General features: G+C 42.8%; 3 protein-coding genes and 3 long non-coding RNA genes across 13 annotated transcripts; 3 read left to right on the forward strand and 3 right to left on the reverse strand.

The window, feature by feature from the left end:
* Positions 1 to 14,820: 14,820 nt before the first annotated feature.
* ANXA2 (annexin A2) lies at positions 14,821 to 52,831 on the reverse strand. 2 transcript variants are annotated; one of them, XM_051770529.1, is made up of 13 exons: positions 52,813 to 52,831; positions 37,889 to 37,948; positions 34,085 to 34,184; positions 26,482 to 26,576; positions 23,212 to 23,325; positions 21,084 to 21,174; positions 19,677 to 19,756; positions 19,291 to 19,350; positions 18,611 to 18,704; positions 17,788 to 17,883; positions 16,769 to 16,827; positions 16,046 to 16,168; positions 14,821 to 15,148 (listed from the first exon to the last, which is right to left on the reverse strand). In XM_051770529.1, exons 2-13 carry the CDS (start codon positions 37,934 to 37,936, stop codon positions 15,089 to 15,091), a joined length of 1,020 nt encoding a protein of 339 aa, XP_051626489.1. In that variant the 5' UTR covers positions 37,937 to 37,948; positions 52,813 to 52,831; the 3' UTR covers positions 14,821 to 15,088. The 2 variants fall into 2 exon arrangements, with proteins under 2 accessions (XP_051626489.1, XP_051626490.1); XM_051770530.1 differs by lacking the exon at positions 52,813 to 52,831 and adding an exon at positions 42,471 to 42,646.
* A 636-nt stretch (positions 52,832 to 53,467) lies between these two features.
* On the reverse strand, positions 53,468 to 81,477 carry ICE2 (interactor of little elongation complex ELL subunit 2). Of its 2 annotated transcripts, XM_051770482.1 has the most exons (15): positions 81,400 to 81,448; positions 80,329 to 80,433; positions 77,454 to 77,721; positions 76,599 to 76,718; positions 75,214 to 75,348; positions 74,746 to 74,862; positions 73,579 to 73,738; positions 71,970 to 72,154; positions 70,532 to 71,468; positions 69,118 to 69,296; positions 67,559 to 67,688; positions 62,123 to 62,207; positions 61,979 to 62,029; positions 60,691 to 60,946; positions 53,468 to 58,354 (listed from the first exon to the last, which is right to left on the reverse strand). In XM_051770482.1, exons 1-15 carry the CDS (start codon positions 81,426 to 81,428, stop codon positions 58,163 to 58,165), a joined length of 2,949 nt encoding a protein of 982 aa, XP_051626442.1. In that variant the 5' UTR covers positions 81,429 to 81,448; the 3' UTR covers positions 53,468 to 58,162. The 2 variants fall into 2 exon arrangements, with proteins under 2 accessions (XP_051626442.1, XP_051626443.1); XM_051770483.1 differs by lacking the exon at positions 80,329 to 80,433 and having other exon boundaries at positions 81,400 to 81,477.
* A 43-nt stretch (positions 81,478 to 81,520) lies between these two features.
* LOC127462145 (uncharacterized) lies at positions 81,521 to 84,639 on the forward strand. 2 transcript variants are annotated; one of them, XR_007900313.1, is made up of 3 exons: positions 81,527 to 81,663; positions 82,219 to 82,305; positions 82,492 to 84,639. It is a non-coding gene; the product is annotated as an uncharacterized LOC127462145 (long non-coding RNA). The 2 variants fall into 2 exon arrangements; XR_007900312.1 differs by having other exon boundaries at positions 81,521 to 81,663; positions 82,219 to 84,639.
* A 4,748-nt stretch (positions 84,640 to 89,387) lies between these two features.
* Positions 89,388 to 478,175, reverse strand: RORA (RAR related orphan receptor A). 5 transcript variants are annotated; one of them, XM_051770519.1, is made up of 13 exons: positions 478,041 to 478,175; positions 445,143 to 445,263; positions 443,788 to 444,032; positions 200,651 to 200,680; positions 113,860 to 113,945; positions 105,091 to 105,232; positions 103,277 to 103,483; positions 100,033 to 100,154; positions 98,757 to 98,889; positions 97,996 to 98,103; positions 96,527 to 96,637; positions 95,163 to 95,275; positions 89,388 to 93,918 (listed from the first exon to the last, which is right to left on the reverse strand). In XM_051770519.1, the coding sequence occupies exons 3-13, from the start codon at positions 443,957 to 443,959 to the stop codon at positions 93,754 to 93,756; spliced, it is 1,389 nt and encodes a 462-aa protein (XP_051626479.1). In that variant the 5' UTR covers positions 443,960 to 444,032; positions 445,143 to 445,263; positions 478,041 to 478,175; the 3' UTR covers positions 89,388 to 93,753. The 5 variants fall into 5 exon arrangements, with proteins under 5 accessions (XP_051626479.1, XP_051626475.1, XP_051626477.1 ...); XM_051770515.1 differs by having other exon boundaries at positions 103,088 to 103,483; XM_051770517.1 differs by lacking the exons at positions 443,788 to 444,032; positions 445,143 to 445,263; positions 478,041 to 478,175 and adding an exon at positions 330,817 to 330,838 and having other exon boundaries at positions 103,088 to 103,483.
* On the forward strand, positions 128,095 to 149,339 carry LOC127462147 (uncharacterized). The gene is made up of 3 exons (XR_007900314.1): positions 128,095 to 128,438; positions 128,542 to 128,765; positions 147,654 to 149,339. It is a non-coding gene; the product is annotated as an uncharacterized LOC127462147 (long non-coding RNA).
* Positions 415,476 to 418,471, forward strand: LOC127462155 (uncharacterized). The gene is made up of 2 exons (XR_007900323.1): positions 415,476 to 417,045; positions 418,007 to 418,471. It is a non-coding gene; the product is annotated as an uncharacterized LOC127462155 (long non-coding RNA).
* Positions 478,176 to 576,716: the final 98,541 nt, after the last annotated feature.

The following is a 576,716-nucleotide window of genomic DNA, read 5'->3' on the forward strand; positions in this document are numbered from 1 at the left end:
TATAATGAAAAGTACTATTTTTGAGATAGCACAAATACAGAGTCTCCCTATTTCTTCCCATCTCAAATAATTTTTTATAAGCATTTGCTCAACAGCAGCTAAATGTAGAACTGGGAGAGCTTGAGGAGAATTTGAAGATATATATAAAATTAAAGTCATTCAGTTGTAATGTTACTTCAAATATTCAGATGTTCAAAGACAGTAACATAGCAGCAGAAAATTAACTTTTTTAAAATTCATGTCTTTTCTAAGCTCAAATGGATTAGTAGAAGATTTGAGGTAATTAATTATAATTACAAGTTTCCTAGGGAAACATGGTATAATAGTTTCATTAACTGAAATGCTACATTTGGTCTGTGTTTGACTCTCAGATTATTTTAACACAGTACAACATTTGTTGGAAGTTTTTTGGGCCAGACATCTTTACTTATGCTGAACAGTTGCTCCCTCCACGAATAGCCCCAACTGACTTCAAAAAACCCCCACCTGGGCCCTTAATTAGACATTTTCAGCCTATGAAGGTAAAATTCATTCCTCCCCTGACAAATTCCGTGGTCTCTATTGAACAAGAGTCAGTGGGAGCTTTTCTCGGGGCAGGACCATTGAATCTGGCCTCACAGTGATACCCTCCTCACTCCTAACAAAAGGTATACCAAATATCCAACTAAATAGCACATGCTACTTAAGAGTGCACAGTTTTGAAGAGTGCACAGTCTTAATAAAAGGCTCAGTTATATTTTTAATTTCTCAGCTATCTTCTATTTGATGCTATGGCTAAGCAGAGGAGTATTTTACATCCTCACTTCATTATGAAGATATAAATGCCATTGAACTCCTTATGAACTGAACACAGAGAAAACTCACCACAGTCGTTAATACATCCAACACAGAGAGAATTCCACAGGGCTGGTAATAAAGCTCCTCACACAAACCATGGCACTCCCAGCCTGGACAATGCCAGGAACACGAGAGCTGCCTGTTGCTCCATGCACAAGATCCCCCCTTTGATGCCCTCGTGTGAAAGTCAAGGGAAACCAATGATGCACTTGTCAAAGCAGCTGCAAAAATGAGGGACTGGCTAATTAAAATAGGAAGGACTATTTATTTTATGGTCTTCTGTGCTGTCAGGAAGTTCTGACGCACAGAAGAGAAATTAAACACCTCTTCCTTTCGTCTCTGTGCTTTGAGAGCCGTGCCCAGCCCGCTGACAGATAGGACAGGGATAGGTGCAGCAGGGATTTCTACCAATTAGGCCTCCACACTCTGGGGGGGTGGAGGTGTTTTGTGAGCCCTGAGTTATTTTTGTACCTCTCCTGGGCCGCGGTGTCTCGCCACAAAAGGGCTGCACGACGAGTGCTGTGACAGGCTCTGCTCAGAGCTCTCGTGTGCCAGTCCAGACCTCTGAGAGGATTTCAGTGAGAGAACTGAGAGTGCTGAGCTCTCTAATGCTCTCAAAAGGATGACAGGTGTGCTTTCACTCACCCAACCTTTACATGTCTGCAATCAAGAAGGAACAAAAAGAGCTGACACGGTATAATTAGCAGCAGATACAGGTGGATGGTGCCAGGTTTTGTTCCACTGCGTGCTCACTGTTTTCTCTTACCTGCCACCTGGCATCCCAAGAAGCTACAACTCATGGTCTGTTCATATGCACAGCTAAACCACAGCTTTCACATTTCTAAATGAAAGGCACAGCTTATGTCTCTTCTACGTGGACACAACTGTGGTATTTTGGGTACTTCTGTCACACAGTTCCTTCAGGAAACAATGAAGGGAGCTGAGCTAACTCAGACTGTATTTCACAGGGTTATGAATACCCTACTTGGCAGGTTGATGATTCAGAGTAACACACACACACAGAGGATTCAATAAAGGTTGTTTTCCTTTGATAGTTCTACAACTCCACCAGACCACAGCAAAGGTATCAATTAATGTCTCCACAGACAGTATGACATATATTATACAGGTGTGGCACATATCTGGAATATTCCAGCTTGTCTTTAGAGGATTAGGATCATGAGGCAAAACTTATTTTTTCCCTTGTACAGAGCAAAGACCTGTGTTTGGCATAGCAATATTTTGGCTTAAGTTTCAAGCATATTTTGAAGCCCAGATGCTTTAGCAAAAAGCTAAACTTCACACTAATGTAAAAGTATTTTAAGTATGTGCTTACATGATTTTCTACAACATGGTGTTACAGACAAGGCTGGCATATATTGTCAAAATGGGAAAGGATAATGAAGGAGAAAAACAAAGTTGCTTTGATGCAAAGCTATAAAAGATGAGAATATACTCTATTGAGAGACCAATGGAAGCAAACATTTACTGAGTATCATTCAGATAGTTGCCTTGATTTCAGATTTCTGTGATTAAAGAAGGTATGGAAACAGAGATTTGAAAGGAGAAAACCAACCAAACAAAAAAGAACAGATAGAGCCACCCTGCCTGAAACCATCACTTTTTTAAATCACAAAATACCATTTCAAAACACATGAGAGAATTTATTAATAAAACCTTGATTTTAACCATTCATGCATTAGCCAGTCATAATTTCCCCTTCTCAGAAAGGCATCCAAATAAGAAACAGAGGAAAAAAAAATTAAACAGAATGTGTCTAAAATTTCCATTTTTCACAAAATTTTCTACTATTATTTTGAACCTTTCTTGAATGCTAAGTGAAATCTTAAAAAGTAATTTAGTCCTTTTGCTCAGCCTCAGAATGGTTTCATGGTAAAAATAAGCCAGGACTATTCATTTCTTGTTTCCCCTCATTTCACACAGGTTACAGAAACACAGGCACACCTCCTTTGGCTTTCCCAAGGCCAGAGGGGAACCTGCAAATCTGCTGGGATTCGTGTTCGTCCTTCTGCCCGAAGGAAAAAACCTTCTTCAGTCAGTCTCAGCACAGAGCTGTTTTCCTAAGTTGGTACATAAAACTAGGCTTTCCTCCAGTTAAACAACAATGATTTGTTTTAGTTTGATAGGTCCTTCTAAATAATGGTGTCATCAGTAAACATCTGGCTTCTTCCTCACAGATTAGGCCTCCAATGAGGAAAGTGTGTTTATAATTCTAATTTGAAACACAGCACATTAATATGCTGATTCTCATAATGTTTGCCTTAACCTGTTTGGAGAAATTATGACTACAAATATCTTGTACACAACACCTCTAAACTACCAGCTTGTACAAACAACACAGAGCCACTGCAGCCGCACACAGATGATTAGAACACTTCAGAGGCAATCATGATTAGCACTCTGGCTTGGAGCCATGTTTTACACATAAACAAAGCATCTGTTTCTGAATTCTGTCCCAGGCTAATAGACCCACCTCCACTATTACTAATAAGCTCATTCAAGAGAGCCAGATGGCCCATCTGAAACAGCCCCTGCTTCTTCCTGAGCTGAGCAAACCAGAGCCGTGCAACCAGAGCTGGCTCCAAACTGTATTTCCTTGGGCTCTGGGAGCCAGTGAAACAACTCATAGACTGGCTCCACAAAAGAAGAATACAAATGCTGGTGCCATCCATTATTTAGGGTTGGTATGAGGCCAACATCTGCCCCTGCAGAAGCTCCTTTCCTGTAGGTGCAGTGAAGGCAGCCGAGCAGTGCAGTTGTGCAGGAGGGTGCATTGCAGGGCTCTGTCACCGGTCCTGGAGGGATGTTTTGGCAGACTTGGCAAATCCCTGCCTGCAGCCCAGAGCACTGCTCAGCTGTCCTGGTACACTGGATGTACCTGACAATGGGGGGGTTTTACATATTTAATAAAAGTGTCATATTTCATTAGTAGCACTGGGCTCTAAAAAGGATCTTGTGCCCTGTAGCAGCAACTGGAAGTGTTGAGAGCCAAAGAGAGCAGCGCTCGGCTGGTTCAATTCTAAGATGTCCTTTTTATTCCTGTGACCCAGGTTCTCATTTCACCAGTTCAGTTTCTAAGGAGAGGAGAGTCAAGACATTCCACCAGGCAAGGAGTTAATGCTGCAGGGAATCCCATAGCTGACCTGGCCTAGGAAGACTCCTTGTGTTTTATTTCAAAGCAGACAGACTGGTGACAGTTAGTGACAAGGAGAGATGGCCATTTAGGTCACCTGCCTCATCAAACCACAGGTATAGAGAGAACTTCACTTCCCCCCCTTCCACTATGAGGCATAGGGTGCTTTGTTCCACTGTGCTGAATGTGAGCAGAGTGTCTGTCTGCAGGAACTATCAAAGACAATTCACTGCACCATGAGCAAGTGAGCCTCAGTGTAGGAGCAGCAGCAGGTCACATCACCCCTGCAGAAGGAAGGAAGTTTTGCAGAGAGCAAGTCCTTTCAGAGCAGCACGGCCACAGTGAGCTGCTTCTCGTGCGCTGCTATCCCGGAGCTGCAGACAAAAAATGCTTTCCCTGTGTCTCACGGGGATAGCAGCAGAGCTGTACAGATATAAACCTCCCCAAACGCAGCCATGCCCCCCCTCCCCTTCCCATCAGAGATAGAAACATGAACCACTCTGTGAGGGGAAAAAACCCTCATGGAAATGTGCTGAAATAGTTGAGGCCTGTCACTCTCTTCTTTAAAGGCAGGTTCCACGGTAGTTATTGAAGCTCTCTGGGATCTCTTGGGATAAAAGCCAGAATAAAAATGTACACAGTATTGTTCTTCATATCTTTTCCCCATACTGCCAGTCTTGTGAGCTATGCACACAGGGCATTCCTTGATTTTAAAGGAAAGCCCTGAAGAAGTCCATATCACCACCCAGGCCCAGTGTGATCCTGCCTCTGTGCCACTGTCCACTCTGGCAGCTGAGAGCTCAGCCTGACTTCCAGAGCACAAAGGATTTGGTGCATAACCACTGTTGTCCTGCTCCTGCAAGGATTGCAGCTTTTTTCCTGGAAGCAATTGTGTCAGTGCAGGTAAGCAGGAGGATGAGACTTGAATATAAAAAATCCCTTTCTGCACATCTAGAAATGTAAGACTGCACTACCTCATGCATATGGAAAGAATGACAAGTGTGTTCCAGGTTTTCCCTCTTCATGTTTTGAATTGCACAACACCAGTCATTTTGTAGGGGGAGAAAGAGAGGGGGTTTCCTTTTTCCTGCTGAGGGGTAGAAAGAATGGTCTAAGTAAGAAAAGGAAGAGGGGAAAAGTGATCAGAAGCAAACCCAAACCCCTTGTTTCAAGAGGAAAAGCAGGCACATGGTTCTTGCAAACTTCATACAATTAACAAAGGGCATAACACTGATACCAAGCACTGCCTACACCAGGCTTTACTGAGACCAGCACTCTCTTGCAGGCTTTACCAAATTAAGTTATTTGGAATAAATCTTTGGGATTAATTTTACCCTCCGAGTAAGTTGGTTTAACAGGACAATTGGGAATGAAGTCTTAATCCAACAAAACATCATGTGTCCAGAGCAGCCCCTTCCAAAAGGCACTAATGGAATTACCAAAGGTTTTAGAGTAACTCACATCTGCAAGCCCACCCCAGTCTGCTACTTATGGAGGGAAAGGCAAAAAAAAGCCCTTTGTCATTCTGATAGACTATGAAATTCTCTGTATCACTGCTGGACAATTTCACTGTGACAAAGATGCTTCTGCCACAGCACCCTCTCTACCAAAGAGAATTCCCTCACGGTGCCACTCAGGCTTTGCTTCCTCTAACACTGATCAGAAGATCTTTCCAATTTTATCACAGCAGAGGGATTTTCAATCTAATGAGAAGTCTCCATGTGTTGCCATTTTCCCGAGAAACCTTCAAACACTATTTCCACTATTCATCTATTGGAATAAGAGCACACCAGACATGTCATGGAACAGTGGGAAACGTGCACTATCACTGCTTTTAAGCTGAAGACTTGAGATCTCTTTGCTTATTACTCCCCACCAAATGGTAATGCACAATTTATTTAATGTCTACCTTGTGTGTGCTGAATTAGCTCACAAGGCTGCTCAGTGTCCCTTGTGAGCAAGTGCTCCATTTGCACATGTCAAGCATCCCAGTCTATTTAGTCCTATCCCAACTGCTTAATGTCTCAAACAGAAGCATCCACTACATTCTGCTTGATCTAAACAGATAATTTAATACCCTTGGACAAAAGGGACCTGGTGTTTTGGTAAGCTCCCATGGGCCTAAGTATCACAAAGAAGGGATTGTGGAATACACACACACACAAAAAAGAGAGAGATAGGAGGCAGGCAGTCTGATCTTTATGACCCACTGATTATTCTATCAGTAAGTAGGAGCATAAATCTAACTCCTGACCTAACAAAATACTATTTTACTTCCCTTTACTCTATATTTTATCTTTTATAGCCAATAAAACATTAAGCATTACAAAAGCTTATGTTCTCCCCAATATTTACACTAAATGACAATAAATTCCTGGTAGAGCCTGGCAGAGGGATCAGGAGCAGCATCCTGGCAGTGGTGGACACATCCTGCCATTCACTCTGAACACACCAGTGCCACTAATACCAACAAAGCCCAGCTGGAAAATCTGACACTGAATTTGAATCAGTCTAATGACCCTCTTAATGGTCTAATGGCAAATCTATGAACTAATACAAAGCTGAGCTCTTTTCAATGATCTCGTGTGGTATTTACCATGGAAAGGAAAATTCGTTCCTTTACCTTGTCTTCTCAAATATCCCTAAATACCAAAATCAGCATCAGCCTTCTTAACTGATATTCCTGATCAAGGCCCTAGACTCATTCTACTTTTTTATTCCACATGAGTTAAGAGGGGAAAATTAAAAGAATCGTAGGGGGAAAAAAAGAAGAGAGGTGAAGGTACTTCAGAAGGATCAGGAAGGGAGCAGAGAGCACCTTGAATCTGTGCTCAAAGCTTAGTGCTCCTGTTACCCAGATTATGTATATGTGTTTGAAAGACAGGTAGATTGGAAAACAGGTCTGAAAAACTATGTGCATTCTCTGGTCCATTGATTTGGGACAGGATGGCAGAGGATGCAGTTGTTCTGAAATGGATACAGGAAAACCCCCTCGGAACCACTGATGACAGGCTCCCAAACACTGAGACCTGCACAGACAGAACAGTTCTATCACAAGACAAGCCTTGCCCAAATCCTGCAGTCTGACAGGTGCACTCCCACCAGCTGTTCCACTGAATCCACAGCACTGTACACTGAACTGTGCATTCCCACTTGGGTGCCTGCTCCCAAGTTTTCAGAGGTTCACTCTCATCCCAGTGCAAGACCCACAGCTTGGACAGCTGGGAAAGTACTTGTGCACCTGGGAAAACCAGCTCAGATACACAGGCTATGAAAATTGGATCAAAGCTTCAAAACACATTTCCCAGGCAGCATCTGAACTGAAACATAATCATTAATGTTAATCAGTCCTGAAGAACTGAACTTGGGAACTGAAAACACTTAATGAAAACAGCACATCAATTGCTGTAGAAGGTTTGCTGTATCAGGAATTACTTAAGAATGTATATTTTTTTTTAGTTTAAAAAGAAGAAATTAATTTCTAGCTTAAAAGGGAAACTGAGATAAATTGAATGATTTGGATAATGTCATGCAATAGATGAGGAACACAAGGGGAACTGCAATCAGATAGTTCTGTCCCATACAGTGTTTCCTTTTTTCTTCTATTAGTGAGTCCAAACTGCTGCCAGATTAATGAAAGAGAGAACAGTACACCTTGGTAAGACTGTTTTAAACTTGCACTCATGTCTGCACTGGGAAAATGTAGAAAATGTTACCTAGCATCTTGTTGGGGGGGAGAAGAGGACAGCTGTACTTACAGAGCACAGAAGTTACAGTATTAATCCTGAATTAAGAGCATTTCACAACCCAATTCATGTCCATTTATAATTGCTGACAACTTCTTTCAGTTATGATTTTTTCTAAAACAATGAGATTTTCCAGTGGCATAAGAATATGTGATGCCAAGGATGAAGCTCAGAGACAAAGGAATTCTGGGATCAAAGAGCCAGGGTGTCTGCAAGCCCAGGGTCTGCCCTGGTGAGGAGACCCCCTGAGCAAGGGCAGTGGGGCTCTGTCCTGGCTGGAGGGCCTGCAACCCTCCAGAACCTGGGCAAGGCTGCTGTGAGGAGGCAACATTTCCCTTCCTTGGGCAGCTCAGGGAGGCTTTTAGGGCTTGGCAGACACATCTCCCCAGGGATCACAGTGTTGCTGTCTCATCTCATGGGCTTCCTTTGATAAACTGCACACGACATTCCCCTCTTTTCTTGCTAATATTTAATCAGAGGAGATCAATCTCTACATGTGAATTATCTGCTACTTACCCAACTTCTTGTCCTTCTAAAATCCAGTTCTTATACACAGAACCTCGAGAGGCATCTCTGCAGTTTAATCTCACATCAAGGTGTTTTGTGAGCTATGACCTGTACTAATCCAAAATACCTGCCCACAACTCCTTGAAACAAAGGAGAGAGAAAAGCAGACTGCAATTTTATTTCCCATGTTCTGTTCTCCTAAGTCTGAGCTCGACTCGTACACACACAGAGCCTGAATTTTTTTGTCAGTTCATCAGTTACCTTACTGAAGTTCATTATTTTCAGCCTTTTGGCTTCTACACAGTTCCAACAACTTGTTTTAAAACACTGCATTAACATCACCACCAGTTACAGATACAGCAGTTTATTTCTGAAATAACTCCACTTCTGATTTCTCTCCACAATCCTCTCTCCTTGTCAATGGCAAGAAATGGTGGAAGGAGGAAATAACCGAAAAAGTAAATCCCACCCTATTAATCTTTTTAAATTTTCTTCTACATAGCACACACAGACTACTGCAGCTCATACCCAGGCAGGTTTTGAACTGACAGGTTATCCCAGTTTTCTCAAAGTAAAATAAAATAGACCAAGACTGACAAAGAACAGAAAAAAGAGGAATATTGTCCCATCTGCACACATCAAACATGCAGCATGTGAGAACTGAACACAATGAGAAAACAAAAAGCAGTTGTTTCATTAAGAGTTCCGCTACTAAAAAAAAAAAAAAAAAGGCACAAATAAAACCAGGGTGAAAAAAGTCTGCCACTGTCCCAGATGTAATTCCAACTTACATCGGCCTCTTCTCTCCTTGATTTACCCCAAAGATTTACTAAATAAGATCCTTTCATGTAAAGGGTTTAAAAGCAAACTATTAAAACCTTGAAATCCTGAGTGTGTTTGCAATAAAACAAATTTCCAAGAGACCCGAAAAAACTCCCCCTGTAATTGCTCATTTGCAATGGTGGCATTGATGCAGTCACAGAACCACCACACTGCACAACCTGCTTCCTGCTCACAGGGAAAAGCCTTCCTGCAGCCAGGGAGAAAATTCAGGACTAAGAGGTCACAGTAAAGCCAAAACACACCTAAAGAGCTCCTACCACTTTTTTTTTTTTCTCTAATGGGGAAGAAAAAATAGAATTTAGATCCCCTGTTATTAATGTATTTATTAAATAATGCCAACTGTTGCTCTACTGACATATTTAAGCACATAGCTGTTAATATATTTGTAGTAAGTTAATTGCCATACCTTCTCACAGACAAAAGGTAATTTACTATATATTCATAGAAAACCTGTAAAGTAATATTAATTTACTATTTTTTACAAAGTATTTAAAAACTATTTTCCAAAAATGTTTACCCATCTTTACTTCAGCTTTTGTTGCATTTATTTTAAAATCAAATAGTATTAAAGCTACTTTAAATAAACCTTTCTCTTTCAAGCAACATAACTGCAAAACACTGAATAAATTCAAAATTTAATACAATTATTATTTTGAATCAGATAATTATTCCTGATTTCTACATGTAAGCGATAAAATAGATTTAGTGAGTATCTTGTCACTAATAATAATATTAAAAGCAGGTTTTCAGATAAGTTCTGTGTATGTTTAGAAATAGCCTTCACAAATCTTAAAGCTTATTTTCACCTTACAAGTAAACCATTACCTGAAAATAAATACGTATAAACCAGCCAGAAAAGGACATTTAGCAGAGGAGAGAAGAGTATTGGCCACATCATTTAGTAGTTATTCAATCAGGAACCACCAACACTACAGTCTGTGTTCCAATCACTCTCTCTAAATAGCCAGATACGGTGGTGGGTTTTTTTTGGTGTGTGTACTCAGCATTAAACAGGATCCTAAATAAACTGTACTAAAAGGAAGTTTAATAAATATCTCCTTTTCTTGTCACTAGCAATGCATAAACTGAACATAAACAAAGTCACCCCACATAATTGAACAAATTCTTTCTGTATCATAATTTTAAAAACATTGCCTGTTGTGAACACATCAGTTAGAGTGAGAGGAAAGTATGGTTAATACACATGAATACCTGGAAATATCTCCTTTAGAAAAATCTAATTTAATGGCACAGGTGCTTTATTATTAGCAAAGATAGTGAAAATGCAGAGTGTGCAATGCTAGCAATTAAATCCTGAAGTGCTATTATTAATATAGCAAAAGATATGGTGATGTATTTCATTTTCTACTGAGAAAATAACAATGTGTACCTGTTTTAAATCAGGAAGCAGCAGGTAATTTCAAGATCAAAACCACTTCTTGTTAAAGAAAAGGGAGAAAATTCCTTATTCGCCCACTCTTTGAAAGGTTCTTTGTAGAAAACCTTTCGGTTTTGGAAATTCATAACATGATTAGAACATAAGAAATCGTTCAGTTTGCCTGTGCCTGAAGAGAGCAATTACAAAAATTGGGGAATTTTTTCAGAGCAGACCGTGAGTTTTATATACCGGGAAAAATACTGGAAGATGAAACTGAAATTTTGACATGAAGGCTTCGAGCCGGGGAATGTAAATGTTTGGAGAGAGCAGAGTTCATACACAGAGGGATCCCGATTTTGTTGTGCTGTGGCTGCAGGAGAACCTGCCGCTTTCTCGGAGCTCCCTCTCGTGAGCAGCCGCTGACACTGCGCCGGGAGCGCCCGAAGGACTCCACTTTCGCTCCCAGTTCCTCGTTTCTCGGAGCCCCAAAGGACCCTGCATAGAAACGCCTGGGTCCGAACAGCCACCCAGGCACGGTTATCTTTGCCTAGAAGGTGCAGGATGTCACAGAAACACACCCTTCCCTCCCAACCCAAGCCCAAAATCTGCTTCTCTGTGTGGTGCTTCTGAAGAGCACGGCACTCCTCAGGGCAGTGTCAAAAAACCTGCACTTGAGGAAAGTCCTTATAAACAGTCACAGCAGCGTTCTGAGAGCAATCACCCATCTGAGAAGTAAAACGATATACAGCTTCTTAACGTTAATGAAAAAGGGATTTTAACAGCAAGGATTTAAAGCTTCCATCTTGCAAGGAACCCTGTCTTTCACCAGCATGTAAATGTTGGCTTAAGTTTTGACTGAACTACATTTTAATCTAATTAAACCATTTTAAATGTGCTTCTCACTTGTAAAACCTCTTGCATGACTGCTTGTCAATGCACAGCACTAACAAACCACTCGTTTTTATAAGATGTTGAGATGCTGTGCAAATGGAGTTAGAAATTGCAGAAATAAGGATTTTTGCACCAAGCACCTATCATGTCCTAGTACAGGCCTGGCAGCTGTTCCACACATTATCTTAGTTAGACTGTTTAGACTCGGACTTAGATTAATTCCTCTGAAATACGAGTGAGGGAATTCTGTAAGGAACAGTAAAAGTCACCCTTACACATTGGACAGGAAACCACCTCACCATGTTGAAAACATCACTATTTCTTAGTGGGTTTAAGTTGATACCTGCCCAAAGGTACAGTTCTTCAGCTCTATATCCCAATGTCTGTGTTAAACAGCAAGTCTGGTAAGAAACGAGGACATATCCAATTAAATCCCGTTATTGCTATTTGGTGTGTAATTTGGGAAAGTTAAAGAAACAGTGCCAGTGAAGTGTAAAAGTTTTGGTGTTGCATGTGTTTGTTGAAATGGGAACATCAAAGAGCAAACACAAGAAACTGAATCAAGATCTGACCTGGAAAAAATTAAAAAAAAGGAATTGGACCCTTCCTTCACACATTCTTGGGACAGCAAAGATCGGGAGAAGCAAAGCTTAATTTTTGGGTTTTTTTTTGAAGGCAAATAGGTCTTAGATAGAGTAATGGTCTGAATTTTATTATCAGGAACTGAAAGTTTGATTAGGTTTTCTGATTTGTATATTCAATTTACCAGGTGGGGATTTACTAATACAACATTGCAGCACAGTCAAACACCATTCTTCAAGGTATTCCTGTCTTTCAAAGCCTAGGAGACCTGATTTTTGCAATACACCTCCATGGACAGCGTATTAGCAGGCCTGCAAGCAAATGACAGGATCAACACCAGAGCTTGCAAATTTGTTCCTATCTGGAACATCAGTAATTAAAAAAAAAATCAACAATGCCAACAGATAACTTGAATTTCTAGAAAGCTTCTCAATCTTATAGGGGAGTAATTTGCTTTCTAGTCTACAGTCAGCAAAAGTGGTGCTGGCCTTTGAAATCCTGCTGGTTTATTTAACATGGCTGTGCTCCTGAAGAACGACTGCCTGCAATTGTGACCCTCCTACAGCAGCAAGGCAGAGCGTGCCAGCCATCAAATTCCACTTGTTCATTCCACTGACTGCAGAAATGCTTGCTGTTTGATTTCTTTTATAGGGCCACATTTGAGCAAGCAACATTTATAGAGATGACTTACCTAATTAGATTCCAAGAGTGATTTGCTACCTCAGCAATAGTTTTTAAATGTACAAATCTAGGCAGAGAGGCATTTTATAAACAGGTGTGAATGACACTGCTCCATCAGGCATTAAATTGGTGCTGCTCCTGAAAAATTGTATCATTTGTGCATTTAAGTTACCCATATTTTATCAACGGCAGCGTTTTTACTCGAAATATTTCTTGTGGTCTACAGCCAATGATACTTAAAGCAAGATCTCTCACTTTTTTAAGAGTGGCATGAAGCAGAACACAGTGTGCTTCTTCTGTCTGAAAGGTGATTGAAAAAGCCTCAAAATCATCTCTGAGGAGCACAAGAGCCTTTGGAACAGGGCTGCAACCCGGACAGCGGCCGAGGGAACACAGCCGGCACCTGCAGGCAGCGCTGCACTTCCAAGGGAGTAACAGCTGGAAAGGAGGAAATAATTTTATCTTGGGACAGCTCTGCGATCTGTGTTACAGCTGTGCTGGGGATGGGGGTACCCGAGCCCAGAGAGCACCGGGACAGCCCTTTACTGGGACAGCCCTTGTACCGGGACAGCCCTTGTACCGGGACAAACCTTTACCGGGACAGCCCTTTACTGGGACAGCCCTTGTACCGGGACAGCCCTTAACCGGGACAGCCATTTACCGGGACAAACCTTTACCGGGACAGCCCTTAATCGGGACAGCCCTTGTACTGGGACAGTCCTTTACTGGGACAGCCCTTGTACCGGGACAGTCCTTAACCGGGACAGCACTTGTACCGGGACAGCCCTTTACTGGGACAGCCATTTACCGGGACAGCCCTTAACCGGGACAGCCTTTGTACCGGGACAGCCCTTAACCGGGACAGCCCTTGTACCGGGACAGCCCTTAACCGGGACAGCCCTTGTACCGGGACAGCCATTTACCGGGACAGCCATTTACCGGGACAGCCCTTAACCGGGACAGCCATTTACCGGGACAGCCCTTCACCGGGACGGTCCCTTCACCGGGGGGCGGGCGCTGCCTCAGCCCTCACGCGTGGCGGGCACGGGCCCCGCTCCCAGTTGGGAGAAAGGAGCAAAGCTTTTCCCGCACGTCAGGGCACGGCTTCCACAGGGTGTGAGGAGACAGTGCCGCAGCGAGGCGGGAGCGGTGCCCTCCAGCGGGCGCGGACCCGCCCGTGCCCGGAGGGAGCTCCCAGCGCGGCCCCGGCCCTGCTTTCCCTCGGCACCGCCCGGCCCCGTCCCTGTCCATGTCCCTGTCCCTGCGGGGCTGAGGAAGGCGGGGAACTCCCCCCTCACCTCTTTGTCTCGGAAGGGGCCGGACCGACCCCCGGGGGCAGCGACCTCGCCCCAGGCCCATGCAGGGAACGCTCCGGGTACTCACGGGCGCTCGAGGAGGGTTCAGAGTGAGGGTTTTCCCCTCGCGCACAGGCTCGGGAAGGGTTTAAACCTTGGAGAGTATTTGCCCCTCGCCCACGGCTCAGGTTTCAGTGGCGTTTATTGGGGGGAGGGGGAATAATCACAGGATCGTTAGGGATGGAAGGGCCCTCTGGAGATCCCCCAGTCCCAGCCCCTGCCCGGGCAGGGTCACCTGGAGCGGGTACACAGGGACACGTCCAGGGGGGTTTGAACGTCTCCAGAGAGGAGACTCCACGGCCTGCCCAGGCAGCAGTTCAGGGCTCTGCCACCCTCAGTGGAAAGAAGTTCTCCCTCCTGTCGAGGTGGAACTCCTTGAGTTTTAGTTTATGGCCATTGCTCCCCGTCCTGTCACAGGGCACCACCGAAAAGAGTCTGGAGCCATCCCCATGGCACCCGCCTGGGAGATATTTATAGTTATTAATAAGATCCCTTCTCAGTCTTCTCTCCAGACTGAACAGGCCCAGCTCCTCATAAGAGAGATGCTCCAGATCCCTCATCATCTTTGTGGCCTCTGCTGGACCCTCTCCAGTAGCTCCTTGCCTTACTTGTCCTGAGGAGCCCAGAACTGGACACAGCACTCCAAATGGGTTTGGAGCAGTTCAGAAATTGAATCATTAAACACATGAAGGGCTTGAGGGAAGAAGATAAAGTTTCAGCCACAAGCAGTGAACCCTAACAGGAAAAAAAAATACACAGAAAATGGACAGCGAAGTCTAAATACGTATCAACTCTTCACACAGTTTTCAAATCAAGGTCTGAAAGTAAAAGGTCTTAAAGTATAACTTCATTTTAAATTCTGTTTTATTAGAAACATGGCACAGAGAGGCAGGGCCTTTGACAAGCACGTGTAACCTCGTTTCTCTGGAAGGTTCCTTGGGCAGAGCCAGGCTGAGAGGGGCACGCACAGAGCGGGGAAGCACAAAGAGCACGGCTCTGGCAGGGACGAGGGCAAGCCAAGGCTAGCTAGGCAACTCAGGTTTTTCTAGCATTACAGTAAAATGAAGAGGAAAAAAGGCATGTCTCTAGGTTTGGGTGTCTTCCATCACCGTTTTCAGTCCTCTCCACCACACAGGTTCAGCAGTGCCCTCTGGTAATCCCCCTTTGTGTCTTGCTGTAAAGCAAGGGAAGAAAAATACAAAATACATATGAGGAATAGTCACAAAATACAGTAGTATATGCATTATATTCCAAACCTGTGGGACAGTCTATGATTCACAGTTGAAGCCCTGTCAGCCTGGAGGGGACTATCTAGACTGAGTTTTACTTATGTGTGAACTGAAATTATTTATCATTCTTGCAAGGCCAAGAACGGATAGAAATTTTGGTATGAAAAGAAGAGTAACACAGTGAAAGGAAGCTGAAGGACTCAATTCTGTTTCTTGTCACTGATCACTGCAAAAATCATACATCAAGTTCACTATTTAAAAAATTTGTTTATTATCTGCAATTGACGTCTTTAGGAAAAGCTTCTGGCTTAAGATTTTTCTTAAATATTTTCTTCAACTTCATCTACACAAGAAAAAATGTATCATATGCTGTTGTGAGGGTGGGTAGAAGGCTAATTTTTAAACAGATGCACAAGCTCTTTACCTGTGCCCCAAGTTAAGTGAAACCTAGCACCTATAGCCCCTGGCCACTCACTGAAATGGAAAAAAATCACTCTAGCTAAAAGTCACTCCTCGAGCACTGAAATGAAAGGCAGCAGCAGTTTAGATGCTCAATTTTCCCTCAGCAACCACAGAGGAATTCTGTTTTTCTTTTCTTTTGATCTGAGGATTGGGACAGGTGAGCAGACTTTTCCTTCAGAACACACCAGCTGATTGCACAGAGCCTGCATGCACTGTCAGGTGGCTGCCAGGAATTGTACCAGCTGTCAACTGTGAAGTTAAAGGTGGGTTTTTCAATAGTGCAGTGCCTAAAACACCCCCCATGAACTCCAGTGGTACAACTAATCCAATGAGGACTGCTGCAAAGGTCCATGATATAAAGCAAAAGCTGAAAAACTTGCCTGGATGAAATAATAGAGAGATTTTCCATATTTCCTCTTGAATTCACTCTTAATTTTCAGCATGTCGACCTCGCAGCGGGAGACCATGATCCTGATCAGCACCTTGTCACGGGTTCCCTTGCCCTGCAGGCAGAGACACACTGAGAACTGCAACAGCTGAGGGGCACAAAAAGCCACTGCATCTAATGGTAAGACAGCAACTGAGATGTAGAAATAAAAGATGTCATGAATTAAATCTTCTAAGTAAGGTGGCTGTGATGACCCAGGAATTGGAGCATGAGTATACCTTTCTCATCAGCAGTGGCTGACCAGTAGCTTAGACTGTAAGCAGCAGTTTGGGTTCACCAGGAGGCCTTCCTGGTATTGCCCAGTGCCTGTCACCAGGCCTTTCTCTTTCATCCCTTTTCTTGGGAAAATGTTTTGAGATGGCTTTTTCTGCTATCAGCTCTTGGTTACTTGCAAAAGATGTGTCTAACTTTGCTAATTATAATCAATTGATCTAATACTGGTCATTATTATGAGACCCTTCCCTATATTTCCCTGTACCAGATAAATCTGAATAGATTATCCAGTGTTAAAAAATGCTTTTGAACAATATTAAGTAATTGTTAATTTATTCACATGCCAGTCATACATCATATGAATAGAAGTGCCTAAGGAATCAAAATTTGATGAAACAATGGCAAAATAAAAATAGCATAATGAAAGAACAGTCTTCCCTACCTTCATGGAATCATACAGTCTGTCTGCAAAATACAGCTGCTTGTTCTGAATGCACTGGACTGAAGAGAGAGAGAGAGAGAATAGTTAAATATCCGGCCCATACACAGAACAGCAGGACACAGAATGGAGCCATTTTGAAAGATATGATAAGTAGTCAAAATAAGATTTTCAGCAAAAGTTCTTCCAAAAGAGGAAATGAAGAAATCATTTTTACCTGAGCTGTTACTTAGAAGTTGTTTGGCTGTGACTGAGCCACAAATGTTTACATTCTGAGATGGTATTTCCCTCCGTGGATGGTGCCATTTCAGAATGCTAAACCTCCTCCACACATTCCACAACTCCTTCCACTTCTATAAGCAATCCCTCTTCTGGAATCACTCCTTGTATCCATAGGAAGCCTCCCTTTCAAGGCTGAGCTCTGTTTATACTCCATTTGCATTTCAGAGCTCCCAGTTCACCCTTAGTCTGCAATGGATTTCCCTCTTCCAGGGCCCCCTCTCAGACACGGTGACATCCTTGTCATCCTCACCCCATGGCACAGTCCCAGCCTTACACCTGCCTCCCCCTTTCAGAGAATTCAGTGTCAAACCAGCTCCCCCATCAGCCCCTCTCATCCTCCACTGCCTGTCTGGCCTCTCCTCTCACCCCCTGTTCCTTCTCCAGCCCAGTGTTGATGCTGAATGCTCACTGAGCTCAGCTCCAGTTTCAACCTTTTGGTTTGCTTGGGGAAACAAACATGAAGCCTCTGCATCAAATAAAAGTGGAACTACAGGCAGATCACAACACACAGGAACTTATTTTAATCTTGAAAGCAGTTTGTACTTTGCAAAGGGCAAAAATAAGCTACTTCTCAATACCTGCAACATCCTAAAATACACCAGTTGATCCAATAACACCAGCACATCCTGATTATTTCCCATCCAGCAGGGTGAAGCTGGGCCCCATTCCTTACCATGATACACTGCAAGAGCACTGGAAAGACCCTGTATAAAGACAGACTTTACTTCAGGGCAACTCACCAAGATTAAGAAAGGCATTCTCCAAATCTCCCTTGACCTCCTTCTTGATGCTCTCCAACATATCATAGGGGCTGTAGCTCTTGTACCTGTCAAACACTGGCACGAGAGAGAAAATGGGTGAAACCAAAACCAGGCCAGGAACTGGCAGAAATAACCACCCAAAGCAAGAACAGAGACAGCAGTGCAGAGACATGGGATCAAAAAATATCTATTTGAGTCCTTCTGAGAGCTTTATCTTAAACACAGCCCATGTTTGCCAGCTAATAGTAAAGCTCCCATGCCATGACCTTTTTGTTTTCCTTGAACACCTCCATAATCTGGTAAAATACCACCTTAATCCTGTACTAGTATTTTTTGAAACAACAGGGATTTAGGCCCTGAAGGGTCTTCCAATGGCTTTTCCCATGGGCTGCTTACAGCAATATCAGAGCAGCTTTGGAGAGCCTGCACTGTCAGAGTTAAACACATGATGTAGACTAAGATACCCTGGCACAGAGGGAAGAGCTAAAGGACTTCTCAAGGTCTCCTGCATCCATGTTTTCTAGATTTGTAACATTTTTGATTTCAGCCTATGTGACATATAATTGAGCATTGCTATACCTGTGTAAAAAAGAGCTGTACACATATGCAAAATGTGAGATTAATACATCCACAGAAATAACTATTTTTTGAAAAAAATTAACATCTTGGAGATTAATTAAGATTTACAACATCTCATATGTTTCATGACTGCTTCTCAGGCTCATTTCAATCATATCTGGGACAAAATAGTTCCAATTTCATTGTAACTTTCTCTTACAGAAAAAAAAATCTTGAATAGTACCTTTCTGCAGGTGGGGGACACTTCTTTCAGTCATAATGTTGATCCACTTGGGAACATCAGTTCCCTTTCTCTTCACACCAGCATCATAGAGGTCCTGGGGTTAGAAGGAAAACCAAAATTGTAAAAATCAGGAGTTATACAAGAAGCCATTGCAGATGTGAAAAATCTCCTGATTGGAAAAACAAGCACTACTGGAACTGTGGCTGTGGGAGAAACAAAAGAACACATGTTTGGGCAGGTCACCAGGACAACGTCTATGGATCTAATCTGAAACTAAATACTTTGGATTTACCACTACCTACAGTTCTCCTCCGTATTTAGCTCTGTGTCCCTCAGCAGAACTGCTCCTGGCAGACACAGATGTACCAAACAAGCATCAGAAGCCACTGAGTTCATTGCAATGTCCATGTTTCCTTTTGTTAAAGGCTCTCCATATTCTTAAGGAAATACCAGAGAGCTCCTGCAGAGGTTCTGGTGGGTACATAGCCTGTGAGAACTGCTAACTGCAGTACCAGGATTGCAGGTGATACCAATACATTGATGCCAGGCCAACATCACAGTGCAAACAATCTGACACACACCCCCCTACTGCCACAAAGGCTCTCCACTGCCACAGGATTTGTACATTCAGTGTCCCCCAAAGCTTGAGCCACTGAAGATAATTAATAACCAGCACTTACCCTGGCATCTTGGTCAATCAGCTCATAATCAATCACAGAGGTATCTTCACACCTTTTGCCCTTCAAACAAGGATATCAGTATTTAGAAGAGGTTTCACAGAATGTAAGTAGTGTGCTATGTGCATATTCCTTTCTTTTTAATTTTTTAATCTAACTTTGATAAATGAATAACAGAATGCTCCATCTCCACTATGAAGCTGCTGCTATTCATGCTGCATTTCTGTCAAAACAGTTTGCCCTTCAACTTGGAATAGTTTTTCCCCTAAAGTCAGTGAAAATACAGGGAAATTTAAAAGTGAATTTAAAAGTGTTTTACTGGCAGCCATCAGGCAGTTACCAAAGAGCAGGCATGTTCAGGAAATGTGGAAAAACATGAGCAGACCCACCTTGGCCAGGGCAACCATGAGCTTGCGGAAGTCACCAGATGTGTCCGATATGATGTCCTTTTCCAGCTCTGTCTTGTACACTAGAAAACACAACATTCTTCTCCAGTAAATGGTGTCCTACAAATACACCTTCACAAGGAAGTCAGCTGCTAATTACTGTGTTTTATGCACATAAACGAACAGCTACAACCTAAGTCACACATGGAAGATGGTGCAAACAAATGCAGGCTTGCCTACATCAAACCCAACACTGCCACCAGCCAGCCATGAGGACCAGCAGTCTGCCATGGGAAGAGACCAGGAGAACCTGAGACTACTAAAACGAGGGGGAATATTGTTTTAAGCTCAGTGTCCTGCTAGATCATTCTTAGCTACCAATTGATGTTTGCTTGTTTGATAAACAAAGCATTTAGGCCTTCTCATCTCGTGGGTTTATGACTGGACAACTACAGTTACAAGTTGAATGCAAGAGACCAAAAGCCTTTAGGATAAATCCAAGGAATGCTCTGTGTGATTCTGCTCTGGTGTCTAAACATTTTCATTGCTTTCCAAGCGGTCATACCTAATACTGCTCCAAAATTACAGTCTCTTCTTTTTCCAACAGCAACCTCATCTACAGCAGCAACACTCTCTTTGCCAATACATGTTATTTCTTTTGACACTGGCCCTTATGATGATTGGTTTTGCTTGTCCTTTTTGGCTCAGCCAGCACCTCACCAGCAGTGCCTGACAATCTGTGTGTCCCAGCACACGGTGATTTGCTGCATTTCAGGCTGTTTGTGGGGAAGCTCAACTGGAAGCTCAAGGTAAAAAACAGGACAGCTGAATTGTGATAAACCCAACAAGAACGGGCCCATGTAAAACCACCAGGAATATTATAGGACAAGTAATCTTTCTGAGGATGGATCTTGGAGCACTCATACCTACTTACAATCAACTATGAATTTTAGCTTCCATCAGGTAACATGCTTTAGAAAAGCTGGAAAACAGAATATATGCTTTAATGAAGTTTTATTTCATGTCTTTTCTGGCAGATCTACCCAACAAGCTTACCAGCATGATTCAGTGGATTTCAGATTCACCTACTTACTACATAAGTGATCCCAGAATCCACAAATCTAACATCATTATTCCTGTCACTATGCATAGAATGCTGGTAGCTTATAAAAGAAATTCATTTAGACAACTTGTGTGAGTGGTAAATATTCTCTAATCTGTTTGCTACCAAGCAACAAGATGGAATTATAAAACACACACAGACACCCAGGACACCAGTACAAGTTATGTCCAACTGCCAGAGACTGAGCAGATTTGGGTAAGCTGTCTAATAATGACCCACTGACAGGAACTCATCCAGGAAACTGGGTGTAAAAACACAGGACATGGACACTTGCACAGTGAACTTACTTTCCCTGTAGACTCTGTTAATCTCGCTGAGCTCCTGATTTGTTCGGGAGCAGATGATCTCAATGAGTGTGTCTTCATCAGTCCCCAGGCCCTGCAACACAGCCCAGACTCAGTCAGGAGCTACAAATGAACAGGCTTGCTGGATGGTTTAAAGACACTCTACAGACATCCTTTCTTCCACTCCAGCAGTTTCACAGCCATTCAGGGATATTTTTTGCCAGCTGCTCCCGAGAAGCAATATATGGAACACTTTTAGTTGCCAACTACTCCTCCAGTGGTTCTGAGATCCTGCAGATCTCTGGGCAGTGAGCATCTGCTGTGTGTCTAACATCAGCTTCTCATGGCCTAATGTGATTGTGTTCTGTCCACTGGGAGCACAGGAAGGAAGTGTGTTTAGAAATCCTGTTAGGATGCTGTTTGTTACGCCCATTGGTAACAGAATGTCATTTGTATGTGGCAAAAATGGGCATCATTTCCACAGGACTCCAAGAGCAGTAACATCTTGGGAAAAGATCTTATGATGCAGTCTTCAGCATGTGGAAAATGGAGGCAATTATGTGGAAAACTACCCTTTGGATAAAGTGTTTCTACTGAAGGGAGAAGAGAGGGGGACAAACAAACAAAAAACCTCAACTTACCCCCCCCTCAAAAAAAAATAAAACCACAAACAAACAAACAAGAGTAAACCCAAGTAATTTTATAAAAATGGTTTAAAGCTAAGAAAAGTAGGACAGCTTGCCACAGACTGGTTCTAGTGGGTGTCTGGTGAAGAAATGAAGGCTAACAACAGGTATGGTTTTCTAAATATTTTTAAAATATTTTGCAAGAATGCGTAACAGACAAATAATTAACTCCTCAGCAATAATTTTGCTTTACCCAACTCTGGTGCCCATGTCAGAGCTTATAATGCTCTCATGCATCCAGCCAAACTTAAGCTCAGGCCAACACCGAGCACCAGAGCAGGTGCTGGGGAGTTGGGAACAGCAACCCATGGGAGAGTAGAACAGTCTACATTTGGGGCCACCCTGAGGCCACTGCTTGGTCCTTGGGCTGTAAATACAACATAAATGGCACGTGGTCATCCTAAATATCGTGTATCGGGTGTAAGACATTAAAACAAAAGAACCTCCCAAACTAGTGATTCCCAATAAATTATGGATAACCTGTACTTAAGCCAGAAGAGGGCAGCAGCTGATAACTCAAACAAGGGGTTTGGCCCACAGTTGAAGAGTTACCATCTCCACAGTGGGTTTTTTGGGGGGGGGGGGGTGTAGTGTGTGTGTTTATGCCTGTGTTTAGTGGAGGGGATGGTTTTGTTTTCTTCTTAGTTTTTTAACTCCCTTCTAATTGTCTGGAGAAGTTAATTACTTGGGTTTTTGTCATGTTCTGAATTTCAACAGACATACCTTAGTACTCGTTCTTAATTATTTAAAATAATAACCTGATCAAGAACATTCAGAATTCAAGTGATGGTTATAACTACAAGTTCCCAAACCTTAGTTGGCTTAAAAAGGTGAATGTACTGGCATGAGCACCTCCCAAGCCTTGTTTCAGTGGCTGCAGAACAGGTATTTCTGACCCAGCAATCCCTGCCTGTGACTGCAGGGGGGAATACAGGGACTCCCTGCTGGGCTCTTTCTCAAAAGACTCCTTTTGATGCCCCTCCTCGTGTTCTACACAGGGGCAGGTCTGGTACAGGATGTTCTTTCAAGATCAGTGATAAAATAACCCAGTAACTGGAAACAGCTGTTTAAGCCTATAAATGCTAGCAGAGGATTTAATGCTCCTCTAACAGCTGCTCTCTTAATGGTTTTGTGTACTGTGAACCTGTACATTGTTTCTAAGAGCAGTCAGCAAAGCAGCAACCAGCCAGAGCAGCCTATCAGTCACTCCTGAGCTGACAAGAATAATTTTTTCCTTAAAGAGATTTATATAACAGTTTAAAAATCACATGGTTCCAGAATTTCTGTCATTTTGGATGCCTTGCAGCTAAGGATACTTAAACTGCAGCACTAAAAAAAATAATCAGTGTACACGTTTGGAAACTGCAGCCTGGGGTATAAAGTCCATACTCATTCTTGAGACAGTGACATCAGACTGAGAACCTTAAATTTCAAAGCTTATTTACCTTCATGGCAGCTTTCAACTCAGAGGCATCGTACTGTGCTGGTGTCTTCAGCAAGCCCAGGATCACTGCCTCCAAATGACCTGACAGAGCAGACTTGAGTGCTGCAGAAAGTTCCTGTGAAACAGGAGGGACAATGGAAGAAAAAAAATTAAAGCTCACTTCTGATCTCCAGAGAATTTAACCCGCAGTGCTTAAGTCTCCAAGCCTGCAACAGTGTTTCTGACACAATTGACAAGGAAACAGAACACAAAGAGCTTTCCTTCTGTGAAAGCCTAAGAGAGAAATTAGGGCAAAGGAGCTTTTTTCTAATCCTCTGAAAATAAGAAGAAATGCACCAGTGGCTGACAAAGTGTTGGGAAGCACAGTGCAGACACATCTGAGCAGCTCTGCCCCAGTGCTGAAGCACTGATGCTTTGTTGGAACTAACAAGCCCAGCTGGATCTGAGTTTGACTCCCTGTGGTCAGTGCTTCTCCATCTTACTCCCAGAGTTTTCCCAGTGGCACTGTATTATTTGTGTGTTTTTATCTATTATCCCAACCCTTGACTAGCTAAGACATTAGAAAACTGACTGCACAGTTACTCCACTGCAAGGCCCAGCTCCCAAACAGCTCAGTTCCAGAGAAAAAAATCATCCCTGAGCACAGAAAAATGACTCCTGTCTTCGAGGAGACTCTCAGAAGATTGTAGCTTAAATCCCTACTGTTAATTGTCAGTCAATCCTAGGGAAAGAAACAGTCAAGTATGTTCACTCACAGGATGCTTGCCAACCTGCAGCAAAGAAAACCAGAAGTCATGTCCTCTTACAAGTTTCAGATGCAACTAGAATAATTCTAATTATCAGCTTTACCATAGTGTGTGTTACAAAGTTGAAACACCTTGGATCAAGCCTGGGGTTCACCCAGATCCAGGTATTCCCCAAGCTGAAGTTAAATCTGCAGCATTCAGAAGGGAATTGCTGCCTTTCAGTTGCTGGTTTCCCCACTAACAATGTGTGAGCTGGGGAGGTAGGGGAGCAGGGGGCAGAGAAAGGGAGCTCAGCTGGATTGCAGGGAAGTTTGTGCCAGAGAGATAAAGAGCCAAGGCACTGAGTTAATCTCCAGTCACTCATTTAATGCAGGCACTAATCTGTGTAATACTGTGTTCACTCCCTGCATGGATTGACAAGGGACTGAATGTGGGTTTGGGGAATCTACCTGCTTTAGTCTAAGACACATTTTAGTACAACAGTTGGATACAGTGCTCCATCCTTTGTGTGACAACAGGTTCTTCAGACATAAGATGAAGCAGCAACACCACCACATATGTCTGGAATACATTGTAGGGAACAACCTGCCTGAGAAGTTGTGCATGCTCCACCCCTGGAAGTGTTTAAAGGCCAGGCTGGATGGGGCTTGGAGCAACTGGGTCTAGTGGACAGTGTCCACCTTGGGACTCCAAGATCCCCTCCAACCCAAACCATTTGATCATTTACTAAAATAACTGCAACTAAACACTTTAACTGAGCCAAGAACATGCCCTCATATTAGCATCCTCCTGGAGGAATAAGGTCTTCTGCCCCTGCCAGGTCAGCAGGGTCTCCACCCTGCCATTCTTTGCCAGGGCTCAGAGTGCTCTAAGGGAGAAGCAGAAAGCAGTGACTGACAGCAATCAATTATTTATAAATAGCAAATGGAAAGTGTTTTCCTAAGTGTTCCAGGGGAGCATCTGGATATCAGCAGTTCATTTCAAGGCCAGGGATTACTGGTGGCAGTCAGGACTGACCAGACACACATGAAGACACACATGCAGAATGCCCAGTCTGCACTGGGAGCTCCATGACACTGGGGATGGAGAAAGATTCCTCAAGCTTTCCAAGAGTTTCCATCAGACACTGCTCAGCTCAAAAGAATTAAAAGACATGTGACATTTAAAAACTATGATCTATTGATAAATCCTGCAACAAACAAAACAAGCAGCCTAGAACAACACAAGACTTTGCCAACCAAAACTGCACAACCCATTGGCAAAGCAAACCACGAGACACCGTCCCTAGAAGATGTACCTATGTGTCTTTTCATATCCCACTGCCTCCTCTTGTGTTTATCTCTCTCAGTGGTTTCTACTGCAAATTCCCATTGTTTCTACAGATTGGTTTATTCTTTGGCACTTGTTAAACTTGATAAATTCAGTTTGCTCTTGAGTTGCAGCAAGGAAAAAAGGTGAGAGAGAAACAGATGAAAAAAGTTGCAGATTTTCTTGACTGTGCATTTCTGTGGTCATGCAAAATTTAACAAAGCTTTAAGGTGACACATTTCACAATTAGGGCCCACTTTTGTGCAGGACTCACTCTCCCAGTGCCCAAGGGCAGGACCACAGGGGTGCAGATGTGGGCACACATGCACGTGTCCAACCCCTGTGTGCCTCTGCATGTGCCTACACCAGTCATGCAGCAAAGCTGGTGAACTTCCAAAATTTAACTCTACGTTTACATTTGGGTTCAGACGAGTGTTCTGGGCTGCTGTTGGAGGACTACCATTTGGGGTCTGGCAAACCTGGAAGAGATACATCCATCACAATCTGAACTCTATACAAGGTTCCTCTTTATTGTGGGCATGAAATTTTGATTATGGCAAGATTCTGACAACTTCAAAAGAGAAGAGTTCCTGCCTTCCAGATAGCAAGACTCATTGTGCAGAATTCTACACACATTTTACAGATTTCTCTCCATCAATAGATCAGTATCCAAGGTATTTCTGACAGGAATTAGTGACAGTTAACTCATCATATCACTTGGCTCACATCTGCAGTGCTCATAGCACAGCTGACTGCAGTCCTTTCTCAGCTAAGCCAGCTCTGAACAGAAACAGAGTACTTCCCTTATGCTGGGTTGTCTTAATAAAACAAAGAATCCAAACATCCCCCCAAAAAACCCCAAACAAAACCACAAACAAAAGTCCATCCCCAAAAGCATCTCCCTTTCATCTTTTCCTTCAAATGGAGGCATTTCACACCAATGACTATTCAATATTGTTTATCATATTGCACCAGGGAATCCTGTGGCTCCCATCATGACTGCTGGAGGTGCTGGGAAACCACTGCCTCCAACAGACTGCAGCCCCAGTTGTGCACACACTCAACACATTGGGAAGTTCCACCTGTCCTGAAAGGTGACAGCATGGGCAAAGCTGATGCAAGTTTTTTCATTTCGGAGAAAAGATAAACCCTGAAAAAAATCGAACTGTCCACAAGAAAAAATATTGAATAATTAGTATTTGTTTATATTTGCCTACCTTTTTGGTTCTCCTCTGATAGGCAAAAGCAATGTCCTGCCTCTGCTCGTTGCTGCGGTTGGTCAGGATGTTGATGATGGTCACCTCGTCCACACCTACAGAGACATGAGACAGTCAGAGCAGCTTTCCTGGCAAGGTTCTCTTTGTATCCAGATGTTCTCCAGCACTCAAAGCACAGCACTGTGCTGTCTGCAGCAGAGCCAACACTCTCATTAGTATTTGTCATGCCCTGGCCTTGGAGAAAGCACAACCAGTCACAGCCCAGGCTCTTGAGGAGATGCAGACCTTGGTGTACACAGGCAGCAACACACCTCCAAGTCTGCTTTGTGACCAGCTTTGCTGCTCTGTCTTCTGCCTCTCTTGGGAGTCTGTGCACTTGTGTTCAGGCACACACAATTCTGCAAAAGGTTGCTCCAGAACACAGACCTTAAAACTGACATGAGCTTGTACTTATTAAAGCCTGTCTTGTCATTTCAGTAGTGTTTTCAACTAAGGCTTATATTTTCTACTTAATCCATTTAATCTATCATTCCAAACATAAAAATGTGAAAATAAAGTGTATTTCATTCTCTCAGCAGCTCTGAGGCTCAGGAGACAGAAGGGTTTTTTTTGACACTGGAAGAATATGTGCTCCTTTTTTTGAAATGCCCACTGAAAGATCCATTCTGAGCTGTAACCAACAGGCCCAGAGGACTTGTGCTCAAACTCCCAACTTATCTTTCAGACAAGTGAACTACGTGCCAGTGAAGGTTTAGTTTCGAGTGCAGCATTCCCAATCCATGCACTTCAATGCAGCTGCAGCTGAATGCAAGGAGCTCATTCAGATTTATTGCAAGAGCCAAAGCAGCATCCAGGGTTAGATACTCTGGCTGTACCAGAACCTAATGCTCACCCCAGTTCCACATCCTGCAGTGCCATCAGTGCAGGGCAGTGCACATGGAGAAGGCTTTGCTGTTGCAGGGGAGGCAGGATTGCCCAATGTCCTTTCCCACACACAGCCACTTGCCACTCTGTTCTTTTGCTGCAGGCAGCACCTTGGGACTTTTCCTCTTGCTCCTCCTACTGCTACTGACTTCCACATCAGATTCCCACTCCTTTTCCCCACTTCACTTGCTGCTTTCTAACTGGATTCTCCCGAACTTGAATTCTTTGGGCTGGTAGTTCTTCCTCTGATCACAACTCTCACCTGCAGCTTGGTCTTGGCAGCTCAGTGGATACCTCAGAGCCTCGTTGGACTGGAGGCTCTTGAGCTTCTTGAGATGAACCTGAAGCATCTGACTTGTTCTGTATCCTGTGATAGGGCTCTGACCCCACGGGCATAAATCCCCACACCCTGCAATCATCCCTGTCTCTCCCAGTGCTCTCTACAAGGACAGCCACCCTTTGTTTATTCACACCAACAGAGAAGCCCAACAAGCTGATGTACATTCCCTTAACTAAGCATTCAAGTGGTATTAAACACTTTCTCTTACTATGAGACCTTACAGGAACTGTCCTTGCAAGAAGTCAATCTCTATCAAAGGAACATGTTTAGAAAAGCAAACTCCCCTGCCACAAGATGAAAAAAAAGACTTCTTAGCCACAGATATAAAATAGCCAGAGAAAAAATAGTTGGAAAAGCAGCACAGCACACTTTTACACTGAATGTGTCTGAACAGAACTGCAAAGGTCAGCCCAGGTACATCTGTGGCAGGTGGTTGGAATTTCCAAAGGCCTGGGTGAGGACACACCAGCTTGCTCAGGTAATATCTAATTTTGCATTTAATTTTCTAACTTTGCTTAAAACAGCAAACACAACTCTGTTTTTGTAGGACACTTATAGACTTTTCTTAGATTCTTAGAATGCTTTGTAAAAACAAACAAGTTAAAGAATTTGAGTGCCCTTCTCCAGTTCTCCAGTGCACGTTTGTGCCTGTGTCACTGATGTCAGCCCCCAGGTAAAATGTCCATTTGTATTCATGTCCATTATTGCTTAAACAAAGCTGTGTGGAGAATGCCAGCACAGCTGGAAGTGATGGCCAGGGAACAACATCTTCCAAACAGAACAGCCAGCAGAGCTCATAAACGGCTGCACAGAGGAGACACCTGGCACAGCTCTCACACTGACACTCAAATATCAAGCTGAACCCTCAGCTGTGCTGTGGAACCACCTGCTCTGGACTATTTCCACATTGACTTGGAAGTGGCAAAACTCTTTCTAAATAATGCATGTCTAATGCAGTGCATATTCTTCTGCAACAGAAAGGTAAAGTGTAACAGGTAATCTGTTTTCTGGCCAGGTTTTGAAGCAAACAGGGGGCTCCAGAGGTCAGAACAAGCCCAGAGTTTGGCCTCGGGTCTCTCCATTTATTACAAGTCTTATGAATAGTTTCTTTAACATTTGCACACAGGTCACTACAAAAGATGATTTTTTTATTAAAAAAAAGCCAGAAAGTAAGAACTGGATCAGCAGCTTCCAGCAGGACTCAGATCCCTGCCAGAATCCAGCTACATTTATTTTCCCTATTACCCAACACAACCTCACAGCAACTTGAAACAAAGAACTGCAACAGATATTATAAAAAGCAATCATATCAAGTGTGAATCTTGCAAAAGGCCACCTAGCCCCTAGCTGCACGATCTAAAATTATGAGTGAAATCCAAAATTCCTTTCTTCTTCTTCATCACATTTTTCCTGCTGAAATACTACACTCAGCCTGGTGTCCTCAGCTCGTGCCCAGGGCAGACCTACAGCACTGCTCTTACTCATACAGTTTGACCTGCAAATGATGTCAAAAGGCCCTGGACAGCATCATGTGTCTAAGTTACAAATTTTGGGTTGCAAACATGCTGACTGCACATGTCAGCCACAACCTACTCCTGCACATTTTCAAGTGTTCCCACTGTATAAAAGAAAACAAATTCTCCGAGTCCAGAAACGGCCACACACAGACATTGGGCCATTCAGCACAGCACAGGCCAATGTCTTAAGCTTTTTAATAAATTCTAAATGTAAGCAGTTCTTGGCATTGAAAAGAGCAATTACATTTTCGAGTTTTCTCATATCACAATTGTGATAAATTAGCAGGCCCCAGATGACTGCAGCCCAGTTTCTTATGCTATGCTTTGTGGATGGAAAAATGAAGTGAACTCATTGCTCTGGCACTCAGGGGAAAGTGAGTGCCTGTATCTCACACTTGGGAATGCTGCTGCACAGACAGGATGCTGACTCACATCTGCTGAGGTGGGGCAGGGCAGGACAGCAGCTCAAACACTTTCCTTTGTTCACTAAAATCTCTGCAAGTTTCAGGGCAATCAAACAGAAGTTTATCTCCACATTTATTCTGTCTAGGCAGATTTTATCACTGCATCTCTATCAATGGGCCATGGAAAGAAAAATTCTGATGAATAACACCTTCTCTTTCGAAAGAGGCAATCTGTGGCAGTGTTGTGGCTCAATCAGCAAAGGAGAGGAAATAAATATCACCAAAAGGATCACTTGGAGTTTTTCATTTTTTGGTTCAGAAGACACTGCAGCTGAATCTCCATGGGCCACCTCAAGAGCACCAGCATTGTTCTGGATGGTATGGACAGTCATTTAACTTTCTAGGACAACAGAGCACAGAGCTGACATATTTTCTGTCTGCACCCATTCACTCAGCTCATTTACTACAAATCTACTCTCTTGAACTTCATTTTCAAACACAGCATGGGCAGAACACCAGAACTGGTTCTGACTCAACAGCACCCAGGTCCTACAGAGATCAGCAGTGTCCAGGGATGGATGGGATGGGGAGCAGCTCCCCATGTACATGTGGAGGATGTACATGTGGGGGATGTACATGTGGGGGATGTACATGTGGGGGATGTACATGTGGGGGATGTACATGTGGGGGATGTACATGTGGGGGATGTACATGATCCGACCCTGGGAGGCCTCAGCTGGTACCAGCACAGTAATGGCACTGTTTGACTGAGCTCATGGTCTGCAGGGTCTTATTTTCCTCCACTGGAGTCAAAGGGAAAAATTTAGATAAAACCAGATGTCATTTCAGCTCTGCTATTTTGCTTTGTGAGATTTCACCAAACCCAAACCATGTTGCAGTGAGATATTTCTTTAGTGATACTTCTAATACCTGGAATAAGTGACTGATGCACTTTGGGGGATTATTTGGCACTATCCTCCCTCACCAGTGGCCAGCAGGTTTCCTCTAAAAACTTTTACTTCAGAACATCAAAAACTCTGCTAAAAGGTATGGGCATGTTGAATATACCACATAAACAGAAGACCTTTCTGTAAGACTGAACTCACTGGTTTACATTTCGTCGTTGTTTTACCAATGTCTAGATAGAACGAATTTATTGTAGATCTGTTTGAATTCTGCCAGTCATGGGGAAAAAAGGTATCCCATGAGACCTCAACAAAAGGTTGCAAGTGGCTTAATTATTCACAACCTACTTTGACAAAATTATTTAACAAGTACTTGAGGCACAGAAAGTCTCAGTGAAAGGGAATAACTCTGAAAAAGAGAGACACTTCAGCAGTTGTCTTTGCCACAAAAGAATGAAAAGGAAACCTAACATAAGCTCTGTTAGTGCTGTTCTACTTAGTTTCCTCTGTTTAGGCTCACATACATCAGCTAATCTATACACAAGGCACAAGAGAGCATTGTACAGAAATTAAACAGCCTCTTGTCCTATACAGCAAAAAGCCAATGTTCACAAAGGACATGCTAAGGCCTGAGATGAATTCCTACAGAAACACTAAACAGCATAAAAAGGAAACACAGCCAAGACATTTATTACAAAAGGAACAAGCCAGGACTGTAACAAGTTATTTGCATTATACAACCTCTGGGTTGCAGGATTGCTAACTGCAAACTGGTTTGACATCACCTGCAGCCATTCCTGCACATTCCCCTTCCTGGGCTGTGGGATATATTTAAACCCCCTGCACTTAAATCAGCTCCACTCAAAGCCCAGCAAAGGGCTGGACAATGTCTTTGTCCAGTACAGTTTTTGCAGATAGATCTGAGCCCAAATAAACACATCCCAGTATTTTCCACAGATCCTGAAGAGGTACATAGATGGCCAACCAACCTCAGAGGAAAGAACCTCAACAGTGGGAATGAATGCTGAAATATTTAGATATTATATAGAGCAGAACTCTGTCCTAGATCTTTGTCTAAAACAAACATACAGCTGTTGTTTAGGCAGTAAAATAAGTTTTACCCATTTCACACACAATCACCAAAACAGAATGGATGACTGATTCTGGGAGTTTCCCTGGCTGAGGAACAGCTGGATAATAATTTCTGGGGCCAAAGCAGCCTGCTCTGATGGCAACCCCCCCTCTGTTTATATAGGCACTGTTTCTATAGGGGATACCCAGAGATCAGACTCCAGCAGGACTCATTTCCACAGCACTGCTCTAAAGGACACACCTGCCTGCTCTGATGAGACCCACAGAGCAGGGACACACCTTGGTGTTCAGATACCAGGAGTCCTTTATCCTGCAGAGAGTAAAGTCCCCCAAACCCTTGGTTCTGACGTGCCTGGTTTTTTTGAAGTTGCCACCTCAACCACAAAACAGCTTCCATGTGGATTTATAACCTGTTATCTCCCTCGATGTCTTAAAACAAAATGAACAGGTCGTGCCACTCTTTACTATTCTAAGATAACTTACACTGCTTATTTCCACTTTCCACACACAGTGTAAACTAATGGCTAAGAAAATGGGAGCTGCTTGGATATAGAGTTTGTTCATTATGGGTGTTATGTCTCTGGCTCAAAAAATACTTTGATATTTCTCAGAAATATCTTTAAACTTGTTCTTGCAGAAGAATTTCCCTGTGTAGCTCTTTACACCACTATCCACAGGAAAAAACAGTTCTTGTCCAGATGATTCAGAATTTTCATTTAGGTAAAACCCCATGTATATTCTAGAGAGCACACATTGTAGCACATTTTCTGAATTAGCAGATGAAAATATCCTTTCACAAACCATTCAAAGTGCAAGGAAACAGTCCCTGGAAAGGGGTCATAACACTACTTCTTAATTTTCCACAGGAATACTTCCCTTGTGAGATTCTTTAGGGGGGAAGATTCAGTATCACAACCATTAAGAGATTCTCACCTTTAAAGCCACCTTCCCAAAACAGGTTCTGGACAACAAACTAATAAGCAGAGATCAGCTCAATCCTACAAACATCCAGGTCCATGAATAAGTTCCCCTATTATTTGTTCAGAGAGTTGAAAATCATCTCTCTGATGAAATGTTTCCATTTACCCTAAAACCAAAACCCAGCAAACTGATTATTTTTGCTGGAAGAAAGTGAAAAAACGACATGAACTTGACTTTCCTGCCTGGAAAAGCTTTTGTACTGCCTGGGACATTGCAATTTCCTTTTGCAGTAATTAACAGCTTGAGTGTTCAAACGTGTAAATTTGTACTATCCTGCAGGTCTGATTTGACAGGTTTAGTTTTGCCCTACAATCAGAGCTGCAAAAAATTATGAAGTCTAGACAAAACTCTACATATACACACAGCCTCTTCTGCCAAACATGATGGCATGTACACCTCCCTCACAAGAGGATTTCTGTAAATAAAAGCAAACCATAAATGATTCAAAATCACAACTGACCCTACCTCAGTAAGGTATTTCTCCAGTTAAATTAAGAAATCTTTTGAAAGGAAGCCTCATTGCTTGTTAGGGTGGGGAAATATTTTACGTTTTAGAGCAAGTCAACCATGTGCTTTGTTGGCACTGATGGAAGACTTAGCATTTCTTACTGATGAGAAACTATTTGGCTTTTAAATTTCTCCCTTTCCTGACATGTAGGCAAAAAACTTGTCAGCTGCAGCTCCACCCAGCTGTTGCCTCTCTGGCCTGAACAAGCCTGGAAGGTGTGGCACCCCCTCTGTGTCCCAGAGCAGGACAAGGACAGGATCACAGCCCTGGGAGTACCACCAAGGAATGCTCTCAGAGCTGGAGTTTGTGCTCCCTGCACTCCTGATGGTTCCAGCAGAGCAGAGAGAGGCCTCCCAACAGCCTGGACTCTCACAGTGCCCTGAGCCTGAAGTACTGCAAACTCATTTCACAAACGAGTTTCTAGGACTTTCTTTGACCCCAAATTAATACAAGATACATCAGCATTTAGTTCAAAACCCAGGAGAAAAGTGTTCAAACCACCCCTATGCAGCTGTCTGGAGAGCTGAAAGGAAGAAGAAACGTCCAGTCCAATAATCCAGTAGAAATCCATGATTCAGAGCCTGGTCCCCAATCTCTGCCACAGAAGCTGACACTTCATTCTCAGTGGCAGAAAAGTAGTAGAATTTGAAGTACTGATGAGCCAAGAAAGAGAAAAAGTGGACACTTTCAGTGATAACTTCAACAACTCATGGCTACAAACTCAAAAGCACATTCAAAGCACACATTTACAGGGTTCAAACTCCAGCTGGGTCAAGATTTCATCAGAGAGGTCTGAGAAATCCAACACCTCCTAAAACAGGTATCCTTGAGAAAGGATCTGAAAACATTGGTCTGGAGACAGAGTATTTTTGTGTTTTCCTGCAGGCCAGCCTTCTGTCCTGCAGGGGAGCTGAGCCCAGCCCTGCCCTCACCTTTGGTCTTGATGGCCGTCTCCAGCGCCGCCGCGTCCCGGTCGGCATCGAAGTTGGAGTAGGCCTTCACTGTGGCATAAGCACTTGGTGGGAGAGAATGCTGGAAGGAAAAGGAGGAAAAGAACTTCCAAGTTAAATTGTGTAATGTGTAATTGCTGCAGTTAATAAAACACGGGGCTCTCAGTTAACTGGTATTCGGCCAAATGTTTAAATACAAGAACGGGAAAACAGAATTCTACAAAGAGCCACCAACTCTGTTCTCCTGAAGTGTGTTGTCCAGAAATCCACTCACAGCCATGCTTATCATAACACAGAATACAGACAAATAGATATTTTATTGCAGCAAAAACCTACCACGTTCCAAGTTTACTCACTAAACCTCAATATTCTAAAACCTGGAGTTTTCTGGCTAGATCTGAAGGAAAATGGCTACAGAAAGCTAATGCAAAGGAAATGAAAGTCTGAAGTATTTTAGATTTGAAGCCTATACTTTACTTTGGATTACAGGCTACAAACAATGATTAAAAAAAAGTAGAGGGAGATGGAAGATTAATGAGTAAGTCAGAACAAGTTTTGTGCCCTATCTCACGGACTTTAAAGACAACACAAACAAAATCTTTTCAAGCCTATAGTTCTAGAAAGCAAAAGTTACTCACAATGTCTTTTTCAAACTCTTTACTTGCAGATACTTGGTTTAAGCAGCATGAGGATAACAAAACCAAATGACATTTCAAACTACCTCTGCTAAGAGTAAGAGTACTTGCAGGTAACTTCACTGAGTAAACAGATGCAACAGTTTAGAAGTTACCAGATTGTAGCAGTGTTTATTATGGCCCTCTCCTGAGGATTACAGCTTCAAACAGAGGATCACCAGAATAAAGATTCAAATCTCTTCAGCTGCTTCAGTGTAAGCCAACAGTTTAGCCTGTTATCACCTCCCATGGGCAGGTTCAACCAAACCACAGATTTTCATACAAATAGCTGAGAAATCTTCACAAATCCCACTCAGCTGAGTTCAGTTTAGAGATCCAAACCTCTGGCAGAAAGGTGTAGTGACCAACACCTGACACTGCCCCCGCTGTTTCCTAAGTGAATGAACAGCTAAGCTTTCTTGGCAAAGAGCCCCAGAACTCCTGTTCCTGTCCCTAACTCCAACAGAAGGCTGTGTTCATGAACAGGACTAAGCTATCTTAATATCCCTGGAGAATCTTTTTACTTGCAAATTTTTAAGAGGACAACCTTTAACTAAAAATATTCCATGGTTTCTGACTAGGTTTGTCTCTCTCCTGCAGAGGTCAGGCTGTCCTGGACAGATTCCTCTGGTAGCAACCACTGTGCCCTCTTGAGACAGTCTGTTTTGTGCTGTGGGGATGGGGAGTCAAAAAGCACTGATAAACTGAGCCATTCTCTTTTGTCTCTTACCATCAGCTCACTCCAGCAAAGTGGCCCCAGCTTGGCCCAGAGCCACACCACAGAACACAGACTGGCCTTTCAGCAGAGCAGGTTGGTAACAGAAACAGTACCTGGAGATGTGCAAGGAGCCTTGGAGACCTCTGTGTGCCTGACAGACCCCTCACCCAAGGCACACCTCTCATGGCACTGCTAACTAACCACACACTGCTAACTAACCACGCACTGCTAACTAACCACGCACTGCTAACTAACCACGCACTGCTAACTAACCACGCACTGCTAACTAACCACGCACTGCTAACTAACCATACACTGCTAACTAACCACACACTGCTAACTAACCACACTGCAGACCCTGAAGCAAGTCACCAGGCAGAGCTGGGCACCTCTCCTCCCACCCACTCTGAGTATTTTCTGAGTGATTTGGATGGAGTATTTTACTGTAAAGATGATGCCATACACTAACAAAATACAGTGTATTTGCAGTTGGCAGCCACCTTTCACTGTGCCCCTCCACCCAATGCATGCAACAAGTTAGATTCACTTTCCCTGACACCTGACACAGGTCTTAGCAGGGTGATTGCCTATGAAAAACAGCCATTTAAATTCCAGACAATACAGACTCAAATTACTAATTTAGTAATCTAATACCATAGTACTGGTACTGGATGTTTTCAGACAGGAGCTTTCCCAGCTGACTTTCCATTTAGTTCAACATAAAATTCTCTACAATGTGGCAGTAGAAGTCCAGCTGGAGTGTAACTGCACCACAGCCTGGGCCAAACTAAAGCAGAGAATGCTTCCTCCCCATGTATCTATGTCCTTCAGAGGTCCTCCAACTGTTTTACCTCCTATGAGCTTGACTAATTCTATTGGGAAGAATAAAATTTGATGGAGAAGCTAATATCACAAACAGGAAAGCTGAAGAGGCTCAATTTCTTTTATAAACACCAGGACCCTTTCAGAACACCTACATCTCAGGATTCTGAGAATCTTTCTCTACTCTTGGCCACAGATGTAGAAACTGCAAGCACAGATCAACCTCAGCTCAGCTCCATCCTCTCCTTAAGGGAAGGGAGGTTGAAGAAAGCAGGGCAGTTTCTTCCCCCTGACCCAAATCAACCTCTGTACCAGTGATGCAGAGCACACAAGTTCCTTATGGCACAGGACAGGACTTGGCTTCAGCCAAGACCTTTCTATAACATTAAGACTAAAAACTTGGAGTTTTTAAGAGAGAAATGGGTGGTTCAAACCCTATGTTTAATGTCAGTTAACTTGCTGAATCACTGCTTGGGGAAACTGGTCCAATGCTTTATGCATGCCAGCTGCTCAGGGAGTCCAGCTTAGGACCTGCACAACAAACCAGCTGCCTGACACTTCTTACAGGATTTCTGGGGCAGCATTTCTGAGGAAAATGCTGGCATGGAACACTTTCAAATTTCACTTTTTCAACTATTTGCAAGCATTAAGGAATAAACATTTCTGCCCTTGAGAATAGATTACTTAAATATTATTCTGCAAGTAATTCTCCATTGAAGAGCCAGGAAAGCTGAAACCTGACTGCTTTTGCACTACAAAACCAGTTCTACCACTCACCTCTAGGGCAGTGGCCAGTTCATTGCAACAGCTCTTTCACAAACACTGTCTGTGATCATTCATTGCACAACAAGTAACAAAAACTGGCCAAAAAATGTGCTGGTACCGAGCTCAGAGCTGGAGTTACCAGCCCTAAGATTTACAAGTACAGCAAGTTTAAAGGCAACATGATGAAATAATGCACAGATAGGATTCACTTCCCCTTCAGTGCCAATCACAGAAACATAAAATCATGGCATGATATGCTGATACCACACTGGTAACCTACCTTCTAATGCTGCAGCTTAAGAAATCAAACAAAGACTGTGGCTTTCTGGCATTTCAATAAAACCATAAACCAAGTGCAGATGTGGTGGAAAACACACAATCAAAACTAAAACAGAAAACAAGAAAATAAGTTTGAGAAAAGTCTTTTTCAAGAAATAGTTTGATTTTGGTGATAACCATTACAGGAATAAAATCTCCAATATTTTTATTCTTATTAAGTAATGTTCTCCATTTTTAATTTTAAAAAAATAGAAATTCAGAGGGTATCAGCAAAACCAAACATATTTCCATCTGCTCTTATCATCCTTAACTCACTTGTTCCTCATTAAATCCAGTCACCTCATATAACTGTCCTATGGTTTACAGCTGTTTTGTGGTTTTCAGTCAATGGAAGTTTAAGCAGAGGAGATGTGTGGAATTTTATGAACTGTATAGCTCAGGACAATTGTTGGCACAGAGTCCTGTAAAAGAAACAAGATGCGACATTTAAGTAAAACAAACTTTTCTTGTTTAGATAATAATACTTACATCCCCTTCAAGGCTGAGCTTGCTTAAAATTTCGTGAACAGTAGACATCTTGAAAGGATGCTGGAAGGAGAGAAAAAGAGACAAAGTAGACTTAAATATATTTACAGTTACATTTGTGTTACAGAGTCTTGGAACACTGCAGTACTTAGTGACACCATCCCATGGATCTGCCAATCCCAAGCAAGACAGCAGATCTAAAGAGTTTCCAAGCCACACCACCATTAATAATGCAACAGTGAGAGGTCTTCACTCTATTGTACAGTAAAAATTCCTTAAATAAGCATTTCTTCTGCATTTTAAATACTTAAACTTGTGAACTGGAGAATCTCTATCGCAGAAACAGAATTGACTAAACCCACAAATCTTCCCAGAAAAATGGTGCAGAAACATTACAGCTTGGGCCAGCTCAAAGCCAACAGGCAGCAACAAGTCAGACACTCAGTCCCTGAGGCTCTCATGGAACACAGTGGGACTATTTATTGTCACACAGGCATTTTACACAAATGTTTGTATCTGTTTGATCCTTAACCCTGGATGCACCATCCTGTGGTTTTGTAGTGGCTCCCCAGTACAAACACCAGTTAGTAACACGATTGTCAGACACCAGGTAATAAGGATTCCCTAATGGCAGCTCCAAAAATAAGAGCCAGTGAGGCAAGAGAATCATTGCCAGAACCCACAGAACATCTCGCTAACGTGCATGAAAAACCAGAGCAAAGCCCAGCCTGAGACAGATCAGACATGCTGCAGAAATGAACTCTGATGGGATATGTTCATGATACAACACCTTGTCTTGTTTAAACTCTGCTTTCTGGTCAGGGAAGTTTGCCAGAGCTGTATCACTGTTTTACTGGAAGGGTCTCTTGACTACAGAAAGGTTTTCCAAAGGTTATGAGCCAGGGGCAATATTTCAGAGGCTTGATGCTTTCCCAAAGCTCTGCTCTCAAATTTCTCTGTGAAAAGGACAGGCATTACCACTCACACAACCATCCAGTGCTCCAGGATGGCACCTGCAGCAAACATTACTTTGCCTGTTGGAATTCAGCCTTGTTTCCCAGGATCTCCATAGTCCAGGTGCAGAGAGCACTGTTCTACAGGGAAAAGAGCTGGGCTTCAGGAGAGTGGAAGAGAAGGGCAGCAGGACCTCAAACCCAGTGACTCTGCACTGATACCTGAGCCTGGTACCAACCCTGCACAATGCCCAGCTGGCTGCCATCCCTTCCCTGCCACACTGTCCCTGCTCCCCAGTCCAGCTCCCTGGCACCTGCCCTCCCACCACCTCCCAGCACTGTGCAGCCAGTCCTGGCCATGTCCTTCCAGCTGGCCTTCAGGTTGATTTTTATCTTCCATCAGTCCCTCTCCTGATGGTATGGGGGCTTTCTCAGGCCACCCAGGCAAATTTCCCAGACCAATCTCCTCCTCTCCATTCAATGATCAATCTGAAATTAAGAGCTTGGAGAACCAGAAAGAAGTTTGAAATAGTTTCTTAATAATGGAGATCTGGTTAAAATTCTAGAACGAGTGTTTATTTTTTATTTTAGCTCCTGTAAATCAAGAAAAAGGCAGAGAAATCTTTTACTTTTGGTAGATATAGCAAGTGCTATAAGCATAAAACCCATCTACACAATTACACAGCTCTTGCAGTGTAACTGCTGTAATCACACCTTTCCTCACTCAGAATACAGAAAGAAACCCTTTCATCTACTGAAACAATCCAGGTTTAAGTAACTAAAGCAACTTAACTTCAAACAGAAATTAAGATTCAAGGGGATGAAAAATAAGACAGAGAACAAAAATCACAGTCATGCATCAATGTTTTTGAGAATAAATCTTTTTTCAGACCAAAAATCCAACCCAAGCCTTTAAAGACAGGCTGCAGAAGTTGTAATAAGCTGCTACCTGCTGTTGGCACTATTAATCATGCTGGTTAGAGGGGACTGATATACTACTGCATTATGAAAGTCTTGATGTTTACTCTTAATAAAATGAAGAGCCTAAGCAGAGAAACCTTTGCACTCTGACAGTATTTCAGCCAACTCCAAAGATGGGTGACTGAAGTCCTTTGGTTTTTCTTGTCACAAAGAAAACACCAGTGAGAGTGAAGCAAAGCAACTGCAGTATAATCTTTCACATTAAGAAGAAATAGAATCACTGAGCAGCTTTTAGTAAGGCTTCTGTTTCTAAACCCATTAAAAACCACACTGAATCAGGGTTGTTGGAACAAAAACTTGGTCAGAGTCCAGGAACAGGCCTAACACACCCTCACGTAGAGCTGGAACTGGGAGGTTCATATCACCACACACAGCAATGCCAGAGCAGCCCACTGCCCAGGAGCAGAGAGTGGCAAAGGGGAAATGGGAGCTTTGGCAAGAATCTTTGGAGAGAAAGATCTTTACTCAGAGAACAAACACCTCTCTTGTCTCATCCTGCTCTGTAAGGCACTCAGATTGGAGAACAGGCTCTCACTGTTCCCTGATGGACTGATTCTATCTGATATACTTTGGACAAGTTCTGGATGGGTTTGAACATGTAAATAGAAAATACCTGCACTAACTTGTTCTTCCTCATGCTGGAGAAGAACCAAACTTTACCTTCCAGCTGTAAACTAATACTTCACTACCCTAAGGCAAGTTTCTACAACCAGTTTCTAAACCCACATTATGCAATCCTGAATTACAACGATATTCTGCTAAAAGAAATGGCATGTTTTGGCCTCGACCCCCACAGAAGGCACTGGTTTGCAGGTCTGTTATTACACTGGCCCAGTGTCTATTCACTCCCTTATCCCCATAACTGTGGGGTAACAGAAGAATGTATGTTTAAAAGCAGTCCCGTGTCTCGATTCCCAGGGGCAGCTCCCAGACATCACAGCAGAAAAGCCCCCATGGGATCCGTGGAGAACACTTTCAGGTATGCACAAACAACAGCATTGCTCAAGGAGCAGAGTTAGCATTTTAAGAAGCCCTTATTATAACTAGACAGAGATTTGACCAAAGGGTGTTCCCAGGGATCTGAGCCAAGGAAACGGCATCCCCGGAATGAGGGAATGGAAACTCCTTCACTGGGAGCACATTTGTGCTGGGTTTCCAAAAACTAGGGCAAGGTCTACCACGAGAGGAGATGAGAGAGAGCAAGGAAGATCCACAATATCTGTTGTAAATGAAATAAGGACTCAAAATCATCCATTTATATACAGTGCTAACCAAAAGTACAAATAAGCCAGGCTTGTATTCCACCAAATCATCCAATAACGTTTAGCAAATCATTTAAAGTCACTTTTTGGAGGGGAAAAATCAGTTTTAAAGGAAAGAATTTCAAAACCCATTAAAACTACGCTACCACAAATATACTTTAGCCATTCTCTTCCACAGAGACTGCTAACAAGACCCGAGATGTTCCATTCCAGGGAGCTATTATGCACATACGAAATTCAGGATTTCTGTTTCTTCAAATACAAGTTATTCTTATTTCTGAAACTTTACAGAAAAACCTGGTTTGCTTTCTTTTTTTTTAATCCAGGCAAACCATACCAAATGTAAGCTAATGGAAGTACACTCCCTGGGGCTGCTTATCACAGATATCTCCACCAACAGCAGGCAAACACGGGGATGAATCACCCAGGGGCACAGACCTTCCAAGAGTTTTTCACTCTTGACCTGTGTGTCGGGGTCTGCACATCTCTTTGCAGACACAGCATACGAATATGAGCACAAGAAGTAAGGTTAAATAGAACTAGAGCTGCCCTGTGTAAGCACACAACTCACTTCCGCGTGACTATCCTGAAATCATTTCACTTCTCTTTCAGTTAAAATACACGGTAACATCCCTTTGCCTACCACCTCTCCTCACTCGAGGAGGAAGTGGTGTCCGAGCTGACTCACAATCCAGCGAGACCTCAGCAGTTCTGCTCACGGCCAGGGCAGGGGGGGGAGAGCCGCGCCCAAGGCTGGCTCAGCGAGCGGGACCCGCCCGGGGCTCGGTGGGGGAGCGGACAGGCAAAGCTCGGGGCAGGGCTGTCCGTGCCAGGGGTCCCTGTGCCCCCCGGCAGCGCTGCCCGCGCCAGGGTCCCCGCTGCCCGACCCAGCGGCACATCCGCAGCCGCACCCTGGGCAGGAGGGAAGGGAAGGGGCCGCGGGAGTCATTCCAGCCTCGCTCCAGCTGAACGAGCACCGCCCTCAGCGGCCGGCACCGCTGGGAAGCGAATGGACAGCACCACGGGCAATCCAGCCGAGCCCTCGTGCACCTCAGCGAGGAGCAGGAATGAGTATCTGCGGAAGTTTCACCAAGTTTGGGGCCGGTCCCTCTTTCCTGAGCGCGGCCGCCACACCCAGCGCCGGTGCGGGGCTCACGGAGCGCCCGGGGACAGCCCCGCCCTGGGCCCCGCAGTCCCACCGTGGGACCGGGCACGGAAAAGCCCGGGGCGGGCAGGGCCGGGGGCAGCGAGCAGAGCGAGGGTGCGGGAGGGCGGCGGCCGCACCGGCCCCGGCCCCTGCCCCTGCCCCGCACCGGCCCCTGCCCCTGCCCCGCACCGCTCCTCCCGACCCCGCCCGCACCCGGCCCGGCCGCTCCCGCCGGGGCTCACCTGGCTGGGGCTGGGCGGCTCCGGCTCTGCAGCGGCTCCGACGCTCTGGTAGCGGCTCTGGCAGCGGCTGTGAGGCCCGCGGCCGCCCGGGCGGGGTTTTGTAGGGCCGGGCGGCCCCTCCCGCCCCGGCGCTGACTCACCGGCCGCGCCCCGAGCGGCACCGGGACAGGGGCAGGGGCGCGGTGGGCACGGGCTGGGCAGGAGCGGCCCCTCCCTGCGGCCCCCCGGGGCCCTGTCCCCATCCCCGGGGGGCTCTGGGGATGCGGAGGAGGCACCGGGAGCAGCGCCCCGGGGTGCAGGGTCGGGGCTCAGCCCTCGGCCCCCCTTCTCCAGCTGCCTGGGGCCGCCCGCCTTTCCGATGGAGCCGCCGGTGCCCCCGGAGGAGGTACCCCCGTACCCCGCCCCTAACCCTCCCCTGCGGTACTGGGGCAGCGGGGGTGTGGCAGCCCGGGCTCTGGGTTCCCCGCAGCAGGGTGACAGGGGCAGCACCCGAGCCCCGCTGTGCAGCGCCCGGCCGGGCCCGCACGGCCCGGACCCCGCACGGCCCCGACCCCGCACGGCCCCGACCCCGCACGGCCCCGCCGGGCGCTCCCTGCCACCCTCAGAACGGCTCCTCCCGCCCTGGGCTCATCCACGGCCAAGCCAGACCGAGCCCTCGGGCACGGCCAAGCCCCCTTCCCCCAGCAGGGCTCAGGGTGCAGTCCCAGCCGGGAGAGGGCTCGGTGACGTCCGCCCCCAGCAATAAACCCTGGGAGACACAGCCGAGTCTCACTGAATCACGCTCAGATAACCCCAACGGGCCACCACACCCAGCACCGGGCAGGAAGTCAAAGCTTCTGCCAGTCTGAGCAGTGAAAAAGAAATTTCTGAAGCCCAGGTCTTACACCTGTAACAAAAGCAAGATTTAGTTAAGTATTTGCAGATCTTCAGTTGGATCACTTGAGGTGACTCTTTCAGCCCAACAGTGGTGATCGATCTCAAATACTTCAGAAAAAAGGAAGCACTCCCTACTCCCACAGCATGCAGTTATTCCTGTAATTTCAGTGTGGTTTTCTAAAGCCCCTGCAGGTGAACAGATTCAGGTAGTCCTTTCAAGACTATGTTGTCACACAGTGGTTTTGATTCTGCACGGAGATATCTGTTTCTGGTAGAAGGCTTTCTTTGTAGGCATAGACAGAGATGTCTTCTGGCAGATGCAGGGAGTAAAAAAGTTTTAGGCTTATGCAGGTACATAGAAACAATGGTAGCAAAAGCTGGCAAACACAAAAGAGACAAGAACATGGGCTGACAGACAATGCAATTGCTGGGATGAAACAAGATCAGTGATACAAAAAGGCAGAAATACTGAGAAATATTACACGACTTCAAACATGGAGGTAACAGAGTGGACACATGAGCTGGTCATTGCAGAAGGTGAAAATAATGTTAACAGGCCTTTTCATGTGAAACAAAACTGGTATGAAGGAGAGAGCCATAGGAAAAGGCACATGATGGAGCAGTGCTTTGTCAGAGAACACTGGTGCCAGGATTGCACTAGTTTGACACATTAGCTTTCTTTTTGTCAAGGCCACCGTCGTTATTTCTCTGTGTATTAATGAACCTGTCTTTCAAAATTAATTCCCGGTTATCCCACTTCAACTAGTGTCTGTCACTAACAGTTAAACAGATTATTTCCCCCCGCTTTTCAGATTTCTTAGAAAAAAAAAATAAATCACTGACAACTTGGAAATGTGATTCACAGATAAAAAATTCTTAAAATCCTAGAAGTAACAGCCACTCTGCATTGCAATATTCATTAGGGGCTTTAAACAGGGATAAGCAGCTCAGCAGAGGCCAGAGAGCCAATTTGCCCACTAATGGCTGCACAATCCCTCAGGGGCAGTTTTTTTAACCCCCAACTCTTGTCAAGCATTATTAAAACAAAAGCAGAAAACCATAACTACAACATCCTCAGCCAAAGAAAGTGTTTTCACATATGCAATGTACTGCCAACATGCAATATATGTATGTTGCACTCCTGTATACAATCTGCTGAGTCACATATTAATGAATTGAGAGGAACATATTCATTCTCTTAACTGAACATCCATTTGCCTTTCAGTCCTCTACCTCAGCCTGTTCCAATGGCACTACTATTCCCACTTCCTGAGAAATGTTTTTTTTTTAATAATTCAATACCTAAAATATGAAGTAGCTCATCCACCATCATTAATTTTGGCTAATTAGATCTTCATATGAACAGTTTGCAAAAACTTGGATATCAAGTGAGCTATTATTATAGCCAACAGCTTCAGAAATGTTGTCTCTAACATCCAACTTAATCATCAGTTATTCAATCTCAGGATCACACATTCACCTCAGTTTAAAATGGACAGCAGCCTCTCTGAACTCACACAAACTTTAGGGACTGTTGAAGTGATTTCAACAGAAAAAAAGAGTGACAAGAAGAAAAAAAGAAGAGCAACTATATTCAGAGTAAGGAAGATACAAACATTATATTCCAACATATTACAAATTCCCTCAACTGCTCTCTGATTATGTAGGTCAACTGACATCAAAGGCACTTGTACCAGCTGGGGACTCTGAGTAGGATGAACAGCAGAAAACACATCCACACTTCTGGCAGAACAACCAGCCATCCCCCAATACCAAGACATGGATCCTGCCCATGAAATTACAATATATTCTTCACACCTTTAAGAAAAAACTCTGCAAAAGCAGTGAGTCAAGGCAGGCAGCAATCAGCCTGTGCACACAGGAAAGCCAAGCAGGGAAAGGAAATTAATTAATGGGAAATCAGCAACCAAGTGCCTGAGTCACTTGTTAAAATGAGACATGAGGTTGTATGTCACACAGGTTATTTCTGAAGCTTTACCCAAACCTTGGAGGGTTTGTATAGCACCTACCACAAGGGGTTGTGGTCCATGAGCACTGCTCCTGGGCACTACACTGCAGTAACCATGTCAGCATGAGCCTGGATAAAAGGCTGGGACACCAGAGTCTCTGTGTCTGCCTCACACAAGATTTACTGGAAGCAAACATGCTTCAACAAGCCTGTGAGGAAGGCAGAGCCAAGAAACGTTTTCGATCTGTTCTCGCATTGCTCAGTCCCTGTACTCCCCTAAAGTACCTGCACAGAAGGTCATATTTCAAATAACCAGCAACTCCTTCAGCTGCAATTCCCTCTCTGTGACCTCTGGCTTCCTGCAGGCTGCCCACAGCAATCAGAGAGAGCACACTGCCTGGACTGGAGCTCCACAGAGTCCTGGGGATGGAAAAACAAATACAACTGTGCCAACTTCTCACTTGCCCTTCTGATTGTTCACTGATTGAGCTTCATCCTGTAATCTATAGACATGCTGTAGGTCCAGTCATTCCATCCTCTCAGACTCAGTGACATTATCATGGCTAACCCTACCATTCTTTTGTTACTGCTTAATATTGTTTGATATTAATTTTATCTTTTTTTCTCCCTCTTTCAATTCAGGACACCATTGTTTTCCACCCCACCAACACCTTTGATTTTTCCAGTCATTACCTTCTTATTATGTTCTACTACTGGAGGCTTGACGTGTTTAACTCGAATACTCAACTGAAGTTCCCCTCTGACCCAAACTTTATCTTTGCAATAAAATCTTTGCATTTGGGGTCACTCCAGCTGATTTTTTTCTCACTTCTGTCTGACTGTTTTGCTCCTTCATCTACACTGCTCTTGCTCACACTCTTTCAGGAGGCTGTCTACAAAACACGAAGTGCATTAACACTGGAGCTACAAAGGCCACAATTCTGTCAACGTGTATTGCTTACTTAAACCTGCTTCTTCAGCTGAAAACAGGGGGGGAGGGATCAGGAGAAAGGACTTTCTGTTTTAGGTGTGACTGAGCCTCTGTGTACTGTTGTTGTATCCCTGAATGTGTTATGTTGCAAGAGGATAATATAAATTCCATTCTGATTAGCATATGGAGCAGGTAGACCTCTGGGTGTTGTTTTTGCATCTTGATTATCAGGTCTAATTTGGGAACTGCCACGATACAAATACACACAGATCTGTTATTAGCACTTAATCACAGGTTACAGAGAAAGTTAAATATAATTTATAAGTTAGGTTCCCAGGGGAACAAATTGGCAAGTTATTATGTCTATGGCTACAGAAGAAAGGACTCCTGCTTAACACACCTAGTAAAACTAAACACTGCAAGTGTTTAACTTGTTTACCTGAGGGAAGGGGAGTTGTGTTTTGATTTGTTTGGCTTTTTTTTTTTTGGGTGGGGGGGGAGTGAGGGAGTGTTATTCTCAATATTACAAAACTGTTATCCCAATGCTTGTTTTTGAAAAATAGACTAAATCCCAGAATACCAATGCCAACTTTTATCTAACACAATACCAGAGAACCAGATATCTTGTTAGGTGCTCCACCTAACCACCTAAGCCCTCGGATCAGTTCTATTCTGTGCAATCTCATTCCTACACTACATGCACATTCCTGCACAAATGTTATTCTCCACTCAGAATTTCATTTACTTGAAATAATCCCTTTTAAAGAGCTAGACTTAATCTCTGGAATGATCTTGTGTGTTGGCCAGATCTCCAATGTTCCACAAATGGTAAGGCAGTTGGCATTTGCTGGTCCAGTCTGGGAACAGAGAGGTTGTGTGAGATGAGCAGGTCATCCTGGATAGAAACTGGCCCCTGGACTGGATGCCTTGCAGTGCTATGGTTTGCTGGGTGATCTTACACTGTTGCCTTGATCAGGGCCTGTTTTTTGACTGTTGACTCTTCAGGGCAAAGACTAAGTATTACATCTGCTAAAGAAAATGGTAAAGAACACAAATTACTTCATCAAGACACAAGAATAAATTAGATTAATCAAACTGTTTCCAGTTTACCTTCCTGTGTTTCATAAAAAGCCTACATAACATGAAAGCTGATATAACCTTCTTAAAGGGTATATTTTAGCAGTCATTGTGACTGGCAAAGACATGACAGGCAGTATGTCCTACAGGTACTTCCCATGCAGAATCTCAAAGTGCCTCACACATAAGAACCTGACAGCAAATGCTCTTCATAGCCAGTAAAACATCTATCTCTATCCTCCACCAGTTGGCTGCATCTTGCACTTGACTTCTAAAAGTTTCCTCTTACACTTTTCAACTCTATATTTGCTAATTAATGTCTGTCTGCTGTTCAGTCTCCCTCTTGTGACACTTTCATGCACGTCTGACCACAACCTTAGTTTGAACTCTCATTTATTTTCAAAGATTTTCCTCCTCACCAGTGCAAATAACACCACCATTCTCCCCCTTTCATCTCTCACTCTCAGTGGCTGCATCCACTCCAAGCCCATGGGCACAAGGAGTTTGCCTCCACAGAGAACCAGATGCCTGGGTGACTTGGGATCCCAAATTAAGACAAGAGAGTAACAAAGCAAAATATTAGCTAAGATTATAGTTACAGTCAGAAAGAAACTCCTTTAAATATTCACAAAACCTAATGATAAACGAAGCTGTCTCAGGGCACACATAAGCCTAAATAAAGTCACTACCACTTAGCAAAAATTGTAAAGTTTAGGTCACTGTGGTACAACTCATTGTCCACTGTCCACAGAAAACAACCTGGACTCATCTCTGCTCTGTGCAGGTGCTCAGAAGGAAGCAAACCCCTTTGTTACTCTCATCTGGCTGACACGGTGACAACAAGGGCCATCAACTTCAAAGGTGCAATAGGCTTTGTGACTCAGTCCAGGTTTCTGCGCCTTCTCTCCTGTTTGGGGCATGGTAATTACAGTAAGCCAGAGAGGTTTATGCTCCAGTGAGACAGAGAGCCAGAGAGGAATATGCACCATGAACAAACGCTAAACCAGCAATTCAGGCACATGTGTAGCAAAGAACAGCAAAGGAACTCCTCTGGCACACATTCAGCATGAGCATTACTAGTCTCTGCAGCTCAATCCCATTTCTAACCTAAACCCTGAATCACCAGCACTTCGGTTCTCCAGTTGCCTCAGGGAGTAATCATCTGGTGAGGAGGAGAGGTCTCCTGGATACAAACACAAACACCAATGAAACACTTGCCAAACCCCTGCACTGGTATTGGCGGCTGGAACACACTCAGCGTCTTCACCCTGAATGAAACAGAGGCAGGATACAGAAACAGTCACTATGTGTGTAACCATGTTGCAGGGCATTTCCTCAGCCCCCCGGGGCACTTCCCGAGGCTGCTTCAGAGCCGGCTGCCTTTTAATGCAAAGATCAGATGGTCTGAGACAAAAAAAGAACTGTAAAGCACTGCCAGATATTAAAGAAGTTTACTTGCTGTTCTCAGATTATCATCAACACCCTCAATCGCAGTTTAAAGTACTTAGGGTTGGAGAGTTGCAGGTCCATCCCACCCTAGGTATCATGCTGTCTTTAGCCCTACTACTAATCCTTTAGGTAGTCCTCTAACAGGTTAAACAGACCCATGTCAAACCCAAACCCACTCTGCTGAGCTCAGCTTTCTCACCAATATAAGCACAATGCTGCCAGCATAAACAGGCTACTTAAGGGACATTTTAAATCCATTTACACGTCCCAGCGTCTAAAACGATCCGGGCTGCCAGCTCTGGAATGCACTTCCCCCGACTGCCCCACGCTGGAAAACACTGCAGGAAACATCACCAGGGCAGGAGGAGCCCCTGACATCACCCAGAACAGAGCAGTAGAAATAATCACTGCAGAGTTGGGCCTGTCTTGCCAAAGGACAGAAACAGCTACAAAAGATGGAAGCTGCCAAAAGTCCTCAGGGAATTTTTTCCTAGGAACAGCGTTAAAAAGGTTTGATGTAAACCCAAGTCTGTTCTGCTTCATTGTTTCCCATCATTATGTGCTCTTTCCACTTTAGTGACTCATAACAAAAACAGTCCCATGGTTTGGATTAATCTCCTGGCCTCTGCCAAAGCACTGGGGAGGCTGTCACACCTTAAATATGTCCCTGGGAATCCTGGGGAATAATTCTGAAAGTTTCAAGCAATCTAATTAAGCACCACCTAAACTTATTCTAAAAATCCTTAAACCACAAGTCCCTACGGCAAATCTGCAGGCTGATAACTGCATACTGCAAAAATTATCTCCTTGTTGTTAACATCAGGCCACCTCTGAAACGACCCATGGAAATGAATTTGAAAATCACAGTGTAAAGCTCCCTGGCAGAAGTCAGCACACTGTTATTACAGCAATCTGGAACACAGCTGCAAATCTTCTGTTAAAATCAACCATTCTGTGAAATTACAGGGAAGTTTTTTAGCAGCTTATTTGTTTTAAAACATCAACCCTGTTTGAGCAAAAAATCACATAAAACACATGATTTTGAGAAAGTTCTTACATGGCCTGAACTTCATTCCCTAAATCAGGCTCAGCTGAGATACTGAGAACAAACGATACCTTGTAAGACAAAGGAACATCACAGATTCTTGATTACACGGGACTGTCTACACTGATGATTTTGTCACTCTTTCGAGTGGCATCTTACAGTTTTAGAGAAAATTTAAGACAAAGTAGCTTGACTTCAAAAAAGCTGTAGATTGAGAGAAAGGGAATGGCTGTTATCAAGAGATTTGTTTCTGCCAGGCAGGCTAAGACTTGCTTTTCCAGGTCAGAAGCGCAGGTTTGAATTCTAAAACCAGAGATCTCCTCCTTTAATGAATCAGAAAAAAATATATTAAAAGCCTGTTGTTCTAGCATGAAGGAGTACATGTAACACTTAACATTTTCACTAACACTTGCTTTCAAACATGCCTTCAGTAAACACTTGTGCCTGAGCTGGGTGACTTCCACGGCTGTGTCTGCACACCCACAGCCAGTGCTCACACTGGGGACAGGGGGGACAGAACAAAAGGCTGCAATGCCAACACAACCACAGACAATTTTCAAACAGGTTCTCAGCACTGAGGTTTATTTTCCCACTGCTCCTACCCTCCAGAAGTCATTAACACAAGGATGAGCAGCCACCAGAGTGTGTGGTGAATAACTGAGCTCAAAGCAGCAGAGGAAAGGAGGGGAAGCCAAGAGGGCTGGTGAAGAACAGACATGGAGAGACAGGCAGGCACCTCCTTCCTGGGACACACAGCCTGGACCACGGAGAGCTGCAGGAAGGTCTTGCCAGAAGGGAAAACGAGAACCCCAAATTTAAGCCTCAGCCTGAAATATACACACACACACAGTAGCATGAAGCCATGGACAGTTTTTAAGCCAAAGAAATTTGCACAATATTTTACCTTCTCAGTTTGTCTATTTGGGCTGGTGGAAAAGCTGTAAATGGAAGACAATGTATTCTTTTGATAAATATGATGTTGTGTGAAATATCTTCCCTGAAGAAGGCAGGAAACAAAACTTAGTTATTCGTGTACCAGCAGATAAATTTACTGCTTGTTATTAAAACAACCAACCAAAGAGGCTGCAGTGACAGGTCTACTGACCCACAAGACTGTTTTTCTCCAGACACAATGACAGTGTCAGTACAAAATTCTCTCCAGGTTTCTTAACCTCAATGTGCTGCTTTTGGATTAAAAAAGCCAGTCTAATCAATCTCACTGTGCATTCTGCTTAGGTTACCTAAAAGAAGCCAAAGAATTTCAACTGTGATGTGGGCACTTGTTAATTTGGAAGTGCCACAAAAGCTGCTGAAAGTAGCACATGCAGCTTTGCAGTAACTGTACCTCCTTTTTATTTTCTTATTCTGCTATTTACAAAGAATATCCAGAGAGCTGCACAAGATTCCTGTCAGTCAAGGGAACAGAACTGCAGTTGACTACACCGTTCTGAAATAAATGGGGTTTGACTGCTGAGGTAGATTTTAACATGGCTACATGATCTGCTCAGCAATGGGGTTCTGGCAGCTTCTCTTTCCCTCTTTTTTAAGCTCAAATTTAATCAGATCATTAAAATATTTGTTGAAGTGCTCTGTCTGCCTGGCACTATAGCCCACACTAGACAGACTAATGAGTGACTTATTTCAGTAGGAATTTTTGTGGCATTCCTGGTGGTTTTTTGTTTTGAATTGTTTGTGCAAAGCTCTGGTAGGTGGAGCTTTTGAATCAATTGCAGCAGGCCTGGCACAGGATGGCACTCATGCTGTTCCTTAACTATGGGACAAACAAATGTTAAAGCCTGCATTAGATTAAGAGCCATGAACAACTTGAGTTATTTTCAAGGTTGCACCATTACTCCAAATCTCATTTTCAGTGATGAAATTAAACTCTAAACAAATATTCTCATTTCACTTATAGATGCTTTAAAATAGTTTCTGAAAAATACATCAGAAGCATTGATCCCAGCACTGATTATTAACATGGATAGTTACAAATTCTTTTACAGAAAATCCTTATGTTCTTCTTTCTATGCTTAAAGTACATCAGAAAGAACTGACGTGGGAAGAGCCAGGGAGTCTCAGTAGGACACTCCTTTAAAATCACAGCACAAATGCTCTACAGCAGCAGCTCTGGGGGCAGCAAACCTTGGGGGAGGCAAGAGGAACAGTCACAGGCAAGACTTTGTGTTAGATGTGTCTGGGAGAACAGTCAAGCTCTCAGGTACACAGATGCACCCTCAAGTCAGGGAATTCATCTAGAAACAAACTCCAGTGGAGAACTGCTGCCAGCAACAGATTCTGCACCCAGAGGCACAGTTTGACACTTTGTACCTCAGTTCCAGCTCTGAAAAAGCACTAGACTGGTCCCTACTTTCCTTTTTTAATAGATGGTCACCTAAAAGTACTTGCACATGAACCTATGTATAAACTCTGGAAGTCTACTATGAGATCACAAAAACCTTGTAAGGAGATGCCCAAACTTTGACTCTGTTTGTGCAGAGATGGGCAGTTCTACCACTGAGACCTCCCCAGGAACACCCTGAGTACATGTTGCATAGACAGGAGAGAGTCTTCATTTGGCACCACTTTATCATCTTTGATATTGTTTTGTTGAGGAACTAACTGGCTCCTTTCCTACCTAAACACACAACTGTAACTATTCTCAGGGTGCTCACACAGGACTGACTGCATTTAGATAATATTATCAGCACCACTGGAGTATCCCAGAGAGGTTTGCTGTCCCCCTGGAGGCATTAGGTCCTAAAAGCCTGCAATGATGCAAGAATTCAGGATGCTCTGGACAAGGCAGTGGCAAGGGAATGGACAGGGAGTCTGTAGCTCTCACTGCAAGGTAAAACTACAAAAATGGAATCTGGGTTACATGTCCTTGAGTAGCAAAAGCCTTGAAACACCTTTGAAACACTCGAAAGCATGTCAAGGTTTATCAAACCCCAGAATTCTCTTAAACCCCTAGATTTTTAAGAGTCAGGATCATTACCTTTGTTCACAGAATTGTGCCAGTACTGCTGTGGTAGAGCTTGCTCTTTTCTGTCTTCACTGATCACATTCAGTTGGTGGCAGCTGAGCAATGAGAGCGCTGACGTGGTACCTGCTTGTTCCTGGGGCACAGGCAGGGCAGGGGACATTCCTGCCCATTCCTGCTGCCTCACAACGGAGCAATCTCATGCACAGGTGACAAGCTGTTTAGCTCAGTACCTCTGACCAAGTTTCAGTGAAAACCAGATGTATTTACACCTCTTTGGGAAAGCTGGCTCTGAATACTGCCATGGGAACCCCCACTGTCACACTGCAGGGAGCTGCCCTGGCTCACTGCATTACATATCTTAGGTACAATATCAGAACATTTTTCCTTTTGGCTCTTCTGAACAAGGACTTTGCCCTTGGAAAAATAAATAAATGGTCTTCCTCTATTAGGGCTATCACAGATAGGAAATGCACCTTTGTACAAGTATGCTGTGAGTGAACAGAAGGATGTGGCTGCTATTCTCCACTTCAACCATCAGAGAATGTGTCACTGGGGGCTGTAATAGCCCCTCCCTTCCCACCATAGTTATTGTTACCTGATTCTTTTTAATATTGAGTTTAAAGTCACAATCTCTTAATATTTAAGTGGCAATACAAAAGTGGCAGTCTTTTAATATTTATTGGAAGATTTTAATCTCGAATAACAAGAAGATTGTTTTCTCTGTATTACCTCTACTGTTACAGTTCATACAAAGCTACCATGCTGTCCTGGGGAAGAACAAGGCTTTCATGCCTTTTCTTTTTCCTTCTCTCACTGGAAAAGCAGAGGAGAGAAGTATCAATGCTGAGAAATGCCCTGAAGGCTGCACTAGGACTGACACTGATTAATAATCGTGACACTAAACTATTCTACAAACAATTAAAAAATTTCCAGCATATTGTAGAGTTCCACAAAAGCAGCCAAAAAACCCCTCACCACGGTACAGCACAATGGTGTGTTCTCAGGCTCACAGCTGGGTAGGGACCAACCTGCCTTCAAACAGCCATGAGCAGCCTTGAGATGACCTTCCTGAGGCTCAGAACGGCTCCAATCAGCTTTTTGTCAATGACAGCCTTCCACCTACAACAGGTGGGGTGTAATTCAAATTATGTGTGCTTAAACAGATGGTCACCTGGCCATCAAAGGTGTTTTCTGGCATTGAGAAGGAAATTTAATTTGGGATAAATAATACAGGAATATATGGTTGAAAACATTTTAGTGCAATAATGTGGACACAGAGTAACAGAATTTGAACCTGCAAACAAAATTCAAGAATCTCCGTAGACATTTTAACAGCAATTAAAAAAAAACCAACAAAACAAAACAAAAAAAAAAACCAAAAAGGCAAACATACCTTCAGCACAGAGAAATTTAACATACCAAGCAACAACAAAGCTTCTGGGAAGGACTGTACCCACACCTGTAAGAATGGATGTACCTTACAAAGAAAGAAGGAGCTTAGTTATGGAACTTCTCAGAGAAGCACCTGAGGAAGTTACACACCCAGTCAGACAAGGAGACTGAAAACGGCCCAGCTTTCACTGGCAGGATTAAAAGCAAGCTTAAATGGAGGTCAGCACTAAACATTCTGAAAGACTACACCTGAACTGACTTTTATATCCTTTTGGAGACATAGTGCTATTTAAAACACAGGGCAAGCAAACCAGAAGCAAAAGAAATACCTCTTCAAATGGCTCAATGCTGCTCCTGAACTTCCCAGCGTGGGCTTGGAGAGCCCCTTGCTGTTGGCATCTCCCACCTGCCAGCACAGAATGGATGTCTGGTCACTTGGTCCCAGCTCTCTGTGTTCCAGTGCCAGGCTGCACCAGGAGACAGAGAAAAAAATATAATCAATCTTTTCCTAATATCCTGTACACAGACAGCACCTACTGTAGTCCTAAGAGGTTTTGCAGTCCAACAGAAAAGGTGAAGAGGTTTTGCCAGTCCCAGGTGGGAATGAAAGCAGTCTGTAAGTGATTCATCAGTGCACAGTGCAAATGAAATTTAAAAACCCCTCTTATACCATAGAAGAACAGTTAAGATTTCACAGCCAATAGCCCATTGCAGTTATTTGCACCAACACGAAGAACTGATAAAAGCTGCATGGGTTTGCACATATGCCAACCAGTCACCTCAACTGCCAGGGAAAAATGCCTCTAGTCCCCCAAAACTAACTTCAAACTGTCTGACCATGATACAAAGCCATCAGTTTAATCTCCTGACAACCACCATGGAACGGGGAGAGCCAGATCTTATCCCCTGTTCCCAGAGGGGCATGTCTAGGGCAGTGGTTGGCAGCTCCAAGCTGAGTGACCAGTAGAGTTGGTCCTGGGCAGAGCTCTCAGGGCTGGCCCTGGGCCCAGTCCTGCTCAGGACTTTCTGCCCTCTAAGAACATGGTAGAATCAATCTTCACCCACTCTGCAGATGACAGCCCACGGCAGAAGAGGCAGGTACAGTGGGTAGATGAAGAGACAGAAAAGATACTCTTACAACAATGACAAGAAGCAGTATCATCATGGCTAGGCTTTGCCAACGAAGATTTGGGAAGCAGTAACTATATTTAGAAACAAGCCGTACAAATTGCAACATAAACACACACAACCCACTCCAGACAGAGCTGAAAATTGAAATTGAAATTCCAGGACAGGATTGTGAGATCTGTGGGCTTTTTCTCCAAAACTCAGTGGGTTGAGGCTATAAAAAATATCAGGATTTTTTTGCTGTAGAGCAACACTCACCTGGAGGGTAAGAGCCAGGCCCACTCACTCTTCCTTCAGCTGTGGTTTCCTGCTTCCCACAGCTTTACAACCCATGTCATATTTAGGAATTTATACTCTGGTGGCATCACAACAGTCAGGCTCCCCCGGTTCCTTCTTTCTTCTTTAGGTAACCACCACTTCAGGAACAGTCCAAACAGAACCAGTGACCCAGCTACTCATACCCAGCACATTTTCTGCCTTTACTGAAACATTTTTTACCAGTTATTTTGTTGACACATTTTCTTTGTTTCAAATTTCAGATGTTACTGCCTGAAAGAAACACGCTACCCCTTTTCCCTTCTCCTCTCATGAAACTCCTTTAAATACTTATTTTTTATTTATAAATGGAGTATACTTTGGTACTTCCACCCGTGACACGTGAACAAAACCTTTCAAAGCACTAACTCAGAGCAAATTACTTCAGTCCCACTTAATCCAAAAAAGATCAAACAAAACATAACTGAATTAAAAAACCATCTCACGTGTTGTATCCAAACTCCAGAGTCTCTACCTGTTCTAAACAGATAAGAAACTACAATTAATATGCTATCCTTAATAACATACTAGTGTAACATAACAGTATACTATTAAGAGAAAAAAGCAAGTCTTTTAGGCATATAGATATATGGGCAAATAGACCATCCATTTCTGACACATGAAACTGCATCAGGAAACTAAATTCTGTACAAGTCTGACAAAAGTTTTTACATATACAAACTGAAAACTGCTCTGACTCCTCCACACAGAGTCAGCTATCTGGAAAAATGACTCACAGCTAAAATATTCCTATTATGAGGAGTCACTAAGGGCACTTAGGGTTTTGAATCAGAACCGTTTGTAATTTGCAACCCCCAGTTCAGCTTGTCATTAGCTTATTACTGCAGCTAAAAGAAGCAGTGGCAAAAAAGAAAAAAAGAATAAACTGAATAACACCATAAACATATCTAACAGTTGGGAAAAAACCCACATCACAAAATGCTCTGTATTTCATGAAGAACAGTTTTTAATATACATTCACTGTTTAAGCCTGATTTTAAAAAAAATCCTCCCTTCAGGATTTTGTAACAGGTAAACTCCAGTGAACAATTTCTTTGTGTTTACCTTCATGACATTCAAACGTGTCATGTCAAGCCACAGTGAGCAGAGGAATGCTGGATCAGATGTGTGTGCTGGTAACTTCCTTAATCCAAACAAAAACCTTGGAAGAACACCTTTGAGGCCTCTGGTTTCTGTGATAGCAGTTTAAGCAATGCATCCAAACAGCTCTCCAGAACATCAGACAAACATTGGCTCAGACAGTTTAAAATAGTTGTGTTGTTTACAAGACAAAAATGGGAAAGAATTTATTGGACTCATTCTTGGAGCTCTCTAGAATTCACAAGCTCTTCTACAAATGGGAAGTACAGGGAGAAATCCAGAAAATGTAAAACAGAATCACAGAATAGAAATTTCAAGCCTCGATTTCAAGGCCTGTTTGTGTTGAGATTCTGTTTGATGAAATACTCCAAGTACATACCCTAAACCAGCTGCAACGCAGAGAAACCTTCCCTCCCCAGCAACCCCACTGAAAACACAACAGAGAACACCAACATTCCAAACAACTTTAATTTCCCACACAACTCCCGTGCTCCAGGAAACCACATCACACTGCTTGGCCTTTTCCTAGACAGCAAGGAACTCCTTTCCTCACTGCAGGGGCTCCAAACATCACTCAAACTGCTGATGCACAGCAGAGTCTGAAGGGTTTTGGGACATGACTAAGGCCTTGATCCCATCACTTGCTCCTCCAGGCAAACATCACCACCACAGGTAAGCACTGCTGCATCTCCAAGGGATCTGACAGGACATTCAGGCTGCAGCCATTCAGAAACACAGTAAGGAAGTGCAATAGTAATTTCTGAGGACACACCAGAACTCAAACAATTCTTGGAAATTGTTCTGGGGAAGCATAAAAGAGATTTAATTTCTTTAGCTGTGCAAAATGTAATGGTTTAGCTGTGTGTTTCCCAGTGCAAATCTATGGCACGTGCTATTCAAATACACACAGCTTTTGTTCCCCAAGCCTCATTTGTTACCCCAACCTAAAGAGAAAACATTTAAGTTATTTAAGAGCTGGGAGACACCACGTGTCAAAAAGGCTCCATAATGATCTTGAAGTTGTTCTTATGCACAATACACAAAGTAAAATGCAGCTTTAAAATATGCCAGAATAAAAATCTGTAGCGATTCTGGAAGAATTCAGAAAACTGCAAAGTTACATTTCTGGTTGTTATGTGGAATCATAGTATTGTCACTCACTGCTTCATTCTTTGTGATGGAGTTGTGCAAAAACCCCAAGACCAAGAGAAGACACTTTTCCCCTGTAACCAGCCAAGTGGTCACTTGCTTTTTCCTCTGACTGAATTTGGGATTTTCCCCTGAAACACTTCCCCTGAGGTGCAAAGGGGTTAAAGGTTTAGGAAATGCTCCAGCCAAGGAGCCATTTCCCTGCCAGCTTGTTCTGCCTCCTCTGAAGATGCAAGAAAGCCCCAGATTTGTTGTTGCCTCTTGTTCTTCTCCATTCCTACTTCAGTTGCATTTTGTTGTACTTAGTGTTCCATCTTTTCTTCATTTTTCTTTGCTTGCAGAAATTCTTCCCCAGCTTCTTTGGAGCCACACCTTCATTTCTCATAGGCTTTGCTGGCTTGCCTTTTGTCTCCACAGCTCCTGGCTGTCCCTCACAGGGTGTGTTCCACTGTCCTTTTGCCCCAGACATCTACACACAGAGGGGGAGAGAATTCAAAGAAAGAGCAACTCAGAACACCAAACCAGAATGAATCATCTTAAATGTGCAGTAAGCACAAACATATACAACAACATTCAGAGCCAAAGAGACTCCCAGGCCACATCTGGGCTGGAGGGCAGGCCCAGCTGGTTTCCTGTCACAGTGACATCTCACCAGTCCTGCCTCCTGCTCGAGCCTGGATTTCCTTTGGCAGAACCCAACGTGCCCAGGGTAACCAGGAACAGATGCACGACTCTAGTTTGCCCTCATATGGAGTCAGGATGTGGCTAAAATGTGTACCAGGGCCCAAGAACCATCCCAGAGCCTGCCAAGCCAGGCATAGTTAGCACAGGGCTTTTACACAAACCAGTCGAGGTCTGCTGAAGAAAAACAGTGCTTGGAAATTTTCTCACTTCTGAAGTGTCATTACTAGCTGTTCAAACATATTAGAGTGGGATCTTCGGGGCATTTCCAAAGCATGACAGGCATCATTACCTCACCAATATAAAATACAAAGCACCATGGACTCCTAAAAAATTTCTATCAGAAGTTTCTTTAGAGGCAGACAATTCTTCTCATAATCAATTCTACATTGTTTTCAAAACAACAGCAAAAAAATGAGGTATTAATGACTTAAACTATAGTAACTTTCACTTATCCTATGTCAGAAGATGACATCAAACACCTAAAATATTTTATTTCTTTAGATTTAACTTTGCTCTGAAGAAATGCAGAAGATAAATGCTGTATAAAATTTTCAGTAAACAGGAGGAAGCCACCCATACTTAATTTCACATTTCTGCCTGAGACATGTATTCTCCTACATTAAGGTACTTCCATGCCTCTACACATACTATATATGCCTTTAATATAAAGTAACTTATTACTCTTACTTTAGAAACAGTATCATGCATATGTGTTATGAATGTTGTGCTGCACAGAGGGAGCAACACAGCAATGAGAACTGAAGTTTCTGTGTGTCAGGGAAGCCACAGGAATTTCAATGGAAGTCTCTTCAAAGGTAAAGGAGAGGCAGGTGATCAATGGCAATGATTCCAACTGAGCTACCACACTTTGGAGGGCTCAAGGGAACACTGACTTTTGCTGTGGACAAACAGTTATCCCCACCTGAGCTTTGTTTAAAATTCTAAACAACCACAAACTGATCCAAGACTCTCCCCCACTCCAGCTGCAGAAAGCAGGAATCACTAAGTTAAGACAAAAGCCTTCAAAGAGTGGCATGAGGGGGCTGAGGGAAGTACTAAAACCTTCAGTAAAGACTAAAGTCACTTGTTTTTGTGCCTTGCCACACACAGGAGTGTAAAGACTGCCGATTTTCTGTGTGTGGCTGATCTGCTCACAACCTCTTGTCTCCATGACATTTGGGGTATCAAATATTACACTCCACGGTGGAAGCACAACCTGGATTCCTCTCCTCTACCCAGCCAGTTATTCCCAATAAACTTGTAAGACTTTAGTGTCCTAGCCCTCAAAGAAATACCAGTTTCTGCTGAAACAGTTAAGTTAAAGATTTTGAGTTCTGGGGGAAAGACAAAGAGACAAGTAGAGATGAAGGTAGAACTGAAGAAACTGAAGCCAGGTTAAAAGGTCCTTACTGAAAGCATTTGAAGAAAAAGTGCATCAACAAAAAGCACCACCACAGAGGTAGAATTAGAAAATCCTTATAAATGCAAATATTGTGCCCATTTCAGCTGTACTGCAAGCCTATGAATTACAAAGCTTTTAATTAAGCCAAGTGCCACATTATTTCTGTTGTCCAAAAGTACCATTAGGTCATATTAAAGATGCAAAACTTCATTTTGCAAGAATTTTGCCATCAGATGAGAGAAAAAAGATTAAAAAACAAACAAACAACACCACAGTGTATCCCAGAGAACTGTACTAAGAGCCCAATGGATTCCCAACAGCAGAATCCACCTCCCCTGCTTTTACCTGTCTACAGTTGTGCTAATCATTCTCACTCCTGTAGTCATTGGAGAGAAAATGCCAACTCTAACAGCCTGAGTCCTACAATCCAAGAGGCCCATCCTGGTGTGTAGATGCATCTTACACAACGTTCCATTTCCCTCTGTTAAGAGCACAACAAACCTAAAGGGTTTTCCACACTGTCATGTTTAAAGGTGGGTGAGAAGAACCTCCCCTAAACCATTTTCCAGGAAAAAGGCATTCTTATGCTTGGTAGTGGATCCAGAACTCCGAAGGGTCTCTGCTCCCAAAGACAACAGGTCACTATGTCAGTTATACACCCCATGGAAAGAAATCATTTCTAAACTACTGATCTGCTTTTCTAGCAATGGGACACTGACCTTGTGCTTCCAGCCTCCCTGGGGGGCGGGTGGGAAGGTGCAGGGCACTCTGCCCTGGCTGATGTGGTAGGGCAAAGGAAGGCTGGGATCCAGGGGCACCCACGGCACGGACAGAGTGGCAGGGACGGCAGGCAGGTCACAGTGAGCCTTGTGTAAGTTATAGCATGATCTTGTGCTCTTGTCAAGGCAGCTCTTGTAAATTGAAACGGAGGAATCTCCTGCAGCATGAGACAATAAATAAGAGCCCTCCTGCAGACTAAAAAGAGAGAAGATCAAAATGAAAAACAGTATTTAAATGGGTGGTTTGGGTTTTTATTTGATCTGAATAGCTATTATGTTCTTAATGCAAAGCAAAACATCTTTAGATATTTACTTATCAGTCCCTGTTTTATAAAAAGACTATGGACAAGAAAGCATTAATTAAACTGTATTGATAAATACATACTAATTACTGTGCTTATAATGTATTCTTAATGTACTAATTTATCAGCAATGTACAGATTGTCATCATATTCAACTAAACATGCAACTGAAAACCATCCACATTGGGCAAACTCCAGTTCCTTAACCAGTGTTTTACAAAGCATAAATACATCTGTGGACACAGACACAAAGCACAGATGTGCTTTCAGTATACACTGGAGCAAACAGGTTTGCAGGAAGGTAAATGTCAACCAACTGCCCAGTCACAAATCATGAAGCTACAGAAATTATCAAGTGCAGGAAAACTCCTCTGTAATTTGAATTCTGAGACTTGCACTCAGTGCAAGAAACCTGCTTCACAAAAAACCTAAACCACTTGTAGTCTGAAAGCCTTGAAGCAGCTAAATAAAGGAGCAGGGGAAAGGCTGCAGTGTTGTACAGAGAAAGGTGTGCTGGTTTAAGTCAAACTAAGCAGAAATGAACATAAACAGTATTATTTCTACAAATTAAGCAAAAAGACTAACAAAAGCAGATGCCCAAATGTTACATGTCAGCCTATATACATAATATTCCAACTCTCTCCTGCAAACTGTTCAATCAGCTCAGAAGGGTCCAGTCTCCTCTCCTGAAAAACTGGTTCATAAAAATCAAATTCTTATTATTTTGCATTATTTGGACAAACCTTGTAATGCCGAGCACATTTTATACAGTACTGCATTATGCCATGACAGACCTAAGAGAACCTGTAAAATATTTCATGTGCCTGAAGAAATACAAATCAGAGTAGACAAGCATTCTACAGAAAACACAGGATTAGCTGGGGAATGTTGCAAATAAACACAATTAACAAGAGTTGAGGACTTACTCAGACACTTTCTTCAAAATGTGATGAAGTATATTTAATGAATTTGCAGGCCTGTGAAAGAAAAAAAATACCAAAAGTAGTAGCTTTGCAAGGCTTGTTAGGGTTTCAAATTCATTGCTAAAAAAACTTACTAAAAATACTCACTTGATCAATCCAAGTTTTTCCCTTAAAGTTTCTGGAGAAATCTTTTCTAGCATAATAAGCTTTGATGTGAAAACATCTATATGTCCTGAAAAGAAATGCAACGAATACACTAAAAATAAAAATGAACAAATGTAAAAGCACAACATGCAGATCTAATGCATTTTTAAAAGAATAAAAAAATTGTACTCTTTTAAAGCACAGAACAGTGAAAAGTATTTATCAATGATGCACAATAACAGTAAAATGTAGAGCTGCTGGAAGTACAGACATCCATAGCTGGACAGTCTTTGTAAACCAGGGGGATGCCCCTGACCCCAGGAAATCTTACATTTTGGGTGATGTGTGGGATACACAACCTTATTTTCCCATGGCCTTCATCTCACAAGTTAGTTTGTATCTTCCCAAGTTCACCTGACCTTTGTCACTGTGATTCCTCACTGGACAGGTCAAAGTTGACTTTTACAACACATTTACTTCTGAGTTTAATATACTTGTTTTTCTATTCTGATACATTACATGATCAATTGTGCTATTCCATTTTACTGGGGATTCTGACTTTTGTATCTTGATTTTTTTTTCCCTCCTCATCTGAAAAATCCCAATTTACAACTCAAGCCTTGCTCCTGGCAAATGATTAAAACTATTTGCCTTGACAGAGTGAGGAGCAACAATTCCAAGCTCTCCTCATGCCATTTTTAAAATGAAGGCTGCCCCCATTTCCCTTGGTAAGCACTGAAGATCCCCAGCACAGCCTGGCCATGGGTGTGGTGACCATCCCTCACCCCTGGTTCCCTCTCATGTCCGGGTTTTCCCAGAAATCTGTTCTATTCCAGCTCCCACGAGGGGGATGAGGAAAAGGCAGCATAATCAAATCCAGCCTACTCAGTGAATTTACTGCCTTACTATAAATCTGCCCTCCCAGGAAGTGTAAATGCTTCAACTGCACAGTTAAAAGTGCTGAACCAAAGCACTTCACCTCCCAAGCTAAACGTCACTGGCAGTTCATGTCTTGTGGAAGAAGACTAAGTAAGAACTTTCACTTTCACAAATTAAAAAATAATGCACCAGGATAACTGATTTGTTTTAAACACTGCACATTTGTTACTTTTCTTGATATCCATATTTTGTGCAAGACTAAGCAGTTAGATTTAATGTTTTGCGTTGCTCACTAGAGGAAAAGGGACTTGGAAGTCATCATTAAAAAAACAATTAAAAAGAAATCCTAGTTCTGTATTCCTCATCAGCCTCTCCTCAAGTCACAGGCTTCTCTGTTTCTAAACTCATTGACAACATAATGGGGAAAAAATAAAATAATAAAAAAATATACCTATGAACTACTCCCATCTAACTTATATAATTGTATCTTATATTTGAGAAGTGACCAACTGAAAACACCTGACAGTTACTCATACAGTAACATACAGGGTTTTTTCCAACCCATTTTTTAAATAATCCTAATTTAAAGTGAATTCAAGTGAAAGTAAACTATTCTTGCACAAGGTTTCTCTTAGGGACTTAATGCAAACAAGTGAACAATGGTCAGGGTAAAATGCTCCCATTAATCAGCAAAGGTTATCCCAAGTTTATTTACTGCTTAGATCAAGTACAAGTGCCTTATTTGGGACACTTGTCACAGAGATTAGTCCCTTTGCAGAGGCAGGATTGCCTATCTGAGCAGCAGGGGACTTAAAACACCAGGCAGGCAAGGTGCTCTAACAGCAAGAGGAAGACAGAGCTCCAAGCTTGTTTGATGATAGAACACAGAAAATAAAAACCTCAACCTCCTGTCAGCCCTTGCAGCTCCTGCAGGAGGCCCTGGGGACACCGGGGCTCTGAGTCACCTCCTGGGCCAGCACTGCTGAGTCACCAGGCTGAGCTGAGAGTCCTCCCTCCAACACTGAGCAACAGCTGGGGGGCACACACCGAGGCCCAGAGAACTCTCCATCCACACTTATTTGACAATACAAGAGATGGTTGAGATGGCAAATTAAGCCTTTTCAAGATAAAAGAACTTCTAAGGTGTTCCACCCTTCCACATTCATACTGTGGAGTAAATTTTTAAAGAGTTGTAAGTCTATGGCTTTACAAAGAGTTTGATTTAAAAACTCCTTTATTATAAAACACAATAATTCACTAAAAATAATTCAAATTATAGCATAGTCTCAGAAGTCAAGTCTGCCTTTCTGCTTACACCAAACACATAATTGCAGTAGTCTTACTTTCAGGTATTAGATTAATGAGATATTCATCAGAGAATGAGATATTCACCCCATTTGAAGCTGTCCATAATTCCAGGATATTATCACCCTTGGAGAATTGTCCCTGGAGTTGCAGGACAAAGCTCTCTGTTGTAAGGAGCCCACAACATCCCATTTTTTCATAGCTCCCTTAGATACACAAACTGAAAGGCAGAATCTCACAGCTACCTTGCAAATTTTCCTCAGAGCAGAAAGAATCCCTGAGTAGAGCATGATAACAGCATCCTATTAAAGGCTGTGGGAGATGCTCTGTCACAGAATGGGTATTACTTCCACATGTTTTTTTTATCTACCTCTGTTAGAAACCACATGGTAGTACCAAAAATCTGCAGTCCCCAACTTGTCTACCTGAATAAATAAGAGTGTTCTGTCACTATCAAAAGCTGGCAACATGTTGGGGGTCCCAACTCTGTATCTGTAGCTGACTTTCCCCCCCCAGGCTGGGAGTACAAACTGACTGTTGAGGACAGGGACAACCCCCAGTGACCCTGTGCCTCCTCAGAGCCCACAGAGCCAGAACTCCCGTGGGCCCCAGGGTCTGCTGTTGGAAAAACGTATCCAGGAGCTGCCAAACAAACAGCACTGGAATAACCAGTGTTTCTCAATCCCTGTTTCCCTCAAACACACCAACAGAGTGTGCTGAAAGCCAGGCCACTCAGCCTGCCAGCCTCGGGCCCTGGGCCTGTTCCATGAGCAGGTACCCAGGGAGGAGACACAGGAATCCTCTGTATGGGCCAGGGATGGTTGGTGGGGCTGGAGCAACCCTGCACAGCCAGCCTGTCTTCTCCTGCACTGCCAGGAGTGTCCCAGCCTGTCCTCTCCTGCACTGCCACGAGTGTCCCAGCCTGCTTCCTCCTGCACTGCCACGAGTGTCCCAGCCTGTCTTCTCCTGCACTGCCACGAGTGTCCCAGCCTGTCTCCTGCCCTGCCAGCAGTCTCTGTTCCAAGGGGTGCTGGCTGGCTGGCTGAGCAGCCTCCTGCCAAGCCCTGCCTCACATCCCCTGTATCTGATGGCAGATTAGACAGAGCTCCACTGCTCCCTCTGTGTGCTCAGCAAACACATCACTCTCTCCCTGCAGTTCCACTGCTTTTGACTCCGGAAATGTTATAAAACCCTTGATAACATTTTCTCCAGGCAGCCAAATTGCAGTGTAATTCAATATACTGGGCTGCTTATTAAATAATAAGAGAAGAAATGCTTCTCTATTGTACAGTAAGATGTAGTTAGAAATGGAGAACTGTGTACACAATTAGCCCTTTGTGAGGGTTTTTTTTAAGGAAGGGAAAAATCATAGCAAATATTGCTTTTCAAGTTTAAAATTAGAAACATCATTTCCATTAAATATGGAGAGCAGACAAACATGGGATCAGCAAAACTACTACCTCAAATACACTACATTTCACATAAACCCTATAACTCTGTGGTAGGATACAACACTTGTATAGAAAAATTATAAAGCTGAAGTGGGCATTTCTAAAATAGCACTCTGATGTGAGTCAGCAACAGCAGAACTGTAATAGAGTGCACAAGTGGAAAGGTTAGGCAACCACAGGCCACCACTGCTGCCATAACAACCCTACAAACCAGGCTTTTCCTACAGGAATGCCAGGCAGCCCCACTGCAGAACATTCACTGCACAAACAGCACCACCCTCACTCACAGCACGTGCCAAGCATATTCTAAATATCAACCAGCCACCAAGTTGCAAATTTTCCCTTTTAAAACCTCATTAATTACAAGATAATCGGTATCAGAAAGCTCTGTGTGTTAAAAGGGTTGTTAAAAAAATCTGGCCACATTATTTATATGCATTTTTAATTTCTCTACAGAACATACATCCCAACAAACACAAACACTTTCCTGATGTTAAAATGTCATTGTACAAACATGAACACAGCATTTTCTATGGGACACTTGTCAGTGAAACTTGCCTCATAACACTGCATTTCTGACGTGCTTGGCTTATGCCACTTTGAATAAATGGCCTTACAAGTCTATCTTTCTGCTAACATTCCCAGTCTTTTAATTCCTCTTTTATTGCCTTTATTTGCTGTGCTCTGGATTTCAGCTGCCATCTCTTCTACACAAGATTTGTGGTTTCCTGCTCCGTTCTCATGGAACGTTACTTCCAATCCATGGATTCCATTACATTGTCTCCTGTTTCCATCTGCAGGACAAGGAGTACCAAGAGCATCTCTTTGACAGAGATGTTTCAGGTCATATCACATATTAGGAGATTAAATGTCATGGATCATTTAGGGATGGACAATGGAAAACTTGGAAAACACACTTAAGTGAAATCATCCAGTGTTCAGAATTCCTGAGGAACTCTCCAGCTATGGGAAGAAGCTCTCAGTAATACTGTGCTGTGTATTTTTCTTCTTCCTATTAGGAATTCCAGTACTGCCAGCCAGAAAATTGTTTCCAGCACCTCAGATATGAGACACTTGTGAAGTGTTTTCAAAGAGTGTAATTTCTCCAGTTTTTCAATGACAGAACCTGGTTTACTCTCTTGCTTGGTTTTCCTCATTGTATCTTACCTGTCCACACGTTATCAGTGTAGAAATAACAACATTATTTCCTGTTTTCAATGATAAATAAATAACATTTGGCCTTTTCCCACACTGCAAGCTGAAAGGCCAAAGAATCAGCATCCTCTGAGCCACATACCTGCTCCTCTGTTCTTCTTCTATTTTGGTACACAATAACTAATTTATTTATAATGTTTTCACAAAGTGATAAGATATATTCACAGCTCACATTTCATCAAGAAGTATTTTACCACTCCTGTGATAATTCATGATGCATATGAGACATTTAAAAACCCAAGAGCTAAAAACTCCCCCCAGACCCCAAAGATACTTTAAGTCAGGAAGATTTCTAACTTCAGAGAACTGAATCCACATTACAGATACATCTGTCTTTAAAAGTAGAATAAATGCAGTTCTGCAAAACAAACATTAATGGATACTATTTATCTAAATCCAATGTTGGAATATCCTCATTCACCACCCAACTCAAATTTTAGACAAAACACATACTCAAAAGTGGAAAACAAAATGGGAAAGTTAAAATAAATAAGGACATATGGACTAGACCTTTAGATCTGTAGAACAGATCTCCTCTGTTCTACATACATACACATTTCTTAGGAAGAAAATCAACACATGAACTTACCAATATAAAATAAACATTCAGAATGCAACAAACTCTCTGTCCACAACTGACACACTTCACTTTCTGTCAGAGCTTCCACACCGTAATAGGCCTGGTATTCTAGTTTGGGCAGCAGGAATATGGGAGTAAGCTGTAAAAGAGAGAATAAAAGAAAAATCAGCACTCGCTGTCCAAAAATGTCCACAATTTAACTACATTTTGTAGTTTATAATGCTCACAGTCCCCCACCATAGCTAGAGCAACACAGACATTACACAGACTTTGTTTGATGGCTCCCACTCTGTGAAACCCACAGTACAAACCCTGGGGTACAGAGACTCTGTATTAAATACAGGAGGGTGACAGGGACAAAACCAAAAAAAAAGAACAGTGAAAAAGGACAGGCAAGTTTTTACAAATGATAAAATTCTGCTGCTGAGTCATTTTGACATGTAACTAAATTATTTGAAGTTTACACTTCTGTGCTCTACTGCCCTCTGCAGCAATTCAAGAAAAAATACATTGTATTTCTGATCTGCTGATTATTAGTGGAATCCTGCCATTTATTCCTCTTGTGAGTATCTCACTTGAAATTAGAACCTAATGCTTGGAGTCTCATTTGAAATTAGAGGCAAACCTTTGTGTGTTAACACTGACAGAGAAAACAAACCTCTTGTCACTGACAAACCACAGCTGGAATTGCAGCAGAAATTAAAAAAAATAACCAAGTGCTCAGTTTGCAAATAACAAACCAAGCAGCTATTCACAGGCATTTCTGAGCAGTGCATCACTAGCAAAGGGATGCTATTTCTTCAAAGTAACATTCTGAGCACAGAGTCTTGGTCAGGAACCAGAGCTCCGAGGATCCACTTCCTCTCCAACAAAGCATAAGCACCTCCCGACACAATCCCAGCCTGCCTGCTGGAATTCTGTCCCCTCAGGAGGGACACACCACAGCAGACGTGCTGGATGGTTCAGAGGACTGGACAAAGTGATACATGACTGAGCATTACAGAATAAGCTTCCTTTCTCCCATGTTACAAGGCATATTTCCATTAGAATTGCATTTAAACCACTTTATTCCATAAGATAAACCATTTGCTAAGATAATGTACCCCATAGTATCTTCAAACAGAATGAATAGGATCTCTTTTTGTGTTCTCCTACTTCTCTGCTTAACCAGGCACAACAGCAAGGCTGAATTGGGCTTGGAAGTATTGAAGATCATGAACATTCTCAAAGCCTTGGCCAAACCCCCATCGCTGCATTAACTGTTAAGAACAGCTCAAACTGACATGAGTTGACATGAGTATCATTATCCCTGCATATTACTGCAGTAAAAAAATGGAGATTCATACTTGCTTATCTTCTAATCAAGTAGCTTTAAAGTAATCACAAGTTATCCTTCCCTCTCTTCCTACAGCAAATGTTGACTTAAAGAAGACCCACACTGCAGAGTTCTAATTAAATGTACAAATTGTCTGAGTGAAAGCACAAATGCCCTAAGGGACTGGGAATGCCAGAGATGCCACTTGGGCACAGCTGTTAAACAAAACCAAGCCATGAAAAGCTAAGAGCACCTTTTGGGTTTTTTTCTTCTTGTGGTACCGTGGCAGTGCCCTCACTTTCTGGACAGTGCAGCGCAGCAGGAGCAGCAGCTCCCCCAGACTGAACAGCTTGTACACCACGTTGCCCTCCTGAGGGGCTCTGTACTCTGAGGGGGCTTCTTCAAGCAGCTCGAGTTCACTTGGCAGCTTTCCTACAGAAAACAGAAAATACAGGAAATCACAAGCTTGTACATGTTTTACCATGAAGCTAATTAGCTTTTTCCCTTGTAGGATGTTTTTTGGTTGGTTGGTTGGTTTTTTCCTAAAATTTGTTTTGCTTCCTGAGATTTTCAGGTGGAAACTATTTCATTAGGCACAAAAAAGTCACTTACATATTAAAAAAAAGTTTAAAAACGATTACATTTGGAAAATGCTCACTTTATTAAAGAGTGTATTTTTAAATAACCCCACATTATTAGATTCCTCATACAAATAGAGCTGTGACTCCATTTCTGTAGAAATGTTACAAATACATTTAACATTAAACTTGGAGTTTCTGTGCATCTTTGAACATATTCTGAAATGTATACTGTGGGAGATGTCATGCAAGGGACTGCAAGTTATTTTCTGTTAGTAAAATATATAACTTAACTCTGGCTTTCTGCAAAACAGAGATACAAAGAGGTGCCAAACTGTATCATTATGCTTCCTATTCTTACACAGTCACTCTGCCGTGCCAGCATATCGGTTTCACTATCTCTATTAAAAAAAAAAATCATATTTCTATTATCAAATACCTGAATTCCAGACTCTGCCTGTTTAAGAGACAGAGAAACAGGAAGAATATCTACTGCTCAGCCCTTCAGACTGAGGGAGGAGAAGTGGTCTGGCAGTGACTACTGAAATTCAGTTAAATCAATAAAAATGTAGGAAGTGGTAATGCAATTTCAACTAAATTAGTTGTGTTAATCTACAGATTAAGTAATCAAGTATTAAGATTAATTTCTACATGATCAAATGCATAATTTGATTATATTTTTATTCTACCAAAAAAGTCAAATAGTTCCATTTTTGATTGACAAGAATCTGTTTTTGCAGACCAGACTACTAAAATATTTAAATTTTGGTGCAAAAACTCATTTCACTACCAAATTATTTCTTTTCCTTGCTTAAAAACCTTGTGCATAGCAGCTTTTTGTTTCCCTGCAGTAAAACAGTATTTCACATTCAGCTCTGTGGACAAAAAGCTCCCAAACTGTTCCCTTATGTGTGCAAGACAGGAATTAACAGCACCTTCTCTGTGGGAGAATTAAAGGCACATCTCTAAGTGAATGTAACAGGTGCTCTATTACCACATTCTTCAGAGGAAGGATTCAAATGTTTTTCTGGGAAATTTTATCAAAAATTGGACATTTTCCTCCTCACACAATGAACACACTTAACTTACTCTTTGGCACTCCCTCAAAGAGCCAAGTCCAGGTGTTCCTGCTGGGATTGGAGGCAGGGGCTGGCCCAGCTTCTGTGCTGGAGGTCACCAGTGGTTTTGGGGACGGAGGCCCCTGGGCTGGCACAGCATTAGGATTGTCACAGCTCCCCACTGGCTCGGGAGCTTTTTGGGAAGGGGACTTGAGAAGCTCAGTTTGCATTTTCAGAATCTGTCCCACAGGATCCAGCTCCTTGGACAACTTCCTGGTGGGTTTCCTGCAGGCTTTCTTTCCCTGATCCATGGACTCTGAGCCATCAGCCACGCCTGCTGAAGGGATCTGGGTGGGAGAAGGAGATCCTGCAGGCCCTGCTGGGCTATCCTGGGCAGTGGCTGGGGCAGTTGTTTGGCACCAGTCAGTGTTTTTACTCTCTGAATCAATGACCAAACGTTCCTCATCCGTGTCACTGCTGCAGAAGGGAGGCTGAGTCTCGTGGCTCTGGGCAGCATCAGACTCTTCCTTGTCACTGACTGCATCAGACAGAGGATTTGGGTTTGTTTCATTGTCCAATACTTCCTTGGTCCCAGCATCCTGTGCTTTGTTCAGTCCTGTCTCCACTGACTCACCAGGGGAATTTTCTCCAGGGCTGAAGCCTGGAATGCCATCTAATGATGGAAGCTGCAAACTGGCACATGCTGAAACTTCCTGCTCACAAAGGGGGGTTTTCCCTTCTTCATCTCCACTGTTTATAGTGGATGTAATTTTCCCCCCCATGTTTAGGCCATGAGATAAAACTTTAGCAGTGTTACTAACTGCAGGAAAAGTACTTTCCACTTTAGAAGTTCTTGAGAGCTTGGCAGATGCTCCAAAAGTTTCCAGTTCTGTAACATCATCATCAAAGTCCATCCCTGTGTCATCTGGAAGGGGAATCTTCCTGCACTGGTAGGTATCAGAGGACACCTTAACACAGGGATGAAAAAGTAATAATATTAAGAAAAACCAATCAATAAAACAAAGCAAGAAACGGAATGTGTTAATCACAAAAAAGGCACAGTCAAGTTGAAAACATGAGAAATGTTCTACTATCCATATTTTGACTGTTGGGAAAGAGGGGCAATAATGGAAAAAATGTTCCTGTTTAACATGGAATAATTGAGTCCTAAGAATTGAAGGCCTTTCCAGAGGGAAATTGAGTTCAGAGAACTTTTCCCGCTGAAGTAACTGATCCAAACACATTTTTTAGTGAAGTCAGCAGTAAAGCTGAGGTGCCCATGGAGCAGAAGCATTTAAAGGAACTCTACGGACACTTTATAACAGGGTCCATAACTCAGCAGTAGAAAAAATGTCAACAGAAAACCTAAATTTTCCTTCATTATTAGAAAAGAAAAAGCGCAATTTAGGAAATAGAATACAAATCTTTGTTTTTGTTTGTTTTATTTAAGAGTAGGTGAACCTACATACATCCCACTGGAACAGATTGTCCTCAGCTGGTTTGTCCATCCATACATCAGAAACTGAAACATAGGATGTTTTAGTTGCCAGGAAATCCATTGGAATTTCATGGAAGATTTGATTCCTCTCTCTTACTGTCATTTCTTTTCTCAGCAGAGGTGAATCAACATAAACCACTTTAGCTGGTTTGCTACCTTTTCAAGAACAAAAAGAGATTGAGTACACATTAAATGAAAGGAAGAAAGACTGTTGTATAATGTAAATAATAAATCTTTCAATTTTCAATTATGGTCAAATCCATTCCACATTCACAGAAGAAGAAATGAAAAACGATCCCCTCATTCACCAACAACAGAAAATACAAGTACGTGCAGGTGCAGTGTGAGTGATGATGGGCTGCAGCACCAACACACACCACGTTACCAGCTGAGCACATTTCAAACACAGTTCTAAATAGGCAATTTGGAAAATAAGAATTTAGGACCCATCACTTCTTACACTGCATTTTATCATCTAATGTGTTCTGTTCTCCAAAAAGCTCTTTTTTTCTCCCTTGGGTGAGTCAGTTTTTCTTTGTTAAGTCTCACTGCCCAGAAGTGAAGGCTGCACTTTGTTTGTCTTTAATCAGTCCCTGTGTCTGGGCTCTGCTGCCCCACCTCACCACACTTCCACGGGAACAAACAGAAAACCAAAAACTAAAAATCAGAGTCATGCCCTGCCCACATCCCACAGAAAGCAAAGGCACACAGGGAACACAAAAATAAATTCATGCAAGGGGTTGGTCACAGGGAAAGGTGGAAAAGGAAGGAGCAGAGAAACCCTTCAAGAAACACTAGGTATTTCTAACACATTCTGAATGTCCTTTAGCTGTTCACTTGGGATCCAAAATTAAGTTTAAAAACTGTAATGCTGATAACAAAAGGAATCAGGCATATCTTTACTGATAAAGCAATTTAATTTCGTGTTGGAAAGCACAAAATTTGTAAAATTTGCAGATATTTGATAGCTTATTTACTATCTTCAAGTCTGCTTTAGAAAGCACACAAGGACATTTCAACACAACAAACATTATAAATACTCATAATGAATAAACCCTGGTGTATTTTTAAAAAAAAGAAAAAGGTTATCAGGAGAGGAAATCTATATTCAGGTTACTGAAGGAGGGCTTGACAACCAAAGTAAAGCATTCAGATGAATTCATCAGTTTATTAAAAATACTTTTTGTTGCAAATGGGAAAAGTATCTCCATGGATATCCACTACTTTTTAACTATTCTATGATGTGAATAGATACTGTTAATTCCAGAAAATGTTTGCTCTTTTCTTTTTCAGAATGGCTCTTTTTTTTAGCTTACTGAAATCAGTTCACTTGATAATTTTAACAGCTTCATGCAGTTTGTTTCTTTCCAAGGATCACAACTCTCAGTTTTGAAAAGCAAAAGGATATTAAAGTGGTTTTCTGGTTTGCTTTGTTTATCCCCTGAGTGGAAAATATCTGTGTGCCCAAATTCAATGTTTATGGGGATAACTGTAGAGGTTGGGACTACTCCCAGTAACAAGGTGTAGAAAACTATAAGAAGTGACCCCAGATCAGCTTTTATAACAAAAACATCCCATACCTGCAACAGTGACCATTTTAACACAAACTGGAATTTCCCATTGCTCCTTGTAGTTTAGTCCATGATTATTCAATAAAGTAAATAATGATTGATTACTTAGAACAACTTGAGGACAGTATTTCAAAGCAAGTTTTTCTGCATTTGAATCTGAACTAATATCCTAAACAGAAAAAGAAAAAAAAAATTTCTTTTAAAGTTCTTTTTTTTTTTTTTTTAAGAAATATACAGATTTAAATTTACAAGAAAAACTCCAAACCCAAACAAACATGGATCAATATCTCCCCCTCAAAAGTCCAAATACCACCACAGTGCTTCAGAATGAAGTGAAAAAGAAGAAAACTCCCCTGAAGGTTTCTGGCTAAATCTTATGCAATCACATTGCAGCATGAGATAACATATCATCTTAACTTGTACTTTCAGTTCATTCTTATAAATTTGAATCACTGGGTTGAACAGGAATTTAGATGATCATGAAATACAGGAGTGCACTGAAGAAAAAAAACCCCAAACCAGATTAACTTGCAAATATATATTACAGATTTTCTTGAGTCAAGTAATAGCATAGTAAAGATGTGTAATATTGAAGTATGGTTAGAACTGCCCAATTTCAATACCAATTACATATAAAGAACCTCAAAACAAATATAAAACCATGAAGAATACAAATTCAGAGCTGACATGATAAAATTGATAAACACTGTGAGGACACGTCCATGAAAAAGGACCAAGAAGATAATGGAAGCACCATGAGAGAAGGAAGGAAAATCCAGCTGTGCTCATGTTTTCTGCCACCTGAGACATCACCATATTCTGTTTACAACTGCAACATCTCTTGGGGCAGAGCCCATTCTCCTACATCTCCTCTGCTCCTTTCTTCAGCAAAAGTGTCTTTGCAATCACAGTGTTTCTGTTCAAAGTTTGGGGTTTGATATGTGAACAAACTCCTTAAATTAGCTGATAACAAATTATCTGGGAAAAACAGTCCAAAAAAATCAGTTCTACAGAATGCAAAACTCCTTCATTTTCATGGTGGAAGAACACAAACAAACAGCAGCTATTTAATGGTGAGGTGGAATGGAATCTAACAACTGTTCAACCCAGAAACAGGATCAAAGGGCACTTGGGTACAAAATATGCCTTCAAAATGCCAATGAGAAGGTAACTTACATTATGCATAATCTGAGCCTTTTTTTCTGGAGCTATAATAGATGTCACAGTTTCATAATCTGTGGGCAGCTGAACGGGCATGGCAGGGAAATCTGTTTTACCTCGTCTTGCTGTACCCTTGGAGAAAGCAAAGAGAGTCAGGAAACAGCTTTAACAGCATCTTGCTGACCCAACATTGCACTTCTTGTGAGGAAAACACTCATAATTTATGCAGCTGCATTAGAAAGTTGTGTTATATGAAAAATATACTATTACTGTAATCTTTTTATGGTAAACATACAGTGGACAGCTTTACTACCAAAATAATTTTATTAAAGTTTTAATTAATAATTTTAATTATCAATTGTAACCCCTAATCCAAGCACTGAATAATAGCTGCAAAAATCCCAAATCCTTGTGTAACACAATCCTGATGTAATTCTACTTATTTGAAAAAAAAAACCACAAACCCAATAGATAAGGTATTACCATTGCAAGAAGATTTTTTTCCAGCCTGAAGGTCAGCTGTGTCTGGAACTTCCCTCCCATGATACTCATGATCTCCTGGAGCGTGTAAAACTCGGGGTACTTTTTCACATGTCCAATACAGGCACGGAGCAATTCCTAAGGTAAAAACAAAAACTGTTTATGCATTTGTAATTTCATAAGAATTTCATTTTGAAGTTTTTTCTGCCATTGCAAGTTGCATTTAAACATTTGCAGATACCTGCAAATCCACCTACTGAGATTTACAATATTCTTACAATCACTGGTGTCAGAACTGACACATATTCTAAATTCTCCTCAGCCCTCCATATGCAGGACTAACAATGGATGCACACGGGCTCAGACCAATCACTAAAAAATACAGCTGAGTACAGTTTGAACTGTGCTAAACCAAGTAATTACTTTAGTATCTTTTAGTGGAACTAGTATTTTTCTGTGTTACCACCCAGTTTACACAGGCCTAGGTAAAAGGCACAAAGGTAAAGATAGGATGATTTCACTGGTGTTGAAACTCACTGTCATGTCAGCTCCAGATAACTTTTATATCTGAATTATGCATTTAAGACATTTCACTTCTATTTAGTAACTAGACTGAATTATTTTTGCAAGTATTGTTTAAAACTAAATATGTGCCCCTACTTCATTTTTAAATCTGGGTATCAACCTTACAATAAACAGGATTTCAAGTTTGGAGACACATTTTGTGACCAGATGACAAAATCACTTTGAAAAATAGACACAAGATATAAAATTGCAAAACCAATCCCAATTTTTAGGGAAAAGAAAAAATGCAAGCAAGGTTTTTGCCTGAACATGTGCCCAAACTATGCATCAACCCATTAATGGGAAAGTTTAATGAACCTCTATTCTGGAATTCCTTTTCCAAAACCCAAGAATGACACATGAAGTTGCATTCATGTTTGATCTCAGAAGCACCAAAGTGGATATTTAACACAGCATGAACTTGCAGATGATTATGATTAAAGCCTGAGTCACCTCTGATTAAAGAGCCTCTGTAACATGCCACTGTAGAATTTAACATTCAGTCCAGTGGTGTGTATCTAGGAGCAACTTCTTAATGTAAATGCACACCTAAAATGCAACTTCTCTGTTCCCAAATATAAAGATGCACTTTATTTAATTGAGGAGTAACTATTTTCACATATTGCATTCAGTGCCTCCATTTGTATCATACCTCACTGGCTACAATGAACCACAGGCCAAGGGAAATGCCACCCCTGTCTCATCCCAACATGGAATCAGCACAAGTTCAGGGACCAGCACATCCCACAGGCAGTGCCTGTGTATCTCCTACACAATTCCACTGGGATTAGCTCAGAAAAGATGGAATGGCACCTGGCACTGACCTCAGTATAACGCAGTGCATCTCCCGAGATGGCATCATAATCCTGGGCACAGCTTCTTGCAGCGTTCTGGGCAAACTTCATAAATTCTGCTATTTCATTGTTTACCACTTCTTTCATTTGCTGGGGAAAGGAAAAATCTACTTTTAAAACAGAACAGAATCCTCTATGCTAGGTATGTAACCAGCAAAATTTCCAGAGAGGCAGTACAGGCAATGGTACGAGGGAGGGTGTAGATTCCACTTGCTGCTCAGTCTGGCAAATGCTCGGAGGTTCACTCCAGGAAAAGAAATTTTTGTGAGGCCTATTTCCTTAAAAAAAAAAACCCAAACCAACAAACCACCACCACCCAACAAACAGCAAGCCTCTTTTGGTATGGTGCTTTATAAAAAGAAAGGCTACAAGACATTGTTGATGAAGTTTACATGATAAAGCCACAAAGTATCTGACTCTGACTTCCCCAGAAATCGTACCAAAAGTAACAACAACACAGTAGATACTCATGTGCCCAGGAATGACATTCCCACTGTTATGGCATAAAACAAAGGAATCAGCATTAAAAAGGAAGCATGGGAAACCAAATGGAATGGCTCAAAAACATTTGCTGCTAATTACACTTTACAGGATTCAGCTCAAATGATACTTCCATCCAACAAGGCCACAGCCATCTAAACACATGGCTAAGGCTCAGCTGCAAGGGTGCACTCGAGCCCTTCTACTTCTGTGAGCACTGATGTGGCAGCACATGAACAAACTGAATTTAAAAACCAATGCTCCCACCTTCCCCTTTATTCTTTGTAACAAAAAAATTGTATGGCTCCCTTTGTGACACTGCTGTGTCCACAGCTGTGCACTCACCAAATATGTGAACAGTTCCCTTTGACTTGCTGCATTAAGCTGAAAATGGTTGATTTTTTTTGAGTACTTAGTCATCAGATATAAGTATGTTTTCTGCTCCTTCTCAGACAGACAAGAGGTGAATGGATAGGGGAGCCTGGGTTCTGGAAAAGGAGGATCATCACTTGTGCCTTTGGCCTCCACCTCAGCTGACTGTGTGGCCTGCACGTCACAAGGCTGCCTGTTTTCTGAAGAGCTTCCCAGGGCTTCCACATTTTTCTTTGCCTCTCTGAAAGAAAAGTAACAAAGAATCTGCACTTTTCACATAAATACTAATATTTGCCAGAATTAATAAATAAAGGCAGTCATGCAAGCCTAAACTTCAAATCCAGCAAAATGCTCTGAGAGACACTGTGCTCTTCCAATTCCTGGCCTGTGCCAGAGGATTTCTCTTATTCTGAAACTCCACCTGGACAGTCAGACTCACCCTCAGTACCAGCAGAAGGTTTGCCACTTGTTTAAAAACCAGGAAAAAAAAGTAGTGAGTTTTTTTCTCCTTAAACAAACTGGTGTCTGTATTAGTCTGTATACTCAAGACTGAGGTAACAAGCCAAATGTGAAATGGATTCCTTGCTCTGGAAACACCCGTCATTAATGAAAAGATAAAGAATCTCCACATTTCATCACTCACTGATGGCTGGTGTTCAGTTTGCACTCAGAAAGGTCAAACTTAAAAGTCAGTTATGATAGTAAAGGAGAAAGGTTTTTTCTAGTTAAGTCTTTCACTGTAAAAGAAGAAAATTTAAATTACTTCATTGTAACACCAGAAACTCCAGATTTTAATGAAGAAATTCTTACAGAGCACACAGTTCAAGAGTTTAATTTTCTACTCTAAATAATGCTGGAATGAGCCACCACAAATGACATTAGGCCAGGGCAAGGGGCACAGCTGCCCTAAAAACAACAAAGCTGGTTCTTAAAACCACTCCAGTACATGAAGGCCAACCAGCTCAGCCCTGCTCTATTTAAAATAATTGTTCTTAAGAGAGAAAATACTTAAGGCAGACAAAATGAACATTAACTGCTGATCTTGGAAAAAGCATATTTTTAAGATACTATTTCAGCAGTAGGAAACATCTCTAGTGTCATTCAAACCCAGCAGTATCACATCCACAGCTCTTAATAACACTTCACAGCTGTCTCTCTGGATACAGGGATGTGTCCATCCCCGTGGCACAAACTGGCAAATTTAATTAAGCTGGAGCAGCAACAAGATGCTGACTCAGATATGCCAATGTAGGAACATCAAGACATTCTAGCAGCTCAAATTGGCTGCATTCAGCACTGAATGAAATGGCAGCACATCAAGATCATTTCAGTATGCAGTGCTGTCACAGGCTTCACCAGGGTGCAAACCAAAATAATCTGACAGAGCTTTTCTGCCCATATTTACAGCATTATCCTTCACTGGAGCTGACAGCTTAAATTTGCCCCTTCATTTCATCAGCACCCTGCCTTCACAGCTTCTACACCAAGACTTAAGTAAATATCTATCAGAAACCCCAATATAAAACCCAGCAAATTTCCTCCAGCTTTTCCTTTCACATTTGCTCCAAGAGGTTTAATTTCTCTGCCCCCTGACTATAGCCACACAATCCAGTTCCATCAGTTCCTGATTTTTCCCAGTTGCAGCCTCTCTGGCCTCTCCTGGCTGTAAACTCACCTGAACCACACACAGCTGAACACAATCCCACTCCTGAGTGTCTACTCCAGACACCCTTCAAAGGAAGAATCCTACAGTAGTATCAGGTGTACCAGCAGCGAGCTGTGAGGGCTGTGCTCATCTCTTGCTGGTTCCAAGGAAAGCTGCTCCAACAGAGATGAACCAGAAAAGCCTTCTCTGGTTAAAGATGTGGGATAGAGAGAGCAGGTATTCCTCTCAAGTGGCATGTTCTCATTGTCAGTCCATAAAAATACAGTAATTCCCCTTTTGCACAAGTTATCTCCCCCATGCTGAACCTCCCCCTCGGAGCACAGGAGCTCTGTGGCTCTGTGGTGTGCCTGTTCATTCCCAGGACACACCTGCACCTCCCTACCAGCTTCACAACTGCTGAGGAAAACCAGTGGTCTAAACACAGTCCCCCAGTGCTCAAATCCAGCAGCACCAGACAGGCCTTTCACTATGCAAAATAAACACTGATTCTGCTTCCTTAAGGAAAAAAAGGACATAAAACCTGCACAAACAACACTGCCTGTACCACCTGTGTTCACACAGTTTCATTTCCCTGCCTTCAGCTAACACTCTACAGAGTTTCTGCAATAATCAAGGAATTAATTGTATCTCCACTGCACCTATGGAGTTGGGTTTATGCTCCTATGCTGTTGGGTTTATGAAAACAGTGCTGGCTACTTCCAAAAGACAAAAGTGAAAAGGATTTCAATGTACAGGACTGTCACCCCTCTTTAAAGTGAGAAGACACGGACAGACAGCGAAACATGAATCCCTAAAAAGCACTAGGTCTGGTTTGTGGGTTACAGGCCCCTCACCCTGACCAGTTAAGGGTGTGGGTCAAACTTCATCCCTCTTTGGCAGGTAAGAGAAAGCAAAAACAGGCACCAGCCCCAGCAAATAACCCAACCTCTATCCCAAAACCCTCAAAATACCCCCTTCAAGGCAGAGAATCCCAGAGGGCCCAACCTGGACTCCTCCTGCTCTCTGAGGTGTCACAGCAGCTGAAGCACAGACCTGTTGGAGGAGTCAGTAACAAACCCCTGTGTGCCAGAGAACACCCAGCTTTCCCCCAAAACAGTATGAGCATCTGCCCATGGGATGATAACAACGAGCAAAGGTGATAACGTAACACAATCAAAGAGCAAAGGTGATAACACAATATACCTTCTCGATAAATGCCACAGTTCAGACAGGCTCGGAGACAAGGAATATTTTTCATAAAGTTCGTGTGAGAAAAATACTTCTTTGCCATTTTTTGGTGTAATATCCCTAATTAAAAAAAAAAAACAAAACAAATAACACAAATACATTGCAATACAAAAAAATCAAAGGCCACACCTGCCCCCAAGAAACAAAACCCAGAATAATTTATAAAACAAAAGAGGATGCCTACACAGTGTTTCCAGATTTCCTCTTTGTGGAAGTTACAGACATACTAGTTCCATCTGGTTTTCAATAGTAAAATACACATTCCTTACAGTACAGAAGAACAGTTTCACTAATGCAATATATAAATTCTAGATGCAGTGAGAGAAACTGATGGTAGTTACACACTTTCATATGTTCATCAAAGAAAACCAAACTTTGGGTTGAACTTGCTGGAATTTTTGCGAAAGATACACCGTTTTCTCTTGTTTTTTTTTCTTTTTTTTTTTTTTTTTTCAGAAAAGAGTTGGTTTTATTTTCTACACTGATCTTATCTTCAATATTTTTTTTTTTAATGTAGCCCTTCCAGTGCACAGGGTTTATACGACACCAACCTTCCTAAGCTATTGTGAAAGGTGTAAGAAAGGATTTATTTACGTCTTACCTCACAAACTAATTCAAACCCATCACACACATACTAATTCAAACCAATCCCACCCCTCGGTTAAAGGAGCCGAATTACGTCTTTGCGGGGCGTTTCGTGTTAGAAACACGAACAACGCCACGGCCCCGGATTTCCAAGCCCTCGCTGTCCCTCCGCCGTGGGCACACACGGACACAGAGCCCCTCAGGGAAGGGATTCCGCTCCTCCCGCTCCCGCGGCGGGAGCGACCAGGAATGGCTGGCACACCCTCCCGCCCGCCCTCAGCGCCGGGACGGCGCCGGACGGGGCGGGGACTGGGACTGCCGCGCTGCCCCCAGACTGCGGCGCGTTCTACCCCCGGCGGGGCAGCGCGGGGCCGTGTCTCGCTGGCCCCGCCGTGTCCCGCTGGCCCCGCCTGGCTCGGCCGGCACGGAGCACTCACTCACCAACTCAACGGCGGCCCCGCGGCCGCCATCTTGACAGGCCCCCTCACGGCACCGGCCAATCAGCGCCCGGCGGGCGGGTCAGGTGCTCCGAGCCAACCAATAGGGGCGCGGGCGGCGGCGGCCGCCTCAGGGTGCGGCCGCCATGTTACGGCGGGCGGGGCCGTGAGGGCGCGGCGGATTCGTCGGTGGGTCCCTGAGCGGCACGTCCCGCCCCGGGTGTGCAGAGCTGGGGCCTTGAGCAGCCGCGTGTGCCCTGAGCAGGGGGTGGGTATCCCGGGCGGCACCGATGGCCGCCCAGCCTGTCCCTCAGGGGTTGGGGCCATCTATGAGGGCTGAGGTGCCCCGTTCCTCAGCTTCGTTCCTCTCCCCGCCGTCCAGTTTCCCTGGATCACTTCTCGTTTGTTATCTCGTGGGCAGAGCCACAAAAGTGTTGGTTTTTTTGGTTGGTTTTTTTTGGGTTTTTGGTTTTTTTTGTGCTGATGATCAGGCTTCCCGGGGTGGTAAAATGTGGAATTCGGGTATTGTCAGGACCCATAGGTTTGGGTGATGAAAACTCGTTTGCCTGCAATGCTACAACAAAAAGGTGACCCGTCATTGCTCCACAGGTGGGGAAATGAAGGGCAGTGAGGATGGGACATGGAGCAGTCAGTGTCCCCCTGGTGTCCTGTGACTAAAACTGGGCTAATACATGGGAACACAGAGATGATTCAGAATGATTTCCAAACCCACCAACAAGGGGGGGGTGTCTTCAGCTTCCCTGCAGATCACTTTTAAGGACACTGATTTTAATTCTGCCCTGTCTCCATTTGTGTATCTCAGAGGAGCACGAAGGTTTCTTGTCCCTGCTGGACCCATCCAGAGCCCAGTGGTGGAGCCTCCGAGGAGAGATCTCACTGCCCAGCCCAGGTATGGCAACAGTGACACAGCTGAATGACAAGGAGGCTTATGTTGGTGAATGTGGCAGGTTAAATCCTACTTCAGGCTGCATCTCTAAAACCTGCAGTGTCTGCTTTCTGTTGTGGTTTTTTGTTTGGTTTTGTTTGGGGTTTTTTTGGTTCTTTTTTTTTTATAAAATGGTGCTACTTCCTACAGGTGATCTTTTTCCTTCCATGGCATAAACACAAACATCAGGAAACATTTCCACTGTGAGAGTGACAAACACTGGCACAGGCTGCCCAAGGAGGTTGTGGAGTCACCATCCTTGGAGACACTCTCAAAAGCTGGGTGTGGTTGTGGGCAACCAGCTCTTGGTGGCCCTGCCCGTGACCTCTGGAAGGCCCTGCCTCCCTCAACAGTTCTGTGGTTCTGCGAAATAACCAGGGATCAAACCCACCCACCACCTCCAAATGTACAGCTTAGCCTTCATTATGGTCAAGGACAGGAGTCCTCAGTTTGTCTCTCACTTCAGAAAACCTCCTGTGTTTTATGTTGAACTTACATGGTTCTTTCTATAGTTGCTGCCTAACCTCTGTCTTGCTGGTCAGGAACTCTCCTGTGACTGGAAAGATTGCGCAGCAATCACGTCCTGAGGATGAGAAAGTTAAATCTGGGGTTTCAGTGTCTTTGCTGCAGACATGGAGCTGCTGCAGAACAAATGGCACTGCCCAGTGCTGCAGTTCTGAGAGTTACCACTTCCACTCCTTTTTTTGTGGAGCTGATCTGCAGGTGAAGCTGCTCCCAGATCCAGTGCTTAAAGGTCAATGCTAGTGTCTATTCCTGGGTCATGGTCAGGCCTATAAATCCTGAGCTGTTCAAAGCTCTGGCAGGACTGAGGCATTTCTGAGGAGCTGCACAAGGAGAAGTTCACATGCCCCAAGACCAAGCATGCTGCTGGCACAGTCAGGTGCTCCCAAGGTGAGCACAGCAGAGGGGAGTTGCAACTTTGATTTTTGATGCCTAAATTGTATTAAAACTTCAATTTTGATACCCAAATCCTCATTTAGATCTATCCCAAAGTGGTAATTCCACCGGGAAGGTCCCTGGGAGGGCTTCGTGGCAGATTTCTTGTGTTTGGCACTTGGTGCAGTGAACTGTGATTTCAAACATGAAGACCCCTGCAAGGAGAGGGAAGGTAGGTTAATCCACATCTATTCTGAGAAGGTTTAAAGCTCTTGTTGGCCAAAAGGGGAGCTTAAAAGGTATTCAGGAGTCATCCTGTTTCCCTGCTGACAAATGCAATGTGATGTTTGTGTGAAAACAGCTCTGACACATGGGCTTGGAAGCACAGCCTGATTTTGTATCAGTGCATTCCTTAAGGAATAAACCTACTAACCACAACTCAGAAAAACAAGCAAGATGCTGCTGACAAAAAGTTAAGACAGATTTTTCCATTAGAAGCTGAAGTTTTATTACAGGATAACAGTACATAAAGCACATCTAAAATCGATGTGTTCAATGCACTTAATAAAGGTAATGTAATATTAAAGGTACAGTTTCTAAGTACAATATAACAACATTCATATTAGAATGAAAATTGGAGTATTTAAAAGACAACATTAAATCTCTTATTTTTACAGTCATATTTACAAAATGAATCAAAATACTTTTTTCGGGACCGAGTAAAATAACAAACTCGAATATAAGCAGGCTATTGTAGGGGTGAGCTGGAAAGGTCCATGAGGGGGACAAGTGAAGTGACTGGGTAAAGATCATTAGCAAAGGTTTAGTACAATACCACTTTAGTATTCCTCTTGATGGCTTACACTTTATTGTGGCTAGAAAAGGAATTTATACATACTGTACACATAACAGACAGCACATATTTACATGTACAGTATCATTGCATTTCAACTTGTGTGTATTTACAGAAATCTGAGCATTTCACTCAGGGAGGTTTTTTAAGTCTGTGTGCTTAATCTTCAATCTGATGTGTGTTTGTAATCAGCATTGATTCTGGCGTTGGTACACTGAATATTTAGTAAAGAGGGAGGAGAAATGTTAACCAAATGGTTTTGCATAAATATATCAAACTGTTCAAACAGTGGGGGAACGTGTTCCTGGCATTACCTGTAGGTTGGAACGTACAGATTTAAGAGTAGTCCTTTTCTCTTTCAAAATATCAAAAGGTGACTTAAATCAACAAGGGAAAATAAAATTGTCATGGCTTATATTTAAATAAGATTGTAGCTTCAAGAGGTTTTTATAATTGTCCTGATAGTGTTTGCAGTTAAACATTCCACTTATGAAAATATACCCACGGTGCAGTAAAGTTTGTATTTGTTTTTAGGTCAACAGTATGTTTGCTGTTTAAAAAAAATTATTTATATATATATATTCCTTGGATTGAGGGTATAAAAGCAGTGCATGGAAGCCAAGAACCATGGCTTTAAAATTCACTACCTTCTATTATCAAAAAGTGCAGTAAACAGAAACATTGTTATTAATAAATTGCTCAAAAATCTTTGCTAAAGATCTTATAAATTCAGTAATATTACAGAAAAATTCTAATAAATATTTAAAAGGTTAATTACCTCCTTAGTTAGATATTTGATATCCATCAGTTTTTAAGAATGAACATGAAAACAATATCTAGAATGAAGGGAACAGGGGACAGGAGTACTTGGAAGGGTACATGGCTACGTAAATTAAGGTATACATGAAAAAAGAAAAACAAAACCCCCATACCTGACAAAACGTTGCAAATTCCACTTCTTAATGAACTTTAGTTGCTACTGGCTGTCCCTGGATATGTGTGCCTGGTTCTAAAGCATATCCAGGGAGGGAACTGAGCCAACCGTCCCTATGGAGGAGTTCCAGAGCATTCCTATTTACAGCTCAGTGCAGGCCTGGCCGGGCACACCCCCGGGGGTGTGTTCAGGTGCCACCCCGAGGGAGCAGGGAGGAGGCACCTGGCACAGAACAGCCACAGCCTTCATGCAGCACAGCAGAGCTCTCCCAACAGCCCCAGAGCCACCTCCCTCACAGCCAGCACGCTGGAACTGCTTTGTACTGGCACATCAGATGTTTCTCTTGGGTTTGATACAATACAGGCAGACTGTTTGAGTAACCAAAAGGATAACAAGCTGGACAGAACATTTTTAATAACGTTAATAATTAATAATGTTAATAATGTAGAAAAAAATTCTACATTTGATATCAAGTATCTGTACCGGTGAAGTAATTTTCTCCTTATTAAATATACTATAGAATAATTTATATAATGACACTATGCATTTAAAGAGAAAACCATGTCCCAAATCTTGTACTCTGATACAGGTACTTGTTGGGCATATGTTGGTGTATATATATATATACACAAATATATATATTTATATATAGTTATACTCAGTGAAATTAACAAGACCCAAAGGTGGTATTGTCTAGGAATAAAAGGGGTTTGTTTTTGTTCACAAAAGTAACTTATCTAGCACCACACATCAGAAAAACACAAAAATAGCACACTCTAGTTCTAAACAGCTATGTCTAAAATAGATTATATAGTAAAACAGATATTATACAGCATAATGTGGTATTTGATAAACAGATAAATATTTGCACTGTGTAGGCTGTTTATAGTATAACTTTATCTATACAGAATGAAAGCAAAAAGTTAACTGTATAGAGGTGAGCAGAACAACATTAAATATTATGACTCCAAAGCAGAGACAAAGTTAGAGTTGAAAGAATAGAGCAAGATAAAATGTTTACAGGCCATTACAAGTCCTTAAATTAGTAGTAAAATAAGGAATCAGTTGCTCAAGTTTAAGAAAGCAGTAAACAAGAGATTGCATTTACATGCAGATGTCTAAAACTTGTATTTCTTTTAAATCTATGCACAAAAAGTCATTTGTTTTTATTGCTTGACATTCAGTTATGGCTAGAGTATTTTTAACCTTTTTTTTGTACTTTGGAAACAAGAATATTGTTAAAGGTGCCATAAAAATGGACAACATTGAAAACAGTTTGCAAATAAACCACCTAACACTGCAGTTCTTTATACATTTTAAAAAGCCTTGTCTGGGGTTTGTCATATGTTAAATATATTTAATCTGGGAAAATACATTGTAGCTTGAAGCCTCCCATTGGCCCAAACATCCAATACAAAAACACTTCTCCAGAAAAGGAGCAGGCAGACAATACAGTTACACAGAAAGAAGCAGCCAGTTAATGTCCTAATACTTCAAACATTGACCACTGTTCTGGGACTTGTTCGAAATCAGTGTAGAAATGAGGAACGTTTTGGATTTCCAGAGGTGTACAGTACGTTTGCCTTTTTGTGAACTACAATTCACTGTATTGCTTATGAATCCTCTGCCTTAGCAGAGATGAGATTACAGATTGCAAGTTCCTGTAAGGGCTGTGCATCCACACCGACACTCTGGGGGGTATCCCGGGCTAGTGTTTCTCAAACCGAAAGTCACAACTCGTCATGTGAGCGCTGCCGGAGCGTTCAGATCGCTCTCAGAGCCCGTGTGGGGCGACCGCTGCTCGGGGCGGGAGCAGAGCGGGGCTCCAGCGCGGCCAGCGTTGTGCTGGCACAGGGCACACGCTGCCCAGGGAGCTGGAGGTGCAGCTCAGCCCCACGCCGGGGCAGCCGCAGGAGCTGCCTGGGGGCTGCGGGCGTTTGGAGCAGCCCAGAGGTCCCAGGAACAGCAGGTGCTCGGCTCCCTCAGCGAGGAGGCTGCCACTCATCACAGCTCGGTCACATCCCCGCCCCGGCCAAAGGGGCTCATGCCAACACAGAGAGAAACACGGCCCCGGAGCTCGTGCTTTCAGAACCCCTGAGAAACACTAACCCGGGAGAACAAGTACACACAGGACATGGGAACACCGAGAACATGCACGTGGTAACAAAGGGTGATGGCACACATCAAGTTGGACAACTTGATTGTGAAGCTCAGCTTGAAGAAGTGATGAGATGATGAGGGAAGACATACAAGTGAATCTTGTGGCAGAAGAAGTGAAGCCATGAGTATTGATCTGAAGCCTTTATCATGTTTTGTTTCTTATTTGGATAGCCTACTTATTGCTATAAAGTTATTGCTATATTCTACCAATGATAAAGGCAAAAAAAATACAAACAGCAACATTACATATGGAAAAGGTAGAATACAGCTTCTGTTTTGATGTTAAAATTCTATTTAGTACCTGAATGAAGTTCCAAAGATAGACTGTATATTCTCCTAAATGTTACACATTTTCCCCCCCAAGTCCAGTGACTGAGCATTATGTAGCGAGCCATTATCACAGTACTAGAGTTAAAGCACATACTGCAAGGATTTTTAAATAAATACTCCTTTACATTTGAAAACTTTGCTTTTTGTTGTTGTATTTGGTATCTGTATGCATGTGCCCTCATTTCCACCAAATGATTTACTGACAGGAATATTTAAACAAAAAGAAAATAGGAGGCTCATATTCAAATATATTAATGGATGAAACTTTTAAAGTAATAAATATTAGTATTAATTATGAAAAAATAATTCTAATAGTTATATTTCTCCAGCTAGGGAAAATAAAGGTGTTCTGTGCAATCTGAATCACTAGCACAGGTAAAATTTCATACACTGAATACTCAAGAGAAAATTGCTTATTATTTTTGGATATTGTATAGTAAATGCTGTTTCTGACATTTATATTAATAGAGTTATCTACATTGGGGAGTTTAGGAATGTCTAGGGAAAAAAATACACATTGTTTGCACAGCTTATCCTGTGTAACCTGTTCAGTTCATCCACTACAGACTGGGGACTGTCTATGCCAATCCAAAAAAAGATACTGTAGTGTTTGGCTCATCCCACTGCACAGTTAAACATCTGATCGATTGTCCATTCTAAGAGGAGGTTTAATTGATGTGCAAGTCTGGAAAGAACGGGGTCTATTATGATCAGCAGCAGGAATTCTCTGCTGGAGCTGCCAAGCACACCAACTGATCAGGAGGTCAGTTGGCTCAGCCCTGCTCTGCTGGGGAAGGCCATTCCAGGCTCAACTGCCTGGCACCTGGAGAAGCCACTTTCCCTGTGTCCTAAGCAATCTAAAGTAAACAGCTGGAAGCCAAATACCCGTGAAAAACCCTCCAAAATGCTGGAAAACTGGTGCTTTCTGCAAGCAGACAGGTTTGATGGAGAAAGTCACTCTCTTCCCAGCATAACCAAAGGCTTGAAGTCTTGCTCCCTTTGTTCGTAGTTTGTCCCTGCTCTTGTGAAGCCACAACACACAGCTCCTTGGGCCAGGCTTCCAGCAGCTCCAGCCTGGCCCTGGGGCCCTTCCCAGGCACTGCCAACCCCCTGTATGGCTGTGTTTGCTGTACTAGACATGACAATGTCTTCAGCCTCAGTGTTCCTCTCCAGTCAGGTCTTTTGCTTTACCATGAAACATCTGCAACAGCGCCAGACGTCTGAAGTGCTGGTCCTGTATTCCTGCAGATCTGGGTCCCTTTCTGTGTGACTTCACTGCTGCCACCTAACCGTGACCTTTTCATTCCTAATGCACTGCCAGCCACTGACCTGCTTTCTTTGACAACTTAAATACTGAAAAGCCATTTCCTGTTGCTGAACACTGAATTTCAGCTGGAAAAATAGTCCTATCGTTATAAAAACATCCAGAGGGTACTGAAATTAATTTCAATCATTTATTTAGTGGGTCAGCATTTATTTCCTAAAATATAACTGCGAAGCCTTTGCGCTGTTTGGAGTTTTGTCTCGAACAAAATAGCGACCAAAAAGCAGCTGTGCTGCAAAAGTGAGTCAGAGAACGAGGCACACACGTTTAGCTAACAAAAATATCCAGTTCTCCTGTGCCTGGGGGGAGGGGGAAGGGAAGAAATACAAGCAGATTTTTTAAAAAGCAATTTGTTCCACCAGCAGTACTGGCCACCCTGTTGAAGAGTTTTAGAAGATCCCTGAGCACATTAGTTTCTGCCTCATAACCCCAGCTCCAAAATGATAGGGCTGCTCTTGTTGGAAACGAGATGGATTGTCATTCACAGTTAAGTCAATCATAAGGTGCTTATCTATTTACCCTTTTTTTCACCAATCAGCACAAAGAACTGTCAGAAAATAACTTTTATTTTTCTTTTTTAAATAATAAAAGGGCACAAAATTTAAACAATCAATGTTTTGTGACAGTGGTTTAGGATTATTATCTGGCTGCCCCTCAACAACAGACAAGTGATTCAATCGACATTCCTTAGCAAAAAAAAAAAAAAAAAAAGAAAAAAAGGAAAGAAAAGAAAAAAGGCAAAAAAAAGAAAAATCCTGTACAAATATGTATTTTTCCCTGAGGGATCAAGGTTACACCCGCAAGTGCTCTATGTACATATTGCACTGTAGAGGAATGAAGAACATGTGCAAAAAAAGCAACAATGATTGAAGCTTACTAATCAAACCTTTTAATCATGACTGCTATGTCATCTTGCATTTTGGAATGTCGGAACACAGCTATTCCTTTAATCTAAAATGTAAAAACAACAAAAAAAAAGGAAAGAAAAAGAAAAACACACCTCTACTATGGCACATTCAATGAAATAAAAAGTTTTCCAAAGACAAATAGACAAATTCCATCAAGAAAATAATACAAAGTTCGTTCGTTTGTGTTTTTTTTTGTTTTTTAGAAAAATTACATTACTTTCTTTCATTGTTTCACATTACAAAATCTTTTTTTTTTTAATGTTTACACAAATCACATTTTATTGCAGGAATATTTCAAGTGCCATCAAACATTTATAGAAGGGTTAAAAAAATAGAAGTCTCTCTAAAGTGGTCCAGACAAGGCTTTGTATAGAATAAATCTTTTTTCCACCTTCTATTTTTGACTTAAGTATTTTGAATACATTTTCTTTATTCATTGACACTGAACAGCCTAGAAGCAGCCACTCACACGGACCCACACAAACACTCGTGTGCTCACACAATGGACTCTCTCACACACACACAGGTGCACATACACAGATATCTTGGTATCCAGACTAAGAGAAGCTAATAAAGAACAACCAAACTTAAAAACAGCCTCCCTTTTTTACCTAATCCCATAGTTTTTCAATGTCAATCAATGCTGGAGGGGATGACACACATTAGGGTGGTTCCAATGACAGGACAGTGTCTCCTTCTAGAAAGCCAGAAAACATCTCCATGGATAGATATAACCCAATGAAAACATCTGTGCAGACTCTGAGGACCACGTCATAAACCCTAATATATTCCTTTCTCTTAGCTATCCTAGTGTTTTATTTGTAGTGAACTGGGCAGATTATGAAAATACTCATGAATATCCACTGACCTCAAGTTTGTTTTTAACTGAGTATCTGTTTGAGCATCTGACCCCAGCCCCAGTCCCAGAGGTTGGGCAGAGGTTTCCTCTGCTCTGCTGGTTCTGGCAGGGCCATCCCTGACCAGCCACCCCAGTGTTAGCCGGTGTCCCCTTCCATAAAAGCCTCCTTGGCAGATCTCATCAGTACCTCTGCCAGCCTGCAGCCCTTTCTTCCCCTCTCCATGGAGAGCAAAACAAGAATTACACTCTTTTGCCAAGTGGCTGTTCCCTGGGATCAGGAAAGCAGAGTTACCTGGGGGGTGTGCACAGCCTGATTTAACAAGGGGCCAGCACAGGACTCCCACCAACAAAAATGACAGCCCTTTCTGGCCTGGAAGATCACTGTCAGCTAAGGCCCTGTCTGAAACCTTTTATAGTTATGTACTGTATTAGTAAATGCTCCAAAAATGGTGTTGTCAATGACTTAGGAGTGTAAATATGCCAAACTAGATTCCAAACAAAACCACTGGCACCAAGGTGCCTGGTAAAGTACTAATATCCATCAGGAAAAGGTAAGAAAAAGGATGTGACTGAAAATTAATCCCCATATATTTTACCTGGTAGTCTACATATTGTCACAAGCAGGAGTTGTATTTTGCTCTCTAAAAACGTACAGGTCTTACTTCAGTACTCATTAGTTGACACTGAGATTAAGTTTAGTTGATCTTTACAGGACTAGCACCTAAGGCTGGTCACATTCAGAAAACATTTGTTAGTTAAAAGGGTTGCTTCAAAAATAGGAACAGACATTAGAATGCAAGTACCATATCGTGCCAGTTACTCCAATAAAGTAAACAATGATTCCAGACGTGTTCCAGTGGGATGGGGAGGGCACATGCTGGGCTGAGCCCCCTCTCCAGGAGCAGCAGGATGGAGCAGCAAAGGACAGCTCTGGGGGCTTTTCCCAGGAGCCCTCTCCTGACTCCATCCCGGTGCTCCCAGGGCTGCAGGTGCTGCCCTCCCACACTCGGGGTCACTGCTCTGGGGAGGGAAGTGATGCTCCTCTCCCTCCCTCCAAACCCTGGAGAGCAGTGACAGCTCTGAGCCTCCCTGATGGGAACACTGGAACACTTCAGGAGGTGTCACAGCTAAATGTCTCAAATTGACCCCAAAGGAAACACGTTCAAACCACAGAATAAACCTGTATTTTGCTAATCATAATCCACTGACCCCATTCTCCTTTTTAAAATCCTTAGGCTTCAGTGTGCTTCTACTCACGTGTTACTTCTCAACAACTGTAACATATGTGAGATTGTTGACCCTTGGAAACTAAAACACATTCTGTCTCATTCCTTTTCCTTTTTTGAAGTTCCCAGTTTTTTCTTTTGTACTTTATCAGAAACTTCCTTTGTGCAGGCCCACAGGGCATCCAGTTATGCATCTCCATCTCATCCAAACCCAATTACACATCTCTGGCTCAAACAGCCACAGTTCAGTTTGTAATGTTGTTTACTGTGAATCTGCCTCCTTCAGCACTGGGTTTGCTGCCAGATTTGCTCAGAGACAGAATTCTTCCTGGAGGGAATGTAATTAATAAGACTGCAAGATTCAGCTTATTGGTTGGTTCTGCAGTACAGGAGTCAGAATTACAGAATGCAGATTTATGATATTAGTGATTTCCAGGCATTATACAGAGTAGAACCAATGCTTTCTAGCAACAGTGTTGCCTTTACTTTGTCAGTCCCCATTTGCTAAACTTTAAAGTGCTTCTTTCTAAACAAGGAGAGCAATGGACTTCTCTGATCAGCTCCCTGGAACTGAACTGCTGGATGCTGGAAGAACAGGGGTCAGGGTCCCATCTCCCTGCAGTCAAATCCCTTCTGGGTTTGCTGGGCTCACGTTTGAGTCTGAAGGCATTGTTTACCATATGGAGTACAAAAGTATGGAATATTATGTATAAAAATTACTTTTCCACATACATGTCATACACACATACTTTTACTGTAGATACAGACTTGAGTATCTTCAAACCTGGATTTATGGTGGGCAGAAATACACCATTTAACAGCCTGATTTTCAGAGGTGCTGTGTTACTCATTTGGAAATGAGCTGTAATTGCTTAGTTTGACTCTGACAGTGAAACTCAGCACCTTTGACAATGAGGCTTTTGACTTGTGCACTTAAATTTGAATTTAGGCATGTAATTTTAAACATCCAGGTTTGAAAGATTTAAAAATGAAAGTACCTTTGAATTTAACATCTGGAAAGATTATTTTTATGTAGAAAATTGTCATTATTTTCAACTCTTTAAAAAAATCTGTAACCATTTCAGGATATGACCAGCCTCTCTTTAAAAGTAACATGGAAAACAGCAGCATAAATACCTCCCAATGTACCAGTACCTGCCAAACCTTTTTCAGTTAAACTTGAATTTCTGGTGCACATGCAACACAACAATGAACACGCTAGCATTTAATTTAAAGAAAAAGGTGCAAAATGAAAGTGCCTTATCAATTCAACGAGAAAAGCTATACCAGTAACTACATTTTATATTAATTAAAACAATATATAAACAATATCTCTTTTGCTATATATAGTCTTCATGCCCATTTACCCTGTAATATATTATAATGCTATTGTTGCTATTGCTATGGACCCTTTTCATGCCGTTCTGTCTACTGGCAAACAGTGGTAGGTGAAAAAAAATCGTCCTTCATGAAACAATGAGCAAGTTGTGCAAACTGATGCTGAAATCGCTGCACCTCACACCAGTCGCTGATTATTGGGTGGACTCTGTTCTGATCAACAAATTGATTGTTCTGTCAAAAGTCTGGGCAGTGAACTACAGGAGAAAACCTTCTGACATTAGTACCCTCAGTCTGTGTAAACAGAGGTCAAGGATTGAGAAGCTGAGACAGAAAAAGGGTCCATATTTGTAGGCATAATGGAAATCATATGCATGAGAAAAACAAGTTCAACTTTGTGTCATTGTTTCCCATCCTTCGCCTGACCCCGACCGCCAAGAGATGTGCAGTGTGTTGGCTCCCTAGGTCTGTGCAGGGCCATATAAAGTGTCTTGGTTTTCTTTCTTTTTTTTTTCCTTTTTTTTCCTTTCTTTTGTTTTAATGTTTGTACTTCAGACATTCTAGAAGTGCTTAGGTGATACGTTTACCCATCAATTTGCATTGCTGGCTCAAACTCTGAAGTGAACAACTCCTTGTAAAGTGGAGGAAAATGAAGTCGCACAATGTCTGGGTATATTGCTTTAAATGCCATAAGCTTTTCTGTATGTCGTCCACACAGTGCTCTTAAAGTAGACACTTTGCATATTAACTGTAAAGAAATGAACAAAGTCATAGGGTCATACATGGAACCAGCCCTCCCGATCCTGCTGCAAGGATCACACTCTCCCAAACACAACTGTTCAGATTGTGACATTTCAGGTGCAGAGTCGGGGGGGTGTTAAAGGTATTTACGTCATGGACTCCCAGCTCTTTGTGAAATAATCTTTAAGTTCCCAGGAAAATGTGTCATTAGGTTTCCTCACTGGATTGATACAGAATTTCAGAGCTGGATCCTCATTCATGCAACTAAATCATACTCTTGGAAAAAGGCAGCCCAGCTGCTTTTAAACCCACTGTGAGTATTATGGAGGGAACTGCCAATGCAATAGATTGGACTTATTTAACTTAAGCCAAATAAGGTGAAAAATAAGTACTTCAAAAATATCACAAAAATATCAGCTACTGAGTAAAGGATTTGTATCAAAGCACATGGAAGAAACTTCCTTCCAACAAAGGCATCCAAAGTATACACCGAGAAAAGAAGTCCATGAGCCAGGATTTGAAATGAAGAAAATCCACAAAGGCTGGGCTGGACCCTCCTGCTTTTATTGTAATAAATTCTGTGGTGGGAAACTAAGCAGAAGCTTTCTGGCTGTGCAGAGTTGTATAAGGAACTACCTCTGTCAGGAAGGGCTTATTTTTCCTCAGTTCTCCAGATTTACTTCTTGTAACATCACACCACTTCTTGTAACATAACACCACTTTTTCTTTTCTGAAAAATGATGTGAAGATACTTTAGATGAGCATAATAGTGTGTGGGGTCTCTTTTCCCCAGGTTTCAGGATTTGGAAGAACTGAGGAAAAGGTTGTGTGAGGAACTTCTCATGGAAGTCTGAAAAACAAGTTTGGTTTGGGTATTGCATGTAATAAAAACTTAATTGCCATGCAGGCAGAGATCCCACAAGGATTAAGGCTGCACATTGGAGAACTGAAATAGTATTGTGTGGCAGAAAAGTCGTGTAGGAGAACTAGGATAAAAAACTTCATCACTTTTCATGAAGTTCCACATCAAAATCCTTCCTTTCAGACCATTATCAACCCTGTTCTCTAGCACGTCATCATTTCACCTCTTGTGGTTTTCAGGAAATAGTTCCAGCTAAGCACCTTGATTTTGGACAAGGAATTCTGGGTTTATAAATAACAACTTAACTGCGTCAAAGCTTTTACACCTTAATCAGGACAGTGTTCCTAAGAAAGCATATTTTCAGAGTCACGGCCCAGTCTGACTCTTACCTTTGTTAGAATCCCATCCTCTCGGTGGTTCTTCTGTAGGACATGCTGAAGTGCCAGCTGGATCTTCTGTTGGAGCTTTTCAATCTTCACTTTCTCCTGAAGCCATGAGCGATCTGAACATAAATGGAGTTAACATCTCTAGTGCTGCACAGGGCTCACAGAGCACCAGGAACGACTGAGGCTCTGACAGAGTCATCCTTCCTGTTTGCAACCTGCCCTCCATTTTACAGACTCTCATATAGAAAATGAGCTTCAAAATCAACAGGTTTTGGAGTACAATTATTACATTCAATTAAATTACTTATATAAAGCCCTTAATTAGAAGAATGTAATTAATCTGAGTATGATTTATTACTTGTTTGCTAAAAAGGTCTGTAAAATGCAGGCTATTTACAAAATGAAGCCACTAACTTTTCACTGCAAAATGAACAGATCATATAATGAAAGAGTAGTTGGAGTGGATCTTGCAAAGATCTCCAGTGACTTACAGAAAAATCAGATGCAAAGATTCAAATATTAAAAAAACCAAAAAGCAGCTCCTAAACTTCATGGCAGAAAGTAGTATGAGCTGCTACATTCTGTGTGTGCCAGACCTGCAGGATTCCGGGGCTTGCTAAGACACTGGGCTAACACACTTCCCATCTGGCAAAGAGCATAAGAGTGGATCTGTGATGCTCTCAACCAATGCACTGTTGCCCACAGACTGTTCACCACCACTCCTGAGCCCACTGCACTGCCACTTGGTTTGCTTCCAAGTCAGACACAAACTGACCTTCTGCCCCAGGATCCTGTTCCCCCTGCCTGAGGAGCCGTCCCAGAGCCTGGGGCACCGTGCCCGTGGCCCTGTGAGCACGGAGTTCTTACAGCCATGCCATGGCACACCCAGGCTGGCTCTGGGCTGCCCTGGCACCACAACCTCAGTGTCCCCAGTCCCACGCTGGGCACACACCTCAGCTGCCACACTAACAGGGCAATGCTGCTGAACAGGCCTGAGGTGGTGCTGGAAGCTCACAGATGTGAAAGCTGACTGTATGAGTTCAGTGTCTACCTTCTGCCTGTCTCACCAGGATCAGCCCAGCAGTCTCACTCACATGCATTTAAGCTTTTTTCTAAAGAAGCTGAGTCCTCAACAAGGTCAAAATGTGGAAAACAAGGGCTTAGAGTAGCATTTCCAACTTAACAAACTGATTCCTAAATTCACAGTTGTAATGTGTTTATTAAAATAAAACTTTTGATGAGGGAGACACTCCAAAAGATGTGACATTTCCACACTGTCTGATAGTCTTAATGTTATTGTTAAAAAGACCTCAAAAATAAAAACGACCTCTACCCAAACAAAGCCAGAGGAAACCTTCATCTCTTACCTGCTGACATTAAAACAAACGCAGAAAACAAAGCTATTTCATCTTCTGTCAGGTGCATAGAACATAAACTTTTTCCAAATTCAAACACAAAACTAATGAAGTCTTCACAACCTGCCAAAAAGAAGGTACAGCTCATGTCACATTGTTTAAAACTACTTCAGAGCCACAGAGTTATTGATTTATTCTGATGCAGATGAGAAATAGATGTAAAATACTTCACAGGTGAATGATCTTCCCCTTAAGGACTGTGAAGTGATGGTAGTGAGATCTCACTCATCCTTGAGCTTATTACCCCATTCCCACGGGTCTCCAGCTCCCACACCCCAGTGCTTGGAAGCTTTTGCACACTGGATCTTTCCTACATTTGGTTCTTGGGGGTAAATATAGATAAATCTCAAGCCATTTATTTTCAAGCTCAAAACTGGTTTAGCTTTGGTTCTGTTCTCAATGGAGCTTTCTCACGTCAGTGTGGATGGAGGCTGCAAACGTGGCCTTACACAGTGCTGGTCTGAGGCCTGTTGAGCACACAGAGTGGGGAAACAGAGAGGCACACGAGGAACATGCAGAGCAGAGGGAGAAGCCAAGGTCTGAACACTTGTCATGCAGCAGAGGAGCTGTGCCTCCTTTGCTCCCTCCTGCTCCCACCGTGTCAGTCAGGTTACTGTGCTGGCACACATGCAGGGACGGGCTGGCAAAGTGGAGCCCTCACAGCCTGAGGGAAGGGGGCTTTCCTCTGCACATCTCACCCCCACCCAGCCTGAACCTCTGCATACAGCTGCAAACAGATCCAGCTGTGCTTCCTTGGAGCCCAGAACTGTTTGCACTCTGACCTTGCACCTTGAGGGGTTTTAGGAAGGCAGAGAACACTTCAGGAATGATACAGCATTGATTCTCCACTGAGGTGTTTCCACTGCCCTCCAAAACAGCCCAAATCTACACCCAGTGAAATACATCCTTTTAAAATTAGAAAAAACACACAAGAAAAAAATTCAAAATTATAAACCGTGGTTTAACAAAAAAATTGATTTACAGTGCTTTACCTGCAAATAACTGGACTTGACCCATTATAAAACACTATTAACATCTTCAAAGCAATAACATCAGAATATCCAAAGCTACCTTAAAATCTGCTGCCTTTTCCACCAGGATATACAAAGTGTTACACTAGACATGAAATCTGGGCTTCTGTTCTCAACAAGTGAGTCCAAACTGCTCTACCCTCATCAAAATGTTGATTTTTACCAACAATGGTCCTTTACTGCACAGGTGAAGCTGCTTTAACTCCTGCAATCAGCTTGGCCTCAAACAGAGCCAGCATGACTGCTTACAAAACAAGCAGTTTGAACTTTGCAGCTCTTTTATTTGAACACTAGAGCCTGATTTTTTCAAAGCAGCTCTTTTCCCTTGCTCTTCCACCTTATTATTTTTATTCCATTTTTTTAAAGACACAACACTTGACATTTCCTTACCTAAGGACTTGAAAACCTCTGGGCTAGCATACTTGCCATCAAAGTAGACTGTGTTGTTCTGGGAGTCAAAGGCACGGCACATTCTGATGAACACAACCTCTAAAGACCCTAAAACAGAAACAGGGTATGTTTGACTCTGGAAGTCGAGGCTTCAGCTGTAAAGAGCAAGTGAGGATTTAAAAATAATGCTCTGCTTTCATCATCTATTGAGTAGGGTAAGAGGTTCCTGTGGTGTAACAGAGCATAGCCTGGTTTGCTACTAGAATTAAAAGAATTCCCATAAACCCCTTCAGAAGTTTTTGCTAAAGCAACTTAGTCATTGCTAATAAACTCTAATAATTCTTTTTAGAGTAATGAAGTCTCTGAAGTCAAAGTGGCTCATTTAGATTTATGTTCACAGAGCTTTGACAACTTGGTCCAATATTTGTAAACTGCATTGCTTCTACAGTCTCTTGCAGAGAACAATCTGGATTTTTACCTTGAAATTTTTACCTAATAATCGAAAATTAAATCTGAATCCAGCTTTTCCATCTTTACATAGTCTTGCTGTTCATAATGATAACTTAGTAAGTAGACTTTGAACTCCTCCTATCCAGAGTAACTATGAAGTTACTTCTGAGACAATTTGTAAGGTTTTGCCCCATATGATTTTAAATTATCATTGTACTACATATGAATATTTGCATACGCAATCACTATATACAAGTAACACCTTCCTCAGTTAAACCAATAGAAGCAGACCTTAAAACTGACCCACATACCTGCTTTTAAAAGCACAATTTGATCATTTTGACACAGTTCCATAAAGCCATCAATGCGTTTGGCAAATTCCACTACATACTGAATAGCTTCTGTGATTTTGACTGCGCACAACTGCCACATCACCTCCCTCTGCTGTGGGAGAGAAGAGAAATGCACAGATTACTGACCTGGGCTGGCAAAGCTCATTGTCATCGAGTAAAACTGAGTCAAAAAACCTCTGCAGTGAATTCTCCCCAGCACTCTTGGCTACAGTCTGCTGATAAAACAGGGGGAATTGACCTCCGAGCCAAAGCCTCCTGTGGAGTGACAATGCAAACATGGGAGACTCCTTCAAGTCATGCCAGAAGAGATCCAGGTTGGAGTATTTTTATTTCATATAAACCAAAAATGTCAAAGTGTAATCGTTCTGGTCACTTCAGCAGGAATTTTATTCACTGCATCAAAAGAAAATGCCAATTTCCACCAGCAGGGCATAATCACATTTTCCCTATCAACTTCTGTGTTTTGTTCTGGATGCAAATTATCTGCCTTGCTCATCTTCAGAAGGACACACAGACAGATGATTGTATATGAAGGTCATCTTCTCAACAACATAAAGAAGGCACGTGAGTTTTTCATATGTTGATAATAATGCAGAATGAAATTACCTAATGTAGAAAAAAGGATATTCTTAAAGGTTAAATATTTTTCTGTGGAAATGAAAAACACGTTCAAAGCACTTCCCAGGACAGCTTTCCACATGAAGCCCATGGCAGCAGTTTGTGGATGGAAGGTGTGCTGGAAAGGCAAACACTGACCAGATCTCACAGTACCCCAGGGGGGTGGCAGCACCATGGACAATGTGCTGCCATTCCACAGGTAAAACCCAAACACTGAGGGACAACTGGAGGGTGTTTATAACTCAAAACAAAACACACCATGTAAAATCACAACACTTGGTGGCTTCAGCTTGTGCTGTTGTTGATCCAGGAGGTTACAAATTAAGAGAAGAAAATAACGTCATCTAGGATTGAAAAAATTCCTGTGGTTTCCTATCCTTCTTTATTACAGATTTTAGGAGAATGGCTTTGCCTTTTCCTATACCTGTACAAATCACAAATGCAAAGGATATCCTGACCATCCTGCTGCTTTTGATTCTAGCACTTTTTTTTTAAACACACAGAAATATACATTCCTGATAGTAAAGAGAAAGCAGTGAAAAAGTGAATTTTGCAGTGTGTTATGGAAATACCATGCTTGATAGAAACCATGCCATGTCCTGGCGTGCTTTCGTACCTTGTTCTGGTAGTTCTCGATTTCTTCCTGCAGGAAAGTTTGCCATGTTATCTGCTGCAACTCCTCTCTCAAGTACTGGCAAGTTTCCATGTGTGACTTGGAAATATTCTGTGCAAGATGTTCTAAGAGAAAGAGCAGAAAGCGACACGCGTTAGAAATGCAAAGCTGTACCTTCAGACGGGAGCAAATAACATATTCCAGCTGCAGGAGGGCGAGCCGAGGGCAGAGTGCCCGAGTTGGGGTTTCCTCGGCTCCCGTCCCAGCGCTGCCCGGCGCCGCCGGCAGAGGACGCGCGGCACCCGCGGTGGGAGCCCGGGAACTCCAGCACCCCAAACCGGGCAAAGGAAGGCGAGTTTGGTGAAGGCCGGGAGCTGCGGGAACCGCCCCTGCTGCCTTTGTGGCAGCTCTGACACCTGGGCCGGGAGGCACAGCACCAACACAGCCACAGAGAACAACCCCTGCTCAGATCTGAGCCGGGAATGTGCTCCTTGGAACACAGGACACTGCCACGGGCAGGGACAGCACAGCCCTGCCAGCCAGGCAGCACCTCTGCTGGGGCCAAGGCTGTGTTTTATACAACTGAGGCTTTCCAAAAAAGAAATACAGGCAGTTACCACCTGTCTAGTGCTCTGCTAAGCAGGACTCTCATCCCATCAGGCTGCCAGTGAGTGCCATTCTCATATATTTATATATTCATTATATTTTCTCATATAATTAAAAAATATTATACTAAAATCTATTATATAAAATATTACATATTTATTATAATTAATTCTATTATATTATTATGTAACATAATATAACATAATTATATTATTTCTATTATAATCAATATATTATATTAAAAATATATCTATTGGAGAATCCAGATGATTAAGATAACTCACTAAGAAATCACTAAGGGTTTTTCTTCAGCTTTAGAGAAGCTTAGTTAACTGCACGATTTAAAATTTCCATCCAATGTTTTAATTCCAAATAAAATATTTTCTGCTGCTATACTTGATTAAAAGAACTATATGGCAGATTTACATTTATTAATAAAACCTGGTTCCATAAACCTTCAGGAACCCCTTCAAAAGCTTGAATGGGATTTAGACACCTGAATTCCACTTTGCCTTTCTCTTTTCTACCCTGGCTCTGGGCCTGTTCTGCTGTTTGAGCACGTGCCAAGCAGAAGTGTTGTGACTTATCTCACACAGTTCTGCCTGTGAGGCCACTGAAAGGAAGGCTTAAAACCACCAGGGCTGGTGGGCATTAACAACATGGGGGTATCTGGGGGACTGGAGCACCAGATCTGTGAAATGGGCCTTGTTTGACCATGAGCAAAGCCAGCCCTTCACAAACAACTGCTGGACAATCAGGCTGTTTAGTACCATCCTTCACACATCAGTAGTTTGATTTAAGAGACTACCTGAAAAGTCTTTTAACACAGGTGAGGTAAACTCAGCTTATATGTGCTACCTGAGCAATCAACAAGGTAGAACACAATGTAATTTATCCTTGGTTTGTTAGCACAGCCTTGATGTGTTTGAGAACAATTGTTTTTTCTCACAAGCTTGTAGCTCAGACGTTTGTCCTGGGTAGCAGCCACTGGCAGCACAATCCCTGTGCCCTTGCAGGACAGAGAAGGTGAAATATTCCCCATGTTACTCCCAAGCCTCGGCCTCCCTTCTGGACTGTATTGCAGGACACACCTAAATACTTTCATTGAACAGCCACACCTTCCTAAATTGAAACCTTGGTCTGGCAGACAAACATTCTTCAAACATTGTTCAGTAATGTCAGTGCTGGGCACCCAAATCACACTGTGCAGGCTTTAAATGCAAGCAGTGTGTAAATGAAGGAAAGCAACACGACAAACTTACTTTAGGCCAGTGTTCCAAACTCAGAACCTGGCCTACAAAGGAAAAGCCCTTTCTTTTTTATTGTGAATTTAATGTAAGTCTTTTTAATAACTTCCACGAGAAAATTAGCAACCATTTGACTGACACAAAGCTGGCAGCATTGTCTTTAACCTGACTTTTTCTTCTCATCTTTACCTATCTGAAATTATTTTAACTCAAGCCAGACATAGTATTTTGGCTGTCAGGACCAATTATATTGCAGAGAACAGCATTCTGCAACATAAGGACATTATAAAGTAAGCCTTCTTGTGCCTTCTTCTCTGTAAAATTTCTCAAAAGAATATAAACCACATAAAATTTTAATGTGGAATACCTGATTTTTCAAACTATTTTTTTTAGGGTTTTGTAACTAAAATAATTAGCAAAAATGTTGCTTAAGCAAGCAAAATTAGTTTTAAACACCTGACTGCTTACAGAAGTAACAGAATCATGAAACCACTTCTCTCATGTCCTGTTCCACTTTGTTTATAACCTGTTCACACAGCAGGCTCTAACTCCAGTCTCAGCTGTTGACAAGTCACAGCTGTGGAACTCAGCCCCAGTGTCATCATTCAGGGAAGAGTTTAAAGTAGAACATGCTAATTAATGTGTTTGTTATAAGGCTTTTGGAGAAATTATCAAAATTTGCTACATTCAAAAATTTTCTTCAGTATCTGGGGCCAGATTCTTTTCAACCAGTGACAAGGAGAAGTGCCCTCAGATTAGTCTGGTGCTTTGGTTTCAGATTTGCCAGGTAAAGAGCAGAGCAAAATCAGCCTCATCACTTTTTGTCAGAAATAAGAGTATTGAGGTAATGAAAAAGGAGATAAAATGTTAAAAAATAATCTGCAAAAAAAGAAATATGCTGTCTGTTTGCTCAGCACTAAGAATTAGTTTGTTAATCAGTATTCAAAGGGTTCTATTGCAAGGACTGAAAGCAAAAGCAGCACTCCTAGAGCTGATCAGCCCCAGGCTCCTGGAGTTTTAGGCCAGAGGGGTAAGTTGTTGTGTGTACCCCGAGATGAGGACACTGTGCACGTCATAGCAGCATGCCCACACATGCTCCCAGCTCCACTGAAGCAGCATTCTCACTATCACCTGGCTAAATGTGGCACTTTAATCCAAAGGGTACTGTTAAGACAATTAGAATGTAAGCTTTTCTCTCTCATTACCTAATTCTGCCATGGACACAGTTGGAGAGGTCTCCCCATTTGTAAAAGAACAATAAGGGAAGAAGCCCGATGCTGGTGTGTAGTCACATATTGGTTCTGGTTTGATTCCATTAATATCAAGACCCGACTGATCTGGAGAAGGCTGTATGTCTAAGTAGAAGCTGCTAACTGCAGAGTCTGCTTTGCTACCTTCAGGGGTATGCCCATCAATGTAATTACTGAGGTCGTCGTGCAGCTCTGTGAGCCCGTTGGTGGTGATATTGTAAGTGGGGGTGAGCGGCTCTGCCTCTCCCGGCTGCTGCTGGTGGTCGCGCTGCTGCTGCTGCAGTCGGTGTTTCTGCACCTCCGCGTACAGGCTGTCCCGCTGCTTTTTGGACATCCGACCAAACTTTACAGCTGAAACACAGACACAGGCTGTTACCTTCCCACACCCCCACTGCTGGCTCTGAGCTGCCTCCAGTCGTTACACACCACGGGAACCCCAAACCAGAGCACAGGCAGACCTAAGGATCGCTGCTCTCGGTCACAGGGACTCAGCTGCAGCCCCTGCTCTTTAGAACACCCTCTGAACATGCAACTGAAATGGACTATTAGAAGCCACTGGTTTAGCTTCATTCATTAACTTCCCACTTCTGTACCGAAAAGATTTTCTCCTGAACGTCCAACAAAGTTGACAGATGCATCTCTTCAGCATTCAAGTCCTACCTGGAAAAGCAGAAGTTAAAACAGAACATGCTGGCCCAGGATGAACTGTCCAATTCCTGTCAGCTGCACATTCACACCACAGAGTGAACTTAAAAATAGGTGCCAACACGTGGGGTATCGCTCACAGTGTATCAATAACAAGCTTGACTGGGACTGGGACTAGAGCACATGGGAGGAATCACCAAACCTGCCTCCAGCACCGCTGTGACAAGCAGAAGTGTTACTAGGTGAGCAACTGTTAAACCTGCATTTGTGTGTGTACACACGTGCACACACAGATTACTACTGCTTTGAGAGGCAGTAGCTGTCAGCCAGCAGCAACTGGTTTGTAGCATCCAGGGAATTCCTCAGGGTACAGTATGTGATTTCAGGGACCTGTATCAGCTGCAAAAGCCCCGTCCTTTAGAAAGGTGACTACTGCCTTTTACTTCTCTACAAGAAAGCAAACTTGTTGGAGGAACTAGTCATTACATGATCAGCTGTTGCAGCTTTTTAGTCTCATGCCCAATAAAAAAATTAAGACAATGTAATTCAAGAAGTAAATGTAATCTGGAAACAATCTCTTTAATGGGGCCTCGTGTACCCAGAGTAACGTGCGTGTGTTTGCTGCTGTCACCGTGGCAGGGGAACAGAGTGACTCCAATCTCCAGACTGGGTAAATAGTGGCAGCTCCCCCATCGTGGGGAGGAGCGCAAGTATCAGCTGCAAAGCCAGTTCTAACTGAATTACATAAGTGTCCATCTTACAGAGCTGGCCTTTCATCACTACTCCAGCTGTAATTCTGAGCTTAGCATTTACAGCACTGGAACAGATTTTCTTCAGAATTCTACCTTTGAAAAAACACTGCATTATTTTTCTCTTTGCATTTTTTTCATTATTCATTATATACAATTCAACTTCTCTTGATACTGGGAAACAGTTCTGACCTGCACCCAGGTAGTGTTAACCTGCAACCACAGCAGGTCACTTCAGTTGGAACAAACATATAAAGTATTAACATCAGACTAAAAATCTGCATCTTCAAGTGACCAGACACAAAGCTCTTAACTGGGAACTGTAATAGATGAGTAAGAAAAAAAATAAACCCAAGAACTTCATACATGCCCTGATATTTATGTGAACATGTAAAAACATACAACGCATAACACAGAAAAATACGGAGCAACATCTAAAAAACACTCGATGACCACAAGTATCAGCCCAATGCACAATTAGCCTTTAAACCCTGTGGGTCTGAGCTGAACCCAGAGCACAGCAAAGCCTCCCTCAGCGTGTGCAGGCAGGTGAGCAGTGCTTACCATCCCGGGACATGCCCACAGCCAGGCATTTCTGTAGCCGGCAGTGCTGGCAGCGGTTGCGGCTGGTCCGGTCGATCAGACAGTTCTTCTGCCGGGGACAGGAGTAGGTGGCATTGCTCTGCTGACTCCTCCTGAAAAAGCCCTGCCGTGCGAGTGCAAAATACAAGTCAAGAAGCTGTTAACTGGTGCAGCAGATAAAGACTCTGAAAGGCAGCGTACCTAACAGAACATGGAGTTCAAGGGCTCTATAGTCAACTAAAGGAAGTTAAGAGGGTTTTGGTGGTGGGGGCTTTTTTCTCTCCTAGAAACAAACAAAAAACAGTAACTAGCAAGAAACAGTTCATGAAAAGATGTTATAACATGTAAAGGAAATACACATTTATCCACTGATTTTACAGATCCCATATTACAGATGGTACACCAGTTCTTTCCAAAGGAGATAAAACTAATTATAGACCCAGATTTCCTGGATTTTCTATCTTTCCTGGGTCAGCACAGATCTCCAAAACAGGGAGGATTCAGCAGCTGCTCCCCTGTTCTGCTCTCTGCAGTGGCAGTCTCTGACATTCAGCCTCACCAATGTATGCATGTTTAAAAATACTCAGCACTGAGCACTGTCTCCTACAAAGAACAACTTTCTAAAGGAATTTCATATACTCACAGAATCATTAAGGTTGGAAAAGACCTCTAAGATCATCGAGCCCAACCATTATCTCAGCACCACTGTGCTCACCATTAAACCCCAAGGGCCACATCCACGTGCTGCCTTCAACACTTCCAGGGATAGTGATTCCACCATTTCCTTGGATAGCCTGCTCCAATGCCTGACCACCCTTTCAGTGAAGAAGTTTTTCCTGATATCTAAACTTCTCCTGCCACAACTAGACGCCTTTTCCTTTTGTCCTGTTGCTTGCCTGACAGCAGAGCCCAATCCTCCCCCCCCCCCCGGCTCCCCCTCCTGCCAGGGAGTTGCAGAGCCAGAAGGTCCCCCCTGAGCCTCCTTTTCTCCAGGCTGAGCCCCCCCAGCTCCCTCAGCTGCTCCAGTCCTTCCCCAGCTCTGTTCCCTTCTCTGGACACACTCCAGCCCCTCAGTGCCTCTCCTGTCTGAGGGGCCCAGAACTGCCCCAGCACTGGAGGTGCCCCGGCAGTGCCAGCACAGGGAGGGCACTGCCCCAGCCACCCCACTGCTGACACTTTGTGAGTCAGTTTGGTGCTGACAACTGAGGTTCTGCTCCACTGGGTGCAGGTTTAGACTCTCAAGGAGGGGGAAAGCCAACCCACGTTTTGTGTGTGATGTGTTTGCTGAGTAACCCCATCTCCAAAGGAGGGCAGCGCTGGGAGGTTCCACCCCGCTCCAGCTTTCCTGCCTCCCTCAGAGCAGTGGTGTCATTCCCACTACACCAGCTGCTCTCTTTGAAGTCATGTCATCCTTTAGCCACAGGCTGCCCAAACATAAGCTGGTGTGTGTGTAATACCTACTTCACAAGGATTCTGCAAAGATGGAGTCATCGTAAAGAGGCACTTGAGATCAGTGAGCACAGTATTTCAGTTTTACGTTGCCACATAATGGATTAATTAACAGTGCTGCAAAGAAAATAGTTCCTCGGCAAGGCTGGGCACCTTTTAATTAAAGCTGGACTTTTCCCAATGTTTTATTTACTCGAGGGCTGCAGGCTGGAGTCCCTCAGCACAGCACACTGTCCAGACACTGGGGAGACAAACAGGGGAAAGGGCTTCTGCATGGCAAATCTCAAGGGAGAGACTTCCCAACAAACTGCCTGCAGACAGAGACAGGGGAAACACTGAGACAAAGCCCCTGCTCCGTCTTAGAGGAGGGCACCAGTCTGTGTCCATTATGCCCCTTTTATTAAAACTTTACTGGGGAAACATGGGGTATAAAGAAAAAAGAAGGAAATTCAAGGTGCTGTCTTCAATCCTCTTTTCCTGTACATTATTTCTCACCCTTTTATTCTGGTCTTTGTTTCTGTTTGATTGAACTTTCAGCTGTTTTTCCATGTTTGTCAATAGTGAGATGATTGTACAGCACATACTGACCTCCAACTGAGTGCATTTCACCCCAAAGAAAACCTGAAATACCGTGGAAATTTCTACCATCCCCACATCACAACTAATCCCTCTGGAGGAACCAACTCTTCGGTTAGAGAGCTTCACTTCTGAGAGCCCCTTCATGGACGCTGTCACTCCAGTGCAGGTCCACAGGCAAGTGCAACACCATTCCCCAGGAAAACAGGATTAGGGACTGAGCTGACCAGGGGCTGACTGATCAAGGTTCTGCATCAGTCCCCAAAAATTTCAGTTCTCCAAACACCTTTTCAGTTGCACTGAATCACATGTTCACAGAGGAACCACATGAACTCTTCTGCCACCGCCGAGATCCTGAGAGTCAGCTTAATCAATGTGTCCTAAAACCTCCAGGATCTAAATGTTTTCCTTCAGCTGAGATATACTGAGGCTGAGCTGCCAGTCTGGCATTTCTCTTTATTAAGAACAGTCTTGTCAAGCTGAGGATTATTTTTAGTATTATAATGGAGAAAATACTGGGCTTTTTCCTTTTCCAGATTTTCCCTAGAGACACAGCTGCTCAATACATTTTAGTGTACCATGTATCAGCTAAGTTACAGCTTCAAGCTAAATTTTCAGTAGAGTAGAACTGCCTGAAACTGAGGCCTTTAAAAGCACTTGCACTTTACAAACCAGAGATACAGTAGAGTGCTTTTAAAAACGAACCCTATGAAAAGATCAGCAGGCACTAAAGAAACAAAAAATCCACCTTGCCACAAACTTCGAAAACTAATCTAAACTTGTCCAGAGCACAGAAACACATGTATCTGAGATTTGGGAGTGAATTTACAATGAAGGTCAACTGAGGATTTTTGCTCTCAAAGTTTTTCTACATTGCTATGAGAAATAAAATAGGTTTTTTTAATATATAGGTGTATCACAAAGTTGTAAGATATCCAAGTTCCAAACTGGACCTGGGTATCAGGGTCTTTTTCGGCCAGATAAGGAAAATATAAAAGTTCCCAATAATTAAAATCTTTCAGGGCCATGTGGAAATTTTGTACACAGGGGTTTCTCTTCTCTCTTTGGGCTAAGAACAAAGGAAGATCCTTTGTGACAGGGGACACCTCGTAACCGATCAAAAGGAAGGGAAAGCCCCTTTTCAGAGAAAAGAAACCTTTTTAGGCAAAAATGAACATATTTAAACTTATCTGAAAAAGGGTGGGATTTTGTGAAACTATAAAATGTATGAAAATTAAACCCAAAGGGTCTTTCTCCCCAAAAAACTCGGTGTGAGACCAGACCCAGCGCGCTGAATAAATTCTTCCTTTTGCTTCATAAGTTTTTGCCGTCTTTCTAAATTCAAGAGAGAGAGATTTCTCACATTGCTGTCCTTCACTTGTGAGTTTCCCAAACTCTTGGTGGTCCTTGTGCTCTCGCATCACTGTAAGCCACGGGGGGAAGCCCCTATGACAGGAGTAAATACAGTTTGGTTTTACCCCTCTATTAAAAGAAGAGGAGAGGCGCTGTGTTGTGCTGCTCCCTCCCTCCCTCCTGCCAGAGGCAGGGGCTGGCGGTGATTTCCCCCGGGAAGGAGAGGTGGCTGCATGCCTGGTGCTCGCGTATGCTCCGAGCCCTGTGGAGCCACGTGCCTTCAATGGCAGAGCGCTGGCAGCCAGCCCCGCACGGCGCTCCGGGGATGCCACGGAACAAACCCCGCTGCACCGGGAGCTGCCGCTGGAACACCCCGGCCGCGGCTCCGGCCCGGGGCAGGAGCTCTCCGGGGCCAGCACAGAGCGCCGGCTCCTCTCCCAGCTCCGCATCCTCCTCATGCAGAGGCACGAAGGCGGTGCCGGGAGCAGAGCAGAGCAGAGCAGAGCAGAGCAGATTACAGGCCCCGGCTCCAGCTCTGCCTTTCAGACTCCTATTTATACACAACACAACCTATGGGTTTTCACGGGCTGCCAAGAAATCAGGTTTGGGGGAAAAAAGAGGGCGCAAGAACTTTTCATCTGCAAGTCAGCTTGAATAACAACTTGTTAAAAAGGACCTTTGAAATGTAAATAGCAGTTTTTGCGAAGTCTATTAATAGTTTCAGTCCCTTCAGTGCCGGGTTTGTGTCTGGGCTGCTCCTCACCCAGCCGAGCCTGCCGTGTCCCAGCCCAGCTCCCCTCCACCGGCTCAGCCTGCAACGCTGAGCTCATGTTTGGTCTTTTGACAAATTTTCATTTAATGAATTGATTCCTACAGTTCATTAACATACCCACTTCCACTTCTGTATACACATATGTCTTAATTAGCTGCTCATTGGCTGTTTAATTACAAGAAAACAGCTGACAGCTGCCTTGCTGCATCCTAATGGCAGAGGGTTTGGAATGACTGTGTGTGAGCCTGTGACAACAAAGGCTTATTCATAATCCCATGATTTATGGCTAATACTTAAAGACTTCCACGTATCATTAAGTTTTGCAATATTCTGAGCAATTAACAATTAGTTGGGGGGGAGTCATCCTTTTACTGTTTTCCAAAGCAAACCACCACAAATTTTCTTCAAAGGAACATCAGAAAAATACACTGTAATAGGCCAACATTCAAATGGGATTTTTAACCCTTTTACGAAAATGAGCAAATATTTTACTTGTAAAGGGAGGAGAGCACTGTGACAATATTGTCTAATAAACTACGTTAATAAAATATTTGATAACAAAGGTATAGTGCCACTGAAAACAGAGCAAAAATGTTCAGTTTTACACAGGTAATAAAGACAGGAGTGAGGCAAGAAGGGCAGGGACAGCACACCAGGTCTTGTTTCCTGAAGTAACGAACCCAGATGTTCTTTGCAGGTACAATGAAGAAGATCATCTTGGGTCTTAAAAGACACAAGAGACAAAAGCCAGCACTGATAAACCTTTGAGAGCACGAGAAGTGCCCAGGAGTGCCCTGCATGGTGGCTTTGCAAGACCAGCTGTGCAGTCAGGTAAAGAGAGGGATCCCAGCATGCATTCGTGGGGCAGGTGGGCATGAACCAACACTGCTGACTGCAAAGGCAAGGCACTGCACCTGGAAATCCAGTTAAATTACACAGGTCATTCACAAAAGGTTCATTTCCAACTAAATTCCTTGCTGTGTCCCTTGAAACATTCAGGTATTTTCTGACAGCGTGGAACTGGATTCCACTTTCAGCTCTGAGAAGAGAGTAGGGATGTGTACAAACCACTCTCCCAGCACAGTCCCTCCTACAGAATAAAGGTTGGTAACGGGTTCCCACAGCTCATGGCTGAGGAGGTGCTCCATACAGATGCCAACTTTTTCAGTAGTGCTCCTACAACACAGTATTCCCAGTCTGACACAGGAGAACAGACTTCTATTTCTGAGTTGTGGCACAGTCTTTGTGTCATTCCTCATCCATGCTTCTGAGTAAAATCTTTATATGATTAATCTCATCTTCCTTTTTCCCCCCATCAAATGTTGTATACTGGATATCAGCAATGGTCAGAGAGAAAAAGAACCCTCTCTTTTAAAATTTATTTTATCTATAATAAGCCACAGGAGCCTTTCTAGATAAAGTATAAAACACAGCCTGGCTAAAAAAAATAATTTTTCACTTGTGGGGAGGAGAGGTGTTAATTTTTTTTTTTAAAGGCATATTCAAACTCAGCTAAATAGGCTGATGGGTTGGGAGCACTCAATGGTGCTTGTGCAAAACACTGCCACTAACTTCATAAAAACAGTCAGCAACATCACAGCAAGGTAGGAAATGAAAACTTCTCGAAAAACACTAATGGGTTTCATTACAAATCTTCAATTCTACTTATGTGAAATGCAATATAACAAAAAAAAACAGTCAGGCAACTTTCAACTCTGTGAAATGCAAGGGTTGCCAACCTGCAGAAGAGCAACAAGATCAGCAACAGGCAATTTGACCTGAGCTGGTCTGTGATTCCACACATACAGATTAGAACTGCAAAGTACGTCTTCACAACTAAAACCTCACTTTAAGTTTTAAATAAATTCTATTTCTGGTGGTTATTAGTATTTGCACAGTAACATTTCAGTTAATGTTACTACTGAGTAACACTGAAGTTCACACTAAACTGGAGTGAAAACCAGCAGGAGCTGAAAAGGCCCCACTTTGCTGCTGCTGCCTGTAGGTCACCCCTGCCAGGCTGGGGCTGAGAGGGCAGCAGCACATCTGCTCCCTCCTGCCAGCCAACCCAGGGGTGGGTCTGGGGCACTGGGCAGGACCCCCCTGGCTGCCCTGGGACTGTGGGTGCAGGATGTGCTCCAGAGCCAGAGCACAGCCAAGTCCTTGTTCCAGAGGAAGGTTCAGCAGAACATGAACAGCAATGAAACGTGCTCCAACCTGCAGCAGTCGCAGCCACAGAAAAGCTGGGAAAAAAACCCATTCCAACACACACCTGGCTCCCCTGGCAGAAGCCAAGCTATGCCAACCTTTTCACCAGCCAAAATAGTTCTGCTGGGTGAGACTTTGTTGACATTACTGTGGAAAGGTGTAGCACAAACAGAATCCATCAGCCACAGCAGGGCCTTTTAGTGCCGTTTAGGTCACGATCATTTCAACTCTTGCTGTGACTTGTGTCCACCAGCACTGCCCTGTCTGTCACTACCTGCAGGTCATCTGGGCTCTGGCACTAAGACAACTGAGCTGCAGAGTTATTTCTCTCCTGAAAGGAAAAGAACTCAGTTAACTAAGTTGATATTCATTGGCTTTTAAATTCTGCCTGAAAGTGTATGGCCACCAAACTTTATTGTGCTCTTCCAAGAGAGGGAGAAAATGCCAAACTCATGGGCCACTGTTTTCCTTAGCACACTCTGCCTTGAGGTCCAGATGTGTTTCAGTGTGCTGAGCACACCTGCCTGCTTGCCTTGCCCTCTGCCCTTCCCACCAGCTGACCATGCCAGTGGGATCCTCAGTCCTGCAATTTATCCAGCATTCAAAGGCAAATCCTTTGTTCTAACAGGTAAGGAGCTGCACACACATTCCTCACTATCAGCAGGCATCTGTTGTTCTGACTGCTGCACAAAGGACCTTTCTCCTAATAACTCACATTTGCATTTATTCCCGGGAAAGCAGTCCCTCCAAGGGAGCAGTGCTCCATGGACAGCCCTGTCTCCCACCTGCAGTGCCCAGGGCCTGCCAGCTCCTCCTCCCCAAGGTGAGTGTGAGCACAGGGGCTGCTCCCCCCCTTTCCTGCTGCTTCTGGAGGGGGCTTTGCTCACTCAGCCCTCAGGGGAAGGCCAGGCTGAAGAGCTGCATGAGGACCACACAGAGGATAACAGGGCTGGCAGCTTTCCTTTCCCTTCCTTTCCATTCCTGTCCTTCAGCAGCCACTCCTGCTCCACCACAGCCGTGTGGAAAAGGCCCAAGAGCACCACACCAACCTCTGTCTGTGTGCCAGGATGTTTGCCAGGGATCTCCAGGCAGCCTCTCACGTATCCAGGTCCCAGACCACCTAAGGATTAAAGAGGTCTTGGACCTTGAACACAACTGGATCTCCTTTGACAAGACAGTCCCACAGCAGAACTCTCCTGCAAACGTCTGCCACTTCCCTCAGCTGGCATCTGATAAAGGCTGCTCAGCCACATAAACCTGCAAAAAGTCATCACTTTGTTATCAATACATTTTCAGTGCATTTCTTGCATTTTCCATAGCAACAGCAGTCAGAAAGGGCAGAAGGTGCTCTTCCCACATCATTCTAAGATTCTTAAATTTATTCTTTTTCCTTCCTTCTTACCGATACTTCCGTGAGACTCAGAGAATGTGCTACTGAAAACACAAAAACCTTTGGAAAACCACAGAAGAAATCTTTATAATGTGAATGCAGAGAAGAAGGGCTTGTGGTTATCAAACATGTCAGGAGAGCAGACTAAAAACTGTCATGAATTCTTCATCCCTGAAGTGTAGATTAACAGGAGAAAACCTACCAGCAGGGGACTGCAACATGTACACACACGAAGAGAGCAACAAGCTGGAGCTTGGCTGTGCACACTGTGTCACCCCAAGCCAGGGCTGGCATCCTGCACTGGTGAGCAAAAGGACTGACCACTTCACTCCACTCTCACCTGGCATTGCCCAGTTTAATTCCTGCTTGTGAACAAAATAGAAATGCTGCTGGTGTAACCCTTGTTCACTAGAGTAACCAAGGTACAGCTCCAGGACAAAATCCAGAGCCCAAACCTCAGGCAGCAGTGGTTGTATTGCAGGCTGAACAGCAGGGGCATGGAAACACCACCTCCTGCCAAACAGAATGGATTTGTAACTGCAGCTGAGTACAAACCAAAACAGAGGGGCAGAGAGCTCTCACCTATTTCAGCACAGCTTCATACAGTTTACAAAGCAAAAGCAGAGAGGGAGAGGCAAGAAAGCCCAACTCCCCCTCGGCTGAGCCCACTGAGCTGACTCCTGCTGCTCTGCCTGAAGCAGATCATCCTCCTGTCCCTGTTCTGCTGACTCAGAGAAAGGCAGTTTACAGCACACACAGCACAACTGTGAGTCTGAGGATTGTCCTGAAATCTGTGGCAGTGCAGGTGTGTGTGTCACAGAAATGTACTATTTAAAACCCAAATAAAACCAGTGCTTCAGAATCCCCAACAGTTTTATATTCTTTGAAATGGAATCCACTGATCCTACTTAGGCCCAATGCTTGCTCTTTAAAAAAAGGAAGGAAAATAATCACTATCAAAAGGCTAAGTGCTGTTTTCAGACTTAATATTTTAGAAGCTTACCTTGCAGCCTTCACATGTAATGACACCATAATGGATTCCTGATGATTTGTCTCCACAGATCTTGCATGGAATAATTTCAATTTGAGCTGCAACAGAAGCACGCAACCAGTTAATTACATTTTCTTTTAAACACCTTATAAAAGCATTCCCTGATCAGCATTTGTACAGTGAAAACTAATAACCTGCTAAACATTATACTGCATTAACTATTCATTGCTGAACTGCAAGGATCCCCTAGAGCTTTGGACTAAATTATGGCTGCTCGTTATATAATAGCTTTTGGGTTATTAAAATGGGTCATTTGAGAAGGTGTTTAAGAACCCACAAGAAGGCTGGAATCAGCATTTCAAAGCCAAAAAGAGTAGGAGAGTTCACATTTTGGCCAAAGAGCTAAGATGACACTAGAAAGGTTTCTTCCAATCGCATTCATGTGAGATCATAGCAGGCAATTTTAAAGTTTGCCCTGCACCACTTTTCCCAGAGGGGCCACTCAGCTCCCATGGCCAGTCCTAAAGGGGGGGAACAAGGTGAAGAGCAACTGCATTTTGCATGAAAAATCCGTAACTTTTGTATCTGAGCAGAAAGGGAACCATCAGCACGTATCTGTGTGTGCTCTCCCACAGAACAAGCGAGGCAGGAGCACACACAGCAGCACTGAGTCCCTCCACTGCAGCCAGAGCAGTCGGCCCAGCCTGGAAATGCTGGGCAGTTGGAAGGTGTGGAAGCCCTCATTTTCTGTATTGAAATCCATCCATATAAACACACCTACTGAACTCAACTCGCTGTGTGATTATCTCTAAATCAAGCACCTTCCCATCTGAGCATGGAGGATTAAGAGGGGACTCCTCTATGCCCAGGAACTCTTTTGGAGTCCCTGGCTGCAGTATTTTACTGGCAAGTCTGTTTGGACAGGGTTAAGGCACTGCTTCACCCTATGGAATAGCAGCAGCCTGCATCTCCCATGTGCCTGGCTGTGCTCCCAAACACCCCCTGCTCCAGGCAGAGACTGGAGAGCCCAGGACAGCCCCCTGTGCCCAGGACAGCCCCCTGTGCCCAGTGGGGTCGGGATGAGGCTGCAGCAGTGCCCTGGTCTGAGCAGGACAAACACCCCTCGTGCTGTGTCCGGAGCTGTGACACGTTAGCAAGTGCTGTTCATCTCCTGAGGAACTGAAATCCAGTCACCAGCTGCCTGCCTGTTCAAGAGAGCTGCTATTTCATCCAGTTTAGCTATCCAGGCTATGACAACACATAAAATCCCATCTAATGCTACTGTCTTACAGTGCAGCAGCTTAACTTCAGTTGTACTCAACAGTGTTTTCAAAAATTCATGTCTGCTCTTAAAAACACTGCATTTTACATGCTATTAAATCCCTAACTGGCTGCTTAATATTAAATAAGAATCATCTTGCAGTGTTCCTGTGTGCTCCAGTTCACTGCAGCTCAGGATCTGGCCCAAACCATAAGATAACTATAAAGCAGGAGAGCAGAAGACTTGTACCACAGCACTGACTGTGCTGAAATATTCCTTCAAAACATTCTCCAGGTGACACCAAGTGCAATGATGGGGGCAGCTGAGCAGCACCCAAATGGGACTTATTTGCTCCCAGGAATCCAAGAGCAGCTGAAATGTCTGCTGGGGAAAGCAGTGCCCAACAGCCATGGACTACACTGCAGTTCACTGCAGCTTTCAGGATATTTTCATACAGCAGGACACCACTTGCATCTCCTTCCATTGTAAGGACCTTTGTATTCCTGACCTTTGATCCCCCACCGTCCTTGCAGTGACAAAACCACAGGCTGAAATCAAAAGGTCTGTTTAGGACACTTAAGGAAGGAAACACTTCTTCCCCCAAAATGGTTTTTAGTTCACTTTGCTCTCAGCAAACACATTAAAAACAATGGAGCAGGAAGTGAACTAATAAAAGGGGAAAATAACGTGTGTGCTGTTTCATTAATGTGTTACATAAATTATTACTGGGGCATCATATGTTTATGAACAAAGCTTGGAGCAGAAAGGGCAGCACAACCCCCCCTCACATCCACAGACTGAAGAACAGGCTGAAACCCACAGAAACTCAGGATTTGTACAATGTGCAGTTCAAATTCAGAGAGCAATCCTGTGGGCAAATTCCAGAATAGCTCTACCAAATCCCAGTGGTGCCTTTCCAACACAGGATTATTTCTCTGCTGTGCTGCAGTGAATCAGCAGCCTTGTGCAGCTCCTTGGACAGGGCACTGACAAGGCTTATCTCCACAGCTCCATGGCAATGTATTTTTTACATTTCCCATTTATATACATAATTACTGCCTTATTTTGAAGAGGTATGATATAATTGGATCTGGTTTATCTACAATCTCCAGCACGTTAGTTAAATCACCCATGAAGCCTGTCTATGCAATCCCTATTTCTTAAGCAACAGGACATTTGCAGAGGGTTTCTGAAGGAATGTAACATGCCTTCAAAGTGATGGCCTAAAGCTAGGTTAGTAATAGTCTAAAAGGTGCCATAATTAGTCCCAAATGCATTTTCCAGGGTGCTTTACTGGCAGAAGAGAATCTCCACAGATTCACAGGCTCCAGCTGTGCCAGCATTTACCCACCATCGTTTGTATGAGCAACGGCACCAAATCAGGTACTCAAATTTACATCTTCAAGGTACTGCCTTTCAATCAGGCACAGAGCATTTAAAACTCCAAGTTCCTGTTTCACTCAGAGACACAGGCCAGTGGCTGGATCTCGGCAGCAGAACTCACTCGGGACTGCCACAACCAATTGTAGCAGAAATGACTGCACAGAGAGATCAGATCAATTACTGCTCCACGTGGGGCCTGTGCAAATGCACTCATTGAAATGGAACCCCTGTCACGTTCATACACTTTCCACAGAGCATGAAAGGACTTAAAGATACTTTAAACTCACTAAATGCAAATTGCCTGCGCCAAGATTATGCATTTTTTCTTACAAGGGTGAAAATATTTTCCCCACTTTTAACTTTGACATGCAAATATGTACTTGCTAAAACCTTGTTCTTATGCAAACAAGGCAGGTGGGAAATATTTTTACATGTCAAGAATATGTTCCGACTTGGTTTCTCACATTCCCAGAGTTACTTAAAGCTTCCTACTGTGCTCAAATTAATTGTACCTGTTCTGTGCTTACATTTATTTATATGGTATATTTTTCAAGATTACATAAAATACTCTAATTCATGTTTTAGACTAGAATTAGCCTAAATTACAGTTTACAATTTCTGTCTCCTGGGGTGGTGCTCAGGCTGATTCTGGTTCATGCATGAGCAAATTATTTCTTAAATATGAATTGCAGAAAAAAATAAACTCTTGTGGTTGCTTAGAAACCACCACAGATACCCAGGTGACAGATGTAGTTTGTATTCCCAGATTAAAGGCCTAAGACTCTTTCACACCCTGAAATAACAGTGCTCCAGAATACTACCAAGGATGTCCTGTGCCAAAGGCAGCAATGAGGAGGAATAAAAGCTCAACCAAACCACCAAGAGCAACAAATGCGAGCTCAAGCTCCAAGAGCCACTGCAGGCACAGAACAAGCTGCTACAGAAACAGGTCCTGAGAGAAAGAAGGGACCATTCAAGGGCTGGAGGCAGCAATCCCTACAGACTGATGTCACAGCAGCTCATCTCCACAGGAGAGGGCCTCTGACAGCCACCACCACCTCTCAGTCTATGGGCCTTCACCTGGAGCTGTGCTATCACCAGACTTCCCTTCTGCAATGTCAGATGATCCTCATTTGACAGCAGGAGAAAGGAGTGTGGACTCTCATCTGCTCAAAATCAGACAGAACAGGAACTTGAGCCCAAGTATCACAGGGAAAAGACCCCTCTTTTTACCCCCTGAACCTTTCCTCTTCCTCCATGCACTGCCTGCACATGGCAGCTGCCTGAAGCAGCTCTGGTATGCTGCAATAACACACTGCCTCCACCTCACTCCTAGGGAATGTGCCTACCACACAACCAGAGACAGCACGAAATGACATCTTTTCCTGGCACCTGAAACACAAGAATATGCCTTATTCCCTCCTGTTCCCCAAACCTGGAACAGTTTCACTGGGTTTGCCTGCCTTTTTGGAGCTTCCTCCTCCAACCAAACCCTCTAGACAGCCTCTCCCTTTTTGTTAATTCCTGCACCATGAAACGTTGCTTTATTCCTTGTCCAGTTTGAGCAGGAGAGAAGGAAGAAAATCCAATTCTGTGTTTGTGAGGGAATGCTCTGCACGAGCTCATCATAATCTTGAATTTCTTCCCTTCTGACTTGTTGGGCAGACTCAATTCAGGGCTGTGCAGCCAAGTAAAGCACAGGGCATCCTTTTCCCCAGTTCTGTCATTTAAACAGAAACACACTGAGCCTCAACACAGCAAAGTGTATTACCAGTCCACCCTGAAGAACACATTTTTCAGAAGAAAAAATTATTTTCCAAAGACAGAAGTTTCTTCCTCCCCATTGAGGTGTCTGAATGAAATGTTTGTTCCTAGTGAATTAATTGTCTTGGGGTAGAGAAAGGATTTTTCTGTTCCTCCTCCTGCTTTCACACTGTTATTTTAAAATGGTACATGCACACAAATAACACTTTTTTTCCCAATTCACAACAGGTATGAAACCTCAGATTTGGTATCCTGGGAAGGGCTCTTCTGTGGAAGCAAATATTGGTTCCCATTCCTGCCTTTTAGGTGAGATTCACCTCGCTGACCTGAGCTATCTTGAAAGTTGGGTACCTGATTGAAGCTAATTGTCTTGTCTGCTTCTACAGTGCTGAGGAAGGGAGGAAGAAATAAAGAGAAAAGGAAAGGAAGGGAGAAAGAGAAAGCAGAAGGAAAAAGGGCATGATTCATCTTATTCAAGACAAGCAAAATGAACCCCTGAGTGGAGATGCCTCCTCTTCACTCAACAGTGAAGGAATTTAATGATACCTTAATTACAAGCCTAACTATTAGAAGGTGAAAGTTGGGTGAATCTGACTGTCTCTTACTAATTCTGAACTTAAAAATTAGCATTTTCTGGCAAGGCAAACCTGTGTGGGAAGTGCTCCCTTCCCCCCCAGTCCAAGGGGTCCCAACTGCCTCTGTGCTCTGGCACCACTGAGCCATGAAAACTTCTGAGATGTTCCCTGGCACAGCTCCCAGGGTAGAGAAATTCCAGGCACACACCTTCCTTTTTCACTCAGCAAAGATGGACTTAAGCACATCCTGGTTAGTCTGCCAGACTGGTCTCTATTCCTTAAAACCTCTGTGGGCACTGCACATCCTTCTGGGATCCAGGGCTTTCCGGGGGAAGCATCCTAAGCCAACCCCAAGTGCTGGCTGAGCTGAGGACTTGCCTGGAGGCTGGATGTGGGGTACACACAACAGCCAGGGTGGTAGCTGGGACCTCCTGGCTCTCGGGGCACTGCTCAAGAAGTCACCCCTTCCCTGACTGCAGCAAAGGTTTCAGTTCCTTCCCCGGACGTGGCTCACCTGTCCCCACCTCACTGTCCTGCTGCTCAGCCAGAAGGGCTCACAGACAAACATGATACACAGACAAATTGGGCCAACCTGCTTCTAAAGGGCTGCAGTTTGTGCCAGACATCCCTGCTAGTGCTGTTTGTAAGTATATTGATTAAATTAGGAGGCATGCATATTCAGTGACACAGTCATACATATTCATTGACTCAAACAAGGGTACCGCATGTAATGTGGTATTTAAAGCAACATGATATCTGATCACAAACTGAATTAACAAGGAATGATTTTACTATATAATATTCTAATCTTCCTGCATTTTCAGCTTCATTACCTAAATAATTTGCTCTGTCATGTACCCTCGGTAATTTGAGCTGGCTGCAAACCCCCCGCCTGCCAACACCTGCCGCTCCCAGCGCTGCAGTTCCAGCGCTGCAGTTCCGCGGAGCCCGGCGCTGGTGGCAGCACAGCTCTGCCACCCAGCACTGCACCCAGGGACCCATCCCCTCACAGACCCCAAACACCGAGTGCTGCTGAGCACAGCTCTGCCACCCAGCACTGCACCCAGGGACCTGTCCCCTCACAGACCCCAAACACCGAGTGCTGCTGAGCACAGCTCTGCCACCCAGCACTGCACCCAGGGACCCATCCCCTCACAGACCCCAAACACCGAGTGCTGCTGAGCACAGCTCTGCCACCCAGCACTGCACCCAGGGACCCATCCCCTCCCAGACCCCAAACACTCAGTGCTGCTGAGCACAGCTCTGCCACCCAGCACTGCACCCAGGGACCTGTCCCCTCCCAGACCCCAAACACCGAGTGCTGCTGAGCACGGAGCTGCCTGGGACACAGCTGAGGCGGTTTTACACCCCCCGGTCAGCGCTCTCAGCAGAGCTGTGCAATGTTCCTGCCCATCCGAGCAGAGCTGTGCAATGTTCCTGCCCATCCCTGGTGAAGGGGTGTTTATCCCACACACGGCCCCCACCAGAACGGCACTCTGGCCACGAGCAGGAGCCTGCAGGGATACACCTGGCAACAAGGAGATCCAGAGAACTACCAAAGCCCAGTATCCCGGAGGTTTGTGTCTCACAGCTGGACCTTCTCAGGTCCAGTAAGGCTGAAATTCCAGCAGAAGCCTTCCCAGCACACAGGATATTCCTTGTGTCTTCCTCTCCATCACAGATCCTCCTCTAGCTGAGCTCAGCTGTGCAGTGGCCCTCAGGGGGTATCAGATGGGGAACTTTCTGGGTATGTTTTTCCATTTTCACATCTTTGGAACTGCCGATGCTCCCAAATTTGGCCAAAATACTCTGGAAATCAGGAGGATTGGGGTGATGGGCAGAAGACCAGACAAACACAAACAACCTCTCCAAGCCTTGTTTCCTTAGGAAATCACACTGGTAATAAAATAAAATAAATACTGGGGTTATACTGGTACAAATCCTTTGAAGTCTGTGGGTGTGATGGGTGGAGTAGAAACGAACATGGCCACCAAAGTATTAATTAAAAGTAAAGTATGAGCAACACCTCAAACGCACGGGGCAGAAATGCTGCAATGCCAGGACAAGCTCTGTGGGCCTGGGCACAGCTGGATCCCTGACACTGCCCTCCCAACCCCGCAAACATTCCCCTCCAAAGGGTGTCCCAGGAGATCCTGACAAACAGCACAGCACCCCCGGAGCCTGCTGGGGCTGCAGGGCTGACTTTTAGCAATCAGCCTCAATTCTTTCAACCTGTCACTGACTTGGGCACGTTGAAGGTGCAGGAAGAGCTCCCGTGCTCCCGCCAGAATCACTTCAGGGCTATTGTTCAGGGCTACTGTTTTGCTTTAAGTCAAGAAATTTTACTGGTACAAATTTTAACTTAAAGAACCAAAGCTTTGCTGTCGCATCAAGGACTGGCTTCAACAAAGAATACCTGAATACCTAATGAGAGAAGGCAAGATGGAAAAGGGTTTGGGTCCTCTAACAGGCAAAACTGTTTTAGTGAAGCTGTTGTGTGAGGTCTCTATGTTTTTAATGTCATATTCAAATAGAAAATTGCTGAAAAACTTGAATGTCATAATATCGTAATATTCTTAATTTTCATGAAGAAAAATTAAACCCAAGTCCCAACACCAACAATGTAGGACTTGTGCAAGTGTTTACGAACACAAACAAGCTATAAATTGATTTAGGAGTTTTAGAGGAACTCAGAGAGGATGTTTACTCCCTCTCATTCACGTGTACAACACTGAGTGATTTTAATTTCCTTCTGTATAACAGTCTTCTCTCTCTCTCCACTATCTTTGCTTTACCCATCCAGAAACATTCTCATTCTGCTGCATCCAGACGTGTTCTCTTGTCCAGGACCACAGAGGAGAATCAACCCCTTGTTACATCTTGGGCACACAATTGACATCCTCCCACTTTGGGAAATCCAGGGAGTTCCAAAAGCTCCAGCTTTGTTATTGCTTTCATGAGCTTAAATCAAATAATGAAGATGGCTGAAAATACGGACACTGTAACAACTTCTTTTGAGGAGGAGTTAAAACCCAGAAAAACCCAACTCTGAATACAAATGTGTCTTTTTATAGTGGAGGAGATCCCCTCACTGCCACAGCACACAGGAACAGCCCAGTAACCAAGCTCCATAGCAAAGAACAAGAACTGGGAAAGAGGGAAGGGAGAAGTGTTTCTATGCAATGTCCTGTGCATTTCAAAACCAAGGCATCTGAAGACTAGTTTGATAATTTCCACGTGGTCAGAAGAGACTTCCAAATTTCATAAGACACCTTTTTTTTTTTTCTGTAACATTTTGACTTCTCACTTTCTTGGTGGCTCAGGTGCTTTATGAATAAACATTCAACGATTTCATCCCCCTTTTCTTCCTCTGGCTGAAAATTAACGAACACAGCTTGGAGTATGATTAATTTGACTGGGCTAAATGGAATTCTTGTTAGATAAAGCAATTCAGAAAAAGTTTTTCACAAGAAAAGAAAACTCACTGCCACTGCAATCATGTAATTCTCTAATGAAATATAATACAGTTTTAATCAAGGCCCTGAACTGCATGTCAAGAAATGGATACTATAAATACTATAATCCTCCCCAGTGCTGATATGCTGTGAGAATGGGGATGGTAGCTGGTGTCTCATTATCTATATAAGCAGGATAATCATTCTTTATTTCTACCTCTATCTACAGCTACCTCAGATGACTGGTGCTTACTGCCAAATCTTGGGTTTTGGTCTTATGGCCCAAGGAACTGTGAGCAGACCTCCAGAGCACCCAACCTGCAGCGTTCTGGACTGAAGAGATGGAAGCTGCCACAGAACTGCTCAACAGCCCTGCTTCTTGTCTGACTTTGTTACTTCCCTTTTTCACTTTTAAAAACCAAGCTTACAGGTTTAATTACACCCCTACAGAGCACTGCTCTTGACAAAATTGCACAAAACACAAGTTTTAGAAGGAATAGAGGTGTGAGCTCTTACCACAGGAACTGCCAGCATTTTTTCTACTCTGCTTTGCTCCTGCATTTCTTCCCAAGCAGCAAGTGGGGTTTATGTGCCTCCCTGATGTATTTTTTACAGGGTTCTGGAGTTCACTCAGGCTTTGACATCCCTAATTTTTCCTACAGAAAACCACTAACCCTGAGCATTTGTGAAGAGGAACACCTGCAGCAGGGGTACAAACACAATTCTGCCATGATCAAACCTACCCTGTGCTGCTAAAACCAACCACTGCACATTGTCTGTCACAGGAAAAACGACCAGCAGAATGGAGCTGGTGGGCCAAGATGTGTGAGCACCTTGAGGCAATGCCCTTGTACATTCAATCACACTGAGGTTCTCATAGTCTTTGCAACTTATTTTTCTCTTACATTGGGAAAAATAAATCTACACCAATTTCTCCTTCCTGAAGCTGGTCTTTCATTCTGTACTAGTAGTGGAGAGGGAAAAAAAAATGAAATCTGCAGGAGAACACAGTTCATTTATTTGCTGGAGTAAGCTGGGCAATACTAAATGCATTCTCCCCCTTTCCTCCAGAAACTTGTACTGAAAAGTTTAAATGTCTTTATACTTCTGTCCCACTTCCTAAATCTCTGGAAGAAACTAATATAGAATTGGTTATAATAAATAAAGTCTTGTAGAAATGTGGCATTTTGGAGTCAAAATCTAAATTACCTCTGACATTTGCTTCACAGACTAACGCACAGAGCCCCCATTTGATATGAAGTTTGCTACTCTCAGGTGTTGGACAGGGTCTTCTGAAGACTGGCATTTGTAGACTCCAACACTGCCCTCCCACCTTCTTTTCCCTAGTTAATTGTACTGGCTTAGGGCAACATCTCACATTTCTGTTTATTTGCTTGCAGTAGGAAAACAAAGAAGATCTTATCAACCACTTGTCAATTTTATGCACCACTTCAGCAAGTCAGCCACAGCTACCACAGCTCAACAGCCTTCACTGAAGTATTTTTCATAGGCTGCAAACAATCTGAAATTATCAACACTCTGAAGGCAATCATTTTAGTCCCTATTCCAATGTACCCACAGGTACTAGTCATAAAACAACCCCAAAACAAACAACAAAACCCACCCAAACACACAGACCTGGGAAAACCAATCACTTGCAACGTAGTGTCAAAGTTATTAACAATTTAACTTCATTCATTAGCAGGTGACAGGGCCCAGTGCCAAAGGGACAGGAGGTCAGTGAGCAGACTGTGGGTCACACACAACCTCATTCCTCCTGCTCATGGCCCGTTCCAGCCCAGCATTCCCATGCCTCACACAGCCCTGAAGGTGGTCTCTGCTCAGAGCTCCTCACCACCACACCTTCCACCACAATGCACACCTTTCCCTGGCCCTTTCCACTCAACCAAGCTCCACTTTGAGAGAGACTTTTCCCCAGAGGGAGCGAGTCAGTCTGGAGAAAGGAACATGGAATGAACTCAGAAGAGGTAACCAAGTAGGGGAACCCAGTAAGGCCTCTTAAACCAAGTGTTTGTCACAATTCAGCTTCTCCTGCCGTTTTTGCCATGCTGCCCACATTTTATAAAGGGTTTGCCCTCGGCAGAGATCGCTGGATGTCTTGCTGTGCATTGAGAAATGAGGTTCTGCACAATTAAGTTAGAGCCAGGCTGGTGCAGAAGCCGTGTCCTTCCAAGAGAGTTGCACTTCAATGAAAAACCACTCAAAACCTGAATTTACTTCTAGAAGAAAAAGTTACAGGGAAAAAAAAAAAACAAACAACAAAAAAGTGTTTCACCCAGACTTTCATCCATCATTCTGAAGTGACTACATCTGCATTTTTAAGATATTTTCTTTTTGGCTGTACATGAATTTGATGTCATTAAAAAGGCTTCCTTTGATGCTGTATGCCAAGTAGAATCATTAGCTTCTCACAAAGGTACACTCTAAATAGTCTAGTTTAAATTTTCATTTTCAGATGATTCATCTAAGAGATGAACAATAACAACCAAAACCAACTTGAGAACTCTAAACAGTAAAAAGCCTTTTAGCTGCACTCACTCATTTATTAACTCCCTCCAACACCTCCTGCCTGGATTCACATGGCAGCCAATACTGAGCATGAATTCTGCAACTCCCTTTGTGATTTATGGCCATTACAAGCAAATCACCACCAGGTTCCCTCACACACAAGGTTCTTCTGGGTCTGTATTCTGAATCTTTCTGGCTGACACAGGGTCACTTGGTTTTAATCCACGGATGCTTTCCACTGCCACTATTTCTAGCATGTGTGTTGTTTTCTCCCAGCTCCTCTTCAGGAGTCCTCAGCAGAGGTCATTAGAGGATTAATGAAGCCCAGGGACACCAGGGGAAGCCACATCCTCAGCCAATGCAGCCTCATCTATTCCCCTGGGGCTTGGAAGGGGAGCATAAAACACATTAACCATACCTAGGGTTCCTCCATTTCAATGAAAATAGCACTACAGCCCAAACCCCAAGAAATTATTTACAGCTGATAAATGTTTCCTGATATATATTAAGACACTCGCAAGTACAGACATCAGCAAAAGCTTACAGCGGTTTTTTATGACGCAGGCCCAAATCTCTGCTGAACAAATATCTGTGTTTTCCTCCCCAGGAAAGACACCTCATTTAGCCCCTGCCCCACCTCAGAGGGAACAGTATTAATGTACATGTGGGATCAAAAGGAAGGTTACATCGCTTCTGCAACAACTGCCTGGACAGGTCACAGAACTCCTTGATAGCCTTTGTGGTACTTTCTTGACTTGCACAAAGGTACACGATGGTCCTTCAGCTCTGTGAAGTGGCCCAGGGTCACCTGGCTGGCCAGGGACGATGGAGAAGCCACAGGAGGGCAGCTCTGCCTGTCTGCAGCCCGGCATGCACTGCTCCCTCTGATGTTCCCTGGAAAAGGGTACAGGAGGAAAACACTATGACCTGGCCCCAAAAACTGCACCAGGAGGGAGAATGTGCAGGATGGTATCAGAGGAGATGGAAGTTTTATGGGTTCTGGCTTACAGCAAAATAAATGCACCATCAGTTCTATCAAACAGCCTCAAAAACACTCCTGTCACAGAGAAAGCTTTTTTCCCTAACATGTTCTTCAAACCATACATTACAGTGATGTCCCCCCCAACCACGCTCACGCTGTTTCCCTGGACTTGGCTCTGCTTCTGTGCTTCTTTATACCCTCATGATGTCTATACACACCACACTCTGTTTGAAAACCTTCTTCATTTCATGACAAGGATCATGAAAGAAAAAAAAAATGAGTTGCCCACAAAAACGTTTTAGAGAATTACAAGCTTGTGAAAAGAAAAGGTCTAGCAAAATCTCTTCCTTTGCCACAATCAGATTAGGTGCTACGACCTTCATTAAAACCCCTTCTGTCTACTCATTTCACAGCATTTAATTTCCTGCCTCTTGGTGATTAAACCAACTGAAAGGTAGTAGATAAAGCAAGTTTGCTCGCTGTTTCAAACGGATATATTAATGCTTTACGCTTAAAAAGCTTGCAGAGTGTCTTCAGAGGCTGATTAACAAACATTGTACATAAACCCGTGTCTGAGGTCAGACTGTGGCAGCAGATATGTGACTGAGACTCACTACAACAGCTCGATTGCAGCGCCGTACCACAGGATACCTCCACTGCATACATTAAGGAAGCTTAAAGTTAAGCTTCACATATTTAAACACTAACAAAGTCTACTTAATGGCAGTCTTCAAAATGACAGTGGCCTCCTAATCTGCTGCAGATAAAGAAGTGCCAAGATTAATGATTACGTAAGTGCATCACAGAGCCCAGAAACAATAATCAGCTCTTCTGTTGTTATTTGTGTACAAAGGCTATTAGAGTCATCTGACATTCCAAAATCCAATTTAAAGTTGTTAAACCCCTTTCACGTACTTATTTGAGGTTGGAAAACCGAGAGGTTCAAAAAGGGAAAGGAAGGGTTTGATTTCCTAATTCTTTTTCCCTTACTGATTTTGCTCTAAGCCAAATCTCTCTTTAAGAATTGCAAAAAAATAAGCTTTTAAACAATGCCTGGAGTAACCAATATTGCTGTTGAAGGAATAATACCAATAAAACCTTAACATGCTTAGATAGCAAAATTTAAAATAATGACTACAAGCTAACCAAGTAACTATTCTACAGAAAAAGACCCCATTGAATTGAGGGTGTCGCTGACGTTGTCAGTGCAACTCCGACAATCTTCAGCAAATCAGGGTGAGAAGCTGAAGGTGCTCAGGCACCAAACACCCATCCCGGGCTATTAATGGACTTGGTGAGAATGAGAACTCCCTCTCCGGGTTACCAGAGGCACAGGAGAGCAGCGTGCTGCAAACCAGGCAGGGACAGGGATGGCTGCAGGCTCTCTGAACACCACCACACAGGCAACTGTTTTCCCACAAAATCCTTTAAAATTCAAAACCACCTTCTTTGTTGCTGACGGAGGAGTGAAAAGCGAGAACAAAGTGGGTCTCCTCCTGGTTCCTCTGTTCGCCGTTCTCTCCGGGCCCAGAGGAAGGCAGGGGCAGGCAGGGCCAGGGGCAGGGCAGGGCAGGGCAGGGGCAGGGACAGGGGCAGGCAGGGCAGGGGCAGGGGCAGGGCAGGGCAGGGCAGGGCAGGGACAGGGGCAGGCAGGGCAGGGGCAGGGGCAGGGACAGGGGCAGGGACAGGGACAGGGGCAGGCAGGGCAGGGCAGGGACAGGGGCAGGGGCAGGGGCAGGGACAGGGACAGGGGCAGGCAGGGCAGGGCAGGGACAGGGGCAGGGGCAGGGGCAGGGACAGGGACAGGGGCAGGCAGGGCAGGGCAGGGGCAGGGCGGCCGTGCCTGCGCTGAGGGGCCGGGGGAGCAGCGGGGGGAGCAGCGGGACGGGCCCGCTGTCATCGCTGCCTCCCGGGGAGCCATCCATCCATCCATCCATCCATCCATCCATCCATCCATTACAGCCCCGCTGGTCGCACAAATCGCTGCAGCCCCGAACGCCTCGTTCTCCGCTGGCCTCAGAACTCCCCGGCAGGGCAGCCGAGCAGGCCCCGCTCTCAGACAGGGCGGCGGGCAGGGGGACAGAGCCCGGACAGAGCCGGGCCCAGAGCCCGGACAGAGCCCGGACAGAGCCGGGCCCAGACCCCGGGCAGAGCCCGGACAGAGCCCGGACAGAGCCCGGACAGAGCCGGGCCCAGACCCCGGACAGAGCCGGGCCCAGACCCCGGGCAGACCCCGGACAGAGCCGGGCCCAGACCCCGGGCAGACCCCGGACAGAGCCGGGGACAGAGCCCGGACAGAGCCGGGCCCAGCCGCCGCAGTGCCGTGTGCCCGGCTCGGCTGAGGGGGAGCTGCTGCAGCCGCTGCCGTCCGGACAGGGCCGGGCCGGGCTGTGGGCTCTGCAGAGCACAGGTCCGCTCCCTCGGCCGGACCCAGCTCACGGGGAGATCACGAGCAAGAGAAGGGAAGGTGCCGGCCCTCACAACCCGGCTGGTGGGCGGCAGAGCCGAGAGAAGCTTTTCCTTCCCTGTTGTTGACAGCGGGACTAAACCAGCCCGAGTTCCTTGTGCAGCACAAACGAACCATTACCGTGTGCAGAAGCTTTTTCTTTAGGCTGCGAAGTGCTTCCCTAGTGTTCCCCAAGGTAAAGTCAATTAAGTGATAACTGCATCTGTGCAGAAAGAATTCAAAATGCTAATACCCCCACCCAGATAAGTCTTCAACCCTGCCTGCTTATTTATCTCCAGCTCTTAGAAATTATTGCCATGAATGCTCCAGTGCCTTCCCCCATTATCTTTGCAATCCTGCTTCTTCTCACAAAAAGGCAAAAAGCACAGCACATAAGCACTGTACCACTTCAACCACGCTGGGGAGGAAAACGATACAGGCAAAGAGGTATCAGCTCATCTACTGCAGAGAAGCTACTAGCAGGTTTTGCTGCTCTCCAAGTTCGTTCATCCAGCCTACAGAGGTAAGAAAATCTGCTATGCCATCAGAGGCTCACATACTCTAGAAATAACAGCAGTTTGCATCATGAATTATCTAACAGGATTCACCACTCGGGGAAAAGAAAATATATCGTGTTTGGTGGTGTGCCATTTGGCCACCAGACTCTAGAATTTTAATGTTTGTTATCTTTGCAATGGAGATAATGCAACGCTGGGCTCGGGCATCTGCTCTAAGATGGATTCCTCACCTCAACAGGAGCCGACCCGTGTTATGCAAGGCTCTGGCCACAGGTGCTGAATGTGTCCCCATGCTTTTGAAGTGAAAAAACCCCACGTAGAACCCAAAAAACCCAGTACTGAAAACAAAAGAACTCGATGATGTGCTGACTTACCATCCACACCTATATGAATGCCTCAGTACTTTATTACTTCTGTTTATAAAAAAATAAGAAAATTGCAAAATGGCCATTAAAAACTCCCTCTAACAGAAAACACTGACACCTTTTTCAAACAAGTCTGACAGTTCCATAAGGAGAACACAGCCCTGTGACCCACAGAACCGGGCAGAATACAAGCACTGGGTAGAATACAAGTATGACCAGGAGATTACACAGTAAGATTATTCATTCAACTATTGCTAAAGGTATCTAACAGATTAAAAGGGAAACCCCAACTTGCTTCACATGGTTGATATTCGGTTCTAAAGGCCAAATCAACCAAAAAGCTGGCTAGTAGTGAATGTACTTGATTTGTGTTTCCTCAAGTAAAGGAGGCTTGATAAAAATTAGAAGAAAATAATAGAAACAGTACATGTATTACTGCAATCATTTAATCTAAAACCAATCCAAACTGGTTCACAAGATGAGCTTCATCACTTTGTCAGGACAAGAAAATCACCTTGTAACCAGAGCTGAATGAAGCCTACAATAATTTACTGAGTGATGAACATAATCTCTCAACCCTTTAAAGACAGTCCTTACCCATCATTTTTGCTGATCTCTTCCAATGCTGTGTTCTGTACACACCAGAAAACAGACAGGAACAAACACCAGGAAACTCCAAAGTTTTAACACTGTACTATTTTAAAAGGTTCACCCACAGTTTCTATACCATCCTTGATAAAGCCCCAAAACATTTAACCAGAACTCCCCTATTCCTACACTCTGGAGAACACTTGCAGCATAACTTGATTATCCAAAGCTCCCAGGGGACAAATGGAAGCAGAGATACATGGGGAACAGCCAGAGGTCTTCTGAGAATAATGGAAGTGAAAGGAGAGGAAACAAACTCCACAAAGGACTGTTGGCTCAGCTCAGCCCTGAAGTTTCCCTATTCCTGAATGGAGCATTCATTAAGTAAAATAAGCTTCTTTAAGCAAGCTTTCCAAACAATTGTAAAAACCATCTGACAAAGTGAAGAATTATTGTTCGGTTTGGTACTTGACTCTCCTGAGAGAGAGGCAGCTGTTGTTCCTACTGTAGTAATTTATTAGCCAGCGGTACCGCTGTACCAACGCTCCTGGTAGGGTCTCAGTGGTTAACAAGCAGCCAAATTCTTTCCAAACTCGTGTTTCCCCAAGTATTATTTGGAAAACACTGCTAGAAGAAGTTCCAAACTGAGCGAGAAACACCAACAGATTTATCACAAGCCTTAACACGGGGCAGAACATCTACACAGAATAAATCTGTTCGGGGACTTGCGGGTGCTTTACACCGAAAGTACAAGTTTTTACTTATATTATTGCAGCACAAGTTAATGCCAATTAAGTAGGAGAGTCACTTTGGATTTAGCACAGAACCTGGCCCAGGGCACTGGCACACAGAACAGAAATAAATACTAATCGTGCTTGCTCACACTGAGAGGATTAGATAACTACAGACGTAGGAAATTAAAACCACAACAAGATGACCCCACGCTCATGATTTCCCTGTTGGAGCAGATCAGTCAATATGAATAATCGACAATGTAAATTGAAATCCTCAGATAAAAATAATGGTTTTACCGCTTTATTTCTCTTCACTTGCACAGAAATTGAGTTGACTATCTCTGACAATGCCATGGTTTAATATTCTAAACACACTATCTTCTTTAACAATGCCTGGAATAGGAACAAGCTGCTGAGCCAGATCCTCAAGGGGTGAAAATCAACACTGCTACACTGACTTCAGTGGAAGCACATTGATCTTCACCAGCTAAAGCTTTGGGCCCTAGTGGGCAATTAGGTTTCTATTATATGCTAATTTAAATAATGCACCACAGAACATTTGCTGTACAATAAAGCAAGTCTACATTCTTCTGTGGAAAAGGACAAGCATTTGCTGTGGCATGATGAGAGTTATGGATTCTGGTTTCAAAGAGCAGGATGGAGTTTCGGTATAAACTACTCCTCATAATAACATTTTTAAACCTGCAATTACTCATACTATACTACTTTGGGAAGCCTATAATTATTTGGTAGGTTCTTACCAACGTCTAGTCTAGATCATAATTGCTAACACTGCCTCCTTCAAAGGAACTAGTGACTCTGTTAAAATCTGGTTTTTGTTAGGTTCCTACTACACAAAGTGGCTGTGCTCTAATGTTATGATCTGTATTCAGTTGAGGAGGAAAACCAAGCTGATTTATGTCATAATCTTGAGCCTTTGAGCAAGGCCTGAACAAAAAAAAAAATGAATACAACAATCCCACACGCTTCTTTTGAGGCTTCTGAGGTGGCTGGGTTGGAACAGGGACCGTGGCTGCGGCTGACACAGGCCAGAGTTTTTTGGCCACACAAGTTTATGACACTGAGGACCATCTGTAACACTCTCTCACTCTCACAGGCAGGCCTCACACTCCAGCCACAAGACAAACAAGCAGAAAAGCTGGGTTCAGCAACAATGACACCAAAAAAGATTTTCAGGGGTCACAGGGCAGTTCAAGCTATCATCCTCATGTTAAAAATGTTAACAGCAGTCATTAAAAGATGTTTTGCTCTCTTCTGTAGCATTTTTTAGGTATGAGATCTTCTTTCAGTCTCCTTTTAAATGTCATTGGCACCCTTCTTCCTGCCTTAGTCATCAACAACCAAGTTATTAGCGTGCCAAGGTCCTGCATAAATTTTTGTGGACTTCTGAGGTAGTTGGGATGAGGGCATCATTCCACACTTACAGGTTCTCCTATGCTGCAGCCCTTCAAGTGAAGTGAAGGACTGGGCACATACTCTGCTCTGAAAGCTGACAGTTCACCCCAGAACAGCAGTTTGGGAGCCCTCTGAACACCTCCTTAGAGAGAGGGGTCAGCACAGCAGGGTTCTCCCCATGTGTCTGACTTGCACATGGAAAGTCATGGCAGAAACCTCCTGGAGATGATACTCCACCTAAAGACTAAAAAAACATGCACACAATTCCAACTGGTCTTTTCCAGGGAACCACTCAAGGCAGAAAGGCAGAGTAATGTGTGCTCACATAGGCCAGCAAGGTGAGATGTGGCACTGAGCTCCTCACAGCACTTTATTCCCTTTACAAACATACCTATCCTGGCAACCATGCTCCTCTCTGGCTGCATTTGTAACTGCTCAGAAATACTTTCATTTCAAACAGAAAAAGATGATATAGAGTCAAGCATTTTTAATGGTATCAACCACACAAGAAGAATGTGCCATGCAGGGAAGATCTAAAACATCCCCTCAGTAAGAACTGATCCAAAGCCTCCCCTGAGCTCCTCAGCCACCACAACCCTGTACTTTGGGTGGGCTCTGCAGACACGGGGAAAACTCCAAAGAAAGAAGAAACTAGAACTTATTTTGGTTAAGGTCCTGATGAACTAACTCCACAAGCATTTCAGTCAGCACAAACCCCCAGTCACTGAACAGAGGTGGCCTCCCCTCCTCCCCCAGTGCCTGCACAGCTCTCACTGCAAGGGCCCAATGAGGAGTAACTGGGGTTGAAACTGTTCTTGGGGGGATTAACTTTAACCTGAATTGGTTTCCTGACTTAACTCCCCATGTGACTGCGGAGATGCTGCTGGTGCTCACACAAGGGAGGGGTGCATTTGTTTGGCAATGCCAGCTTAGGGGAGACTAAAATACACAGAGCTCAACTCTCGGGCTGCTGGATTGGTATGAGGAGATCTGGGGTAGCAGGCAGAAGGACAAGGAACACAGGGTTAGTTTTCCAAGAAACAGAATAGTCTGTGAATAAGTCATTGGTTTCTACAGCCAGTATTGCTGTGAAACTTGAAGCAAGTCACTTATTTGATGTGTCAATTCCTCAGCTGTGAAATGAGGACAACGCTTCCTTACATCACCAAAGTGTCGTAAGTTGAAAATTAATGACTGAGGCACTTGGACACTGGTGCTGAGGGCCAAGTCAGTGTGCAGCTACCAGAGCTGAGTGATTAGTGACAGGGAGGGACTAAAGAATCAACATATTATTTTTGGTGGACTATTTCCTTAGAGGATAAAGCAGAGTAACTGCTACTTACTTGATTGCAAGGAATTGAAAGAGCTCTCTGTAGCTCCCTCGTGGGTGGACACCTAAACAATTAAATAGCCATGACCTAATTTTAGCCAGAAACCTTATGTCACAAGGAATTTACAGGGAGGCGTCTTCTGTATGTGCGTAAGTAATTGCACTGTGGAAGGATAGTTGACCAATGTGTTAATGTAGTTGTACAACATTTAGGGACAGACTGTATCCCACTCTCCTTCCGTATCCCACTCTCCTTCCTCATATTCCCAATTCCAAAATTTCTGACCATAAAACTGCATGATAAAAATATCATAGGACCAGGACTGAAAGAAATTCTGTGAACATGCTGCTCCCAGCATCGGCATGATGGAATCAGTTCAAGGAAAATTTACATAAAAAGAAGTGTAAGGCTGGTAGGAGAGGTTATAATCCAATCTCACCTCCTGTGTGACAGAGACGATGGGAGATCACCAGTGGGTTTTGCATGATGCCTATACACACCAGTGATACAGAAGGCACTTCTTTTGAAGTGCCATTATTATGCACATACAGCCATCAAGTGATAGAAAACACATCCCAGTTCTAAAAGAAGTTGTTCCAACAGCTTGTTTTCCTCACAGTTACAACCTGTCCTTTCCTTCTAGCCTGAACTTTCCTGCCTTCCTTCAGAAGCATATGGGAAACATTTCTTCCTCTCAGGCTAACTCAGGATTGGTACCACGGGATTGGAAAGCTGGGACTCGAAGTCCCTGTGCTGTGACAAGCACGGCGTGTGAGCCAGGGCAAGTCACAGAACTAGCACAGTTACAGCATGTCCAGCTTCTGTGAGATGTGTCGGGCTCACTGCAAACACCAGGAGCTAAAGGATTAAATAACCTCATGGAGCTGGGCACATGCCTTTCCGTAATTCAGTTCTTACCTGCAGAACACCAGGATTAGAGGCTTCCTATCTGTGAGGATCTATTAAATACCATATTGTGCTTGGATACATGAATAGGAACAGAAGCCACGTAAATACTTCAAGCGGTAAATAGTGTTTCAAGTCTTACTGAGCTTATTATGTCTCAAGAGCTCATTATGTCCTCACTAGATTAGAGAGCACATATTCAAAAAACAAACACAAACCTAAGGAAAGCAAGAATCCCCAAAGAAAGCTTTCAAGTTGAAATACCAACCTCAGGATTTTTGCTCCTGCCTTATGATTTTGAGACATTGGGCTGACAATCTAAAAATCCCCAGAAAGAGTTAACACTGACATTCTGTTTCCTCGGTCCTCTTGGCCAGGGCATCAGCCCTAAATAATAATTATTATGAAGATGTATCAGTGGGTTAAAAAAAAAAGTGTCAATATCAAGTGAAAATCCTGAACTATCTGGCTCAGCACTGAAGAGCACTGACATGTCTGCAGCCAGCCTGGCAGTTTGCACTCAAACCGCTGGGAATTTTTGTTGGCTCAGTACAGAGTGGGACTGAGTGCACCCTCAGCAAGTTTGCCAACAACACCAAGCTGAGCTGTGCAGCCCAGCTCTGGGGCCTCCTGTATAAGAAGGACGTGGAGCTGCTGGAGCGAGTCCAGAGGAGGCCCCGGAGATGCTCCAAGGGCTGGAGCCCCTCTGCTCTGGAGCCAGGCTGGGAGAGCTGCAGGGGTTCCCCTGGAGAAGAGAAGGCTCCAAGGAGACCTTAGAGCCCCTTCCAGGGCTTAAAGGGGCTCCAAGAGAGCTGAAGAGGGACCTGGGACAAGGATAAGGGGGAATGCCTTCAAACTGAAAGAGGGCAGGTTTAGACCATACAGCAGGAAGAAATCCTTCCCTGTGAGGGTGGGGAGGCTCTGACACAGGTTGGCCAGAGAAGCTGTGGCTGCCCCATCCCTGGAAGTGTCCAAGGTCAAGTTGGATGGGGCTTGGAGCAACCTGGGCTAGTGGAAGGTGTCCCTGCCCATGGCAGGGGGTCAGAAAAACATGATTTTAACATCCCTTCCAACCCAAACCGTTCTGTGGTTCTACGAATGCACAGAATTATGGACCTTCCAAAGCACATCCTTCTAACTTCGTGGGCAGAGAGTTCAGCACCCTGCAAATCGTACCCAAGACTCAAATCTTCAGTGTTGCATCTGCTTTTGTTCAACTCCTTATTTTCTGAGTTTGTGTGGTTAGGCACTGAAACGTGAATCTGTTGATTCCTGGCTACAACAACACAGGCTTCTTGTGTGGCCCAAGCCACGTCCCTCAAGCTATACTTCAGTCCCCTCCTTGGCAAACAGGTAAAACATCCCTCAGTGATGTTTTATGCATAAATTAACTCATGGAAGCCGGTTTTTCAAAGAGTTCACTAATTAACATTATAGACAACCTGCAGATAAAGAGATTGTCAGAGCTCTGTCTGGCAGCTCTGGCCCAGGGAAAGAGTGCATTCCAGAAGTGATGATAGAATCTCCATACAATTCCAGAAAGCCAAGTTTACTGAATTCCACAAGGTTATTTTTTAGGAATGTTTACTTCTTAGCAACATAGCATAAGGATTTCATACAATGTAGGGCATCTCCTACATTTATTTTTACTTGGAATGAAATGGCACCATCAGTTTTCAGCACAATTTATATGTGCTATCTTGACAAGATTTCCCTGGAGAAATCCTGAAACACTTAGTAGATCTAGAACAAAGACTTTAATGGTGGAGACCCTGTTTTTCACAAATATACATTTACAAGTTGCTGGAGAATGCAAAGAGAGTTCTACAAAAGGCATGTTGATTATCCTACATTTTCAGATGTAAGCTCAACAGGGTAGATAATGTATTTTTCCAGTGTTTATACAGTGCCTGGTATCTTACTTGTGCTTAGAATAAAGTCCACAGATAACTTCATTTTCTAGGATTCATAAACCAGTATGATATCTAAGTACAAAACTCGGGTATAAAACAAATTAAATAAAACACAAATTTTATCCTAGGATGACCAGAAATAGAATAGCAAGAGGACCAAACATTACTTGTTCTGCCTACACTGACTAAAGAGGGTAAACTGGGAAGAGACTAAACCACAAATTTTAGCTGTTTCTTTGCCTTCCTTCAAGTAGTACAGGATATAACCTGACAGTTCTGCAGTCTTCACCATCACATGATTTACTTAACCTAAAAGTTGAAAACCTTTTAAGCTCATCTCATTTTAAAATACACATAAATTGAAATAGTCAATATTGAAAGACAAACAAGAGGAAGTTTTTACTAAGTCTGCAATTAGATATTTCAAGAGCCACTGAAAAACGGCTCCTGAAAATAGGAGCTGAAATGTGCTTTCAAACAACAGCTGAACTTCTGTCACAAGTTATTGCCGAGCCTACATACCAAATACTTGGAGTTTTCTTTGAAACTTAAGAGCTTACTGATTACAGGAACTAAATAATAATTACTGCCTTTGATTTTAAGACCATAATCCAGGACTGGAAAATGGATTTGTCACTGTTGCTGCGCACCAGCGAATTCACTTGCTTTGTTTCCAATGTAACAACACGACCATCTCACTGTAAGGCAAAGATCTGAGCTAACACAGCCAACAAACTGTAATTTTTTTGTTTCTCAGTCAAAACTCAGGTGAACTTCATCTTTGTTTGTCTTTTGTTTGCATACAGGTGGTGTAACTAATCCATGAAAAGCTGTTGCAACATGAACGACACTCAAAATCAGCACGCACAAATATTGTCATTAAGTTTATTTGGAAAAATAAATGGCCTGTGATTTCATGACCAGCCAACTAATCAACACTGTGCCTTTGCTGAAGCACGCCCTGAACTCCACGTTGTGCAGTGTTCTGGGAGGGAGGAGGGCCCATCTGCTCCTGCTCCCCTCTGTCCCAGAGCGGACAATCCGGAGCTGAACCTCCGCCAGGGCTGCATTCACCCAGTCCTACAGCTGGAACTGGGCCAGCACGAGGTTCAGTGGGTCCAGCCTGCTCACCTCTTAGTGCCACCCAGAGGACTCACCCTCTTCACACAAAAGAAAGGAAGGCTTTCCAGAGCAAATACAACCATTACAACACTGCACCTTTCAAGTATTGGGAATCACGCTTTTATGTGAGGGAAGGGAGAAGTGTCCTTGCTCTAACAAACTAGACATGCCACTGCTAAATTAAACTATTAAACTTTTAGAATATACACTAGTAGGGCAACTAAAGTAGCATTTTAGTGATGATGCAGCTTTGAATCCTCCCAGTGAGGCAGCAATGTCAACTTTTTAAACCATTCAGCTGTTCTAGGCTTGTCTCACTGAGCTTAACAATTAGGGAATTTTTGACCAATATACTTTTACATTGCAAGTGGAGGCAGCAGGAAGGAGGTAAGTACCTGCTGGAGGCAGAAACTCCAGTCGTAATCCAGACTAACAGGGCAGACAGAGCTCTCACGTGTGTGGTGCCTGAGTGAGAGGAGTTGGATAACACTCATATCAACTGCGCCGTGATTTTCAATTTTGCCCTTAAAATTTCCAGTCTTCCCCAAACTGAAGAGAGCAGTTTAACTGAGCCTATGCAAACAGAGGATTACTAGCCCCTTATCTATGCCAGCGATCCTCTGAAATGAGGTGTTACCCAGGAGAGCAGTGGGAAGGTACAGGGCTTGCCACTCCTAGGTGGTACCCGACTTAAATACATTCCCACGGTTTTTCACACTGCCAGAGAGGGGAAAAAAAAACCCCAACACCAAACAAGCCAGGCCAGCAGTGGCTCTCTGAGAAAGCTGTGAAGAAGCAGTTGCAGCTCCCACCATCTGGTGCAGTGGGGGAATGACCCTCCCCTTTGCCCAGCCTCCCCCTGGGGCCCAAGAAAGCCGAGGTGGCCCTACAGTTGGGGGGTGCCAGGCTGGCAGGGGGAAGGCTGGCAGCAGCTCTCCCAGAGGTAGGAATGATCAAGGAATAAGCAATGACTCACACTATATGATTTATTGCCGGGCAACGTTCCCAAATGTGTTAATAAAGTTGCAGCCAAACAAATGCACATCCCTTAGGTCTTGTCTTTGTTCCAGCACGGCCAAGACAATTGAGTATTATTTTCAAGTAAAACAAGGATGAGATTCTAGACAATATTTCTACCACAATTAATATTTATGTTTCACTGTTCTACTTCACAGCACTGCCAACCCTTGAGTATTCAATAAAAAAAAAAGGCACAAAACAAGAAAGAAGTGAGCATACACACAGACACAAAGTCCTAAGATATTTAACAAATATTTTTGAGTTGTTCTATCTGGGTTTCAGTTTATCTTGGGCACTTTCAGGTGTCAAATACAACAGATAAAAACATTCCATCACCACATTCAACTGCAAAATACCAATACAAAACCAGTTAATTCTGCATCAGGCAGCAAGCAGCTTAATACTTCATAGCAAAGCTCTTCTTGGAGGTCTTCTGGAAACTGAGAAAGAGAGGGAAGGGGAAAGAGGCCAAAGAGTTGTTAGAACTGAAACGTTTAGCTGATCAGCAGTGAAGCTCTGGGGAAGCAGTGATGAAGCACAAAAAGTTGTGACAGGTTTCTGTCAGCAGCCCACTCAGGTTTCACATCCAAGCGGGTGACAAAGGTGTTTCCATCTCTGAGCTTTCACAAGCACTGACAGAGAAACCAGAGTCACAGTTTGGTTTCCAATGGGGCACTGAATCATGAGGGACATGAGACACATTGCACAGGGCAGCTCTGGGAGGGACAGCAGGGATGAAGCCGTCAGAAGGCCAGGGAAGCACAAAGCAGTGATGCAGCTGGGAGGATATGCCTTCCCCGGATCACCCACAGGTAGTTTCTGCACTGAGTCTGGAGAGTCCTTTACTTCAGAGACTAGATAAGCCATGTGTTAGATGCATACAACCACAATATATTTACAAGCTGTATCCATGATTAAAACCACCAGGAATGTTTTTAAATGATAGCTGAGAATCAGCTATATCCCTTTCCAAAAGCCAGAGCTGAACAAAGGCAAAGGAGTGAGCAGAAGAAACACACTATAAAGTGTGTAATTTAAAAATGAAAGCATCTTCCAGCATGAATTATGCTTCTCTTATGGATGAGTGGAAAAAACATGTTATCAAGTAGTTTGTCAAGTAAATGCAACGAATTAATGAAAAATCAACTGATCTACCAGATTTTATTAGGTGTAGTGATTTTACAGCCCACTTACAGCCATCCTTAGGAACTTCCCTACCTCAGCTTCCACTCACTCTTACAGAAAGAGTTAAGCAGTGAATATAAAGGTACAGCTTCTTACAAATAATCAAGGTTAACCATGCTTCTAGCACACATACCTCAAAAATCATCATCTCTATCTCACTCTTTTTTCATTTCTATTTTTATGCATGTTTTATAACGTCCCTAACATTACTACAGTAGCACATGTATACAATTTATAAAAAAAATACATACATTGGGGTGCACACTCAAGTTTATTTCTTTTTTAATTATGGGGGTGCACGAGTTTGGAGACCACTGTTCTGAGCAACCTGATACACCAGAAATAACATCTACTGGCTACCTGTGTTAACAAACAGACCAGCACTGGGTTTTCCTCTTGAAGATGCCATCAGGAAGAAGGATAGATGGATAACTTGTACACCACTGTCACTACAGCAGAGCTGAGGAACCACGCTTTTGGACGAGGACCTCATACACACAAAACATAATATGTAATAAATGCAGATAAAAAGATGGATCTTTAATGGAAGTACAAAACTGTATCTTCTTTTGCATTTTCCTTGCTCCCTACTATTTAGCTCCAAAACTTGTTGGCCAGCTCACTTCACTGTAATTCTGGCTTTGCACACCTCATACGTGATTTAGACGGTGACTGCTGTGCTTTGTAAAATAACTTGTTTAAGAGTAATTCCAGACAGCTTTCTTGCTTCATGCAGGTTCATTTTCATCAACTCAGCTCTACTAGGCAATCTACAGGCAAGGCAGAGGTTTCACTGACAGGTTCCTTAACTGTAGCCTGTGGTTGATTTCTCGTTAATCACGCTGGTAACCAGAACAGTTTGCACGAGTTCAGAGAGCTCAGGATACACAACTGAACACTGCAGATGCTGCAGCAGCTTGGCATGGTAATGTCACATCTCCTTCCTCCAACAGAGCAAATCTGAGAGCAGCAGTTTTGGTTTCCTGAGCGTGCCAATGTTCGCCTGCCGGTGCCCTGGTACAGACTGCCAGGGGTGCTGATGAAACCCAAAATGTTTTGGGGTGGGGGGCAGGGGGCACAGCTTTAACAGACCAGATGTGAATTTTGGTGGATTGAAAAACAACTAAAGTCCATCTCAAGAGATGGTTTCTTCCAGTTGTCACAACCCTCTAGTATGCTTGGAACTACTCCAGAAGGCCACTAAAGGAACCAAGATCTCTTGAAGAACTGAGCATGCAGTGCTGGAAAGGCACAGCACGGAGGTGTCCTGGAGGGCCCTGTCTTTCATTCCTTCACAATGATCTCAAACAGTTGGTTACAAAGGGCCTAAAATGCACAGTTGTGTTGTTACCCCTCACGACACTGATAAAGAGATTAAATAAGGCACTGGCAGCTTGCTTTCAAAGGAGGGTGAAAGAAGAACACAAGAAAGTGAATTAGAGATGAAGAACGTTAACATGAAGGAGAAGAAATGAAAGTAATGAAATGAAAGAAATGAGAAACTAGACAGCAAAGGGAAGAGGATCAGGCAATTACACAGCACTTCAGCAGGATGACAGTTCTGCATGCAGCCTATGTGATCCCAAGCAGGAAAATTCTTACATCCACCTAAATGGAAGAGCCAAAATGGAAGGATAAAGATGGAAGTGGCAGAAGTACCATGCTCCAGTCTAAAAATATACACACTACTGATTTCCCGAGCTGTCTGTGGGGAGCTGCAATCAGCAATGCTTAGGTTTGTTATGCCCTCTCTCAAACTCCTGAAAAGACAAAATCCCATTAATAGAGTGTAAGAAGCAGGCTCACACAAACTGTATTAAAATCCACTGTGTTTTGGTTATATCTAGATTTTAGTTTTGATGACCAGTTAGCACTTTATCATAAGTTTCACACAATATATACACACTATAAGAAGTTTTAAGTTTTCTTTCTTACATTAAGTTGTTTGAACGTAGCAAAGCAATTTTTCAATTGAACACACATCAGAAGAAATTTACCTTGAAAATTTACCAATCTGACAAGAGTTAATGAATTTATGATTAAAAACCAAGGTTGTTTCTTTCTCTGTACAAACTAGCAGGCTCACTGCATAGCCTGATATTATTGCAAAGACCTTAACATGATAAAAGCAAAAAGCATTAAGTGTATTAATGTCTGTTCAAAATGAATTGTCTTTGCAGTATAGCAGTGCATTATCTAGTTTCTCTTCACACTTCTTTGATTAAAACAACAACCACCAACCCAACAAACCAATCACTATTCGTAGCTTAAGAGGCCCAAAGCCTCTTCACAAAACAATTCTGTTGTCACTTTTATATAGGGTTAGTTGATGCTTTCTCCCTCCTTTTTTCAGTGAGCTAAATATAATTAATGACTTCAAAATGGAATTAGTTCAACAGCATTCGGCTGAAAGCATTTATTTATATGAATCCAGTTATAAACCATAACTCAAAGGCACATTGTAAAGAAATTTACTTCACTGAAAATTCCAATAGCAGCCTTCTATATAAAAGTGGTATTAGAGCTTAGACATTGGGACAGTCAACATAAATTCTGATTTTAACAGGCTTGGATAAACATATAAATTTTGGCTCAGTGAGTCTGCTTCGGCTGTCAATACTCTGAAATAGATACAAGCTTTAACAAACCTTTAATTCAAAAGCCCATTACTGTACCAACTGAAACAGAAAGACGAGTATCAAAGAGGAGTTCTTCCCCACTTTCATGGTATTACTTCTGTAAGACATCAATTGATCTACAGCCCTTGAAAGAAAACAACTCGCCTCCCTCTCCTGGATAAAAGTCAGTGCAGTTTTTTCATCCATCACAGTGTAACAGCATCAAAATACACCTTTTGCATCTGCTTAAAACCAGGAAAAAAACACCCTGCAAACCACAAAGCCATTCCATGACATGTCAATTTACTTCTTCTGACAGATTCACTACAGAAAAAAGATGTTTTCATTAAAAAAACCCAAAACTAAATGAGAGAAATGAGGAAAAAGAGAAGGAAGAACTTTTGACAGATGAAGTCCTTTGCCAGGTGAACATCAGATCATTGGGACAGGATGTGAAAAACAACTGTGACTGCTGAGGAGGCTGAAGAGCACTGGGTGCTGTGCCCACTGCTCCGTGGTGGATTCCAGCCCACCCTGCTCCCTGTGACCCTGTCACACAGCCTGGCCCTGCTGCCTGAGGGCACCAACACACAGAGCATCCCACTGTCCAGAGCATCCCACTGCATCCTCACCTTCTGCACTGGACAGGATTCCTCTCAACCAGGGCCATTTAGGCAATGTCCTGAGATATAAAACACTGCCAGACTACCTGCTGGTTACTTAGTAACTAATGACATCCACAGCATTTAGCAGAGCCCGATGAATTGTGTAACTAACTTAATTTACCCTCTCTGGCATTAAAATCAGTTACTCTTAATAAACAATGTTTTAAAATACGTAGGTGGATTCTTTAATTCAAAAGAACAATGTACTTGGAACTCCTGTTGATGGCATTAACAGGCAGGTAAACAATTTTCATTTTCTTTCCCCCAGTGCTGTGGGTATTGTCCCTTTCAGAATACAGTCCTTGGTTTCTTCTTGTGTCTCAGATGCCCTTTTCTCTGAAAAACACCGTAGTATTTACATTCAACTTTCTCTTTTTGATGGAAATGCTTTTAATTCTTCCAGCGATAAATCCCCTTTGATTAGGTTGTTCAATTACCTGTTCTCATCATGAAAAGAATATAATTTTGAGTAGCAGTAATAAGCACAGCTTCACTGAGAGACCTAATTTCATTGCTGGCCCACATGAAAGGAGGGAAGAGTTCTTCCCCAGTGTTATCAGCAAGGCAGTGCAGAGAAGCAGCTCAGCCTCCCTACACTGGTGACAGGAACCCCTCACGTTTGATGCTCACAGGCAACTCCACAGATGTGAACACAAACACAAACAGGAGCTGCTACACCAACCCAGGAATTCAACTCCTGCCTTGGGACAGTCTTTGGGACAGTAAAATAATTCTGAGAACAAATGCAAACGCCTAAAATACAGTAGGTTTGGAATAATTTCTCCCCTTCTACCAACGCGATTTATGAGCGTTCAAACTGCTTGGGACATGATACTGTTCTCAAAAGGAAGAAATGAGTAGGTACTTAAAACTACATGAATCTCAAGAAGACTTTCCACTGACACTGCTTACAGTGGGCTTAATTACTTATGGGAAGAAATCATCCCACTGTATATATGCCCGAATATTTGAAAAACAAGTAAAGGGAATAAAAATTAAAATCTTGTTTGCAAAGCACTGGATTAGAAGGCGGCAATCTGGGTTTTGTGTCTTTGGATAAATCTGTTAGATAGCTGGATCAAAGTAGTCCTTTATAAAACAGACACTTGACAGAGATGTTTGGAGACTTGGAACATTTTCCAAAGTGATAACAATTTTGGTATCCAGCTTAAGTTTGAAAGCATTTTCTGAAAACTGGAATTAATGATAATTAAATTAATTCTTCTCCCACATTGCATCTGGTGATTATATTTGAAGTCGGGCTATGTAATTTCAATTATTAAGGTGCTTTTACACCAGAAGCAGATAAGAGTCCTCAGAAACTGTAAAACTTCCATCAATGAAAAAATGCTTGGCTGACAAAAACTGCCTCAAATTCAGAAGTAATGCCTTGGCCAGTGCATTGCAGAGCTTCTCGTGTGACAGACACAGCTCCATGCCAGCTTTGGACATGCTCCTGGAACTTTAACTTTAGGCTCCGAGGAGACAAGCTGGACATGTGTGCATGTTGCCCATTCAGGAGATCCATTCACATGCAAAGAGATCCCAGCACTGCTAACACAAAACTCTGCTAACACAAAACTCCAGCTCAGCACAGCCACCAGACCGCTGGGGCTGCGGCAGCAGCCCAAGGGAAGAAGTTAAGCCACACAACCCCACATTATTTTTGCTGGCACCTCCCTAAGAAATTTTTCAATTCAATTCAATGAGGGGAAAAAGAAGTATTGAAGGATTTCATTTTGGGATTTTGGTTTTACGAGCTGCTGGCAGCTCTCCCTGAGCAAGCACATACACACACTCCTTGGAATAACAAGCTGTTAACCCGACAGTTTGGGCACTCCGAAGGTGGGAAAGTCTCTAATAGTTTGTTGTTGGGTTTGGAGTTTTTTTGTTAATTCAAAAGTAAAGTCTTGCAGAAGTTCCTTCGATTTAGCATATAAATTGAATTCATTTGATTGGGTTTTCTATAATGTAAAACTCTTGTCTGTTCCAAACACAGTCCATGCCAAGGAGCAGGTCAGGACTTGACACACTGGAGCGAGGAAAGCTCCACCTTTCCCAGCACAGCACTGACATGTCTGCAGTTCACTGCTCCCGGTGAGGTACCTGCACATTTACGGCAGAGCAGGGCTCACTATTCACAACCCATTGTTATAATTTCCTGAGCAAGGGCTGCTCTCAGCACGCTGGGCACCCCAGCTCTCCCAGCACCCCCGTGTGCAGCACTGAGCAGTGCTATTAGAAGGACCCCGGGGTGTTGCAAGATCCAGGTAAAGCCACTTAGTCAGTAAAGCTCTTCAAGTACAGCTCATTTCTCCCCATCAGCAGGGCAAGGCAACAGATATAGAAATGGGCCTCCTTAAAAATAGCCACGTTATATTTGTCCAAACGAGAAAACATCAATCTGTTTTCCCTGTAATGTCTTCCTCAAATCGCCAAGAACTTCATGTTTCTGAAGGGCCAAAAGCTCGTTGCCATTGCTTTTTCTTCCTCCCTGGCCACGGGGACTTGTCAGGGTTCAAGTCCCATCCCACGATGGAAATCTTTTGCTATTGCAACGGGGCAGAACAAAGGGTTTGATACAAGTTTTGAACATACTTCTGGAACAGTAATTTGTTCACGTGTTGTCACGTCCACCCTGATCTCTCCATACACAACTGCTCCACCTCTTTACAGTAATGTTATGGAAGATCCTGACTTTTCCAAAGAGATAATTACAGGCTGCTTGCTGACAATTACTTCCAGTCTCAAAGCAAACAAGACAAACAATGGCACAAATCAGTGATCCATGTCATATCTCAGGTAACAATTTATTATCAAAATGAATGTATTTAATGCACAGCATTAACAAAAGGAACATTCTAGCAATGCTCTATCAGACACTGTTTTAAAAATATAAGAATATAGTCTAGGGAACTATCAGAACGTCAACTTGAAGGCAGTAGGAAATACTGGGACCAGTCATACCAAAGGTGTTTGTGGCTGGTTTATTGGTAAAAGAAGCACTGAGCACGAGCCCGAGCCTTCACAGATCCTCTGTCCTGGCCTCCTGGAGAGATTTCTGTCCTTCCACCAAATGCAAATGCTTGTCTCTCCTGAGGTGCCCAAATTGTTATTTTCAAGCCTTGATGTCTTAACACAATTCCCAGCAGTTCTTCTTAGCCTTTTACATTCTGACTTCTGTTTACTGATGCACTACTTCTCCAAGTGTAGTAGCATATCAATTAATTATACAGTAGTCTGCCTAATCAGGTTTCCCCAGGGTTTTTAACAGAAACCCTTTGTATTTCTTAATGATTCCACGAGATTGTAACTATTTTTAGTTCTGCAGTAAAAGAAATGAGTCTGCTGACAATACTATCTCCAAAAAAGATGGAACTGCTATTAAAACCGTTGATCCAAGCACACTTGAACTTTGGAGAATTCAGCTTTTGTCTGGATCTTACGATTAACATTTTTGTATACCACATAAGCAGTCAGCACTCACAGAAATACAAATGAAGAAGAAAGACTGGAACTGAAGAATAGATGTGACCTACTTTACATTTCAATATTAAACCAGACACATTCAAATTAACAGCAAAGCCTCCACTGCCTCCGACACAGTGCTACCACCAATTGGTCAAGGCAGGTCAAAAATTTTCAGTGATCAACTTCACATGTCCTGTCTTGTTCTGAAAGAAGACATGTGGTCTACATACCCAAGATTACTTGTCGTTAGTTCTAAGGCAGATATCCACAAACTTCCACTCTGATTTAAAGGGGAATTCAAGAATAAGAAAAAATAACAAAAACTCACCAAACAACAAAATCACAACAAACTACTAAAAGCACAAATCAGCAAAAATACATTCAACTTCCACATTACAAAAGCTCAGAAAAGCAGCAAAAAAAAACAGGTGGAGGTGGTTTTAGACCGGCTCTCTGGTAGACCCGGTCAGATTTTTGGCTAAATTTTATTAAGAGAGGTCATAATTAAAAATATGAAATAGACAGCTGCCTTACTATAAAAGAGTTATTCTCCTAGGATCATAGAGGAGTTGATGTTGGAAGGCACCTCCGGACATTGCTGGATGCAGCCCATGCTCAAGGCAGGGTCAAATAAAGCCCAGGCTTGTGTCCAGTTGAGGTTTGAGCATCTCCAGGAATGGAGACTCCACAACCTCACTGGGCAACTTGATACAGACCTTGACCAAAGGCATAACAACATAAGTCAGGAAGCAGATCTCTGGCTTTCATTGATGTCCTTTATGCTCCCTGCCCACCCTCCCCCCAGTGATGGCACTGTTGTCCCCACAGTGCCCCCCATGCCCCTGTGTGCACCCCTGGGGCCCAGCACAGCAGCACTGCTGTCCCCACAGTGCCCCCCGTGCCCCTGTGTGCACCCCTGGGGCCCAGCACAGCAGCACTGCTGTCCCCACAGTGCCCCCCATGCCTGCACCCCTGGGGCCCAGCACAGCAGCACTGCTGACAGCACCTACACTCGACCCTGGGCAGCGCAAGGCTGGACTCTGAGACACTGCTTTTAACTCCTGGTCATACCTATTCCCCAAATCAGAAATGAAGATGTGCCAGAGATCATTTCCACATTAGGAAAGCAGCTCTTTATAGCATTCCACGGGGACCTGTCTGCAAGGATGAACTGTATCTCTATACAGTTCCTTTTGTCCTGTATTTGTTCTTTGATGTACAAATATGCCACAGACTAAGCGGTGATCTCTTTGATGTTGAACTTTTATACTTTATTGCAACTAGCACACTTACAAGAGGAGCTGCCAGTCATTTTCCCTTCTAAACATTCAAATTTCATGAGGCATTTGCTTTATGAGTCAGATTTCTTAGTAACTTGTTTTCAGAATTTCCACAAGAAGTGTGCTACTCTTCTGGAATGATAACTTGATTAAAAACCAAGATCTGATCAGGTTTTTCAAGTATTACAAATTAATACAAGCATTGGCTAATATATCTGAATACATTTAACATAAAGTATAATTACCTAGTCAAGTCTGTATTTCCTCACTCCCTTTCAGGTACTTCGGGACTCCAGCAGTGACCAGGAGGAGTTGCATTGGGAACAGTGTAATGCATGTGTGCAGTGGGACCTCTCTGGTTTCTCTGCCAGCCTCCAACACTACAGTTCAGGGACTTCCAGAGCCAAAGGCAGCCTCTGCAGTACAGGTTTCCATACTGCAGTGTGTAGAGATAAAATTCCAGGCTGATAGTACCAAGGCAGATTAAATTACAAAGTTAGTTACTTCTGTGACAAAACAGTAATCAACACTAGCACAAACAACATGTTAGAAAGTGCAAATTTACCACCAGAAAGCTACAGCTTTCAGTGGGAGACATAAAAAAGCATTTCCATTCTGAAGCACTTCTGTGAGGGCTTTTAAATCAATCCTAGGAGCTGAAATTCTCTGGAATGAGATTTTGCCATTCACAAGGCCTCTGCTTTAGAGTGACCTTTATGTTTGGCTATTTTTCCCTTCTGTAAGTATAAACACTGTAGCTGAGAGGGAAAACATCAGAGGAAAATTAGAATATTTTGGAACAGTGACAGCAAAGAGGGAACATTTCCACATGCTAAGCTCTAGGTTTCCACAACAACATCAGTACTGCTCCTGATGCCCCTCTCCAAGCCAACTAGTTTAAAGGTGTATGATCGGGGTACTGGCCAGAGAAATGCACTACTCTGAACACTTTAATTTCAGCTTAACATTTTAAAGGGAGAAAACCATACAATACTTTCTAGATGGTTTTACTAAGTGAGAAAAAAAAATAATTTAAAATGAAACAGATCTGTTACAGACACCGATTCCTCCTTTTCAAGAACATCCAGCAGCTCAGCAAGGGAAGTGTGTGTTGAGAGCTAGCAAGGTGTATGTGAAGGAGGGAGCACTCAGCTCTAGCTATGCCAGGCATAGCTACACTCAACCTTTCTGGCTGAGAAATGCAAAGTTAGCCCCAGAAACACCAGCAGATTTTTAAGAAATCTGGATAAATTGAGCTAGCAATACTGGAAACGTCACATTTTCAGGGACTTTTCAGGTCAAGGTTAAAGTTAGTTCTCAGCTCTCACCCAGATTCTACCACATGCAGTAAAATAACCCACCAAGAAAAACCCAGGGGTGAACCACTGCTGGTGTTACTGAGAGGCTGCACACAGTGTCTGTCAGAGCATCCCCCGCAGGAGGCAGGAGGAGAATTTTGCTCCTCCTTGAAAAGAACAATAGGAAAATCAATTCCTTGATTTAGCTCCCTGTGCTGGCCCCACTCCAGCCCCCCAGGCCCGAGTGCCAGCCCAGAGGCACGGCCTGGCCCTGCTGCTGCCACAGGTGCTGCCAAGCACTGCTATCGCCGAGGAGCATCTGGGCAGGGAGGGAGGAACGCTCAGGGCCTGCTTCCCTCAGCCATTTGGGAGGCGCCTATGGAGATGAGGCTTCTCAAATGAAACATCTCTGGCTCTTTAATTAACATGTCTGGCTTTTTTACTATCTGTTGATACAAGAATCACTCCAGCAGTTACAAACAGCTCTATGTAGCCACATTTTAAGCAAATACTTCTTTTTATTCAGCGCACCCACGGTACAAGAAAAACTCTCCCCAAAGCTTAACACAATACACCTCTGTCAGTGTGACAATTGCAGGGAGTGTCCCCTGAAGCTCAGCTACTGCAGACCAGCACAAACAACCTGCCCCTCTCTGCCTGGCACAGGGTGAGCCTGTAGCAAGAGAGGCAAACACACCTCCAGAACTCTGGAGTGCTCCAGCCCGAGGGACCAAACCAGGCCTGGGACCGGACAGTAGTTTCACTCACATTTATATTCTCCAAAACCGGTGAGTGATGTAACATCCATCATGCCAACAATCCTACAGTGAACTAGGAGGAGGTAGTCCAAGGAGGGGAAAAAACAGTGGCAATCTACAACGTGCAGTTTTCTGCAGTGCACAAGACGGGTTTATTAATTCCCAAATCGAGCTTCAAGTAATCACTATAAATTTACTAGAAAATGTGTGTTTTCCCACAATAGCTACTCTGACAAATCAAACACAGACAAAGATGAGCTAATTAATTTAGCTGAATGGGAAAATGCGCCCATTATGAGCAGCATTACAGTTGATGCAGGAAGAGAGCAGCTACTGCTGCTCCTGTCAAGTACTAGAGCAATTTATACCATTCAAATTTAAGATGGAACTAAAGCACGCAAATACCCATGTAAAGAAAGGACCGTTCTGATGACCAGGGATCATTTTTCACTGGCTTTTTACACTCTACCTAGACCAGAAGCTTCAAGCAAAGAGCACTTGGGGCTCAGAGAGAATTTAACCCTCTTTTGGGGTGAGAATAAGATAAATGACACTTCCAATCATGTCCCATTAGGCACAGGGCCAAGTAGAGGAGGCTGGACAAGAGAGTCCTTCTCTCTTCAGAGCCAGGAGAGAGGTAAAGATCAGCTCATGGAAGTTCTAGGCACAGTTAACCTGTGGCACAGCACCAACTCCTGAGACCTGTGGCAGCCTCACAAGAGGGGTGAATTAAGTGCCACATGCAACAAGAAACTTATTTCTAATTTGATCATGTAAATTGTACGAGGCCTTAAACAGCAAATGACACTTGGATGAAGGGAGAAAATTGCTGAGCCCAACTTTGTGATGTTTTGAAAAAAGAGGTTGAAATTTTTTACCACAGACACATGCCCAAGCACAGCCCTTCCCCTTGCAAACTGCAGTGGAGACTGAAAGCACAAGGCCTTGCATTCAATCCTATTTCCACTGCTCCACTTCATCTATTCTGAAATTATATCATATTTATATATTATATTATATAAATATATTATAAATATTTATATTATATTTAAACTTCAGACAATTCTGTCCAAAATACGAGTTAGCTGAAACAACCACAGCTTTCAATGGCATTTCACATGCATGCCACCCAGCCTTTTGAGACTGGTGAACTAAAGCAGTTCAAAATACCACCCTACCTCACTGGTATAACTTGGTACACAGAAAACCTCAATGCCCCAGGTGTCTCTCTCCCTTTTCCCTGGTGCAGGGAAGTCAATGCACCGGCAGAATCAAGTACATCAGCCCTCAGTATATGCAAGAGCTGGAAGCAGAAGCCATTGCCATATTGCACCCTCCCCATTTCATGCTGTTAACAAAACAGCAGCAAGAATAACAAAGACTTGAGGGCTTCTAGAACACTAAAGGAAGAGCACACTGCAGCAGACAGCGTGTGCAAATGGTGACAGGACCTTTTCCTTTTTTTAGTCAACAGTGCAGAAGGTGTTCTCAATATCCCAGGTGTGAGCAGAGGTAGCAGGAGGCCCCAGCACACCCTGCTGGGCAGGGTGCCCACAGTGCCTCTGACCAGCACCACCTAGAACCAGTGAAAAGCGAGCCTGGCACGCAGGAACGTGACCCATGGTACCCTGCCAACCAGTCAAAACTCCAGTTTGTGGTCCCTTCAGTTTGAAGGAACACTCTGACAAACCCTTTGTCACAGTGCGTCTGGCTATGTAAAGATTTAATGTCACATTTCCACCCCCTCATTTGAGAATGATCAACTTCTTCTAAAGTACATAAATAAAGAGTCATGCAGTCGGTTTTATGAAGCACCTTGTCCCAGGATTCAATGGCAATAAATAGCACAGTATTTCAAAGAACACAAACAGTACACAATAATTACATGGCTGATACCCTATAAGTATGCTGACTATTCTATTTGCATTGTTCAGAAATGAAGAGGTTAGACTTATTTACATCCAAGCAGCTTTAATTAAGCTTTGAGATAAATGCTCTTAAAATGAAAGCTGGGATGATTATACCTCTCTCGACATTGATTTTAGCCTAGATGGCTACAGATGGAGCATGACAAAAGGCCCAGAGGCTGGAATCACACAAACAGAGGAGCCACGAGGGATGGGTCCTGCATCACTCCCCATCACAAAGGAAAGAAAGCAAAAAATGCAGTGAAATCAGGACCTTGCTGAAGGTAAATGCTTAAGAGTAGTTGAGATGAACTGCACCCAACTACAGAGAACACATGGGCTACGTCTGACACTGAGGGCAGAGACTACCCCGCACCCCAACAGTGCTGTGGGGCCCCCAGACTTCTCTGGGAGGGACTCTTGCTCTTCTGAGAGCTTTAAATGTCCGAGATTCACACCAGCCTGCATCCAAAGAGCGCAAGGAGCATTAGCCATGGCAGAGATCTCAAATGCACGGCCAGAACCAGCTTCGGCTTCGTGCTCCTGAGGACAGGACACGTGCACCAGGGGAGTGGTGGAAGGATGTAAGAGATGCTCTGTCACTGACACTGGACTCACACTCTCCTGCATTCCATTTGCTCCTGTCAACACGAAGGCTTCACCTTCCCCAGCACCAGAAAGGGATGCGAACACTAATTTAATGATGGTGAGTGTGTGGTGAGCTGTGCAGGCAGCCACGCTCCCAGCAGAGTGGGGGCACCTCACGGGGCTCTCTCCAGCACTGACTCTTCCAAGTGTGCCAGCAAGCTCCCCGCTGCAGCTCACCCCCACTCTGGAGAGGGGAACAGCACGACACCCCGTGAGTCACTGCCGCCCTGAGTCACTCCCTCGTGTTCTCAGCAGAAGGTGCAGGCAATTGGGAAGGAGCCTGAAACTGCTCCGAGCTTGCCAACCTGGATTCTGCAGAACTTCTTAGCCTAAATGCCTCCAGCAAGAAAAGTGAAAAAAAAAAAAAAAGCCACAAAAAAGTGGGCAAACTAAAGACTTTGTTAACCACAGGCAGGTTACAGGATGAAGCATAAGAAGAAAGTCCATCTGCCAGATCCCCTGACAAGGCTTTCTGCTTCAACTTTCCAGTCTGTGCATTTTTTTCATCCAACAAGCAGAGGTCTGCACTGCACAGAGCCACCTTTTTCACATAACTTAGTTATTCTTGGAGGACAGAATCCTCCCCTCCCCATTAATGTTTATTGCAAAAAGGAGGAAAAAAAACCCCTGATCTTCAAAAGGAAGAAGACAGTTTCTGCACCATTAGTTATGTGCATATCCCTTAGATATCAGTCCTCAAGGAAAAGACAAATCACAAAAGGAGAAAACTACTGCTTGCTTGATCTCAGAAGTTATCAGTTGTAATTGCAAATTACAGCTCACAGATAAATACAAGAAAGGTGAATACTTTTTTTCTTTCATTGCAAATGAAAAAAACAACAGAATAACATTCTAAAATGTATCAAGTCTGACTGTAATAACATTCTTGTCGTATGCAGTTATTTTGCACACTACAAAAACTTATCTCATGGGAATGCAAAGAAAAAAAAAGAACATTCTGCATCTCAACTTCCCCCAATACTAGATAGAGAAATGCAAAGTCAGACAACATTGAACGTATCTGCTCAGGAGAGACACAAGGATGTGCCAATTTCAATTTAGTACCTATAGTTTACAATAAAATATACCAATTTAGAATTCTGTTGTGTAGTCAAGATGAAATACTAACAACCCTGCCAGTAATTAGCACATGATAGTGATCATTTTTATACTGTAATGGAGGCAAGAGAAGCAAGAAAGAAGATTTAAAACCCCTTTAGGTTAAAACTGAGTGCTACATCATCCTAGTAAAAAAAAAGATCCAAACATGCAAGGCTCTGTAATGGGGAATGACTAAAGAAATCAGCCCTTTCCATACTCAGTGGGGAAGTACCTGATATAAAGAGGACTCAATTCCTTACCACGGTCTCTATACACTATCCCCCAAACCAATAAATGCCAATACAAACATTCAGCTCCCCACTGCAGAGCTGCAGCCATTGCCCTGCACCCACTGAACCAGCTTGATGTGCCCCTGGTCCCCCACATCAGCCCACTGAATAGAAGAGGAGGATATTTCATTTCTGTGCAGAGCCCACACCCCAAACACCAGCGATGCTCAACTACCCACCTCTACAACCTCATCCCTTCCGGGATTTATACTGTTTTGTTGTTTAAAAAAAGATATAGAAGTCCTTGTGTTGTGTCCAAAACCCACTTGAGTTCTGCCCCAATTATTCAGAATTACCCTAGAAGAATCATTTTTAAGACTGCATTCCCAGCCAGTGGGAACAGGCTCACCATTTTAGCTAGGAAGGAGCCGCACATAAGTTTCAAGAGTCTGATCTGCTGAGATGTTCAGCACCCACAGTTTCTGCTGACTTAAACAGGACAGATTCTCCTTACTTGAAAGGAGTGTCCCCAACTGAGACTTGTACAGAGCAGGCAACTGCCTTTGATTTTCACAGAGCGAGACATAAAGACAGATTTCCTCCTCTTTTACTTTTAAATCTCGAGAGTCTTTCAAAGGGCCTGAAAAGTACATTTCAGCAATAAACCTCAAACCAATCTTATCCTGCAAATGTAATGCAACAAATGTCTTAGGTACAAGTAAGTCATTCAGATCAGTCCTATGAAATTAAAGCAGCAAGAAAACAGCCTCTCAGCTAGCCATTCCAAAGGCCAGATTCTGTTAATATTTAGTCAACAGAAGTTCTGTGCTGGGGTATTTGCTAAATTAGATTTAACCTTCAATAGTGCCACAGTGAAGGTAAACTTAAACACACTTCAATTTGTAAAGCAACTCCTTTTTTTAAACCTATGGCGAGGTATTCTTTCCATAGACACTTGTTTACTGGTGAAAAACATGAGTAATTACCAAGGCTCTGGCAGGCTGGTGCCAAGAGACACGACAAAAAACACGTCAAAAGGTCAGGCTTGAGAGCCTCGGAAAAGCTCACCCGCATTAGGCAGGACTGCACAAATCCCTGGCAGCCCTGCCTCCAGCAGCCTGGCTCTGGAGTGTGGGGGGCGCTTCAAGGAAAGGTGCTGCCCTCAGCAAGGGAAATCCTTTTTGTGTGTCCAACTGCAGTTTGGGGGCACAGAAAAAGTGCAGCAAGATCCAAAAGTCACGTGTGCTAATAAGGAAACCAACTGCATCTTTCCTTAAACAGGTATTTTTAAATGGTTGACTTTTCATTTGGAGACACTGTCAGCAGGAAAATTAGTTATATTTCCAATGATCCAAGCAAACCAATTTTCCTTACAACCAAGCAACAACGGATTCTACTCATCTGGTCTATCTTCCCTAAAACAGCAAGAGATTCAACTCTACATCCATACAGCAAAAGGCAGGATTAGTAGCTCAAATGCCACCTCAACAGTAAATGCAACTGCTTGAAAAAGCTTAGAAAATTCACATCTGCCTTCCCACCAGCTGAGTTTTGAAATGTCCATATGAAGGATAATAAACCTACTGCCAGGTTCCCATTCATACTTTATAAACTCATCAGTGGACTGAAATCTCCTGTCCAGGCCTGGTGAGAGTACAAGACAAGGACTTCAGCTCTCACCAACACTGGGCCTGATTCACCCATCTCCCCACAAAGTAAATACCCAGGAAATGGTCAAACACCACACTTTTGAAACCATCTCCCCCTTTCTCGGGCTCACCTCCTGTTATGTGCTGTCCTGACAACTGAATCCATGTTCCTGCTCCATCACAGAGCATTTCCTCATCAATTCAGAGCACTCAGTACTATTCTCCTTGAAGTCAACCTTGAAGCTCCTGCCAGTGAAGACTCCTGCCTGAATAAGATCTGTACCAAGGACTATGCTGGCACAATGGGCGGATTTCTTTGCAAACTTCGCTGGTAAGCACATAAAGTTGCAGTCTCCCTTAAAAGTATCAGCTGGGTAACTGCCCTGCCTGTGTTATAAACTAAGAACGTGAGGCTTCCTGAATCCTCTGCAGACTCACAACAATTGATAAATGATTTTTTAAAGCCCATCAATCTAGAAAATACTTATTTAGTCATTACAAACTTTGATGCTTCACCTCTGCCTGTTTTCTTAGAAACAGAGAGGTAAAACCCCCTCTTTCCTCCCTGCTCGAAACCAGAAAGTTGCATTTCTTAACACGCAGCCTGTCTTCAAGATCCGTGTAGGCTCTTCCCTGGACTGGGCTGTTCCCAGTGCTCCAAATGTACTAGAGCAGCTCTGGATGTGCTGAATGCTGCCCAGAGTCTTTACTCATTCCGACCTGGACACAGTCTGAGGACTTGCCAGAATCAAAGAAAGCATGTTTGCCAGAACATTGTGTTGCAGGAAAAATAAAACAACTCACAAATTATCTTCACGTGGTACCAATTTGGGCTATCTGAACAGCAACAGGAAAGGAAATAATACTCTCCTTTTTCACTTAAAAGAGAAAATTAAACCCAACGTGAAAATCCCTTACCCTCCTGCAGACCATAATTTTTTGCACTTTAACTTCAGAATTGTAAAAGACAACAAGTGCCAACAGATGCCATTACAGGACAGAGAATAAATAAGATATTCAATTCACCTACACATTTCACATTTTTCCCTTGCACCTTTGAGCTTAACACACTGCATTCCCTATACTACTACTCTGCTTCTCTCAAATCACAATACTGGACTGTGGATCTATTATTTCATGGCAGTCAGAGGCCCTTTTAAGACAAATGACAACACATTTTCTCCAGCTGAACCCTGTCCAGCGAATTAGACAAAGGATAAGAAACCAGGAAAGTTTTTCAGTGCACTAGAAAACTCAACATTACGAAACATGAATTAAATGTACTACGGAGTAGTCTGTAAAAAAGTACAAAGACCTAAAGCATTTCCATAATAAAGCCACTAGGAATTACATTTTAAAACCCAAAAGCTGGGCTCTGCCAAGATTTTACATCAGTGCGGAAATTGGTTTAAATGAAACTCCCAAGAGAGTAAAAAATATATTTCCAAGTTGAATTGCTGTAAATCATCTGCCTGCTCTTTTACAACACACCTTAACTCTCTGTCCAGAAGCACACAACACAATTACACTCTCCAAAATTTTTTGTGTGCTTTCCTCCCTTTCTTTTTCTTTTCAAATTTGTTTACTTGATTTCAGGGTTCTAACAGGCTTATGAGGCGTATGCTGAAAAACTCTTATCAGAATATGTAGAATTCTAAAGGACTACTAAAATATCCATGTAGTTTGCACTTTAAAAAATGCATTTCCTTTTGTTACAGATGCAAGTATTTGAATCAACCCAATTACATTTTCTTGCCAAATACATTCAGCATGGCTAATGATTAATGAATATAGTGCTTTTCTTTTTATTCACACAGGCTTCTCTCCAAGAAGAAAAGGAAGCCTAGTAATTGAAAATTACTGTCCTTAAACAGTATGCTGCTACTGGTGTGCACTACCTACTGCTCTTGCTAGGTGGAAAAAAAGGAAACAGTCTCTAGCTGAAGCAGGATTCAGTATTCTTTTACCAAGTAACTAATTTTTTTAAAGAGAAATTTTGCCTAAAAATCCATTTAAATATTTTAAAGGGTACAGATTCGGTATTTTAGTGGGGGCATTAAATTCAAATGCCGACACTTATACTCTTTAGATTACTGTGACAGAATATTGCACGTAAATAGGATGTTTTCTTTTTTTCAAATAAATAAAAAAAATCTAAACCCAATAACCAAAACTAACACAAACAAAAAACCCGACGACTTTAGAAACGCTTCAATGCGAAGTTCTACGGTGGATCTCGTTTTATTAAAACACCGGGCAGACTGCAAACATACCTCTAAACTTTGGTACCTCGTCAAAAACTTCGTTTGACTCTCCTCAGCCTGACACTGCCCCTCATTAAGGACTCAAACCGGCAGGCAGAGAAAACTTAAGGTTTAAAAAAGAAACCAATGGCTAAGTAGCTCTAGCCTTTCCTCTTAATCCAAAGCCTCTGAAAAATGAGCAGCTGTCCGCGAAGACGGCACTTCACCCCATCAGCTGCCCACAGGATGCTGCACGTTCGCCAGAGACAGACTCGTTCGCCAGAGACAGCCTGTTCGGAGCGCCTTTTCCTGCAGGCTTTGCAGACAGACCGAACCGGCTCCTCCCCGCTCCGAGCGGCTCCGGCCGCGGCGATCGCGCCCCGTCCCTGCCGGGGCCGTGCGGGCACTCGGGCTCTGCCACCCCGCAGCAGCCGGGCGGGCCGAGCCCCCGTCCCTCCGAAACAGCCGGGCGGGCCGAGCCCCCGTCCCTCCGAAACAGCCGGGCGGGCCGAGCCCCCGTCCCTCCGAAACAGCCGGGCGGGCCGAGCCCCCGTCCCTCCGAGCGCCCCGGAACCCCGCGCCGCGGGGCCGAGCGGTGTCAGCGGCGCGGGGAGCGCCGAGGCCCCGGAGCCGCCACCGCCGCCGGGCTGCCCCGGCCGGGCTCGGGCTGCCCCCGCCCCGCCGCTCCCGCGGCTCCCCGGCCGGCACTCACCTTTCATCGCGGCGAGCACAACACACATCATTTGTCGGGGGCGAACGGAGCGGAGCGGAGCGGAGCGCGGCGGGCGGGGAGGCGGGAGGGGAGGCGGGACGGGCCCTCGGCGCGGAGAAGCACCGCGGCCGCCTCAGCAGCCGCCGCCGCCTGCCCGCGCGGAGCCGCGCCGCGCCGCCATCCCCCGCCGCATATGAGGCTCCATGTGACCCGCTGACACCGCGCCAGCCCCGGCCCCCCGCCCTGCTCGCAGCGCCGGCCCGCTCCGCTCCCCTCCCCGCCGGGCCCAGCGGCGGGCGGGCCGCGCCGTCACGGGGCGCGGGGGCGGCGCCGCCCCGGGCCGGGCCCGCCCTCCCCTCACACGGCAGGTGCCGAGCGGGGCCGCTCCCGCCGCCGGGACACGGACACGGAGCCGGACACGGGACACAGACACAAACACGGGGGCCGGCAGAGGCAGCAGCGCTCCGGCAGTGCCCGAGAGCTCCTCCAGCTCCGGCCCCGCTGTGCCCGCTCCGCGCCTCAACTTCCCCAACCCCGCCACCACCCCTCGGGAAGGATCTCCAAGTGTTGTTTTAGGTAGAAAATAACCCACGGCGCTGTACGCTCAATAGGCGCTGACTCCACCAAGCAGAGCGGCGTTTACGTTTTAAATCTGCCCGGTGATGGGTTCGTGTTCTCTCAGGATTTACCTGGAGCATCACACCACTGCTGGAGTTATTGCCATCTGTTCTGTAGCCTCAGATGTCACTGTACTGTCGGGTTGCGAGGTGAAGTTTTGCATTCGTGGATATGCACACATCCACACTGCAAGGGGGACAGTGCATGACAACACACACACAGACACAAAAATAATCCAACGTGCTCAAAAACCCCACACTCTGCTGAAAACTGCATTAACAAAGCCAATGTTTTTTCCAATTACCATCTTAGCCACTGGAATAGAGCATCATAAAATATAAAACCACAAAAAAACCCCAAAAAAACCACTGATGCATTACAAGCTGTTTAAGAGGGGAGAGAATATAACATTTGATCTAATTTAATCAGAAGTACAAGCATTTAATGAAAATAAGACAAGGGAAAATAGATAAACACAAGCCAGAGGAACCATCTTAATGTTTGAAACAAAGCCCTATATTTAGAAAGCCTTTATGACATGAGGACACTGAAACAATCTGTTATTAAATAGCCCCGAATGGCTAATTCTTGCCTATTTCTTTAAAGAGTTCCTAATACAGTATGATATTATTTAAATGTGATTTGATCCAGGTGTACTTACCATTTATCAGTCTAGTCCTGTTAATGCAAAATACTGTTTTAAATTTTCCTTATTTTAAAAAAAATAAATTAAAAATTCCAAGAGCTAATCTGGTGCAGTAGTGTAAATTTAGCAGATACCTTTGTCATAAAACTTTTGATCTGTACTCACCATCCTCATTTACATTAAACCATTCCTACCAATAGCACATGTATAGTGAGATACTGCTCACAAAATGCACAGTGGCAGATCTGGTCCCAGATGGGTTTGTGTTCGTGAGTTTTATCCATTATGCAGCACATGTTGCAAAGTTACAACATGCTCAGAGGACATTCTGGACCAAAGCAAATACCACTAACGGTGGTGCTCAGGGCTCTTCATAGCCTGGAAGGTGCTGCTTTTACACAGGGGCCAACTGTGGAATTCAGAGGCAGCCAGAAAGCTTGGAGCAGCACGGGAGAAAAGAATGATGTCTTCATGTATTGTAATGCAGAGTTAGAGCTTTGTAAACATTTTACTCTGACACAGCAAGTAATGTCAGACCGATGGCCTGAAAAATGTCACAGTCCATTAGCACTACTTGTCTTGTCAGACATTTAACCTTAAGGTACACAACATTACGTTATTACTGATCTGTATTTGTTTCCAGTCCAAGTGAAATGCAGCTGGTAATCTGGAATGACATCTGATGTGCTAAACGGCTCCAATAATAAGGAGATGACATAGATTTTGCATTCTTACAAATGCCTTACAATGGTTGTTTCATAAAATTATAGAAGATTTGTCATCAGACATTATAAGTGAGAAGAGCATACCTAAAATAGTCTATTATTTGTTATCAATATCCCACCTAAAGCCATCTGCTGACTTTGGAATGTGTAAACACATCCACTCGCACTGGAGTTTTCTCTCTTAGTTTGACCTCATTATGAACATTCCATCCAAAATCCATTTCCTCCCCATTTACCAAACTACTGCAGTAGTGAAAGTCTCGCTGAAGTTCAGACACCGTATCAGTGACAACATACAGACAATGTGCCAGTCAAATAACACTTAGCTCAGTATTACAGTACACTTGACAGGCAATTGCTCTCACTGTTTGTGCAGCAGGGTTTCATTTGACTGATGGGAGTGCCTCCTAGTTCCCAGAAGCTGGTACTCTATCGTGCTTGTTCCTTGAGCTTTTGATAAATGCCTGCGAAACACTGCAAGCCTGCATGCTCTTCACGGCAGTGAGAAACTAGAGCTCTGCTTGCACTGAACTCCTGCACCCACAGACCTCCCGAGGGTGTCAGAAGTCTATGTACCAGTGGGCCAGACTAACCAGTGGGCTGCAGGCAGACCCCAGCACAGTGTGTGTTCATCCTTTGAGCCGCCCTGCTCCAGAACACAGCAGCGAGTCCCAGGGGCACAGCCGGGCCTGGCACCGACCCCGCTGCTGCCCGTGCAGGGAGCACCACTCACGGGCACGGCCCTGCACCTGGGGGCTCCAGACCCCACGTTCTCAGGGGCTCCAGACCCCATGTTCTCAGGGGCTCCAGACCCCATGTTCTCGGGGGCTCCAGACCCCACGTTCTCAGGGGCTCCAGACCCCATGTTCTCGGGGGCTCCAGACCCCACGTTCTCGGGGGCTCCAGACCCCGCGTTCTCGGGGGCTCCAGACCCCCTCAGGGGCTCCAGACCCCGCGTTCTCAGGGGCTCCAGACCCCACGTTCTCAGGGGCTCCAGACCCCACGTTCTCAGGGGCTCCAGACCCCGCGTTCTCGGGGGCTCCAGACCCCACGTTCTCAGGGGCTCCAGACCCCGCGTTCTCAGGGGCTCCAGACCCCACGTTCTCAGGGGCTCCAGACCCCACGTTCTCAGGGGCTCCAGACCCCGCGTTCTAGGGGGCTCCAGACCCCACGTTCTCGGGGGCTCCAGACCCCACGTTCTCAGGGGCTCCAGACCCCACGTTCTAGGGGGCTCCAGACCCCCTCAGGGGCTCCAGACCCCGTGTTCTCGGGGGCTCCAGACCCCGTGTTCTCGGGGGCTCAGCACGGGGCCCTTGTGGCACGATGGAAAGGTGGCTTTCCGAGCATGGGGAGCGGCTGCACAGCCTGACCCCGGCTCTCCCCCCGGGTGGGACACCACCCAGGAAACAGTGGGCAGGAGGGCACGAGGGAGCTCCTGGCCCTGCACAGTGCAGCAAAACAAGTCCCAGCGGTCGCACCCTGCCCTCGATGTGCCCGTCCCCAGGCCCGCCACGCCTGGGGAGCCGTGAGCACCACGGGCTGCTGTGGCACGGCCTGAGCACAGCCACACAGGAACTGTGAGCGTTAGAGACAGAGACATATCAACGTTAGAGACAGTGACATACCAACGTTAGAGACAGTGACATATCAACGTTAGAGACAGTGACATATCAACGTTAGAGGCGGTGACATATCGTGCAACCTTATCGGGCATGGTTGTGTGTTGCACTGATACAGAAGGTGAGCAGCTTGGCAGCCTAAACCACAAGCCTCCACAACCATTGGAGGGAAACAACTGTTTCTAGAAACCTTTTCAACCCTGCTGGGCAAAACAGAAAGGTGTTAAATTGATAACAGAGAAAGGGAAAACACCTATGGTAGCTATTAGCACTAGTAGTGCTGGAACCAGTATTTAATTGAGTATTCTAAGCACAAAACAGAAAACACTGAAAACCTCTCCACCTCCACCTCTTTTCAAACCTACTGAGCAAAGCAATAAATTCAGCTTCCAAGATGAACCAATAACTACTCCTAACTACTTGTTCAAGGACATCCCCAAACAGAAGTAGTTCAAATGCAACTAGTTAAAGCAAGATGTTTATGTTGTTCTGACTTGGAACATATGTGGAGAGCATTTCTGTAGACTGGTGGGTCATGTTTTGTATTCTTCCCTAAGTGAAGCTGCATGGCTAGGCTTAGTTCAGGAAGCATTTTAAAACTAAAATGTACAATTTGAATAATAAATATAGGATGTCACTACCACCCTTCTTCCCCACACAGCATAGAAGAAAAAAGGGCTCTCAAAAACAGAAAAGGTGTCATGTAGTCACCTCCTGTCTGAAGGAGGTATATCCACAAAGGGTTGTTTATGAAGCTGAAGTTGTCAAACCACTATGAGGTGCAGCATTTACCCACTGCTCTATCACTGCTACAAACACAACTGCATGCAAATCCTCTTGGCAGGGCAATGACTGCATGCTGCATTCTCCCATGGAGATGAAAACTCACTTACTGGAAAGGAAATGTGATACAAGAACATTTCAATAAATCATCCAGGGCTTCCATGTTTTCAGTTTTAGCAGAGACAGCTTCTTCACTTTGTTAAGATGACCTAGAGCTAGTTTTCCACATATGTTTTCTCTTAAAAAAAGGGCTTAGACTCAGCATAAATTCACATAATCATGCATATTTGTAATTGTTTTTCTGAAGTCTTCGTACTCTTGTAGTGAAATAAGTTCTTTAAAGTGTTTAGGAAACCTTGAATTGATTCAAATAGGTAGCAGTAACACTAGAAATGTTCAAGTGATTTTCAGTGCTTCAAACATCTACAGAAAATTCATTTATTTTCAACATTTAAAGAGCTCCTCTGAGGAGTTAAACCCTACCCAGAGAAGGTGAAAACAGCTGCTGGTAAATGGGAAAAGGCAGGTGATACTAAAAACAAAGCCTTTCTCCAGTTGCAACCTAGTCACATGTCCTAATGCCAGGTGAAGCATTCAGCTCCCAGCTCATGTTAGGGATGGGACAAGAGTTTAAAACACACAAGAAGTTCCAAGCATCAGGAAGCTGTGCTTTTGCCTTTTTGGCTTCTTACTTAACAGTAATCACATGTGAAACCATGCAGGTGCAGCAATCACAACAGCCTTGATTACCAAATACATCCAAAACCAAATGCAGGAAAACTGCAGCTCTGGATAATCTTTAAAAACACAATTCACGATTCTGTCCACCCTGTTGGCAATCAATTTTTAAGTGGCTCCTAATTGATATGTGCAACACCCACAAAATGAAAGTGATTGCTCCTTAACACATTTCCCCCTCTAGACTTAGTGGTATTTTAGTCTTCATTTATTTCTAGCCCTCCAAGTAGCACACTGTCGAAGACGGATCTAACTGAGGTTGTCCTCATTAAGTTGCCTCTTTTTCATCTATTTAAAACTGCTGCCATGCTGACCCTGCAACCAAACCATTTTGCTTCAGACAAAATTCCTTCCTCAGCTCCTGCTGAGGAGGTGAGCTTTTGTGCCACAAGGGCCTGTAGCTATACGTCTTAATCAAGGCATTTTATAAACTGCTCCACAACTCCCAATTAAGTGCATTGCTATCCCCAACTGTTGAACTGCTTGCTGTGCTCTGCCAAACAGCTGCTACAGTTCTGCACCTGGTGAAATGAAGTATGAGTTGACAAAATGTTTTGGGGTTCATCTGGATGGAAGGTAAGTCCAAAGTCATTATTATCAGCTAGGTATGCTGTAGGAAGCAAAAGATTTTAAAGGTCTAGCCAACTGGATTTACCCAGCTTCCTTCACCTTGAAATCCCGTGAAAGGATATCATATTTGCTGCTTTTCCCAATGGAAGGTAACAGCAGTACAGTAAAGGGATTAGAAAGATGAGATTATCACCAGTTAATCACCTGCCACCAACTGCGAATGGATCCATGAAAAGATTACAAAGTTATCAAGAAATAGAACAAACTGGACTTGGCAGCATCCCCCTTTTCTCTACACCTAAAAGAAGGTTATGAAGTGATTGGTGTTGCATTGCTGATCGCACTGCCACTGCTGAGCCCCTGTTTGATCTCAGAGAGATTCTCATCTATACAGGTTTGAAGGATCAATCTTTCCACAGCATCCTAACATGAGTTCTGCCAGAAAGCAGGAATTGTCTGAAAGCTGTTAGAACTCCCTTTTTCATGCATAATCTTACTAGGTTATTTTTGGCCAGTGTTGCTTACCAAACACTGTATTGTTCCATATATCCCTTCTGGGAAAGGCCAATGGATGGTGTATAAACCTCCTGTTGATTGTCAGTAGCACAAAGAACAGCAAGATACTGGTTATCCTCAAAGAAGCAATTGTTAGACCCTTGTTTAAAGACCACTGCCACACAATAACTTTTTGGCACGAACAGGCTCTCTGAAGAACCCCCTTTCCCTGTGAAATGACCCAGGGAGAACCGTGCTGGCTGTAAGTGAAACACATTCAACATGCCTTGGAATCTTCAGCAGTGCTTTTGTTCCTTATCAGCTGGATGTAGGGTTCTATAGCACAGGCACAGCCCGGGTGAAGCTGCTCCATTAACAACTCAACATCCTGCTGGTGACAGATGAGAGCAAATGCCTGCTGCAGAGATCCTGGCTGGCAGCTGCACAGGGGCTGGGCCTTCTGAAGGCCTGCTGAGAGCAGACAGAACTGTGCAAGTGCTTTGGTCCCTTTCTGAAAAATACCTCAGTAGTATTAGAAAAGTTCTTACTTCACTAAAAAGCCTACCGTTTTTAGTCAATTTTACAGGCAACAACTGAGTTTCACAAAGTATTGGGTTCGTTTCCCAAACTTTGGTGCATGCAGCCATTTGCAGAAGAATTGCAGTGCCCACAGGGATGCCTTGTTTTCATGCACTCCCACAGGAAAGGAAAAGGAGAGATAATAAAAGTGCTCCAAGCCCAGCTTGGAGCATTTGCTTCCTCCAGCAAATTTGTGACTAACGACTCCTGGCTTCAGATCCTCAGCCAGTTCCATGCCAGTTAGGGAATGGTTTTGTCCATTTCTTTAATCCTTGGGTTTCCCTTTAATCCTCAGGGGTGGCCAGGCAGGAGGAATGGCAGTAGTGAGCAGTGCACGAGATGAAGTGAGAAAGGTTTCTGGCTCAGAACCTTCCTCACAAATGTGTCTGGCCAGATGCAGCACCAGGAAAGAACCTGGTGGTTTTCAGGCCTTTTCCTGAGGAAGAGTTTAACAGTCAAGATGCCACGGGCATATCCCGGTGGATCCTCTGCCACTCCATGTGCCCAGGGCATTAACAGCACTTCAGCCTCTTCTCTCTCTTCTCTGCTTGCAGCACATGCTCTAATCTGTTAACAAACTGAATGAACAAACTGAAAAAATAACCAAAGAAATATAAGTGTAAGACAGCCAAAGTTGTGCCTTCTGCCCACGAACGCTGGAAACAGTGTCTATACTAAGGGATGAGGATGCTCCACGCATGGAATTTGTGTTGCATCCACTTCCAGACTGAGCAAAAGTAACCTGAGAGAACCTGTAAATATATGCCAATATTTAAATTGTTTCAAGTCATACCCAGTGTCAAAACTCCCTCTTACACTACATGAGACCAGCAAGCAAATTTTCCCTATTTTCAAGCATGTGATTAAAATCGTGTGAGCATTAGTGGGACAGATAAGCTGTGCTGGGCATTCAGAGAACTAATACGGAAATTATTTTACTTTCATGGAAAATAGAAGCATCTGTCCAGTCAAGCAAACCAAGCAATGATTCTGTGTTATGAAATACTCTTTTTATAACTATTGACATTTCGTTTGGTAGTGCCACATGTCAATAGTGCTTTTATTGCTCACAGTTAAAGTACAGCTTTCAGGACAGGATTCATCTAAGTTGACATTGTCTGATCAGCAGCATATTTCCTGCTCCTGTGAGCATATACATTATTTATACAGCTTTGCACCAGAGAGTATTTGTGCTATTACCAGAAAATTTTTAAGATCTGGTACGTTTTCTACGTGTCAATGCAAAGCACAACCTTCAAACTCCACATGCTTTCTAGGACAATTAAAATCCTGTGTTAGGACTCTCTCCAGAATCAGTCTTCAAGCCATAGCTATGTGGGCTTCTCTCTGACTCCTCTTTTCCAGCAGAGTACTTAGCAGACAGGTGTTACACACTGTGCCTGTAGCATTTTCTCCAGTTCCTCCTCAGATTAATCCTGCTCTCCAGAACAGAGATATTGGCTTGTCTAACATATTCTCTGATCATGTACTGGTAGATCACTGGTAATTTCTTCCATTTCTTCCTTCTTGGTATTCTGACTGTAGCTGGCAAACTGGTTTTTTACAGATCAAATGCTATTATTCTACTGAAACTTTAGAGCCACTCCAGCAGCCTTCACTCCTGATGTCCTCCCCCACAGCACCGTTACATTCTTAAAATTATCAAAGAAAATTCATTACTTCTGATGCTGTTAGAAAATAAATGGCAGGTGATTATGGCTTTTAAGGCTTCAACTTTAAAGAAAACATAAACTTGAACGATCTATTTTCAAAAGTCAATACAGCCTCAGCTAGTGTACTTCAAACAAACAAAACACTGCTTACCTACTTGGAGCAATAAATAAAGGATGATACAGTTCCTGGGCATGAAATCCATACAGATAATTCCTTTGCATAATTCTGATTATTAGACATGATAAAGTGACACTGTTGAAGGATACTAGACTTTAATAGAAGCAAAATAAGAAGATGATTCACTTACAAAGAAGATAATTATTTGAGAGCATTGTTTGACTAATAATCACCAAGTTCAGAGAACACCTGCACAGTACCATCTTTCCCTTTGGAAAGGGGGGTACAGTATCTGAACAGACGAATTTAATTCCAAAGCAGAGCACATAGGGCAGATCACATTACAGAGAATGATCTACTGCTTCATATAAAATCTGGTTTTATAATCTGCATTTGTACTAATTTAACTCACGACAGTACTTTTTTTATCCTATTTAGAAAGCAAAACAGGTAAAGGATTCACAAACCTTCTTGTTTTCTGTGTTAGTAATTTAATCTGAGCTACTAGCATGTGCTTGATACGAATCATTTAAAGTCATAATTTCAAACTTATTAGCATAGACCCATCTTTCAGAAAAGTGTTTCTCACAGAGGCACATCAGCTCTGATTATTTCAATTCCATTTTAAAGGATCTTTGACAGGGCTACTGAGAGGCTTGTCAAAGAACAGGGAAACATTATGACATTCTTTCCCCATATCCCTTTCCAGAGCATGAAATATGAGGGACATTTCTAACAGAATCAAGGCTAATTTAAGAACTGTTAATCTTTAAGGCTGCTCTAGCTGGGGAGGGTACCTCTAACACACAGCAGCCCTTCTTCAGAGCACTTCTCTAGTCAGGTCCTAACACATACCCCTGTTATCAAAACACAAACCTCTCAACTCCAAAACAAATGCATTGCAAGCGTGTGCTTTGCAAGCTACAATTAGCAGGGACACTCGTATTTCAATACTGCTGTTGGATTTTTTAAGTGTCCAATAATTCAATAAGGTATCTGTTGTTTTTAATGATTCTACTCATTTTCAGCTGAGGGACAAAAAGTTTCGGGTTTTTTTACTGACTTCTGAAAGTCAGTAAAAAAGTCCTTTTACTGACTTTTTTTTTTTGACTGCTTCCCCAAACCAGTACTTTTGCTATTTTAAGTGTCATGTATCTGCTCTCTAGCATGAACAACTGAAAGAGGTCTGTATTTTCAGTTCAAGTCCACCATCAGAGCTGTTACACTTCACATCTGTTCAACAAGGCCTTTACAGTGACACAGTCCCCAAAAAGTTGCCTGGCAGCTCCAGGTAAGACAGAGCACATGGAGTGGGCCAGCCCACCCCCCTGCTGCTCCCATCTGAGCTGTCCTGCCCAAACCAACGGGGCCACTCACCCTTTGGGGGCAAACAGCCCAGATTTGGGGTGTTGGGGCTCTGCTCTTCTGTGGACTGTATGGAAAAGAACCAGGTGTTCTGCAATCCCTGCCACAGGTGAGGAGTTGTCAAGGGAAACAGGAGTGTGTGAGCTGGGGTATGAAACAATGAAAAATGGGATACACGCCAAAGAGTCAAAAACTTGAGAAAATAATTACTCAAAGAAGTAGGAATTCAATTCATTCAGTGCAATTTGAAAGATAAAAAAGGGTGTACAGGATCAAGGTAAGTTAAGTTTCTCTTATTCACCAGAATGACAGCAGCAAGAACCACCTCTCCAGTTCACTGATCAAAGGTGAAGTGACAGACTGTCCACTGCTGAGGAACAGCCAGCTGAGGGATGGAAATGGGCTCCTGTGCAGGTGACTAAATGGCTCCAATGTGCTGAATGAACAGGTGACATCATTTTTCAACAAATCAGAGATGAATGGAAGCTGGATCACTTCTAACAGAAGAACTGAAGAAAACTTCAAAAAGGAGGTGAAGAAGAACTGAAGTTCAGAGCACTGCTAAAGACAGTTAATGCAACACAAAATGAACAAAAATGATTATCAAATAGGAGGGGAACTACCAATGGGACATAGCTAAGGTATGGCAGTCTGCCTCAATGTGGAAAATGGAAAGGACTCAGGTTATTCTTACCCAGAAAATCATCATCATTTTTTCTTCACAACCTTCTGCTTAATAATCTTGGAAAATCAGACAGAATAATCTTGGAAAATCAGACAGAAAAGGTGCATGGTGAAAACCAAAGGGTATTCTGATAGAGCAATTACTTAAGGATTACATTTTCCTGTAACATGTTTCCAAAGCACTAGACAACTCTTTCTGAGCCTCGGTTTTGATGGAATGAGAAAATACAGTATTCCCTGTGACAGCTTCTTGACTCTCCTCAGTATCTGTGATGCATCTGCTGTATTTCCATTCACTACTGAAGTGAAAAAGAGATAAGTAGCAAACGGGAGCTGGTGCTGACAGAACCTGAAAGCTCTGACTCCAAATCCAGTGTGCTACAGGAATGGTCACCAAGGCCCAGCACAGAGAAGACAGGAATAGCAAGGAAGTTGCCTTCCCAGCTAGGAATGTACCAGTGCCTGTGGTAAAGAGTGCAGACACACTAGAGATTCAATGCAAGGGTCCCCAAACCTTGCTGGCAGGACTAGCCTGTTAAGTGATGGTGACTGTATTTGATTCTGGAACTGGGAATTTTTCCACAATACAAGGAGGAAAAGACTGAGGTGACTCTGGTCCTCAATACTTTTGCATACTTACACAGCCAAGGGCTTGAAGTCCCCTCAGAAAAGGAGAGATTACACACAAAGTAGCCTCTAGAGACTCCTGAAGGTCTCTGAGGGCAGTGGTCAAGGGAAGGAAGGAGGAATCACTGCTGGAGCCCCAGTGCCTCGTGTTCCTCAGGGCTCCAGGTCACTTTGTTCAGGAGGCAGGATGAGCCTCAACCAGCCTCCAAGGGGATCTCCATGGGCCCTCCCAACCCACAGGAAGCTTTCAGCTGTGCACTGACCTGGTGTGGGAAAAACACACCATTTCAAAGCCCTACACATTCTACTTCTTTCTCCCCAGTTTTGTGTCCTCCTTTGCTTCATCCGTATAAATCAGCCTGGCCATACAGCACTCAGAGCTACACAATGGCATTTATTCTGTGTTAGACTTTTCCATGGAAGGCTGGCACTCTGCAAAGAGCAGGATGTGTAGTTCCATAAGGGGAAATAAGTGCATTATTTTTGCCTTCACAAACTCTAGCCCTTCCTCTTTGGTTGTCTAGTGATCCCAAACTGAAAACGTGCCAAGACATTGCAATATAAATGCTTCATTGGTTTTGTCAACCAAATAAGTAAACAAATGTTTTCAAGCAATCATTGTGTTCAAATTAAGCCTGCAAAACATTTAGCAGTATTAAGAAGGAAGAAAAAATATACTGAATTTTTATATGATGAAATTGAAAGGAAAAATTTGTATTAAAAAAAAAGACTGGATTCCCTGATGCAAGAACTAAATCTCACATCTGTCCCCAAAAATCTGTGAAGGCTCAGTGGTCTACCTGGATGAAAGAGGCAGCAGCTGGGGTTCACATGGGGGTTGCAGCCAGCACAGTCACAGTAGGCAGGTCTGCCATTTTCCTGAGTGAAAAAGATGTTATCTCTGTCAGGAGAGAATCACAATATGTTTCTTACTGCTGCACCAAAACCTCAGATCTGATATAACTTCAGAGGTGTATCACGAATACCTCGTGAGCGTTGATGAGCACACAGCAAGGGCAAAAACCACCGTGTTTATAGAGGTCTTAGGTGGATACTTTAGGTGGTTCATTACAGATATTTCTCCTTTAAAGGCTCAAATATTTGTTTTCACTACTTGCAGTGCAGATTCAAGTTATTTCCCACCCAGCCATCGAGTTGCTTTTCATTTTGATTTTCTCACGAAAATAGAAGGACAACCTAAGGAAGCACCAGCTTGGCATTAGTTGGTTCTACCAATACTCTGGCAGTGTTTTAGTTTGTAATTATTTCAGGTACCACGATACTGAGAAGGACACAATCATCCAAAATTGTGAAATAATGTTCTGTAACATTTCATATGCTTGCTGCTGGAGATGGGATGGATTACTGATGTGATCCAAAATCCAGCAAAAACAAAAACAAACTGAAAAGACACTGGTAGCATGAACAGCAGAATGTCTGTACACTTCTCCCTCTGCTGAGAGAGGTGAGAAATCTCCCTGGAAATAGGCCTGGTTGTCTTCCCAACTGATGGAGATAAGGGAATCAATAGGGAAGGACTGGCAAAGGCAGCAGGACAAGCACTGATGGTGCACAGAGGGTTTGCCAGCACAGGGATTAGGGACACAGCACCACTGCAGTGCCTTGGTGCTCCCAGCACTGCTGGAAAAACCCAAGCCAAACACAACTAGGTCACATTTGAAAGCAGCATCTTGCCTCTTTAAAGGATATTATTAGTTTACTTCCAGGTTATTATTTTTTTCCCTGATCACTAAGACCAATCAATATTAGCATGAATGTTGTTACTCCTTTATGGCAGTTCTGGGTTTAATTAAAAGAGGCAAGACAGAGAATGCAAAAGCTTCCTGTCACATCATTCTAGGAAGTTTGGAAAACACTAGTTTTTTGAACAGTAAATGCTGCCTAATCCTTTCTACAGATTTTTAGGCTGCCTGGCTAAATGTGGATCCTCATTTGCTGTTTCAGCATATTTTGTTCAAATATAAGTATGATAAAATAGTTTAAGGACTAAGACTTGAGATCAGAAACTCAGCAATGGAGCTTATAGATGTGTTTCATGAGGTGTCAGATGGCCTGTAATGGAACATTTGGAGTAGAATTCAAATAGACCTGAGGTTGTAAGAGTTATTCAACAGTGAGTTAATGAGAGCACTCCTTTATAAAATGAAGAACTACGGAGTACTTTTGTTGAACCATAGATCTTTTGAAAAGCATTTACTATGGAAACCAAATTCTATGAAAAGATCCAGAATATGAGGGAAACCACAGGTATGGCATCTGAACCAGCTTTCTGACCAGGGAAACAAGAATTTTAAAGCCTGGTGGTAGGGGGTGATTGGATAGGAAGATAAAAAATCCCTGTTCAACAAAAGCAATGTTGAAGCTTGCAGGTTTTAGTGATAAAGAGCAAGCTGTTGTACTCCTCCTCTATACATATTTCCCTGGCTTGAGAGTATTTCATTATAGCAGATTTTTAAAAAGATTTAGCCTTTTAGATTTTTTCACTCATCATAGGCAATTGTAAGCTCTACTGGTCATTTGCCCAGCTGACCTCCCTATAGAGAAGTGCTGGGAATAAGATTATAGACTAGTAAAAATCAGGTCCACATAGGAATAGCTGGATCAGCCATTGGATGGGGAAAGTAGAAACTCTGCTGTGAAGTGGTACCTGGTGCAAGCTCAGGAAATGATCACAAGGCAAGAGCCTTTCACCTCTGAGAAACCAAAACGTTCAGATTAAACTGCCATGGGCTATAATGTAATATAATATTTCAAATCCATCAGAATATGGATAAATGGGCTCTCAGCAGAGTCAGCACTCTGCTCCTCAGCCACCACCACTGTGCCTGCAGCTGGAATGTGTTTCCATGAGCACACCTGGAAGGTGTTCATTGTTCATCTCCTGCACTCTCTGTACCTGCAAAAACAGCCCCACGCAAAAGGCTCAGTGGTTACAAGGTTACAAAGGTGCACTACCCCTGAGCGCAGTGTTAAAACAGGCATTTAAGGAAGAAGGAGGAGGAAAAGAAGAGCCCACAGAAGAAAAACAATCCAGTGGGTTTGCACATCGGAACAAGGAAATCTCTGCTGCTTTGCAACTTCTTTTTAACCAGGTGAACTGAAAATGTGCTGAGCTACACATTTCAATATTATATGCCCACACCCAAAGGATGCACAGGGAGTGGAGAGGAACAGAACTACATGTTCCTTCTTCAAATTGCACCTATTATCTAATACACCAGTAGAAACATTTCCCACAATAATAATATGCATATGCCTCATGAGCTGTTTATTTGGCAACCTTGATGTATACTTCATTAAAGCATTAATTGGCATATCTCCCTTCTAGCTTATTGCAATCATTTAGGCAAAAAAACCCCATCTTTTGTCTACATTGTAACCAATGCAAAAAGGAAGCATGGACTGTCATTTTCTTGATGGATTTCTGTAGCTTTAGAACCACAGGCTGTTTATATGGATGACACATAAAGGCTAAAGTGTTTGTCCTGCATTACAATACTTTCAGTGAAGACATCTGGGTTCTATTCTACCAGGAACATCAATTGAGCTGCCAGCTAATTCAAATGAAGAAAGCAGTTATCACTGAGAAAAGTCAAAGAGGAGGCAGAACTGGATGTAACTAGATCACAGATTGTGTTTAAAAAGTTTAAAAAACTGTTCAGAACTACTTTCAAATTGAATCAATTACATGTGAAAATCAGGCAAACACTGATTTTGCCTCGTCAAAGCGTTGTCAGAGAAAATAATGGCTCCTTCAGTAACATCAGTAATTCTTTTCCACCTTCACCAGGCCAGGAGAAGGTAAATGGTGCCTTTCAGAGGCTGTTTTGTCCCTGGTGTTTCTGCAGCCCAGGCCTGCAATCTGTGCTTGCAGTTCAGAACCCACTCCCTCGTGCACAGGACTTGCAGGAGGCTCTGCTGTGCCCTGGGAAGCAGGGATTGGGGATTACACCTGAAACAGGCTGCAGCACAGACCTACAGCTTTGGGGGGACAGTCCCTCCCCTGACACCCCAGAGGAGAACTCTCCAACACAGCTGGCAAACAGCACCCATAATTCTGTCCTAGTTTCACTGCTCTAACAAACAACTGCCCAAAGCACTTAGGGGCAAACTTCTGAAAAGAGCCATGCTGGGGGAGCACTTAAAGAATTATGTTAAAAAAAATACTCCATTCAGCTGGCAGCTTAAGCAGGGAGTGAGGCACAAAATACATTTCAACACACAAAAAAGCTGGTAGGGACATTCATGTATTTATCTCTTGTGGCTTCCCTTTGGGTCAGAAATGCCCACAGTGCCAAGCACGTGGCACATCAATGATCACCCTCCCTTATTTATAATTCCCATATGCCAAACAACTGTGACAGAAGGCTCCCCATAAACTCCGTCACTTCCCATTTATAAATAATCCACAATTTGCTGAAATGATTCCACAAATAGTAAAGCTGCACATCTGCAGCAACACAAGAAAATGGGCAAATCTGCATTACTGGCAGTTTTTTAAAATACCTATAGGCAGTTAGCACTTAGTCTATGGCTACATTTAGTGCAGCTCGCATGAGCCAATCTGTGCATATTTACTGGGTGTAATGTTACTATATTTACATTACTAGTGTATCCAAATATATTTTTGGGAGGGTAAAAAACTGAGGGAGTGGTGGGTGAGTCAGGATCCCACATATTAGATTTCCATTTGGAATAGGTTTCCCAAGGCATCTAATTTCACTTGCAGCACTGTATGTCTGGGATTTCTCAATGTCTAATTGATGGAAAATATTATGTCTGTGTTTTTATCCAATTCCTAAAAGGCATTCCCTTTATATGGGTATAAGTATTTTAGCTGGGTATGCCAGCAGACTTTTTGGTATTGCCATACCAAAGAAAAGCATGCTGGATTTTCCATAATGGGCATAAATTCCTGAAGCTGCTGGGTCTTGGCTTTTTTAACTAACAACAGTATGTCCAGCAGGATACTGCTAGGAGTCACAAAGTATTTGGAACATCAAATATTTGAGTTTAATTTCCTAAAGATCAATATGGATCAAAAGAAATTCTTGGGTTAAGAGTGAGTCTTGCAGGAAAGAGAAAAAATAACAGGAAAACTATTGCCAACTTTGACACGATAAGGAGGAGTGAGAAATATCTACAAAGAAGCCTCAGTTGTTAACACTGAGTCCTGTGGTGGGTTAATACATCAGAAAGAAGCATTTTGCTAGGAGAAGAAATAGAAGAAGGTATTTTTAATTTCACTTTACAAGGATCACATTTGCTCCTGATTTATCTTCTTCATAATTGCACTTCCCAGCAGGAGTTACTTTGCCTCTGAACCATCAGATTGGAATCCCATTCTGCAGACGTACAATTAGAAGCCCAGGGATGGGCACCTGCTTCATTATCATTTTCTTTCCAACTAAGACCAGCAGAATGGACCCAAGGGAGATAAATTACTCTGTAGAACTGGAATTCCTCTGGTCTGCAAAAAGGATCACTTTGTCTGGACCCAGATCACAGAAAGGATCACTGAGGAAAACAGCTGGTGAATTTAAAGAAGGTGAAAAACCAAGGCCCATCCACACTACAACAGCTCAAAGAACACTTCAGCCACAGTCCCAACTGCTCTTCAGTTCCTGAGTGGCAACAAACAGTCATAAATTACAGATCAAACCCCCAAAAAACTCAGTGCATAAGTGGGGAAAAAATGAAGTTATGATTTCTAAAAACAAAGTTGTTGATTCTGGCTTTGTATTCACATTGCTTTGGGAATGTATAATTTGAATGCTGAGACTGTTGGGAGCTTGTGAGCAATGTTAAAATAAATAAGGTTTATAGACATTGTTTGTAAGCTGACAATTCAGACACACTTATTTGCAAGCTAAGGACAGTACTGATCACATGAAGACAAAGGTATGAGATCCTGCCATCTCTACAAATAGCTCCTATTGACTGAGCACATAATGGCAGGACAGACTCTCCCTATTTTCAGTATTTATCACATTGAAAGCTCTGAAGAATTACTGCTCAGGGAAATTCAGGATTCATTAACAAACCGAGTCCAAACATCTGTATTACAGGAAAGAAGAACTATATGAAACTGCCATCTCCCACTTGCTGTACAGTATAGACAAAATTCAATTAAACCCATGTAAACAAAGTTTCAAACACAAGAACAAAACCGATGGTGCTTTGCCACGAAAAGACAGCCCCTCTGGGAAAAGATGGAATCAATATACTTAACCTTTGCATTCCAGAGCACTGCCAAATCATCTCGCTCTGGCAAGGACTCCCGTGTAAACAATCATCAATTAAATTAAAAATCTGGGAGAGAAATCTACTTAAATTCCTTCTGGGAACGACTCTTGTGGCTATAAATCAAACACCAACGGAGGATAAGATCGCAATAACAGTTCCTACACATCCAAGGCCTGTAACCTCCAACCAGCTCAGTCTGTGCAGACCTTAAAAGCCAGTATCATGTATGAACAGTCATAGCTCTAAACGTGCTTATACACATTATACAAGTACCTTTGGCTCACTGATCAGCAAGGTTTCAGCTGGAACGTGAAGAGAACAGTCAAAGACACCGACACAGAGTTTGAGAGGCCTGTGATTGCCACGATGGGTGTGTGGCTTGTCCCTTTCAATGACAGGCAACAAGGGGAGGTACACACAGGTGCACCTGCACACCAGGGACCAAGTCCAGCTAAGGGTCAGCAAATGAGAGATGAAGATGATAACTTTTCAAACCCTTTGACTGCCACAATGCACATGAAATTCCATCTGAACACAATTACACAGGTCTGCTACCTAAAACTAGGATGCAGATATTTCAACACTGAATGATGCCATTCAGATAGACCTGTAGTTTTAGTTCAAAAAGCACATGATTGAAACCCACTCAGTGGTTTCAGCTGACTGGGAGACCAGCACAGCAGAAGAGAACATTTTGCTCTGGTACATCCACAGTTCCACATTCCACTTATCAAAACTTGCCTTAGTCTCAGAGCAGTTGGTGGAAGTCATCTCAGAGATGTGAGTAAGCTGCAAATGGAAGAATGGACCTGATCTGAGGAGTTTCTCCTTTAAGCTGTTAATGACTTTGTCATCCACCATGAAAACTAATCAATATGGTAGGGAGAGAAAGGGGATGACAAGGTTGCTTCTGCATGAAGTTGGGTAATTCTACATTCTAATTGTCTCAGTCTTTACATTTACATCTTTCTAAATGTGGTTCTTCTAAAGAACTAGTCATTATGATCTGAAGGGTTTATGACAAAGTTGCCCTTCTTATCTGTCCTGTCAGCCCTGGGACAGAGCAGCACAGCTGGCAGAAAGCATCCTTTGGGCAGCTGGATCAAGAACGACAGCAAACCCTCCCAGGTGCTGCAGTGTTGTAACCAGTCTGATGGACAGGATTACAGGAGGCTGCCTGTCAGCTCCCCAGAAACATTGGCCTTGTAAGGGTGTGTCACCAAACCTTCTGCTCTGTCCCCTGTGCAGCTGTCAGACTGCTGCAGATCATGGTTTCTCCACAGCAGAAGGGCAACAGCCATTCCCTCCTCTTTGCTTTAGCAGCAGCCTTGGGAGTGCACCCAGGCAACTTGGAGCAGCTCTGGCAAGTTAAGATACCTTTATTTCCACCGAGAAACTCCAAGTATCCATTAATTTCCAAGTGCCTCTTGTCTCCCAGGTAGCACAGGCCTGGATAATACACTCCACAGGAGACCAGACTTCCTGTGAGGAGGCCTTTAATAGCTGATCATCACTGTAGGTTGTACTTGGATCTTTACAGAGCAGCTATGTGTCCTGAAACATTTAATCTGGCAAAGCTGATTTCTGGTGGAGATTTGAAACACAGGTTCTAAAGGTCTTCTTAAAATATATCAGCAGAGGGCCTGGGAAGGAAGGGGGTTAGAGCTCAAAAGCAGGAGAGCAAGTTTTCCCCATTCAGGGAGTTCTTGTATAACATCTCTTGATTTGGCTCCCTATCTTCCTGGGACAAGGTCTGAGAGATGATGAGTCAGGAGAGCACCAGGAAAGATGCATGCTTTTCCAAGATCCTTACTGAGATAAAGTCAACTCCCATTCTAAAGGATGCTGTGCAAGAAAAAAGGCCTCTAGTTTTGGATGAACAAGGGCCATGAGCACTGTGGAGATGCAGCCTTTGACAAGTTCCTGTGTTTTGAGGGTTCGGGTGTTACACCACTTCTCCACATTTCCCTGGACTACTACAGAAAAGATAACACTTTACATTAAGCTCTTCCCCTCCAAGCATGCTCTGAATAGAACATACAGGGCTGTTTCTTCCCTGGCCCATCACCCATGTGGTGAGCTCTTGGCACACACAGTCAGCCCGTTTACTCCAGGAAAATGTACACCCTCCTGTGCAAACACAGCCCACGGCAGGTTCTTCAATTATCATGTCTCAGCCTCTCACTGGAAACCCTTAAGAAACCGCAATTTATTCTGGCACTGCTGCTTTGCTACTTCCATTTTACAGCTAGTGGACATGAGACAACTGGAATTAGATATGCCCCTGCCCAAGTCAGAGGAAAGCTTGTGGCCAAATATGTTCTCATTAGCTCTCTGGCAGAGACACTGGAACCATTGCTGGCCCGTACGTGCCTGCACTAGCAAACGGTGTGCCTAATGTTCCTACCACAGAGCTGGCTGGAAGCTGTTCTGGCCATGGGCTCTGCCATTTTGAGTATTAAACATGCCTTTGACAGGTTTAGGTGGAAATTTTCAAAACAGTCTCAGGAAGACACGCTCAGATCATCACGGAATTCAGTGCAGTTCAGCTTCTGAAATTCTACCTCAGGTTTTGTTCCAGTTCAAACAGGACATTATAAAAAGCCAAGTCGTGCTTGGAATATCAGAAACCACATTACTAAACTAAACTTTGCCATTTCTAGGAGATTAATACTTTGCTTAACAAGTCAGAGACCCTCAGACTCCATTTTCTTTCTGTGCATGTCAGCCAGGTTAAAAAAACCACACAGATGAGAAAGAATGTATTGCCTGGCTCTCTGTTCATCTTCAACAGCTCCTGTCAGTGGGTCATTCCCCTCTGCTGCCCTGACTTCACACAACACCAGTCCCACCAGGAGCTGGTGCTGCCTCAGGAAACAGAGATGCACTGCAGCTGCCACTGCAGCTCTGGAGAGGACAGGAAATACTGATCTGTGTTACACACTGATCCTCTTCAGATGGACAGCAGTGTGACTCACCTCTTTGTGTGTGTGTGGGCCATTAAACCTCACGGGCACAGCCTCCCATTCCTGAGGGACACAGTAAAACTGGGCTCCAAAGTGCAGCTGTCCAACACAGAGGGAAAGACCTGCAGTGGTGGGGCCAGGACAGTTCTTAGTATCACATAAACTGATGTAGCAAGAATCAATCCTGTCTTCTCCTCCAAAGGTTGGATTTGATACAGTTTTGTTAAGGAAGAAAGGGATAAGTCTCACAGAGAGCTGATAAAACCAGGCACTGCAAGGCAGTGATTATTCTGCCTGCAGAATTAGCCTCTCTTGGGAAGGTGCACAATAGCACATAAGAAAGTAAATAGGTTTAGGATGGGTCTGAGAGAGAGGGAAGATCCTCTTTGGCTTGAATCTCCACTGAAGAAACCTCTCCTCCCTTTGTAACCATCTTCCTCTTGTCACTTAACAAGTAGCAAAACTGATTGAGGAAGAGCAGTGACAATGTGGGAGCAATCTGAGGAGGAGGCAAGGGTGGCATTCAGACAAACCACAAGTTCTCAAGTGCATTATCTTCTCACCAAATGAAGTCTTCTTACCCACCTGTGCATTGTTCTCATCCAGCTGCCCTACTTCTGTTTATTATGTAGCATTCATTAACTGGTGCTAGGGATAGCAATTGAGAGTGAGTAATTATCTCCCTAGAAGAAAGAATAAGGGTCAGATCCTTAAAGGTGACTGCTGGAGGTTTAAAAAAAATAGAAATAAAAAAACCAATCAGGCCTATTTTGTCCCTTGGTGGTGCATAAAGAAAGCCTGGATTTAAAGAAGGAGATGTATTTTATTTTTACTCTAAAAACGTTGCATTACCAAAGCAGATTTTGAAGGGACACTCACAGATCTCAGAGGCTCTGTGCTGTCAGTTCTCCTTTCCAGGTGGATAAATACAGCATGGCCACTCTGTGTGCTCTTCATTCAGAAGGTCAGTTCAGGGATCAGTGGTAAATCAGCTTTCAGATATGTTTCACTAAAACTTAAGCACCTGTTCTCACACATCCAGGTAACATGATTTAAAGGAGCAGTAGAGCTGTGGCAGCACAGCATTTACCAGCCATCCAGGGGCACAAGTAAGGCCACTGGAGGATTATTAATCTGGTTTTTGGAGATAACAAGCTCATACTGTTGTGGGGTAGCTGCTGTTGTTACCTATGCCAGTTGTTCTTTAAAATAATACAAACTTTCTAAGCCCATGATACAATCTTGGCCAAGAATACTGCAATTTTTACACTTTAGTATTCCCCAGGTCTCCCCAGAATGCCACAGTTGCAGTGGTGAATCCTAAGGGCCCACCTTAATCCACCACTAACAACCCCAATTCAGAAAGTCTTCAACAACTTCACAAAGGTCTCCTTTGCAGCAGTGAATGTTTCAGATACTTGATGTTTTTCTTCATCACAAACCATAGACTTCCCCCATGGCTCCTTCCTAAATACCAACGTGCTGCTTTTGGCAGTGCCAGGGCCTGGCCTCCTGCATGGAAAATACTTTTCTTAGTAATAAATACTACTATGGTCTTCCATATAAACAACAGTGTAAAAGGCTTTCTATTGAGAAAGAAAGGAAAGAGAGGCTGTCCAAAGTAATTGTTATGTTTCCTCAGTAAGGACAAGCCTCGATTTCACAACAGGGACGGATGGGGGGAAAGGATCACTTTTATTAAGTATCTGATTAAGTTCTATAGCAAGGGAAAGAAAAACAAATTTGAAAAGTGTAGGCAATACAGTAGAAAGACATATTCTGACTGGAAATTGTTAGCATTAACACAATAAAATATGTTCAGCAGCAGCATCAACCAACATTACTTGTTCCCTCCTGAAGCAGTCTGAATTAAAGCTCTGTCTGAAAGCAGGACATTTGTAAGAGCCTGGATACCTCCACAACAAAAAGTTGCTAATAGAAAGCAAAGCAGTTGAACTGAAGTGTCAGCAGGGGCTACTTTGTCCCACAGAAACTTCAGTGAGCTGACAGTGCCAAAGGTTTCCCTATCTGCAGATGTTGCCAGCAGCAAAAGAGAAAACTAAGGAGCAATAAGGGAAACAAGTAGAAGCCAGTGGGTCTCTGAGACAATTGGAAAGTCCCCTCCCAGGGCAGGGATCCAGAGCACAGGGGACTGTCCAGGACCAGGAGCAGGGGAGCTGCTGTTCTCAGCTCACGGGGCTGGCTGAGGCCAGGGCCACTGAACAGCACTGGGCCACGAGCTTCAGCAAAGGGGAAAACTGCTTCCAACAGCAGCTGAGAGAGTTCACTTGGCCCTGTCAGCTTAACCTTGCAGGAGGACAAGCTCCACACCACGTGGCTGGTGGGACAGCAAGAGCTGGAGCTGCAGGTCGGCTCCGAGGCCATGGGTCAGGGCTCACCCTCAGAGCAGCAGCACTCACACAACCCTCAATTCCTGCTCATGGGACAGCTGCTGGGGCACTTCAAACAAGCCCTAAGCTACACCAGAAAATCATTGAGCAGCTGGAATTGGTGACCAGGGCTAACTGGGCTGGTTGGGCACATTCCCAGCTGGAGCTGGGAAAGGATCTGCATCACCTCAGCTTCTGCATGTCTTGGTTCTCCTTTGACAGACAAAAGTGCTTCTCTGCCTTGTCCAGATTCTGAGACACTGAAAACTGTGCAGTACTTGGCTCTGGCAGTAATCAGGACAACCTTAGACATGACGACACAGACGGACAGATTCTGCTCAAAATTTGGCATTTGCCATTTTTCAGATCACTTTTGCCACCAACATGCTCCCAAAAGACAGACTGATCCTTGCTGACCTTGCTGGCAGGTGTGTCCCTCCTGAGACACTTATTCCTGAACTTCTTTTCTTTTTTCAAATGAGAATTGTTTGTGTGCTGAGAAATGTGCATAGTTGGAAAATCCCATCATCAGTTACCCCAGCTTAGCTACAGATAACAGCAGCCAAGCTGATGCCGAGACTGATCAAGTTACCACAAAATATTTAATTTATACTTAATTTATACTTAATTTGACTGGTTTTTTTTTTGATAGTCACTATTGAGTCCTTTAAATTAATCCTTGGAATTGTTAATGTGAAGTATGGGTGGGAAAGTAAATTTAAGCACTAATTGGGTCCTACATGAACCTCTTCACAGTAAGTACTCAACTAAGCTATGGCTGCTGTGTTGGAAGGCCACCAAATCAGTCCTGAAATGGGCCAAACACCATGTGCTGATCAGGAATGGAATAAAATATTAATGAAAACCTCAGAACACTGTGTGAAGTCTTGGCAACAACTTTAATTATTAGTGCCCCAGAGATTCACTCTATGTCTTGATTATTTTTCCATTTGACTATAATGGCAAATTTTATTTTTGTTTTTGTTTTTTTTTTTTAAAGATTTAGTTTGAAAAGTACAATCCTGAAACCAGCAATCATCCAGTAAAGAGCAGAGAAGCCCCAGGCTCTTGCTCTTGTGTAACGCCTCTGCTTTTCACCCCTAGGCTGGGGGCAGAGCACTTCTCTAGAAATGCTCTGCTGAGGGGTGAAACACAAGTGCACACGTGTGCCAGCAGGGATAAGTCATTCTGAGAAGCAGGCACAGCAACAATTCTCCTCGGAGCAAGCCCAGCTTTTACACAGCCTGGGTTTCACCACGGGGGCTTTCAGGTCTGTGTGGAAATCACACCTGTTTCCAAGCAGAACCACAGATTTGCACCATCATTCAGAAGGACTTTTAGAGACCTGAGCTGGCAAACCCAAGGCCATAAGAGTGGCTTAGAACACTTATTAGTAAGTGTTGTACTTAAGTAAGCAGGCTGTGTTTAGCCAAGATTCCTCTCCCCAGAAACAAATCCATTTGCAGCAGGGAATTGTTAATGTCATTCCAGTGCCTTTGGAAGCACTAATACTCTACAACCAAACCCACCCAAGTGTTACCCAGCCTGCCAGTGGGGACCAGAGGAAGGCCTGTGAAAATATTACAAAAAAAGAGTACAACAGTAAGAACAACATAAACACAACCTGCACAGAAACCTGGCTGTGTGTCAACAGCAAAGCACAAGTGGAAACCCATTCAGAACCACTGGCAGAGGCCTACAAAGGAATTGTTTTGTGGCCAGCATTTTTAATTAAAATCTTTGTAATTATAACAATAAGATTTTGCAATGTGGCTGTTTACCTAAATGCTTTAAACTTTATTTACCACCTCACCCTTCACCTGCCCAATTATACTGAAATACAAAGAAACTCAGTTTTTTCCCCAGAGGATTGCGTGGTAGCTAAAAGAGATTCAGAAACAGTGCACTAAGGAGTTAAAAAGCTCAAGAAAATAATGGTTAAAGTTCTATTAGATGAAAAATTTCACTAGTTCTGGTGCACTTGAGTCAAGGAAGGATGGGCTGTCTGGATGGGGGACAATAGGAGTATTCCCTGGCTTCCAGCCAGCTCATAATTCATAGAGTAGCATTATCAGCCAAAGTTAATTTTTCTTTTGATTAATCATCTGCCAGAGCTCGAGAGTTTGTGGCTAATTGTTCCATTCTTGACTGCAGAATGAATTAGAGAACAATGTGCAGGGAAAACATAAAGCAAACCCTTGAGCACATAATGAATAGTTCCGATGAGTTGGGTACTTTGCTCTTGTGTTCATTAAGATGGGGTGGAAATGCACTGCTCCAAGGACAGCACACACGAGCCAGAGATGTTCAAATCCTCCACCCCGTGCTCACAGGCCACTGGACTCCTGTTGGACAGCCTGGTTTAGGGAATAATAGGTTTAAGCAAGGAAGAAAGGAGAGCAGGATTACATTAGAAGGTTAACTCAGATTTAAGAAGTAACTGACTGAGGCAGCAGGTGTCCCAGGAATGATGAATGGGCAGCAACATAAAACAGACACCTTTCATTATAGGGGGATGAAAAATACTGTTCAAAAGGATATTACAGAGCAGTTCTTGTGGCTACAGCTCTATGCCAGCAACGTAAATTAAAGGTCTCTCAGTACTGGCTCGTGTAAGTGAAGGACTGAAAAACAAAATTCTCCTTGTTAGTGCCCTCCCAGTCAAAGCATCACATTTCCCATGTGAGGGCTTTTGAAATTCGTAAAGTCTTTAAAATGTATTTTTTAAACAAAAAAGAAGTATATCATTAAGAACGAAACTGTAGAGGCAGAAAAACACATTTAGACATGAGCCATAATAAGGTCATTGTCCATGACTCCCTCTCATTCACATTAATAACAGCACGTCTGCAAAAGAGCATGGAAAAGTTAGATGAAAGCTAGAAAAATACAGTGTATTGGAATTCTCAGGAACAATTCTTGGGCTTCCCCTTTCCACTGAAAGTGAAGACTTGGAGCCAACAAATAGAACTAGTAAAGTAATGAGTGAAAAGTACAGCAATGTTTAGATTAAATGTTCTAAAGAAACACCAGAGGTCTGATGACCTAAACACAAATGAACAATCCCTAATACAATGAGGTACTTTTGGGGTGAAGAAACAACGCTGACTGACATCAGAATTGGTGCTGACACAGAACAAAGACGGTGACTCCGAGGAAAACACCCTCCTAGAACCTGAGGAGAACTCTGGAGCCCCATTCCTACCCAGCACTGTAAACAAAGCTGGGTGGGAACACGTGCCTTTAGCTCCCATCCCACAGATGGATGGAGGCACCCGAGATTGCTGAGCTGTCGAGTCCCAGAGAACTGCCAGGAACTACTGACACACTTATGCAGAGCCTGGCAGCAAATGACAGTCCAGAGACTCAAACAGGACAGAAAATGTTATCTTGTAGGAGCTAATTATTGCAGTCTCTTTACAAGTTACTCAGCCAAGCAACACACTGTCAGCACTGCACAGATCACACCAAGTCAGTATTTACCAGGGCTAATCTCCAGTGAGTGAGCAAAGGCAGCAAGAGCTTTACTGCAGGACGTTAAAGTGCCAAAAAATCTCTGAATCAGAGGCCCATGTGCAGAGATAATGACAAGGAAAAGGTCACGTGTACACCTGCCAAAGAATTGGATTCTGTGTGCAAAAACCTTTCTTTATGCAGCACCTCTTTGTTTTCCTCTTTTCTCCATGTTTCTCCACTGCTCTGAGCAGTGGAAGCAACATGTGCCACAAGGAGCAATGGGCCTGAAATCCATACAGGAACAATACAGAAGAGCATTAAAAGCTGCATTTCACTCATCATTTTCATGATATGCAGGGGACACAACACCCTCTGTCCCCTCTACCCCCTGAAATGTTTTCTCTGTATGTGATAATTTATATAATAATAATAATAATTATTACTGATGTTGAATTCCAGCACTTCCTTACATAGTGGAATGAACTTCAGGTTCTTATACTGGATGTGCTACAGAACAAAACAGAAAGACAAAACCAGAAGATCAATCTGATTTCAGTCAGATCCTCTGTGGCATTAGAGCCATTCCTTTTCCTCTGCACAGCTTGGCAAAGCAGACATGCCTCTAGCAATCCAGACTGGAGTCTTTACCCTCAGTCTACCCCAAGTTCAGATATGAATAAGTTGTAAACATGCAGTGAGAAGTTTGAACAGAGTGTATCAACATTAATAAAAACAGATATTGATACATCTCCAGTAAATCTCCCTCTGGCTCATGGGTAAGGCTAAGAACTTATCATTTCCTTCTGTAACACTGTTAGAGATAACAGACAGAAAAGCTATTCTGGGGAAAAAAATCAGAAAATTATTCTGCTACCATATGGAGGGAAAAAAATCATAGCACAAATAGAGAGTAAAAGCAGCACAAAGTTTATGGCATCATGGCTCAGTACAATTTAAATAGTTTTCATCCTTCCTTTAAAATTAAATGACACCTTCATCCCAACACCCCTGTATTCTGATACATGGTGCTATACCTGTGACAGTTACACACATAGGTTGACAGTAAAAAAAATAAAAATTGGCAATTGCAGCAAAATTATAGCCAGGTTTACATATCCACTGTGTCCAGCAGTGAGATGAAATGAAAAACGGCTGTTATGCAAATCTCTATAAACATTCCCCACCTCCTTCAGACAACCAAACCCCCTCTTCAGTCACCTAAGTGGAAGAGTGATAAATTCACTGTCTGCTTCGTGCTTGTGTGGAACGATAAAGAACCAGCAGGTGCCCCCAGGGCCGGCATTTCACGAGTCACTGAACTCGTCACCAGGTGAGTGTGTGTCATTAACTGCAGCCAGAGCTGCCAGCGGAGCAGGGAGGACAGGCCCGGGAAAGGCACCTGGAGTGATGCTCAGGAGAGAACTGAGGTCTCAGTTTGCTGCTGGAGGGAAGAAGCGTGGTCAGGCAGGAGATCCCAGCGGGGCGAGGGGCTCGCTGAGGACGGGCTGTGCTCGCAGCTCCCCGGGGGGCTCCACAGCTGAGCTGGGACAGGGAACCACAGAGAGAGCCTGAGGGACAGACAGCTGCCTGCAAAACTCTCTGTGAGCAACCTGGAGCTTCTGTGCTACTCTGAAGTCAAGTGCTGCAACTTTTCCCAACAATGAGAAATTGTCTTTGGTTTTGCTGCACAGAAGAGACAACCACGGAACAGGGTCAAAAGAATATTAAAAAACATTTCCTATGGGATGTGAAAACGGGATGTAAACCCCATCCATAAGGGTGCAAAACAAACCAAACCATTTGGTTAATTCCACTGTGAAATTTCAAATTCATGGTAGAGAAATGTATTAAAAGCTTTTCCACGAGGAAAAGACGAGGAATAATAGTTGAAACACGTCTGTAAAATACGTGAACATTTTCCCCACAGAGACAATAAATAAACTAAATAGCATTTCATAATGTGATAGGATAATATATGCAGCTAAAAATCATACCTGCAAATTAATGCAGAAAATTTTTTGCATGTGAGCTATGTCTAAGTAAAGTCGTATTGAACTGAACCACAAAATAAAAACATACCATAAACATCAGTTTATACTACAAAATATAGCACAGCATGACAGAAAACAAGTTATTTTTACTGCCTTTTAACCCATATATACTGGAAATGCCAGGATTAGCAGGGCAATGGTGCTGTGGGTGCTGTTTGAAGTGTAAGAATGTTCTTTGCAGCTCTTGGGTATCCAGCAGCACAGGGCAGGGACAGCAGCACGGACAGTGGGGCAATTCCTGCAGCTTCCCGGCTTTTTAAAGCAACTTCTGCAAGGCACGAGCCGAGTGAGAAAGTTAAATGTGCAAAGACACTTCAGGCTCCACCAGCAACCCCATATTTATAGTCAGCCCTGAGCAAGCACAAACGACTCTGACTTGGGCATTGACGCCACCTCTTTATGGGCTGCGATGTTTGAGGATACTCACACGGCAGTTTCTATTAACTTAATGCAAACCTCAAACAAACACGCCTAAATTATCACCACCTGCTAATTGACAAGAGCCTAATTCCTCCTCCTCCACGTGTGAGACTCCAGACCTTTTAAGGTCTGAACAACACTGACAATGTGACAGTTTTAAGCTTTCCATCACAAAACACTGACACAGGGAATGTGCCAATTTGGAGATGACTGCCAGGAAAACATAAACTGTTTGACATTTAATAAGCTTGTGTTTTCATAGAAATACAATGTGTTCTAGAGGGTTTGTTTCCATGAAAACACATGGTTGGAAATGAAATGAAAAATGGTTTTCTCAGTACTAAGCACCAAAAATAAAATAAGATAAAATGCCATCTGAGAAAAATACGCTAAAAATCAAGTAGTTTTGGATTCCCATTTCTATCAAACAACCAATGAAGGGGCAGATAGAACAGCTCACAGGATTATTCTTACTTCTTTTGAAATCTGGAATAAGGATATTTTTGGAAATCCATTTTAAAGCACCAAGAGCGCTGCATTCGACAATGCAAAGTAGAGAGAGCTAACACACGTGGTGGGGCAGTCTGGGAAAACTGTATTGCCCCAACTTTATTGGCAAATAGACTCATAAGATCCTGGTTTCTTTCCTTATCCAAGTTAACACTTGCATAGTGGAGTGACAAACAAGTCAGCACAGCACATGCTGCACCACTGTGGGGACAAAGGAGAAGATGCAGCACTTGGCAAGGAACAAAGTGGCTCTAAAGTGGCTCTTCTGGCTCTTAAACCAAGAGCAGTTTTTCTACCGATTCCCAAGGGTACACAACTCCCCTGCTTTTTCATGTCACTGCACCTGCCTTTGATCCTCTCTTTTCCCTGATGGGAAGAGTTTTGTGAGGAAAATGAAAAGTGTAACAATTAAAGAAGTGAAGGCTTCTGGTAAAAAGTGAAGCCTTTAAAGAAAAAGGTTGTTTTCATGACTATGATTTGTTCACAGCACGGGCAATGTCAGATTCCAATCAGTGGCTGCTGTTCCGTGCAGATTCCTGCAGGAAATATCCTAGAGATGCTTTTTTGAAGGAAGATAAGCACTTATACTCTAATCTCGTAATCTGGGCATGCTTAGCTTGGTGCAGGTAGGCAGGGGTGTGATGAGTTATGATCTCATTGGAAGGAAACAGAAGTTTAAGAGCTTTAATGGATCAAATACAAATTCTGCCATCACTCAGGTCCCGTGGTCACTCCTTTACATGCAACCTGATCACCTACTTCAGCTGAAGCTTCTGTTTCTCTTCTTACCTAATAAGTGCAAATATATTGAATTGGCACACAACTTTTAGGCAAATACTACATCCTTTCCTTTTTGTTTTTGGTTCCCCTTTCCTTTTTCTTCTGCCTCTTTAAAGCCCTAATAACAGCAATCGTAATAGAGATATAACCTCCGAACTATTTGGAAGCAAATGTGCAGCAAGCTCATAAAGCCCATCAGAGGTGCCCATTTAACTGTGTTTGGTGATTGCAAACTGGAAAAAATAGAAGTTAAAAGCAGGCAACACTAACTTGAGCCAAAACGACTTAAATAGTTCAATTAAAAGCTCTTTTCTGGGTTTATTACCCAGCAATGAACTAAGCTAATAAAGAGAATGCCTTTTTTGGGGTATGTCACTCAGAACCAGCTTACTGATTTTTTTTTCCTTTGGGCAAATTGTATTTAAACTTTGGTGATTTATCTATTTAGAAATAGAGGCTTTTTTTTAAATGACAATTGTCTAGGAGAAAGATTTTCTGTGGGGATTAGCAAAGGGAGGAAAAGGAAGAGGGAAAATGGAATGTTAGAGGTATTACAAACTTTTGTAGTAGGTACTCAAGTCTCTCAACAATTGCCCAAACCCCACCAGAGGGAGGGGTCTATGTCAAACTAACTCATTCAATTTATAAAATTTGGTTCTCAAAATGACTATCAAGTCTGATTTGCAGGGAAGTATCATGGGGGTTCACTGCCAGGGCCACGAGGTCATTTTGTATATGCAAACCAAATCTGACACAACAGAACAAATAAGATTTACTGGACAACCTACACCCACAATGGACATCTGCAAAGTCCTTTTTGCTTATCCAGAGCATACAATAAAATATCAACCACACTGAGATGCTCAGCTTTGTGATTTCAAGATCTTGAGACAAGAAGACAAGGAGCTCCATGTAAAGCCTGCCCAGGCTGCACTGAGCAGAACACACCACCACTCACTGGGCTGGACCTGTATCTAACCACAGATTTAACCCCAGAGTGAGGAAATCATCCAGTTATAAAACGAGGGATAGGTTCCTACCTGTGGTGCTGTCCTACAGCCTCCCATCTAACACCAGTGAAAAGCAGCAACTAAAGGCAGAAAGGGGAACTTTTTTGCAAACTGGGATTGCCAGGTATAGGTTCCACAAAGAATAATAATGATTTCCCAGATTATTTGCTCTCAGGTTAAGGGTCTCTGTCTCTCTTTTCTAAGGTTCCCTGTTAGAACAGGAATTTTTTTGTGTCAACACTGTTTGCTTGTCAAAGACAAAATAGTCCAGAGAAAGGTACATTACTGCCTCATTTAAGCCAGGATTTCGTGTAAAAATGTACTCTCAAAACAGCTGACAGTGAGGTGGTGAAGTCCTGTTAACAGGACATGGAAATTTAGGATTGAAGTACCTGAACTGCCTTGTTTCTAGGCCAGCTCCTAAAGTCACATCATCACCATCCCACGTGAAGGACGACTCACCCTGCTCTGAGTTAACAGGGGTTTTCTTACCTTCCTTCTGAAAACTGCAGGAAAAAATTGAGACTGTTTCAGTGAAACATTTTTGGAAATATCAAAAGCTTTGTTTAACAGGGAAATTATTTTCAGCCAGCCTTTAGCACCCTTATGTCCTCAAACAGCAGGTGAAATCGTCTTTTTGGATGACCCCTTTGCTTCCACTTTTACTTCAAGGACCACAACTCTGGAGTGAGCCAACAATACAGGCAGGGAAAAGGGAAAACGGGTCACAGTGAGAAACGTTCAGAGTTTAAACAGGAAACTTGCCTTATCTGTAAAAGTCTTTACAGCCAGCAAGTATCACACCTATTATCAGTGAGGGAACGGCAACAAAGATAACAAAACAGTTCCTCGGGCAAACATTGGTGGGAAGGATGGGTATCAGCTGCTGAACATATCTGAGAGGAAATCACTAAATGGCTTTGGTCATAGAGTGGCTTTCTGAAACCAGAGGGTTCCCTGCCCCTGTTGCACAGAGATTAAATAAAGCCTGATTTGAATGCTGAGAAAACTGCGAGAGCACCACCACTCCTGTGAACTGGCTTTTGAAGTTGGTGGTAAACACCTCAAAAAAAAGAAGAAAAGAAAAAAACCAGAGAGGAAATGGCTTTGCTTTGAGGGTGTGCCTGGTTTGTTGAACAAGTGACACTGCTCCAACTCACATCTGAGAGTTTGGTAACTTTAAACAAGAACCTGTCATACACACGGGGGAGGCTAAGCCAGACAGCAAAAAGTCTCACAAAAGTCTTAATTTTTCCAACAAAGTCATCATCCTCTTTGTCAAGGTTCCCTAATTAATTTATTGCTCATATTTTTAACAGTAACTCAGTTCTGCTTCAACTCAAGAATTTTCCCATTAATGGCAGTAGTAAGACAGGAATCATCCCAAAATCCCCACTGCAATCCCTTCAAACAATAACTTCTATTTAGGTAAGATCTACTCTTTTGATCAAGTGAACTGTGAATCCAAACCCAGGCAATACAGTAATTGAATGCAAGGTGACTGCAGTGGGGTTGAAGACCAAATCCAGGTTCTACTATAGTGCCTTATAATAGCAAGAGATAAAGTAGCAATGGATATTTACACTGAATTCAAAGGTATTCAGGCTGGAGGATGTAATTTAGTTACTTATTGATTCTATCTCTGAGTATAAAACATATTTAGAAAAAAGGTTATTTCAATATTGTGATGCTTATTTCGATGTGCTCTAATCAGCACATCTGTATGTGCCAAATCCTGCGTATCTGAACTATTTCTTTTACAGTGCACATACAGTTAATTCAAAGTAAATAATTTTGGCATTACAGAAAAATGGTGTAATTTTGTCTTATGAAGTTGCTGTATTTCTTGTCCTGTTTTCAACTGGAACACAGCTATTAAAATGCAAAAGGACATTTAATTACTCCCCTGTACTCAACTAACAGCAGGCACCACGTTTTCTGAGTCTTTCAGTTTAATGAAGGGTTTTGCACACGGAGTTTGTATTTGGGCACAGTTCAGGTGAGCAGATGAGCATCTTCCCAGCCCTGCACATTACAAATGCAGAGGGCACTTAAGAACTCAAACTCTTAAGTACCTGTCACTACATTTTGATCCTTATAAACCCCCCAATCCCCTGTACTCCTTACTCATAGCTGGCAAGGTTTCTCAAAAGGTGTCTGTACCCTTCCCCTGCTTGCTCCCCCACTCCTGAGCAATGAACAAAAAACACAGCATTTTGTCAATATAGCTCAAAATAATTTGACTCCTATGCAAAAAGGAAAAAGAAAGTTGAATTTTAAAAGGTCTGTATCCCAAATTCCATCGGGATTCTATTTCATCTTGGCTTAATCTGGTTCTGTTCCTACTTTTCAGCTCAGCTCTTCACGCTGACCCACACCACCCTTTGAGAGGTTTTGCCCTTTATAAGTGAGCATTAATTACTATACTCGTGTTAGGAGATTGAGGAGGGAGAAAAACCTGACCAGCAAAGCTGTGTTTAAAAGAAGAGCTTGACAAATATCATCATCATTTGGTCACAACATTAAGAACAAGCTACTCATTAGGAGCTGGAGTGACTACCTGCTCTGCCAGAAGGAGCTGCCTCACACACTGCCTGCACCAAGCTGTGCTCCCAGCTGGGCTCAACATTCAAATAATTCTGGGCTGATGTGCTCAGAGAAAGGCTGCAAAACTTCCAATATTTTACAGTCCTAATAAGGTTAACCATCAACATACATTAAAAAGCCCTTTTCAGGTTCAATAGCTGTGTCAGGATGGCAAGTGCACAAGCCTAGCAATGCACTGTCAAATAAATGAGTCTATTAGGAATGATGGAATCAGTCCCTGGATTCAAAATTCAGATAATAAAATGTGCTTTTTTTGGTTCAGATACCAACCTTGGAGAAGTCCCTATGACTAAGCTTGCTCTAGAATCATTAGAATTCAGCCTTACTACAACAAAATGCAGTATTGTGTTATAATAAACAGTGTCATGAGGTGAAATGAATGTGAGCAGAAAGCTCCATGGACAGATTCTTCTCCACGTGTGGAAAAAGGTGGCAGTGATACATAGGAATAAACCACCTACATCAGGAAAACACTTGGACTTTTGATCTTTGAACAAATGGGCCACCAGGCCTAAAGATAATGTTTTAATCCTAATTTTAACCCAAATTTAATCCCAACACTTGGCTGTATTTGGTAGCAATCCATTCATAAAGACTCACCTTTCTATAAAGGTTGAGGTGACTTCAAGGAACTGTTCAGATCAAACTGAGTGAGTCTTGCACAAGCCTTGTTTGGTAAGGGTAATTATTTCTTAGGAAGCTATTGCAAAGGAGTAGTAGTAGTCAAACTATTTCTCTGTATGTGTAGTTAGAGCTGGTTAGACTCAGACTATCCAGAGCCAAAATATGCAACCCACATATTAAAGAAGAAAGTCATGAGCAGTAACACTTCCTATTTGCTTTCACATTGTTTGTATTGGAAAATATGCAGAATGCAAAAGTAGATTTGGAGAATTCCCATCTCCCAGTTTTCTGGTGCCCAAGACACTAAAAAAAAAAAAAAAAAAAGACTTAACAGAAATAATTAACTTCATGACCAAAAAGAGGAACTTCTACTGCTCTCAGAGTCGGACTAAAGTCTTACAGTGTGGAGAGCATCAAGTATTTTGAAGCTTGGACTGAGCCCATAACACAGGGCTCTTCTCTGACCAATGACCACACCAAAATTGGGGAGAGCTGTTCTTATCCAGGTGGAAACATAACCTTCACATAACAGCTGAGAGAGTACTAAAGACAGGAGACTCTAAAAACAACCACAGAGAAGGGGTTATGTTATCAGGGCTGATGAAAGCACGTTTCAGCCAAAAGGATCCATTCCAGCAGCTGCAGTGGGATTCAGAGCAGTCCTGTGCCCTTTCTGCTCATGTGCCTTGCAAAGGCACAAGAAGTGTTCATGACATAATCTACTATATTTCTTACATCAGATGAACGGCCCGAGGAATTAATAAATAGAAAAAGGAAGGGTACAAAGAACAACTTCCATGGAATTGTAAGGAATAACAGAACACTCCAGACATTCACAATGGCTGTGCTGCCTGCCCCCACCAACAGTTTAAATTTGTTTCTGAGTCACGTCCACAATCTCCATATCCATCAACCACACTGACAGAGTTTAGATCCCTAATGTCAGAAACCCCCCAGTGCTCTTCCTAACTCTTCATCATTCCTTAAAACATGGGCCTCCAAATTTTTAAACATCAAAGAGAATGTCTCTGCCCATCTTATATTCTTCCACAGGACAGACCACAGAAAGAAATGAAGTGTTAAAAGAACTGGAATTTATTGATTTCCAGTTTAGAAGTATCTGAACCATAAACCAACATACACACATACACATATATACATTTTCACACTGAATGAGTAACATTTTGCAAATGCTTATCAGTCTTCACTTGTCAAAATTAATTTTCAACCAGTCTGCAGTTTTGCCCTTTCTCTAGTTTGCATGCTACTTCACCATAAAGGCACAGAAAACCCTGTCTTAGGTATTTACCACAAAAACTCACAGTAAAGTAAGTCCATAATTAATGGTCACAGCCAAAAATCCCATGTAGATGGAAGCTGCTCCATATACTCAGAACAGAACCAGAGAAGAGACCTGATATTATCTCCAAGTGCAGCTAATAGACAGAGTTCCCCAGGGACTTCCAGGGCAGTGCATTTAATTGCCTTGGAGAAAAAGAACTGTTCCTTCCAACTGTGCCACAGGCTGGGGGCCCAGGCGGGTGCCAAGCCCTTGGGCAGCTCAGAGGAGATGAGAGGCACCAGGGATGTGCCACCTCTGCCCAGTTACTCTGGGAGGACACAGACCAGACATCAATAAAAAGGTTCTCCTGATGCTTCACCCACGGCTGCTCCCACCCAGGTAAAGGGCTGGGCTCCCTCCCAGATACCAGGACTTTGGCAGAGGAAATGTTTCACTGCCATGAACCTCCCGTGACGAACCAGGGCAGGCACAGACTCCCCACAGCCACGTCGAGGAGGTCACACCTTCACAGGCAGCACTGCCATTCTGGGTCCTCCTTCTCCCAAGCCAGCCAGGAATGCTTTCTGAATTTATCAATATTCCCTCCTCTCCTCATTATCTGACAATGCCTTCACCTCTGCCCCTGTGCTCGACAACTGACCACACAACAAGAGGGTAACATTCATTCTCTCTCAGAAAACAAACAAGTCACTGACACAGTGGTTTGTGTGGCAATCAAACCAAACTTTTCACAGGCAGGGCTTCAAAGCAGAATTAAAGGCACAATGAAGAGCTGCTGCTGAAGAGCCTTCCTTTGGCTCACAGGAAAAAAGAATAAAAAAAAGTGTAGCAGTAGTTCAGCAAAAGTTTTGAACAAGAGGAAAGCCCTAGATAGCTGTCTTCAGATTCTTCACCAGGGCAAACAGTGCTTCAAGGACAAGTAGAAAAGTAGCAGCTATTTGAGGCAACTTCATTATAAAATCATTTTTAATAAGCAATCTGAACAAAGAGAGGGAGTGCTCTTGCAGAGAAGCCCCCAAGGGATCTTAAGGCTGCCCAGTAAAGTTATTAGGAGGTTACACACAGGGGACCAAACAGCTATTTTACTGGCCTCAGGGGACAGGGTTTAGTTTTCACCTGTTCTCTTTAGGCCTTGGTACTAACAGCAGATCCCGTTAACCATCAGCTTCCTGAAGGCTCCTGTTTTGTGAGGGAAAAGCAACGTTTACTTACTTTAGCAGACATATGAAACACAAGGGGAAGTCAACAGCACAATGCATAGTAGGTAAGTAATTATAAATCAGATCAGAAAAAAAATCATAGTGGTTTTCCCTTTAATACAATTAAGGAAAGTACCTAGAAAATGTTGAGAAATCTTTAGCAGTGACTATAAATGTAATATGGAAGGAAAGTAAAATCAGAGAAAAAGAGAAATCTAGGTCTTGGGTTCCATTAAGCTGCAAACCTTAATATGCTTGTAGAACTTTGGTGAGCAGGAGTCCTGGGATATCTGGACACCTGAGCAGCTGAAGAGCTGTCTTCTGCCCCAAAGCTGCCTCCTCATTTTTAACAAGGGATGTGCCCTTCTTAGCACCTGCCTAGAGTCAAAAACTTGAACTTAGCCCAGAGTTACTGTGCACTTACCAAAGTTCCCTGACCCAGGATTTATCTCTAGACAAACACAAGGTGAGTGTAGGGATAGTCCCAGAGCTTGGTGGGATCTGAGATAGCAGAAGGGATGGGTTTACTTCCACCTTTGCCACCAAAGCTGCCAGTTCTTCCTGCAATTGGTTTTATTTAGTGTTAAAAATGATGAGCACACAGTTCCCACTTTCCAGCTCATGTCATTAAAATCAGTGCCTGGCTTTGGAAACATTTCTCATCTGCCAGAAATTAACTGAAAGGCTAATTTCAGTACAAGTAAGGAACATTTCACCCAAAGTTAAGGAATTCACACAGAGATGACTACTGACACAACTGGTTAGGAAAAATTATTCTAGAATAACTATCTTGGTAAATTACAAAAAGCAGAGAAATTCCCAAGTCTCAATAAAAGGGCAAATATCTTAGAGTCTTAGTCTACAGAGGGTTTTGATATGAGTGTTTTCTGTTAAATCTGGATATACCTTGGGTTCTGAATATATAAAATGTACTGTGCTGAACATTATACCCAAGTACATCTATTTGCATTACAAGCAAACAGAGATAATAAAAGATGAACAAAATTAGTCCACAGGTCACTAATGGTGATCCTCTTGCTGTTGTACTACCACAATACAACCTACAAAGCACAATCAACAACACTTTTGTGCCACTGTCCTGGGTTACAAGGCAGGGACACAGAATAAAGAATTAAGTGTCAAAGTCTGTGGCAGTTCAGAGAGCAGGTACCAAGGAGGGGTAACATGCTGGAACAGGACAGTGCACACAGACCTGTCCAGGAACTGAAAACCTAGAGCTGAGCTGGCCTTGTTCTACCTCGGGAAGCAATGCAAACTATTCTATAAATATATGTTTGAGAGGAAGCTGAACTTCCAACAGCTCAACTGAGCAGACTGCCATGGTCTGAGGATGAGGTGCACACTTGGGACACCATTTTGCTGTAGTCTTTAATGTCTGACTCTCTTGAGCCAGAGATTTAGGAAAGAACAGTGGCAAAGTATCACAACTAAAAAGTTCCATTACCAGCAATGGGAATCCTTACAATAAAGGCACGAGAGAACAGACTGGGTTGGTAGGTCTTAATCTTAAATTTCCCTGAGGGGTGAGCTGGTGCAGGTGTAGAAACTGAAGTTCTCAGCTATCCAGCATCACAACTGCCCAAAGAAACATGCCCTTTCTCTGCAATGGTGATAATTCAGGGTCAGTGCATGGAACAGTTGTCACTTTGGGACTCAGCTCAGGGTCACTGTCCACACTATCACTGGAAAGTTAAACCCAAGGAGCAGCCCTGAGTTTGAACAGCACCTGGTTGTTGTGGTGCAGGTGAGAGCAGCCCCTCAGGTCCCCATCTCTGCACTGACAGGTGGGTGTCACCAGGAACTGGGGCTCCTGAGTCTTTTCTGCTGTGGAACAACATTCCAAAGGATGGCAGGAGCTCCTTGGTGTGAATGGAAGGCTTGTAAAATCTGTGCATTTTGTCCTACCTTACAAATGCCAGGTAAGCAAGTTAATGTCCCTGGACCTCCATGCAGATATGAGCTCCAGCTATGCAATCAAACTCCTCTGAAGCTCCTAACTGTGCTCTTCACAATTCAAACAGAGAGAAAGGAGGTTCCATGACATCGTGGAGTCATTACAACATTCACCCTCTGGATACATCTGCAGGAAACCAGCCCTTACTTTGACAGGCAGCCAAGTCAAACTCAATTTAGAAAGTCAGTGCCCAGGATATAAAAATGATCTGAAGAAAAATAAGGTGAATGACTTGATAGTTGTGAGTCACGAGCGGTCTGGTGGAGGCCACGAAACTAATTGTATGAAGTATGGCAAGATTTAAGATGTCAGAAACTAAACACTGCACATCTCAGGACTGAGCCTAACCCCAAGGCAGTAAACACTAAATGCAGGTCCTTTGCAGCCTTTTGTTTCACAGAATTTCAGATCCTTGTCATCACTGACACCATGATGCCTCTCTGAACTTGCAAAAGGCTGAAGTTGTGCATCAAAGTCACCATTCACTTGGAGCACTTTTCTATTCAGGGCATGAAACATGGGAGGAAGAGGGTTCTATTACAAATATTAGTGTAAATTAAATGATCAGAGAAGAATCTAAAAGTCAGTCATATCTTTCTTGAGTCAAAAAAGAACTGAAAGACCAGAAGTCCCACTTTGAATGGAAGCTGAGACAGGACTTGTCCTCTACCATCTGACAGTTAAGAGCACATCTTATCTAAAGTGAAGGTTACCCTAACAAATAGCCATGTGAGCCCAAGAGAATAGTGCTACAAACAGACAGAAGGCATGAATTTTAACTTCAAAAGCCTGTTTAATCCTAAACTTTAACTAAGAAAAGAACTGCATTTTGGGGTGGATAACATTTATCCCCTCAGAGCTGTTTGGCAGAGTATCAGGCTCCTTGTTTAAAAGTGGCAGGTTTTGTGATGTTTAGACTCTGACAAAGACAGAATGTGGAGAAGCAGCCAATGAAACAGAATTAGTTGTAGCAAGAAGGATGAAAACCTCTCAGATTTTATTGAGATAGCTGCATTATGGAAGAGCTGCATTTCTTCAGCACTATTTGTGTGCAGATACTGAACTGCTGTTGGATTCATAAAGGGCCTGAGCACCTGTGAGCAGCACAGGAGTTCCATTTCAGGACACTTGTCACAGACTAATGCTGAGAAGGGGCTAAAACATATCCCAAAACTCAAACAATAAACCCAGGAACAACTAAGTTGTGGAGACATGTCACCACCAATTTCAAAACCTGCAAAATTAAAATAGCTGTTAGTTGAAGTCTGAAAGGGATTAATGTTTGAAACTTATCATGTATCAAACTTTCTGGCATTTATATTAAAAAGTATTTTTTCTCCACTGATTTTTTTTTTCACTGCTCCACTCATTTTCTCCACTCCATTTCTTCCTCCCTAATTAAATCAAAAGGTCATTAGAAATAAGTGGCAGTTTACAGTCAGTCAACACCCTCATATGCCACATATAAATTCGGAATAAGACAACTCCATCCATATTTCTAAACATCAGTGCAGGCAATGTATATACAACACACAAGGAGTTTGCAAGAATGCTTTTTGAAATTTTTTTGCACAAATCCTACTCTATGTAACAATTTGGCTAAGTTAAATACACAGGTACAAGGTGATAGGCAAACTCTAGATTGTCTTGATACACAGACTCTCTTTCCCAGTCATTTGTAGTTGTTAACAACTGAGATTTTAATTGTAATTTTTGCATTTAGGTGCTTATATAATTTTGCTTTCCTGAATCATTCCAAAACTCTGAATTTTTTTCCTACTTCTTCTATTCAATAATAATGAAAAAAATCTATGCAACAATGGAAAAACACGTTTATTGTGCATGATGCTGAAGTGCCAAAGATGCACAATTTACATTAATTCCTGCTCTATGAGAATTTGTCAAAACAGGAATGAATTCTAAAAGAACCTCAACCAAAACTGAATGAAGCCTCATACATATTTGCCTGCAAACATAGCTTGCATTTTCATCATGCCAATAACAGCATATTGCTCCTTCTATTTTAATCCCTTCTTAATGGGCAAGCTTATCTTCCCATTATTCAGGCAACTTTTCTGTTCATGCTTCAGCAATCGCATGACAACTGATTAACAAATCAGGGAATTACTCCCTGACAGCTCTCTTAGAAAAGCACAGAGTTCTCAACACCAAAGACACTGGTCCCTAATTTCTGCCTGCTCTGGAGGTGTGTGGTGAGGAGTCAATGAATACATCTTTTCTTCATCAGAGGCCTGAAACGACTTCAGCTGAGACACACACACCCCACCACCACAGCCCAGCAGCACCACCACAGCCCAGCAGCCTGGCCTGCCTTCACATGCATTTCCTATGCTCCTTAGGGCTGTGCTTGCTATTTGACCTTCCCAGGAAAGGCTCAGTGCTGGAACTGGAGCTGGGGCTCCTGCAGCAGGTCCTCCAGCAGCCCTGGCACTGCTGTGCACAGCACAGGGTGTCTGCAGGTGATTTCCTGGGGGAATGGTACAAACCACCAGGTACAGCATCAGCCTCCAACAGGAGGGGCCAGGACTGGGCTGGCACAGTCTCCAAACTGCTCCCCAGCTCTAGAGAGGGTGCTCCAGGCCAGGGCTGAGCTCAAGGCAAGGCTGTGCAAGGGAGCTGTGTGTGCAGTGCCTGGCCTGTGGGTAACAGAGCACTTCAGTCCCCAGTCCCAGCAGCTCAAATATTCACCAAAAACACAAGGAAGGGTCAAACTCCACGCCCAGACTCCTGCCTGTAGCTCCACTAAGTGCAATGGAAACCTCATATGCCTTCAGCCAAAGAGGATCTGACCCTAAGAACACTTTAAGCAGCAAACCCACCTAAGCAGACCAGGACCATCATGATCTAAAAGTCTGAGGCATTCAGAGTTTGCTTCAATACTCATACAAATCAAATTTCTCATCTGAAGTTCTTAAATCAATTTTGAATTCATAGTCTCAAGTCAGATTTTTCATTACAGGAATATTATAAAACCAGGAATGAAATAAGAATAAAAACCATGTAAGATACTTTGCACCACCCCTTTAACCCTGGAAGCTGCAATGAACATACTTCAAATGCACGATCCTGTTAAAATGCATACATATTTGTAAATTTTGTGCAGCCTACCACCTGTTTTGTTAGGGGGCTTCCACGAATTAATAGCCTCAGTTTTGCCTCCTCCTGTTTCAGATCCTGGGCAAGTACAGTTCTTGCATTACCAGATTTCCAAACCTCCACAGCATCCAAAGCATCTCCACGTGTGTCCAGCTACAAATCGTAACATTTTCTTGGAATTGTGCTTTTAACTCACTGCAGGGGAGATGAGAGTTGATCTCCAGTAATGATGTCTTTGAAGAAGATTTGGAATAAATGTATATGTAAAGTAAATGCCCACATCCACAGACATTTCCAAGGCTGCCACTTCTGAGGACTGTTTGTTTATAAGGTTGAGAGCAAAACAATAACCTCCTCGTTTCCATCCAGTTCCTTCAGCACAAGCACTGAATGATTTATCTTACAGACTCATGCATAGGAAGGGACAGAAGGCTTTCAGTTCAATAATATATTTTAGCTTGAATCATACTGCATATATATCAGACATAAAAACATAACCATTCTCATCTGTATTTTCTGGATGTGTTAATTATCAGCTGTAAGGTATATAGACCAGAGCCAGGAATTCTGCCTTTCCTCACAACTTTCTTTTCCTGCCCTCTGACTTCACACACGTGCCAGTAACACACACACACACATTTTATCTCCGACAACACTTTGGCTGAGGACTGAAACCACTCTAAAGCAGAAAACCCACCAGCATTTTTAAAATTGAGCCTTCTCAGACCAGCCCAACACCTACTAGTCTGAGCACCACAGCACAGCCTAACAAACTCCATTCCTAAGAGAAGGCCAAATCAAAAGATATTACTTACATGTATGAGTCTTCTTTGTTACAGAAATACCTGTAGGGAAGAAACAACACCAACGTTAGCAAAGCCACCACTGGATAAATTCTTTTGACATGTATTTCACCATTAATCTATTTTATCAGACACACAGCAGCCACTCTAAAAGAGGAATGAAAATTGCCATGATTTGTGCATTGAAGGTGGAAGGATCTCCCCTCTCTGAGTGCAGACTTTAATGGTATATTTTCTCCTCATACCTCACCTACAAAGGTTTCAACACGTATTGCTTCAATAGATACCCATCTATAGTGTCTGTGCTGCTGCTTTACAACTGAGGCTGATGCACCAAGAAGATATCAGCAGCACTGTATGGAAGCCCCCTTTTATTTTCCACGGTTAAGGATTTTCCCACACTCATATTAGGTGGTGCACATTAAACCACCCAGACAGAACGGATCCGAGCGGCGCAGCAATTCCTGTTATTAAGTTGGAGTAGTTCCTTGATGGCAAGCTGTAGCTTATGCTCATTAAAACCAAATGAACAGCTCTCTCAACGTATTACTGCCATAATTCCAAGCCAGATGCAAGTGTCTCCGAGCTGTTAAATACATAATTTCTGCAGTAATAAAGATGTTTTTATGCTAGACAGGCATGTGGCGGCAACCACCAGCGATGGGCCAGTGCCAGTGAAACTGGAGAGGCATTTTAAAGAAAGCAACAGAGTGAACAGAATGAGGCAAAATTCATAATACCAAACAGAGATAAAATTAACTCTGTTAAATGTCATTGGAATTCATGCTTGAATACAAACAATATTGTCTCCACTTTAGTAGATAACTGGTGACGTACTCAGACCCCTCAGTATTTAAGCTTCACTCTCCTTGGGGGGAATTTTATGAGAAGAGAAAGAGGTTACTGGAAGCAGTACAAGTATTTGAAACATTTCATTTGTGATTAAGGCCTGTAATGAAATTTTAGAATTGGAATTGTTTGGCTTACTGCTCATGAAAGACAGAGAGACCTGAATCCCCTCTGCTACCCTCCAATTCCTTCTACCACCTCTTCCAAAACAAATTACTATGGAAAAAAAAGGCTTTTATTTCAGGCTTCTTGGTTGTGGAACATCTCGGGGAGGAAGTGAGTTTTAACAATCAATAAAAACATAGGTACCTTATTTGCAAGTTTAGAGCCAACTTCCAAAGCCAACAGTTTTCAAACTATTAATGTTTTTGATAGATCCAGAAATCCCTAAAGCCAACCCCAAACAGGTAGCCATCAAGTTTGACATAATTGTCATGAGGATTTTTTTTAAAATTGCATTTGTGTAGCTACTGGCCTTTTGGTTTGGAACTACCACGCTCTACAAGTGTGAGCACTGGAAGCTTTCTTTTCCCTAAAAAGCTGAGAGGCTCCAGGCTTTGGAAAGAGAAGTTCTGATAGTTCCTCTGGGCAATTTTGTAAATGTGAGACACTGGTAAGCAATTTACAAAAATCAGCATACTAGAACTTGATTATGTATATGGATTAATTTAAATAGAAAGGTCCTGGCCAAACGTGCACATTCCTCATGCACAGAATTAAAATTATAGCCACAAAGTGCAGAGCCAAGGTAAGCACTGAGAACAAAAGAAAAATAAGCATAACAAAAATAAAACCTTTCAGTTAGATAAGTAGCTACTAAGGGGGGCAAATTCATCCTTTAAACTGGTAATTTGTAAGAGCAAGGTTTCTTGGCTTTTCATTGCAGTGCAATCCTTACTCAGAGCAGGGGACAGGACAGGACAGGACAGGACAGGACAGGGGGTGTCACTCAGAGCTGACACTGTGACAGGAACAAAAGCCCAGGGCAAGGAGAGGGTCAGAGGGATCTGAAGCACCTCCATCAAAATGCACCAACAATACCTGTGCACCCTTTGATACGAGTGCAAAAACCTCTCTGTAGGTTTTTCTGAATTTCTGCCTTACCCTTTGAATTTGAAATGAAAGCTGCTGCTGGAATATTGGCTCTTCCTCCAAGGAAGAGCATTTGTGCTGCTGTTTGACTGCTCAAGTCACCACTGAGCAGCACGTCCAGCTCCTGACAGCAGCTTCCCCCTCACAAACTGCCCTGACATCCCCTGGGCAGACACACTCACCCCACCCTTGCCTATCTGGCCAATTCCTACGATTTTAAGGAGGTTTTAGGGAATGGAAACGCAGAGAAAAAGGTCTTAAATCCGAGCACCATTTGCAAAACTTCCTCTCCCAACGCTCGTGCTAATAAATGGATCCAGCAGTGCTCTTTCAGCATTATGGGAGCCATATGTGTGCTTTTCTCAGAAAATAATGCTCTCTGTAAAATCACTTTGAACAGAAAGTGCTTATGCTGTCACTTCTGATTACTCACAGCCTCTTCACAATGGGATTTGCCACAGCACAAAACAGACTTAGCTGTATTCGCTGACTGAGGGCCTCCTTCCCCTGCTACATGAAACACTCATGGAAATATCAGTGCTTATATTTTTCTACCTAATTTTTTTTTTTTTTTGATGTGAGACGTGTCGTGGGTTTTTCCAATCAGATGTTTCCACAATAATTACCGATTACTATCTCGCAAGACCTTTTAGCTGTTTTATGCAGATATTTTTAGATAACCTTTTAAAACAGCAGCTTACAGGTAGGTGTTTTTGCATCTTCTTCATCATTCCACTGGTGGTTGCATCGAAAGCAAAGCATTTTGCTTTGAGCTGTGGTTTTAAAGTAACTAACTGCAATCTGGTGGAACAAGGATAAATGTTGCCAGTGAGTTCAACAGGATTAGGTTTAAATTAATCAGGAACCTTCACTGATGTTAAAGCGAGTTATGAATTTTTTAAGAAGCCTTCCCTTTCACACAGGTAACTCTTAGTGACTAGAAAAACTGAGCAAAAAATGTAACAGCATATCCAAACAGTTACCTAAATTAGATACATTATAACGAGTGCTTTAAATATAAATATTGAGTATGCAACACTGCCATCAGTTTTAGTTTTAATGCAGGAAGCCAATGACTCTACTATTCAGAACATTCAAGGTAGATAATAATATCCTAGAAATGAGTGTGTCATGGAAAAAAAAATCAGTCTGAAAACCACTTAATGTAAAAAAAGGGGAGTTACAAGATCTCTGGCTCTCTCTGTGCCAGGGCTGCATCCCACTCGTGTATGTGTTTGAATGCCTTTCCTATGAGCTGCATCCAAAAAGTTTTATGCAGACAACTCATCAGTTCTTTTGAAACCAACCTACATCAAGTAATTTTCTTCCCAACTGGGATTGCTCTCATTTGTAAATGTTTCTGGGACTGGACCACCAGTTTAAGTAGATTTGAGTAGACACTATTTAATGAAATCTAAACCCCATACACCACTGAAAGACAAAGATTTATTTTTAATGAGTAGAGCATAAAGAACCTACTGATTTCAAAACGTTACTTCATATAAAATCCCATTTTTTAATGGGCTTCATTCCCAAATGTGATAGACTGGAGAAATATGTGACCAGTCGCCACTATTAGCACTGTCCTACACAGCCAGCTTTCCATTCTCATTTAACAACAAATGCAAAAAAAGCAGAAAGAGAGGAAGAAACAACACTATAGCTTCAGTGTTGCTAATACAGAAAGACTTCCTGACTTAACCAGCCAGACTTCAAAGTAAAGCAAAGGAAATGTCATGAAAATACCACAATCTATCAGTGCCATGGTTATCAGTGAGTGAAAGTTTCAGTATTACAGTTATCACAGAATGTATCACTTCCGCAGTGCAATCTGACATTCCTGATCAACACCAAATCTCAAACAAATTAACAGCTCACACTTTTCATCCCTGCCACTGCCATGCAATGCTCTGGGCAACGACAATCGATTTCTGCACAATGAAAGGACTTCATCCACCACCCCCTCTCCCCCCCCCCCACCGGCCTGTAATTTGCCATGATGGGTGGTATTTACAAAAATAGCCTGCTGGATGCAATGAACTTTGAAAAGAGTATCTGCCAACAGAGACAGGATATTCTTTTGCAAGCAGTTAGCCTGACTGACCTTCACTAGCCAACTTCAAATAGAGATAACAATGTCTTCAAGTACAAAAAGAGACTCAGATATTTTATACATCATAAGCTATTTCTCACAGTTGCCCATCCAAATAAAGCAGCATAATGAAACACTGCTTACTCTGTGAACCCAGATCCCTGCTGCTGTTGTACAGTTGTCAACTTCCCACATTTCAAGGGGAAAACACACTTTGATGTGCAGAAAGATAAGTAAAAAGTCCCCTGTCTGGCAGAATACATTACTCTGCAAAATATCAAAGGAGCATATTCTTGGGTGCAATTTTCTTAAACCTCCAAGAAAACTCTTCCTCAGAAGTTTGTGAGGATAAACACAGGTATTACCGGCAGAGCTCAGCACTAATCTCCGGGACCTCTGTAAAGCACCAGTGCTTCCCTTTGCTGTGCCTTTTGTGCCCAAATCAGGCGATTAACACTGCCCTGACAGCTGGAAATCTCGGTACATGCCCTGTGCATACGATGCTTTGCTCGTGTGGGGGTGTGCATCAATACATGTATTTTTTTCCCACTTTTTTCTCCCCTCCCCTCAAGCCAGCAGCATTACGGCTCCAGCACGTTTTGCAACTTGGACATTTTAGGATGGATTGGAAATCTTGAGGGGGAAAAAAAAAAAGAAGTTAAAATTTTAAACTAAGCCTCCTGCCTGACATATTGTGTAAAATCAGAAAGAAAATACATCACAACCTTGGATCCCACTGTGTTTCATCCTGTCACTCCACTTCTTTGTTACTGCCACCACACAAAGGTAGCAATTGTGGTGGAATATTATATGCAACACTCGGGCACTTGCAGAGAACCTACCAAGGCAGAATAATACATTTGAGCGTATTCAGAAAGGAGCTCATCCTTTCAGAAACTTTAATAATGGTTTCTGTTAAAGCCTGTGCAGATCTCTGGCTTGAAGGAGTCCTGTGATCTTTGGGGGCCATTGTTTACGGTGACCGAGGTGACACAACACACACACAAGTGCTGCAAACACCACTTAAGGGAATTTAATCAAACAAAATGATGTTGCAAACCAGTGTCCTTGCCTAGGACAGAAGAGCTGCTAATGATGACCAGCACACACTACTGAAAGTACTCCAAGTAATTCCAATATTTTGTTTCCAAAATTGTTAGGGGACATTAATGCTTATAGTTCACTCAGGAAAAAATGAAATTACGTGCCAGGGTAGCATGGACCAAGGACAACATCCACTAGGCATGTCAGGACAAGGAAGCTTTCCATAATTATGATCTCCCCCCCCCCCAAAAAAAAAAACCCTCAGCTTCAAATATGACAACGTGATTTTTTAATGTAAGATTCCAGTTTTTCCCCGACTTGTTCACAGCTTTTCTTGAGAAGGAAAGATCTCACTATGTGAAACCAGGTGTTTTCAGCAGGCCTAGATCAATCATGTTCTCAAGCCCACAGGTATATAACAAAGTCACAGGAATCAAGACTGACCTAAGTGTTTCAGTACTGAAAAAAAACCAACCTTGATCTCCTACAATCCACGTTGTTTCTTGTACCTAAAGTCTATGAAAGAAATTTTCAGAGTTGTATTTCTGAGGTGTTTCTGTAGCATTACTTCTCGAATCACACATGGTTATATCAGAAGCAGCCACAGAAGATTCTCCACAGCGCAGTTTTTTTACTTTTTGCTCAAATATATTTGAAATAAACAGATTAAAAAATTTTAATTTTTTAAAAGATTTTTAAAAAAAGTGTTTCAACCTTATTTTACTGAGATAGTTGGCTTTTTTAGCCATTGCAACTCAGACTGGCTTCCTGATTCCGAGAGTGACTTTCTGCATTGTCTAGCCATTTTATGACTTCATTTTTCAGAAGCTGACAGCCTCCCCACCTTTAAAACCAGAGTAATACCTGTGAAAACATGAATATAAATGACTGTAATTCTTTCAAAGTTACAGAGTATTCATAGGAGAGAAATCACCACTATCCTGAGTTATTTGTCATCTGCACAACTGACAGCTAAAAGAATTCCCTGCTCTTTCTAGATTTTTCCCAAATCAAAAATTCTTAGCAGACTCCAAATTGATATCAAACTTCTGGTGCCCAAAACTGCTCCAGAAGAAACAATAATTTAAGAAAAAAATTCAAGACTCAAGTGTCCATGTTTCAGGCTGAGATAATGACACTGTTGCTGTTACAGATGCACTTGCTGTCAGCCCACATTTAAAATACTAACTTCTCACTTCTGATTGATACTGAAAAAAACATTTCCCCATAATATCATTCTGGACAACTGAGCACATGCAACTCCTTGTTTCAAATCTTCCTATAAATGATCAGTTCTGAGCTGTATGAAAACTCCAAATTAACAGTAATTTGATGCCAGATGGAAGAGTTGTGGCTCTCACACACACAGACAGTTCCTCAGCACTGGCATCACATGTGACTGCTGGCACAGAGTCCTGACCTTGTTTGGTTTTTTGTCTGATGAGAGATTAAATATTGGACAAATATTAGAAAATTACAAACAAAATTTTTATTTTAAGGATGTAAATTGTAAAGATGGTGAACTTTAACCATTTCTTCCTTTTTTTACAACCTCACTGACAGTCCCTCTCATTCTTTTGCCCTTGCAAATAAACAGCACCTTAGATTAAGAGAAATTAAATGAAGAATCTCCATTAAATAACCATAATGTTCTTACATGACAGATGTTGCCAGAGCACAGGCTAAATATCCATCCCACATTTACACTGTATTCCACACATTAAATTCAGATAGTTCAGAGCTGTAGGTAAGACTGTGTTTTCAGCAGGAGTATTTTTAGGAAAACCACACATTAGCTTTGTATTAATGACTATTTGTTACACAACTGACCAAGCAAATCTCAAAGCAGAAATCTCCAAATAGTCTTGCAGAGCAATGCAGTTACACTGACAGAACCCAGCAGAACCCACAAAGTTGCACAAATCCAAGCAAGCCCCTCCATCCCTTAAACAGACTACAAGGTGTAAGGAGAGCCAACACTTCTTAAAAACTGTCAGGGACCTTCTTAGTGTTGTATTTTCACCTGAACTGGGAGCCTTCCTGCTTTTTTCCAGGGTTTATCAGTGACAGAAGAGCTTTGCCATGGGCATGGCAGACACCACCCCTGCAGGCAGGACACTTCCCTCCCGGTGACATCCACACAACAGCCTCCTTCAGCCACAGGCTCTTTCCTACAGCACAGGAACAATTCCTTGAACTTGCACTGGATGTATGGGCAAGAAGCTCTGTGATGTGTGCAGTTCCCTGAGAGGAATCAATCACAGTCACGTAGGTTGGAAAAGACCTCCAAGTTCACTGCCCTGACACTGCCAGGCCACCCCTGGACCAGGCCCTGGATGTCAGTCCCCACAGCTGCCCCTGCCCACCACTGCATTCACCCACTACCATTGTCTCTGCCTTAGTGTCATCTTGGACAAGGAAAATGGCCCAGCAGATGTGACCAATTAAACGAGGAGCACCATTTTTGCCAACTCCCTGCTTGTTGGTGCCAGGAGGACTCAAACAACAGCAAGTTTGGCACGTGCACACACCCATACACACATACACACATCCATACACCCATACACACATACACACATACACACATACACACACCCATACACCCATACACACACCCATACACACACCCATACACACACCCATACACACACCCATAAACACACCCATACACACATACACCCTCTCATACACCCATACACACACCCATACACCCATACACACATACACACACCCATACACACATACACCCATACACACATACACACACTCATACACACACACACACCCCCATACACACACCCATACACACATACACACATACACACACCCATACACACATACACACACCCATACACGCATACACACACCCATACACACATACACCCATACACACACCCATACACACACACACACACCCATACACACACACACACATACACACACCCATACACACATACACACATACACACACCCATACACACATACACACACCCATACACACCCCCATACACACACCCATACACACATACACACACCCATACACACATACACACACCCATACACACACACACACACACCCATACACACCCCCATACACACACCCATACACACACCCATACACACATACACACACGTGTGTGCTGGAGACCCCGTGGCCCACAGCACTGCACAGGCAGTGACTGGCTTCTGTCCTCCACTTGGAAGCGAAAAATTACATTTCACTTGACTGCTCTCCCAGACACCTCATCCTGAAGATACTTCTCGAGTCATTTCAAAGCACCATTTCACTTCAACACTGCACTCTCTGTTCTCCTCGAAGCCTTTCAGGCTGTCTTAGTCAAGATTCCTGCCAACCTAACACTGAAAAGCATGAACCCGGCCTCCAAGAGTTCACGGGGTTTCCACAAAATCCAGAACACTGTCACCTACGAATAAAACCCGAGGGTGGGAGCTGCCTTCCTGTGCGTTACCTCAGGCCAACCGCACGTGGAAACTGTCCTGAGAGCACAACTGAAACTCTCCGAGAGGCCCAGGACTGAGATACCGGCTGAGATAGCAACCACAGGGCTGAGCAGTCCTGATTACAGCAATTCTCACCTAGAGAAATCCCTCCGAGATGGCAGATAACAAAGATAAAAGAAGCCTCAATGCCCCAATTCTGTGCTTCAGGTACCCAGAACTGATGTGAACATCTTCACAGAGCTCTTTCAGGTATGCAAACAAAACCAAAATGAAAGAAAATAAACGGTCAAACGGCGAGCTGGAGTCCTTGTTAGTCACAATTGGTGCAAGAAGAATTCATCATTTAAGAACACTGAAACGTTAAACACATTGCAGGACGATCTCAAATTATCTGATGGATATTCTTTCGTCAGGGAGGGGAATAGAATCAGTTCCCATTTAGAACATACATAAGATAAAATGGTAGATTATTTTTCCTATTATTCTACTCTATATTATCTTCCAATAAACCCTGTTGCATTTAATACATCCATTTATCTTCTATGATCTCACTGACACTACAGGTGTCAACCAACAAAATTCTCTCAGTATTTCTGTGACCAAAAAACCTGTTCACGAGTTGTCCATAAGTGGAATATGATCATAAAACTCTGGGAGATGTATACATTCCCCAAACACATTTCTTTAACCCATGAGTTAGTGATCCACTCAGTTCCTGAAACCACTTGCAGGGAAGGTTGGTGCTGCAGTGGGGCCACCACACTGCATCCACAAAATGAATGACTGAAGGGTCAGGCATCCAGCACCGAGTGATACCAGGAACAGATGCTCACCAGCCTCAGAACCCAGCCTTGCTGAGCATTAAGACTTGTGAAATACCATTAATACGACACATTTTACAGGATGTGAGTGCATTCTGGAAAGCATTCTCCTGCATTAGCTACACAATTCTCACTCAGCTGCCCTCTCCGGAGCTTATTTTCCAGTCTAATTAAAACTATTAAAAGTCATCACTCACAGATGTCTGTACACACTCTGTAAGTAAGTACCTTTGTCCAGTTCTGTCTCTTACAATTACACAGCATTTCTTTGTTTTTCTTTTGGAGAAGTATCAGCATTGCAATGTCAGTTCTTTCCATCGTCCAGATTTCCACTTAGTGCTTTAAAATTCACATAATATTACCTCACTAGAGATGGGAGCTGTTTGTCAGTCTGACAGCAAGCCCCAAGGATCCTCCATGTGAAAGGAAACAAATTATATAGCATGTTTGGAAGTATACTTTCAGAGGAATACATGGGTTTAAGTGATTGCGTGTATGTAACTCTTTCTCTAATATTACAATGAAATTTAAAAGTAAGTGAAAAGGATAGAAGCGTTTTGGACCTCAGGAATTTCAAATTTACATCTATGCATTCATCCTCTTTTTTACAAGAGCTTAAATCAACACTGGCATAGAAAATACTTGGTTAGTAGATATGCTGCAAGGTGACCTGATGGTTACTTACATCCAGGTATTCTCCCTCCTGCGGATCTTAGTCAAATATGTTCCCTTCTCTGAGGAATAACCATGAAAAGAGAGAGTGTTCAGGATGAGTTCTCACAAATAAGCAAAATTTGCCTAATTAAAAAGCACAGATAACAATTCTTCCTGTGAGACATTAAATTTGTACACTCATCAGTAGAAGACATTACCATCTACGATTCATCCAGGTATTCAAAGCAGAGCAATTGTTTTGTGTGGCCAAACAAAAACGCTACTTGTTGCTGTCTCTTGAAGCCAGTGGTGACTGCACATGGCAGGCAATTTCTGGGAAATGGAAGTTTTCATGAAAACACAGTATTGGGCATGAAGCAGGTTCTTAACCCATGGTAAAACAAACTGTGAGCTTCACAGAGCTTTAACTGTTGGATACAGTGAGGACAATGGACAAATACTATTATCAGTATTGCAAAGCTGCCAATGCCAACGAGAAGAGCACCTTGGCTACTGAGTTTTTCCTGTAGCACATTCCAAGGACTTTGAGCAGTTCCTACTCTTCTTCTTCGGTCCACTTTGTGGTGACGGTCACTTCTAGTGACAAGCAGATGCATCCCTGGATGTTCAATGTACAGCTCTGATGGCAGTGGAAAGAGGCTGGTCAGGTTGTAAAACTGGGATGAAAAAGGATGCAGGGAAGTCCCCGAGTAACTGGCAGTCGCTGTATATTTTCTGTGAAAGATGGCATTTTGAGCAGCACAATCCCCCCGACACGGCACAGCTCTGGCTCCTGCTCTGAGCTGAAGGAGTGGCACGGGGGAAGGACACTACCAAGTGATTTATCAACCCCATTTGCTCTGACACACCAGTCGCTCTGGGACATCTCCAATCCAAATATAGCCACGAGAAAGTCCCGGCTAACTTTTGAGAACAAGCAGGAATATCACACAAGGTGATATGCTTGCAGGCTACAGGCACTTTTTTTTGTGGTTAATTCCTTCTCTAACTTATAATCAATCTCTGCAACTGCATTTTATCAAGTAGCTTCTGTGACTGACCATAGGTAGAGTTGTAATGTCTGCAAAGATGAGAGGAATTCAGGCAAAAACCAAACTAGCAAACAATCAATCAACCAAAGGCAATGACATTCAGGCAAGCCCAGAATGCTGAGATTCATCCCACACTATGGGGATTCTACCCATAGTGTAGAATCTACAAGGCAATTCTACCACGTGTTTTTTGTGTTTTCCCTGGTGCTACCAGGTCGGCTGTTTTGCAGCACCTCACATCATCGTTAGTGCTTATATATATGTATCCTCCCAACCCAAACACTATCTGCAGTTCACAGATTAAGAAACAGAAACGAAGCAGTTACGTAACTCCAAGTCATGTATTTCTGATCTGGGCTGCCTGGCTCATGGCAGCAATCTTAATTCAAAAACTCCCCAGGCAAGAATGTTCTCGCTGCATCTTTCACAATCAGTTCATGACTTCATCAAGATGACTGAGATATCACCAAATAAGCACTATAATGTGTCTGAGGACCAGAATTTTAATGTGTAATCCACATATGTTTTAGAAATTAAATTTGGGCCTCCATTCTAGAAGTAGTCCATGTAATAATGTGCTAAGGTCACATTATTACATATATACATGTTAAGGTCTCAAAAGGAATACAAAGAAAATAAATGTTTGCTAGAGGTTTTTCAAATCATCCCACAGCATAAACTAGATAATTCCACACTGAGTACAGAGAATCCAGCGCTGTTTTGGGGATTTCTACAGGATTTAAAATGACATAAGGTAGTTATTTCTCTGCCATGCAACCCCTTTCAAAATCTGCAGGAAGTGCATTAGGCTGGCTCAGCTCCTTGGTTCACCACAATGACTTTCATCTGCTTAACACCTTGGATGAGTTTGGCCCATTGTGCATCAAACAAAGCCAGCTCTGGAGATCGGGGTCCTCCTATAACTGGATTACTTTAAGTTTAATCAGAAGGTCATCATTATTTTTAATAAGGAGCATCTTTGATCTATTTTTCTGCAAAGTATTTATAAGGTAACAGTTTCGATCCAGAAAAAATGGATTCCTTACACATTACTTCATCCATCCCAGCTGAATACTTCAGCTGCAAAGTGCTTGTACATTTGCCTTTCAGTATTCTTCTGAGGCTGTCTCCTATCATGGTAACTTTTTCTTTCTTTTTTTTTTTTTTTTATTTCAAAATATACTGAGGTCGAGTCTCAACTTCTCATTGCTTTGCTCTCCTGAGGAAAAGAAATAAGATTCTATTATGTCGCCTTCAACAGCTGCGATGAATGAGGGGAAAGCAGGGAGAGAGGAGGGTTGGTGCTGCAAGTTCATGCAAAATTTCAGACTTGAATATAGCACAAGTAGCACTTCAACACTTCAGACTCCTTCAGTGCTGAGATCCCCGGAGAGTTGAGTTTAAATCACTAAACTTATTTCAGGAAAGGGGAGAACACTCTGGAGAAAAGTCTGTCGACTCCAGCAAAATTAATAAACTGGTTGCTCCTGATGTGAACTACATTTCTTGTCAGGAGTTTGACAAATTTCTAATTGCCTCTTAGCTAGCTTGTGAATACTGCACTTGTTGCTCCTTTTTAACAGGTATTTAATACCACAGCACAATATAAGTGACAAAACTTGCTAAGTTTCACTCACCTTGCACTTTAAGTGTCAGTTATGAGAAGGAAAATTATGACCTTCCCCAATGTCTGTCAAAAAGGGCAGCCTATTCCTTCCTGATTTTAAATGGTCACATACAGAGAAAGTATTTAATCCCCATCAGGTAATTCTCTTTAAAGAAATCAGAATTAATAAATTGAAACAAATCTCAAATAAGAAGTCCTTAACATTAAGCATTTTTTCTAAAGATGGGGTCAGTTGTCTCACGTACTACAAATCTAAACAGAATTAGTGACATTTGTTTTCCATCTGACTACATTAATTTAGCATAGTTAAACTCTGAGTTTTGGATGGACATTCACTTTGAGGGGGTTTTGTTCTCATGGTTGTAAAAGACCATCTCTGTTTTCACTTCCATGTGTTTGGGATGCCAGCTGTGCTCACTGCACTGCTGGGATGGCTGGTGATGCACAGCACACCCAGAACCCAGCCCTGTACTCAGGGACTAGTGGAAAAGCTTCACTCCTTTACAGAGATGACTATGCCCTAGAGTTCAGATGCAGCTCATTTATATGTTTCAAGAAATAGGTGTTAATATCCCCTTGACCTAAAGTATATTTTAGAATTTTTATAATAAAGGTGCCTATGAGGTATCTGAATTACACTAAATCAAGCCATAAACCAAATTAGAATGGAATCCATCTGCTTTTTACAACACATACTAAACAGGAGTATTTACCAGCCCAGGAAGAAGACAAGCTGAACCAATGCCCCAAAAGTGACAGTTACTTCACAGCACAAAGACCCTTTGTATGACTGTAAGACAAGACTTTGTCTGCTGTACCTATTGGATTACAGAGCACAGATACCACCCTGATGCACTTTTCACTTCCATCAGGGCTCTGGCAGGCCTGTCATTGTATGGCAAGGTTCACACCTTTTCCATGATCCTGGACCTAGGAGCACTTTCCCATTAAGCAGGAAAGATCTTTGAGGAGGAAATGAAGAGTTTTACTTTAAAGCTCTATTCAAAAGCAGAAAAACACCTGCTGTGGATAAAGAAGGGGAGGAAATATCATGTTCTGCTATGAAGTGTCCTAAAATACCACATGGATACATGTACTGTACACAAACCCAGTGATCACACCACAGATCCCATGACCTGGGACTCCAGGTGGGACTCTGGTACTCTGGTCTGCTCTGCTCGTGTGCTCCTTCTCCCTGTGTAAGACAGCAGGTCTGTGTGCTGCAGCCACCTCTGCAAAACTGAATTTCTGACTGCAGTGCACACAGGCTTCACCCAGGGATTTGGGGAATGGGATCTGCCTCCCAACTTCGGGATGATCTGCCTGGCTTAGTCTGGTCCGTTTGTTCTTTCAGATCTGAAAGGTCTCTTGGATTTTATACATTCAGAGAATCCTAGAATCAGCTGGGTTGGAAGGGACCTCCAAGATCATCAAGTCCAACCCTTGATCCAACCCCAACATGGTTCCCAGCCCATGGCACTGATGCCACATCCAATCTCAGCTTAAACCCCCTCCCTGGGCAGCCCATTCCAATGGCTGATTACTCTTTCTGGAAAAAATTGCCTCCTAATATCCTAATCCTCCTAATATCCTAATATCCAGCCTAAACCACCTCTGGCACAGCTCAAGACCCAGCCCTCTTGTCCTACTGCTGCTTCCTGGGAGAAGAGCCCGACCCTCACCTGACTCCCCCCTCCTGGTAGGGAGTTGCAGAGAGTGAGGAGGTCTCCCCTGAGCCTCCTCTTCTCCAGGCTGAGCCCCCCCAGCTCCCTCAGCCTCTCCTCACAGCACTTGTGCTCCAGTCCCTTCCCCAGCCTCGCTGCCCTTCTCTGGACCTGCTCCAGCCCCTCCATGTCCTTCCTGAGCTGAGGGCCCAGAACTGGACACAGCACTGAAATGCAGCAGAGTGCTTCCAACAACTACTTACCACTTTCAATATGCACATCAGCTTGGCACTGAAAAGAGAAAGTTAATTTTAGACAAAAGCCCCAAGCAAAAATTCTTCCAACACCCGTTTCAGACTGACTTTAGCCTTTTCTCCCCTTTGCTCTGAACTCAGGGAAGCCATCAGTGTCATGGAGCTCTCTCCTTACACAGAGCCTGAGGGAAGAAACCCTGTCTGTGCCTCCCCTGAGCTGCTGTGACTGGCACAGCATCCCTGGCCCACCAGGCTCAGCTCCCCTGGCTCAGCCTTCGCAGGACCTGCACTCACAGCCCAGCTTTGCCATCAACTGACTGGGAAACAACTGCACCAAATTTGCATGAGTTCTATGCATTACAACCTCCTACCAACAAGGAGGTTAATTCAGGCTCTTTCCTCCTCTCTTTGCCTGGTCAGTCCATATGATAATCTTTTTAAGGTGGATCCTGATCCCTGACATAAGTTTGGATCAACTTTATTCATTCATGCTTCTTAACTCCCAAAAAATATTTTCTAGAGGTCAAGATCACTGAGGATCATCGTAATAAAAAGATTTTATTCTGAGAAAACAGAGATATTTGGTTAAAACAAATTATTTTTCAGTCTATTCTGTACTTCACATCACCATCCACAACACCTACCAGAAACTGCAATATCTCTAACCACATTTAGCCAGACAAATTCTCTCCTTAAACTTTCTGCTCCCTGGAGACAAGGATTCCCTCAGGAATACAGCAAGAGCTTTTACAAATGTTTGGAAGCAATATGAAGCTGTCTACCAGTTTAAAAAAAAAAAAAGGGGCATGAAAATATTCAAATAATCCCATATTATTTATTCTCAGGGCTCCAGGGAAATTAAACAAGGGTGGGAAAAAGGCATAACCTGACTCCTTTACATACACAGCTCAAATTTACAGCATTAGCAATTGAAGCTCAAGACAAGAAAATTGAGCACTGGTCTGTAAATTCATTCTAATGACATCACTGCCAGGATTATCCTTTTGGGGATGGCTTGTGTAGGGGGTTGGGAGGAGAAGGCAAGGGATTGAGGAAGGGAGATTTGATTATGTCTGAGCTATTTCGATTTGAAGATGCTCTTAACTGACAAAACAGAAAGCGTCTTATCTGAGAAGGGATTTTGCTCAGCTGCTTTAAAAATCCTCCATACATACTGAAAGTCAGCACATTCCCCTGAGGATCAATTGGCTTGACAAACTCTAGACATGCTCTATGCCATCTTAAAAAAAAAAAAAAAGAAAGTATTTCCATATGAAAACTTTCTCCAGGCAAAAGCATGACATGCGAGGGGTTGTCCTGGGGCAATTAAAAAAGAACTTCTCCTAAGTAAATTTAGTGCTTGCAAAAGTTGCTGCATTGACAACATTCGATACCAAAGGGTTCTCTTTAATCCAACAAGCTGCAGCAGGGCAAAAGTCTCCTCCACTGCTCTCACAGCAGGATGAACCAGATCTGAGGGAGCTCAGCTCTTCAGGCTCTCCATCAACAAAACTTGCTTTTAACTCACAGGCTGCCTCAGTGATTTAAAGACAACCTTCATCCCAACATTTCAAGTGCTTAAATGACTTCCTCCACCTCAAGCAGTGAAGAATTGGGCTCTGCTGAAAGGGCCAAGAGGCTGCAACTGCAAGCAACAAACTCAGAGTGCAGCTGGGACATGGGTGAGCAGTGGGTAAGAGAACATCTGCATTTCCTGCACTGAAACACTATCTAAGATACTACCAAACTGCAGTCAACTTCAACAAAGGCACTCCTCTTAAAATTATACAGGAGAATATTTGGAAACTTTTTGTAAAATATTATATTTTTTGCATTGAATCTCTTACTGTATTTGCACACCACACACCTATGTAATTATCCCTAGATAGCAGTGGTACCCACAGGATTATTCTTAAAGTGACAAAATACAGCAAGAAGGTAATTTAAGGGAAAAAAAAAAAAGCTTTCAGTTTTAAAATTCTGAAATTACAGGTGGTCATCTTTACAGGTGGATTTATGGTCCTTTGCAGAAGAGAGAAAATTCAGGAGCTGAAACTCAGGAGTCACAAAATGAGATCCTTAGCTGGAAATCAAGGCAAGCTGGAGATCAAGGCAAGCTGGAGATCAATTGCCAAATCTCATCCAGGAGGATCCCCTGGCAGCTCTTTTGGGGTCATCAGCTGTGGGAGCTGAGCACTGCCAATTGCCAGGCTGGATCTGATGGCCACAGCACAGAAATCAGTCCTGTTCACCTGCCTCAACCAACCCAGAGCTGCTGCAGCACTGCCTTGGCACACAAAGGAGGGGAAGTGCAACTTGGTTTGGGTACCTAGTTAAGGTGCCTGGAGTTCCCATATCCCACAGATAAAGAGTGTGAGTGCTCCTCCTGTACAGACTGACTGATAATAGTTCAAGATTCACTTTCCACTCTGTATTTTTCCTGAGAAAATGGAAGTTGCCACTACTGTGCACAGTTACTCAACAATCCCAGCATTCTCCCTCCTCTCACCTGTGCCATCACATTTGGCACCAACTCATGGAACAGGTGTTGGGCTTTTTAACTGCTTTCAAAGGGGACTTTGCAGGTGAGGCATTGCAACATTCTGTGGGGCCACCACACACTCCATATGCTAAAACCCCACCTATTCACTTCAACGTGACCAGGATGGGTTGAAATACAGGCTTTGACCTGCTGGGCAAGAACTGTGTGATTTGGCCCGTGCCTTAAGCCAGACAGGATGGTTTATCATGGTTTACCCTGCTCCCTTCTGAGATAAGACAGCCTGCCTGTAACAAAGACTTGTGGGCAAACATCTCTGCTGGTCAATACATGTAATAAACTGAACAAAAAAAAGCAGGATGAGCTACACTAAAAAAATAAATTAGTTACTCATGGTCATTATAGTTACATCATGGTCACCGTGTGCATTCAAAAGTGATGGGATGTCTCCCATGTCTCTTGTGTTCTCCTGTCTTAAACATGAGGGCTTGCTACCTTCAAAGTGACTTTTTAAGAGATATTACTGTTGGTCTATCTCACCACAATGCAGAAAACTGGACAGAGTCAGTTTAGCATTCTCTTGTGTCCAAATATTTATGCTAACCCAAGTATCCCCAGGAAAACGTGCACCGAGTGTCCTACCAACCCTTAAAGGTATTTTTGTTTTCTTATTTCTCCCAGCTGTGTACATGAAAGAATGAGAAACCCAGAAAAGCTATGGCCTAAGACACTTCACATAAAAATAACACATTACTTGGTAACATCAGTAGCACTGCACAAATACAACCCAGCATAGTGCTTGAATCACAAGGTAAGAAAAGGACACAGGAGAGACAACTAAAAAAACCCAAAAAGTAATTTGGGTGTGGATTTGAAAGTACAAATCCACTAACAAGTAATTAAAGACGCTGGAGAAAGAGTCCAAGCAGCTCCTGTGATATTTCCAAAAGGAATTCAGTGTTTCCATGCTCACTTTCCTTCATGCACACAGAAAACAGCTCTTTGCTCATGCAGATAAATCCATGTGTGAAGAGCTGGACAGGTGTTTTCCCACACAATTTGGCCAAAAGGCAAGGGTTTGGATGTGTCCATGAGCCAGGCATTCCATTTCTGTTCCCCATATGGCTTACAGGGGTAACAGTCTCACAGGGATTCTACAGGTGAGGACAAATACAACTGAGTTTGAAAGGTGCCAGTACATCCCAGAAAACTCATATAAATATATCTGGATAGGTTCCTAATTAGTCTCATCATGGCACAACATTCAGCTGACAGATACCCAATGACAGTACTGGTTTTAATTAGTAATTGATATCCATCGTTAGTTTGTTTGTGGTTTTTTTTTTTTTTCCATTTCCCCCTCAACCTTCTGGCAAAAATGATGAAAAAGGATGTTAGAGCAAAGCAACATTCAGAAAAAATCCCTCAAAACCCGACAAGATCTCAATTCAGCTTTCCCCAAGCTGCCATGCCACGCTCAGCACGGGGCAGGCGAGGAATTGGTTCAGGTTTGGAAGGAGCCTCCTCTGGCTGCAGTGAAAACGAGCTGTATTCATTACTCAACATCATACACCACTTGGATAAATATTTACTGAGCTGGAAGAACATGCTGGCCAATGTTTTCCACAAATCAGTGGAAGGGAGTCTCTAATTAATGAACCCAAAGCTGTAGGGTTTTACCAGGCACTTAAGCCCAGCTCTGGAAGCTGAAGGCAGAGTTCAAACACTGCAGTCTGTTAAGTGGAAGCTGAAGGCAGAGTTCAAACACTGCAGTCTGTTAAGTCCTGGTGCTCCCTTGCTCTGGGCTCACTGCTTGCAAAGTGTGAAGAGGATTAAGGTGGATGGGATCACTGCCAGCTTCAAGTTGTTAACTGACTGCATTACCAAAAAAGCTCCATAACTCACTGTTGTGGAATACTTTTCCTACAAAATTCTCAGCTTCTGGGAAGATAAACTGGGAGGGGGAAAGGGTTTCTTTTGGGGTTTTTTTGGGTTTGTTTTTGTTTTGGGTTTTTTTTTTCCCCTTTCTGGTTTTGTTCCTCCTTTCTTTTTTTTTTTTTTGTGTGGAAGGTTAAGTGCATTTACTGCACTGACAACAGCAGGATCATATCCACCTGACCCACTGAATACAAATAATAACTGGGGGAAAAAAAGCAATAATTAATGACCAAGTCTATGTGCATTCCATCAAGTACAAACAGCTGTCATAAATATCTTAATTTAAAGAGCTGCTGGATAGGGAATTACAGCACTCTAAAAAGCTTCTTCCTTCTGCTGCTTCACAGAACCGGAACATATCAAGGCTTTAAATTTTTAAACACAGCTTTCATGTTCTTTGGTCCATGGAAAAAAAAAAATCCCTGAAAAACCAGATTGTTAAGAGATTCATCCAGCAGCCTCCTACCTTCCTTTCCGTCTGGAATGATTCTGTGCACTGAACAGAGATCATTCTGCTTATCAAGGCTTTTAATAATTCTTTAAAATTGTCTAAAGAGTGCACAACAACCTCATTCACGGGGATACTCTTGCTCTTATATCCACAGCATAAGCAAATCCTCTTGCTAAATTGCCACACCCTCTGGTGAGTTGGGCAGACCTCAAGGTTTGCCCAGCTTGTTCTTGTGGGTAACAGAGTTCTCCTAATAAAGGTCTGGAATATTCACAGAGGTCTGGAAAGTCACAAAGATAGACCACTTCTCATACCCAGAGTGCAGCCAGAGAAAAATTAGAGAAGGAGAGTAACTCTACTGTTATTGTCAGAGGAATAAAACAATTTTGTGCCTGCTGAAACCTTCTCCAAAGGGCAGTGCACTGGTGTCTGCTCCTCAGGTACAACATTTCCGAGATGAACAGACCCTGACACTGCTGCTGCTCTAGCAAGAAAAGTCGCTTTATCACCACACCATATTTGAACTTGTGGGGGATTTTATTGCCTCCTCTTGCCAGTAAAGACTGACTAATAACTGTAATTTGTAATTTCCCAGCTTTTGTGGTTTCTGTGTTCAGCAGTGTTCCTTATCTTTTCTGAGTTTCAATTTGGGGAAAATTGCCTTGTATACAATCTTTCCCCCCATTTTATGTCAAGTTAACACCTTCTGGGTCCTAAATACAGCACAGGTGACAAGTGCACCACCAAACACGGGCATTGAGCCTTCTCTTTGTTTTGATAAGGCTGCAAACAGCCCGAGAATCAGAATTATCTGCCTGTGCTGGTCAAGCAAAGCAGGATGGAATCAAACTGTCTGTCAAACTTGGGGCTGAACCACAAGGACAGGTACCAACAACAGGAAACAACAACACTTTCCCCCAGCCCTGAGAAAGGCTTTTCTCTTCAAAAGCACACACTCTGCACTGCCCCACCAGAAGGGACACTGGGTGTTCATCTTCTCTCTTGGCATACATTAAGTCCTTCCTTCTAGAGGCACAACAAGCAGCTGACTTGGGCCTTCAAAGACTTGATCCTCACCTCCTTTCCAAGCTGTAACTCCTCTGCTGCACAGTCCTGGAAAACAGGCAGTGACAGTACAGGCCACAAGGAAATAGGCCTATCCCCCCCTAACTTCATGTCTTCTTCACAGGTTACTGAAGATAAAACACAGGGAAGGATTCTGTTTTATGCAAAATGCATAAAAAAACTATAAAAAAACTACGTACATGTTCCCTCTCAATATTTCTCAAGACTTATTAAGCTCACAACAAGTTGTGTATTTAACAACAAACTAGAAAGCATGAAAAACATTTGAGTTATACCAGTGTATTAGAAAAGAAATTAAAAATACAGATTTAAGGAATACAGGCCCAATCACCACTGCATTTTCACTACTCACTCAATCCAGAGCATGGGGGTTTAAATGTTTCAAATGAAAAAAACCCCAAACAATAAAAACGAACACAGAAAACCCCACAAACCAAATGAAAACCAAAATCACAAAACCAGAAAACTAAACCAAGCCCCAGAACCAAAAAACACCCATGGTTTAATTAATTTTCTTCACGAGCAACTTCTCAAAAGAACAGCAGCAAAAGGCCAATTTCTTGCTTAATCAGAGGCTGGCAAGACGTGGGCTGGCACACAGGGTGTCAGGACACAGTGCAGAGGGGAGGAGCAGCTTGCAGAGCTGCCCTGGCAGACTGTTCTGGGGGTCTCTTACACTCGTATTTTCGAGGTAGCCCCTCAATCACCCCCACTACCAGACACTGCTGTTCAAGTTCTCTCACTCAAGCCAAATTTTGAGCTACAGAACTTAGCAGTGACTGGCAGAACTTAGTCTCCCACCCTCCCTGTGCCAGGTGTCATGGATGTAAATCCACATGGCAGCTCAAACCCTTGGTAACAGAGACAGCTCAGGCACAGTCCAGACCTAACCCTGAATTCTGTCAGATTTGCACCACAACATGCAGCTGTTTTTGAGACCAAAAGAGCCTCTATCGTTTCACAGCCTTGGGGGAAAATGAAACCTATGGTTCTGGTTAACACCAAATAAAAACAACAAAGCCTTCAAATGATGGGAATGTCTACTGTTTCCCTGTTGGTGCTAAAAAAACCACAGAATTCAAGTAGTGCTTTTGCTTCCTTATTTCCTTTTTCTCAGTCCTTTGCTGTTGGTGTTTTTTGTAAGCAGGGAAAATTCGAATGGCAATCCCTTATTTTGGAATAGAGAATGCAGAAAAGCAAGGCAAGGACGCCCTAGTCCCAAGAAAGCCAAGCTGGGAGCTCTGCACACACGGCTGGCTCAGCTCGAGAGCGAGGCGCCAGCGTATTCCAGGAACCACTCGTCATCTGTTCCTTTTCCTTCTCTCAGTTTCAAAAGCATAACACAAACCAACCAAATGTACCACAGCACCCTGAGACAGAACCAGAGCGGGGAGAGGATGAGTGATGGAGCTAAAGCTGGACTGCAGGTAAAGAAGGACCCGGAATTCCCAGTTCCCCTGTCCCTGGCTGCCACGTGCCCACAGAAAGGTTCATATCCTGCCAGAGCCATGGCCAAGCCACTCCTGGCACTGCCCAGATCTCTGCTGAGACACAGCACTGGAAAACTTCCCTGCAGTCTTCCTACCTAGGCTTCCAGGTTTGGCAGCCTGAAAAACTGGTCTTTTCGTTCTAAACTAGTCTTTTCATTCTAAATGACTTCAAAATGAGTACAGGCACCCAAGAATGCCCTAAGTGTGGCAGCCAATGTGTATTGTCAATGTGACACAAGTATTCAAGTGGCATGAAAGTTCTAGACTAAAAAAAAAAAAAAAAAAAAAAGAGAGACTTTCTTTCTCCAAAAAAATGTCTCAAATATCACAAGGCACAGTAACATGCACCTACTATCATTAAAATGAAAAAATTCACCTTGCAACACTTTTTTCAAAAATATCATCAGTATCTTTTTCCACACAGAAGAGTAATTCTGTGCTGCTTCTGTCTTTGGGTGGGACTGCTTTCTTTAGTGCTGTTCAACACCAACACCTCATCTAATACTATTTTTGTACAGAAAAATTTTAAGAGTTTGTTTCTGGTTTTCCTTCTTCAGATGAGCTGATAGGAACTCCTTCACACTGGGATAAAATAGGGAATGATACCATATTCTTACATCCAGCTCTCTGAACACAAAAAGCTTTTTACCTGGATTTCATATCTCCTCTCCTGGCCCCACCCTTATGTCTAACACCATCTTTCCTATTGTCTGCTCAGTAATTACCATCAATGAAAAGCAGACCACAGCATCTCTGAAAAACACGAAATAGAACAGTAATCCTTCCTCAGAAAACAAGGAATCACTTCCCCCTTTCATCATAAAGCTCATCCCCAGGGATCCATGATGTACAGCCAGACTTTATTTACTGTCACTTAAATGTGTTTTCACATCTAATGCCTTCTGAGTCCCACTTTTTAAAACGACAGTGGGTAAGGAAATTTCTCACCAATATTTGATGCAAGCTAACAAAGAGTAGAAAATTGTCTGTTCTTCTAAGTTTTATCTGATTCACTTTGTTTTATCTGATTCACCAGTGCTAATGAATATGGTTTAAGGCCACCAGATTAACATCAGTGTGCTAAAACACCACCTCTGTGACTGCTTAAATGAGTCTGTTTGGCAAAACACCTGCACAGAAACACCAACATAGAAACTGCAGCAAAATGTTTCAGTGAAAAGTTTTAATAGAGCCTTTTCTCTAAAGAGAGTCTAAATATTTCACCTGTTTACACATCTCCCCTGGGCTGTAACACCCCGTTTTGGACACAGGGACGGGGGAATTCAGCTGGCAGACAGAAACAATGACCTCTCCATTTAGGCATTAAATGCTCAGCTTCCTAAAGAGAAAACCTGGTGATGTGAAGTGCTATCTTAGCCATGCAAAGAGACTGAACTGAACTGAAAGACATGCCCATGATGCTTCTGTTCCAGAGAGGAGGTAGAGGAAGGGATGTTGTCTGAGGGCAGGAGCCTTGACCTGCCCAGCTCAACAAGTCTCAAGCAAACCGAGTGCAGACAAGGAATTATCAATATTGGTGTTTATTGGTGACAAGCAGGGTCAACTGAAAGATACCACATTGGGATTTCCTTGTTTATGCCTTCAGGTCTGCACAGAACAGTTGTTGGCCAGGTAAAAACAATAGCTCCTCTACTTGCATACCTGAAGTGCAAGTTTATCCAGGCTTGGAAAAACAGACAATGAGCAGTATCTTAATATCTCAAACCACCACAGCTCTGGCCCTTGCCTGAAGTGGGCAAGACTTTATATAAACAGAGATGGATGTCTCTTTGCCAGACTTAAGTAAAGGACATTAAATAAAACCAAATGAGAATATGTACTTAGTTTCCTTAGCAGCCAGCACTCTGTATTTTGAGGTGCCCCTCCGCTGGTTTTATAGTATACACTGAACACTAACTGAAAGGCATCTCAGGATTGATTGTCCAGGTACAATGTTCCTTCCCAACAGAGTGAACTTCCACAAAAAATATAGCCCCAAGAGGAACATACAAAATAGGCATGTTCATTGAGGAGCAAAATACAATTTATTAGTCCACTTGGAGGAAACAATCCTTGTTTCTCATGGGATCCAAAATGGACTCAAGTATTAGGCCCTGCTGTCCTCTTAAGGATACCAAAGAAGTGAGAAACTGAATCCCATGTACACTCTGGAAAAAAATATCTCAGCCTATTGCTCTTGAAGGCAATAATAATCAAAGTAGAATATTCTGAAAATCCCATTAAAGGATAATTGATAATAGTCTTTTATATTATACCCTAATGCTCACAGTTAGACCACTGAAGCAGCCTTGAAAATATCAAAGATCCACTAGATCTTATCTTGCCAAGATGTAAAATACACCCCAAGGAAGTTCTCCTCTGCCTGCGCTCATTCTCATGCAGATCAGTTCCTGACACATCCTTGGAGACTGCTTGGGACAGGCAGAAAGCTGCACTACATAAAAACTCCAGGGACACTGGAGAGTTGTCTGTGCTCAGTGGAGCTCTCACAGAAAAGAGTTTCCTGGCTCCTGGTAAGCAAGAGGTTAATAGCCTATATAAAAAAACACCTCTAACAAAAATGTTATTCCAATTGTATTACATTTAGGAGCCCTGAGGGTCATGGGGTAGATAATCAAAAAGGACAAGGAGGAAATTAAAAAAGGGAAGAAGGCAATCAAAAAGGGCATTTAGAAGGACCCATAATCCTCCATAGGAAGAATACTAATTATACTACTGCATCATCTTATAATTAACCCTGATCTAAATTTTTTTTTATATTTTAGCTGTAATAACTTTCACATGTACAATGATTTGATTGCTAATTCTTGCCAGTCGTTCTTGAACAGCTATTTTAGGGTTTGTAGCTACTTTTGACATAGCGGTTTAACTCTCATTTAGAAAGAAATAAGACAAAACATTTAGATCCTTGAACCTCTTTGTCACTGGTCATTGTGATGAGCACATTGGTTCCCTTTTGTTCTGCCAGTGCTGGTGGGCACACGCTTTTTCTTCCCCAAAAGTCTCCTCTCTTTAGGAGTGAAATGAATCTCTGATGTAAATCATGTGCTGCACCCACTTGGGCACACTTGGCCATACGTCTTTGGGCTGACTTCCACCTGCATTTCAGGTTTCATTTAATAAATGTGGGATATTATTATTGTAGCCAGCAAACTAAATTCTCAACATACCTTCATTCCACAGCAGACCCCTGCTTGGGCTCCCCTACATTCTTGGGCACACATTGCTATGATGTTTCCAATGACTCAGAAAGGAGTCTGAGCTCCTGCCAAGCTGCAGAAAGCAAGCAAGGCCCAAGAGAATGTACTCTCCCTTGGATGAAGGCTACTCATTTATGTAGGAAGCCAACACTAATTCCCAAACTAACCTGGGATGTTGACACAGGCAGTGATTCCATAAGAAAATCTGGCAGTGAGAACGTTTAAAAAAGCAGACTCTGCAACCAACCTGGAGGACTAAAAAGACCCAGAAACAAGGCTGTCTGATGCCTGCCCTCAAAGGAAGGCATCTACAGACATCACTCATTTTCTCCTTGATCCTTTGGATTCATTCTAGCCATTCATACTCTCTGCAGATATGAAAGCAGACGTGCTCCCCTCTTAGATTCAGGTGTATGAAAAAGGACACACAACAACAGAAATTATTCTAACTGAATTTTTGTAGCATGATATGAAGTTATCCTCTTATGTTTTATACTTTCTTCATCTCTCTGTAAGGCACCTTGCTAATTAGTTCTAGATGGTCACTAGATTCTCAGATAATTAAAATTTGGAGGGCGTTATTCCCAAGTCAGGGCCAATCTAAGGATGGTAGTCCCTGAGGCCTCCTCCACAGGCTGTGTCGTGGGAAGAAGGATGGGTTTTCTTTTAATATTTTAACAACCACCTTCCTTCAGAAAGACAGGGCCTGAGGGTTTTGGCTTCCATGGTACATGAAACATCAGCTTCAGGGAAATCTGGAGATTAGACTGTGTGGTCAGCAGCAAGTTCTCTCTGGAAAAATGCATTGCTCCTCTGGAGAAATGAGAACAACAGAAAAACACCAAAAGGCAACCCACCTGATTAACACCCATTTCCTTTAGTGAACCAAAGACAGTAGTATTTCCCAAGCAAGAATTAAACCCTGATTAAAGGACAAACCCAAGACTTTAGTTCTGCATCACAAAATGTTGTCTAGGCACAGTAAGAGTTTGCAGAGAGAAAATAATGTCAGGGTTTCTTCCCATAGCAGTCAAAACATCTGCATAAGAAGTTGGGGAAAAGGAACACTACCTCCCTGGAAAATGAGTGAGAATAGAGCATCCTAAAATGGGAGTAGGCCTGTCTGAAAATCTCAAGCCTTTTTTGTTCTGTTGAAACCCTATCTTAACCTAAATGCACATCCTCAATCAGCATTTAATAACCCCAAACTCACATCACCCTGATGTAGTCAGTATTCTCCTCTTCCTATTATTTTCTATGTGATAATATTTAATGTAGTCACTGAATAATTTGAATTGATGGTTGCACTCCTCAGATAATACAAAAAACTGATCTTGAAGCCAAATGGGAGCTTCTGTTGCAGCCTGCACCATCAGGCAGCTGGAACTGGAGGTATGGAATTAGGGAGTAATTGTTATTTAATGTAACATCTCTTATTCCAAAATACTGATTGCAGCTGTAGTGATTTTGCCCCGGGAAATTGTCACACTGGTCAGTATTTTTATTTTTTTGCTGGTTTATCTCACAAAGCAGTAACACAGGCAGCAGTGAAATGAAGCACAGCACTACCTCATTAATGACCTGTCACTGCTAATGCCTTCCTCTTTTCATATTCAAACAAGGAATTAAGAGCAAACCCAGCAAACACCTGGAAACATCAGCAAATGGCACAAGTGGCCAGTTCTGACTGAAGCCCAGGTCAGCTCTGAATCTGAGTGAGCCCAGGCTGTGATTGCCACCCAAGCTGTGCATTCCCAGCGTGCAGCTGAGGATATTCCAAGTTTTCCTTAATAAAAGTTGTGCAGTTATTAGCACTCTGCAGCACATTTTTGCCCTGGGTACCTGAAGGTGGTGCTTGCTTCAGCACCTGCACACTCAGCAGTCACACTGAGCATCAAGGAATTTTCTGCCTCTATGGCTAAACACAGCCCTCTTGTCTTGCCAGAAGCCTGACATGGAAATATTTTTTCTGTGACTGACAGAACCAAATAAAGATTAATTCACCTGCTTTCAGCTATTGCTTTTATGAGTGTGACAAGAATATCTGGAAAAGGTAACAGTCACCAACAGAGACTACCTGCTATTGATTTTTTCTAATTTTTTTTAATCACAGCTAGCAAAAAGTACCTCCATCCTAATGAACAGGTTGGAGAATTTTAAAAACATCAATACACTTGGTAATAACCAGAAAATAATGTTAGAAGCCCAAAACCAAAAATGAAAGGAGTTATCAGATAATTTTTTGTGCATAGGTATAAATAATTGCTGGCTCAATTAAATGACTACCCCTTAAGAAAAGAGTCATGTTGACTCCTCTGCACGGGTAAGTTCCACCATACAGACAGGGCCTGACTGATGTGGAAAGAACTATTCCTGGTTGGAAATGTTCTTAAAACATTTTAAGAGCATTTTGGTGTAGGGGTTGCCCCACCACCTGCACCCCAACCAGCTCGTGCTTCCTGCAGCTGCTGCTGCTGGGATGCTACAAGAACCCAGTAACAGGGGTGTCTCCCTGCCCAGAGTCCACTTGTTTTCAACTTTTGCCCTTCCTCAGTTTCCAGAGGTGTGCAATGTGAATTTTCTGGTTCAAGGCAGAAGACATTTTCACTATATGGCTCACAGAGACAGAAATTGTCTAAGAAACAAGCTTAAAGCACTTGTCAGCTAAAGATAGGCTAAATTTATGCTAAAGTATGAAAGAACCTCAACAGTAAAAACATTAGCCCAGAAATCAGAGCTGGGGATTTGTAGGTACGTTAAATTTTTGTTTTCCTCTGTCACTGAACACATAGAACCCCTTTTCTGTTTCTTCCCCAAGAACCACATGAGGTGGGAGTCACATCTCCAGGAACTACTGAGATGGGACAGTGATCTTTGCAGACACTCTGGCAGCTCCCTGCTGGCTTTTTGGCAACCTTCAGCATGTGCTGGATGCTGATGGCAGCTAGAACCAAATTCTTCTTTCACTCATTTGTTAAATAAGCAGGCTCCCAACTCCCTCCTGTGCAGCATGAAATAAAAAAGGGAGGCAATGATTTTAACACTTAAACTGAACAGGATACAGAGGAAACGATTCTCTACATAAATTTCTCCTTGCTGAATTGCAAAACCATTCTGCAAACAATAGAGGTGTTCTAAGGTGGAAAGAAAAAGAAATCTCATTTAAAATGTTAGGCAACCTAAGCATAGGCCCACTCCATCTCCCTTGGCTTTGTCTTTGGCTATCCGAAGCTGAGCAAGCCTGTTACCTGGAGCACTAACAGGCTGACAATGAAATGACTCCTGGTATAAAGCTGCTTTGCAATCAAATTTAACTTCTAAGGTTTGTGGGGGTTTTAACCACCTACTTTTTGCACACCAAACAAATTACCATTCTCAGAATTTCAGCTTATCAAAGTTGTCCTGAAGTTGTCAAAGGGACAAAAAAAAAACAAAACCAAAGAAACCACATAAGATATTCCTTTCAGCTCATGCAAGACTATCAAAGCTCAGAGGATTTATGCATTTTCTTGAGCCTGTTCTGAGCACTCTGTGCTCACTCCAAGGCAGATAAGAGCCTGTGCAGAAAACTCTTCTTTGCTCTGAAGACCCCTTACCCCTAAGGGTGAACTCAGAAACACTATCTTGGGTATCCTGCACTCAAAATGTGGGCCTGGGAAAATGCAGACTTGGTTACTAGAGGTGAAACATTTCTCCTGTTCTGAAAATGTTCTGAGCTCATACAAATGACACTGCAAGGCAGAGCAGGCTGTGCAGACCTTCACTGCATTGGCAACCTGGGACACAACTCCAAAACTGGCAAGGGGGGAAGACAGGCAAGAAAGCAGAGAGATGCTAATTGGTGAATATTCCAAAGAAAGTTGAGATTATCAATGACTGGCACTGTTTTCTACCTGGGTTGCTCTGCCTAAAAGATACTCAAGGCAGACAAGGGCATTTGGATAACTTGTGAAAATACTCCCCCAGGACGTCTCTCCAGGGCTCCAAACAGGCAAACTGCAGGCAGCCAAGCCTTGAGAGCAGCTGACCCCCCATGAACACACTTTCTTCCCAGCATCCCACCTGCAGATGACTAAACTGTTCTCATGCCTTTCCAATTTCAGCTGATTTTCTTCCAATTCTGCTGTAATTGGCTTATTTGCTTTTAGACCCGACTTCAGCTTTGGTGCCTTCTGAGCAGCATTGCTGGATTTGAAGAAGAGAGCACTCAATGTCAGTCATCAGGTGTGCTCTGTTCACAGAGGCCAATCAGTGTGACCTCCAAACAACTGAGACTCCCTGCAATCTCTCTGGGCAGGAGAAAGAGAATTTTAGTCACAGGCTCTGTAATATGCAGAATAGAACTGGGTGAACTATTCACAGAGAATAATCTTTATGGCAAATTCTCCCTTTTTCCTAGTTATGAATAGGCTTTGGCTTTCATGAATTCACCTGTGATTTAACACAATTTGACCTTTCGAGAAGAAGAAGTAAATTAGCAAAGCATTGCCATTCCAGTCAGGATCCTGTTCCACAGATCACAGCCACCTACTTGGTTATTTAATCACGAGGGACTGGTCCTGCCCCCTCACTGGTTACAGGTATGTTTGCAATTAAAAAAGAACACTGAAGGATGGATTTTTATGAGAGACTTTTACAAAACGACTGAAATTCAACCACTGGAAAAGACTGAGCTCATTTTAAGACACATCAGAGTCAGTTTTAAAGTGAATGTAGAGGGTGCAAGATGTCCTATATGCAGGGGACAGCCAAGCTCCTCAGGTGTGACCATTTGCCAGCCACACCCTGGCTTTGGGTGGTGTGCTACCTGTCTCACCCAGAGAATATTTAGCAATTTGGGGGTGAGGCTCATGGTCTGCTTGTAAAACACTCTCCATGTCCTCTTACCCTCAAACTTCAGAGCAAACAGGAAACTCTCTAGAGCTGAGTTTGGGACTGAGGCTTCTTAGTTGAGTCTTGTGCTTCCTTGTCACCAACTCCTCAATCACTTCTCTAATATGGATGAGAATATAAAAAAGTAAAAATGTTTCAGGGATTTGTTGGGAAAAGAACTGACTGAAAGAAAAAAAAAACCAGCAAAATATTTCTTGACAAAAATAATTTTAAATGCCCTGTGCTTTTCAAAATAAGAAGTTATTTCATTTGATAGTCCATTTCAAAATCATTTCCACAAATGAGTACACATATAAGCTTTACAGCATGTTTTGTTGATCAGTTTATGAGATTTTCACATATTTGGGTACAGAGAAATTAGCTGTCTTATATTCAAGCTCATGAATCTGTACATGACTGTCTTCTTTCAGTGTTTTTGCCCTCAGTCCCACTGCACTGTCAGGAGGTGTGTTTTCCACAGGTAGGTGTAATTTACTCCTGAGTATTCACTGATTGTCAGTCAAAACACAGATGTGAAAGTGAAACTCAGTCTGAGAAGAAAGGTTAAAATGGAAAAAGAAAAGGAGAAAAAAAAAAGAGAATCGATTACAGTCCCCACAGACTTATTTAGAGAAGGGAACACTTGAGGTCATGTAAGTACTCCACTCTGGAGGGTCATTTTATAAATTACCATCAGACCTGAAAGTAAGGCTCACTAAATTCTGTAAATAATACTAAATATGCTTAACTGCCTAGTGGAGGGGAGAAACCACAACACACAAACCATAAATTCAAAAGCAAAATAATCCTTGGCAAAAAGTAGACTAATAAAATAAAATACCTTCAGGGGCAGGTAAAACAAAAACTGATCTTTTGCAAGAACTTTGACTGCCCATTTAAAGTACCAAACTCTCCCCCTGTCAAAGCTTACAGGTTTGTTTGGAAAAGCCATTCATGTTCCTTGATGTGAGCAGGAGCCTGAGAAATCATTAGAGGCAGGAGTAACAATACTGTTGGGCTTTGTCAAACCCAGCACAGCCCCTGTGAAATGGCTCTCTTTGAGTGAACAGAGGTAAATAACAGTAATTGCTTTGTTGGACTGCATGCCAGAAATAAAGCCTTTTCTACTTAGGCAGAGTAAAAGTCCAAACCACGGCAGGAAGACTCAATTTCAGCAAAGAGACTGTAATGAAATAATGCTGGTGGTTCTCTAGCCAGGAGCTTACTGAGGCCTTTGAAATGGTAATGTCCTTCACTGTACAGCGGAAACCTGGTAAATGAAGTCTTGTTGCACAGAAATTGATATTCTTTGAACAGATACATCTATTTTCCCTAACAGCTCTATTTTCAAGTTAGTTCCACTATGTCCCTTCAGCCTGCTCCTGTTCTGAAGGCTCCCCACAATGTTTGTTAATCTTATTTGGACTTGACAAATACTGAGTCACAAGGAAGCTCTTCCTTTGTCCATCAAGCAACATCTGTTTTCAACATCTCACTCAAACTCAAGTTCTTGTACATGCAAAGGAAGTTTGAGTCCTTTATGTACCTATGGCAATGAGGTCATCTGTCCTGTTCCCCGTGCCATGCTCTGCCTCTTCCAGAAAGCTCTTTTCTTTCAGATTTATTAGCAGGTGTTTGCAAGGTCAGTTCATGGTTAAATCTTCTAACAGATATTGTTTTTTCATCACCAATTAATTTCTGAAAGAAACTAGGCCACTATTAGGCAGTAATGATTTTTGGGCATTAAATTGGGCAGCATCCTAGACAATAACATTTATAACTCCTTACCTATGCACTCCATGACACATTACACTGCTTAATGCAACACACCATCTTGCTACTCTAATAAACAGCTTAGCTCTTAAAATACCAGTAAAATCTCATGTAACTCTAAGCACCTGTACCTTCTGTTTTTCTGTGTACTATCTGCCAGACTCCCAATCCTAATTAAAAAAATAATAATTAAAATATCACATGAAGCAGAAAGTGGAATAAAAGGTCAGGTGACTCCAAAGCATTGTTTGGGTTGTGTCACAATGACCTGGCTAGGTAAATGGTATTCAGTCAGCTTTAACAAAGAGGTCAGAACTAGAAAAGTTTGGAATCCAGTTCCAGAGTCAGATTCTGCTTTTAAATGTCTGAGAAACTCCATGAGCTTCCAGGGTCTTAGTTTTGAATGGGCTAGGGGTGGTGGGCACGATTGCACGTGAGGATCAAAAAGCCCCAGTAGGTCAGGGGGTGTTTATGTGATGCTCCAGCACTAACCAACACCAGGAATGAAAGCAAAGGCCTCACAGCTCAGAGGAGGCTCCGTCAGGCCTTCAGACATACTGTTCTGTTTCGTAATCCCCTCTCTTCCATTTACTTTTCCAGAGGAAATTATGCTACGGAGGTCAGAGCATGCTGCAGAGAACATCTGCCTTCACTCACTGTGAGGCCAGGCTGGAATGCAGCTTGCATTGCATTCACCCAGCCTGGGGTACATCCACACCCAGGAGACAACCACCCCAGGGGGGGTCCCAGGCTGGGCACTGTGTACACACAGAGCTCCCTGTCCGTGTTTGCCCCGTGCTGCCTGAGCAGGTCCCTCTGCACACAGCTGAGGAACACTGGCACAAGAAAACCTATAAATATGAAACTCATCTGTGAGGAAAAATGCTATCTTTTCTCTGATCTCCACTCGAATGAAGGATGTGGAGGTTACACTGCAGACGAAGAGCGAACTGCACTCAGGAAAGATTTAATGAAACATCTGCCAGTAAGCTCCTGGTAGTGACATTAATCAAAGAGACATTTTAGAGAGAGAAGTATAGCCCATATGCCTATTTGCTCGCAGTTATGAATCTGTTCACTCTCTGAGAAGGACAACCACTGGGGATACAGAGTGTTAGCAGGAGATCTCATACTCCACTCGTATGAATACAGATAAACATACAAGGAACAAGATCAAACAGTGCTGGCTTTTTTTCTACCAACCTCCAGCACTTTGCAGCTCTGCCCGAAACAAACCCCCAGACCTCGTGAACAGTATTAGTTGACTGTAGTGAGCAAAGGCTCTAACTCTGAGACAGCTACAGTGTCTTCAGCAGTGAGAGAGACAACTGCTACAAGCGAGTCCTGGTCACACTGAGACTCACAAGCGTCCCAGCTCCAGTCCTGACCAACAGCCTATTCCACTGACTCCCTTTCAGCATCCAGAATGTTCCCTTCTGTTATTTCTGTCTGTTCCCAATCTTGTGATGTGATTAGAGTAGATGATTACGCTTACATAATAGTATCAAATTAATTTGCAGCTGAGCACAACAGCAGAGGAAATTGTTTCCAGTTCTGAAATCTCCCCCTCCCCAGTTTATTTCAGTGACATCAGGGGATTAAGGCAAAATGGGTCAGTGGAACACTGCTGGGAAAACAACCAAAACATCAGTCCTGACCTTGTAAACGAGAGTGAGGAAGATTGAAAACAAAGCACAACGCTCATAGCATGTTCTGTAAAAAGACCCATCAAGGTGAGTCAGCTTCCTAATCACCTCTCACTGTCTGAAAGGTGACAGAGGATGGCAGGTAAAGCCACACTGCACACAGCCTTTCAGAAAAAACAGGCATTTCAGGAACACTTATCCAAAACTGTGGAGCACAGATTTAGTTGGAGTTTTACTTTCTGTTAGAAAATGCCTTAATGTCAACAGTACAAGCTACTACTCTCAACAGTAAAGTAGTAAGTTCCTCCTACTTGAGGCCAAGCGGGGGTCATTCAATAAACCCACCTCTGTACAGTCCAGGAGGTCTGACATGATCCATCTCAGTTCCCTGGCACTCAGGAACTCTGTATGGTTCCTCCCTCGCTTCCCATACAAACCATTCCCTCCTGCTGGGATGCTGAGATGGGAATCATGATGTAGGGTTACATCCACAGGATTTTTCAGCACTCAGGACAATCTTCTGAGGGGTGCACAAAGCCTGTGTCTGTAACTAGCAGATTGTTAATAGTTGGCTTGGTGCAGAAAACAACCTTTAACCAGGTTTCCCACCCTACCCAGCTGGTTTGGGACCACTGCTGACCCTTCATGCACAAGGCACCCACGAAATATTAACCTTCCCTTTGGAAGATGTTTCTTCAACAGTTACTCCTTGAAGCTGTCTGCATAAATAAAGTTTGGGCCTGGGTCCAACTTCTCAGAAACAGCCAAATGACTCCTTTTGCTTTCTGTTTGTCTTTTCATCCTTCCAAGGCACGCACCTACTTTCCACCCCAAATCTTTTAATGGAGCTAAATCAACCTAACTTCTTCTGGTTTAAAAACAGCCCCAGTTTTACACCTCCCCATGTCACAGCAGCAGAATTTGTGTTTTGCCAGCTCCACGAGCTGAGCTCAGCACAATAACAAGGAGTGGGGTGCATTTGCATGCCACAGTTGCAGACTGAACCAAGACAAGGGCAGCCCTGCACTGGGAAACAGGCAGCATTTAAAAAAGGCTCCCAAGCATTCAAATTTTATCATGACAAATAAATCTGGGCCTAACACCATTAGTTATTTCATTTCTTCCTTGTGCTCTGTTAACAACTCCATCACGTGTTGATGCTTTATATTGGTTTTACAATGTTAAACATGTAAATTCCCAACGTTCCTGATTCCAGCCCCCTCCAACAGGGGCTCTGTCACACATCCATTCAGCTCCCAGAATAATTCTGCATGGCTGGAAGTTGTCTGCTATGGCACCTGCTTACTATATTTGATCAAGTTTCAGTGTCACAATATGTTGATGCATTTAGTCTCTTCCTTCACCAAGGTAAAAAGACAGACTTTTTTCTTGTTTCTAGAGCACAAGAAATGACAGCAACTCTCCATATAAAAATTTCATCAGTGATCATGGTGAAAAATGATGAAGATCACACAAAGACAAGTACTGTGCAGTTCTTTCCTGAAGTGTTGTAAACACAGCATAGGGTAGTCATGCTGGAAGCATAATCTAAACCCACTTTTCCTGTTCCTTCCTGTTTGTTGTTCTCTATCAACATTATAATGCTTTGATGAAATGCAAGTATGAATACACAGACATGCTGTAATTTGTTGTGCTTTTCCTTTCCCCACGTCTGTAATTTCTACATAACTAAGACAACTTGCATTACTCTGATTTACACATAATAAGAAACACATTACTTTGTTCCTTTGACCATATAATCATGAAACTTGCTCATCATGTTGCTGGATTACAGAAGACCAACCTGTGGTCACCTTTATTAGATGTTCAGTCTGCTCACAGATATTTATATTGCATACATTAAGGAGAAAATATTAAATATTAGAAACTTTACATATCTCTCTGTTGACTCAACACTACACATACTCTTCATATTCAACACAGAACAGCACAAAGCATAATGTGGAAAAGAAAAAAAAAGACACAAAACCAAAAAGCAGGAGAGATACTTTAGGTTTCCTCCATTCTGGCTTCTTAGTATTTTTCTGTCTTTAGCATTGCCCTAAGGACACTTCTCTTGCATAATTTCTCCATATAAAATGAAATGGACTTTCATGAGGGGAGAGTGGAGTAGGAATTGTAGTGTTCATAAACGGTCTAAGTCAATGAAGTTTTCAGTGCTGTCAGTGCAGTACTCCCACCTGAAACCCGGCCAAGATGCTGCCCAGACTGATCTGTCACCAAGGGTTCCTCAGCACAACATGCTTTTGTTTCCATGCCTGCACTGCTGGGCAGGAACCAGCTCACAGTGCTGGCTACTGATGCAATCCAGTCATAAGAGGCTTTTGTATCTCATTTCTTTGTATGTAAAGCCAGAATATACAGTCTAATCTATGACAATAGCCATGAAATCTGTGACAAACAGCTGCTGGAGATAAAAGCCAGAACTCAGGCAGCAGGGCTGCTGTGGATGGCTATCTCTATTGCTTTATCTGAAGAGTTAATGCCAGTAGCTGTGAGGGCAATTTTAAAACAAAGATCTACCAACCCAGAGCAGTACCACTTCTGTCACTAACTTTACACCTTCTTATTGTTTCACACCAGAAAGGGAAGCAGAGTTTGTGCCTCCACCTTTTTTTTTTGGTTAAATTCCTTTTTTTGTCAGTGGGGGGAAGGAGAGGAAGGGGCAGGAACAGATTCTGCTGCAGAAATGTCTGTAGGGTCATATGGATGGCTGAGGTTAAAAAACAATGCTTTGAGCAGTATTTTCATGAGGCTTGTACTGGAGACACTGACTCTTCACAGCCACTCCAGCAGGAACCACTGCAGCAGGGCATATTCACCCTTTCTGACTTATAAGCAGAAGACAATGCTGAGTTCTAGCTCTGCTCATTTTGACTTTCTGCCTAGGAGAAACTCCAGCCTCAGACTCCTGTGCATTTAAGATGGATGATAGTACTTGGAGGTGACAGCTGAGGGCACTGTGCTGTAATACGCAATTTATGTCTCTGATGTGTTCTTAAGTCGTTAGAAACTAATCCTACAGTAGCAGAAATTATAAAATATATAAAGGACTTCCACCATTTGAAAATATTTTATCAAGTATCACAGAGAGCACCAAAAGTAACGCGAGACTGGCATAATTTTGACACCTGACTGAAAGGGGCAGAGCTTTTATAAATACTATTTACATGCCTGAGTCTTCACACTGCTCCAACTTCCTGACTGCAGTAGGGCTAAGGGTTCTGCACAAGAAAATAACATCCAAAAAGAGGGTGTTATTTTATCAGACTTGTGTTTTTAGGAATCTTTTTGATAGAAAGAAAGTAGAGATACATTATAAAGTAGCTGGTCAGCACCTTGTCCATTCGTGGGATTTGCTCTCACACACTGAAGACACCCCAGACAAATCCCTATTGACTGCCAGTGGGCTTTGCCTGAGCAGAGGCAACAGGGATCCCTCCAAGTGTACATGGACCTGCCAGTGCAAGGGACCGTGGGCTTATTTCCTCAGACAGCAGGAGCCCAATGGATCTAATGAATGTCATTTTATCTGATGCTCCTGCTGTTTATAATAATAAACTACTTCATTCCTTAGAATCTGCAATTTATATAGGAGCTGACCCAAGATTATGTCTCCAAACAAGAAAACATCAAGGTGTTATAAATCATGGCTATTTCTTCTCTCTCTGCTAGAGATGGTCTAATGAGTTCAGAAAATTTCACTCAAGATGCTGTTTTGCCAATTAGAATTGTCACTCCCTGATTCTCGAAGGACAAAGCCATGCCTGACTGTATGTGCAGACATCTTATTAAGTTTTGGTCTCTGCTTCTCGTGTTTTAAGTATTTAAACCTTCAAAGAGCCAAAGAATGGTTTAGAAAAACACACCCTGTAACAAATAATCCATGTTCACGGAGGTTATAGCAGCCATTTTGGTGCATGTCATTTTGAGCAATCTCAGAGTTTTATATGAGTTTCTGGACCACAGAATTTGAAAAACAGTTCTCTCCTGAATTTACCCATTTTTTTCAACCTATGGATGTAACACTGGACAACTAACCTAGAAATCCAAAAATCTTAGTACCAATCACAGAGTTTGAAGATTGATGACACAGATTCAGAAATATCTGTGGAGGCATGGAAAAACAAAAGTGAAAGGTAATCTTCTAAGGCACAGTCTGTATCTGTAAACTGATACAGCTTACTCTTGCCTTTAAAGATCTAAGGCAGTATTTTTTTTCTGTGGAAACAGATAAACCCAGAAACTGGAAAAATCAGACCTTTTTTAAGTAGCCATGAGACTTCTAGTCAAGTGATGCCAGCAGATGGTTCAAGAGGACCAACAGAATATGAAGTTTATATTCCTGCTCCTGAACCTGCAGAACCTCCTGTTCTCATCTGGGTTTTTTTTCAACACAACGCCAGGGTTGCCTAAGCCACATCCACGGCTCCTGGGAGTTTAACATACAAGCCTAAATATTCATATCAAAGTTATGGCTATGAGATTATCACTCTACTGCTCCTCTGGTTTGGAGAGATGGAAAGAAGAAAACACAGGAACCAACCATCTGTGTTCTTACCTGAGTGCTATGGAAAACTTAACCCTCGGGAGTTCAATGCAAGATTGAATTCTGAATAGTGAGGAAGCAGAAATACCATGAGCATCTCACACAACCACATCGTGCTCAGGTTCTTCCAGCACCTCATGTGTGACAAATACAGTGGCACCACACCTTAAGCTCTGGGACTGGGCTGCACAACTCAGAACCACCCCAGTTTTGTTAAGGAAATAAAACACTTAATTAACTGCGAACAGGCAATGAAAACAGACAGACATGTAGAAAAATTATTCTGTGTCCTAAACTGCTGCCAGTTCCTCCTGAGCAGCAGCAGTGCTGCAGTTGTGCTGCTCCAGCAGCAGCAATTTGTAAGTTGGACCGACTTTGCCCTTCCAGCTGGGCTGAGTCACTCTGCTCATCACACAGCACTGCCTTTACACCCTGTACCATCAGAGCCCTGATCTCCACCTGTGTTTTGTTCCTCTCAGGCCTATTTTTTGCTTCCTACCTGCTTGTGCTGGTGGTGCTGCTCTCCCAGCAGGCTCTGTGCCCGCTCCCAGTGTGCCTGGCACGTTATTAAGGAGAGGTGGCTCGTGTCTCTCATTACGCTTCCACCGAGTGAAAGCACCTCAGAACTAATTTAGCTTTCACTCACAGGGGAAGACACAGCACTCCAGCAAGAAGTTCACTATTCTGCTGCCTTTAGCAATAAATTCCCCTTCTTTTTTTGTTTTAACATTAATAAGGTGAGAGAATAGAGTATTTCCAAAAGAAATTAAGGAATGCAGGAGATGGATGCAAGTGCAGAGGCTCCCTGTGAGTAACCACCAAGCCCAGGCCGAGGAGATAACGTGCATACTGAAGCAGATGTACAGGGTGGAGAAGAACTCCACAGGCAAACAAGCAGTAATAAAGCCTGTGCCTAGTGCACAGAGTTAAGCAAGTCTCTCAGCCATTTAAACTTTCTTCCCTGTTTGTGAGAGTTCTCTGTGGCAACAAATGCAAAACTCCTGTGAAATTAAGGACTATGGAAATAATTTTGCTCCCCAGGCTGAGAAGGTCAAACAGATTCAGAAAGTACTTCATATCCATCACTGTAAGAATAGAAACCTAATTAGAGACCAGACACTGCCATCTAAAAGAGATCAAACTCACTTAAAGCTATCATCTGAAACATATTTTTAAAGACTTTCCCTTGATTATTAATTCATTTACTTACACTGCATACAGGGAGAGTTGTTCACTCAAATGAAGCACCTCTTGAGTGCCAATCACGCTGTATTTGTGAGGATCACTGTTTACTGCATTTTCTCCTTTTCCTGTTCTCTAATACATCTCTTATTTTTCTATTTGATTCTCTTTAAAACAGGATATTTTACATTTTGTCTTCTTATACTTCCCTCTAACAATCTGCATTACATGCTTACAATTTTGTATTTAATTGATGTAGTATTAATAGAGTGAACTACCAGAACCACAAGATGACAGCTTGTTTTGTAGCTGTGATATCAGTAGGTTACAAGCAAAGATACCAAGAGGGTCCCCTCTACCACAGAATCAAAGCCAATAAGAAAGGGGATCAAGAAAGATTTCTCTTGCCACATGCATTTAAAGATTTTTCCACCTACATGCCAATTAAGCACTGTAGTGGAATTGTCAGTTAATCATCGCATAGATGGGTTTGGATCAATATCAAGCACAAATCTATGTGTGCCTTACATATAAGGAAAACTTTGCTGATTTTAATGGGTATTTTCTCAGTCCTTCATATTTGAATAAATCTAATGCTTAGGAAAGTACAAAAGCATAATAATTAAGTCGGGCAGGAATGCTTTAAACTTTCTGTGCCATTGCTGCAGCAAAAGGGGTGAATTGAATGTACTTAACCTTTCAATTTACCCCTCATTTGAACAACTACTTAGTTTGCAAGACTAAGTTTGTAAGCCCAACTATTTTGCAGTGATATTTTGGTTAGTGTTTATCTTAGGCTCCTACACTCTCTACTTCTTACTCTATACTAAACACTAAAGATTAAAATCAAACTGAATTAGATCACTGTTCCTCAGGCTAGTGATAGATGCTGGGTAGGAAATCTGAGTTTAAATTTATTTTCTACCCCAAAAATTATCTGCATCCAGAAAATTAATCAAACTTCCTCTGAAAGAAAAAAAAGAGAGATAAAAAGTTGGAGAGTAGTTACACAATCAGAATATTTTTTTTGCATTATTGTAGCTTTTTGCTTGTTACTACTTATGAAAGTAGCAATTCCTCTTTTTATTATGCAGTTATTGCTAGAGAGTATTAGACAACACACTATCAGGCAATATACCACAGAGGTTTTGACCACATTATTTACCTGTGACATTTAAGTTCCCAATTTGATCCTAAATGATCTAGTTTTGGCTTGGCCAGCTCAGTGTCTGTAGAGGTAGGTACATATACACATAAACAACCCCCAAACCATGGCTATCAGGGCTTGGAATGCAACCTTCACCCCCAGAAGGCTCCCTGCTGTCACACTGAAGTGCCCAGGGGGGCACACTGCTGTGAACCAGGGAGGTGGTACCCTGCAGGTGAAGAGGAGCATTTGAAGGCATCAAAGATTCCTGTGTGGATGTGGGTACATTAATCCCTGCCTTTGTTTGTGACACCCAGACTTGACTATTGGAACACAATGTTTAATGGATTGCCAGACTGAGCTCCTCACAGGCTGAACCCTGCTCAGAAATGTCAGTGCTCCCACACCAGGCTTCTCACTGATTTTAGGTATTCTAAACTTCACCTGATGGTTGCTGAGAGGTTGCACTGTTTGAAGGTTGAGTTTGCAACTCATTTTTAATTTTAATTGTTGCCTTCTCTCTTTCACCTGGCAGAAGTTCTAAATGTCCCTCAGCCAGGACACCTGGAATGAAGAAAGGGCAGGGCTTGGATACAGCACTTCATCTTTAAAGCTGCTTGAAAATGTAGTTCAACTGATGTTTGCTTTAATAAGAAGTAATCTGTTGTTAAAAATTCATGTCCCCACACTGCTCTAGACAGAGGAAAGATGCTGGAATAGTTGTTTTGTTTGTGGTGAAATATAGAGCAGCAAAGCTCAGATATGACAGTGAAGAAAGACACCAGGCACCCAGACTTCCAGGAACAGTTTTTCAAAGCAGCACTTTGAGTTTTCATTACTCTGTTCCACTTCATGTTTTCAGCTTCCTCCTTCATTATGGCATTCCAACAAGTAGCACAAAGATAAATATGTGTTTATCCACCTCACTGAGCCAGCTGCTTCCAGTTGCTGCACTGAGGAGGGGAGTGCAGAGAGATCAGCCACAGAAACCCTGGGCTTTGCTCCACTGGGAATGATGAGCAGTTCCAGTTCCTGTGCTGGGCTGCACACTTTTACAGCACCTTTGTGAAATAAAAGGATGTCTGAAACAATGGACTCAAGTCTCCCCCAATATTTAGAAATGAGGCCTGAAAAGCCAGCACTTACACAGTTTATACTGTGCTGGTTCAGCAAACAGCCTCCCACAGTACTGAGGGGGTCACATCGAAAAAGTGTCTTTAATATATCAAATAAACTACAAAAGCAAGCACCATGTAATTAAATATGCATCCAAAGTTATTTTTAGGGTTTTTTTGTTTGGTTTTCTTTTTAGCATTACTAAGTATTTTTATGGGTAATGACAACTCAAGGCTGACAACTGACCTTTTCTCAAAAAGAAGGATTTCATGAGGGACTGCAGGCCTCTCACCTCTCAGAGCACACACAAAAGGGAGGGACAATCTGTAAATAGTTTGTAGCACTGGCCAGCACTTTTCTGGGCTCATCTGTGAGTTGTTAACAAATATACTCAGATTCTGTGTATATTTTCCTATTTTCTTCAGGACTTGTAGTGCAGCTCCCACAAAGATCAGTCACTGCCCCCTGCATCCGAGAATGACTTCTAGCTCTTCTTTAAATCCCTTCTGGTCCTTCCATATGGTCAGCATAAGAATTTTCCACTGAGAGGACTTGCCCAACTTCCCCTACATCTATTTCCATTTCTCTTCATTTTTCTCTCTCCTTTCATTTTTTTGCCTCTGCATGCTGACTCCTGAGTTCCTCTTCTACTAAATTATGCTCTATTATTTCCACAGCCTGAAGAACTCACAGCTGAAGCATTATTTCCAACCTTATTTTGTATTCCTAGCACGTCCTATAATCTGTTTTGAGTGTTCTTTGCAGCCAAGATGCTGACACAGCATCAATTTTGTTTTCATGGTCTGACTGGGTAAAAGTGTACCTTCACTACAGGCCCTGGGATAAAACCAGCCAGCTACCTAACACCAACACAGACACATTTAGAACGAACCAGAGTTCTTCAGGCTGGGTGTTATTGTTTCTAAGAGGCAGCTGCAAAGCCTCAGCCCATCTTGGAAAGAAAGGGGGGAAAAAAGAAATCCTGAAATGGTATTTTTGTTGCATATTCTTTTTCCTCCTTTCCCCATTTTAGTACGCCAGGTTTTTTTCTCAGAGGATAAACATTCATACCTGGCCCACATCAAAAGCAACTGTTGGGTACCAGGGGGGGAGGGTCCCCAAAAAGCTTTTCTGACCTGTAAAAAAAAAAAAATCTACCTTCCTCTTCTCAGAGATTACTGATATCTAAATTGAGTCATTTATATTATAGTTCCTTGTTGTGTGTCCTTAAATACCCAAGATATCCCCACAACTTTCTTTAACCCACACAGTTCTCCTCTTTTCATGTGAAACTATCCTTTATGAATGCACTTAAATCTAAAATCCTATATCCAAGCCTTTATAAAGTTTTAGAGAAAGTCTGAAATGCAAACCATGGTCCCATTTAAAAAAAAAAAAAACACCTTTTACAGCCAAACCAACCTCTTTAGCACTTTGAAGAAAGCCAGTAAGAGCAGTAAAATATTAACTTCCTTAGCTCTGATAACCTAAACTACCCATTTATTATGGAAGTCTAAGGAAGTTATTAATAAAGCCTAATTTAGAGAGTTAGTAATAAAAATTATTGCAAAACCATCATGCTTATTTTATTTAATGTATACATTGCAAAAATAAAGTCACCGCCAATCATGCAAATTCAATGCATTAGAAAGTCATGAAGAAAGCTCTTCTTACTACAGCTTATAAATAAGCATCATGGAAACTGGAATTAACAATTTAATTAAGAAAAAAGAAGCACAATTACAGAGGAGTCAAACCCCTTAATAACTCCAGGGTTTCACAGCCAGCAATACAGCCTGTGTCCAAAGATGTATCACCTTCAAAACAATTAACTAATACTGGGACTGGAAAGCCACGCTCAGAAGAATGAGATAACTGGGGGATGGACATTGTCACTGCCTCAAAAGAAAAGTCATTTTATGCCTCTCTTTTCTCTATTTTTCTCCTTTCTTTTTAAACCACGGATAGTACAAAAGAATTGAGTTTGGGTTTGTGGCCCCTTGACTTCCAGCCTGGCACGGTGGAGGAGAGGCCACTGAAGGACCAAGTGCTGCTGGTGCCCTCAGAGCCATTCAGCTGCCCTGTGCCAGCACAAACACCCTGCAAAACTCAGCCCAACTCACTCAGGGCTGAGCTGGGAGGGCCTCACAATTTCAGAGCTGACCCCAGCCACCTGCTCTTGCTCTGGCCATTACCTTCCTGTGTTGGGCACAGCTCTGCATGTTGGAAGTGCTCCCTTTTATTAACTCTTGGATTTGTGAAGTTATATAATTTTCTTACCTGGCAAAAAGGCAATTGTTCTCCCTGGCTCATCACCAAGAGCCATGTGTTCTTTGCTACCTTTATTATTTAAGCTGAAGATCCTACTACAAATAACTTCTTTAACTAGAAATTCCCATTTGTGACGACATAACAGGGGCTGGGGGGGAATAATCCAGAAAATTCGAGAAAACAGTGTGAAACAATCTTACAAAACTACATCTGTTACACATTTTGGGCTCCCCAGTTCACATTTGGCTGTATTTTGGCAGTGTAAATATCAGTTATGATTAAGAGGCATCTTGGTTCAACATGAATTTCTGTTTATTTTCCTTTTGTCAAAGCAGAGTGATGTTTTTTCAAACTTCTTCAATACTCACTTCTATTTAATGGCAAAAGCAAGAAAGGATGGATAGGCACAGTGTGACCAACCCTACCAATACTCAGTTTGGGAGTATTCCCTCCAGTTCACCCAGACTGAATTCTCCATGATAGGCCTAATTATCTTGGTCTTTAAGCTGTTTTTCTCTTTTTTATGACCCATTTTAGATATGCTTTCAGTGCTAACAATAATACTCACTGATGTTGATGGGCTTCTGGTGGTTTTTCCCCAATTTACACTGAACTCCCCAGGAGGTCTCTGACACTCACCACAGCCAGGAAGCCCCAGTGCCTTGCCCAGGCCAGGCTTTCTGCAGCTCCACGTGCCCTTCTTTTCATGTGGCTTTTGTTTGCTGTTGGCTCTGCCTTTTTCTCTGCCTGGCTCTGGCTACACTGTCACACAACCCCACACACTCATCCTCTGCAGCTTCAGCTTCACTGATCATCTGGGATCCGTGTTGGACCCATGTTTCACCGTAGTAAAATAGTGATTTCTCTCTGCCCCTGCCATGCAGAATCACCACACCTGCTCTTCAGCACGGCCCAGCTCCAGGTGGTAATTCCAATGCTCTAAAAAACCCCACTCCTTGTGCAGGATCGCTCTGTCACCTCATTCCTCTCTCTCCTTTGGATCCATTGTTTTATTCTCACTACAAAATTTGTATTTCAAAAGCAATCTTTGCGCTCTCTCCTACTTCTGCTACACAGACAATTTTTTCACCCTGAAGAACTAGAGCAATCATTTCTGTATCCCTCAAATTATACCCTCAGCTTTTATCCATGTTGTATGCTCTGCTCAACTAAAGCTTCTCATCTTTGGGACCCCTACACCTATTATCCTGTTCTGCCTAACTGTAGCATCTTGCAAAAACAGCTGAAAGCTTTTTCCTCCCCACCCTTTCTCAGGAACCTCACTGACTGCTCAGGACACTGCAACCCTCCTCCTGTAATAATCCTGTTTTCTTGTGCAGAGACAGACCCTGACTTGGTAACACAGATATTTCCAACTGCCTGAAATAGGCATTACTGATATTTATGTGCTATTTATTTTATTATTTATAACTAATGTAGCTAGTTATGGTATATGGTAGATATGAACATGACCAGCACAAAACATTTTTCTGCTGTTTATTGGCTCATCTTTCACAGGAAGAAAACAAAACCTATACAACAAAACCCTAATATTTATGTCCATGCAAGAATAGATCAATGGATCAAAGCCAAAACAGTCCCAAGAGGAAAGCAATAGTCTCTTTTTCTGTTAATGAACAGTCTGTTGTTGCAAATTCACGTAGGCTTTAATTTAATAAACACAAATGGATGAATGTGCTTACAGGATGTCATCCCCTTCAGGCTTGAAATCACTGACATGGAAGAATTGTCACACTTCAGTGAATTGAGTGCTACTCCCTACCCTTTCAAACCTCATTCACTGTGGCAACACAGACATGAAAAATTAAATTTAATTTTATAACTAATTCTTGTGCCTTTTGCTGAGTTTGACTCTTTTGCATTGGAATGTGGATGTTAAAAGTTATGTTCTGTTTTACCTGAATTAAAGTGGCTCAGTCTGACTGAAAAAACAAACAAACAAACAAACAAAAATAACCCACAAAACCCACTTAGCTTGAACATGGAGTTTTAATAAATTTTTTTTTAAATTAAATTTGAAGCTCATTGAACTTTATGCAGGTAGACTCATTTTCTGAGTCTGCTAATGCCAATAACCTTCAGTCCCCACAGAAAGTTTAGCACAAGTTCAAATATATTAATTTAACAAATGCTCTTAATTTCACTTAGAGGGTAAAACTTGCAACAAACAACGAGCATTACACAGAGCAGTGTTTTTAATCCACTCTAAAAAAAGTAGCAAGCACCAAAATCCAACCCCTCCATGCAGTAAAATCTGAATAAAACAGAAATTTGAGTGTTTGTCTGTTGCTACTCAAGGTGAAAGGGTTAACACCCCTCTTTTAAACACTCCTTTCTTTTGCTGAGCAGACAGACACTTTCCTAGAAATAAAGTGAAAATAAGCAGGGTGCAAATTCCAGAGGCTCATCTCTCTGTGCATTTCAAAATAGTTTGGAGGGGCAGAATTCAAACTGCAACCTCATGTGCACAAAATGCACCCCCCCCATCTCTACCTGGCAATGCTGACATTCTATAAAGTGGCTTTAAAAGTATTAAACCAGGAAGAGTTCAACACGAGTTTGACTAATACCAGCTTGCTAACTTAGGCATGTCTCAAAGTTTCTGAAACAGGATTATTGGTTTGGTTTTGGGGAAGGTTGGTTTGGTTTTTTTTTTTCTTCCAGGAAAGCCTTTTCAAAATGCAACCAGAAAAGCTACATTTTCCCAAACACAAGGGAAACTTGCCCCATCTCTTTGTCCTCATTAGTTGCAAAGGTTATAACTGGGTATAACAAACTTCATTCAAACAATGTTTTTTGTTTTCTTTTATTCTGCATTAACAAATTTATCCAAGGAATGATTCAAAAGCAGATCTGTGGCTTAGCAAAATTAGATTTAACTTAGCAAGTAAAGCTAAGTAGCTACCAGATGACTCTGGTAGCACAGAGTCATCCAGCTGCAGACATGCTTTTGCATCTTGCCATGTTCTAGAACTGGTGTCAGAATTAGGTATCAGAGATGAAAACAAAACAATAAAGAGAAAAGACTTCAAGTGTACTCTAATGCTTCTGGCACAGAATTCTGCCCTACAGAAGTCATAAGGAATGCACAATATACATAATTTCAAAATTCTGCTAACCCTGGAGTTACAGGGAGACAAAAGAAGCTGGAAGAGTGTAGGATACCAAGCATTTGCACAGAATATGCAGGCTCCAACCTTTGTTCCATGTCAGTTCCATTAATTTAAAAGCCATCTTCAACATTTTAATGGACTGATTACCTGGCACGCCAACCACATCACTCATGTCATCCACGAGCAAAGTATATTTTAGCTTAATTCATTATAAATGTCCTGCTTCAAAGTGAGAAACAGGGATCAAAAGCTCACCTGATGGGATATATAAAATTCAAAACTGTCAGGACCCATTTCTTGTCTAGAAAACAGCCCACGAGCCACAGCTTCATGCTTGTCTTTAGCCCTTGTGAGAAACAAATGCCAGAATTTGCTGATTACCACAATGGGTGGCAATAAAAAGTACCACAGAATGGACATTTTTAAAAGAAACAAGCTAAAAAACCCCAGGCTGGCAAATGAGGGAACTCATCGATCAAGTTAACCCCCAAATTGTTCAGAAGACTGAAGTGTGCAATTCTCCTGGGGGAAAGTGATAAAAAATTTCTTCCCAAATGGACAAAACAGAACCTCAGCTACCCTTGAAATGTTCCTGCACGTTTCCTAAGGCAGGTGGAGCCACTCAAAGTGCACCATCAACTGCTTAACAAGCTTATTCTACCTCTGAAACTCATTAAACCCTCCACAGCACCTGAGATCAGCCCACCCACAGCTTTGTAGGAGAGAAGAGGCTCAGTTGGATCCTGCAAACCCTCACAGCATCCTCCTGCCTGAGCACTGTGGTAGCACAGGAGCCTGCAGAAAAAGGAGCTCAGTCACAAAAGAAATAGTTGCAGCCAGACTGATAATGTGTTTCTGGGGTCACCCAATGGTCGGTGGGTCCTGCTGGAGAAAACACACAGTTCCTGGTTCTCCAGCTGGACCAGGCAGGGCCAGCTGATGGATCTCTGCATCAAACCCTGCAGCACAGTTTAAACGTGCCAAGCCTCAGGTAAATAATTTATTGCACTTGAGCAAACCTAGCAAAGAGTGTTTTTCCTGCTTCTTGTCACCTTTAAACAAATGTCACACCTATGGCAGCATTGCAGTATCCCAGAGTTCTGGGATATGTGCAGACCCAGTTCAGGTGCAGACAGAAATATCTACTGCTTTGGGATGCTAAAAGTAATGTGTTCTCACAGCTGGCAATCCTCTGAAACACACAGAAATGACTACAGGTTTGCACTGATGAAAAAAGGTTGGATTCTTTCCACATGAACTCCAAGTTGGATCTTCGGATGAAGGTGACAGCTAATGAAAAAAAAACCAAACAGCCAGATTATGGAAACTGGACCCTTCCTGCTGCCTGTCTTTGCATTTCTGGAATTTGACTGGGCTTCAAGCCGGAGAACAAAAGGAGACATCTCAGTGTGAAGGTACTACTGGAAATCTGATGACAAAGCTCGTGTTTTCAAGTTTTATAGTTTTGGCTGCAGATTCAGTTGCACATCAGCATCGAAATACCTGGGGGCTCGTCCCAATTGAAGCCACATTTTCAGAATATGTATCTTATCCTGCAACTTCTGGCACCTCCTTGGTGTTCTAAGAAGCCTTATCCCCAGGGGAAATTAAAAGGACAAAAGGATACTTTGCAGGTTGTAACATTAGGGCCCCTCAGATCACTTGCTGCTCGTTAAGGCAGAATCACAGCCTATGTTTCCCAATGTCTTGAATCATTCATTATTTCTGCCAAGTAAGCCAGCTCCATCTAAAGAGACACCAGGACATTCCCAGCTTCTACCTACTCACTGGAGATGTGGAAGAGTGAAGTTTCAGTTCTATTCTGAATCTTGCTTAGTGGCAGTAGCTCGTGACTCAGTCTTGACTGGCCCCACAGTCTTGACTGGAAATTGCCTCTGCACAAAGTGATTACATGAAAGTTGCTGGCTTGAGCAAATTGGGATTTCCTGGCAGGAAGTAATTTTGTGGGAAGACTTGGTAAGTGGCTCCAGTCAGAACCCTCACAGGAATTCCCTCAGCCACCTTTCACCACAGAACTGATCTCACCTGTTCTGTATCGAGCTTGGTTTTGTGCTTGTGAACTAAATAACTATTAAAAAGTGCTAGGTAATGACTGTGTGAGGAATATTTGTGATGGACAGATGTCAGCAACAATCTTTGTGGATTCCATTTAGTGCACTGCTACAGCAAGTGGTAACACAAGCTGCACCACAGGAATGCTGAGGGAGTACCAGAATTCTCACATGCAATTGTTGGATACACAAATGATGGCTCATTCTAACCCTGAGATGTAAACTCACATCCACGTTTGGTTCTGCAACAGCTGTCAAGTGCTGGCACTTCCCCCATCCCTGATTTCAACGATTACATGACTTAGGGTGAGGGGAGCATTACAATGAGCAATGTCTTTAGTTCTGCTCTCCCTGCTCAATGCATTCCGTGCTGCAGGACTTCTGGAGGTGTTTAAACCCATACAAAATGCAGGGAAGTGCCCACACCACGGCAATGAGTTTGGAGAACTTTAAGGCACAGACTTAGGTGTTACTTTGAGGTTTTTTTGCACACATGGAGTCCGTGGGCCTGTGCCCACCTGGAGTGACTTGCTGTGAGCATTCCCACATGGATCACAGAGCTTCTCCTGGCTACTCATGGGGACTGACCCTTGCCTCAGGAGCAAGGAGTGAGAACAAGCCGTGCAGGGCACGTTATCAGGTCCCCATGTGAACAGGGGAGCAGCTGAGCCACGGCTGGAAACGAAATGTAGGTGGCTGAACCCAGGCTGGCTAGTGCAAACTTCATGGTCTCTTATGAACTTCCTGTGACCCTCTAAGGAACACTGAGGTACTGAAACACAGACCTACTTACCTTTCCCATAGCTGCTGCTGATGCTGCTTTGAAGCAGTTTTTCCCGTAAACTGAAGTGGTTTTTTATTTAGACTGACTTGATAACGTGGATGTTGCCCAATATTTAGGTGAACTATATTTCTAAAAGGGCACTTTTCACGTACGTCTTTTCCTACGAACGCTGCTCGGAAAAACAAGTCATCATGTTCCAGATGGGCAAAGGAAGTTGCACTGAAATGGAGAGTCTTTTCCGGGCACACGGATGGCTATTGACGTAACCCCTTCCTACACCAGCCACAGACCTTATTTGCAGAGTAAGCTTTTCGAATATGAGCAAACACTGACTGCTCACTGCATACCTATAAAAATATACCATTATTCACGTTTACTTCAGATTTATCCACCCACATCCGTGTGTGCCACAATCCTGCCTGTACAATTGCTCCATTTAGAGCAATTCAGCTGAATGAGGCTGAACTGAACTACTTTGGTGCTGTGGTGTCAGGGCACAGCTACACGACCAGAGCTGGGCCGCGACCGCACAGCGGCAAAAACCAGCCAGGAACCCACATTTCATGTGCTCTACAGTTTGAGTATCACCAAAACAGACTTTCTAATCTCCTCATGGCCTGTAGATCTCAGAGAAGTTGGTTTCCTTTTTCTTTCCCCCCCGTTTTTTTTTTCCCAGGGTAGAACATTGCACAGTTTGAATCTACACAATTAGAGAAAGCAGTGAGGTGAATTAATCTCAGCCACTTGTATGCACACTTTAGGCTGCAGTCTACAGATAAGTGATACTGAGCACTACTGCCTGCACTCAACTCAACTGAATGAGCAAGCAGGTATGAATTAAAGGACTGTGCAAGACCACAGACATATGTCTCACTGATGGAAACCTTGCAAGATAAAAAGGAAAAGTCTCTCTCCTCTGGAGTCTCTAACATGAGTGAATAAATGAAACTAAACAATTAAAGGATTGTGTAAGACCAAGACACAGACATCTGTACCACTGATGGAAACCCTGAATGATGAGAAGTCTCTCATCTTGAGTCTCTAAGGTGACTGAAGAAATGAAATTAAATGATAGATTGGTATATGATGGCAGGTTTTTTGCGGCAGTATACGAATCTCTTCAAGGAGGACAACAACACGTAACAGATGATCAAACACCTCACAGAAGACCCTATTAAACACTACTTTATTCAGATAGACCCTCAGATTCCATTATGGGGCAGAGTCTGTTCCTGAACAAATACAAGTGAACTGCTGCAAGCAGGATCCCATTAATTTATTTCCAGTTTGAGATGTGTCCCTGTGAATCCTTGGCACCAGAACAGTTCAAAAATAACAAAAATTATAGTTAAATTAATCCTTGTTCTCTCTTCCAAAATCTGTCTCGAGTGGTAGGGTTTTTGGTAATGGTGCCTAAATGTTAGATTTAAGATAAGCAATTTATTTCATATCACTGATAGTCTGCAGTGTACTAAAACTCTGCCACTATTAATCTGGGTTGCCATTTAAGTAACTGTAAGAAAAGGGTGAACAAGGGAAAGGAAGATCAATACTTCAAAAGTATGGCATCTCACTCTGTCTCTGCTGGGCCTTATTCACACTTCACAAAGTAAGGGCAAGATTTTAGATTCTTCTATCGAATCAAAAGGAGGAAGAAGTCTAAAAATATTTTTCTGGAGATAGGAACTTTATAAATAGCTTGGCCAAACCCTGACGACAGGGTTCTATAGTTCTATAGTTTTGAAAGCTACAAACATAAATACAATTTCACATCAGAACAAAATATTCCATCTGATTAATTCAGCAAAGGTATGAATACTGTTAGGTGACTAAACAAAAAACCCAAATCAAATCAAAACAAAACAAATAATTTATTTGTTAGAGATTTTTTTTTCCCCTTGCCAATTATTTGGTGGTTAAAACCTTCAATATCATGATTTTATTTAACAGTGATCTCAGCTCCAATAGTGATTTGTGGGATCTGTAGCTATCTTAATAATTTTAAGAGGTGGTGTTGATTGTTGGATGTTTTGGCCTTTCTTTGCTTTGGTTTTTTGTTATGTCTAATTCTAGATAGAGACAAGTCTGGAAAATCTGAAAGAGGCTTTTCTCAATTGAGAATTGCAGCCCAAAAATGATGAGCTTCTGTAATTTTAGATATCTTCAAAATTCAAAGCTGAGGGCTTAGTAACTCTTGACTTGTGCCAGTGAAAACTCTGGACAGGTGAAAGAAAAGGAATGTGCAAAAAATAACATACATGAAAATTTGGCTTAGGACACTACAGTAGTAAAAGGCAGAAAATACAGATTACTATAGAGGAAGGGGTCTATTTTTTATTTCTGGGTTAAGGAAACACTGAAAACAAAAGAAGCCACACAGTAGCTTAAAGGATTTGATCTCTTAGGTTAAAGGACAAAACCAGTTCTGAACAACTGGATATCTTCATACATGCACTGAAGACCCTGTACAGGATAGAATGAATCAAAAAGAAAATAAAATAGAAAAATATAAAGAAAATAGCATTAAGTAAAATGCAACTCCACAAAGAACTGAGTACCTCTCAATAAGGTGAAAAATGGAATGGAGCAACTTGCTAGGATATGGATCCAGCATACAGATCACTCCATTTTAGAAGGTAGGTTTTTCTGATTCTGCAGATTCCTTAGGTAGGTTTTTCTGATTCTGCAGATTCCTTAATTCCTGGTTAGGACAGTAATTAATACTGTTCTTGTTAAACTTGTGTATATCTGCAAGCAAAGAGGAATTTTACAGAGCATGCCAGAAATTCTGAACCAGGAATAGCCTGCTGGACTTCAGCTGCATCATGTAAGAAAGTCAACTGCAATGTGCAGCTCTCCAAGGATCTCATGGATGGAGAACACTGAATCCTGACACCTGAAGGGGAGAGAGCAAGGCCATGGGTTTGGAAACAATCCTTCATCTTCCTGAGTATTTTAACTCTGTTGGAAACAAGAAGGGACTTTACAGAGTTTCTTTCAAATGGTAAATACTTTAAGTAAGTCAGTGAATGGAGTGGAGATTTGGATTTTATCTGAAAATCACTAAGGCAAAGAAGGCAAAGCAGAGCATACAAATACTGAGACAGCCTTATCTCATCCTGTTTCTACAAACACACCTAGAAGTACTGGGCATACAGAGCAAAAGCATCCTCAGTCCTCCTGTTGTGAGGTTTCTGTAGTAACATTCAGAGGATTCCTTGGTCACCTTCACAGGTCCTTTGAGACCGAGCCAAAAAGCTTAAATTCTTCAATTATGCCTGGAAGTTCCAGTTAGTGTCAAGCAAATTATGTAGTTAATAAGGGATATCAATTTGTGCATCCATGTAAGTACTGACCACCCTCTGCTCGTGTTTAATAGTTTTGAGAACAGCCACTGAGGTCCTGCTGTCTGCTCCTAATATTCTGTGTCTGCTGCGTGCACTGCTCAGAAACACCAGGAGCTGTAAAGTAGGACTCTCCCTGACTGCAGTTATGTAAGGCAAAAGCACGAGGGGCTCTTCAGAAAAACACTCACAGAGCCCACTCACCTCACCTGCTGAAGACAACCCAAAATACAACGTGGTTCTCATGGGGCTTGCAAAAACACCATGCAATCTGCAGGGCTGAGAGAGAAACAGTGCCACCAGTTTGGAGAGCAGACCAGCAGAAGGCCAAAGAACTGGGAAACTAAAGGCCTGCTCACTTAAGGCAAAGTACTGGAGCATAAACATGTATGGGACTGTCAAGGCAAAGGGAGTAAGAGATAAACTGATGGAGTGCACAAAATGGATCACCTGCTTTACAGAGAAATATCAGATTTATGGAAATACTACTATCAGAGTATAGCATGGATGAAGCCCTAGGTGAAAATACACCAGACTCCCAGGCTTACCAAGAGAGTTATTTAAGAGGGAGGTTGGTAGGAAGTAAAACTGAGGTTGTTCAGCAGTGTTCTGGAGCTCATAAGGAGGCAGAACAGCAAGTTCTGAGCTCTCACTGCCCAACAAGGTCCTGTCCTCTCCATAACTCAACCCCCAGTGCCAGCTGGTCCTTTCAGAAAACTTTCCAGCACAGATTTCTCTCAGGTGATCTTCTGTTCTGCCTCTAGTCCTTTAAACTGGAGTGCCTCAGCACCCAGAGACACCTGACATGGTGGGTGTTGGCTTGCAGGTTTGTTCAGACATGACTTACAGCTCCCCTTTCTGAACACAAACACCACAGCCCGAAGGCCTCAGTTCTGTGTGAAGAAATGTTGTGCTCCAAAAAAACATAAATTGTGGTGGGGTTCACTGGCTAAACCCAGACTTATTAGACTTATTTAATTAAACTCATTGCCTTGCCTAGGCAGCAATACTGGCAAGCTGGGTACTTGTCTCTCAAACTCGCCCATCACAGCATCCAAAGTGGAGAGGTTTGGTTGTACCCAACAGAGCTTTTCATGTCAATATTCTAACCTATCTGAGTCTCTTCATGAATTTATCCAGCACAAACAGAGCACTGGGAATATAAAAATCGGGTCTATATTTAGACAACAGAAGAAGCGAGCCAATATTTGTGGAATATATTTAGTTTATAGGGAAAAAAAGATATCTTTGTTAATGCTTTTTCGTTTTAATTAGAGAAAATGGCAATGTACTACCCCAGTGCTGCAAGGCAATCTTCCAAGAGAACTAACTAAATAAATGAAAATACTTTTACTGAAATAACTTATGCTGAATTAAATGTTTTGCTGCTTTATTTGATTTGCCTTGGCGATCACTTAACTGTCACCGAACCCTGAACTCCAGAAGTGGCGATGTTTAATGACAATAAGACACTGTGGCTCATGTGTTAATGCTGATTAATGCACTTCCCAAGTGTGCTGGAAGCATTTGGCTTGCCTTGTACCTTGCCCTGTGCACCCAAGGCATGCATTCATCAGCACTCCTGCTCTGTCTGTCAGGTCTCATTGCTGGAGCAGTGCACCACTCCTGGAGTGTTTGCTCTGAGCCTGCCTCACTCAATTTACATTACACTGCCCACCCAAACCCACAGTTTTGAGGTTCACCCAGCTCTTGATGATCAGGGGCCTGTATGTTTAATAACGTTTTGCTCTGCCAGTCTAATTAACTCCGGCACTGTATCTGCAGTCAGATAAAATGCTCATTTCACACCACATTAATTTTTATCAGCTGAACATTAAGCAACACAAAGCTATCTATGCTTGGTTTAATTTACATACTGACAGAGCTACAAAGAATTACTGCAGTGACTGCAAAGCAAATAAGTAGAACTGGCATCAAACATGGCTCCTTCAAAATGAAATATTGATTTGCAAGGCTGTCATCCCAAAGCGGAAAAGAGGAAAAGAAAGAGAATGAGAAATTACTTTTCCCTGTCAGCACTAGAAAAAAAATACACAATTTGTAACCTGTATTTCCTTAAATGTTACAGCTTGAGAGGGGTATTAAAATTAAAACTTGCTCTTTGATTGGCCAAGAAAAGTTGGAGGTGATGGAAACATTTCTCCTGACTTAGAAAGGAAAGGAAAAGGGGTCGTGGAGCGGGAGGGACACGACGACGGTGTGAGAGAACACAACTTGAAAGATTTCTCCTGCTCTTTTCACCGGCTAAATTTAGCTGAGCACTCCTCTTTTTGTGGGGCTATGGCCATAAGTCAAATTTGAAGGTAGAGCGTATGAAAGACCCTGGAATTCTAAAATACGAATAAAAATACAGAAGAAAAATTCTGGGAGCCTGGATTTTATTCAGAGTCTGGCAGTGACCCTTCAGTGCTGTTTAAAAGCATCAGTGACCCCACAGTACCCAGAATAACACGTGTTCATATGAGTTAATCTGAACACATAAAAGCTGGCCACGTACATCAATCCTTCCCAGCTTTTCCAGAATGTTGCACCTCAGTAGTGAGGTGAAGACCTTAGCTCCAAAAATAAAAATATCCCGTCTCTGCTCAACTGGCTAAAGTCATATTTCACTAAAGCTAATTATGAATTGCACACCATTTAAGTGTTACAGAATACATCCTCCCTTGGGCTTTATCCAGCCTTCAGTTTGAGGTTAAAAAATAAAACAAAACAAAACAAAATAGGCAAGTCCAACTGGGCTGCATTGCAAAAATCTCACAGAAATTTAACAAATGAGCAAAATTAATAAAGTAGCACTGTTCCTCTTCTGCCTGTGGGTTCACCTCATTTTTTAAATCCTGGAGTTAGTGTAGCCACTGGGTGTACGGGTGATCCTCTAATGCTTTTTTCCAGTTCCTCAGCCACTCTAAACACGAAGCAGCGACACTGCTGCACTCAGAAGGGTTCCACTCCCAGCAGTGCAGGAGCTCATCAGCACAACCAGCTCCCCTCGAGGCAGGGAAGGGAACTTGCAGGTCCTGGAGGAGGATTGAACAGCTGATGTCCAGTGGTCCTTTCCCGAAGAGAAAGAAATCCTGGAATAGATTTTGTAAAACTTCAAGAGGTTTCCTGAATTTTCCCTGATTTGTTGGAGAGCTGGCACTGGGGCCCTGCTCAGCTGCCTGGTTTCCTGGCTCCTGTATCCTGAAAAACTGCTGTTGGCACTGAGACAGTTAAAAGGCATTGCAAGTTTTCCCTGTCCCTGTCTCAGTGGCCTCCTGTGCTTCCCTGCCTCCAAGAGGGTACGAGGGTAGATCCACGTTGGTCCAGGCAATCATGGAATTATTCCCTGAGGAAATTGGCTACTGCTGTGAAGTTTTTTTTTTGCTGTCGAAGTCACCTTTATGAGGAGCTCTTTTCTCTTCAAAGAGCAAATACAGTTAATAATCTCCTACCTAGAAGCACTAATATCCAGCTCAACTGCTAAGTGGAAAATCATTTCAAAACAGGGCATGGTATTATAGCTGTTTCTATTGACTGCAGTGCAGTTTATTATTGTATTCCAGCTATTTTGGGAAACAAGTCAACTTAAAATGTCATATTAATTATTTACAAAATACTGACATAAATGAAATGAATATTTGACTGAACTAACAGTTCAGTGCCTCACTCTGCCTTCTTAATGAACATAACAGGGAACTGCTGAATAATTTTCTGCTTACTCTACCACAATCTTTCCTTCTCCTCCTTTCCCTGCAAAATAGACCATCAAAAAAAAAAAAAATCCCAAAACCTCAGGCTCAGACACCTCTGAATCTTGGATAGGTCAAAAATCACAGTCAAATCTAGATTATATCTACAGATAATGCTGGGGAGCTGTTTGGTTTCTCTCTACAGAACATTCCCTGAACATATGTTAGGTCAGTGTCTCAGGGCACGCTCCATCTTCAGCTGTGCTTTGAAATATGAGAAGCAAAATAGCCCCAAAATACCATTCTAACTAAAATCAGTCATTGTTTGGGAGGAACTACAATACAAAGAGTATTGACCCTTTCTGACTTCCTTGTCAGATTAGGAGCAGGCAGTTTTCTAAAACGTTAAGTCAGTCGGAGCCCAAAGGATAACATGACTTCTAATTCAAGGTAACTGGAATAAAGAAAAGAGAAGAGAGGCTGATTAATTAGATCTGTATAGTGAACTAATTTGCATCCCTATTCTCACTGGTTTTCTAAAAAGAGAATCAATGTGTGTTTGTGCCTCACATCATCTGGCTCTTTCCCACATTAAAAATGACAGGTTTTGCAAGTGAAAAAAAAAATCCTATAAAAAGGTATATTTGCTATTGGGACACAAATGATTTTTGCTGAAGTAAAATTTCCTTCATCACTAGTGAGTTTGGGATAAGAAGCATGGAAATTTGTTCTTGGATTCCTTCCAAGAACTTGCAGGACTTCCAGCACTGCTGTTACAGAAAATCCCAGAGGTTAATCTAAATTATTTCATGCATCCTGCCACCACATCACCTGTCATGTCACCACTCCTGCCCAGCAGACAGGCACAGCACAGCCCTGCCTTGCAACTAAAGCCTCACCTTGTGCCTGAGGTGGTACCTGGCAGCACAGAGCAATGGGGTGATGCACCTTCCCACCAACCCCTCCTCTCTCTTCCAGCCACAGAAGGGACATCCATCACCTCCCTCCCTAGAGCAGGGCAAATCAGGGACAGATCAAGGGATCTTTGCCTTGTTTCTATCTTTCCAGCACAAGAAGATGCAGAAAACAGTGAGTCATGCCAGTGAATTTTCCATTCAGGACTGCTGATGCAGTGATGGGTCTCCCAGCTGCACAGTAACCCCGTGTGCTGCTGCAGGAGATCCCTCTCAATCCATCCACTTTTCTGTTCCAAATCACGTTTTTACAGCACTGAAATTTTACTAGTAATCCCAGCTGCTTTACTGAAATATTTTAGAGGTCCAAAGATCCCCATAAATTTCTCTTAGCACTTAAGGCTGCTTTAACTCATTTGAACTGAAGTGGCTCTGATACTTCAAAATAAATCTCACTTTATGACTTGGAAAGACCTGGGCAAACATTAGCCAGTTAAGTCCCCTTTGACTCCCTGCCTCAAAAAGTGATACGAGACCTTGCCAGGGCTAAAAAATTGAACTTCAACTCTGCTCCAAACCAGCCTGAAATGCAGAGATGGGAAGAGTTGTGTTATGGTCCACATTGCTCTGTTTCCGCAACAACTGACTCATCAGAAATATTTGCCTTTTTTTTTTTGTTTCACTAGCCAAAAAGCTGTTTTTCAAACTAAGACAAGATGTGCCATGAATTATTGGCTTGCACCCTCGGCACATTTTCTAAAGCATTCCCCCATTTTGCATAACTTTTTTTTATAATTGTTTTCTGCCTTTCCTAGAAAGAGGGGACCTAATTTATCTATCTGTACGTATTTCACCTTAAAATGAACAGACTCCTTTTCACCACCCCATTCCATCCAGCTCTCTTTCCATGGGCTCTGCTTTTGGCAGCCCTTTGTGCAGACCACGTCTCCTGGTAACTGGAGTAAGTAGTTTATTGCTATGCAGGCTCCAGGAGTGAAACGTCACCGGCTGAGAGGGAGCAAGTATTGGTCTTGACAGTTTGGATGCTGCTTCCTTTCTCAAAGATGACTTTTTTGACAGCACCAGAAAGCTTTGTCTGTTTTCAAACTCTAAGATATGACAGGGACTCAGAATGCAGGATAAGACAGACCGTGCCAGGTCAGTGTTTTTTGTCTACACAAGCTTACGGTCTCTTTGAATTTATAAACTAGCAGAGGAAAAGATGCTGGGGAAAAGGAGGGGGAAGAGCATCTCAGATGCTTGCAAAAGGTGTGCTTTCCTCAGCCAAACCCTGATGTGTTCCAGGGGAACCACACAGCCTTTGTTAAGCTATACATCCCGTGCTTAATTGAGAAATGATTCTTAATAAGTCCTGGAGAGCTACAGGTCTTTCTATCTCTCAAATGGGAAACAATCATATCTCACGGCAACTCATTACGGATTCTTTTTGTACCCTGAGTTGTTTTAAAACCGTGAAATTAGTTCTGGCAGAGTGTACAGAGAAACACCCCTGAGATGAGACTGAGCGAGTTATGTAAGGTTTCCACACGTTCCTCAGGAATGTTAACTCTTCATGGCTGAAGTCAGCCTGTTTGCATGAGGAAATATTCGTGCAGCACAGAAAAGAAGCAGAGCTGTTCCCTTCTCTCCCCGACATTCTGTGTATGCAGCATCTTCATAATTATGTTTGGCAAAGAAACCTCCCTTCTCCATTGTTTCTTTGATACTTGGTTATCATTAAATAGGACTTACAAATGAATTTACAGTATCTATAAATGAGTTGAGCTGGAGCTGCCTGTGATGACACGTAAATTGACCCTTCTGTATGGTATAAGGAAGGTTTTCAAAATGTGTGAGAATCATGAATATATATAACATCATACAAGACCCCAACTACCAGAAAACAAGATCAAGGCAATGGTTTACCTGATGGGTTGGACTCTCTAACCTGGATACACTGGACTCTCCAAGGATCACAAGTCTTTCCAAAGACTGTAGCCACTGTAACTATCAGTGAACTTTTAGCCTCTGTAGGAAGAATACCAGCCCTTCAATACTGGCACTATACTTTTTGGTAGATGCTTGAGTTGGTGAATTGAAGACCTTTAAATGTGAACTTCTGTTGTCCTGCTTAGCCCAGAGAGGTGCAACAACAGCTGGGGTCAGGTGAACAGCACAGCTCCACAAATGCACATTTAGAGCTGGGAGGAGATTCCTTGTGCTCTCCTGCAAGTGGGACAGAGGGTCAGGAAGCTGAGAGAGAGCTTCTGTTCAGTTTTGAGAGCTGTGAATGAGGTCAGGACAGAGCTGCAGCTCGGGGTACAGTTAAAGTTAGGATGGGATCATCTGTCATTCTCCTTTTACAGTGAGATCCATCCTACTGCTGACTAAACCAACAACCTGCCTGTGATACAGTGTGATTCCCTCAAAGAGAGAGGGAACAATTCATGGAACAGTGTCAGGACACAGAAGGGTCTGGATAAAAGCACATATTGCAAACTCAACCCTGAATTGCAGTACACTCACAATTTGTCAGTATGAAAAAAAAATCACAGGAAACTGTCAATGAAAGCTTTAATTTGTTAAATTAATGTGGAAAAGATTCTGTGTAAAATCCTCAGTTCTTGCTAGGCCTTTAGGAGTGCCACCTAATGAATGAACTGCCTTTGCAGAGCTGCTGAGAAACGGGCCAATTCTTTAGAAATGCAGCTGGTTTTTCACTTTTCACTTTTCACTTTGATATTTTAACAAGAAATTCAAATTCTTGCACAAAAACATAGTGGAATTAAAACAAACAAACAAATAAGACTCCCACAAAACCAGAAGCAAGATGGTAGCTAGATACAGTAGCTTTGATAAAGAGAAGTAGTAAATTTTCATTATATAGCAGATGACCATTCCTTTTGAAGAAAAAAAAAAATCTACATTTGAAAACTTTTGACATTCCTGAAGTTTTCAGGAGAGAAATGGCCTCATTTAAAGCCACATGATGTTAATGAAAGAAAAACAGATAATTTGCATTTTAATTCTAACAATCTTCTGTTGACACACTCTGTCACATACACAATGGACAACAGAAGTCAGACACTTCCCGTTGACTGAGGGCTATTGAAGTTCTGAATGTTACACAAATTGCAAGAATAAAAAGGTTTCATTGGCTTGTTTTAAAACTCAATTAGGCCATTAAAAAGAGGAAACAATTTAAGTTGCTTAAATAATTCTCAAAGCAAATGGTACCCTGGAGTTCAGCAAAACCCTAGTGCTGTTTCCAGACATCTTATTTTCCTCTCTTTAAACGTTCTGGAAAATTGCTCTGAATATGATGCCAAAATGTAAAACCGAAAAACACAAAGGATATTAGGACTGTCTGAATTACAGATGTCTCTAAAGACTAATAGCATAAAGATGTGAAACAGGCTGACCTTAAATGTCCTCCTTCTCAACCTGTTGGAAGGTCTTGTCTTTGTTTCTTAGGGTTGCTCAGGGCTGACTGGAACTGATGAGAACCATTCACAGAAATCTTATAAAAAGGGTCTAAAATTGCTCCTTCCTGCAGCTGAGCCCACTGAATGGGGCTCAGAGGGGTGAGATTTCTAAAATCCTCCCTTCAACTTTTCTCTACAAGGGGCAGCATTTGGGAGGAACAGGTGACCAACAGGCACACACAAAACCACATCCCCATGGAACAGGAGAGCTTGTGGGAACGTGTCAGCATCTTCCCCCAGCCAGGAAAATTCAAGGAACCACTCAGTGGCAGCTGATTTAAAAAAAAACCCAACCAACCAAAAAAAAAAAAACCCAGCCAAAAAATCCACCCTATAAAAACATGCACTTCTGCTGATAAAAAAAAAGGAAGAGGCAGAAAATCTTTCAGGATGTCCTTCCTTGTTTATTACTGCAGACACTTGCCAGATGAGAGGGCACAAGGAGTGAAGACAGATAAAGACTTCCAAGGGTGTAACTCAGCTTTAAAGCTACAAAAGAAAAGCTCTTGGAGCTATTGCATGCTGCCTTTGTAAAATTCCTGTTATTCCATTGCCTGCTGCCCTGAACAATGTTGGGTTTATTTTTTTTTTAATTGAAGGGTTATCACTGAGGTTAGTAGAAAACCAAGGCAAGTAGTTGCCATTGTTTTAACAGCACCAAAGTAAAAAGTCACATAATTTAATCATCCTCTCTGTCTATTCCAGAGGAGGCCAACCCAAGTTACTTCTGGATGCAGTCATTTGTGTGACTGGAAATTTATCCCTTTTTTCCCAACCAATACTTGATGTTTTAAAGGTATCTCTGACTTGATGCTTCAAAATACCTTTCTGAATGCCAACAAAACTATGCAAGGACAGAAATTCAGCCCCTGCCCCCAAACCCTAGGAGGGAGAAGGAAGCCACACACCACTACAGCCTGTGCACTTCAGCAAAATTCTTTTGATGACTTGATACTTCTTTCCAGCCACCAGTGAAGTGAGACTGCAGCTCTGAAGGTACAGGAGGCACGACAATGCCTGGCACAGACAGCTGGATTTCACAGTGGAAAAGGACAACAACAGGAACTAGGCCTCTTAAAATGTGGTCTGAGCCACTGGGAATGTGCTCTGCAGCTCTGGAACACCCCTGGCTCCATTTGTTCTTAGTCAAGATTAGCCTTGCACTCTCCTTTTCACAGAACCAAACCTGCCAGAGCTCAAGAAGTACTTGGAAAACACTCTCAGGCACATGGTTTGATCCCTGGGGTCCTGTTCAGGGCCAGGAGTTGGACTCACTGATCCTTGTGGGTCCTTTACAACTCAGAATATTCTGATTCCTCATTGCTGCTATTTTCACATTGATAAAACTGATATGGGATGAAGAGTCAAATCTTCCAACACTAAGAAAATGTGAAGTTTAAACTAATCTCTCATTGCAAAAAGCAGTAAAACTGACCAGCAGTCCCCTTCTCCTCCACTATTTGAGCTTCTCCAAGTTTCCATGTGTGTGTGGAGTTTGGGATAGGTGGGACAGGAGGTCCCACTTGCAGTCACGGGAGTATTTTTGGCAGAATATTCTTTATGCCTGACTGTGAAAACCAAGACACAGCTTGAATTGTGATTTCATCCAAATTATCATTATTTTAACATAACCCACAGCCCAACAGGCAGGTCCAGATGAGGAGATTCAGACCTGATCCATCCTAATATAGTTAAACTTTCCCTCCAACAGCCAGGGGAAGACCCACCAGCACATGAATTACTTCACTGCCCAGGGTCAGGGTGACAGCAACTCAAAGATACCTCACTGCCAAAGTAAGCAACGGGATCTTCAAGTGTAAATGACTTTGCCCTCCCAATATCCAGTATTACAGCTTATAAAAGGAAATGCAGATCCCCCCCTGTTCAAACAAACACACCCCAAAAGTGGGTAATAACAAAATAGAATAATAAGTGACTCAGGAAGTAGAAGACAAAATCATTCTACATTTCATATGATTTAGACTTTTTTGTGGTAGAGGATCAAAATAAACCATAGCCCCCTCTTAATGAGAGTGGAAAGCAGTATAATTCATTTACCTTCACTTCCACAGCTATTTCAACTATGAGCTTCATGGCTCATCTCTAAAGAGGCTGGGGTACAGCCAAAGCATCTTTAATACACATTTTGGTTGATGAAATAGTGCTTGCAATACTTTTCTTTTCTTAGAAAAGTCAAAGCTGCCAGAAAACTAAGTTTTCCACTCTTTCTTTCTCTATTTATAAGGCACTTAAGAAAAGGAAACACCCATCATCAAGCTGAAAATAGTACCTAGCCCTTTATATGTTTTTATAAATTCATCTTCATTAACCAAAATAATGCAAGTGAGCAGAAAGAAAACAAGGTGACAGCCCTTAAACTTCCCATCCCCTCCTAGATGCAATGTGTTAAGTATTTTCATATTCACTCTCTCCAAGACACTCATATACCCACTAAGGGCAGGGAACACTGTAGTTGTCACAGTGGCTGAACTCTGCTGTGCAGGTCATCATCTTGGATCCAAATACAGGAGCAGTTTCCAACTTTATTTTTTTACCTCTAGAATTTCCCCTCATTTGGGGGAAGACAGGGGCATAAGATTCTTTCTTTGTTTTTCTTTCTTTCTTTCTCTGTCTCTTTTTTTCTCTCTCTTTCTGTTTTTCTTCTTTCTTTCTTTACTCCTTCCTTCCCCCCCACTTTTTAAACACACTCCCACATACAGTTGTATGCTGTACAGTTGTCATACAGTTTTGTATCTTTGTGAAACATGCCCCTAAGTTATGCTTTCATTTACAGTCCTTTAAAGAAACAGCTTCCCAGCTGTGACCATATCAGAGGCTTAGTTAACTAATAAATACTTCAGGAATTTGCTTTGGATATTGATGATCCCTTCACTGAGCTAGACAATACAATATAGATGGAGATAATTCTTCTTTATGATAAAACGTATTTTGGACATGTTTCCCCTAGAGATTCAGACACAGTACACAAAAATCTCACTCTTGAGTGATAAAGTCTTTTATAAGGAATGTATTTTGACTTAAAGAAGTTCCTGAGACTTGTTCGGGAAAACTACTTTTCTCTTTGTAGGAAGTCAGGAGAAGCCTGACAGCAATCTAATCAAAACATGCAAATGAGGTCAGCTTTCTGGAAGGGTTGTAGGATTTCCCCAGAGAAATTTAAAGAATGTCCTGGCACAGAGGTATTTTCTGAAGGCACTGACTTTCTCTGCTGTGGTTCTGCACAACTCTGTGAGGCCTCCTTGGCAGTTGGTTCTCTCTGCTGGGTACAGGTGCCCCAGCTGGGGAGACACGTCATTTTTAATTTAATGCTGAACACCTCAAAGGATGGTGAGCTTGAGGAAGCAATGGAATTACAGAATCTTACATTTAGCCTATCAAAGTAACAATAATAATAATCTGATATATAACAAAGTATTCAACACTCAAACTTAGATGAGTTGACTTTATATAACATCGAATTCAAAGCCAAAGCAACTTTTCTCCCACAGCTGATGACACTCTACTGCAGTTCACACAGAAACTGGCTTTGCATGCAGACCTAGATAAGGATAAACTGAAGTCTCCCTGTTTTCCTGACTCAATCCCTTCTCTTAGCTGTCTGTACCATCCTTTTCCAGGGCATTTGGTGAGAGCCTGATGAGCTGAAGGAGCTGTTAAGACCCAAGTGAGTGCAATGAGCATGAAGCCATTTTTATAGAAGCCAGATTACCTTGCTTCAGAACTGGACTGAGCATTCAGGAAACCCCACCTAACAACCTAAGGAGGGGGTTCTGTTCATACAAGCAACCACCACCAGCATCCTGCATGCAATGGTTCATACCAGTGATGTGTTAACGTGGAATATGTCTGGTTCTCCAGCACAGGAAAAGCACACACCTCCATGGATTATATAGAAAAGCTGTATAAAACAATATCAAACCACCTTACTTTGGATCCCCACAGGTTGACAAAATGCATTAACATATGACAATTCTCCTGCAACTTACATTTACAGCAAACTATGTGATGAACTTCTAATTTTCCCACTTTCCATAAAGCTTCCTGCTCACATGTCTCTGCTGCAGGGGCAGTGAGGAGCTCTGGCACCCAGCAGGCCCTAAAAACCACACAGAAGCACTATATGGCACTCAACAGTACCACAGAGGGTGGCCTCTCTGATTAAGAAAAGCACTAAAGAGACTTGAGCACAAGCAGAATGACAACACTATCCCAGCCTGTTGATGAACAGGGGACAAGATTTTCAGAAAAGCATATAAGACAAATATTGCAATTTCTATGAAACAGTGACTGATTAAACACACAAACATATCCATTTGGGAAAAAAGGCTGAACCTTCGAGGCAGAGGATTCAAGACTCAAGACTGGCATATATAAAAAAAAGTGCTAGTCCAGTAATTAGTTATTTACTCCAAGTGGAAGAGCTGAACTGAGGCAGCACAAAGGCTCTCCTGCACAACAGCCACTTGCCTGTTGGTGCAGGGTTTCTCTGACTGCTAAAACACACAGTTCTCATCCCTGATCTCACTGAAGCAGGGCTGGGCTTGGAACAGGAATGGCTTTGGCAACCAGACAATGAACTCACAAAGAAATCCATTGCACATCCAGAGGAGATGCAGAATTCTGGACACTGCTCACAGACCAGCAGGGCCACAACTGTCACACTGAGAGACCTGGAGAGCCTCAGAGAGGGAGAAACCCACCCTTGTTCTGTATTTAAAGACATGACAGCCAGATGCCAAGACAGAGCCCAAATCTGGTGGTGTGTCCCGAAAGAGAGAGCTCTTCCTGCACACTTTGGGGCCTGTTTCTTCAGGCACTGCACGCAACACTGGTACTGCCAAAGAAACCAGCCTGTGCCTTCCACAAACCAAAGCAGGATCAAGGCAAAGCTCATTAACTGCATGTATGAAAAAAGTTACTGGTTGCTACACTCCCATATTAACATGCATAAAACACTGAACTCTAAACTTACACATATCACCACAGTTGAAAACAAATCAAAACAAAAAAAACCCAAAGTCCTCTTAAAATCATACTTCTAAAAGAACCTCAGTAAATACAATCTAATGAGGACAGTTACAAGTGTTTTTATTATTATATCAGATGTCATAGCTGGATTCCTGAAATACAAATCAGTAAGGAATTGTGATGGCACCAATCCCATTTGCTTATTCTGTAGCAAAAAAAATATGATTCTGATGAATTTTTAAGGCTTCTGTTCACTAAACATAATTGAGCAAGCGAGAAGTTTTTCCCTAAAATTGCACAAATACTATATTTAACCCTTGATTTTTTTATTACTTTGTATTTCTTACTTACTCTTAAAGTTGTCCCTATAATTCTTACAGAAATTATAAACTTCTCTCTACCCCTCAATTCACATGCAAATCTGAAGAGGCAGAATTTATCTCCATAAACAAATCTGCAATGATCCTGATGTCTACAAACAAAGCAGATGCTTAACATTCCAAATTGTGCAACTCCAGTAGCCCTGACAAGTAGAAATAACAGCAGAACGCTGATCAGGGCATCAGCACTACCTGGAGATTTGTTTAATTCCCACCCCCACACATCCCCCCCCAAGCTCTCAAAAGGAAAGCAAGGAAAGGAATTCTCTCCAGAAATCTGAGTAGTGCAAATCCCAGCTCTTGTGGTGCAAATTAACACCCTGATTAGCTCCGGTTTGTTAATTCAGTTTGGACCTGAGCACGATGAGCACACAGGTTTTCTAAATCCTGAACCAGCTACATGTTCCAAAACAGGGTTGTTTTTTTTTTTTGGTTGCATTATATTGAAAGGAAACAAAAAAGGGAGGGATTTTATTTTTGACAACTTTTGATGCTAAACCTCCTCTGACACAAATGCTAAAGGAAAAATTTACACGGAGTAGAATTTTTCTCTTTGCTATACTCCCGGCTCCCCATTGAGAAGGATGTAATTTATTGAAAACTGCCTGATACTTTCCTGGCACAGAGAGGACAACTTTTTTAAAAAACAGTATCATCCTTTCTTCAGTTACACCACAAGCCTCAGCATCACTCTAGACTTGAATGGTAAGTCATTTAACCCTTGCAATGCTTTTGAGCCACGCAGCACTCACAACAAAGTGCAGTTCTCTCAGGCTTTGCTGTCTCATCATCCTTGCTTTACCGTGGAGAAGTGATTAACAGACCCCCCAGTACCAGACAACCTGCCAGTGCATTAGCAGGTACCAAGAGCCAGGAATCTGGAAGTACAGGCTCTCTCTCTGACCATCTCCCCTCCCTCAAATAACGAGCCAGTCTCTGGCCTCATAAAACCAGAATAAGTTAATGCATCTCCATGGAGTCAGATTCACATCATATAAGCACAACCAGAATCAGACACAAAATACTTAATTAGATTTTGGATGTGGATTTTTCAGCCCACAGTGATTTAGTACAACTGAGGCATTCCTTACAGAAAGAGTAATACTGAGTTTCTTAATAAGAGTACAAATTAGAGGTCGTTGAGACAAAAGCTGGCAGGGAGGGGAGAGGTTTGTTTGGTTCCATACAACTCTGCTTTCTTCACTGGAGTCATGCCAATGTGGATGCAAACACGGTTCTAGCTGGCCCAGGACAGAAACCCCAAATCCTAGGAGTTCATTCCTACATCTGGGCTGCCTGGCCTCAACTACTGAAGCATTTATGCAAAACATTTACAAACAGCCCCACTGAACTCAAGGAACTAGTCACACACTCAGTTTGATGAGCTGAAAATGGAATGACACTTATTGCTCAATTGACCCTAAAAGCCACCTCGCAATTCTCGATTTATAATATAAAACCACAAATGAGCTAAAAAAACAAGAAAGCTGTGCAGGGGCTACAACTGCAATGGCCTTTCTGCATCTCCAGATGCCAGCTAATAAATCTCAGCTGGCCAAAGTAAAGAGCCACAAAGCAAATATATTGACTTAAGGATTTCAATTGTGATAACAGATCAATTGTTCCACCAGAAGAATAACTTTCCTAGGTGTCAAGCTGCATTAAGATTACAGAATACTTCTAAGAAGCCTAGTTAAAGAGTTACTAAATAACCACATGGAGATCAAATTCAGGAGCCTTGCATCCCAGACTTTGCAGACTATGAATCTTTCAGTTTATGGAGAGCTTTCAACTTACATTAACACCTTGAGAATGAAGCCCAGCCTTTCAAATGCACAGAGCTGAATTCTGCAGTTACTATTTAACTAATAATTTACGAGTGGATTTTGAGCCAAAATGCTTAAGAACAAGGGGCACAGAAGTAAAGTGCAAGGAGCTTCCCTCCTTGTCAGTATGTGCTGGATCCTAACAGAGAAACAGTGTGTCTGGAAGCACATTGCCCAGGGCCACATCTCAGTCAGTATGACACCAGATTGCTTTAGAATTTTAGGGACTTCTCCACAGCTTAATGAACAAACAGATCAAAGAAATCCTTGTTCACTTCCATGATCTCCTCACCCCTGTGGAACCAGTCACAGTCTTTCAACAGGGATTCTGAGTAAGCAACAGGACTTCTCCACAGACTTCGAAAAGCTGTCCAAGCCACAGGCATAAAGCCAACCCTGAGGACAGGAACTGAGCATATTTCCCTCTTGCTGCATGGCAGAGATGCCACTGCAACATGTTCTCCTTGTGAGCAGCCCACAGTTCTGGCAGGGTTAACCATGCCAGACTCCAGAGTGGGATACTGCTCAGCACCCAGACAGGCGCTTCAGAAGGTGCTTTACTGCACTGAATCAGAAGCCTTTCCTCTCTTTCAGACACTTTCTTAAACGTGTGACGTTGTTGCATTTTAAAATCGCTTTCATCTGATTAGTGTTTGTATCCACAGTGCCAGGCAGTAAACAAACAGAAGAAAACACGCAATCCATCACCTGAGCAGAAACTGGAGAATGCAAGGTTGCCTACCTCAGAAAATTGTCCAATCTGTATAGTAAGTGTAATTAAAAACAAGCCTTAAAAGTGGGAAGGAGAAATGCTATTCTTAAGTTTACTTTTATCTCGTTACACTTTCTAAACCCAAAGAAAAATACCTTCATGGTATCACCCAATCCTCTCAAAAAAACCTGAACCCACCCAAACAGAACTTGCAACAGTGAGAAAAATTCAAAGAGAACCAAAGAAGGATTAACACCCAAAAATAACAGGGGAGAAAAGAAGCTTACCAAACATCAACTGATTCATTACTGATCTCGGGCTTAGCAAAAATAAAACCAGCTCATTTGTGTGTCTGTGGCACTGCAAAGCTCTGAGAGAGCTTACACTCCTCTCCACCCTATACAAGTATTTGAGTTTGCTGTCCTGTGGCACTAAAAGACACCTCTCAACCTAGTGAGGGTGCTTTTGTGTTTGAAAAGCAGTCTGGGATCACAAGCCAAAACTATGGAGAGAAAGAGAGAGAAAGAATCACAACTTATCCATTCACATATATGTGATATTCCTAATGAAAAACACCCAGAGGCTTTTACGGCTTTACTTCTGCCTTAAATAAACTTTAAGAGCTGATGGCAGTTCAAGGAAGACCAGGAAACAGGTAAAAAGCATTTTTGGTTTTTTCTCTGGCTGAGAGATAGAGGAAAAACTCATCAGTTCTGATCAACCTTTAGATATTTGCTGTCAAGATGTGAAGAAGAAGGCTGGCATTGTTACTTTCAGTTGGGAAAACCAGATATTTTAAACCAGATATGGTTTATTACTGCCAATGAAATTTTTATGCTAATTTTAGCATCTACTAAGTTTTGTATTCTTACCTCATTACATAGAAATATCTAAAAATTTAAATCTAAAGCTTCAAGCCCTAAACATATTAGAAATCCTAATATTTTAAACACATAGATACTTTAGCCTTTCCTGTTGGCCTTAAAAAGTTTTTGAAGATTGCACAAGAGAGTCACCAAAAATTTTCCCTGGAACCAAAGGTTAATAAAAATGGATACTTGAGACTACACTGCAATGTGACCTTTGGGCATCTGAGTCCTGCCTTAACTCACATCCTTTGCTTGTCATCCTCACAATCAAAAACCTTTCTAGCCAGGCTGGTGTGAGCACTGAACTTCTGGTTTAGATCCTTTAATTCATCTTGGTCAACAGATCCCAATCACAGCCTTTGTAATTGTGCCATCTTTGGAAAGAAACCCTGACTTTCAGTTTTCACTGTGACCAGCAGAGTGCAAAACATGTTTGGGTAAAATGACACAAAGGCTTCATTCATCTCTACAAGTAAATTTAAAAAACAAACAAAGCCTTCCAAAACTAAAATAGGATGGCCTGCTCTCACTCATTTTCAGGTGTATGGCTGCTTCCCAGTTTGTTTGCTACCACCAAGAAATACTGGAAAATTGTAGGAGAAATTGCTTCCAGTGTAATTATGCAATTATTTGCTGATCACAATATTTGAGAATTGCTGCCTGTTTTGTTTTTTACACAGCAGTAGAAGGAAAAACCAGAAGCATAAAACTGAGTTCCTTGTAACTGCATTTGAGTGAAAACAGACAACTCCCACCAAGCTGCCAAAATTCTGTTACCCCCAATTTGACTCTAAAAGTGGAATTAAATAACACTAATGGCATGGAAATCTCAGTTCATTAACATTTTTTCTGGTGTTGTAGGCTGACTGTGATTTGCTGCAATACTCATCTGTTAAAGAAACAGGGTAAATGCCACGGCTCCTTTAATGCTTTTATCTTCATAAACAAAAGCAAAGAGCCAAGTACCACAAGTCTCAAACAGAATGGAAAACTCACTAACATTTGAATGACCATTATTACAAGAAGTCTGGGTTCAACTGCTATTAATATGAAAAAGAATAAATTCAAACAAAAAAAACGAAACCGAAACCCAAAAAGCAATCCCACCACCCAGAAAATTGGTTTTCCCCATATGTGCATAAATCATCTGCCATTCCATGCACATTTTATCAACTCTGAAACAGGCTGTAATTTAGGGAGTATGGATCAGATGGTTATTTTTCATGTACAATTTGGTGGGTAAATAGATGAACATCAATGCAATCATCACAGAGATATCACCATTCAGTCAGCATATGAACACAAGCACTTCTTCCTGCTACTTCCCTCAGGTTGAGACAAAATTACTGTATTTGCCACACTGCCTGGCATATTTAATAGGGATTTCTATAAACAGGAGCTCCCTTTTCTGTATGTCTGCAGTGCTCAGCACACTACAAGCTTGGCCTTGATACACACACAAAAAAAAAGCAGAATACATCAGATGAAAGCAAAATTACCCCTTAGAAATAAACAGCTTTTGTGAAACATTTTGTGTTCTGAGGAAATTTTTAAGGCACGGTAAACAATCCAGCTACTGTGGACTTTATTACTTGAGGAAGACTGCAGGTGAAAATCTCTCTCTAAGACAGTGGTTGGGGGGGGAAGAAGCAAAACAAAAGTGGAGCATGTTTGTAAAGCTGGAGGGCTCAAATCTTGCTTTTCTACCGACTTCAGGTGTGGGAGGAGGCAAATTGCTAAATGAGACTGTTTTGTTTGCCCCGAGTGTTAAATCATTACCTCCCAAAGCCTCCTGGTGGTACCCCAGGGATTAACGGGAGAGCCGGGAGTGCCCTGGAAAGGAACCAACGCTCTGGCTCTCACCTGCATTGGCACAGCCCCGGGCAGGGCTGGCAGTGCCAGGGTGCTCCTCGAACTGCTCCCTGGGGTGGCATCGTGGCACTGGGGTCACCTGAACCCCGGGAAAACAGCAGCACTGCTGGGTCCTGCACCAGCCTGCTGAATTCTCCCAGGTTTTGCATGCTGCCCCCAGTTAATCTGTGTTACATCCCGAGCAACCCGCGATTGGAGTCTCAGCACCATCACCACTGAAGTGGGGGGTTCAGGTTTACACTTTTCTGTGCTTCCCCTGACAACACACATGCATAGCACACATAAACAGCCACAAGCACAAGGTACTTCCAGCTCCAGCCAGTCAGATTACTAGGACAGGCATTCCTTTGAAAAACAAACAAAGAAATATTTCAAATTTGAGTTTAAAATGTTTATGGCATAAGTTACCTGTGAGGAACATTAACTTCTAATTTATTTTTTAATTTCTTTCCTTTTGGCTTTTGAACAAATTTTTAAGATGACAGCAGATCTAGCAGGTACTGAATTTGAATACAGAAAAAATATGCAAAGCTCCTTTCCTTGCTGTTTGGTACGAGACCCTAAAACCACAACCCAAATGTCATAATGAAACTGGTAACAACATGGTCAGACACGCATTTCTTTGACAAACATCTCTCTGAAAGCTTAGCTGTTGCTACCAGATTTCAGGCACAATGGCATCAGATCACTGACAAGTCATGGGGAAAAATAAAGGGTTCTTTGCCCTGCACCTCAAGAGTGTTTTCCAAAACAAGCAAAATAATCCTTCAGAGTTTAATGCTGTTCTGCAGGGCTGCACGACTGATTGCAGGACTCTGCAACACTGGTAAAACTAATGAGCTGCATCTGCATCATGTCATAATGTGGTCAAAGCAAGCACCCTGAAAAACTGATTTTAAACTTAGCCATGCTCACATTTTATTCATTTGACATGTTAAAATAGAATTAAACCTTGTTGCTGCTGCAGCTGAAATTCCTGTGTAGCTACAGATCGACAATGTTCGGAGAGAGCATGAGTGTCACTCATGGAGTATACATTAGCATACTGTACCCACCATAAAGTTAAGATTTTATTGAACTGCTAGGGCTGAAAAGCTGACCAGAGAGGGTGAGGGTTTTTTTGGGGGGGTTTTGTTCATTTCTTCTTTCCCTACAATGACAAAGTGTAAGTGCAGAAACAGGGCAGGCTCAGAAAACAGCCACAGACCACTTTTATCATGGTCATGTATGGTCAGTGAGAACTCAGCCAAAACAAAACAGCAGAAAAAACTTTGGCTGAGTGGTGAAGTAACATTTTGTCCATGTCAGAATTATCATTTTAGATGTGTATTTGCCTTTAGTCTGTAATGGCTTTAAATGTCATAATTCTCAGCTTCAAGTAAAAGATCACATTTTGGAAGCAAGAAAACTTGAATGTGATCTACTGATGTACTGATGTTGAAAATAATCAGGACTGTGGCTGTGCCACCTCCTGAGTGCACCTCAGGGAATCCAGATGGGCTCTGCCCCAGTGCACACCTTTCATCAATAGTTTGCAGTGACAACAGAACAGATAAAGGGGGGGGATGTTAATCAATTATGATGATTTTGAAACATTCTTCCCTTCCAGGAATTCTCTTCCCACAACCACAAAACTCCCATAGATTTAACTGTTACAGGGCTCTATCATAAGAACTACCACCCCTAACTAACCTGAGGGGTGCAGCACTGCAGGAGTCGTCAGTGCTCTGGGGACAGCACAGGAAAGGAAATACTCAGGGTTATATCGTTCATGTGCAACCCTCTGATCTCCTTTTAAGGACAGCAGGAAAAGACAAACATCTCTAAACTGAAAAGATTTGCAGAGGGCTGAAGAAATCGTGGCTATCCAGGCTGTAGGTTAGTTTGGAAATGAGGAAAAAGGATTTATGTTTTGATTTGACCCGAGTGCTCTGTGTATATGACGTAAAATTACCATAAGCTGTTCCAGCCAGATTTACACCACGAGTAAGGGGAAATACTTTGCTGCTTTCATGTTATTCATGTTATTCAATTTAGGTTGAAGAATGACTAATACTGCAAGATTTCTACTACACCTATTCCCGAATGAGTCCAGCTTTACTTGAGTAGCTTTTGCCCAAATAGCACTGCTGGTTAGAGGTATGATTTTTTTTTTTTCCTTTTTATTTAGTAACGGTACCAAACCAGCCAAAACTGTCCCACAGAGGCAGTTATACCACTGTGTTTTCACTTCTGGAACTTAGTGTATTCAGGGAACTGACAGAGGCTGCATCATCAGCCACCTCATTCATTACTTTTTTTTTCCCAAACATATTTATCCACAAGCCTGAAACTAATCACCAAATCAAAAATGGTCTTTTTTTCTCCCCCACCTTGGGGCAGGGGGGAGGGTGGAGCAGAGAGTTACAGCCAAGTAACAAGGGTTGATGAGTATTGGATCATCTGTGGGTTTGAAAATTCTAAGTATTCTAAGAAATCCAAAAAACAGGAGAGAAGAATAAAAATCTCACAAAGGCAAAAGCATATGACAGTCTGAATAGATAACATATATTAAAATCAATCACCCTTCACTTGAGCTTACATCTGAGAAATGTGTAAGATCTGCATGACAACTGGGGTTCACTCCTTATAGTAACTGCTGATGATAAAGCCAAGTATTTATTTCCACATATCTGCAACAAGGATGGATATAAAGCTTTACAACCATCTTGGCAAGATGCTAATTTATAAAACCAATGCTTGCTGATATTTTCACATTGCTAACACAGTAACTGAGAGTGAAAGTGACCCCCAAAATAACTCTTGCCATTTAAAATAACTCAAGCCCAAAACACCAAAGAGTAAAAAAACCCTCACATTAAATCACCCAGACCCAACACCTCTGACCCACTTTAGACCAAAAGGTCATTAGACCACAATCCTGGCCACCAGTTTCATCTTTAAAGGTTATGTGCTTTCAACCACACTTAGAACACTCTGCAGCTCTGCCACCTAAAGTAGTCCAGACACACTGGACACAAAGCAATCACCTTAAGGATGGCACAACTTCAGCCTTTTCACTTGGGTTTCTTTAGTTTCCCTAAAGCAAAGTCTCAAAACGTGAGCCATTTCCACACTCTACAAAAGACTAAAATTCTAATTGGATGAGCTACAGCCAACTACAGCAATTTCCCTGTAACATTTACACCACGTGCTCAGTAATGATGAATAAAAATAAAATTATAACCATGTTTGAAGTAACCAGCAGAAAAAAAGGGAATCTGGTAAAATATTGAAGGCCACTAACCATTCATGTCCTTGAGTGTCAGTGTTGATCTGGCATCCTGGTGGCAGTGTGCTAAGATCTGCAGTTGCCTCTGCAGTGGGTCGGTTCCAGGAGATGAATATGTAATTTTTAATGTGAACCAATCTGTTGGACTCTGGTTCTTTAACTATGGAAAGCTCCAAAGCTCCCCCTTCGATGAAGGCTAATGAGAGTCAAGCACACCATGAGCAAGATAAACTGAAACACAGAACAGCAATCAATTTAAATCAACTAAACCTGCAATTTAGTCAAACCCTAGGACACCTCTAACCAAGCTGCTTTCCTTGGTTGTATGCACCATGAGAAAGCTGAAGTCCCAAACAGTCACCAACCTGAACTGGGTCAAGCTTTTATCGATTTTGAGCTGGTTTACAGAAATCATGCAAACCTTTGAGTATTGCAGGAACAAACCTACAGCTGCCTTGGGGGAGGTTAAAACTCTGGAGCTAATCTGAGTCCCAAATAAAGAAATAAACCCAAGGAAAACTAAGCTCAGATGCAATTTCCACAGTGCCCAGAGGAGCAGAAAGCAGTGGGTTTTGCTGAATGCAGCGACCGAAAGCAGACAGACTTTGAGCTGTCACACACCCCCACGCCTGAGCTCTGCCTGCACCACATCCATGTGCAATCGATGGCAGTAATCTCAGGAGCAATCTTGACCTCACAAAGAGAAGCACCCACATACTTCTCACACCCACAAACACTTTCTCCCAAACACAATTCACGGGACGTGTAACAATATTATTAAATAAATGTTTAATCGATCAATGCAAAGCCCAAAATTAGTGATGTGGGGAGCACTAACTTTTGAGGAGAAACATCAGAGCAACCAGAAGACCAGTCTGATAAACTCTTTTTAGTGACCAAACTAAAAATGTGTTATAATTTTGGACAAAACCAAATACTGAAGATGTATGGGGTTCTGACAGCACTGATTTGTGGTTTTTGCCATTGCATGTGGTAGCTTGTTATTCAACAGCCTGTTGCTGGTGTTTTGCATAATAATTGGACATGGAAGAATCTTTGAGAAGTCTGGCAGTTCCTCACAGCTTTAAATTGTGTGCTCATATCCCCTTCAGTAAGAGGCACACACAAGGAAACGGGGCGACAACGGTTGCATTCCACACTTGTAGTAAAAACACAACAAACACAAGACCAGTTGTAGTACATATTACTCACTTTGGACTGGAGATACAAATTTTGGTCTCGTATCCAAGGAAAAAAACAATTTTTCCAACCCAAACCAGAACTCACCCCACGTTTTACTGATGGGCTGTCAATGAACTGACATTTCTACCTCCAGTCACCTCCTCCTCCCTGTGGTGGATGTGGATTGTATGCTCTATGCTATAATAAAAAGGTTGAAGGAACTCTAAGATCCATAAAGAAAGCAATTCCCAGAGAAATACTCCATTTATTTCAAGGGAGTCCAGCTTCTCCTCCACTACTCCCATTCCCACCGTATCATGCATGAAAACCTTCAGAAGACAAAGTGCAGCTTAAAAATCAAACTACTATTGCAATACTTTCCTCAATAAAATACAGCTATTTTTCTTCCCTCATTAAGGGGAGGTCACACATCTTTACAAAACCAATTAGGTAAATAACTACTCAGGTCTGAAATATTTAATCACTTGAATGCAAGAAGAAAACCAATATTTCTAAACATCTCCTCATACTGTTGTGCTCAGACTCAACCTGCATAGAATGTTGTTTTAATCAGTGCAGTGGCCTCTCTGAGCTCGATCACAGCCCACAGAGTTAAGCTCTGTGGATCTCTGGAACTCATCTGTTGAGCCAAGAGAATATAAGGAGAATGTCTGCTGAAATCTGTGAGACACCTGTTTTCCACATTCCTCTCTGCTCCCTGGAGCAAGTTGTTTCAAAGGAAAACAACAATGCTTTATGAATTCCTCTTTCTCCTTTCATGTTTGCTGAGAAGATAAACAGCAGCTCCCTAAAGCCAATGTTATTGCACAGGCACAGGAACTGTATTTAACACATGTACATGTGTATTTGCATCACAAAATGGCTGCAAATGAAAATTCAGACAATTTACCTCACATGCAGACCATCACCAGAAAATTTCACAGCAATGTTATAGGAAAATAAACCCAAATGGCTTATTTTAAATGTTCACCCTTTTTTTTTCCCCAGCAGAAAAATGTGAATTAAAAAACTGAGTTTTTACAAAATTTGTCAGCTATTGAAAATATTCAAATCCTATAATCTGAGCACTAAAATATATGCACAGCTATACATTTCAGATAAATCTGTGCCACGTATGAACGTCTTACCAAGACGAGCATGTAAAGCAGAATGTGCCAATTCTCAAAGGTTACTCAGCACTACTTTAATGAGTCTTTCACTGACTTTCCATTAAGTTGCTATACTGGTAAACAGGAAGAAGCTACCAAATGCATTATGTGCACAGGCAGTGTGCTCTTCTGTTTTTCCAAGAGGATACGCAGAAAGAGGGGCTGGAAACAAACATCAACTATCAAGCAAAAAAGGATTTTCAGACTCAAGGTAACTGTATCAATCTACTTATAGAAAGAAATTTACTGGGATATTTATGATTTAATAAAGGGACAAGTGTGTGTCTCCATTACCTAATTACTTAACTATTTGGTTTAATTTTGTAAACAAGCAGAGGCAGTAAAAAAAAAAAAAGGTCCCTGTGGTTCCTCATAACTTCAGAGTGTCTGGAGTATGTTTGGGGTCCCACAGCAGCCCCCTCGAGCCAACACACTGTTAGGCAGGCTGTGTTGTTTCCCAGCTCCCAGCAGCTGACAGTGCTTCTCTCTGGAGCTGAACCATCTGCACTCAGGGTGCAGGTACAAGGACACTCACCAGTCCTTGCTGGTATTTCTTCTGCTTTCCCTCTCTCTGTATTTCCAGTACAGTAACAACCAAACCCACTCTGGAGAAGGTCCTTTGTTAAAAACAGTGCCTAGCTTTTTTATGGCAAGAGAAAATGTGCTACAACTGAAATGAAGTATCACAGTTCTGTTGGCACACTCTGCCTGTCTGAGGAGCGGCTGCAGCAGAACTTGAAACCATTTCAAAGAGCCTTCAACCACATGTCCCAACACACTTCCACTCACACACTCAACGGGAACAATTTTCATGAAAGAATTTCCAAAGCTTCCAAAGCAATCTATTCTATCCAACAATAACCTGGGTTCCCTCCCAGTTTATCCATTCAGTGCCCTTGCCTTGTAAACTCAGCATGCCTCTTAGTCCTTAATGAGAGGCCTCCAAAATATTTTCATCACACACAAAATAACAGTGCCCGAAACAAGTGGTGATAATGTTACATTCAGATTGTTTGTAGCAGGACAAGAAATGCACAGCATGATTTGGCTTTCATTCAGATGTCTTTAACTGCAGAATCCTAAACTAGCTTTCATTTCTGTCCCATCTTTCACCCATCAGAGGGAATGAAGATCTCTGTATCAATAAACGTGTTGATGGTGCTTAATTAGTTTGCACTTTGAGTGGGAACTGAGAATCATCCTTGCACATCAGCTTACCTGTGGGTAATTGTGTCTGAGTGTGCTTTACTACCTCTGGCAAATGTGTTTAAGAGATTTTTAATACAACAGACTAAAGCAAACCTGATTTTCCCTCCAACTGAGGCATATATACCTGTGGAGCATTAGCTGAAGGCCACATACCTTCTGAGCAGTTTATGCCTGTAGCTGATTTCTTCACTGAAATGCTGAGGGGATGGTTTGCCCATACTGTAACCTTAATCCTCCACAGGTGTGAACAAAAGACCAGCATTCCTTCTAAATCCTGCACACATGGGAATGATGTTCAAGTGAAATCATGTCTATTCAGCAAAATGGGTGCCAGGGAGAAGGCCTGGACCTTCACTAGAACTGTGTCAGTTTGCATCTGTGTCACATGTTGGCCAACAATCTGCTACAGCATTTTCAAAGGCAAGGAAATAGGCAGGACTTTCAGTTCTAACAGGCATTTTGGTAGTATTTAGTATTGTATTTTAGTGTATGTTTTAGCAGTATTCAGTATTATATCTGCTTTGTACTAACACTATTTATTTTTAATAGTGGCATAATTTCAGCGTGAAAATACACAGCAGTTCAGCCAAGCAGAACACAGACACTGCCCTCTGAATAGAGCTTGGGAGACAGAAAACAAGTGATCCAACTCACACTTTTGTGCAGTACAATGGGCTGAAATGTGATGGCACTTCCAGTAAAACTGGCTTGCACTCAGAAGCAGAACGAGATGGATGCCACTAGTTCTCGTGCACATGAGGGCAGGTTCAAAACAACATACTGTAACATGCAGCAAAGTCCTGGCAATAACCAACCACTGCAGTATCTTTTTCACTCAATTCTACCAACAGAAACAAACACTTTCTTTAGGTTTCCATACTCCTTACAGCTCTACAATCCACCACATTGTGATGACTTCCTGCAGTGCTATTACCATGCCTTCCAAATTGGCCAAGATTTGTTAAAATGTGAACTCCTGAGTTTGCCAGTGTTGCACTGTGTGAAGAAACAACACTGCACACAAACGAGTAACTCAAAAATTAAAAGGGTCCTGAAAAATGTCATCATCTTTTGAACCAACTTGCTTTTACAGCAATTCTTTGTAACCCTTTACAAAGAACCAAATAAAACCTGCACTAAATAAGCACCTGGCCCTGGCAACACTGCTAGCACAAACTCTTAAACTGCCCTTAATCCGAAGATGTTGCAAATCACACGCATTTCCCAGACCTCTCTGGCACATGCACAGGTCCACACGTGGTGTTATCTCTCCACAACATTGAGCCAAACTCACAAGAAACAGAACAGGAGCCTTTAACAGCTTAAAGCACATCCTATTTCACAGCTCCAGACTCGGTAAGTTTTGATTTAATGGCTCACCTTGTCAGGGACAAGAGGCAGTGAAGCCAAGACAGACACTGCCTTAGCATTCTGCAAAACCACCTTCTACCTTTTGATCAGAAGTCTGTTGTCATAAGACCCTCTTACATCATTCACCTTTACAAATGGGTGAATATCCCGAAGGACCACATAAGGAAAAACCTCAAACTGTTGTTTAGTTACCTGTCACATTTCCTTAATAACAGCAGCATAACTCCTTTACATGGCTAAAGGAATAAAAATGGCTATAAAATAAAATCAAAAAACCCCAACCATTGCATATTCTGCTCCAAGTAGAAGAAACTCAGAAAAAAAGACTTGTAGATGAAAGATGGGAGCAGGGAGAATAGACAGAGAATGTCTCTAGATTCCTTCAAACAACTGAAAATAGTTGTTCAGTTCTAAAATACTGTAACTGCCTTTTATTATTTTTTTTTCTGTATAGGAGCTCAGACTGCTTAGTTTGTAGGCATTAACCACTCCAAGGTACCTTCTTATGAACTCAGTAGCACACCAGTGGCACCAAAGTGTTTCTGCTTAATTTAGGCATGTTATACTGGATACAGAACAAGCTGCTCCATTACACAGAATTCAGAATTTTCTTCTTTGTGTTGATTTCTGTCCATTTCCGATTGTAAGAACTGGGCATTTGTGTAGCAGTGAGCCTGGCAAAGTAATATATTCAGGGCTCTACTGACAACACCTACAGTAAACAAGGGTGGGATATCCTCCACGTGAAGGGCTGCCCCACTATCACAGGAGTCCTCAGCTTCTCTTCAGAAACCTTTTCAAGAAAGTCTTTAGCACCTGATTTATGCACAAAAATGCAACTATGCCCAAAATACAAAGATATAAATGACTGACAGTCTGTTGGAGTCCATTAAGAAAAATATAATATATAGAAGGACAAAAAATTCTCACCCAGTTGCTGTCAAAATATTTATACAGTAGATCCTCACAGAATTGTCTTTTCACCTCTCCATGTGGGAATACAAATCCCTTAAATTTAATGATGCTCTTGGTACCAATTGTCAGGGGATACATATGCATAAATAGTGTATAAATAACAGTCATGTTCAAATTCTAGGAATTGCAGATGTACACTTCCCTTGCATTCCTTTTGAACCAGTTTTAAGCAACACCACAGAAAAGTCATGCTAAATCTATGTTAATACCATGCTCAAGATCTAGAAAATTGGGATAAGGATAAACTTACCTCTTAATCATTAGACTGGCACTCAAAATCACAGTAAGATTTCAAGTGCTATGGTCCTCCCTAAGGAACATTGAGACAATGGGAGATTTGCACACACTGGCCATTCACTAAAGCATAACAGGCTGAATTAAGACTTCTCTTTTAACCCTGGATTTCATGGCTTTGGACTGCTTTGCCTCCATCCTGAATTTTTTCTTTTTTATTGTATTATGATGAGAAATATCTTTAGGATGATAATAAAGCAGAGAAAATTACTGTCTGAGCACCTGAAAGTGACTGTTGAAGGAAAACATTTACTCTATTACTAATTAATAATACAATTCATCTATAATCTATTACTGAGTGCTTGAAGAATAGTTGGTACTCAAGCGGACAGAAATTCTCTCTACAACCCATTTATTGCAGAAGAAAAATTTAAGAGTAGTGTCACATCTTGAAAAATGTTATTTTATTGGCTGTAATTTTTCATGGTACCTGTGGGAACTGGATGACAGCTCAACACTGCAATTGTCCTTCATGTTGATATGCTTTTTTTAGTTGAGACCATCCTGGGAATATACTGGAAGTGATTTATTTGTCCCTGGACCGGTAAAAGGTTTCGGGAAGGTGGAAATGGATACACGGCTGGTTGAGAAGAAATAAGAAATGAGCCCAGCATACTTATTTAGCCAGGCAAGTAACAACCAGCAGGAAATATTTAATCACTTCACATTACAACTGAGTAAGACTTCTGATGGCTCATCTTGCCCGTGCTGCTTGCAGTGAAAAAGCCTGGAATCCGCTGCTCCGGGATAATGAGGGATCCTTGGGCTCCTGCTTTCCATTGTCATCCTCAGGAGCAGAGCACAGCACTGTGCTGCATGTGCTGCTGGGACTAATTTTCCAAATGAAATAACCCTCCCAAGTTGGAGTTTACCTAATGGGTACTATTCAGTGTTCTCTATCAATGGCCGATAAAGCTCCTGTTTTAACAAGATCAGCTGGTTTTAAGACAGATACTTGTACTTGTTACCATCCACACCTCAAACCTGCCTTCTGCAGCTGTGTTAAACCTGCTGGCTACTGAGTCAGCCAGCACAACACCAGCATTCCCCCAGTCACAGCAGGTTAAAGCTGACAAAAATATAAATATAAAAAAAGGCCGAAGTTGTACTGGAGCTTTGTAAGAATTTTACATTCATCAGACATCCTCCTGAAAGCAGGTGTTTGCTTAAAGAAAAAGAAAGGAAGATATGCCTTTAATTTAAGTAGGCCAAGTTTTATTACTATTTAATGAAATTCAGCCTTTTGGAACAGCACATTTCAAAAGCACCCAGACTGCACAGTGCAGTTTGGCTGAGGCTGGGGGCTGACAAGGATTGAGGCAGTCTGTCTAGACACAACCAAGTGCAGCATCTCAACTCTGCTCTGCAAATGACAGTGGCAGCAAACTCTCATTTGGTTTGATTCTCAGCAGGTAACTCACTAACTACAGTAATTCTAATCAACTCTTTGAGACAAGACAAAAAATAGAACAAGTTTCCGCAGAATTTCCTTGCTTTTGAGTTGTTCAATTGTTGTGCAAAATTGTTCAGTTGTTCAAAAAGTCGTGCACCAGACCTGCACAAAGAAATTGTCTACTATAGAGGGCTCGTGCATAATCCTTCTGCCTCTCAAGCCCAGTTTTATTATCACCTGGACTATTCAAGCAAAGCATCCCCAATGGCACTGCTGCTACTTAAATATTCTGAAGATGAGTTATGCAGACCCACTGCAGGAACATGCAGGTTTGGAAAGAAAGCACTGAGATCAGCAGTGCTCACAGCATCGCTTAAACTGAGAGAAATAAATAAATTATTAAACCAGGAAAAGTCTTTGTCTGGAAAGTCCAAATGCATACCTGCAAATCTCAGCTACCAGGCTCCCCCTCACAGTCCTGCACGGTGCAGCATCTCTCTCGTGTTCATAAATGAAGTTAAAATGTATTGTGAAGCAGAGCTAATCATTATATTTTTAATACCTTCAGCTGCAGTCCAGTCATGCTGTATTCCTTGGATGAAAGAACTGCAGATATGTATAGAGAGACATTTTTAATAAGGCAGAAAGCACCTGGAGCATCACAGAACATCAGACTCACTACACACCACTCGTGGCACACACGTCTCTATCATGAACAGATATTTTGCATATTTATACCACGTCAAGAGTGGCCCCCATTACAACACCTGACTTGCAGAAAAAGGAAATCAGAATTTATCTACGCTGTAAATGACATTCTTGTGCAACAATAATGAAGTTATACCCCATTTGCAATATGTTGTCACTCGTTTGTCCAAACTTGTTACTTTTGGCTGATTACTCAAGAACACTTTCCAAACTCATTTTGAAAGTACATTTCAAATGTTCAAAGCGGATCAACTTATTCCTTGTTTTGGTTCATAATTTTTTTTAAGGAATTGAATTAATTTTATCCTTCAGAAAATTGGGTTTTATTTATGCAAGGAGAAACACACTTTTATTCTGAGCTACAAGGAAATCAATTTTCTTATAAAATCTACTCGGATCCTTCAACCCTCAGAAATCATGAAGTATTTTAAAACACTAAGACAGAGAAAAAAGAATTAATTATCAAGGTAATGTATTTATTATCACAAGTTAAAGTACATAAATCATGGGATACTGACAAAGCAAGCTTGAATATTCCTAGGTTTTGGTTGGGATTTTTGGGGTTTTGCTTCTGATTTTCAGGGCTACTGTCACAAAAAGGCAAGCACAGCTGTGAGACCAGGACATTGTAGGAGAACACAACATTGCTGTTAACTTCTCCTTTAATTCAGCAGCTTTCCTAGGCAAACTGCACTGCTGCCAAATAATTATGCATTATAAAAACAAAGTGCAGTTACAGAGATCCATGAGCAAACACCATGGATTTTAGTCTTTAGAAACTAAACAGTAGCAGAGTCCTCAGAACCAGCAATATGCACTCTGAAATCTTCTTTCCTCCTGTGCACTTGGCCACCTTCAAAATTAGACCAAGGTAATTACGTGATTAGACAAGGGAAATGATAAGAGTGTAGTCACTCATTTTAATCTTCATTCCATAATAAAAAAAATACAAGTCTAGACAGTTTCTGCCAAATTAACTCTGTAGAAGCAGTTATTTCCTGCAATTCAATTATATTAAGCAAAACAAAGATAGAATGACTGGGACACTGCCACAAACTGATGCTTCCAAGATAAAACAAATGGATAAAGAACCACAGGGCAGTTCCAGACCTCTAATGATCTGTGGGCAGAGTATATATTAACTTGTCTATAGGAGTAACTATTCCTGTGTTGCATCTTTTGAAGGACTTTTCCAGCAAACATCAGATACAATTCCTCAGCTGTTGGAATACTGACTATCCTTCTAATCACACTCCCAGGAGCAACAACTCGTGGGGGTGGAACAGTTTGGGCTGTCTGGCAACTCAATAAAAATCTTGACAAGTTTGGCTCCACTCTATTTTTAGAAGCACAGAGCTCCTGTAGGGTAAAAAAGTTTTTTGAAACTAAGGGCTGTGAGTTTTGACTCAATAGCGTTCAAGGCCACTCAAGCAGATTTTGGGAAGTCTGCTGCTAAGCTTTTGAGCTCAGCTCTCAAGTGCAATGCACTCTAAATACATGACCTGCACTGAACTGCTGCCCCAGCAAGCTGTAGCTATTATTCACTTCACAATACAAAGTCCACAGTACTTGAAGGCTTGATCTACATGATATATTAAATGCTCAACAAACACTACTTTCTTTAAGAGAGCACAGCCATCCAAACTGTGCACAACACATTTATCAAATACACCTCACAAAGACATTTCTCCAGTCCTCCACCTCTTTGTCACCCAGATACAATTCCTGGGTAGAACATGGTAAAAAAATAAACTTTTGTGAGATAAAATAACATACAGGGTTTTCTGTCATGGAAGACTTTCCTCAACTCACATTACAACCTCTGTCCAACGTTATCAGCCTTTCTCTGTCCTGTGTAATTAATAGTTTATGGACTGATTCAGTGAACTGGAAAGTAATTGTCTGTAAAGTGAGGAATGATCTCTAAACAAATGTAACATCACTGTTTGTCTCCAGTGCTTTTGTCTTGATTCCATATAAACTTACATTTACAAAATTATTTCCGTTAAGGTTTAAAGATAGATTTTCTCCTTTCAAATAGAAACTCTGAATGGCATAAAATAGTTAGCTAGATCATATTTCTCCTTTAATTCTTTTAACTTACGAGACATAAACCCTCATTCATTTTACATCTGTTGACTGGACATTTGAGGCCCTCTCAAAATACATTGACAATCAAATAGGTATTCTTAAATGAATGAAAAAAGATGCTTCCTCAGCACACTGGTATCCTACAGTGGTTCTGTCCAAAGAATTCCCATGAGACAGCTGACCAAAAGTCTCTTTGAATCAATTACAGTACTAGAAATGTCATCAGAATACTCAAGGCTTACATTATTTTTCACCACCACGCTGTGAGCACCTGCGACTTGGTGACAACCCATTTATTTGCAGTGCAGGAGACCTGCAGGTTCAAACCTCTCGTTGCATCCCAGCTCTCTCAGGACAAACACTTCCACAAATAACAAGCATAAGAAGGAGCAAGCCCCTCATCAACTGCACTTGTTAATAGACTGAGGAACACCTCAAACACTAAAAGCAAAGGCACTAAGACAAAAAGAAAGGACACAGAAAAAAACCTTGGTGCACTGAAGCAAAATTACATTGCTAGAGTTCAAAAAATACGGATGAAAGTCCTTTTTCTTGTCCAGTTTTTAAATACAGTTCAGGATCAAACATCTGACCATAATGAGGCACTGGAGAAGCCCAGCACTGGGAGGGGAACAGGGAGCAGACTGCTGTGAACCCATGGGGACTGACTCTTGTGGCCAGGAGGAGGGAAGGGAACACATCTCCCTCAACCCCTGAGGATCCTTTACTTGACTCTCAGAAGGACAAACAGGTGATGGAGACCAACCTGAGGGTTACTGTAAGAGCCATAAAGCTCCATCATAAACTAAAACCAGCACAGGGCTGCTGTGTGTCCTCAGGGCCTGTGCTAGCGGAGCAGAGTGACTCTGAGGGGTACAACCAGTCAGGCCAAGTCAGACACCAAGACCACTGAGAGGCACAGGATTTGGAGCAACAGGGAGCACAGACATATTCCACTGTTTCTTTTGGAGGATTCTGAGTGGTGGAGCTAATCTGATGATCATCATTACATGAATTTACAGCATTTACTGTCAGCCTGCCCCGAGCACACGAGGAACTGGTGTGCTCCAACTGGGATGCCACAACCAGCTCACTGGCCTTTCCCACCCAGCTTTGTCTGCAGAGGCCCTGTGCAAACACAGGACAGACAGTTCTTCCTCATAAATGTCTACGATTTCCCCCCTGTTTAAAAACATGATGTCACAGTTTACCAATACCACTGGACAAAGGCAGGCTTCATCCTCTTCACCTCTTCCTTCTTTAAGATATTACACAACCATATGTGGCTTTGGGGTAAAATTAAAACAAATGAGTCAAGATTAACTAATATCACTGCAAGTTACCCTAAGTTGGAGTCTACTACATTATTCACACCACAGCTTATTTTACAGGAACAGCTGGGAACACATCTGCAGCTCTTCTTACATTTCATCCTAATTCTTGTCAAGTGGAACTGAGAGACAGTGTAGTCTACACCTGGTGGAACTGGAGCCCTGCTTTAGTCCCGAAATGACAAATTCCATATAGTAGGGACAGGCTCCATATTTGCTCACATTTAGCAGTTGCTTTTTTTAAATGGTGTCAATAGAAAGCCTAGGTGACAGAGCGAGCTGTTAGGACCTGTCTCTGTATAAAGTCTTTGTGCTGGATGCACATACAATTTCTATTTCTTTTCCACCAAACCCACTTGTGGGCACCTTGACAGACCTTTGTGTGAGGGCAGACTTCTTCATTTTAGAAGTTAATGCTTCTGGAAAGAAAAACAGAGGCTCCTTCTCCCCCTCCCCTTGACATTATTAACTTCCTCATAGGAATCAGAGAATCCTTCCTGAGAATTCTGAAATTTTTCTTCATAGTTGCTTCTTACTCAAAAGTAGGTATTTGCATATCTGTGTTCCAGCTCCAACACAGTAATTTCCATAATAGTTCAGGAACAGCTTTTTTCAGAACATTTCCAGAACTGCCAGAAGTGAGAAATACCTGGTATTTTACCAGAAGCTCATTCCCTCAAAAGACTTCTAGACAACTTTATCAGAATGAGCTCTGTGAGCTGTCTCTTGTAAGGTTTATTACTCTAAGTAACAGAAACTATTTCCCCAGAAGTAGAAAGGCAGGGCAGAATAAAAATAATGGTAACAAAAGGCAGAATTGATTCTTAATTGCCTCTTTGGCCTTGGATAGCTGTGACAGGGAATTTTTATCAATGAAATTATCCTTTATCATAAAAACCCTCTAATTTTTCTTTTCAAATTTAACCCACATTCTTTGCCAAAAGAAACAGAACTATTTACCCTCCAGACCTGAAATTCAAACTGGATGGTATTTGTCACAGTCATCATCTGTTGTGTCACTGACAAAAACGAGATGTGAGTGAGATTTGGGCTATTTAATGGCAGCCACTTGAATTGTCCCTGATCTGGGTATCTTTTTCTTACATTTTTACAGAACCTAGCTATAGAGAGAGATGCATTTCTTCAGCATGTCTCTACTATTCCACCAGTAATTATGCTCTGCTACAAGAGATAAGCATTACATTGCTGTCTGATAGAAGTTAGTGGGATTTACCACTGAAATGGTTTGGAAGCAAGCAAAGTTGATTTAGATGGAGTACATTCATAAGAATTAAGGAAAACATTTAAAAACTAATAGCTGAAATAATCTGAAAAGGTTTAGAGGCCAGTTTTCATATCACTCCAGTATGCACTATAATTTTGGGGTTTATTCAGACTAGAAGAGGAAAAAAATTCCTCTGTTAATATTAACACTGGTTAACAGTCATCCTTGTGTTCTGAAGCAAAGGCAGCAGATGAATCAAGTGCACTGTCAACTACAAAGATGGTTCCTCTAGATCAGGGACGAGACAGTTTGGCAGGAGAACGATGGGAAGTCATGGGAACGTGATCCAAGATCTTTTTAGCTGAACAGCATGACACTTTTTTATTAGACTCAGACAATACTGGTAATGCAGCCCTGTTTTCCTAGATTGTTGTGTAAGAAGAGCACATGTGCACTTATCTTACAGAGCCTGTAAGAGCTGGGAACACTGACCCAGCTGAGCTGCTCTCTGTGCATCCTCAGCACTGCCTTTGATTTTTAAAAAGGGACAAAGTTGGATGCATGAATTCTTCATAAAAAAGGAACAAACAACACAAAGGCAGCACAGGAAAGCTGGTTTATACCCCTTAATTAACACAGCCACCATAAAACCAGGAAGTCCTGGTTACCTGTGTAAAATCCTGGAAAGTGGAGTGGAATCTAATAGTGGGCATCACGCTGAAAAGAAGAAATACCTCCATGCTTAGAAAGGGTAACAAAAAGTATGTACTCCACTGTCAGGAAAGCACAATCTATTTCCACAAACTGCTGAGCAGGCCACATAACACACTAAATGAAATCCAGACCCTAAGAACCCTGTGGGCTAGACAGTGAAGTGGAGATCCAGGAAAATCCAAATCTTCGTGCTTTTTCACAGTAAATAATTCAAACTGGCTTTTCTACCTCATTCCTGCATGTACATGAACTTCATTAACAAACATGCATCAAAAAGGTGCTGGAGGACAAATCAGTAATTGCTCTTTTATAACAAATCAGAAGTTACTGAGAAAATCTTCTATAAAGACTCTGTCAAAACAAGTCCCTTAAGGATTAGCAGAAGCTAAATACCCTGTCAGATATTTTTCTCTCAACAGCAGTAAAAGGGCCTTAGTATCAGAAGATCTTGGAAAATATACTTTCTTCCCTCTCAGAAGGGAGGAATATCTGAATTCAGAAGTATCTGATTAGTGCTGCCTTCTTCAGAAGTCCAGATTCTACTTCTTCCCTTTTGTTTTTATACAAGCTCTACTTTTCACAGCAAATACAGCATTTAGCAACTATTAGAGCAACAACATTGATTCACTCCTCATTTCACTGGTATTATTATTGGCTAGGACAGTACCTTTAGGAACATTTGCCTAGCATCAATGAAAGGCAATTAACAAGCTTTGAGCCAGCTACATATTTTCAAATAATAGCCCACGTTATGTCTGGGGAATACACAGAGTTAGATTTCTTTATTTATTTATTAATGCAGAAAAACTAGAGAGTCTTCTTTGCTAGTCATACAAGTCAACATTTGCTCTTTCAGTCTATAAGAAATTTTTGTGAAAGATTGGTTTTAAATAGTCAGAATCTTGACACATGTCAAAGCCTTTCGAACTCAGAGTTTGAGAAATTAATATTTAACATGCTGTCAATGAGGAGCCATCATGTTTATTGTCTCAAAGTCATTTGGACAAGTCTTTTATTTTGACTTGTCACTTGAGCTTACATCACTAATAGATGGCAGCATCTGTCTCACTCTGAGCTGCTGTGGAGTAAATGGCTGCCATCGACAGCCTCAGAAACAACACAGGATTTCTCCATCCACAGCAGTGGCCCAGCATGATCACAACCTCCTGGGCTGGAACAACAGATGTGCTTCTCCCCAGTGCTTTCCTGATTGGAATTTACCCAGCTTCTCTGGATTGAATGCCCTTAGCACTGATCAATAGCGAGGCAGAAAATCATTTCAATGTTTAGCTTATGAACAGACCCCCTTATTTGCCAACATTTATGCTTTTCAAATACTGTCCAAACAATTTCAAGTACTCAATTTTCTTTTCATCACAGCAATTTCTTTCCAGAAAAGAATATATAAAAGCCTTAGGTTGGCAAATTATGTCCCATCACAACTATTAATCAATAGTCGGTGTAACCTGAAAGCAAACAACAGTTTGGTTTCTATGTCACATGGGGACCATTAAGGAAAAAAAAAAACCAAACCAAAAAGAGGTGGCTGTTCACTGAATTGGAGCCTCTTTCTTTATCATGGTATGGGCAGTATTTCCCATGTAGAAGGGGAAATCTCTGTTGAAGCTGCTTTAGCTCCTGGAACTCTCCATGCCCTGCAGGCAGCCGGGTTAGCAGGGCACTGCCCTGGGGCATCCCTGGGACAGCAGTCACAGCTCCTGCACTGCCCAGCTGGTTCTCTACCCATCCTCAGCTACTTGGAAAACCCATAAACCTGGAGATGTTGCCATCATGCAATACACTTTAACCATTAACATCTTGAAATGCTCAAGAGTCCAAACTTCAATGCAGAACCTTTGCAAGGTACAGCTCAATACAGAAATAAAAATAACTTACAAATGTAACTGCTTTAACAACAGTAACCTATTGCCTTTTTTTTTTGCATTACTAAAAAGAATATCTACAGACTGATCATTAACAGGTCACCAAGTTCAGCACTGGTGATTAGTTGGCTCACTTAGCAATTCTGAAACAGAGGAACCACGCAAAAGATGTTCTTTAATCACATCCAAATGCTTCTGGTCCAAATACTGATGCATAAAATATCACAATCTTGTTAATAAGAAGAACCAAATTCAAAACTTTAGACCATGTGGCTTCTGCTTTTTAACATCTTAAATAAAGATGAAACATAGATTTCTCCCTTGAAAAAAAACTTGCTTCTGAAGACCTTGGGAAGACAAGCTGGAGTGGGTCCTGACTGACAGGAGCCTGTCAGCAAACAGGAGTGTCCCAGAGGTCAGTGTCACTGTTGCACAGGGTGTGACAATCACAAACATGGACCACAGAAACCTGTTCCTCCTGTCTGACAGAGACAATAAACACACAGCCTAGTGCAGCCACCAGAAGCACTAACATTTGCAATATTTTTATGGAATCTTTAAAATGGGAGCAGACATCTCCAGGATCTTGGCTGCTCCACCGATCCATACGCTCGAACACCTACGGAAGCGGAACCTCAGAAATCCGAAGGATTTGCACAAAGTTCTGCCTTAACCCTCAGATATTAAAGAGCTCTTTGCAGTACTGCCTAAGCACTTATTCTAATACAAACTGTAAAGATTGTGCATGAGCTGGTCAATTCTTATACCAACTTTTATAATTTTATGACGTAGTTTTCATTAATAAATCACACAAAGTTTATTTTAAAAAGTATAATCGATAGGTACTGTTACAGGCTGATTTTTTTTGCAGCCTAAATTCTACAGCTGTAATTCTTAAACTACCAGAGAACTTTCCAATAGCTGCAGCTAAATGAAGTAGTAAGTTCTAAGCTGTTGAGTTATAAGGATCATTCTCTAGTCTAGAGTAACCAGCGGGAATGCAGAACTGTCAACTACAACATTATAGTTTTGTTCTAATTGCAAATGCGAATGCCAAGCCTCTAAGGGACCCTACAGGAAGCAATACATATTCCCTGGCTACTTCCATTCATACCATACATTTCAAGTGTTATATGCTGCTCCACACCAAGATGTGCTTTTTCTCAGGCATCCCTAAGGGAAATCAACTTAAAATCTTTCCACTGCTGGCTAAAGATGTTGACAACATATATTTTAGCCAATAGATTAGAAGTTCCAAATTCTAACTGTTCAGACAGTCACTCTTTAAAATCTCTGCTAACAAAATGCTTCACTGAGGAACCATATCAGTTGCCTAATTTCAGATTCAGAAGTTAGAGTAGTCCTGAAATGCCTGACTCCTTGAGATGATACTTAAAAATATCATATACCTAAAAACCTCTTGCACCCTTACCAAGACAGCACACAGCCCTAGAGGCCACTGCTTGGTTGACTTATCTGAACAGTAAAAGATTCATTAGCATTCCTCAAAACAGTGACAATTCCTTGGTTATTCTACCTTAAAAACAAGAAATCAAGAGAGAATTCTCCTTGTGTAAATCCATAAGCTGATTCTATGTCTGCAGAATAAATCATGAACTTCAGATATTTTTCTGATTCATCACTAAGTTAACACACATTTCAGAACATTTGATAAATAATTTTCTGAAGCTTTAATAATTATGTCTTCCCTAAGACAGACTTCAAGAGAAAAACCCCACTGTCCCAGTTTTTAAATGAAACATGTTGTGATACGCAGTGAGTTAGTGAAGCACAGTCAGGCTTTGAATGTGTCCCATCCTGTTTGCAGCAGCAGGCAGCTATCCAGCTTCCAGCCTCTCTAAATCATACTTTCGTTCCAGACTTAGCTCAGATCAGTCTCTTTCCCTAAGCACAGAGCTGCCTTGGATGAGGTGCCTCAGTCACCTCCGAGGACTCACTGGGGTTTCTGTACCTCTCTCTATGGGAACTGGGAAGCCTTTTGCCCTCTGTGACTTCCAGGAGAACATCCCCCGGTGTTACAGGAAGCTGGGAGCATCTGACCCCTCTCACTAGCTCAGGCCGTGTGCTTGGAGGGCACAGGATGTGCACTGCTCCAAAAGGAGTTTAGCTGCCAAGCAGAAGGGGTGTTTCTCCCCCAGCTCTGGCTGCAAGCAGTGACCAGCACAGAGAAACACGTGCATGGAAAGAACAGGGGGCAGAGAAGAATGCAGAGAAGAATGCAGACAAACAAAGTGAAGACGTAACACAAGAAACCAACAGCTCCTAATAATTTCAAGAAATTGAGTCTCATATGAATCCTCATCTCTTCTATTCAGAAGACTCTGAATAGGTGCAGAGTTCTGAAGGAACAAGATTATACACTGAGCAAGAGCCCTTAAGTGCATTTATGAAGCCTCTCAGCTGGGAAAAGCACGACTTATTATCTAATAAATCTATCAACCAAGGCATGGCAGCCTTCACACCACAGATACACTGAGCTAAAGCAATAGCAGATGACTGGGATTTGTAGACATTCTTAACTCTTGCACCTGCCTTTGAAAACACAGTGGAATATCAAAATGACAAAGCCCCAGAGACAACCTGAAAAATTTAACTGTCAGAAGAAGAAATACAGAAAATCTGTGTTGGTCTAAAAGAGCAACAAATGAGGAAAATGAAAAGTATCAGTACTGTAGAAACAACATAACTATTGCCAGAACTGGTTACTCTTCCTGTGACAGTCACACGTATTTTGCTATTTTTTAAGCTGTTTACTACAGTTCTGCCAGACTCTGTAACCTTCAGACTCCAAACCAATTTGCAAACAAAGCCAGTTGTTTGCTGCTTACAGCTCCCTCATTCAGCATAATGATCCATGGTTTTGGTGTGGCATCCAGTGCAAAACTGTACAGAAACATTAATGCTTCCACCAGACAAGCCATCCCACTGCAAGGGAGGCTGGACAGAGTCAGGCCTCGGACACACACCAGCTGCAAGAGTTCTGAAGTGTCATTGTCTCTATTTCTGCCCTTTTTCATTAAATTCCCTGTTCACATTTAATCTACCATTTTATAATCTCAGTTTGCTAAATTTTAAACAGGTCGTGTAACTGTCTAATTTTGGTGATATTTAGGTTCGAAATAAGAAGTTAAATAAGGATAAAATTATTTGTGTTAATAGGACTACTGATACACTAAAATTAGGTAAAGAACACTAGACCACACTAAATACATCTGGAACGGGAAAGTGCTGCATCAGTGGGAAATATGTTTTAGGTCCTTGGCTTACTTTGGGACTATTAAACCATGGATGCTTTGCACAGTCACAGTAAAAAGCTTTCTATTAAATCTGAATGGGTAAAGTTTTGCAATAGCCAGTAAATATAACACACCCCCAGATCCCAGAACATGAACTTTGTGGAGGGGAAACTGTGTTACCAGTTTGAAAAAATACCAAAGACTGCACAGAGAGTTCCAAAAACTCCTTCAGATAATGATCATACAAAATCTTGTAGCCTAAAGTAACTTAGTTCTCTCAGAAGGACTTTTCTTGATTTCAGGAGCACTAATAGTAAAGTCTTTCTGTTTGAGCAGAAGTGACTAAGAACACGTGTCCTAAGAACATATTCAGTGAATGGAGACCTGCTGCACGGAAATCATCCACTTGTAAGAGAAATGCAACTGGTTTTGAGGAAGAAAAATTCTTGTGCTTCTTTACATTAACATCACATCAGCAGGTATCTGAATCAACAGTTGGTTTTGTACAAAAAAATTCAGTAGAAACTAACAAGTCAAAAAAACACATCCCCCCCATCAGATTAAAATCCCATTAATCAATTACCTTTTTAGCACATCGCTTAACAGTTTTGAGGGAATCAAACAAATAAAAAAAATAATATATATATATATATATAAAAAACCAAACTACTCAAGTAATCAAACAGGTTCTGTTCAATACAACTGTCTGCCTGAGAACATTTTCTAATACTTTAAATAATCTAAATAATTATGCCTTTTCTTTTTTTTTTTTTTTTAAGTTAAAACCACCTAAATTCAATCCTTGACCTTACTGAGAGTTTGAGCACCGAGCCAGCTAAAAAACCTGGCTCATTGCTGAATTATCTCATTCAGTGCAACCAAAACTACCACAGACTCTCATAGAAGCTTTCTGAGATGTTCCAATTACCAAACAACAGTCATGAGAAACTGCTCTGCTGGTAAGTTCCCAGTCAGCACCGTCTGAAAGATGGATTGTTCAGAGATGACACAAAGAAGACAAAAAGGAGAATTCGAGAATAGAAAACATTTAATTGTAATTATTCGTGTCCATAAACACTGCATGCTAGCCAGGGTCCCTGAGCAATCTGGAATATAATTTATCATGTTTATTCACACCTTAAAGGATATCTGTTTAAAATATGTTCCCAGCATGAATCTCTGAACACTTCTTCTGGTTTGCATAGTATTTAATTGAATGACAGACAAAAAAGGCGTGGTGGGCCTAGTTATGAGAGAAGTAGAAGAAAGACAACAAACAAGGAAAAAACCACAACCCTGAATCATTTCCAGGCTAAGAATTTCTGTGTCACTTGTTGGAGGTTTTTTTAACATAGAGATATATCTGCCTGTGGCACAATCTACATCTGCTTGAGACAAAAAAACCAGTGCCTAAGTAATTAATATACCAGCTGAAAGGGATGTCTACAAATTCTGGATTTGGGCAACAAGGATGACCTTTTCCAAAGGTTACTCGAGAGCCCACTACTAATTTGTGGGGACACTGCTTAAACCTATCACCATGAGTTTTCATCTCCCCCTGCTACCAACAGACGAGGCTGCAAGAAATAACTTACAGTGAACTGAAGCCACAGATTTGGAGTTGGTATTGTATGTAAAGAAGGCAAGCTTCAGTTGGAACTACTTGTTCCTATAAAAGTCTATCCCTCAGAAGAGGGGGTGCCAGATAAGGAAGAGATTGAGCAAGAAACATAGAAGAGAAAAACTTAGATAAGGACAAAGAGCTGAGGTTATAAAGCTCTTTGAACCTTTTCCTCTCATGTAGGTGGCTACTTAATTTATTTAGGACTAGAACAAAGAAACGAGAAATCAAGGCATGAAAATTAATTTAAAGTCAACTGGAGAAAACTCAGCTTTTGCAATAGGGTGAAAAGTGACAAATACTTTGTTCTCAATTACACATTCCTCTGCAGTGATTCCTGCAGATTGAAACAACAGTTTCCAGGACCCCCGCATGAAGATTCAGTTGCCACTGGAAATGGAAGAAGTTCCAAGCTCCAATAAAAGAACTGTAGGTTCTGAGAGACAGCCTTTTCCATGGTCAGACCGCTTTATACTCTAATATTAAAAACAATGAAATAAAAACGAGACAAACACATGAGGGAGACGGATGAAGTCTCCTCACCGGCTGGTTCCACGGACAGGCGCGGTCAGACAATAAACCCCGTGTTCCGAGGGTCCAAACTCGTTTTTCCCGGGAAATGCCCAAACGCTGCCCGGGGTTCCGCCACCTTCCTGCTGCCACCCGGCGGCGGCCGCGGGAACAGCGGGATCGGGATGGGATCGGGATGGGATCGGGATGGGGATGGGGATCGGGATCGGGATGGGATCGGGATCGGGATCGGGATGGGGATGGGGATGGGGATGGGGATGGGGATGGGGATGGGGAGCGGCCCGGCCCGGCCGCGGGGACAGCGGGATCGGGATGAGGAGTGGCCCCGTCGCGGTTCCACCTCAGCGGCAGCCTCGCTTCTCCCTCGCTGCCCCCTCTGTGCCTCAGCGGCTCAAACACAGGAGCCATTTTCAGTGTTATCCCGGTCTCTGTGTGCCCACAAAGGCACAGCAGCTCTGCTGGAGCACAGTCTCGCCGTGGAGACCATTCCCAACCCAGCTTTCCTCCACGCACCAACACTTCTGTGGGCAGCTGGCTTTGGAGGCGCTGCAGTTCTAGACCAGTCAGGCTTCCAAAGGACCCAGTATTCCCATCCCTGGTTTCCAGGCCTGCCTGTTGTCCCCATCGTGTCACCTGGAAAGCCTGGATGTGGCACTCAGTGCCATGGTCTGGGTGACAAGGTGGTGTTGGGTCAAAGGCTGGGCTCCATCTCAGAGGTCTTTCCCAACCTGGTCGATCCTGGGATTCTGTGTCATGTTGGACGTTAAGTGAAAGTGAGAAAGACCAATGTTTCCTCTAATTTGTCTGTAAGAAATAACTACAGTATGGATGTTTTGAAAGGGGATTCTGTCACAATGAGGAGCCTGTTTTTTTCACGTGTATGAGTTTCAGACATGGTTTTCCCCTTCCTCAAACAAAAACTAATGAAAGGAAACAGTTCTGTCTGTATAGAATCTCTCCAACTCTTTTATGCATCAACTCTTTTTTTTGCTGCAAATGAAAAAAATGCTCTTTGAATAAAAAAAAAGGCCATCTTTTTCTAACACATTAAGTTAGAAATCGCTAAAAAACCCCAAACCAGGCAATGTCCCACAAGCAGTAGCAGGCACCTGTGAACAAACACAGCAGCTGGTGGTGCCCAAGCAAATGATTCAATACAATACAAATGTCCATTAAAAACAAACCCCAAACCACAGACTTCCCCCCCCCATAAGGAAGTAACAGGAAACAAATAATCTATTATTTTAAAATCTAAACCAAGCATCAGCAAAAATCCCAACACTTTCTCCTCACCCAACTAGCCAGCTTGGTTGGCCACTTCAAAAATCTCATATTACTGCTAGTTAACCAACCATGTAATTCTAATTTGTTATCACAGAGCAGGTACTGTACATGCTTATTTAGTCCATCCACATGACAGGGTAATTTGTAGTTATATAATTTCATGGTAATTATACTTGGAATTACTATGTACAAACTGGGCATTTCCAATGTAATTATCAAAAACTAGAGGCTCGGTATTGACATGATTACTAGAACCCTTGCAAAACAAAGTATTATGTAAGAGTGACTCGGAGGTTGTTTTTCCCTCCTCCTTTAGATTTGTAATCAACAAAGAACAACAGAGCAGAAAGCCAGAGACCAAAGCCAACATTTAGTGGTGTGGGTGGCATTTACCTCCCAAGAGCTGATTGAAGTTGCAGATTCTGCCCTCTGTTTGTTAAAAAGGGTGACACAGCTGTTCAAATGTTACCCTTCCACTGAAGGACTTTAGTGGATAAAAAGGAAAAACTATTTTTATTTTACACCTTAATTGCTGAATTTGAAGAGAGACCCCTCTTTCTGGTGTATTGATTGCCACACAGTGCTTGGTTCCTGCCCCTGTCACAGCCAGAGCTGTGTAAGCCCATGGAAAAAAGCAGTTTCAGTATCTGAGCTCACTAGCTCTGTCTGCCTCATTTATAAGTGTTCCAGGAATTAAAGGCCTATTAGGCTACACAAATTCTGTAACTGTTTTTCCTGAGTTATCTTCAGTTTGCAGCTCACGGTCTCAATTGAGAGTTAATTCAGGACAAGCCACTCGTGTGGTTACAGTGTTTGAAGCCCAAGAGATGGTGCTGTCTTCGCATGCTGTGAGGGTTAAGCCTGTGTGTCAACATCTGGACATGAAGCCACGGGCACATGCAAACATGCAGAATATCAGTTCAAAGGTGCCAGTAATACCATCAATAAAAATAAACCCTAAAAGTTGGAAAATTCACAACTATCTCAAGGCAGTGAAAGACTGAACGGGAAAATTCATGACAACAAAAAAGTATTTTCAGATTCTGCCTATTAGGGACGAAGACAAGATACCATGTGTGAACTTGGAGACTCAACAGCAAACAAGAAAAAAAAGCTGGCATAAATGAATTGAATGCAGTTCTGAACTAGAATTATTTCACTAGAGCTTCTCATCTCGTGCAGATATTCTACCATACTCCCCAAGAGTATGGAATGCTGCAAATGTATACCAATGGTTGCAGCAGTGAGCCAATATAAGTTTGCTTACCCAAAATCCTGGAGAACTGGCAGTCAGGGAAGACTGAAGGAGTGATGAGGAAGCAGCAGCTCCTCAAGGCTATTTCAGTGAAAGCACCTCATTCATAAACCTGTTTCTTGAGCTAAAAGTGTGGCCTATGTTATTACAAGTAGTTTATCATCAAAAATTAAGACATGAGAAAGATAATTTGTCAGTGAATACTTCAAAATGTCATAATGTTCAATTTGTTTGGTACTGTAAAAAAAAGTAAATCACACCCCCTTGTAGCTGAGAATGAAAGCCAGCTGGTGGGAAGAAAATGCTGCAGGAGGGTCACAACTGCAAAATGACAAAACAAAAGGTCTTTCTAATCAATGAGATCCCAACCAAAAGATGGAGATGGGGGAGCAGGATGCTGTACTGGAGGTGGTTCTGCCCTAGTTCAGTAGAACTGGATGGTGGTTGCAGCTGTTTCCAAAACTGATGCTTGAAAGTTGCCTGCAGCAAACTTTTTTTCCCTGCCTGCTTTAATTCTCTCAGACTTTCCTATCAATGTGGTTTCCTTCTCCTTGCTCGCATTACACCTGCAAGGTTCCATTTCCTGGCTCCTGGAATACCTGTTAATAATTTGGCAGCACAGCCTATGGTGTGAAGCACAGAAAAAGGCCTGTAGGAAATGCTCACATTTAAGTTACTACACAAAAGGAGAAGAAAAGAAGCAGGGCGAGCAAGAAGGCAACAGGATGCTTTCCAGCACTGGACAGATCCTTAAGAAACCAGTTTATCAGGCCTCCAGATTACATTTCAGCTCAGAAAAGAATGTAAAAACATTCTTCAATATTTAAACATGAAAATTCTCCAGTGTGGAACCCCTGCTCTCGAAGGTGGCAAACCCAAGCAAGCTGGTGCACGTGGGTTTTCCTGCAGAGATTTCCCTTGCTTTGGGGCGGGGGAAGGACCCTGGATCAAGTGATAAACTGAAACCTTTTTGGGCCAGGAGCTGTGCTGGTTATCACACCCTTGTTGGCAGCACTGACTTTCCTAACTGAGGAATTAGGCACAGAAAAGCAACCAACAGAGGCTGCTGCCACTTACCATGGCTGCCATTCAAAACAGAGCAAAGGGCCTTATATTTTGGGTCTGATGCTCCCTTGCTTTTCATGACCCTGTTCTCTAGATCCGAACAACGGCAGCAAAACCCTCAGAAGTTCATCTCTGTTGTGATTACAAGCCCAATTATATTGCTTTTACATAAACTCGACTGGAAAGGCGTTCCAGAGCTACAGGGAAACGGAAACAGCAGCATCTGTTACCGGGCAGAGCTGGAGAGGAAGGAGCCACTCGCAGCAGCTGCTCCCCAGGCCCCACCAGGGACAGGGCTGGGCAGAGCCGAGCCCACGGCCAGGGCAGCCCCTGTGCCCCCCACCTGCACCGCGCCCCGGGCTCCTCCTGCGGGCCCAGGGACCATCCCCCGGGAGCCGGGAGAGCTGCGCTATAAATAGAGCATCCCACTGCCTGCACAGGCACAGCGCCGCTACCCGGCATTAACTCTTTATTCACAAACGGGGAGAGGAGAACAAACCCGGCAGGGGCAGTGCTGGGGCTGCTCTCGCCAAGAGCCAGGGAGCAGTGCAGCCTCGGAGAGAAGAGGGGGGACAGCAGGGCCAGCGGGAGTGGGACGGGGGGCCTTGCACCACTCCAACCTGCCAGCGTGTTTCCATACGAGCTCCACAGCTCCAGAACCTTCACCGGGCCACAGCTCCAAAGTTTCAGCATCTTCACTGAGCCACCACCAGCTCCTGTGTAAAGTTCCAGCCCCATCCCTGTCCCAGCAAAGCCTTCCAGCCACCAGCTGTGCGCAGGTCAGAGCACAGAGCACACAGCACTGCCCTCAGGCTGCACACCCTGACAGAGGCTGGAACACAAACCTGGAGGTGCTGGCACAGCTCCAGCCACAGAGGCCACTTCTCCACTCAGGGACATGACCAGTCTTCCACTGGGCAGCAGTGGGAGCTGCATACATAGGAGCTTGGTGTCACCTACCAAGAGTTTGGCAAAAGCCAGTGTCTTCCCTACAGAACACACAGGAGAGGTCACTCCTATATCCAGGAGATCCTTAAAGGGGAACATAAAGGAACTGTGCTTGTATTTCACTTGGGAGGCTGGAAAGCTGCCAGAGGAGGAATTAATTTTCAGGGTCTGTGTTACCTGGTTAAATTCTGCCCCTGCCAAACACTTGCTCAGTCCCTATCTAAGGGACAAGTAAAGCTTTATTTCACACCTGAGAAAAGACACACACCAAAGCCGTGGTCTTTGACTGCGTCTGCAAAGCTGATTAGGGAACTACATCAGAGCGAATCTCAGATCTCTTGACACCCAGCCCAACTACTCCCTCTTCTAGATCCTACTAACAAGGGACCTGTCACTCACTGACTGTTTTAAGAAACTCCCAAGCCTGCCACTGCAGAAGGACCTGGCTCCTTTGAAAGAGAGGAGCCCAAACAGCAAATGCATGAGTGATGCTGCTCATACCATTATGGAAATGTGAGAAATTCAGATGGCATTCTCCAGCACGGAGCTGAATGGTTATCTCAGAACCCTTCGATGGGAGAACATGCTCCTTTCATGGAACATTCTCTCTTGGCTCAAAATACTCACATGTGACAAGTACTGCCAGGTGTCAGTTCACTTAATTTCCTTTTAGGACGTAGCTGCTTAGAGCAACTTCAGACTGAGCATCAGCTCTACAATTCTTCACAGAAGCAAGCCTGTCTGGCTCAGTATTTATCTGCTGAACAAGGTTTTGTTCTTTCTTTTATCATCCCCCACAATTACTTTCAGCTACATTTCCCGCAGACAACTCTTGCACAACAAGTGTAGAGAGTCACCAGCGCAGATCCTGTACCTCTCCCTTTCCTGTTTACACTGCTCCTTCTCAGAGAAAATGCCCACCCATACGGCCACAATAGGATGTTTGGTAAAAAGACCTTGCCTTTAGCAGTGGCAGAGGGCTGGGAGGTTCCCCAAATGAGTGGTTTTCTGAATTAGGCAGATATTGCCCAAAAAGAACAGAATTCTGTGTTGCTGTAGAAATGTGATCCTTTCTCAGTGTCACACCAGTATCCTTCTTCATCACCCACTATCACATCAGACTCTCACTCTGGCTAAGAGAGCACTAGGAAAGAGCAGGGAATTCTGCTGTTAGGGAAGTGAGGGGTGATCAAACCAGAAATACAGACATTGCCTTCGTATGGGATTGATAACCCACACTTCAGCAATGCACTGAGCAGCACAGACACAAGGGCTGCAGAGGGAAACACAAGACAAACATACAGGCTGTTAACTGGGAGATCCAGGAGGACTGGACAGGAATGTTTCTGCGAGGACTGAGAGCACTTGCTTCAATTCTGGACTGGTATCTCACAGCAGCTACTCTGTCTGGTGAAGAATACACACGTGCATATGTTACTTCATTTTTTTCTTCCCCTTTTTTGTTCTTTGGTTTGAGTTCCAGCCTAGTGGAGGAGCATTGTACGATACCCCTGCTGTGCTACAAGTCTCCTTTTCGGTTCAATTAACGAGCCATAAATAACACGATGAAGGTGTCAACAAAGAGTGTAATTTATCATAACTTGTCAGAGCAGCGGTTCTGGGGAGGAGAACTCTCACTCACAGCCTGGTGGAACACACCAAGATTTATTCCTCCACGAGCACCTCCCTCCACTCCCTCGGCCTGCCAAAATTTATCTTGTGCTGGAACCCTCACAGGTGTATCACTTTGACAAATATGCTGTGAAGTCTGGTATTCATCACAGGCAAGTCTTTGTTGGGAAGGAGGCAGGCAAGAAATAAATTTGTTTTAGAAAGAAGGTGCTTGTGATTCAGTGTGCTCAGGGGTATGGGGAGAGGCAGACAGGCTCATTATTTTTAACCTCCCTGTGTCTGCAAGAGAAGAAAATGAGGTAATGTAGTTGATGTGACATTACAGTCCCTGACTTCATTACTTGCTGCATGGTTAAACAAGTACCTAGGTAATTACTGCTCCTGCAGTCTGACTCAGCTTCATTTTTGCCTCACACTTGGCTCCAATGGGTAGGGCAATTGATGGCTGCCAGTGCATTTTTTGGAGGGGAATTTTTTCAAGTCCTTTGGCTGAGTCCTTTACACAATCTTAACAGATGCACCAGCACAAAGGCTGTTCTTACAAAGCCCAGCTGGATATGAAGCTACTAAAGCCATTTTGGACTCAAGAGCCAGCACTGCAAGACAGTATATTGAGTGAGAGGAGATTCTGTAAAACAAGATCCAGAAAGGAGACAGGTGGCTTTGCCTCTGTGCAAGGGTAAAAGGCTAAAGCAGTTACCTTGCTCCAGATTCACACCACCGTGGCCTTACACGTAAAGCAGAACTGTAAATTAGTGTCTTCCTTGTGAACATGAGGGGCAGCATTTCCAGGCTTGACCCAGAGACTCACAGATCCAAACTGGAAATGTTCAGCATGCAAGAATGAGGGCAAGTTCAGCTGCACCTGAATTTGGGGTCTGCAAGAGGGCACTCTGCCTGTAACAGTCTGAACATGGCACGAGGGTTTATCACTGCCAATAAGTAGAGTTTGACATTCTGAATGCAAACTGGCCCAATCCTACCAATGCTGAGACTGAGGGCAATCTGAAAATTATTCCATTTTAGGGTAGTAATACAAAAACCCCTCCAAACTGTCATATTGGAGTGATGAGTGCCTAACAGTTCTTTAAGTGTGATACAGAAGGAGAAGCAGAAAGTCCAGCAGTAGAAAATACTAACAAAAAATTACCTTGATACGATAGAATATTTTGCTGAAACAAAATATCAAGACCAAAAGTATTTTACCCCTTGATCTTTGGACTGACCAAATAGTGTTTTGACAGGAAATGTCAACCACCTAACCTACTACCCTACAGGTCTGAAAAGCCAGTGGGCTCCACCATCTCCCCACTTCTCTGAAGGGTCTCTTTAGAGCAAACAGCTTGCAAGCAGAGGCCCTTCCTCAACAAAACTTTTAAGCATTGAAAACCTTATCATTTAATACAGTTCTGTTAATTTTGTGCCTTTGAGGTTGACCTAGTGCTACCACAGTGTTTTTAATAAAAAAAGAAAACGAGCTTTGTAGTGGCTGCAAAAGCCAAGCAGAGAAAGACACGGGCAGCCAAGAATAGTACACTTGCAAGAAACTTTCATCTGCCTTTAAAAAAAAAAGAAAAAAAGAAGTTTTGAAACTTGGAACTGACAGTCACTTCGTTCAAGAAATATCTAATTAGCATAACAGCAGCAACATGCTAAACAAATTAACTGCTGTGGGGTCACAGTGGCCTCCCACTGACACCAATCCAGGCAAGCATTTATTTTGCTTTGTTCTAAAGGTTGCCCTGGTTTGTTTGAGTCTCCACTCCCTCATATAATTTACTACCAGTTTCCTACAGGACAGAGTTGTTCCACGTTAGAAATATTTAGTTGTTTTTTAAAGCAACTAAATCTAAGACGTTTGGATGTAGCTCCTGGTTCTTACCTAACACAATTTAAAAATCACTTGGCAGGGAGAGTTTCTAGAGAAAAATTGCTTTCCAGTGACACAGCAAGGGCATCAGCTCCTTGTACACCTCTGGTAATTCAGTGCTAGGCAGTTTTCACTGCAGTAGAGGCACCTCAGTTCAATTCTGCACATTGCAAATACACTCCATGTTAGCATATGAGAACATGATGTAAGATCTTGAGCAAGGATTTCCAGAGAGCGCCAAAAAAACCCTCCAAAAAATGCCTCATTGCAACCAGCTCAAACACACAACCTGCAAAAATATTTGGATTTGCAGGATACAATTTAAGTATATGTACATACACATAAACATGTGAAGGATATGTACTGAAGCCTTTAACTGGAAAAAAAAGCCCAACCGTGTTCTGAGAAAATCTTTTCATCAGAACATGGTATCTCTCAGCTCCCTGTCAGACACAATTAAGGGGGGCACATGCCCAGCACATGCAGGGCTCGGGTCTCAGCACGCCTGGCACAGCTCTGGAGGTGGGTGGCACATCAGGCTTTAGGCCACTTCTGTGCTCTCCCTGAGCGTGGGGCTGACTGGAGCCCACACTGCCTCTTGCCAGAAGTTACAGTTGTGGCTGGCACAAAAACAAGAACTGTATTTCATTTAAGAGCTGGAAAATACTTTCCATTCTGTACTGGAAGGGAGATGAAAGCCTTGAGAACTTTGGGAAGGCGCTGTCGTAGGAGAGTTCAGCGCAGAGCCCAAGCACCTGAGACAAGGGTGCCAAACCAAGCAGGGTTCAACTTCACCACCCTGCATCCAAAACAGAGATTGAGAGAGCTAGAGAGTCAATTCCCACCTATTCGGCCCAGGGAAGGATTAATCATTATTTCAATCATTACTGATTTATCCCCCAAATGAGACTGAGTGGAGCTTGGGCTGATTTAAGCTCACCTGCCTCTCCCACACCCCAGAAATCTCACTGGCCATCCTTCTCAGGTGACAGCATCCTTTCTGGTTGCACAGCAGTCCTTGTGGAAATACTCAAATTCCCATTTTATGGAATGCATGTTGCATTTTAGTTAAAACAAGTTCTGCACCACTCAGGCTCCAAATGAAAAAAATTTTGAAGTGGGCTTTCTTGCACTTGTATTTTTCTCAAGTGTAGTAAGAAAGCAAAAATGTATTAAGAATGTCTTAAACAAACTAAATGGTATTTATCAACAGAGACCTTTTTATCAGACCCCAGGTTATGATGTGAAGTCAGTGCCTAGCAATCAAATATTGTCTGTTATCTTAGATCAACATTCTAGGTATGTTGACCCATGAAAAATAAAATCACATTTGCAAGAAAAAAACAACGTAGGTTTATACACGGTCATTTATTTATATAAACACACGACAGGTCATTTTGTAAAAGCTGAAACTACCTCCTGTACCCATCACTATCATCTCTGCTTTGAGCCCTGTGTGTCTGAACTCATCTTCTGACTTCAACACAGCAGGAGCAAATACATTTACTTGTAAAACAAAGGCAGACCTGTTTGGAGGTGGACACAAGAATCAATCCACTTGCCACAGAGGCAGTAAGTGTTCATTTACCATTATGTGACCTGGAGCAATACATGTTATGTCTTTTGCCAGCAGGAGCCTTGCCAGCTGCAGCACACCACAACTCTGTCAGCAATCAGTCACAACCATCCTTGGCACCCTTTTGTTTGCTGTTCATTAAGGGGAATTTATAACAGCAGGATGGAAGATTTTCTGGAGACCATCCTTCAGTCCTAAGTGATAATGTTGATGCTGCTCCAAGTCGGCACTTGCCATTAAATTGCCCTAGAGATTTTCTCTCCTGCATTCCCACTCCCAGCCCAGCTTTGTGCAGCCTGAGGAAGGCAGCCCCTGCTCCGAGCAGGAGGGGAACCCTCTCTGCTGTCAGCCCTGCATTTTGTGTGGCTGTCATATCCAGGAGGCCTCAAGAGAACACTAAACTCGTTTGTAGCACTGCAAGGAGCTTACCAAACTAAGGGAAGTTACTGATTTGAGGCTGAGATGATGTATATGCAGGAGCTCACAAATTTTCCCTCACAGTACTGGAGGCCTGATTCTCCACACATGATGCTAGCAGAGTTGGCAGATATTTCTACACATTTTTAATAACTGTTTAACAACTTAATTCCCATTTAATCACTAGTAGAACTAGTACATTAGAACGTGTAATTTTTATTTTTTTAATACTTCTAAACCTCATCCAAGGTTTGATGACAGACAGGATCCATTAATCGTGCCATCAATAGCCAAACATCTGTGGTCAGTAACCTTTGTACAAGCTGGGGCAAAACCTATCAGCTGCTACACTAATTACTTCTTGAATGCAGGCACTGTCAGCTGCAAGTTTCAAATGTAGCTTTTTCCCCCAAATATATTATCCACCTTCAGGAAAAAAAAAATAAAAATGACTGTATGCTTCTGTAGAATTATAAGCTGCCAGTAACAAAGTAAGACACCCTGTGCCTCATCATCAATGTTTATTTGTGAGCAACAGAAGCCAAGGAGTTGGACTTAAAGCCACTTACAGCTCCTCGTTTACTATAATTTGAAAAAAATAATCCAAACCAAGAAGGTCTGTAATCTACAGATTTTTGCCATAACTGAAGTGCTCAGGGAAATCAGTACTACTCTAAAGGATCTAAAAATACTAAATATTGCAAAACCAATTCATCTTAAGCCACTGATAAAGCCTTGGCATTTTTACTTTTTTGATTGCATTTACATTTTTAATGACTTTGAGATTTCAATAGATTTTCTAATACTTTTTATATAGGCAATTTATATAATTTGAAATTATTAAATTTATGAGGAGCATTTTCAATTATATTATAGTCTCATTTAACATCTATTAAACATGCTTTTCACAAATACCAACTTTGTCTTATCTCACAATCACATCATGAAGTGATTTTAATTGTATTTTGATTTTAAGAGTGCCTAAATGAATGCTGCAGCTCAAAGTTTTGGGTTTGGGGGATTTCCCCCTCCCCCCCTTTTCTTTCTCGACTGATGAAAATCAAAGACCAGCCTCAGGTATTTTGCCTACAAATCCACCTCCTTCCTGGAGCACAGAACCAGGCCATGGTCACCTGCTTTCTTCTATCCACCTCAGCTGAAGACACTGAAATCTTCTCCTTTCCCAGTGTCAGTGATGCCTCGCAGAGAGCTGGGGGAGGACCTGGTCCCCCCCTTTGCTTGTCTGAGCTCATTGCAACCTGAGCCAAGGAGAGCTCTGCTGGCAGGAGCAATGCTTATGGCCAGAAAGGAGCTCTCTCTAATTTTTTTCCCTGGTATTATCCAGAAAAGACAATTGCTTAGAAATTGAAAATATGGAGACTCATTCATTGAGCAATGTGGCATTTACACAATAAAAGCTTATACAAGCACACGGTAAAAGTGGGGTGTTAAAGCCCATTTGGGTTTTCTCACCTCTGTGTTCTGCAGTCACAAAGCCCATCTTGATTCTCATTGAGGTCAAGATGCTTCAAGATAACACAGATCACGCATTTTCCAGTTCTTCTGATTTATGAGTGATGATGCCAATATCAAATGCTAAATTCTTTTCATGAGTAATCAGCTGTGAAAGCTTTCTCTGCTCAAGCAATGTATTGAAAGTGATTTCCTGAAGGTAATTTTTTTCCCTACACTGTCAAGGCAAGGAAAAGCTGTATTTTTCCTAAACCACTCCTAAAGTACCAAGCAGGAGGTAAAGAAAGGGAGCAGAGGAACATATTTAAATGATGAGTCTTGAGAGGCAACACACACTAAGGCCTACTGGCAATATAGTGAGTGCACTGATGGGTGAGACAAGTCTGGGTCAGGGCTCCCAGAACTGAAGAATAAAGAGTCCCTGTGAGTGAATGGGCAAAAATGGACCAACATGCCTTAATTTGAGGAATTGCTTTGAGGTTGAATGACTTAACCATGCCTAGCACTGGACAGATCTATACAACTGATCAATCCTAGCATAATCAGTAAAAAACAGTAAAGAAATACCAAATCCAGACATACAGTCCCTTGCACATGAATTAAGGCCAGTCCTACACTGGCTTAGAGACCTGTATGAGCACAGAACCTTCACTGGTTCCAGCTGGACCACTAAGACATACACAGCTAAACCATGGAAAGGTTGGAAGGGCAAGATTCCAGCTATCTAAGCATGAACTTTTTAGGAGGACAACAACTGTCTGGGGAAGAAAGAAATGCTGGCATGGCAGGAGGATGTGTTTGCAGCAGCTGGACCAAGTCTTCCACCAGTGTTGTTTAGGGAACAGTCACACAGTAGCAGTGTTTCACAGCAGTATTTCACAATAAGGAAAATACTTTATCTGTAAACAGTCTAAAGGTGGGAGGCATCACAAGCAGCACAAATAAAGATGAGAATTCAAGTGATCACAAAATTGGAGGGTGATATGAAACAAATGGTAATTCAGCAAGGACAAAGGCAAAATGCTCACCTTGGGTGATGTAATCAACTGGGTAGGACCTCTTTGGGGAGGATCTTATGCTTCTAAGCATCTGAAAGAAAGATGCTGCTTGGCTGGAAAGAGCTCAGAGGAGGAGGTAATATTGACATGAGGAAGTGTCAAAAAAACTACTTGATTTTTGGTACCACAAGACTGGATAGATATTCCATGAGCCTCCAAATAACTGAAAGCTTGCCGAGGAGAGGAGTCATCCCCTTTTCCTCCCTGGTACCTGAGGACAGCACTGGAACACTGAGCTTGAACTGCAACAAAGCAAGTTTTGATCAGATGTCAAAAACAGCTGCCATGGATTACCTGAACAACTGCAGAATGCTGGTCTTTGGAGTTAAGGTGGGCACACATCTGCTGGCCAGGAATGATTCCTGGATAACTTTCCTGTGTTCAGGCACAGGAATGGCAAAGGTGACCTCTCAAGGTACCTCCTGGGCCTGCTCACTGTTACCTTGTGTTTGCCATAGAAGACAACACTAGAGAGAGTTATAGCCTACAAATAATCCTCAAGCCACTGCATCCAGATACATGGCTTATTAGAATAGAAATGACTTTGATAAGTATCTCAGGGACCTAAACAAACAACCCAGAAGGTGTTCTGTCAACCCCTGACTATTAAAACTAAACAAAGCAAGCAGATGCTCTATATCTTGCAAAGAAATTAGTAATTAACAGCATGGCCTTCCAGCCATGTGCAGGACCAATTATTCAATTACCCATGGCCAACTGTTAGCTAACTGTATTTCCTGCCTTATTACACACAGCACTACAAACTTTATTTGCTCTAACTCTCAGTTCTTCCTGAGTTCCTCCTTGTTGTGCAGCAGTTGTAGCTCTGTAAATTCCTACTGCAGTGCAATCCACCACAAAGACTATTATAAACACTAAAAGAGCTGTTAACACTGACAGGGCAGTGAGGAAACTCTCCATACACCTCCAAACCATGCACATATAAAGCAGACAGGACACAGGCAGACATAGCTGTGTAGTACATATGGAGCTCATCTTTTCAGCTGAAAAGCATCTCTATCATTGGTGTAAACAAACCAGAACCCAGCTAATTTTTACAAGCATGAGGAATGAAAACGTTGGGCTAAGGCTCTCCTACACTCCTTCCTCCAGCAGCTGAATTGTGTTATGCACATGAGGATAACTTTGTTTGATGTGTGGGGGCTGTAGCCTGGGAGCTGAATTCCAAGCCAGTGGCATCACCAGTTTCTGAGAGGCCATGATGTGTCCCATGATGACAAGAAAGGAAACCTCAAAACAGACATGGATCTGTCAAGTTCTGCTTAACTGTCAAAGGTACTATGAGAGCTAAACACAGTATTTCTGAACTACTTCTTAAGCAAAGGACAAGAGCAGTCAACATTTTCAAATGAACCCTTATCATTTTTGCAAGTACTTTAAGAGCTTGAGTCCCACAGAAAATCAATGGGACTTGGTGCTTGTCTGCACGGCCTCATTCAATTCAAGTTAAATCAAATTAACTAAAGTGAAAATTACTATGTATTAAAGATCATTAAATTCTTTGAAAGACTCCTCATTCAGAAGCAAAGTAGCTTTCCTTAGTTCTCATTTTAATTTGTTTTGCAAGTACTCTAGTGTTCATTTTGGCAAAACATCAACCTTCAGACTATTTGTCCCAAAAGCACAAAGACTCAGATTAGAACCAAAAGAATGAGAATAGAGGTTCACAAAGCTAGCAAACAAATATTGAAAACAGTGGTTTGATCAATGACAACATGGCAATTACTAACAAGGGCCGTTTTCCAGGGCTGATATCACACCCACTACACACACACAAAAAAAACCCCAATGAAAAACAAAGAAATGAAAAAAAAAAACAAACACGAAAAATCAATCAAACAAAACCTTCACACCTGCTGTAGGCTTGGAATAAAGGTAAAAAAAAAAAAACCAAATCCAGAGTTCCCCTTTTATTTATGTCCTGAATACAAATTCTTTCAAATGCAATTACACCTCTTACTGTAGAGCTGAATCTTGAAGACCTGACTGTACCACAGTGTTTTTCTTCTGAGTGCTCTGAGTGTCACCCAAAGGAGGGCAAGGCAGTGAGAGGAGGCTGGGGGATGGCATAAGTGATGTCTGAAGTACCAACAGTAAGATTTAGTCTCTCAATGACTAAATGAATTTCTGCTGCAGGTGTTTGCATTGCAGAGGTGTCTTGGTCTTGTCAGGATGGCAACCCCACTTCTGTGGGCAACAAAAACAAGCAGAAAACAATCAGCACTTCAGTCCCAAGGAGCCAAAAGCCTCCTGGGTGGGAGAAGAAGAAGAGAACAAAAGCAAAAGGCTTCATTGCTGGAGTAGAATCAGAGTCCCTTCCTGCACTTCAGTGATGTGAGTGACCTGACTGCAGGAACCTCTCAACCTGGGGTTGAGACAATTTGCTTTGCATTCCTCTTCAGAGAGGAACAGCAATAAATACCAAATTACAGCTTCAGACATTCAAAGGAAAACATTTTATTTCTAACTTTCTTATGAAACAACAGGGAGGTGGGACCAGCTGGTTGACTAAGCAGTGAATTGAAGGGCAGCACTGGGTAATTCTATATCCTGTGTTTGATATGATCTTTACTTCACCAGGCAAAATGAAAATACAGAGTAGAAAATGTGGCCCACCAACTGTGGGTCACAATGCTAAAAGCACTTTAAATATTGACACTTTTAAAGCCAAGGTAAATTCAACAGCAGGTGTTATTTCATAAAAGTGGGAAATGTTTCCCTATGTGTCTCCAATTGCACAGAAAGAACCAAAGAAATGTCCTTTGTGCCCTGTAACTGTATATCTTAGTAGTGGTGCAATGCAAGTTCTCAAACCAGCAGTCAGTGCAGTAAAATCCACCAGATCCCAGGGCTCTACTTTGCCAACAGGAACTGCACCATAGGAGAATCCCATTTTTAATGGGGTTGTCATCACACAGCAAAGCCTCAAACTCCTGGGAATTCAGAAAGAGCCAAGATCAGCCCACTTTGTTAGTACATAACCTATTTAAAATGGTTTTGCCTTGTACCAAAGCTAAAACACATTAATGATGTTGATGAAAATCACAACTTAACTGAATAACACAAAATAAGATTTTTCAAATACAACCTTTCAGTCTGCACATGCAATCTGCAACATCTTCTGATGCCAAAAATCCTCAGACACTTACTGCACATGGGAAAATACAGCAGTCTCGTTTCACAACCACTTGACTATTACTTTGAAGAAAAAATCATCACAAAACTCACCAGTATTAATTCCACAGGCATGATTTCGAGTTCCACGCCTCTCTGAAGCACAACTGGCTGTTACACTGCCTTACTGCTTTATTATCTCTGTCTAAAATTGTAACACTGATATATCTATTGTGCTATTTTGTTCCATTAAACCTGGGCCGTTATTTCACTTCTTAGTTAGTGGGGATGAAACAGATTCCCCCTCCTAAAAAAAAAAACAAACCAACAAAAAACCCCAACCCAACCCGAACAAACAAACAAAAAAACCCAACAACCCCCCAAACAACAACAAACCCACAAAAAGCCTGCCAAAAAAACCAAAACAAAAAACCTCCAAAAAGCAACCAAAGAAAAAATCCACCAGAAACCAGCGAGAACAACAACAACAAAACCACCCACACAACCACCCCCAAAAACCAGTGCCTCAGGACCCCCAGAGCTTAATTTCAAGGTAAGTCTTTTTGTGTTGCTCTCCAGAAGGAAAGAGGAGGCAGAAATATCCACTGAAATACGTGCCACAGAACAAAATGCAGAAAAATCCCCCCAGCTAACAGGAATAAAGGAGCAGAGATGTGGAGAGAGGGAAAAAAATCCAAACTAAAACAACATTTAAAACATATTTTATGCAGTGGTGACTTATTTGTCCAAAGATGAATTCGAACGGATGGTTTTGTTCCTGTTGTCCCACCTCTGGTGCTTTGCCTGGGCCTTCCTCTAAGTACAAGAACATGGAAATATTTTTAGCTGACCCACCCTGAGGGAGCAGAGAGACTGACTTCTGAAAAGTTGTCCACCCTCAGGTTTTTTTTTCTTTCCCAGCAATTTTGTTATTAATTCATTCTATGTCACAATAAAAAAAATATATCTCAGCTATCAGCTGATTTTCTAAGAATTGGCAAAGATTTGCCCACGCTGCTTAAAAACACAATCCTTCCTCGTGCCTGCAAGGGTGGCCTCACAACTGGGGAGGAGAGGCTCTTACTGAGTAAGCAAACACCAGACCTTCGGATCCGATTCCATGCTTAAAAAAGGAGGAAAATACTCCAGGTTTTCCTATTTGAAAAAGTCCTTGGAAATGTGACATGTAACGAGGTAAAAGCAAAGCCAGCGCAGGTTGTGATGTTGAAATCCCTCTGCCTTTGTTATCTGTGCAGGGATCTGAAGGCAGAGACCTGGGCAGTTCACAATGACCCGGGTGAGCACAGATTCGATGGCACAGCAAGACCTGAATTATGCAGCCACAGAAATAACCAGGAGACTTCTGCAACAGCAAGTAACTAATTTATACCTTTTCCAGTTGTACACTGTGTATTCCAGTCTGTTTTTAAAGAAGAATCAGTTCTGTTCAGTTGTGGCTATTTCCTTCCTCTGTGCATATTTAGAGACCATTATTTAGTTATTTATTTTTGGTAATAAAGTCTGCAGGCATCACCGTTCAAATAAAATCCCAGTATCCCCACCACAAATGCAGAAGTCTGGCACTTTCTTCATTGACTAGAGAATGAGCTGGCAAAGCTAAAAGCTTAAGCCAAGCTTTTAAGATTTTTCTGATTCCTCTCTCTCATTCCCCCCTCCTCACCCCGTTAAATCTTGGAGTAAAAGAAGATTAGTGCAGATGGATGAAAATATTTTTCCACTTCAGCATTTGCTGTCACTATTCAGTGCTAAGCGGGTTCTCATATGGTGTCACTGGAAAGATGGAAATTCCTACACTTCTCTTAAATATAATCACCTTGCCACAAAGCAGGAAAAAGAAGAAGAACTGGCTGTTTATTTTGCCTGGGTTGCATGTGATTTATTCAGCAGAACATGTAAACGTCCAAAGGACGTGCTGCCTCTCACCCAAGTTCAGCTGCTGCCTCTGCTCCACGGCACACCAGCCCAGCTCTGGCTCCCTGTGCCAGCCAGCAAATTGACCTGGACCCAGGAAAGATGGAAATATGCAGAGTTAAAGTAATCCCCTTGCTGAGCACGCAGGCACGGGAGGATTAACCAGGACAGGGGGGCCTGGGGAGGGACAGAACCCCTGCTGCTGGGGCTGTGGGATGAGGGGTGGAGGGATGGAGGGATGGAGGAAGGGATGGCACCCCTCCTGCTGCAGCTGCAGGATGGAGGGATAGAGGGATGGAGGGAGGAATGGAGGGATGGATGGAATCCCTCCTGCTGCAGCTGCGGGATGGAGGGATGGAAGGATCCCTTCCTGCTGCAGCTACAGGATGAAGGGATGGATGGATGGAATCCCTCCTGCTGCAGCTGCAGGATGGATGGATGGAGGGAGGGATGGAGGGATGGATGGAATCCCTCCTGCTGCAGGAGGAATGGATGGAGGGAGGAAGGGAGGGAGGGAGGGAGGGAGGGAGGGAGGGATGGATGGAATCCCTCCTGCTGCAGGAGGAATGGATGGAGGGAGGGAGGGAGGGAGGGAGTGAGGAATGGATGGAGGGAGGGAGGGAGGGATGGATGGATGGAATCCCTCCTGCTGTAGGAGGAATGGATGGATGGAGGCAGGGAGGGATGGATGGATGGAATCCCTCCTGCTGCAGGAGGAATGGATGGATGGAGGGAGGGAGGGAGTGCCACAGGCACTGCAGCGGGCAGGGCTGGCAGCAGGCAGCACTGCAGCTCCCAGTCACTCAGAGCTCCCCACTCACACCCTCCTTACCAAGTGCTTGTGAGCCAATACCCAGGCATCCACCTCCCTTAATTAAGGGCTTACGAGCCAAGACAGTCACAGGAATCCCCCTTCCATAATTAGGTGCCCCTGATCCAATGCACAGCCACAGCAATGAGTCCTGTCTTTGACTTGGCCATTCACCATGAGCAACCAAAGAGGGACAACAGAAAACAATCAGCACGATGCTGTCACGTGTTGCAAATGTTGCAACATCAAATAAATACAGACCAAGATGTAAACAAACACTTTCACCCCCGAGGGATAATCAGAAAAGAATTGGCTTGCTAATATCTTCATATTCCTAATAAACATTCAGATTACAACTGAATTCTGTCAGAAGTGATCACCAGGCTTTCACAAACAAGAGGAGTGGTCACACTACAGATTTCAATGTAGCAGCATTGAACTTCTTCAAACTATCCTCATCTCCAACAGGGGAAAAACAACTAGCAGTTTAGGCAGTCACATAAGAATCAATTACTATTGCCATAAACAGCCAATCTGAACCTGTACCTTCGTTATTTAATGCTATTAAATAGATAAATATAATGAATAAAATGAAAATAGTATTTTACTTAATAAACATGGTATAATGATTAAGTCTGATTAGTAAGCACATTTCCTCTCAGTTGGAAAATACACATTTTCATTTCCAAGATTTGTGCACAAAGAGAGAGAAATCCACTTCAGAAATCTCTGCATCTGATCTAAACTAGCTGTGTCATTCATAATGAGAATACTTTCAGTTCTGAAGCCCATGGATTATCTGAAAAAAAAATATTCTGTGATATTTAGGAGCTCTGTGGGCCCCCAGTACATGTGGACACTACGATGCTCTGCACCTTCCCTTCCACTGCTCCTCCTGCTGTAACACTGACTTCTGATTCCTCACAGCCCATCTCTTCCAGCTATGTAGCCCCTTCAGTCTGTTCTGATTTTATATGGGCTGAGAATCCTGGGACTTATTTTTAATGGATGCACATTACCATCAAGGCAGGGGGTATATGCACCTTTTTTCCCCCTCTGTATAAAATCTATGTCCACTTAGATTCTTTTTGTATTACAGAAATCTCATGGGGATCTCCCCAGCGTCTACCATCGACATAAATCAGGCTTGGATTTGCTAAAACACTCTGACTTTTAGAAACAGAATAAGAGATTCTTCCCATTTCCTTCACCCTTTCTTCTCAAGGCCAAGGCTGATTTTTAAAGGCTTTCCACGCAGTCATCCAAATCAAGGTTCAATTCAAATACATTTTGAAGGAGGCACTTCAAAAGAATCAATCTTGATCTGCAGAGGGGTCAGGAGTTTTGCCTGTTCCCCCCCAACATCGTCTGCAATGGCAGAGCAGGGCTGAAGTGCACAGCTGCTCCCAGGAACAGGTTGGATCCACCTTGTGCTCTGAGGACACCATGGAACAGCCCTGGAAACACTGCAGGAGAAGTGTCTGTAAAGGAATCCTTAAGAAGCTGCTGACAAAAACTTCCTTGGGAATAGAGGGGTTCCCTCAGCCTCAAAGAACAGGCTCTCCAGGCCCTCCTCTCTCACCCTCTGCTGACAAAGCTGCCACTAAAACTAACAGGAGCTGCTCCTGCAACATCTTGGTGTCAGCTCAGGCAGAGCTACGTATTTTACACAGCACTGGCTGTTGGATCTGAGCAAGCTGCAGGTCCCTTCCAACTGCCCAGTTAATTACAAACACCCAAATATTTTGCCACTGACTGAAACTCAGTGTTTTCCATGTGGAAGAATTTCCTAATCCTGGCAATGAGAATTCAACTACGGTAAAACTAGTTATCCCATCAGTTAAACACACCAAGGTGATCAGAGATAATAACAGGTAGGAAGTACCTGCAGCAAATTTTACAAGTACTTTGTTAGACATTATATGATCCTCTCAAGGCATCTTTCACATACTTACAAATCACAGAATTTATAAAAAATCTTCTAAATGGGAGATTCAGAAAAATCTCATCTACAGTTCATCTACTGTACAGTTCAGTATATTGCTTATTGCATCAAGTGTATTAAGTCATAAAACACTGGGTTTAAGAGAAGTCACACAAAATTCTCTTTTTTTGGTCATGCTTTTAACACTGGTCATTTGGAAACACAACACTTGAATTTACTAGACTGTAAAGTATCCTTGCTCTCCAAGATCTGAAAAGATAACAGAATATTTGGTTTCTGGAAGCTCAATTATAGTCTTCATCTGAATGTCAAGCCATTTAACTGTATTTTAATTATCCAGAGATTTTTGTGTATTTAAATGGTTATGTGACCAGTGCATTGTTTATGTTTTTAAAAGGAAAAGAAGTGGGTTGCCCTTTGCATATTTAAGAAATGAAGAAGATTCAAAATGTGAAAGGAGCAATATTCACATTTCAGGGGATATTACACATCATACTGGTCCAAATGTGCAACAGTGGGAGTCTCCTGGGCAGAGATAAGGACAGGGGGGGATCACTCACCAGCTACCACAGGGGTAAAACAGACCCACCCTCGGGTCTCTGTGTCTGCAGAGTTGTTTCTCTCCCAGATTCTCCCTCCCCTCTCCGTTTGCAGTCGCTGCTGTGCAGTTTGCCCCTCCTGGAGTGTGTTCTCCCAGAGGCACTGGTGGGCTCAGCAGGGTCCATCCCAGAGCCAGCTGGCCTTGGCTCTGCCACACACAGGGGAGCTTCTGGGAGCCTCTCCCAGAACCTGCCCCTGCTACCAAACCCCTGCCCTCAGACCCGACACGAGCAAAATGACAATTCAATCATCTTCCAGAATGCAGTAAATGCAACTGCAGTAAAGAATGTAAAGTTCCCCTTCTGCTGCTGTTCCAGGTGACAACCTGAGCCCAGAGCAGGGGGATTATACAGAGCTCTGTGTGTGCTGTTTGGCAGAATCTATTTTTCTGGAAGAGAAGGGGGAGGAAAAACATTCACTACCCTCACTTCCTTCTGTCAGTGCCCATTTCCATGTGTTTGGTGAAAGCACGTGCTCAAACCATCTACACCCTGGAATGTTGACATGAACAATTCCACAGCACAGCTCCACTGCACAAATTATTTTTAATACCAGAAGAAAAAGGAAAAGCTTTTCTCAGACAACACTGCATTCTCAAAGGCAGTTCAAGGTCTCATTCCTCAGATTGTATTTACTGTCACATAGTTTCATATTATTTCATATAACAACTCAGCATCTATGACATCCTCAAAGGCTCTGAAAGGAGCTCTATCCTCTGAGGTAGGAAAGGGTAAATAATCCTATTTACAGCCACACTTCCAAAAGTCTTTAGCCTATTCCTGTGTCAGATGACTCAACTACAGTGCTTCAAGTTTTTCCTCCAGATTTTACATGTTTAAGAAAATAGGAAAGGCTGTTCCATCTAACACACTCTTTCAAGCTTGTGATCAAACAGCCTCGTTACATCCAGGTGAGTCTAAATGACACTATAAATAGAAGCAGGTTTTCTGCTTTCTTAATACATAAAACACAAGGTGCCACTAACAGCAGATACACTGGAAATAATTCCTTTTATTTGATAGTTCTTAGTGTGCACAAGAGCTATTTTTTAAAGGTCTTTTCAGCATAACTGGTGTTGCTCTATTGTAACTCCCACTATATCCATTTCTTTAAAAAAAAAAGAAAAAAAGTAATTTCTCAATGATGAGAACCCTGTATGTCCCAAAAGTGGAAAAAGCAAGTGGACCCATCATTGGCATTCTAAGATGCTACCTGATGCCACCACCCCTGAAGTGATCAAAATAATATGAAAAAAATCAACATTATTGGCCCCCTTAGAGCCCCAGCCTTCATGCTGAGCAGGAGCTGGGCCTGAGGAAGCTCTCCCACCCCAGGGTGCACCCAGCTCACCACGAGCCCTGTGTTCTGGTCGTGTTCTGCAGCACCCAGCTGGCCCTGTGTGTTCCCAGCTGCACACACACAGCCAGAAAGGATGTCTGAGAAAGGTGCCGAGCCCTGCTGAACAGCAGGGAACACACACAAGGCTCCCCTGTGTTCAGAGACCTGCAATGTGCAGAACCATCATGAATTTGTGGCCATTATGTTTTTCTCTACCAACCCCTCAAGAAGCCAGCTTGGACAGAACCTATTATAACATTATTAAGAGTCTGGAAATGAGTCGCTTGGTAAGGAGTTCCCAAAGTTCCATTTCCACACAGTTCTGCTCCTCCCCACGTGTGTACATTGCTCACATGCAGTGCTTGCCTGCAGTGCCAGCTGCACAGACTTGTTCCACATTTCCACATCACTGTTCAACATCTTTTTAATCTCTGTCATTCCTTTGCACTGAATCTTGAATCACACTGATTTCCTTTGCCAGAAATCATAACAGGGACAACAACAAAATCAGATTTTACTGTGAACGGAGCTAAATTGATTTTTCAAGGGATTTAGACAAGTAATTCCCCTGGCACCTAGTACAAATCCTTGCCAATAATTAGGGCTGTAATAAGAACAAGCTGTTCTCTTCAAGGTGCTATCAGAGAGAGGAAAACACTGGTCCTCAGGAGGCCTGAGCCAAACCTGGCTGTGCACATCCCTTTGCTCTGTGCCAGCACCTGACAGAGGCACTTTGTGTCTGCCTGCTCCCAGCAGGATCCCACAGGGAACTGGAGGAAGGGCTGCCCCCCAGATACCACCACGGATCACTGCAACTCCACCAGTGCTACTGTCAGTTCTTCCCTATGACATAAACCCTCCAGAAGCACATGTTCTGCCACACACACTCCAAACCATCCTTCATTTACATTTCAGGTCAACTTTCATTCACTCATGTGAAAAAACAGGTTCCTTTATTACCACAGTATTGCAACATAGAACCATCAAAAGGTTTGAGTTGGAAGGGACCTTAAAGACAATCCAGTTCCACCCCCCTGCCAGAGAAAAGGGAACCTATCCCTGGGTGTTCTTGAACCACCAGTCTCGCAGTTAATAGCCAATGTTTCATCATTTCTGTTACCAATTGCTCTCAGGCTGTATTATATCCACTGTGTGTTCTGGCTGGCTAATAATTTAATGGCTAATAGCCAGTAAATGAGTGATTTTCCACCAGTGCAACACTCTAGCAACAAGTTATAAAAATACCAAAGAAACTGAAATGCAAAGTAGACTGCCAAGCATGTACTTAGGAGTGGGAGTAACTCCAGAATGAGATCCTTACTGACTAACACATGCCCATTCAGAAATGCAACAGCTATCAGTCACCTTAATTAGAAGGGAAGATGGATTAAAATACAATATCTCAAATAAGAATTTCACTTCACTGAGGAAATCAAAATGGTTTTTTTTTTCCTCTTTAGCTGTAAGTATTCATTACCAATTTTGAGTAGAATAGTTCATTTTTTAGCTGTAAATATGAAAAGTCCTAGAAGGATCATCTCATTAACTACTTACCCACACAAAACCAAAATCATAAAAATCCTGCTACTTAACAGATCTTTATGAGAAAACTGTTGGCTATTGAGTGCATCCAACAATACTGAGCTGAATTTCACAACTCATGGGTCATTGGGATTAAAACATTACAACTGTAGGACTTTTGTCACTGAAAACCTCACCTGGGAGCCATCCCTCTACATACCTAATGAATTAGAACAAAAAAGACAATAGATGCTTAGAAAAGACAATAGATGTCTTAGAAAAAAGACAATAAATGCTTTTTACCTAACAGACACTGTGAACGTGTGTGTGTGTGTGTGTGTGTGTGTGTGTGTGTGTGTGTGTGTGTACACCTTGGAGTTATTTTTTATTTTTAACGATGGCACATTTCATTTGTGCTTGGTCTACGTTTACCTGTATGAAGTATAAAAGGTTTACTTGCAGGAGTGTGAGAGCAAGAAACCAAAATAGGCTGTGGGAAATGTAAAGGGAGAGTCCTGGGTGCTTTCAAGGACAGAAGAGCAGCACATCAGCACTGCCGAGGCACGGCCGGGATGGAGACCTTTGGAGAAGAGTCACAACCCCAGCTCTTCCTGCAGCTCCTCTACAGTTAACATTCACTTCACCAACAAACCTCGAGCTTCAGGTACCCACATTTTCAGAGCTTTCCACAAGGAAAGCTGTCATTATAACACACTGTTTAAGGACCATCCAACGCGACGTCAACACCAGGGCCCGACGGTCTGACTGAGGGTGACACTCGAGTCACAGCCCTGGACCCAAGGACTGCCCGCAGCAGAACCCTTCCACAGCAAATGCTGCTGAGCACCAGGCTGGATTTGCTTCCATAACTGATTTTGTCCAGTTTTAGTGACTCTCCAGCTGTCCAGCTGCTGTCTCTAGACACAGCCAGCACGATCCCTCTGTCAGTTCTACCACTACCTCACTCACCAGATATTACAGCACAGAAAATGGTACTGCCTTAACACAGGATAACATTTCTTCCCAAAAGCTCTGTTGGAAATTTCTGACTGCAGACACAGAGGGGAGTAGGTACTTTCTCTTTTACCATCAAACTCCAATCAATTTTTTACTTCTGATGCAAACTTGGGAGGAGGGAAAGGAGAATCCCTGCTGTTCCCTGGAAAATGTTCCCTGCAAAGGAGACTTGGCATATTCTAATTTTTAGATGATTCCCAGAAGCATTTGGTTTAGGCACCATGAAGGTTTCCATATATTCCTGGCTTTGTCACTAACCTGCTGGCTGACCTGGGACAAGCCCCCTGACTTGCAGAGATCTGTGAGAACACCCGTCCCCACCACGAGGTGATGTGCAAACACCTTTACCTGTCCCTCCTGGAGGTACCATGTGCTGGATACGACCTTCCAGGAACACACCTACTCTCTGGGTACAAGCAGAAGCCAGCTGATGTAGCAATCCCAGACAAAGGAGGCAACAGGGTGCTTGGAAGGTGAAGGTGCCAGATCCCAGCTGCAGTCTTGGTCCTTACTGGTGACATTCCCACATGGCTCAAACAGGGGTTCACTGCCATTCTTGGTGGAATTCTTCCTTGTGTAGAGCCTGACAGAAACCCCTTTGTGGGAAGAAGGCTGGGAGCTTGTGAGATGCATAACTCACACATCACCACCCCAACAAGGAGTGCTTCATCAGCCACTTTTTCTCTCATTCTCCCCTCCAACTCCAGCAGAAAACCCTCCTTGGTGCCATAAGGATATTAGATTTTAGCAAGGGCTCCACTGGATTTAGAGTATGTAAGAGTAAGGTAATTTCAACTCTTTAGCAGTGAATATTATAACAAGACAATGTCAGGACAGCATCTACCTGCAGGAGAGGAGACTGGAAAAAGTCCAAGATTTCAAGGTAAGAAAGGAAAAGAAGGGTTATAAACATAGTAGAAGAAAAGAAAAAAAAGAAAAGAAAAAAAAAAGGACAAGATGAGGGGAAAAGAAACACATAAGAATAATGACTCCAAAACTTTTTCTGAGTCTGTACTTCCCTGTTCAGAGGCACACAGCTGAGACAATGCAGCTGGCTCTGTGACAAATGTGGAAAAATAAGCCAATTTGAGCTGGTTGTTAGCAGTCAGAGCACAGCGTCTCAGATAAATGAGTGTCTGCCTCAGGTATGGCAGCAGATCTTCCTGAACCATTCCTGAGAGATTTGCCAGGATTGCAGCAGCCTTTAGCCATCAGAAGCAGCAACAAAGTTCTCTTCAATCTCCCATTCCTGTGGTAAAAGGTGACCTTGGAGCAGGATTTTCTTCTTCTTCCTGCCCTCTGCTCTCCATGCCAACTCCATCCTTCCTCCTGTCTCAGAGCTAGACATGTTGTCTTATTTAACAGTAGATAAGCCCAACACTCTCCCCAGCACAGTTGCTCAGAGTGCTCTGTGTGGGTTGTCACACCTCCAACTGTACCACTGTGTCTCACTCACTCGCAGGGGTATTTTGAGCCCGCTCTGATGTTTGCCAGGAGCCCCAGTCTGGCTCAGGAGCTCTCTCCTGTCTGTCCTCAGCTGAGCTAACAGAGAAGGGGCCATGCACTGCCTGTGCCTCACTCCCTTTCCAGGCATCACATTCCTTGAGGCAGTTTCTCCCTCAAATAAATATTTCACCTGCTGATGCTGCTCCACCTACTAGTTTCCCCCTCCCCATGAGGAAGAAGAACAAACACATGACATCCACGAAGAAGGTGCAAATAAAAACAAGTGCCACATCAGTTCACCCACCCTTGCCTTCTTATGAAGTAAGAGCAACGTCTTCGGCAAATTTCCTAATTTCACAGTAAAAGGAACCACAAAGAGCAATCCTTGTCAAGGGCTGAGGAAGAAGGCTTGAAAGGAAAGAAAAATATAGAAGGAATTAAGAAGGATCAAGCACAAAAAACCCCATAAACTCCTTAAATTCTGAGAGAAAGGAAAGGACATCTCTACTCAAAGAGGAAACAGAGCCAGGGGCCTGTTGACCATTTCTGACCAACCACATGGGGCCAAGGAGGTTTCTTTCAAGAGCCAAAACTTCACCAAGAGAGAAGTAGCTGCAGGCACAGAACGACAGGCCCGGGTAGGTGAGCGGGCAGGCATCCATGCTCCAAGATTTCTTGTGAAACATTCCCTATTCCAAACCTCCTCCTGTTTCCAGCCTGCGCTGTGGTTTCCTGTGTAAACACTCGTATCACCACATCACACATAATGCAGTGTGCTATTTTCAAGCAGTAAAACAGCATGATTTCCATGGCAATAACCGGGAATTTGGCAAGGCTGTTTGATAGACTTGGTCTGGGGAGGAAGTTTTTGAGAAAAATAGAACGTAACTGAATCTCTCATCACTCAGATACTGTAGAATTCTCCACATTACCCGGCCTGTTTACCTGCAGGCTCAGCACCCTCTTACTTGGAGATCTGCACCTGAAAAACTTATTTACTGATGGTAACATGTCAGTGCTGCACTGGAGTACAGACTGTACCAGCCTGAGGTGAGGAATACCTGCCCCAAAGAACTGACAATACTACTTTAGAGACAAAACACTCAGTATTTCACATGGTGTCCCAGCTCCTTTGAGGATGCCATATAACATATTTCCATGGGTTACTGCTATTTATCACACACTTGTGATTTTAACCTTACACTCCAAATCACCACGATGCAAGCCAGCTTCTAACTACTACTGCCAACAAGTTTGGTCTTCACATATTAGAAAAATATTGCCCCAGTTACATGTGGGGACTGAGACAAACACAGGTGAGATCATTCACCCACGGCCTCCCAGCACACCAGTGACCAGGGTAGCAGCAGAAGCCTCATTTTCCTGACTCTGCACACTCCTCTCCCAGCAGCCCTGAACCTGTCAAGAGGCAAAGAGAACCTTACAGCACGATGTAAATCACTTGAAGATAACCTGCAAATAATCCATGATTCATGTGGAGTCTGCTTTTATAAATATACAGGCTTGTTATCCTCCTTAATTTTCCTTCAGCTTCCGAGAAGACTTCAGCAATCTCGGCCTTATGGGACAGGGATTGGCTTGTGGCCATAGATTTCACACTCGGTTTCACGAGCAAAATCTAAACAGGCCTTGACTGCAAAGGCCTTTGGTGAGCAGCTGAGCTGCAGATGGATTTCTGGGGAGGGCAAGAGAGGTAAGAATTTAAAAAAAACCCCAAAACTATCAAAGATTTAGAAACACTTAAGAGACTGGAAAAGCGACTTCCTGTATCACATTTAATGTTTCAAACCATTTAGCAGCTGGAACAGCAACCCTCTAGTGCTAAGAGTTAATATGTTTGTGCCACTCCACTGATGGAAAATTTGTAAAACACATGAAACCTGTAGAGGTCTTTTACAGGAAAGAAAAATAACTTTCCAGAAGTAGTGCTTTAGTGTGGCGGTTTTTTCAGTACTTTATAAAAATAAAGCCTGACAGAATGGTAATGACATTAGCTACACATTAGTTTCCAAAAGTTAAATAAACTCCCTTCCAAGAGCAAGCATCAGCAGTAACTCAGCACTTTCATTTCAGAGGGGCTTATGCAATCACCTCGGGTTCTGATCCACACAGGCACATGCCTCGCAAGCATTTACTGAGCACCAAAGCCCCATGTCTCAGAGTGAAGTTACCAACCAAACAACAATTTAAATTCATCAAAAGCAGGCATTACGTTTAATGGGATTTCAATTAGTGATGGACCAAAATCCAAGCCCTACAATCCTCTCGAAATGTAAACAACCCTACAAACCCACGACCAGGCCTGTCTCATTTCGAGATCAGAACCAAGTTAAACAAACAACAAAACCAAATCTTTCCAGGCCTGAACAAGTCTCAAGGCCAAAAAATCTTTGCAGTTCTCACAGGCATATCACAGAAAACAGCAGAGGGGAAAAAATAAAAAATAAAAGAACAAGAGTGTGTAAAATTAAATTAAGAAACAACCAAGTATAATGCTGTGTAGTGACAGTTGCTTGGTACAAATCCAGCAGTCACTGATGGATATCAGTGTTCCGGGACCTCGAGGCTCTGGATATTTGAATTAACATGAGAACACACAAACATGCTGTTTGCAGCTCGCTTTTGCATCTGGCCACAAGAGGAGACACAAAATAAAAACCGTAAGAGAACTTAGGGATAATGAGTGTTGTGGGCAGAGAACTAACAGATGGTAGAACAAAACAATCTAATTCAAAAAAGACAAAACTTCCTTTATAATAGGATAGAACTGCAGAGGTGCAGAAGAGAGTTCGAAAATAGAGATGCTGAACAAGTAGGGATGGTGGTGGTTGGTGCTGCCAGAAGGTGTGGGCCAGCCCCTTCCAGAACCCCTGGGTGTGATCATAAACATCAGAGTGAATCCTCCCTGAGGCAGCAGCCTCAGCCAGAACTCTTCAGAAGTATTTGGGTTTAGCAACCAGTAAGACAATACACGTTACCTGAGTCATGGAAACACCTCGTGAATTTTAAAGCATATACAGGTCAAGTAAGAAAGCCCCATGGAAATTAATTTACTGTACTAGAGATAAAATTACTGACTTCTGGGTCACAGGCACATTGTTTCTGACTGATTATGTGGCCAAAGTTTTTATGAAAGATATTTAACATGTCTGACAGACACATACACCGTGTGTATGTTATAACCTCATAGTACAGACACTGGTTATTAGGTGGAAATTATGGGATCTCAGTGGTATTTCTGCCACATGGCAGGCTTTATTTTGTTTAATTTAACAATAAACTCATTATATTAACTGAATTCAATAGGAACAGCAGGGGGAATCCTGTTAATTTCATCTTGAACATCAGAGAGCCTCTGAAAGTGCTAAAGGAATAAACACAGAAGGAAATAGAGAAAGGGGTTCATAAAAAGGAAGGAAGTTTCCATTTCCTCAGAAAGCTCATACTGAATTTAAAATGACTATGCCTGATTTGATATCAAATGGTTTAGACATATGGTTACTGTTTGAGACAGGATACTGGGCTCCATTTGACCTAGTGCAGCCCCTGTTACATTTTTTTTTCTCGTATGGAGAAATCCTATATAGAGATTGCCATAAAAAGACATCATTTCTACCCCTGAGTAGCACATGGGTAATATCAGCAATGCTAATCTTCCTCCTCCTTCAAATGTGGAAAGCAAAAGCAGTCTCCTCCACGTCACAGCTCAGACAGCAGCTTTTGGATCATCACACTGGTCTCCTCCTCCTTTACCAGTGACAAAGTCACTGCTGAAACCCAAAACACAGTTCTTAAACCACCTCACAAGGATTACAGCAAGCTCCACTGGTTTCTGTGCTGTATTTATTGGTGTCTTTCTTGACTCCTGTATTGGAAAAGCACCCTGGAGCATTTGACAATCCCTCCTCCACATCTTTTTATTTTTTTCACCTATTCAAGGAACCTGCCACTCCCTGCAGGGAGCTGTAGCAACAAGGGAAATGGGCACACCTCTGTGCATTACAGTGCTTTCCATGGGCAGATCCAAGAGGAGACACTTGGAAACAGATAGTAAACATCCATACTGATTCCTCTGCCTCATAGAGGTGGCAGCTGCTGATCCCTCAATACTGTGGGCATCCAAACACTTGGACCTGCACTCCCAAATCAGCAACAGGGAGTGGTGTGAAAGGTGGGTGTGCCAGGGCGAAGAGCAGATGGGATGATGCTTTGGGATGAAAAGTAACATTCCAGGACAGCAGTGGGGAGGGTTAGGAAAGAAAGTACATTTCTTGCTGCATGTACACTCAGCCCAACACAGGAGCAAAATCAGTGCCATTACTGATGCTTTCCTCAGCCATGGCCACCCCTCCCTGCCTGCTGTACTGCTGTCAGCAGAGAACCCAGACCTCTGGAGGTTTTGGCTATGGGTCTAACACAGATGACCCAAAACCACATTTATAGACCAATGAGTTTCTAACAACTGACCGATTCACCCCAACTGATACTCTCAAAATGGAAATTTAATGAACAAAGATGATTAATTGCATAAGAAATTGCTGTTACCTTACCTGAACACACACACCTGCAAACTAACAACAGTATATGGGTTCCATGCAAGTTGTTGATCCGATCAGTTGTCCTTTTAGAGTGAAATTCAAGTTAACTTCGACAATGGATATACCAGATGGAAGAAAAGAGACTGTCTCTGCTAGATCCTGGATTAACCATTAATCTTGAGGGGTATCCAGACATCATAAGTAGTTTGTTCAAATCTTTTGCAATATTCAACATAAGGAATTCAGCTGTGAGTTTTCATAAATCTGAGACCTGAAGACAACACTTGGCAGCAGCCAATGCAGACAGCTCTCAGAAGGGTGAGCTCACAGGCTCCAGGCATCGCTGAGCACATCACTGCAATTAACTGAAAAACATGGCAATTTTTTTCCCCCATGCATTGTGGGCATCTACTAATTAAGCTTCAATAAAGCCACACAAGCCATGGTGAGAAAAGTATTATTTACACATTTTCCAGTAGCAGAAAAGGAGACAGAGACGGGTCATAAGCCTTTCACAAAGTCACGTTATCAATCTGGTCACAGAGCTATTAACAGATGCCTGGATTTCTAAGGCCTGTTATCCCCTGCTCCCTTGGCACAGAACACCACTCCTCCTAGCTTCTAATTTTGTGTGGAAGGCATTTTTGAGAAGGTGCTGTCAGAGGTAAGCAGGATTCTTCTCTGAACTAAAGAGATGGGCCTCACCTCCTGCAACCTCCAGGGACAGCCAGCCCTGTTCCCGAAATCCAGAGGCACAGACTGCTCAAGAAAGGCTGACCAGATGAAATGGCTCTGGCACACTGTGCACAGTGGGGTTTGAGGGAGAACAGGGAAAGAAGGCAGGAAGCAGAGAGCAGGGAGGAAGAACACTGACACTAGGACAGAAGTAAAACCAGAGGCACACACCCAGTCTCTGGTGGAACAAGCTTTGTACTTACTGTGCTCTGTTCTGTGTTTTGGCTTTAACTCTAAAAATCTCAAAGTATCGTGATACCACTCATACAGAACATATTCCCTCATTCTGAAGTTTTTCACACAGAAAGAAAAGGTTTACAAAGGGTTGTTTCTACCTGCAGCAGGAGCAAATCCCAAAAGTCATGATGGTTGCATCATGGAACTTCATTGTAGGAAACCACATATGCTTAAGAAACTTGAGCACCTTAATTCTGAAAAGAAATCATCCAGTAGGACAGAAATACATATGAAACACTGGGAGTTTATGGAAGGTACAGAATATATAACTGCTTATTCTTTTACATGGAAAACAACCCAGCTGAAGACAGGGAACAGCTGGCAGAACTCACTGCCACAGGTCATCCCAAAGGCCAAGAGATCAGGATAAACTCTGGGATGTTGTACAGACAATTAATGCAGCCCCTGACAGCAGGGAGACATGAACTGTTGTGCTGTGTAGGGTCTTTGTATCTTTTCCTGAAATGGTGCTGCCACAGACAAACAGATGGACCAGTGACCTGATCTGATGCATTTTCATAACACCACACTGACCCAAAACAGGGAACACCAGATGATTAGTAAGGGAAGGAAGACAAATGTATTTTCCTCCCTGTGACCAGGATTTCCCTTCCCTATTTCCCCTGCCATACAGTGTTTACTTGCCCGTGATATTTTCTCCTGCTGTGCCTCCAGGCCATCTGTGCAGGGTTCCATCCCCCCTGGCCAGGAGCCTGCACTGCCCTCTCTCAGTGATGCACACCACAGACCCATGGCTCAAGCCTCTGGACAGCCCTGGACCTGCAGGGTCCTCCTTTGCAGATGACACAGAACAAAACGTGGAAATTTTCCAACCCTTCCGAATGTCTCACAGGCACTCACTTCACAACACACAAGAAAAGCACCTTTTTCTCTTCCTTATTTCCAAGATTTCTTCTGTCTTGTAAATGACCTATTGTATTCACACTTGTATTGACAGTGTCTCTTGACAGAGCAAAGATTAATTTGCTGTTAAACATGGAAGAAAATAGGAAGGCAAAGAAGAATTTCCACTATTTTAACAAGCAAAAATACATTTTTTTTCCCTTCTTGTTTTGTAGAGTGAGCTTGTGACCTTTTCTCCTCCTCAAGGCTACTCATGCTTCTGAATAATCCTGGATACCTGCAAATGCCTCAACAAGCATTAGTCAGGACATTTGTTTGGAAAAAGCCCTGGGGCAATGCAAGGTGCAAGGATCAAGCAGAGTTCTCTCAAGCCAGCTCCAGAGTGATCTTAATAAAACTGATGCATACATCAAACCATGGGTAGAAAGCACAAGTAAATTAACTGTGGTGCTAAAAAGCCTCAAACTGTTGAATTCTGAACAACACTATTTGCATTCCCTTCGCCACAGTTTCTGTCTTTTTTTTTTTTAGGTAACAGGATAAAATTTATGTTAAAATTACTACAAGGCCTTTTTCAAAGCTCAGAGCCTATAAAAGAACCATAAGACTAAATGCAGAATACCAAGATATGATGAACAGAAGTAGATTTAAAAAACCCAGTCTGAGTCTTTAAGTGTTCTACCAGGGCAGAATCTGGTCACAAGTCCTCCTTTGCCAGCGTTGCTTTGCATTTTGATATATTTGCTGAAATGCTTTGAAAGACACATCTATAGCAGGTCAGACCACATGAAGGGTTTACTAGTTTACTAATTTGCAGAACTGAAAGGAAAATAAATAAAAGCAGGCAGCTCAAACAACACATGAACTGCAAACACTGCTACCTTGCCTCCCTGGGAGTTTTTAGGAAGAAATGTCTCCATATGCAACTGTGTGTTACAACCCAAAACATGTCCAGAGGCTTTACCTGAGTGACCAACACATGCAATAAACTGACAATGCTCTCATTTCCTGAGCACAATTTTGTGAGTCGTTTCCTCTCCATGGTAAATTTTAGAATTACTTGGTTTTGAACCCAAATCCACATCACTAAACATGGAACAACTTCGAGATTAAACAGCTAAAAGTAGAAAACAGCTATGTAAAACCTCCCTATTTCAACTGATTTCTAAAATACTCCCCGACTGGTAATGCACAGGCTGTCAAGTATTTTACAAATTCCCAGCTTAGGCTGCTTCTATCGTTTCAGAGCATAAATTTAAGCACAAATCATTGTCGAGATTTCTCTTACTTTCCATTCCAGCTCCACTAGATGCACAGTCTTGCAGTTCCCCCTCCACAGACACATTTATCCCCAGCTCTCAGAGATCTGCATGCTGCATAGATTGACTGAACACACCACAAATTTAATTTTTCACCCAGTATTAAGAGCACATCAGACTGCATTAGAGGCAATATGCTAAAGAATGCTGAGCACCTATTTGACAAGCCATATGGTAATTGCCCAAAGGTCAGAGTAACTATTTTGGAAAAATGTAGTTCTCTGTTTAAATGAGTAACAGCCAAGCAATGCAATTATGAAATAATGGCAGCATTCCCAAAGGATCTCTGTACCGTGCATGAAATGAATACAAAAGATTCACAAGATTTTGTGCTTAATTTCTCACAATTTCAAAATATTGCCTTTTAAAAGTTAATAGTAATTCTTAAAACATGCACTAAAAGAACATATGCCACCATATTTCCAACATTTGGGAGCGCATGTGCTACAGCAACAACAACATTCCTTTGCTATTAAATGCCAAAGGCTGTTTAGTGATAAGTCCAAATAAACCCCACTAATTGCAGTGGGAACAGTGGTTCTCACTCAAAAAGAGCCATGTGACATTGAAAAATGTTATGTGTCGTTTATAAAAACTGTAAGAAGAAAAATTTTCTTTCACTAAAGCCCAGTAAAGGCTGGGCTAAATTCAAAGCTAGCTCAGGTTGCCCAGGGCCACCTCAATGCCCACAGAATCCCTTGATAATTGAGCTTGGAAGGAATCTTTCCTTCTCTCCCATATATGCTGTCTTTCCCTAGAAGGACTTTCAAAGACCTTAGTTTTGTCCATTATACAGTGGCAAAAATTGGGAAGTCTTCAAGCAGCTCCTGGGAATCAGCCCATCCTCTCTCTGGGGGAATTCACTACTAGTTCTTAAATCCTACACCAAAGCCTGAAATGGAGGTTCCAATCCTCCCAGGCACATGGCAGCACTGAAAAACGGGAAGGACAGAAAAATGCAAAGGAAGTATCAACTCACACAAGGCACCTGCCTGAGCCTGCTGGCTGTCTGCAACAATATTTGAATACCAGGAAGGGTCAAACTGATTTCAGGGCTTTGCTAAAATCGATCTGTGAGGATGGCACTTAAATACTAGTGTAACTAACTAGTTATAGCTGGCATCAACAGCTATGGCCAACTCATGTTAACTAATCATCCAAAAAAACCCTCTCCAGGTGACAAAACCCACAATGATTTGGTGTTTACATGTCCTGAAAAACAGAAACCCAAAAGCCACTCATTTCCTTCCTGACAAATTTTACAGTGCAGTTAAGCCTTGGCAGTACAAAGGAAAAAGAGCAGCGCAATCAAAATAAATTCCAATCATCAATTATACATAGAGCATTCTGTGTTGGATTCAAACCTCTCAGTTGTTTACTATGGGAATTTCTTTTCCTTTTCCCTCTCCTTTTTGTGCTTAATCTGGAAGATTTTCATTAGTAAAACATTAATTTTTTATGCTCCATTTTCTGCATTCTTCTCTTATGTTTTAGTTTCTCATCATTTAAGACAAGAGCAGTATCTACAGTCACCCTCCAGCTTTTTCAACCCTCACAGAATAGGTTATAAGCAACACATTCATTATCATCAGCCAGATAATTAGAATGTCTGTCTGTAAATATAAAAGCAGAAATGTTACCTCAGAAGAGCCCTCTCCAAGGAGGGGCCACTTCAGAGTTCATGGGATTTGAAACTAAGCTCATATTTTACCAAGCAGATACGAAAATCATTCTCAGAACTTATTTTTACAGAATTCATATGGCGTAGAATGCACTTACAGAAAAGCTGCTCTGAAAGCCTTTTGTCTGAAAAGGGCCTCTATGGAAAAAGCTCTTTGATTGCTTTGGATGAGGTGATGCTATAAAAAAAAATTGGGAATGTCAGGAGGCACAAAGTTAATATACAAATTGCTTAAACACGAAGTAGGGGTGTGGGTTTCTTTTAGGAGCAAACCCAGCTATTTTCAGGCAAGTTTTCCCTCAGCCACAAAAGATCAGAGATCCAGGAGCTGAGTCAAGACTCACATCTTCGTGCTGTCCTAAACTTGGGAAGGCAGAGCAGGGATCACACCCTCATGCATGTGCTGCATTGTCTGCAGAGAAACAGCAGCACAGCACAGAGAAGGGAGAAGGAAAGTTCTAAACACAAAATCCTTGACTTCAATATTTCTGAAGTACTGACCTCACTGAAAACCTTTACTCGCACGTGCTTTTGAAGATATAAAATTCACAGCCCTGACAATCCAAAGTATTGCTGCCTACATTTTCATGGCTGTTACAGGAAATGTATTTGATTTGAAACCAGTGACACCAGGTTTAGGAGGCTGTATGATTTAGAAACCCTTCCCATTTCTCTGGGAATACCTCAGCAGGGAGGATTCATTCTGTCCCTGAACCAGCAGAGGAACACGTTTCTACAGCATCTGACCGAGACAATGGATAAAGGCCAGTTAACTTCAATACTGTAAAATGAAATCCTGAATTCATCAGCTTGCCAACTTCCCAAACCTCAGCTGCCTGTGATGTCTACACAGATGAAAGCAGACAGATAAGTAAATGCAAAGAAGTAAAATTATTTGCCTGTAGATGAGAGATTGTAGAAGATTTTATTCATCCTTCTTGATTTTTCTTATTACTTAACCACCGAGACATAAATTAACATTTGACTCTGCTACTTCATACAACTCATCTGTAGCATGAAAGTCCAACTCCCAGTTTCCACCTCAGAGAATCAGCTCTGAAGTCAGTCTGAAAAGAACATGCCTCTGTCTGATCTTCACCAGCCGACTCAATCCAAGCTCTTTTCATGCTTTTTTAAAAAGTCTGAAAAGGTTTTGACATCATCGTAATCATGACATGAGAAGTCTTGATCCCCCCAAGCAAACAAACAAAAAGACCGAGTTTTGCCAAGTAAAACAGATGCTTCTGTTGATGTGTTCTTTAAATCGACTGTTCAGGTGTAAATCTGCTTCTCCTGGACTAAATGCTTGGCCTAAGTGTCAACACACAGAGATTCCCTGCCCTGCAAGGTAATTCCCTTCACTTCTTTTGTGGCTTCCCGCCGCTAGTAGATTCCTTTTCAGATCTGAGACAAACGAAAAGTTGAACAACCTCATGTGCTTCCAGGGGAAAACACCCAAAAGCCCTCAGGATTTTCCACCACTGACCACTGGCAGCACTTCTGAAAACAAATTAGTTATCTGTTACCTGCCAGAACTAAAATGCAGCAGCCTCCCACCTTCCCAGAGACGTGATTTTCAGCTACCACTTCAATTCAGAGTGGGACAAAGCTGAAGCACCAGAAACAAGTGGCACATGTGGGCACTGGCTGGTGATGGCCCTCACACCATGTTTTATGTGCCACGTTGGAGCACTGGAACAAGGTCCCAGCCTGGCACAGGCAGGTTCCTCTTAAAGCAGGAGCTCGAATTTTTAAGCTCCTCTTGCTTATTTGTTTGTGGGAAATATCCCAAAAAAACTAATCATGCTAAAAAGAGTCCCAGATTTCCCAAGGCTGCTTGACAAGGCCAGCAGTGTGCACCCATATGTTTTTGTGTGCTTATTCCCATAACCCCCACCTGTTTCATATGTATATGTATATTGACTGTCAATGGCACTTTGTTAAAATGATTACTGCACACAGCATGGCTAACTTTTAAATGTAAATTGTATGCAAATATATGCAATGCCATCTTTAATGCAGATGTAGCAAAAAGTATTAAGATGTGTAGCGCCTAATTAGGTCCTACATCAAAAACTACATATAAAAACTTGACTCCAAAGTCTCAGCAAAATAAATGTGAGCTAGAAATCCCAGTGTACACTCCTAGGGAAGCAAGGGGAGTAACTCTTTCCCTGCGACTTCTGAAAGCTGAATAAGGCAATGAACTCAAATGAACAATTTGTTCTTTCTTCAGACAAAGCAGGTTCTTTTTAAGCAAGATGCAGATATAATGGTGAGGCTTTTCCATTATCTTCTACCTCTTAATATTTAAAATTATTAAAGAGAGCCTTAGTTTCGTATCTGGAAACCAGCATATGAAAACCAGTAGCAGGGACACAAAAATTCTTGGGCAATGTAAGGCTCAGCCTAAAAAAAAAAGGAAAAAAACCCCAAAACCACAGATTATCTTTACTAAGCCAGGGGCTGCTCAGCATTAGCCCTGCCAGTGGGACTTTGATTACTGAATTCATTGGGATAGAAAAGCACTTGCACATTGCAAACTCCAGAGACAATAATCACCCTCAGGGACTTGCATTATTAATACACTGAAATAAATGAGGCAGTTGACAGCCTACAGCCACTCTCAGGTGTATGGCACTGATTGGGATTTCCTCCATGTACACACACTTCTTGGCTCTTTCTAAAAACAGAGGGTATCTTTTGGGGTGTGAGTGGTGAATCCTATGGAGGGGAAGGACTGCCCAGAGCCTGAATGGGGAGTTTTCAAACAGAAAGGAAACCCGTCTTGCATCAAGTCCAAGTGAAGACAGACATATTTTGAGAAGGGTACAGGTCTGAGCACTCTCTTGAACTGAAGACAGGTCCAGCATCAGAGAGACCAGAGAAAAATCTGACTGCACCTCCTTTCTTGAAAGGATCAAGTTTGAACTCCAGTTGCTCATGAACAGCAATGCAAAAGTAATAAGACCCACTCCACTCTCCAGAAGTACTTGGAGAGAAGGACACATGACTCTCCAGAAAATGCATATCCCCTTTCAAGGAAGGAGCTGATACCTTCCCTTCCTGCATCAGTGTGTACGAACCTGGAGATGTTCCTTGGCCAACTACAGGCCAGAAGTTCTCATCCATTCTCTCCACCCTACTGCCTCCTCTTTTCTAACACACAGTCGAAATTCTCCTTTAGCTGAGCTGCCTGGAGGCATCTCCCAACCCCACCCCACAGCTGCCCACAACTGTGCCTTTTCCCAGGTCACAGCATGGAGCTGCCATAATTTGGATATTCAAGTGGATTATGAATCTGTAGAAAATTTTATGCTGCTTGCTCTGTATCTCTAGTGGCAGCCCAATTTCTTTGAGGAAAGATGCTGCAAATTATTCACTGCGAAATATAAAGCTTGCTTTTCATTTTAATTTTGTTCCATTTCTATCTCTGAATTTCCTTTATAGCTATTTTTCCAGCGTTATGAGAAAAAAAAAATAAAAAAAAATCCGAGGCACCACGTCAGCCCAGCCCAAGCCAGACATAACATCCTGCCTGTGCTGCCCAGGGTATTATAAAAAATGCCTTTCATTTCTCTCCCCAGCCATCGTTGCAAGGCCCGTTCCCCTCTGCTGCCCATGAGCCAGCAGCGCTTTCCAGCAGGCTGCACACTGGAATTCCTCAGCTCTGGCATTCCTGCACACTCAAACATGGCTTACTGCTCCCAGCCAGTGTATTCCTTCCACCCACCAAAAAAAACCCAGCAGGGTGGGGGCCTGAACTGGCCACTGTTCAGTTGTTGGGGTGGGGGTTTTTTTTGCAGCTTTAAAAGATGCCACCAAACCCTCCCGAAATCCTGCCTGGGCATCGCATCCCCAGCAGGGAAGGCAGGTGGGATCAGAGAGGACCTGGGAGGGCTGGGATGCCTAGAAAGGATGCTCAGGGCACAACGGAAAGCAAAGCTGGCCCGAGGTTCATTTCCCAGGCCTGGCACAGGGCAGAAGGGAGCAGAGCAGCTCCAGGAGGCAGCTCCTGAGCAGAGTGGCCCCTTCCAGCGCGGGCTCTGCCGCCTTTGTGCGCGGGATTTGCCATCCCCGCGCTCTCGCCGGCGCTGCAGCACCGCTCTGAGCCTCCTGTTTGAATTAACCAGGCCCAGAGGATAAAACTTTCAAATTAAACACATTCCTACAGGATTTCAGGCTCATTGTGTATGCACCAAGGAAACATAACATCCTAAAAATAATACGTATACAGAAAGAAAGCACATTTTGCAGGCATATTAAAGTGGAATATGAATTATAAGCAAGCTCATGGGAGAAGACGTCAGATTCCAAGCAAAAAGGAGCTTTTGTAAATAACATCATCCTTTGTAAGCTATCACAATTATCATCAGCCATTTAATTTGGCTCACCAACGCCTCTTATTATTGTTGAAATTGTCCACTTTCCCCCCCTCCTGAATTGCAAAAGCCCCAGATTCTACAGAGTTCAAGCTCACAGCTGTATAGATTACTAATCAAGAGCTGGAACTCAATTTATATTCATTTCAGCAGATACATATCTAAACAGCAAACATGAAATAGCATCTCACCAAGCTGCCATCATTAGAGTACAATATTCAGAAAACGTTAAAGCTTTTGGTAAGATTTAATTGGTGTCAATGCTCTAAGTTTGTGTGTGCTGAATTGCATTGAAATCTTAACACCCAAGAACTTGTCACATTAAAAATATTCAAATAGTATACTATTGCTCAGTAGAGATTCAGAAAATGTCAGTAAAGGCAACATCTGTTTAGTTTAGAATATTAAAGCAAAAACTTTAGCATTATTTTTGTGGGGTTTAGTCTTTTAGACACAGATTCACAGGGTCCTGGTATTTCAGATTACTAAATATGACAGAATATTTAAGGGCTTTGCACATTAAGCCCAATGAAAAATTCAAAATCCCTCACTGGAATTAGTAATTTAGCCCCAAGCTAATCAGAGATGTTATTCCAGTAGAACCAAAGTCTTCCAGTTGGCCTTCAGCTTAATTTCACTGATTAAAAAATATTAATTCAAGTCAGTTTGCTTTGCCACAGTCCCCTTACAAGTTAGCTGAAGCTGCTACTGAGAAACTACAATCTGAAAAAAAAATATTTTGAACATCTGAGAAGCACTTATTTCTCTTATCTCTTACATTAACTTATGACTGGCTTTAAACCCAAGCTCGGAGTGAATCACAAGACAGTGAATGGGAGGCTCTTGGTGGCTGAAGCCCTCACTGGAAGAGTTAAGGCTTCTACTCCCAGCTACAACAAGACCAAGCTGCTCTCACAAGTTCCCCCTCCAGGCAGAGTAAGTCAGGAGTTCAGGCTTAGGCACTTACACCAGGGGTCTAATTTTCACAAGCATCAGTCAGCTCAGGAAACACAACCAAACCCTCAGAAAATCTGAGAGCAAAGCTCAGATCACTTCTGGTGCTTCAGTTGTTCCTCCCTGCACCTCGAAGGCACCAAAATGCATCACACTGTGTAGAAGAAACGTTCATGTGCTGAGACAACAGCCTTCAAGTGAAAATAAAGGAATGCAACATTCTAATGTCAATAGGGGGGAAAATGGTTTCATTCCAGACCCATCAAATGTAACCAAACTTTTCCAAAGGTCATTGCTTCATCCCACCTGTGTTGGAAGGGCTCCACGAGGAGGCCCCACAGTGCACCACAGTTCTTTCATCTGAGACACAATGGCCCTGGAGACTCAGAGCTACCTGTGTCGGGGACTTCAGGGGTGCTGCCAAAAATAAACCCAGTTCTGCATTCCAGGCAGCAGAAGGATGAGACACACCATATTACATTAAAAGTACATGGGGGGGGAAAGAAACTCAACCTACCACAGAGATGGAAGGGGAGGGGGTAGGAGGAAAAAAAAAAAAAGGAAAAAAAAGAAAAGAGGTAGAGTGGGGTCACTGACAGGCAGAACTTGGTTTCTGAATGGTACTTTCAGCCCCAACTGGTCAGCAGGAACAGCCCCAGAGGGACAGATGAAAACCCTGACCAGAGATCCAACATTTACACCAGGCTGGATCCACTGAAGTATTGTCTGTGCACACTGGAGCTACACATGTGTGAATAAAGTCCCTCTAACCACAGTCAATGATCAACATTTTTGTCTTTCTCTCAAGAATTATAATATTTTTTCCAGATGTTTAAACCTGGGTATTGGGTTGATTTGACTGGTTTTAAGCTTTGGCCAGAAGAACCACTTCTCCATTGACACAGAGCTACAGAAAGAGAATTATTATCTGACTAGCTGCTTCCAAATTTTTCTTTTCACCAGTACCTTTTTTTTCCCAGAAAGATATATAAAATAGACTATTTTGGGTATCTCACAGGCTCCAAGTATCTCATACCCAAGACAAAATGTTAATTGAAGAAGTGATTAGGGAAATGTATACCTCTAAGTGTAGAATCCAGACGATGGATACAACACTTCCTTCCTTACCCATCGTGCATAACCCTTTATAAAGTAGCAAAAAGAAGAAACTCAAAAGAATCCAAAGCAAATCCTATGGCAACACCCTGGAGTCAAACCCAACAGCAGACACTTTTAGCTGCTCTGTGTGTGGAGCATGGCAACACTGAGGCTGGGAACAGGCACCAGGAGCACTCAAAATGCTCTGCATCTCACAAACCTTGGACTAACGAGATCGAGTTCTCCCCGAGAGCTCCGTGCCCTTGATATCAAAGCAAAGCTCTGCCTGTTGTGGCACTGTCTGCAGTGAGGACCCAAGCAAGGTAGTGCCTCACTCTGCCCCCAAAGTCTGGGAAGGCAAAATTCCAGGAGCAAGTGGCTTTTCTACTAGCAGCTGTCACTGACTGCAGGACAAGACCAGGACACAGTGGGACGCACAGGACACATGGAAGGACATCCCCTGAAGCCTTATCAGTGAGTTCTAATGACAACCATTGTACACAAATAAATCCAAGCCACAAGTCAGTGTGATGCAAGTCCATGAACAAAGCCTTGGATTAGTCTTTTTAGATCTAAGCCCTGAGCACACTCATCATACCTTAAAAAATATAAACCCCTGATGCAAGAGGTGCTGAGTCTTTGCAGGCAGGTCTCAGCCATCTGCTCTGAGTTCCTGCACACTGATGGACTGGTGTTGAACTGGGACACTGCTGATCCAGAACAGGTTTTTGCAAACCAAGTCGATCTGAGGTGATTTGAAGGCAGCACACTGCAGACTTTCCTCTAGAAATAAGGGCCTTGTGTAACACAACAGACTGCACTACTGTTCTAGCTTTGGGTTAGAGGCAGCCTGTTACACTGACTTGTCTAAGCTATATATTGTTTAAACATTGGTCTCCCTGTCCTTACTGTGCACCTCCTGTGCCAAACCCAGCATTTTCTGGGTGCTCTTGCTGAAGGACTGGGCCTTGCATGCGTGTGTGTGCGTGTGTGTGCACGTCTGCGCTCCTGCACCAGCCCAGAGGAGATGCACGGCTTTGCAGGGTGGGGCAGCAGGGAGGGTTTGCATTGCACAGCGTTACACAACCATATTGCCAATGTTCAGCTTTATTTTTAACTCAAGGATCGAGAATGATCACATGCCAGCTAAAACCTACAACTTATGGATGACTTTAAGGACACGCAGGAAAACACGAACACTGATGGCAGTCAGAGAGACGAGCTGGAATATACACAGATCCTGAATAATAATTCAGTTCCTTTCTTAAAGGCAGATCTATAACTCTTAGGGTTTGAGTAAAGCACTGAAGCAATAGTAAAGCTGGAAAGCTTTAATTCTATCTATAATTTAAGGTAGATTTTGGACCAATGTCATGATGAGTCCCCATAGCAGCTTTGTAACCACAAACCACACCTTAATAGCTACCTGCTCAAGAAACATACTCTACATCTTGATGGACAATTTATCAGCTCCCAAGGACACTCACAGGGTTTTGTTTGGAGGGGTTTCTGTCTTCCCAATCATACAAAACTGCAAACATGACTTAGCACAGCCACATTTTCCCTGGCCAATGTCCTGTCGTACTAAAATAACAGTGCTGCAGTGAGTGAAACTAGAAAAGGGAAAAAAAAACAATCCACAAGAAAAGAAAAACCAAACAACAACAAAGAAACATCAAAACAAACAAACAAAAACGTACAAAAAACCCAAGCTAAAGCATTTCTTTGGCATTTTTGTTTCCTGGCAAGTAAGACACTGAAGTAAGCCAAAAGGAGCATCTGGATTTGAAGTCAATATTGCACCAGAACATATGAAAACACCAATGCAGAAAAGTACAATGCCTAGATTACGAAAGGACAGTGATTATTTATGGGGTACAACAGCAAGGAAAGTTTTTGTTTTTCTTTATTCTCCAGTGCTCAGTGAGTGCTGTTGGCAGCTCCCCCCTCAGTCCCTCTTGTAAGCTTGCTCACATACTTATTGCATCTGCTTCTTATTTAATGACCATTGTTTTGGTCTGTCAGAAGAACTACAACAAGTATCCAGATCTGCAAGATTAGGCAAATATTTTGACAATGCTGCGTGTCTCATTTTCTTGGAGAGAAAGAATAAAGAGGATTTTCACTTTTCACAGAACTTCACTGGAGCTCTTAATCGAAATGCTACAGAGAATCAAATAGCAGATTGAACAGACTTCTAGTGACAAAATAAAGCATGCCATTTTGTTTCCCAGAGCTTGCCAATTCTCTGCACATTGCTATCACAGGAACTCAAACACAGGACTTTAAAATATCATTCACATCACATGGCAGCTGTTTCTAAGCTGAGAAACCAACAGAGCCAGGGAGCAGCAAATGACAACTAAACGGTAATGGGGGCTATCAGGAGGCTCTAGGGGCAAGAAAAAAATTAGAAAGAAAAAAAAATAAAAGGTGGTACCAACCCCAGGCTTTTACCCTGGGAGTGATGGTTGTCCTCCCTGTTGAGGCTTTTGTTTGACTCAGTGCAATAGCAAATATTCATAAAATGTAAATTCACATCCAGATGCTAAACCTCAAGTCTCATGTCGAAACTAATATTCAAAGCAGGATCCTGCATGCCTCTTAAAGGTAAATACAACCAGTCCCAACTGAAATCATGATGGGCTGCAAATCAGGCCTGGATGAAGCAGAGCTGCACCAATTCATATATTACCAGAGGATCTAGACTCCAGAAAGTATGCTGAGAAGCCAACAGTAGCAGTTGTTTGGCAGTAAAGAAGGAGAGCTCACTTAAAAAAACTCATTTCTAAGCAGGAGAGCGAACACTCTGAAGGGGGATGAAAACCAGGCCTGCAGGTTTTATAAGGACTTGGTGTCTCACAAATCTTACATTTCGTTCAGCTTTTCGAGGGCTGCTTTCCTCTACCTATCCCTCCAAGGCCTACTTCTTCTGGAGCTGAGTTTAGGCCAGCAAAATTCAGCCAATGACTTAAACATCCAAAATGGCAAATAAAGATACTTCCTCCGTGTTGTTGCCTGTGACAGGACACTCACTATGCTATCAGGGAAAAGAAACCACTCAGGACAAGGGGACCCAGTGACCCTATAAGAAACATCCCTGGAGGGACCAAAACACCAGAGGAAAGTTGTTAAGCTATGAGTTTGCTTCTGCTTTCAGTCCAAAGAGCTCATTTGAGGAATCAAACAACAAACAGAGGAGGTCTTTTTCACACAGAACTTCAGATCCACCTCTGCTCAGCTTGTAAATCCCCCTACTCCTCTTCTGGCAGGGAAAGAATTATTTACTGTAAGGAGATTGCTTAGTTTGGTACTTCCCACATTTTCTGAATCAACTGACAGCTATTTTAGACATACATGAAAAAACTTTTGCTCTGAACACTTCACAACCAGCCAAGAATATATAAAAGAATAACATACAGCTTCCTTTTGCACTTCTTTTACACCTTTCCATCTTTGTTACAACAGAGCTTTTAATGGGGAGACAAGCTTGGCCAAACTCACCTACCCACGGAAAGCAAAAATTACTTTAGAAAAAAATTCCTGTATTTTTCCTGTTGGGTTATCAGTATTACCTCAACAGCAGCCTGAGAAGGGCATACTGAGCACAACAGCAACAACCACCACTGGGGGCTCCAGAAAGTGCCTGGTGTGAGTGCTGGAGTGGGACCAACGTGATCCTCTCAGTCCATCACTGTCACCAGACGTGACAAGCCAGTCAGTCACTGGTTCCACCAGCCACTCTTCAACCACACCCCCTGTGTGCACCAGGCAGGTCAGGAGAGACTGTTTGGACATTCAGAAACAACTACAGAGTGCCTCGCTGTGCCAGGCTCTGAGGAGATGCTGGGATCCACACTGGTGCCTCTGCACATCACACAACTTGGGATAAATCTGCCCCAACTCTCATCCATGAACAGAAACCAGAGCCTTCTGACCAACCATCATAACCTTCAAACTCCAGACATGGTGTAAATGTTCAGGCAGGCTGTAGGGCCAGGACTGCCAGAACAGCTGGGAAGGGTAAACTCTCATCTCCCTCATGCTTTGTGCCCAGCACAGCTACAGCAACCTCTCAACCACAAGAAACTTTGAGTTTTAGTTTATAGGCTGAGGGGTTTTGCTGTGTTTGTTTTTGGTTCTGTGGTTTTTTTTGTTTGGGGTATGTGAAGATGTGTGTCTGTTGTCTGTGGGGTTTTGTTACTGTGTTTTTCAAGAAAAGGACAGATGTTCTTTGGGTTTGTTTGCACCTTCCTTCAATGATAATTTTGTTATGGTGACAGCTCAAATGAGTAGATGCTGCAGCAGCACTAAGTCTTTTTTTCTGATCTTGGAGCTTCCTTTCTTATTTTTCCTTAACTTTTACCAATATCACAGAGTTACTGCACTGCAAGACCAGAAAAAGTCAGATGATTGAGTCTAAGATCTGGCTCCTGCTCTCTTTCACACTGTGCCCTTCTGCTACCATAAAGCAGACTGAATGATTAAAAAAGAGAGGCTGACCTCTTCCAGTATAAACACTCCTCCTGTTTGGCCAGCTTCCCTGCAAAACAATTATTCCTCTGATTTCACTGAACCCTGCATCACCATCACACCCATCTTTTAACTGCATGTGTCTCTTATCTGTCCATCTCCACTGTTTTTCTGCAGAGGATTTTAATGATTTCTTCAAAGTACCCTGGCAAGCCGAACAATCTTCCCCTTCCTCTCAATCCGACACATGCGTAATGTCACCCTCTTTTTCTACCAAACATAAAGGACATGTTCAACTTTTTTCCTTCCTCCAATACATCTGTTTTCCCCATGGCAATACTCCATCACTTTATCTTTCTAGTGCCCACTATCTTTCCCTCCTGTCTACTCTACTCCATCTCATCTCCTCTTTTGACTCTGATCCAAGACAACCCAAGCCTTAATCTTTTCCACATTAGAAATATTGACCTAACTCACTCACCACCTCAATGCTCACAGATTTTTACTGCCAAGAGCCCTTGCCCTCATACAGCATGGGAACTGTAGAACAAATTCTCCTTCTGTCACATGGACCACACCTGGTATCAGAGCAGATCCCGATCCATAATTCAGGATCAATATTTTGCAGTTCCTCTCCTCAACCTGCCAGCCACCTTCAGTGCAGCCAAGTGTGCTCCTTATCTTTTGGTGAGGTTGCTCCTTTAGCTCCCCAGTTTTGGTTTCACTCATTCATCTCATTTCCTCAACACTCATCTATATTCTCTTGAACATTTCCCATCTTTCCATGGGCTTACACAGGACTGCTCATTTCATTCACAACATATATTAAGCCACCAGCTCTACCAATTTCATAACCCCATCTCCATCCATCCTGCTCTTTCTGCTCATGGTTGCAATTGCCTCAAATTCCTCTCTCATCATCTCCCTTCCAAGCCATTCCCATTGCCTCTTACATAGTGCACTACAGACAACGTGCTTGTATCTCACACTGCAAATGGTAACATGGCATCTGATTTCCCTTATCTTGGATATTAGAACACTAATGAGGCCCTGCGTCTAAACCCTGTGACTATCCACCTATGGCTTCATTTACATATGGCCTTCTCTAATTACACAAACAATGCTCACACCCAGAAGGAAGTTAAGCCAGTGTGTGCAGGCACTGAAGGTGCAAAAATAATTCTATTTCCATAAACCAAAATATCAAGAAGCTGTCTCCTAATAGTGAACGAGTGTTTTTCACAAGTCAGAAAACAGTCCCCGGCAGCTCAGCCACCTGCAGCTGTAATAAACACACTCAGAATTGGTTATAGGAGGAGAAAAAAGCTAAAAAAATTCTAAACAAATAGGGCTAAAGAAATTATGAAAAAGGGTAGTAAATCACTAGCATTGAGGAGACCTCCAAACCATAGGACATCATAGGAGACATTTCAGCCACAACCAACCAACAAGCGTTTTGTTAATAACTTCCACAACCTCAAGTTCCATTTTTTGGTTGTGTTTTATCTGCCCCTTTGATCTGCACCTGACAATCTGCCTCACCCAGGATAAACAACTCACCTTCCCAGCGAGGAGCTGCTGATTTCTGCTCCCACATAATTTCATGGTTTTGGTTACACACTTTTCCTGGAGGCCTTCAACCACAGAGGTCTTGCAGTTTAAATACCAGTAAGAACAGGGAGAGGGACAGCCAAGGGGAAGGATTGTGTCAGATGGCTTGTCAGCAAACTGACTTCAGCAGTGGGGCATCTCACAGGTCATTCCCAGCTTTTCCTCAAATAGTTCCTACTTCATATTTTCCCTTCTAGTATCTTAAAAACACACCTCCCTAAACAGTCACCATTCCCCTCTCTGGGATTCATCCCATAAATTTCACCTTCATTTTTCTCATTTCCTGATGTTCAGGATTTGTGTTTACTAGGGTTTGTTTCCTTTAACCATGATATATTTATGAATGCACTTTTTCACAGCATATCTTCAAACACATTATAGAGGTGGACAAACACTATTATCTTTATGCTACAAGCAATGGTAACTGCAACACAGAATTAAACCACCACACAAGACTGAGCAAACCCAGCAGCTGACTAACAACAAAGGTGTCCCTAAATTCCCTGGCTTCTAACTGATTAGCCACTTAGATCCAGAAATCCCTACTGACTTACCAGGCATTTACAAGTAAATAAATGATTTTTCACATTGACTACAGCAAACAGGTTGTAAAATCCTGATGTAACTTTTCCACTGTAACGCTGCTGTCAAGAGTATTCCTGGCATTTTGAACTCATTTCATCGTATGACACCAATCTACAGTAGAACAAAAATTTCCTGAAGTGTTTTTGAGTGTTCCTTTATTTTTAGGCTTCGGGGTCGATCTATGTGCTACGGACAGCAGAATCTTCAAAGCTTTGCTGTAGTTTGTACAAAGGGAAAAGAGGTGTTGGAAGCAGTTTCAAAGCACCTTTTTCCCAGTACTCGTTTTTCGGACAGGAGTGTGTAGAGTTGGTCAGCCACAGGAAATTATTTGTATATCTCAGGGGCTGGGAAGGCATCAAGATGCCCCACAAAAGGTGCTAGAAACACACAATACAGCTCTTGCTGCAGCTTTTCTTCCCATGCCTGTCTCCTGTAGCACATTATCCCACTTAGAGAATCTCTCCTGAAAAAGCTTCTCTCTTCAGTGCCCAGGTCTTGTTTCCTGTTAAAGAGGATTTTGCCTGCATGGTTTTAAAGGCATCCTACAGAAGGGCTGCACTCTGAGAAGACCACAGGGATGTCCCCATGCTCACTCGTGTAGCTTTGGAAGCACCAGCATTAAGGAAGCCTGTCCTTGTTCATGTCGACATTTCCACCATCAGTATTGATCAGCTTTGATATCTATGACTTTAAGTGTACCTGGGAAGACATGGCAGCAAAGTAGGGGATATTCAAGGTATTTTCCTTAAATAAAAGGGGCAATGAGTGTTTACCTCACCTGTGCTTTCACAGGGCTAGTTTAGAATAGTTTAGCTTCAGGTTCTGTTTGTCATATGCTATGTTATTAACCTGTAATATCACCTGATCAGACTGTAACAGCATCAAATTCCAGTGGTTTTGCTCCAAGCTGTTATTTCTGTAGGGACTGCACAACACCATCAAGAGATTCTGGCAGACCAGGATACAGCAGTGATATCCACACAAAAGCAAAGAAAAAGGGAAAGGTAAAATCTAAAATCTTCTGAGCTACAGGACTTCAGAAGTCCTCATGCACTCAGCCATTGAAAGTTTTGACACAAGTAGAATCTGGAAGGATCTGTGGAGAAGTGATTGCTGTGACACTTAGCTGGGGTCCCTCCCACCCGAATCAGATTTAGCTGAACTTGAACCTCAGGGAACTCAGCAAGAACAAAGCAAAACCAACCAAATTCCACACAGGTATCAACACTGAATTTATCGAGTTGCTTGTGTGAGCAGTTCTGCATCCCAAGTGAGAACAATTCCTGGCACCACCCATTTTTCACTCCAAGAACTCCTCATAGATGGTTTTTGCTGTGTGCTACACAGACATTTTTAACGCACAAAGCAGATGGTGCACCTAAACCTGACCTCTCCACTGCAAGGAGGAAAAGAAGAAAGCTTGTCCTCCGTGTTGTCCTCACCTCCTCCATGCTGCTCCAGTGAAGGAGAGGATGGGCTGGTGCTGCCTGTCATCTTTACATCACAGTCACTGTCAAGATGAAACCAGCATTTCTAAAGCAAACACTTCTCTTTCCAGCAGGATTAATGCTAAGAGGGTTTGACTTTAGGCTGTCTAGTAAGATCCAGAAAATATATTTTCCATTTCTAAGTCTGTTTCTTAACTTCTCATTCTAAGAACACTCTGGAGCAAGTGTCTCAGAGACTGGAACTCTTTAGATTTTTGAATGGGCATGGAAAAAAAAACCAACAAACCTGGAGATTTCACCCACATTTTCCCACTGACCTGTGGGATGCTTTTGGCCAAGTTACTTTGTGTATCAAAATAGAAGTGGAAACAAAGCAAAGAAATATAAGGCACATCAACAGAGAGGATCTGTACAGGTCCAACACAGTTTGGTGCATGTACTTACCAGAACACACAGAAATACATATTTAGAAGTACAATTAGGCCAGAAGCAATAGGGAAGAGGAAAACTGGCAGATCACACTTTCAAGAACAATTATAAAAAAACCCCAAACAAACCCCAAAACAAAGACCAACATGGACAAAGGACATGCACAGGGAAGAGCTGTGTTTTCCACTAAGGATGCTTTTATTTTCACACAGTGATGTTAGAAAGGCTCCTTTTCTGCCTGCAAAAATCTCCAGTGCATCAAATCCAGGGAGCCAAACCTGCTTGTGATTATTCTGCTCGAGAGGAAGGAACTGCTCATCTGCACAGCTTCAGCATTTCTGCAGTCCCAGGCTGTGGGCGAGCCTGACGTCAGTCCCAGTGTGAGCCATAAAAATCCCCTTCAACAACTAACCCTCTCTGTGTGGGAAGCCTGTAGCATTATTTTAAGCAAGGACCCAAGATTACCCTGGTGCTTTCTTGTAATATTTATCACAGAGCCAGGGATGGGACTGAACCCAGAGGAAATGCATATGTGCCCATCTCCAATATTTTCACGTGCTCTCCACATGGAGAATGGTACATTCCAAGGGAATAAATATGTCAGCCTCCCTAAATCTACTCTAATAGCACCACTGTTGTCCACTGTCTCATCATAAATGTCCCTGCTATATAAAGTTTTTTCTTCACAGTGGAAATGAATGTGGTATTTGTGCAATATTCTGACAATGAGGGGGCCTTGGAAAAACCTTCATTTCTTATTGATATCCCCAATCCTCTGTTTAATTCACAACTTTGACATCTATTTCACAAGACTACTCTGATTTTCTAGGAGTGTTTAGATGAGGGATCCTTGAAGAGATTTTTATTTTGCTTTTGATAGGTGACCAAAAGAGTTTTCAAGCTACATTAGCAGCAATAATAATAACACCACCACAATCTCTCACAGCATCTTTCCTCAAAAATGAAGTTGAAGCTATGCTTTATTTTCAAAGACCAGAAATCTCTTCAGTTACTGTCACTGCACTTGAAAACATCGTGGTGGTGAAGAGTGAATACAACCCATACACAACATATTTATGACTTAAAAGAAAAGTATCACCTGCTCAACTTCTAAATCATAACTCCTTCTTGTAAATGGAAACCCACATTCCATTCTTAGAAACATCCTCACCCCTCCACTTAAAATCACTGCTGACAAATCAGTGTCTGTAAACTCCTGCTGGTTTAGAGAGGTGAATTGACACATCACAGGTCAATGAGTTTACTTTAAAAACAGACACTCATCAATTGCTGAGGATATTCTGAGTCCTCCAGACTAGTGACAACCTAATTAAAAAAACATCTCAGAGTAAACTTCACTGAGATCTATTTACCTCTCTCATACAGTCCAAACTACATTTTGATTTTTACCAAATGAAAAATGAATGCAGAAACCATCGTATGCCTTTTAAATGGAGTCCCCCAACTAGTTTAATAAATAAATAATAAGAGGAGCCTCAGCTCAACAATATGCTTAACTGGTACTCAGGTTTAAATACAAACTTTACAGCACTATTCTTCATTTCACTAGTGAAAACACTTAAGCTTGTGCTTAAAACATAAATACCTACTATAAAGTGCTTTATTTAAACTTGGATTACATACTGGATTTCCTGGAATAAAGGCTGAAACAGTCCTTCACAAGGGCTTGGTAACTCAGGGGGAAGATTAAGGTAAGTGCCCGGTAAAAAAAGATTTCAAGAAGCTTTGGAAAACATAATTTGAAATTTTTTTCCCCAAGTAATAAGCCAAACCTCCAGGTTCCTTCCTTGTGCCCTGGCAGAGGCAGGGCAGGTTTCCCGGGACACACACACCGCTGTGCCCCAGGGAGTGTTGGGAATGTGCTGTGATGGGACGGTGTGTCTGTGGGACAGAAGCGGTGCTGGGGTGCCAGGGATGTGCTGTGACAGATGGGATGGTGTGTCTGTGGGACAGGAGCAGTCCTGGGGTGCCAGGGATGTGCTATGGAGGATGGGATGGTGTGTCTGTGGGACAGGAGCGGTGCTGGGGTGCCAGGGATGTGCTATGATGGGATGGCGTGTCTGTGGGACAGGAGTGGTGCTGCAGTGCCAGGGATGTGCTATGGAGGATGGGATGGTGTGTCTGTGGGACAGGAGCGGTGATGGAGTGTCAGGGATGTGCTATGGAGGATGGGATGGTGTGTCTGTGGGACAGGAGCGGTGATGGAGTGTCAGGGATGTGCTATGGAGGATGGGATGGTGTGTCTGTGGGACAGGAGCGGTGATGGAGTGTCAGGGATGTGCTATGGAGGATGGGATGGTGTGTCTGTGGGACAGGAGTGGTGCTGCAGTGTCAGGGATGTGCTATGGAGGATGGGATGGTGTGTCTGTGGGACAGGAGCAGTGCTGGGGTGTCAGGATGTGCTGTGATGGGATGGTGTGTCTGTGGGACAGGAGCGGTGCTGCAGTGCCAGGGATGTGCTGTGACAGCCCGGACAGTGTGTCTGTGGGACAGGAGCGGTGCTGGGGTGTCAGGATGTGCTGTGACAGCCGGGCGTGTCTGTGGGACAGGAGCAGTGCTGGGGTGTCAGGATGTGCTGTGACAGATGGGACGGTGTGTCTGTGGGACAGGAGCAGTGCTGGGGTGTCAGGATGTGCTGTGACAGCCCGGACGGTGTGTCTGTGGGACAGGAGCAGTGCTGGGGTGTCAGGATGTGCTGTGACAGCCGGGCGTGTCTGTGGGACAGGAGCGGTCCGGGCTCGGCTCAGCTGCGGCAGGCGCGGTTTAGCCCGGGCCGTCCTCCAGGGTTCCTGTGCCACCTAGTGCTGCTTGGCATGAACTGTTCGGAGCCGGCAGGGAGGGAGGGACGGGGAAAGCCGAGCACACAGCCCGGCCCCAGCCCGGCCTCACGCTCCCAGCAGTCCTCGGCTCGTTTAATTCCCTGAGCAGCAAAAGGGTCCCGGAGCGGGGGCAGCCCCTCTCCTGCAGCCCCTGCGGCCACAGCCACAGCCTCGGAGCTTCCAGCGCTCCAGAACGTCCCAAAGATGCCCAGGGCAGCCAGCGATCCAACCCAGCAGGGCACCAGCACAGCAGCCCCGCCGGGTACACCGCTCACTTCTTCAGTGCCTATTGCCCCACCAACTATCTGTGACTTCTGTTCTCCTTACAGGCTTTCTGTCTTTTACACAAGAGGCAGCTGCTTTGTTTGAATAAAAGAAAAAAAATAAAATCCTCCAAGTTGTCCATTAAATCCAGCAGCTCTGGTAAGGAAACATGGTCATATTCAGTAGTGCCTTTTGTCCAAAAAGATCCCAAATGAGCTTGCAAGAAAATGTAAAGCAATAACACTACTGGGAATGCACATGAAAAAAACGAATACACACAAAATCTGACAAAATCTCTAATTGCACGTCTGAATTCCAAATCACTCTGTCTGTGGGAGGAATGCAGTAGTTCTTTAATGCATGGCACACCACGCCATGGCAATAGAAACCCAAGTACTGCCAAAGCCACGCTGTTCCCTAGTTCAAGCAAGAGGTGAAAGTTTCTAGGAAAGGAGCCTGAAAAAATGAAGCTAATGATCACATAAAGTCTAATTAATGGAAAGAAAAGTATTCCAGTGGTGTCACACCTGCTAGCTAGGCCACCCTCTGCACAGGCAGCCCACCTGTCTCCCAAATAACAATTTTAATTCATTAGTTCCCAGCATCTCCCAGCAGCATGAGAGTTCCCCTATGCAAACGCTGACATATCACCTTAATAAAAAACCACATCTGGCAAAATGACAGACACCGTGCTCTTCATCTGACACCAGGATAACGGGGAGAGAAAAATCAACAAAGCAAGAACAAAATCTCTTCCTTGCTAGTACACATCAGGCACTTCTTGCTTTCTAGTTGCTCAGAATTGCCCTTGGTGTGCTCTTCCTCCTCTTTTCTCTCCTGGTATGTTCTGCCCACCCCCTGCACCTCCCTGCAGGCCAGGGGGCTGCACAGGAGCTCCTCCCTGCTCCCAGGGAAGGGCTGCACTGAGCAGCTCCTGGGTTGCTCTGATGCAGAGGCTCCTCAAACACACCACCTTTCTGTTTGCACAGCCCTGACCTGAGTTTATATTGGCACAATTAGTGTTAAGACACTGATAAAAATCAGCCATTACCACATATGCTACAATAAAAGTGACAGGCTGGACCATAACCTTTTAAGAATTAGAACTCACCAGAGTTTATGACCCGTCAGCCAAACAGTAAAACAGCAACGAGCTGCTGTGATACACATTTTAATACATTCTTAGAAACCCCACAGCCAGTTACTAGAAGTGGCAAGAAGAGGATTTTTAAATGGCCTCATTATCACTTAGTGTACACAGCAACTGTTACAGTTTGAACAGTAAAATGAACTCCTTTGTTGAATTACTCCAAACTCTTGACTAGGTGGATTTAAAATAACACTCTAGTGTACACCTAGCACCTCCACCTCTTTATTTGTTTTTAAGTAAAGACAAAACCAGGCAGCTGAATCAAGCAGTTAGTCCTTGTTCCAGGGCTATCAATAGATTGTAATCGATTAAGAGGGGGATGACCAAAATCAGACACATCCTCTAACACACTAAATTTAGCCACAGTAACCCACATACATTTCTTCCAAATGCCAAGGGGCTTGGGAAGCTGAGCTGCACATCAGGTATCCCTGAGGCACTTGAGTCCCTACATCCCCACCCCTCATGGGGCCTTGGAGACCCTGAAGTCACTGCAGCAATGGGAACCTGGGAGCCTGAGCTGCCCTGCTGTTTACAGCTCTGTTCCACACATCCTTTCCACTGCAGCCCAGTAGCAATCCAATTTTTAATTTCAGTTCTGCCTCAATTACAGCTGTTCTTGAAGTTGACCATGACTTCCTAATTGTTTTTGCTGCCCTCAGCTTTCACACACCAATTAGATATGAAATGCTCTCCAGCTGCACCTTCAGTTCACACACAATTAGGGGATGCACAGAAAAGCAGGGCTGCCTGGTGACAGAGACATTTCCCGTGTTAGAACAGTGGGAAATGTGACACATCCTTAAGAACACAGCTTGACAAAGCATGTAATTCCAGCCTCTGCTACACCACCAAGGTGAGGACACCAGAGTGAGCTACCTGACTGCTCCCTGCTCCCTTGGAAAAGTGATTTGGGGGGAAGGGGTGTGGAGGGCATCACCAATTAAAGGACATAGAGAAGGAGAAAAAGGGGAGAAAGGTCACCTCCTTTTTTGTGTGCCCTCACTGAATCTAAAGATTTCACTGTTCTAAGAGAAAACAGAAAATATAATTCCTTACTTGGCAATTGTTTGGAAAAAAAACCCCAAACAACTTTAAAAATAACTTGTATCTCCTATTCCTTCAGCATTTGTCCGTTCAGAAATCTTTCAAATGTATTGTTTGTGATATGACTGATAAAAAAGTATTTTTTCTCCAAATTGAAGAATCTTTTAGAAAAACGGCTTTTTTACTCAAAATAATATTTGAAATCCAGAACATTTAGCCTTCTTCAGTGAAATCACAAAGAAATTAAAGTCCCTGTACAGGACACCAGTTTTGAAGGGGAAGGATAGAACCAAAAGTAAAATGTATCAAAACCATTTCACTCAGGTATTTGTAATTACTCTGCAGTTCCTTCCAGAAATCAGAACAGATATTGAGAGCTCTCCTTACCCTCACAAAATCTCCCACAGAACATTTGTGTTTCTCTCCCTTTACATTTTTCTTTCACAGGGCTGAACACAGACCAAGCTGGGGCCTCGTGCACCAACAGGTAAAGGGATTGCTGGTGGATGTGGTGCTATTTAAGGGATCTGTAGCAATTCCTGCTTTTCTTTCTCCATAGGGAGTGGAGGGTACAGCATTCCTGCACAGAGGGGTTGTGCTCCCACAGGCACCTCATGGGCACAGTTATCGAGTGCTTCTGTAGCTGCAGCAGAAACTTTAAACCAGCCCCTTCTCTCATCCTTCTAAACCCATTCCAGGTGCATCCTTGAAAAGGCATTGACTTTAATGGTGTAAAATTCAACAAGACTTGAAATTAACCTTTTAGTGAATCTTTCACATTCAATGTGAAATAACAGAGCCGGTTGTGATGTGACATTTTTGTAGGTGAAAACATCAAAGGCAGCCCTGCCACAGACTGATCTACCTTTGAACACCCAAGGGTATCTGAGACTGCCAAGTCTCTGTAGACTAGACAGAGAGAAAGAAAAAAGGAAGAGAAAGAGATCTAAGATATTCCACTATTTAAGGTGAAGTCATTCTAACTAGGATTTAATTCAATCTTTTACACTTTGTTACTGCTGGTGGTTTTTTAATACACAGTCAAAAGAGAAAATCAGGATAAAAGGAAAAGAATATTATTTCTGACTGTCAGGCCATAATAAGGCATAAATACATGAAAATTTAACTGGCACCACTTATTCTTTCCTTCCTCTTTAGCATTCATGCCTTAGGAATTCCTTTCTATTGGAGTTATGCAATAAACAAACCAAAAAGAAAAAAAAAAAAAGAAAAAGAAAAAAGCAGTATCAGCCTTTCAAAGGGCTGCAGAAAAAGGTAAGTACCTGTCTAATAACTCAGAAACAACTGAATTAATGGACACTGACTACTGTGGCCCTTCCTCCCAAGCACACACATTGACTGCTCTCCTGGTGTTCAGACCAGGGGCTTGTTGGAGTCCAGTCCCTCTTGAAAGCACTCCTGGTAAGATCCACTCCCGACCCTCATGCTCTGGGTATAACAAGAAATGCCCAAGTTTCTGGCCTGCAGCTCTCTCCATGCTGCCAGGACACCTGTGGGGCACCTGGCCATGCCAAGCCCCTGATCCTGAGACCTCCTGATCCTGAGACCTCATGAAAAATTCAGATGTGTTGCCATCAAAGTGAGGCCCTGCTGGGTCCTACAAGGTGACAGAGCACAGTCAGTGACAGGAACACAAACAGCCTTTGTTTGTAGGGTTCTCCTCCAGAGTGAGGATTCAAAATGTGAGATATTATTGAATCAAACCACACAGCCCAGCCCACCCTGTACAAGCCATCCTGTTTTGGGTGCTAGAGCTGGAGTTTGGTTCTTTGCTTTAGAGCAAGGCTTTTGTGCCCCAACTGCATCAGAACCCAAGTTAGTCAGCTCAGAGGGACCCTGAGCTGCTCCTCCTGGCTCTGCTTGAGAGCTCCAGCAGAGCAGTCTCAGGCCACGTGCATCACCTTTCAGCAACAAAGCCAGGAAGAAAACTGGACTTTGAGACAGAAGGAGGTTGAGTTTGCCAGGTATGGCACCTGTCTGGGGAGTCATCACCTCCTTCTGCTAACAACTCCAGTGCTTTATTTAAGGAAATGGGCTACGGCAAAAGGCTACACCAGGCCAAGGAAAAAAACAAAGGAAACAAAACTCACAGCCAGAACAGGTTGAAGAGACACTCAGAACATCCAGAGGAGACTGTGCAAGGCAAGTGGGAGAGAAGGAAATGTGACACCCTGCTTGGGAAGCTGAGAGTGTTAAACCCTACACTCTGACAAGCAGCTCCCTAAGGATCTGGTGGCAGAGTGGTCAACAACAAAGCTGGGAGCAGCCCCAGTTTGGTTTGGGTCCCAGACTTTCTGAACAGTGGAGGTCTGCACGTGGGCACCAAGGAAACAACAGTCCACAGTTGTCACACTTGAGCCAGGAATCTGTGGGATGCAGAAGGCAGAGACTGACAACAGAGACATCTTCAGAGAGGAACGAGAGGAGGAGGGAACAGACAAATTACCCACATGCCAAAATACAAAGCCAGCCTCCCAGAGACAGTGCAATTTGTATCTGACATACACTGATGACATTTTTATGGCTTTCCAAGGCCGTTAAAAACATGCCAGAAAGTGAAGGGAGAAGAGAGTAAAGAAAGGAGGAGAGAACTTGCTGCTGCCTTCAAGTTATGTACAGCCTCTTCACACAGAATAATCCCACCTTGACCACGCCTGAGCTTCTTCCACAAACCAATGCCTTACTCAGCCTGTGAGGAGCCTCAACCAGGAGCAATCTCTCACCTCCTTCCAGAACATGTGAAATTAAGTGAACCACTTGAAAAAAGTCAAGAATTCTTAAATGGCCTCTTTTCTGAATCAGCCTGAATCTATTTGAACTTATCTTCAAAAAGATCCTGAGATCTCACATTATGGGGAAAATTATATATATGATACAATTTCTCATGGCTCTTTCACAGTCACTAAGAGACAGTGGAAGAAAGACAACTTGGAAGCAGAGCTGAGATATAAGGCCTTAGATGCTAATTCTCACCCAGCTTCCTCCCACACATTGTGGTATCTTGACCTTGATTTCATCTATATCAATGATAACTTCAATGCAGCAAAGATTTTTCTGATGATCATTTTTTCCTCAGAGTCTGTGATGCCACAGTAGAGGTGGGGTATGGTTTCATGCATTAAAAAGCTGAACTCTTTAAGTTTAAGATCAAAACTGTCAGTTTTTATCCTGCTTCAACACGGAATTGTGGCATTTTGAAAAAAAGTTTTCATTTGAAATGTTCGCTGATGCACCAGTGAAGCTCTCAAAATCATCTTAATAACACGAGGTATTGACTAAGTGGGCTGAAGCAAAGTCAACAAACTCGCAGCTGCAGAGCACACACTCCTGTTTTCACCACCCCCCCTGAATCACACACTGCAACACCAGCCAAGGTTCCTACTGTCTACACGAGTTCTTCCTCTTTTTGTTGCACAACAACTGGAATTGCATCTTACTCTGCTCCTCAAAACTGCTTTTTCAGCTCTCCTCTTTGGAGGAAGAGCTACTACTACAAACAACATAGGACTTTATGACTCAAACCGCATTTCCAGTGAGTCAAAAACTCAGTGTCACAGCACACCACAGTGCCAACAACTTAGCAGCACAGGAGGAGCTGAGCAGGGATGGAATTTTTCTTAATGTTCCATTATCTCTTCTTATCACTCTCTGAGGAGGGGCTGTGAAGTTGTTATATGTAGCTGCATTGTTAAATTCCGAGAGAAACGAAAACAAGAGGCCTGGGGACGGCCCAGACCTGCATTTCTAAGGCCCTTGAGGTGGATGCCCCAGGTGAGGCTGGTCAGGGCCATCACTCCACTCAGGGTCTAATGAGCATCAGCTGACACCAGAATGATGGAGACAAACAGCAGGGATCTGCTCCTGGAGCCACAGTCCTGCTCAGACAGAACCGCCTGCAACACGCCACTGAATGGAAGCAAGCTGCTGCTGTACTTGTTCCAGAAAGCAGAAAAAGAGACTGAAATAAGGCTTGTGAAAGATAAACCAGCTTCCTTGATAAAGTCCCTTTTTAACTTGCTTTGAAATGGTAAAAAAAAAAAATAATAAAAAAAAATCAAAAATAACTAAGATGTGAGGATTGTAAAAAAAAAAAAGGAAGGAGTGGGAAGACACAGAAACGAAGACTTCTCTGATGCATATGGGTATCAGAAATGTGAATGCATGATTAGACACTGCTGTGCTGTCAAACATCACTCCTGCACTTCTAAAAGCCTGATGTCTGAAGATACACAAATGAGTACACACTGGCAAAATATTTTATTGGTGCCTTCTACCCCATTACTTCTGTGACAGCCCCAGGGCCCTGCTCAGAGCCACACTGACACAAAGACACACAAGAAAACACATTCCAGTCAGAAACATTTTATAGGCAAGGACCAAATCCTAGGAGTACAAATTGTGGGCAGGAGGGTGTTGCTGCTCTCCTCAGAACTCTATCAGCAACTTATCAGGAGACACATTCAGCCAGGGAAATTACTCTTCCTGCCCACGGATTAAAAATCTGCCTCTGGTACTTCTGGGATGTAGTAGCTCCACCTAAATTTCTGAACTAACAGGTGATTTGGGATTACCAAAGACTAACTTGGAAGTGGACTGTTAATTAGAAGTTTTTTCAGAAATCTTTCCCATTCCTGAAAATTGAACTATTGGAGGAGCTTCTTGAGGGTATGTGGGCTTTGGTGCCCAAAATTAGATAGTGGGAAGAGAAGGACAAAGCAATGAAAACAGGTAGTGCAGGCATATTCCACTGCAGAAAGAAGGACTTTTCTCCTGCTCATAGCAGGTACACTCATGTGAACCTGCTTTTTCTCTTGCAGGCCAGAGATTGCAACACAAAACACTGGAACAGTTAATTTAGCTTTCTGTTTTTCACAGCTAGTGACACTAACCTGACAAAGCACAACACAACATACTGTGGGCTCAGATGCAGTTCTTTCTGCAAGTGTGTCTGAAGATACAACAAAATGACTAATAGCCAGTAGATTGTTTCAATTCCAGGGTGATAACAATAAACCATTCCAAAAAAACAGGGGAGCTACCAAATGGTCCAATTCCTGAGCAGGACATGTCCTGCACTCTGTTCCTCCCTCTGAGTGCACTGCACTTCCACACCACATCCCCAGCTCTGACCCGAGCAGGGCAGCGGGGATGGAACCAGTGCTACTGATGCAGCATATGCAGGTCTGCAAATCCTTGGCAACAGCCAAATTCCTTCCTTTCTACTCCCACAAAATTTCCAGCGGGAGACAAGAGACATACTGAGAAAACCTGGGCTTATGACAGCTCTAAGATTGTAGGAATTCAGCCACAGAACAGCACAGACAGGCTTCCCACACCATCCTGGTGGTGTGCGTTCCCTCTGTCTTTCCAAGAACCTACTCCCTTTGGTGGCTCAACAGAACAAAAGAGAACTAGGGAACACAAAGAAAGATTTGTCAAAGATTGTACAACAGAAAACCTCTACGGGTTGTTTGAAGAATGATGAAAAGAACATTAGAGTGAATAGCACACATGTCCTCAGCACGTTTAATGTCTGCTCAGCTTAAAGAAACCTTGTCATTTGGTTTCTGAATTGATACAGGCATTAGCCTTTGCTTTGCTCTCCTCAATTCTGTGTAGACACTCCTTAACTAAGAACTAGCTGTGGGCTGCTACAGCAGAGAAAGACAAAATCCCAATTTACCTGAAATATTGTTTTGATTAAATGCAAGATCTGATTTACCACAGGGATATTCCTCAAGTCACACACACAAGTAGCAAGTGCATTTAAATGTTTGCTTAAGGTCCAACAGTTGTCTACCTTTAGCTTTGAAAAAACCTGGCCTTCAGGAATAGAAGGGATGCTAAAGTCCTGTAGTAGAGGGCAGGGTTTCTCACAGGTTCTAAAAATTATAGAGTGAAAAAGTTTTGAGCGAGCTCTCAGTCAACAAGAGGTTTTTAATGCTGGTTTGAACTGCTAGTCAGAATCCAGAGTCTCTGGGACATAAAAAATAAAGATGGAAAAAGTAGAAAAACCTAAAAAGCTTTATTCTGGTGTATAAATGGGGCCTCCAAGGCCTGTGTAGATCTAGGTACTAAATTTATGCCTTCCAAGTCTCCCTCCCAACAAGCAATGCAAAAAAAGCTCCCAGTGCCCACTGCCAGCATAAAGTGTGAAGGATGGGATATTCTTATGGAATACCCTGGTAGTAAAATATACAAACAGGAATTAACGACATCAAGACTTTCTCTGAAAACCCCAGTGCACAAATTTGCAATTTCCTCAGTCAGTACCATAATTCTGAGAGAAATAGTCACAGTGGTGCCATTTGCCTACTATGTTTTCAATACACATTTTTCCTTTTCTAAACAGGTCACATGGAGTAGGCAAAGAAAGTGATTTGTAGGGAAAGCATTAGCAATAGGATGTGGAAGGTACATCAGTCACTCCAGTCCATGCTGCTTTAATATGAGAGATGATTTGCAAAGCTCAACACATGTGGGTGCTTTCTGCTGCTTCAAAAAGTTAGCAAAGCAAAAAAAAAAAAGAAAAAAAAAGATTTGTTACAGGATTTTTTACACGTTAGTTTTAATTTAGATGACTCTGCCATTGGAGGACTCACACAAGAGAAATCCTTAAATAATGGGAAAATAATACTAAAGGCAAATCACCTCTGCTGTAGCTACTGCTAAACAACAGCCACGAGCCCACGAGGGACAGTGGCCAAAGGCTCTCAGAACAAAGCCAGACCATCCCATTGGGTTTGGACCTACCTGTTAAAATGCCATTTTTGTGAAGTGTCCTGTTTGTGCACACAGGATTTCAAGGAACAACTGGCTGGGCCATGGTGTTGCAAAGCATCCTGAAGGTCAGTTAGCACAAAAAATACCACGGAAAATGAATGTGAATTGTCTTGCACTGCATCTACCTTTTCCTTCATTGCCAGAAATCAGAAACAGGCGCTGACACCATATTCAAAATTCCAGATGTAGGTGGCATGACATGCTCAGGGCTTACCCATACTTATCACACAATGGGGCAAACAAAGTGGGGGGGAAGAAAAAAATTACTTTAAAAATTAATTAATTCAAGAAGTATAAATGGTTAGACTTCATATTTATTAGGGAATTTACGAACCACTTATTTCTGGGGAGCTGTTTGTACTCGTCATTAAGGCCTCAAAGTGTCCCCAGCTGGGGCAAAGCAGCAGTGGAAGATGTTCTCCAGCACATCTCTATGTAGAGTGCTCTCACTTTGTCCCTGCCCTTGGTTATCATCGTTTCTTTGTCACCTTTCTTGAGAGAAGAAATGGTTTTGTCACAACAAATGTAAAAGTATTTTCAAACTTCCCAGATTGTCTGAAAATTGTACCTCTGAGCAACATCTAAATTTGCTTCAAAAGAGTTAAGATCTGTATCACAAATTAGGCTCAAAGTGACAAAAACGGACATGAAAAAACACACCTAAAATAATGCGTTTTGAAAGCATCCTGGGAAGAAACAAAACCAAAGCAGAGACAAATGACAGAACCTGCGATCACAGATTTGTTTTACAAAGTCACAGTAAGAAAGGGAGACAGGAGAGAAGGCAAAGGCTGGTGCATCCAGGGAGAGAAGAAGGGGTGAGTGGAAACAGCTGGAATTGTTCAGCTGTGTCAACACTGGGCTGCCTCGCAGATTGACTAGCAAAGTGTCATCTGAAACCAATTACATTCCCAAAACCCCATGGACCCAGTTCATAACATTGATTAATCCACATTGCGAAAACATCCCCAAGCAAAACTAGAACAGCTGTCAGCCCTTGGAGCTCAGAAATAGCATTTGATTTTAAAAAAAAACCCCCAAACACAACATGCCACGCACACTCCAACACCATCTTTGTAACCCACAGGAGATCTTATAGCTGTTCCCACCGAGGAACAGCAGAAACATCTCCCCACTTCTTCCTTCCCCCACTGCTTTCCCTGCATTACCACGGCTGGGGACAGAAAAGGGTGTCACGTCAGACCCAGCCCAGCACTAATCCCCACAGACAGAGCACCTGCCTGAGAACTAACAGCTCCTGGAGATGCCTTTTCCTCTCCTCTGCAGCCCCTGGGGGACCAAAGCTTACTTTCTGAAGGATGGAAACTTTCTGTCCCCCCTCCAAGTGCCCTGAAACGACAATTTCCAGGCACGAGCCATCAGTTGTGCTCCCGAGCCTGCCTGCACTCCCTGCCTGCGGATCAGCTGCTCTGCCCAGGCAAGGCAGGGGCAGCTCCAGCCCCTCCCCACCTTTCCACAGCCCTTCCCAGCTCCCACTGCCTGCTGGGGGGAGATCTTGGATGTGATGAGGTGCCTCCCTGCTGTTGTCTCCGTGGTCCCAAGGCCCTTGCTCACTGCAGGTGCTTCCCAGCACCACCACCCCTGGACAACCCCTGCTCCATCCCCCTGAACCAGTGTGCTCCTCCTCACTGCCCACAAAGACAACGTTCACCTCTCCCATTCCCCAAGAGACTATCAGACTGATGCACTCTGACAGTCCACAGAATATTTCCAAGCTAACCAAAATCACCAGAAGGTGTCACAATAAACAGGAGTAGAACCATGCATAAATAAAAATCAAAAGAAACAAAGGGGGCACAGAAAGATTTTCAATTTTCACAACTGCCAATTAAAGGCTGCAGGAAAAAGAAGCTTTTTCTTGCTTGCATGTTTATTAAGTAACTTTCTTAAATAACTTATTTTTATGTGGAGCTTTATTTTGGATTTATACATTTAACTTATCAGCTATTCTAAAACAAAGTTTAGAGGAGCAGGAATGCTCCACTGGCTACCACCAAAAATCAAGGGACCTTGCATTTCAACCTGCAATATTCTTCCTGCAATTCTATGAGCAAATATTGCTGTTGTGGTGTAACATGAAGAGCAATTCCATGTTTCTTTTATATTTTTATGTCCCAACTTGAGAGCAAGGAGTTGTCAGACCAACAAGGTAAGTACCAGAGTACAGGTCCACGGAAACAAAAGCATTCAAGTCATATTGTAGATGATACTTCCTGGCTTTAGAGCAGCTGCTTGGGAGGACAAAGGATAATGTTATCAGAGTCAGAATATCTTCTGGCTTATCCTTTCCTTCCCTCAGTCCTCTTTTTTATTTCTGAGGACTTGTCACAGATCAAAAGACCCTCATTGTTTATCAACTTCAGTATTTCTTTTCAGTTTCACAGTCAAACACACAAGACATAAACCAAAATGCAGCACACACAACCAATTTTATCAATTCATTACTCAGAAAATAAGATATGCTGGAAAGGTTATTTATTTGGGGACAATGGTATACTGTTGAAAGAATTTATAATCAGAAAGGTAAATACATTTCCAAATTAAAGAGAGTGAATCTCCTTTTGACTCTTTACCAAACTACTTTACCAAAAATACTTTACAAAACAGTGCTAAACATGCCAGTAATAAATTACACTGCATTAAAAAAAGAGCCACAAAAGAAAAATACTACTTCACACATACAAAATTCTGTGAAGACACTCACAAGCTCTTCTTGTTTCCCAAAAATGTTAGAAATAAAAAATAGCCACTGGATCTAATATTTCATATTCTGCAACAGAAAAGAAAGAGACAGTGGCATTAAATACAATCCCGAAAATCGTGAAACCACCACAGCAAACCCAAATTCAGATGGATGGTCCACCAGCAGTAGCCAGGCTTTTTAGAGTGACCAATATCTGATCTTCAAAGAACAGGAAATTCCAGAGCTCCCAGGTGCTGGAATTCTGTGCTGCTGGATGTGCATGCACCGAGTTATATTTTCTCAACACCAAGACTTATTATAATTTTCTCATGAAAAAAGCTGAATGACTCAACATTTATCTTCAGGGATGTAGAGTTAAAAGTCAAGATGGCTTTCACCTAATCAAAATCCAGCACTGAATTTTTTCCCTAAGTAATTCTTACACCACCGATGGCTGGATTCACATGGGCTGCTAATAGTAGCTAACAGACTGAGAGAACAATGTGTAAGGTATTCTTAAGATTATAATGAGAAAAATTTGTACAAAGACTTGTAGAATTAGGGCGAAGTACAAAGAGTTATTCAAGCTGTATCAGTAGCAGACATCCATCAACTCACAGAATTTAAAGTTGAAAAAGGACAAGTGGGATGATCTATTCTTGCATATCCTAAGATGTGCATATCGTAGGTCACTGCACTTCACATCATTAACCCCAGTTCTGGGGCCCACAGTGTTTGATTAAAACTTTGCCTACAGAAAAGCATCCAAGCTCAATCTGAAGACGTCTGGAAATGGTGCAGCAGCTGTTCCTCCTGGTCATCCATCCCCACATTTAACCAGATTCAGTGGGGAACGTTTTTACCTGCTCTTTGTTTGGAATTCATCTGCTCCAGCATTCCAGCCACTGGTACCCATTTCCTTTAGTACCCAGTATTTTCTTTCTCTGAAGACTCTTAAGCACTGTTATCCTCCAGTTTTCTCGTTGATAAATGTAAGAGATGATGCTCCAGGAGGTTGAAGACCAACCATTTGCTCCTACCCCAATATTTTGTGGTGACTTCCTGAACCTTACCCAGTACCTCACTGTCCCTCCTAAGGCACGGATCTTAGAATGTCAGGAGTTATTTTAGTGTTCTCTTGCCAACACACACAGGCCTGTAAGCAGACAAAGCTTCTCTCCCAGCTCCCACTGCTGTTTAAAAAAACCATTTTTGCATCACAGTTCTCTCCCACTAGAAGCCCATGGCCAGCTGTTATCCAAGAGGGCTGTCTCTGCTTGCCTTGACTTAGTCTTCTCCCACTGAAACACTTCTTAGGAAGTTGATTTATGCTGTGCCCTCTGCTTAAACAGGCAAAACAATTCAGAGGTCTCTGTGTAAAGCATCTACTACCTCTTCATCTCATATTGTGCCACTCTTTGTGCTACCTGGAAATAAAGCACCAGCAGTTCAGATAGATTCTTCCACATAATTGCCCAAAATATGGAACAGTGTTGAAACCAGCCCTGATCCTTGTCAGATTCCTGCAGCACCTCCCGGTGAGTCCCCACGGAGGTGTGTCTGAGACAAGGCAGCTGGCCAGAGCTGCAGTCAGGGCACAGACTGCTGCAACAGAAAAACAACTTGCAGGGAGAAGCAAGAAGGACTTCAGACTAAATCCTGGAGAACAATGTACACTGAATCCCACCCTGTCACTGTATGAACTGCTCTGTCATAAACACATGCTACAAATGAGTTTACAGTCCAGAAGTTCTCATAGCCAGGAATCACATCTGTCACATAAAGGTGAAGATGCACTGATGTAAAGCAGCAATTAAGACAATCAGGAGTTTGCAGCACTGTCACTAAGAGTCTCTTTGGTTCCCAGTTTCCTGAAGAAAATATGGATCATCACCACAGATTGGTTACTTGAAGGGTCAAGTGTTGAAGAGGAGGTATGAAATGGGTGACTAAAATAAGCAAAGGAGAACAACAGAAGGAATGTCTTCCTAAAGAGAGTAATGACCATATATAGAATGCCTTTTTTTAGCTATAGTCGATGTGTTTGATGTCTGAGGACCTTTCATCAACTCTGTCATCAAGTGGTATTTCCCAAATGGAGGACTGGTGTTCTGTGAGTGCCAGGAGTTAGTTATTTGAGCTTTTGAAAGCATGACTGCTCCATTTATCCTTGTAGGGGACATCACACCACTGGGCATTTGCAATATTGCAGGAAACCAAGCCAGTAACACGGGCACTGACCTGACTGTCCTGTTCCCTCCCTGTAGGTGCTCAGAACAAACAGAGCTCCCCATGCAGATCACCTGTCCACTGCTGGGGAACTTGGGACAACTCCCTGACCTGAGAGATCCACAGAGGTTTCCCCAGGCACAGCAGTCCCTGGGCTGACTTACTGTGTCTGCACATCACTGCAGAAATAAATATGGATTAATATCTGTATGTCCACAATGCATACCTTGAAAAATGTGCCTGCAGGCTTGGTCTTTAATATCTTTTCACCCAGAACAACCTGCAACTATGGCTATGTAACCAAAACCGATGTAATATAGAAGTAATAATACTAAAAACCAAAACAACTGTCTGACATGTCAGTTCTCCAGATGGCCTAATCCACCAGCAAGAAATACAACAGGTTACAATAGCGAGATGTATCAAAAGATAAATCATTTTTGATGCAGTGGAAATATGAGATTACAATGAAAGAGTGAATCTGAATAAACATCCTTCCTTTCTCATTCGAGAAAATTGTCTTCTGCTTCCTTTTACTACATATTGAGGAAAAAAAACCACAAAGAGGCGTATTGTGTAAGATATTAGGGAGTACAGCTTTTTCTTTAATCATCTCCTAAGAACAAAGAGAGACATGGATAATTACTACCATGAAGGCTTATACTAGGAGACCTGCTGAAGGAACATGATCTGTAGTTACCAGCCCATGGCTATCTGTCTGCTTCTTCCACACCTCAGGATGTGCTGAAACCCTCTCCAAAGGGACAGCAAAGGAACAGCTCTCTAAAGCTAAACTCCCTCTGTGGTTAAACTCATTAACTGTATGCTTCCTCAGCCTCTGCACTGGGACACCATGGACAGGAGCAAAGGTCAGTAAAGCTTCCCTCTTTCCAAATTTATGCTTAATTGCTGCTGAATTTGGCACTGAAATCATCAAAATCCAAACTGGTGTGCAAAGAGCAAAGTAATTTTTCTATTACTCCACAAAAGGACCTAGAGATTAGAATTTGCAGAGAAAGAAAAAGTCATCAACAGCTTTAACTGCCCTTTTTTTTTCTGCCTCCCTCTCAAACTTTACAAAGTATGTAATAATGTAATACAAGATTCAGGTGCAGAAGCCATGTAGGATTTAATCAGTTTGGATTTAACACTACAAGAACTTTATTTTCCTTTCCCAGGCTGTCCTATCTGCATCTCATCCAGCCTCTAAAATCACCCACAAATATGCTGATACAAACCTGGATGCAGCAACAGAGAGCAAAATGTGCTCTGAGTTCAATGACCCAGCATAAGAGGACCTGCTGCTATTTTTCCCTGACATACACTCTCTAGGTGCCTTTGTTACTATTTCTTTTTCAGCTTTTCAAGTCACTAATTTTATGAACATTCAGCCAACCCCAAAGTGTGAAATATCAAACCATTTCTTTGAGTGTAGAAGGGCCTGTTTGTTTGCTGAGCTTTCCAACCAGAGCAGCTTCCCAGGTTCCATGTCAGTGTGAACAGTCTTGGCACAGAAACAGCTTTTTCAATGAACATTCTAATAAAGTGGAAGCCCAGAATCCACTTGAGGACTTGCTCCACATTATATAAAGGGTAAAAACACCCACCTTTAGCACCTGAGCTTACATTTTAACTCCACAAGAAAACCACCACACCACTGATCTATCTGCTTTTTCCCCCAGATGTCATTTTACAGACTGTGATTGCTTTGTAACACTTTCATATCAAGACTTTTAATTTATCTAGATTAAGAACACATTTTAAGGTATACTGGCAAAAAAACCCCCAAGCCAAACCAATGTGCAGGGGTCTGTCTGCATTTGTATGTGGCTGCAACACATCATCATACACACCAAAGACTTTGTCCCACAGACTCGGCCTCTGCGAGATGGAATTGTCTTCTGGAAGTTGGAAATATTATCCTGAAGCTTTCCAGAAGCTATTGAAGTTATATAGATAAACTAAATTGAACTGTAGTGTTTAATCCTAGAAATGCTGAAAGAAAAAAAAAAATTATTTAAAAGCAAATGCTTTGGTGACAGCATGATCTGAAAGGTCAGCATACAAGGGAAGTTATATTCTGGACTTTTACCAAAAAATTATACTCTGCTTCTCCTGTTGTACAAAAGAGTGCTTTCCACAGAGCTCCTACATTTTATTTGAAATCCTTGCAGCCTGTTAGTAAGTTCCTGAAGCAGACATGATTGTCTTGTTTTTGTCAACACACCCACCTACTCAATCAACCTTCAAAACATCAAAATTCACTTTACTCCCACCATCTCCTTGATGTAAATTATTCTCCTATTAATAATTCTCTTTTGTTATAATCAACCTTTCCTACCTTGCAGGAATTGCTCTCATGCTAATATGACCGAGTTCGATCTAACTTCTGGAAAAAAAATCCTCATTGCAAAAAAAAAGGAAATGTCTGAGGCAAAATCCTTGCCCCCCTCCAATCACTGGTTGTTTGTGGTGAACTTCATCCTCTCCTCTGCATGATTCCAAAGCACCCCTGTAATGCTGCTGGACACTGGAGAGACTGGCCATTGCTGACAGGTATTGCCAGCTCACTCCATCCTCCAGCATTCTGTCTGGAAGGGATTAAAGGCTTGCTTTGCTCCAGAACATGCTCCCTCTCCAGACCATGAAAATTCCAAGCATCCCCAAGGGGGCAGCTCCTTGGAATGGCCTGATGAGCCATGTTCCATAACGGTGAATATCCTGGTGAAGAGGACTGGGACAGTCCCCAGGTTTGTTCACTAATCCCACATCGTGTCACCAACGCAAAGCAAAACTTGTTCTGAATTATTCTTTTCCTCCTCACTCCAGTGGGGAGCTTTATGACATTAAGCTGTTGTGCCACTAAAGGAACAGAAAAGGGACTTGCAGAGTTATCCTGCACACATGACCTGCTGCAAACGTGGTGTTCCACACGTGAAGAGTGGACTTGTTTGCAGGACAACTGAGGAGGCTCCCAAAGCCAGCTGCCTAGAGCAGAAGGCATGAGTTCTGCACTAAGGTATAGGCTTCCCAGTTCTGCAGAGATCTTCCTTTATTATACTCAATCCTTTCAGTGGTTTTCCTGTTTCATGGAAATACTGCTAAAGCAGCCCATTCTTCTAACACTTGCACTATCTGTTCAGCTCCTGGTGGCACGTGGTGGCCAGAGGTGTTGCTTACAGCAATAATTTCAACTCCACCAAATCACATGGAAGTCCCAAAGGTGGAGAGAAAAATCTGTGGACCTGACACAGAACTAAAGTTTCTGGCTGGTGTTAAACCAAAGTCAGATTAGATAATTATAAAAGGTCCCTTCTGAAATCTCTTAGAGATGCAGGAGTGTAAAATACAGCCTTTTGGCCTTGCAGGGTTTTTTTCTGCAACTAATTTTAACAAACTGTTTATGGGACTGGGGGACTGGGGTTTGGTTTAGTTTGGTTTTTTCCCCCTCCTCCTTCCTGGCTACCTGAATTCTCCTCAAGCATCTTTGAATTTGCAGCAGCAATTCCCAGGAGACTGCTCTGACATGATAATAATGTCCAGACTGCAGCTCCCCAGCTGCCAAGTCCAGCCAGTGATTCTCTGGGGCTCCTGTACAGTCTGGGGTATTTGGATTTGCTTGGTTTTATCTTCTTATTTTCCCTTTATTATTAAAGATTTTTCTTTAATTTCCCTTTGTTATTGTTAAAGACACTTTGTTACCCAGGGAGTTCATTCAAGTTGTCGAGCAGAAAAGGATTCTAAAATGCAAAGGCAGCAAATGAATCGTCCTTTTCCCCGCTTCTCTGTCTTCCTGGGTGCTTTTAGCACAGAGTTTTTTCATCAGGCATATACTGATGTATAATAGGTGCCAGAATCCAATCTCTGATGTGCCCAATAGGCACTGGATTATAGACAGTGTCCCTGTAGCAGCTGGTAGTTGGGCAGAGTGGGTTTTCAAATCATCACTGCAATATACTGTGACTTTCCTTATAACATCAACAGAATTTTCAGCTTTAGTGTATGATCAGATTTTAGCTCCTCTTCTGCACCTGGTTTCTATGGGGTAACAGCAAGAGCCAACAAACACACCTTCAAACTTGTGTTTTATGTGAAAATCCAAAAGGCAGGCAAATTTATGAGTGCTGCTGGGAGATACATTACTGTCTTTGGGCAGCGGACACCGAAAGATGAATTATTTTAGCTTGGTTTTGAAAAACAGCACAGGTCAAACAATAGAACTGTGTGACAGCTGCAAGAACACACAATACAAGGAGCCACAGTGAGCTGAAGCTGAAAAATGTTTCCTGCAAACTCTGTCCAGCACATGGCAGAAGGATTTTTTGAGGGAGGTGTGGGGGGTGAAATTTATATGTTGTTCAGCAATCATTCTTTGTTATATAGTTAAGACTTTTAAAAGATGGTATTTTCTCCTTCCATATCTAAGTCTTCCATTTAAAAGATATCAGTATTTAAGTTCTGATAATACTTGTAGGAGGCAAAGGGAAGCTATCAAAAATGAAGTAGCTTTGTATTTCAGACAGTCCTGCACACCTAAAGCCACTCCTTGTGCTGTAATCATGCACAGACACTTCCAGAAACCCCCTATATACAGATATGTTGCTAAACTGAGAAATATTAGCAAGGCTTTGATCCACACACTTAGAACATGGTTTTACACCTTTTATTTATGCCCTATTACTTTTATAATATGCTTTAAAAAGAAAAAAAGTCAGGAAAGCACTTTAGAAGAGTGCAGTTCGGATTTCCCATGAGAAAAAAAAAAGGAAAAAAAAAATCCCTAAAACAACAACAAAAAAAAAATGGGGGAGGGGATTGGGGGAAAAAAGGTAGAAAGTTCTCCCTGAGAAGGACTGCTGTGTCCTGCTCTCACAAAACAAGCTTAAACCACTTGAAAGCAGCTCCAGAAAGAATACAGGTTACATGCCACACAGGTATGTAGGTATGTATTCTCTTTCTGGGGGAGTCAACTCAGGGGTATATTCATTGAAGAACAAAGCTATGCATTAGCTATTTATACACTTACCCAATCAATACTGACACACACGCACGTATAATTACGTAATTATCACATTAGGAAGTCCATAATGAATGATTTAATCAAGTAAAAAAGGCATATCATAAATATGGCCAAATGATAATGAAACTGCATTACATGAATAAATCTCGCTGAGAAAAGGCAAGTACCCAGTAGAAACTGGTAGGGGACAACCAGTTTACACATTGAGATGTGTCACAACTGTATTATTTAAGAATCCTGAGGACATTGCTGTACTTCAGAGAATGAAAACCAATAAAAACCCCAACTCGTTTACACAAACACTTGAAATAAGTAATGATTACATGCAGATTAATGTTGTTAGGGGCTAGAGCCATAAAAATCACTGCCTGCTCATAAAGACAGATGCATGATGAGGTGCCAGATTTCTGAGGGATCTTTTCTGCTCCAAAGATTCCTTCCGTGATTCTATATTGGGAAGCTGCTCCACTCGTTCCGTTTGCTTGGACCTGGTTACCATCATCCTCAAGGTTTTCAAACTACGTCTACGCAGCTCGAAAATGAATAATTTATTAAGTCCCCTGTATTTGCATCTGGAGCCTTTACTGGGGGCTACGTGGAGCTGGCATTCCAAAGGCTGAACAAAGCAGGCTCGCTGAGCTCTCCGCCGGCGGCCGCCGCGTGCTGGGGTGCAGGAATCCACAGGGGCCTTTGCCATCCGTGTTCCAGAACTGGCACACAACAGGGCTGGCACATGGCACTGTGAGCACAGGGGGCATCGAGGCCCTCGCTTTGTAAATACTTTATAAAACCGGAGAGACTGAGCCAAACTCGCCGAGCTCCACTGAGCTACGCCCGGGGAGCGGGTCACACGCTCCGGAGGGAGCGGCAACTGCGACAGCCCAGCACTGCTGGGGAATAATGCACAGAACTGGCAGCTGGGGTGGCTATGGAAACAACCACTGCAGGGGCCAGAGCAGGAAGAGATGGTCATAGAGGAACGAAAGCAAGAGGGAGAGTTAAAAGATCAATAAAAACACCGAGCCTAGCCAGGCCAAAAGCCCTCCCCCTCTCCTCCTGCAGTGTCTTGTGCTCTATTAGCACTTGGGAAGCCCCCTCTCCTGCGCTGCCTTTGCTCCCAATTGCTATGCCAGCCATTGGAATTGTGTCCCAGTCCAAGGTGGTAACCAGCAGCAGTGTATTTATTAATAAAGCAATAAACTGTGCCAAGCTTTCTTTGCCTGACAAAAAGGTTGCTGCGAACACATTTCCATTATTCTGTAATTTCAGCAAGGAGAAGCAAAGAATTGGATGGGAGAAAAGGACACACTAGGGAGTGGCAAGAAACAGTCTCTGGAGAGCTCAGGCCAACAAAAATGCATAGTCTCCCCTGTGGAAAAAAATATGGCTTAATAAATCATCATCCGAAGTTGCCATGGTAATAGTAAATGTCTAGTTTCCTACACTGTTTAACTCCATACATCCACTCCTGCAGGAGAGGGATAACACCCATTTGTGCTCCGTCCCCACCGACACTGGGGGTTCTTATTTAAAGCTGAGGACAGAGTGTGCAGCTCGGCGCAGGCAGGCTCACGACCTGCAGGGTACTTGAGGTGAAGGAACACTTTCTTTATGCAAGTCAGCTCCACACCACACACCCGCTGTACTTTTTGCAGAACTCGCTTCCTGGTGCAGTTGCCTCCCGAATGCAGCTTTGCCAGAGCACCAGCAAAGCAGCCCTTGCTTTCTAAAACTGGCAAAGGCTCCGCGATTGACTGAGGGCTGCAGTCCCACGTGGAATGCCGTGCAATAAATTACCAGAGCTGGGGGTAAATATAGACACACAGATAGAATCCGGAGGATCTTTTTACGTCCCAACGACTCCTTGGAGGGAGGGGCTTAAGGGAAAAGAAAGAATGTGACAAGAAAAAGGATGGTGCGTGGGTCTCTCCCAGAATAAGGTCAGCTCCCACAGACTTCCTCGAGCAAGTTTCTTAATGTTCCCGTATCTCGGTTCCCCCATCTGTACAACAGTGTTAACATGTACTCTGCTTATCTAAGCTTATTAGCATGTAGAAAGTGATTTGTAATCTGAAAGTTCAGAGCCTATGAAAAAAGGAAACTTTTGTTTCAAAACTTCACTGCCTGCGAGAGTCTGAGAGAATAGCCTGGCTGGCAACCCCTGAGCCAAAAAAGCACTGTCAGTGTTTGTAAAGCAAAGATAAAACATTTCCACATCACATAAAGAAGCAAATTGACTAGTCATACTTAAAGCACTATAATAAGATAAATGAGTAAAAAGACAGTCAAGAAAAACTAAAGCGACAGCGGCACTGGGAACAATCACTGATGGGAGAAGTGCAGCTCAGAGGCAAGGGAGAGGCAAAGTCAGGTTCAGCTTTCCAGCAAAGGACGTGCCAGTGCTGAGATCCAGGAGATTTCAGTGTCTGAAAATCAGCCAGGTTTTTGTAGCTCTTCATTTAAAATGCTCACTGTCCCACCTCAGAACATGATCATCCTGTGGCATGTGACAGTAATTTACTTAAGGCCAGGTTAAATGCCTTTCCTGGTTTCTCCAAAGTGAGGTCCCTTAGACCACATACAGACCATGAAATCTCTTTGCCAAAACCCAAGCCACAGTCCCTGAAATATAATCTGTGAATAAAGAATACTTGTTTTCATTAGAACAGGTCTCAGGGTGCAGTGCCAGTGCACTAACTGTAAGGGCAGGCAATTCAACTACACTCTCCTTGCTGGAGTCTCTTAAGCCTTTGCTACTGCAGTTTCACATTAAATAAGACATGATGTTAGCCTAGAACACAGCTCATGTAAAATCAGGATTTTTCAAGAGGAGCTACCAGATCTCTTTCACTGACTGTTCTTTTCTCTCAGCCTTTACAGAAAGGCTGTATCAGGCTGTATCAGGCTACATTCATGGAATGTATATAAAAGTAGTTCCTATTCTAGAGCGGTTTATCACAATTCCACATTCTCTTCGTTAAAAAATATACTGTCTGCAAAAAGGGACAGGATTTTTAACCACACTAACTCCTACTGTAAGTCTGCATACTTTGTAAAATGAACTCTTTTCCCAGCCTGTTAAGATGAACTAAAGTTAAACCTTCCTGAAACAATGATAAAATTTTGCACATTGTAATCAAAATCAGCCATTCACTACAGACCACATCTCCTCTGGAGAGGAACACGTGTTTGCGAGAAGTGCTGCAGCTGAACAGTTTCAGTGGTTTACACATTTGAATTTCTCAATAGAATATTTCAAACACCCTTTTCTCCCTGTTTCTGAACTGTGGTTTATATTCCTGAGTACGAATTTCAGAAACGCCTCAAAAAGCAGCAATGCAGAGCAGAGGGAAGCTCCTTGGTGTCACTGGGTGCACATCACACCCCACAGCTCCACAGTGCCTCCCCTTCCCTGCCCGGGTACCCCCAGGATTCCCACCTGGGCCTGCACAGGCTCACAGTGCAAATCCGAGCTCCAGATGGAAATGGGAATTCATAATAGGTTCAGGGCAAATATCCAGCACACCAAGGTTGCATCACAGCGGATGCAATTTGCAACTTCAATGGAGAGACAGTGAGAGGAGTCGGAGTGATCCTCTGAGGAAAGTGTGATTTACAAGCTAAGGCAAGACCAGCAGTTTGTGTCCTCTGCACAAAGACATCCACAGCTTGACATTAAATATGTAAAAGATTTGAGCTTGGGCAACTGGGAGCTACCAGCGATATCTTTCTGCAAACACTTTGCTTTCACTCTAAAAGAAGAGGCCGACATATCAAATTATTGCCAAACTGTAGCATTTACAGGTCAAATAACAACTCACTAAATTTAAAAAAAAAAAAAAAGAGGACACCCTTCCTTACCTGTGAAAACATTATGACTCCAACTGACACAAAACATGGCCCCTAAATATATAACAGAGCAGGTAAAAAATAGTGCAAAACCATAATGAGTGACTGAGTTAAAATCCAAGAAAAACGTGATCCCTAGTACTCTCTTTTCCCCACTCCCAAGGGACACAGGACTCCTGAGGTCTGCCAGGCACTTCCTGCACCGTGTCAAACAAAGCAGACAGTATCACAACACTTGGATACTAAGCAGGCTTGGAGAAATATATACTGCAAATTATTTTGTCTCTTCTGACCAAGGACCCTGCCAGTGTCTTCAAACCCACAACCACGAGCTTATTTTTATGTACTCGCATTTACCTCAAATTTAAGCAATTCCTAAAACATACGTTATTTTTAAGGTGATAAATGTTTCTCAGCATATTGCTATAACCTGGCTTCTCTGCATGGAACAGTTTCTGTGGAGTGAATGGTTAAAACAGGCACCACAGCACAAAGCAGGTACAGTTTTCTATTTCTTTTAGCCATTCTGGGGACAAAAGGAAAAAAAAATGTCCTAACATTCCACTCCTGTGCTGACACCCAGAACAGGCTAAGGCTGCCCACATATCAGGGGCAGCCTTTCAGAGGACAAGAAGTGGCAATGGAGCTCTGGACAGAAAGTGCTGAAGAGGTTAACAGAAAAAAAACCTGCATTAATAAAACATGAAGTTATTTAAAATAGTTCAAGTATAGCAGAACTCACTTTCAGTTATGCCAGACTGGATGATGAAGTTTGTGTGATTAATTCCATTCTCTTCCTTTTCATCTCAGAAAACTGTCAGCTCTGTTGTACCAACAACATACTGTTACAGTGGCATCGTGAATAGCTCTTGGAGAGCAAACAAAAAATATTAAGTGAGCTTTGCCAATTACCTACCACAGGTTTTGCTCACAAGCTGCCTTATTCCCTTAAAATTCTCTTGTTGGAATACCTAACCTTTTAAAAATAATAGGCACCACTTAAAAGCAATTGTTATTTTAATTGTGAATTGGGGTCATAAATCCATTCTTTAAGAAGCATTTTTACGTTGTGCTGAATTCTTTTGAACGTGCCTCCTTTAATTCCCTTGCAGGCAACTTCTGCTATAATGAAATTTTTCATTTGCAAATTAGATTTGCTTGTAGCTAGAAACAAAAAGCCATCATCAGAGAGCCACTAAAAGGGATGCATCTTTACCTAGTAGGAACAATTAGTTGCACTGACTGTAGCTGTAAAAGCTGCCTCTTTTCTTCTTTTTCCTCCAGCTCTGTGATCTGAAGCAGGACTCAGAAACATGGGCACAACATGTGTGTCTTCACACAGGAAATTGTGTGTCTACACACAGTGAAAGAAGATGTGCAGAGCAGTGCCTCTTTGCAGTGTCTGAAAAACTGGACTGCAGTATGTGGGATACATTTGCTAAATGTCATTTCTACATATGTGTACATATACTGTGCATGCATATTCATGTTAAACAGAGAAAGGAAAATTCAATTATTAATGTAGAACTACCACTCAGCAAGGGACTGAAGCACAGGTTCACAGAAGAAATTTAAAGGCAACAGTGATCAGCCTGGCAAACGTCACCAACTTCCCAGTGAACTCAGTTTTGGTTTGATATGTCTTATTGACAACAGAGAACTCAAAATAACCCAGCAGCCAACCCCACTGTAGCCTACTTTCTCCAGCAGAAAAGTTTGGTTACTCCCATTTTGCTTTCAAAAAACTTGCCGACAGTAAACAGGCATAAAAAGATGGAGCAACAATTCCAAAGCTGCTCAAGGAGTTTGGTCAAGAGTTAATTATTGAAAAGGGATCTTCTGAGTTCCAGCCTCGTGCCTCGACACACATAAACCCCAGCTCATCCCAGAACACTGGGCACTGTTTAGATTCAAAGCCATGTTTTCCCCAATATGCATTTTGTTTAAGTTTGCAAGACTTCATATTATCTTGAGACCAAAATAATCCCGACTCTGTACAATCCAGCTGTTATTTCAGTAACTAAACTCCGTGCGAGAGAGCCGAGTATTGTATTTTTAGGTTCCCTGCAAGAAGCATTGTTCATTTTTATCCTTTCAGTGGGTGATCTTTATCTCTGGCAGCCTTTGGGATCTTTTCTTCCTGTTCGAACACCAAGGACATTCTTATTATTCTCCCTCTAATGAATCCTGTAGTCTTCGGAGTGGGCCACAACTCATTTGGGGAAATTAGTGAAAGGGAATAGCTACCAGGTGACAATGAGGAGACCCGAGAATGATCCCATTTTCAGGCATGAAAAGGAAGTAGCTGGAAACATACCTACCATTAGGCACAGCAGGAGCTGGAAGCTTTGAAACTAGCATTGCATAAAGAGAAAGTTCTGCTTTTGGCAAAGGGGAAGATTTTATCTGGATACGTAAATCTGTCAATCGCCACATGCCTTATTTCCCTTTGCAGCAGAGAAGGTTGGGAGGCCTTTATTTTTTTCCCCCTGTCAACCATTTCAAATACAAAATCCTGTTCTTTTTTTCAGCCAACCCTGCACATCAGGCTCAGGAACACTTGCTGAAAAAGTTCTTCCGGCCTTTTATCCCAAGCCCTGTAGAAACCAACCTGAGAGCCCTAAACCAGGTTACGTGCGAAGCGCTGATGAAACCATCCCTTGCGGCTCTGCAGTGCTGTGCTGGGCAAAAACTAAAGATCTAGAGCCCTCTAACTCCTCCCTTGCTGAAAGGAGGTAAGGTTTGCCAACACTCACAGACTACAGGACAGAGCAGTCAACAGGAACAGAAAGTACAAGCAGAATCTGCCAGACTGTAGCAAACTGCTGTCCCACAAACTCTGTGCCCTGCCCGGAGCCGTATGTGGTGCCTGGTAAGGGAGAGAAACACACCCCGTGCCTCTGCAGCTCCATGCCAAGCTTTGTGCTGGAGCAGCAGGGAAACAAGGCCAAGAGTTTCAGAACTTCCACCTATCTCCACCATGTGGTGACCAATTTATACACTAAACCTGAGAATGAATGTTCCCCCCACTGCAGAACATTTCAACTCCTGGGGCTCTTGCACCGCCCTTGCCTGCAACACTTCTGTGTCTGAGCATCACCACGGAACAGCACCTTTGGATGATGATTCAAGACAACTTCTGCATCTAGATTCAAACCTGGAACGGAGAACAGACCATTGACAGCCATGGATTTGCAAATGAAAGGCTGCTCCTGGGCAAAGGTGCTGACCGAGCTGGCTGATGTGCACCAGTCAGTCGAGGGGAGGAAATCAGAAATGCTTAAGTAAACAGTTGTCCAAATACTGCACTTCTGCTTTTTCTCATATCTGGTAGGTTAAATTTCAAGTGGCTCAAAGAGGATGAGATAGGAACATACAAGTATGCAGTCAAGCTTTCCTGTTAAATAAAAACATTTTATTACTACATTAGCATGAAATCTGGCACAACAAAAAAGCAAATCTGTAAAATACAAATATTCTGGACTCTCTGAAAACTATCTTTGTGAAGCTCCACTACGGTCCCAAACACAGACTTTTGTCTCAGGCTGAACCTGCCTATTACCAGGTCACAGACACTGAAAACCATCTTGGAGTCAATTCCTGTAACAACGTGGCAAGGTCTTCAGACCTCTTCCACAGCCTTTTATCCCGGATGGAGCACACTCCTGAACCCTGGCTGACCATGAAGGTGCAGCAGCCCCTTACAAATGGCACAAAAGCTGAGATATTCCTCTTTGCACATCTGGAACAGGTCTCAACTGTCCTCAGTGAAAAGAAAAGCAAGCCCTGCCTGGGGCTGTGCCCTGAGTACTCCACCCTTCTGTGGCACCAAGGCCATCACACAGCTCTGGCTCCCCACATCTTTCCTCTATTTGTCTTGGTGCCATTTACTCTTTACCTTGATAACCAGCATTCCTGTGCAGTAAAACCCAAGATCTCCTCTATAAGTATTGTTTTCCATTTCTTTCTGCCTCGCCACACACACTCCTCTCCATGTGCTGGTAACACACATGGATGCAGTTCTGAATGGAAACCAGTCAGCATTAGGAGTGAAAAAAGTAAAAAACAATGAGAAGAAACAGATGAAGGCAAAACAAAGTGACTGGCAATAGAAGCTGTAAGAACACAAGTTGCCTGATGTGCTGCCAGAGGCAACAGGGACAGAATCAGGTGTGTGTTAAAGACCAAGCAGGCAGCCACATTTACAGCTCAAACTGCAACTGCAATCCCATCTCAGCAGTTCAGATCTCTGCTGCTGGAAAAAAAAGGAGGTATGGTAAGGATGACCCTCAGGTAAGTGGTACAGACAACCCTCTCTCACAGAGTGACTGAAGTTCACACGAATGGACCAAAACTTCAGGCACCCCTGAACCAGAAGAGCACAGACACTTTATGTACCCTCACAGTTCTATCACCACCCCCAGCACTGAACAGGTCCAGTCTCCAGAACCTGACACAGCACCACCCTAAAACTACAGAAGAATCGACACCTCCTCCCATCTGCTCTAAAAAGAACTGCACTGGCACAGCACAAGTGAGAACAAGGAGGTGAAGCCTCTTGCCCTCTCACAGCGTGTACCCTGTACCCTGCAGGAGCAGAAGGAAGCCCCACAGTTATCCCAGTGTAGGAGGAAAAGAAGAGAGGTTCAAAAAACAGGCCAAGGCTGGAGGGATGTCCTGACTGCAGGAATGGTCTGAGGTGGAGGCAGACAGCCTAGAAAAGAACACTCCTCTCTTGCATCTAACAAGATAACAACTCAGATTTTCAGAAAAGCTGGTAAATCAAGGCTTCTGTCAGCAAAAGGTGACTGTGTTTCTTCCTTCTGCTGCTGCTGGTCCCCAGGCAGCAAAGCCCAGCTGAAGTCCCTCCATGACCCAGGGAGCAGCAGCCACACCACAGACCTGAGCATAGGTCAGAACAAGTCTACAAAAGCTATTCTTTCATGTGCTTGAACATGTTTGAAAACAGTTAAGTTTGTGATTTTTCTGGATTTTAAAGGAACAGAATAAGGATCAAACAAAGTATTTAAATACAATTTTGATCACACAAGTAAGAAACAGTACCTTAACAGGAATGCAAAGGCCAGAGCTGCATCTATTATTGTACCATTTCTAACTTTAACATGCAGCATTTTGCAAACTTTAACTTATATTTATACCAGAATATACCTCAGAGACCATAGCTTCCATTGTGATTATGCCCCATCAAAGTTTGACAACTGTTTTATATTCCCTGGACCCCAAAAACTGTGGTACCTGAAATGACAAAGGCCAGCTGGGCTGCTCGAGCTGGACAGCAGAAAAAACCAGGGGCCAGCAAAACGTAATGAAGTCCTGCTCTTGTCTGCAGGTCAGACATAAGCAACACAGTTGTGTTACAGGGGGGAAGAGCCCCCCCAATTAAAACAACCTAAATCATAAAAACCCTCAAAAAAAATCACTTGCACATGTTAATCTAATTAAAGAAGTTTGATATCACAAGAAGATTTAGGTACAAAAGAATGACAGAGAACACAATGCTTGGAGTGTGCCTGTTGTGGGCAGCAAACCTCTGCAGCAGCAAGAGGTAACTCCAAAGGAGGGCTGATCAAACCCCTTTAGACTGGCCATCCATTTCAGACACAACCACACTCAGCCTTCTCTGCTCTTCCACTAATTCTTTAAATAGCATTCAAGTCATCTTCTCATTTTCCCTTGTTACTTCAAGCTGATGACTTCTCTGTATTTTATTTTATTTATCTTTTAAAAGCCTCTCCAAGCAATTAGTTTGCCTAACTATTTTTTATTGCTGGCATGGAGCATCCTTAGATTTCCCCCTGGAGGGCCATCCCTCCTGCCTCCTTCACCGACTGCTTGAAATCCGGGGGTTCCATAATTAATCTGAGAGATACTTTCTGTAAGGGATGTGTGACATTTGCAGTTACAGTAACACTGCCTTTGGTTATGTTTTGGCTTTGTTTTAATCTTTAATACTGAACTTTACTTCAATCTGAGCAGAACTATGTGAAGTGACTGTTAAATGTCCTTTATTTGCCTCTGTCTTGAAGAGATTTGTTGAGGCTGTAAACAACTCACACACTTCCTGGAGACCACCTTGCCTGGTTCTGCACAAGCACAAACTAATAGGTACAGGATGTTAAGTAGCCCATTCCAATTCCTATCACATCCATTGACTCTTGGCTCCAGCCACACTGGAAACCTGTGTCCCAGAAAGCTGGCATCCAAAGAAAGGGATCTATGAGCAGTGCAACTTCAGATCATTGGCATGGGGGAAGGGATGAAATCCTTTTCCCTTAAACACCCTGAATCGGCCTTGCAACCACCCTAAAATGCCACCTTACAAACAGGGGGTGTTTCATTAATCTAGAAAAGAAGTAGCATCAATCTCCCTTATATCTTAACCCACTTCATAGAAGGATTATCTTCCTGGGTTCCCCCTCAATTAAACAGTACACTGATCCTTCTCCTTTTCTTTTTATTAATTCAGCAATTAATCTGTTTCCTGCTGTATGTTAAAGCTAATATCTTCCTAGGAGAAGCAAGGAAAAACACACTTATTAAATCACACCTTTAAATGAATGCATCTCAGGCATTCTACCTGCCCTGTCTGTCTCATCTCAAAACCCAGATTTGCTTCTCATGACTCATAAAGGAAAAAAAAAAGCCTCTTGTTCCCCCAGTAAGATTGAGGATTGTGATGCTCTACAGTTCCCTTATCCAGGCAAGTAGGAAAATTAGCAAAATCACAGAGGTTTGTCTTTTCTGTGGGTTTGTTTTTTTAATAGGTCTCAAAGTCAGTAAGTTTTATCAGTTTCCATCAAACATAAAGTCGAACAAGTGTTAAATTTCAGCTCTTACTTTAACATCTTTAATTTCCCTAGATATCTTCTTTTATAATGAGGGTGTCCCCCTCCACCTCCAAAAGCTTTCCCTAAACCAAAATGCTTATTTACCTGATCCAAGGGGACACCTAAAGATCAAGAGCTCTTTTTTCTTGTCTTTCTATTTTTCTCAAAAAAAAAAAAAAAAAAAGAAAAAAACCCAAACAAACAGACAAACAAAAAAAAAACAACCAAAAACCCCCCAAAACCAACCAACCAACCAAAAAAAACCCCCAACCAAAACAAACAAAACAAACAAAAAAATCCCAAACAAAACCAACAAAAAACCCCAAAACAAAAAAAACCCAAACTCACCATTTCTGTAACTTAAAAAGGTGGCAAGACTTAAGACACTGACCCAGGCAATGTATTTCTCACATGCCTAATCAGCATGTTCTTACACCACAGGGCACATCCTGCTGTCACCCCCTCGCCTATTGCTGCAGCCCCACGTGAGCCATGGATTCAGACATGAAGGTGCACAAAAACTGAGTGGCTCTGAGCTCTGACAGAGGCTGCTCTGCCTCCGTCCCCAGGAGGAAAAAGGCTTTATTCTGCTCCTGTGGGCCAAAATCCAATAAAAAGGGGCACAGTTACTCTAAGTACAAGCTACAATATGGCTTTCTTGCCACTGAACCAAATGAGATTTTACCTCTTTAATCAACCCAAAATATTTTACCTAGTGAAAACAAACCCCATGTTCACACTAATCACTTATACCATTGTATCCTTGTATTTGCTGTCTTCAGAGATCTTCACATAAAAACAAAATACAAGGAAAGAAACCCAAAAATTCAGTGAGCTTTAAAACTAAACCACAGACAGGCGTGGATTCTTTCTCCATAAAGAATTAGCTTTTTAAAAGCCATTGTACAAGTGAGAACCAGCTCAGTTCAAGAAGAAAGGATGTCTTTTTTGTGACACACAAGGGTCCTGACACTGCAAAGTGTGTGCTGGGCATTTTGCTCAATTCAGCAGGGCTGAGGTGCACGAGATGCTGGAGGATTCACCTAATCCATTACCAAACGAAGGCTCTATAAAGGACACCATTTCACCTCTATGCCTTCAATATTTCACCATTATGAAAAAAAAAAAACAAAAAAAAGGAAAAAAAAAAGGTTTTCAGGACACACCTGCTGTAAACCAGCAAAGAAAGAGATGGCCTGGATTCATCCTCACTTGCCTAAGCAGGGTCATGTATTGTGACAAAATTGTTATCAAAGGAAAACAGACAAGTCCAAAATCCACTGGCCATATTATTTTCAATTATTTTAGATTTTTTTTTCTCATATTCCCTCTCAAAATTTAAACGGGATGGTCGAAAAAATACATCAGGAATTTTTTTCCCCCCTATCTTAGAATTTGTAATTTATGCAGGCTATCATAATGTGAATAATGAAATGATGCTTTGCATAGTTTTATTCCTATGGGTTATAAAAGGAAGAGCATTGGCACTGTCCTGTCATTGCAAATGGTCCTGGATTTCTGATGTCTCACTTCAATTGATGTTAATGAGAAAAAGAATACTCAGGCAAAATCTGCTGTTGGCACAGCACACAAGAAAAAAAGCCTCACAGGATCCCAGAAGGGGGAGGTGGAAGTAGGCAAATCTCTAATGCATAAAGTAATAGAGTTTCAAAAGATCTTTACAAGCTGTTAAGTAGCAGTTGGCAAAGAGAAAAAAAAATTTAAAAAAATTACCTAAATGGTATCTCAAGATTTGGGCATGACCCAGACTTTAATTAATATTTCCCCCTTCCCACAATTTGTATAGGCCTGTGCTATGCATTTCAGCTGAACCAAATTAAAATTAAAAAAAAAAAAATAAAAAAAAAGGTGGTCTCACTCCATTAGAGAGGTCTGACAGTTTCTCTGGGTAATAAAAGTTAAGATATTCATTTCAACAATGTTGGCTTGGACGACACTGAACTTCACTGAAAGCAAGTGGCAAACCTTGTGAGGCTCAGCCATCACGGCTAATAAGGACTGCAATGAATCACATTGATTAACTGGATTCCCCAGAGGCTTCCCAAACATTTCCCTGGAATTCACAAGCAAATATACACATGTGCCATGAGCTTGTTAGACAGATGACAAATGAAGAGAAAAGCCTCAGTGTACATACAGCTGTTCAGAGTTTGAAATCCCTGGGTCCAAAGCCTTGGGAACTCCTCGGGCACCATTTCCTCCCTGGGACACCTTGGGGAGGAGGCTGAATTTCTACATGAACGCTGCTCATTTGCAAGTGGTTTCCCTTCATCCTCTGGATGATTGTAATCAGTAAACTCATCAAGGATCAAATCATTGCTTCCAAAATTACAGGTGGTTTTTTTGTGAAAAGTCAGATGTCACAAGTAAGACTGAAAAACAGGGGTGAAGGATGAAGGATCAAGACCCTCAAAAAAAATCAAGTAATTCAAGGAAGAAAAGAGGACTGTGGGGCCCCTCACTGTTCCTGTGAACCCACCAAGCCCTAATAACCACTCGACTTCTACAGAAGCACCTGATCTGCAGGAGAATCCCAAACCCAGAGCTGACAGGTCACTTAGCTGGGACCCCTTTCTGAAGCTTGTGAAGGACTTCATGAGCGGTTGTGTTGTTTTATCTGGGGGAAGAGGGAAATGTCTGTGTGGCACAGGGACAAACCAGGCACAGCTCCAAATGTTGGCACTTACTGTAAACCATCCTTGGCTACAACTGAAATATCAGAGGACAATGTAACAACATCAATCAAGGGAACTGTACCTGTTTTACCAGAAACAAAGAGTCTGTGGAGAGGAGGGTTTGTTCATTACAAATCAATAAGGGACTCGTTGAGACTTAAGGAAATCATTCTTTCTTTCAGACACACATTTAAATATCCACAGTGAAGCTACTATATATTTTCTAGAAACATATGCATTAAATATAACTCAGAGGAATTCATGTTTCTGTGATGCACTGAGAAATAATGGATTGCTTTAAACATTCAACCATTATCTCTTTCTTACTTGCAAGCTAAAGGACTCAGGGGGAAACTGATTAGAGTTCTATTTTTAGTTAAAGATGCTTAAGTGATAAGTAAAGCAAGGTGTCTAATATACCTTTTTTTTTTGGTTATTAAATTTGCTTTATGCTTTGAAAATGTCCTGCTGTATTGTTTCTTGTTCAGAGAAAGCACAGATACACAAACACTTCTGGGTCGTTGTCAGTACCTGATATAAACACGCCACTTTTGGCAGGTCGAAAAAATTATTTCAAGAAACCAACCGAGTGGCTTGAACTGAGTCTATTCCACATCAGAAGGAGAGTCCTCTCCCTCCCACTCTGATTGCTGTGGAAATTCCCCCTGTGGATGCAGCATGCACGAGGCAGAAGCTTCCCAGCTTCCCATCTTCCCATCCCCGTGCTGCAAACTGCCACGTCCACGGAGTTCTGCCCAAATCGAATGGAAGAGCTATTAAGGAACAGGAATCCAGTTGCACATCTCCCTTCAACTCCTCCTTGTGCCCCGTGATGAAGGCACTGATGTGGAAGGCTACTTCCCAAGTTCTGGTCATGAAATATATAGGAGCCCGGGACGGCGTGTGTGCACATTTCAAGGATGAGGTCTTTTTCCAGCACTAACACTGCCCTTGAAACCATAGCAACTCATCACCCAGTCTGATGTCAAAGTATTTCAGCTTCAAAGACTAATGCATTCCTTGGGACGCCATTAAAATGAAAAAGGCAGTTTATTGTACCATTTGTTAAAGGACTAAGTAAACCTGCTCCTTACAATAAAACACCGAGTAAATATCACTTCTTAAAGGCCTTGTAATTAATTAAAACAAAAACCAAGCCCCCAAAACCTTCATGTGAACGTGTCAAACCAATGGAAAATCCTGCATGAAAGTTCCTGCTGGAATTAGGGGGTTCATTGGAATATATCTGTGTATCCACTAAACTCAGAAAGGTCTCCAAAAAGAAACCTCTTTTAAGGTGCCTCAGTAAGTTGGTAGTACCTGGGCAAGTTCCAGACAGTGAGCAAAGGGGTTAGAACCAAGCCCAGATTTTCCTTTCCCTCAGCCATCCCTGGCTGCCTCTGCCCTCAGCTGACAAGCAGTTTGTGAAGAAAGGAAACAAGAGCAGTGTCTCATTTTGTTCCCGGACTCCTGTTTGCCTCGGAGATCCAGGATCACAGTAACTGGTGGCTGAGCCTTCGTTTACCCAGGGAAATGCCTAATCTTATTGATGAGCTCATAAAACCAGTCTCTAGCTGGTGATAACTCCAAACAGCCTCCTCTCAGGCCTTCTTGCCTTGCAGAAACTTCCCATTCAATCACTTGCTGCAGCTTGAGACTCTCCCTTCCCTGGGTTTCATACTTGTGGCAGGGCACATGCCAGATAATAATGCCAATGCACCTCCACCTCTAGGACAACTAGGTGCTTCCTATTTTAGTCCCCTGGGAGAGCTGATGGGCTTCACCCACTGCTCTTCCTCCACATCACTCAAGTTGTGTGTCCTTCTGTTCCAAAATCTGTGGGAATACTTCTGCTTAACTCTTTGGCCAGGCACAAGAGCAGATCCACCCCTCCATTCCCTCTGCACACAATCAGTTGGGGCTGTTCTGAAGTTGGGCAGGAAAAGTGATGAATATCACTTTGTGAAAGAAATTATTAGAATAAATGTAGTGCTTGCATAATAGTCAACTAGAAGGCAAGAAATCTTTAAACCAATTAGCCACAAGTTTGCAGCAGGAAAGCTGGAACCCAACTTCATAACAAAACACTACTGTATTTCAAGAGAGATGGTGTTCTTGTTGTTCTTGTCCAGCTCTAATCTGTGGGTACCCACTGTCCTTTTCTTAGCAGCTTTATTCCATCTATGGTTTGGCAGCACAGGAAGAGCCTCCAACTTGTGTTCAAATCTCTGTGCCCAGAGCTGCCTGGAGGCACAGCCAGAGCAGAAGGCTGCCAAGAACAGCTGCCAGCAGGTGCTCCAGACACAACAGCTTCTCCTCCTGCTAGTGTGTAGTGAACAGGCTGGAGTTTGGAGAGCCCTTGGACAACCATAAATGATGAATTCTCTTGTGGAGCCACCTCCTTGTTCCCCATCCTGGCTCCATTTAGTGTTTCCCTCTGATACAAGGGGGTGCCTCTTTCCCATTTTGCAGCTGCCCACAGGTAGAGGGAAGTGGAAAGGGGTGGCTCGGAGGAGGCTCTGCTGCTCATGGGCTGGAGATGTGGGTTCTAGGACAGGACCAGGGAAGGAAGAAACTATGCCAGAAAGAAAAAAAATGAGAGAAGATGAAAGGGTGACTACCACCCACTTTTCAACACTCTCTTTAAGTGTTTTGCATCCTCCAAGTTCCTCCCAGCACAACCCTACGCTCCGTCTCCTTCCCCTTTCATGTCACGCGTCTTACCTGCATTTCAAAATGGGATTTTGCCTGTATGACTCAGAGCCTCAGGCTGTGCCTCTCTCAGCTGAACTTCCTCACCTGAGCACACACCTTCCACCCAGCAAAAATATTCCTCCCACTCGAGACTACAGAGCAAAGGTAGCGTGTGACGTGGCACCTGTTTGTCACCTCTCTGGGATCTGCTGCCTCCCATTGCAGTTTTAACCGTTTCTTTTTAAAACTAAGCAGAAAATATTTCAACATATTGGGCATTTCAGCTGATGAAGGGGCCCTTATTTTTAGTCCCCCCCTCATTAAAGACAGCACCTTTGTCACAATCAGTCAGAGCGTGACCAGACTGTCTCTGTGCCAAAGGTCAACTGAAAAAATCAGTTGTTCCTTATCCCTATGACATGTTCCTCTGCCTTTGTACATACTCTGATGGAAATGACTCATGCATTTCTCCAGCATGTGGGAAAACCTCTTTCCTTTTCATTTTCCTAATGAAACATTTTTCTTCTTAAAAAAGATATTCTTCCTACTCAAAAGAAGATGGGATATAAAAGTACAGAATATGTCTTATTCCTGGTGGGTGTGAAAAGATGTCTTTTATTAGGATACACATCATCACTCATATATGAAACAATTTTTCCCTCCTGACAGTAGAGCTGTTTGCTCAATTTCCATTAATGATTCTCACCAAGTTTTTAACATCTTTTTATTTTCCTACTGATTCCTTGAGGCACACCAAGGGTTTCTTATATTTGGAGAACAGTTCCATACTTTGCCATTTCTATTTTGTTTAGAAAGCCAGACAGCTGGAAACCTGGATAAAAGCTCAACCAATTTATTTTTACTCTTAAGTATTTCAGAGAAAACCCCTCGCCCATTTGTCAATCAGAGGAAGTCAGTGACTATCATTTCTCCTATTTTCCTTTTGAGCTCCCACTCCACAGAGAAGAGCTATAGGCTCCTTCCTGATTTTAATTATGAGGCAAATGTATATGTGAACTTCAGTTTCAGCTCAGTGTGACAGTGAAAAAGAGTACCTAAAACACTGCCAGGAAAACCCAACTTTCCTTAACAGAAAAATGAGAATAACACTGCCTGTAGTTCAGTGACAACTATCAGACAAACTGCAGTGGTGTCTGGGAGCTAAGTACTGACATATCCTCTCTTTGGGCATTAGAATAAGGAACAACTGGAGGACAAAACTAAAAAAAGGAATACAGCTAGTATGGAATATCAGCATCAAACAGGGAGATATCCTTTGGCACCAGGAGGTTTAGAGTTCATTTCCTTGGAACATATCAATTGGAAATACCCAAGCGACAGTGCAGGAGTAAAATTCTTAGTGCTTAAAACCACTGACAAAAATATTGAGACTTTCCAAGTACTGAGAATAAACCAAAGCATTCTCTAAATACTCAGGTGACTGAGAAATCACACACAAGAACCAAGACTCCACCAGAAGCACTTCCATGGAGAGCTGGAGGGCTGTCTCAGGCCAGGTGTAGGTGTGAACACTGGCTTCTATCTATCCACCTACCTCTGTCCATCAGAGTCTGGTTTGGTCCAACAGCCAAATGGACAGATTTTTACTTGCAAACCCCCAACTTCCCAGCAGAGCTGGAAACTGCCACATCCTGTGTGTTTATGTATGTTAGAAAGATGTTGTGAGGACCTGAATGTATCTGGGAGATGAGAATTCCATTTACCCAGGATGCTGCAAAAGCAGCTGATCCAGAACCAGATCCTTAAACGAAGGGTTGGTGTGTTGGTTTTTCTCTGAACTGAAAATGCTGGAATTAACAGCATGGTGATATTTTAACAGGAACAAACTATTATGATAATTTAGTCTAACCTGCCAGAAATCTGCAGAATAATGTATGCCAGAACCTTTGCCCATTAAAAAAGTTACTTGCCTTCTTTTTTAAATCTTACCATCATCTCCAATTCTTATATTTTATCATGTTTAGTACAGTTGTGCCAGGGACCAACTCAAGGCAGCTGTCACGACATGGACGGATATTAGAAGACACAAAGAATAGAGATCCAGATCCACAAGATAATTGGTATTGCAGCGTTTTAAAAGGTTTTGAGATTCACACAGCTAATGAGAATAACCTGTATTATGTTGCACAGAATTCAGCAAATGTGGAAGGGATAGAAATCCAAACGCTTCCCGGCAGAAGCCAGTCTTTAGCTGAGATGGAAAAAATATCACATACGGCCACATGACTCCCTAATTGGGTGTTGTAGGCTTTCTTACACTTTCCTTCACAGCAGCCAACACAGGGTATTGTCAGATAAAAGAGACACTAAATAGGGCAGAGATCTGATTCAATTACATAATTTTCATGTGGATGGAGACAGTCTAAATTTTGGGGATATCCACCTTTAATGCAGCAACTGTTTTAAACACATAAAACAAATCCAGTTCAAAGCAGTGCTGTATTTCATGCTGAATCATCATAATGTCTTTCTGCAGAGAAAAGGGAGGATTTTATGTTCCCATGTACCTTCAGTTCATCTTGTTCCCCTTTTCAAGCCCTTGTACTGCAGTAGGAGCACAGAATGATGAAGTCACACCGCTGACCTGCCCTTTAACAGGACCTTAACTTTTACACTCCTCTGCATTCAGCCAAGCTAGAGAGATGAATAGCTACGGTAATTTCTGTCATCTTTAACTCTAAAAGCCAGTTTATCTTGGTTCCACTTCATATTTTTCCTAATCTTCCCTTGTTCTCTATTCCTGTCATTTATGTACTCTCCATTCCTACTTTCCCCAATCGCTTTTCTTCTACATCACCTGCACTGCTGTAAAGTCATCTCCTGCTCACACACCTTGAGAGAGCGAAGAGACTTGTTTTTAGTGGGATGTGAACAGTCCTTTTCCCAGCTTGTTTATGCAGAAGGACACTCTGAGGATTGCTGTGGCTGCACTGCTGCCCACGCTCGGTGCCAGCCGGCCGCGCTCAGCGCCGCTGTTGCCAGGACAGTGTCAGCAGGAGCCATTCATCACCACAACAGTTGTTGACTAACTTCTGAAAGGTGGCTGGGGAGCCTGGCTACCTTCTCCATTTCCTCCTCTGTCCCTCAATACTCTCTTCCACTTACCACAGTTGCTTGCTCTGCCCTGCCCATGTGCAGCTGCTATTTAGCCCCTACCTAATTGTTTCCACTATGCCCTGTGTTCGTGGGTGAGTCCTGTGGCAAGGAGCAGACACTGGTGTGAGGCACTGCTGTGTTGACACCCTCCACTGACAGAAGTGAGAAATCAGTACTGAGATGCAGTAAATATGCACATAAAGCACCCGTTCAGGAAAGAAAAGGGAAAAAAAAAAAAAGGAAGTTAGTCTTTGAACAGCAATAAATTCTAATCTGTGAGCCATTTCCCAGCTACTGTGATTCTCCAGTCTCCAGTCTGTGCTCAGCAATGCTTGCAATAGAGCTTTGTGCAGACAGGACCGGCTCTGAATCTCACAACTGAGTGCATTTAGTGTCACTATTACTTGACAGTTTACTTCAGCAGACAACAAGGAAAGATTATTAAGCCTTCACCACTCAAATTATCAAACAAGCGAAACCGAGTGCACACCACAAAAATGCAAAGGGTTACAAGGGGTGGGATTGTCTGTTGTGAAGGTAAATGATATAAATAAAGACATTCCACACTATGCAGTGCATTTCCCCATAATAACCAAGAATGTTATCAGTGTTATCCTCAAGATTCAAAAACCATAGCAATGGAAAAATGCTTGCAGCTGAGTCAGGATAAAAACACTTAAATTATTAAAAACCCTAAAATATAATTAATCCCATACAGTTATATGTAGTCCCCGTTAGTTTAGACTATAATAATGTGAAGGAGCAATATTGTTAAGGGTGCTGTTTTCACACATACTATTATAATAACTCTGACAAACTTGCTATTATTGAAATGAGCACCATAATAGCTCTCAAGGAAAGGTGGTTTCATACACATTTTAAATCAACTTTCATAAGTGGTGGAGCTTTTTAAAAAATTACCAAGCTTCATAAAATGAAACTAATTAAACTTACAAGCATGAATAATACAAGAATTCAGGTTATTGAAACTACACAACTTTTCAGCTGGGCAGAAAATCAAAACATACATTTGGCATTTTCACAAGTCATTGAGGATATTCTTTATTTTGTCTTCTGCTCCTGAGCTATTTCTCTTAAGGCAAAGAAGCTCCTTCAGAAAAATACAGAAAAATAAAATAAACACTGTTTTGGGGCAAAGCTGCAGATAAAGTGACAACTTGTGAGAAACAAAAGCTACTTCATTTCAGTTGCAGTGACTGAAGTATGTGTTTCATGGAGTATCAAATGTGAATATAGCAATAAGAAGGACCTCCACAGTACCCAATAGCTACTGAGTAGGATAAAGCTTCTTCAGCCTGGAGAAGAGAAGGCTCCAGGACGACTGGACTGCTGCCTTTCTGTATTTAAACAGAAAGATAGGGACAAATGTTTTAGCAGGGCCTGTTATGACAGGGCAAGGTGTAATGGTTTTAAACTAAAAGAAAATAGATTTAGACATAAGGAAGAAGGTTTTTACAATGAGGGTGATGAAGCACTGGAACAGGTTGCCCAGAGAGGTGGTAGATGCCCCACCTCTGGAAACATTCAAGGTCAGGTTGGACAGGGCTCTGAGCAACCTGAGCGAGTTGAAGATGTCCCTGCTCACTTGGACCCTTCCAACCTAAACTACTCTTTATTATCCTTTCAACAATTTTATCTGAAATTACACTAGAAATGCAAAAAGTATTTTGCCTCCTTCCAAACCAGAATCAGAAACCAGGCCATTTTAATTTATTCTGTGTGTGTGTGTTTGATTTTTCAGGTGGCAATCAGTCCCATGAACACGGTGGCGGGGCAGGATCCAGCAGCTCAGTGCTCTGAGATTGCTGGAAGGGACCGGGGCACGGGAGTTCATCAGAGCCTGACTAACAGCCAGATGATTTCTAGTGACACAAAAAGGAATAGAGAGCAGAAAGCAGAGAAAACATCCCACCCTTAAGGAGAAAGAGGACACAAACTTCTCCTGTTGCTGCAGCGCGCGAGGAAGCGAAGGCCAGGCCAGAAGAGCAGGCCCTGCTCAGGATCCCTCAGCCCTGCGCAGCTCCTGCTCAGCGCGGCTGGCACAGCAGCTCCTTCGTCAGACCTTGCTTCCCAGCAGAGGGCAAAACGCTACTTCTCTATCTGCCGCTTAAGCTGCTTTAAGGGACACCAAAAAGAGGATGAACAGCTGATGGTCCTGAAAGTAACAGCTCCCAAAGAGGAGAGGGCCCTGGAACAGCGCCCGGCCGGCAGGGAGGGAGAAGCCAAAGGAGAAAACCCTCCTGGAGAGGGGACAGCACAGCATCCTGCCCCCAGCGTGCCCAGGGCTGGTCCACCTCAGTCTGGCAAAACAAATACTACATCCTTGTGCTTCTCCATCACCTACACAGTATCAACAGCTTCTCCCAAGAGGATATTCTGGAGGAAATCCGTGATTTTACTTTGCAGAAGCAAAAAAACTTTACAGCTGCTGAGAGCAAACAGTGTAGGTAATTAAATTATATTGCAAAAAGGGTATCTAAAACTAAAAGAGAGAAAAATGTTTGTATATAACAAACAACACATTCAATATTAACAATTCTAAAACAGATGAGCACATGGAATACACTGTAAATAATTTAGGAACCAGTGCCCTCATTAATGATTTGATACTGTCAGAATGTTGCTTATTCCATCCAATCCCCCCACCCCTCATCTTCCACTCCCCGAAGTGGTTTTATATTTATATAAGGCAAAATACGTATTTTGTACTTGCCTGAAGGGCTTAAATGCTGCTTTGAAAATAGCCCTTGCAGTCCCTGGATTTTCTCATTTCAGGACAACAGGATACATTTACAGCACCTTATCATGGATGCAATCCACTAGACAACATGAATAGAGATTGCAATATCCAATTAGAGAGTATCAAAGATAATAGAGTTAGATTTGCAGAAAATTTTCAAAGATGTCATATCTTTGAACAAAACTTATTAGGGCTCCATCAGCCGTTTGAACAGTTTTAATGAAGTTGAAGCTCGGCTAAGGACGGAGTTATTTTACTTCATGATTAACTTTGAAGAATTTTATTTTTGAAGCCTTAACATCCTGTAATTAAAAAGAATCCTTAACACGTTGCGGTAATTCAGCATTCGGTAATTTATGTTACAAGATCTCCCTTCCAGAAACGGGCTTGATAAATAGCCAAACGCTGCTAACCAATGGGGGCACTTTCATTTATTGCTACTGTGCTGCTTTAATATTTTAAACCTCACGGAGAAACCATATTCTCAGCTTCCCATGGAGGGCTGGAGTGATGCATTTGAGCAGTGCCCCTGTTCTGGCAGTGTTTGCTGCACGGTAACATTCACCCCCAGCAGTGCCAAGGGGCAGCCCCGCTCCAACCTGGGCATTGCCACCAGGAGGTGAAGTATTTGCAATTATTGATACCCAGAGCTATATCTGAAGCTACATTTTAACGCCGTCTCAGCCCCACACTCTCACTTGCTCAGCCTGGGTCGCTCTGAAGTTACTCAAAATGGATACCACAGCCAGCAGTCACCAACCTGCTGCTACTTTAACAGTAAGATTGGGTTTTTTTCTGTGTCTCCCAGACAGTTAAGAAATCTATTCATGCCACTGCTATTTTGCCAACGCTCCCCAAGAACAAGGCTAAAACAATCACACAGATCACACCGAAGCAGTGGAATTTAAATACAGAACACAAAAAACAGCTTGGCTAGATTTCACAAACCTTGTTTAGAATAAATCACACTGAAAGGATTTAGTAGCTCAGGAGTGAATGACCTCAACGGTGGATGCTGTTAGCCCACAACCTTTTATCACAGCAAAAAAAAAAAAAAAAAAAAGACTTAATGCTACCAAGTTCATGATATTTTAGAAACAGAATATCTTGCATTCCACTTCTAAGCCAACCCTCTTGTCTTCTTGGTTTCCTCCAGCTTCAGTACTACACATTATATTAAAAAGAATAAGGAATGGACATAACAACAGGAAAAAATGAGCACTATATAAGTAATTACCTACAAGCCAGAAAATAAGAATTCTCATCCTTAACACCACAAACTATTTCCAGTGTATGTTTCTGAAGGTTTTACAGGCACTGTACATGTTCCTCTCATGATTTATTTCTTTCAGAGCAAAACTCTGAAATTTCAATTGGGACAAGGATATATCATATTCAAGCCATAAATATACAGCAAAGGAAGCAGAGAGTCACGTCTCAAAACTGTTGACAGAGAGCAAGAGTTTCTCACTGAAAGCACCAAGGGAAGGTTTTGAGCTGTCCCGTGTACACCGACACCTGCCAGCCTGGGACTGCAGCCTGAAATGGTTCTTGGCAAAAATTACTACTTTTCTACTTTGGGAATGGAAATGATGCACAAAACCACTGCCATCAGCTGAAGAGTTAATTTTGAAAAACATGTGTATTTTATTTTACTTTGCAGAATTTCTCCTTTCAGTAACATTCCTTGGCTATAATCCATATTCAAAAGTCACTCAGCCTACTCTAATATCACAGTAGCAGCTTAATGAAAGACTAGTGGACCCCTTCTTCTGTGACTCTGGAGTATCTCTATGCCTTTTCTTTCCCAAAGGGAAGCAATGAACAAAGAAAAATCTTCCTGTCAGGCTTGGGCTAGTTCTGTGGTGGTAGCCACGCTGGGAGCTGAGGGGCACACATCCATCTCAGACCTCCTGGAACCCTGACTTAGGGCTTTGGGGGGGTCCAGCCTGCTTGGAGAACACTGGGAGCTGTCCTCCATCACTTGTTCCTTGCCAGCAGGACACCTGCAGGGGCCTGACCAAAGGGAAAGCAACACAGCTCTGTCTCCCTGGAGGGTCTCTGGGAGAACAGGAAATAAAGCAGGAGAAAAAGCTACTGGAAAGACACAACTTATAACTAAGGAGGAACAAAAACATTTCAGAAATGTTTGTTATTTCCCTCTTCTCTCTTCCCTTTCTCACACACACATTCCCTCCCCCTACATTCCCCATTATTATTGTTATTATTGCTTTCAGCTCTCCTAACCTGTGGGGAGATATTTTGGGTAAAATGAGACAAGTCTACATGAAATGCAAGCTTCTGATGTAGACAAGAAATCTTCTTTTTTTCCCCCCAGAATATTTGGCTTGACACTTCAAAGGCTTATTTCTCACATTCACAGTGATTCTTCTATAAATACATCCATCTATATGCACACAGCGACTGCAACAAATCCACGGTCACACAGGACTTCACAGTCATTACATGCACACCAAACTGTGGCCCTGCAGACCTCACAGGAAACCATGGGGAACACACTGCAGACCTTCTGCAAACACCCCAGTTTGTGCTATTGTCTAGAGAATAAAATGTTAGATGCAGTCTTCCTAGACTGCTCCATGTTCCAACCACTGCAGGACGATGGGGGCAGATCCTCTCCTTTCACAAGAGAACAGGGGTCTTGCTTCACATCTTGCCTTACACAGGAATAGGGTGTGCAGACACCCATCTTTTTGTCTGCTCAGTCAGGCATTTAAGCAGGGGACTAGTGGAGAGAGTTTCCAGCATGTAAGTGTGGCTCTTTTCTGGAGAGGGGAAATGGTTTTTCCAAAGCAAAGACTTTTACCTGTTTGCTGCCCTATCCCCCAGAGCTCCATGGACCTCTTATTTCTGAAGAGGTTATACTCTACTGGTGTCTGGTACCAGCCCACACCCAAACCATACTATTAAGTCTTCCAAAATGAATAATAGATGAAAGGAGGTGCTGCTGAAAACAGTGACAAGCAACTTATCAAGAAAAGCTGTTTTTCCACAGTAAGAAACCTCCTGCTCAAAAACACTAAGCCATACCTACCATCATACAGAGCATATTCTATTTACAGTACACCTATCTGGTTTTAATCACATCAGAAGAGTGTAAATTCTAAGAGTGAGTCCTTTTATCTTTCAAGCCAAGAGATGTATCAAAAGTTAAAAACACAGTATCAAAATATTTTCATCACATTTTGAGCTTCATCACAAAGATGTATTTATAGCATCAACGAGGGGGTGTTGTGCAGACTTTCTGAACCAACTTTTATAGATGTGCCATACCTTTGCATATTATTGTCTGAAGTACATTCTTCTTTATTGGAAAAAGCTCTGTGAGCTCTCCTTTTACAAAAACACCACTCAGGAATTTAGCTCTCATTCTAGGCTTTGAAAAACAAGTTATTTGTAAAAGGATGGGATACTTCACTAAATGCAGTATGATGCATTCCCACTATTCTTTTTAGTACAGCCCAGTGAGCTTTTAAGGTACTGGAAGTAACAAGAAAGAGTATTGTGCAGTCTCCACTTAAAACCCTCAGTACAACAGCTACCTGCACGTTCCAGATATAAGGAATATTGTTCATATTTGAATATATTCAAAAGGCCATAATTCATATACGTTTTCTTATTTATACATGCTTCACCAATTCTCTATCTAACGGTTCCCTGGCCACGTTATCAGAGCCACTTGAGTACTGCTCAGACCCCAACGTGTTCTTTCTCATGCTACTGTAGAGTTTTCTTCCCACTTCACAGAACAGAACAAAAACAATCTCACAGATCACACCAGTGTATCTGACTACCCAAAGTCTCTGGGAAAGCAGAAAGCTGGACTTGGATCCCCCACCTTTCAAACCTGAATTTATTCCTATTCTCTACCCAGGTACAGGAATCTGTTCCCAAGTGAGTCACTGCAGGATAACACTACAGGCTAAAGACTCTCAGGTCCCTGCAAGTGCCAAAGTGTGGACACTGCAAAGGTCAGAAAGAACCAGCACCAGCACAATAATATTTTACTGTCTGCTTTTTCATCTAAACATGAATAAAATTCCAGCTCCAAGTTATCACAGCATTCATTCCCTGCAGTAACTTCTCAAGAGGAGAAAGAAGCAGACACAGCAAGCGAGAGTCAGAGACAACGACACAGAACAAACTCCTCCATTCCTGCTCACTTGAGACATTTTTTCAAGGTCTATGAGGTTTACTATTTCTTCCCTGAGGCAATGACTGGGACTGCATTTTTCCAATCCCCCTTCAGCTCATCCAGCCACATCTGTCATCTCTCCTGGCATCTCTTAGCTCCTTGGTGATATCTGCTAGCTCTTCCATCTTCATCTTTCAGCTCAACCAGACATATCTGTTAGCTCTGTTATGATTGATCTAATTTTGACAATTAATAAACATGACACACTTAATGTCCTGTTATTTTAACACTGGGAATTCCTGGGAAGGCACTATCTTTTAACAAGGTTTTCATGACTGAAAATTTCATCAGAAACTAAACCAATCCTACTCTCAGGTACAATAATATAATTTACTGTCTCCAGCTAAATGCCCACATCTCCACAGTGATACACACTCCAGACAGTCTTCAAACTGCAGCAAACAGGCAGTCCAGACATATGTGACTGCAGAGGGGAACTGAACTGCACTCTGAGAGCTGCCTCCAACCAACCTGCTCAGAACACAGGAAGGCAATGTGCACTCTGTGTATTAAGCTCTGTAGCACAGTAGCTGATTTTATAACAAGTTGACTCCTGCAGTGGTGCAGTGACTGTCACTGCAGTGCACGCTCTGCCCAAGGAGATGGGAGGCTGCAGAGCCTTTCTTCAACAACCTCCCTGCCAGGACTAGGGGGCAAGAGGGAGCACCAGAGGAAACCAAGAAAGAAAAGTGCCTTCCTTGGAGGCAACCTTGGGTTCTGGCAACAGGATGTGACCTGTCAAGCCAACAGAAGTGAGTCCCTTCAACAAACCAGACTCAAACCTCAGTAAGAAATAAAAACAATGGAAATAAAGAGCTGAATTATTTGTGCTGGCATTCCAGCACGGAGGAAACTACAGCGTGTCCTCAGGACAACTGTGCTGTTGACAGTTGGAGCATTTATGATAATCTGCAAAACCAACATCACAGGGAAATTCTGCATCCCCTGTGCTGGGCATTTGGAAGTGGCCCAACCTCTGCCCACCTCTGTGGAAGACACTCAGAAGATGACACGGTAGCAAAAATAATAGTATGACAAAAAAATCCAATCAATGTGATACATGTTCTCCTCCTCTGATGAACAGTGATAACCTCTGGGGAGGCCCCAGCTACTACTGGAAGCTTGAGATCATACATGGACTTAATAATGAAGCACAGCAATGTTTCCCTGAGCTTCGTGGACTTTTAAAATGTACCCATAACCCGTTCTCTGACTCTTGCACATGTACCCACCATTTCCATAAGATGCAAGCCTTCCTTTTTGTGTGCAATCTGCTTCAGAGGAGTGGATAAATCACAGTTGCCTGAACCATGGGTGAATGTTCTCTTTCCAGCTGAGCACGACTGAAAATGCAGTGGGTGAAAATGGAGCAGTGCAGTTTGTGCTGTTATTACCACATGGTCCCCAGCACACACCATTCACACAGCTGTGATGGAAAGGGGTGAATTTTCCACACCCACAGGGAGTGATGAGCTCTGTTCTCCCCTCCTCTTGAAGTTGAGGACTGGTAAAACTGTAGAGGCACAGTCTCATTTGATCGTAAGTCACCAGAGAGAAAACACACTGTTCAAAATGCTGGAGATTAACAGATTTTCCTGGAGATTTTTTCCCAGTGTCTATATGAGAGAATAAATTGCTAGGGCTTCACTGTCAGTTTATCTTGTCATCCAGACCCTCCAATTGAGATTACTTCTGTTCTTCACTACAGACCATCTGTTTCCCTGTATAGAAGGGACGTATGCACACTGGTGTTCATTAGTGTACCTCAGGAATGCCTTCTTCTTGCACAATAGTGCCAATTAATTGATGTTACTTTAAGCTCCAAAAGAGCAAAGTGGAGCCTAACACTGCACATACACACTGACAAAAAACCCCCACTTTCATCTATAATTTAGGAAAGTGGATGCAGTTCAGCAACAGTTAAAGACTAATCTCTCATGCTTTTTGTGCATTTACATAATTGATTTGCTAGATAATGCACTCTGCTTCCTTATTTAATAAACATGTTAATTATTTCAGACAATTACTCAAAACTGCCTACAAGTGTCTGTCTAAGAAACACCCAAAAAAAAATTAAAACGAAAATGCACACCAAAAGGCACATCCTTCATATCACATAACACAAGATATTAAGTCAATATGTCACCCTGTCAACAGTCACTTGCTACCTGCTGTTCTACATTTATTCAAACTCTGGTGTATTAGCCAGGGCTGTGGCACTGACTAGACACCCATGTGGGCTAAAAAGGGAGCTCGAGAATAAAACTGGTGTGCTGTCAAAAGTCTGCGTGTATGTGAGTGGGGAGGGGAGCTGTGAGACAGAAGGAAAGGAGGAGGGAAAGAAAATAATGCAGGGTGGAAGAGAAGATTAGAGAAGACATCTCTGTCGTGTAGTCTCCTTTGGGCTACAGGGGGGAAATTATGGAAAAACTAAGCTTGTTCTATTTTTCCCTCCACGGCTCCAAGAAGGCCCAGCAGACAAATGCATCACTTTGAATCTTGTAAGCCAGCACACATTTTAGCCACTCTTTTGTTCAGATGCAAAGCACTAGAGAAGCTGCTGATTGTAGGGCTGGGATTGGGGACCCACATCCCACGTGTCCCTGCGATTCCGGCCCCCAGCAAACGCCCCAGCACCAAGAGCTGCCACCAGGAGGGTGGAGGAGATGTTCCTGCTGGCCACACCTGCACAGGCAGGGCATTTTTAGGCCAAGATGTTCAGGGCTTCCCTGTCTTGCCCTGCTTCCACAAGAGGCAGTTAGGATTTCTACAGACACATTTAAAGGGAGCCCAAGACAAAATGAAAAAAGCGGGAGGGGGAACAGAGGAAACACCAGCAAGATTAATAGCTGGAGTCTCCATTACTACAGAACACCTAATCCTGCACTCAAAGGAAATTCCAGCACAAGCAGCTGCAGGTCCAATCTCCTACTTGACATAAAACATTACACAGCAAAGGTCAATTTGCTTTTGGAAAACTGGCTAACAGGAGGCACTGCACAAAGCCATCCACAGAGCTATTTTCATGGCCTGCACTGCAAAGAGATCTAAGAGGGTACCACTTGTCCACCCTCTCAGCTGGTGGTTAAATTGCTCCAATAACAGCTGACAACCAAGAGAGCAGAATAAGACAAAAATTGTCAGTGTCTTATCTACAGTTTTTAATCATAGCAGGTATTTTAAAAATAGCTATTCACTCCTCTGTGTGTTGGCTTAGCAATTCAGGGAGGGAATCAATAAAAAAATATTATGCTACACCACTGTTATCTTCATCCAAGCAAGGTTAATGGAAAAGTATCAGGAGGATGTTTCACTAACTTCAAGTTAAAAACAAGAAGGTAGGTATGGCTGTGCAATAAAGGAAAACCAGGACATTATGATGAGAAAATGAGAAGTAGAATGGTTTTCTTGGGGCACAGTCAATAACTTGGCCACTGTACAGCGGCAATAGCAGTACTTCATATTTCTGAATTCATTACTTTTTAATATTTTACCTATATGAACCATATCCACAGCCTGGACACAATGCCAATCTTATAAAACTACCTGCTTTAAGGATGAGAATTAAAACTATCTTACTCTTCTCTGGTAATAATGAGCTGTTGCACTATCAAGCATTTTGATCACCACTTCTATATTGAAATTCCTTGCATTCAAGAAAACGGGTACAGAGAGTTTTCATGCTTCTGACCACAGCATACAAATGCCACAGTTACACAAGACAGATTTTTAAGCTATGAGTTTCTGTATATGGTTTAAGCTATGGTTTTAAGTATAACCAGTGTGTTCCTGAGCTTCTACTGGTTTGCAATGTCTTAGGAGCCTTACAAGGATGTTGGATTTGACACCTGATATCTTGCCCTGGACTGGCAAACTTTTCTTGCTTTGGAAATATTTTGCAACCATCACTGATGCCATATGGACTGAAAGGGAAAGTTTTCCATAACTCCTGTATCTTTAAAGTTTCCATAACCAGACTGTTGGCCATTAATGAATTCTGACATTTTATGAGACCAACTGAATGGCAAGGACATCACTGCTCTAAAAATAATTGCCACAAACAAAAAGCTCCAATTCTCCGTGTTCCCATTTGATTTCCATTGCCAGTGAACATGGAACAAGTCAGCACCACCATACTTTCAGACCCTAAACACTCAGGAGCAACAGCTTTTCTTATCATCCTTCACAGGTGACCATCTGAAAAGTAACAGACTTCCCCCAAACTCCATCCTGCCCCTCTTGTCTGCCTCCAACGCTCGGGTTGCTTGCCAGGATTTCAGTTTACATCATTATTCTCATTCTCCCCAGCCTACAGAGATACACAGTGTCACTGGCAGAGGTGAACATAAAATGTTCTGAACAGGCTGAAAGAACCTTTAGACACCACTAGACACCAAGGAAACAAATGCAGCAGGGGTTAAGCCTCTTAATCGAGCTGTGCAGCTTCAGAGCACGACCAGTTTTATTCAGAACACACCAGCAGCATAATAAAAATAAGTACTGCTGCAAACCCTTTGGGTTTTTACTCCTGAAATTACATAATGTAAAAATTCACAGTGTATTTGGTTTGCTGAAGTGGGCATATAAATTGGCCAGAAGTACCACTTGAAATGTTACAAGTGGCCTTACTTGTCCTATCCAAACCTATTACATTTGTTAGTATTTAGTTACCTAAACCCCTTCTGCTGATCCATCAGTTCTGCTCAACTTTCAGTTTCTAAATGTTCTTTCTTCCTCAAGGTACCATATTGGTTTTCCTGCCCCACTGCTACTATTCCACCTGGAGCAGATTCAGGATGAGGACAAGTAAAAACAGGATCAGCTCTATAAGTGAACTACCAAAGCCAAGACTGCCTTGTGGTCAAAATAAAAGACAGCAAGTAAATGCTTATAGATTATGGCTAATAAATATGTCAAGTCACAGATTAATGCCTAGTGACTCTCAGACTTATTTCTTTTTTATTTAAAAGACTCTAATGAGCAAACAACATAAAAAGTAAAATTTTTGCATAATAGGAGAAAAAGAAACCCATCAAACACAAAAAGCACAGTACACCCATCTAATTGCAAGTGCACCAAAGAAAATCAATTTTTGTAGGTTTGGGCTATTTTTTCCTCTGTGGTAGGAAACCTTAAATAAATGTAGCATCCCATTTTTGCAGTCTCTGTCAAACACCTACGTGTGAGAAGGCAGGGAAGAGACAATGTGAATAACCCTTAATCTGTGTCTCCAAGAGGGCCAGCACAGTAAGACACTTCTGTTGTGCATGATATGCAAAAGCACTCACTTGGGAGCAAAGGAGCAACTCAGATTGCAAGGCAAAAGGCTTAACACAGGTAAGAAAACCTTCTTGTCCCCCCTAGGTCTATTACTTTCTCCTAACTGCTCCCACTGGGTTATATCCTCAGCTGGAATGAATCAAAATCAATGAAGCAAAGCTTATTGACACTGGTTGTTCACCTCTTGTAAAATCCCCCTGCAAGCAGCATATTCAAGCTGCTCTTGATGCCTGAGACAGCCCTTCTTGGAACACACAAAATAACACCCTGCTCTTCCTCCACAAAGCTCATCAGGACCAGTGAGTGTGTTCAGTGAGCTCTGCTCCAAAACATCAGCCAATCTCCATTATAATGGCAGGGAACAATATTCTTTCTAAAAACAGGAAGCCAACACAAGAATGTAAAAGCAGGACCTGCTCTCCTGAGATCTGTGCCCACCTCCCTTCCCACCACCACCACTTCTCTCCTTTGCATTTCTCCTCTATTCTTTGAGCCTTTCTACCTGGTTTATCTACTTCATTTAGACTGCAAGCTCTTTGAGGCAAGAGCCAGTATTCTCAGGGGTTTGAAAAACATCACTGCAAACTTCGGGCACTCTATTAAAGAGCTATTTTTAAATAAGGCTCCCTTGCAGGATGAGAGTGATTTATCAGTCATGCCACTGACATCAATGCAACATGTACCTTGCACAGTGGTTAAGCTCACTGTGCTAGGAAGGGGGCAAGGTGCCATGCAATCTTTAGGATTCCACGTTTTAAGCCACTATACATGTTCATTTCATTGCAGAAGCTGCATTTTTAAACTAAAAACAGATGGGAAAAAAAATTTCCACTTCTGTAAGTAGCAGAGTTCCAGTTGTGAAATTCAAATGTTATGTTTATTTCACACGTTAAATTATATATAAGGTGCCATGTTAAATTATACATATAGAAAGAGCTCATGTAAGTGAGGTAAAGTCTCTCCAGATTTCTCTACTTTTCCCTTTCAAAAAAAAAAATTAAAAATCTGCCACTTCCTTCTCCTTTTTGTTTTGTCAGCAGAAGGCAAGAACTGTGTTAAATTCCAATCTCAGGCACATGCCACAAGCCTTGAGGGGACATTTACCTTCATCTTGTCCATCTGAACCTAAGGCATTTTCTGCCATTCGAAACACCTCAGAGGTGTCTACACTTCCAAGACAAGAAGGCATCTACTTTCTCCCGTGTATAAAAGCACCCTTTAAGAGGCTGCTTATCCTGTACTCTTGCAATCAGTACACTGGGTTTTTCAGGCAGTACCATCTGGAATGACTCACCTATCAGCAATAAAGCAGAACCATGAAAAGGAGGCCTTACAGGGAAAAAAAAATTCCTTGCAGCCAGTTGCACAGTTATTTCTACTTCATCATCACTCCTGTTCCCAATACTGGACCAATATATTCTATTCAGATAGCATCACCCATCCCTTGATGAGATCACTCAAAATAGGATGGGAGTCAAGTACAGTAACAGGCCCAACATGTGGACACCACTCAAAAATTCATTACCAGGTCTACTGAAAGCCAGAACTGCGGCAATTACGAGGTTTGGAAGCAATTTATTTAGGGTACATAAAGTACTTCTTCCAACTGCTCATTATTGCTGCTACCCAGAAGAATCATTAACAAAGTACCACAGTGATGAACAGTTTCAGTGCTCACTTTGTTTCCTCTCCTGTTGCTGGGTCACCACCGTCCTTCACGTTCTGAGCAGCTGCACAGGTGATCTGAAGCCCTATTCCCAAAGAAACAAGGTCTAAGACATAAAACTGTACAAAGAGTTTAGTAAGTTTTCTTTGCATTTTGGAGGGAGATGATAACTTGTGTCTTTCCTTTTTTTTTTTTTTCTGAAATGTTTCTCATTCTCTGGCACTTCCAAAAGCTCTTGTCTGCTATTTCAAATACAAGTGCTAAGAGTTTTCACATTCTACCATTCCTTCTCCTCCAAAGTGTAGTTACTAATGGTAGACCTGGGAGTCTTTGCAGACAAAAGTATATTAACGAGTAAGAGCTTTCATCAGATGAATATGGAATGATACCCATGCCCAGGTAGGTATTTGAGATGCAGACAGTCCCAACAAAACTCAAATTACCTACAAACACCATGATAGAGAAAGACAAAACACTTGCAAGGAAGTCAGAAGTTATCTTTTTGAAGTGCAATCCTTCTCCCATCACATCATCTCACCCAGTCTTTGCTTAAAATTTACCTAACAGGGCTTTGTCTTGCTGAGGCACGGGGGGGAGGAGATGGGAAGATGGTAGCATCTGGTGGCATTGTTCACTGTAACGGCTGGAAACGTCTTCCAGCTGGAAAGAAACAAAATTCACAAACTTTTCTTCTGCACCAGTAATTATCACATAAGAATAAACGGGTTGTGAACACTGGGGATGTATTTTGAAATGAGCTTTGAGCTGATCAATCTGGGGCACCAAACAAACCAGCACAAAGGAACAGCATGAGACAACAGCCACCATCCAGATGGCAGGGAACAGATCAACGCTGGGAATGCTTCTCTCTCCTCACAGGCTCTCCACTAAATGGCCTAAGTCACCTGAAGAACAGATTCCCTGTAAATCTCACCAGAATCATAACCCTTTTATTCCTTTTTTTCCCCCAGCCATTGTTCCTTCCTTCTATCTCCATGCAAACACTCCTTGCACCATCCCTGACCTTCCTGCTTCCACCAAATGGAGAGATGTAATCTGTTGCTCCCCTATTTTTGCCTTTGGAAGCTCAGACTGTCCAAATAATTCTGAGGCCATAACTGCAGGCCATCTCCAAGCATACTACTTCCATTATATTTACTAGTCACCCTTTTTCCATACTCCCTGTAGCAACCAATGCCATGGGACTAAGAGTGGTTTTCATTTCTAAATGTTAGTCTGAATTCTGCCCTTTCTTTTTCTAGAGAAAAACACCTTCAGAAATACTCTTTCTGCATGTTAATTTGACTGCAAATACCTGATCTGAATTCTGAGTCATTAGCAAATGAGGTGACCTACGACAGAAGCTGGTCTGCCTTAGATGTATGAAAGCTTATCAGAGAGGGCATTTTTCAGATCAAGAACCTCTATTGCCTATAAAGCTCATGGGATGTTCTGTAATACTGGAGAATATTATTTATTTACATTAATAAAACATTACTTCAGTACCAACTTGGAGAAACAGCAGGAGGCTGCATTGTACCCAATTCCAGTGAACCAGCTCATCCCATTACATCCATTACAAGCACATTAATTTGCACTTCCATATTTAAAAAAAATAAATCATAGAATTATAAAAAGGTTTGGGTTGCAAAGGACCTTAATGCTCATCTTGTTCCAACCCCTGCCATGGGCAGGGACACCTTCCACTAGCCCAGGTTGCTCCAAGCCCCCTCCAACCTGGCCTTGGACACTTCCAGGGATGGGGAATTCACAGCTTCTCTGGGCAACCTGTGCCAGGGCCTCCCCACCCTCACAATAAAGAATCAAACTCCTCTGCTACACCAGAATTACATTTTCTTATCCCAAGACACTACAATGAAGGTATTTCCCATTCAATGTCCTTACTGCTCCTACTTACATCACAGGCACTGGAATGTCTGTAGTACAGGAGAAAGCCACCACTTGCTGGAGAAATAAATGTTTCACCCAATGAGCAATTCTGCTGCAGAAAAATAAATTGCCAGGTTTAATTTCTGACTGCATTTTTTTGCAACAAACCAACACAGAAAATATTTAAATTTGGAAGTATTAAATAAGCAATCCAAGCATAGTAACTGAGCAGTCTGTTCACTGATGGCCCACAAGCCATTTTGAAGGCAAAAAAACATGTGCCAGTATATATTTATATAGGCATATACGTTCTCACTTACACCACAGGAAAAGACAAATGTGTTCCTAGATGTTATATAAAGTTTAGAGTTCAGGGGGGTTGTCTTTAATTTAAAAGAAAAAAACTTAAATCATCATCTATGCAGAGGGAAATCTAACATGTAGAAGCCCATGTTTAAAACTTCCCCCAAAACTCTGAAATACCATGTTTTCATATTCATAGCCCTATACTAAATATGAAACATTTCAGAGCAAATGTTTAAAGCTGGTGAATATATGACAGAATCACTAGGTAGGCTCAGAAAGTGTCTTCTAGAAAAAGCACATGATCTCCTCCAGTGAATGTTAAGATAGTTTAAAGAACTTAGGCCCAAAAATGACCACTGGAGTATCTTTTAAATTCACAATTAACTTGCTTCATAGCAAGATAATCCCCATCTCACTTAAGTTGCATCAGCTTGAAATGTTCATCCTGTTGTCTTTAGGGAAAGGAGGGAGCTGTTTCTAAAGGGGCACAGCATGAACCCTCAGTGGGCCAAAATAAACTGTTCAGCACGAGGCTACTGAGAACTCACCCCCACACAAGAGCCTGTTCCTGCTGCACCATCGACAGAACCTCTGCCCACTTCTTTCATTGCTTTAACAAGAGTTGCCACCATCAAACCACCAATCCAATGCAATAATGCAGCATTATCTACCCCCTGTGCTGTTTGACACGTGTACTCCAATTTAATGCAGAAAAAGAAGGCTTGCAAGGTGGTACTTTGAAGAGACCGTGTATCTCTTGAGCTTGGGCTGACACAGGTGAGGAGGCAGCATATCCTGTAAAACAGGCACTTCAGAAGACAGACTTTGGAAGGATTGATAAGAGGGGGAAATGGCACTAGAGAAACCCAGTAGGCAGGTGGAAGAGCTGCTCCAGGCAAGTTGAATCACTCCCCTAAACAAAGCAAACCTGGTTCTAGGACTGTGCTCGAAGAGCCTCCATCTAAAGGAGAAAATAATTATTGCCAAGCTTCACACAGCAACCTGCCACATGTTAGTAATGGCCCCATGACAGTTTTCTCATTCTTTACCTCACATGAAACTCCAGACATTCACACAGACCTTATTAGGGCTACAGCCCCACTGCAAGCACTTGCATGCTTTCAGCATCTCTGTTGTTAGGGGATGTCTGGGGCGGGGGGAAATCACAGCAAAATGGGGAACTGCACCTTTCCACTGGGAGTAGAGCTTGAATGGTGAGCAAGGAGCCTTTCTCTCCTTCCCCAGACTCCACCTCCCCTCCACACTTCCCCAGTTCCTCCTTCCTTTGCTTTTTCTCAGCTCTAACATGTGCCTGCAAAGCAGTCTGTTCAGCAAATGGCAGCAGAAGCCTCTTTTCTTTCATTTCAGCTGCTCTTTCAGTCATCCCCTCCACACCGTGGGAAACCAGCAAGTTGAAAAGAGGTCATCACAGTCCCTGTGTCCCAGGAAGACAAAAAGTGTTCATAGAAAATAGGTGTGATGTCCAAATGCCTCTGTCAGGCAGCACCAGCACTGTGCCCTGAGAGTAGAGTGGGTTATTCTGGTGCAATGCTGTCCTGCAGGAGGGCCAGGACTCCAACCAGCCAGGGATGGCCTGATGTATAAGGCAGACACGAGAACTCAACTACATTATTTATCCTTTTTACATAATAGATGAAGGGAAGGAGGAGTTATAGAATGGACTTCAGTCTTAACATAAACCTATCTGCCTGCAGAGACAGCTTCGAGGTGGTAAAACAGACTTACAGGATGTTTCCACCAGAAAAGATTTCTAAAAAATCTAGACAACAAATCAGCCAAAAGCAAACACATGCAAAAGCTTTTAAAAACTTGCCTGCAAAATGGAAAGTGAAGCAGTCCTTCAAGTGCTAAATACCAGATGCTTAAAAAGACCTAAGCTTAAAAATTCCATTGAAAAGTACTTAGAAGTTTGAATTAAGAAAAAAAAAAAGTCCTACATAAGGAAATAACTTTAAGAAGTCTGTACAAAGCTGAACATTACTCCATACTGATTAAAAACCAGAGAACTTCTTTTTATGAATTTTACTCTTAGACTGAATGTGAATAGATTGGTGAATAAATTCCAATTCTCCTTTAAATTACTGCACAAATGAGGAAATAAAAAAAAAAATAGTTCAGCCAGTGACATAACACAGTCACTGGCCAAAGCCCTTTCTGGGTATGTGGCATTTTTAAATAAACAACTGTTGTCCTAAAACTTTTCTAGTGTCAGAGTTGTACCTGGAATTGCATCAAGTACCAGAGGAAAAGAAGGAAGTTCCCCAACACATCCTGAATCTCATCAATACCATTACAGCACTGCTGTGAGGTATTTAGATATAAACCTGTCCCAAAGAAGCACGAACACATTAGCATATTGTGGCAAACTGCAAATTAGGATTTTAAGCTTTGCACAAGAGACCATTTAGCCTCTGTAGGATCTTGTGAGAACAATACACACTGCAGACATCTGAATATTTTCTTTCCCCAGGAAAAAAAAAACAAACAAACAAAAGGAAGGATAGGAGTGATAGCCTATAAAAGGAATCACACTAAGTTAGTCCAAATTTCTGACAGAGAAACAGAGTATTAAGCATTTGGGTCTTAAGACAGACATCCTTTTCCCAGGTACCTTCATGCCCTAAACAACAGGTGTACCACAGGATGGCAAAAACCAATATACCAGAAGGGTATTTTGTTACTCTCTGGCTGCAGCAGAGGACTCTTGAGCTCTTCCATAAAGTGTTTGGGAAACCAGACCATTTGAGGTGAGAGGATTTCTGCAAACAATTCTATGTAAGGGAAAGCTAAGAAGCCATTTTGTGAGATTTCCAGTGACAAGTACTATAAAGCATAAGAAATGGGGCTGAAATGCAGTTATACTTTTCCCAGCAGCCTTCCTCAGCATCTGGTCATCAGTGGGAGTGAGACTTCCCTAGCCAGGCAATCCACTTGGACTACCAGTCTTCAGTCAAGGAAGTAACATGAGATCTGCCCCTAGTTTTAGATTCAAATTTTATTTTATTACTAGGAGATTTATTATGAACACTTGAAAGGCAGTTTAAGATAAAAATCACTATGCAGGTTTTACATGCAGGCTTTATGTTGTTTACCATATATCATACACTACCAAGGATCTTTTTGCACTATTCTTAATGTTGCAAGAACTCACGTACACACAAAAAAATACTGTACATTTGTTGTCATTAGTGATAACCTGCTAGATACCACATTGAAGTACCTGCAAATAGCCTGACTGTGCTTTTCAGGACCACCACAGTCCTGCTTTTCATAGCCTCTCTTCTGAAAGTGCTCTTTTCAAATTGAGCTCTATCCCTGCCAGCCTTATCCCTGTCCTGTTCAGCATGGAGATGAACATGCTGGAACTTGTTCTGTTTGCAAATATACATTACTTAAACCCTTCATCACCACCAAGAGAGGCTATCAACAGATTATTCCCGTACTGCATTTATATGAAGTGCTTCTGGGAATAAATCAGGAGTCATAAATCCTTATTTAATTAACTTGTGTAAGAAAACACAAGTGCACAAGCACTTTCACACCAAGGCTCTGACAAATCTAATGGTGGAGCAGAGCTGACACTATCAAACCCCACCAGGTAAATCACACCTTTTGTGTCTGCACAGCCATGCAGAACATTACCTGGAAATCACAGAGAGACTGAGAGGTTCACAATATTGTAAAATACAGGAAATTTCCAGTGCTAAGAGCTGCCAATGGAAAACTCAGAGGAAATGCAAGAACTTTTTGGCAAGTACAAAACCCTACAACTTTCAAGTCATCTTCCCAATTTCTGTAATATCAAAATCCTAACATATCATAACCTCCAACTTAAAATAAACTAGTTATATCCAACACATTCACAGTTACCAATAAATGATGTATTTTTTCTATGAAGTGTATGGTATGAACCCAACACAGGAAAGAAGATCCCCAAGTCAATGACTTCATAAAAACCTCACCTCCTGATATATAACTGTTTTTTTATTTAATGCATAACTTGTTTAGACAATATAGACAGCACTGTATATTGATAACATCATCAAAAGTATCAGAACCAAGAACTATTTTATTTTTTGACAAATGAACCTTACAATGAAGCAGAAGCCGAGAAGGATTCTTATATATAATAAATGCACAGGAATCAAAGCCTGCTCTGCTATTTCATTAGAGAGTGAACAGCCAAAAATATGAGACAGATGCAAAATGGTATGCACCTTCCAAACACCATAATTCAATATAAGTTTAAATGGTAAATAAGCTCAGCACTGAACAATGTTCTAGAGCCACCCAAACCCAGTCAAATAAATCATCTCTTTGAACAAGTAAGCTTTTAAACAGGCATACTTACAGGAGACTAGGCTCTAAATTATTATTTTTCCTAACTTCTGAAATAAAGCTACAACAATAACAGAACCAACAAGATATTTTAGAATATCCCCTGCATGCCAAATTGGAGCACTAAGTAGTATTTCAATTTTCTTTTCCATTTCAGCTTCTGACTCACTGAAACATCCTCCTCAATTTTTACATTCTTTTTCAACAACTGTGTGTGTAAAAGGATTCCCTGTGTGGCTGCAGACCCGTTCTCTGTTCCCTGCTCCCCTGAGCACCTTTTCCAGCAGAGGGGTTGGAACCTGAAGGACATGGAGGCACTTCTGAAGCTGCACCTATGTCATACTTCCCTTAAAAAGAGCTTGCACAAACATTGGGGAAGAGACAAAACCTCCACATAAGAAGCCATTCATATGCTAAATTCTGACTGAAAGTACCCTTCTTCTAAACAAAAATAATGGTATCAAAACGTGGTTGTAGAGGGAATAACCTTGGAACAAAAACATCTCAACAGCAGAAAAAAGGACACGACAGTTCAAAACCCTGAAACAAAGGCCTCATTACAAGAACAGCTCTGCAAAACTCATGCCCAATAATAGCTCTGCTTTCAGCAGTACCTGTGCCCAACCTAAATCTGATTTCTCACTCCTGTAATCTACATAACCAAGCTTGCTTGGGTGCTGTGAAACGCCCAGTCATTTTGTCACCTGTAGTTCCTCTGATGCTCTCTCCCAACCCTCAAGCTCCCCAAGACAGCTCTCCTGCACTGCTGATCTCTGGCAGCATTGTCCTGCCTTCCTCTGCTACACCCTGATGTGCAGCACAGGGGGAATTTAATAAACCAGCACCTGCCTTCCTCCAACAGCACCCTATTGTGGATTACACCTTTAAAAAAAAACAAACAAAACATCATTTAAAAAAGAAAAAAAAAGTCTTTAAGCTAAGAAACAAACTATTTTTTTGCCCCAGAAAACTGGATTTGATTGCAAAGAACGATGAGTAAAGACAGCCCCAGCTTAACTATTTCTGTGAAGGCAACTGTTGTTCAACAGGAAAAATGCAGCCCTTTCATTACCAAAAATCATCCACAAACAGGAACACAAAGGTGGAGGGGCAGCAACAGATATAAAGGGAACAGCAAATCCCAGGAGAATCGGAGGGTCCTGCAGATCCCACACTTGCACATCACCTCTGACTTCCCAAGTAAGTAACTGAAAACAGCTCGGTGCAAGAGAGCTGGAGAGAAACACACACTTGTGCTGGGCCGTGTTCCTATTCCTGACATCCCCACGAAAATTGAAGGAGATGGCAGGAGTTGAAAGCTTTTTCAGTAATGAGGGAACTGAAGTTACCAGTTATAATTCCGGCCAACCTTCCTCCTTTTTCATGCTGGGGGGGAAGAGACAACTACTATATTTTCTGAGACCATGAGGCTGCCAACTGGCTGTTCTGCTGGAAAGGATTAAAATGCAATGTCAAGGAGAACTGTTGGAAGAATGAGACTAGGAAAAGCATACAGCTGGGAGCTGGGGACTCTCCTCTGACAGTACAACATGGATTTTAATACTTCTCTGGGACCTGCAGAGCAAGGGGCTGCTCTTCAGTAATTTAATACTGACACTTTTAAGTTTACTTGGCAACGAGACCAGGAGGCAAATTCTTCTGTATAGTTTCACTGGTGTAATTCCAGGGCAGTGACAGTGGAGTCAGTGGCACTACATCATCACAAAAAAATTGGACTCACTTCACACCTTTTACCTTCTCCACAATGAACAGGACAGAGAACCTGAAAAAACTGCAACTTCATATTATATTTGTCAATATATTCCTTCTGCCAACAGAGACATTATTTCAGTTAATCAGAAGCACCCCTTCTTCTTCTAGCATGGAATGCAGATTAAACACTGCAGCACCATGGACACACACGAGTTATGAAAGCCTTAGTCTCAACAAGGCACCCAGGTTGTGGGTGCTCTCACCACTGCCATCCTTCTCCACCTTCAATCCAGCATCTGCCACCTCCTGCAGCTTCATTTTACTCACAGAACAAGTTCCGCCAGAGAATCCACCTTTGTCAGTAAAGCAGTATCCGCAGCCATAACAAATTAATAGCAATAAATGAGTGGTGTCTTATATTGACAGTAAACTGGTGGGTGTGATGAAGAAAAGGTACTCATTTGCTTGATACATTGTGGGATATTAAAATCAATGCTTGATATTTCCAGCTATGAACCTACTCAGTTGTTTTAATTAAGCTTGAAGCCTTCTCCATTCCTGAAAAATAGCTTAGCCTGAAAAATTAGCACCAATTACAAAGAGGCACTCAGAGAAAGTTCAGGAAAATGGTGGTAAGGGGTCATACAGTTTTTTGTCAGATCAAAAAAAAATACAAAAGAGCTTGCTGCTTGCCATTTGTTTCCTTTACATACTCCACATCAATGTTTTTCATTAAATTTTTTAAAACAGAAATTCTCTGGCCAACTTCTTTCCAACTATATTCCTTGTAGTGTTGTCCATTCTGAATGAAATGTGTATGGAAGGTGGTGTCAAGAAAGAACTGCAGCTGCCTGGGCAGGAACAAATGCCTGTAGAAAGTCCTGCACAGGTATAATACAGAACACTCTTGTTTATAAAGATCTGGTCGTGAATAAACACACATACCATGATGTCCCACCAGGGCCTGCTTCCTTCACTCAAACAAAAATACAGCAGTGGAAAGGGTCTCAAAGCTAGAGTGTGCAAGCAAATAGTATTTCTAAAGGGAAAGAGAGCAGTGAGAGTAGAAGGCAGAACAATATTTTTATGTAACCCAGACCAGCCTATACTACAAAATTTCATTGGCACAGTTATGTCAGCAGCGAGAAGAAAAAAACCAAAATACGCCCACAAGTGGCATCACAACGCCAACAAAGCCTCCCATGGAGATGGAACTTTTCAGCAAGGCTGTCATTTGGTCAGTGCAGTCTCTATCATTTCATCAAATGGTTTTAAAACAGCCCAAAGGATCCATTTGACAGATTGCAAGTGAGGAACCACGCAGGCTCCACGTGCTGTGCTGTCCAGGTGTGGGGCACACCTCCCCCCAGTGCCCGGGGTGCAGGCACAGCCCCACGGCACGGACCAGCTCCTGCACCTCCTCCTGCCCCGTCCCAGCCCCAGACCAGCCACACCAGTGCCCTGGCTGGGAGGCTGTGAAAGCAGATCCTACCTAGAGATCTGCAGCCTGCTAAGCCGCTGCCTTTGAACTGCCGAGGCACTTGGTCCAATTAGAACTGCACAGAAATATTCATCCTGTCCCTGACTAAGATGAAGCACTTCTTTCAAAAGCTACTGTGGCACAGAGCCAGCACTGGGGAGTCCAAGGGTTCTGTGTGGAGCCAAGAGTTATTAATTAGTTTTATTAGTGGCAGGTCCTTAATGTGAAGTGACAGGGAAAGAGAGAATATCCCATCACTGCTGAAATATAAATTGTCCAGATTTCAGTTTTGTTGTTCCACAACACATACAGGCGGCCAGCCAGGGAAGAGTGAGGAAGAGTGAACACAGCCAAATGCCTGTATTCAGTGTTCCTGTATATTAATGGCGCACTGAAAAGACTCTGTTACCTCAGGTGGCTCTCCGGGGAACTGTTCATGAATTTTAATTATGAGGGAGGGAGCATTTTGAAAAATAACGCCGCCTGCATGTAAGCATTAAGCATGGCCTAAGCTAAGGTAGCCACTTCCCATGAAAGTAAAACAGGCTACATGAGGGGGACAAAGCCTCCTCACTTCTGCTTCAGTAGGACTGCTAGTCTTTGGAGAAGAGGATTTGGCCTCAAGGATGGATTCAACATTCGGAGATCAGCCTAAAAAAGTGTTTGAGCGCAAGCAATATTAATTCTTGTACAGACTAATGCAGACATGTAGGTAATCAGGTCACAGACAGACGTTGGGAAAAAACAGTCTCATGTCAAAGGCCTCCAACAAAACATCATTACTGAGCAGGTTAGCAATGAGCTGTGGCCAGTGATGCCTTCAGGCCTGCAGCTCGTTCCTGCTCTCCACTGCCCAGACTGTGGGGCTGCCCAGGCTACAACAGCACTCAGACCCCCACTGCCAATTCACTTCTATAGGCCTGTGCATTGAAGGCAGTTTATCCAGTCTGTATGAGAGTTTTAAAAGTATTTCACAAAAACCAACAACTTCAATTCTAGATTAGATCCACCGGTAGCAAAGACGAAAACGTGTCTGTGCTGAAAGAATTAAGTATATCAAACCAATGTGTAATATGAGTTTCACTGCCACCTATTAGTTGCACCAGAGTAGTCCTGAGGTCTGAACAGCTATCAAGGATCATGCCAGGATAAGGAACATCAGATACAAGATGGAAAGTGCAACACCAGAAGGGAGGTGAAATCGCCTGCTTGAGGTCACATCCCAAGTGTTCTGGAGCACAGAATGTACACACTGCTCTGCTCCTCCACTCTGTACCTGCAGATGATATGACATATGACATTCAGGTTGCTTCCAGCATCCACTACAGTATGGCTCCTCCACAACACAAGGAATAGGAAGTATAAATACAAGCCTGCAGACCAGACCTCCAGCTAAACAAGCTGTCAATGTTATTGCTTAAAACTGCTTGTGAGAAAGAGAGGATAGGCTCTTTAGCAGTCCCCCCTTTCCCTGCCAAGTAAAGCCAAAAAAATCCTTGGAGCAGAAAATAAATACTTCCAACAGTCCACACAGCAAAACACGACTTTTTCACTTGGAAAGAAAAAATATGGGTTGGGGGCACAGGGAAGAGGGGAAGAAAAGGAGAAGAGAAAAGGGGTAAATAATCAACCATCCAAAACAAATCCTTGTGTCTGCTTTGCCACAAAGTCCTCCAATCCCAGCACTGCTCTGCAGCAACTGCCACAGATCTGAGCAATCACAGTTATCTCTGAGTAACAGTGTACCTGCAAGAAAAGACCTGGAAAAACATTAATCTGATGGAAAGCTTTAAAGCAGCTGCATTAAACAAAGCCAGCCAAGGCTACTCTCGCAACTTCTGAAGTAAATAATTTCCCAGTGGAAAAGGAGCCCCATGGACTAAACTAATAAAGAGAACTGTATGATCTAATGGTAATATTTTTAATTAAGTTAGTTTTATCAGATTGGCAGGAATGAAGTGATACCCTAAAGAAAACTAACCTTCAAACAGGAAAAAAAAAGAGGGGGGGGGAGAATAAATTTGCATTCAGACACCCATGAAATTCCAGGAAAACTTCAGAACACCAGTGACAGAGCTTGTTGTATTAAAATCTCTTATGAATGTTGTTGCAGCTGGAAGACAAGCAGCTTCACGTTGTGTCTTTTCATAAGGAGGAGGTGAAAATAGTTACCGTGCTTAAAGAAAAAAAAAAGTCACTACTAGCAGCAAAAAAACCCCAGAACCTTTCACTGCTTTGCTTGCCTGGGCCACTGATGGGGAGTACACCAAAAATACCCCAGCAACTTCATGACACTGCTCTCAAGGCAGAGCTCCTGGCACATGGAAGATTATTCCTACTGACAATTACAGAAGTATTAAGGGGAAGGAAAAGAATTCAAAAAGCCAAAAATGAGCTAGGTCATCAAAGACCATTTCCACTCTGCAGGTCTCCCTAAGGTACTTAAATGACATGGCAGTGCTGCTCCAGAGACTGAGTCACAGATTGGAGCTGCTGGTGTACAAAGATGGACACAAAACAGGTCTGAAAATGGTGCTGTCTTTACCAAGAGAAAGGTTCTACTTAACACTCAGAGGTCAAGACAAAGCCCTTCCCCTTGTCTTTTTTTGAAAGCAAAACCATATAATGTATCAACTCTACAGTTACTAATGCTTTAAAAGCTTAAGTTTGGACTCCAAAACCACAACTCTGCTATCTCTGATTTTATTTTTAAAATAAGTGACTCAAATGAGCACATTCATTTTTAAGAATTTGGATTTAATTATGCAGAGATGAAGCTAGGAAACACAGCTATTTACCACAGCCAAAAAGATTTTTCTAGTATGTTCAAGAGGCAGGAATTGTGTTTTTCCTTGTCATTATTTTTCTCTGCCACACTTTCTCGAGTCTTCTCATCCTGAAAGTAGCAACCAAAATGGCTCTTCATATAACAGTGTCCAAGAAATGGAACACAAATTATGAAACACGAGAGAGCTGAATAGGAAGGAAAAAAAAAAATCAAGTGTTTTATATCTCCTCATTCTAATTGGGATGAACAGTACATGTGTTCATTGAAAAGAGAAAATAAGCCCATTAGCTCTCAAATAAAAGACAAATATCAGGGAACACTCACAAATGGAGCTCTGTCTGTCCAAACTGAAAAATACAAACCAAATATTTCAATCCATTATGATGGGGTTTTCAGATCATCATGTAGCAGAAGAGTGAACCCCATTTCTCAACATTCAAATATCTTCTAACTGTGGCTCCTTACTAGCTCCTACAAGCTTTGCTTGAGGCAGAAAGAAATAAAACAATTTGCTCTTGGACACCTATTAAATCACCAATTTTTTATACTGCGGACTGCAACACTGCTTTGGCTTAAGAAAATATTTTTTTTATTTTTCTGAATTCTTGAGCAAGTAGTAAAAACTCTAAATTTAAAGATGGTTGTGTGAGAGATCAAAGGTAATGTATCCATGCAAATAATTTCAGTGTACTCTTTCCAGAGCCAGCATATAGCTATTTAACTAATCTTAACAGTTCGGTGCATAAAAAGTAGTAGAAAGTCTACAGTTAAGAAAACCCAAACAAATGATATGGATAAGAATAACATATGTTTCTGAACATGCATTTGAGTCCTGTGTTACAACCTTTTTTTTTTCCACGGGTGTCCCTGACCATCGGTGACATTGGACAACGTTTCCCAGTGCACCGCCGAGGAGTCTGAAAAGCCTGAGCACTGAAATGCCAACTTCCTCCAGTGGCAACACTCTGTGAGGTTTATGGTAACCTCTGTTCTTTCAGCAACTAGGTTTTATCATCTTCCCTTAACAGACTTAAGGCTTCTCCCCGGCCCTGGGAAGCGATCCCCCGGGACTGCAGCAGTTCCGTGACGATCCCCCCGGTGCCGCCGCTCTGCCCCTCGCCCTGTGCTCGGGTCTCCTGTGCCCACTGCAGCCTCCTGCCCTCCCCGAGCCACCCAGCAGTGCTCTGTGCAACGGAGCATGACAGATTTCCAGGGCTCCTCGCCAGGCTCCACTGCAGACCACGAGCATTTTGCCAGCAAAAAGATCCAGCCCTCTCCAGGGATCAGCCGGGGCACAGACACCCAACCTTCGGGCTCTTCGCGTGGCACGGAGGTTGTTAACTTTTATTTACTGGGTGCCAAGCAGATGCTAGCACAAAATACACAAAAGCCATTCCTGCCTCAGAGGTTTCAAAAAAAAAAAAAAAAGCCATGGATGAGGGAGAAGCACAGGGGCTCGGCAGTGATGTGGAGGAAGCTTCAAGGAAATACACGGCCCGGGACAAGCTGTCTCCCAACGCCAAGCCCTTGAAAGAATTCAAATCTTCAGCATCCTCCACCTTCCCTCTTATTGCCCCTCCTCACTTCCGGGGAGAGTTCACATTTTGATTAAACACAGGAGAAGCTGGAGAAATGTCTTTATTATTTAACAAGGCCTGCAAACACTCCCATGGGGACTGGAATGCCTGCACTGGGAAAGGGAACTCACGGGTGCAGCGGGGCCTGCTCTCAGCAGGCTCAGTGCTGAGCCATAACACACTAATGAGACGGTCTGAGACGGATGATCTGTCCACTGTGGAGGGGAGAGCAGGCACAGGTAATTGCTTTACCCTCACTCCCAGAGCCTCCTCCGGGTGCTGCTGGAAGGAGCTGCTGGGGCAGCGGGGTAAGAGCAGTTCCAGAGCAGCACAGGAAAGCTGAGCAGGGTGTAACCACTGCAGGCCCTAACGCCGTCACTCAAACCCATAGGGTGGTGTCTGCACATCCCTTACAAACACATCCTCTCCCCCATCTTCATCGCTCCCAGAGCTGTGCAGCAAACAGCATCATCTGCTGTCCCCTCAGTCAAAGCACCAAACAAGCCACCGGATGGTCAAACACCCAGGTCAGAGAATCCTTTCAGCAAGGCAGAAAAGGCATTTGGAAAGGCCTGTGCTCCTGCCTGTGGAACACACCAAAAGCAGGCAGCTTTTCCCCGGCCTGCTTTATCGCTGTGTTTGGATTAGTGCAATGTGAAACGCAGCAACTGCTGTTATGTAACTAAACCCTGAGTATACAGTTGTCATTCTGGGTAAATTTAACTCCGCAGGTTTAGGACAGAGGTCTATCGCCAGGCAGACCATGTGAACTAACAGAAATTTAAAGACACAGGGCCCTTTTTTGGGTTCCTTCCTGCACAGGAATAATGAGGTGGGTCACTGCCACGTGCCTGCCTGTCACAGAAGCCTGGTGGCCACCGCCACTGCCCCAGGGAGCTCGGGAACAGCAGATCCTGAGGAAGGCAGGGCTGCTCCCGAGGAGGCTGGATCCCTTCCCCACGTGCACTCCGACAGCAGGCACTGACAACACAGGCAATCCAGGGCTTAATGCAGTGAGGAGCCAAAGTGCACGTGCCTGCACTGTGATGAAATCATAACAGGGAGCCTTATAATGAGAATGGAGCGTATTATTAGCACTGTTATGAAACTGTTTTAGCACTTGCAATTAGCGCTTCCCTATGACTATCACTTAATATTAATCTATGAATCTGTTTTCCTTCTTTTATCATTTATCAACAGGCAGGTAGTCACTGAATTACCTTTAGCTGAAACTGGTGAATAAGCACTGACATTGGAACAGTGTCAGAGAATGAGAACATCACTCACCTAATATCTGAAAATAAACACGAGGAGGAGTAGCAATAAACACATGAATAACTCAGAACTAAACATTTCTAGAAAAGCCTCCTCGAACCTGACTATAGACTCATTTTAAAGTCTTTTGATACAACATTCTAATAAATTTGAAATACCACCAAGTTGTTGATTTGGGATTTATTTTTGCATTTTACACAGTTCAAGAGCTTCTTTCAGGTGAAGAGATACCTCTCCCAGCACAGACCCCTGCCCTGTTCTACCAGCAGAGCTGTGTCCCCTCCTGAGCAGGCCAGAGCCTTCAGGTTTCAATGGAAAATACCAACTTCTGCCATCGGTAGAACAGTCTTTACTTTTCTAAACAGAAAATTGTTTTGAAACTTAAATGAACGAGGACATTGCAGAGGGAAAGAAGATTGCAGCATCCTTGACTTTCACTGGATCACCTGCTGTTGACAACTTATCCTCCAGGTTAGGGATAGAAAGTGTCAAAGCTTGTCTTAGATTATTGCATTCTGAAGAAATTTACTGAAACTCTGAAAGCTAAAAATCTGTTTGTGGCATGACAAAAGCAGGTGCTGAAGCAACATCCACATGTTTTAACATATTAAAAAGACAAGAACAACAGACTGTCTCATGAGGCTCATCAAAACAATTCTATTCATAAAGTACAACACACTGTGAGAGGATGAGAACAGAAAAAAAGGAGGAATGGTGAAGAAAAACCAATAGTTTTATAACAATTAACAAAGAAGCATATGCTACCTGATCATTTATAAACAGGCATCTACCACTTGGCTTATGAAAAACATGTGTTCACTTTCTTTCAATTGTAAATCTTGTTGGGGCTGAAAAGCAGGATTTACAGAACTTAACAGGGATTTCTAGACATTCTGCAAGACAGCCAAGGAAGTAGCTCTGACTGCACTGCCAGACAGCCCAACATCCACAGGAATCCCACTGAACATGCACAGATCACCTTACAGTGCGTGGCTGGCCAAGTCCAACCCCTTCCACACCAGCAGATCCACTGCTTAGGAACTGTACAACAAATATAATCTTTTTTTCTCCATCTTCTCTTTAAGGAAACTCCAGAAAGAAATCCGAGAGCCCCATCAATTGCCCAAATGCATAGCTTCTATAAATAAAGTGTAATAAACTCACATAATCACCAGGCTGATGAGTGGGTAGAGATCCAGATGCTATAGCACTCTGGATCCATAGAGCTCTTCCCCAGAGATAAAAACAGTTGGCCAAAGTGCTTTTCAGCTGATAGTGGATGGCACAGCTTTGGCCAAACCAATCCTACAGGTTCCAAACCTGTCTGGCACAGCTGTAGCTATACAGAACCACAGGGGACTGAGGGAATTCAAAGGTTAAGAGTGGCAATAAATGCCATAATGCTTTCTCTATTTTCACTTTCACTGCTTCCCCCTTCAAAAATATATATCTACAAAGAAACAGTCAATCTTCAGTGATAAAAATAGAGAAAAGAGCTCATAATTAGGTTTGACCAAATACTCTTCACTTCCTTCAACCCCTAATTTATGTTCACATCAAGATACTCTTCCACCAGTGTCTGGCAGAAGAACTATATATTTTTATTATCAGAACCACTCCTTTGCAGCACTCCTTTAAAGCACTGTGCCAGATAAATGCGCTGGGTTTAAATACTTATTCCCAACCTGCAGTATTAATCACAAATTTTCCCAATGATAAGTGAACTAAAAAAAAATGATCTTTCAAGCTGAAAAAGAAAATGACAGCAGCTACCTGGTAGCCTTTGTACACAAAGCTCAGCCCCAGAAGCCCTGCCCACCTCCCAGATTATATCACACCAGACACTCCCCGTGCATTCAGTGCCTGTTGATTACGCCCACAAGCCACACCCATCCTCCCAATTACTCCTGCCTTCATCATTCCTTTTCCCTCCAGGCTTGTAGACAGTTCTGTATCTTGTTTCCTAATAGACATAACAAGGCCTTTGATGTTCTCATCACTTCTCTTTAACTTCCATTATAGTCAGCATTTTCATTGAGACTGAAATTAGAGCTTAATGCTCCTGGTTTAAAAAGACTTTCAAATAAGTCAATTAAATGTATCAAGTGACATATATATGTTTTTTAAATGCAAAAAACCCTACACAAGTCATTGGGCTGGACTTTTTTTTTATTTGAGCTGACAATGTTCCTTTCAGAATCAAGCTGAAATGCCGAGAAAATAACACCAGTTCTAAAAATGCCCATCCTAATGAGGGAGAAAGAAATTTTAAACATATACCTCCTTATTGTTGAACTGGTTACATTTATTTTATGTGAGTTTGGTGTTGTACACTCCTCTATGACTTGCTCTCTGACGACAGCAGGAGAAACAAGGTAATATATAATTATAAGGAGGGAAAATTGGAAGCAGTTGCTCAGGAAGCTGACAACAAAGCTGGCAAGGAGGATGTGTCCAAAGTAGAACACTGACTTTCTGATTCCCAGGTTCACCCCTAAGTAATAACACAGAAGATTCGTAGGTAAGGCTTGAAAATTTCACGTTTCCAATACATTTGAGGAATGGAAATTAAAGCACTCAATCAACCATGCAGTGGAAGTTGCCAATCAAGGGTTTCTAAAGTATCGATAAAATGCACCTTGGGACATGATTATTGTAACAAGTAACAGAGGCTCCTGTCCTTGTAGGAGATACTGAGAGTCAAACCTTATTCTCACAAGGGACTTTTTGCTCACATCTTAAGAATTTAAAATCACAAAGGTCTGTCCACATTTCTAATAATTTTAGGCTATGGAAAGTTATGAGTCTTCCATGTTTGAGGGCATACAAAAAGTATTATAAAAAGCCATAGAAGTGGTCTGATAAGAGCAGGTAATATGCTTTTCCACTCTTCCCATGCCCTGTCCCACTCCTCCTCTTGAACAGGCAAATTTCTAGTGCAAGGGGAAGGTAATTTTACCCCTCCTTGTCTCAATTAAGAAAGTATTAAAGTCTGAACAAGTTTTCCTTCAAGCACTCTGCATTTCTAGGTACACCAGCAGGTACCCAGATCTCACAGCCCTTTCCACAGGCACTCCAGGTTTTGGCTTTTTTCCTTCTGTGTCTGCTGTTCTTATTCCACAGTAACATCCAGGTTTTTAAGATGCCCCCAACTCATTTTCAGGTTAGCAGCAGACAAGGGGCTTCTGTTTCACCCATGAGTATATGTTGTCTACTTATACCAGTCTGAATTGCAATTTACCTTGGACAGAGCAGGGAATACACCATTCAAATGGCTGTGTAACATCATGAAACCCAGTAATTCCTGAGGAAACCAAAGCTGCAGGATTGAGCAGACTGAAGAGAAAGGCTCAGTGAGATCAGCACCAGGAAGAGCTACTTTAGTTCTTCCTGGGGGGCAAGAGAGGGTGCAGAGCACACTCTAGATTTTAGCTACAAACATCACATATGGATATCTAAATTGCCAGAAATAACCCCACCATATTAATTTATTTGCAAACAGTTGAAATCTCGGAGCAAAGGACAGTTAGTTTGGGGACTGCCTGACAGCTCGATCATAATAGCTCATTATTTTCATGCTTTCATAGCCTAAGGACTTTGGGCACATTAACAACAAATAAACTTCTGAGGATAATTAAAACATAACGAGAATTCCTTCCTTAAATGACTACAAGAGTGAAAGCAAAGAATAGATCCCAACATGCCATACCAGTATGTGACAAAAAAGTAAAATCAATGAAGAAAGATAACAAAAACCTGGGAGTTGTTTTATTTTTAGGCACCTCCCAACCTTTTCTTCTACTTGCCAGTGTGCCTTTCTGGCTGGCTGAACTAGTTACTCAAAGCACCTGACAGTTTCAGCTGACTCAAGGAACACATTTAAGCTTTATCTGTGCAGCAGAGTTATTTGCATCAACTCAGAGTCTGTGCTTTTGACAGTTGTCTCATTTAATTGAGTAAAAAAAGCTGTCAGTCTAAAGAAACTGAGCCCAAGGTAAACTCACTTTGAACTAACCATCTGCCAGAGCATCTCTCAGGACAGTCAATACTTAAGGATATGGTGAATCCAGTTCTCTGGATCCCTAATTAGATCATTCCTGAATTAAACTGTCAATAGCCCTAAAAATTCAATGTGCACCTTGCAACTACGAGCTAAGTCTCTTTTCCCTAAAGACAAGCATGAGGGAAAGCCCACAAAATCTCTTTGATAACTATACAGTAGAACAAAAACATTTTCCTGACAGATTAAATCCATACAGCCAGCCCCCAATACATCAATTTCTATGGATATGCTGATCCAAATACAGGTTTCCATGTTTTATCACAGCACAAAAATAAAAAGCAGCAACATCCCAGAAGAGGAGAAAGCAGATAATATTGCCCTGGGGAAGATTTTCCTTCAGGTCCCAGCAGTCCTGTGGATCAGGCCTGGTCAGGGAATATCCTAATTGGAGTGCACACACAGGACTCGGGGCTGCTGCAGGTCCATGGCCTTTCCAGCTGCAGCAGCAAACAAATTACCCACTTTCCATGAGAAAGCCAGTGGATGAAGAACCAGATTTACTGCTACTGCAAGTGGTGTTTTAGAGCCTCCCTCCCAACTGCAGCCTGGTGCACACACAGCACAGAGCCTGGCGCTGCTAAAATAAGATTTCACAGGGGTCTGATGCTCATTATCAATTACAAACTCCACTGCTGCTTTTTTTCTGCAGAGGAATCATTTTTAAACTCACTCCTCTATATGGATTCTCTAGTGTCTAATAATAAGTACTTTTCTTTAATTGCTTGCAATTAAGCCTCTTCTGCATTCCTGTTCTCGGAAAACTTGCGGATATATCATTATCTTTGAAAGATCTGTCCTTCTGTCAAACATGACCAAAACTGATGGGTTAAACAATAGTGGTGGGAGGGGAAACATATCTAAAATTGAAATCCCCATGGAAGAACGAGAAGCAAAGGGAATATGAAGATGACAACCTTGAGGGTAAGAGAGTAAGAAAGGAAAATGAATGAAAATATCCTCTGTTTAGTTTACTGCCAAGAAACAAACAGAATTCAGAAGTCTATCTGTGTTCATACTGTTAACTCTTCTGCCACTACAAACCTGCCACCTTTTTTAACCCCCAGCATTTTCATGCACAAGCAGATGAAGCAACATAGCACTGGAGTACAATTATTAGAGGGCTTCAAAAGCTACTTGGATCCGGTTTAGCTTCTCCAGAAAGTCTAGACAGACCATTTCAGGGGCTGGAGCTGAGTGCTGGAGAGGTAAAGATTAATTTAGCACTCTTAGCAGACACAAATTAACCCTATTTATCTTCATTCGAGATTAGACATGTTAGCATCCAGTCTTGCACAGAAAACAAGGCCCTGAAATTAGGAAGATGTGACTGAAAAAGCAAAGTAATAAGGCAGCTAGTTCTGTGCCACTCCATTTACAGCAGAAGGTGGGAAGCCAGGCAAAACAAAAACCTAACTCAATGTACAGCACTCCTTTTTCACTGTCTTACTTTCAGCCTCAGCATCCTGGCTTATCTAGGAAAACTATTTGTCAGCTAACTGAATTCTCAAGTCCCTGAAAATTAATTCCACATTTGTAGTTTCTTTGGAATATTCTCAACCCTTTGAAATACACGAGGAGTTAATCCATTCAAAGAGGGCTGTTGTTCAAAGCTACCCCTTCTCACATTTTTTTGAGGAAGGATTCAAGTGAATATAAGAGCCTGGGGTTTACAACATGCATTTTGTACCTGGCCATGACCTGCTAATCTTCAAAGTCTATTGATCCATGAATGTTTCTGGAGTAAAATCATTGATTCTTTGGAGAGCCAGAAAGCAGCAGCTAAAATGTGAATGTCTGGAGGACCTGTATAAATAAATGGTGAGATTTTGAATTACTGTAATTAAACAAAGATTTTTCAGCCATTAAAATGTAGTATGTATCATGACAATTTTATGAGGATTCCTGGTTTGGGGTTTGGCTTTGATTTGGGGTTTTTTGGTTTGCTTTTTGTTTGTTTGTTTTAGGGTGTTTTTTTTAAGCAATATAAGCGGTATATAAAGGGCCAAATTCTACCCTCTGTTATGCAATGTATAGATTCTGACAGCAGCTTCATAAGTGCACATGAAAGCATATTTAGGCCCTGGAATCAGCCATAAAAAGTTAAATGATATTGCATATATAGAGCTGGAAGTGTCATTCTATCTGAAATATTTCCCAATCAGTAGCAGCCATAAATTACATGAAGATGAAGATTACATAGGGCCTGAAAAAAAGGAGTTTGAAAAGGTGTCAGATTATAACAATAATTGCACTAGGTCTGACACAGACTAACTGCAGTGGGCCACCTATGCTCAGCATATGGGTTTGACTATTTCTTTTTTTGCTCACAGTGAAACACAGGGATGACTTTTTTTGACTGCTGCATTAAGCCTGTAAAGAATGCAAGGGTCACAAGAAAGGAAGGACTCTTCCTGCATTAACAAGAACACAGGGCTGCATCTCACAGAGAAATCGTGTTCAGCTTTACTGGGTTGACAACCATGCTCAGCAATTGGAAAATCGTGCCATTTAAAAACATGAAGATCCAGTAGTAAACCTTCCAACAACTAATTTTTATAATCTTTGCTAGAAGGAAAAAATAGAGAGAGACCACTTTGCCTCAATTTATTTTTGCCCAGGCAGTTGCAGGTGGGGGAAGTACCCCCTAAATGAACTTACCCACTTCTAATTCTTTCCTGGAAATCATGCTGGTGAGACAAATTCCTTTCCCACTCCTGGCCTGAAGCAACCATAGTGCCCCACATGTGAATTTTCCGTACCCTAACACAGGGGCCTTGCTGTACAACATCTTTATGGTTTAAAGGAGAGAAACAGGTACACTCAGGGTGATTCCCTGACTTAATTTGGACACCAGTCTTCAGAAGAGTTACCCTTTTGGGTAACTCCCTAAAGGAGCCAACTGCTTTATGCTAGACAGCATGGGGCATTTTGAAGAGCTAACTTCTGTATCCATATCCACTCTGCAAACATGCACTGTTAGAAGAATCCTCCAGGAGCTGACTGCTCCAAGTTCTGCACTTTGGGTAAGAGGTATCAGTTGCATACCTGAAGACAAGCAGTCCTGGAACACCCTCCTGGAGCTATTCACTGTGGAAAGTGAAACACAATAATGCTTCTTATCAGCCTTGGAGACCTGCCCCTGCCCTTCTAATGCTTTTCAAATGACCAAGAAAGGGAAAAAAAGATCAAAACAGATAATGCAGACCTTACTCCTCTGTTTGCAAGGGAAATGGCTGGAGCTTCAAGGCCACTCCAGTAGAATAACCGAGGATCAGAAGAGCTGGAAAGTCAGACTTTGTGAGGAAACTCGGTGAACATCTTCCACCAGGGCACTTGGTGTTGTTGGGCCTTGCAACACCAAATACTGCAGCTGAGAGTAAGGATGCACAGTGCTCCACCATGGCTTGGAGTAACTCATACCAACATCAAGTACCTGAAGCCATTTCCAAACATTCTTCACTCCTCTGGTTCCCAGCCATCAGAAGCCTCTCTGAACAGGTTTCTCTCATTTTCTGCTGTTTCCCAGTCCATATTATGCCTTTTTTTTTTTTTTTCAATTTGCCCATTAATTAGCTATGACAAAAACAATATTTTCATACTTCTTCCCTCAGCCCAAACAGCAGCTTCCACTTGCTCTTCAGGATTTATGTTTTCAGAGACAAGACCTACCCAGGATACCATTAGGATTTTTCCACGTTTCTGCCAGAACTCTTCAGGGTCACTGGCACACACCGAACCTCCTCGGAAGCATCAAGGGGAAATCTGATGTAGGCAGCAGAATATACCCTCTTACTTGTCAAATCTAAACTGAAGACAACTAATCACTCTTGGAGAAAGTAACTCTTTATACTTTAGGTTAGATGCTGGCACCTTTATCTGCCATAGGAGGGACAAGTCCCTGACTGGGGAAGAAACAGAGCTGAAGTTCCTTTTTTTTTTTTTTTTTATTTATAGCTGTTACTGTATCATTTAAAGCAAGTGAAAAAGTAATTACCAAAGTATTCTCTCTTCAAAAATTCCTGTTATGTACATTACAATGCCACGATTTTGACTGTGTAGTGTACCAATGACAAGAGCAGCAACACTACTCTTCCAGCAACTACTTTTATGAATCCTGTCTTTTTGCCTTTAGGAGCCCACAGATTTTACTCTGCCTGTTGGATAGGACTGTTGCTTGCACTGTGTGTGACTATTTCCTACCACACAATACTGATCACACATCCAGCATCGCCAAGGCGAAAGCAAACAAAAAACCTGGCACCGCTTTGACTTTTTACAAACTCTAAATAAACTGATTTGAAAGTAAAGGGTTATGTAGGAAACCTTCCAAGAGCCATTGAAACCTCTGCATATGTTTGTTGCCACTTCCAGCGAGCCCAGGGCACGGCGGTACCTCCACCTGCGGGGCTCTGCGGTCTGCTCTCACCTCACCCAGCAATTAAGTTTCGGAGTATTTCACAAAAAAACATTCCTTTCCCTCAGGCTGAGTCTTACAAAGAGAATAAAAACAAAACAAAAGCATTGGTAACCAGTCTCATGGCAAAAAAACCCTCTTAGAGCGTGGCTGGGCTAGCAGCTCCCTGTACCGAGGCGCTTGTTTAACGGGGACCCTTTTCCAAGGAAACACTGGATACTGCCTCTTTGATATTCAGAATTGGTAGTGACTACTGCCAGCCCATAATCTGAGATGTTTTCAGCAATCAGCTAAAGTTCCCTGAAAAAAAATCTGTACACAAAAACGTCTTCAAAGAGACTGGAGCTTAATTTCATCTAGCCAGAAGGAAGGTTGTTAGGACAGAGATGAGCAAAGCTAAATTTCATTAAGCTATCACAAAGTTTACTCACCATGAAAAACACTTGGCTATAAATGAGGAATAAGACATATAAGAAATAAATAAGTGAGAAATACCTACAGGCAAGAGACTGAATGGGCTGGAGCATAAGCAGCACAGAGGAGAAAAAGCAAAATAGTAAAACTAAGTTACTCCAACACAAGGCAAGTGAAACACAGCTTATTAATTCTCAGTGGAGGGAGACCTCAATTCCATTACACTTCCAACACGAAAGGCATACAAGTCAGTAAAATAATAATCTACTGGAACCTTGTTTTTATTAGTCTGATTGTCAGTACTTATCTTACTAAGACAAAAATCAACACTTCCTCTGACTCTTCCCCAGCTGTTTATCTTTCAGAAGCAGCACTTCCAGTGCACCCATTTAGCAATTTATGAGCCTACCTGTGTCTGCTCCTGTTGTTCACCACATCAATTTTCCGAAACGAAAACATCTCCTTGTTTCCATTAACTGGTCATTACAACATGTTGATACCAACAGTTCATCACTGGTTATAATTCTGTCAATTAAAAGAAATCAGCCTGGGAGATGAACTCTGCTAATGGGACAGCACCCCCCCTGCATTTGCTGTTACCGAAAACCCTCTTCTTCTCTTTTAGAAATACTTAATAAAACGTCTTTTTAAATGCTTTGAGTGGAACCCTCATAGCTCAATGTAGCTGGTTTATTCTCCTGGGATCTAATAAAAAGCTGAAAGGATGACTTATGATATTTTGGATAGCTCCAGTTCCTGAATTCTGCTATGATAACTCACCCTTCGGGGAAGGAAGTACCTACCCTGGCACCTCCATCTGCCAAACAGGCACTCAATCTAAAACACAGAAAATCTTAGGGATTCCAGTTTTTTAAAAGGGTCAGAATTTCAAAATCACACAGACCCATTAGGGGAGATGAATTTTCACACCTGTTCAGTGAAAGTAAATACAGCACACGTGTCACTATCAATTAAGCAACGTTCATTCTTTTTCCCTGAAGATGCACCTTTCCTCTAGGAATATAAATGTTTCACTTAAATTTTAATATCCATCAGGTCTCACCATCTTCATGTTGGAAAAAGAGCTCTTTAGAAACCTGCTAAGCTCAGACAAGAAAGCTTAAACAAACAGAATAAACATAAGCGTATTTTTAGAAATAATTCTTGTCTTAGAAAAATTACTCCCATGCCCACTTGGGTGTGATAAATGCTAAGAGTAAAACCTCTTCTGCTTCCTTCCACCATACAGAAAAGAATGAAAGAAATCAATGTTGTTTTGCTGCAGATTTAACACATAATATCTTGGTAACACTTGCATTAGCAAGATTCAAACAGAAAGAAGAGCAGAAGCTTCCCTAGTCTCCTGGGAAGCAGTACAACCTACTTCAAAAGGACAGCATGTATATATTGAGGAAGTAAGGAAACAGAATTTCAACAGATATTTCTACTCCTAAAATGAGAATTGTCGTTCAGGACATCAGTGATCTTAGGAAAAGATGCAAAAATTAGAGAATCAACAGAAACCTAAGCCACTTTTTAATAGCTGAATATAAAAAGAGTCTTCAATATAATTGACAAAATTATGATGAATCAAGCAGCTAAAAATCAACATGACATAACAGCGATGGGAATTAATGGAGAATTATTACCCTATTAACAGGATTTGCATGATGCCCCAATGCAAGGTCTTCATACTAAGATTAAGGTTTTTTGTTGTTATTGGGCTGGTTTCTGGAAGCTCAGCTCCACTTCAGACCTCCTGCTGCATTTGCTCAGTTTGAAATATGAAGTGCACCATGCCCAGTGGAACATTCAGTTGTTAACTCTTGCTTTGGGTTCTGATATGAGGAGTCCAGAGCCTACTGATGGCTGGGATTCCATCTCTTCTCCAGCTTCTGAAGGGTACACAAACCTCTTGTCCTCTTAAGGCAAACAGCTGATATCACAGCTATTCCAAAGCTGTTCATTGATGCCAAGTTCAGAACCAGAAAGGAGGTAGCAGAACCCTGTGGAGTTTTGTTTTATTTGAATATTTTGGCCAGTTCTCTTACATTCTGATGGAAGATTTCCAGCTTGGTTCTCCCAGAAGAATCTCAATTCAGTCTCCCACCATTCCAAATGTACTGATAACAACATACTGGCCAGACTTTCCCTATACTAGAGAAGATCTATATGGGGCCCCTCTTCTTTGTTTCTCTTCCCTGTGCGGGCATGTTTCTGAATTTTACTACTTACCCCCTTTTCCTGAATACTTTAATTGCTTGTAATCAAACCCCTTTTTACTTCAAAGTCTGTCAAACACAGACAAACAGACAAACTCCAAAGGTGGTGAACAGACAGACCAAAAAGCAGATTTCAGGTTTGTTTCTCTGGCTGAAACCACTGGCAGTGACCTGCCTCCCCTTTGCTGGAAAGTTCACTTTAATACATCTTTGGACTTGAACTACCAACCAGACTTCCAGTTTTAACAATTACCTGTCTCAGCAAGATACTGCTAATAAAAAGCTGAAAGGATGACTAACAATATTCTGGATATCTCCAGTTCCTGAAAGTGCCTTTGGATAAAACTTGCCCTTAATCCTTCTCTGTAACACAACCACATATTATCAACCTGAAGTTACATAACACACTATTTCAATTCTTTTCACATCTCGGATCTGTAACTCCAGCTCACATTAAACAGCCTTTGATGGTTAATGATATCAGCTTAGGTGGAGTGAACACTTGCATTTTAAGCTCAGAACTTGCAGCAGTGTTTGATGTTGCCATCAAACCAGAGCCTTCCCAACACCCTCCATCCCTGAGCACTCACCCTCAGCTCGTGCTGCTGCAGCTGAATCGGACAGGGGGGTGTGGGAGAGGAGCAGGTGTGTCCAGAGGAGAAGGCAGTTCTAGAGAAAGGGAGGTTTAAAGCCCAGTTGTCCCTCCCGATCTCAAAGTATGGATTTGACCAGGCAGACTAATGCACATCAGGGAACTCAGAGTTTATGGCTGTTGCTTTCATCCTCTCCTGCAAGTCTTGGTAACTCAGTGGCCACAGGAAGAACTCTTACCAGAGACAACAAACTGAATTGACCTCTTGCAGTGTAAAAAATATACAGCATGAATGTCTCTGAACCCCGTCCCAGTAACTCTGGATGTTCCTCCAGAGGAACAAATGTGATATGCAAGAAGGCCCAGCACATCTGCACTAAGTCCTTTCAGCTTCACCACGTGAGGTTTTAATGGAAACCTTCCCAAATGGAATACTGATGAGAGCATTCCACATCTGCATATAAATTTGCAAATTGGTGCCGCCGGAAGGAATTTTTCCTCCAAACTGTCTTTAAGGAAAACGTGAAGAACCTAATTACTATGGCAATGCCTCAAATAAAGTGTTTTTCCACGTATTAGAAACCTCTCTATAGTATTGGAAGCCTACCTGGTTTTGCAAAACTGAATGATTGCCACATCACTATTAACTGCACATTAGAAGACAAATTACAAATAAAAGTGTGATCTCTACAAAAGGTTGCAAGCAGACTGCTTAGTCCTTAATAAAGGCTGGTGGAAGTCAGGCAGAACAGCTTCATATGATATAAATCTAAAGTATGTTTTAAATTTACATTACCTTAAAGGCATGAAAAATTCCAAATGCTTTAATTTTAATATAGCTTAATTATTCCCTATATGTTCTTGATTTACGTCTATAACTTTTTTCCCTCAGTAATGTCCAGCAGTTATAAATCTCTCTGCTTAAAACAAAACACATTGGATAAATATGAAAAAGAAATGCAAATCAAAAGCAATGTGTTTACAGAGAAAACATAACACTGGAAAACAGTAATGTAGAAATATTTACTTTTCTAGAGAAATATCACATAGAAATGTCAGCATTACACAAAAACTTCAACTACTTACATTTACACTTAAATGTTGTAAAATCAGACCTGAGACAGACTAAAACCAATTTTTTCTGTGCTGGTCTGGCCAAGGAATGGTGAAAAATGCTTACAACAGGTAAGAATTTACACCAAAAGAAGGAATATTGCTTTCCCCCTACCACTGCCATTTAGCTAATTCTTATAAAGTTTTAATACATAACCTACTGCAAAATCCCTCTGTGGAACACCACAGGACTGTAGTGTCCAGTCTGCAGGGGGATCTGAAGCCTTTAGTTTAAATTAAACCATGTAAATCCACTGAGCAGTAGTGGTATAATTGCAACTTGATAAGGGCTAAGCAGAGACAGATCCCTACAATCTCCTGAGGATTGGGAAGCACTGCCCAGACAGCAGAGCCAGTTAGGACCAAAAAAAAGCTGCCTTCCTCCCCAGCCCCCACTCCTTCCAGCATGTCAAGCTGTAACCTGACAGAGGGTAACTTTTGGGGAAAAAAATGTTTATGTTGGGTTTGCTCCACTGGAACCCAGGACAAACTGAGAAATGCTCCCTTCTTCTGGCAGAGCTGCACCCACACCAGGAGTTCTGACTGCAGCACCAGAGAGAGGGGGGATTGTTCCAGTCCTGTGCCAACAGCACGCAGAGGTATCCCAGGGACACGGGCATGGAGCTACTGGTACAAAAGGACACCTAGAGCAGATGTTGGAGAAGAAGAAAAGTCATCAGGGCACAGCTGCTGCCTCCCCATCCAACATGGACAGAGGGAAAACTGCCAGACTTGTGCATATCCCTTCCTTCTGTGGGAAACCAGCACCTCAAGGCAGGCTGGGAAGGACCTCCTCTGCCCCCTCAGTGCTCCAGAGCTGCTCACTTAGTCCACAGAGCAGGAAATAACAGGTCAGCTCTCCTGCACCTCCTGCCTCTGGGTGTCCTCGGGATGTGGAGCTCAGCTCAGCCCGAAGCTCCAACAGTGGAGCCCATGAGCACTTCCAGGACTTCTCAGCCCTGAGGGGAATCTGAAGAGGCCCCAAGGGGCAACACTGCTGATGCAGCAACAGGGATTCTTTTTTCTAAATTCTCTGCAGGGAAATTAGAGAAATTAATGAGAAAGCTACAGCAACAGGAACAGAGTCCAGAAAACGTACAGTGCTCACTCTGACATCACACCATTACTCTGTCCACTCTCATATATTACAATAATATGTGATGTCTTAATTAAGTTATTGCCCAAACACAGCAGGATACCCTTTTTATCTTAAGCAAGTGTCATGTCTGTACTAATTTCATTATAGATTTAGACTTTCTGCATGACAAAAGCCACACAGGTAGAAGAACAGTTATCTTATAAAGTGTCTTGGAACATTATGACACTAGGATAGAGTGAGTCAGTATAAATAAAATGCTGCTGTAACTAAAACATATTCTGCTCCTGAGGGAGAAGGGACTGATACACCAGATAGGAATTCAAGAGACAGAGTAACATGAATCCCAAATCTCATGTGTACTTCTACAAAGCCATTGACTACTTTTTACAGTAATTTCTCCTACAAACAAAAAACAGCTGGTAGCAGCCTCTAATATGATGTTTAGTGCTTTTCCAAACAGCCCAAGACCTGTCCCAGGACTGCCTACCAGTAGGTAAACGTAGTCCTTTGGTCACTACAAGGTTTTGAAGAAGGAACTGCACAGATGCCCAGCAAGTTAACTTCAAATTACAACAACAACAAAAGGTATCTTAGCAGAAACTATGAGGCCCAAGATCTTCCCTTGATTTAAGGCATCAAGGAAAACAATATAAACCTTTTCAAGGAAAGCTTGGAACTTATCTCACCATTTAAGTGATAAAATGTGTTTGCTTCATAAAGCCTCCTCACAGCATCCCACTGTTAGTTCACAACTTTTTTCTTTCCTTTTTTTTTTTTCTTCAAATATTTGAACTGTTCCTGGACCATCAAAACAGGTTTTCATTTTAATCTGCTTAACACACTGTGGGAAAGGGCTTCTAATTTCACAGGACTGAGATAAGACAAATAATTCATATAACACATTAGCACAACATCTCTGGTGAAAGCATTTAGTCAGAGCTCATTGGAAACAATGGGGTGCTGGAGCAAATCTGAGAGGCAACTGTCTGAGACCCCACCATGCACTAAACACATTTTACATTCCATTCCATAGGAAAGACAAGATCACAGAATAAGAATATATTAATTGCCCAGAGGCAGTAAGGCAGTAAATTCCCCTCCCCTCAGCAGACACTGCAGCTTCCCCCACTACTCCAGTCCTTTTCCAAATGTTGGTTGTTTTTTTTTTTTTCCAGGCCATTCTCCAAATCAGTCATCTTTCCTTTGTGCCCTTTCATTACACTTCTTCCTTAAGTTCCACATCTTTCTTTTACTGTTCATTACCCAAAACTACCCTGCTCCCCCTTTGGCTTCATTTACTTCCTTTCTGGGTTTGTTTTTACATTTTCTATTGCTGCCTTTCCAGAGCCAAGTTTGCTTCCAGTGTGCGTTGTGCTGTGTGCAGAGAAAAGCAATGCAACAAAATATTTTCAGTATATTGGCACCAGTCCCCACCTCGCCACTTGTGATCATTTGCTCTCAAATCCCCAAAGACATTCTGCTTTGAACCTCTGCTGTGGCGAAGAAAAGAAAGGATACGTGGAAGAAATTCAGAGGGGAACTTGCCAATTGCAGAGATCTGTGACAATTTCCACAGTCTCTGAGCTGGGCTGAAAACAACAGGAAGGTGGATTTGGGAACGTTAGAAACCCCAGGCTGAGGCCAAATGCAGCATGCTAAAGGGAAGCTGTAAACCAAGCTGATCTGTTGATCCTGGCTTCGTCCAGAATCCTTTGTCCTTATCCCCTCCGAGGTGAATGCTGTGTGTGGGAGCGTTCTCTGGAGAGCTGAAACCAAAGATCCTAGTGACGGAATGCCTTGGGCACTGCTGTGGAAAGTTAATGACTCGCTAGAATTTTGGAAGGATTTTGCTCCCCTTTAAAAAATAAAATAAAAAAAAAAAAATCTTCCCTTGTTCTTTTGCACAGCCTTGGATACCACGCTGCCCGTCACATCTCTGAGACACTGCTGACCCAGCCTGGCAATTTCCCTGGGGTATTATCATCAAAAAAATTAACAACTGCAACTTCTCATGAACTAGAACGGTGAATCTCTAAAAAGAGGTAAAGTGGTAGAGTGTAATTTACCTAGAAAACAAAAAAATATGGGAAAATAATTCCGTTATGGTCAAACCCTCTTAGAGGCAGCCAAAATCTAGAGAGAGAAAAGCCAAATGGCAGGGCACCTCAACACTCAGCTTTCTAGATTTTTTGTGGGTAAGTCCCTACAATTTGTTCACCTTTCCCTTCCTTCTTTCCATCAGGAAACAAAAAAGACTTTTTGATTGATATACATATATATAGAGAGAGCTAAGATTTCAGTAATTCCAAAAAAAAAAATCCTTTAGCAATCTGAGCAAAAACATTCCATATCCAGCAACAGACAAGTGCAGCTCAGGTTCTGTACCCGAGGAAATGGTTGCTCATCTCCTAACAGCTGCTCTGAAGTAGGGATATAAATTCTTCTCCAGCAGTGGAGCCACAGTATGATCCCACAAGCAAAATTACAGCAGGGTAACAATATATCTGCCAAAGTAATTACAACTACTCACCCAGCCCCCCTACCCTGAAAACTACAGTTAATTCATCTTTTTTTCCAAAGTCCTTTTAATTGATACTAGAATTTCATGTTTTTCTAAACAATTTCCCATTTTCCCTTGATCTTTACTACACACACAGCCCAGCTTCACTATCACTGACACCAACAGAATCATTCACTGCACTTGGTATTAAACACACACATAAACTGTCACAGGACCAAGTCTTGTGCCAGCAGAGCAGAACTCTTCTAATAGCCAAGGGTAGCTCTCATGCTGCCAACATATGACTGACCTGAGCTGATCCCTTGCACATTCACATTCATGAAAATCAGACCACTTCTTAAAAGTACACCTGATTCTTGCAGAAAAAAAATATACCATTACAAATGTTAAGAGTGTTGAGTGGGAATGAAATCTCTAGAAATGACTTGTTGGTCTGGTTTTTTTAAAGACTCTCCAGGTGTAAATCCTGGCTGGCTATTGACAGGCTGGCAGGACTGCTCAGAGCCTGGGAGTGCAGCACCACCCCAGAGTGCTTCTGCCATTATTCCTCCAAGCATCAGTCCTGCAAAGAGTTGCTTTTGTGCTTTTGCTGCCTGATTTTTACGTGTATTTATCCCAGAATCACTCTGACTCAACAGAAGAGTTACCAGTTCAGAGAATACTTCATTGGGATTTTTAAGAGGCCTCTCTAACAACCCAGACAGTAAAGGACCCTTTCCCAACTGCTATAATGACAAGACAAATGACTAACAAAACTTCTAAAGATTACACAAATGAAGCATGACGCAGAGAGAGGTTTTTGATATGCCCTAGTTTCCTCTGAGATTGGTTTTATTTTATTTTATTTTTTAATATACACAGGATTTAGAAGATGCTTCATGCTGACAGTTTTTTTACTTCAAGTAAAGTATTAACAAAAGCTGTATTTTAGCCTGTCTTACCAAATTTCAAGACTTCTCTCAAACAAATAGTTCAAACCTTACCTTTCTGCCCTTAGTTAAAAGACGTAGTGCAGTAGAGCCCTTTCACTGATTTACATTTGGTACAGACTTTGGCAGAGTCATCTATCGGCTCATAAAAAAGCCTTTTTTCCTACCTCTACCTTTGAAGAGAAACTATGAGGGGAAATCCTACTTTAAAGTATTCTCATAATTCCATGACAGGAATAAAATAAACCCTATAATCAGTATTTCACAAGTCTTGGCCTTGGTTTTATCCTTGACTGTATCTAACAGACCTTGCTTCAGTGCCAAAACAGTCAAGTCAAGCTCTACTAATACATAATTTAAGTTTTCCCCATGGTGTCTACAGTTTTGCATATATATGTATTTCAGAAGTGTAAGGCATACAATTCTACAGAGCTGTGGAAAAACTCCTCTCTCCCAGGTGAGGAGCTGGCAGTGCTGTTGGATGTGTCATCAATGGCCCTTATGCCAAATGCTCTACCTCCACTTTTTGATTTTTGATTTGCCCTTTGTATTCTTTCAGCCACATTTTCAAAACCAGCCACAGAGTTCTTGGCCACACATTCACCATTCTTCACACAAACCACCTCTTTGGATGAGCATTCGAAGGATTTTTGTAAGAGTAATAAAAAAAAAAAAAAAGAGGGGAGGGTCTCTGTTCAACCTCCTTCTAGGAGTTTTAATTTCCATCCTCTCTCTGGATTAAACACTTTCAATCCATCTGAACAGTTGCAGAACTAAAGCACACAGACATATTGTCAATTAATGCTGTAAATATCCCACAGTCTGCATGAAATGGAACATTTAAAAAGAACAGCAGCACCGCAGTTTTTCTCTCCGTGATCACTACACCTGCCTCATTAATCTCACACGCCCATGTGAAGTAAATACACGGTACAACTACAAACTAAAAATCAACAAAGCCTTTAAGAACGGTTTAATTTGGTTCTACAAGGGAGGTTATCATAACCCAGCTCTGCTTTCTCACGTTCTGCTGGCGATTGCTCTGAGCTCAGTTTCAGCTGCTAACTTTGTTCTCCATCTCGCTATCTATCATGCTGTTATAATGCCAGCTCAAATGCTGTTTGTAACAGCACAGCAATTCCTCAGGAGTTGCCAGCTTCATAGCGTGTTCCTTTAGAAGTGCACGGAAATTATTAGATTAAATTACAAATGAAAGGCTCTGCAGTTGGTCATTATTACTGGAACATTTATGTACATTCGGTTGATCATGAATTTTGACTTTTGGTCCTTTGCAGATCTTCTGTTATATCCTGTTTTGCTACATAATATGGGAAGCGAAACTGAAGACAAGTGGAAAAGAGCTCTGTGTTTTCCCCACGGTCCCCAATATCCTCACAAGACGGTGACACCCACCTCCCCCATCCCCTCCTGGCTGAGGGGCAACAGATCCCCCAGAACCAGCTGTGAAACCCCTGTGAACACGAGCACGTTTCACAGACTGCACCTCACTACTTAAGGAATGCTAGGGTGAGAAATTTGCTTCACAAAGCAAGACCTGCAACATGCCAGGCGTCCCCCCTGGTTTATAAGATTTCACATACCAGCATGGAACCAAACAATTAATACATCCAGAAATACCCGAAGAAAACATTGATCATACTGCATCTGGTGATCACAATAGGGTAAGCAGCAGGATCTTCGATTATCTCACTGCTGGGGGTATCATTTTCAGGAAGGTATTTCAAACCAATTTCTTGACCATACATTGCCACTGAAAATATCTAGTAATTTTCTACAGGAATAGAGCTGTTTGACCCAATTCCAATGCAGATAATTATATTATCTGTATCCAAAATCCCTCTGAGTGTTTCAATCAGGTATGGTATTCTTCACTTTCTGTTCTGATCTGCTTAGCATGGCTGAGCACCATTAAACAGCTGTCAGATTCCACACAAGAAGTGGCTGGATTTCAGTAATAAGCAAAATGGTTCCCGATAGTGTTGAAAACACCTGGGGATCCTTCCAAATGAACAGTGCAATGAGGCTAAACTATAAGATTAAACTGCTGTAAAATAAGCCCCACAATTTCTTCATGAAAATACACACCCTAGTACACTTAGTCTCTGAAGAGCTCAGTTGTTGCTGAGACTGAAACATACCCAGATGAGACTTCAGATAACGGGATGAAGAATAATTCACTACCTTTGCATTCAAGAAATTAGACAATTAACTCCTCGTGACATACAGCCCAAGCTGTTCTCATGTTTCTATCAGCACAGACCATCTACAACAGATACGCTGAAGTGCTAAACTGTGAGTCAGAGAACAGAGCTCACTGTGTTAGTTCAGCTATCACAAAATAAAATACCAGTCTCTTCTTCATTTTCAGTCCAAGGGGATTTTATAGAAAACATTTAAAGAAGCAACAGAACTAACTCATCTTGAACACAGCTAGTTAGAAGTGAGAAACTTTCTAATCATCACAACAGCAAAGCTGTAGAAGAGCCAAAAAAACCCCTAACAACCCTAAAACTGAAGTTCTATCCATTCTGAGACCAAAGGTGCAACATGGATCTATCTAGTGGCAGCAGCGGATTTAGACTCTGCTCTGCAGGACCCTCCTCTACATATCTGTGAGAATCTGTGCAGGTAAGGATGCATGAACTGTCTGCCAGCTGTGAGTGTATAGAGAACCAACAGCTTAAAAACTACAGCTCTGTAAACTGCATTTCCAGAGGTGATTATCAGGGCTCCAAAGACAGCCTCAGCAATAGGTGAAACACAAGATACTTGAACGAGGAACCAGAGGAAGAGAAAACAAGACAGCAGAAATCTGTATATGAAGTGTGGATGCATCCACACATTCACAAGTTCCTCCAACATTTTACCTATAGGAAGTTCCCCTCCCACCAAAGCCACAGCAAACTGCAGAAGCTCCCCAGCGTGCTCAGGTCCAGGTGTGAGTGTGCTGTGACAGGGAAAAAATTCAGCTCTGCTTGAGATGTGACTCTGCTCCCAGAGGAACTGGGATGACAGGAAGCCTATGGCTGAGAGGCCTGGATGGACAGACAGCTGAGGCAGTGACAACTGCCTTGCAGCACGGGAATGGAAGGCCCTCAGTCAAGTGTATTGTTGGATTTTGACAGCTTCCTGTAACCTACCTGGGCCCAGCATTCCCCTTCTCCTTCCCCTGCTTTCTGCCAGCCCCAGCTCCTGCTGCCGACTGGAGCCCTGTGCTCCCCGTCTGGAATTAGGGGAGCACCGAGCCTGTAAACAATCCTGCACTCAGACTGGTCAGTGCATTCAGACACACCCATAATTTTAATTTTTCTTTTTTTTAATTTGTCTTTTTTAACACCTGTTCTTACAACTGTGTGTCACTGAAAACACGCTCCTAAAAATATTTCGGTAAAGAATGGCTCACCTGTTTGTGAATTAATTTCAAGAGTGATACGGATATCACAGTAATTTAAAACCAGGTTGAGCTTTTTCCCTTTCTCCTTTTTACTGGGATAGCTCTCAGATTAAATACATCGAAGTCGATTGAGTCATTTCAGATTTTCCCCAGCACGCATTTTTGGAGCTTAGAAAACAAATACCAGAAGAAAAATAAAAAATCAGACAACCTCCCAAAGCTGAAATTGCCCTTTCTATTCAAATGCAGTGCTATACCCAAAACTGAAATTGTCACACAGCCCGTTAATCTCCATTACAAAACATGTTCTTTATTTAGTAAAATTACAGCATTTGGTTGAATGATAACAGTATTTACATACTGGTTTATGAGCTCCTGAGATGTTTCTCAAGCAAATAAAATAAGAGAATAGGTTATGGTTTATTGAAATAAGAGAACTGCATTGTTCCTAGGAGAACAACATACTGCTGCTATTATTGCTCCTATGCTACAAACATTTAAAACAATGCTGTACTTTAAAGGATTCAAAGCACATATCATCTACCAAAATAGGACTAAATCAGTGGTGCATGCAGAATAGCCCTCAGTGATGACAAAGGCAACCCAAAGAATCTACAGGAAACATCCAAATTTATAAAATTCAAAAAGAGTCCTCCTGAAAACAACACACGAAATTTTGCACTGTGGAATTTTTGCTCGGTGGAACAGTCTAAATCCAGAAACTGAGAAAACCTAGGGAAAAAATGGTTTTTAAAGAAAAGGACATCACAAACCTATTGTTGTCACTATTAATGATGTCACATCCCTACTTGTGGAGCACTACTCAAATTAAAACATAGCACAAAAAGCAACATCCCTCAATTTACTAGTAGAGAAAGGATTAGGATAAATAGATGACATGATAAAAAATTCCAAAGGGTTCTGGAAAATAGCAAATACCCTCAGTACTTCAACAGTAAGAAAAGAAGAACAAGTACCTACATAGCTGCAATTTTCTATTATTAAATATTAAGCATCATGTAAACATTTGCACACAGCATCATCCAATGATGTAAGAGCTGTCTTTTTTTTTTTCAGCAAGATATCCTCTCTTGACCAACTCACCTCTGAGACCAAGAGCTCGGTTCCAAAAAAACCAAGCATTTTTCTCAGGTTTAAAAGCTTCTTATGTACTTTTCCTTTTTAATAAGAGAGTAGTTCTCTATTAAAGTACAGTTTATTCAATTATGACTGTTTCTAAGGGGACTAACACAACATTAAGCCTTAGACTGTAGCATGGGTAGAAGTCCATGGATGGCAAAGCCTGCAAAGTGAAATGAATTGCAACAACAGTCCTAGGCCAGGGCCAGGGCTGGTGAGTGAAACATTCCTCCTCCTAACCATGGCAAACCACAAGCCCTGCCTGCAGAACACACACACACACACTCACACTGACATTCACCCTGCTGGACAGTGGCTGGTCTTCAGGAAATCTGAACAATCAGCAGCAGCATTAAAAAACATCCTTTTGGGAACGTTTCATCCATTGCCTGCTTTTTCCATGTATGGTGTCAATGCTCTAACAATCAGTTTTGATATCAAACTGCAGGTGATTTTCCAAAACATGCAAGGATACAGGCATGCTCCCACATATTGAATAAATCAGGTAACAACTCCCCATTTGCAAGGTGCTTTTGATAACTCCAGCAGTTGTTTCCAAGTTAAGTGTTCTACGCAGCAACTAATACAGCCTAACCTTTGCAAAATAAAACCCAAGTTATGTAAGGATCTGGTAAGGATGGCGGTGCAAACAGGTTTGCCTATCAAGCAATGAAGTATTTTGAAATGATGGCGTTGTAATAACTAAAGCTTCACTTAAGATTTTATTCCACAGCAAACTTTCCCCGCTTCTTCATCAACAGTCCTGTCTTTCATTTTGTTTTCTTCATTCCCTATGTACACAGGTTATTATAAACCCTGAAGTATCGCAGCAGCTTTGCAGCAGGTGCAGCTATGAAAATAAAGGATACGAAACAAATATTGGTAGTGTTTGCCAAGTCAAAAAATAAGGATTTTTACAGTTAGACAGGGGAGTGTGTACATTTATCTAAGGATCTGTGTATCTGTTTCACTTCTCCATTCAGCGTGAGAGTCCAGACCTGCCCGCTTCCAACACATGGAAGAATCCTGACCCAAACAGGTACATTTTTGAACTCAGTACACAGCTGAGCATATGAGCTTATAAACCAGTAGTTCTAAAAATAATTTCACCTATACTAGTCACACATTAAGGTCACGTTGTTGCCACAAGATATAAAGGACCATATAAAAAAAAAAAGGGGCAAGAAACCAAATGCTATTCCAATAGCTTTAGAAACAAAACAAACCTCCAAGTCTATAGGGATCCCTATCACTTAATCCATCAAGTCCTGATTTGAAGGAGGCCAAAACGTTGATACTGTCATGTTTCCCCGCGTGGTTCTGTATCTCCAGGTTTTAACTATTAGAAAGGCACAATCAGCTGGTGTATAGTGTGTAGGTCAATTTACTTCCAATACGCTAATTTATGCAACATTAGCACAGAATGCCAGCTCCAATTCTCTTACTGTTTGCACTCTAGGAGTAGACTTGTATTTTCTGCCAACTCCATTACATCATCCGAAAAAACCCAAACACTTCTTTTTTTTTTTTTTTTTCATTCTCTCCCCCCCCCCCCCCCAAACCCCTGCCACTCTCCTTTTCCCCCTGCCTCCCCCAGCCCCCCGGGCGCTGGCTGCCGTGCGCTGTGCGGGGCCGTGTCCATTGTGTGCGGGGATGGCTCCCTTCCCTCCATCACTGACCTTCGCCGCCCCACTCGCGCTGTTACATAACGCGGTGCCTGCTGCGAGCGGCCACCGCCAGCCCGGGCGACTGGCCGCCGCCGCCCGACCGCCCTTCCCCGGCCCCGGCGAGTCCCCGGGGAGGAGGGACATGTGGGTCAGCGGGTTAGCAGTACCAGAGCCCAAACAATTCGGGACCGCCGAGAAAACACCCTCCACCGCCGGAGCCGCCCGGGCTTCCCAGCACCCCCCCCTCTCTCTCTCTCTCTCTCTCTCCTCTTCGCATCCATGGAGAAGCGACAGCCGAGCGTTACATAATTGATGGGATCCCGAAGTTGCCCCCCTCCCCGGGCCGGTGCGGGTCCCTCCCGCCGGCCCCGCGCCCCGGCAGCACCATCTGCCCGCGCCGCCGGAGCCCGGGCCGGGAGCGCCGGGAGCGGGGGGGCCGTTGTGTAACACCCGCCAACTACGGCCGCTCCGCAAACATCCAGAAAACTCCCCGACAAATTAAGGAAATTTTCTCCAGTGTTTCTGATTAACCTCGTTACATAAGGCGCTTGCATTCCAAATCCACTCTCGCAAGCTCTAAATATACCCCGCGCAGCCAAACGCTCCCTGCACACACGCCCGTGGCCACCCGGCCTCCTCCGGCCGAGCCCGCTCCTCCTCGCCTCGGCATCCGCCGAACGGCGCGCTCCCGCTCGCAAATCGCCTCTAATTAAATGTTTCGGCGTGTGTCATCTCGATGGCTTTTACTGTACGCGGATTCCCTGAGTGGGAAGCTGCCTGGGAAGGGGGGGTGTGGCCAAAAGGGGAAAAATACTGTAAAACACAAGCCAACACATGATCAGCCATATTCCAACCTACAACCCAAACCCCCTCCGTCCGAGGAGAGCCCGTCTCCCCACCGCCAGCGCCCGGGCATCGCTGCCCCGGCCCCGCCGGCGGCCGCCGAGGGGGCTGCCGCTCCCGCCGGGCACGTACTTTTTCACCGCCCGTCATATCCTTCAACAGCCGTGTGTATTATTACATAGCGTTATTTAATTCATTTTTACCCATCACCCAGGGATTTTACCGAGCGAAGCCTCTCTAGCGCGCTCCCCCCTCTTGTAGGGAGCAACGCTTCATAAATTATTTACAAGTAATTAAAGCGGCAGCCTCCTCCCTCTCGCACGTCTCGGCAAACTCCGGCGCTGTTTGAAGCCGGGCCCGTGTCGGTGCCCGCGGCGGGAGCAGCCCGGCCCCGCACGGCCCCGCACGGCCCCGCACCCCCCCCAGCCCTCCCGCCGCCGGGGCGGCTCGGGCAGCACCAAACTTGCACCGCCCTGAGCCCCCTCAGAGCTGACCCGCACGGCCACGAGACGCAACCTGAGGCAGGAGAGGGCTTGACAGCTGGCCACAGGAAAGGGGGCTCGGCTGTTGGCAGCGCTTCTATTCGGGGAGGGCCGGCGGGGAGCGGCTGAGAAGCCGCGGGCGCAGAGAGACCCTCTGCGAAGTTGTGCACCTTCGACAACGGCATCTACGAGATCACCCGCTCCGCGGTGAAATAATTTTTAAGATACACTTAAATGAATTAAGGGAAAACAGCGCGCAAGAGAGTGAATAAGTCACCCGCAAACCGCAAATCTCCTGTTTAATCACAGATCCCCCATTCACAACAAGCCACAGCACACCAGTTGAGAAACTGTCAAAAGGAGACAGACGAGGGGGAGAAAAAAGGGGGGGAGGAAGGACACTGCAGCTTTAAAAGTTTGTTCCCTTGAATCCCAATACTCCTGCTGTTGCTTTATATATTTATAAAATTATGTAATTTCAGGGGCACAGTACCCATCCGGTACCACAGGCAATAAACGAGGGAGATAGGAAAGCACCAAACACCGCTCAATATTTTCATTGCATTTGTCCCTCCTCCTGCAGCAATTAAAAGAAGCTATAAAAGTTTGCAAGGTTTTGCAGGGGGGTAGAAGCTCGGCTTGTTTGCGTGCGCGGCTCCAACGAGCACGAGCAATAAACCAGGGGATTAAATTGCTGCATTTCCCCCTTCTCTCTTGCCCCCCTCTTCCTATTCCCACCCACCCCCCGATCCCACTCCCCCGGCCCCCTCCCCCTTCCCCAAGTCTCCCTACCTCTGCTGCTGCTGCTGCTGGAGTAGCTCTGCCTGCGGACGGGAGCCGGCGCATCGCTTTTCCGGGCAGGCTCCAGGTTCACCGGGGTGTCCCTGGCGCCGGCGGCCGCCTCGGAGACGCTGCTGCCCGGCTCACTGGCTGCTGGATCGGGGGCTGCCGGAGCGGACTCCATGTTTTTCCCAATGTAGATCGCTTGGAGATGGCGAGCTCCTACACTCCCTCTATCTTCTGTTTCCAGCGCAACTCTATGGTAGGGAAGCAGAAGGGAGAGAGCGAGCGTGATCCAGATGGGATGTGAGCTTGCCTGGCTGTGACCACAAGCAGCGCTAGCGAGAGCTGCACACCCCCCCGCCCCCGCACCCCCCGCGCTCCGCCAGCCCCGCGCCCCGCGCCGGCACCGCGCCCCCCGAGCGGCCCCAGCGCGGGACCCGCGCCCGCGGGAGGGGCGGCGGCCACAGCGGGGCCCCCGCGGACCCCGAGCGGGGCCGGGGCTCGGGAAGGGGCTGCCGCCGGCCGGGGCGGGCGGGGAGCCAGCCCGACCTCCGCCGGGGCTGGGACTGATGCTCGACGCGGCGGTGGGGCCCGGCCGGCGAGGCCACCGGGCCCACGGGGAGCTCCCCGCTCCAGCCCCGGTACCAGCGGGAAGAGCTTCCGAGCGGGGCTGTCTTCCCACCCCCCCTCCCATGACTGTTGCAGCTGAAGCCGCATCAGAAGATGCCAGCTGTACTAAGCGTCTCAAGACCCACATGTTTAGCAGCCGCGCAGCCGGAGAAGGCAACATTTCAGACAATACCTCTCTCTCAATGAAGTGCGCTTTGACACAGAACAAAAGGTGACTAGCAAGGTGCCAGGAGACCTCCAGATCTGGTCTGACTTCTGCGAGCACCCTTGTGCAGTTCACAGTCTCGGCAATGGTCAACTCCTTGTCTACCACCTGATGTTAAAATCAAGTAGCAGCTGCCACCAACAGTGTATGGGAGAACACGTCCCTCCTGTGTAGCAGAGGCCATGTTACATGCAGTCCGACTGCCTCCTGCACAGAAGGTGCTAAAGCTGCCTGCTTTGACTGCTCTGACTAGAACCACGTCCTGAGTAGACCAAATAATGACATTTTCACTGAAAGCAGTTCAAGCTTTTTCCAAATGGTACTGGATCATGTGCAAGCAGCTGATATGCCACCTTCTGCCAACCAGGACTGTTGCTACAGCTTTCAACACTGCTGATGCTGGTACCTGATGAAACTTGTAGGTAAACCCTGGACAATTCCACATTCTGCAGTTTAATCACCAGTACTGCAGTGCTCTGCCACAAATGCAGGCTGCTCGAACAGCTGTGAGATGTACCACAAGTCCTACCTGCCCCAGGAGCTCGTCCACAAGTTGGATTACATCTTGCACTGCTGGCAGTTCCTTTGGTGGAAGGGTAGAGTCTTGGGTCAGTTGATTTGGAGGGTCCTGGAGTTCCGATTACCCGTATCTGGAAAAGAAGCACCACAGTAGTTCTGATTATCTTATTGTCTACCTCCATCTGAGAGGGGTGGGCAGAGATTGCAGAAGACAGAGTAACATTAAAAATGATTCTGCATTTATTTTCAGAGCATGAATAAATGTGAGGGGATCAGACCTTGCCCACTGAGTAAACCAGCACTTGGTCTTTGTGATTAAGGACTGGGTTAGGGCAGGCCTGGAAGCCCCTGGGGCATGGACACAAAAACTTTTCACCATTGTGAAGTTAAACTGTCAAGCCCAATGGAAGCTGTTCCTAGAGAGCAGCTGGGAAGGGAAGCACTGGAAGGGGATGAGGAAGGCAGGAGCACAGTTTGCTCCCTGGGCCTTGTCTGAGTCTGCAGGAACGTCCCTGGAACACAGGCTGGCACAGACAGGGGTCACATCCCAGCGTGGTCTCACTGGCAGCCACAGCAGGCAGAGAGGTGGTCCTTCTCTGATGCAAGTTCAGTGGATCAGACCTGCAATTTCCTGCAAAGTCTCTCCCCTCTCTTTTCACTAATTGGCAGCCTCCAAACACAAGCAAGAATTATGTGATCTGTGGAAAGCGAACTGCCTGTTAGCCCAAGAGAAAGCTTATCCCTCTCTCCTCAGATCAGGGTTTAAGCAGGCTGACCAGGCGATGTGTGTTGGGAATCTTGCCCGGCTAATAAAAAAAGAACTTCATTCCTCAAAGCTGCCAGACCACTGCCTTTCACCAGTGCTGGGAACAATTGGACTACTTGCCACAGTAAGGATTATTCACGTGAGTGTTTTGCAGGACTGGTTTTAGTATTGCACATACTTCAAATTATCCCAGTGTAGTGTGGTTTTTTCTCTTCTCCTTTTACCTGTTAAAGGCCACTGATATTCACTACACCTGTCTTAGCTATGCAATTATCATTTTGTGCATCTTTTCCCCCGTTTTCTAAAAGCAAATAATGTTTCAAATTACTTAGAAGAGAAAGGAGAAGGTTACAACAGGACAACGTACAGTAGAGCTTTGGTTTTTAAAAGAAATTGAGAGGGAGGGGAAATCACTGGAGTAAACCCAAGTGCCTGGAACATCTGAATCAATGGAGAAGAAAAATTAATTTTATGTTGTTTAACAACGTCTCGTAAGTCACTAGCAATTAGAACCAGCTAAAGCACAACAGATCTGTAGCAAGTTTGTAGAGGCAACAATCTAAGAGGTTTTGTAGAACCTACTCAAGCAAAAAGACAAAACAGCTTTGCTCTTGCAAAAAGAGAGGGTGCCTGAAAATTGAAAGCACCATGAGCAAAGAAAATAGGGTGACAGTTCACGTGAGCTTTATCTAATGGATGAAAACCATCACAACTTTTGCCAAAACCTCCCTCTCCGTGAACCCGTTCTGCGAAGACATTTCCTGAGCATAGAAAAGGTCTTACTCGTCCTTCAGTCTTCTATTTCTAGCTTCCAACCCATACTAAAATGGCTCATTAACTTTGATCACTAAGCTTGTTTCAACAAGTGAGATGGCATTAGCAGCAAAGACAGGTATGCTGAGAAACTTGAGGATAAATGTTTAGTTAGGTTTAAAAGGACTTTAGAAAGTGCTGCAGATGTTACCTGCAGCAGATCCTACCAGAAGTAACAGTAATGGAACAAAAGGGGACAAGTATCACCAAACAACTCTTAGTGATTTTATTGATTTCATGTAGATACGGTAACTAATAATTTTTAGAAATTTAATTAAAAAAATTCACACAAATGTTATGTGATTCTGAAGTAGACAAGATATAAAGATCAGATGGACACTTTTTCAGAGCACTGACACAGCAACAGAGGAAGTGGCAGGAGAGCTACAATGAACACAACCAAACACACAGGAAGAGACTCTTTCCAGGTGCACAGAGCACACACACACATGCAAGAAAATCATAATTCACATGAGAACAGTACAACATCATTTTGTGTGGTGTTCACTGCCCATTAATATGCAAGTCTGTTTTGAACCTAAGGTAGTCGATAAGGGTCTTCCACATGCATAACTAATACAGCTGTTGAAATATTTCCCTTCAAAAAGAATGCCAAGTACATTCCTAACACAGGAGTTATATAGAACCGTCGAATATCTCAAGTTGGAAGGGACCCATAAGGAGCATTGAGTCCAACTCCCTGCTCCTTGATGACAGTCTACAGCTAAATCATATGACTAAGGGCATTGTCCAGACTCTTGTATGATAGCCCACAGTCTGGGCTCTGGGCTACCTCTGGCCACACCACACACACCCCAAGGGGACTGTCAAACCTTCCTAGGAAGCTTTGTCAGCTCCAGTCTAGCAGTTGCAGACAATATACTGTGCAGAGATGAATAACCATGAGGGCAGTACCTGAATAATATCGCAGAGTTACAGCTGTTCCTCCTGCACAACAAGTTGCCAGGGCTAAGGCACATTTGCCTCCGTTGGGCACATTCCCCTCCCTGTGGGTTTGATGTCTTTGCAGGAAAAAAGGAAGCAAAAAGTTCATGGGTTGAGGACAGTCAGAAGAGCAAGTTTCAGAGTGAAGCAAGGTGTAGGACACCTCCTAGTCTTCAGTACAAGTCTGATGTCATCATGCTTATAGACCAATCTTCAAAGGAGGATTTAAAATATATGCGTCTGTTATTTGGAATGATATTCTGTGGCATATCTTTTAATGGTTTACAAAGCTTTAGTTAATTAAATTTCACAGTAGGACAAGAAACTGCTTCCACTGGAAACACATGCAGCCTATAATACCTGAAAGCAACTTTCTCAAAATTATGCACCCCATTAAGCTTCAGCAAAAACAGGCAGACTAGTAAACTACATGTATGAAACCTGAATATTTGGTAGTAATTAAATTAAACACTACTTGAACAGCATTCTCTTGTATCCTGGATGAAAACAAAATTAAAAAAAAATAATAATAGGAGAGAAATAAGACAACTGTGCTGGAGGCACTGTGACTGGGTGCGGTTTCAGTGGACCCTTTCCCACAACCTTTATCTCTAAGCGAAGTGGAAAGCTCATCAAACAGTTCATCTGGAATTTACACTCACAGATATAATTTTGTTTGTTTTAAAGACTGAGGAGCAATTGTTAACTAGCACAGCACAGATTCAGCGGAATCTCCTTCTTCCTGCTGCAAAGTCATCGTGTAAACTATGAGCTGCTTTTCATTGTTGGTTAAGCCTCTATTTCCACTTCCCTCTCCTGCCATTTGGATTCATTCCTTACTGGATTTTCTGTTTCTGAAAGAAACTGGAGAAGCACCCAACATAGGAGGTAATGAATCCTTTGTGCTTATCTGTACAGCTCTGTGTCCATAATCAGCATCCCCTGATATACAGAGTAAGCATCAATAGCAAGGCCAGTTCTTAAGAATTCAATACTTTTTGTGAATGAATTAAGGCAAAAGGCCCAGAGATATCTACCTTTTTCAGCAAGCTGTTTTTGCTGCCGTTTTCTTGAAGATGGTTAAAAAAAATGACTGAATATTTTCCTGTAGCCAGATGAAGACCTCTCTCACATTTCATACACTTGCAGACAACCTCTTCCTCCCACAAAGGTAAGCTAATTGAATTAGAGGAGCAACTCAGCCTGCCCATGTTCCCTGGAGAATAGAAGGGAAACAGGGAAGAGAAAAATCTGATCTAAAGATACATTTTTCATCTCAAGAAAATGGAAGCTTTTTTAAGTGAAGATCAGCAAATGAGACGCCATCTCTGAAATCTTGTATCACTTGCAGTCCAAAGTGGGGGTGGTTGTTTTCTAATTAACTCTTGCTTCAGTATCATCTTTTCCACTGTGCTTTTTACTCAATAGCCATTTCTTCAAATACTACATTTATTATAGAGTTTGTCCATAATACCAGCTAGCAACTTGTGCCAAAAGATGTGTCTCTCTAAAAGTAGTAGTAGGTTAAAAGCAGGTTAAAGCAAGGAGAAAAAAAATACCTTATCTTTGATAAGAAACCCCATTACTATTGTCTATATGATCATTGTGTACATGCCTTCATACATCTCTGACATCCTCCCAGTGTATTCCACCAGTAACCCCTCTCAATATACCTTACCTGAAAGAACCATCCCAAGTTATTTGGCTCACTGGCAAGATCCTGAAACATCTGAGCATTCAAATGCATTTGGAAAGTTCCCTTTCACACAAAATCATTACGGAATTTTGCACTAGCCAAGCAAAAACTTATCAGACTAAAAGTTCTTAGTTATAAATCATCCTGAGTAGGAAAGCTACAAGTGACCTTGTGTTACAGTGCATTAGCATGTAATTAATAAGATACTTTCTAGAAAGTGTCTAACACATCACGGGAGAGCACGGTCAAGTCAAAACACAAATTTGCATATTTGCACAAATCTAAAACATGGCCAAGTAATATTCTTTGTGATTAAGTTTCCCTAAGTATCTGAAGGAACAATGACAAAAGAACACCTGTGTGTCTGAGGTCTGTGAGCAGCATCAGTGTGGGGATGCTCCTCACAGAGCCCTCAGAGCTTTCCTTTCCACAGGAATGGTGCTCAGGGCTTCACCTCCCTCACAGCCCTCTCCAGCACAGCACCTGCAGAAAGGGGGGGATGTTATGGCAGGAACTGTCTGCCCCTTCCCACTCCTTCCCATCCCAGCCATCCCAGAGAACATCCCAAACAGGCGGTGAAAGCTCTCCCAGGATCCCCAGTGCACCAGTGAGGAGCCCTGCCTGCACACCTTCCTGCTCTCCAGGGCCCAGAACTTGATCTTCTGGCTGGCTTAGAGACACAAAAATTACCTTCACTGAGCGCCTACCGAAAAATTACAGTCCCCATCAGTGTAATCAAGCAGCCCAAATACACAGCAGAGACATTCCAGCCTAGATGAGCATTAAAACTGAATTACTCCAGAAATGCATGAGTGAAAGTTGTCATTTTATTTAAGATAATTAGTCAGGTTTTACATAATTTGGGGCCTCATTTGATTTATATAAACACTGTACCTAGTAAAATATTCTTATTTCAAGGAAAGATGGAAATCTATCTACTGCATGCAAAGGTCAGCTGGTGTGCCCAGCATTACAGCAAACATATATTCTGCTGCCTGCTTTAACCCTTCCAGAGCTTAACACTCCACCAGAGAACAGCCTGTGTCTTTTAGAATAGTAAGTCCAAAATTTTATATATTCTATAGAGACTGGAAAGATTATTATGAAGCTTCAAATATTATGCTGAATAAAGAATCCTTGGAAGAGGAGTTTCACAGTGAACATATTCCGGTGTGTTAATGGAACAAAGTTATGGTAAGACAGTAAAGATCAATTTTTCTCTGTGTTTGGAGATGAGAGGGAGGAGGGCAGAACTATTTAGCCTTCACAACTGACATTTCTAATACTGTAAAAACAAATTTGGCTGTTGTTAGAGCTGTCGTAGTATTCTATAAAGCACCAAAAATCCAAAAGAAGCCTTGAAATTTTTTCAGCTTTTTTTTTTTATGTGATAAAAAAAAATATAATCAAACAAAATATTTAATTAGACCTGAAATTAAAAGATGTGTTTTGTGCCTTGATTTTTTAACTTTCTAAAAAAGAAGTTGGGATGTGCTTCAAAGTAAAACAATGTTTTCCTTAAAAAACAAAACAAACAAACAACAACAACAAAACCCAAAACAAACTCCTGAAACATGTTTAAAAAGGAACTTCAAGGTTTCTCATGTTTTCCAATTTCTTTTTTTTCAGTTGAATATCCATTTCCATATCAACACACATTGGCACACTCCCTCCCTCTCTGGAAAGTCGAGGGGAAAAAATTACAAAACATATTTATTTGAAACAAAAATTATTTCAAGTGTGGATTTCTTGATAATTTATTTGCAACCATCTTTAATCTAAATAAATTGGACAGGGTTATTAGCCAAAGAGCTACTATCTTCAACTCTTTTAACAATGGTTTTTATTTACATCTTGGATTAAGCAAATTATATATCAAAACATCAGATTTTTTCCTTCTTATTCGAAGAACACAGAAAAAAACCAAATTTTAGCTAAAGTAAAACTGGCAATGCAAGATCCCAGCCCTGTATTTCTGGCCCCTTCCAAGCCTATGAATGCAGTCCTAACAGATCAGGAAGGCATTTCTCCTCCTTTTCTTCTTGAAAGACTCTTCACTTTTCTTTAGAAGAAAGCCATTAGTTGAAAACAAAACCAGGCCATATAAAATGTCCCACAAATGTATTTACACACACTATATGCTCACATTTAGAAAAATAGTTGCCTTGCAGGTTTCATGTAAAAATAGAAAGCTCTTTCCTACACAAAGTTTGTTTTAGTAGTTGAGGTTTGAATCTTGTGACTGGGAGACTTCATGATAACCCACACAGTTATTTTGAAGTTTAAAGCCAAAGTAAAACCTGTTTTAGTCCACAGATTCTTGGAGTACTCACCCATTTCAGGCTGTCACGTGTAGCAAATGTTATGGTGCATTTCTTTCTATCTTTACAACCTCCCATAACGGGTAGGATTCTTTCACAAGGCAAAACTACCAAAGATTTAAAAAAAAATAAATAAAAATCTATGAAAGTAAAATCCTGGGTGGTGAATAACTCACGGGAAAATCACTTACAGAAAACAGAATGTATTTTTTTCCCCATCCTTCCTGAATGTGTTGCCCTATGGACATATTAATGAAGTGTCTGCAGGACTTTTCCCAGATTCTTTTTGCAGTTTCCACCGTGTTCCATCTCTGCAGACCCACTACTGGTCACTCAAAATAATCAACACAGGTTTCACTGGCAACTCTGCTTTTCCTCACCTTAGTGTGATTGCAATCATTTGCTTCCAACTCAAAGAGGCAAGAAAATAATTTAATACTTACAGCACTAGCTTTAGACTAATACAGTTTATCTCTTTTTTGAATTATCTATCTGTAACCTTTATAATACACTGATATTTTCCTGGTACATGCACCAATGAAAACTACTGCTGTGCCTCCCCTCCACAGAGACTTATAGCTTTACAAGATCTTTATTGTGATGTTTAATTACCAGAAGGAACAGAGAGATCAGAGAACAATTTTCAAAGCAACAACAAGTGGTTCACTTTAAAGTTCATTACTAATGTTTGTGGCTTTTCATAAATCAATACAAACATGCAGAAACAACATAGCAGCTCTACTTTGGATTTTTTGATTGTCTGAATGTAAAACTGCACTCCTAACAGATACGAGCTGTACATTCTCTTTTTACCCCTAATGTTGCAGAATTTGTTTGGGGAGAAAATTTTTGAAATCAACGAGTTGAGATTTTGAGAGCTAAACGAAGGATATTCCTCACAAAAAGGAAAAAAATACGAAATATTATTTATCCAGTGATCACCAGTTTTCCACTGCAAATTTCAAGTTTTCCCCACTTTCTCACACCTCAAAAAACGCCAAGATTTCACGAAACTAGGAGGAAGAGGTTTAAGGAATAAGAAACAATTTGGCTTTTATCACAGGTGCGAGCAGCAGAATGAATGGTTTCAGCTATTCTCTCATTTCGGGTCCCCAGATCCAGGAGGGCAGTTTCTTCCTTCAGATTCCAAAGCCCCTGGATGCTTTTCCACCTGGAATTCTTGCCGTTCCATCCCGGGCTCTCGTGTTCCTTGCCCTGGCACGCTGGGCCCCCGTCTGGTCAGCTCGGGGCTTACGTTCCAACACCAAAAAAACGACATTATTAGCCATGCCCTCTGCAGCAGTGCTCAGAGGAGAAGCTTCATGGGATAAAAAGTTTATGTTCCTTCCAATCTGATCTCATAACTCTATTCCACGGGGACATCTTTATCAAGGAATAGATTCTTGGCCTAGGATGCTGAAATTAAAAATTCCTTACTAATTAATTTTTAGCTGGCACGAATCAGAGTCTTTTTAAGTTCAGTAGGAACTGTAAGTCTATTCTCCTTGTTTAACCACTTATAATTAAAGATAAATAAATAGCTCAGCTCTGTTTTTTCCCCAGATGAACATACTGATTACCACAGTAGGTTTTTCTGCAGAACTTCAGTTTGTGGATGTGGGATTTTTAAGAGTCCAACTCTCCAAATACTTTCCCCTGGGAGAAAAGGGAATGGGGGGGGTGTGGGTAGTTCTGAAACTGAGCATAAAATTTTTCCAGCAATATTTTTTAAAAGCCCATAATTGTTTTTAGTACTCAAAGATGGGATACTTGTTTAAATGACCATGCTTGCATATGCTTCTAAACCCTTTTTATAAGCAAATTTGTGTACCCTCTGGACTGCATGCACAGACACAGGACAACCACACATTTGCTCAAGATTTTCTGTATCAGGTAATTACAGCTGTGTGCCCCTTTTGGCTACACACAATTACTGGAATGTGCACCTCAGACTTTAGGGGCAAGCAAAACATCCAGGAAGCAAAAAAATTAGTGTCAGTGGACTTATACATATTTATATTATGAAAAGATTGGGGGGTTTGAGAAGTAAGGCTTAGGAAAGCATATAACTAATGAAGAGTAAAACTTATAAAACGCTTTACATGACACATACCTAAATGCTTTGCTGAACTAGGACCTCATAAATACCAGGAATATGGTCTTTAACACTCTGGATTTGAAAACAGACTGTTAAACCACAATATTTTTAAACTAGCAAAGCTTCCTTCTGAGAAGAAAAAAAAAAAGGATTAAAATTTAAGGTGTGTCACTTTTTTTCTTTTCAAATGTCTCCTCTTTTTGAAGTTGTGAGTCAAGCTCAAGAAACGGAGTGGTACCAAGGTAGTCAGAGAGTTGCAATAAACTATTTTACTGCTGGAAAACTAAGCTGTCTTTTTTGACTGGTCACATGATATCAATGGTGTTCCCCTGACAGCATCTACAGGATCATGAAGAGGAGAGTTAGGAGAAGTTATGACAACAACAGTCCTCTGTCTGATGGGTGTGCTATCCCTAAAAATTGAAATGTCCTATATGTGCATGTCCATCTGTGTCTGTACACTGGGCAGTCACACTGCTCACTGCAGGGAACTTGGGGGTTTAGTGTCTGGACCTTCAGCAACACAGAGGAAACAGCTCCATGCTGGAAACATGTAAAGATTGATTTCCTGCTTTCAGAATTAGCTACAAGGAAGCTCAAGCCAAGCTACACTTCTTGTTTTGCCAGTACTGGGAAGCAAGACATCAAAAGGACCACAGAGAGTTAAACAATATCCCTTGTTCTTGTACAGGGGCAGGAACCTGCCTGAGCTTCTGAGGGAGGTAGAGCAGGGAAAAGCAGCCCCAGGGATGAGAGACCTGTTCATCACAGCCCCCCCCCAGCACTCACCACCTTTTCTCCCCTCCTCTGTCCCTTTGGCTTTGCTCTGTTCCTGCTGTTCCAAACCAACATCCCAGTTTAGAAGAGCTGCCCAGTCTCCTGAGCCACAAACTCACAACAGGGATAACTCCAGCTGTTCAAACCTCCGTGCTCAGGGTTTCAAAGAGTAGGACTTCACCTACAGCTGGAGAATTTTGGGAACCCCCTGGGAGCTGTCAAAGCCCAGCAGCTGTTTCAGTGTATTGAGAGAAACCAGTCAGGTCAGGAGCCATTTAACCAGGATACCCATCAGCCTTTTCAGAATCCTGATTCCTTCCCATATCTGTGACACTCTTACCCAGATGCTCCTTGGTTTGTGACTGTCTTGAACTCACACTGTGCCCACCTTCTAAAGTTCTTAAATGGTGGCAGAAAGCCATTAAGGCCAATAGAGGAATAAATGAGGACGTTCATGGTTTAAATTTAAATGAATACACACAGAAACCTGTCTGTGGTATTCAGTGATCTGCACTTTGGGAAGCACAAACATAGGAATTCAATAAATAGCTTTCAAGGTATTCATTAGATTTCTGGTGTAGATAAATAATAAGAGCCAGTTATTCATTAGTATGCAATACCTGAAAACTATCTTTTATCCCTTCTGATGAATCTGATCCAGGGTTTCCCTGCTCTTGGAGGGAACTAAAAGTGTAGCTGACAGAACTTTTCCTATAAGAAAGCAGAAAGAACAAAATGAATGAATTACCCAAATAAGCAAGCAGTTTACCCCAAATTTGTAAAAAGCTATGTATGGAAAGCTATTCTTTTTAGGAAAAGAGTTTTAAGCATGCCACTGGTGGTCTCACACATCCAAACAGCATGCAAGCCCTCCAGGATGCAGAATCAGTGTCAGATGTTGGTGTCTTAGTCAGCAACAAGTTGTCTGCCTGTCCTATTAAATCTGTTGCCTATGAGCCCTCCCTGGTAACAGGGAAAGAGCCTCCTGCATAAAACCCTCTTCATAATTTCAAAACTTCAGTCCTGACTCATCCCAGCCACAGACTTGCTTTTGGTTACAGAGAAATTGTTTTGTTTGATTTTAATTTCATTCTGAATTAGAGCAGCGTTATTATTCTTCCCAGAAAGCAGAAGGGGTTAGTGTGCAGCTATTTTATATTTAAGCAAGATTGTGCTTAATGCTTTCAATTTTAGTGCCATTGCCTCTGCAGAATGTGTGATACTCAGAGTTTGGTCACTGCTACTTTCTTTATCCCAGCAGGTTCCCAGTGCAAGCAGTTCCTACGCTGGTCTGGCAGCTCAGCCAAGCAGGACCAGGAGTGTTGTGTTCATAGTGCTGTGTCTAACCAGACCAGCAGCAATGGATGAACGTTCTGAAATGCAAAGTCTCTGAATGCTTGAGAAAACATTTAAAGCAATTGGCTCTCCAAAGAGAAGAAAAGATCCCATTTTGCAGTGCAGTTGAGAAAGTGCTGTGAAACCCACTCCCAGCACAGTGTTCTCCACGCTCTGGGAAGATGAAGCAGATCAGTAAATTCCTGCAGTTACCCCCAAGAATTGTTGAATACTGAATGGCCCCACAGTACTACTGGCTTCATTCACAGATGCAAATGCTTATCTGTGAATGGTCATTTACCAGAGTGTTTCTCACTGTTGTTCTAATCCTGGACCAGGAGCCACACTTCTAGACTCCTAAAAAAGATTATACGAAAAATTTGCAAGCTCTGCATCACCCCCCTTCCTGTTCTAACTCCAGAAAGGGCAATTTCTGGATGAGCCTGTGCACATCTCTAAAGGATCACTGCTCACCCATCACCCTCAGGCTCTCTCAGGAGAGGCAGTTCCAGCCCTGTGCTGCAGGCAGGACTCCCCCAGTTTTTTCTGAGAAAGCCCAATCACCACCCCAAAGCCATGTGTCAGACAGCCCTGTTCCCCCCCTGCACCCTCAGAAAGCAAGTGTTCCTGTGTTCCCAGCATCAGCATTCCTTTGGAACAGATTTTTTTTCCCCCCATCTTCATTTTGCCTTGCAGATTAGTGGGACAAGGATTCTTCTGGAATCAGGGGCATGCAAGCCTTGAACCTGCCTGCTCAGAGCACCTGACTGCTCCAGTCCCTGGGTCACTGGGAGAGAGCTTCTATCCAATACAGCCTTGATGGTCGGGTAGTACAGCCCAAATGAATTTGTCCACTGCAATTCACTTGGCAAAACGAATGGAGGGCACTTGCTCCTGAGAGAGGCAGTCCCAAAGAATGTCATTCTGTGACCATACTTTGCAAACTCCTGTTGTAGCCAGTGCTCTGCCTGGTCAGCCAAAACGCTCAGAGATACCCATGGGATAGGAAGGATCCTGATACTCATGTACAAACAGCAAAATTCATGCCCAGAAAACACAGTAGTCAGATGTGACATAATACAAATCCAGGAGTGGGCACATTAAATTGCCCTGGTAGCTTTTCCACTCATTGAAATCTTACAGTAGTTTTCAAACATGGAAATAAAAACTGAGACTTGCATTGTGTCCTGAATGTTCCCCAAACTTGGTACACTTGAGATCATGTGAAAGTGGACTAAAGGAGTAGGAAAACTAGAGCTGGGTTCTCCTTAAGGAGACTCCTCAAACACCAGGCTTTTCACCTGTGCAAACACAGGCTCAGCCTGGATACAGGCAAGTCAAAGCAGCAGGTTTAGGCTGCCTGACAAGTTGTGACCAACAGCAGGACCTCATCAGAGGCTGGCTGTTGTCAGGCCCACAGAGCAGTGTCCTTCACATTAGGCTGAGGAGGAGCTTTCAGACCTTCAGAACAGCCCAGCTGGAATAACTTTTGGGCTGTTTGTGAATTTATCAAGCCAAAGATGTTCAGAAACTACAACTTGCCAGTTCAAGCTGCAGTGGGGACTTGTACTGAGAGGTTGGGTTGTGTCTGAGCTGCTCTTTGTCACGTTCTCTGATTCTGAAACGCAAAATTGCTGAGCTGGGATATTACCCCCCTGGTGTGCTACAGCCACCTCCTGCACCTCAGAAGCAGCTCTTACACACTTAGAAGGATGCTCCAGCTGCACACTTTGAAGGGTAAATTTGAATCACTCTTGGACTTCAAGAGGTTCTACCAAAGCACAGGGCTCTTGGTGCACAGGTTGATGGATGCTTCAATACTGAGTATAAAGTCTTCTATGTTATTTGTTGCTATATTTATGTTTTAACTCATCAGTGAGTTTAATTATGCTGCACAAGCAAAAAATGCAGCTTTCTCGAGTTACTTCTCCATGGAAGTGTTTCAGAAGCTTTTAATCTTTTCTGGTGGGGTCTTTCAAATTATGTGATAAAGTAAACAAACAAAAGCTAGAACAACAGCCATGTACTACTCTGTTGAGCATTCCCAGAATGGAAAAATCATCTCCTGTTTCAAGTTTCTATGCACCATTAAAGAACCAGAAGAGGCAGATGGAACTGCATTCTGTACTGGAACTGCATTCTGTACTGGAACCTTAGGGAGGGAGGGTTTAGTCGTCATAAAGGGAGAAAGGGATCTACTGAAAAATAGATAAAAAACTAAATGCCACTTTCTGGATTCTGGTAATCATCATAAACCACTCATTTTACTACTTCTTTCAGTTTTCACTTTTATCCCTTCTCATAGATAAAAGTAGCTGGAAACACTTAATTTCCATCCATCTCAGCTCTGCTAAAATGTTTGAGGAGAAAATATACTGTAGTCAGTGACCTTCTATCAACTGGGCTACGCTGTGCATCTAGAGATACAAATGAGGTTTGATACTCAGTCAGGTTTTCAATCAGGGAGAGGTCCACACTTTCACAAATACCACATGGGTTTATCCATGTCTAGTAAAAAAGGAGTTGTCCTGAAACGCTTGTTTTTCAAGGGAATTTTCGGAGCACTGGTTTTCTGACAAACCTCAATTATTTTTCCTTATTCAGAACACAGGTTTTTCTACTGATTGATCTGGGGTTTTCTCAAGGCACTGGTGCAATGTATGAAATGGGAAGATGAGAATAAAGACTACTTGCAGAGGTCATATCAAGGTAGAATATCACATAATAATCCTAGAACAGTTACACTGGAGCAAAACTTGAGAATCATTTTTGGATGGTGATGATTTTCTGTAGATCATGAAGTTCCAGTCCCTTTTCAGTAGAGGCTCCTGTATCACCTTTGAAAATCAGGCTTAGAAAAAAATTCAGTATTTTCAAAAGCCCTCCTGAGCAGCTGGAGCAGAATTCACAGAAAGGTCCCTGCACAGACACTGAGCTTCACAACATCCAGCTCAGTCAAACAGGGCCTGGAACAATCCCCAGTGCCCAGCTCTGTGCCCAGGGCTCCTCCACAATGCAGAGGGAGGGTTAGAGGGACAGATGTCTGAAGGCTGCAGACACCAAGGGAGCAATCCCCACTGCAGGGACACGGCTGCCCCTCTCTCAGCTCCCAGTACAAAGGCTCTTTCTACAATAAACCAGAGGGCACACCTGCCTTTTATCAAAAGCTGAAGGAAAAACTCCTCTTTCCTCTAATAGCTCATCAGTTACAGCTCTCACAAAAATGTTAGGACACTTCTAATTCCTCCTCCACCCAAGGTCCACACCTTTTACACAGGGGAGCACTTCCAATTTCTGTCGCTGAAGCTCTCTCTGCTTTCCCAGGGACAAGTGGGAAAGAGAATGGTGTGACCTGGCACTTCCATCCTGCTCCTAAAGACACACACCTACCAAATTGTCTCCTACAATAAAGGCAGTGAAGGGACTCAGTTAATCAGAGGATTTACTGAAGTGGCAGGAACTATGGTGCCAACACCAGTGTCACCAATACCTGCCCCTCTGGGGGAAGGCATCCAGAACAAGCACAGGTTTTCCTTCCCTGCCCCCCAACACCAAAGAATCCCTCCTGCAGCACGGTAAGGCTGCAGCCCCCACCCCTACAGTGGCTCAGGACAGTCACTGCTGCCACAGACACCAGTTTGCTGATTGGCACCATCACACCTGACCTCACGTGTACCGAGCTGGGGGAACGTTCAGGACCTGACAGGAACCTCAGGTTTTATTTCTGTGTTTGAAAACAACTGTAAGATGATCACTGTGACAGGATCTCCCAGCTCTTGCAGAACCCTTAATAAGCAGTGAGTAGGAAGGCAGTGCCTCTTCATAAACAAATGAACAACTCACTGCTCTGGGACAGACAGTGGTCTCCACATTCTTCCATATTCCCAGCTTCTGTTGAAGTCAAAATTCGGGGGGAGACACTTTCTCACAGGATTTCACCAGCCCAGCTGCAGCAAACACAGGGGAGCAGAGGTGCTGAGGAACAGGGACACCCCCAGGGTGTTCTGATCCCAGCCAGGAACCTTCAGGGGCAGCTCTACAGAGCAGAGAAACCCCCCAGCTTTAGCTCCAATTAACCCCCCAGCATTACCCTCCTACCCAGTGCTGATTTGGCCCCAGTTCAATCCATCCCAGGAGGCTCATGGTAAGCAGAGGGAATTCTGCTCAAATCTAATGGAAGTGCCCTTGATTGGTTTTACTGCTTAACTCTGCTTTGAAATGAAATGGGGCAGCTTCAACTCATTACTCTCCAATATCTGCAGAAAAGTCATGAGATTGCTAAACACACCCATTTATAATGGAAACTATTGTGCTGAAAAGTTTAATGTTCAGCATTATTTCATTTCTGATTCAAAATATGTATCGATGCGACTTTTTGACGTACAAAAGAAGTTTTAAAAGCTACATTAGGAAAACTTCCACACCTCGAAGTTTATAGTATAAAACAAGATGTAATTTATGCTCTTGGCTGCTTTCAACCTCTTTCAGTTGAGAAAATTACAGTGAGGAAAGTATTTGAAATGTCAGACAAACAGTATTTATATCACAGGCACTCTGAAAAAACCAAATAGTTCTTTAATTAAAACTTGTTTTAAGTTTCTTGTCAAAATAAGGAGGTTGCCTGGGTCTTAGCTGTATTTAGGCAAATGTCAGCAGAGTTTTCAGGCCTGGAGGAAAAGAAGTTTATTAAGAATTTGGTGCATCTGCTTTGGCCATTCATGTTTCTCATTTGATTGAGTTCTGGCCCCAACAGATGCTTGATGAAAAAGCTCAGCTGCTACACATTTTTACAAGTACTGTAAGTCTGAGGGAAAAAAACCCAAAACACACAAAACAAAACTGGGGAAGGTACAAGAGAAACAGAGTGGGAGACACAGACTGCGGATCTTTTCATTTTTTCTGAACAAATACAGAATTAAAAGACTTAAATTAGAAACTAGGCATATTGATTACTTGAAAATCAATAAAAGTGCAAAAGTACAGTTTATCACGTCTGTAGAAACAGCTAAATATGTCTGACTGTTTATTCCAAAAACATAAAACGTGAGTTTTTTCACAGTTCTTCTGTTCATTAAGATTTGTAAAGTCGTGTTTAGTTCAAGATCACTATCACTTTTTCAGTGGTGAAATAACATTAGAAAACAAATACCAAACAGTGAGCTTCAGCCTCTTGAAAGCAGAAATTCCACCAAAGATTGCAAGCTCATTTCAGCAGCTGTCCCTCTTTGCCAGTGTGCCACAGAGCTTATGTCTCACCCCTCCTCTTGCTTTTGTTTCTGGAAATTCGACATGAAGACTGTCCCTGTGGGAGGCCATTGGCACTGAAGAGCTGGCCATTTTACACTTTTACACTGGCATCTTCTGAGCTTGTATCCCACAGCTGGGTTTAGCAGGTTGACCAGAATAATTCTGTGTTTCACCACAGAACTCAAAGGGCACCAAAGACACCTGACTGTGTAGCAGTGCTAAAACCAAGAATGTGTGATTTGTCTTCAAGTTATTCACAATTTTATTAATAAATCCTACTATAGAAACCCTTGCTTGACACGTGCAGTGGGTAATTCTTCAGGTGAGTGTTCTGGATATGAGCCTGTTGCCTCTCCAAAGCTGGTTTTATAGTTTAACACGTTTTCATATGGAAAGTCTCTGTTTAGGTTGGTAGCTTGAACTTAACCAGCATTTTCCAGCACCCACTCCCAGCATGATCTGTCCAGGGCAGGTAGAGACTACCAGCTCCCAACTTCATGTTGTCCTGTTGGTCTTCTTGTTTAAATCCTCACTGAACGCAGAAGAAATACTTCCAGACCTCTTGCTGCATTCAGACCCAATTCTTTTACTACAATTAAGAGTGCAAGGAAAGTAGGATCTGTTCAGGTGTTATCCTGAACTGCTGGATTGCACTCAGTCCAGCTGCAGAAGGACACTGGGACCAAGCCTTCAAGGAAGGAAACACTCTCAGTTATCACTAAATTAATGGCCACAAAGGCACTATGTGCTTACAGAACTGAAGAGTTCTTTAAAAGTAAAAAAAAGGGGGATTTTCATGCACCAGCCTTGAACTTCCAGAGTGTTTTAAGGAAATTAATGCAATACACAGTAACAGAGGTGATGACAGTTCTCCTCTAATTTATCTTTAACTGCAAGCTAAATTCCTTTTTCTTTCTAAAATCAGAGATAGACGAGCCAAACAGATAAACTTCTACACATTGCATAATTTGTACAGTTCATCCTGTTCTTTAGTGGAAAAACTTGGATGCAAATGCTTTTGACTCTAAAAAGAGGTAACGCTGTGATCCCAAAGAGAATTATTTGAGTGCATCCAGTTAAAAGACACATGGCAAGAACTGAGGTTTCCCGTGTTTCCAGAACTGGAGTGCAAACATCACAACAGTCTGTCTAAGGCACTCTTCAAAGAGCTTTAGAAAAAGGCAAAACTTCTCATATTCTTACCCTAAGACATTCATGTTTCTTTTTCCCTGTGCAAAAACATTTCCAAATTGCTACTTTCACAGCCTGTAAAACTTACCAGACTCTTCACATAGGAGCTGACTTCAGATCAAGCCCCAGTATACTCATTTTTGGGCTTTAAGGAGCACACATAGCAAGAATTTTATTTGTCCTACCCGTTGTGTTATCACAGCCTCATCTTCTATTCCCTGTTGCAAAATTCAATTCCGTGAGATTTTCATACAATACAGACAAGAAAATCCCTAAAGGAACTTTTTACTGATTAGACTTTTAAGAAATTCTTCTCAATCATCATTCCAGTGAACAAAGACTTCCAAATTCAGGCCTACAGAAAGCAATCCCAGAAAATCCTGAACCACACCAATAATTTTATTAATATTTTTCGTCATCCTTTTGGTTTTAAAACTCTCCTCAGATTTTCTTAAACATCAAACTCCTTAAATGTATCCTAAATATTTAGACATGCTCTTGACACCCATTTATATCAACATAAACTTAGATAAGGGTGGAGTTTTTTCAGTTTACTTGTTTCTTACGCCACAGTGACATGACTGTGCACATACCCAGGGCACTGAAATCACACTGCTGGCTGTTACTTAACTATGAGCAAACTGAGGCAGATGAACTGGTTTGCAGAAAAATAACATATTTCACTGACAGTTTATATTCAGCTTTCTTTGCAGAGTCCTTAATGGTTCACTGTTTGGGTTTTTAACAGTACAAACAGGGACTTATTTACAGCAGCTCCTTCAGAATGGATTTTTCAAGGAGTGTCCAAATTCCAGTTTAGGAAATGCTTACCTTGAGGTCCAATAGGAATGTTCAGTTGTACTAAAATGCCATACCCAATTTTCATAACAAAAATAGGGCAGTAACACACACACAAAAAAAGCCAAACTGAGGAAAAAAAACCTAAGCAAACCTAACTATAAGAACATCATTTTGAGAAAAAAACCAAACCAAAATAAACAAACAAAACCCAGAAGAAAAACAAAAACAAAGAAATATCAGAATAAAAAGCCATCAGGTTACTCTTACTCTTTAATGAGAAAATATAGCTTTTATACAATAACAGACTACTTTTAAAATGAGATTTCTACCTCATACAAAAAACCTCATATTTTTTCATGCCATGAGTGTAACTCCTGCCTTAAATGCCATGTAGTCTCCAAACTTTAAAGAAATTATCATGTTTGCATTGTTTTTAAAAATATTCTTACCAGTTGTCTCTACATTAGCAGTGCTTTTTTCAGTGTCTGCCTCAATTAAGATGGTAGTTCTATAACCACATTCCTATCAACACATACAACTATATGAGCAAACAGGCACCACAAGAGTGCAGTAAGAACAAATGCCAGCAAAATGCAGTGAATTTGGGGATTTAAAATATTGTTTTCTGGGTAAACTTTATGCTTAAGAACTTGTGCTTCTTCCAGATTTCAGTGCAGTTTAATTGCTTCAGTTATTTTCAAGAAAACGAACCTCACTCTATATCCTTTTTGGTCTTTTAGGTTTAGCCTTTATTCCTTATAATTTCTTTTGTCACTCACCATTTACCACTGGTCCTCTTCCTTCTCCAGTTATCTTTAGTGCACTTCACTCTCCCGAAGGATTTTCTCCAGCTCAGCTTTATTCCCCGTCTCCTATTTCTGGTTCAACCTCCACGTTCCAAGTTGTCTCGTTTTCACAACAGAGTTTGTGTCACAGATCTGGCACGATCTCAGCTGCACCCTTTTCCCACCCTTTTGATCCCTGCAGCCTCCATTGTCTCTCTCAGCAGAAGGCTCTCAAAAGGAGCACTATATTCTGATTCAGTGGCACAGATGCCACTCTGCTCTTATTTCTTCCAGAAGAAGTCAAGAGGGAAGATATAAAAAGGTGTTTTTTCCCTGATTCATTAAAATGTGAGGAGCACACAAAAATTACAGAGTTTAACTTCAAAGAGTGTCTTTGTATCTCTACTACAAATTCTTTGGGTATAAAGTAAAGCTGAGGAAAAAGCAGACCCCAGGAACACAAACATTTTAGATAAGATGCAATACTGGACTTCTAACATCCATTTCTTGTGCTAGAGGAAGCCCAGAACTGCCTTGTGCCCCTTGTCAAGATCTCCCCACAATTCATTTGAATACTTGAATTTTGCTGCTCAGTGGAAGCAGCACCTTAAGAAGTCGATCTGACATTCAAGTGTCTGCATAATTGCATTTTGATCTGGTCTCTGATATCCTCAGGAGCAAGCAAGCAGCTCAACGTGTTCACAGATTCCAGGTTCTCCCTTGCAAGGCTCCACTGGTGTTCAGATACCAAGTGCTGGAGGCAGGTAAAGTAACACAGGAGGATGTGGCTCAAGAGGAAGATTCTTTTGCCATGTTTGATAATGGGAAAACTAACCACTGTCTGTCAGGCTCTCATACGAGTCTTACATTCTAGAGACATCCTAATTCCATGGAAAAGGCAAAAGCAAGACATATTCTCCATCTTATTACTGTAGAGACTTCTCGTAAGGGACAGCATCCCCCTTATTTCTAGTACTTCAGTCTGGAATGCACACAATTCCTGCAGATGCAGACTGAACAGCAGCAGCAGCAGCAGTTTTGGTGGATGTTCAATCCTGTGTCAAACTTTCCCTGAACAAGGCAGTCCTGCTGCTTCTTGGCTGGGAAGCTCAAAGGAGATTATTCCTCGGCCACACATTTTTGAGGAGATGGAAACACTCGAGAGCCGTGTCAGCCCACAGAGAGGCATTTCCTCCCCACTGCAGCATCAGCTCTGGACCCTCTGCAAAGGCTGGTGCCAAGTAGTTGTCATTTCCATCTCAGGGAGCCCTCAAAAAGGCCATTCACACTTTTGTCTTTCTTCAGGATTAGATTACTGTGATTCTTTATTGACTGGCTCGCACGCCAGGGCTCTGCACAGCCTGCAGCAGGCACAGCCTCCTGCTCTGCTGCTGGGGAGAAAGGGATGGTTTGAACATATTGTGCTGATTGTAAAGCCTTGCCATCGGTTACAACAAAGTCAATGAATTGATCATAAAATTGCTCTGTTTACTTATGGCACAAATTATGGTCACTGCCTTTTAGCTGGCAAGTTTAATCGGAACTAACTAGTTGAATTCTCACAGAAATGCTGTATGTGTGGTACAGATCACAACCTTTCTTTTCCCAGCAGTGCACAAAAGCTGCATGAAGCAAAATATGGCCACTACAAGCTCTTAGGACCTGCTGTTCTACACCTCCCAGGATGAACAGGGTTTATCTTTTGAAAATTGGAGCTGAAAAAACCCCCACTTTATGGCAGCTCACAGTGCTAAAAGTGGGCTACTTCACTCCAAGTGCTGATTTCTGTGTTTTATTAGCCATGATTTTGATTGTTTGCCATGTTCACTTCAGACTGCAGGACTTGGATTGTTTTTTACCCTTTCTACTGTCTACCAGGATAAACAGCCAATTGCACTTAATGCAGCAGGAGACTCATTCCACCCCTTACAGATCAAAATATCATTGCTGTTTACTCTGATAAACCAGCTAATGCTTCATTTACTGCTCTAAACTAAGTATTGCTCAGCTCAAACTGTTTCCACCTAATGAATCTGGAGCTAATACTTATTGTCCCAGGGAAGTTTTTAGCCTCTTCTGGCTATCAAATTATTTGGCATTATTAGTATTCGTTCTGTTAAACAGAACAAGGCATCACTTCTCCAGAACTGAGGTTAATTAAGAAATGCACACATACATATATATATATATATATATATATATATATATATATATATATACACACATATAAACACCTCTATATTGGCTGCATTGAGAATATTCATCAGAATAATGGTTAATAGAATTGTCCTGGAGCAGAGCTGGGCTTTGTCTGCATCAGCCCTGAATCTGTGATGAGCAGTTCACCTTTCCAAGCTCACCACAAACTTTTCCCAGCACTGGTTCCTGGTTGCAGTTTCTTGTCCCCAGAATGCCAGACCATTCCCCACGAGCTGCTCCAAACCTTCTGTCTCCTGGGGCTGGTTCTTGCTTTATGAGCAGAACCCTCCTGCTCGCCTTGTAACGATGATGTGGTTTGAGAATGTCTCCCAGTATTTGATAAAGCAATGCACAGATTATTCCAGCAAGTCATCTCCCTCCAAACTTGGCTTTGTGATCCTTTGCCTGCATTTTATCTTGTTTAGCTCTTCAGTTCTGTGCAACAGGGTCCTTTTTGGAAGGCACAGCACACTGGGATGTGTAGCAAGGAAGGCTGAGCAAGCCAGGAGGACTCAAAGGGCCTCCTAACACATTTCCAGTGAACGTTTCCTGCAGCATAATAGGCTTGGTGCCCACTAACACCCACCAGAAATTTGTTATTCTAGTCAGACTTGTTCCCAGCCACTCCTGACATTCACGATTGTAGTAAGAAAGTATATTTTTATTATACTGAAAACACTCCTTGAAACAGATTCAGAATTGCTGGAGATCTATTGATGTAATTCATCTCTGCTGAAACTACAGAGCAGTTTGAGGCTTTTTCCTCCTTTCTGTGTTTGCATATTTGACAGTAGCTGTTTCTGTGTGCTTAAAAAAGTGATGTCTCTGTCAGTTATTATTTAATTCTCCTCTCAATCACATTAGGCTGAACAAAGACAGGTCAATTACATACTCTTCTTGAAAAGACTTTTATTAAAATCAAGTTTGATCAAGAATCAACATTATTTGAAATCTTTTCTCCTGTCATCCCCAAGGCACCCAGAGATTAGCACTGAATTTCCTTAGCCAGCAGCAGTGGAGAGCCTCCCTTACCTAATCTTTCCCTGAAGAAGAGGACACAGCTGGCATTGAGTACAAATATCTAATGTAAAATGTTGTTAAAGAGTAGATTTTTGGTAGGATGGTACTATCTTTTCTGGATACATTTTGATCATACTGAAAATATATCAGATAACTTGAAAAACTAAAATAGTCCTGGGAAGATGTGCCCACTTCCGAGTCCAAAAAGTATCTTGCAGAATTTAATCTACTTTCTGAATTAAGATTTTTTTTTTCCCCAAAGCTTACATAAGTATTAAAAACCCTTAACTATTTGTTATATGCAAACGAATTCCCAGAAGCTTGAAAACAATGCAAAAGTTTAAGATCTGTAAGAATGACTCGGGGAAAAAAAAAAAAGGAGAGAAAATATCTGTTTAATAAAGAATCCAACCAGATTCAATTAGCACAAGCTTAGTACATCTGCTTGTTCCAGGAGTAAATCTCCAGCCAGGAGCCCTGCTGTGAGTGGGGCTGTGAGATTTGGGATCTGGAGCAGCAGAGGGGATGACAGGAGATCTGGGCCCTTTCATTTAGCAGGGAGTTCATGACCAGACTGCATTACCTTCTACTTACCTGCTTTTAGTAAGGATACCAGAATACATTTCCTTTAAGCCTGATTTACGTTTTCAGTCTGCTCTCATGCATTTTGGAGAAGTTTTGAAAGACAGAAGATCAATGGAGGACTTTAAACAGAAGATCACCACCTCTGAAGGTGAAGCAGAAACTGGGACAGTTTCCAAATGTTTAACAGAATCATCTAATACTTCTGGCAGCTCCAGAGATCATTACAGTCTTAAATGAGAAAGTAAATCGGGGAAACATACCCAGGACATTTAAGAAAAAGACCAGCTATTTAGAAAATTAAATACAAAAAATGTATTAAAATAATATTACGTGCTGAAGAAATAATTATGCTGTTGTAATCTCTGGCACCTAAAATTAATAGAACAACGTAAGAGAACAGGAAAGACCCTCCCTCTGTGCCAGAGCATCACTCAGCACGGAAATGGGAAAATGGAGTGGTGTCAAACACTTGGTTACAGCTCCTTATTTCTGGGATAGTTTGCCCTCATTTATCCTGGCTCCTTCAGGTTCTCTAATTTGTGCCATCCATGAATGACAAAGAGTCACAGGCCAGAGGAAGATCAGCAAACAGATTGATTTCTGTCCACTTACGAGTCCTGCTTTCTTTCTCTCAGACATTTGCTGGTGGAAATCTCTTATTGGTGCTGCTTCACCAGCTCAGAGGGGCCGATAATGTGGCAACCAATCCACCCTTACATTTGGAAGCCTTGGTTCCTCGCCACAGGAGAGATTTTTCTGTTTTAAATACAACACTTGGAGAGGTTTGTGTTTTGAGATCTTTCAGTGTAACACATTCTTTGCTCAGAAGACTGTCAGAGTAATTTAAGGTATTAGTGTAGGTGATGCTTGAAAAGAGAAGAGATACCTTGCAGAAGGTCAAAGTAAGATAGAGAGATTGCCTGAAGATTGACACAGCAGTGAGTTCCACAGAGCATGATAAAAAAATACAGAGAGTAAGAGCATGGAATGTAGCTGGAGAAGAAGAAATTTAAATAGTGCAAGGAAACAAGGACAAATTTAGCTGAAAATACATTATAAAGAAATAATATTCTAGTACCAATAAACTACTAATCTCAGAGAGAAACAGATTTGATCATGGCATATTCTGTTTTCTTACCAACTTCCTCCAAGCTTATGTGGATTTCCAGAATTAAGCCTTCCAGCTCCTCCACTGTAGGTCAGTGCCACACAGATGCTAAACCTCTTGAAAATCCCACCAAGAACATGCCAAACTTGGTCAAAATAAACTCTTGACACATGTTACAACAGAGTCAGAACAGAAAACTACCATTTCTGTGGAAATACATTTCTACCGTTTGGATAAATATTTAGATTAAATACCTTACAAGTGAAAAATGGCTCTGGTTTGGACCTCTGTCAAAAGACACTTCGGGGCACAGAAACTCATCTCCTGCACAGCAAATGGCCCTTCTTGTGCACACAGAAGATGTTCACACCCAAAAAAGAAAAGGAACATGTGCACGGGCAGAGCCGACAGTGGCTCCCAATCCAAACAGATGCCTGTGAGTGCTGCCTGTGCAGCATCAACAAGCTTAAGGGCTTCCAGAACAATGCATTTGCAGAGTGGTTTTTCTTATTTTAACATGCCTAGCAGTAAACAAAGCCCCCTCCATTGAGGGAGGAATCAGATCTATTTGTAGGACCAAGTCCACGGGACTCCTGTCAATCACCAGCAGTACAGAAACATTCATAGGCTAATCATGGCTAAGCTAATTTTGGCTCTTTCAGAGCCGAATTATGGTGGTTTGTGCCAAACCTTATTATAAATTAATTGCAGTCCTAGTGCATAGTCAGGAATTCAAAAAGCAATGCAGAAAGGTGTTGCTGCACCTGGACACCATTCAGAGTTCTGCTATTCAGTTTTTCATCTTAAACAGAGGAAACAAAGCCCAGCAGGCATAATGCCATTAAAATTGATACCCAAGCCATCCAAGGGTTTATTGCAGAACGTTTTGACAAATTAAGCATTACAAGTCTCCTTTTGCAACTCGGATGCTTTCGAAATAAAGACTGAAGGATAGTTTGTGGTTGAATTCACCACTGGCCTCCCAAGACCTAAAAGCAGATTGGCATTGTTATATAATTTCAAGCTAATTACTCTACCTCTGTGTTCTGTGTGTGAGTAACAGTAATGGCAGTCCTATTTAGACTAAGCTCTTTCTTTTGACATATGTTTATTGGAAGCTACTAGCATGCAAAGCTGGGCTGTGCCTTCAGCAAATTGGGGTTTAATCCTTTCCCCTGTTTCTCCATATTCATACACAGCTTCACACCACAAGCTTCACTGCCACCCCCTTCCCTTCCTGCTCTCCAGGAAAAAGCCACAAAGCAAATGTGATCAGCACTTTCTGATGAGCCTCTGAGGATCCACCAGCCCTTTGTGGAGGTGACATGTCAGGTACCCTTTGAAAATCATGTTTCATGAACCCAGATGGATTTCTTTCCACTCTTTATGCTTTTCTTCTGTTACCTCTCCAACAGAAGCCCAAGACCCAGTCCACTTTTCTCACAGCTCAAAACCAGCTGGGTGGCTACGGATTCATCATCACTTTGACAGCACTGGGATGTACTCACCTCCTTAAAACCCTGAACACACCTGACAGAGCCACTCTGTCAACAACCCATAGGGACTGCTCAAATGCATGGAAAAGGAGGAAGGAATCTCCTACCAGATCTTCACTGCACAAGCTCCTCACTCACTTCAGTGAGGAGTTGAGGGCCAGCATGGGATGGGATGTTAAATTCGAAGGGTGGTGGAAAAATCCTTGCTAACTTGCTGGAACTACCTAGAAAATGGACACCAAAGCAGACATGGAAGCTTGCTTCCATCCTAGTGTACAAACCTAAAAGTGGTAAGCATGTGGCCTGTTCCTTAAAGCTGCCCCCCATCCTGATTTGTTTTAAACAGTATAATAAAGAAGCCATTAAACACACAGACATTCCAGGCTGAAAAAAAATGCTGGGAAAACATTAACTGAGGCAAGCTTGCAAGGATTCCAATAATTTGCCTCTTTTTTCACCTCAAACTATATACCCACCTGCTACCAAAAACTACATTGAGTGCAAACCCACAACCACGGAGTGAGTACACTGAGCCTTGCTCTGGATGCAGAGTGGATGCCTGGACACAAGTGTGGCTCACACTGCAGTCTTCTGTAACTGCTCAGTGCTTCTTTTGACAGGAGAAAGCAAAGTTGACCTATTTTTGACAGTTTTTAATGAGATGAGGCTAAAAACGTTACGAGGAAGTTTGGCTGAAAAGGAATCCTCCATGAAGACATCGAGGTTCTGGCAATTGTTCCTCAAGTGGCCAAGGGGGTTTGAGCACTGCAGGTTGAAACCTGCTTGAAAGTTGAGGCAGAAGAGTAGAGATCAACCTCATCTGAGTTCAACTCTTTACCCAGCAGTACATTGCTAGTTATTGCTACAAATAGGAACAGGGAGCAATCAGAATTGTCACCGTAATAGAAGTCCAGAGCAGGATTTTAACCAGGTAGAACGTGGTGTCCTGGCCTCAGTACAAGCTCCTGAGTTGATTTTGGCCCAGCTGCAGAACTCAGTCTTTGCAGTTGTCTGAAGAGAAGTACTCAGCTTACCATAAAAACCCTCCCCACCCAACCAGTCAAAAAAACCACACAGAACAAAATCAGATTCTGAACCAAGAGTAAAAGCAAAAATAAAACATAGAAGCCACCCCTGTGTCCTGCAGCTGATCCCATGTATGGGAAGAGCCATCCCTGGTAGCTGCCCACTTGCTGGGCATGCTGGGCAATGGGGGGGTTTGTCAGCAGAACCCTCCTGCTCTGGGAGCTGGGGTAGTTTGGAATGAGGCACTTTCAAACTTCTATAATTATGTGCTAAATTAACAGAAAGACTTTTACTTTCCAGAACTTTTTGGCCTCTTGGTCTAAAAGCAGCTCTAGTCTGACTACTCCTCACATACTTAAATCTGAATCAAATACTGCTAAGTTTGTCTAAGCAGCATCTAAACATAAATCTAAGCAAGCTCTTCAGCATGCTGATTCCTCTCCAGAAATATTTTTGCCCTTTAAATTTAATGACTAACTCTATCATTAACTCAACGGCCTAAGAAGTGTATTACTGACCTCCTGAAACATCAAACTTGCTATTAAAGCTAAAACTGAGGTCACTTGTTTTTTTGACTGCCTGACTTTTGACAAATTGATCCTAATAATTTTCTTGACTTTACTGGAATGACACAGAAAAAAATAGCATTTTTATTTTGTCACAAATACATTAATCTCCAGATCAACTCTTCTGATAGAGACACCATTGCAAGAGTCATAAAAAAAATAAAAACAAAAATAAAAGCAAGTTTAAGGATGTTCATGGTAAATAAAAATAAATTAAAAAATAATTTCTTCACTGCCTCCAAGGTCTCATTGGTTTTTTTTCTGACTTAAAGGATAAAAAAAGAATAATCAGGAAAAAAACAGGAGCAAACTGAAGTATTTGGCAGGTTTATTTAGGAAAAGAGACTATTAAGCCCCTTAAAAGTGAACTGATCTGCATGAGTTCTCATATACTCCTTGTCTTCAAGGTTATAGTCTGTTTAGCAGAACTCTGCCAAACGCCAGTTATCTGAAGGGAGCTAGAAATCATCTCTGTTGATGACAGACCTCTGAGCAGATGGTAAGTAAATCAAGGTCCTGATGTGAAATGTTAAAGCTTTTATGCTGGAAGACACTGTTAAAGCATTATCCAGGTTAAATCAGATTCTGTAAAATACCAGTTTACCAGGAGGGAGGCGTGAAGGCTTCCACCAGGAATTCTGCAAGTTTGGAGGCTGAGTTTGTTTGGGGTTTGTTGTTTGTTTGTTTTCGAAAGACATAACAGATAATTTAGATTTTATTGTTTTTCCTTTTGAGCAGTTATTGCAGCAGTTCCAGGAAAAGGGCAGGGTGAGCAAGGGAAGGGAGGGCTATCTTTTTGTTTGACATTAAAATAATTTCTCACCTTGTTTCATTAGGCCAGTAGCATATAATGCAGTTTTCATAAACAGCACTGAGAATATAGTTGGACAATATAATAATAGATTTTCTTCTAAAATTTCTACTTAGATATGCCCAGGCAAATCTGTGAGTTTGAAAACCTTTTTCAAGCAATATTTTGGCACCCAAACATTTGGAAAGAATCTAATAACACAGAAACAAATAAACACCTCACTCTGTTTTAAAGACTCCAGTTATCAAAGGGCATCTGCCAGACCCGCCTGGGAAGAGTAGGAAAAGCTCTGTGAGTAATTCCATGTGGCTACAGATGGGGTGAACCAATTTCATTGAGGCAGGGGAAGCAATAATGCTCCTTTAATTTGCAGTGCACAAATCAGCTCGGCTACCAAAGTGAAAGCACCAAAATTCAGTGTCTTCTCAGGAAGGAACAACATTTATGGATTTGACAATTGGGACTGCTAAAATTCCTGAATGGTTAACCTCCATCAAATAGAGATGATGACATTTTTAATTGCTCTGTTGTGTTCCATGGCTGATCCAAGCTACTCACATTGCGGAAAACCGCCTTGGAAATCGGGTTGAACTGATCTAGGGAGTTGAACACCTGAATCGAGTTCATGGCTTTGCACCCACCCAAATGCAACCAAAACTCTTTCAATCACAGCCACAACATGCAGTTCCTCCAAACCCCAAAGTCTCCGTGGGAGTATTGGAGAGAAATGCTCATTAAAAAAAAACAATAAAGAGAAGCAGTCCCAAATCATTTATAGAACCTCTCATTCCTAGAGCATCTGACCAATTACAGAAAGACATGAGCTGCTAGAAGACTGTTCTTCTATTGCAAAACACATAAATTCATATTCTTTTTCTTTAAAGTTTTCTTTAGACCCTTAAACTTGTAACCCAGTTATTTGCACACTCTTTTCAGTGGCCTGAAAAGCTCCACATGATTAGAGATTGCACTGTTGCTTTTCCTCATGTCGTGGCACACTCTGGTCTAGCCACAAATTTTAAATTTCTATCCTGCCAATAGCAGGCTTCTTCCTTCTCCCCCAACCCCCATCCTGCATGAGAAGATCCATAATCCCTGTGCTAATGCTTCCATTGTCCTTTAACTTCTGGAGTCAATTCCAGCTTATGCTCCAAGGAATGGGGGGAGGGAGAAAGAAAAGTACATTTTTGACAAAGACCCTAAGTGATGAATACAGCTACAGGGGGGAGAGATTCCCCCCCCTCCAAACCTTTAGTCTTTTCACTCACTCTCCAAATGCACTGAGATTAATAATGCCTCTGGGCCACTGTATGCAAACCTCCACTGTGCACGCAGAAAAAAAGATTATAATTGAATACCCTATTATGATGGGCAAGGAAAAAGAAAAGCAGACAGACAGACAGGGCTCAAAGGCTGAATTGGCCTGGTTTGGCTTTCAGCCCACAGCACCTACAATCATCCTGCAATGATTTTTATTTATCTATTTAGTGTTCCCACTAGACAGGGAGAGAATCTACTATTAATTTAGTGCTCGTGGTTAGACAGAGAGCTTTAAATTGAAAAATGTTATTCAAATGGATAATGAAATGTGGCTGGAGCCCTAATGTCCAGCTTTGAATGAAAATAGTACAAACCACAGCTCTCTGCAAATGTATTACAGTCTGAGAGTTTATGCAAGGATTCTGCTAAATTACATTTTTACAGAACAGCCTCACCAGTGTAGCACTACCAGACCTTTACACAGACAAGCAGCTTGCTGTTGCCAAGCATCCCTGAGCTCCCAGCTAAACAAGAAGTGAAGGACAGGAGCAGGAGAGAAAAAGCAGCTCTGACATAAACAAAGGAACCTGAAAACCAGGATGGCATCTCGGTAGCTATTTGCTTATGGCCCCAGATGAAGTCCTCCACTTTGCTCCTCAGCATCTCCTCCATCCCTGGCAAAACATTCCCTTCCAATTAGTGCAGGGGATTGCTGGAGTTTCTGCTTGATGAAGACCTTGCCAGGCCCAGCACCTGCCCATGACCCTCAGCAACACAGGTAACAGCAGTGAGGGAACGGGACACCAAACAAAATTCTCCTCTGTAGGTGATTGTAAATTTAGATGAGCTACATGAAAGCACCTGCTTGAATGACACCAGTGCTCTCTTCAAACCTTTGGAACTGCACTTCACCACAGGAAATCACAGCATAAAGAAAACAGTTGCTGTATTAGCTGGAATTAATTTCATGAAAGTGTTCCAGAAAATATGAATATAAAGAGTTCTAATGAAAAAAAAGAACAGATTCAGGGAGGTAGCAGAGTGCTGAGTGTACAACCAAGAACGTGCAAGTGTTGATCAGAACAACTCAGAACGATTGCTTGAACAACACAGGGACATTTCTCCACTCATCTACCATCTGAAGTCTAAAATATATTCCATAATTCTAAGGATCAAGCTTAACTTCCATGGAACACTAATGCTGCATTCCAGAAAATAATCTAAATTGATTATTTTAACTGTATTGTCACTGCTTTTTTGAAAAGACACTAACCACCACAATTGCTCCATTACTTACCACAGTGCATAAAATGTCTAAGGCTTTGGAAAGCAAATAACAGAAAAATATGGATTAAACTGATAAAAATGATAATTCCAGACATGATTAGATTCACTGTGTTGTGTAGCCTGCACAGCAGGTGGGGGATCCTTCAGAAGAATTAGAGAAAGGTTTAGGGAAAGCAGATTAATGGGGAAAAGATTAAATGTGCTCTAAAAGCAGGACAAAACATATTTTTAAAATGACAATTCTAACAGCAGTGCTTAGGGATGCTCTGGAATGCAAAGTACACATACTCCATTTAAATACCAGATGCACAAATGTCTCCTACTTACAATTAAGCAGTGCATTGTATGACTTTAAATCATAAGCTGAATAAGCATTTGACATTAAGTGGTGCTGGTGACAAATATTAATCAAAATATAGCCAATAGTTTCTAGCACGCAGTAGTCAAGTCTGTTTTCCACCTCTCTGCATGCAACTTTTTACAAAACTGATCCTGTGGGTGAAGGTCCACCAATGTGCTTCGTTTTCAGCAGCAGTATATTTCTGGATGTAAAATGAGACACGGTAACAGCAATTTCTAGAACCCTGAATAATGCACATTGATGCCACTGCCCTCTCTCCAGCTTCCTGTCCTTTCATGGTAGATGCCATGCATTTCAGCTGGGGAAGGACAAAAATCACAGTGGAAAGGGACCTTCTTAAATGACCTCACAGGAAGAGCTTTCCCTTTCCCTCAAAATCATCTACTGTACATCCATCACCCAAGTCAGAAAATGCATAAAAGGAAGCTCAAGGTAGAAGAACTGAGTCTGGTGGCTTCTACTCCCCAGTGCCCTGCTGGCATGACCACGGGGGGCTGAGCAAAGCAGCCAACCCTGTGCACTGTGCACTGTGCTGGCACAGCCTGCTGCCTTCCCCACACCTACACCCAGGCACTCTGTGACTCAGCCAAGTCCCACTCATGCCAGACTCTCTGTTTTGTTATCTGTGGTAGATGAACCACTTTCAAACTGCTCTCTCCCTCCCAGTTTGAGCCATATTGCTGCTCAGCATCACTTCACCTGTGGCCCTGACGCTCCTCAAACCTGGCCCAGGTTTTTAATTCTACCAGTGTGACATCACTGAGGAATCTCCCATCCCACAAAATGAAAGCCACAGCCACAGCAGGAAGATTTGCATATCACTCCCAGAGTGACCACATGCTCTTGCAGCCTTTCTCCTCTTTTCACTGGCCCCAATGTCTTTTGTTCTCTCCCATCCATTTGTTCTGTTGTGTCTGTTTTTATGCTCCAATCTCCTCCAGGCAAGTGTGTCTTCCGTATGTTCTGCAAAGTGCTTTTTCAGGCAATAAAGCAGAAATGATGTCTCTCAGTTCCCCTGTTTGCAGAAGCAGCACACTAACACAGAGCTCACCTACCCAGACAGCTGGCAAGTTAAATTTGTTAATGATTGTGGGCCATGTGCAGATCCTCTTAGGGAAGGCTCTCCACAAGTGGGAAGCATTGTCACAGGTCAAAAGTGAGGCTTCCAGCTTGACTTGGTTCCCCATTCTGGGTACCAGTGTCTTTCCATAATTAATAAATAAATTTTCCATAATAAAAATAATTTAACCACAGAGTAAAAGCTTGGCCATGTTAGCTTGGAAGTATGTAAGGGGACTGCTTAATGAGTACCCTGGTATCATATGGAGAAGAAGGAAAATAAAATGTTTTCTCTTTTCCTTCATTTAACATTAGGGCATGGGGAAAAGTGCCTTATAAGATGTCATTAAACTCAAATTAGGTTTCCTATCTAACAGTGCTTTTGAAAAAGAAACCTAGACTTCTCTAGCTTCTGTCTAAAATCAAACCCATGTAAGTGCATACTACATTAGACATGCAGAAAGGTATGTTATTGTTACAGTCCAAGAGATTTCAGCCAGACAGTCTGATTTTATAATTTATTTTTTCATAATTAAAGTTGAAAGTCCTCAACATGCTATTTCCTTAAATTTTTCATAAGAGTGTAAAAAGTGTTTGGAATAGGTCCAGCCTCACTCTAAGCTCCTTATATTCAGCCCTCCCTTATGGTGACTATTATATGACCAAACATCAATTTATAGGGGTCCTCCCCCTCGACTTGTATTTTTATTTTATTACTGATGAATATTCTAAAATGTGAAATAAGGAGCTCACTTCAGTCTTAGATATCAGCTATTCTCTATATCCATAATAGCAAAGGACATGAGAAGCAGTACAGCCAGAACACTCAATTAAATTGGGCCCCTCAAGCCTCAGCTAATCCCACAAAGCTGTAGCACACTCTAAACTCTGATCCACTCCCCCCCAAAACAAAGCAGACCTAACAAGCACTCTCCACTGCTGCCCTGAGATGCAGGAGGGGGAATCCATCCTCCTCCTTCCCTTCAGTCCCCCATCCAAGCAGGCAGCCCAGCAAAGCTATTGTACAAGGCACTATGGCATGACATACACATTAAACAAACAAGGGTAACTCCAGGGCACAGAGAACGAGGAGAAAAACAGGCATGTGACAGTGAATTTGCTGGGCTTGGTACCATTAAACTCCACTGAGAACAAGTTCTCCCCCACCCAGTGGGTAATGGGGCAAATTTTAGCATTTGCAATAGCTGTAACTATGCAGTGCTGAAAAGCAGAATCAGAAAATACACACAATAAAATTAATATTTATAAAAAGTCTTACCTCTCTTGATTTCCAGTCTGTGGCTTTATTTTCATGCCTTACTATTTCATATCATACTCATAACAACTGTACTCACCCTACACGTGTCCTCAGCATTCCAAGAGAAACCTGCTCATAAACTGTGGCTGTGTTGGTCCACAGGGAGAAATTCCAACTTGAACGAGACTCTTGCCATGGAGAAAATCCCCTCTTGCACTTGCACAGATGAATTCAGACAGGATTTACCCTGCAGCAGGGAAATAAACAGCAGTGTATTTACTGTGGAATATAGTTTACAGGAACACAAGTGGCTTAGGAGAGCTGTAAGCAAGACAACTCATTTGAAGGCTGTCACTGATGCTGACAGCCCAGGTGACAGGCAGTGTCACCCCCACGTGTGCACACATCTCTCCCTTTGTCACACTTTGCCATTTTCCTGGGACAACTGCCACATTGTCACGAGGCTGTGAAATGGGACCTTCCTGAAACCATGGAAGAGCCACCAAAAGCCAGGTGACTGAGTCAAGGAGCCACACTCCACAGTTCCCTCAATTAGAATAATCATACATGCTTTGCAAGGCTGTGATGGACTTAAGACACCCCAGAAATAATCCAGTTGCCATTTAAAAGCCAAAATACCTGAAGGGAGGTTGACCAGGCTGGCCCGGGCTGCCCCTCCTGTGGGGTCGTGGAAGACACAGAGCCACTGAAAATTGTCCCTGGCAGCCCCCAGTATGGGTCAGTGACCAAACTGAACCAGTTTCAAGGGTGGCCTGATAATCTTCTGTTAGAGCTTGTAAAATATACTGTGGAGTCAACCCCTCATTTTGGGGTTTGTTTTGCAGACTACTTGCTAATTAATTGCCAGTTACTTCTTGGGAAAATTAGTCCAATCCAGGGCTTTGCAGAGCTCCACCTGAGCAGCTGTGACCTGGCAGGGACAGTGTCCTGCAGGACAGCCCTGCTTTGTGCACAGCACGGGTGCATTGCCTGTCGAGGCCGTGTCTGTCTGTCTGTCTGTCTGTCTGCTGTGCCCACCCTGAAGGCAGCAGAGGGTCTGCAAAGCCACCTCTGAAGATCACTGAGGGAACAGTCACAGCCTTCACTACAGCTTGATAAAATGCAGCAGAATGAGTCTGAAAGGCATCCTGGATGGATGGAAGGAGAACAAGGCTCTCTTCGTACGGCTTTATTTAATAAATCCCACACACCTCAGTTCCTAATTAAAGCAACAGTAAAGAACCACCTGGAACAGTAAGGAGCACAATCACAGAATGGTCCCTTCCCCACTGGGAGGGACCACAGTGGGTCACCTGTTCCAGCCTCTCAGGCAGGGTCATTCCAGAGCACATGGCACAGGATTGGGTCCAGATAGTCCCAGAATGTGTCCAGTGATGGAGACCCCACTCCCTCACCGGGCAATCCATGCCAGTGCTCACTGACCCACACAGCGACACACACCTCTCATGGGGTGCAATTTGTGACACTGAAACACAGGTCAGCAAAAGCAAACATTTACATTTAATTATTATGTTTTTCGAAGGGTTTATCTACCTGAAGATTCCTCATAATTTGCAAAGAAATAGCAATGGATGATACCAATCCCCTCAATAATACATCAGCACATTTCCAAGCGTTTCTGTGTGTATCATTCAGCACCTGGCAATTCCCATTGAGACCCAATACTTGGAGTAAAAAAAATAACTGTGTTTGAACCTTCTGGCAAAATAGGCGTGTAACCAAGGTTATTTTTCACTTTCCTTCGTTTCAGAAGGATACAGAAATCTCAATGCTTAAGGAACAGTGTGAACACCCAGATTTCTCCACGGCAGCTGCAGAGTGGCCAAGGCAGTGTCAGAACACTCAGGTACCCAGAGCACAGCTGCACAAGGCACCTCTCCCTTCTGCAGCTTCAGGAGTTTGCTGTGACTCTGTCCTCTAAGTGACCCTGCAGACCTGGGGAGGACTCTGTTCCCCACTGTATTTCCCCAGATGCCTGTGCATTGTCAGGACTTCAGACATGGTTCTTTGCTTTGTTGTACCATTGAGCTGCTTCCTATCCCAAGAAGCTTTTGTGCTGTTTCAGAGCTGTCTTGAAGACGACCATGCAACTAGTTCTCAACTGCAACAGTAGGAAACATCTGGGAGCAGGATTATTTCTGGCATGTGCTGCCAAACTAATATTTTGCTTATGGAATTAAAATTTTAGGGATTTTCCCAAATCCACATAATGTTCTTGAGTGCTTAAATTTGCATTATGACATTTACATTAGCATATACACGTGTAAAAGACCATCTTGCCAGCCAACTCCTATTGGTTATTCAAAAGCTTAACTCCACCTAAAGCTAGGATTAATGCATGCTCCTGAAACACTTCAGTTACAGCAACAGATTTTCTTCAGCTAAGTGCCTTTTCCCATCTGCTCTTACAATCACATCTGCAAGTGTCTTCAGTGATCACCTTGCCATAATTATGGATGCCTTCCCAACTCCCTAGACAGGGACTGATTCCCTGTTTTCTAGATGTGCTAGAAACACTGAAGTTTCATTTCAGTAGAAATGGCCACAGCAAAATGCTGATTGTGGTGCAGTGAAGGATTCTACTCCTTGTCCTTAACTTTTTTCAAACATAAATGCTTGCTGAAAAATGAACCAGCTCCTAAACACTTTACCCCTATACCCAAGCTAGTGCAGTACACAGGTAAAGTGACTACAAAATTGCAATGTTTATTTTCTCATTCTGTAAAAATAAGGTCTTCTGCTGAAAGCTGGATGCTTTCTAGGTGTTATAACAGGCAGACCAATGAGCCAGTGCCCCCACTTAGCTACAGCCCAGATGAGAGAACAGAAAAAAATTTATCCTTAATTCTTGTAGTTAGAGATAACCAAGAAAATACTAATTGTATGAGAACCCATTCAACAGAGCTTTATTGGATTTGTTGAAAGTCTAAACAATAGTAATACAGAGTGTGAACTTATCCATGCATTTCAGTTGAATTGCAAGATGAAACTATATTGTTTGCTCCTTCAGTGTAAAAGGCAGAAACAACATGCTCATACCCAGCTTCCAAATTATTTCCCACACCACTCCCAACACTGATAGTTCCCAAACACCCTTTACTCAGCTGCCAGAACTTCTCACTTCCCTGTGACAACCTCTATGGTGCAACTATATACATTAACACGAATCTGTCACATCAGAAACAAGGCAGGGAAGACAGTGTAAAACAAACCCAGTTTACTATCCAAATATCTGACAGGGGAGGTATCATAACCACAGCACCTCACTCCCCAAGCCCAAGCTGTGCCCACCAGCACAGACTCCCTGTGTTACTGTGCCTTAGAATGGGTTCATCTGCTTTGGTTTTGTCACCCAGGCAGATGCTCTGGAATAATTGTGTTGGGAAGTGACTGTCCTGCAGTGATCTCCCAGAAATGAGTCCTCCAAGGCCTGTTACTCCCCAGGGCCTCCACCCTGCAGAGCTGGCAGGGCTGTGCTCCACAGCCAGGAGTTCACTTGTTTGTCCTTTCTCACCTCTAACCTAAGATTCCTCTGACTTTCCACCTTCCTGGTAAGAACAAAATCAACAGCTTCATGGGCCAGGAGAAAACTGGCAGACTGAGAACTGCATAGACAGAACAATAACCAAGAACTCTCTCATTTCCCACACTTATGTATTGCAGCACTTATTTGATTCATTCTCTTTGAGCAAATTAAAAGAGACTGTCCTGAAACATCCCTCAGACCCGTGTAAATGTCAGATATTCTTCTCCATAGCCCTGGAACAGAGCACAGGCCTGGCTGAGCACTGACAAGGCTGATGGTCAAATTAATTGGCTTTGGAAACCTAGCAGATTTCAAGGTTCATTATTAAATCCTGCTGGCAAACCTAAAAATTCAATCATATTTTTCTTTCAAGTCAAATGGTCTCTCTATAGAAATATGTTTTCCCCAGAAATTACCCTTGTTCACATCTGTAGCAGAATCCTTATTCAGCACAAGACATCTTTACCACTCAATCCCCCACAGCCCTATCTCCTTGTTTTAAGATCTCTTTAAAGAGCATGGCCAGAATTTTCTGAAGCACCATTAAATGAAATAAAACATTCACACAAGTAGAATTCATCTTCTCACACACCTCCTATTATAACCCAAACAATATACCAATGTTGTTCCTTATATATCACCTACTGCTCCTGCATATTTTATGCTCCATATCTGGTTTTAATACCCCATGTTCACAAGATGGAATAGTTTGGGTTTTTTAAATGCCAAAACCACGCAGCTAACAAGTCTTCAGATTATCAAAGCTGTTACAAAGGTCATATTTGCTCTTGTTCCCTTAAAAATTACATACATCTTTAGAAGCTTTTTGTTCCTGTTCGTTCACATCTGACATGGGAAGTATGTGACCTTTTAACTCTTATTAATAGTTTATGCTACATCACATGTGTATTCCCCAGTCTCCTCTCTTGCTCACCTGAACTGAGTGAACTTTGCCATCTAATTCATAGGCCTTTAAAAGGCTCCAGACCTCACATGCAATATCCTGTGTTCTTCCATGAATAATTCAAGCCCCAGTGTTCCTCCATCATCCCTCTCTGCCTGGCTCTGTTTCTTCCCTTCTATTGAGGTCTTGACTTATGAGCAGACTTATGTTATTCTTTCCCGATTGTCACACTTTATTACAATTAATATTAATTATGTGGGTTCTTGTCCAATATGTAGCTTTCTGGGCATAAAAGACTGTCATGTTATAAGGTTTTTTTCTTTGCAAACTTTGTGTAATAAAGCATTCTCCTGTCAGGAGCTGTCAGCACCACATACATCTACTTGATAATAACTGTACAGTAATAGAGTTAGCTAAAGAAGTTGTGTGCAAGCCGACATGAATTCCCATAGAGAAGCCAATCTTGGAGCTTATCCGTGATTTCCTATGGCTGACATGCAGTTAAACACAAAGTGTTGCAAACAGCCTGCTTGACGAAATGAATAACCTGTTACAGCCCTGAAAGAAATGCTGGCCTTGGATGTTAAACTTCTATTGGAGGCTTAGGTATAATAAGTAGATTCTGACAAATACTGTTCACACAAATGTTTGCAGAATGAGAGTGTTCCATGAATATTAATGGAAACACATTCTCCTGAGTATTCACGATCCACACAGTAAACTAGGAGTCTGTGACCCTTCAAGTGCCTTGTCCCCATTAAAGGGACATATCTGATGTGATTTTAAGCTATTTTATCCCATGGTTGAAAAAGTAGGAACACTATTTAGTTATACAAATCAAAACCCAGAACAGACTTAACAACAGTTACAGGAAGGAGTGGAGAAAAAAACTGCAGTTGTTAAAAGACAAGCAACAATTAAATATTCTGCACATTCTCCTGTAACATCACCCACTTCAGTGGTGGCCATCAGTTATGGATTTCAGGCAGATTAACAATAAAACAGCAGACTATCTATTAAGCCTGATTAAAGGGTCACACTTGGACTGAAAAGAATAAAGACAAAACCCAGTCTAGAACCAGCTGGTCAATGCCCAGTAATGGCAGAGACAAAAAACCCATCACAATCTATACTGCAAGGAGAAGGTCACCAGGACAGGGAGTTAAGGTGACACAGAATGATGCAGTGTGATGATGTGAAATGGCATTTAAACTCAAAAATAGATCATGTTGTATGGGAGACATCAGGAAAGGTGAGAGTACCAGCAAAAAGGGACTGAAAGATGAAGATTCAACTCACCACGCAGCTGTGAGGTAGAAACAAAGTATGATTAAAAAAATTCCAACTGGACACATGGTGAGTACAACAAGGGAAGAACAAGCACTGCTGCCCTGCCTGGTAAGTACAGAGTAATCCTTTCCCTTCATGTAGGACCCAAAATTAAATCAGAGAGCATCACAGCCCAATGATGTCTATTGGCATGGTACTGGCGAGCAGCCAAGAAGAAAAAAAAGAAAAAGAAATAAAATCTGTATTCTCTAAAGCTATTTTTAACTACTAGAATGAAACATTCATTCCTTGCTGCTGCAGTGTTTGTAGAGAAAGGAGTGATACAGTTGGAGAGCACGAGTCCAAAAGCAGAGCACTGAGCCCAGGGAGCTGTGGGGACACACAGAGATGGAGTGGGGATGTGCTGGGCTTCACCAGCTGAGCTGAACACGCAGCACCCTGAGGGGGAAGAGCAAAGCCGAGCACAGATATCGACAGTCTGCTGCAGTTGTCACCCTGCCAGCCAAAGGAGCCACAGCACACGCAGCAATGCCTCCCCTTTCCAGCAGAACTAACAGGGAAGGCCTCAGGAAAGCAGTGGGCTGGTCAAACACTCCCTTATCCCGTGGGGGGTGGCACCAACAGCACCCTCTCTGCTCAGGGGGCAGCACGTGTGGGTTTGGCTGCTCTGGAACTGTCTGAGCTCCTGATGGCCCTTTGCCTCTTACTAATAATACCTTTAAATTGTTGGTTATGCTGCCTATTTATTTCAGAGGCACAAATATTTTGAGAACTAGGGGGAGGGGAGATCTCTAAAATAGAAAGAAAAGTGTTAGAGAGAACAGAAAAAGAAAATAAATCAAGTCCTGGACCATAATACCAGTTACAACTTGACTGCCCACGGCTACATCATAAGAGCATTTTTCCCTAGTGGTGTCACAAAAATTCTGTCTTTGTGTTTGAATGTGCTATGCATAAAGTCCTATTTGGACAATAAAATTCATCTTTGTTACATCTATCCTTAACTTAAAAACTGCTCAAAGAACCACAATTCGTTGAGTGGCTGGCAGTTTCCTCAGCTGAAAGAAATATTCTTACCACTTCGGTTCACATTGCATGATTGAAAGATTACCAGTAGTGAAGAGAAAGCAGGAACAAACTCATTAATGGGTTATTAATGGGTTTTTCTACGTCAAATAACCCTTTTACAGACAAGATACAAGAAGTCCTGCAGGTTCTAAAGCACTTCATAATAGTAAAGAGCAAAGCAAAACGTGTTAAATTCTTGCTGACTAGGCAACTTCTTTCCATCACAAAACTAAAGTAGCAGAATGGCCTTGAAATAAGTTTAAAAACAATGTTTTAACAGGCAAAAAGGTTTTTACTAAGTCTATTGTACAGTTGCACCAGCACCTTGACAATATATTGCTTTAATAGCCAGGTTTCTCAGCTGAAGTGACTGAGCGACCACAGCTGGGGGTCTGAAAGCTTGTTCCCTGCTGGAGACATTTCCCTTCAAGTAACCTCCCAGGGCACCAGCAAAAAGGCCAACATAGAGAGGTTATCTTTCACAAGAGAGAAACATTTTCCTCTCAGAAATGAGCGTTATTGTTAACGAGCACACCAAAGCTGCTACCCAAGGGGAAGGGAGGAAAGGGTCTAACAGCAGCAAGAAAAGTGAGAATAGATTCAAAATAAAGACATGGAAATATATTAGCATGCACATGCCAAAATGTTACGGACACTTCTCAGCACATCTGTCAGTCTGACCAGTCCCCAAAGCTATATAGTGGTTAGCTGCTTTTAAAGAAGTTTTGGAAGCATTTTCCCAGTGTAACTGGATAGCTACAAAATTTATTTCCTCTAAAAGTCACGAAGTATTTCTGTTACAAATGCCAGAATCCAAGACTCAGTATGCAAATGAACGATTGCAGAGTCAGCCGGGGTGTGAACTGCCAGCACGTGTGGCTCTGGGGTGTAACTGGAGACTGGAACTGGTGCTCTCCCCCAGCAGGAAACCTGGTCCATCAGGGCTTTGCAGGGTAGGGATACACACCCAGGCAGGTGCTGCAGAGTAACCAATGCACTGTAACACACACCCTGCCTTCTGCCTCAATGTTTTATGTGCCCACGGCCATCAGAGCACCCTGTCACCAGAGCAAGGAGATACCCTAACGACGGGTCTGAGCTTCCTTTCCAGGGAAAAATTCATCACCAAAACCTTGCCTTGCAACAACTTACAAAGACACTCAGCTTTTGACATTTCTGTGCTTTTGATCAGTCAGAGCAGTTATCTGCCTTCAATTAATTTTCAGCAGTTACATGCATTTTCCAGGTAGGAGACATTATGCAAATATTTCATGTCATTTAGTCACACTTCAAAAATATTATTGTTAAGCAAACGTGAACGCAGGTGTTAGACTGTGTCCTGGTCCAGACCTCCCTGAACACAGTTAAAACCAGAAGTGGTTTCCACGAGCACTGGATGGATACTGTGATTATGTTGATATCAGCACAGTAATTAAATACTGCATATCTTTGAAATCCAGTCTGTGGTGTCTCGTCTCTTGAGCCAACTGTGATACTCCTCTTTCCCAATGTGCTGTTTAGAAGTTTTCCACAAACATGTTAACTTATCCATTAAAGGATAAGTTACCTTACCCTACCTATTTTTAAATGCAGGAGACTGCTCATATAAAGCACTCCCAAAACGTTGTCTGGATTGAGCCATACCCAGAGCATTTCCTTCCACACTGCTTTATCGACAGCTGCTGCAAAGGGTATTAATTTGCACCTTGCCAAAAATCTGGCTGTACCAGTCAGAAAGCCCCATCTGGTGCTGCATTTGCCCTCCTCGGGTCAAACCAGAGGGTGCAGAGCAGAGCAAAGTGCCACCCTGGCACGGGGCCGCCGTGGTTGTCTCTGGAGCGCCACAGCCACGGCATAAGGCCCGTGCTAAGGACGGGAATACATCTGTGCTGATTAAATCCAGCCCTGGCACACGGCCCCCCAGGAAGCCTGGAGCAGTGGCAGAGCCCAGCAGCGGCTCAGAGGCTCCCTCAGCTGCAGCATCAGTGCCCACAGCTGTGCCCTAGAGGAGGGGCCACATCTGCCTCCCGCTGCATTCCTTCAAACCCAGCCACTGCCACTCGGAACATCTCCCAGTCCCCTCCAGATCAGGGTTTTTCCTTTCAGTTAATACAACTGGACACAGCCGTGCCTTTAGAGGCTGCCAAAGTTTCTCTGATTACGAGCTATTTCCTTCATGCTGATACACTTCAGGTTGTGCATCCACAGAGACTGCTCATCACAGAACTCTATACATTTATTTCTCAAGACGCACCGGAGGCAGCTGAGGGACAGAAATTGTTTCAGTGCATCCAATTGTAAAGCAAACATACATTCATCAAAGCAAAGTGTTCACAGGTGAAATATGCACAAAACACGATCTGATATTTATCACCTGCTTGGATTGAAGAGTGAGCATCCATTGACCTTCCCTTGACAGCATTTGCCAGGCAATAAAGAATGAAGCAAATAGCAGATGGGGTGTTTTTTCCCATCACTTTTCCCCATACTGTTACAATAATGAAAATGGTAGTGTCTTCTCCCCATTCCAGGCTAACGGGGGTGAGAGTCAGCACTTACTACACTGACACATAGTTTCTCATTGTGCAGTGGCTGCAGCCTGGGTTGGATCCCCCAGCTTTCAGGCAATTTAGGTACTAGAGGGAATGGACTTTACCCTTTGGGTAAATCCCACCTGCTGAACAAGACCTGCCTCTCCTTGTACTGGACTCTGTGAAAGAAAGGCAATTAAAGCAGGGACCCTTGTTACACATTTGTCCAAGCAGTTTTAGATGCACCTAAGCAGTATAAAGCATAATGCAGTTATGTTTTTAGCAGATCCAAGAATTAGATTTTTCTTTCTTAGGTTTTTTTTTATTTTTATTCTGAATTTGGCATGACTTGATACTTTATGTTGATAAAATACATTATCTTTATTATATTGATGTCTGCTTAATCTGCAAATTCAGTAGATACACGTGACACTCAAAGTGTAATGAATCATGCATTTTTATAATGAATCCAACAGTGAAGGGGAAAAACAGTCTTTGATCTTTCTCCTAACAGCCCAGTTATTCCTGGATTTATACATAGTAAGTGTTTATGGATTACTTTCAATTAAACAACCTGTTTCACTTTCTATTCTGTTACGAAAGTAAACCCTTTCAAGTCTACAATGAGATAACACATGGCTCAGTAGTCCTACTTGAGGAGGTGGAAGTTTAAGCTCCCAGCCCTCAATTTGCCTTAGTGTTGCTGAATGTCCCAAACCCAGCAAACCATCCTCAGTAGGACTGGACAAAGAGGGGCAGGGCACGAGCACAAATCTACAAGCATTTCCCCATTTCTGTGCTCATTCTACCCCACCAGCATTATCAGAACCAAAAGCAGCAGACAACTATTCCACACATGTCAGCAGTAAAAGAATATTTATTGCATGCTGCTGTTCCTGATTGTAGACCTGAGATGAAACATCACAGGATGTGCACAAATATGGAGGGCAGGGAGGAGAATAAGCTGCTGCAGTGGTTTGTGGCAAGTTACACCTTTAACACTCCAATTTGTTTCCTTATTACTGTACAGGTGTCCTTTCCAGCCTGCTCTGCAGCCATGAGGGCTTTACAGTTCCCTGTAGGACTCACACTGCCCTATTTTGGGCTGAAAGCCTCACAATTGAATATTTTTCATCACTCTGGTGTTGCCCTGTGAGTTGAGGCAGTGACCAAAAGAGCAAGAAAAGCTGGAAGAAGTTGGGACAATGAATCAAAGCAGCATTGCTCCAGCTCCTCCATAGCATTATGGGGTAGATTCTTTTGAAGCAGTTTTTCTTCTTGAAAAACATGCTGTAGTACCCTTTTTCTTTGACAGTTTTCTCAGAAATTCATGAGAGCCATTCTGCAGAGGGCAATTTATATTTGCAAGTACAGATGAAAGATATTACTGAATTTCTAATGTGGATTGCAAATTTAAGTTCTGATGAACTGTCAGTGCCATTTGTAACACAAATAAACACCCACTGATGGCAGAAAGCAATAGGGCTCTTTCATACCTGCTATTATGTTGCTACAATTGCTTGCACAGGAGTGCAAACACAACTCACATTTCTCTGAAGTTATTTAATTGAAAAATAATGCATCTTGTAGACCTTGGCATGGAATTAATTCAGCAGACCATTCCCTAGCAGAAAAATACGGGACCCATGTTGTCACCAGTGCAACACTGTGAGATCCACTTTGTTCTGGACACTCGGAAGGACAAGATGCCCAGGCTGTGATTGAACTAAGTTTCCATTTTACTAACTCCCTACATCTGGGAATTGTCAGCAATAACTGGCATGATGCTGATCCAAGGTCCCACAGCTGTGGAGAACTGCTGTTTCCCACTCACATTCCCTACGCTTGGTTCCCTACAGATTACATGGGTGCTGCCAGAGATGTGTTGGGAGGTACCTACCTGTAGTGACAGGGGTGCTCTCTCCAGGGGGGAGATTTTTTACAGCGTCTCACCCTCAGACAGCCTTGGTTACCCCTTTGTCAGGTAGAGATCACCCATGAAACAAGTGCCTGCACTGCCAACCCAGCTGAGCTCCCGACTGCTACAGCCGGGGAAGTGCTGCACTCCATCTGGAAGCTGGAAGGAGAAGTGTCTTTGCAGATCCAAAGCTGGGAACTCCTCACTGTCTTTGCAGATCCAAAGCTGGGAACTCCTCACTGAAGGGATGACAGAAGGCCAGAGCAGTGGGATTTGCCTTCCCTCCCACCTGTAGGACACAGCAGCCAGGCTGTCCCACACACGGGACAGCACCAAGCCATGGATCAGAGGAGAACTTGGAAGGGATATTCATTTCCACAGGTTCAGCACAGTCCTCTACCTGAGCACTGCAGAAGTCACACTGCAAATGAATCTCAAGTCCTCATCCCAAAGAGGTTATAATTGCTTTACTGCAATTATATACATAATGTATATTATAATATATATGTTATATATATAATTTACTGCAATGCCCTCACTGCCCAGTAACTGCCCAACTTAACTTAAAGATCACACAGATGGAAAGACACTTGCAAAACATGTATGTATGTGCATACACATAAATCAGACACAGCTTAAGCTGTGCCTGAAATCAGTAGAAGTAAATAACGCATGTAGGTGTTCAAAGCAAGTGAATAATAACTACAGTTATTCAGTTACTCAATTCCAATGATACAATTACCCAGTTGGGTTATACAGTTATCCAGTTCCAGCTACCAAGAGGAGTTTATACTCCAACCTACTGTAATGAAATTTTTATTAAAAAAAAAATTTTTCTAGAAAAAAAATAAAGCTTTGGAGTAGTTAACTTCTAATTGGAGTAATGACTATAAATTATTTAAAAAATTTCTGCATAACTGCTAAAGGTAAGGCATGCAGTAAATCTCAGTCCAAATGGCATCTTGTTATGTGGAACTTCAAATCAAGTGGAACAAACAATGGTTAGAGGCATGTTATGTTCCGCATAATGCTCTTTTGTATCTATTGTTTAGCTTATATACAGATCCATCTTGAATCTGGTTAACTAGTAATTAAAGCTCTGAAAAATTCAGTTCTGTTTGAGATACTGCTGCAACACACACCAATTCATTTCACAGGCTTTTGCAGTGGTCCTGGTTTGCTCATTTGCCATTACTTGAAAATAGACATCTCATATTGCAATTTGAATTTAGAAAATAGATGAGCTTTACTTCTTGTGGTTGCTTCTGAGAGACTCGCACTTGAAAAATAGAACCATTTTCATGTCCAGAACTGTATTTCAGAAGATATTAATTCCCTTCTTTTCCTAGAAAATTCATGTACTAGCACCACTGCAGAAGTGTCCATTAACACAGGTTCATTTGTGATTTAATTTGAAAAGCTTTTTGAATTCTGAGTAGAATTTCATTATGAATACTTTACATGGCATGTGGCCATTTTGTGGTTAGCACTAAATATCTTATTTCTTTTAACTAGTTTCAAGGACAATAAATATCTACTGACACAGTATATTGCTTTTTGTAGGAGTTACCTAGCTAAAATCCTAGTTTAGGACACTAATCTCATTTTTGGGATACCCGATACATTAGTCAACACCAAAATGCAATTAAAGTAATTCTTGAATCTGACAAACTCTCCTGAAAAAAATTCTAAATGTAAAAAGTACTTGTGATACAAACAACCCAATAGGGCCAAATTCAGATGGACATTTGTCTCTCTTGCAAGAGCTGACTAAAGAAAGGAATTTATAGAATATTCTTTAGAATATTCTTTATCACTGGTCACTGCAGTTCAAGCAGTCAGAGTGAAAATGAGGACTCTGGAAAGCCCCTTTCTCACTCTAGTTTAGCAAATAACTATGGATTGAAGTCTGAAAGCCTTGCAGCTTTGCCCAGGATCTTGGATTTTAAAAAGCTTTGGAAGGTATCTGACCTATTAATGTGCCAGGTTTCAACAATACAACTGAGAACACACAAACAGCACCAGAAGCTTCTGATATGGGTCTGAGTGCAAGGCTGACACGGGAGGAACACGTCCCAGCCTTCCCACCCTGATCACCAACAGCATACCAAAAGACCACCAGATAGAGATCTCCTGATCAATGTTTATTTACAAAATTAACACATTTGATGCACCCCACACAATCCCATTAGTTTCGTGCAGTATCTTACGTGACTAATAAAATCATCCCTCGGCTTTTCAGATCGTTCTGTACATTGATTTTGACTTCTTCAGCACTTGCTAATTATTGCACCATCTCCCCAGACCTTTAATATAGTATTAAATATTTAAAATCACTCTTTCAGGATATTTTTTCAGCCATTTTTCAGCAAGTGAAACACAAGCCAGAAGCTACTAAACCCAGTCAGATCTTAAAGTTATGAAAACAACACCTCTCCCTGTGCTTTCAGACAAACCTGAGCCAGCAAAAGAAGACAGGAGCACACTAGGAGCTCTATAACCACCACCAGCCTCCTTCCCTGCTCTTCTCTTCTCCTTCCCTACCCCTGGCTGCTACACTGAGAACATACCACACGGTTGGAGATAACGGAGATATGAGGCAAGATTTGCCAAAACCTACAGGCCAGGGCAAGGTGTTGTGCCAGTGCCTTGACAGCCTCCTCATCCTCTGTGCCCAGGGAAGCTGTTCCCCGCCCGAAGGGGAGGGCAGGGGCTGTGCCAGCCCCACAACAGGGCTGCAGCTGCACAGAGGCACTGCCTGAACAGGCTGCACGGGAACGGTATGTGCGTGCCCGGGGCAGCTGACTCACTGCAGGGATCAGGGCAAGGCAAGAGGGGAGCCTCAGTGGGACTGCCTGAGTCCTGGGGAAGTGCAGGACGTGCTGTGGGGTCTGGAGGGGATATTCTACTGGATAATCTGCTGACAGCCCTTCCAGGACCCCCACGAGAGTTCCAGGGGGAACGTGTGCAGTTTTGGGCACCATGATAGGAGAAAGATATTAAGCTCTTAGGGACCATCCAAAGAAGGCAATGAAGATGGGGAAGAGCCTTGAAGGGAAGCTATGAGAGGACACTGAGGGCACTTGGTGTGTTCAGCTGGAGAAGAGACTGAGGGGAGACCTCAGTGCAGTTCCAACTCCCTGGGCAGGGGCAGAGGAGGGGCAGGGACTGAGCTCTGCTCTGGGGGGACCACGGACAGGACCCAGGGAATGGCTGGAGCTGTGTCAGGGCAGGGTCAGGTTGGATCTCAGGGAAAGGTTCTTCCCCCAGAGGCTGGTTGGGCACTGCCCAGGCTCCCCAGGGCAGTGGGCACAGCCCCAAGGCTGCCAGAGCTGCAGGAGGGTTTGGATGATGCTCTGGGGCACAGGGGGTGACTCTTGGGGCTGGGCCTGTGCAGGGCTGAGGGTTGGACTGGATGATCCTTGTGGGTCCCTTCCAACTCACTGTATTCTGGGATTCTGTGATTTTCTTCAGGCTGCAACCACTTAAAGAAACATGTTTTGAAGACCAAGTTGGTTGTCTTGAGTCATCCTACGCTCTACAGGCAAAGCTAATCCATGATTCTTTGGTTTAGCATAGTTGGAAATACTGGAGCTGTGGCTCTTGTGCAGGGACATCTAACAGGCCATCAGATGGCCCCTGAACTCCTAAGGTAGAGCTGAGAAGAGTATCAGCCTGTAAGCTCATGTCAAACCTGTCTTGGCAATCAAAGTCTGAAATAACAAAACACAAAATGATGTTAACATTTGAGAAGAAAAGGTCACATGCCTCCAGCCAAGCTTTGTAAGATTTCCCTTCTTGAGTAACAGCTGGTCTGTCACAGCCAGCCTGGCTTAAAGACAATCACAGGACAAAAATTAGGGAAATCATCTGCCTGCAGCAGGTCAATACTGGCAACCCAGAACTACTACACCAAATGCTGCCCTCCATTTTCCTCCATTTTCACTGCATTTTTGTCTGCTTTAGCTGAGAGCTGAATGTGTTCAACTTCATCCAAAATAGAATTTAAAAGACATTGGCATCTCATTCCTGTATGGCTGAGTATCAGCCACCAGTATCAGCACAGAAAGCTGCTTCAGGTAACTACACAGACGTGCTCCACAGGGATGAAGGTGAAAAGATTCCTGCCATACTCAACCTGACACTGTAAGAAAGTTCACCCAAAACCACTGTTTCCACCCAGTCACCCCAAGTTCCACACTTAAAAGAATTAAGAGCAGCTGACAGATTTAATTAAGTCATCATGGATATCTTATCCTCATCTTTTACTAGGTCAAAGGAAACTACCACTTACTTGGTGTTTTGGTAGTATGGACAGAAATACTATAGAGCCAGTAAACACATTAGTCCCTGCATGGAGAAACAGTCCCTTTCCCCAGAGGAACTAATTGTCTAATTAAAAGATTCTGTTCTTTTTAGGCTACTCAATCACAGTGCAAGAAATAAGGCTATTTGAACTTGAATATAAGCTTCATGTGTTTATGTATTGCAGTGCAGGTTATTTATATTATGCAGCTCAAAATCTAGCCAAGGTTATTTAAGCTCGTGCTCCTTTGAGGTTAGCTGTAGGGGAATTAAAGTTGGTTTGTAATTTAAATTCTTCTCTGCAATAACTATTATATATGCACCTGTCACAGAATAGCTGGGCTCCTTAAGGAAAGCTTAGTCCAGACAGGACAGCAGACATGCAGCAGCTTTTGGGCCAAGGAAAGGACCTGAGCCACCACAGGACCCTGCAATGCCAGGGGAAAGCTGCAAAGTGCTCCTGAGGAGCAATTGTGCAGTGGGACAGAGGGGCTGAAAGGCTCACACAGGGATTCCAGAGGGAGAACAACAAAAGCTGGATGGGCTGTGAGGAATTCAGGAATGAGAAGACAGTGGCTTCCTCCTCATCCCTTCTAAAACAACAGTGGTCATAAGGCAGTGAAGCAACCAAGTACCTGTCCGTTCATCCTTGAGCAAAATGACACCCTGCAGTGCAGACACTGCAGTACCTTACACAGCTTCTACAAAGTCTGCTCGTTATTTCAAATAAATATTGGCTGGTGAATATCAGATCAAATGTGACCTGAGGCTCATTATCAGTCATTCTGGTGTGTAGAGGAAACAGTGCAGGACTGTGCTTGACCAGAAAGGAGCAACAAGAGCAAGTCTGGCAGCATTTTAGCCTACCTTAAAGTTGTAAGCCATCCTGCACAAATATTATGTCTTTCTATTTTACCAGATGGCTGCTATCATAAAGGGAGTCTTTGGTCCCTGTCACAACTTTTCATCACTGTGTACAAAATACAGCAAATATTTGCATCTTTTAGCATCAGTTACAGAGAATTTGCCATCATCTCTGGTGTGTGCAGTAACATTGTATGGTAACATGATTGGATTGATGAATATTACTTTATGCCTCAGAAGACCCACCAGCAATTTTTCTCCATCATGTCACATTCAGACCACAAGGTAAGTTCTTGCACTGGGATAGCACCTGCTCTGCCCCTTTATGTCATTCTGAAAAACACATGGATTTCATCTGGTTCATCTTGCCTTGAACTGGAAAGGAGGACACATGGGGATCACAGCAGTTGAGCTGGCTGTGGCACAAACAGAGTCCACACCAACTTCTACACTGCCTCGAGCGGGTACAGACGTTTTGGCACAGCATGAACAGCACGACCTGCCCACCAAACCCTGGCACTCTGCTGCAGCCACACGTCCCATGGGGAGAAAAAGTTGCACTTCTTCAGGTGAGAGCAATTCCCCATGGTAGGACACCGTTCCCGAGTTGGCCATGGGAATACCGATCCCAAAGCTAAATTAAACTGTATTTCCACACTGTCACAAGTCGGATGTTTATTGCCTTGCTGCGTACAGAACTGCAGGCCAATAATGTGAGGCAGAGAGCATCACGCCCACTGACACAGCTCTGCAGAAGTGGGTGGTGTTGGTGATAATGGATGGCAGAATCACACTAAACATTGTAATCGTGCTGCCAGAACTGCAGTACCTGAGAAGTGCAGTTAACACCAAGAATATCTTGTCAAGAAGATGCCAGCAGATATAACAAGTATGCAACTTCAGAACTTTACTTTTACGAAAGCAGAGTACTGAATCACCGTGGAACCACTGGCAGGAACATTTTTATAGCTGCCAGCATGTTTCATTAAAAAGATAAACATTGAAGTGTAGAACTAACAGCTGCTATAACACCGATATGCCCAATACAAGGTTAGCCTCTAGTATTAAGAAAACATCACTCATCTTGTACAGTACTATTAGTAAGCTCTGACTGAAATCCACCTGTTGATACAGATTATTATCACATAAAATTAAATCATCAGCTTGCATTTAAGTGATTAAAAGCTTGTGTTTAGACTGTCTAGTTGCCAGAGATCTGAAGCAGCCCCCACTAAGATGAAACTAAAACAGTCTACACTGCTCCATCCCCCAAGTGTTCCTCACAAGTCTAATTTCCAAATCTTTCACTTGCTGCTCACACTCAAAGGGACTGAAAACAGCAAGTTTCGAAATAAAGACATAGAAGTTATTACTTCTGTATCATTTACATTCTTCTAGAAGGAAGTTCCTCAGGCTGCTGCAGAGCTAACTAACCTGGCTGATGAACTCTCACTGGTTTATGAATGAGCAGATTCACACATGTGCACAGGTTAAAGTCTGAAAGAGATCCTTGCAAGATTGGTCATCCAGCCTGAGTTTCACCTGTCATCACAAACAAACACACAGAGCTTTTCACTGTTACTTGTTAGAGACAAGGTCACTGCCACACACACAGGTGTGATTGGAGTCACTCCTCACTGAACTGGGTGCACTGGAACAGCCCCAAACACCACACACTTGCAGCATGTGCTAATCCCAGACACAGGCAGGTTTCCTGAAGACAAACTTTGGCTGAATTTAGGGATTTTCTACTATATAGCCCTGCCATGAAAGCTCAGCAGGGCTGGATGTTCTCTCAAGCACTGTCCAAAGAAGTCACAGTTAGACCACGCTGGCACACAGCATTAGCACTGTTTGTTGGGGAAACGCCACAAAGACAAACAAAACAAGTTAAATGTCTGCTTCTAGGCCTCCTATAAAGCAAGGTGCTTATCTATTCAGAAAGGAAACAAACCCCCTCTTTGACTTATTACCAACCCTTGTCACCTGTTCTCAGTTCTGCACATGGAAAAATGTCATCCAGGCAAGTCCGAAACACGTAAGTGTGTTCCATGCTTGTCACCTCCCTGCTTTACTCTTTAATGCTCAAACCTGGACAGAAACTTGCTCTGTATTCTCTTCCAAATTTTTATGACCTTTAGAATTCAAACACCAAAACCAAGTTCAAGGTCTAAACAACTTCCTTCCCACTGCTCACTGAATTCTTGTTGAAATGTTATTTTATGCTTCTGTTTTGTGTCTACTCATGCTCCTATTTAGGTGAGTATATTGTGCTTCTTTCTTAAGGATAAATCCTAAAAAATACATATTTGTTGGCTTATCATTTAAAGTTGCTTTGTCTGAAAATCAGCAGAAATAGATATCCCAGCAACAAAGGGAAGTGTTGTTACAGCAGGAAGTAAAATATAACAAGAAATTCAAAGCATCTGTTCACCTCACAATTCAGAGGCCTAACCAGTACATCATCTGCAACAGAGAAGAGCTGTTTTACAGTCAGGTGTTTTGTAAAGAGACATTATTTCTGATAGAGCATATTAAATACAGCAAACTGGGAGACAGAAGCTGCACCCAGAGGAACCCCAGTTCCCTTTGCTGTCAGATGGGTGCCCAGACCCCCACTGCACTGCACAGCCCTGGTCAGGGGAGCTGGAGGAGCCACAGCCAACCCACCCAGAGGAACAGGAATTCCCTGCCCACTCCCAGCAGCCATTCCTTGGACAGCACAGTGGCAATGCACCTCTGCTCTGCAGTTTCTGTATTACATTGCAATGTTCCACAGCAGAAGTACATTATTCTAAGTATTCAACGTGGCCTAAACCCCATGAAAACAGCAATGCTGGTATTTCATAACCCAGGAAGCAGCACACCTACATCATAGCTACAGCAATGCCTCTCTTGGGAAGAGGAATGGAAGAGAGCAGGCATTATTCCTGGGCCGTGAGCAAAGCTTTAAAGCACCTACCTGAACTGTTTGCACACCCAGGAGAACCAAGGCTGCTGCAGAGCCTCGGGGGTGGCTCTGGTGGCCAGGAGGAAGGGATGTGGTATTCCCAAAATCCCTGGTTCTCTCATTGCTGCCAAACCAGCTCCGAGTTTCATTGTTGACAAACATGTCTCTAGCAGACCATGCACTTCCCTACTGTATTTTCAGTTTCCTTAAGGGTTCACTGCCCTTTGAATTTTGGCATCCTAAAGTGAACAAACTCCAAACTGAGTAGCAATTCAGAATTGGGACTCAAGTCTTTTGTGACTTTTGTGACTATTTAAGCCAGTTCTCATTTTGTTTGTGGTGATTCTCTTTTCTCTCAAGTCTCTCTGAGGGTTACAAGCTTCCTGCCTTTGAGACATCTGAATCTGTGGGTATCCAAGTAATCTCGTACTTCACCCATCACAGTTACTCACTCATCCACAGCACACCGAGTTCCAGGTGCATGAGCAGCCACTTCAGGCACTTGCCTGGCTCAGAAGGTGGTTCTGAGCCGGCCCAGCCCCAGCACCCACTAATTGCCTGAGAAGAAAGTAGGTTGCGAATGAAAGTGTGACAGGCACCGTCACACAGGGTGATGAGAAGGAGCTGTGGCAGTAGAGAAAGCACAAGGATATAAATGTGGATAATTGGAATGATTTAATTTGCTAATGTTGCATAAGAGGCATAATTAGTTCAGTAACAGTGAGAGCAGCAGAGGAATCAGACTAGTAATCACAAATAATTACGTGCCAATTACACATAGTAAGGGGGTTTTGTTGTTATTGAATGGTCAGAATTTGGGAACTAGACCAAATAACAGACCTCACAATCTCTGCTTCAGTCACTTTTTCTTTCCTACAGCAGCAAAGCCTCTCTACCTTTTCTCTGGTAAAAAGAAGAGAAACCAAAACCCAAGTAAAACCAAGATGTGATGCGCATCCAAATTGGACAGTGTTCCTATCAGCAAAGATAGACTTGTAGTGTCTTTCCAAAGCTCCCTTTCTGTAGCCAAAATCTCTGTCTTGTCCACACTGTCAATACCATCTGCCAGCAGCCTCCTCAGCTCATAAGCCATCTGCCAGCCATTGACCTAGAGCTCTGTGTGCTCTCACTGCCATGCTTGCCTAAGCTTCTGCATTTCCACATCTCTCACCATCCTCCTACCCCGCTCTCACACATCCTCCCAGAAGAACTGATCCAGACAACTATTACTAAGCCAACAAGAATGGAAGGAGTTGAATACTGATTGTCTTTCCTGAGTAAAACCCCCTCTTTTTATTTTTTTTCCTGGTTATTTCCAAGGAAAAATAAAATAGGGGCTTTGAGTTGTTCTGCAATAACAAATTGATACAGTACTGGAATAATTCACTATTCAACCTGAAGTGTAAATTAGTTTATTTAAATAGGGTATTTCTTCTTAATCACAAAATTAAAATAAAAATCAAGAAAATGGAGACCTATTTTTGTTACCACCCTGCATGACATTTATCACAGATTTACCCTCATATCTGAAAGTCTTTAGCTGAGTGAAACTATAATTTCTAAGTTGGACACTTTAGTTAAGAGCCATTATAAAAGGTTATGACAAACTAAGACAATACTGTATATAAAGAAGAACAATGCCCCCACCACTGCTGGAGTTTGAAATACACATTTACTGAGGTGAATTTCTGTCCAAATCTGAAATGATATATTTAGGAATATGAAAATAGTCATTCTGTCTTTCAAGTTTGCCCAGAAGAGAAGGACATCCCTGACAGGCTCCACTCTGATTCCCTCACACCCATAACAGCACGTAATGAGATTCATCCTGTTGTGATCCAATGGAAAAAAGGGTGGGATTTCAACTGCAGACAATACACTGCTACTATCAAAGTCAGTGTCTGGGAATCCAGATCATGATTGTTTTTCCTAAAGTAAGAAAGTACCAAGTACCCCTTTCCTCAGAAATCTCTCAGATTGCAGCAGAAAACATCACTGTCCACCCAGAAACCAGTTCATTGGGTCAGTTTGGGAGCAGCCCTTCTAATATGAGTTTTCCTTGCCAGAGTTTTCAAGAGACTAACTTTTAAACAAGGTTATAATATTTAAGAGTGTCTACTGCTCTTACCCTTTACTGAGAGACAGTTTTAGGCAGCATTTGGGTTCTCTCCAGCACTGTTTGTAGCACACCAACGCTTGAAGGTTTTGAACAAGGATGCGATTTTTTCTTAGAAATAGGAACAAACATAAGAACAACATGGCACAACAGAAGAAAACCAATTTTTCTAGCAGGAATATTAACAAGCAATTTAGTCCCAAGTCACCAGCCTGCACAAATATATTCTCTACTCACAAATGCATGCTGCTGATGTAACCTCATAGGGGTACACATCCCTGAATCTTCAGTAAAATTAATTGGGCCAGTATAAAATATGATCTAGTTCCCTTTGTTCATTTCCCTAATTTGTGCAACTCTCTGAGAATGTGTTTGTTACACTTTCCCTTGTAGAACTGCACAGATGAAGCTGTTTCATTAACAAGGGATGGGGGCAGAGGAACACAGTTTCCTCTCAAACTGGGTGACAAAGCAGGGACACAGCCCATGCTGCTGTGCTGCAGCTGACCATGTCCTGCACGGTGCTGCAGCTTCTCTCCTCTCCTGGAAGCCCAGGACACAGTTCCCTGGCTCCTGGGCTGTGCACTCAGGAGCTGCAGAGGTGCTGCAGTGCTGAGCACAGGCATCTTATAGGGAACAGAAGCTTTCCTGCCCCTCCTAAATCTGGCTGCACACCAGCACATTGCAGGGACACCAGGAGGTGTTTCCTGCATTGGTGGAGCCTGAACACTACCTGCTTTCTCCTGCAAAAGAGGAGCCTGATTTGGGAAATTTCAGATAGGCATGAACACATAATCAATTTAGGGAATGTGATACAAGGTTTTGGGGGTAACACACAGCTCTGGGTGCCCTGTTTTGCCACCCTCCCAGTGCCACGGTGCACTGGGGACACCAGGAAGCAATTCCCCTGCGTGAACCCATCCCAGAGCCATCTTCTCTGTATCTCTTCCACCTCTCTACAAAGGCCCATCCATACTGCATGTCCACCAAATGTCTCTACCCATTCCTCACCAACCCTCCCCTCCCATCAGAGCTGCACAACACCCCTCTGGGCTGCCTGATCCACACCCAGACCACGTCACCCAGCTGCTGCTGAAGGGTCACTTCCCCCATTTTATTGAGTAAAACAGGGAAGCAGTTTCACTGGGGCTTTATTTGAGCTCTAGAACTTTGATTTGTAAGCTTCCTGGACTACACCTGCTTTATAAAAGGGTTCTGATTTCTACCCCACATTCCCCTTTCAGATGTAAAAATGCTCCACGTTGAATTTCTCCCCATTATTTCCTCTGGGGAGGTGCTGACATGACAGCTTGGTAAGCTTTATCCCTACCAAAAGGCAAAGCTGTTCCGATGCTTGCAATTTTTTAATGTATTTTCGTTTAATGATTGCTTGCTTTTTCTTCCTTTATCTGATACAAGGAAACACCTATCTATGAGGATTCCCTGGGAGAACCAAGAAAGCAGAGCTAGAGGGGCAGAAACCTCGTTTACAACATGGAAGAGAAGCAGAAAGCCCCTTGGCCCTTCCCTGCTCTGCAGCAGGAGCTCTGGTGCCGTTGGTTTGGGGGCTGAATGAATCACGACCCCGAGTTCATCAGATTTTTATCCCATACCCCTCCCCTTTGTCCTGTGGCAAGTCAGAAGCATCTCCTCAGTCTGCAGAGAAACTTGTGATCCTTCTGCAGAGAGTATCTTCCTTACATTTCCCTAAGGATCACAACTGTGGCCTTTATGCTGCTTTCGGGTGCATGAAGTGCTTTGGGCATTCGACCCCAAGTCAGCTTAGATAATGGAACTCAGATATTGAAAAGTAATGAAAAACCCAAATTATGCAGATCCAAGTAATTCACAATTCCCATTCCCATGGCCCCGTTGGCAGTTGCAGTTTTCCTGTGTGTAGGGCAGGAGGAAGAGATTTAATTAGAGGGGTTTCATGCTCAAAGTGTCTATGTTTGGAGAAGGCAGGCAGTGGGATCAGTGCAGGAGGAACTCCAGGGGACCAGCAAGATCTCATGTGCCTCAGTTTCCTGCTTGTACAATAATGATAATGTTTGACTAAAGAAGTCAATGTCAACCTGATTTATCTGCTGCTGAGTGAGTTATACAACAAACAGGTATCTGTACATTTGTTTGTTCCACAGAGAGAACCAAGTGCCACTTCACACCATTTAATAACTGGGTTTGGGTGCCTCAGAAATTCACTTTCATCACAAAAACAACCTGAAAGGCTATTTTCCTCCTGTCACAAAATACCAGCATATACAAATTTTCTCCATACCTTCCTTTAACAGGGACAATTTCTTTATTAGTTCATTGTAAAGATTAGGGAAAATAATCTATAAAGCGAGTCAGAGCCTTTCCTTCCATCTGGTCAATAGATGCTTTTTTCACCTTGCTGCCCCTCACAGAACCCACTGCCTGGCTGCACAGCACTTCCCCCATGGGCAGCTATTCCTTCAGGGAAAAATCCCAGTAGTGGCCCTCCAGCAGGTCAGTGCTCTGCAGGTTGCAGTGTGACAATCTGCCCGGGAACTTTGCTTTGCCCACCATAAATTCCTGTGCATATTCAATGTACTTCCAGGATCCAATGTAGCTGTACAGAAGTCCTTGATGAATTAGGGACTTTTAGGGCTTTTTAATAGGCTATAAAGCTTGCAGTCAGACACAAGAAAGCCTGCAGGTTATTAAACTCTGCCTTGGTTTTGGAAAAAAGTACTAGTCCTGCAGGCAAAAGACTTTTTCAAAGTGTGTTACAAAAGCCATTTCTACCCACAGTCATCTCTGGGTCAACGTGTCAGCTCTTCACTCACATTTTCCAAAATGGCTTTGGAAGCCTTGTTTCAGTGGTTGTTTGAACATGACAAAATTGTCTTTTACAATTTGCCTTTGTACCAAACTCCCCAAGATTTCCAAAAAGCTCCAAAAATACTCCTCAAAACACCTCAGAGCAATAAAATAAGACACAGACCTGGTGTAATCTGAAGGGTTTGCCAGTTAGTCGCAGAGAATCAGCGTGTCATTCCAGTTTCCCCTGCTGAGTTTTGCCTTTGCACCAAGGACTGCAGCCCCAAGGAAGCAAATCTTCACTCCCAAAGCTCCAGCTTTGGCCGTGTAAGGGGCACACACAGCGAATTCCAACAGATCCTTTGCTCCGCTGCCAGTGGTTCTGCTGCAAGGAGCAGGAGCATCTCCCTCCAACATTCACTGAACTAACATCTACTTGCAGCTCTACAAGAAAAAGATCTGTCGGCCTTTAGAGTGACAAACGTCCTGCATTTCTCTCCCATGCAACAAAGGAAGTGTTTATCGAGCACTTGAGCTCGCAGGAAAAAAAAAAACCTGCAATCAGAGCAGCCAGTGTTAAATCCTGGAGTTAAGCAAATAGCTCTCCAGGAAATTTGATGCAGCCACGTGGTGCAGAAGTGAGAGCGAGGGAAGGGAACGTCGTCCTTTTTGCCAAAATGCAATCAAAATTATAAAAAGGAGGAATAGTAAAGCCATTTCTGATTCTGCCTGCCTAGGACCAGAAGCAGCAGGAAGCTCAGTGACACGTGGGAGCTGCTGCTCGGTGACAGACCCCAGCACCCCCCAGAGCCCCAAAACACGGAGGGACAGACACCCCTCAGGTCAGATGTTGGCACAGGCTTCATCCAGCACACAGAGGCTTGCAAAGGAAAGGCACGGAGAGAAAAGAACACCGACGTAAGACCAGATTTGAAGATTTGATTCAAGTGAGAACAGTTTCCCTCTTCAGAAAAAAAAAAAAAAAAGAGACAAAAGAAATGCCCTCCTGTAATTGTACTCCTTTTGCTTGATAAGTCTCTTTTTTTCCCGAGAAACAAGTCTATGTGGTAGCTGTCTAAACAAAGAAGTTGGAACTAAGAAAATAAGGTGATGGAATTGGCCCCCTGTGACAAAATAAGCAGCTTCTTCATTTAAAAAAAAAATGTTTACTATTTTGAGGGAATAAAACGTTAGAAAATTAATTTTGAAGTATAAATAACTGAAATTCCCTGCTCAATATATTTACTTTGATTTACAGCTCTCAGGTAAATCATAGGTTTTACTTTCATGACACAGTAGCTGGTTAGTGCTTTTGGTGCAACTCTTCACAGAAATACAACAGTTGGTTCCCACATGTACTTCTACAGGAATCTAAAATTCTTTCTCCAAATAGTCTTCCTAGTAAAACTTGCTCACCAGCATGCTCACATGGAGATAATATGAGCTGTGGGAGTATTGTAATTTCAACATCTGAATTGGGATCTCAAATAGATAAAGAGGGCAAACAAGATTTATTATATCCACTGTGAACAAAGTCATTTGAGGGAATAACAGCTTTATGTTTATTCAAACATAACTGAACCCATTGTTCTTCAAATGTCAACTAAATCTTAGGAAGAGTTCTCTGCTCTGTGGGGTTCCATGCTCAGAAGGTTTCCCTTTAATTCTGACTAAAAGCAAGGGTGGTATATGACATAAATCACCTGGTAGGGCCACAGTCACCGTGGCAAAGTTGAACTGGGCATGGGGAGATTTTATCAGCATATTTTCACACTTAACATTTAACAAATATTCTATCAAGAGTTTGACATGCCCAAAACTGGCCTGTTAAAAGCAGATGTTAACAGACACCATTCCTCGTATCTTTTACCCTACTCCACTTTTCCTCCAGCTGTTCCAGCTCTTCCAGCTCTTTGCCTGGGCTTTTTGTGTTCCTTCCACCTTCCTACTTAGGGCTTACTTTTAGTATGTGAACAGTATCCTCTTCTCTGGGCCTCAAACTGGGAGACTTTCCTGGACCTTTGAATGTCTACTTTTCTACCTTACTCTTTTCCTGGCACTGTCAGACAGCTTCCATATACATGTTAACTTTTCCCTGGAAAGTAATATGGAGCAATTCCCACCATGATCCTCCCTTTTCATCCTTCTCCTTCAGCTGCGCTATGACCTTCTGTCCTACAACTCCCACCCACTTCCAGCCTCCCACTTTGATTCCTCCCCAGTCCCCGGGGCCACCTTGAAAAAACACCTGCCAGCAAATTTGGTGGGTCAGAGCAAATAAAACTAAATGTCTTCTCAAGTGTGTAAAACCTTGTTGCAGTCAACATGGGGAGAGTAATTCAGACTCAAAGCAATATTTTTTCTCCAAAGATGGCAACTGTAAAATGTGTGTCTACAAGGCCAAAAGAAGTAGTGGGAGTGATTAAGGTCTTAATCTGCATCCAGCTAAATACTCCTCAACCTTCTCTTCGAAGAAGCTCGATGGCAAAAGAATCAAAGCAGCATCTTGAGTAGCCTTCAAAAATAGAGAAAAAAAATATTTCCCCTGAGGAGTAGCAAGGGAGGAAGCTTCTGGAAGTCAGTGCATCCACCAAGGGCAGTAAGCGAAGAAGGTTTCACAGGAGCAACGAACAGCTGAAAATCAAAGAACATTTGAAAAGGAAAGACTTCTGATATGTTTGTTGCCCATGTCTCCACCCATCTCATAATCTTTAATCATTAATACAATGAAAATCTCTGCAGTTTCAAGGAGCTGACTACCCCAGTTGGCCAAAAGGGAGACGTGGATCTGAGCAGACGGTACAAACTGTAGGTGCCCTAGGAAAGACAGATTACCAAGAATTTATTATATGGTAATTCTGTTTTCTGAGTCACAGCAATGAATCTACATTTTCAGATTGAGCACTCATGTATGTCTTATGCTCAAAATATGTCAGGTTGGAACACCCAAAATATATAAATTAAAAGCCATAAAGTGACATTGCTGATTTAAGAACCTGAGGGCCAAAACTGTGCTGTCATAAAAAAAACCCCCACTACTTACTATCTTCAAATGTGAAATTGAGACAGACAGATATATATATTGTCATTTAATGTAAACTTTCCTTGAATCAGCTGTAATAAACGACTGGATACAAGGGATTTAAAAATGTGTGTGAAACAGAAGTCTGCAAGAAAGAAAAAGAGAACATTGTAAAGGCTGAGGGGAAGAAAACTTCCAAAAAAGATGGCTGGGGTCATTGGGTCTAAATAGCAGAGGGCACCGGTGATCTTTTGGGGAGGGCACAGCAATGAGGCTCAGGAGAGCAGTGGGTGTATTTTGGGCTTTGTTTCCTTAACTTCAGTGAGGTCATATCTCAATGCCTCAGCATTCCCACAGAGAAAATAGGGAATACAGGCACTGAAACTCTTACTGAAGTTTTTAGAAATCTGCTGATGGGAGAGCTTGGCCTTATGACTCATGCAACGTCTCCGAGTGATCCAGGAATGGATCTTCCAAATTGGTCAAAGAGGAGAGGAAAAGGTTAAAAAAAAATAGATTTTGAGCTAGGTTATCCTTAAAGGTCCCTGCCAATCCAAAGCATTCTGTGACTCTGTGACTTAACCCACCCACAGAGGTGCACTGTGTACCTCACACCAGAGTAGTGCAGTGGAAGGTGAGGGCAGGAATTCCCCCCAGGAGCTCTATCCCTGGTCATTTTTGCAGACTCCAGCACACAGTGCCTGGAGCCTGGGGCAAGCACTCCTGCAGTCACTGGGCTGAGTCTGCACCATTCTGTCTTGTGTTTTTTCCTGAGGCCCCAAAGCATGAGATCTCCTTTTGCACTACTTAATAGTCACAGTTGCTTTAAAGGCTTCCCGGATCACTGAATCCCACAACTGGGAAGCATATCCCTACAGTAACTCCAAAGATGATAATGACAATGCTGGCTTCCCTCAGCCTCTCCTGGGGGGTTTATTATCACTGCTGTTGTGTTATTCTGGTGTGTCATAAGAAGTTAAATGCACCACAGACTCATTTGCTTGATTTTGCTTTCTTGGCTTCCAGTTGGAACCATTACCCAGCACTCTACCCAGACCACGAAGATCATGCAGGGATTTGTAGGGGATTGTTGGTTTTATTTATCAGTGGCCAAACTCCCAAAAACTTCAATGGGAGGATTTGCCTTTTGGCAGTAGAAGTTTTATTTCTCTCGTTAGCCTGCTAGTGCAAAAAGACCCCAATCAAATGTGAATATACAGATACATTCAAAACAGATGCTCTCAAGGCTCTCTATTAATCAAAAAAATTCACTGCTACTTTTAAGAGATTCATCATTGTTTTCAGAGCTGAACAAATAATTCATGAGTAACTTACTCACTAAATTCAGTCTACTTTGGTTCAAAGATTATCAATGTGAGGATCGTGATTTCCTCAAATGTATTCATGTTTGAATGCCATGAATATGTTAGCACGTTGTTTGCTCTGTGGATCCTGATAACCCAGCTGTAAACTGTATTCTTTTCTGTGATTTGTCAAAGTAATCAGATGGCACTTGGTGCCTTATCAGTGAGTGTGAAGGTGCTGCCAAACTACCAAGGTTGCTCCCACGTTTGCGTCCGTAACTCTGTAACACTCAATCTGAGAGCTCGGAGGCTGGAACGTGAAAAGTAAAAATGGCATCAAAATGGCAAACAAATTGATTTTAAAACAGATACACTTTACGGAGAAGGAAAGTCTGTGGCTCAGAAGGAGAAGTGGCATGCAAATTTGAGACACCTTTTCTGCTCTCCGAATTCAGTCTGGGTAGGTATTGAGGCCAGTATGGGTTTTTTACTCAACTACAACTGTAATACCACCTATCTCCAAATTAGAAAGCTCAGAAGTGCAAAAGGAGTCTCCAGTTGTGTCTGTGGCTATGCAAATCTTCAGCTTAATTAACAAACTTTTCCAGATCTCGATCTTTTATCGGTTTAATCGAGCGCATTTTAATTCAGGTGATACAGCTCCTGTGAAGAAGCTGTGATCAGAGACCAAAGAGCAAAGAACTGTTTTTATAGCTCTTGAAGAAAGGCTGTAGTGATATCAGTGTAAAATCCCTAACAAAAACTATGGTCACAAAACTACCCCTTCTATTATACACTTCCAGGTCTTTAAATAGAAAAAAGAACAGATGCCAAAGCAGAGCCATATGTTTTAATTGTAGCTGTATACAAGCATGATTTTATTTTTTCTGACAGAAAATCTATAACTTGAGTGGGAAGTTACTGAGTGGAATCCTCAATGCCATATTTCTGGCTAAAGAAATAAACTCCCTAGAGAACATGTCAAAGTCTGAACTGAGAGATTGAGACATTTTGATAACAATTCAATACTTGTCTCAAAACATCCAATTGCTTTGAAGTAATCGGTGGGAGGAGACAAACTATTAAGATTGGATTTATTTGGCAGAGCTTGTGTCTTACACTAAAAACAACCACCAGCTCCCCTTGAAGTTGTTGGCAGGTAGCATGCATTTAAATCCATGGTTGGAACCCAAACTCCCCTGCTGCTGCAATAGCCCAATATGCCTCTCACTTATTATTATAACCCCCCCCATCTTTTCTGAATGTAGATGATGGGAAAGAAAATGGTTAATCAGTTCTCAAATGTCCCTGCAAGTTCCAGTCCTGGCTGCAACAAATACATTTTTCTGTAAATTCTTACTTCCCTAGAGCAACTTCAAAGAGGTTCTGAACACACTGACATCTACAGTCAACAAACTGGTGTGAAGGGCTGCTGCATTCTGCACCTCTGAACTCAGCCTGTGTCTTTGAGTCTGAACACTCCACATGCAATCTGTAGCTGAGACCAGAGGTTGTTTTCTGGGAGCACAAGCCCACAACTAGCCAAAAGGAAAAGTCCAATACAAGTTGATGGATGAAAAGGCTGGGGAAGGGGGGAAACAGGGGACCTTATTTGGAACTTACTTCTGAACTCAGTTTAAATATTGTAAACTGAAAGACATAATTTAAAACTGAAAAGGGGGGAGGACTTTCTGAGTCTCTGCCTGGAAGTGTTGCCCAAACACAGCCTTCTGCCTTCAGTTGTCTAGTTCAAAATCCACGTTGCACCACAAAGAGCCATTTCCATGCCAGAGCTATTCAGCAGCTTCTGAGCCGCAGGGATCGATCCAGTGTCCTCTGGGCAGATGCTGAGGATGAAAAGCCACTCCAAACAATCATCCTCCACTCTGGCAGCTCCACCAGAGCTGAATGGGGAGGAAGCATCAGCTGGGCTTTGGCCAAGGTCTTCTTCAGGGCAGGCTACTGTGGGCTTGTGCTACAGTTCTGGACCCAGCCAGCAGGATGGATTTGCCTCTGCTCAGCCACTGCAAAGCTGGACAGATCCCTCTGCTCTCAGCTCTGTGGGTGTGCTGACAGGCTGGTGGCTGCTTGGAGGCAACAGGGTTTGGTACCACCTTCCCTTCCTTTTGAGCTGACCCTGTGCTCATCTCTTCTGGGTTTTATAGCCCCTCTTAGCTATGGATCCCTGATCTAGAGCCAGGAGTCTTCTAGTAGCTGGAATGTTGAAGGAAAACGCTGCTTGCACGTGAAAAATAACCACAAATTAAACACAGAAAAATTAATTCAGAAAATATTCTCAGCAGATTAAGGGTATGGATGCACAAATGAGAAGGTAAAGCCTGATGCATAAACCAGGAGCAAATGCTGCTGCACCAGCTGTGTTTATTTGAAACTGCAAGAAATGAGCAGGCTGTGTATTGAAGAGTCCATCTGACAGATTAACAAATTCAGCATGGATTTGTCCAGAGTTAAATCTGTTACTGGTCTGATGGTGCTAAATTGCTTTTAGGAGTTCATAGCTTTTTGAAACTGGGACAGCTTGACATGGAAAAGTGAATGTGTTAACCTGAGCAAGGGTTTAGGCCAAATTGTTTTTGTGAAGTGCCATTTATACAAAGATTTGATTAAAAAAATAAAAGGAGAAAAAACCAGAATGAGAAGATCAGAACAGAAGAAAACTTCCCATATGATTCAGTAGCACTTCCAATGTAATGCTGGGTTAAAAACAACCTGCATAAATCAAAACCTTTCTGAAACCTATCAACATCTGTTTATTAAAGACTCGGAGAATAATCCATTTTTTAAAAAGGAGAGTTTTTCCTACTGATGTGCTAAAAGGCATCTACTGGAGTAGTGTTGTTAGATGTCTCTGAGCTCCATCAACTTCTCCACACACTGCATGTGATCTGATACTTGGACAACATAACTAATGACAGGCTGCAAGTCAGAGTTGTTGCCAAGGATGCAATTCAACAAATTATGAAACACCCAGGAGGTCAGAGCTCACAGACAGCACAAATTGATGCTATAATGTGGGACAGATAAGCAGAGGGTATTGCAGTTGCAGGAAGGTGAGCTGTTTATTTAAAGAAAGCAAAGAGTGTTTTCTGCTTTTGCTGCTGATCATTCTTAAACTGTTCAAATTAATGTAATGACTAGAGGGTCTCTGACCTGGAAGAGCAAGGGAAATTCTCTGTCAACATGAGCGATTACCTAAGCATACAGACAATAACAAGAGATATGCACATGCAGTTGAAGGCAGAAATCGGGTTTTGTAAGCCTTGTACAACTGACAGCAACAATCAAAGGTTACTAACCAGGGGAACACAGTCTGGAGGAAGCACACAGCAGCTGCTATCTGCTGGTGCACAGTGCTCAGCAGGACACCTCGTCTTCAGGGGATTTCAAAACACTGGTGGTAATTCTTTCTTTTCTGGGCTAACAGACTTTATCAACAAGATCTGCAAAAGGTGGATACAGACATGGCACTGGGCACAGTAGCCTCAGTGTTTCACATTATGAACCAGAAATAAACCCCTGAAATTAAGTTGTTCAGATTTGAGACCTGTCCTGACATGGCTGGAGAAATGAGCGTTCCCTGCCCGACCTGGCTGAGGTCTCTGTAACATCAGCTCCCTGCAATGAGCACCTGAGATCTTTTCCCTAGAACAAGAAGCACATTTTGGAAAGGGAAATGTTGAAATTGCTGCTATTTAGATCCAGAACACAGGTAAAATCAAGCAGATATCCAGCAGGCTATTGCAGTGAGAATTTTTCTATTTCAGCTTTTGTGCTTTCTCTGCTTCAACACAGGTTTTAAGTGTTGGTGACAAAGGTACAATACCCATGGCAGGGTGCCCTTTTCTTGAAACTGCACATTGGCTACGAAGATGAAAGTCATCCAGACCTTCACATGCTCCAAGTCTGCAGGTTCACAGCAGCCCATCTCCCCGTGGAATCAGGCTGTGCCCTCTTAAGCAGAATGTGATAAGGAGTGCTTTGGGAAGCAAAAGTTAGAGGAAGAGAGAGAATCAACCCTTTGTTTCACTGTTTTGTCCCTCTTATGAGGCCAGAACTGAGGGCTCTGGGTGGCAGGAGGAAGTTCAGGGTCCTGTTGCAAACCAGAGGCTGTCTGAGGCCGCCCTCCCACTCCAGAGTGCAGAGGTTTGGTCAGCCCTGTCGTGCTGCAGGGCCCTTCCTTCCCTCCCTGCTGCAGCACAGAGCAGGCACAGTCCCCTCCCTGTCCTCAGGGAGCTGTGCTCTGCCACACAATTACACTGCAGCATGGCAAGTGTGACCCTACTGCCTTCCACGTGGTGATGGAATCACAGAGTCATTTAGGTTGGAAAAGACCTCTAAGATCACCAAATGCAACCATTAACCCAGCTCTGCCAAGCCCACCACTAAACCACGTCCCCAAATGAAACATCCACACTTTTAAATGCCTGCAGGGATGGGGACTCCACCACCTCCCTGGGCAGTGGCAGTGCCAGCCAGACCAAAAACACGGCATGAGGAGGCTGCTGCCCTCTGGGGCAGTGAGAACTCACCAGCAGCACCAGCTCAGCAGGACAGGGGACACCAATGGGGATGGACAAGAACAAGGGACAGGGACACCCCCAGGCCAAAGTCCTGTTCAGTCTGTGGCTGCTTCCCTTGCTGTGGACACATCCTGGACGCAGCTGGGCTACAGCCTTTCCTCTATCAGCAGCCCCTCACTGGGCTGCCAGTGCTGGAGAGACTGAGCAAGCAGGATGCCAGCAAGCCTCACAATTATGGTCCCTCCATGAGAGACACCTGCTGCAATTCCTTTGTCATAGTGTGGCTGGGATGTGAAAAGGAAATTGGGTTTTATTAAAAAATTGAACTTTATGAAAACACACCCTCCCCCTGCTATCAAATGCATTTCTACAAACAGAAAATCTATCTCTGCAGTAGGGTGTTTTTTTTTTTCTTTTTTCTGGATCTGAATAGTACAGAGGAGACTGTGATATAAATGGAAACATTACAATCATATAACAGACAAAGCAGTGCTAGGCTGTATCACTAGATCACTATGGTCTCCTCCATGAAAAGGAAAAGCCTGATTGACTATAAAAGAAAATATTAAATAGCTGTAGTTTACCTAGAAAGCCTTTAAAGCACAGATGGCCATTATCTAGGGGATATTGATGTGGAGAGATAACATGGGTCATGCACTGTTAAAAAAAGAATAAGACAAGGACCACATCTGACAGTGTTGAGTAAGAAATATCTGCTCTTTCAGGGGGTGACCAGGCCAAGTCTGTATTTCTGTTCTCAGGGCTGATATCATCATTTAAAAGCACCTGTACCCTCGGTGCAATGCACCCTTTGCTGCTTTATGCTGGACAAAGTAGCTGGGCATTCTTCTTTTCATCTTAAGAGATGGGCCTTAATCTTTGTTCAGAAATTATTTTTAAGTCATTTTGGGAAACTGCTTGTTGTGCTTCTGCAAAGGCACCTGTAAAGAGCCCAGGGTGTGGGTGACCCTGCAGTGATGCACCTTCCTGGCACACAGAGCTCGCTGGGGTCGGGCTGAGCTGGCACGGGCAGCCAAGAGGGCAGGTGCTTATTGTAACCAGACAATCTGAAATTAAAAAACTGAGCTGCAAGGCTCACAAAAGGAGTTGTCTTTCAATGATTTTTTTCTCTTTTCTACTTTTCCTTCTCTTTCCTCCTTCCTTTCTTTTTAACAAATTTGCTGCTAGTTCGGTTTTAGAAAGAGATTCCAAGCCAGACCAGTGCCAAGGAGGAAGCAAACCTGTGGAAAAGCAGACTATGTGGCTGGCAGCACTTCTTGATCTGAACTCAACTTTGAGAGATTTTTGATAAGTCTGTTGAAACAGTCTTTAGGAACCAATTTAATTTTCATCAAAGGTATCCCCTCTCTTTGCCAGAGAAAGATGCTTTAAAGCAGGACCAGCTTCAACTGTACAGCTGTCAGTTTTCACATGAATCATAGAAAAATGCATTACTTGAATCCCTGTTTCAGAGATTTCTGCCATTTCTGGTGGAGTTGTGGGTGGTGTGGGTATTGAATGTCCCCATTCATCTTGGGAAGGGAAAACAGAGGGTTTCCCTTCTCCCTTCCTGGATCTGTGTGAAAACAAGCCAATTTTTCCTTTTCACCAATACTTTCAGGAAGGCATAAACCTGATGTGTTAATGACTTACAGTACAAGAGCAATTTTTCAATATTTGTGGTGGATTAAATTCTGTTCCCCCTTCCCATTTCCCCAAGTTTTGTCTTAAAGGGAGTGAAGAGTTGCTAATATTATGCCTTCCCCTGTCAGCTTAAAATCCTCATGAGTAGCCTAAATGCTGCAGCATGCTATTGAAGTCAAAAAGAGGGTATCCAGTTCTTCTGATTTTATCATAAGGCACACAATATTTGAAATCTTTGATTCACAGGGAACTTAGTTTTCTTTCCTGTGTAAATTCTAGTCATTCTGCCCACAGAGAAAAGAATGGAAGTGCAAGCCCAGGACACCCTACGGATACAAATATCAGGAAGCAAATGAAAATAATCTGCAACATATAAAAATTGTGATGTTTCAAAGAATAATAACTCAGTTAATGCTACTCCAGAAATAGTAATCTTGTAATTGCATGGTCCACCCTTAGGAATGCCCAGCTAGGACCTTAACACCCGTGTTAGTTCCAAGAAGCATTTTAATAAAAGCAATTTCTTTCCTCTGCCACATACCAGCTCCTATCAGTATGTTTGCTGCAGTGTGATGTCTGTGAAGTGCATCCCCGGGTGGCAGAACAACTTGGACATGGCAGGCAGGGAAAAAAACCCACAGTGTCTGGTCAGCACCCATGTGTCACTCAAACTCCTCTCTCTTCAACCTCTCACAAAAGTGATTTGTGCTTGGAATTGTGCTCCAAAGGCTCTGGGGCAAGCAAATATCATCACATGTGTTTATGGTGCCCCTACCACGGCCAGGCCAGGGGCCATGGAGGTCCCCAACTAAACAGCTGGCTCCTGCTCCTTGCAGGCACCATTTGTGTGGCAAAGGCCCCATCCCAATCACCAGCAATACAACTGCATAACCCAAATTAACCCTAAAAATAACTCCCAGCATGGGGGTGTGAAATGCTCGGCTCGTGCGTGTTTGCATTTCACGAGAGCCTTGTTACACCAATTACTCTTGTTGGCTTGGCAAAAGTTAGATCTGCTCAGTGCCAAATCCTGCACACAGATGTATGTGCCTGGCTACTGCTGAAATAAAAATCAGAGGCTTTGACTTCCACTTTTCTTTTTTATCCCTCTGGTCTGGAAGGCAGTCTATCAATCACAGCAGATTGAATGTCTGCACACCCCCAAATGGCTCCGTGCACACAAAAGGGAGCTGGGCCATTTGCATGGGGAAGTGCTTTTCTGAGGTATGCATTTAGGAACTGTGTTTACAGCTGGGGTCTGGGAGATGATTTCGGGAATGGCATCCAGAGAATTGAATACAGCACTGGCAGTTGAATAAACGCTTGCAGCAGCCTGAGCCTCATCCTGAAAGTGGGTGGTATCCCTTTTTTTGGCAAGTACGGCACATCACAGGGACTGGATGGTGCTGTTCCTCCTTCCACCCCTTCTCCACGCTCTTTCCCCTCTTCCCATTTGGCCTCCTTTAACATATTCAAGGCTCTGGGCAAAATGGCACAGAAAAGGAATAAGAGGCGAACAGGAACCCACCCAAGTGAGCCTCCTTTTTGTCTGGGGTGGGTTTTTTTACCCCATGTTGGAGGTATTTGAAGAGAGAAACTGCTCGGCATTCAGCTGTGGGCTTTATCCAAACCTCCACCTTTGGGTGTCTTTTCAACCTTGTTTTCTGCCCTGATGTCACAGTTTGGCCAGTCTGAGAGTAGCTGACAGCACGTGCAGGTGTTCCTTCTTTGAGGGTCACAGATAAGAAGCACCAGTGTTGATTTAGGTGCCTGCAAGCCCATCTTGCCTGAGAGCTGCTGCCCCTGAAACCAGGGAGTGTGCTGTGGGGGTTCTCAGAGCAGGGTTATTGCCAAAGCACAGTGATGGTGAAAATGTGAGCCCATCACACCTGAAACAGCAACAGCAGCTGCTGCTTAATGGTTGAAAAATTTAGACTTGTAGCCAAAAAAACACCCCACAGTTCCACTGCATGTCAGTAGCTGAGCAGGGGTGTCCCCTTGGAGTCTGACCCCACATTCCATATTTTTTATACCACCCCTATTAACTCGAACAGAAGTTCTGGGAAGCAGGAACATCACAAGACTGCACACGCAGCCACGAGCTCCCAAATACTCCAAAATACGGCCTCTCCCTCCAAAAGGGGAGCCTGTGACTCTGTCTGTCCCAGTCTGTGTGGCTCAGGGGGAGCACATGCTTTGTTACCAGGTGAAGCACAAATCTGAGAGACTCTGAGACATGTAACGATGTAAAATCCTGCTCAGAACTGTAACTGGGATGCTCCCAGTCCACCCCTTCCCCATCATTATTAGGCAGCAAGAGGGAAAGCAGCAGACACAGAAAATAGGTGTGCTGCTCACCTTGTTTAATTTTACCATCTTACATGAATAAAAAAAAAAGATGAATATTTTATAACCTTGGCTTTCATCATAAATAATTTTGTGACAGTTCAGCATTCTTGTAGATTATTTACAGCTTTTTGGTTGATGTGTGCTCCAAAAACACTAAAAAAAAGATTTTTTTTTTTGGATATTGCCACAGTAGCATGAGTACACCTTTCAGATATCCTATATTCATCTCAAGGACACACCAGGCTGAGGGTCCACAAACTCTCCCTTTGCATGGAGCTGTTCTTTAATAAAGCACCAACACTCTTGCTCCAAAAATGCCAAATATAGTTGAGAGAACTCCTTGATAACATGTTATTGCTAAAAACTATTTATATTCATAGATTCCTGACAGTTCACTTCGTTTTGATACAGTTTCTGCATTTAGCCTCCCAATTCTAATTCTTTTAAACCTTGTTTTTGGTTTAAGATGCGGAAAAGAAACAAAAGCTCTAATCAGGGAAAAAGATATATAACTACGTAAATGACTTATTTTGTGTGCACAATTACATGTAAATAGCCATGAATCTTTTTTTAAAGCAAGACAAAACATAAAACAGTCTGCTTAACTGTAAATTTAAACCTATTTCACTTTCAGGCTTCACTGCTTCCAGTGTGAATCAGCCTATTATCTTTAAGTATGAAATCAGAAAAAAAGATTTGCTGTTTGTGTACACCCAAAGATTAACATTTCCCTGAGATTAACAGCGTGTTTCTTGAAGATGGAAAGCACATAACACCGAGAAACACAGTTTAGTAACTGCTTCTCAGGAGCAAATGCAGCTTGAGATTAGGAATATGCTTTAAAACCAACTAGTGAAAAAGTGATGTAAACCAAACCCATGAAGCTTTGTGGTGAAAGCAAAACAAATTACTACATGGCCCAAAAGTTAAAGACATAAAATCTGCAGTTTACAGTACATTTGCTTGCATCTTTTTGTGGTATGCAAAATAATGCATAAAAATTCAGGATTAAGCATATTTAAATGTCACTTGAATCAGAATTAGAATAATTGTTAGAATGTTATAAATAAGGCATCTGTTTGGAGCAGTCTCTGCTCTATAATTGCCTGGTCAATATTTTTAAGTTTGCTGAGGAATATCTAGCCAGAGGGAAAGCAGAATACATCACTGTTCCTTCCTTTATGTTGCTGAGCCTTCAGTCTTTCCAGGAACACTAAAAATATGAAAATACTAACAACATGTGATTCCTCTGCTAAGTTTGCTTTGGGCTAATTCTCATCACTGGAAGAAGCAAGGACAGAGCAGGCTACTGCATTTGCTTCCCAGAGATTTACATACAAGACAAAAGTAAAACATACTCTTCACTTATTTCCTCCAATCTGCTTGATTTTTCTGTCTTATTGAGCTCTCTCCTTTCTTTCCAGCCCCCAGTGGGCCCTGCACCTACACTAACCCATAAATAACAACTCAAACATATTACAGATAAATACCAACTCCAGTAAGTTACTGTGGGTAACAACAGGGGCTGCTAAGAGTTACTGAGCCCATAAAGAACTGAGGCAGCTTGGGCTCAAAGCTGGAGAGTTCCTCTCCCCCTAAAGTCTGGAAAGGCTTTTTTGGACCCAGATCTTTTCCCAGCAGTGAGGCTGAGAGGACACTGCCCAAAGCCACCACTATTGACTGTTCCTGCTGAGCTCCCTGAGCCTCACACACGTCCTGTCAGAGCACAGACCTGCTGCCAGGATGAGGACCTGACTGATGGTCCTGCTTGCAATCCCGTCCACTGAATCCTGAGAGAGTTCTGCCACCCCTGCCCTCAGAGGTTATTTTGTGCTACCAGGACCAAGCAAATCTGGGCAGCAGGTCAGGAGAGGAAGGAAGGGCCAAGTGCCATTGGTGGTGCTTCATGCTCACTCTGAGGACATCTCCAACTGGCCAAATCATCCCAGAGAAGTGCCAGGCAAAGAGCTTGTGGGGAAGTGGAGTCCTTGGAAGGCTTGCCTGGGATGAAGTCACCTACACTGTGATGGATGAGAGTCTGAGACACAAAGAGAGTCTGGTGGGTGTGTATGGGGTGTAAGGTTTGGAAGTTTCACAGATTCCCCGAAATTTTCATAGTCAAGTCCTTTACTTACAGTGACCTAGATCTTGATAGAGAGTTCTTCGGACTGGGAGGCAAAATTGGAAACCAGAGGAAACACGGGTTGTTTGTAGTTCTAAGTACAGTTCATAAAACTTGTGCAATTTGATCAGTGTCTGCAATGCTGGATAAACCCCTCGTTCCTACTTAACATGTAGAATTCAAGGTCTATGCATAATTTTTGCATATCAAGCAGGCTATGGTGCTTGAAGTTGCGTATATGTGCAGTAAAAATAGTGGCTATCTGCCAAAGTTTTTCTAAACTGCATGAACAGGTTCACACAGAGAACATCAGCCTACCTGACACCATCCAGAAAACCCCAGGAAGGGGGGTTGTAGCTCCAGAGTCTGGCTGTGTTGCCACAAACATTCATCTGTTGTTTCTGTATTCTTTCTCTCTTCCTCTTTGTTATTGAAATTGCAAAACAAACTCCCACCCACCTCAGCCAGTGGAACTCTGTCTGGAGATTTTTAGCAAGGTGTCTGGGAAAACTGTACAAGTAAAACAGGATATGTTATACTCAGATTGAAAATCTGAGAAAAATTGTTCTTAAAAGGATACAAGTTTGTAATTCTTCAGAGCCATTCTCAGATACCACAGACACAGCCACCTATAGACACCTCACTGAAGAACAAATCCTAAGCCTGCAGTCACAACAGCTCCACTTTCCATTATCCCTGAAGAATTAACTCCTTTAGTTGTGTTATTTAGTGGCAAAAAAGTGAAAACCAAGCACAACAAATAACTAGAGAAAGGCTATTTGACCTTTAACATCAATAAACTTGTAAGTCATGAGAGAGAATAAACAAGGAGCTCTACAATGCTTTAATTAACGTTGCTTTTCAGAAGATAACTCTATTTTGACTTATTTTCTAGGTTCTGCAGTATGCTTTTTCTGCTAATACCATTCTTGGCAGATTACTTAGCTTAGGTATTTAGAGAATTAGTTGGCACCAAAAAAAGATTGATAGTGTGGTTCAACAAGATGAAAGATGAGCAATAGGTGAGGCAGGAGTTCACTGGGAGACATTCCCCAGGCTGCCACCAGGACCAAATGTCCCGTGAGCAGGGGTGGAAACAACAGCTTTGGAAAATACAGTCCACATAGAAAGGAGATGTGAAAGCAGGAGAGTTATCTGAGAACACTGAATCAGTGGGAGGAGTGAGTAGGGAATGAGGAAACGAGGCGGATATGAGGAGATTCCAGACAGATGCATCACAGATGGGTTTAAACTCTGCTGGAGAGGACTACCTGCACCCTGGATCTCCAGTTCCTTATTTCACTGCCCACCAGCCAGACACAGCAGCTGGAGAACATGTGCCTGAGCAGCACTGGTGGGCAAGCACTGCAGAGCAGAGCAGTTTACACACACACACACACACACACACACCCCCACTCCTCCAGACACGGGAACCAGAGGCAAGGGATGCCCACTCCTCCAGGAGCAGAGAGCAAACACACACACAGGCCACGTCCCAGACATGGAGCACCTCGCTGCAGCTCTTTGCACTGTGCTCTGCAAGGTGAATGCTGGGCTTTCAGAACACATTAGGGTAAAACAGGAAATAGGGAGAGAATGGGAAAGAGAAACACCAGTAAAGAGCTGCTTTATGCACCTTTTAACGTGTAGTAAAGTTCTAAAAAAAGGCATTAAAACTCAGTTATTATCTAACATACTGGTAGCCTCCTCACTAGCAGACAACTCCAAAGGAGAAAATGAACCTTTCTGGACAACAGCAGATAGGGCACTGAATCTGTTGTAAAGGCTGTTCAATCAAATAAGAATGTTTCAGATTAGCACAACAGACAGAAACACACGTCCAAAAACGAGGAAGACTGTGCTGATTTCTGGATGAGGCAGCATTGCTGAATACTGTAATGATTAAAACCCAAGGAGAACCCAGAAAAATGAAATTTGTGCCAGTACTTCTCCAGATGCCAACTTCTTTTTAGTAACACTAAACTATTCCTGGAATGATGACTTTCCACTTCCTAGAAAAAGCAGGATTTGGGAATCTTACAACTCAGAAGTTAGTTCAGATTTTTATTTGGAGTGGAATGCTGGACCAGTTTACTGCCTTGACTACAGAGGGCAGGCCCCAGCAGCAGGTCTGATAAGGCTCTTGTCCTTATGTGAAGGTAATACAGGTAAAATACTGCACTGTGAGACTTTCCCCTTCTTATATAATGCTCCAGGGGGAAAAAAGGGCCAAAGGTGAAGAGAAAATAATCCTCCCAGGGAAGAGAACTGATTAATCCCTAAATGAGAAACATATTACAAATAGACTGAGAAAGCTCCCCTACAGAACTGGAGGTTGAAAATAATTCTTTGGAAACACTGCAATCCTTACCAACGACACTTTTTCTTGAAATTTCTGGAATTTATTTGGAAGTTGAATTTCAAGCAGAACCTCGGGTGGACTTGGCAAGCCACTGTGAGACTCCCTGATATTGTCACCCACTGCTTTTACAGGGTTACTGCTCAGAAGAGCTGAAGCCTTGATAACTGCTGGTATCTGTTGTGCCTTTTCAGACGAGTCCTTTTCAAACTGAAATTTGTCTTGCCCTTTGCTTCCCTTATTTGTTACAAATAGTGGATTCATTTGCAGCAATATCCACGTTCACAGGGAGTGAGAAACGTCCTAGTGCAGATCAGGCAGCAGAAGGTCTTATTCAGAACTGCAACCCCTGTGTGTGAGATGGAAGGGACCTCTTGGCAGTCAGCAAACTAGTGTCAAGACCAGACGTGTCACTAACCAGCTACTATGGCTTACAGGATGAGAATGAATGTTTAAATGCTGTGAAGTGATAAAAATGTCAACAAGGGAGGCAGAATGAACGGCCTAGAATGGAGGGCTCATGTGGGGGCTCCAGTCCCAGCACGCTCAGTCGTGCTGTCCTGACAACACACAGGCCCCACGAGCTTCTCCCATTGATCAGATGCTTTCTGTACTTGCCAACAGAAATGTATATTTAGTAACTGCCTGGAAGATTTACATCTATTACATTGACACAGAATACAAATGAGGCATTTTAAGTGGCATTTTATGGTTATGTTGTAAAACAAATTGCCACATCTGTTTGAATTCCTGTTTTACCATACCCATCCTTCAATCTTCTTCAACCTGTCTTCACTCTGAGGCCCTTCTCCTCCCAAGCCTGCTTTATACCATCCAGAAGCTCATGGCTATTTTTCAGCTTTCTTCAGTGCAATGTGGCCACAGTAGCTTTGCCACTTGCCATACATCCCATTAAGTTGAGATATTGCTCCTGTAACTTAACAGAGGAACAGTGCAGACACAGTTTTCTCAGATAATGTCACATTAATCAATCATTTTTAAATACCAACAGGCATAAAGTACAAAGTACTCAAAAGCCAGTGTATGTAAAGTGCTTTCTTGGAAGGGATAATTCATCAAACACCTTTGCCATGGTATCAGTAATACTGATTTTGCCCTTGCACTTCAATACTGGATCACTTCATATGCCTTGGTCTGTGCACATTGTTAAGGCTGCTAAAATTCCTCATCCTTCCCCATTCAAAAAAGACAAAAAATAGCCAGGTGGGAAACTGTAAAAGCATCTGCCCATATTTCTTCTGCATTAAACACCAGAAATCATCAAGCTTTACATTTTTCGATTAATACTTTCTGTACAAACATAATGGGAAGCGACTTAACTGAGTAGAGCACAGTAGGCAATTATTCAAATACATGACACTGGGCACTCTCAGTCCTGTTCCTTCAGTGCTGACAGCAGATTTTCTCCAGACAGTTGGTGATCTCCCTGCTTGCTGCAGGACATAGCAAATTGACATTTATTTTGTTAATAATGATCATAAAAGAACCTTCAGCTTTTGACAGCTGGGCCTATTGATACCATCTTGTAACATAACACACTGTACAGGAACATGTGAGTTGAACAGTAACCCAATAATGTTGCCAAGATCACACAGTGGTTAGAAACAGCACTAAAAGGCCTGGCAGACTTTCTGAAACTAAACATCTGACAGAATTAACACTGCACTGAGCAGGCATCGCCCAACAATCAGCAATTTCCACTTTCTCTCCTCTAGTTTCTCCTTCCTTGCCATCCCTGCCCTTCTCTTGCTCTCCAAGCTCAGCTCTGGGGTTAGACCTGGAGTGCAGCTGGGTGGAGGGCAGGCAGTGTGAGCAGCAGCACAGCCCAGGACAGCAGCTCAGGGGCAGTGTTCTCTGCCTTCCTGGGGATTTCTGCTCTCCCCCGCGGGCTCCAGCTCCCCCCTGCTGTGGCCAGTGCTCCGAGCACTAATGTGCAGGCACAGCATCCACAACCTGAGCACCACGAGAGATCCCCTCACTGGCACCACCCCGGGCACCAGAGGATGCCACCAGCACACAGCACCAACTGCTCCACAACCTGTCTGCAGAACCAATAGGAAAGGTCTCCTATTTTGATTTTCAGTGCATATATGCCACCGATTCCATCTGACTCTGCCCCCAACTTTGCACTCAGCAGCAAACTTTCCTCAGTCTGTGAACACAGCAGAGATCTCAAGCTGTCTGAACAATATGCCCATCTCATTATGCACCAGAGATTAACAATAACTAATAATGAGTATTAATAATTCTAAAGATATCTACTTCAGTGACATAGATGCCATTTTCCTCATCCAAACTGTGAACTAGAGCTCCTTCCTTCTTTCCCCACAACCTTAGTGAACATCAGCTTTCCATCAGATTGTGTCTAGGAAACTCCCTGCACACACATCAGCTTCCTAGTGGCCACAGTCAACATAAACAATAACATAGGATAAACTAAAAAAAAAAACCAACCATCAGCCATTTAAAACACACAAACTGTAATACATAACCAGTCCCTCAAAAGCGTTTAGTTTCTGCTTTCAGCAAGCTAAAGGGTAGTTTTAACCAAGAAAAACAATTCTCCAGGGACATAGGTCACATTTTTGAGCAAGCCACTTGCTGCCATAGATGAATCCATATCATGCAGAGGGACCCTCAAGGTGCTCCCAGATCCATGCACTCAGGTGTCTTCCCTCACCTCGTCCTGCAAGCACCTTTCAGCCCTTTCAGTGAAATCTGCTGGTGTCATTTCTGTGAACATGAAGGACATCTAGTGGAGTCTTGCTTGCTCCCAGCAGAATGCAGAGTTTTAGCCTCTGATCCCCGATTTCTTACCCTTGTTCCTGAAAACCAGCAGGTGCTCCTGTTCTCTGAGGACAGGCAGAGGGGTCCAGAGCTGCACAGGTTTCTGTTGGCAGCAGGGCTGTGCAGCTCCTCCCTGGCGTTCTGCACTCCCTCTGCAGGGCACGGTGCCTCCTGCTCCTGTGTCACCCTCCTCTCCACTCAGTCTCCCACCACCAAGAAGTCTGGAATAGTCAACACCACAACCTGCTTCCTAAAACTGCACTGCTCGTTGGTGAGGATGCTGTGCATTTAACCTGTGCTGAGCCAGCAGGGATTACAGCCATGTAGACTCACACTCTCTGGACTCATCTACACTTTAGGAGTGTAATTCGTGGGCAAAACCCTCTTAATTTTATCCCTTGGCACTGAGATTATGGAGGGCCTAAACTTTCCACAAAAAACAACAAGGCTTTTGTAGCTGGAGAATCAAACTCTCATATATGGCTAAGCACGATTAAATCTGCTGTGGAAAAAAACCCAAAGGCTTATTCAGATTGCCTTGTAAAAGCTTAAACATAAATATTTAATTCAGAATATTTTCTAAATTCACTTTCAAAAACCATCACTCACAGTATTTCAAAGGCTGAGGCACGGAGGTGTTTTATCTCTAAAAGAACAAGTAAACAAATGCAAGTTTCCCCCTGTTCATTTAGCTGAATATGTCAAAGCAAGAAGTTGCTAAAAAATTAGGAAAGGTGTAAATAACAACCATTCCAATAAGTGGGTATTTCTCATGGTAAAGATATGAACTGAAAAGGAGGAAGGGAATTCTGATGTGTTGTTTCTACTGGAGTAAAAGCAAATAGGTGTGTTTTGTGCTGGAGTCAGTGTCCCCTTCCCACAGGGCAGCTCTGCCTGTCTGACTGTTACAGTGGGTGCCCTTCAGGGGCTGCTGGGACACACTTGCCCTGCAGCACTGGTGTTTTCCAAAGGCTGCCTCATCCAGCCCCATCTTTCCCAGCCCCCAGAAGGCAGCCAGATCCATACAAGAGAAGCAGGGTGGAATTGTGAGCACTTTGTTCTCTTAATTGAGGCCGGGACAGCTGAGCCCAGTAAAACCAGTCACGAAAGCACCGAGGAATTCCTTGTCTCAGGACCCAGTGATGGGGTCAAGTGCAAAGAGCATCATGATCTATTTTCCTCAGCCTGATCCTAATCCCTTTGTACATCCATATAAGAGCTCTGGATGGCCAAACTCTGCTGGTCCTTGCTCTGTTGCAGTGGGCACACCCAGCCCAGCACACGGAGCCTGACACCCCAAATGCTCTGACAGGAGTGACTCGCACTGTGCTGAGAACAGGCACAGTTCCCATTCCCAGCTACAAATATTTTTAGCTGCTCTAACAAACAGAACAACCTGTCAAGATGACCCAGGAAGTGTTTGAAGATGAAAACACAATAGAATTTATGGACAGAGCCACATAATGTGGATGCCAAGACTCTATTGCAAGCATCATCTTGGTTTGGGGCTGGGCTGTCTGCCTGTCTGTCTGCCTGTCTGTCTGTCTCCTGGCCCAGGCAGCCCTAACCTCGAGTCCAACACTTCCATTTACTCCACTTATTCCCTCCAGAGGATATTTCATTCACCTTGTGCACAAAATAAGCATATTTATGATGACTAGGAAAGACAGAAGGGGGATATCCAGCATTCACTAAATTAATGAAACACTACCAACAACATACTAAATTTTTAACAGTTTTTGAAACAGACTTTCTATTTTTTTAATGCTGTGATAATTATTTTTTTTCAGAGACCAAATTCAAGATTTGCTGTGTTTAAATTTTCTCTCTGCCTCACCTGGGAGCAAGGATTCAGACCAAACAATTCCTCAGCATTGCTGACCAATACAATTTTGGCTGTCCATCAGCTACTAATGCTGTCCTACTTTCCTCCCTTTCAAATTTGAGGGGACATTTGATTTTCTTAGTAAATGAAAAGCTCATCTATCTCACCTGAGTGCCAACACAAGTGCTGCAAATTATTCTAAAGTGGGATTACAAACCTTTTGTGAATTAATCATTGTCCACTGCATTGGTAGAAACCTTGAAATTAAGCTCTCTCACGTGATGAGTAATGGCTCCAGGAGTTACCAAACTCACAGAACTCTCCCAGACTGAATTTTTTCATCAGCTTCCACAGCATCCTGGCAAGGCCTGTGGCCTTTTTGTCCCTGCCCTTACAGCTCAGCTTTCCACTGTCAGTGTGGAACAAGTTCTGCTGCTCAGAGCGACTGTCCCCGAGCAGCACACGCAGGATGTCCCTGGGCAGTTTGTGAGTGTGCCCTCCTGCTGTTTGCAGCACATGGAGAGCAGACTCAAAGGGGTTACAGTCACTGTGAAAATAATCTTCAAGTAGATTTCCAGAAACACCAGAGGTGCAATGAGTGCGGTGTGAGAAATGCTCCTGGGAATCTGCACCGTGGGGGCTGAACTTTCAGAGCAGCAAAGTCTGAGTTCTTTGCTTTCTCACTGCTCAGAGGAGGCAAACACAGAAGCTGGAGTGAGGGGTGAAGGTGGCCTCACATTGCTGGAAGTTGTGTCAGCCTCAGAATCAAGAATTCCAGGCCAGCAGGTTCACTGGAGATTTTGGGAGGGCACACTGTGAGGCTCTGTGTGGGGACACAGGCGTGGTGAATTGTGCTCCAGCAAGCAAACCCTCCTGGATATAGAGGCTGATCCAAAGTAACCATCAAACCCTAAGGGAGCAGAGGGAGTCAAGTACAGAAACACCTTCACCACTCCTGTACCCACACATGCAGGAACTCCTTCTGCCTGCTGACAATGCCCTTTCCTCAGTGCTTCCTCTAGACTGTACAGTTTTGCTACTTCTCAGCTAGAGAAGTCACTGATTGCACTAGTAAAAGTCATGAAGAATACATTTAACAGCAAGGTACCATATCCTGTGGAAATTATTGCTTTGTATTAATATTTATTGTTTACCAACTGTATAATAGGAAGGCTAAATGGTCTACTTGAGTCGTTTTGTGAGGATGCATTTACACTTGGAATGTTTAATAAAACATTTGCCAATAGCTATGTGAATAATATATACATATTTTTAAATTAGCCCATTTTTAAACTAGTCTATAGACTAGTCTATCCTGTGTTTAAGCCACTGCTGTCATGCCATTATCTCTCACACAGACACACTCACTTCAGCTGAACTCAAGCAGAACTCGGTGCTTAGGAGGCTCCACAGGAGCAGTTTAAAATTCACACCTTGTCTTATGTGAGTACAGCTTTCCCAGGGCCCAGCTCTGTAATTCTGCTTCACAGACATTTCACAGACATGGTTGTACACACACATGGCTCTTAATTTATATGGAACAACCTGCATTATTGTCACAGAGCAGCCACACTCCGGCCAGGAAAATTTAGGTTACTACAAGCAAAAAAAAGAGCCCTATTGTTTCTCCCAACCCAAGGATCACATCTGTGCTGACTGGCAGTTAGGCACAGCCATCTGTCATTTTGGGGTATCCTAATGGGATTTGGCATCAGAAGATGAGGTTCTGTAACCAGGTAAAGATCAAGGGACAAGAATGCCTCGAGGCTTCAATTACCCACAACTTCACATTGTGGTGCCTTCAGAATTCTGTCCTGAAAACCACGTTAAGTGCAACCCATTGATGTTTATGGTTTGCATTTGCTGCTCCTGGAAGCAGGATGGCTTGTAAAATTAGCAGCTGTAGAAAGGGGGAAAAACCCACCCTGAAACAGGGAAATTTTTATTTTATTTCTTGGTACCTCTGATTTTGGCACAAGTTTAACAACACTATCTTCAAAATGCCCTTTATTTCCAGGTGACTATTCTGCATTTACACCCTATATAGGGTTTATTTTATGCTCTATGTACAATCTGCAGCCAGACTTCTATAGACATCTATTTTTGAAACCTTTAATCTTTTTAAATTCTGAGTGCCCTCTATTTTGGTAGATATTTTAGGAGTTCAGAATTAGATATTTTGTGAAATAAAAGAAGCAAAAAAATCACCAGTGAGAATGTACAGTTCTGCTGGAAAAAACAACCAAAACAGGTAGATAATTTCCCACCCATTATTCAACAATAATCCAAAATGGATTATTCCAATTAGAGATGTGATTCTGTGGCCAAAGCACTGCACTGACGCAGAGAGCTATTTGTACAAATTGGAGCTACAAAATATTTTCCCTGCCCAGAGAAAAGCAGAAAAGTTCCCAGTAATATTAGTAATGTATAATACGATTTGGAGACAGGACAACTTGTATAAACTTGTGTAGGTGTTATGAAAAAAGCTCTTTTATGAAAGAATCCACAGTTTTGAGTCTACAGAAATAGAGATGCTATTAAAACCAAGGAAGTTTTAAAGAAAAAACAATCCCCAACCCCCTGGAAAGAGATGCCAAACCAAATATTGTTACTGACAGGAGATACCAAGTCTTCAGGCCTAAAATATTTCTAATATCTTCTATTTTAGAATAATCTGGGAATCTGTTTCCATATAGCTTTGCAACTGCCAGTACAATGAAGACAACACTTGCAATGATGCCTCAGATTTTGTATTTGGGGCTGTTGGAGTTCCCAGCAGAGGTAAAACCACTGTTCCACATGAGTGTCACATGCTGTGAGGACAGGCTACCTGAGTGTGATTCACAACTGAGAAACAATGCCAAGACACTTAACTTCTTCTAAAACATTTCTGTAACAACTGAAATATGGATAAATGGGGATTTACCCAGTTTGCCACTCAGAGCTTTGGTGAAATGCAGCTGTAAGAGGACAACAGTTCACAAGTTCTCCACATAACCTTTCTACACACAATTTTTGTCTTGGCCACACACCTTGTTCCCTGTTAAAACATCTCTGCTGGGGCTCTCTGGGTGCCAGGCTGGCCCTCCCCAGGTTTGCTGCTCTCTGGCCTTCCCTTCTGCAGCACTGCCAGGGATTGCTTTCCACCCCCTGCTCACAGCTCCAGCTCCCAGATCCCTTCTGACCTTGGGTAACTCAACTGGTTCCTGAAGAGCTCCTTGGATGCCTGGGCATTCCCTCTGCAGAAAATACCTGGCAGGTCCTTGTGGCTGGGAAAGGAGGGGGGTTGGGATGTTCTGAGGAACCCAAGCCAGAAGCCCAGTGCCAACAGACTGGAGCTTTGGTGCTTGGGATGGCTCTTCTCCCATCACAGGATGCAAAAGGTGCCTGGAAACTGGACCAAACAGCAGGATGCTCAAGAGTATTGTTACAGAGTGGCACTGTCACAAGAAAGATGCAATTTCCACGTGATTTTAAAATACCTCCACCTTTTTGGTCTGCAGCTGGAACTTCCTGTGCAAGTTTCCACTAAGAAATAATTTTTAAGAGGTATTCTCTTACCAAATTTTCAAGTAACCAATGGTCACAAGTAGAAAAAAATGGTGATACATCAGAAGAAGTCCAGGGAGTTTAATACCTCCTGTCAACCCCGTACAGCTGCATCCAAAAAGAAAGAAAAACAAGTACAATTGTGAGAGGAGCTTCTCTCTTTTACAGAGAACACTGCAGCAGGTGCACACCAACAGATGCAAGGTACATTTTTATATACAGCTGCTTGAACAACAGATCTTGACGACAAAAACAATGGCCCTGCCTCATGCTTGGCACTGTGAGAGGTGTTGTGTGTGGAGGGACTTGTGCAAGGCAGCAGCAGAGCCAGCCCCAGCCCTCCCTGAGCAGCAGAAAGGGAACACAGTGTTCAGGAGGGGATGCTGAGAGTCCCTCCAGCCCATCTGCAGCACCCAAAGCCCACAGCCACCACCAAGGAGAAAAGCAGGTTGTCAGCAAATACTATTTTCTGCCTTTGAACCTGGAGGAGAATGTGATGGACTCGTGAATGTTGCAAAGAAAGAGGAGCATACATGTCCAGTGGAGCTTTTCTTCAGGATTTAAATACTCCCTTTTCCAAACTTGAGAAAGCTGCATTGTTCGGGAAATTTAATGCTCTAACTTGGGTCGTTTTCAGAAGGTAAATCCTAAAAAGCTCAATGTGGCATTTTTAAACAACTGCCACCACAAATCTCCAGAATTTTGTGTTTCTAACCTTGCTTTTAAGTGCTTGCATGACTAATGAAGTGTGACATTGCTGAGATTTGCTAGCATTCTTTTCTGTAGCATAAGTTCTAGCTGACAAAAATATGGCTAAATTTAGATACCTGCAGCAAACAAGAACCTTCAAAACAAAAGCAGGCTTAAGGATTAAAATTGGCTATGACATGTTTGTGCTCCAACACAGGCAAGTTCACATAACCCCTTGTCTGCTGCCCCATGCACAGCCAGGCTGGCTCTGAAAAGCTGTTTGCTGAGGACTGGCTATAAAAGCATTACTTAGTTTGAAATGCTGCTGCTCCAGCAGGTTGTGCAGTGTGGCAGGTGGAGCCTGCTGGGTCTTTCAACTACAGATTTTTAGGGTTTTTTTTCAAATAAGTCATTAAATAGGGAAAAACAGATGGAAAAAGGCCTCCCCTAGATAACAAACTGGTGTTAAGGAACATGGCTTGAGCAGCAGAGGAGACTTATACCAGGTTCTAAAAACTCTAAATGCATTCAGATACTATATTGCATTTCCCCAGTTTTTTATTGTCTATGTGTTCTTTTGATGGGGGAAATCCAGCTCAATCCTTGCTTGTTTATCCTTACACATTTCCTCACATACCCCTGAAAAATTCCAACCATGGTTCAGTGTTGGTCAGCAACAGTCAGACTGAGGTCAATGGATGGCTCATCAGACACAAACATAAAAGATCTGCAGTGGGAGTGACACCCAGAAAAGAGAAATAAGAAAGAGAAATGAGAAATCCCATAGCTGAATTTCAAATGTCCAATTGCCTCCTTTTATCTTCTGTTTTCTTTTTTGCATTGTGCCAGACAGCTACCCTAGAAGCCACAGGAGAATGATATATAAACACCACTGCTTTCTAATACTTCTGCTGGTAGAATTAACCACGTTATTCAAATGTCAATTTACTGCAAGGATAAATTCTTTTAAATCAAAGTACCATTTCAAATTGAATTTTCAAGCCATTAACTTTACCAGGCTAGTCCTGCTGGCATATTGAATGTCTGCTAGGTATTCTCATAACAAGGTCACTTTTTCTAGTTCAAACTTTGCATTAAAGAACCCTGAGAAAAACAGTCAGCTCATGCAACAGCAGAAACTAAAAGAAGCCTAAACAATACACCTGCTGTGGAAGAGCTGCCTTCTTTTTCCTCACAGTAAAATTCAACCTTTCTTTTCTGAATAAAATAAAATAAAATAAAATAAGCCACCCAAAAGATGGTAGGACCTCTCTGTAGGAACAGTGAATGAAAACTTACATATTATGTTTCCTATTTATTTGCTTTGCAACTGTGTTCTTAGTCCTGGAGAGAACACTTCCTGCTCTAAGTACATATTTTGAATTCACTGTCAGATTTAAAAACAAACAACTGAAATACCCAAACAGAACAGTGCATCCAGAAGGGTTTGTAGCCTCTTGTCCTGGAAAAAGCCAGAGCTGCAGCTTTGTGGGAAATTCCTGGAGGGTCTGAGGGCTTTGTGTTCCCTGTACTCTAAATCTCTGCACAGTCCAAGCACCTAAATAACCACACAAAAATCATCACTTTGGGGAAGTATTTTACCAGTGGAAACCAGAGCTTTCCCCATCATCCCCACCCTGTTCTCCTTTTCCTTCTGGCAGCTGTAGGACCTGTGACACCATCCCTATATCTAATCAAGACATCTCTGGAGGATTTAGAAATGGGCAATACTTTAAGAGTTTAAAAATAAAAAAAGTAGTGAGGTTTGGTTGCCCACCCTTCCTCCTCCCCCAGGGAATGAAAATGAGGAGTCAGGCAGATTCTGCCACTGCTGCTCCCTGTGCAAGGAGACAGGACACAGTCACTGGCTGTGGGGTTTTGTGTGTCACTGAACCCTGGGCTCCCCAGTGCTCAGCTGACCTCCCACACCGAGTCCTGCCCCGGGATAGGTGTCACACAAACCATCCCTGTCCCAGATAAGTGCCACACAAACCATCCCTGTCCTGGGATAGGTGTCACACAAACCATCCCTGTCCTGGGATAGGTGTCACACAAACCATCCCTGTCCCAGGACAAGTGCCACACAAACCATCCCTGTCCTGGGATAAGTGCCATACAAATGATCCCTGCCCCAGGATAAGTGCCACACAAACCATTCCTGTTCTGGGATAAGTGTCACACAAACCATCCATGTCCTGAGATAAGTGCCACACAAACCATTCCTGTCCTGGGATAAGTGCCACTAAAACAATCCCTGTCCTGGGATAAGTGCCACTCAAATGATTCCTGTCCTGGGATAAGTAGAGAGGGTGCTCAGCCACTGGAATGGGCTGCCCAGGGAGGGGGTGGATTCTCCGTCCCTGGAGGTGTTTAAGGACAGACTGGATGTGGCATCAGTGCCATGGGCTGGGAACCACAGCGGGGTTGGATCAAGGGTTGGACTTGATGATCTCAGAGGTCCTTTCCAACCCGGCTGATTCTGTGATTCTGTGGTTCTGTGATTCTGTGATTCTGTGGTTCTGTGATTCTGTGTTTCTAAGTGCCACACAATCGCTGCCATCAGCAAAACTCTTCTCAGAGCAGTGTCAGACAAAGGCAGACGCTGCTTCCTTGCCTCTGTCCTGGGGAACAGGCAGCCACCCCCGGGGATCAGCGAGGCTGGAGGTGCCGTGGGAGGATGGCCCCGGGCAGTACACGCTGCCAGCCGGGCTCTGCCTGCTCTAATGGCCCAAGAGCAGGGATTGACTGTCTCCAGCTCAGCTGCCCCTCAGTCCACAGCGCAGGGACACAAAGCAAGACACCCACTGCATAATCAGGGCTCTCAAAGCGCCAGCAGAGTCCTCGGCAGCTCCTGTGATACCCCGTGTCATCAGAGACCTCGGCAGTGTCGTGCCTGGAGCTTGAATAGCGCTCACACTCATCCTACTGCCTCCAGGAAAAAATGCCAGGGGTCAGGAAAGGGCAGCGAGAACGGGCGAAGCACAGAGGAAGGTACAACGTCCTCTCATGCAGAGGAAGAGCAGAGACACACCAAAGAAAAGCAGGGCTAAAAATATCAAGGAGAGGGCAGAGGTGCTCACACAGTGCAGGCATACTGGGGCCACAGAAATGCATTTGCAGCTCGTTCTAACCTGCACTCATTGAAAGACAGGTACTTGCGTGGCGAGAGCTGAAAAAGATGTTTTATTTCCCAGGTCTATGTACTTCCTCTCTCCCCCCGCCCCCAGTTTTGTCCCTGTCAAAAAAAAATTAAATCTTGAAACAAGGGACAGAGATCAGGGAAAGAGAACAAAAATGGGAGGGGGGGGGATGGTCTTAGAAAACCCAGAGTTTTTCACTGAGATTTTTAAAGTTTAGGGGCATAGTTTTGAAAACAGAATATCATGTTTGCCTTGCTTTTAATTGAAAAAACCTCATGCAGCCCAACTCTTAGCTAGCTTGCAGATAAAGATGTTGTTAAATTACTGACATGCAGAAGGCAGGACAACATGGCGTCATCAAAAAGAACAAAAACACAATTGGAGAGAATTAACTGTACAGCTCCATCCTCCCTGACCACAGCAGAGCTGAAACACCTGAACATCCACGTAAGAGAAGAGAACTGCAGAGCTGCAACCTCTTTTTGTAGGGACTGTGAACAAAATGCAAAGCTGCAGACTCACAGTCAGGGGGTTTCAAGCTACAAACACGAAAATGAGTTTTGAAGCAACTGGGAGTGCAACACAGGCAGGTCAATTCACAAACTAAAAACAAAAAAATATATATTTATTTAAAAAAAAAACCCAACCAGCCCAACCCTTGTAGGACCATTAAACTTGATCAGTTTAGAGCATACACCTTGATAACATGGAAAGTAGTTAACTGAATCCAACTCTCAGACAGTGGGCTCTGTTTAAGAATGGATTAATTCATTATTTATTTAAATTGATCTAAGTTCAGATTACTCTGAAAGAGGGGGATCTCCTCTCCTTCTGCTCACCTGTGTTTTCTCAGTTGCTCCTTGAAAAGGCTGCTCAGTGGGACCTGAGCTGGTTGAAATCTTTCTTTTTCTTTATGGTTTAAATTTCACTCAGATCAGTCTCCCACCAAGATTAGAATAAGGAAGGGAGGTGAAAGAGGAAGATGGGATGGCTGAACTCTTAGTGGCAGAAAAAATGTAGAGATCCTTAAATCAATGCTGGAAGGGCATCCCACTTTGGTTAAGTGTTTATTGTAGGAAATGTTATGTGTACCAGCCATATCCACAGCCATGGTGGAAAGCACCCCTTAGATGTTCTTTTGGATGGTTACTAACTTGTAAAGTGTATTTCTAAGAACTTATTTACTTATTTATTTGCTGGTACTTGCTACCAGGTCCTTCGTACACCCTCCTTTTTGCTTGATTTTGTTTAATAGAGACAAGGCCTGCCCAGGTGAACACAGGCACTCCTGGCACTGGGCTGTTCCCTCTGTTCCCCTTTGGAGTGTGGGTGACCTGAACACAGCCCTGGGAAGGCTGTTTTCTGGGGGTTTGTATTTTCTTGACCAGCTGTCCCTGTGAGCAAGGAAGGGTTACCAACCTGCCCCTGTGCAATTTGAATATAGTAGGAAAATGCTCGTTCTAACTGAAAAGGGAGATGCTTTTCATCTTTTATCTTTCATTGTCATTGATGACATTCATGTCATAGTTCAGAAGACCACCCTTCAGCTTGTTCTTGGCTGAGACATAGAGCTTTTAATTTATAAATTATGGCTTTCTTAGAAAAAGAAAAAACCACTGTGTTCTGCCAGTCATATTGTCCTTGTTTTTTAATTACCAACACCAAAGAGAAAAGGCTTTAATGCCTAGAAGAAGTGTGCACATACTTTCTACCACAAAGAAATTCGTCAGTGTTTAGCACAAGGGCACGTAATTAATAGTTGTACTTCAAAATTCCAGCAAGGCTCACTGCAGTTGTCTGCCAGGAGATACAGACACTACCACTGCCACACTGAATTTTTCCTATTGTTTCGTTTTTCAGTAGGTAGCAAGAGTCTGAACACAGACCAACGTGGCAATGGCACAGCATTACCAGAAGAACCAGCTGTAGCAGACCCTTCCATTAAGAAGGTTCACTGGAACAGGTGAAGAAATGAAAGAAATAATGGTCTCGAGGTGCCCAGCCTCTCCCCTGCACAACTCCCAGCTGCTCTCTTCTTTTTGCTTTTTATTCCCACCCTCTTTTTTTTTTAAAATCAGAACACAAGGATACTTTCCAGTGCAGTGAATGAACCCTTTCTTAGGTGCTGCTCCCAGGCCTGACCCCTTCTTTTCAAACAGCTCATCATTGTCCTGCTCAATTGCTGTGGGATAAAATTTTTCAACCGAGTGACTGGTGTTCACTGGCAGAGAAATGAGGCTCATAAACTGCACAAGACTGGCTTACTTGAAGGGCTCCAGGACACAAGGAGTGGTGGGTTTAGCAGACAGGAATGTCCCCTGATGTGTCACCCTCCCCCTTTCCCCACCCTACATCACCGTCCTATTGCAAAAGCAGCAGAAGGTCCATCACTTGGCTCCAGCCAGTCTAAATTTTCCAGTTATACAAACCTTTCCTCTCATGGCACTGACGGGTGCCAAAAGTCACCTCTGCCTTGCCTGTCCCTCACCTCTACCTTGCCTATCCCTCACCTCTGCCTGCCTGTCCCTCACCTCTGCCTGCCTGTTTCCATCTGCTGCAGATCTCCACTCTCATTTGTGCCAGTAGGGTTCTGTGTGGAAACTGGAAAGGAGAAACTTATCTGGGTTAAGGGCAGGGGAGCTTTTGATTTTCATTTAAACCTAAGGGTGGGACCTTGCTGAGAAGTCAGGTGTGAGCAGGGATGACTGAGGCTCAGACAGACACTTCCCTGTGCCACCTGGCACGACGGGAGAGGCACCTCGGAGCAGGGACAGGGTGGTTTGGCAGGGAAGGCCTCGGCTGCTGCAGTCACATCTGCCAGCTCTCACCTGCCACTGTGCTGCCTTCCAGGAAAACAGCACAGGTAAGGGCTGCTGGAAATCAGGCCTCATTTACAGCCTGGTTTGCTGACCTTAATACTGCCCAGAGGACAGCTCTGGAGGGAGTTCTGTCCGCACTGAGGGGCAGGGATCCTCTCCCCAGGCTCTGCTGGTCTCTATGTCCTGGTGCCACCCTGATGTGAAGCTGTCCCACGCTGGAAGCCAGGGGGAGAATCCTTGTCTGCAAGCAGCAGACACGGAGGAGAGAACAGCTTACTGACTGTGATACCATATCTGAGGAGTTCAGATGCAGCAAGTTCATTTTTCATGCTGTCACATCCATGGAACCCTGTCCCTGTGCTTACACAACAGGTCTGCCTGTGCATCCCTGTGCCCATCCACTCTTCCAGTCGTGCTTTGGCAGTGAAGTGGAGGTTTGAGTTAGGATTCCTCCAGCCTCTGGAGCGACAAATCCCAGTCATCACACACAACTGGATTTTTCGGTCCTGCTGCTTGCATGAATTACTTTAAACCAGTGGAACTTGTAACAGACTGATGGTATTTGCCTGAAAACCCTCTGCCAGGAGCTGCTGTGGGTCCTGCAGGCAAGGTGTGAAGGGGGTTTTGCTGACTCATTGGCAGAGCTGACTTGCTACCCCACACGGATGCAAATAAACTTGGAGCAGCCTTCAAGCAACAAACCCCAAACTCAGGTTTAAGGACAGATATGGGCAGGAAATGGCACAAACTCTTGGTGCAGCTAAGCCTAAAAGCAAAGCTTATTGTTATTTTCAGAATATTGTTAATTTATAAATCAAACTTCAGAAGTGTGGCTTTGATCTTTATGTATGTGTAGCTTGAAATAAAATTGGGATCTCCAGCTGTTTACAAATCTGCTAGTTCAGGAAGCTGGAAAAATGGAATCAATTATTTGTTTCCCTCTCTACTCCCAGCTGTAGAGTTTTGCCTCACATTTGCTTGCAACCTCTACAGAGCAGGGGCATTGTCTTCTCCTCTGCAGTTGTACAGCACAAAGAACCTCATCTGCCCAGGGCAACCCAAGGGCAACTGGGTACAAGTAAGAACGTTACCAGTCCTTGGGTACTGGTCAGTATGAACATGACCCTCAGAAGCTTCTGTTGTCATCCAACATTTAAAGCTCCAAAGGTGGGTTCCCACTCTAGGCCAGGAGGGATTTACTGCTGCTGTTCTCCAGAGCAGCCAGCCCTCAGGCACTGGTTTTCTTCAGAAACAGGAGCCATCTCATGGTCATCTCTGTTTGCAGTCAGCTGAAAAACTGAGGGTTCCCAAGGAGGTGGGGATTGCAGAATGGAGACAGAGATGGAGAAAATGTTTTCAGCCTACCCAGCAACGTCCCCAGCAGTACAAATATGACCAGGTAGATGAAAATGAGACTAAAACCCCTTCCTTCAGGACTGTGTCTCTCCTCCCTGTAACAACGTTCTCCCAGGTGCTACTCACAGAAAGGACCACTAGAAGCAGCTATTCTTTGTACATCCCCAAACCAAGTTAGACATAAACTACTGAAAACAAGTAGTGCTTCAAATAATCTTCCACTCTTGCCCTCAGTGATGATCATCTGCTTTTTGAATTAAGATCCAATTAATTTTTAAAATAGTCAAGGCAAGTTTCAAGCTAAGGAGTTTGTAATCCAGAGCTTATTAGCCTGAAGAGGAAAGTTCCAGCTGAAGAAGTACTGTTGTTTTTTTTTTTGTAAATTGCTTACACCCCGATTATCTGCCATTTTCATCTTTCTTAAAAAGTGGAGAGTTTGGCTGTTAGTCTTAAATGCTGGGAAATTTATCCAAAAGCACCTTGTCAGGCTGGTCAGAGCTGTCAGCTGTCAATCTTGCTGAGGAACAATTCAGAGATTCCGTAGAGATGAACATGCTGTACACATAACTATAAATAAAACCTTCTATTTCGTTTGTGGTGAGCTGGAATTATATATGCACCTACATACATCCAAGGCTATAAATAAAAATTAGTGTCTGTTCAGGGAGTTGGGTTGGACTTGGATATGCTAACTCACTCTCTCTTTTTACAAATACATACATATTATTAGTATATATATATAGAGAGAGAGAGGGAGGTATCTAGGACACCACATTTCTAACCAATGTTTATGGCCCTTAGAGCTCAGGTTGGGGTCACCTACAAGGAACTTCATCTTCCTACTGCCCCTTTCTAAGGGGAAATAAGAAAGGGTGGAGGGGAGACACCAGAGTAGAGAAGGGTCTCGCCAAACCCAGATGTGAAAGATGATTCTCCTTCAAACATTTGCCATAACAGACTTTTAACCAGAATGAGAGGGAGCAATAACTGTGCCCAGTCCTGATGGGTGAGACACCACTGTAGCACAAGGTTCTGTTGAGCACTGACTGAGCTTAAAGAAAACATGCAAGGCCAAGCTGTGTGTGCAGGTAAGGGCAAGAGGATGTGTGGATGGAGGCCTGGAAGAAGGAGGCTGCAGCAATCCTGCTCTGTGTGACTGGGATCACAGGTGCCACGCCAGGTGATGGTCAAAAGGCAGAGAGAAGGTATGGCATGACTCTGGCTGGCATTGTCTGCTCTCCATGGTTCATCTCCAGCAGGTATCACACACCACCCCAGTGTTACACACACTTGTTCAACAGCACTTACTCAGATTGCTCGTGTCATTCCAAGTTGCTTGATCGATGCAGCCCAAATTCCCACTGCAGACCCCAGACAGGCAAAAACCTACACACAGGCCTTCAGCCATGAGTCAATCCCAGCTCCTGTGGGACACAACTCTGGACACAGGCTAATGACACCTGGGCACACCATGTGCATGCCTACACAACAGCTACTGATAGCTAATGATAAATCAGAGTATAGACAGGCATAAATATAAACAGAGAGAGCTCAGATGGGCATCATTAGAAATCTGCACTAATAGACAGCATTTTTAATGAGAGTGATGGGCAGGGGAAGATCAAGCATATCTTTCCTTTGAGCTGAACCTCTAACGCCTCCTTCATTTCTTCACATCACTCTACACACATAAAGAAAAAATTTAAGTCTTTCAGTCACACCACTGGACCCTGCCCCTGGCAGACAAACGTGTGCTTTGCTGCTGGTTATTTTCTGTCTAACTCCGAGGGGACAGAGTGGACCCTGCTCAAAGATCAGGATTGCAGAATTTCAGAAGAGGTTTTAGGGAACTTTTGTTTCAGGCATTTTTCATTTATTCCTGCAGGAACATTTATTCCTGCAAGACGCTTCTTGTTTTCCTCAGGTTTGAATGGTACTTAAGTTTATCTTAAATCTCTCTATTTTATTTCATAGGAGATGAAATAAATGTGCTTGTGCTGTGGCCAACGGGAGCCTCCAAACCATTAACTGTGAGTTATGGCAGATGTGGGCCTGGGGAAGTTGCAGGAACTCGACATCTGCAGGAACCCAACCCTTAGATTTTAAGGAATTGCTTTGCACAACTTTAGGTAGACTTGTAAATGTTTCTCATTATATTGGCCAGGGTGGCTTTTAAAGTTCATTCACTCCATCTTATAACCATCTTCAGTAAAATATGTCCATTTGGTTGAAATTACATGCTGAGTTGTCACTTGCTTCCTAATAACTGGGGACTTTCACCAGCTCAGAATCTGTAATTGAGTACATATTCAAAGCATTTAACTCAGATCTTGTTAAACTGATAGCTTTGGCTCTGTTTATTCCAGACACTGCTTTTAGAAAAGTCAAGGAAATGTGTCTTGTACATACAGCACCATGAAAGAGCAACACATTACCACAATCTGAACTATTGCTCATGCATTGTGCAATCTGGAGCAGAGCACAGCCCAGCCAGAATCACAGATGGTGTTTTACATGACAGCAGTCATGACTATTGGCCCTCGAGTCATTTGGGAAAGAAAAAAAAAATCAAAACAAAACAACCAAACCCTCAACATCTACCAGGATCAGGTCATACTGGAGGAGACAGAAAGAGCAGCATCACTGGTTTATGAACATCTGATTTACACCCTAACAGGTAATTATGCCACAGCTGGTAGGGAAAAATTTCAAACAAACAGTTAAAGTAAATTAAATATCTAAATAGAGAATTAACTTAGTCCATTGCCTTCTCAGTGCACTACATCAGGCCATTGGACATGAGAAGGTCCAGAGCAATCAAAATGTTTTAGCAGTTTTTAGGGCCAAAGTCAGTCTTAACATTCCTTCTTCGAGCATTTGCATGTATAGAGGCTTGGGTAGCTTTGGAGCACTTTGTGGTGCTGGGGGTTTGTCAGAAAAAGTCTTTTATGTGATAAAGGCAAGGCAGGACCAAATTTAGCCCTCCAACATCAAAAATGGGCCTTGAGCAAAATTCACAGACTGGCTAAGGAACATCTCCTTATTGAAACAGGCACCTTCCCAGAATTACCCACGCTCAAAGCTCCTGGTTCAGGAGTGGCCAGAGCACATATTGCTTTTGTTTTGCTAAATATCTCAGGTTGGGAAACTTATCGAGTTCCAATAGATCATTGCTTTGAGGAAGCATTGGATTTCAGGCCACTGCACCCCCTGTGCTGCTCTCAAACCACTTGTAGTAAATATATCCAGTGTCAGACACTCTGGTGCATCCAAACCTAAAGCCAAGGCCCTGCAAGGACACCCTGAACACAGCCCTGCTTGCACAGGTCAGGCAAAACCCTGTATCCATGTCAAAAAGGCCCAAGTGAGTACCTTTCTACCTCCTTGCCAGACATTTACCTGAGTTATCTCAAGTAGCTGCTTAGACAAAAGGACTCCCTGTGACTGTTTAACACAGCACAGCACAGAGAAGACAGGTCTGTCTCCTGAATCCATCCCTGCTCTGCCTGTGAATGCCCCCAGGAGGAATCCCCCAGGTTAAACTTCACGGAATGCAAACGAAATAGGAGGGTGTTTCTGAGCAGTCCTGATGCCTGACACTCAGGAAAAATATCTACAATGCAAAGCATGTCATCCTGCTAGTGGGAATTGCAGAAGGAGAGGGAACATTTTCTAAGACATCTGCAGGGAATATTTTATGAATTGAAGTGTGTTTTCTCTTAGGGGACTGTTTCATTGCTTCGCTTGATTATCCATATTTTAACAACCATTTTTTAAAGGTTTTTCAAAAGAATGAAATTTTGAATCAAGAGGACACGTGATCCCAAAGGGGATGAGTGTTTTACTTAGGTAGTTGTCCATGACATTAGAGGATTTCAAATAGAAGTGGGAAAAACAAAGGATTCTATGCAAAATTTAAACAGACTGAAAAGCAAAAATGGAAAAAAAAATACTGATATAAATTTCTGATCTGTTGAATTGCAAAGTGTACTGAGAAACTTAAACTAAGTAAATAAAAAACCTGAAAGGGGCATTCAAATAATTCTTGTAATACTCCCCTTCAGATCACACTGTCCATTGCTTCAGTGCAACCCAGCATAGCTGGACTAACCCCAGCAAAGCAACCCCCTTTCTCTGCAGATACCACTCTCCAGCAAATAATTAAGCCAAAAATGGAGGCCTGACACCACTCACATCCTGATCAGATTGTAAGATGTGTCATTGCCACACTGGCATTGCCCTTCTAAAATCTACTGATTTAGTCACACCCACAAAGGTGCAAGACCAGGGCAATGCCAAGCAAGCAGAAGTGCAGTAGTTCAAAACAGAGAGGTTTCTGCTCATTTAAAATGTCCTTTCACCTCTCCAGCTCTTCCACTGCAGCTGCTGAAAGCAGTTCTAGCACAGACAAGTCCCAGGAGCTCTGGACCCCGTGCTCTGCAGGTCTCCAGGAGCTCAGCCAGACACAACCACGTTTTTAACTCCCCACTCTCACATTTACCCACAAGCAGGCAGAGAAACTGCAGTTCCTGAATGTATTAGTAGAGATAACAGACAGCAGCTGGAAACATTTTGTCCAAAAAAAGTGTACTTTGGGTGGATTATTCCTCCCATGGCTTCCAAGTGCCTTTTAACCACAACCTGCACCAAAACACTGCAGTCTGATGTGGATTCTGGATACACATCGTGGAATTAAGAGAGAGGAGGCTCAGGTCATTTGATGAGGAGGGTGAAAACCCATCCAAACCACGAGAGAGCAGGGCAGGAGGGTTCCTGAGGAGAGGTGCTGTGTCATCACCCTCATGGGACAGTCCTGTAGCTACTGGCCAAGGCACAGCCCCCTTGTCCCAAGACCTGAAGTATTCTGTTCCCTTATTACCTACTCTGCCTTTAACTCCTCCTCATTTCCTTACAATGAGACCTGTTTAGGAGTACAGAAGAGAAACTATCTAAACCAAAATGCTTCCTGAAAACCCCTTTGTGCCCCAGCGAAGGGCTGGAGAGCCTGGCTGCCTTGCCTTGCTCTGCCTGCTGCTGTCCTCTGTTGGAATGAAAATCAGACTGTTTCTGCTGACTCCCACTCCTAACCATTTGCAGCAGACAGAATGAGAGCAAAACCAGGGATTCCAGGGAGCAAAGGAAGCAGGAGGGCACAGACGTGGGCAAAGCAGCCGAGGAACAGAAGGCAGCATTTGTTGTGACTGATGCAACCTGACAAAAGCCAAGTAACGTGTCCATTTGCACAGCTGCATTTTGCTGTAGATGTGGCATGGGCCACACAAAGGATATTTAATGTAACAAATTGGTAATACAGAAAGGAGGCTTTTCTCCAGTTTCACACATAAAAAATTAATATCTGTTTCGAAGAGATTCGCAGGTAAACCCTTTTTTTTAGAATTAAACATAGGAGGGGTTTTATCGTGCAAAGCAGCACGGGTTCACGTGGGATCGAGCTGTGAGCAGTGACAACACCAGTTGTTGTGCTTCAGAGAGTCTAATGGTTGAAACCTGGGTTAGTAAACCACAAAACTTAAAGAAATGTCTGTGTGCAGCTGGTTTGGGTTCCCAGAAATGTGCACTGCATGGCCAGAGGAGGGATGCTCAGGGAGAACTAAGCAGCTCCAGTGTTAGCCTTTCCTGCTTCGGGTCCCCTGGGAAATGCAAATCACCATCTGGTTACCTTTTTGATGAAGGAAGGGTTAAAAACCAGGTGTAACTGGAAAGAAAATTTCAGCTTCACTGAAGAGACACAGAACAAAAAAAAAAAAAGGCACAAACCTAGCTGCACAAACCATCTGGGATTCTCCTTACATATGGGCCTGAATTTAAATTGCACCAACCCAACAGAGCTGGGGCAACTGTTCACTGGGGAGAAGGGAACTGGGCTGCCTGTGCAAGGAGACTCTCAGCACCAACACAGCCAAGACCAGGAGACCTTGTTGTCACAAAGATCCAAATTCCCTCAGTATTAAAGCAGAGGAATGCTAGAACCTCTTAACTAGGCAGTTGGTTTCTCCTCCCCCCTACCAAGGACTGTCAGATCTTACTTTCCTGCTTAACAGGTGAGTAATTACTTTTCAAATTTACAGCAAGCTGTTGACTGAAAACATATAATTTTGAAATTATGATATGACAGGCTCACATTATGACATTACACGACTCAATCTGCCATTATTTTTCAGCAGCAAAATATTTTGATTGAGCAAATCCATTTCCTTAATCTTCAAAACAGGACAGTTGAAATAGCAATTTCCAAAGAACAGCAGAAGCATAAAATATCCTCTGGCAACTTATCTGCAGGGTTTAGTGCATGGGCTGCTAGACTGCTACCAGGGTGGGCTGGTTTACTGCATGTCTCAGTATAAGTGCTGCTGGTCCTAATTGCTGTAGGTCCTAATTGCTGTCAAACCCAAGGCAAAAGTGGTTTGCTGTGTTTTATCAAAGCTTTTGTTGTTGTTTTACAGATGAGCACACACCCCTCCCGTGGCCCAACAGCACCTTGGAAGCAACCCTTACACCATGGCTGGACTGTGCTCATCACCAGCAGAAGTGTGGAAAGCAGAGTCAACCAACTTTTCAACCACCTTGCACACTGGCCCTCCTCCCCAGAGATGGCAAGGTGTGCCATGGCACTTCTCAGATATGTCTCTGTAAGAAGAGCCTTAAAATTTGCATCATATACGAATTAGAGGGTCCCCAGCCATTGCCACCTCTCCCTGTTGTTTCCTCCCATTCACATCATGCTTTCAGAGCATGATTACAGTCTCCAGGTCCTAAAACATCCTAGGAATAAACGCAGCTTTGCTATCCAAGAGTAAGTCCTTGGTCTAAGACTATAAAGGAGCCAGTCCTGAAAAAGGCCCATGGGGTGCCGAGGCCATGGCCCTGTCCAGGAGGGATCACCCAGCAGGGCCAGGCTCTACACCAGCCAGAGTTCTGTCTGCATAAAGCCAATATATTCTTTCAAATCACTGATTACAATTAATGTGCCCCATAAAGTCCCAACGAAGCCACACTCTGCCACTGAACTGTACATTTTTAAAATACACGGGATGTTTTCTAATATAATTTTCCTTTTCTTTGTCAAAACTGAAAATGCAAAGAGGTCTGGCTGCAAGAGAATACAATGGCAAGTGCTTTTAGGTTAAAAAATTACCATGTTCTACATTCTTCTTACATGAAGAGGACAGCATCAATTACTTCTGCAATGTGCAAAAAATGTACAAACAGGCTATATTCTCCTGGGCTGAGGCTTTGTACATACAGTCAGCTAGACACAGAAGCTACTTTTGAGCCTCAAAATGTATTCCAAGTGATTTCCAGCTCCTCTGCTATGTTGATATTTTCCTATGACAGGTCTTTTTTGCACAACACAGTTGGCTTTGTTTGGAAAAATTACATTATTAGATTGTGTACAACTTGCTTAGATGATCTGATATGATACCCACCCTGTCAAAAATGTATCTTAATTAGTTAAGACAACAGGCATTTTCCAGAACTGGCCTGTCGGATAACATATCCCTGCATAAGAAAATCTTAAGGGAGATTTCACTTAAAGAGCTTTAGTGAGACTGTATTTCACCTTCTACATGCAAGTCTTTTCTTTGCCTTCTTGAGGGCTGATACAGCTTATCTTCAGGTCACTGAATATCATGAGACATCATTCTTAGAGCTTTAGTAATTTTTATTGTTTAAATATTTAAAGAACAAGGCCTCTGGGGATGCAGAATTGCAGTACAGTACCTACCAGAAATTTAAGGTGGAATACAGGAGATGTTTTAATTGTTCTTCTTCGCTGTCCCCTGTTCCTTGTCTTCCCAGAACAGCATTATTTACTGAGATAAACCCCCATAAAGTTAAATTTAAACATACTATTATGATAATCACAGTTAGTAGGGAAGTTTAGCACCACAAAAACCCAACTAAGCCGGTCTTACAAACCCAACCAAGCAAAACTGTTCAAACCAAGCAGGGACCATAAACTTGCAGCACCTTTATTGTGCCAACCCAGCCCTCAGTGCAGGTCACAGACAGGGTGGGAATGTGCTCTCCTGGTTAAGTTTCTCTTCTTTAAATTAACCTGAACACTGGGTTTGTTGGCTTTACAATAGTTGCTTTAAGGACAGTGAGAATTTATCGAGGTAGTGTTCACTGTATTATGTTTATTTAGTAATGAAGGACATATTAAAGTCTGGTTTAAGTCAGAGAGCCTTGTACTCATGCAGCTGCAATGCCAACAGCAAATCACACCTGGCCCTGGCACCCACTTATACACCAAAGAACTGCAATCCTCTGAAATCTAACACAGTGCCATTTTTATATTATTATTATTTGGGGGGCGGGGAGGGGGGGATAGGGGTGTTTCTGCTAACTGGGGGAAAAGAACCACACAAGCTGGGCAGCAGACACTGCATTGAGAGCATTTCCTGGGAGTAAACTAACCCAGAGCAGCCATAGCTCCAACGTGGTCAGCTTTAGTGCCAAACACTTCTGAACTATAAGCTAAGCACAGGTTTTTTGTTCACTCAGTTCACACAAACTGCAGGTGTTGTAGTGCTAATAACCCATTTGCTGTTCCTATTCCCTGTGTGCAGTAAATTGCTGACCATTACTCATTCTGGAGGTCTGTGAGGGTGAGAGGCTGCTCCCAGGGAATGCTTCCCTGGGCTGCCTGAGCTGGGATCCAGATGTGCAGGGCAGTTCTCTCTGCAGGCAGTGCCCAGCAGACAGGAGCAGCAGCAGCTCTCTGAAGAGCTGACTCTTACAATGAATGAAGCATCACACACAAATGAATGTGTCCTACCTACTCAGGACACAAATCTTGACTTCCTGCCTTCACACAGTGGGACATTCAGGGCTCTGGCTTTGAATTCTGCCTGAATGTCCTCCAAAGGCATCTGGAGAGCACTCGACTAAAGCTTAGGAGAGAGAAGGCAGAGAGATCATTTTAAAAGACATAGTTAAAAACACTTCCTAGAGCCTGAGAGCCAAGCTTTGCATGGAAAGAGCCACCACACTTGAGGTAAGAACTGTTCCTTGGAGTGCAGTTGTACAGAGCTGAGCTGTACTTGAGGAATGTCACTCTTATCCCAGGACATGCAGGCAGACTCTGTGGGAACGCCTGGAGATGGTTCAGAGGGGTCAGGAATGCTGCTGGCCACAGCAGAAGGGAGTGAATGTGCTTGTGTTTGACAAACAGGAAAATCACTGTTGAGATGAAAACTTGGGAGCTGAAGGTGAACATAAAGTGTGTGGGGGGAGGAGAGAATTGTAGGGTAATCATAGAAAGGGACATGAGGAATTGTTTGAGCCTAAACTGCAAAACCTGGGAGACCATTTAATGCCAGCTATAGCTGACTGCAGGAGCTCATTATCCTCCACAAAGCTCATATAGCCAAGAAAATAACAGAAGTATTTCAAGTGCCAGAAATTTGATTTTGATATTCAGAATGGCCTCGCTGAGCTTCCCCTCTCCTGCCTGCACACACACACAAACACACAGACACACAGAGACACAGACACAGACACACAGACACACACAGACACACACAGACACACAGACACACACACAACCACACAGACACACACACACAGACACACACAGACACACAGACACACACACACAGACACACACAGACACACACAGAGACACACACAGACACACAGACACACACACACAGACACACACACACAGACACACAGACACACAGACACAGACACAGACACACACACATACAGACACACAGACACACACAGACACAGACACACACACACACACACACACAGACACACAGACACACACACAGACACACAGACACACAGACACACACACACACACACACAGACACAGACACACAGACACACAGACACAGACACACAGACACACACAGACACACACAGACACAGACACACACACACACAGACACACACACACACACAGACACACACACACACAGACACACAGACACAGACACACACAGACACACAGAGACACACACACAGACACACAGACACACACACACAGACACACACACACACACACACAGACACACAGACACACACACACACAGACACACACACACAGACACAGACACACACACGCACACACACACACACAGACACACACACAGACACACACAGAGACACGAGGAGGCAAATTCCAGCTGTATGACATGTGAAGGGAGTCAGCTTGGGCTGTTGGTGTCAGAAGAGGGCAGGCCATAGAACAGGCAGGAGATCAAACCAACACTCCTCACAAGAGCAGAGCAGCCACAGAGACTCTGGAACCACGTGTAGCCCATGGCCAAGCCAGCCTGACCCTTGACAAGATGTCAGGGTGCAGAGAGCCTGTTTCTCTTGTTTCTCCCACATCCCTTCCTTTTGCTTGGTAAAGGACTTGGTCCTGAGCAAGTATATAGTGAATATTCTCCATAACCTCTCCCACTACCAACTGCCTTAGTTTTACTTTACCAACCCTGTTTGGAAGCAACCTGTGAGTCTGAGGGTTTATGATCTGCAGATTTGCAGGAGCCATGAGGAAGCACGAATATGCACTGTCATTCCTTGTCCTAAAGCCCCCTTCCATTGCTGGTCCCTCTAAATGCTGCTATATTGCTGTGGGACACTCCACAGAGACAGCACTAAGTGTAATGACATATCTGGATGGGTAATGATACAACTGCTGTTATTTACTGTTGCAGTAATTTTTCTTTTCTTTAAGTTGTTATTTCTCATTCTTTTTCCCTTGGAAACAGAGAGAGGTTGTTAAAAATTCTTGAGCGTAGTCAAACTGTAACTGTAATGATAACAGACTACAAAATTCAAGCATTCACATCAGAAAATATCACAGTACACTCTGGAGGGGGAAACAGCCTATTTTTTCCTCCAGAAAATATTTTCTATAATAAATATATCTGGACAGTTTACAAAGTCCTCAGAGGCTAACCAGTTAGCTGTAACAAGTTCTATACCTGACACATTTTTCTTCAGGGTAACTTGCTTCATTCAGAGTTTTAATGTTTAAATAAACTGCTGCCCAAATCAATAATCTACGAAATCATTCACTCTGGGAAAGTCCTTCAATCCTTCCCCCCTGTTTTAAGTCAATTTGTATGCCACACTACAGCTACCTCCGGCTGCATTTCATTACCTTCCCACTCCATCTTGCAGCAGCCACTCTCTAGTTTTGGCTACTATTTTCTCAGTGAGGGGGTCCACAATATTTTATTTTGTGCCAACTTGTCTCAGACAGCTGAGAAGCCCTTCTGTCTTGTCTCAGGGTTTTAGATCACTGCTCTATTCCAGCAGAGACGGTGAAATCTGAGGCCAAACAGCTGGAACGGACCCGCGAGTCCTTCCTAGTGACAGTAACTGAAGAGGTATCATTGCTGTTGGCTTTGATAATCTCAGATAAAGCAGGTGTGGAAGGAAACAAACCTAGGCTGTATTGATCCAATCCTATCTTATTTCCTTCCCAGCACAAAATTTGCAGAGAGCTGCTCTCCTACTCTGACATTTTTTAAAGATACTTAAAATATCTATTAACAAAACAGTTTTCCAAAGACTTCACAGAACAGCATCAGCCTGTTCAAAAACCAGGTAACTTCACTGACATGTAGGCCTAACCCAGCAAAGTATTTGAGTAAATGCTTTAAATTCAGCTGGTGGGTATTACTGTGCTAACAGAGATGGGACCCCTCATACACTTAATTCCTCTTCAGTGAAGGGAAAGGTTCCTTCTGTGTCCCAGGGGGCTGACTGGAGCAGCAGCAGATGTAAATCATGGCCAATTGTCATGTCCTTCCTTTCCAAGGCCTTCAGCACCATAATATCCAGAGATCCCATTAGATGCTTGGCCTCATAACCCCGAGGACATGGAGGTTACAGAAGGTGCTTCATCTCAAACCACCCAAAATTGGCAATGACTGCCCAGGTGAACAGCCTGGATGAGACCCTTTCCAAGCCTTGCCTTTTGCCTCCTCACACCAAGGCCATCGAGCCTGTTTTCCAGGTGTCTGGAAGCAGCACAGCTCCCAGAGGCAGAGGCAGCAGTCAGGAGGTGCTTGCCCTTAGTGCCCTACACAGCCTCCAGCTCCTGTTTGTTTATCTGAGGTCCTCAACTGAGAATGTGAATATGAACGTTCAGAGATATGTGACAGAAACTTTGTACCCCTTGGAGAATCCCCTGCACACTCTGAAGACCCTTTACTCCACAGCACAGGTTTCTGGTGGAATCTGCAGGAAGAAACAAGCCCTTACCACAAAGCAGAGGTGGTACAGGAGATGAAGAGATCCAGCTATTTTAACACTGGTAATTAGTGAGTAATTACAGACACATTATGCTCCATCTTTTCCAAGTGCAGGAAGACCTTCTTTTAACGTCTTAATTGAAAAAGTAGGAATAAAACCACAATTACTTCAGGAAAGTTTTTCCATTTATGCCTCCCCTTCTCTGTAGAAATAGGGTTGCATTTCTCTGCGCATAAACAGGGATCATTAAAAGGAAGGGAAAGAGATTTCCCTCAGGCTCACTTCTAAATACACTGCTAGCCTACCTTAAGTAATGGCCCTCATTTACCAAACTGCTGAGGGCCCTGTTCCCACCGATTTCAGCTGACTCGCCATGTGAGCTGCTGAACACTCCGAAAGGCCCTTACTCATCACTTACAACTTTGAGGTTCCTGCTCCTGAAATACTGCAAAAATCCTAAAAATTGGTGGGCAATACCCTGCATTAATTTTTCAATTCTCTCTGGAAACAGAGCAGTGGTGGAAACGCTCGGAGCCGCAACATCAAACATCTGCATCTAAGCCACCGAGGAGCAGTGGATGGTCCCCCTCCTGCTTCCTCCACCTCTGCCAGCTGTTCAGGTGCACAGCCCAGCCCTGGAGCTGCAGCAAGAGAAAGCAGCAAATGCACAGCCCTGCTTCTCCTTGTCCTTATCTCTGAGGATGACAGGCAGGTCTGGGTTTCCTCTCTCTCTCCTTTTTACATCGATGCAGGATGGAAAGCAGCATGCTGCCATTTACAGAAAATCATTGTAGCTAACTGCAGAAACTCCAGAAACAACTGTTTGGGAAAAGTACAAATTATGGGGAAAACAAAGCAAATGTACAGAGAAAAACTCCACAGAGCAGGGAAACATCCAGAAACTACTCATTTGTTGCTACTCGCTGTTCTAAGGCTACAAACCAGGAGATTTGAGAAAAAGAAGAGATGGGGGAGAAAGGGAGAAATCCCTAGGTTAGAACACTTTTTTCCCCAAGAAAGCCTTCAACCCTTTTTATTTTATTTCTGCTTTGGGATAATGAATTATCCAGACTTGATTCTGCCTGTCAATCACTGTCGACAGCAGCCTTACTTGGCAGCCCAGTCATTAGGACTGCCTAATACATTCCCTTTCCTCTGCCACCCTACACCAGAAAAGCTACCAGCTAATGAGTTCCATACCAGGGCATGATGAGGCCACCTCAAAGTAATATATGAGAGAAGAAAAATGACCAGAAATATATCAGAAATTTTTACCTTGCCCATGGCTATAAAAATGTATTTTTACTGCCAAAGAATCAAATCCAAAACACCTTTAAACCCAACTGAAAAAAAGATTTGAACTTTCTGCACTTGGGAGGAAAAAAAATTCAACACAACCAAATAAGGACCTTCCTACAGATTTGCCCAGATTACTGGGAAAGCTCTGGAAGAATGATAAAAGCAAACATCAAAAAGACAGACCGAGGAAGATTCTATATCCAAAATGCTGTCATCCCAGAATAAACCTGTCAGTTTGTTACATATCCAGGTGGTGTTTTCCTGTAGCTTTTAAGATATTTAACGTGCAGTCCTACCCTTGAGATGTGACACTGTGAAGATGGTACCTTCTTACCCCACAGATCATCTCTGCATGGATTTTCAGGCTCATCCTGCTCACGTTAGGGTTTCACCTGCCTTTCATCATCACCGTGCTCTGGGTTCAGGATGAGTCTGAGGGAGTCACCCACACCCTGGGGGTCACATGTCACTGTAGCACAATCCTGCACTGGAGCATCTCAGGAACTGCTCCAGGACCCTGTCCCTGCTGGCTCAGAGCACAGCACAAAGGCACTGCCAGCACTGCCCCGTTCAGATCCTTGGGCCAGCCTTGGGGGCTTCAAACCTGACACCACTTACACCTGGGCACCCTCTGGGAAAGTCATAGGGTGGCACAGGTAGAAAGGAGAGCAGCATTTGCACTGCAAAAACATTTCATGTGTGAACCAGGCAGCAGCTCGTTGTGGAAGGTCAATTCTTCTGCAGAACAGGGGCTGTTACAGAAGGCTTTTTAAGCTGAGTTTAAGAACCACAGAGGCAAAATGCATGCAGAAACTTCTATAGGCAAGAATGTGGGCCTCACTGATGTTTCATTTGCAAAGCTTTGCAGTGGAACTGTTCAAAGCAAGTCAACATCCCCACAGTGTGTTTTCAGACAGAAAGGAAGAAACAAACTGATATAAATCTAACACTTCTGTATAGAGGTGCAGGGTTTGCTGCACTGGAACAGACAAATCACCCATTTCATTCCCCATTTCTGAAAGCAGCTTGCAGGACATGGTTTGAACAGAGGCAGCAAACAAAGCACTCACTTGTGATGCATTGAGCCATTTGCATCAGACCTTACCAAGAGAAGCTCTTCACTCAGACCCCTTCAGGTTATCTGGCAAAACCACACAGCCTCATGTTTTGCAGTCCAACTCACCATAAGTTGAGCTGAAACAAGGCTTAGAAAATATCAGGAAAGTGACTCTTGAATTATAAGACATATTTGGTTTTAACAAAAAAAAATATTTGCGCTTTTTTCCTTGAAATGATGGCATAAAGTAAGAGACCAAAACATCATCAGAGACTGTTCTGCATCAGAGCAGAGCTCGGCTTTTTGTCTTCTTGCTCAGCATACTTTGTAATAGCACTTCCACTTGAATTTAGAGATTCTGCTCACATAATCTAGCACCACTGAGAAGAGGAGGAAGGCAGAAAGACAAGGACAGAGACTGTGAGAGTCCATCTGAAAGCAGAGCAGCAAAAGCACATAGACATGTATCCAGTCTGCATTTTCCAGCATCCTTCCCACTGAGCTTAACTAATCACCACCATGTGCAGCTAAGCAGGAAAATTTCTTTGTACTTCCTACAGTATAGAAGAATGGTAAAAATTATTTTCTCAGGAATAGAAAGCCTCAACAGAAGATAAGGTATAAAGAAAAAGAGAAAGGAACACAAAAATAAACTACACTGTGCCCATGTTTGACACATTATGTGCCACTTTAAATCATTTGGGGTTTTGTTAGCAGGGTAGCTTTGAGCTTAAGGGGGAGTATTTCAGGACCAATATTTCAGAAGCTACCAAGATACCACACAGTGCTGGATTGGACTTTGGAAGGGAATGCAATATAAAAACAACATGGGATTGAGAACAGGTGTAGCAAATCTGAGTTTGCTCTCTTTGGTTGTTCACTGAGGAGTGTGCAGGAACAGAATGGCATCCTTTTAAATAATTTGCAAGCCCTTTACATTTTAACTTTTAGGAGTCACCAGAGACCAGCCAAGCATCAGGATACATGCAGCTAGAGCATATCTGTACATAAAGAGCAGTCTCTTCAGCTTCAGCAGTTTTTGAAGATGAGCCTCCCTCAGAATGCTTCAAAAACAAGACACAAGTCAGGCCCATAGTTGCAAACTCCTACAGTGGTTTGTTAGTGCCTTGATTCAGAGGATTATTGGTGTGCTTTGTTACTGATGCAGTTCCCAGGACCAGCAATCACAATCTGTGCCATGCTCATGTGTGTGCTTGCTAACCTGTGCCAGCCACAGGACTGACAGCAGAACTGGCACAGGCTCGGGTAAAGAAATCCCTGACGAAGCCCAAAGAGCTCCCAGAAAGGTTGCACACCTGAGTTCATTTCTCACAATGTGGGGACCACATTATTCCAGCAGCTAGCAACAGAACAGCTGAATACTCACAGCTTGGAATATCTGGGTGGAAACAAAGCTTTTTAATATGGAGAAGTAATTTTAGAGGAGCATGTATGATTTTTCCAGTACAATGCACAAACACCATGGTGGGTTTTGACAGGGGCACTATCCAGGCAGAATGAGAAGAGAGAGAGACCCAGAGAGCACAAATGTCTCTGGGGTCCAGATTTTCACATATTAGGTCATTAGTGGAACAATAGAATGGGACTCAGATCCTTGGGAATCTTCTGCAAGGCCTTTTGCTGTGTTCTGTCTCATGTCAGACAAGCAATCAGTAATTCCAGTAGCCACGGGATAAGCCCAACCCTGCCACTGGGTACTCAGACATTTAGAGGACATCTCTTGCACCCCAGCATTCTGGGTGTTGTCCAAGGATAAAACCATGAACCATCAGCCACTGTAGCTGAGAAAAAAGCACTATTTCTAACGGGCATAATGATGGGATTCCACAGAAGAGCATTTCATGGCTGGAAACCAGTTCACAGCAGTCTTTCTGTTTCTTATTTTAATATGTCATCTGTTGAGAACAAAGAGAACCATCATGATATTAAAGCAATTTCTCTTTGACCCGTAGTGATCTCTAATTCACTGGCCTCTGTAATTTGCATTGTATTGGAGGTTCAGGATAGCTGCTGTAGCTGAGGACTGAAGGATGGCATTATATTACTCTGCAGTATATCTCTCTCTCTGCAATGCATATATCTCAAATTTTTTACTAAAGTGTACAGAGAAAGGAAGTCCAGCATGTAAATTCATATTAGGATGTGCTCATGCTATTGAGATGACTTTAATACAAAGCCAAAAGTAATATTACCTTTGCCACACAATCTATTCTTAAGCAACAACACTTTCATTTGAATGGGATCATTCTGCTAGCCAGAGATGGTTTTTTACTTCTGTTGAAACTACTGTGAAAACACAAAATGAATTGCATAAAAGCTTTTTATAACACCCAAATCGTATTCAAAACATTTAACAGGGGCAACTCTTGCTCTCTGACACTGGAGATGTGCCTGTCAACATAGAACTACATTATAAATGTATTCAATATATTCCCAAAACTAATTGGTTTGTCATCTAATTGCCCTTTACAAAGTAGAGCTGACAGGACAAACAGTGGCCTCATCCTTTCATTCACTTTTTGGAAAACATTAGGAGCTCAGGTCTGGGTGTACCAGGTTAGACAATGCAGATTGATGAGGCAGAAAAGCCTGAAAAGACAGCCTTCTTCCTGAGACAGGACATCAGAGCCTTCTGTGGGGGGTGCCTTTCATGGTGAAAGGCTTTCTCTGAGAATGCACAGCCCCTTGCTGCCCTACAGAAATAGCTCTGGAGCCTTTGAACAAAAGGAGCTGCAGCTCCAGCAGGGTGAGAGCAGCTTCTAACGGAAGGTGCAATCTTCAAAAATCACAGGACAGCCAACAGAAAAGAGCTTCCAGAGGCACAGCTAAGATTAGACCTGCTGCTCCACAATATTTTGGCTCCAGCTTCAGGACATCCCCTCCAAGAGGATTCACTGCAGCAGTCAGCCAGACACGGGTGTTAATAACTGAGGAGGGTCCCAGAGAATGGATGCATTTTCCTGCTTTGTTGAATATCCCTAACTGTCTTGCAGAAAAGCAGCATGTGCCATGGAACACCACCCTTTCAAGTACAGAAAAGTAGACATAGTCATGGAATTCATGGAAAAACTGGGGATTGGGCAGTCCATGTTTGGCAGCAGGGATCCACTAATTCAGTGAGCACTGAGTTACCCACCAGTGCCTCAGAACAACATTCCAGAACACCTGAAGGTGGTTCAGCCTAAGTCTGTCAGATAACACGTATCAATAAGCCAAATCTAACAACCAGGGTGCCAGAGGATTCTGAACAGAGGAGGGTTGAGCCTTGGGTTTAAAAACAGGTGGTCTGAAGCCCATCTGCAGCTCCTTGGGATCTGTACGTGCAGCAGATACACACTTGCAGATGTCAGGCTTGTCTGCCACTGCTCCAGCTGAAGGACAATTGCCCACAAAGCTTCTGGAAAGGAGTTAAATTACTTGTGATGGCCTTTCTGCTTGCTTGTCAAACACCTTTCTTATTTGAGTTAAATATCATTACCAACTCCCTCGTTTATTGTTCAATTCAAAACAGAGTGGAATCAAACCAGTCAGTACAGGTTTGAATTGCATCTTTTTTCCAGTTTGATTCACGGAAATTAAGCCTGGGAAACATCTCACAGATCTGCTTTATTCCTCTCAGAGATTTGTTTCTCTTACTATGTGTTTTCTTGGAACATCTCTCTTTGAGGGAGGCAAAAGGCAGCTCAGACAACCAGAACACCACTCTGTCGTTGTACTTCCAGCAGTGCAGGAGATTGTTCAACATTAATATCCTCTGGATTTCAACATTAAATTATATTTAGAACAATTGATAAGAGATGTTCCTATCGATAGGTAGTTTAGCAATGCTTGACAGAGTTCCTTTAACCTCAGATTTCACCAACAGTTCCAAATTTTCCTTTATAAAAATGGCTGCCTCACCCAAGTTTTTATGGCCTCTTTAGAGGCCTGAAAAACAGGTCTTTAAAATAAAAGTGCTGACGCAACATTAACTGCAGCAGGCACCTCTAGAATAACATCTTTTGATAACACCTAAAATGACTGGGGTTTAAGGATGTTGTTATAATGAGAAAGGAGGGTATTTAGAGCTGCAGGTGGCATTGTTTCCAATCTAAGAACACAACTGGGTGCAGAAAATGATGCAGCTCTTACTTTCAAATAATAAATAAGGCTATGATATATGTTCCTCTGAAAGAGCACAGACAAACAGGTGGAAAGCTGAGGCCAGTGCTGCTAACAGGGACACAGTGACAAACAGCTGGCTTTCAAAAACAAAATCTGCATTCTGTACCACAGTGTTCACAGGCAGACTGCATGGCATTGCATCAGGTCTGCCTTGGGACTTTGCTAAACATCAGAAAATGTGCTGGGCAAATGTTTGATCCTTAAAGAAGACTGTTTTCAGGGGGATCCACGTGTCTGCCCCCCCTCCCACAGCAGAAGGAGAAGGTGGTCTCTATAGTCCCTGTCATGTTTTTCCATGGAAACGAGCACCCCAAGGTACAATGGGATAAGGGGTCCCAAGCCAGCAAAATGGATACACAAACTATCCAAAGCTTTTTCTTTTACACATATGTGAAGCATTAAATCCTTGAATAGCAAGTACCAATGTACCACACAAAAAAAGAAAAGGGGCAGATGATTTATACATACAGACATTTCCTTGCTGGCAGGAGGGTCAGAGCAGGGCTCCCTCTCCAACAGGAATGAGGGATACCAGAAGCAGGAGGAAAGTAAGCAGGAAACTATCTCAGTGCATGTGTCAGACACCCTTTTAGGGACTGCAGCAGTTCATCAGATTCTAGATAAGGAAACATGAATGACAACAGCTGAAAAACTACTGTCCTGTTAAACCTGGAGTGAATGTACTAGCGAAGAAACCCCCCATTTCCTGAAAAAACTCATTCCCATCATCCAAATTCGTGTGTCTCACATGCATCCCACAACCTTAGAGTGCCAGTTTAGTGGTGCTGCTTTGTGGCCTTATCATTTATCAGTATTGCCTCTCAAATAAATCAGTCTGACTACAAACAAACACACAAACAAACCTTGCCACACGTATTTTCCATAAAGTTTTCCAGGCAGTCACCACCTATGGTAATGTCAATGACTCCTGTCCTTTTTCTCCTGAAAACCTGAAGACTTGGAGCTGAGCAGATGTTGGACTTAAGTCAGACATTGCACAGGAAGAAGAGAGATCTGAACTTCTAAAACTCACTGGTGGGAATGCAGCTGCAGCCATCACTCAAGCACAACAATGTCTGTCCAAGAGCAGCTCCACAAACCATCATATGAATCTTAAAATATCAAACAATACTGAAATGGAAAACAAGCTCAATAGCATAATACTGAAAAAGTTATTTCATTTAAAGTTTATGTTGGTTTTCTTACAACTTTGAACAGCTACATGAAAAGAGAACAAAAATCAGAAATCACTGGGTTTTATAACATTTTTTTTTCTACAGGTTCCTTCCAAATAGCTCTTCTCTAATATTGGCAGTTTAAACAATTCTGTATTCCTTAATACACTTGTATATACAACTTAAAGTAAATTGCAGTCACAATATCCTCCATCTGACCTTGCAAACAGGAATGTGATCTATTTAATGACATTTCAACCTTGAGGTTAGCTGTCAATGCCAAAAAAAAAGGAAAAGAAAACATCCACACATTTTGGTTCTGGTTTTTTTCTTAGTTTGCACCAAATGCCTGTATGAATGTAATATTTTACAAAATTACTATGGAAGCAAAATGCTACATAATAGATATATCTGTATCAAAGAACAAGCACCTAGGCATCTCTAATTCTAGTATTCATTATATATCCAAATTAATAAATGGTTTAAGAGCTTAATATTCTAATATTCTTTTATTCCTGCTTTCCACATGCTCTGCAGTACAAAATGTTACAGGGCACTTCTTATTTATCCACTTGTACAGCACAAGAAACTGCCAGGGGGAAATTCATTTAAAAATATTTTCCCCCAGTGCCACACATGCCCCAGTGTGGGGTTGAACCAGCCCTCAGAGGTACCAGTGCTGCAGGAGTTCAGCAGGATTGGGAAATGTGTCCAGAACCACGAACCCCTGCACTGGAATTCCGACTTGTTGCTTCATCACAGAAGCTGAAGTTTTGGGTTTGGTTGGTTTTGTGGTGGTTTGGTTGGTTTTTTTTTTTTAACTTCTAATTAACATTGCAAATCAGCACAGAAAGAATTTGCCAGATCTCATCTGTCAAAACACTTATGGATATCGTGTGAAATACGCGTTTCTACACTTCACATTAGATGCAAAGAGTGTGCTGGGGGAGACCTGAGGAGCAGTCAGCTTGAGAATTCTGAGTCAAAAGATGAGCTCACCATTCTGTTCTTTATGAAAGTAGTTAAGAACAGCATTTCCACAAAAGCCAAGATCTGTTCTTACTCAAGAACCCCGAATCCTTACACTATTTGGAAGCTGATCTTGATCGTGCACTTCATACCCAGCTTTTATCCAGATATAGGGATAAACTGGCAAATATGAAACCAACAATTATTTTTATTGTTTTCCCCTTCTCTCTCATCTACCAAAGGACAGATTCTGCCTGTGAGTCTCAAAGGGAGCCCAGAATTATCAGTGGAGGTAGAGAGGGGACAAAGTCAACATCAATCAAATGCAACCAGAGAGTAACAAACTGCTGCTCCGAGAAACTCCAGCGTGTGGAATGAACACCACACATCACTCCATAGCTATCATTTGCTTTGCTTTACTGCTTCTCTAACCCCTTTTTCCTTTAGCTTTATATCGTGTGATAGAAGCCTGAAGACATTAGTCTTGACCACCACCCCCTTCCAGCACACTTTGAAGATGTGTTTTATATTAATCATAAAGGGAAATCAAGTCTGGCTTTGCTCTTGGGGATTTACCAAGGTTGGTTGTGCTGCTCTCCCTCGAAAGGGCAGGAGTGATGTCTCTGTAACAGAGCTTTCTTTCCTGCCATCAGAGGCTGAGGATGGCAACAAATATTACAAACAGTTTGCACAGCGTTCGGTTTCCCTGCCAGTTAATCTGGAGCCTCTTCTTTTATACGTTGCTCCTCAGCAGCATAAAAGCACTGAGATGAAATTTCGCAGTGAAAAATCGTCCTACAAATCCTCCAGGAAGAATAAAGCATGCTCTGGGAACTCAGCCCAGGGGGTGAGGTGTAGCCATCCATTACATGGGCTGCTGCATCAGAGGGGATACTTTTTATTAAGGTTTTATGAGGTGAGTTTTGGCAATGTCCTTGGGATCCCTGATTTCCTTCCAGGCAGCAGAAACAAACCATAAGAGAAGCTGTAATGCTGGTATTTGCAACATGAGAGGGGCTTCTATGTCACTGCCAGCATTTACTTACTTGGTGCTACACATTTCAGGGAAGAAAGATGTGTATTGGTTAAGATGTGCTTGCAAACATGTGCTGGACCTCTGGATACAATCCACGGCCACATGAATCTTACTCAGTAGGAAAACATTTGTATAGAATACTGCCTATCTGTAAACCTCAAATACTCCAGCACTTTAAGAAAAATCTATATTTTATGGATTAAAATATGCATAAGTTTAAATTTATCTGCGCATTTCTTCTTTGGAAGCTGTTCCTTGAGAATAACATTAATATTTATTACATTTTCCATGTCTGAGCAATTATACAGGCATAAATTCTTCAAGAGCTGATTCTGCAGGACCTGAGGTGGTTACATTCTGTTTATGTCAGTGGGATTGCAGGTGCAAGATCTGGGCTTGGCCTTTAGGACAGTTCATTCCTCCCAGTCCCTGGATGGGCTTACCCAGAGGTTTGCATGGCTCTGAAATGCTTTGATCCCTTTGAGTACTTATTCTCTTTTGCTATGAGGAAATACAGCTCTTTACAGGATCTTAACCAAAAATTGAACAGGACATGGAATCATCAGGTTAGCTGGTATGCTTGAGTTCTTCACTGTGTGTCCAAGGAGGGAAGCTTTCTATCCAGACCACACTGCCCATTACTTAAATCTTGATTTTTTTCCTGAATTACAGTTAAAAGTTCTACTTGCAGCAAATCTATAGTGTGAAAGACACTGAAGTGCAACTACAAATAAGATAAAGGTCTAAAAATCACGGCTCCACACTGCCTGCATCCCCGAGGGGAACAGCAAACCAAATTACACTGAATGGAAAAGTAAATGATGAATCTACCGAACGAGGACGATTCTTCACAAGATGGACAAATTAACCTCACGCTTCCATTTCAATATGTACTTGCTCCACAACCCAAACCCCTCTCCCTCTGTAGCTTCAGGAGAGCACACCTTCAGCTGGCAGAGACAGAACGCTGGCCACTCCGAAAGGTGACTTTTTTTGGACAAATGAGGAAACTTTAATGAATTCCCCACTCCGCAGACGGCTGTAGTATATGTTAGAGCACCTGCTGCAACTCACTTCATATCACATTGCAGTTATGAAAAATAGTTTGCTATTTTGGAACCCTCTGGCAGCCAGAGTGAATCACTGAGGGCCCAAAGCTCATTTATCTTTTGTCAGAACTGAAGCCAAACGAACACCATCTTGCCCAGCAGCTGAAGAATGGGGGAGAAAACACTCTGCAAGTAAAAATAACCAGAGGAGCTTGCAAGAGTTGCAAAGGCAAGTGACTTCTGGCAGGTAATGAAAAGCTTTTCACAACTCACTCAAGCTTTTTAGACGGCAGTGTTTCACACAAGGTCCTGACAAAAGCAACTGGGAGGGGGAGGAAGAGGGCAGGGGGGAGGAGGGAGAGGGCAAGGGGAGGTGAGCAGGTGGGAGGAGGAGAGGAAGGAGAGGAAGAGTGGAAGGAGGGTCTGAGCCGTGTTCATACATACACATGCTGTCCTAGCTGTGGGATCTGGCTCCATGCAGCCAGACAAGTTGGGGATTTTAGCTCCAGGTCTCACACAGATGTGAGGCAAGAGCCACCCTGACAGACACCCTGTACCCCCAGAGCAGCAAAGGAAACCTGAACCATTGCTTCGAGTCAGAGCCTGAGAAACCTGTAAGGCAGGTGGAAGAAACTGGGTACTACATGTCAGGAGCTGGGGAACAGCTGCTCCTTCAGCACTTGTAACCAACAGAAACATCATCTGTGCCACTCTCAAAGATCCACACTGCTCTGGCTGCCCACAAATACTTTCACCATTTGGGTGTTGACTTCCTCCAGAATTTTACACAGGCTTCGTAAAACGCAGAGAGTGCCTGGTGATAAACTCACCCCACATCACAGTCACTCATATGGGATCCTTCTCCACACATTCCCACTCTGAACATTTCAGTGAATAACTGACTGAATTATTGGATTCATTGTGTTTACAGCATCAAGGCAATGTTACCTGCATTTGCCCCTAGAAAATCCCTGTGATCTCTGACATAAAGCAAAACCAGCTCCTCTGGGGTCCTGAAGTCCAGCAACACGTTGGCATGTTTTCCTTAGGAAAGCACAGGAATAACACAGGCAGAGGTAGGATCTTGTACTAGACCAGCTACAAGAGCTTGAAACCTAAAAGGTTTTGGCACAAAAGCCCTTTTCCTCTCCCAGCTCTTAGCTGGTCTAATAAAAGATAGACCTGCTGCAAACCTTGTATTTTTACAGTGTGCAATAATCCTATAATCTGAACGTGAGGAGAGGCTCAATGGATGCACACACACAGTCTTTTCCTTTCCCATTTCCCTGAGGTGTAAGGTACACACTCTTTCTTTACGAAGAGTGTTTTGGTTTTCCTGCATGTTCTGGTGGTACATTCAAACTTTAAAAGCAAATATTTTGTTATGTGGCCGTGAAAGACATATGGGAATCCTTGCAACCACTGTAAGAGGAATATTAAGACAACCTATTTCAGGGGAAAAGATAAAGCCAGGCATTAACCCAGGCTTGACGTGTATCACTGTTACACAGGGTTCATGTTTCTATAAACACACTTTCCTCCCATGCTTCCTAATTATGTATTTCAGCTATTAAAGCTACTTCAGATATCAGACACATACTAAGAGATGAAATACAGGAAATATGGAGTGATCCACAGAACGAAGCTGCACTTTCAAGTTCAGTAAAATCTGAACACAGCTGTACTTTTTCCCTTTTCTTTCCCCCAGCTGGAGCCACAAAGACTGTCCTTGGAGTTTATAATACAAAGAGCATTAAAATAACTCACTGCTCTTTGTTTCCCGTAGAATTAAGTGTACCTCTAGTGTAACATGATCTTTAAATGAGTAGATGCTCTGATAAGTAAACTACTGTTTACTTCAAATACAAAACTAAAAAATACGGAACAATGAAGGGCCTCAAACAAAACCAGGTCAATGTTTTTAGGTAGAAAGGTTTTGAATCAAGATGTCACCAAATTATTTGATTTATTTTATTTGCAGATTTTTTTAATTTACTATTTCTCCAGCTTACAAATAACCACTGACTTTCAGCCAATGAGGCTTCCCTTGATTTCTCTGGGAGCCAGATCAGGTCTTTTAATTAGCTTTGCTTCTTTGACAGTTTAATAATATGAATGTGATCTTAAACACTTCTTGTACTGAACTTCAACTGGAAAGCTAAAGAGTTTTAAATAATTCTCACAAATCCAATCCCTTTACTTGCATGAGTTTAAACACCCCACAGACTGTTCACAAACTGAGAGTCCCAAAAGAAGAGGAAAGCAGGAAATGAGCAATGCAGCATCACAATTTACAAATAAAACAATAATTCAGCCTCACTCTAATGAGCTGAGAAAAACAACATGGAATTCCAACAAGAGGGTAAACGTTCATGGTACTTTGAATCACTTCTTTAAAAATCCGTTCTGTAAGAAATCACAATATATAAAGAACAGAAAAGCTGCCATTATACCCCCAACTCTTCTTTGAGCTGCATCTCAGCAACGACATTTGGACAGTGAAATCTTATATCCAGGTTTAGCTTCAAATTCAAACAACAGGAAGGAATCTGCTCCTCCACACACAGCTGAGAAGCACTAACTTGGTTCCTAAGGTGGTTTCCAGCCTGCTCAAGGATTCTGCTCCTGCCCAGGTTCCCTCTGCCACGTCAGAGGTGAACAGAGTTCCAAAATACGCAGATTACATGAAATTATTCAGGTTAATCATGACAGAAAGAGTATGAAGCTCTTAAGAGGGAGCCTGGTGAGCAAGCAACATTGTCAAATGAGATCCAAATGCAATTAAATGCCAAATACTCGACACTGCAAGGAATAATCTGAGCCACAGCAGCATCTTACAGGCTCTGCCTTCCATCATGACAGACATGTACATCATTGCAGACAACTGAATGAAGAAGCAATCCCAAACAAAAGATAATAAAAACCCTAAGATGCAAAATACATTATACAGAAAATAAATTAGAAAGCAATTTTGATTCCACGTCTGTAATTCAGAAATCTAATCTCCCTTATTGGATTGGCTTTTTTTTTTCCACTTTGAAAAGAAGTAGGAAAACATGATAGAGTTCTTTGTGAGTGGCAAACACTGAGAATGATCAGAAGCACTGAAAAAATCCTCACCATATATGGAGCTGAAAGAGTGGGGGGGTTAATCCTCAGACAACCCAAATGCAAGGAGACGTGACTATTTTGACAATAGTAAACAGGAATCTGGTGAGAAGACTTCTCGTTAGAAATACATTTCTTCAAAATGGTTAGAGGAGAACAATTTTCTGTTTGGTTTACAGGTAGGTTGTGCAGCTTATTTCTAGAGGGTGATGGGAGAACTTCACAAAATTCAAACGAGCCGAGATACAATGCTGGGGAAAAAAAATCTGAGGTGAGGTATGTTCAGACCTGGGCTGAGACACCCTTCAGCCATGGGGGAGTGGGCAGCAGCTTCACTCATGGGCAGTCACACACGTTGCTAAAGCAGCCAGAGCATTGCTGCCAGAGACAAATTTTTTCCTCATCCAACATCAGTGATTTCACAGACCACAACCTCCATTCCCGTCTCTGCCAGGAGTTTCTTTCATCACTCTCCTGCTCCTGTACTTCAAGCTTTCCTGTTAGCAAAATAAAACTAATCTTAATAGTCTAAAGAGGAAAGCTGTAAGAATAATGACTGCCTCTTTGCCACACACAATGCTTTGGGGAAGGTTCCAATTTACAGCATAAAAGAACAAGTGCACCAGGCAGGAAAGTAAGGACACTTCATGATATCAAGATGACTGCAAGTGTTGGGAGGCAGCTCAGAGTCTGAGGCTTCATTCAGATGTAGAATTCCATGCCAAGAACAGGTCAATCAAGATATTTGTCATGTGAATTGAATACTGAGAGTAATATTGTTTAAAATGTCTGTCATGTACCAAGTCTGTGCTTTTCTGTTTCAATAGTACAGATGTAACAATTCTGCTGCCCCCTTCCTTCCCCAGGCACTTCTTTACCTGTAGTGGCAGCTCCAGCCTCAAGCTGGTGTGGACAGTGGGCTCACTTCGTGAGGCTCTAGGAGTTCTCTTCAGTTACCAGCAAAACAAAAACCACCTTCAAGCAAAAACCACTTCATCTTCAAGCAGAAAACATTACTAATTTGGATAGAGCCTTTTACATTTCTGATGGTTCTCACGAGTCAGACACTGACACAGGTAGTGTTTGGACTGACAAACAAGACACAAGTTATTTCAAGAGTTGGCTGTTCAGCTACAGGCAAAGAGATTTGTGGGCAAAAGGCACCTTTAGAAATCACGTGGAAAAGTAGCAAACCATATCCTGGGGGCTCCACCAGGGAGGGGAGGATGTGCAAGACAGACCCACCTCAGCCTTCTGTTCCACAGGACAACAGCTCTCTGTTAACAACAGGGGTTTGTCAGAGATCTTGATATCAGCTCTTCACTGCCAAGTGACCTCACTTAAACACAGGTCCCTCTCTCTGGGAATAGGTAACACCCAATTTGACAAATAAACCTTATATTATATATAATACTATACTACCCACACTACTTAAAGCTTTTTAGAAGAAATTAGTTGATGTTCTTTAGCAGTGTTATTCAGGTGCTGCAGCTTGTTTTCATTTCATTTTGTTACATGTAGAAAAAGACTCTTGTTCCCCCTCCTATTTTGAAGCCATTTCACCACTCACCACTTAAAAAAAAAGAATGGAATCTGTCACTTGAAATTTTCTCTTGAAAATACTTATTCATTGAAGGAGCAGCACTTCTCTCTCCTCTTTAGAGCATGCAATATAAAATAAATCTAGGAAAATCAGGCATGTCAAAGCACATCTCCCTATAAACACACTCCAAAAAAGCTAAATCATAGCACCTCTGGAAAAGCCCAAGCCAGCTGTAGCAGAAATGAGACTACACTGGTACTTACCCTGGTGGCAGAGCCTTTGAACCTGGAACCCAATGCAAGGAAGTACCTCAGCTACTGTGCATGGAATTTTGTGAGCTGTGTTCTGCTCTTTCTTCTGCCAGAGAGGAAAAATCTCCTGTGTTACTAGAATACTGAAATTCTTTCATATGCAAATATGTCAGGCAACAGCATAGCCTCGAGGGTACTGGCAAAACCTGTGAGGCACCAGACTCCAGCGAGCTGAGCTGCTCATTAAAGGTATGTTCTGATCAGGACAGCAGTCCAAAGGGGTTCAAGCTCTATCCACTCTCTTCCTTCACAGAAAGTACAGGGCATCTAGACTTCCAGAAAATTCCTGATCAGTTCTAGTTTCCTCATCAGCAAATACAATTGAATGGATTGGTCAAAACCCAAAGAGCTTTCATAGGAATGTCTGGAGTTCAAAGACATGCTAATCAGAAAGGGTTTCTTGGGTCCACAGTACATTTTCAGGTCAAAGTGAAAACCATTCTGCAGTCTCCCTGGCCACTAGCAGCCTGGCATCCACCCTGGAATACCAGTGGGATGAGAGTAACTGATCTGACACAGGGATAGGAGCTCGAGTCTGTCCTCTGAGCAAAACAGTGGTAGGATTATTCCCCTCTGCAGGGACCCCAAGGGATACTTCCCAGTCTGAAATCATCATGGCTAAATACATTTCCTACACAGCTCTAAACCATGTCCCTTGGCAAGCTTCCTTCTGACAGCACAAAGGTTATGCTGTGTCATACTCCTGACACAAAACACAAAATAACACTTTGGGCAAGAACGCCCTTCAGACAAGGACAGGCTGGGTTTGTCCTCAAACACAAGACCGGCCCTATTTCTCAGTGGGATGCTCGAAACATTTCAGAGACAAAAGACAAATTCTAAAACCAACATGATGCTAAATGAAAACAACAAAACAAAGCAACCCAAAGAACCCCACGAATTGAAAGGCAGGAGAAAGGAGGAACACTTCCCCCAGAGCACACAGGGAGCTGGGAGAGAAGGGCTCTGTATCTGCATTTCTGACAGAGAGAAGCCCCTCCTTTTCTTATACACAATTATCATAAAAACTCACTGCTACCTGTGTGGGCAGAGAGCCTGTTGTATGTTGTTTAAATGACCTGCTCACTTCCACAGAAAAGTCTTCTCAAATAGCTTTAGCAACTAAACATCTGCTGGAGGTGTTTCTTATGCCAAACAAATGTCACATCAAGAAGGTCACTCACATTGTGGTAACACCTTAATAAGTCATCCTTCCTTTGTTTGGCTTGATGCTCTAATATTTAGAGACGTTTGAAATTTCCTGCATTACAAGCAAGCAGCTTGTTCAGAACTGCAGAGTGAAGGTTACATTGAAAGTGTCCTTTTTCTTTCAGTGAAGTTCATGTGCAGTACTCCAAAGCAATAGAAGAAGCTCTGTCCTCATTAATCTAAGTTTTGTGACTGGAAGTACAGTATCAAAAGCTTTGCTCCCTTCCCTGTGCTGCTTAATTTCTCTTTCTCTTTCCTCTCTCCCCCTCCCCGTTTTATCTTTGTAGCCATAATATATAGGTTTTTAATGTCTCTCTGTTGGGTAACAATCTGAACTATGCACAGTGAGATACAGAACAGAAAGTTATCTGTATTTACAACATCAACTCTTGTATAAATGCTTCCTGTTATGGTCTGTTCTTGACCACTTAACCAACAGAAGGAAAACAAAGATCACTAAGTACAGGACTGTGGAACTTGCACACTGCTTCTATATCAAAACAGAACCCCTGCTCACAGGAATTACTCACTAGTAAGATAATGCAAATGATCTGTCCTACACAGAAAGTAATCTGGCTCTCCTTGTTGCAAAGGAGGCTGTGTTTACAGGCAGATTGAAATTCAGCTCTGGGCACTGCACTGGGGTTCTGACGAGGTATTTTAAGAAGAGTGTGAGTCTGTGCTCCAGAGAAATGGGAATCAGAGAGCAAGACAGATCTCTTTCTAGTAAGGCAGTGGACAGAACACTGCACATTCATCCAGCTTTGGGGATAAAAGGAGCAGAATTTAGCTAATCCTCCACACAGGAGCAGCGCTATTACAATTGCTCAGTCAGCCATTCTGGGGTGAATCTGGATCATTTGGGTTTTAAGACTATTATGATGGTTTTACACTTCACTGAGCAGACTATTACACATATAATTCAGAAAGGCAGTGAATTCTTCAATGTGGATTCCAAGTTCAGTGTGCAGAAGCAAACAGTGGACAGTTCAGAGCAGTGTGGATATCATCACTTACCAAGTATCAGGACAGAAGTTAGTTTTTCTGGTAAAACATATACAGAGCACAGCATTTGCACACACTTTGGGTGGAGTTATAGCAACACACTTCTGGGAAGAATAAATAGTCTTTATGCCACTTGTTTTGTGCCCTTCAACTGCCCTATCCTACATTAGAAACAAAAACAAAGAATGAGTTGACCTTGGATATGTATGAAATTTAATTTCTACCCCAATATACTCGTTGTTTTGTTCACATTTCTTTATCCCTTCAAACTGACCCTCCATATGTTTAGTATTTTCTGATCAGTGGATTATTGCATTTTGTAGTTCTCTGCTTTAGAAATACACATTTTTCATTAGCTTCCATGGTTACAGCACAACACCAGAAAAGCAAGAGGCAAATGACTGAAGAGAAAGAAAACTCCTTAAGATTCACCTGTATCTTAGAGCTTTCAGGCAAAATACTGCAATTCTTATAACTGCAACCAGGATTCAGGTGAAAATAACACAGTATATTTTGAAAGAATAAGGCACACAACAGAAAGGATGACCTTATATTTATTTTGATTTACAGCAGTGCTTCTTGCCATCATTGCAAAACTGCCTCTGTCCAACTTAAGAGTTATTTTTACAATGAGACAGCTACATTTGTGTCTTCTTGAATATTCCCTTTTGAAGGGGCTCCTGAACAATGAGCTCTGCTGGACCTACAGATAAGAGTTTCACAAAAGAAAGCAAAGCAATTTTCTAGCCAGAAATCTATAGAAAAGGGGGAGGCACAGCCTGAAGATTACATGAGAAACCTAGAGCCTGGCAAGGAAAGAAGTTTTAATCCTGTTGAAAGATCTGGGTGATCACCACTGGGCAGACAAGTGGTGAGGGTCCACCACTGCATCTAATGTGGGAAATGTACTGGGAGAGAGTCAAAGCTGCCACCCCTGATATAATTCAAAGGGTTTGTTTTTGAAATCTTTCTGCAAGCTTGACCTCTTTTAATGACCCCCAATATTATTGCATCATTTCCTATACGTTAACACCTTTTTATTTCAAAATTGATACATACTTTTAAGCTACTTCTTAAAAGATTAATCACTGTTGGCAATAAATTCCAGGGCATTTTCCCCAGTCTTTTTGCTCTGTCAGTCATAAAAAAAAAAATTGAAAAGCATTAAGATGTGTGCAGGGATCCCACAGGGCATAGGTTCTCACATGAGACCACAAAGATTGAGGGATCTTATGGTGAGAGCACCACGGGGCCACACGCTGTTCTGGAAGACGTGTATCAATGTGATGTCTAAATTAATCTGCTCCTTATGCCAAGCTCCTACTGACATTGAAGAGTTGTGCACACACAGAAAGAGTAGACAGAATATAATACAAAAATAAAGTGGCAGCATCAACTGAAGTTCCTTGTTCTCCTGAGTTTGTCAAGGCTTTGTTACTTGGCAGCTTTTCATACAATATTTATTATGGCTGCAATTTTTCCCCATTAACATGTTTTAATCTGGGAAGAATGTCACATTTTTCTATTTTAAATATACGAGGTCTGACATTTTTTGTGAGCTCATCTGCAGCAGATCCCTTTTTGTTCTAACCTCGGAGGAGTGCAGGGGAGATGCTTCTCCCATCTTCTTGCTTCTTTTCCCTTTGAAGTTCATATAGTCCCTGTGTTTGGGGTTTGTGTGGTGTTCAGATTCTCACAATAGAGTGGAAGTCACAGGCAGTGTTCAGGCCTTAAGCTATTATCACTCCAACTACGAGTGGATAGGAAACTTCTTTGCTAATATCAAAGACAGGCCAAGTCATAGATCAAAGAAATGGGTCAGAGCTGACTCCTTGGGCAGCCTAGATTCTCCCTGGTGCATCAGCATTTCAAATTAGCAGGTGCACATGTGCACAGTGTACAACAAATTGGATAATCTACTGCTTGATAGCTGCAAAACATTAGCATTCAGTCAGATGGTGCTTCATCACTTACTCCACCACAGATGATCTACGTTGCAAGTAGCACAGGAAAAAAACCTACACGTGTCATAGGAAATCTTTTAGAACCCACCAAAAGGCAGTTTCTCCAAGCTACTATTTCTCTTTTCTTTTTTTTTTTTTTTAATAGTTGACTCATACAAGCTGAAATTTGTATCTGCTCATCTAGAGTTCATGCCATGCATCAGAAGTGAAGGCATAATTTTCATCCTTCTACACGAACTGAGTTGTTGTTATCCAGTTTTCCAGATGTGAAAATCTGTCATCTCTGTCAATGTGTGTGTATCTAAATTTGTATTGCAGCAGTCTGGCTTACAGGTCTGAAAGCATGCTGTGCAACTAAAAGGAAAAGGTAATTTCTTTCCCTCCTACAAGGAACATCCCATTGTTATGATCCAATTTTCCTTTCAGATTTTGTCACTATTATTTTTTAATTAGACATGTAATGCATCTAATATATTTCATAGCCTTGAATTCCCTACTTAATCTATACTCTTTAAAGTTCAGAAATACCAGTTTACATTTAAATAGCTGTGGAGATCATTCATGAGATAACTTTTTGTCTGCTAGACAGACTAGTTTCCCAAATCATTAAGTGTCTTTTAGAGGTAACATTTATATTCACAACAAAAACATTCCAGGTGAGCGCCTTGTTATGAATAAACAGATAATACTGCAAATAAGAATGGCAAGTTCTGATTTCAGAGTCTTTAAAGATTTTTAACCTGCATTTAATGTCTTGATGAATCTGTAAGACAGCTGTCTCTTACCAGGAGTAGATCAGATCCAAAGTTTATTTGCTGTTTTCAGCATCTTTTCCCCTCCAAACACTGTTCAACCACAACGTAAACTCATTCACTGAGTTGCTCATACATGGCACCCAGAAAGCAAACCCAGGTTCATGTGCATTTTTGAAGCTACATAAGTATCCCCAGGCCTCCCTAGAGATGTGAACACAAGTGGTGCTTTGCCTGTCTCATGGGCAGCAGAAGACATCCCTGACAGAGCACACGGTGCCTCCCAGGAGAGTGAATGCCTGAGGGCTTCCAACCACACAGCCATGATCCAGCTCCAGATCCTGACTCTGTTACAAGCCAAGCCACTTCCCCGTAGCACATCTTTCCTTGTTGGTGTCCATGGCCCTTCCCAAAGCCTCCTGTCAGCAGCTGCATGCAAAGCAGTGGAGAGGCAGCACTAAAATTACATGGGAGGCTCTGCTGAGGAACAGGCAACAGCTCTGGCAGGACAAGCTCTGCCTCACGTCCAGCTGCCAAGCAGCCTCAACAGGGCTGGACACTCCAGGCTCTCCCACTGTTTGGGCACCACCACTGCCCCAACCCTTTCCCTCAGGATGAGGTTCAGTGTTGGCCTCATCAAATACAAACAGGCTCTGCTCCTCTGCCAGCACTGAGAGGATCTGCCACAGCACCATAAAACAAGCAAGGAGAGGTCCAGGGACAGGTTAATTCCAGTTAATTCCAATCTCTCCTAGTGAGAGATTACACCTCCAAACTGCATGTTGAGTTTGATTATGTGTCTTTACCAGGAGGGATGAGGACAGGCAAAAATTATCACTACTGGGAGGTTTATGTGTGGAGAATTTACCAGCTACCTATGAACCTCTGCTAAAGTAATTTTAAATGAAGAAACATTAAATTTTTAATTATATAAATCTTAGTTATCCACATTCTGGCACATTCAAAAGCTCTTGGACCATTCTTCAGAAATATCTGCATATGGTGCAACCTAGAACTGTGCTAGATGATATTTGGACATGCACCTGAGCCCTCCTCCCCCATCCAGTGGTCACCACATTACAAAGGGCTACATGATGATGAAAATAAAGTATTAAGATATGGACCAAGAGCAGCATGGAGACTAAAATTAAATCCTACCCTGCACAAGGAATTAGCTTGTCTTCTGCACCAGACCACCAGAGCACAAATCAGGCCTATTGGACAAGCACTGCAGTCAGCAGTTGTGGGAACTGCAGAGCCACTTCACACACAATTTTCATCTAATACATTATAAATGTTATAAATATTTTACTGTATAGGCAACACAAGGCAGCAAATATATTACCAGCTTGACTGCTACAGGACTTTGCTACAATTCATGAGGCAAAGTGCTGGATTTTTTTAAGGATCTCAGCTGGTTTTGTTACCCTGCTGTGACAGTTACCATGGCTTCTGCTCCTGCAGCCCCTTCTGCCAAAGGAGAGGGCACCACTTGGCTTTCTGCAAATCTTTTTGGGTCCAGCATGTGCAGGAGTCACACAGATCCTTGTGCAAGTAAAGAAGGATCAGGATTTAGTTGATCAGGAATCTGATCTTTCCCTCTTTCAGACCACCTTTCTTTGACCTCAGCTACTTCCCTCAGTCATGTTTTAGTTCCAGAAATAGCTGAGACTGCAGTGGACTTTCTTCCAGTGCCAGGCTCTCCTTTATTCTATTTATGATTTTTTTCATACTTTCTACATCACCAGCTCTGAGTAAAGAACACAAGTGGAAGTCGTTTCCCCACTTAGGCTTCTCAGGGGATGGAGAAGTTAAGGTTGTTTTACACCAGTACTGGTAGATCCACCCTAGTCCCAAAGCATCAAAAGAGCTCTCCCAGGGCTAACAACGTGCCAGTTAGATAAAATCTAAATTTCACTTTACAGTTGCACTGATATAGACAAAAAAGCTGTTACATGAAGGACCAACATATTTGTTTTTACAACCACCAAATTCTTAGGAATAGACCTGTGCCATTTAGTGGGCAGAGAACCTGCCTGGGCTTTAAGGCAAACTCCCCAGAGTCCCACTGTTGTGCTGAGAGGGCTGGTGCTGTGTCTCTCTCTCATGGCCTCTATTTTTCCTTTCTGTAAAGGACTCAGATAAAATAGGGCTGTCTCCAAGGCCACCTGTGTACAGAATGTCTCACAGCAACTTCTGGATGCTCTGGAACTGAAAACAAAGGTTAGCTTAACTTAATAAATGCAGATCCAGTTCTTGATAGATTCACAAACGAGAAGTTCCTGAAACTTCAGAGCCTCACGAAAGAAAGAAAAGCTAATGCCTACTGCTACTTTTTTGGGAAGTGTGTAATTTTGCTGGATTAACTTCTGATTCTATATTTCAACCATGTATATATTTGTGTATATAAATACACACACACACACACACACATATATATACATAAAACTTCAAGTTTGGAACTTTGTGAAGCCTTTGCAAACGGCAGGGTTTCTGTCTGAGGAGCACTCCGAGGGTTTCACAGACATATGCCAAACATGTTTCCCAAGTCTGGAGTGTTTTTGCCCAGAGGAAAGAAAGAAAATGAAGAAACACTTGCTGTTTGTTGACTCCAAATCTGGGAATTAGGCAGATGATTCCTGAGCAGGGCTAAAGCTGCTAGAGCAGACACTCAGGCCGTGGTTCACAGTAGGCAGTGTTGGGTGACAGCTCTCCCTAGTGACAGTATTTCCTCCACTCTCCCCTCAGTGTTTGCTCTTCTCCCTCCTTTACTTGTGCCAGTGCAGACACTTCACCAGCTGGGTCAAGGAACTGATCTGGTTTAAATAAATTCTGGTCAACAGAAAAGTGGGGCCACTGAGGAGGCAATTTAAAAAAGGGCAGGAGGAGGAGGAGTACTAGTACTCTCTGCTAGTGTTGTGAACACAGGCATACTGCTGCTGAGACCACAGCCTTTGGGAATTAGAGCAGAATTTGAGACAGTTCTTCTCATGTCTGTGAGAAATCTGGACATCAAGGTAGAGTGTGATGTATTAGAGCAGCAGCAACAGAACAGACATGGCATCTGAAGACGAAGCAGGAGGAAAAAACACAACCACACTTGCCAAGAGTGCCATGAAGCAATGAAAGCTTCAGGAGGCTGATCAAGGGGTACTCCAAAATTGTAGAGAGTGGTTCTTGCTCCTCGTTTAAGATCTGGACCCCACTGGAATGGCTGGAGAAGCTGCTATCACATTTGGCCAAATCAGGTGGCAAAAACCAGGGATACAGTGCTTGGAACAAGATCCAATTATGGGTCACTTTGACCAAAAGCAAAACAGACATCAACCAATTACCATAGATTTCCTCACAGATTGTGAGGGAAAGAGCGTGAGAATATCAAGCAGAGGGAAAAGTGCACAAAGCTGAAGGAGTGCACAGCACCAGACAGCCAAAACAAAGAGACTCACTGGGCTCCTCATCCCCTCCCTCCTCCACAGCATTTACTTCTCAAATTACCAAATTCAGTGCAGCAGGCCCAGTAAGGTCACCTGAACAAGGCTGTGCCCCTGTGCTGCCCAGGACTGTCACAGACCCTTCCAGAACACACAGACTCACTGAAGTACAACTCAAACCACACAACGTGGCAAGAGGAGCCCAAAACAAAAACTGAAACTACTGAAACACAAAACCCAAGTAATCCCCATGAGGGTCTCAACACAGAACAAGAAAGTCCTACCTGGTGTCAGGTACTACTTTCTGCCTCTTCCTCAGATGATCTGTGAAAGAAAGGGAGACAGAATGCAATGTTCTCCACAGATGGGCAGTTCACCAGTGAAGGTGTCCTGGCACTTCATTACCTCTGTGTGGGATGCCAGTATGAGATTTCTTTCCTATCAACCACGTGGCTTTCCTTAGGTGAACTAGGTCGTATTTGTCTGTGGAACCAGGTCCAAGGCTTCAAAAAAAGTGTTCTAGTCATCTGTGACAAAATACTTCCAAGGAAAATAGCCAAAAAGGGTGGAAAATGGCAGTCACTACAGTCTGTTTGTTAGGGATTTTGTCTTGCATGGGCCTTCACAGCCCAGGAACTCCTGTAACATCCTGTGCAGTGAGGAACACCTGGAGAATGGACAGGGGCATCCAGGGACCTGTGGGGAGGGGAACAGAGGGACCCCAGTGCTCATGGCATGGGGAAGAGACAAGTGCAGGGAAAGAGCCTCCCTGCTCTGCACACATCGAGTTCTCTTGGCTTGTACAGACTGTCTCAGTGGCAGGAACTCACTCTGGCAAGAGAGGAGGCAGAAGAAAAGGAGTCACTTTATACCTCACTAACTCCATCACATGCTGGAAAGTACAGAATCTTGGGACTGAATGTGGGTTGTGGATTGGAACAGGGCAAAATTAAGGACTTGTGGCTAAAAGATAAGGCATCACATACACCAGGACAGTCTCTCTGTGTGTTCACCATCCAGGATATGAGATAATTCCAACCCTCTTGGAATGCACTCAGAGCAGAGTCACACCATCAGATGCCTCACACATACGATTTTAAACAAATGCACAAACAGATGAAATCTGACTGTAACAAGCTACATATATTCAGATATCACATAAATATCAGCTGTTATTTTCTTATAAATGCAATTGCCAACACGTAATAAATAAAAGAACAAACCAACACTCTACCCTGCCAGGCAAGAAAGAGCCAAGGCAAGAACTCATCAGTTTTATCCTGCTGCCACTGATGAGCTTCACTCAAAATTTGCCAGGCATAAGCTTCAGGTTTAAAGTAACAGTGACTGCAAGATGGAATTTAAAGCAAAGCCAAGAACCTCTCATCCCTGCAAAGTAACTGCACTGAGTTTGAAGTACTCACATAGGGCAGAGCTTGGGTGTTATTTTAAACAGATTTTTAGTTTTCAATCTAGAAATAAAAGACAAAGTTGGGTGTTTGCTTTTGTTTCAACTTTGGCTACATCTGTTTTTCAGCTTTCCTGCTCTCAGGGCTGAATGTACACAACAAAATATTCTCCTGGTGTTCCTCAATAAGGTAAAATATAGAATCATTCAAAGCATCATTTCTTACAGTCAAGTACCTCCTTGAAAACCCAGACCCTGCCTCCAAAAAGTAGCTGCAAATGGGAGCAATCCCCAGGATGAAGTTCCAGATGTTGAGTTAACTTGGCTGCTAAGTTGGAGGATTGTTAAAAGATGGAGCTATCCTGTGATTTTCCCTTCTGCAAAACAGAAAGAAGGGTTGGGTCAAGGGGAAGTCTAAAAAAACCACTTGTTGAGTTGTTGGTTTGTTGTTTTTTGGTTTTTTTTTTAATCAGAGTTCTTAAGCTATTAGTGGCTGATCACTTGAAGGAAGTATGCAGCTGTCTTGATTAATGATTGAATTTTAAATATTTATGATGGATGAAGTGTGTCTCTGGAAATGATTGGGATGCTGCTGTTTGTCGTGTGCTTCTCACCAGGACACTACTGAAAATGAGATAATATCACAACTGGGGTTGATTCCAGTATAAAATATTGTAAGAAATCTTAAAGACAGAAATACTCCCTCTGTGTGTGTGTGTGTGTGTGAAATCTAAGTAGTTAAAAGCTGATTCAAGACTATTTTCAGCATATTTTGAAATTAGCTTTTTTTCCTTAAAAACAATGTTTTGATGACTTGGTATTTAATGCACTCTCCAATCCCAACTTTTCAAAAGCCTTTCAGCATTCCGTAGGAATTTGCATCACCTGTGTTCCACCTGAGCTGTTTCAGGCAAGGAAAACCAAAAACTGAGTATTATCAGTGGCCACTCTGGTACCTGCAGAGAAATGATGGCCAGATTGGCTCTGATTAAATTGCCAAAGCTGGGTTTTTCTACCCAGACTGATAGCACAGGAATGGACCTTGCTAGAGGGCACAGCTTGAGGACCTGGGATTTTCAGTCTTCTTTTCTCAGCAAGAACAGGGGAGGGGAAGATCCCAAGCAGGCTAACTCCACACTCTTCCTCTCTATTTCCTTTTCCCCCCAGGCAGTTCAGGAGCAGAGGGAAAAATATTCTGCTCATCTTCTCTCCTTCTGAGCTGCCACAAGGAAAAACACCCACTCCAATTCTTTAATCTTCCACGCAGCACTTGGGAGAAGTTCACACTGCCCAGCGTGGGGGGTTTAGAATGGTTGGGGGCTCTGAGAAGATCCATCACCCAGCACATGTGGGCATGGGAAGAGGGCACAGCTTCCCCAGGGACTGTCCTGGACAGCAGGACAAACCCTGGCACTGGAGGCAGCTCCCAGCTCGGTTCGTGCCTCCTGTGGGCAGAGGCACAGTGCCAGGCTGGCTCTGAACAGCCCCAAATGATAAAACCCAAACAAATAAAGACCCCAAACCTGAATGATACTGTTGTATCCACAGTTTTGAGATGTCTGGTTGGATTGATGCATAGTGGAAAGGAAAAAAATACCCAAAACTGGCCTATGTACAGATACAACTCATAAAGGATGTGAAACACCCACATCTCCTATTTTTATTGTACCTCTTTGGGAAAAATCCTGCAAATGCCTAAGAATTTAGCAGAAAATGCTATATATAATCTATACATGTTTACCTCTAATGTAACATGAGGATGGTTTTTTTGATCAAAAATATGAGCCCAGGATTTTTCACCATCCTTTGTGCTTTGTTAAATACTTCTGAAGTAAAGAACTAACCCGTAGCCTTCTGCAGCAACATTTTCACACCAAATGAGCACACTTTGGTTCAGTCTCTTCAGACACATCTCTAGTTGTATTGGTAGGCAAGGATATTTCAGATTATGGTATCCTGTATTATTGATCCAGTGCAAACATTTTGTGAGTGGCATTTAAATTCTAGAAGGGTTTGACCACACCTTTTTTATTGTGGACATCTTCACCAGGGCTGAAATTGTTTATCATATACTTCAGCCTGAGGCAAAATTCTAGACCTGAGCTGGGATCCATTAAAATCCACGTTGGTAAGGCAGGGCTGGACACCCCAAGGAACAAGATGCCACTGCAGCCAGAATATTTCTCTATGCACAGTGACAACTACCAAAATCCTTCAGATCTTCACCATCTCCTGATGCTTACTTCTTGAAAAATCTCAATAATTACTTCCTGTACCTGGCAATATTCAGGAATTATTCTCTGCCACCATAAGAAATATATTTAGGATGAAAATATTCTCCCATTGGCACCTTTCTGTGTGGTATTAAGACTAGGAATGTATTTATATTTAGGTTTCACCCACGAGAAAAGGGTTGTTGTATAATTCAGTACTACACTTAGAGAGGCAAAAACCTCTAGGCCACAATATGTAGTTAATATTCAGAATTAAGTCAATTTATTATGCATCAACTGGTAGGTCAAACTCAGCTTTGTGTGCTGTAATTTATAATACAGCTTTATGCCCAAAGCAATATGGAAGCCCTGAAGCAACACTGTGAATTATTACAACTGAATCCGAACACTACCTTCAAAAATGTATAGGATTTCTTCTATTTCTCCTGCACACAGGCTATAAACATGATGTCAGACAGCTCTGTGCTGCAAGGACATCTCAATAAAAGAGCAGTTGCATGACCAGTGTCAGCATTTGCCACTCTTGCTTCCTGCAGCCTTAGTAAGTGCTGGTCCAGCTGCTTCAGCTGATTTCACTAATTCAGTGAAAGTTATATGAGGAGCTTTAGAACTCACTAAGAACCAACAGATTTTTCCCTCCTAATAGCACAGCAAATAAAATGACACAGCAATTTGGTAACATAACAGTTCTACCCAAGCTCAGACTATTTATATTTATATTTATATTTATATTTATATTTATATTTATATTTATATTTATATTTATATTTATATTTATATTTATATTTAGTGTCTACACAGGCAAGGCAATATGTTTCTGGAAACGCTCAGGAGCCAGAGCTGAACTGCCCTTCTCCTGCTTCCACACCTGAGTCCTTCCTGCTCCAAGGTGCACAGACATCCCACTCAGAGGGGCAGAGCTGGGCTGCCCTGGCACTGCCATCTCTGAGGAGGGTTTGCTTCTCAATGGTTGGAATT

The sequence above is a fragment of the Manacus candei genome, unplaced genomic scaffold (assembly GCF_025592945.1).
Source record: "Manacus candei isolate 608988 ecotype Guabito, Panama unplaced genomic scaffold, ASM2559294v1 h1tg000119l, whole genome shotgun sequence".
In the NCBI taxonomy this organism is placed as follows: domain Eukaryota; kingdom Metazoa; phylum Chordata; class Aves; order Passeriformes; family Pipridae; genus Manacus; species Manacus candei.

Coding starts and splice junctions, on each gene's coding strand:
- ICE2 (XM_051770482.1), bottom strand. CDS start 81,428: ATGGCGGCCGCGGGGCCGCCGTTGAGTTG. Junction 77,722..80,328: donor CTGTGGCATTTATCGAGAAG/GTATATTGTGTT, acceptor CTTTTCTTTCAG/AGAGGCAAAGAAAAATGTGG. Junction 62,208..67,558: donor TGAATGTTTATTTTATATTG/GTAAGTTCATGT, acceptor ATTTCTTTTCAG/GACATATAGATGTTTTCACA.
- ANXA2 (XM_051770529.1), bottom strand. CDS start 37,936: ATGTCTACTGTTCACGAAATTTTAAGCAAGCTCAGCCTTGAAGGGGAT. Junction 17,884..18,610: donor TGTCCCCCACCTGCAGAAAG/GTACTATTCAAG, acceptor CTCTCGTGCCAG/TGTTTGACAGGTACAAGAGC. Junction 16,169..16,768: donor GACTGTATGATTCCATGAAG/GTAGGGAAGACT, acceptor CTCTGCCTGCAG/GGCAAGGGAACCCGTGACAA.
- RORA (XM_051770515.1), bottom strand. CDS start 443,959: ATGGAGTCCGCTCCGGCAGCCCCCGATCCAGCAGCCAGTGAGCCGGGC. Junction 103,484..105,090: donor TGTGGGCATGTCCCGGGATG/GTAAGCACTGCT, acceptor TCTGTGTTTCAG/CTGTAAAGTTTGGTCGGATG. Junction 93,919..95,162: donor AGGATGGGATTCTAACAAAG/GTAAGAGTCAGA, acceptor ATTTCTTTACAG/TTAATATGCAAAGTGTCTAC.